This window comes from Bufo bufo, chromosome 3 (assembly GCF_905171765.1).
Source record: "Bufo bufo chromosome 3, aBufBuf1.1, whole genome shotgun sequence".
Classification (NCBI taxonomy): domain Eukaryota; kingdom Metazoa; phylum Chordata; class Amphibia; order Anura; family Bufonidae; genus Bufo; species Bufo bufo.
Window position 1 is genome coordinate 589,868,291 of NC_053391.1, and position 576,716 is coordinate 590,445,006.

General features: G+C 44.1%; 2 protein-coding genes and 1 non-coding gene across 4 annotated transcripts; 1 reads left to right on the top strand and 2 right to left on the bottom strand.

The window, feature by feature from the left end:
- Positions 1–860: 860 nt before the first annotated feature.
- Positions 861–42,537, bottom strand: LOC120993806 (protein D7-like). 2 transcript variants are annotated; one of them, XM_040422273.1, is made up of 9 exons: positions 42,502–42,537; positions 37,301–37,398; positions 35,098–35,224; positions 21,726–21,800; positions 21,542–21,635; positions 13,954–14,027; positions 13,528–13,588; positions 11,095–11,153; positions 861–989 (listed from the first exon to the last, which is right to left on the bottom strand). In XM_040422273.1, the coding sequence occupies exons 2-8, from the start codon at positions 37,391–37,393 to the stop codon at positions 11,114–11,116; spliced, it is 564 nt and encodes a 187-aa protein (XP_040278207.1). In that variant the 5' UTR covers positions 37,394–37,398; positions 42,502–42,537; the 3' UTR covers positions 861–989; positions 11,095–11,113. The 2 variants fall into 2 exon arrangements, with proteins under 2 accessions (XP_040278207.1, XP_040278206.1); XM_040422272.1 differs by lacking the exon at positions 42,502–42,537 and having other exon boundaries at positions 37,301–37,424.
- A 45,230-nt stretch (positions 42,538–87,767) lies between these two features.
- NCKAP1L (NCK associated protein 1 like) lies at positions 87,768–429,375 on the top strand. The gene is made up of 31 exons (XM_040425859.1): positions 87,768–88,082; positions 131,725–131,835; positions 133,524–133,616; positions 141,220–141,276; positions 141,891–142,033; positions 143,343–143,433; positions 144,318–144,455; positions 147,538–147,586; positions 157,981–158,137; positions 158,728–158,784; positions 159,172–159,268; positions 159,359–159,468; positions 160,708–160,840; positions 161,093–161,174; positions 172,271–172,329; positions 181,904–182,049; positions 189,102–189,234; positions 191,663–191,782; positions 199,676–199,815; positions 205,575–205,706; positions 208,729–208,947; positions 210,027–210,163; positions 219,581–219,678; positions 265,669–265,762; positions 269,031–269,113; positions 271,672–271,752; positions 355,443–355,536; positions 373,891–374,007; positions 374,162–374,271; positions 411,005–411,094; positions 428,671–429,375. Exons 1-31 carry the CDS (start codon positions 87,981–87,983, stop codon positions 428,788–428,790), a joined length of 3,393 nt encoding a protein of 1,130 aa, XP_040281793.1. The 5' UTR covers positions 87,768–87,980; the 3' UTR covers positions 428,791–429,375.
- Positions 429,376–549,009: 119,634 nt separating this feature from the next.
- On the bottom strand, positions 549,010–549,116 carry LOC120996765. Its single transcript, XR_005777868.1, has one exon. It is a non-coding gene; the product is annotated as a U6 spliceosomal RNA (small nuclear RNA).
- Between the last annotated feature and the right edge of the window lie 27,600 nt (positions 549,117–576,716).

Below are 576,716 nucleotides of genomic sequence, written 5' to 3' on the forward strand. Positions count from 1 at the left end.
ATCTACTGTATAATGGAAAAGTACTGAAAGCATGTAGAACAGCACCAAGGTGACAGCATTATGTGGATAGATTCCAGGTCTCATGTACATGGCCTTATAAAGCATAATGCTGAGGGACCCGGTCAGAGGGGAGGTCAGGATGGAAACTCACACTGCTACATGCAGAGAGTTTCTTGCATTGAACTCGCTCACGTGTCTCTGGCTTCAGTCGAGTAAAAATCCAGTGTTTCTGTAGGCACTAGCAAAAAGTAGTTGCTAATGCAAAGTAGTGTACAACACCTCAGAAAAATTGCTAGGCTAATAGCAGCACAATACCACAGAGGGTTTGGAGTCTGAGCTGAGGCCACCTAGTCCGTGCATCCTGAAATCAGCTATGACCTCTAAAAGACAGGTCTGAGACAGACCAGCCTGCAAGAAATATTGGGAATCATTTACTACATTTCATGCCTCTATCATAAAATGGTCACACTACGCCATTTTGCAACTTTTTAAATGCCCATGCAACACTTGTCTCATGGGTGTTTTTATGTCACGTTCTACACAGGTGTTGGAGTGGTAGAGGTTGGACCAGGGCCCTAGCAAACTTGCACTGTAAAAGGAAAAAAAAAGTAAATAAAGGATCCCGTGTGAGAAACTGCACAGATGGTTGTGATGTAACCATAAGCTTGTTACTCCACATGAATAAAGAAAAAGCCATCTTAAGTTTTAACTGCATCCACAATTCCTCCTGCCATCCTTGAGAGGAGAGCTATACAACTCTGACAAAAAAAATAAAATAAAAAATTCTGTAAGGAAATCTGGCCAGTAGGAACACAAGACATTAGGCATATTGACAAGTCTAAAATATAACAACATTTTTCAAAATTGATGTTTATTAGATTTTATAAAAGCATGTCACCAACATTAAAACTACTTAAAACCAGTAAGTCTTGAGAGATCTGTAACTCTTCAAAACATGCAATGTTGCCCCGATCCTCATGTGACCAAGCCTAAAAGAAAATATAAATAGTAATTAATACTAATATAAATAGTAATACAGTGTACAAAAGCAGGACCATTTTAGACCCACAGCAAGAGAGATCTGAAAAAAAACCAAAAAAAAAAAAACACTGGATCAACTTTCTTTAGGCCCCTTTCAGAGGAGCAGGTGTCACACTCAGGACTCTCAGAACTTCACCCATCCTGAACTTCCAGCACTGCCGGGGTCGCATAGCATTATATATTGCTTTAAGATGCTATTTAACCCTTACAGTTCTGGAAAGTATTGGATAACTGACAGCATTATGTCAGTGTTATCTAATCAATTCCAGAGCTGTAAGGGTTACATGGCATCATAAACGAATATAATGCTATGTGACCCCAGCAGTCCTGGAAGTGGACGGGTGCTACGAGTCTGCGGCGTGACACTCGCTTGTCTGAAAGTGGCCTTAGGGAAAGTTTCCTCCTGTCTGTTGTGCAACAATGAGATTCTCCTTTTGATCCCAGAAGTGTACAGGAGTGTGGATTTCCAGAGGAAGCAAATATGTCCCATTCAAAGATTAAAAAGCCTAGTAGACTGAATGGAGCAGTGGTGTGCAAGAGTTTTCTGACCAATGGTCCATTAAAAGGGGTTATCCCTGGAAAAGTACTTATCACCTAGTCACAGCATAGGTAATAAATATCACCTCTGGGATTTCCCATAGTCGGGAGATTGTGGGGTTCCCAGAGTCCCCTCTCTGAATGGAGTACTAAGTCTGCCCACTTCTATGAGACACAGGGAGTGCCAGTTTACTGCTCTGTTCTCTTCTGGAGCAGAGTAGTGGACAGGTGGCAAATAAGTGAAGAAAAAGGTCCCGGAGACAATAGAGATCCTCTGTCAGCTCTTCTTTATTAATCACATGTAGAAAACGGACATAGCCACCTCATACACGGCATGGACGTTGATGCGTTTCGGGTGAGTACCCTTAGTCGTAACACTTTGCCATGTGTGACCCCACAATTTAAAGGAGTTGAAGTACACCTCCTCCAAAATCAAGGAAGGAGTCTTCAGCCCCATAGGCTGCCACACACTGACACCTCTTCATTTACTACATCAATCACAGGTTTAATTAGTAACACACTGTGCAGGCTTTCTCTGGACATATTAACCCTGGGATTGCCAAGGTATTCACTCCCTGGAAAGAAAATCCGCACAGTGTGAACATACTATCATTCCACAAATTAAAAACATGTAGTACAAACAAAAATGACCTTCTGCCCTGCAACAGGCTAGAATTGATTGTATCGTAGCAAATTTCAAAAAAAATTAATAGACACCAGCGGATAGATAACCATCTTGCAGTCCCTAAAGCAGACTAGAATATCTACTGCTTACAGGTTGCAAGGATTGAATGTGTGTAACATAGGAAGGTAACTTTTAATTAACCCTGGGTGCGCTGGGTCAAATAATGCTGCGCATAAACCAGAATGGAGGAAGAAAACCGTCCTATGTGACCAACGTCCTGTGCACAGATGAACAGATGTGTGTGAGGTCCGGACTATTCTGGACTTCCAATTAGTTATAAGTTAGGGGAGATTAGTCCGGTAAGCATATATTGGACCATCATGCTGAATCAGTTCTACAATAAAAAAAGTCTACCTATTTTATTTGATGATGATATTTTATATCAAGCTCTCAAATCGGGTTGTAGAATTGTTTCTAGAAAAGCCACCACTTTGTCCTGCTCGCTGTCTCCATCCCTCTACACTGCCAGCAGCATGGTAACTAATTTCAAACCTAGCTGGCTTAGTTACAAAGGATTTACAAAATGTGGAGGTAATCCCTGTAAGACCTGTAACTATGTGTTTCCTATAAAATCATTTGACAATTCAGCCCACTCGTGTAAATTTCCCATCTGCAGTTATATCAATTGCAATATGGAGGGTGTTATTTATGTGATCAGGTGCACCCATTGTGATCTGATGTATATAGGCAGCACAGCCCGTAAATTTAAGAACCGTATTCTTGAGCACTTAAATTATATTAGTAACCCGATCACCTTGAATATTTCAAACATAGCGAGGCACTTCATACAGAAACATGCCTGCCAGGTGTCATTTTTTCAAGCATATGCTATAGAGAGAGTCCTGGCGCCCAAAAGGGGCGGGGATCATCGGAAAAAAATCCTTCTCCGAGAGGCCTACTGGATTTTTAGACTTGATACTAGAATTCCAGTAGGTCTCAACTTGAAAAAAGAACTAATGTATATTTACCAGTGAGCTATAAAACACATAGATTGGCCTTAAATACATACCATGTGAAAGTTCAGCATGATGGTCCAATATATGCTTACTGGACTAATCTTCCCTAACTTATAACTAATTGGAAGTCCAGAATAGTCCGGACCTCACACACATATCTGTTCATCTGTGCACAGGACGTTGGTCACATAGGACGGTTTTCTTCCTCATTCTGGTTTATGCGCAGCATTATTTGACCCAGCGCACCCAGGGTTAATTAAAAGTTACCTTCCTATGTTACACACATTCAATCCTTGCAACCTGTAAGCAGTAGATATTCTAGTCTGCTTTAGGGACTGCAAGATGGTTATCTATCCGCTGGTGTCAATTATTATTATAATTTTTTTTTTTAATTTGCTACGATACAATCAATTCTAGCCTGTTGCAGGGCAAAAGGTCATTTTTGTTTGTACTACATGTTTTTAATTTGTGGAATGATAGTATGTTCACACTGTGCGGATTTTCTTTCCAGGGAGTGAATACCTTGGCAATCCCAGGGTTAATATGTCCAGAGAAAGCCTGCACAGTGTGTTACTAATTATACCTGTGATTGATGTAGTAAATGAAGAGGTGTCAGTGTGTGGCAGCCTATGGGGCTGAAGACTCCTTCCTTGATTTTGGAGGAGGTGTACTTCAACTCCTTTAAATTGTGGGGTCACACATGGCAAAGTGTTACGACTAAGGGTACTCACCCGAAACGCATCAACGTCCATGCCGTGTATGAGGTGGCTATGTCCGTTTTCTACATGTGATTAATAAAGAAGAGCTGACAGAGGATCTCTATTGTTTCCGGGACCTTTTTCTTCACTTATTTGCAGCCTGTTACAGGAACACTCCCCTAGGGCCTCTGGAGCCGGGATTACACATTCCACCAGGAAGGTGAGCTGGACAAAGTTTTCCATATAGTGGACAGGTGCACTGGAGCTCTGTTGAAGGAGGAGACTGTGGGACCCCTCATTCCCAGAACATGGGGTGGGAATGTCCCAGTGGTCATACCACCTATCAGAAATTTATGTCACTTATTCGAAGGCTGGGTGATCAATAATGTGTGAAATACCTCTAATATTAAAGGCAAGAGATCCCTTAGGGACAATGTTACAATTGCATTTTACTCATTTTGGGCTAATAAAAAAAACAGCTGTAGGTTTTTTTTTTTATTAAAATATATTCAACCGTTTTTCCTCTACAGCTTCAACTTTCAGTGCAGACTACCATTTTTCACACCGAATCTGCCAGAGGTCAGGCAGCTGCTCTGATGACTTGCTCTGTATCCCTTTATCTCCGAACTCCTGATAGCTCAAACACACATAAAAAAATTCAAACTGAAAGTTTAGCCATAATAAAAGTGCTTAAGAGCTGTCAGGAAGACTGATCAAGCCATCAGAGCAGCTCCCTCAACTCTGACGGAGTCAGTATAGCACAGAAAGCAGAAGCCTGTAGATGCACTGAATGTGAAATCTGTACAGAAAAAAAATAAATTTGAAAAGTAACTAAAATGAGCAAAATGCTCCATAGCCTCATTAAAATGAAATCTGGTCAGAAAATTGCTTTTCTGATCTCCACATTACAGTGGGCAGTGATCAGGAAAGAGGAAGTGTTTTTAACCACCTCAGCCCCCAGTGCTTAAACACCCTGAAAGACCAGGCCACTTTTTACACTTCTGACCTACACTACTTTCACCGTTTATTGCTCGGTCATGCAACTTACCACCCAAATGAATTTTACCTCCTTTTCTTCTCACTAATAGAGCTTTCATTTGGTGGTATTTCATTGCTGCTGACATTTTTACTTTTTTTGTTATTAATCGAAATTTAACGATTTTTTTGCAAAAAAATGACATTTTTCACTTTCAGTTGTAAAATTTTGCAAAAAAAACGAGATCCATATAGAAATTTTGCTCTAAATTTATAGTTCTACATGTCTTTGATAAAAAAAAAAATGTTTGGGTAAAAAAAAAAAAAAAAAGGTTTGGGTAAAAGTTATAGCGTTTACAAACTATGGTACAAAAATGTGAATTTCCGCTTTTTGAAGCAGCTCTGACTTTGAGCACCTGTCATGTTTCCTGAGGTTCTACAATGTCCAGACAGTACAAACACCCCACAAATGACCCCATTTCGGAAAGTACACACCCTAAGGTATTCGCTGATGGGCATAGTGAGTTCATAGAACTTTTTATTTTTTGTCACAAGTTAGCGGAAAATGATTATTTTTTTTTTTTCTTACAAAGTCTCATATTCCACTAACTTGTGACAAAAAATAAAAACTACTATGAACTCACTATGCCCATCACGAAATACCTTGGGGTCTCTTTCCAAAATGGGGTCACTTGTGGGGTAGTTATACTGCCCTGGCATTTTAGGGGCCCAAATGTGTGGTAAGGAGTTTGAAATCAAATTCTGTAAAAAATGACCTGTGAAATCCGAAAGGTGCTCTTTGGAATATGGGCCCCTTTGCCCACCTAGGCTGCAAAAAAAGTGTCACACATCTGGTATCTCCGTACTCAGGAGAAGGTGATGAATGTGTTTTGGGGTGTCTTTACATATACCCATGCTGGGTGAGATAAATATCTTGGTCAAATGCCAACTTTGTATAAAAAAAAAAATGGGAAAAGTTGTCTTTTGCCAAGATATTTCTCTCACCCAGCATGGGTATATGTAAAATGACACCCCAAAACACATTCCCCACCTTCTCCTGAGTACGGCAATACCAGATGTGTGACACTTTTGCAGCCTAGGTGGGCAAAGGGGCCCATATTCCAAAGAGCACCTTTCGGATTTCACAGGTCATTTTTTACAGAATTTGATTTCAAACTCCTTACCACACATTTGGGCCCCTAGAATGCCAGGGCAGTATAACTACCCCACAAGTGACCCCATTTTGGAAAGAAGACACCCCAAGGTATTCCGTGAGGGGCATGGCAAGTTCCTAGAATTTTTTATTTTTTGTCACAAGTTAGTGGAATATGAGACTTTGTATGAAAAAAAAAAAAAAAAAAAAAAAAAAAAAAAAAAAACAGCATTTTCCACTAACTTGTGACAAAAAATAAAAAATTCTAGGAACTCGCCATGCCCCTCACGGAATACCTTGGGGTGTCTTCTTTCCAAAATGGGGTCACTTGTGGGGTAGTTATACTGCCCTGGCATTTTCCAGGGGCCCTAATGTGTGGTAAGTAGGTAAATGACCTGTGAAATCCTAAAGGTGCTCTTTGGAATATGGGCCCCTTTGCCCACCTAGGCTGCAAAAAAGTGTCACACATGTGGTATCGCCGTATTCAGGAGAAGTTGGGGAATGTGTTTTGGGGTGTCATTTTACATATACCCTTGCTGGGTGAGAAATATCTTGGCAAAAGACAACTTTTCCAATTTTTTTTATACAAAGTTGGCATTTGACCAAGATATTTCTCTCACCCAGCATGGGTATATGTAAAATGACACCCCAAAACACATTCCCCACCTTCTCCTGAGTACGGCGATACCAGATGTGTGACACTTTTTTGCAGCCTAGATGCGCAAAGGGGCCCAAATTCCTTTTAGGAGGGCATTTTTAGACATTTGGATACCAGACTTCTTCTCACGCTTTGGGGCCCCTAGAATGCCAGGGCAGTATAAATACCCCACATGTGACCCCATTTTGGAAAGAAGACACCCCAAGGTATTCAATGAGGGGCATGGCGAGTTCATAGAAATTTTTTCTTTTTGGCACAAGTTAGCGGAAATTGATATTTTTAATTTTTTTCTCACAAATTCTCCCGTTCCGCTAACTTGGGACAAAAATTTCAATCTTTCATGGACTCAATATGCCCCTCACGGAATACCTGGGGGTGTCTTCTTTCCGAAATGGGGTCACATGTGGGGTATTTATACTGCCCTGGCATTCTAGGGGCCCTAAAGCGTGAGAAGAAGTCTGGAATATAAATGTCTAAAAAATTTTACGCATTTGGTTTCCGTGAGGGGTATGGTGAGTTCATGTGAGATTTTATTTTTTGACACAAGTTAGTGGAATATGAGACTTTGTAAGAAAAAAAAAAAAAAAAAAACGCTAACTTGGGCCAAAAAAATGTCTGAATGGAGCCTTACAGAGGGGTGATCAATGACAGGGGGGTGATCAATGACAGGGGGGTGATCAGGGAGTCTATATGGGGTGATAACCACAGTCATTGATCACGCCCCTGTAAGGCTTCATTCAGACGTCCGGATGCGTTTTGCGGATCCGATCCATCTATCAGTGCATCCGTAAAAATCATGCGGACATCTGAATGGAGCTTTACAGGGGGGTAATCAGGGAGTCTATATGGGGTGATCACCACAGTCATTGATCATGCCCCTGTAAGGCTTCATTCAGACGTCCGGATGCGTTTTGCGGATCGGATCCATCTATCAGTGCATCCGTAAAAATCATGCGGACATCTGAATGGAGCTTTACAGGGGGGTGATCAGGGAGTCTATATGGGGTGATCACCACAGTCATTGATCATGCCCCTGTAAGGCTTCATTCAGACGTCCGTATGCGTTTTGCGGATCCGATCCATCTATCAGTGGATCCGTAAAAATCATGCGGACGTCTGAATGGAGCTTTACAGGGGGGTAATCAATGACAGGGGGGTGATCAGGGAGTCTATATGGGGTGATCAGGGGCTAATAAGGGGTTAATAAGTGACGGGGGGGGGGGGGGGGGTGTAGTGTAGTGTAGTGTAGTGGTGCTTGGTGCTACTTTACTGAGCTACCTGTGTCCTCTGGTGGTCGATCCAAACAAAGGGGACCACCAGAGGACCAGGTAGCAGGTATATTAGACGCTGTTATCAAAACAGCGTCTAATATACCTGTTAGGGGTTAAAAAAAAACACATCTCCAGCCTGCCAGCGAACGATCGCCGCTGGCAGGCTGGAGATCAACTCTCTTACCGTCCGTTCCTGTGAGCGAGCGCGCCTGTGTGCGCGCGTTCACAGGAAATCTCGGCCATCGCGAGATGACGCGTATATGCGTGCGCAGCGCTGCCACCTCCGGAACGCGATCCTGCGTTAGGCGGTCCGGAGGTGGTTAATACACAGTTTAGGTGTCTGAGCACAACCTTCAAGGTAATTTGGGCAAGTAGGGTACCCACATTTCATTGAGGGAACAGTGATTTCAATAGGTGTAATGCTTAAAAGGGTTATCCAAGACTTTAAATACCCTCAGGATACGTCATCAGTATATGATCGGTGGGGGTCCAACACCTGGGACCCGCTGTTCAGCTGTTTGAGAAGGCACCAATGCTCCTGTGCACCGCAGCCTTTGTACTCACCAAGCACTGCACCGTACATAGTATAGCGGCTGTGCTTGGTATCACACTTAGTCCCATTCACTTCTAGGGGGCTGAGCTGCATCTAGGCCATGTGACTGATTAACATGTCATCACTGGCCTAGGAAAAGCCAAGAGAAGGCTGCAGTGACGCTACTGCAAGAAGCCACCTTCTTAACAACTGATCGGCAGGGTCTGTGGGTGTCAGACCCCCCCACTGATCAGATACGAATGACCTATCCATTAGTCTCGTAAAACCTTTAATTTTTGCCATGGTGGCACTGCAAGAACACTGAACATTTGCTGCCATAAGGGGCTTTATCAAAAGTTGTAAAATGAAAAGCTAACTTTTCTAATGGGACCATTTTCCATCATTGGATAAAAACTACATAACTTCTCCTCAAAGTCCAAAACAGAACCTAAAAGCTTCTTCCAAAAACAGTACCAACTGTTCACTGGATAAATATCTCCATTTCCTAGAATATGATCAGAATCTGCTGGTATTCCATTACTGCCCTCTGCTGCTCACAAAGCCTGGCCAACATGTGGAACGTCGAGTTCCAGCGCCTGCTCATGTCGCACACAGCCAGTGAGATGAAGCAGTCGATGACTTGCGGAAATGTGCACACACACAGCGCACCTTCACCAGCAACTCAGGCAAATTGGGGTAGGTTTTGAGAAACCACTGAACCACAAGGTTAAACATGTGGGCTAGGCATGGGATGCGTCTGAGCTTGCCGAGCTCCAAAGCCGCCACCAAGTTACAGCCATGCCTTGTTGTAGGTTAAGTGGCGAGAGCCACAGCTCAGTCTGGTCTCTTGTCCCCTGCCACAGCTCTGCAGCAGTGTGCCGTTTGTCCCCCAAGCACATCAGCTTCAGCACGTCCTGTTGCAGCTTCCCCACTGCAGTGCTACACTGCTTCCAGCTACCGACTGATGACTGACTGGTGCTGCACGCGGATAATTCGGAGGTGGAGGAGAATTGGGGGTTGGAGCCACTAACGTAGGTGCTGGACGAAACCCTGATCGACGTAGGGCCCGCAATCCCTGGCGTCAGTAGCACCTATGCCATCCCAGGTTACGCCTCGCTCCCGGCCTCCACTACCTTCACCCAGGGTGCAGTCAGAGAAATATAGCGTCCCTGGCTAAATGCACTTGTCCATGAGTCCGTGGCTAAGTGGACCTTCCCAGTAACTGCGTTAGTCAGGGCACGTGTGATGTTACGGGACACATGTTGGTGTAAGGCGGGCACAGCACACCGTGAAAAATAGTGGCGGCTGGGAACTGTGTAACGAGGGACGGCTGCCGACATCAGGCTGCGGAAGACCTCAGTGTCCACAAGCCTAAATGGCAACGTTTCCAGGGCCAGTAATTTGGAAAGTTGCGCATTTAGTGCTATGGCCTGTGGGTGGGTGGCTGGGTATTTGCGCTTGCGTTCAAAGACATTTGTACGCTGCACTGGGACACTGAAGTGGATGTGGACGCTGATTGTGCTTGAGAAGGTCCAGGTGCAGGCCCGGATGCCTCCCGCCCTTTGACAGGGAATTGACCAGCACGCAACACAGGGGAAGAGGAGGCAGTGGTGTGACCCGCAGACAGATTGTGGACCCAGGCGTTTCTTCCTACTTATTACAGTGCTTGGATGACATGTGGTGGTGAGGTTGCTGCCTACACTGTCTGTCCCTTCCTATGCACAGCTCTCCCTAACTGAGCAATTTAGCGCAGGTTGCACTACAAACATATTGCTACCGTCACACACAATAGTCATTACAAGGACTTTTCGGTCTCAAGCTTTTTTTTTTTTACAAAAATAATAGTATTCAGTTACACTCCCTACACTCTATCCCTTCCTATCTTCAGCTCTCCCTGACTTCGAATTAGCCAAACACACGTCATCAGGTGCTATATAGCACCCGATGACGCGTTCCGGCCAGCCAATCACTAATGCCAGTAGCCAACATGGCTACTGGCATTACAGTAAGAGCAGTACTTGCCTGCACATTTATTGGATGCTTAGCAGCCAGGAAACATGTGGGGAGGAGACTCGCGTATTGCGCTCAAGCACATGCAGTACTCGGCCAAATACCGCCATGTGCCCAGCATAGAGATGCTCAAGATGAACTGGTATTTGGCCGAGCATGCTCGCTAAACACTAGTCTCCATCACGCCACAGCCGTCTCTTATCCCTGCTACAGCCAACCACCACAGGTTGTCCTCTCTAAAGTCTTCTAATCTTAAATAACCCCTTTAAAGAGGTTCTCTAGTCATTTCTTCTAATCAGTATTTAGTAATAACCTGTGGAAGATGTTTTACCTGCTACTGACCACTTCACTCCACTGATGCCACCTTCCCTGAAGTGCTCGAACAGGCTGTTAGCTCTTCCAAGCTCCTGACTAGATGTGGCCACTTTCTGTTCAGCTGCATTATGGACAAGTACTATGTAAAACATTTTTGCCACAGGTTATTCCTAACTATAGATTAGAAGTAGTGGCCATACAACCCCTTTAAGCTTTTGGCAGTTACAAACATTCAACGATTTACAAAAAAATAAAAATCGTACTTATTTCCAGTGCCCAAAGCTACTTCCAGTGCCGATTAGCTTTTGTATTACTGCCCAGCCTGTATGAAATAAAAAAGGTAGTACATAATTATATTTTAATTCCAGATAAATCCACAAAATACACTTCTAATGGTTTGCCAACATGGGGGGGCGGGTGAAGGTAATTTCTCATTTAAATTGTGCCAGTTCTGACATTTATGATTTTTTTTTTGACACTTTTTGTAATTTTATGCCAGTTTGACATGGCAAGCTGTGGTAATTAAATGAATGGCAGATTTATAAAACACACAGGTTAAGCCAAGTGGAGAGAGGGGGGAAGGGGGTGTACTGGAGTAGTTTCTCTACACAAGTGTTCTGTTAAAAATGTCCAAGTTTTTAAAAACGTACATTTTTATGTCGATTTACGGTCAGCTCAGTACTATGACAAAAGGGGTTAGGGGATTGTTTGATAGGATTTTTGCTAGAAGGCCACATTCACACGTCCAAGTGCCGGCCGTGCATGTGCTGCATACTGCAAATTACAGTGCTCGGACACAGACAGTGCTCGGACACAGACAGTGCTCGGACACAGACAGTGCTCGGACACAGACAGTGCTCGGACACAGACAGTGCTCGGACACAGACAGTGCTCGGACACAGACAGTGCTCGGACACAGACAGTGCTCGGACACAGACAGTGCTCGGACACAGACAGTGCTCGGACACAGACAGTGCTCGGACACAGACAGTGCTCGGACACAGACAGTGCTCGGACACAGACAGTGCTCGGACACAGACAGTGCTCGGACACAGACAGTGCTCGGACACAGACAGTGCTCGGACACAGACAGTGCTCGGACACAGACAGTGCTCGGACACAGACAGTGCTCGGACACAGACAGTGCTCGGACACAGACAGTGCTCGGACACAGACAGTGCTCGGACACAGACAGTGCTCGGACACAGACAGTGCTCGGACACAGACAGTGCTCGGACACAGACAGTGCTCGGACACAGACAGTGCTCGGACACAGACAGTGCTCGGACACAGACAGTGCTCGGACACAGACAGTGCTCGGACACAGACAGTGCTCGGACACAGACAGTGCTCGGACACAGACAGTGCTCGGACACAGACAGTGCTCGGACACAGACAGTGCTCGGACACAGACAGTGCTCGGACACAGACAGTGCTCGGACACAGACAGTGCTCGGACACAGACAGTGCTCGGACACAGACAGTGCTCGGACACAGACAGTGCTCGGACACAGACAGTGCTCGGACACAGACAGTGCTCGGACACAGACAGTGCTCGGACACAGACCCATTCACTCGAATGGGGTCTGCACCGCAAAAAAGTAGTTTGTGCACTATTTTGAGATGGAGGCACAGAGAAAACCCACACTCCATAGTGCTTCAGTGGCCTTCCGATCCATGACCCCATTCTGCATTGTATCTTCCAGACTGGATCTATTCAAGTTAACAGGTCTACATCCGTGATACAGTGCACACACAGCTCTTGCCTGTACAAGGACCTGTTATGGTCGTTAGAGTTGAGCGAACCTGCTTTTTGGCAGGTTCAGGTTTTAAGTGAATGTAATAGATTCTGTTCTCACGGAAGCTAATGTAATCCAATGCTGGCATGGCAGTACTTCACTCCTTTAGTGGCATTCCATTTTGTATGCCATCATAATACAAGTGTATGGCCAGCAGAATGTAACCCTCGGGGCTGGCCATACACTTTTATTATGCGGCATGCCGACATTGAATTACATGATGGATTCTGTGAGAATGGAATCAATTACATAATTCACTTAAAGGGAACCAGTCACTGGGATTTTGTGTATAGAGCTGAGGACATAGGTTGCTAGATGGCCAGTAGCACATCCACAATACCCATAGCTCTGTGTGCTTTTGTGTAAACACACACACACACACACACACTAACCTGAGACGAGTCCAGCGTGAAGGAGCTCCGCATCCTCAGAATCTCCTCCTTGCTCCCCAACGTCAGAAAGCTAGAGCGCCGTAATCTCGCGATCCACGAGCTAGCGCATGCACAGTGTCGTCATAGTCATGTGCTAGCTCGCGGATCGCGAGTACGGCACTCTAGCTTTCTGACGTCTGGGAGCAAGGAGGAGATTTTGAGGATGCGGGGCAGTGCTGGGCTCCTTCACGCTGGACTCATCTCAGGTTAATTTGCATATGTATCAAATTGTTTTTTTTTTTACACAATAAAAGCACACAGAGCTATGGGGACTGGGTATTGTGGATGTGCTAGCGGCCATCTAGCAACCCATGTCCTCAGCTCTGTACACAAAATCCCGGTGACAGGTTCCCTTTAAAACCTGAACCTGCAAAAAATAGGTAGGTTTTCTCAACTCCCCTGTACATGAGGCCCAGCACTGTCGCATGTATGGAGTTTCTTACATTCACTTCTCTGCAGTACAAACCTTGGCCATTCTTCATCATTTTGATAGACAGGTTCCTGATGGTTGGCTGCTCTAGAGCCACCTTTAAAAAGAAATAGAAAAAAAAATAAAAAAATAGATAAGCGAGTGTAGTTGGGGCCTAGTAATACAATAGTTCATGTGCCTGTAAGATGCATTGGGTCTTGGTTCAAAAGGTCAGATGTGTTGTGTGCTAGTGGAGAGTACCTTACTGGCTTCACTTCCCACAGCTGATCTACCATACCCTCTATAAGACCCTGCATTAGCTTTCACCATATAAGACTCATTGCCATCACTGTATGGTATCCACTCCATTATATTTAAAGGTGTTTGATATAATACAAATCTTAAGAAGCTCTTCAAATAGTCTAAAATGTAATTTCACTGTCCCAATACTAAGTTCAATACTAAAAATACTAGTACACATACTTGTGTAGAAGCGTGAAAAATGGCCATTTGACACTTCAGGTTTCCAGTCACTTTTAGGTTCCCAACTTGTAGCTCTAAAACAAAATAACCAGGTGATTAAAACTAGGGGGGAAAAAACAAAAACAAACACACTTAGGCCATCAATATCTGATCAGCCGTTCGACTCATGCATCATTCACATGTCTGTTTTGGTCAGCAATTCCAATCAGTTATTTTGAGCCAAAACCAGAATTGGAGCCTCCACAGAGATAAGGTATAAGAGAAAGATCTGCACCTGCTCTGTGTTTAGAGCCGCACCTGGTTTGGGCTGACAAATGACAATCACTGATTAAAATCATTGACATGTGAATAAAGTCCAACTCTGTCCACTTTAGTAGACAGAGCTTGTTACTGCACGGCTGCTCCCATATAAAGGTTTATCCCTTATAATGCCCCAGCCCCTCATACTTATCCCACTCCCCGGCACTTCTGATGTGCGCACAGCCATGGCGCAGATCAAAAACATCTGGCGACGGCAGGACGAGGGAGCTGGGGAAGTTCAGCCAATAGCGGGCTGCGACAAGCCTCTAGCATTTCGGGTGATGTTAGGGAGGCTCGTTCCTGTCGTGGCCCGCTATCGGCTGCCCTACCCCGTTGTCCCGTTGTTTTGACCCACACGACAGGGAGATGCAGAGGCGGCTATGCGCACATCAGAAGCGATACAGGTGCTGGGGAGCGGGGTAAGTGACTAGTATGAGGGGCCTGGGCATGGGGGGGGGGGGGAGCATTATAGGGGTTGGATAACCCCTTTAACCACCTCAGCCCCCATAGCTTAAACACCCTGAAAGACCAGGCCACTTTTTACACTTCTGACCTACACTACTTTCACCGTTTATTGCTCGGTCATGCAACTTACCACCCAAATGAATTTTACCTCCTTTTCTTCTCACTAATAGAGCTTTCATTTGGTGGTATTTCATTGCTGCTGACATTTTTACTTTGTTATTAATCAAAATTTAACGATTTTTTTGCCAAAAAAATGACATTTTTCACTTTCAGTTGTAAAATTTTGCAAAAAAAAAAAAACTAGATCCATATATAAATTTTGCTCTAAATTTATTGTTCTACACGTCTGATAAAAAAAAAATGTTTGGGTAAAAAAAAAAAAATGGTTTGGGTAAAAGTTATAGCGTTTACAAACTATGGTACAAAAATGTGAATTTCCGCTTTTTGAAGCAGCTCTCTGACTTTGAGCACCTGTCATGTTTTCTGAGGTTCTACAATGGCCAGACAGTACAAACACCCCACAAATGACCCCATTTCTGAAAGTAGACACCCTAAGGTATTCGCTGATGGGCATAGTGAGTTCATAGAACTTTTAATTTTTTGTCACAAGTTAGTGGAAAATGATGATATTTTTTTTCTTACAAAGTCTCATATTCCACTAACTTGTGACAAAATAAAAAAACTTCCATGAACTCACTATGCCCATCAGCGAATACCTTGGGATGTCTTCTTTCCAAAATGGGGTCACTTGTGGGGTAGTTATACTGCCCTGGCATTCTAGGGGCCCAAATGTGTGGTAAGGAGTTTGAAATCAAATTCTGTAAAAAATGGCTGGTGAAATCCTAAAGGTGCTCTTTGGAATATGGGCCCCTTTGCCCACCTAGGCTGCAAAAAAGTGTCACACATGTGGTATCGCCGTACTCAGGAGAAGTTGGGCAATGTGTTTTGGGGTGTCATTTTACATATACCCATGCTGGGTGAGAAATATCTTGGCAAAAGACAACTTTTCCCATTTTTTATACAAAGTTGGCATTTGACCAAGATATTTATCTCACCCAGCATGGGTATATGTAAAATGACACCCCAAAACACATTCCCCAACTTCTCCTGAGTACGGCGATACCAGATGTGTGGCACTTCTTTGCAGCCTAGATGCGCAAAGGTGCCCACATTCCTTTTATGAGGGCATTTTTAGACATTTGGATCCTAGACTTCTTTTCACGCTTTAGGGCCCCTAGAATGCCAGGGCAGTATAAATACCCCACATGTGACCCTATTTTGGAAAGAAAACACCCCAAGGTATTCAATGAGGGGCATGGCGAGTTCATAGAATTTTTTTTTTTTTGGCACAAGTTAGCGGAAATTGATATTTTTTTCTCACAAAGTCTCCCTTTCCGCTAACTTGGGACAAAGATTTCAATCTTTCATGGACTCAATATGCCCCTTACGGAATACCTTGGGGTGTCTTCTTTCCGAAATGGGGTCACATGTGGGGTATTTATACTGCCCTGGCATTCTAGGGGCCCTAAAGCGTGAGAAGAAGTCTGGAATATAAAGGTCTAAAAAATTTTACGCATTTGGATTCCGTGAGGGGTATGGGGAGTTCATGTGAGATTTTATTTTTTGACACAAGTTAGTGGAATATGAGACTTTGTAAGAAAAAAATAAATAATTTCCGCTAACTTGGGCCAAAAAAAATGTCTGAATGGAGCCTTACAGGGGGGTGATCAATGACAGGGGGGTGATCAGGGAGTCTATATGGGGTGATCACCCCCCTGTCATTGATCACCCCCCTATAAGGCTCCATTCAGATGTCCATATGTGTTTTGCGGATCCGATCCATGTATCAGTGGATCGGTAAAAATCATACGGACATCTGAATGCAGCCTGACAGGGGGGTGATCAATGACAGGGGGGTGATCAGGGAGTCTATATGGGGTGATCACCACAGTCATTGATCACTCCCCTGTAAGGCTCCATTTAGACGTCCGTATGTGTTTTGCGGATCCGATCCATGTATCAGTGGATCCGTAAAATTCATACGGACCTCTGAATGGAGCCTTACAGGGGGTTATCAATGACAGAGGGGTGATCAGGGAGTCTATATGGGGTGATAAGGGGTGAATAAGGGGTTAATAAGTGACGGGGGGGGGGGGGGGGGGGTGTAGTGTAGTGGTGGTTGGTGCTACTTTACTGAGCTACCCGTGTCCTCTGGTGGTCGATCCAAACAAAGGGGACCACCAGAGGACCAGGTAGCAGGTATATTAGACGCTGTTATCATAACAGCGTCTAATATACCTGTTAGGGGTTAAAAAAAAAAAATCACATCTCCAGCCTGCCAGCGAACGATCGCCGCTGGCAGGCTGGAGATCCACTCTTACCTTCCGTTCCTGTGAGCGCGCGTTCACAGGAAATCTCGCGTCTCGCGAGATGATGCACGGATGCGTCCAGGAGGAATGAATCAACCACCTTCCGGACGCATCCGTGCGTTAGGTGGTCGGGAGGTGGTTAAGGCTGTATTAGACCTAGTGATGTAGTACATAGTCAGAAGAAAATAATGCCTTCCCAACAAAAATCGCCTGATTGTTAGTGGAGGAGAGTGCTGCTATTACATGCTCCAGGGCAATACACTGACATGTTGTCTGCCAGCAGCAGATTGTGATTAGACAGCATGATCCGCCATCAGGAAACAAGGATTTTTAAGCATTCATATAAAATTGCTATTGCCTGATGAACAAGTGTTTGCTTGTCCATCGGGTAATTAGCAGCACTTTTAGGGCTGTATTACGCTGCCAGATTATCATTGAGCATTTCTATTAACGCTAGATAGTGACGATCTGACCAAGTATCAGCCAGTGTAATACAGCCCTTAAAAGCGGTTATTTCGCTTTAGCAAATGGCATTTATGTAGATAAAGTTAATATAAGTCACTTCATGTTTTATCCATATTGCAATCACACAAGGAATCAGGCCAGCAAATGAAGCAATATGGATAATCATAATACATTAGTAAGTGTCGCATTTAGGCCCCTTTCACACGGGCGAGTATTCCGCGCGGATGCTATGCGCGAGTTGAACGCATTGCACCCGCACTGAATACCGACCCATTCATTTCTATGGGGCTGTTCAGATGAGCGGTGATTTTCACGCATCACTTATGCGTTGCGTGAAAATCGCAGCATGCTCTATATTCTGCGTTTTTCACACAACGCAGGCCCCATAGAAGTTAATGGGGTTGCGTGAAAAATCACAAGCATCTGCAAGCAAGTGCGGATGCGTTGCGATTGTCACGCACGGTTGCTAGGAGACGATCGGGATGGAGACCCGATTATTATGATTTTCCCTTATAACATGGTTATAAGGGAAAATAGCATTCTGAATACAGAATGCATAGTAAAATAGCGCTGGAGGGGTTAAAAAAAATATATTAATTTAACTCACCTTAGTCCACTTGATCATGTAGCCGGCATCGCTTCTGTCTCCTTTGTTGACTGGACCTGTGGTGAGCATTAAGTACAGTTACAGGACCTTTGATGACGTCACTCCGGTCATCACATGGTACGTCACATGATCTTTTACCATGGTGATGGATCATGTGATGACCGATCACCATGGTAAAAGATCATGTGACGTACCATGTGATGACCGGAGTGACATCAAAGGTCCTGTAACTGTACTTAATGCTCACCACAGGTCCTATTCAACAAAGGAGACAGAAGGAGATGCCGGGCTGCGATCAAGTGGACTAAGGTGAGTTAAATTATTATTTTTTTAACCTCTCAAGCGCTATTTTACTATGCATTCTGTATTCAGAATGCTATTACTTTCCCTTATAACCATGTTATAAGGGAAAATACAATCTACAGAACACCGATCCCAAGCCCAAACTTCTGTGAAGAAGTTCAGGTACCAAACATGCGCGATTTTTCTCACGCGCAAAACGCATTACAATGTTTTGCACTCGTGCGGAAAAATCGCGGGTGTTCCCGCAACGCACCCTCACATTTTTCCGTGTGAAACCAGCCTTACAATCAAGAAATTTGGCACAAGTACATCAGATGACCTGGAAGGTTTTAGACCGGTCTCAACTCTAGCATGTACCGTTCCTGAGATTCCAGAAAAATGCATTAGCCATTAGAAGCTTGGTCACATGACCCTTATCAGCCAATAGAAGCTGGCAGGCCCTTAGTGTCCACATACAGTTTTACACCAGGTTTCCACAACAACCCAGCCATTTTCTGCATTAGGTCAGCTTTAAAGAGGACCTTTCACCTTGAAAAACAATGTGAACTAAGTATGCTGACATGGAGAGCGGCGCCCAGGGATCCCCCTGCACTTATTATCCCTGGGCGCCGCTCCGTTCTCCCGTTAGAGGCTCCGGTATCTTCTCTCACTAAGTTATAGTAGGCGGGTCTTCCCTTGTCCTGTGGGCGTCTCCTTCTCCTAGGCTGCAGCGCTGGCCAATCGCAGTGCACAGCTCACAGCCTGGGAGAAAAAAAACCTCCCAGGCTGTGAGCTCTGCACTGCGATTGGCCAGCGCTGCAGCCTAGGAGAAGGAGACGCCCACAGGACAAGGGAAGACACCGCCCACTATAACTTAGTGAGAGAAGATACCGGAGCCTATAACGGGAGAACGGAGCGGCGCCCAGGGATAATAGTAAGTGCAGGGGGATCCCTGGGCGCCGCTCTACATGTCTGTATACTTAGTTCAATGTTTTTCAAGGTGAAAGGTCCTCTTTAAAAAAGGAAATCTGTCACCAGGATAAATTGCTATTGAAGTAAAGCCATAGCCTATGAGCACTTAGGACCTTATTACCAGATGTGCCTTTGTTCTAGCAATAGATATTTTTATCCTCTGAAAATCCAGTTTGGTATGCAAATGAGACAGTAAGGTGCCCAGAGGGCGTCACTCTTGCAGGAAGGAGCCCAGGCACGCCCCCTGCCACAATGTGTCCACCCACCCCTCCTACATCACATAGAAGCTATAACTCTGCCCCCTTTCCCCTGCTCCCAGCACGAGGGCAGGCTTAGGCACTAGCAGGAGGCGTGAATGGGCTTCTTCCTGCAAGAGTGACGCCCTCTGGGCACCTTACTGGCTCATTTCCATACCAAATAAACTGGATTTTCAGAAGATACAAAACATCTATTGCTGAAACAAAGGCACATCTAGAAATAAGGACTGTCTTTTTTACGTTTTACACAATAAAAACATTCTTAGAAAAAAAAATCATGTTTTTGTGTTGCCATTTTCTTAGAGCCATATTTTTATAATTTTTCTGGCTATAGTCTTGTGTGAGGGCTTGTTTTTTGCGGGATGAGGTGACAATTTTATCACTACCATTTTGGGGTACATATGACTGATATTGTTTTTGTGAGGTGACAAAAAAAACGTCAGTTTTAGCACAATTGTTTTTATTTTACACAGTTTACTTGATTGGGTAGATCATGTGATATTTTTGTAGAGCCAATTGTTACAGATGTAGAGATACCAAATGTTTTTTCTTTTTTGCATTTTACACAACGTTTATCTCTTTTTTACAGCGTTCACCTCCTGTAACTGGGGCTGACATACAGAGCTGTTCAGCCTCAGTACAGGGCCGATTGTGGTCTATGGAAGACCCGTCAGCTCCTGCACCCTCCTGGCCCCGGTGGTCACATGATCACTGGGCCGGGACAGGAAGCAGATCGCTTCCTCAGCTGTATACAGGCAGGGACACCCAGGAACGGTCACTGACAGCTGGCCCTCCGCTCGGCAGCTGCCATCTCCGAAAAGCCACAAACCCGGTTAGGCCACACCCATTTCACAGCTGACGGAGATAGAAGTTGAATTTTACCTTCATTTTTTCAGTCAGTTGCAGGGGTGACTCTCCCTGCAGCTCAGTGCTGCTGTCTAAGTGAGCTGTTCAAAAGGACATCCCTGAGTCCGTCCAGGCCCTGCGCCGGACGGAGGACAGGGAGTCTGAAAGCCAGACTGTCCGCCCGAAAACCGGACCTCTGGCCACCCTAGGGGCAGGGAATGGTGGAGGTCACAGTTAAGGGAACGGTCCGCTATGGAGGTCACATTTTAAAGGTAACAGAGCTCTGTGGAGGTCACTGTTAAGGGGGCGGGTTATTGTATAAATCATTGTTAAAGGAGACTGGGTACTGTGGAGGTTACTAATAAAGGGGCGGCCGCTGTGGAGGTCACTGTTGAAGGGGAGGGCGCTGTGGATGTTACCGTTAAGGGGCGAGCACTGTGGAGGTCACTTAAGGGAGGAGGAGTGTGGAGGCCACTATTAAAGGGGCAGCGAGGTACTGTAGCAGTCACTGTTAAAGGATCAGTCGCTGTGGAGGTCTTGTTAAGGTAGCTGGAAATGGTGGAGGTCACAGTTAAGGGGACTGTAACCTATGGTCAGTGTTAAGGGGCAGGTGCTGTAGAGGTCAAAGTTAAGGGGGTGGGCTGCTGTGGAGGTCCCATTTTAAGGAGACAGCACTTTGATGGGGTCAGTGTGAAGGGGGCGGGGTGCTGTAGCGGTCACTGTTCTAGTGAATACTGTCAATACCTTTTAACGACACAAACATTAAATAAAAGATGACATATACCGGTGCGAAGCCGGGTCCTTCAGCTAGTACATGATAAATGCCACTTGCTGAAATAAGACAACCCCTCTAAGCTCCATTCACTACACAATGGAGGAGAGGCTAGGTCTCATTACAGAGCTACTTGGGAACAGCTGATCCGCAGGGGTGCCGAGTGTCCGACTCCTGCCGACAAGATGTTGATGGCCTATTCGGAAGATATTACATTTCTGGAATACCCTCTTACCAGACAAGTCACACTGACCTTGGAGGAAGTTGCCTTTGTACAGTGTCATGTGAGCTGTATGGCTGACAGTTTCCAAATTCATTTAAAACAAAAGGAGTAGAAGCAGAGGAATCTGTTATGGATAAAAGAAAATACTGTTATGACGTGAGGCCGTTTATAGAGTCATATGTGGCCAGTATTTCTAATCAGGGCACATACATACCATCTTCCCAGTTTTCTTCACATTGAGGGCTCTGCCAGCTTGAGACGCACTCTGCTTTCTGTATCACTACATCGTCTGTCAATAAAAGGAGTAAAATTTGTGCAAGTAGTAAAATGTTGAGATAAAGGAACATATGGCTGAATCAAACCTGTTTTATCCAGAATGAACAGGGATATCAACATGTTGTATGGACACAGATCACAAGGCCCAGACTTCCAGATGCTTGTGCTTAAAGGGGTTGTCTCACTTCAGCAAGTGGCCTTATATAGAGCAGTGGTGGCGAACCTATGGCATGGGTGCCAGAGGCGGCACTCAGAGCCCTCTGTGGGCACCCTGGAAAAAGTCTGGTATACCAATATGCCTTAGACTTTCCCTGCCATTCATAAGCACAGGGCACCCTATGAACAGCACAGGCAGCGCACTATGAACGGCATAGGCCGGGCATTATAGCTAAATAATAAAGTACATGGAAGATATACTATATTGGACTGTAGTATTCAGGTTAAATTGCTGTGTTGGCACTTTGCGATAAAGTGGGTTTTGGGTTGCAGTTTGGGCACTCGATCTCTAAAAGGTTTGCCATCACTGATATAGAGGAAGTTAATACAAGGCATTTACTAATGTATTGTTATCCATATTGCCTCCTTTGCTGGCTGGATTAATTTTTCCCTCACATTATACACTGCTCGTTTCCATGGTCACAACCGCCATGCAGTCCATCAGCAGTGGTCGTGCTTGCACACTATAGGAGAAAGCACTAGCCTATGTGCACTCCCACAGTCCCGTCCACCAGAGAGGCCAGCGCTTTCCTATAGTGTGCAAGCATGACCACCAATGGATTGCATGGTGGTCATAACCATGGAAACAAGCAGTGTATAATATGATTGAAAAAGAAAAAAAATGAATCAAGCCAGCAAAGGAGGCAATATGGATAACAATACATTAGTAAGTGCTTTGTACTAAATTTACATGATAAATTGCACCTGCTGAAGTGAGACAACCCCTTTAATTCTTGCTACTAATACAGAGGGAAGTAATGCCTTGCACTCCAGAATTCTGGGACTTTTTTTGGTTACGGTAATTGAAAAAATAAATACAATAAAAAAAAAATTAGCAATTCTAGTATGTTTTGCTGTTCACTCCAGTTTTGATATGTGGGTTGGGAAGTGGGGACGGTTAGCTACGTTTTACTCAGGTTTAGCACTTGTTTAACCCCTTAGCCCGTTTTGGGCCTTAAAAAGGGATTCAGTCACCACCATTGAGCATATACAACTGCTCATATGGCACCGCAGGTCTCCTAGAGGGCTTTCTAACCATACCTGTATATGCAATATAAATATATTTGTGCGCCCTAAATATGGTAATGAGAAAAAAAAACAAGGGGCAGTACAGTTCATGGAGCCCAGCTGCAGCCATTCTTAGTAAACCCTAATCCTCCCCTCATCTTCATTGCAGATGTCACCTTGCCGCAGCAGTACAATTGGGGGCAGATTCGCCATAGACCTTACAGGGAAATTTCTCAGTGAGCTGATGCCCAGGGGGCTGCCTGGGCCCTTTCCACAGCCTCCCAGTGGAAGTTTTATAGTATGAATTTTGTGCTGCTGACAGTATATTGTGATGGACTGTGGCATTTGGCTCTGTTGGGGTGGTATAATGTACCACAATACGGTATTGCTGGCCCTGCCTTCCATCAGTTTGAACCCAACTACAAAATGTTGCCACTTAGTATTTTTCCAGGGCCACTTTAACTCCTTAAGGACACAGCCTTATTTCACCTTAAGGACCAGGCCATTTTTTGCAAATCTGACCAGTGTCACTTTGTGGTGATAACTTTAAAACGCTTTGACTTATCCAGGCCATTCTGAGATTGGTTTTTCGTCACATATTGTACTTCATGACAGTGGTAAAATGGAGTAAAAAAATTATTTTTATTTATAAAAAAAATAAAAAAATATATAAAATATACCAAATTTGGCAAAACTTTGAAAAAATTTGCACATTTCCAAGTTTCAATTTCTCTACTTCTATAATACCTACAAAAATAATTACTTTACATTCCCCATATGTCTACTTCATGTTAGGATAATTTTGGGAATGACATTTTATTTTTGGGGGACGTTACAAGGCTTAGAAGTAAATCTTGAAATTTCTCTGAAATTTTCAAAAACCAACTTTTTAAGGACCAGTTCAGGTCTGAAGTCACTGTGAGGCTTAGACATAGTAGAAACCACCCAAAAATGACTCCATTCTAGAAACCACACCACTCAAGGTATTCAAAATGGATTATACAAATGTTGTTAACCCTTTAGGTGTTCCACAAGAATTAATGGAAAATAGATACAATTTCAAAATTTCAAATTTTTGGCAGATTTTTCATTTTAATATTTTTTTTCCAGTTAAAAAGCAAGGGTTAACAGCCAAACCAAACTCAATATTTATGGCCCTGATTCTGTAGTTTACAGAAACACCCCATATCTGGTCGTAAACTGCTGTACGGGCACACGACAGGGCGCAGAAGGAAAGGAATGCCATATGGTTTTTGGAAGGCATTTGCTTGACTATTTTTTTTGATACCATGTCCCATTTGAAGCCCCCTGATGAACCCCCTTGAGTAGAAACTCCAAAAAAAAGTGACCCCATTTTAGAAACTACGAGATAGGGTGGAAGTTTTGTTGGTACTAGTTTAGGGTACATATAAAGCAACCAAAAATAATTACACTTTGAGAGGCAAGGTAACAAGAAATAGCTGTTTTGGCACTGGTATTTTTTGTTATTTACAACATTCATCTAACAGGTTAGATCATGTGGTATTTTTATAGAGCAGATTGTCACGGACACAGCGATACCCAATATGTATACAATTTTTTTTATTTATGCAAGTTTTACACAAGGTTTGTTTTTGGTTTTTTTTCAAAAATGAAAACATGTTTGTGTCTCCATAGTCTGAGAGCCATAGTTTTTTCAGTTTTGGGGCGATAATCTAATTTAGGGTCTCATTTTTTGCGGGATGAGATGACGGTTGGATTGGCACTATTTTGGGGTGCATATGACTTTTTGATCGCTTGCTATTACACTTTTTGTGATATAAGATGACAAGAAAATAGCTTTTTTTTTTTTACACAGTTTTTATTTTTTACTGTGTTCACCTGAGGGGTTAGGTCATGTGATATTTTTATAGAGTCGGTCGATACGGACGCGGCGATACATAAAAAAAAAAGTATACATATTGGGTAAGTTTTACACAATATCATTTTTGAAACAAAAATAATCATGTTTTAGTGTCTCCAGGCGATTGTCTTTTTGCAGGATGAGCCGACGGTTAGATTGGTACTATTTTGGTGGGCGTACGCCTTTTTGATTGCTTGCAGTTGTACTTTATTTTTTTTTGTCACCTTAAATCACAAAAAGTTTATTTTTTTCACGGTGTTCATCTGAGGGGTTGGGTCATGTGATATGTTTATAGAGCCTGTCGATACGCACACGGCGATACCCAATAGGTCTATTTTTTTCAATTTTTTTTTATCAGCTTCCGGCCTGTGAGATCCAGCGGGCTGGATCTCACAGGCTCGTCACCGGAAGGCAGTGCAGATGCCTCAGGAAGGCATTGCGCTGCCTTCCATGCCATCGGGTCCCCCCCACAGCCCCATGGGGACCCGATGGCACCACTGCCGCCGCCTGCACAATAAAAAGCCGCAAACCGCAGGTCTGCGTACCAGGACATAAGGGCGTACCAGTACAACCTGTGTCCTGAAGAGGTTAAGCTCCCAGTCCGAGTACAATCGTGCACAACATCTAATGAGAGCATCAATGCTCTCTGAATTAGTGTGTCAGCATCAGTCTCAATAACTGAAATACACATGCGCAGTTCAGTTATTGAGGCAAATGCCAGCACAAGAATTCAGAGCACATTAGATGTTGCACATGCGCAAGATTTAACTTAAAGGGAGTCTGTCACCAGCATTTCACTTTAACCCTTCCCACAGCTCCCTAGCATGCTTTAGTTAATAAAAACGTTACCTGTGGCCTCAATCCTGGACTTATAGAACCCTCAAAAACGATCTTTAAGATATGCAAATGAGGGCTTGCAAGTGCCCAGGGCAGCGTTAGTCTTAGGTGCCCTGCTTGTTCAGCCTTCTCATTGCGTCCCCCTGCCCCTTCCTACCCTCTGCCCGCCCATCCTTTCCCTCTGACCGCCTTTGTACTAACTTTTAATGCTGCCGATATCCCGCGCCGGCGCACTCATTCCTTTGGCCAGCGCATGCGCACTGCGATGCCCATTCCTTGTACGGCATCACAGTAACTATTGCGCATGCGCCGGCTAACAACGCCGATTTCCACGTCGTTAGCCGGCGCATGCGCAATAGTTACTGTGATGCCGTACAAGGAATGGGCATTGCAGTCCCCTCCTGTCTGTCCCTCTCTTCAGGCTGCGCCCGGGCGGTGCACAATCATAGACGCACCAGCCTGGGCAGTGCGGCAGCCGCCCGGTGCGGGGGAGGGCCCGCTGCCGTACTTTAAAAAAAAAAAAAAACTTGCGGCAACGCTTTTTTTTTTTTTTTTTTTTTTACTTGCGGCTGCCTAGGTCGCCTTACAGGTGGTGCCGGCCCTGCAGGCAACAGTGGTGTTAATGCCTCCAGGAAATTACCATCAGATCTGCTTTGTACAGCTCTTTAAACCACCAGTTGGAGGTTTGAATAGATTGTATTATTCAACAAGGTAGGTACCCACATCAGCATCAACCTCAATTTATCCACTAAGCTAAAGGTTCAACCCGGCTGTGCGAGTGGCCACCCACATGTGACCAAGCCATGTCCTGCAGCAAAACTGCAGCCACAGGTGGGCTTGGCCTGGCTGCACCCTAAGGGCAGATTTATAGGACTGCTGTGTCTGGGAAACAGCCCATGTGTCGTCCACATCCCCTGCACCAACTGACTCATGACCCAAAATGACTGTTAGGAACTGACTATCATAAAATACTATGATAGGTCTAACTGCACTTACATAATGTGATGACAATACATTAAAGAGTCTATCAAAACTAACTGCGCATTACTAGGGATTCTTCAGCATTTTACTGAGCACTAAAGATGCCTGTGTGTAACAAGTCAGATACGCAGGGGAATAAGCGGTGAGAGCACATGTCCATAGTCAGGGACTGAGGTAGTGACAAGCGGCGGATGGAAGCCTCTATGTTACAGGCATTATCTGCAGAATGTAGACAGTCTACTTAGCAACTCTTAGGCCTCTTTCACACGGGCGTTGCGGAAAAATGTGCGGGTGCGTTGCGGGAACACCCGCGATTTTTCCACGCGAGTGCAAAACATTGTAATGCGTTTTGCACTCGTGAGAAAAATCGTGCGTGTTTGGTACCCAAACACAAACTTCACAGAAGTTCGGGCTTGGGATCGGTGTTCTGTGGATTGTATTATTTTCCCTTATAACATGGTTATAAGGGGAAAATAATTGCATTCTGAATACAGAATGCATAGTAAAACAGCGCTGGAGGGGTTAAAAAAAAATAAAAAAAAATCATTTAACTCACCTTAATCCACTTGATCACGTAGCCCGGCATCTCCGTCTGTCTCTTTTACTGACTAGGACCTGTGGTGAGCATTAATTATAGTTCAAGGACCTGTGATGATGTCACTCCGGTCATCACATGAACTTTTACCATGGTGAATCACCATGGTAAAAGATCATGTGACATACCATGTGATGATCGGAGTGACGTCATCACAAGTCCTTGAACTATAATTAATGCTCACCACAGGTCCTAGTCAGTAAAAGAGACAGACGGAGATGCCGGGCTACGTGATCAAGTGGATTAAGGTGAGTTAAATGATTTTCTTTATTTTTTTTAACCCCTCCAGCGCTGTTTTACTATGCATTCTTTATTCAGAATGCTATTATTTTCCCTTATAACCATGTTATAAGGGAAAATAATAATGATCGGGTCTCCATCCCGATTGTCTCCTAGCAACCGTGCGTGAAAATCGCACCGCATCCGCGCTTGCAGATGCTTGCGATTTTCACGCAACCCCATTCATTTCTATGGGGCCTGCGTTACGTGAAAAACGCACAAAGAGGAGCATGCTGCGATTTTCACGCAACGCAAAAGTGATGCGTGAAAATCACCGCTCGTGTGCACAGCCCCATAGAAATGAATGGGTCGGTATTCAGTGCGGGTGCAATGCGTTCACCTCCCGCATCGCATCCGCGCGGAATACTCGCTCGTGTGAAAGGGGCCTTACAGTTTTGACAAGACTCTTCACACGGTTTTCTAGTAGAAACATCTGTATATTAAAAATATGTTTACCATCCTTGTCCATATACTATATTAATATACCTGCTATACTTCTAGATATAGCAGACAATTGTTGAGAAGGAAGCGTTCCTTCCTGACAAATCGCCTGCTCAGTGAAGGAGACCATTGCATTTATGTGCAGTGATCACCACAGTATGGGCAGGAGTGAGCAATTCCATTGCTCATCCCCATAGAGAATCATTTTCTGGCAGCGGATGCTGTTTAGATGACAATCTGCTGCCAGCAAACAGATTTAGGTACCTGCAAAAATCATATTACCTGATGAACAAGCATTTTGCTTGTTCATCGGGTAATCATGTGGCACCTTTCCACTGGTAGATCATTGCTAACAAGTAGGGTTGAGCGAACCTGAACTGTGAAGTTTAGGTTCTTCCCGAACGTTAAGGTTTTTTTGTCACCACCCGAGGCATACGGCACCTTTATGTTTGTTTGTCCTGTACTTGACATAGCTCCTGATGAGCCTCTATATGGCAAAACGTCAACTCTATAATTAGGTTTAGGGTACGGACATAGCGCATCCATATGTGATCTGTTCAGGGCAGACAGCCACTTGCTGGATTAGTCCGGACTATTGACTGATTGCTACAGGGGGGGTGTTAGGGATCAACAATTCACCTGGGGTTTAGTCAATGAGGATTACCCATGTTAGGCTGATAGTTCCCTTCCCCCTGGCAATGCATAGTCAAAGACATGGTATACCTTTTTTTGATATAGCGCACGTTAGCCTGTGATTATATCACGTCACGGTAGTTTCACAGGAGCTATATCCACGCCAGGTTACCATTTCTCACCCAGCATTTGTATACATGTTTGGTCACTAGCCAATGCAGCAAGTGCTTCCTCACCCAACGTACATAGCCATAGGTACTGGTGGGGTCTGACCGCATCTTTCAAATGCCCAGTGACCAAATACACTGCTCAAAAAAATAAAGGGAACACAAAAATAACACATCCTAGATCTCAATTAAATATTCTTCTGAAATACTTTGTTCTTTACATAGTTGAATGTGCTTACAACAAAATCACAAAAATTAAAAACTGGAAATCAAATTTTTCAACCCATGGAGGTCTGGATTTGGAGTCACACTCAAAATTAAAGTGGAAAAACACACTACAGGCTGATCCAACTTTGATGTAATGTCCTTAAAACAAGTCAAAATGAGGCTCAGTAGTGTGTGGCCTCCACGTGCCTGTATGACCTCCCTACAACACCTGTGCATGCTCCTGATGAGGTGGCAGTCGGTCTCCTGAGGGATCACCTCCCAGACCTGGACTAAAGCATCTGCCAACTCCTGGACAGTCTGTGGTGCAACGTGACGTTGGTGGATAGAGCGAGACATGATGTCCCAGATGTGCTCAATTGGATTCAGGTCTGGGGAACGGGCGGGCCAGTCCATAGCATCAATGCCTTCGTCTTGCAGGAACTGCTGACACGCCAGCCATATGAGGTCTAGCATTGTCTTGCATTAGGAGGAACCCAGGGCCAACCGCGCCAGCATATGGTCTCACAAGGGGTCTGAGGATCTAATCTCGGTACCTAATGGCAGTCAGGCTACCTCTGGCGAGCACATGGAGGGCTGTGCGGCCCTCCAAAGAAATGCCACCCCACCCCATTACTGACCCAATGCCAAACCGGTCATGCTGGAGGATGTTGCAGGCAGCAGAACGTTCTCCACGGCGTCTCCAGACTCTGTCACATGTGCTCAGTGTGAACCCGCTTTCATCTGTGAAGAGCACAGGGCGCCAGTGGCGAATTTGCCAATCTTGGTGTTTTCTGGCAAATGCCAAACGTCCTGCACGGTGTTGGGCTGTAAGCACAACCCCCACCTGTGGACGTCGGGCCCTCATATCACCCTCATGGAGTCTGTTTCTGACCGTTTGAGCAGACACATGCACATTTGTGGCCTGCTGGAGGTCATTTTGCAGGGCTCTGGCAGTGCTCCTCCTGTTCCTCCTTGCACAAAGGCGGAGGTAGCGGTCCTGCTGCTGGGTTGTTGCCCTCCTATGGCATCCTCCACGTCTCCTGATGTACTGGCCTGTCTCCTGGTAGCGCCTCCATGCTCTAGACACTACGCTGACAAGACACAGCAAACCTTCTTGCCACAGCTCGCATTGATGTGCCATCCTGGATAAGCTGCACTACCTGAGCCACTTGTGTGGGTTGTAGACTCAGTCTCATGCTACCACTAGAGTGAAAGCACCGCCAGCATTCAAAAGTGACCAACACATCAGCCAGGAAGCATAGGAACTGAGAAGTGGTCTGTGGTCACCACCTGCAGAACCACTCCTTTATTGGGGGTGTCTTGCTAATTGCCTATAATTTCCACCTGTTGTCTATCCCATTTGCACAACAGCATGTGAAATTGATTGTCACTCAGTGTGGCTTCCTAAGTGGACCGTTTGATTTCACAGAAGTGTGATTGACTGAGTTACATTGTGTTGTTTAAGTGTTCCCTTTATTTTTTTGAGCAGTGTACAATCTTTGTTTGTATGTTTATTTAGGGACCTGCACACCTCTCCCTATTTTAGTGTATATCCAAAATTCAGAGTTATTTGGTAGGCCCGAATGCCGCTCTACAAATTGTGAGGCCAGAACAAGTACACACGATAGATTGTGTGGGTGACAGTGCCTCCAGTTCCTTTACATTGATCTTTCAGCAGGGGACTGGGTGGGAGACAGTTGGCACCTGCAGGCCATGGCCATCAGTCTTTTACCTCACCCCCTTGCAAATCAGCCAAGCAGTCTGAGCCCCAAGTCATGCAGCAGTCTCTTCTGCTTTTTGATGACTCTGCTAGCAGGGTTTCCCAGGGCCATCCACATAGCCCTGCGCCAGAAGTGGACAAGATTGAGTGCACCGATGCCCAACCACTTCTATTTAAGCATGAGTACATGGGAGGACCACCGCAGCACGTCTCGGATGATGACTAAACAGGTGCTGTGGCTTTCTGCAGTGCGCAGACCGACAAGGAGGGCAGGGGTGAAGACTGAGTGGAAGATGGAGGACAATTAGGTCCTCGACCCAACATGGAATCAAGGTCATGCAAGTGACCTGTGTAGTTTGGAGGAAGAGGCGGTGGTTGCACAGAGCCACCAGCACAGCAAAAGAGGGAGCAGGGTGCAAAAGCAGAGAGGCCGTCCCCTAGACAGTACGCCTGCTACTGCCCACCTTACCAAGGGACCGAGCACACCAAAGCCAGCTCCAAGGAGTTCCCTGGCATGGCAGTTCTTCAGACAATGTGCTGACAACAAGACAAGTGGTTTGCACGCTGTGCAATCAGAGCCTGAAGCGAGGCATAAATGTTCTAAACCTGAGCACAACCTGCATGACCAGGCATTTAAGTGCAAAGCACGAGCTGCAGTGGAGTAGACTCCTCAAAAACCAAGAGAGGGCTTTGGCTCCTGCTGCTTCCTCTTCTGCTGCAGTCTCGGCCTCTTCTGCTGCAGTCTCGGCCTCTTCACCCCCCCTCTGGAGTGACAGTGGCACCTGCCACCCCGCAAACAGAGGATGTGGCAGCAACGCCACCACCTCGGTCACCAAGCATCTCCACAATGTCCCATGGAAGCAAACACTGGAGCGTTCAGACACTGGAGCAAAAGAGGAAGTACACTCCTACCCACCCGCAATCCCTAGCCCTGAATGCCAGCATTTCCAAATTCCTGGCCTTTGAAATGCTGTCATTCCATCTGGTGGACACGGACAGCTTTAAGAATCTGATGGCGGTGGCTGTCCCACAGTACGTTGTGCCTAGCCGCCACTACTTTTCCAGAGGAGCCATCCCTTCCCTGCACAACCAAGTGGGGGACAAAATCAGGTGTGCTCTGTGCAACGCCATCTGTGGCAAGGTCCACATAACTACGGATACGTGGACCAGTAAGCACGGTCAGGGACGTTATATCTCCCTAACAGCACACTGGGTAAATGTAGTGGCGGCTGGGCCTGAGGCAGATAGCAGTTTGGTGCATGTCCTTCCACCACCGAGGATTGCAGAGAGTCTCTGCCTCCTGTTGCTTCCTCCTACTCCGCTTCCTCCTCCTCATCCGGTCAGCGCAACACATTCACCACAGCAAAGGGGAAACGACAGCAGGCAGTTTTGAAACTTCTGTTTGGGGGACAAACCCCACACCGCGCAGGAGCTGTGGATGGGCATGGAACAGACTGATGAGTGGTTGGTGCCTGTGAGCCTCAAGCCTGGCCTGGTGGTGTGTGATAATGGGCGAAATCTCGTAGCAGCTCTGGGCCCAGCCGGTACGACGCACATCCCTTGCCTGGCACATGTGCTGAATTAAAATAACTTGACCCACCCTCTCCACCCAATCAGATTTCAGAGAAAATATCCAATTGGATTGTGGACGTCACGGGGACGTGCGACATGGTGGAGCAGTATGTGTGCACATGCCTACATGTACTGACTGATGGGTCCGCCCCTTCAACTTCTGGGCACATGGCCTGAGCTTGCCCTTTACACCTTGGAGGTGCTGGCCTGCCCTGCAGCCAGTGTATTGTCTGAACGTTTATTTAGCACGGCAGGAGGGGGTTATCACAGACAAGCACAGCCACCTGTCCACAGCCAATGTGGACAAGCTCATGTTCATTAAAATGAACCAGGCAGGAATCCCACAGGACTTGTCCGTACCTTGTGCAGAATAGACATGTATACCAGCCTCACCCAGCCATTGTTGTACTCCAGCGCCCTCAGTTTTATTTTTTATATTTTTATATATTTGTTTTGGGGTCTACCCAAATTTAAACAAAAAAAACAAAGCAAAAAACCAGTGTTGGCTACCTCCTCCTCCACCGCTTCCACCTACACCGCTACGTCCACCGCCTTCTCAACCTCCTAGATCAGATATTTTTTTTTTTTAACGTATTTTATGTTATTAAGTTATTTCCCTATCCACATTTGTTTGCAGAGCACTTGCCATGCTCTTAACCACATTTTGCTGCCTTTTGCAGCCCTCTAGCCCTTTCCATGACTTGAGCCATTTTAGTGCTCCAAAGTTCAGGTCCCCATTGACTTCAATGGGGTTTGGGGTCAAGTCCTGGTCCAGAACTTTTTTGCGAAGTTTGGCCGAACACGAACTTCCAGGTGTCCGTTCAACTCTACTAACAAGCATTCCTACGAACGCTTGTTAGCAATTATCTGACCAATGCTCGGCCAGTGTAAATAAGGCTTTAGACTAACAATTAGGGCTCATGCACACGGCTGTTGCAAATCACGGATAACAGCCATGTGCATTCCACATTTTGTATAACAGAATGACCAGCCCCTAATAGAACAGTCCTATCCTTGTCCGTAAAATGAACAAGAATAGGACATTCATTTTTTGTGGGACCACAGAACAGACTTATGGATGCGGACAGCACACAGTGAGCTGTCCACATCTTTTGCAGCCCCATTTAAGTGAGGGCTCATGCACACGAACATATTTTCTTTCCGTGTATGCTCTTTTTTGCAGACCGTATGCAGTACCATTCATTTCAATGGGTCAAAAAAAAAAGAAAAAAAAAAAGGAAGTTACTCCATGTGCATTCCATTTCCGTATGTCCCATTATTGTCCACATTATGGACAAGGATAGGACTGTTCTATTAGGCACCAGCTGTTCCGCAAAATACGGAACGCACACAGAAGCCATCCGTATTTTTTGCAGACTGCAAAAATACATATGGTCGTGTGTATGAGTGTCCAGATACCACCAGCAAAAAATGACGACCAGTTGCAGACCAAAAATACATTTGTGTGCATGAGTCCTTCAGTTCATGATAAAACATTATGATGCAGTCAATTCTGTTAGGGAAGCAGCTGGCTGGCACCCCCAAAGAAATGCCCATTCTTGTCCGTAATTGCGGACAAGAATAGAACATGTTCTATTTTTTCCGGAGCCGCGGACCAGAAGAGCGGCAGCGTGCTATGGAAATGCGGATGTGCTGTCCGCATTCATGCAGTCCCCATAGAGAATAAATGGGTCCGCGCGGAACGGATGTGGACCCATTTGCGGACGTGTGAATGGAGCCTTAGGCTGCGTTTACACAGGCGAGATTTCCGGTAGGTGAGCGCATTGCACCCGCACTGAATCCGGACCCATTCATTTCAATGGGGCTGTTCAGATGAGCGATGATTCACGCATCACTTATGCGTTGCGTGAAAATCGCAGCATGCTCTATATTCTGCGTTTCACACAACGCAGGCCCCATAGAAGTGAATGGGGTTGCGTGAAAATTGCAAGCATCCGCAAGCAAGTGCGGATGCGGTGCGATTTTCACGCATGGTTGCTAGGTGACAGTCTATTCACTATTTTTCCTTATAACATGGTTATAAGGGAAAATAATAGCATTCTCAATACAGAATGCTTAGTAAAATAGCACTGGAGGGGTTAAAAAAAAAATAAAAAAAATTAACTCACCTTCTCCTCTTGATCGCGCAGTTCCCAGTCTCTTCTGATGAGCTGTCGGGAGTGTCGGCTAAAGGACCTTTGGTGACGTCAGATCACATGCTCCAATCACATGGTCCATCACCATGGTGATGTACCATGTGATTGGAGCATGTGATCTGACGTCACCAAAAGGTCCTTTAGCCGACAGCTCATCATTAAAGTAAAGGAGACCGGGAACTACGCGGAGGAGGCGAGTTAATTTTTTTATCCCTCAATTGATCACCTACTATGCATTCTGTATTCAGAATGCTATTATTTTCCCTTATAACCATGTTATAAGGGAAAATACAATCTACAGAACACCGATCCCAAGCCCGAACTTCTGTGAAGAAGTTCGGGTCTGGGTACCACATTCGGTTTTTTATCACGCGCGTGCAAAAAACATTGCACCCGCGCGATAAAAACTGAACATCGGAACGCAATCGCAGTCAAAACTGACTGCAATTGCATTCCTACTCGGTCGGGTTTGCCGCAACACACCGGGACGCATCCGGACCTAATCCGGACACGCTCGTGTGAACCCAGCCTTAGTTGGTCCAAGAGATGCAGCAGACACATGGACCGTGCTTAGTCCAGGAACCAGTCCTAAGGGAGAAGATAAGTCATGACTCACCTGGGAGTGGCTCCAGAGGACATTTACTCTCACAGCTTTGCATGTGCAAGTCAAGCTCCTTCTTGGGCACCCTATGACGAGCATTAAATGGACAAGTGGCCAGCACTTTTGCTACAGCTTGATTATTCTGTTAAATAAATAAAAATAGTACATTTTGAGTTTTGCAGTTTCTTATGGTTTCAAATCAACTTAAGGCACACATACGACAATGCCTGACAGCATTTCTTACACTAATCTTAAAAAGGAACAAAGGACCTTTCACCGATCCTGACATTGTGAACTAAGTATCATGACCTATACAGCGGCGCCCAGGGATCTCACTGCACTTACTATTATCCCTGGGCGCTGCTCCGTTCTCCTGTTCTGTCCTTCGGTATGTTCGGGGACTTGGTTATAGTAGGCGGGTTCTGCTGGGCGTCTCCTTCTCCTAGGCTGTAGCGCTGGCCAATCACATCGCAGAGCTCACAGCCTGGGAGAAAAAATAAAAACTCCCAGGCTGTGAGCTCTACGATTGGCCAGCGCTACAGCCTAGGAGAAGGAGACGCCCAGCAGAACCCGCCTACTATAACCAAGTCCCCGAACATACCGAAGGACAGAACAGGAGAACGGAGCAGCGCCCAGGGATAATAGTAAGTACAGTGAGATCCCTGGGCGCCGCTGTATAGGTCATGATACTTAGTTAACAATGTCAGGATCGGTGAAAGGTCCTCTTTAAAGAGAAAATGGCAAGTAGTCTGCAGGCAGCATGTTATAGAGCAGGATTTGCTGAGCAATTTGAGGAAAGATAAAGTATATATCTTATATGTCATTCATTTAAATTCCTTCTTTCTGTGCTTTGAAGTCAAGGAGCCCATCAGGGATTGACAGTTATCTCTGTATGCACAGTCAAAGGAGGAAGGCTGTCAGTCACCGATAGGACCGACTCCTTGACTTCAAAACCCAGAATGAGCAGGAATATAAGTGAATGAAATACATATTATACTGAATCATTTACTGTAAAACTATATATCAATCTGCTCAGCTCCTCCAGCTCTATAACATGCTGCCTTCAGCTCAGACACCATGTTCAACAAGACCAATACCCTTAAATGGAAATAAAAATAAAATTAAGAGCTGTAAATCTTAGGCTAGTTTCACACTCCCGTTTGGTGCGGATCTGTCTTGTATCTGCACAGACGGATCCGCACCAATAATGCAAACCCTTGTATCCGTTAATAACGGATCCGTTCGCATTATTCATAAAAATAAAAAAAAAGTCCAAGTCAAAACAGATCTGTCTTGACTTACATTGAAAGTCAATGCGGGACGGATCAGTTTTCAATTGCACCATATTGTGTCAGTGAAAAACAGATCCGTCCCCATTGACTTACATTGTCAGTCAGGACGGATCCATTTGGCTCCGCATCGTCAGACGGTCACCAAAACGCTGCAAGCTGCGTTTTAGTGACAGTCTAAAAAACGCAACAGAGACCAAACGCAGCCAAATTGATGCATTTTGAACAGATCCTTATCCAGTCAGAATGCATTGGGGCTGAACTGATCCGTCTTGGGCCTCTTGTGAGAGCCCTGAAACGGATCTCACAAGCGGAGCCTTAATTTAAACTCTTCGGTTGTTCCATGCGCCAGAAAATTCAATCTATGTCAGCAAGGACCTGCCGTAAATTCAGTCCTGCCCTTTCCCCAGTCCCTTTCTACAAAGGGCATTGGAAAAGGGATTTACTGTATGTGGTAATAATCAACCAACTAAATGTAATAAAATATATGTGGTACATGGATGTCATAGGCCAGGCATACTCAACCTGCGGCCCTCCAACTGTTGTAAAACTACAATTCCCACAATGCCCTGCTGTAGGCTGTTCAGGCATGCTGGGAGTTGTAGTTTTGCAACAGCTGGAGGGCTGCAGGTTGAGCATGCCTGTCATAGGCTCCTGCACATACTAGATTTTAAGAAGTTTGGAAAACATGTTAGCTTTTATGCAGAGCTACTCTAGTAGGAGGGTGACCACAGGTTCAGATGCACCTGCGTACCATAATACTGTACAAGTCCCAGCTGCATCCTATTACCGTATTATTTCTTCCGTCTACATTTACAATGGCTGCCTGGTTTCGAGATGCGATTCATACAGCAGAATTCAGCCACATCCCAAGTGCGGCACGCCACTGTGGTTGACCACCAATAGCAAATAAGTCACATGGCACTTACCTCTCTGCATTTTACAAGATGATATGGAAACCTGCTTGGACGAATCAGGTGGTTCTTATCATATGGGCACTGGAGAAGACCATCTGAATCCATGAGCACTAAAAAAATAATAATTTTTATCATGTACAGTGGGTCAATACAAAGTGCAGAATGCTGTGAATAAATTCTAACTACATTGTGGTTTTTGCTGCAATTCTTTCCACAATTGTGACAAACCGACCAGATGATGTGCAAAATGAAATATCATATTTAATCAGGTTATTCGATCTGGGACATTTATGGCATGTTATAATATGCCATAAATGTCAGGTGCAGGTCCCACCTCAGATCCTTACCCATATCCAAACCCAGTACACCCCTAACCCCCCCCCAAAGTGAACTGAGAGCACAACGTACATGAGCAGTGTCCTGTCCATTCACTGCTCTGGTACTCACGAAAATAGGTGAGAGCATACTGTGCCATGCTCAGAACTCCCATACTGGTGAGTGGAGGGGGGCCGCACTTGCACAGCTTGTGCCCTCTTCACATCAGATTCCTTTTGGAGACAAGAGCAGGTCCCAGAGGTGGGACCCGTGTCTGATATTTATGGCATATCCTAGCAATATGCCATAAGCGTTGCAGATTGGACGACCCCTCCTAGTCTGTTCTAGCCACTACTTTCCTCCCCTTGTAACTTCTGGAGCATCTATTCTTATGACTAATGCGCAATTCCTTTATTATTCCTGATAATTCATTTATAAGTATTTGCAACAAAGGTTGATCTGGGTATTACTTGTTCCTGCAGAGTCTGACACTGGCAGCACTGATTGAATAGTGTCAGACTGTGCAGGGATGCAAACTGCTGGCATTGAATGGCATTGAACTTCTAGCAGGAATAGATGAATGACACAACAAAGTCTTAAGAATGTATGCTCCAAAACTACTACAAGGGGGATGCAAGAATTTACTTCACAAAAACGAACATCAGGATTGGCGATAGTGTAACAGGTTCTTCTGTTAGAGGACCTAAGACAGATTTATAGGTGCATCACACGTTTCAGGCTGGCTTGTGTCAGTGACCTGCTCAGAGGGGCACTCAGCACATCTACAGTATGCCTTATATAGGAACTGTAAATGCTTCATGCATGGTTTCTTGCACGTAAATGAACTGCAGCGCGTCTCCCCAGTCTAAGGCCTAATTCACACGAACGTTTTTTTTGCAAGTGTACGGGACATTTTTGTGTTCCGTATACGGAACCATGCATTTCAATGGTTCCGCACTAAAAACGAAATGTGTTCCGTAAGCATTCCGTTGAAAGATAGAACATGTCCTATTGAGCGCAAATCACGTTCCGTGGCTCCATTCAAGTCAATGGGTCCGTAAAAAAAAGGAACACATACGGAAATGCATCCGTATGTCTTCCGTATCCGTTCCGTTTTTGCTGAACCATCTATTGAAAATGTTATGCCCAGCCCAATTTTTTCTATGTAATTACTGTATATGCCGAACGGAAAAACTGAAACAAAACACGGAACGGATCCGTGAAAAACAGACCGCAAAAAACTATAAAAACCATACATTCGTGTGAACTAGGCCTAAGGCTGAATGCACATGTTGCATCACATCTAGTTTTAGTTCAAAAGTTATAGGAAGTGTGGCAGAAAAGCATAAAACCCCGCAAACTTAGCATGTACTATACTTACATACAGCTCACTTTCAAAAATGCTGCATGCTTTTAAAACTTTGGTTTTTAAAGACTCCATGCAATTTTAAATCCATGGCTGAATACATATCTGCTGCAAAATTTGCATGTAACCGTATATTTTTATGTAGCGTTTGGCTCCAGTTTCAGGCTGGATCATTTCCCTCCCATTAACATTTTAGTAGTTGCATGCAGTATTCCGGTGCAGTTCTCTATGGGCAAAATGGTTTAAAAACATTTTCCTAAAGTTGGACAAAGCCATGACTGCAGTCACAGCAATATATCCCCATCTCCAAGTGGCAAACAGAATATGGAGGACACAAACTCCCTGGGGGAATTGCTGCAATTATATTGAAACTATTGGTGTTCAGGCCGTGCAATGTGTCTAGCTGCCTATTGCACACCAGTGTTACATGCTGCTGTTCCATCAAGGCCATGTTCATGGAGTATTAAACTGCCGGCGAACATCCCAATGATAAGGGAGCAGTATTGTGCCCGTGTATTCACTTCTATAGGACTGCATTGAGCAATGTACTTGGAAGTCCCACAGAAGTGAATGGATCACAGAACGCACAGGGATAAAACAGCACCCTTTTCATGGGGCAGTTTGGTGGCACTTCTGGAGCCTTGCTCTTAGGCTGGTTTCACACAGGCGTTGTGGGAAAATGTGCGGGTGCGTTGCGGGAACACGCGCGATTTTTCCGCGCGAGTGCAAAACATTGTAATGCGTTTTGCACTCGCGTGAGAAAAATCGTGCATGTTTGGTACCTGAACTTCTTCACAGAAGTTCGGGCTTGGGATCGGTGTTCTGTAGATTGCCAACCATGTTATAAGGAAAAATAATACATTCTGAATACAGAATGTATAGTACAATAGCGCTGGAGGGGTTAAAAATAAATAAATAATTTAACTCACCTTAATCCACTTGATCGCGCAGCCGGCATCTCCTTCTGTCTTTATCTTAGCTGTGTGCAGGAACAGGACCTGTGGTGACATCACGTGAGGGATCACGTGAGGACCGGAGTGACGTCAACACAGGTCCTGTTCAGCTAAGATGAAGACAGAAGGAGATGCCAGCTGCGCGATCAAATGGATTAAGGAGAGTTACATTTTTAATTTTTTTTTTTTAACCCCTCCAGCGCTAGTTTACTATGCATTCTGTATTCAGAATGCTATTATTTTCCCTTATAACCATGTTATAAGGGAAAATAATAATGATCGGGTCTCCATCCCGATAGTCTCCTAGCAACAGTGCGTGAAAAATCGCACTGCATCCACACTTGCTTGCGGATGCTTGCGATTTTCACGCAACCCCATTAATTTCTATGGGGCCTGCGTTGCATGAAAAACGCAGAATATAGAGCATGCTGCGATTTTCACACAACGCACAAGTGATGCGTGAAAATCACCGCTCATGTGAACAGCCCCATAGAAATGAATGGGTCGGGATTCAGTGCGGGTGCAATGCGTTCAACTCACGCATCGCATCCGCGCGGAATACTCGCCCGTGTGAAAGGGGCCTTAGGGGGTACCTGCCGTTAGACCCACAACAATAAACTCTTCTCCCCGTTTCTAGTGGCACTACAACACCTTCAATATTAAAGAGGTATTCGTTTATTTTAAGTTATCCCCTATCCACCACCAGCTGCTCCATTCATTTTGGGGGGTCCATGGGGTAGGGGGCCCCCATTCTTGTGAGCAGTATGACCCCCACCTGATCTAATAGTTTTACCCTATATTAGGGGCTATTAGGACTATTTTTGCAATTTCTTTTAGGACTGGCTGTGCAACAATATTTAGTCAAGCAGGCGGTTTTACACCATGTTCAGCAGGACTGGGGCATGTTGGGGGCCATGCCAAGGCCATTAATCCAGCCCCGACAAATCTAACAACCCTAGTGAAAAACCTACTCCAGCCAGGGCGTAAAAAGCCGGTCTTAGTAAATGACCCCCAGGGTGTTTTTGGAAAACAGATATACACGCACCATCTGCATACAAACTTTTGACTGGTTCAAACACATCCTGTGTAAACCTGGCTTTAATGTTTCTGTAAGGCCTTACGGACACAACCATGTCTGTTTTGCGGCCTGCAAACCACAGATGCGGTCCATGTACCATCACATCCACATTTATCAAGTTCACCTGTTTTTAGGTGTAAAATTAGACTGGCGTTTGAGATTCGGCTGTCAGTTTTTTTTGCCTAGTATTTATTAAAAAAGTCACACAGCACTTCATGAATTAGACTAGGCGTATTATTAGTCTGATCTCTGGTTCTTGATCTGTTAAGATATGTTCATATTCACTTAAACTAGTCTAATTTATTAGCACATGAAAAATAGTCACATCTGTGCAGAGAAAAGTCACTTCTCCCTGAAAGTGACTTAAAGGGAACCTGTCACCAGGATTTTGTGTATAGAGCTGAGGACATGGGCTGATAGATGGCCGCTAGCACATCTGCAATACCCAGTCCCCATAGCTCTGTGTGCTTTTATTGTGTTAAAAAAACGTTTTGATCCATATGCAAATGAACCTGATATGAGTCCTGTGTCCGGAGATGAGTCAAGCGGAAAGGAGCCCAGCACCGCCCCGCGTCCTCCGAATCTCCTCCTTGCTGGCTGACGTCACAGAGCTGGAGCGCCGAAATCTCGCGATGCGCGAGCTAGCGCATGCGCAGTGTCGGCATCATGTTCATTCCCTGTACTGGCATCAGCACAGGGAACGAACTACGCATGCGCTAGCTCGCGCAGAGAGATTTCGCGCTCCAGCTCTGTGACGTCAACAAGGAGGAGATTCGGAGGACGCGGGGCGGTGCTGGGCTCCTTTCCGCTTGACTCATCTCCGGACACAGGACTCATATCAGGTTCATTTGCATATGGATCAAAACAGGTTTTTTTACACAATAAAAGCGCAGAGAGCTGTGGGGACTGGGTATTGCAGATGTGCTAGCGGCCATCTAGCAGCCCATGTCCTCATCTCTATACACAAAATCCTGGTGACAGGTTCCCTTTAAATAGCATGCAGTTAGGTTTGCATCAAATCTGTACCAAAAACCACAATTAGACATTACAGATTTTTTTGCAGAAATGCACATAAAACCGCACAGAAATTTGGGCAGATCTTAGGTGCGTTCACCCACACTCGTGTGCAGGTGGCCCTGGGGTGCCTTTACACACCGCAAATTTTGTTGCAAAACTTACTGCAACAAAGCGAGTTCCATTCACCTGAATGGGGCTGGCAGAAGTCCATGCGCTCACTGCTCCACTCAAATGAATGGAACGGATTTTAAGTTGCAACACAATCTGCAGCAAGGCGCTCCTAAGAGGAAGGAAGGGAGGAAAAATGCAGGGGGGAGACTAGACTATTACTGGGTGGGGGAGGGTTAGATCTTAAAAAAAGAAAACAGCATGTCAATTTTGTAACAAAGGGCAAGGATTCTCCCCAAAAAACACACACACACCACGAAGCTTCATTGTGTGCAAGGCACAAGCCTTCTTCAGCCCCCAACAACATGCTGCTTACCTAACAGGGCACTGCCGTCCTACAGGATCCTAGAAGAGCAGCCGGGCACTGACCTCCTGATATAAACTCCTACATTCCTGCTGATTGGCCATAGGACAATTCACACTAAACCCCCAGCCCTGTCTGGTACCGTATTTCTTGTAGTATTTACTCAGGGCCGTATATAACTGTCTACATATGTGATGTCAAGTACTGGGTTAAAAATAACAAAAGTATTATGGCAGTGATACCTTTATTGGCTAACAAAAAAAATAATAGTTCTACATACAAATGAATATTTATGACTGGGGTGATTTATCATGCTTGTACCAAAGGGTGCATGCACATGCTGCAGATTTTATTGCAGAAAAGCAGCAGATTAGTGTTGAGTGAACTTCTGTTTTCAAGTTTGGCGTACAAGGTTCGGGTTATCTAAGAGTTCCGTTATGGATTCCGCTACCACGGACCATAACTTATCCCTACTGCAGATTAGACAGAATGTCATTCTTTATAGCAGAAAGGTTGAAAACATGAGATGAAATCCACAGTATAAGGCTCCATTCACACGTCCGCAAATGGGTCCGCATCTGTTCCTCAATTTGGCGGAACGGGTGCGGACCCATTCATTCTCTATGGGGACGGAATGGATGCGGACAGCACACAGAGTGCTGTCAGCATCCGCATTTGCGGAGCGTGGCCCCGATCTTCAGGTCCGCAAAAGATAGAACATGTCCTATTCTTGTCCGCAGCTTGCGGACAAGAATAGGCATTTCTATAGGGGTGCTGGGCGGGTGTGTTGCGGATCCGCAATTTGCGGGTCCGCAACACACCACGGACATGTGAATGGAGCCTAAGGGTACTTTAACACTTGCGGCAGAGGATTCAGGCAGGCAATTCCGTCGCCGGAACTGCCTTCCGGATCCGTCAAAACATATGCAAACTGATGGCATTTGTCAGACGGATCAGGATCCTGATCAGTCTGACAAATTCATTGAAATGCTGGATCCGTCTCTCCGGTATCATCTGGAAAAACTGATCTGGCATTTATTTTTTTTTACGTCTTTTGCGGTCTGAGCATGTGCAGACCGCTATGCCGGATCCGTTTTGCCAGAACACTCGGGGCCGGATGCATTTAAATGGGAAAAAATGCTGGATCCGGCATTCTGGCAAGTGTTCCGGAGTTTTGGACGGAGATAAAAACGCAGCATGCTGCGGTATTATCTCCGTCCTGAAAAGGCAAAAAGACTGAACTGAAGACATCCTGATGCATCCTGAACGGATTACTCTCCTTTAAGAATGCATTAGAATAAAACTGATCAGTTCTTTTACGGTATTGAGCCCCTAGGACAGAACTCTATGCCGGAAAAGAATAACGCTAGTGTGAAAGTACCCTAAGTTGACATTCTGCAGATTTCAAATCTGTAATACCACAGCTTTTCTGCTGTGCATTTTTAACGCAGCACTTGCCTACCTCGCAACCACCCTGGATCTGCCCTGGATTTTGGTGAAGAGGGTACATGTGGGCACAACTACTGTGAAGGGAGCACATATGGGCATAACTACTGTGAGGGGCACACATGTGGGCATGACTACTGTGAGGGGCACACTGAGCATTGCTACTGTGAGGGGCATAATGTGGGGGATGTTACTGTGTTTTTGCATAAGGGGGGAATAATTACTATGAGAGGTATGAATGTTGATGAGAATTCTGAAATTCTCATCCACTCTGCTGGTACTGTACAATGCAGAGGATTTGCTGCCCAAAAATCCGCAACAGCAAATTCACAGCTAATCATTCACGTGTGAACCTAGCCTTAGGCTAATCATTCACAATACACGGCCACAGTTCTGTGTGCATTCCGCATCACGGATGCGGACCCATTCACTTCAATGGGTCCGCAAATCCGGAATTGCGGAACGGTCGCACGGAACGGGACCCCTTGGAAGCACTACGGAGTGCTTCCGTGGGGTTGCGTCCCGTACTTCCGTTCCGCAAAAAGATAGAACATGTCCTATCTTTTTGCGGAACGGGCGGATCGCGAACCCATTAAAGTAAATGGGTCCGCAATCCGATGCGGCTGACCTACGGCCGGCGATCGTGCATTGCGGCCCGCACTCGGCCTTAGGGCTCATGTGTCACGGTCCACAAAAGACGGCTCCACAAAAAATACGGATGAGATCCGTGTGCATTCCGTATTTTGCGCAACGGAACAGCTGGCACCTAATAGAACGGTCCTATCCTTGTCCGTTATGTGGACAATAAGAGAACATGTTCTACTTTTTTTCGGAAAGGATATGCGGACATACGGAAACGGAATGCACATGAAGCAATTTTGCGGGAGCGGGTGCGGACCCATTCATTTCAATGGGGCCGCAAAAGATGTGGACAGCACACCGTGTGCTGTCTGCATTCGTTGTTCCGTTCCGCAGCCCTACAAAAAAGATAGAACATGTCCTATTCTTGTCCACAATTGTGGACAAGAATAGGCATTTCTATCATCGTGCAGGCCATGTGCAGTCCGCAAATTGTGGAATGCACCCAGATGGTATCCGTGTTTTGCGGATACTCAATTTTTGCACAAAACACCACAATCGTGTGAATGTAGTCTTTGAGTGGAAATAGACCAACGTAGTGGATTAGCCTGTCACTATTTTTTATAGTATTTATAAAGAGTCACACAGCATATGATAAATTTTTGTATTCGTCAGAAGGCGGTGGATTGTGTGCAATTAGGCTACTTGTTGGTTGGTTGGCTCATGAATTAGGTGCAAAAGTGCAGCAAAAAAGTCGCATATTAAAGGGGTTGTCCGAGTTCAGAGCTGAACCCGGACATACCCTTATTTTCACCCAGACAGCCCCCCTGAGGCTAGCATTGGAGCATCTCACGCAGGGCATGGGCTTTTTTGTTTTCAATAACACACTGCCGGACGGTAACTTCCGCCCGGCAGTGTGTTCGGTGACGTCACCGGCTCTGAGGGGCGGGCTTTAGCTCTGCCCTAGCCGTTTTACTGGCTAGGGCAGAGCTAAATCCCGCCCATCAGTGCCGGTGATGTCACCGGGGTTCCTGTCAGCCCCATGGAGAGCCCCGGTACGTCACCGGAACTCCTAAAAATTCCTTTGCCCTGCACAATTTAGCGCAGGGCAAAGGAGAGCATCGGAGCATGAACTGCTCCGATGCTCATGTCAGGGGGGCTGTCGGGGTGAAAATGGAGGGATGTCCGGGTTCAGCTCTGAACCCGGACAACCCCTTTAAATATAGAAAATGTTGCGGCCATATACAAATGTTTATGCTTGTGAAAAAGTCTACCCACTGATACGACTATTTTTACAAAATTGTCGCACGGCCCAACACATCTCATGCTAAATCGCGCAGCATCTCATGCTAAATCGCGCAGGGCATGGGCTTTTTTGTTTTCAATAACACACTGCCGGACGACAAAATTGTCGCACGGCCCAACACAAAGCAGATAAACAGAACTAAGCCACCCCTGGATTGGAGTAAAATTAGAATGTTTTTGCACCTAATTCATGCGTAAAAAAGCACACATGCATAAATAGACCGAAAACAGTGCGCAAAAAAATAAAGCCTTCAGAATTAGTCTAAAACTGAAAATTGTTGAACAAGGCGCAAATGCCTCCAAAACAGGCACACTTTCATTAGTAAATGCTCCTCAAAAATTTGAAAAAGGAAAAATTAGATTAAAACAGGCTCAAAACTCTATAATAAATAAGCCCCCATGTGTTTGAGCCTTAGGCCGGTTCACATGATGGATGATGCCTCTGTAAAATCTCTCACATATTCTACAGCAAAAAGAACAGTCTTAAACCGCCAGCCACACAGAATACTGCGCGGCCTCACACGCAGCTGCAAAAAATGCTGTCTGAATGGGCCCTTAGGGTGTATTTCTATGGGCCTTTTGTAATCATGCAGCAAAAAAACGCAGCAGCTTGAGGTAAAATCATGTGTGGTTTGACTACTTTTTCATGTAGTTTTTATTGCGTGGTCAAACACATCCCCTGTAAATGCACATTAAGGCATAGTTCACACAGTGGGGGTCATTTCTTTTTTGGTGGTCTTTTCTGTACATTTTATACCAGCGCTGCTGTCAGAAGACACGCCTAAGTTATGATGAGGCCCCTGGCAGGTGTAGTTTTTCGGCAACTTTAATCTCCGGCAGTACTTTGAGCCGGAGGGCTGTAAAGATGGCGGCGCCATGTGCGCACCGCTCCGCTCACTTCCCCCAACTTCATCTGATCCAGAGTGCTCCTCAATGGGTTTCACACAGCCAGATACAGTGGCGGCAGTCCCAGAAATACATGGTCATCTAACCTTATCACCCCCCCTCCACATTAATGGAGAGTGTAGAGAATAGCACACAAGGAGCAACACCAGACATGAGCCGTGTGACTGAACATGGACATGGCGCACCACAGCACTTCAGGCAAGACCCTCACAGTCTGGGACATAAGAAAAGCCACCCTGATGATCCCCAGAAGCTACCAAATGAAGAGGATAATGCCTCAAGGGATGAAAGGTCAGTTGGTAATACACGGGATGCCCTGCATCTCACTCCCCTGTGTTTGAACACGCGCTTAAATGTATGCTCCTAGCCTTGAAATCCTCCCTCCATGAGGACATTACTACATTACTATCACCCATATCAGCATCTGTACAAGCCTTGGACACTAGAGTATTGCATATTGAAACAAAAATGGGAGAATACGCAGAATCCCAAAATAATGTAATTGATGTCCACAATGACATGGCAGAGGAGCTGGAGCGGGTGAAATCTAAGCTAGCAGACCTGGAGGACCGCTCATGACGAAATATAAAATTGCGGGGCATTCCAGAAACAGTCCCCCAGTCCAACATCACTTCATATATACAGAAATTATTCCGGTCATTACTTCCCAATTTATCGCCTCAAGATGTAATTATAGACCGAGCTCACAGGGTCCCCAAACCTGCATATCTGGCGGACGCGGTGCCCAGAGATACACTAGCGAGAGTGCACTTCTTCAATGTTAAAGAGGCCATACTATTGTAGTGTCCCACTAGGTTAAGGTGGGCACTGCACAAAAGGGGTTAATGTGTTGTTATTACCTGTAATGTTATATGTATGCATTTCCCTGTGTTAGCTGGGTGTCAGGTCTGTCAGGGTGTAGTTTAGCCTCCCAGACGTTAGAGGGAGCTAGAGAGCCCTAGATATATATAGGAAGGCCCAGACAGGGGAGTGGTAGTTCATTCCAGGGGACTAGAGGAGTTACTTCGTCCACCTGAAGCTCCTGAGGCTAGGATTAGCTCAGTAGAGACACCCCAGTTGCAGGACAGCACCTCCTGGGAGAAACCTGCAGCTTCCCAACCAAGCAAGGATAATACAAGTCAGATAAGTACCCTGATGGGCAGAGGTTCTATAAAGTACAGCAAGCGCCAATACTGGAGGAAGGATTTATATACCAAGGATTAAAGCCAGCATTTAGGCATCCGGGCCTTGGGATCCAGCCAGCTAGAATAGCTGAAGGGGATAGAGCAGCATTGCACTGCAAAACATTAACCGTTGTGCCCTTCAAGTATCTTGCATGATTAATACCTGCCATTATTCAAAGTCTACCTGCTTGTGAAGTATTGTTCAAGGGACTGCATTATCATCACAATCACCCGTAACTGTATGTATAAAGTTGGACTGTGTTCACCAAGTAAAGCAACGTTTGGTTTATCCACTGAGTACTCAGTTATTCCTCCTATAAATCGGTGTGCCACCGTTACAGGCACTGGCGTCACGAATCCAACAGGGACCTTGCCCCAGGCACTAAAAATACCTGTAACATCCAGGGCACCTCATCCACCATCAGGCCTGGTCCCTACAAACAGAGTGTGCCCCAGAGGAACTGTGTCTACCTCTCATTCACTGCCGCATGCCTGCCCAGGGTTCTCCAATACAGTGAGCAACCCTCGCTTGCCTATAACCGTGACCTCGCTTCGCTATACCCTGCAGGTCTGGCGTGCTGCATAAATTGGCGTCACAAACAGGATTTACGGAACATTCCTGCGCCATTGCGGATATAAAACTGTGTGCTAAAAAGTGCCTTAAAGTGACCAAGCCCTATTGTTTTATTCAAAATTATTGGGCCAAAGAACTGTCATCATTAGCGGTGTGAAGATAGTGTGTTCTGGACTGTTTGCTGCTTATTTGAGCCACCGCTTGCTGTCAGTGAATAGACAGCCATTTTGCCACTTAAACCTGAGGTGGATTACAAGTGCGCCCGGTGAACTGTTTGGCGCGAAAAAGAGGACTTTGGCGCGAAAAGAACCAGGCGGAGTCATCACCCAGCCGGCGAGGAGGAAGAACGCCGCCCTGTCTGGAGAAAAAGGTGCCGCCTACCTGAGTCCCGGAGCTACGAGAGGCCGCGCCCACCTGCTGACGCTGTACGCAGGACGTCCGACGCCCGTAGCCACGCATCTCGCGAGACTTGGAGCGAGCACCACCGGAGTGAGTACCAACTTAAAACTGTTGCCGGCTCTGCTATTTACCTTACCGGAACATTCCCGACCCTGCCAGGGCACCGGAGGGAGCCCCGTTAGCGACAAAAGACTTTTCTATGAAAAAAAAAAAGTTATTATCATTGCCGCTCCGGTCCGCTCTGCTACATTTAAAGGGCCATACTCACCTAGCAACGCCATGTCCACACCTGAGGAAATCGGACAGGTGGCCCCAGTCGTGCCTTCTGGAGTATCCCCAGCCGACCCTAGGGCCCCTGCCGCCGCGGCACCGCCAAGCATGATGCCGCTAACTATGCCATACTATTTTGGGGCCCCCTGGTTCCCACGTTATTCAGGGGAAGCCCATAAGTTAAAGGACTCTAGGGAACAGATACTGGCCTTGTTCCGGCTTTACCCCATAAATGCCGAACAGCAAATGGAGATCCACCTAGCTCAATTGGAAGGGACCGCCCGCAGGGAAGTCATGTCGTGGCCCCGCTCTGAGAAAAGTAGCCTGGAACAGATCTTTGATCGCTTGGGCACCACATTTGAGGCCAGAACGGTGTCAGAAGTTAAAATGCGTTTCTTCAGCAGAAAGCAGCAACCTGGGGAGTCGCTCCGTGATTTTGCCCTGTCCTTACAAGAGACACTGAGAGCTGTAGTCCAAGTGGATCCTAAAGAAGCTGAGGACCAGGACCGGACTCTTAGAGAGCAATTCATTGCAGGCGTAAGTAATGAGCATTTAAAGGGCCAGCTACGCATGTTGTCAGCTCAACACCCCCACTGTGCATTTCTGGACTTTAAAGAATTGGCCATCAGTATATTGGGCCAGAACCCTGCTCCAGGGCCGGCAGCCTCCTATGAACCCCAGGCTTGCCAACCAAAGACTGTTAATGTGGGACCTGCAGGAGTCAGTCAGGCCACCCAGGCTCCAGTCACAGATGTAGTGGCAGCACTAATGGAGCAAGTGAACCATCTTACTCTAAGTCTAGACAAGGTGTGCAAAAAGATAGAGGAATGGGAGAGACCATTATTACTAGAAGATGAAAGTCCTCTTCCTCCAAGGCTCCCACCTGCATATGGAGACATATACCCAAAAGAGCCTGATGGGCGACCGAGGTACCGGCCCAGAAGTAGAAAACAGCCTGTCTGCCACCACTGCAAGAAATATGGACATACTGAATCAATGTGCTGGCAGTTAAACGGGCAACCCCTGAGGCAGAGGACCGCCCCTCGGGAGGTAGAACAGTAGGTCCAAAGGATCCAAGCTGGATGCCTAAGTATGTAGGATCCCGTCCAAAAATTAATATATGCATCAACGGGATACCCTTTGAAGCCCTCTTGGACACTGGGTCACAGGTCACCACCATTCAACGGCCTGCCTTTGACAAGTTCTGGGATCCAAGTCTTCTCACCCAGCCACCAGAGTCCTGGCTAGATATCATTGCCAGCAACGGTAAGCCAGTGAAAGTGCATGGGTATTGGGAACCTACCCTTCAAGTGGGAGAAGCCACCCTGCCACAGCAAGGCGTGATTGTGGTACAAGCAGGAGATAAAGGAGGACACCCTGTGATCTTAGGGACTAACGTTCTGAAAAATTGTTACTCTGAAGTGCTTGACGCCTTAAATCAAACTATATCTTCAGCCTCACCTGCTTCCAGAAGAGTTATCCAAAAGACTATTAGTGTGCTGAGTGCTCAACAAAAGTTTGCCAACAAGAAAGGAGAAATTTGCACTGTCCGGATCCGGGATAACCGGCCGGTAATTCTGCCTCCAAACTCCCAGATCATCCTGTGGTGCCGTGCGGTGTTAGGGATCCAGGGCCAGGACTATCAAGCCCTAGTGGAACCTATTCCCTTTGAAGATCATCCCTTCGTACGGACAGCCAAGAGCATGGTGACTGTGTCTCAAGGTAAAGTGCCTGTCCGTTTAATTAACTTTGGTGATCATCCCGTTACTCTCCTTAAACACTGCCCCGTTGCTCAGCTTTTTCAAGTGTCTTTCCAGGATGTGATCCGTCTGCCTGCCACGGAGGCGTTCCAGACCACACAGAGCAGCAGCACCCCTACAACATCCTGGTGGGAAGAATTACATGTGGGGAACGAATCCACCCCAAAAGAGCAAATAGAGGGAGTCCTGAAGCTGGTGAAGGAGCACCACCAGGCTTTCAGCAAGCACTCCACGGACTACGGAGAGGTCAGTGTAATCAAACACACCATACCCACTGGCTCTCATCCTCCTATTAAGGAGAGGCACAGACCCATAGCACCTACTACCTATCAGTCTGTGAAAGAAATGATAAAAGAGATGAAAGACTCTAATATAATTCGGGACAGCCATAGTCCCTGGGCTGCGCCCCTAGTTCTTGTCCGAAAAAAAGATGGCAACATAAGGTTCTGCGTGGATTACAGGAAAATTAATCAAATCACCCACAAAGATGCATATCCATTGCCACGCATTGAGGAGTCCTTGACTGCTCTGGGGTCATCAGCCTATTTCTCTACCTTGGACTTAACCAGTGGGTACTGGCAAGTACCCATGGCCCCAGAAGATCGAGAAAAGACTGCTTTCACTACCCCTATGGGCCTGTTTGAATTCAATTATATGCCGTTTGGACTGTGTAACGCTCCAGGAACGTTCCAGAGGCTGATGGAACGTTGTTTAGGCCATAGGAATTTTGAGACTGTACTCTTATATCTGGATGACGTCATTGTATATTCCAAGACGTATGAGGACCATTTAAAGCACCTGGGTGAGGTGTTTCAAGTTCTTGCAAAATATGGCCTCAAGATCAAACCATCCAAGTGCCACCTGCTGAAACCAGCGGTCAAATACCTTGGGCACGTTGTCAGTGCCGATGGAATACAGCCTGATCCTGATAAACTGGCTGCTGTCCGAAACTGGCCTACTCCAACGACTGTGAAAGAGGTGAGAAGCTTTCTCAGTTTTGCAGGGTACTACAGGCGTTTCATCCCGCACTTCGCACAAATTGCGGATCCCATCCAGGAACTGTTGAGGGGGCATCCAAAGAAGAGCCCGAAAACCCCTATTCCTGTGGAATGGAACCAAGAACGGGAAATTGCCTTTCAAATCCTAAAGAAGAAGTTGACTGAACCCCCTGTTCTGGGTTACCCAGATTATCAGAAGCCGTTCCTCCTCTACACGGATGCCAGTAAAAGAGGCCTGGGGGCCGTGTTGGCTCAAGTGCAAGACAACAAAGAAAGGGTAATTGCCTACGCCAGCAGATCCCTGAAGGGAGCTGAAAAGAATGATCAGAATTACAGCTCTTTCAAGCTGGAGTTTCTTGCCTTAGTGTGGGCTGTGACTGAAAAGTTCAAAGACTATCTCGCTGCCACACCGTTTGTTGCCTTCACGGACAATAATCCCCTGGCGCATCTGAACACTGCCAAGTTAGGGGCACTGGAGCAAAGATGGGCCTCCCGCCTTGCCAACTATGACTTTACTGTGAAGTACCGGGCAGGCCGCTCCAATGATAATGCTGATGCCCTGTCGCGGCTTCCCACTACAGAGGCCCCAGATGATCTAAAAGATGCCTGGGAAGAAGTGGAGATGCCTGCGTTCTACAATAAGTTCGCCCAGCAGGATAATATCCGTACTGAAAATCTCCCTGCTGCTGATCTTCCCTCCTCAGATGATCCTGAGTCCGGAGGCGATCAAGAAAGATGGATTAAGCTCCAGTCCGAAAGTAGAGTCCTGGGTGAACTACTGGACTTCCTTACCAGTGGGAAAATCCCTGAGAGAATCCGGAGGAAGAGTGCAGACCCAGAACTAGTAAGACTGTGGAGACATCGCCACCAATTATTCCTTCAAAGAGGCCTGTTGCTCAGAAGGAGTCTGGATCCAGTGTCCTGTGATAGAGTCTACCAGATTCTCCTGCCACGTCGGGATGCCAGCCTGGTACTGGACATGTACCACAACCAGTCCGGACACTTCGGGGTGCAAAAAAACTGAGGCCACTATACGGAGGAGATTCTATTGGATTGGGATGAGAGAAGATATCGAGAAATGGTGCCGAGAATGCACTGCCTGTGCTGTGGGGCGGAGTGAACGCCATGACCAGAGGGCGCCTCTCCATCCTATTGTAAGTACAGCTCCTTTAGAACTTGTCGCGATTGATCATGTGAAGTTGGAGCCGAGTCGCTCTGGGTATACATATGCCATGACTATAATTGACCACTTCACCAAGTTTGTCGTAGCAGTGCCTGTGAAAGACCTGACAGCCAAGACTACAGCGGAGGTGTTCTGGAAACATTTCCTTCTGCCCTACGGCTGTCCAGAAAGGATCCTCACCGATCAAGGGTCTGCGTTTGAGTCACAGCTGTTCCATGAGATGTGCCTGCTGCACAACTGCCAGAAAGTCCGGACCACCGCCTATCATCCGCAAGGTAACGGACTCTGTGAAAAGATGAATAAGACTCTCATTGAAATGCTGAGAGCAGTACCCCCTGATACGAGGGGTGATTGGCCTACTCTGTTGCCACAACTGATGTACACTTATAACAACACCATCCATTGTTCCACCGGTTACACCCCGTTCTACCTGATGTTTGGGCGACAAGGGAGATTACCTGCGGATCACTCCCTGGGGGTACAAGTGCCGGATGTGATCAACCCACTGCCCAGGACTGATTGGGTAGTGGAGCACCAGAGGCGTCTTCTTAATGCCAAGGAGATTGTGCAAGAACGCATGGAGAATGTCCGGGAACGCCAGCAAAAAGACTACGACCAGACTGCCCATGCGGGACCCCTGGCTCTTGGAGACAAGGTTTGGTTGAAAAACAACCACCGGACCAGCAAGTTGGACAGCAAATGGGAAAGGATTCCCTACCTGGTTACTGCCATACCTAATGCTGCAGCCCACATATACCAGGTCTCCAGAGAAGGAAAAGGTCCCCAAGTTGTTCACCGGAACCGCCTCAAGCCCTGTATTGAAGGAGAACCAGCGGCGGAGGAGATGGAGCCTGAGCCTGCTGAGGAGGAATTGCCGGCTCCACCTATGGACCCTATGCAGGCTGTGGAGAACTTGATCCATGATAAAGAGCCGCTCCACTGGGCCCTCACGCCTTGGCTGAATTTGTTGGTTCCTGCTCCTGTTCCTGTTGGTCTCCCGTCTCAGGAGACTTCACCTCCAAGAGCTCCTGAAGAAGTTCCAGAGGCAGTGAGCTCCCTTGACCTTCCTGAGTCCAGGCAGGAAGAATCTCCGCCACTAAGGAGGTCTACCCGTTCTACCAGGGGGCACCCGCCTGTGAGGTTTGAGGACTACATCATGAGCCCAGGTAGTCCCTCACGGGAAACCCCTGTTTAACTCTGTTGTAAGCCTGGGTACGGACTCATATTTGTTCCTTGAGCCTCCAAGAACTTTACATCGTTTTATATTGTTCTACTGTTATATTATGGACAATTTGCATTTATGGACTATCCTGGTTTATTGATACGCTGCACCAGGTCAGCGCCCCTGTTCCCTTCCATTATCCTGAGAGAAGAGAACGACGCCCCTTTTCACCATTCCTTCAGTTTAATGTTTGTATTGTTGCTGTGATATTTGCCATGTATGCCGGTTCTCAGTTTGTCTTTCAGGCTGCAGTATCCAGCCGGGCTGGGCCCCTCCATGTTGCGCCGAGGACGGGCAACGTTATAGCGTGGTTGTATGTAGTGTCCCACTAGGTTAAGGTGGGCACTGCACAAAAGGGGTTAATGTGTTGTTATTACCTGTAATGTTATATGTATGCATTTCCCTGTGTTAGCTGGGTGTCAGGTCTGTCAGGGTGTAGTTTAGCCTCCCAGACGTTAGAGGGAGCTAGAGAGCCCTAGTTATATATAGGAAGGCCCAGACAGGGGAGTGGTAGTTCATTCCAGGGGACTAGAGGAGTTACTTCGTCCACCTGAAGCTCCTGAGGCTAGGATTAGCTCAGTAGAGACACCCCAGTTGCAGGACAGCACCTCCTGGGAGAAACCTGCAGCTTCCCAACCAAGCAAGGATAATACAAGTCAGATAAGTACCCTGATGGGCAGAGGTTCTATAAAGTACAGCAAGCGCCAATACTGGAGGAAGGATTTATATACCAAGGATTAAAGCCAGCATTTAGGCATCCGGGCCTTGGGATCCAGCCAGCTAGAATAGCTGAAGGGGATAGAGCAGCATTGCACTGCAAAGCATTAACCGTTGTGCCCTCCAAGTATCTTGCATGATTAATACCTGCCATTATTCAAAGTCTACCTGCTTGTGAAGTATTGTTCAAGGGACTGCATTATCATCACAATCACCCGTAACTGTATGTACAAAGTTGGACTGTGTTCACCAAGTAAAGCAACGTTTGGTTTATCCACTGAGTACTCAGTTATTCCTCCTATAAATCGGTGTGCCACCGTTACAGGCACTGGCGTCACGAATCCAACAGGGACCTTGCCCCAGGCACTAAAAATACCTGTAACATCCAGGGCACCTCATCCACCATCAGGCCTGGTCCCTACAAACAGAGTGTGCCCCAGAGGAACTGTGTCTACCTCTCCTTCACTGCTGCATGCCTGCCCAGGGTTCTCCAATACAGTGAGCAACCCTCGCTTGCCTATAACCGTGACCTTGCTTCGCTATACCCTGCAGGTCTGGCGTGCTGCACTATCTGCCGCCCGGAAAACTCCAACCCTACCAGAGCCTTTTCAAATCGTCAAGCTTTACACAAATCTTTCAGCAACTACCCTTCGCCAAAGGAAAGTGCTGGCGCCAATTACCGTCACATTGAGACAGAGCAACATTCCATATCGCTGGGGATTCCCAGTGAAAATCTTGGTGAACAAGGACAGCACTATGCATACAATCAAATCACTGGAAGAAGGCAAGAAGCTGCTATCCTCATGGAACCTGAACTTGGCGGACTGGGGACCACCTCAACATCCGAAATCTTCCCGGAGGAATGAAAATCGACAAAGGAATCCACCATCATCTTCTACCCCCGGGCTGACTTTATGCTATATCACCAAAAATGAATGGTGCAGAATGCTGCAATCCCTCCTTCTGGTACTACACCGGGACTATATCCCCAACCTGCTGATAACAGCCTAGAGCAGGCATGCTCAACCTGCGGCCCTCCAGCTGTTGCAAAACTACAACTTCCATCATTCCCAGACAGCCTATAGCTATCAGTCTACAGAAGGGCATGGTGGGAGTTGTAGTTTTACAACAGCTGGAGGGCCGCAGGTTGAGCATCCCTGGCCTAGAGCTCAACTCCGTATCCTTTATCCTTTCAAGTCCACGGGACTCTTGTTCAATGATTCCCTTTCTTGTTCTGTTCACTCAGTTTTTTCAGGTTTCTTTGCATTTATGTATACTGTCCTGGGTATACCTGTATATGCCGGTTAAATGGTGCTCCTCTTTATGTCATATAATGTGAAGGGTCTAAATTGTCCACAGAAACAAGCTTATCTGTGGAGGGAAGCGTTGCTGCATCATGCGGATGTAATATGGGCGCAAGAAACACATATTTTGGGGAAAGCCGCACAGAGGGTGAAGCACCATTCCTTCCCAGTTATTATCCAGTCACATTCAGAAAAGAAAACAAAGGGTGCTTTGATAGCCGTTAGGAAAACGGTTGTTTTTACTCAGGTTACGCAAATAACGTAATTTTAGTATATTCCCTCAACAATGTCACTTACATCATTGTCAACCTCTATACACCTAACCGTAGACAACTCTCGTTCCTGCGTAAGGTAATAAAAAGAGTCAATAAAGTCAAAAAGGGTTGCCTACTTATCTGTGGGGATTTTAACAGCATTATAGATCCATCTATGAACTTCAGCAACCCTAATAGGCTGGCTGATACAGGTCTAGCGTCCCTTGTACACTCAGAGGAACTCTTTGATGTATGGAGAGCACACCATAGTACAGAGAAAGATTTCACCCTCTTCTCTGAAAGGCATGGGATATACTCCCATATTTATGTTTCTAATTGACCGCGCATTATTATATAGGAGTCAAGCAACCAGTATTGGCTTAATTAAATGGTCAGATCATGCGGCGATAACACCCACTGTCCAAGAAAGCTCTCATAAGCTCATATGGAAAAGATAGAGACCGCCACTGAAGAATTTTTCAAATTCAACACAGGGACATCATCTAATGTGTACTTCGAATGGCTAGCTTATAAAGAAAAAAGTTCAGAGAAAAAGAATTATATATATATATATAATAGTATAAGTGTCCGTATGAGTGAGTAAGCCTAGAGGTTGGACCCTTTTAAAATGTAGCTTTTATTAGTTCAATTAAAAAAGCAAAAATATATAAACACCCCATGATAACTGGGTGACCAAATAACATATAACAGGACAGGATATTGCCCAGCTACCACCGTGAATTGGTGAAAAAATTAATAAATAAGATAGTGTAAATTCCAGGGGCACTAATGACATTAGTGGGAGGTGTGGGGAATGGACAGAGGATAGGGCACCTTATTATGGGTACTGGGGATGGTTCTCTCCCTGTGCCCGCCCTAAATTAGCCCTCTGCCCAGGGATGAACCCTGATGGTAGGATCACCCTGTTCCCGTGCCTACCCTGTCTTGCCCTGTACAACCCTGTACCATGGAAATTTTTTTAACACATATAATGATGTTGATTTTAACCCCGACGCGTTTCCCCACTCTGGTTCATCAGGGGGTCGGTTAAAGAATCATAACTGTTAGGTATAACATCATGGATCAAAACAGGATAATTAAATAGGTAATGAAAAATATAAATACTATGTCCTGGTTGATACCGTAGGGCAGGCCTTATATGGGGGAAGAGGACTCACACTGATTCTCTTGATGGAGAGATGTCACCTGAAAATAAATAAATACACACATCATTGGTATTCACATACTGGATCGCCTGAATCTTTGTGTCCCAAGGTGAAAAAACTTACAGGTGAGGTGCCCCCATAATATCCGGACTGCCGCCTGCCGAGCTTGATGAGGCAGTGGGGCGTCCCTGTGCTGGTTTGATTTAAGTAAGCGCGCGGGCGCGCGTTTCCACCTCCGGGAGCTGAAAATCCGGTATGTGGAACGCACGCTGTCCGCAACTTCCGGTTTCCTGAAACGCAGGCATCACTTCCAGTCTGCTGAACCGCAGACGTTATTTCCGGTTTAGCGATGCTCAAGCGTTCCAGCTTCTCCCCGGATAGTACTATTGTGGGTGAGGTGCATAGCGGTTTGGCACCGAATTACCATCATGGAGTTCCCTTATTGAAACGCTCTTTGGCACAGGGATAAGAAAAGAGGGGTGGGGGATAATTTTGTCTAATATATTTTGTTTTGACAAGCTAGAATGTATAATCAAGGATCACTTAATAACATTTGCTCACGGTATATGATGTATTTTTTGTACTTATTTTTGTACATCCTCCCCAAAAATACCCAGATTTAATGATGCCCCTTTTAAGACTTTTTTCATATAGAGAGGCAAAAAATTAATCTAACAGGACATAATTTATTCATAGTTGTAGCTCTTCTGGTCAGGGGATGCATAGTTCAAAGGTTAACTTCATCACCTGATCAGAACAATAGAATTTATAAAGATAGATTTGTATATTATAACTTGGGTGAAGCAGGGTCTAGCTCAAAACCCTTATAATATAATTCATTGAGTACTTTGTGTACTCCTGACCAGTTCGGACTGTATTTGTTTACTCAAGGAATATAGAGGTAAGCGTGGAGGACAGCGATTCCAGGACTACAGTAATTCCCAATTTAGTTTCCATATTACGTTACTAAGAGGTATGAATACTTTACAAAAAACAGGTAAAGGTCAGTCTTTCGTTAAGGCCAGTGGGGGCTTGGGAGCGACACCTATAAATCCATTCTGCTTCCCTCCGCAGAATCTTATTGTCCCAATCTCCCTTTCTCGGGGACATTGGGACAAGTTCCAATGCCGAAAAACTAAGTGAGCGAGGGTCCCCTGCATGATATTCATGTACGTGACTCGCCACTGGTGTGATTCTATTGTTCTTGATGTCATTAACATGTTCTCCCACCCTTTTCCTTAGCTCCCTAAAGGTCTTTCCAATATAGTCCTTGGGGCAGGGGCAATGTCATATGTAAATTACCCCTTTGCTTTTACAATTTATGAAGTCCCGGATGGTGAACACCTTTTGGGTGGCTGAGCATGTTATGGTCTTACCTGTGGAGATGAACGGGCATATTTTACAGGTCCCGCATTTAAACATGCCGATGGGACGACGATCAAGCCATGTTCCTGGTAGGGCTGGGGGAAGGTAATCACTGTGTACCAGTCTATCTCTGAGGCTCTGGCCTCTTCGGTAGGTTATACTCGGGTGGGGTGAAATGCTCTTAGCGACACTAGTGTCCATCTGTAGGATTGGCCAATATTTATTTAAGATGGCTCTTACTTATGTGTTGGCCATGTCAAATGTGGAGATAAGGCGGGTCTCTGCCCCACTGTCCTCCCTATGTTTTTTTGGGGTAAGTAACGTTTCCCTGTCCGTTGCTAGGGCCTGTTGAAACGCATTTCTTAGTGTGGTCTTTGGGTACCCTCTGTCATTCTTTTATAAAGTTTTTTAGATTCGCAGTGTTTTGATCCATGATGTTATACCTAACAGTTATCATTCTTTAACCGACCCCCTGATGAACCAGAGTGGGGAAACGCGTCGGGGTTAAAATCAACATCATTATATGTGTTAAAAAAATTCCCAAGGTACAGGGTTGTACAGGGCAAGACAGGGTAGGCTCGGGAACAGGGTGATCCCACCATCAGGGTTCATCCCTGGGCAGAGGGCTAATTTAGGGCGGGCACAGGGAGAGAACCATCCCCAGTACCCATAATAAGGTGCCCTATCCTCTGTCCATTCCCCACACCTCCCACTAATGTCATTAGTGCCCCTGGAATTTACACTATCTTATTTATTAATTTTTTCACCAATTCACGGTGGTAGCTGGGCAATATCCTGTCCTAGCTTATAAAGATTAGAGGTGTGTTATTGAAGATAGACCATAAAGATAAATAAGCCAGAGAACATAAGCAAACCACCTTATTGGCTGAGATAGACAAACTTAAAAGGCTGAACAAACAGAACCCAACAACTAACACTTCTCAATCCATAAGGAATACATGCAACCAATTAAGAGACTTACTACTACATGATTATAAAAGGGCCCTGATTAAAACTAAAACCAGATATTATGCCCAAAACAATAAGGCTGGCAAACTCTTAGCTTCTAAAATAAAATCCCAACATACTCGCTTTAGAATCCCCTATATTAAAGACCTGGCCACTGGGGCTAAATATACAGATCCCAGGGATATTGCCGCACAATTTAAGGCTACTTTCACACTAGCGTTCAGAGCGGGTCCGTCTGATGTTTCATCAGACGGATCCGCTCCTATAATGCAGACGTTTGTATCCGTTCAGAACGGATCCGTCTGCATTATAACTTAGAAAAATTTCTAAGTGAGAAAGTAGCCTGAACGGATCCGTCCAGACTTTACATTGAAAGTCAATAGGGGACGGATCCGTTTGAAGATTGAGCCATATGCTGCAAGCTGCGTTCAGGTGTCCGCCTGCTGAGCGGAGCGGAGGCTGAACGCCGCCAGGCTGATGCATTCTGAGCAGATCCGCCTCCACTCAGAATGCATTAGGGCTGGACGGATGCGTTCGGGGCCGCTTGTGAGCCCCTTCAAACGGAGCTCACAAGCGGAGCCCCGAACGCTAGTGTGAAAGTAGCCTAAATCATACTATCAAGCTCTATACAATATAGGAGATTAACAATCCCCTCACGGTGGCATATCTGCCTCAATACAAGATTTTTTAATCGGAGCACAACTACCAACTCTGACAGAGGAACATTTAAATACTTTATGCGCCCCCATCACTATAGCTGAGATCCTTAACACCATTACAACACTACTCACTGGCAAATCCCCAGGCCCGGATGGCCTCTCAGGTGAATTTTATAAGAAGCTCTCCACACTAATATCCCCATGCTTGGAATCAGTTTACCAACAAGCCACACAGGGTGTTCCATTCCCGCCTGAGATGCTCTCTGCACTGATTGTAACATTGCCTAAACCGGGAAAACCAGCAGACGTTCCCCAAAATGTTAGGTCTATATCCCTCTTAAACGAGGCCCACAGGCTGTCGCACCGATATCTAATTCATAGGGTTTATAGAACTCCTCAGTTTCTGTTTAATATTGGACTCCTGTTGGATTTCAAATGCCCGCGGTGTGGGGAGGAAGATGCGGGTATGTTACACATGCTATGGTCATGCTCGGCACTGGAGGGTTTTTGGCGCACAGTGCTGCATCTCATTGATTCTCTGTATGAAGTTACACTCGATGTAACCCCATTTGTCTGTATATTGGGATATGTGGAGGACTTGCCAATCACTGAACCCAGGAAGATAGCAGTGGCCAGAATGTTGTATAAGGCTCGTAAGCTGATTGCTCCACTTTGGCTGGATGAGGGTAGTCCTAGTAAAACCGAATTTATAGCCAAGATTAACTGGTTACTTCATTTGGAACGAGGGGTTTATAGGAAGAGGGGTGCTATGGCCAAATTTGAAAAGCTCTGGACTCCTTGGATTGATGTCTGGCGTCCAGGGAACTTCAGAGATACCGTCTGGGATTAGTGTGAGGGTACTATTGCTTGTTGTGCATATCTGGCTCCGTGGTTGGCGATTTCTTGCAGGATATATGGAATGTTTCTACGCCATGTAATGTAATGTGGGGAAGTTCTGGCTGATAACAAATGTATATTCCTTTATAAGATCGCAGTTCTGCTATCATTGTTCTGCCTTTGTAATTATTATGCGGTTGTGATGGTGTAGCCAAATGTTGGAAGTTATGGAAGATGGAGGGTATCATAATGATGGTTTGTGGGGGAAGGGTATGTGGGTGTCGGGGACTTATGTTTGCATTATTAAAATGCTAATAAAAATTACTTAATAAAAAAAACAAAAAACTATATTTAACTATATGCCAAAATATTAGTCTCCATACTATCTTTAATCATGCCTCTCTTGGTGAAGCCTGACTAAACTGGTTTTGTCAGGGGAAGACAAGCCTTCGATAACACTAGACGAGTGCTGAATATACTAGATTATGCTGAAGCACAGAAAGTCCTTATGGTGGTGGTGACGTTAGACGCAGAGAAGGCATTTGACTGTATTAACTGGTCCTTTGCATAAGGGCTTCAAGGGGACAATACAGCATAAGGGCTTCAAGGGGACAATATTTTCAGCTATAAAAAACCTATACAGCATTCCATCGGCTAGAGTTTTTACCAATGGAGCTATCTCAGAGTCCTTTCAAATCCACAATGGGACAAGTCAGGGATGCCCTTTGTCTCCACTGATCTTTATACTAACCATTGAACCTTTAGCACAACACCTACAGTACAGACCAAAAGTTTGGACACACCTTCTCATTCAAAGAGTTTTCTTTATTTTCATGACTATGAAGGCATCAAAACTATGAATTAACACATGTTGAATTATATGCATAACAAACAAGTGTGAAACAACTGAAAATATGTCATATTCTAGGTTCTTCAAAGTAGCCACCTTTTGCTTTGATTACTGCTTTGCACACTCTTGGCATTCTCTTGATGAGCTTCAAGAGGTAGTCCCCTGAAATGGTCTTCCAACAGTCTTGAAGGAGTTCCCAGAGATGCTTAGCACTTGTTGGTCCTTTTGCCTTCACTCTGCGGTCCAGCTCACGCCAAACCATCTCGATTGGGTTCAGGTCCGGTGACTGTGGAGGCCAGGTCATCTGGCGCAGCACTCCATCACTCTCCTTCATGGTCAAATAGCCCTTACTTTTTAAAGTTTTCCCAATTTTTCGGCTGACTGGCTGACCTTCATTTCTTAAAGTAATGATGGCCACTCGTTTTTCTTTACTTAGCTGCTTTTTTCTTGCAATAATACAAATTCTAACAGTCTATTCAGTAGGACTATCAGCTGTGTATCTACCTGACTTCTCAACGCAACTGATGGTCCCAACCCCATTTATAAGGCAAGAAATCCCACTTATTAAACCTGACAGGGAACACCTGTGAAGTGAAAACTATTTCAGGGGACTACCTCTTGAAGCTCATCAAGAGAATGCCAAGAGTGTGCAAAGCAGTAATCAAAGCAAAAGGTGGCTACTTTGAAGAACCTAGAATATGACATATTTTCAGTTGTTTCACACTTGTTTGTTATGTATATAATTCCACATGTGTTAATTCATAGTTTTGATGCCTTCAGTGTGAATCTACAATTTTCATAGTCATGAAAATAAAGAAAACTCTTTGAATGAGAAGGTGTGTCCAAACGTTTGGTCTGTACTGTACGCCTAAATGATAATATTAAAGCAATCAATATAGGGGGCAGACGACACCTTATTTCCATTGACGGAACCGAATAGCTCGTTACAGGGGGCTCTAGATATTATATCTGAATATGGCTCCTTATCATACTATAAGATTAATACGTCCAAATCTCAAATATTGCCCCTGAACATTCCCCAAGAAAACCTCCATGTGCTAAAGTCTTCTTTTCACTTAGACTTGCAAGACAATGAAATACAATACCTGGGCATTCACCTTACTAAAACCCGATCATCATTGTACTCCTGTAACTACGAACTACTATTAAAAACAATAGAACAAGAGTTATCAGCTTTTGCTAAACATTAAATCTCCGGGGCGGGCAGGATAGCCACCTGTCAAATGTTTACACTACCTAAAGTATTATATGTTTTCCGGACACTCCCTCTGCCACTTCCTACCAGTTTCTTTTTGACAGCTAAACAGCTCCTCAACAAATTTATCTGGAAGAATATCATACAACCTAATGGTCCTCAGGAAAGTCAAGGCAGGATTAGAACTACCATGTCTTCGCTACTACTATATAGCCACTAATATCTCTATTTCGAGAGACTGGTGGATAGGAAACACGGATAAGCATTGGGTTCATATAGAACAAAATGTAGCCCCCACCCAAAGCCTTAGAGCCATAAAGAGGACCTTTCACCGATTATTACACTATGAACTAACTATACAGACATGTAGAGCGGCGCCCGGGGATCTCACTGCACTTACTATTATCCCCGGGCGCCGCTCCGTTCTCCTGCTATGCCCTCCAGTATCTCCGCTCACTAAGTTATAGTAGGCAGAGATTCCAGTCACTAAGTTATGGTAGGCGGAGTCTGCCCTTGTTCTGCTCTAGCGCTGGCCAATCGCATTGCAGAGCTCACAGCCTGGGAGAAAATAACCTCCCAGGCTGTGAGCTCTGCGCTGCGATTGGCCAGCGCTAGAGCAGACTCCGCCTACCATAACTTAGGGAACGGAGATACCGGAGGGCATAGCGGGAGAACGGACGGCGCCCAGGGATAATAGTAAGTGCAGTGAGATCCCTGGGCGCCGCTCTACATGTCTGTATAGTTAGTTCATAGTGTAATAATTGGTGAAAGGTCCTCTTTAAAGAGGACCTTTCATCAGGCTAGCTTTAGTCTAAATATTATCCTACATTATAGGGCGGCCCCCACTGATGCCATGGCACTTTTTTTTTCTAAAGAACCTCCCGTTCGTCCGCTGTTGGCCCTGTATATTTTGGTGCCTTATATTATAATGAAGCAACTCGGTTATACTAGGCGGAGACTTGCATTTTCCCTGGGAGTGGTTATCTTCTCCCTGGCTGTGAGCGCATCCAATCAGAGTGCCCCACTCATAGCCAGGGAGAATGAGCTCAAGTTCTCGTGAGAATCGCGAGAACTTGAGCGTGTAGACATCCAGAGCGATTCTCGCGAGAGCTTGAGCTCATTCTCCCTGGCTAAGAGTGGGGCGCTCTGATTGGATGCGCTCACAGCCAGGGAGAAGATAACCACTCCCAGGGAAAATACAAGTCTCCGTCTATTATAACCGAGTCGCCCCATTATAATATAAGGCGCCAAAATATACAGGGCCATCAGTGGACGAACAGGGGGTTCTTTAGAAGAAAAAAAAAAGTGCCATAGCATCAGTGGGGGCCGCCCTATAAGGTAGGATAATAATTAGACTAGAACTAGCCTGATGAAAGGTCCTCTTTAATGTTTGGCTCTGTACTAGATCCTGCCATGAATCTTGGTAAATCACACGTGGTAACGCACTTTCTATACCTTTGGCGCAAACTTCACTCCTCGGTAGGTAAACTGTCCTAGGTAGGCATTACAGCAGCCCCCTTAGAGACCCTAGAAATGTTATTGGATGATATGTCCTTACGTAATTGGACACAGAATAGGATAAAGTCAATCCAACAATTGTACTCCCAAGAGACATTACGATCCTTTACAGACCTGCATGAAGCCTATGGAATTCCAAATAGGGACTTTTACAAATACTTGAGGATCAGCCATTTGCTAACAACCCTACACAGATCCTCCCCACTATTCCATGCTGATATTCTAACCCTTTTCAACATTACTTCTCCTAAGGTCAAAATGTTGAGACCAATTCATAAAGCTCTATTACATACCACAACGTTCGAGAAAACAACTCCGTTCATATCCTGGGAAAGAGAGATGGGCAAAATATATGAAACTGACGTTTGGAGTAAGGCCATTAGTTTCTCCTCATTACGAGACAGCTATGAAAACTCTTATGCTGGTATTATACGCCTAGCAGACTACACACCATTTTTCCAAACTCATTGCCTTACTGCTGGCGTTTATGTGGCCAAAGAGGTACACTACTCCACACTTTGTGGTCATGCCCTATCCTCCTCTCTTACTGGAATGCAGTTGTAACAGTCACGTCCACACACACATAGGGGGAAGGATAGTGACCACTGCGCTCCACCCTCACCCCTGGCCCTGCCTACTTGCCTCACGAGTCCTGATGACAGGGAACAACTGGACGACAGTCCCTAACTTAGGATGTGCAGGGAAGACAGACAAGACAAAATACGGAACATGAACAGACCGGGTCAGAACCAAGAAAGCTACGCAGTACAAAGCATTAAGCAAAGAATGGTCAGGAGAAGCCGGGGTCAAATACCTTGAGAGCAGAGAAGTACAAGAGGAGTCCTAAGAGAGTAGTCAGGTGGGAGCCGAGGTCATAATACCAGGACGGATGCGCAGTACAGGAGGAGCAGGCAAAGGATCATCAGGGAACAGGATCAGGTAAGTATTCAGTAGTCCAACAAATAGCCAGGAACCTAGAAATTAACAGGCAACCTGTAGCCAGCAGGCTGCCTGTATTTATAGTGGGGAGTGAGGGTCATGTGACGTGGCCAGCGTCACATGACCGACAGACCAACCAGTCGAGCACCGAGTGATCAGCTCAGCGCTCAAGGCAGACTAGGAGCAGGGAACCACCCAGCTAGTAAAGCCGCCCTGGGAATGAGGTCAAACACAGATCCTCATTCCCAAAGCTAAGCAACAGGTCTGCGGGAAATGGGGGACCGAGTGCACCTTCGGAACCCCGTGACAGCAGTGTTCTCACTTTTATCCGAGATACTGCACTATAGAGTAGAACCTTCCCCAGGCCTTGCTCTCTTTTTCTTGAATATAGATTCATTCCTGGTAACTGCCTGAACTATTGTGGGGTATGTTCTAAAACTAGTGGTGGTACGTCACTGGAAGGAGATAAAACCCCCGGATTTGAAAGAAGTAGTGGCATCACTTAACATTACATATACTTATGAAAAGCTACTTTCCTATAGGTTTCTGCATAATAGTAAGGTAGATAAATTGTGGCATATGTGGACATCACACCCTTCATACAAATAGGGATAGATGAAGAGATAAGCAAAGACTCAGAGACAGTACGGTACTTTATTTCCTTTATTTCTTTATTTCATTTATTTACTCATTGTATTGATATTAATTGTCGATTCAGTTTATACTTGATGTTTTACTGTTTTCATTTTGTCCTACTTTACAGTGGATGTATACTTGATCTGCCACCTGTAATCGCAACTGCCTGTATACAGAAATTAGCTGAATCTTATGGCAGAGAAGGGATAAATCTAAGAATGGTGTAAAAAGCTAGTCTTAGTAAATGACCCCCAGAACCCTTAACTCTTTAGTGACCATCAATATGTCTTTTTATGGATGTCACTAAGGGGCCTTAGACTGGGCTGCTGCAATTTCACGGGTCCCCCGTGCAGCGGGAGGCGGGGGCTCGGCTCCTGGACAGGGCTGTTTAACCCCTTACATGCCGCAAGCAATGGCGCCGCCGCATGTAAGCGGTGACAGAGGGATCGGACTCCCTCTGTCTTCCATTGGCACCCCGCAATTGTGATCGCGTGGTGCCGATGTGTGTAAAGGCTGGCTGGGGCCTGGTATAGGCCTGGTATAGGCCTGGAGTGTTTTCCAGCAGGCTGCACCTCTCTGGCGCAGCCTGCTGGTCAATGTCAGTATAGCACTGACATTAAAATGCAATGCACTATAGGGATAGTGCATTGTATTTTAAAAGCAATCAGAATATAGTCTGGTATAGTTCCCTTGTGGGACTATTAAGTGGTAAAAAAAAAAAAAATTTCCATTGAAAATACGCTTTTCAGTGAAAAAAAAAGCAAAAATAAAATCTCCCCCATATCTTTGGTATCGCCGCATCCGTAATGACCTGTACTACAAAAATATCAAGCAAATTATCCCCTACAGTGAACACTGTAAAAAAAATGACAGAATTGGTAAACGATCAAAAAACGTAATTTACCCCAAAATGATACCAAAGAAAACTACAATTCATCCCTCAAAACTCAAGCCCTCAAACAACTCCATAGAAAGAAAAATAGAAAAGTTCTGGGTCTTGGGAAGCGGCGATACAAAACGATTTTCTTTCTTTAAAAAAAAGTTTTATTGAACAAAAGTAGTAAAACATAACAAAACTATATGTATTTGGTATCGCTGTAATCGCACTGACCCAGAGAATAAAGATATTATGTCATTTATACCGAAAAATGAATGCTATAAAATTTCAAACGTAAACAATTCAGTGGCAGTATTGCTGTTTTCCCATCTCCCTCCCAGAAAAAGTTAGGCTGAATTCACACGTCCGTGAAACACGGTCCGTGAGATACCGGACTGGCATCCTACTAAGTGCAGGAGCGCACGTCGCCATTGGTTGCTATGACGCTGTGCGCTTCATGCTGCCGCTGCTGTACAGTAATACACTTGTATAGATCATATGAGTGTATTGCTGTACATCAGCGGCGGCACGAAGCGAGCGACGTCATAGCAACGAATAACGCCGTGCGCTCCTGCACTCAGCAGGATGCAAGTCCGGTATCTCACGGACCTTGTTCCACGGACGTGTGAATTCAGCCTTCCCAGAATCATAGCTTTTTTATATTTCCATTCACATAGACATACTGTATGTGCAACTGGGTTTTTGTGGGACAAGTTATACTTTCTAATGGCACCATTTACTGTTGCATAGCTGGAAAAAAATACATTTTTTTATTGATACCATTTTGGAGTGCATATGACATTTTGATTACTTTTTATTACATTTTTGAGGTAGGTGAAGTGACAAAAAATGACAAATTGGTGATTTTTATGTTTTTTTTCATTAAGCCATTCGCCGTATGGGATAAATATTTTAATAGTACAGGCTTTTTCGCATGCAGTGATGCCCTTGATGTTTATTTTTTTAATGACTTATTTTTATTTTGGGATTTTGGGGAAAGTGGGGTGATTAGAATTTTTATATTTTATGTTTTTTTTTATTTATCTAGGGAATTTTAACAAGTAATCATTAAATTGCTTCTCTCACAGACCACAATAAAAATAAAAATTCCAACTGAAAAAATCCAATCAAAGCCTCATGCACACAGCCGTTGTGCGGCAATTTACGGTCCCCAATGCACGGGCAACGTCTATGCAGCAGTCGGGACGGATTGAGACCCATTCAACTTGAATGGGTCTGTGATCCGTTCGCACCACAAAAAAATAGAGCATGTTCTATTTTTTTGCGGTGCGGAGACACGGACAGAAACACCGAAAAAGCACTCCGCAGTGCTTCCGTGGGGTTCTGTGCCTCCGTTCCGCAACGCAGCTCCAGATTGTGGACCCATTCAAGTGAATGGGTCTGCATCCGTGATGTAGGGAGCACAAGGCCGGTGCCCACATATTGCAGACCCGCTGTTTGCGGGCCGCAATACAGCCACGGCCAGGCAATGACCATGTGCATGAGGCCCAAAACAGTAGGCATAGTCACTCTGTTCATGCAACACTATTCTTTTGGTATCAGTCTGCATAAATGCTGGTCGGTGGGGGTACAGACCCCTGCTAATCAGATATTGATTTATTGTCACTTTCGGGTGTGGGAGGGAAACACCACAACGAACATAGGAGGGAAAGGGGTGAGGGAATAAGGCCTGGAAACTAGGGAAAGGAGATGGACACCTCCTAGTAAAATCCTAATCAAAGTCCTGACTAACTACCAGTATGAACAGAACCCAGAGGTAGGTGAATTCATACAAAGGAATACCTAATGTCTTAACTCAGCCTATAGGACCCTGGTACTAATGTCAGGACTGAGACAACCTGTTCCTCCAAAAGGAAGGACGAACAGGAGTCTCCCTCAGGTCTTAATACAAATGACAGGGAAATGCAACACACAAAATAACCTAAACAAAATACAAAATGGAAAGAAAACACTTAACTTCAAGTGGCTATGGCAGCACCAGGAACTCAGCCGAGATCCACAAACCAGCTATCCACAACTCAAACTGAAGCTATAAACCGCATAGCATAGTGGGAGAAACAACAATAAATAGAGAAGGTTAAATGACCATAATAGCCACACCTGGGGAAAGAAGGTGTGGCAAGCACCACAAACAACACAGACATCATTTGATCCAAACAGAAAACATGTCAGATCAAGCCACGTGTTGACAGTCTCACCGATCTCCTGCCACCTGTCGCGAGAACGTCCGTGACAGTACCCCCCCTTCAACGGGTGACCTCCGGGCACCCAGGACCAACCTTATCTGGATGAGACCTGTGAAAGGCTTTTACCAAACGACTGGCATTCATGTCAGATGCCGGTACCCACGTCCTCTCCTCTGGTCCATAACCCTTCCAGTGAAAAAGATACTGAAGAGATCTACAGAGAACTCGAGAGTCAATAATCTTGGCGATCTGGAATTCCAAACTTCTGCCCATTATGACAGGAGCGGGTGGCAAGGGGGACGACTACAAAGGTTCAACATATCTCTTCAACAAATATTTGTGAAACACATTATGAATTTTAAGAGCCTGAGGAAGTTAAAGACGAAAAGCTACAGGATTAATAATGGCAGTGATCTCTTGTGGACCAATAAACCTTGAACCCAACTTCCAAGAAGGAACCTTCAACTTAATATTTCTTGTGGACAGCCACACAAAATCACCCACACTTAGGTCCGGACCATTCATATGTTTCCTGTCAGCCACACATTTATACTTGTTGCCCATATTCATCAAGTTATTTGAAATTTTTCGCCATATAGAAGACAATGATGACGAAAAACGTTCCTCCTCAGGGATACCGGAAGTATCCGAACCAGAGAATGTGCCAAATTGTGTGTGAAACCCATCTGCCCCAAAAACTGGCGATTTACCAGTGGACTCCTGTCTACGATTGTTTATGGCAAACTCTGCCAAAGACAAAAACGAGGACCATCCCTCTTAGTTCTTAAGTAAGTCTCCAGATTCTGATTAGTGTGCTCTGTCTGTCCATTCGTCTGAGAATGAAAAGCAGAAGAAAAAGACAGTTGTACCCCCAGCCGAGTACAGAACACCTTCCAGAATCTGGACACAAACTGAGTCCCTCGATCTGAGACCACATCAGAGGGAATGCCATGAAGTTTCACAATGTTGTCAACAAACACTTTCGCAAGTGTTTTAGCTTTAGGTAGGCCAGGCAATGCTATAAAGTGCACCATTTTACTAAAATGATCAACTACCACCAGAATAACTGTATTTCCAGACAAATTAGGCAGATCAGTAATAAAATCCATAAACAAGTGAGTCCATTGTCTGGACGGTATGGGCAACGGAAGTACAGATCCAGTACGAGTATGTGTTACCTGAGCGCGTCCACAGATACTACAGGCCGACACATAGTCCTCAACACACTTACGCAAACCCAGCCATTACCTGTGCTACATCTCCTGTATAACGTTTGCCCATCCTAAATATCAGGCCCTCGCCCTTAATGTTTTAGATGGTCATCTCAGCAGCAGACCCTCACCCCTAATGTTTTAGAAGGTCAAATCAGCAGCAGACCCTCACTCCTAATGTTTTAGATGGTCAGCTTAGCAGCAGGCCCTCACTCCTAATTTTTTAGATGGTTAGATCAGCAGCAGACCCTCACCCCTAATTTTTTTATATGGTCAGCTCAGCAGCAGACCCTCACCCCTAATTTTTTAGATGGTCACCTCAGCAGCAGGCCCTCACCCCTAATGTTTTAGATGGTCAGCTCAGCATCAGACCCTCACCCCTAATTTTTTAGATGGTCAGATCAGCAGCAGGCCCTCGCCTCTAATGTTTTAGAGGGTCAGCTCAGCAGCAGACCCTCACCCCTAATGTTTTAGAGGGTCACCTGCAGGCCCTCGCTCATAATGTTTTAGATGGTCAGCTCAGCAGCAAGCCTTCGCCCCTAATGTTTTAAAGGGCCAGCTCAGCAGCAGACCCTCACCCCAATTTTTTTTAGATGGTCAGCTCAGCAGCAGACCCTCACCCCTAATCTTTTAGATGGTCACCTCAGCAGCAGGCCCTCACCCCTAATGTTTTAGATGGTCAGCTCAGCATCAGACCCTCACCCCTAATTTTTTAGATCGTGAGATCAGCAGCAGGCCCTCACCCCTAATGTTTTAGATGGTCATCTAAGCAGCAGACCCTCACCCCAAATGTTTCAGATGGTCAGATCTGCCCATAATGTTTTAGATGGTCAGCTCAGCAGCAGACCCTCACCCTTAATTTTTTAGATGGTCAGATCAGCAGCAGGCCCTCACCTCTAATGTTTTAGAGGGTCAGCTCAGCAGCAGACCCTCACCCCTAATGTTTTAGAGGGTCACCAGCAGGCCCTCGCCCATAATGTTTTATATGGTCAGCTCAGCAGCAAGCCTCCGCCCCTAATGTTTTAGAGGGCCAGCTCAGCAGCAGACCTTCACCCCTAATTTTTTAGATGGTCAGCTTAGCAGCAACCCCTCCCCCCTAATTTTTTAGATGGTTAGATCAGCATCAGGTCCTCGCCCCTAATCTTGTAGATGGTCAGCTTAGCAGCAGACCCTCACACCTAATGTTTTAGAAGGTCTGATCCGCAGCAGACCCTCACCCCTATTTTTTTTAGATGGTCAGCTCAGCAGCAGACCCTCACCCCTAATGTTTTAGATGATCAGCAGCAGACCCTCATCCCTAATTTTTTATATGGTCAGCTCAGCAGCGGACCCTCACCCCTAATTTTTTAGATGGTCAGATCAGCTGCAGGCCCTCACCCCTAATGTTTTAGAGGGACAGCTCAGCAGCAGACCCTCACCCCTAATTTTTTAGATGGTCAGCTCAGCAGCAGACCCTCACCCCAAATTGTTTAGATGGTCAGCTCGGCAGCAGGCCCTCGCCCACAAAATTGTTTAGATGGTCAGCTCGGCAGCAGGCCCTCACCCCTAATATTTTAGATGGTCAGCTCAGCAGCAAACCCTCACCCCTAATGTTTTAGATGGTCATCTCAGCAGCAGACCCTCACCCCTAATGTTTCAGATGGTCATATCTGCATCAGACCCTCACCCATAATGTTTTAGATGGTCAGATCAGCAGCAGACCCTCAGCCCTAATTTTTTAGATGGTCAGCTCAGCAGCGGACCCTCACCCCTAATTTTGTAGATGGTCAGATCAGCTGCAGGCCCTCACCCATAATGTTTTAGAGGGTCAGCTCAGCAGCAGACCCTCATCTCAAATGTTTTATATAGTCAGCTCAGCAGCAGACCCTCACCCCTAATTTTTTATATGGTCAGCTCGGCAGCAGGCCCTCGCCCACAAAATTGTTTAGATGGTCAGCTCAGCAGCAGACCCTCACCCCAAATTTTTTTAGATGGTCAGCTCAGCAGCAAACCCTCACCCCTAATTTTTTAGATGGTCAGCTCAGCATCAGACCCTCACCCCTAATTTTTTAGATGGTCAGCTCAGCATCAGACCCTCACCCCTAATTTTTTAGATGGCCAGATCAGCAGCAGGCCCTCACCCCTAATGTTTTAGATGGTCAGCTCAGCATCAGACCCTCACCCCTAATTTTTTAGATGGTCAGATCAGCAGCAGGCCCTCGCCTCTAATGTTTTAGAGGGTCAGCTCAGCAGCAGACCCTCACCCCTAATGTTTTAGAGGGTCACCTGCAGGCCCTCGCTCATAATGTTTTAGATGGTCAGCTCAGCAGCAAGCCTTCGCCCCTAATGTTTTAAAGGGCCAGCTCAGCAGCAGACCCTCAACCCAATTTTTTTTAGATGGTCAGCTCAGCAGCAGACCCTCACCCCTAATCTTTTAGATGGTCACCTCAGCAGCAGGCCCTCACCCCTAATGTTTTAGATGGTCAGCTCAGCATCAGACCCTCACCCCTAATTTTTTAGATCGTGAGATCAGCAGCAGGCCCTCACCCCTAATGTTTTAGATGGTCATCTAAGCAGCAGACCCTCACCCCAAATGTTTCAGATGGTCAGATCTGCCCATAATGTTTTAGATGGTCAGCTCAGCAGCAGACCCTCACCCTTAATTTTTTAGATGGTCAGATCAGCAGCAGGCCCTCACCTCTAATGTTTTAGAGGGTCACCTCAGCAGCAGGCCCTCACCCCTAATGTTTTAGATGGTCAGCTCAGCATCAGACCCTCACCCCTAATTTTTTAGATGATCAGCAGCAGACCCTCATCCCTAATGTTTTAGATGGTCATCTCAGCAGCAGACCCTCACCCCAAATGTTTCAGATGGTCAGATCTGCCCATAATGTTTTAGATGGTCAGCTCAGCAGCAGACCCTCACCCTTAATTTTTTAGATGGTCAGATCAGCAGCAGGCCCTCACCTCTAATGTTTTAGAGGGTCAGCTCAGCAGCAGACCCTCACCCCTAATGTTTTAGAGGGTCACCAGCAGGCCCTCGCCCATAATGTTTTAGATGGTCAGCTCAGCAGCAAGCCTCCGCCCCTAATGTTTTAGAGGGCCAGCTCAGTAGCAGACCCAATTTTTTAGATTGTTAGCTCAGCAGCAGAGCCTCACCCCTAATGTTTTAGATGGTCAGCTTAGCAGCAAGCCCTCCCCCCTAATTTTTTAGATGGTTAGATCAGCATCAGGTCCTCGCCCCTAATCTTTTAGATGGTCAGCTTAGCAGCAGACCCTCACACCTAATGTTTTAGAAGGTCTGATACGCAGCAGGCCCTCGGCCCTAATGTTTTAGATGGTCAGCTCAGCAGCAGACCCTCACCCCTAATGTTTTAGATGGTCAGATCAGCAGCAGACCCTCACCCCTAATTTTTTAGATGGTCAGATCAGCTGCAGGCCCTCACCCCTGATGTTTTAGAGGGTCAGCTCAGCAGCAGACCCTCACCCCTAATGTTTTAGATGGTCAGCTCAGCAGCGGACCCTCACCCCTAATTTTTTAGATGGTCAGATCAGCTGCAGGCCCTCACCCCTAATGTTTTAGAGGGTCAGTTCAGCAGCAGGCCCTCACCCCTAATTTTTTAGATGGTCAGCTCAGCAGTAGACCCTCACCCCAAATTTTTTAGATGGTCAGCTCGGCAGCAGGCCCTTGCCCACAAAATTGTTTAGATGGTCAGCTCGGCAGCAGGCCCTCACCCCTAATATTTTAGATGGTCATCTCAGCAGCAGACCCTCACCCCTAATGTTTCAGATGGTCATATCTGCATGAGACCCTCACCCATAATGTTTTAGATGGTCAGATCAGCAGCAGACCCTCAGCCCTAATTTTTTAGATGGTCAGCTCAGCAGCGGACCCTCACCCCTAATTTTTTAGATGGTCAGATCAGCTGCAGGCCCTCACCCCTAATGTTTTAGAGGGTCAGCTCAGCAGTAGACCCTCACCTCTAATTTTTTAGATGGTCAGCTCAGCAGCAGACCCTCAACCCTAATTTTTTATATGGTCATCTCAGCAGCAGACCCTCACCCCTAATGTTTCAAATGGTCATATCTGCATGAGACCCTCACCCATAATGTTTTAGATGGTCATCTCAGCAGCAGACCCTCACCCCTAATGTTTCAGATGGTCATATCTGCATGAGACCCTCACCCATAATGTTTTAGATGGTCAGATCAGCAGCAGACCCTCAGCCCTAATTTTTTAGATGGTCAGCTCAGCAGCGGACCCTCACCCCTAATTTTTTAGATGGTCAGATCAGCTGCAGGCCCTCACCCCTAATGTTTTAGAGGGTCAGCTCAGCAGCAGACCCTCACCTCTATTTTTTTAGATGGTCAGCTCAGCAGCAGACCCTCAACCCTAATTTTTTATATGGTCATCTCAGCAGCAGACCCTCACCCCTAATGTTTCAAATGGTCATATCTGCATGAGACCCTCACCCATAATGTTTTAGATGGTCAGCTCGGCAGCAGGCCCTCACCCCTAATATTTTAGATGGTCAGCTCAGCAGCAAACCCTCACCACTAATGTTTTAGATGGTCAGATCAGCAGCAGGCCCTCGCCCCTAATGTTTTAGAGCAGGGGTGGCCAACCTTACAGACACAGAGAGCACAAAAAAAAACATGTATGACTGCCAGGAGCCACAAGCTATAGTATACATTTACACAAATATGCGTGCACACGACAGTATTACTGCAATTGAGTTTTCAAACATTTAAAAGTGTATTTAAACCACCTTTCCTACCTGTAATGTAGACAACTTTAGTGAGACTTCTGGCAATCTTTGTTTTCACAATGTGTTTCAAATCTGGCCTGTATTCAGTCGTTGCTACTCGAAGCAATTCTTTAACATGTGTGTCAGTAAGAACAGAACGATGCTTTGATTTTACATGTTTCAGGGTGGAAAAAACTGATTCACAAACATATGTTGAGACAAACATTGACAGAAGCTTCAGTGCAGCTTGTTTTACATTGGGATACTTCTCCACAGGCACGATTTCGGCAGCAAATGGGTTAACAAGGAATGTAATTTGTGGCCTCTTCAGTTGTAGATCCGGGAATCTGTCCTCAAAGGTCTGCTGTAGGTTTTCAAGAAGTTCTGCGTAGTAAGAAGTTCTCCTTTTTAGGATATTAGCAGCTTGGGCACTTGCATTTGACACAGAGGGGAAATGTGTTAGTTCTCCCTTGCTCAGATTAGTTTTAAAAAGCTTGAGCTTGTTAATAAATGCAAAAACTGTTTGCACTAGATCGGGCAGCATCTTTAATTTCCCTTGGAGCTCAAAGTTGAGTCTATCCAGGTGGTGCAGCATGTCCACCAGAAATGCCAGATCCAAAATCCACTTGGAATCAGAGAGCACAGGATAGTCTTTGTGTTTTTCTTCCAGAAACAACTTTACCTGACTCAAAAGTTTAAAAAAAATTGATATCACCTTACTTCTTGAAAGCCACCTTACAGAGCAGTGAAGTGGCAAATCACTGGGAAGGTGCTCATCAAGGTCTGCAATGAGATTTCTGAACTGTCTGTGATTAAGCGCATGAGTGCGAATAAAATTTACAATTTCCAGAACAGGCATCATGACGTGGTCTAAATTTAGCTTTTTAGACACCAGCTGCTCCTGATGAATGATGCAATGAAATGTCCAAAACTCTGGAAATCGGTCATCACATTTACATAGCCCGACAAGGCCATTCACAGATCCTATCATAGACGGTGGTCCATCTGTGGTTATAGCTGTGAGTTTTGATAATGGCAAATTTGCCTTTTTAACTACAGTCATCAGGGTCTCTTTCATATCGATGCCACGAGTTCTTTCTGTTAACGGGACAATATCAAGTAGCTCTTATTTTATTGTACAGTTGTCTGATATAGACCGTACAAAAATTGCCAACTGAGGCTTGTCTTGTATATCAGTAGACTCATCCAGTGCAATAGTGAAATACTGGCATTTCTCATGCTCAGAGTACGGCTACATTCACACGTCAGTATTTTTCTCTAATTTTCTGTCCGTTTTTTTGCGGATCCATTGTTCCTGAAAATGTTTCCGTATGTCATCCGTATGTCATCCGTTTTTTGCGGATCCGCAAAAAACGGAAACATGTATAAATTTCAATAAGCAAATAAAGTTGTTTGGATTTCTTTAAAAAAAAAAAAAATAAAAATAAAAATGTAATTTCCAGGAACGGATTCCGTATAAAACGGATGACATACGGAATGACATCCGTATGTCATCCGTTTTTTGCGGATCCATTGACTTTGTATTGTACCAGGATCCGATTTTTCAGGAAAAGAATAGGACATGTTTTATATTTAAACGGACATGCGGAATGGAACAACGGAAACGGACAGCACACATTGTGCTGTCCGATTTTTTCCAGGACCCGTTGAAAATGAATGGGTCCAGATCTGGTCCTGATCTGTTCCGCAAAAAACGGAACAGATCAGGAAAGAAAAAACGGACGTGTGAATGGACCCTACAGCTGTGTTTCAACTGCACTGTTAATGTCTGATATTCTGTGTTCGACTGTATGTCGTGACAATTGGAGGTCTGATACCATTCGTTTCAAACGTTCATCTTCTGAAGACAGGATTGCGATAGCGTCACTAAGGCAACTTTCACAAATTCCCCTTCATTATATGTTTTTTTGGCGCGAGCGATATTCTATGCCAGTTGATAGGATGCAAGAGTGACAGTTTCTGAATGTTTTGTAAGTTTCTTAAAGAACTGAGTCTGTTGTTCTGAGTGGCGTTTCAATGCATTTAGCTTGTGTTTGCAAAGTTCTGTACCTGCCGGAAAGTCGTGGTCCGTTTTACTATGTTTCACAAGAAAAATAGTCGGCACTCACTCTGTTTGCACGTTGCACGGGATAGGAATAAAATCCACGTATATTCAAGGAAAATCCCAGCAGTCGTGTCTTCAATCAATAGGATATTTATTTCATCAAATTAGAAATGTCCACAATCCTGGACGCTTTGCGGCTAGCATGCCTTCATCAGCAGATACAGGTATACAAAATGACCTGGTTTATATAAAGGGATATACTCCTCTCCTCATGACAACATCTCCCACTCCCATTACCTACACAGGTGATGGGAGGGGTGTATAATTAATAAAGAAAATACACCCATTAGTAAATCACAAAAAATCACAACAATTTTTTGTGATTTACTAATGGGCGTATTTTCTTTGTTAATTATACACCCCTCCCATCACCTGTGTAGGTAATGGGAGTGGGAGATGTTGTCATGAGGGGAGGAGTATATCCCTTTATATAAACCAGGTCATTTTGTATACCTGTATCTGCTGATGAAGGCATGCTAGCCGCAACGCGTCCAGGATTGTGGACATTTCTAATTTGATGAAATAAATATCCTATTGATTGAAGACACGACTGCTGGGATTTTCCTTAAATATACGTTTTACTATGTTGTGAGGCAAAGTGGCGCTGAACATTTGAAGCTTTAAAATGTGATATTGATATCTGGCATATAAGACAGAATGGCTTCCCTTTCCTCTCAATGAAAAAATACAAATCCTCCCACTCCGGTAGAAATGTTCTATGTTCATCTACATATTTACTCTTGGCTTTATGTTTCCCAGACACTGCCATGTTTAGTATGGTGACGTTGCAGCGTTCTCCTTACTAAGGGGTGGAGGCTGGCATTGATTTTGTTTGGATTCTTAGTTTTCTTGGTTTCCTCCAATTATTTTTTATCCTATGTAAGACACACCTAGGTTTTAGAGGAGAAAAATATGAAAAACAAACCCAATCCTCATCAGACCTCCAAAATGAGACCTCTAATACTCAGATGAGACATCACAAATCAGACACCCCCATGCTCTGATCACCCACAATGCTCAGACAACCCCCCTATGCTCAGATGATCTGACATGGGGGGAGTTATGAGCATGGGGTGTCTGATTTGTGGTGCCTTATGTGCAGGGCCGGCGCTTCCATAGAGGCAAGGGGGGCAATTGCCCCCGGGCCCCTGAGTCCTTAGGGGCCCCCAGCGCCGGCCCGCAATACTATTCTATAATTCTTCTGACCTGGCGGCGCTGCTAAGTTTGCTAGCTGCGCATGGAGTCCTGGGCGGCACGCGGTCCGGACTAATGGAGAGGAGGGGGCCCCCTGCTGGCGGCCTCTCTGAGCCCCGCTCTGCCTGCCTCTTTAAGAGACTTGACGAGCAGTGGCTGTGAGTGAGCTGCCGCACAGGCAGGCACGTCTTCGATTCTGTCTGCCGTTGCGTTGCCACTGCTCCGCCCCCAGAGCAGAGAAGAAGGAGCGAGCAGCGCCAGCGGCAGCCACAGCCCGCCACACGGACTCTGCCAGGGAAGGCCCGCCGCCCACACACACAGAAGACTCTTCTGATTCTGAGACTGTGACAGGAGGCAGCGAAGTTGAAGCTCCTAAGTACAACAGTTACTGGTAGGTAGGTTGGTTAATTAATTATAACAACTTAGTTACTGGATTCCATTCCCACCATCTGACCCGTCCCAGTAGTGCCAGGCCCAGCCAGTGTACTAGCCCGTCCTGGTTCTGTTTTTTGGACTGGAGAAATGTGCATTGGATTGGGAGGGAGTCATGAGAGAGATGTTTGTGCATGTGCTGGCACTGCTGGAGAAATGTGCCATGGGGCCGCCCTGGTTCTGTTTGGACTGGAGAAATGTGCATGGGGGGGCGAATGACTCTGAGTCATTCTCCCCCCCCCATGCACATTTCTCCAGTCCAAACAGAACCAGGGTGGCCCCATGGCTCTCTCTCATGACTCTGAGTCATTCTCCCCCCCCATGCACATTTCTCCAGTCCAAACAGAACCAGGGTGGCCCCATGGCTCTCTCTCATGACTCTGAGTCATTCGCCCCCCCCATGAACATTTCTCCAGTCCAAACAGAACCAGGGGGCGGCCCCATGGCATATTTCTCCAGCAGTGCCAGCACATGCACAGACATTTCAGACGAGAGATGTCTGTGCATGTGCTGGCACTGGCACTGCTGGAGAAATATGCCATGGGGCCGCCCCCTGGTTCTGTTTGGACTGGAGAAATGTGCATGCGGGGGGGGGGGGGGGGGGGGAGTCATGAGACTGGTTCTGGTTGTTGTTTACAATACGGGACGTTAAAGTCAGCACGTGTCATGTGTGGGGGGGGGGGGGGGGCCCTTCTTGTTTTTCGCCCCAGGGCCCCATTTCACCTAGAACCGGCCCTGCTTATGTGAGCACTGGGGGAGGCTTATTTTGGGGGTCTGATGAGGATTTGGGGGTCTTATCTGAGCTCATAATACCCCCATGTCAGATAAGACCCCCATGATCAGTACTTCAATAAAAAACTATATGGACTGTTCTCCATGTGTAGGAGGCTTATCCTGCCGTACCTCTGCTGCTGCTGCTCTGAGGACTGTGGCGCCCTATTCACAGTGACCTGACGTGCACAGGGTCAGGTGAGAGCAAGGGCCAGTACGTACTAACTATCATTATAGCAACACCAAGCTTGTATGTTTTTTTTTTTGTTTTAATACTTGAAAAAAATAAAAGCTTTGGAAAAAAATATTTTCTTCTTTTAATCACTATATTCTGGCCCCCATAACTTTGTTTTATAGTTACGTGTGAGGGCTCATTTTTGTGGGGTGAACTGTAACTTTTAGGCCCCTTTCACACGGGCGAGTATTCCGCGCGGATGCGATGCGTGAGTTAAACGCATTGCACCCGCACTGAATACCGACCCATTCATTTCTATGGGGCTGTTCACATGAGCGGTGATTTTCACGCATCACTTGTGCGTTGCGTGAAAATCGCAGCATGCTCTATATTCTGCATTTTTCACGCAACGCAGGCCCCATAGAAGTGAATGGGGTTGCGTGAAAATCGCAAGCATCCGCAAGCAAGTGCAGATGCGGTGCAATTTTCACGCGCGGTTGCTAGGAGACGATCGGGATGGAGACCCGATCATTATTATTTTCCCTTATAACATTGTTATAAGGGAAAATAATAGCATTCTGAATACAGAATGCATAGTACAATAGCGCTAGAGGGGTTAAAAAAAAATAAAATAAAATTTAACTCACCTTAATCCACTTGACCGCGGAGCCCGGCTTCTCCTTCTGTCTCCTTTCTTCAGGACCTGGGTAAAGGACCTGTGGTGACGTCACTCCGGTCATCACATGATCCATCACATGATCTTTTACCATGGTGATGGATCATGTGATGACCGGAGTGACGTCACCACAGGTCCTTTACCCAGGTCCTGAAGAAAGGAGACAGAAGGAGAAGCCGGGCTCCGCGGTCAAGTGGATTAAGGTGAGTTAAATTATTTTTTATTTTTTTAAACCCCTCCAGCGCTATTTGACTATGCATTCTGTATTCAGAATGCTATTATTTTCCCTTATAACCATGTTATAAGGGAAAATAATACAATCTACAGAACACCGATCCCAAGCCCGAACTTCTGTGAAGAAGTTCGGGTTTGGGTACCAAACATGCGCTATTTTTCTCACGCGAGTGCAAAACGCATTACAATTTTGCGCGGAAAAATCGCGGGTGTTCCCGTAACGCACCCGCACATTTTCCCGCAATGTCCGTGTGAAAGAGGCCTTATTGATACCAATTTCGTGTCGATTTGGTGTGTATCACATTTGTTCTCATGTTTTTTAGGCCTCATGCACAATGCAGTTGTGCGGCCGTTCCGTGCATTAGGGACCGCAATTTTTGGTCCCCAGTGCACGGGCAACGGTCGTACGGCGGCCAGGACAGATCAAGACCCATTCAACTTGAATGGGTCCATGATCCGTCCGCACAGCAAAAAAATAGAACTTCGTGTTCCGTGCCTCCGTTCAGCACCGCAGCTCTGGATTGCGGACCCATTCAAGCGAATGAGTCCGCATCCGTGATGCGGGGAGCACACAGCCGGTGCCCACATATTGCAGACCCCCTGTTTGCGGGCCAAAATACAGCCACGGCCGGGCAACGGCCATGTGCACGAGGCTTAGGCAGATGAAGAGATAAAAAAAGGCAAATTGGCCGGGTGTCTGCTGTTTTAAAAGACAATATTGCCAACGAGTCATACGGTGGTAGAGTGGTGGATAATTATGCTAATTAAGTGTAACTATTGGGAGGATAATTAAACAGGGGTATATAATACTTCACATACAGTCAGGTCCATAAATATTGGGACATCGACATAATTCATGTAAATTGTGTTATATAATCCTTTGTTAAGATAGCTGTAATTTTGTAACGTATTTATTTTATCTTTATTCCTCTTTCCTTCCATTCTGGGCTGTGGTCACATGACCATGTCCATGCAGCGCTTTCTTATTTCCTGTTATGATTCGTCCATGGACATGTCAAAACACCTTTCCCTTTAAGAACTTTTTTGTGAATGAAAGGTTTAAAAGAGCATTTGAAAATTGTCCATGTTCTTTGATGATTATTAGTCAGAGATAAGACAATATCCAGAAAAACAGAAGAACTGAAAGCAAATACATTCTAACGTAGTGTTTTTTGCCACTTGCATTATAAAATTGAGCATAGTACAGTATATTTATTTTATGAATTGAATCCAGAGGGAAAAAAAGCAGTCTGGTTTGAGAGCTGAACTTATACAAGCAGACAAACAACAACGCGAGTTTGTGAGCGTTCACGTGTGTTTGTATTAGGCCTCATGCACACGACCGTATTTTCTTTCCGTGTCCGATCCGTTTTTTTTGCGGATAGCATGCGGACCCATTCATTTCAATGGGTCCGCAAAAAACGCGGACAGCACACCGTGTGCTGTCCGCATCAGTATGTCCGTTCCGTTGCTCCGCAAAAAAAATAGTGCATGTCCTATTTTTTTCTAGTTTGCGGACAAGGATAGGCATTATTACAATGGATCCGCAAAAAAAACGTATCCGTCATCCATTTTTATTGTGCATCCGCAATTTGCGGACCGCAAAACACATACGGTCGTGTGCATGTAGCCTTAAAGGGAGTCTGACACCACATTTCAGCATATTAGACCGATCAAATAGGGTTATATGATCCACCCAGAACTTAAAAACGGTACCTTTGTTGTAGAAAACGGACTTTTCTTTTAGCCGAAAATGAACTTATAAGGTTATGTTAATGAGCCCTCTCAAGTGCCCAGGGCGGTCTCTCAATCCTCGGAGCCCCAGGCAGCACCTCCTAAACGGCTCATAACCCCGCCCTCCGTGCGCCTCTGCCCGCCCGTTTACTCCCCTCCCCTGTCCTTTTCCACTGCGGCTGTGCAGTCCAAATCGTAGCGGGCGCATGCGCAATGCGATGCCCGCTCCTGGCAGGGCATCGCGATACCTACTGCGCATGCGCCCGCTACGATTTGGACCGCACAGCCGCAGTGGAAAAGGACAGGGGAGGGGAGTAAACGGGCGGGCAGAGGCGCACGGAGGGCGGGGTTATGAGCCGTTTAGGAGGTGCTGCCTGGGGCTCCGAGGATTGAGAGACCGCCCTGGGCACTTGAGAGGGCTCATTAACATAACCTTATAAGTTCATTTTCGGCTAAAAGAAAAGTCCGTTTTCTACAACAAAGGTACCGTTTTTCAGTTCTGGGTGGATCATATAACCCTATTTGATCAGTCTAATATGCTGAAATGTGGTGACAGACTCCCTTTAAGTGTGTGACTTTAGATTACATGAGGGAGTATCTGTGAGAGCTAAATTATTTGTGTACATTTCTGAGTGGCTGTGCCTGACTTTATTGTACTCTATACTAAGGCCTCTTTCACACTACCGTTTTTTTTTTCCGTTTTGCGGTCCGTTTTTTGCGTTCCGTATACGGTCCGTATACGGAACCATTCATTTCAATGGTTCCGCAAAAAAAACGGAATGTGTTCCGTATGCATTCCGTTTCCGTATTTCCGTATTTTCCGTTCCGTTGAAAGATAGAACATGTCCTATATTTGGCCGCAAATCACGTTCCGTGGCTCCATTAAAGTCAATGGGTCCGCAAAAAAAACGGAACACATACGGAAATGCATCCGTATGTCTTCTGTTTCCGTTCCGTTTTTTTCTGAACCATCTATTGAAAATGTTAGGCAGCTTATCCAGGATGGCACATCAATGCGAGCTGTGGCAAGAAGGTTTGCTGTGTCTGTCAGCGTAGTGTCCAGAGCATGGAGGCGCTACCAGGAGACAGGCCAGTACATCAGGAGACGTGGAGGAGGCCGTAGGAGGGCAACAACCCAGCAGCAGGACCGCTACCTCCGCCTTTGTGCAAGGAGGAACAGGAGGAGCACTGCCAGAGCCCTGCAAAATGACCTCCAGCAGGCCACAAATGTGCATGTGTCTGCTCAAACGGTCAGAAACAGACTCCATGAGGGTGATATGAGGGCCCGACGTCCACAGGTGGGGGTTGTGCTTACAGCCCAACACCGTGCAGGACGTTTGGCATTTGCCAGAGAACACCAAGATTGGCAAATTCGCCACTGGCGCCCTGTGCTCTTCACAGATGAAAGCAGGTTCACACTGAGCACATGTGACAGACGTGACAGAGTCTGGAGACACCGTGGAGAACGTTCTGATGCCTGCAAAATCCTCCAGCATGACCGGTTTGGCATTGGGTCAGTAATGGTGTGGGGTGGCATTACTTTGAAAGGCCGCACAGCCCTCCATGTGCTCGCCAGAGGTAGCCTGACTGCCATTAGGTACCGAGATGAGATCCTCAGACCCCTTGTGAGACCATATGCTGGTGCGGTTGGCCCTGGGTTCCTCCTAATGCAAGACAATGCTAGACCTCATGTGGCTGGAGTGTGTCAGCAGTTCCTGCAAGACGAAGGCATTGATGCTATGGACTGGCCCACCCGTTCCCCAGACCTGAATCCAATTGAGCACATCTGGGACATCATGTCTCGCTCTATCCACCAACGTTGCACCACAGACTGTCCAGGAGTTGGCAGATGCTTTAGTCCAGGTCTGGGAGGAGATCCCTCAGGAGACCGTCCGTCACCTCATCAGGAGCATGCACAGGCATTGTAGGGAGGTCATACAGGCACGTGGAGGCCACACACACTACTGAGCCTTATTTTGACTTGTTTTAAGGACATTACATCAAAGTTGGATCAGCCTGTAGTGTGTTTTTCCACTTTAATTTTGAGTGTGACTCCAAATCCAGACCTCCATGGGTTGAAAAATTTGATTTCCATTTTTTAATTTTTGTGTGATTTTGTTGTCAGCACATTCAACTATGTAAAGAACAAAGTATTTCAGAAGAATATTTAATTAACTCAGATCTAGGATGTGTTATTTTTGTGTTCCCTTTATTTTTTTGAGCAGTGGTACTAACCTTTTATGTGGTACAGTGTCAAATGCTTTGGAGAAGTCCAGATATACGACATCCATTGATTCGCTGCTGTCAAGTCTAGAACTTACCTCCTCATAGAAACTGATTAAATTAGTTTGGCATGACCGATCCCTCATGAAGCCATGCTGATATGGCGTTATTTGCTTATTTCCGTTGAGATGCTCTAAGATAGCATCTCTCAGAAAACCTTCAAACAGTTTACCCACAACAGATGTTAAACTTACCGGCCTATAGTTTCCAGGCTCTGTAGGAAAAAAATAGAATATGTAAAAAACAAATAAAAGCATCCAAACTAGAGACCGAGAAATGAATTGCCAAAGAGAGCAAAACTAACCCTAAAATGTTCTTCAATTATATAAATGGTAAAAAGTATAAATCTGAAGGTGTCGGCGCTCTACAGAGTAATGAGGGGGAAGTTGCAGAGAGCGATGAGGAGAAAGCAAAGCTATTAAATATTTTTTTCTCCACTGTATTCAATGAGAAAAATAAACTGTCAGATGAAATGCAGAATGTAAAAGTAAATTCCCCATTAAAAGTGCCCTGTCTGACCCAGGAAGAAGTACAGCGCTGTCTTAAAAAGATTAAAATAGACAAATCGCCAGGACCAGATGGCATACACCCCCGTATCCTAAGAGAATTAAGTAATGTCATAGCCAGACCCTTATTTCTGATATTTTAGGACTCTATACTGACAGGGAGTGTTCCACAGGATTGGTTCATAGCAAATGTGGTGCCAATATTCAAAAAGGGTCCAAAAACAGAGCCTGGAAACTATAGGCCGGTAAGTTTAACATCTGCCATGGGTAAACTGTTTGAAGGTTTTCAAGGAGTTGCTATCTTGTACCTCAATGAAAATAAGCAAATAACGCCATATCAGCATGGCTTCACGAGGGATTGGTCATGTCAAACTAATTTAATCAGTTTCTATGAGGAGGTAAGTTCTAGACTTGACCGCAGCGAATCAAAGCATTTGACACTGTACCCCATGAAAGGTTAGTATATAAAATGAGAATGCTTGGACTGGGAGAAAATGTCTGTATATGGGTAAGTAACTGGCTCAGTGATAGAAAACAGAGGGTGGTTATTAATGGTACACACTCAGATTGGGTCACTGTCACTAGTGGAGTACCTCAGGGGTCAGTATTGGGCCCTATTCTATTCAATATATTTATTAATGATCTTGTAGAAGGCTTGCACAGTAAAATATCAATTTTTGGTATTGGAAAAATTTGAGGCTTGGGCAGATAAGTGGCAGATGAGGTTTAACACTGACAAATGTAAGGTTATGCACATGGGAAGGAATAATGCAAGTCACCCGTACATACTAAATGGTAAAACACTGGGTAACACTGACATGGAAAAGGACCTAGGAATTTTAGTGAACAGCAAACTAAGCTGTAGAAACCAGTGTCAGGCAGCTGCTGCCAAGGCCAATAAGATAATGGGTTGCATCAAAAAGGGCATAGATGCCCGTGATGAGAACATAGTCCTACCACTTTACAAATCACTAGTCAGACCACACATGGAGTGCTGTGTACAGTTCTGGGCTCCTGTGAACAAGGCAGACATAGCAGAGCTGGAGAGGGTTCAGAGGAGGGCAACTAAAGTAATAACTGGAATGAGGGGACTACAGTACCCTGAAAGATTATCAAAATTAGGGTTATTCACTTTAGAAAAAAGACGACTGATGGGAGATCTAATAACTATCTATAAATATATCAGGGCTCAATACAGAGATATCTCCCATCATCTATTTATTCCCAGAACTGTGACTGTGATGAGGGGACATCCTCCGCGTCTGGAGGAAAGAAGGTTTGTACACAAACATAGAAGAGGATTCTTTACGGTAAGAGCAATAAGACTATGGAACTCTCTGCCTGAGGAGGTGGTGATGGTGAGTACAATAAAAGAGTTCAAGAGGGGCCTGGATGTATTTCTGGAGTGTAATAATATTACAGGCTATAGCTACTAAAGATGGGTCGTTGATCCAGGGAGTTATTCTGATTGTTTGATTGGAGTCGGGAAGGAATTGTTTTCCCCTTAAGTGGGGAAAATTGGCTTCTACCTCACAGTTTTTTTTTTTTGCCTTTCTTTGGATTAACTTGCAGGATAACAGGCTGAACTGGATGGACAGATGTCTTTTTTCAGTCTTATAAAATATGTTACTATGTTACTACGTTAATTGCAACTGTGATTATTCTAGAAAATAAACTATTTTCATGTTGCAAATCACTAGATCAGGGAAGAAGGCAACATAAACCACACAGCTCTAGATCAGGAAGCTTAAAAAGTTTTACAGAAGATGCAGCACAATTGGCCAGACACAAAGAGGAAGTGGGCTTGATGAAGAAGCACTACCTCAGCTTCTATATTTTGTGTGTTTCAGCCTAAATATCTGTGGGCGTCTCTAGTGTTATGTGCTCATACCTCTATCACAAGTGCGGAATTTCATATAGGAAGGAGAAGTTGCTTCACAGATGTTCACTGGCCATTAGCACTCTTGTGGATTCTCAGTGAATCTATTATATATGTGTCCGGGCAGGTGCCGACTGCAGTGATCACTGGACTTATAGTTGTTTATCGGATTACTCAGAGACCCCTATCGTCTGGCAGCATAAGATGGCTTTGGGTTCAACATACCAACACAAACTGGCTGAAAAGCTCATGATACTAAATGAAAGAGGCAAAGGAGTACTGATCCGTATCTATAACATTAAAAAGGTAAGAATTGAATGTTGGAGGCATTGCTGCTAGGTTACATTTCCAATTGTATGGGGAAATGTAGGACCCTGTGAGACAAATTTAAGGTGATAGTAGCTAATGTGACAACTGACAACATTACAGAATCCTGTTTATATAACTAATGATTTAGAGGCTTTTTGGACTTTATGTCCCAGTGGCAAAATGTGTGTAGAAGCAGTTCTATATATCGTAGTTCATGTTTTAGGGCCCGAGGAAGTATACTACTTGAAAGCTCTTTGTTTGTTTACCAGTTTTCTATAATTATGTACATAACTGTAGACATCTGCCTCTTACTGGAGTTCAATATGATCAAGTTCTCTCCATATTATAATGTATATCTAGTAGAATGCCTCCTAATATGTGCACTCATGCAAAGCATTTATCAGTCAAAACACAGTGAAACCTCTTGAATAGACCACCTCTTTGAGAAGACCACCACTTTATCCAGAGCAGATTCATGTAACATATTTTCAGTTCTACCCTATATTATGCATACTGCCATCTGTTTTGAGACCACCCATAAGAAGACTACTTTTGAATCCACCTTCGAGTGGCTGTCACAGAGGTTTAACTAAACTATAGTAAATACATGTATTTGGACACCTTATAAAAGTTGTGTCCATGAACTTGTTAGATCCCTCAATAAAGGTTCCATCATCTCAGCATAAATCTCATTATCCCTTGAGCTTGACATATTTAGTAAATTAATTTTGATGCTGTATACGCCCTGTTCCCACGATAAGCTTACTGCTGAGGTTAAAGACAGAGCTTGAAGTTAAAGGGGTTGTCCTGCCATTTATATTGATGACATTGTCAGGATAGGTCATCAATATCTAATCGGCAGGGGTTTGACCCCCAGCACCCCATTGATCAGCTGTTTAAAAGGGAGTATTTGTAATTACACTACGCCATTTGCCAATCAAGATGCTTCTTTTTTTGTGTGTTTTTGGGCATTCAAATGTTAGACCCCACCTCCCACACACAGTATTTTAAGGCATTGTATATCATAGTGATATAACCTAACTGATTGCCAGAAAACTCCTTTAAATGATTAAATTGCAGCTTTCTTTGAATTCAGAGAGCAGTATAAACCCACATTAAGGCCTCTTTCACACGGGCGTTGCGGGAAAAGGTGCGGGTGCGTTGCGGGAACATGCGCGATTTTTCCTCGCGAGTGCAAAACATTGTAATGCGTTTTGCACGCTCGTGAGAAAAATCGGCATGTTTGGTACCCATGTTTGGGATCGGTGTTCTGTAGATTGTATTATTTTCCCTTATAACATGGTTATAAGGGAAAATAATAGCATTCTGAATACAGAATGCCTACTACAATAGCGCTGGAGGGGTTAAAAAAAATAAATAAAAATTTAACTCACCTTAATCCACTTGATCGCGCAGCCCGGCTTCTCTTCTGTCTTCTTCTTTGCTGTGGGCAGGAAAAGGACCTGTGGTGACGTCATTCCGGTCATCACATGGTCCGTCACATGATCTTTTACCTTGGTGATGGATCATGTGATGACCGGAGTGACGTCACCACAGGTCATTTTCCTGCACACAGCAAAGAAGAAGACAGAAGAGAAGCCGGGCTGCGCGATCAAGTGGATTAAGGTGAGTTAAATTATTATTTATTTATTTTTAACCCCTCCAGCGCTATTGTAGTATGCATTCTGTATTCAGAATGCTATTATTTTCCCTTATAACCATGTTATAAGGGAAAATAATAATGATCGGGTCTCCATCCCGATCGTCTCCTAGCAACCGTGCGTGAAAATCGCACCGCATCCGCACTTGCTTGTGGATGCTTGCGATTTTCACGCAACCCCATTCTTTTCTATGGGGCCTGTGTTACGTGAAAAACACACAAAGAGGAGCATGCTGCGATTTTCACGCAACGCACAAGTGATGCGTGAAAATCACCGCTCGTGTGCACAGCCCCATAGAAATGAATTGGTCATGATTCAGTGCGGGTGCAATGCGTTCAACTCATGCATCGCATCCGCGCGAAATACTCGCCTGTGTGAAAGGGGCCTAAGTGAAGCTCAAGCAGCACATAATCTGTGAACCAATTTGATTGATTTGATTACTTGTACAATTGTTGTCCGCACTTTAAATATTTCTGCCATAGCCGCCGGGTGTCTGCTGCTTTACACAACAGACACCTGGAGACATTGTTCTTGACCAGCGATAATGCCCATCACAGCCTTCAAATCACCCCCTTTGTCCATATTAAAAATAAATAACACTAAAAAGTCATAGGTATTACATTGAATTAAAAGTAATCAAACAGTCATAGACATTCCAAGACTATATTAATAAAAACTACAGATTGCGCTGTAAAAAAATGAACTCTTAGGCCCCTTTCACACGGGCGAGTATTCCGCGCGGATGCGATGCGTGAGTTGAACGCATTGCACCCGCACTGAATTCCAACCCATTAATTTCTATGGGGCTGTTCACATGAGCTGTGATTTTTACGCATCACTTGTGCGTTGCGTGAAAATCGCAGCATGCTCTATTTTGTGCGTTTTTCACGTAACGCAGGCCCCATAGAAATGAATGGGGTTGCGTGAAAATCGCAAGCATCCGCATGCAAGTGCGGATGCGGTGCGATTTTCACGCACGGTTGCTAGGAGACGATCGGGATGGAGACCCGATCATTATTATTTTCCCTTATAACATGGTTATAAGGGAAAATAATAGCATTCTGAATACAAAATGCATAGTAAAATAGCGCTGGAGGGGTTAAAAAAATTAAAAATAATTTAACTCACCTTAATCCACTTGATCGCGCAGCCGGCATCTCTTCTGTCTTCTTTCTTTGCTGTGTGCAGGAACAGGACCTGTGGTGACGTCACTCCGGTCATCACATGATCCATCACATGATCTTTTACCATGGTGATGGATCATGTGATGGACCATGTGATGACCGGAGTGACGTCACTACAGGTCCTGTTCCTGCACACAGCAAAGAAAGAAGACAGAAGAGATGCCGGCTGCGCGATCAAGTGGATTAAGGTGAGTTAAATTTTATTTTATTTTTTTAACCCCTCCAGCGCTATTGTACTATGCATTCTGTATTCAGAATGCTATTATTTTCCCTTATAACCAGGTTATAAGGGAAAATAATACAATCTACAGAACACCGATCCCAATCCCGAACTTCTGTGAAGAAGTTCGGGTTTGGGTACCAAACATGCCGATTTTTCTCATGCGAGTGTAAAACGCATTACAATGTTTTGCACTTGCGCGGAAAAATCGTGCATGTTCCCGCACCCGCACATTTTCCCGCAACGCCCGTGTGAAAGAGGCCTTTCACATCTATGTAGATGTAAATATAAAACGTTATGGGGGGTCAGAATATGGCAAAGCAATAAAAACAAACAAGTTTTATTTTTATTTTTTTTGTAATAAAACACAAGAAAAACTATAAAAATGTGGTATGGCTGTAATTATATTGATCCGGAGAATGAGGGTAATAGGTCAGTTTTACCTTATAGGAGACCACCATAAAATCATGGTGGAATTGAAGTTTTCTTTCCAGTTCTACCTCATTTGGAATTAAGGAGTTAAATAAAATTAGGTGATAGGACCACTTACTTGTCAACTTTCCAGATTAGTGATCTGGAAGGGTAGAGGTTGCAGTGTGGGCAGCACCAATTTTTTTTTCATGCCATAGCCCTGCCGATTTCACACAGCATGCCTCTTTTTTAATACACTCCATCTCTTTACTGATTTACTGCCACTTCCTTGCCCCACCCCCCATGCCTATTGTGTGTTTAGGCATTGGGACGGCTTCTGAGGTCTCAAATCCTGGCGCCACACACAATTAGAGCAGCCCTCTGGGAGGCGCTGGGAGACTCAGGAGATTTGCCAACTTTTCAGAGGGTCTTTTTGTGTGGGCCTTCCAGATGTTTCGGGAGAGTTTGCAAGTATGTCTTATTTAGGAGGCCACTTTGCAGGTGCACATGCAGGTATAATATTTTAAATGCAGTTACATTTTTAAGAGGTTGTCTATAATTGTATATTACTTACCTAGTAGTTACCGGTTGTCTCTGTAAGCAGCCAATTGAACTACTGCTGTATTACCACCTCCTGACTGTTGTCCTGTTGTAAATTTAGCACACCATCATGGCAGGGCATTTGCAGTTCAGGAATTCTTAATAATCTGGTACATTTCAAGAATTCTAAATTATCACAATTTAATTGTAACATTTGAATATATTTGCATCCTGCAGACTGATGTATTGATCCTCAGGAATCAGACCACCATGTCAAAGGAATACTGTGGACTATTCATGTGTTCTATTAGGCCCCTTTCACACGGGCGAGTTTTCAGCGCGGATGCGATGTGTGAGGTGAACGCATTGCACCCGCACTGAATACCGACCCATTCATTTCTATGGGGCTGTTCACATGAGCGGTGATTTTCACGCATCACTTGTGCGTTGCGTGAAAATCGCAGCATGCTCTATATTCTGCATTTTTCACGTAACGCAGGCCCCATAGAAATGAATGGGGTTGCGTGAAAATCGCAAGCATCCGCATGCAAGTGCGGATGCGGTGCGATTTTCACGCACGGTTGCTAGGAGACGATCGGGATGGAGACCCGATCATTATTATTTTCCCTTATAACATGGTTATAAGGGAAAATATTAGCATTCTGAATACAGAATGCATAGTAAAACAGTGCTGGAGGGGTTAAAAAAATATTAAAAATAATTTAACTCACCTTAGTCCACTTGATCGCGGCCCTGCATCTCCTTCTGTCTCCTTTGCTGAACAGGACCTGTGGTGAGCATTAATTACAGGTAAAGGACCTTTGGTGACGTCACTCCGGTCATCACATGATCCATCACATGATCTTTTACCATGGTGATGGATCATGTGATGACCGGAGTGACATCACCACAGGTCCTGTTCAGCAAAGGAGACAGAAGGAGATGCCGGGCTACGCGATCAAGTGGACTAAGGTGAGTTAAATTTTTATTTTATTTTTAACCCCTCCAGCGCTAGTTTACTATGCAGTCTGTATTCAGAATGCTATTATTTTCCCTTATAACTATGTTATAAGGGGAAATAATACAATCTACAGAACACCGATCCCAAGCCCGAACTTCTGTGAAAAAGTTCGGGTTTGGGTACCAAACATGCGTGGTTTTTCTCACGCGAGTGCAAAACACATTACAATGTTTTGCACTCGCGCGGAAAAATCGCGGGTGTTCCCGCAACGCACCCGCACATTTTCCTGCAACGCCCGTGTGAACCCAGCCTTAATGTGCTGGACAGAGCACCTATTCAGTCTTTTAATAATGCAATGAAAATTAAGGAAACTTTCAAATTGTTGGTGAAGTTTCATTTTCTTGTTAATTAATATGGGTATGTGTAGACTAGAGATGAGTGAATTTTTCAAAAATTCGAGTCGCCGGTTCGCCGAATTTTTTTGAGAACTTCGGTCCGGTCCGAATATATTTGCGGTGAATTAAAAAACGACTATTTCCTTGCTGCAGAGAGCCTTTACAGCAGTGCAGAACACTGTGATTTGCAGTAACACACATAGGGAGTCTAATGTGGTAGTGAAATAATATTGTAAGTCAGTATGACATGCAGATGACAGGCGTCGCTCTTATGCCTCATTCACACTGTGAGTGTTCAGTCAGTGATTTCCATCAGTGATTGTGAGCCAAAACCTGGATTGGAGCCTCCACAGACATGAGTTATAAGAGAAAGATCTGCACCTGTTCTGTCTTTAGAGCCGCACCTGGTTTTGGCTGAATATCACTGATGTAAATCACTGACAGAACACTGATGTGTGAATGAGGCATTAGGCCCCTTTCACACGAGCGAGTTTTCCGCACGGGTGCAATGCGTGACGTGAACGCATGGCACCCGCACTTAATCCTGACCCATTCATTTTAAAGGGTCTGCGTACATGAGCGTTGTTTTTCACGCATCAGTTCTGTGTTGCGTGAAAATCGCAGCATGTTCTTTATTCTGCGCTTTTCACGCAGCCCTGGCCCCATAGAAGTGAATGGGGCTGCGTGAAAAACGCATTGTATCCGCAATCAAGTGCGGGTGCGATGCATTTTTACTGATGGTTGCTAAGAGATGTTGTTTGTAAACCTTCAGTTTTTTATCACGCGTGTGAAAAACGCATCAAAATGCATTGCACCCACGTGGAAAAAACTAAACAACTGAATGCAATCACAGACAAAACTGACTGAACTTGCTTGCAAAATAGTGCGAGTTTCACTGAACGCACCCTGAACGCATCCAGACCTAATCCGTCATGCTCGTGTGAAAGGGGCCTTAGAATCACTGCACACTTCACTTATTTGGGCAGTCACGGGTCCAAAACTGACCAAATAACTCAAGTGTGAACTCAGCCTTAGGCCTCATGCACACAACAGTTTTTTCACTGTCAGTGATTTGGCTTCAGTGGTCCGTGTCCGTGTCTGACAGGGGAAAAAAAAGGTTAATGAAAAGTGTAAATTTTATTGCACCAAGGTCTTGTAGAAAAAAAGGGACACAGACGCGGATGACATACCAGTTGTGCATCCGTTTTTTTTGACGGACCCATTGACTTGAATGGGTCCGTCCTCCGTTTTCCACTTACAATAATAGGACAGGCTATATTTTTTTGACGGACTGGAATCACGGACGCAGAGAAAAAATGGAGGACTATTAGTTATTTTTCACAGCTCCATAGAAATGAATGGGACCTCTGCTAAACTGTGAAAAATGACGGAACGGACGCGGATGCACACAACGGTCGTGTGCATGAGGCCTTACAGGTCGACATTAGCGCCAAGAAGAAGCGCACTCCTTTTACACCGTCGTCAGCAGATTCCACATAGATGTCTCCAGAACCTGTTCTATTAAATGCTTTTATGAGTAGAGCCCCCCGACAGAGTGGAGAGCATATCAGCAGTAAGTTTGTATTGACGTCACTGATTATTTAACCCTTCCTCTGATCCATCAGAACAATAACCCACAAAAAACGGATCCTGTCTGTGGAGCATCCGCCTTCACTCGGTCAGCATTTGGTCAGTAATCCATCAGTATTGCTAATGCCCAAAAAAAACAGGTGTGGATCCAAAACAGAGATGACACGTGAATGGAATATTTGCATGTCTTCTGTGTTTGTACCCACTCCTGCTTTTGGCTACCAAATCACAAGCCAATTCTGATGGTACATACAGGCCTTACAGCTGCCACACAGACAGAATCCGTTGTGCGTCTCATTTTTCCTTCCTTCTGACAGATCAGAAGAAGGGTCAAATAAATGATGTTGTCAGCCAGGCCGAAAGGCAAAATAGTGGTCCAGTCATGAAGTGGGGAGGGTGGGAACAGCATGAGAGGTCCACAGAGTGGCCCTATGACATAGTGGTGAGGTGGAAGCAGCATGAGGAGGACACAGAGCAGCACAATGACAGAGTCTGGAGGTGGCAGCAGCATGAGGAGACCACAGAGCGGCACAATGACAGAGTCTGGAGGTGGCAGCAGCATCAGGAGGCCACAGAGTGGCAAGGTGACATACTGTGGAGGTGGCAGCAGCATGAGGAGGCCGCAAAGTGGCACAATTACAGAGTCTACAGGTGGTGACAGCATCAGGAGGCTGCAGAGTGGCCCAATGACAAAGTCTGGAGGTGGCAGTAGCATGAGGAGACCACAGAGCGGCACAATGACAGAGTCTGGAGGTGGCGGCAGCATTAGGAGGCCGCAGAGTGACAGAGTCTGGAGGTGGCGACAGCATGAGGAGGCCGCAGAGTGGCACAGTGACAGAGTGTGGATGTGGCCGCAGCATGAGGAGACCACAGAGTGGCATAATGACAGAGTTTGGCGGTGGCACAATGACAGAGTCTGGAGGTGGCAGCAGCATCAGGAGGCCACAGAGTGGCAAGGTCGCATAGTGTAAAGGTGGATGGCAATACCAGTACCCTCTGAAGATGTTGGGTGAAAGAAGGAGCACTTGGCGTCAGATGTGTGTGGCATCAGGTGGGTGGCAGCATCTGAATAGTATCTGAGTCATGTAGCCAGAACAAACCTGTCTCTTTTGTCAAAGTGTTGTGTCACACCTGTGACAGGTGTTAGAAGGTCTGAAAGACTAACTGCACATGAGTGATCTGACAGCCTCTTTTTATTTCACTTTGTCTGTGTGTTGCCGGTATGTCCACACCTCCTGTTCAGGTGTGGATCATGTGACCTTTACCTCTTCCTATTTAGTCTGACTTTACCCATCACTCCTTGCTCTGGATAGCTTCATATGGTTTTGGAAGAGCTGGAGTGTGGTTCTTGTTGAAGTCCTGTTCATCCATCATCCTCAGAAGTTAAGTGTTCCGCTTGTTGTGTTTTGTATTTCCCCTCCCCCCGGTTGTTTACTAGGCCTCAGAGAGACGCTCCTTTCCTCACATGGGAAGGAATGGGTTGTCTCTGCCCTGTCATTACTTTTAGGGCATCCGTGGGTTACCAGGGTTTTCCAGGTTCCTGTGTATGGGCATCTCTACCATCGAGAGGTGCCCATACAGATAGGAGTTAAGGCCAGGAGCAGGGTTTTATAGGTGGTGACCCTTTTCCTTCCCTAGCGGTGAGGCCTAGTGTATTTTCTCTTCCTTCTTGTTGTCTCTTGGTGTTCTCCCCTACTACATCCGTGACATGTTGGTGTGGCACCATGGATGATCTAGTCTGAGGCATAAGGAATTGGTGGGTGGAAATCCTGGCTGATCCACGCCTGATTCATCTTGACAAAGGTCAGTCTCTCCACAGTTCTTCTTGGGGTAACCATGGCCCCGGCCGCACTAAAAACACCCGCTCTGATGCCACACTACTGGCCCGGGCAGGGCAGCTTTTCCAGGGCAAACTCGGCCAGTTGTGGCCACAAATCCAGTTTGCAGCTGCCAAGTAGTCCAGCGGATCTTCAATGACGGCTGGCAGGGTGCACTCCAAGTATGCCACCACCTGCTGGTTCAGGTTCTGCTCCAGGTCTAGATGCTGCTGCTGGTGAGTAGTTTCTTCACTAGGCGGGGAAGAAAGCTGCTCATCAGCCACTCTAGACTCAGGCTGCTGCTGATGGAGCTGGTACTGCTCCAGCCACCCCATCCCTTCCCAGCAGCCATGGCTGTGGAACGCGAGCGCAGAGGGCCCCCCCGGTTACCCCTGCGAGAGGATGGGCGATGGCGCAGATAGGAAGCTGCCAACTGACTACATAGGCTGTCTCTATAGTAGTTCAGTTTGTCCTCCCTCTCAGCGGGTGTAAAAAAGGCCCCCATTTTGGACCAGTAGCGAGGGTCCAACAAGGAGGAGAGCCAGAAGTCATTCCTCTGCCCGAATGGTGACAATTCTGCTGTCACTACCCAAGCAAGTGAGCATACAGCAGGCCATTTGCGCAAGTGACTCGGAGGGACTCCCTGCCTCCATCTCCACTGCATACTGCCACGGTGTGTCTGGGTCCTCTGCCTCGTACTCCTCATTGCCCTGTAGCTCCTCTGGCTGCTCCTTCTCCTCCTCTACTGTCCCCTGTGTAGAAAAAACACCCATTTCGCTACACATTGCTTGTGCTCCAATGTCCTCCTCCTCCTCCAGTTCAGCCCCCACAGGGCTGATGTGGCCTGAGATCTAGGCGCCACATCTCAAGTCCCCTGACTATCCAGATTTACCAGAATCTGTTCCCCGATATGAAGCAGTGGAATGACATTCATCCCGTAGTCCTGACAAATAAGGTGGCTTCCTCAAAGGGCCTGAGCAAACTGCAGGTGTCACGCATGAGCTGCCACTGGCTGACATCGAAGTTACACAGGGGAGTACCCCTGTCCGCTTGGATCATCAGGAAATGGCCAATTTATGGCCTTTCTCTGTTCATATAGTCGGTCCAACATATGGAAGGTGGAATTCCAACGGGTGGAAACGTCGCATATCAGCCTATGTTGGGGGATGCCGTTTTGCCGCTGCGGCTCAAGGAGGGTGTTCTTTGCGGTGTACGAGTGGCTGAAGTGCATGCAAAGTTTCCTGGCCATTTTTAGGATGTCTTGCAGATGGGTAGAATACTTCAGGAACCGCTTGACAACCAGATTGAACACGTGTGCCATGCAGGGCGCATGACTTAGCCCTCCTTGACTCAGAGCCGACACAATGTTCTTTTCGTTGTCGGTCACCATGTTTCCGATTTTCAGTTGTCGCGGAGAAAGCCAAGATTAAATTTCTTGCTGAAATGGACACTGAGCAGCTCCTCCCCATGTGCAGAACAGTGTGACACCGACGTGCCCTGCACATGTGGTATGCTGGAGGGGCACTGTGAATTGTCCTTGCAGTGGAGGCTTAGGACACGGTGGAGGATGAGGAGGCAGAGGCTGACATTGTCGCAGAACCAACAGTGTGAGAACGTGGAGGTGGAAGCTGCGTCACCTGGCCAAGTAGCTGGTGTGGCTGTGCAGGAACCACATTCACCCAGTGGGCCGTAAAGGACGTGTATTGTCCCTGACCGTAGTTACAGCTACACACGTCGGCGCTGCAGGTGCACTTTGGCACACACTGACAGGCTCAAGGACTGGCCCACCTTCTGTTCTACATGTGTGTGCAGGGCTGGTACTGCCTTTTTGGCAAAGAAATGACAGCTTGGGACTCTACACTTTGGCTCAGCACAAGCCATCAGTTCTCTGAAAGGTGCAGAGTCCACCACTTGTGGTGAGGGACTGCAGCACCAGCAACTTGGACAGGAGCACATTCAGCTTTTGCGCCGTTGGATGAGTGCACGCATACAGTTGTCTCTTGGTAATCACTTCACTGATCAATTGCTGACGGAATGACTGACAAGGAGTAGGAGGTGCAGGAGCATCAGGACCAGCAGATGATGGGAAGGACAGACAGCTCCCTTCGGCTGAGGTGGTGGAGCCTTGACTGCCTGAAATCGGGTGCGTGCCACTGGGTGAAGCAGCAGTTGCTGCGGCAGGCTGAACCACCACATTAGAGCCACGGTTCTCCCAGGCCACTGTATGGCGACGCTGCATATGTTGACGCAGGGCCGTAGTGCCAACATTGGCACCCTGGCCATGCTTCACCTTCTGCTCACAGATTCTACATATGGCCACGTTCACCTCCTCCGGCGGCTTAACAAAAAATTGCCACACCGCCGAGTAGGTGATTTTACCCCCAACACTACGCACTGAATGACTGCTACCGCCGCTGCCTCCATGAACCCCTGCACCACTACTTACCGGGCAGGTAGGCTCCCGCAAAGTGGGTGGTCTACCCCGGGCCTGTTTTGTTCCCGACCTCCCACTGCTGCCACCATGCTGACTCCTGGCCACGCTAGCGTCTTGCTGGCTCTGCTGCTGCCTCACGGGCAAGCTTCCACCCTCTTCTCCTGATGAAGATGAAGCCCCTTCGTCACCCGGCTCCCAAGTGCGATCAGCTGAATCGACATCATTGAATACTGTCTGCAGATTGTTAATGTCCTCCTCAACCGTCTCTGTTCTCACACGTGCAGCAGCAATTTTAGGAAAAATTGTGATTCGTTACCATGAAGCGCAAGGAAATTTGCATTTGTTGCGAATCAAATTTTTCCTGAAATTCGGATCAAATTTCACTTTGTCAGCTTCGATTCACTGATCTCTAGTGTAGACGTACCGCATTTGTGGATGGAAAATCTGCTGCATATTACAGTAGCAGCAAGTGGATGAGATTTTCACAACATACCACTTTGTCAAATGGTAGGCAGCTGTCCATACCAGCTTGTAAAAAGAGTCCCATCACAATGGTGAGGGCGCGGCATAGAAGACAGGGAGGGGAGCCTCTGCGTGTAATGAGGCGCAACTGCACCACCCTTGTTGCACCTAGAGAATAATTTGTATATTGTAAAAAGCCTTTTTTTCAGAGGAATGATGGAACATGCCAGAGACATACTGGGACTCTTCTTACAAGCGTGGATGGACAGCGGCTGACTTTTTGACATAGTTCAATGTGCTGATAGATGCCCTTTAAATCAGCAGATTTGCACCCCTTTCACGTTGCAGATTTTCACCCTTTACAATGCATAGGGTCAAACCATTGTCAAATCCATGACAATTTTGCTGAAAATTCCATTGGAGAATCAATGATGTTTTTTTCCGTTCGAATTACATCCCATGTGGACATAGCCCAAGTGTTATGTTACTGCATCAGACAATAAGTGTCAAGGGCAGGGATCAGCAACATTAGGCATTACAGCTGCTGTGAAATTACAACTTGCATGCAAACATGCTCGCTGTTCTTCTAACTTCTATAGAAGTTAATGAAGCATTCTGGGAGTTGTAGTTTCTGAACAGCTAGAGTGGCGGAGGTTGCTGATCCCTGGTCTAGGCTATGTAGGAATTGTTATAAATCAAATCTGTATTAAAGTATTTAAATCAGCTCAGTGTGGAGGTGCCCAAAACATCAGATATAAGGCCCCATCCCCATTGAGTTGCCCAGTATGTGTGGGACAAAACATTCCCAGTCAATGCAGAATGGAAGACATGACTCTCCACGTTTATGATTATATGTTTTTTTCATTAAAAGGGTTATCCAAGATTAAAGGGGTTCTGAACTTTGTTTAAATTGATGATCTATCCTCTGGATAGATCATCAGCATCTGATCGGTGGGGGTCTGACGCCCAGGACCCCCGCCGATCAGCTGTTTGAGAAGGCAGCGGCGCTCCAGCAGCGCCGCAGCCTTCTCACTGTTTACCGCCGGCCCAGTGACGTCACGACTAGTATTAACTTAATTATCCCCTATGGTGAAGGCCATAAAAAAAAATTGAATAGAATTGCTAATTTATACTTAGTCGCCACTGAAAAAACGCAATAACAAGTGATCAAAAAGTGTAATTTACCCCAAAATGATACCAATGAAAATGCAAACTCGTCTTGCAAAAATCAAGCCCCCAAACAACTCCATAGAAAGGAAAAAAAAGTTATGGATCTTGGGAAGCGGATATGCAAAAAGATTTTCTTCCTTTTTAAAAAAGGAGTTTTATTGCACAGTAGTAAAACGTAAAAAAAACTATATGTATTTGGTATTGCTGTAATTGTACTGACCCAGAGAATAAAGATATTATGTTATTTATACCGAAAAATGAATGCCGTATAATTTATAGTGTAAACATTAATTGGCAGTATTGCTGTTTTTTCCCATCTTCCTCCCAGAAAGAGTTATTAAAAGTTAATCAGAAAATGATGTATATCCCAAAATACCATTAAAAACTACAACTTTTCCCATAAAAAACAAGGCCTTACTTATACAGCTACATAGACGAAAAAATTAAAACGTTATAGCTCTTGGAAGGCGATGATGAAAAAAGGAAGAAAAACACTTGGTCAGTAAGTCCAAAATAGGCAGATCACTAAGGGGTTAATGAAGACCCCCCCAGAGTGGCTGACCCACGGTGGTGATATACTTCCCTGGTGTCACCTGGGTTCACCTCATTCTGAACACCATATTTCTAGTAACATAGTAAATGCATACAGTATGTCCATCCAGTTCAGCCTGTTATCCTACAACTTGATCCAGATTAAGGCAAAAAAAACATGTGAGGTAGAAGCCAATTTTCCTCATTGTACGGGAAAAAAATCCTTCCCAACTCCAATCAGGTAATCAGAATGATTCCCTGGATCAACAACCCTTTTGCAGAAATCTAATAACTATAAGGGCTCATGCAAACGAACATATTTTCTTTCAGTGTCCGTTCTGTTTCTTTTGCGGACTGTATGCGGAACCATTCACTTCAATGGGTCCACCGCAAAATACATATGGCCATGTGCATGAGCCCTAAGTCTTACAAGGCTTTCTCACTATCTTCCTGGTTTACTGATTTAAATGCTTTTTTTTGTCATTTATTGCTTCCTTTACATTTCTATTTATCCACATTGGTTTTTACTTGTTCCTTGCCCTTTTATTACCATAAGGCATGTACCTCTCACAATTACAGTTTAGGATGCTTTTAAAAATATCCATTTTGTGGCTGCATGTTTATTTTTGACGACTTTGTCCCAGTTACTGTAGTTAGGCCAATGGCCATTCTTAGCTGGTCAAATTTTTCTTTTTTGAAGTTTGATATTTTTGTGCCTCCCTAAAGAAACACTCTTTTGAATGACAATTGGAAAGTTATTATTTTATGGTCACTATTCCCCAGGTGTCCCCCAACCTGCACATCTGTTGTAATGTCAGGTCTATTGGTTAGTACTAGGTCCAGTTTGGCCGCCCCTCTAATCGGGTCCTGAACCAGTTGGGAAAAGTAATTGTCTTTAGTTATTGTCAAGAACTTGTTTCCTTTATGAGATCCACAGGTTTCAGTTTCCCAGTTTCCCAATCTATATCTGGGTAGTTGAAGTTCCCCATAATAATGACCTCATGATTTGCCGCCTCGTCTATCTCGTTTAGTAGCATATTTTCTATGGACCCCGGTATATTAGGTGGCTTATAATAAACTCCTATTAGTAATTTATTATTGTTTTTGCCTCCATGAATTTCTACCCACAGTGACTCCACATGTTCATGTCCCTCACTTATATCTTCCCGGAGTGTGGGCTTCCTAACAGACTGTACCCCTGTACATTAACTGCCCAGTCATAGCTATCATCCAGCCATGTCTCAGTTATTCCGACTATGTCATAGTCCTCCTCACACATCACTAATTCCAGTTCACCAGTTTTATTAGTCAGACTTCTGGCATTATTATACAGTCGTGGCCAAAAGTTTTGAGAATTACATAAATATTGGAAATTGGAAAAGTTGCTGCTTAAGTTTTTATAATAGCAATTTGCATATACTCCAGAATGTTATGAAGAGTGATCAAATGAATTGCATAGTCCTTCTTTGCCATGAAAATTAACTTAATCCCAAAAAAAACTTTCCACTGCATTTCATTGCTGTCATTAAAGGACCTGCTGAGATCATTTCAGTAATCGTCTTGTTAACTCAGGTGAGAATGTTGACGAGCACAAGGCTGGAGATCATTATGTCAGGCTGATTGGGTTAAAATGGCAGACTTGACATGTTAAAAGGAGGGTGATGCTTGAAATCATTGTTCTTCCATTGTTAACCATGGTGACCTGCAAAGAAACGCGTGCAGCCATCATTGCGTTGCATAAAAATGGCTTCACAGGCAAGGATATTGTGGCTACTAAGATTGCACCTCAATCAACAATTTATAGGATCATCAAGAACTTCAAGGAAAGAGTTCAATTCTTGTTAAGAAGGCTTCAGGGCGTCGAAGAAAGTCCAGCAAGCGCCAGGATCGTCTCCTAAAGAGGATTCAGCTGTGGGATCGGAGTGCCACCAGTGCAGAGCTTGCTCAGGAATGGCAGCAGGCAGGTGTGAGCGCATCTGCACGCACAGTGAGGCGAAGACTTTTGGAAGATGGCCTGGTGTCAAGAAGGGCAGCAAAGAAGCCACTTCTCTCCAAAAAAAACATCAGGGACAGATTGATTTTCTGCAGAAAGTTTGGTGAATGGACTGCTGAGGACTGGGGCAAAGTCATATTTTCCGACGAAGCCTCTTTCTTGTTTGGGGCATCTGGAAAAAGGCTTGTCCGGAGAAGAAAAGGTCAGCGCTACCATCAGTCCTGTGTCATGCCAACAGTAAAGCATCCTGAGACCATTCATGTGTGGGTTGCTTCTCATCCAAGGGAGTGGGCTCACTCACAATTTTGCCCAAAAACACAGCCATGAATAAAGAATGGTACCAAAACACACTCCAACAGCAACTTCTTCCAACAATCCAACAACAGTTTGGTGAAGAACAATGCATTTTCCAGCATGATGGAGCACCGTGCCATAAGGCAAAAGTGATAACTAAGTGGCTCGGGGACCAAAACGTTGACATTTTGGGTCTATGGCCTGGAAACTCCCCAGATCTTAATCCCATTGAGAACTTGTGGTCAATCCTCAAGAGGCGGGTGGACAAACAAAAACCCATTAATTCTGACAAACTCCAAGAAGTGATTATGAAAGAATGGGTTGCTATCAGTCAGGAATTGGCCCAGAAGTTGATTGAGAGCATGCCCAGTCGAATTGCAGAGGTCCTGAAAAAGAAGGGCCACTTACTGAAGTGAGACAACCCCTTTAATTACAGCTGGGAATGGGAGCATCAGGTACTTATGTACATGGCTGGCGGCCACAGGTGCCCTCCTGAATTCAATTGTATTGCTGTCCACAGGACGGTGATACAGTTGAATACTGCTGCCAGGTATGGGAGCCTATGGCTCTCTGCTGTGCTGTTCATCCTAATTGGACACAAGCTACTGTATGATACAAATAGCACAGCGATGCAAGCTGCTCAGGTTGCAGACTGGAAGAGGCCTGTGGCCTCCACTGGAGATGGTGTCTTGGAACAAGACTGAGGCATTTTATTTTTTCTTATTTCCATGGACACTTGGGAAGCATACTGCTGGGGGCACTATAGGAGTCATTACTAGGGCTGTCCAGGCAGCATGATGCAGGTAGGGCTGCATTGGTGCTGTGGCCTGCATCTCACCTCCTAAGCCACTTGCTCCATATCTTTGAGAAAATTGGAGGACGAGGAGGACAGAATGTGGCATTTATTGATGGCCACCACAGAAGGGCAACTTTTGGAAGATATTTTTAGCTGCTGGAGTAATAGTTTGTACTGTGGTGTTTGGTTCTGCTGAGGCAATATTTTGTGCTGCACTGTGCTGACCCACCTACTTGTGTTGACCTTGCCTACTACTTTAAAGGGTAAATGTCATATTTTTTTTATCTGCTAGTTTATTAGAGCTAGGCATGTATACCTGAGTTAGTCTGTCAATGATTGTCAAAAGATCTGTAATTACCTTATAATAACAGCTTTCATTAATGTCCTCTGTCCCTTTCCACTGCTCCCTTAAAAGACAGTTGCTATGGCTTGTCTGTCTCCGGCTTAAAAGACAGGAAGACGGAGGGGTGGTCCTTCACACTGCATGCCTGCATTAGGCTTCAGAGTGAGGAGGCGTGTCTCTCAGTAATCCAATCTGATTGGCTGGCAGGGAGCTGCTGGCTACAGCAAGTGTGTATGGGATGTGAGGGAAAGCAGTTTTGGCCTCAGAGAACTGGCAGAGGAGCCATCTTGAGAAGGTCCTTATGTTGTAAATGTTTAAACTGCCTAAGGGAAAAACTCAAGGAAAACAGTGGTATGTGAAGAAACTAAAGATTGCTTTATGCATAATGCTGCTGCAGCAGTTATATATGCTAAAATTGATTTTTTGATGAAAACATGACAGTTAACCCTTAAGTTCCCAGTCTGCCCCTTCATGTGAGTGATATTCCCTAATGGCAGTAGCCTCTTCCTATTAGATAAGGCACACTGCAAAAGTTGTGCAGAGATAATTTGAAAAACATGACAAAAGTTCTAGGTGTCAACTTTGCCTCCATACCTTAATGCAATCCAGCATCTGTGGTTTGTGCTGGATAACAAGTCTGATCTATGGAGACTCCACCTCATAACTTACAGGACTCACAGGGGCTGTCTGGTTTTAAAAGGAAAATGGGCAACTCAGGGGAAAGCCCTTTAATAAAGAATACATGATTACTTACCTGACAGATCCCGTGCTGATGCCCCAGTTCTCCTAACAGGGTTCTGATTTCTCAGCTGCAATGGTGACATCACGTCAACAACACATAAACACTAAAGTTAATTACTGGCCTCAGTGGTGACTGAAGAGGCCAGTGATTGGCTGCACTGGTCACATGTTTCCCATGTGACGTCACTGCTGCCGCCAGAAAAGCAGAGTCCTGCTGGGAGAACCAAAGTGGCAGTGTGGGATCAGTCAGGTAAGTAATCATCTATTCGTCAGAGGTGGACTGGCCATATACCTTACAGGGAAATTATCTGGTGGGCCGATGCCTAGGGGGCTGCCCAAGTCTGCCTCCTTGCTGTCGGCTGAGTGCATAAAGATCTGATGCTCTCGCCATTAATAAATTTAGGAGCATCAGGTACTTATGCACCTGACCAGCAGGTGGTCTTCGGTTCTTCTGGAGTAGTATTTTGTGCTGCTCTACGGCGTTGCTGGCCCCACCTACTTGTCTCTGCCTGCTTCTGTTGGCCTGAATTCTGTCAGTTTGGACCTGCCTACAACACGGGCCCACTTTTAGTTTTTTTCCAGGGCCACTTTAAGTTCCCAATCCGCCCCTGCTATTTGTTAACCCAATTAAGAATCTACTGTTAATGCCTTGGAGCCAGACACCAATGGACCACTTCAGACTAGGTCTTGTGGAGTCTAAACCTCAGTGGACTGAGGCATGAAGGAGACCTACACAATATTAGGCATGCTAGTTTAATGCTATGGCTGATAGGTGGATATTATATCCAAGTAAGAAATAAAAATTGAACAAAATCAGTATACGTTACCCACCAAGGATACTCATAAAAAGAATACAGTGCCTAAAACTCTCTAGATTTGCACATTCCTTTTAGAAAATACAAATGTGTCTGCTAGAAATGCTTATTTTTGTTTGTATTCTGCTGTTCACTCCATATTTCTTTCTAGGGAAAATGTAATAGCTGAGCTGTGAGATGGCCCCACTGCACCACCCTGCTGTGTGACTGCGATAGAAACTCTCACTTCCTGTCAGTTAAATGCTAAACTTGGTTAGGAGGAAGTTACAAGCCCTGTTTAATTCAGATACTGTTCTCATATACAGTATGTGTGTGACTACACGACTAGTACCACAAAAATAAGGATTCAGTGATGTAATTTAGACTAAGAACTCCAGAAAGGAAATATAAAGTTACTGTAACTGAGCGGATCTTATAGGGCCCCACAGAAAAGCTGAGTATGAGCCCCCCTGCCCCACCCAGTTTCCCAGTTTGCATGTGTCTCCCACTTAGACAGTGCAGGATGCAAAGCCCCACAATGTCCCAGATTTCTGATGAATTTATTTACCTGGCCTCATCCACTTTATCTGAATTCTATGTCATAAAAAGCCGAACAAGTGTTTCATAAATATGGTGCTCATGAACACTATGTTTCTCAGTGTATCTACACAAGACAACTGGCATAAATATGTGGATAAATCGTCGGCTTCCCTTCTATTACAAACCTAGCGCCCTGCAGCCACCACTAGGGGGAGCTCAGTGCATAGGAATCTTATGCAGTTACAATGGACTGAATTAGAAACTATAATAATCTGTTTACACAGGACTTCCCCTTGTGGCGGCTGCATAAAAATCCAGTGTTTTCATACCGGGGAGAGAAGAAGGAATTCAACGATGGGCCCATCTCTACCTGGGCACCAAAGCAGTTGCATGGTCTGCCTTCATTTAAAGGGGTTGTGTCACTTCAAGTGGCATTTATCAGGGAGAGGAAGTTAATACAAGGCACTTACTAATGTATGGTTATTATTCACATTGCTTCCTTTGCTGGCTGGGTTCATTTATGGGTTCACATTATACACGGCTTGTTTCCATGTGTGAGTCAGTGGCTGGCCTCATGGTGGCTAGGGGAGATTCATTGAAGGAGTTTCCATGTCTTCCCCGTCAGTCATCAGTTCTGAGCCAGCACCAGGTGCCACAATCAGTCTGGGATGAGGCCAGCCCAGACTGTCAGTCAGGGGAAGATTCTTTGTGCAATAGTCCTGCTGGAGGCTCTGTAAGAGTGGTCTCAGCCGGGTTGGCTGAGGGGCCACGAGGCTAGGTGATAGCCTGGACTTTGGGGGACGCAGTGACGCCTGTGGTACTAGGGTCACTAGGTCAGAGTCGGGAGGACTGATGGATCCAATTCCCCAAAGGGACTCGTACTTGTACAGCCTGGAGGCTGGTGAACTGTTAGGTTGGGAAAGCCGGACCTGATGCCAGGTATGAACTGCAACCTGTAGTTAAGTCAGGGAATATGTTATGTTTAGGTAGAGCCCAGACGGGCATGCTTTTATTTTGTACTGTTTTGTTATTGCTGTGAAAATAAATCTCATGTTTGGACCTGCAATCCGGCTGTGGTGAACCTAATTGTGAGAATGACCCCAGAAAAAGAGCTAATCCCCCACACATGGTTATGACCACCCTGCAATCCATCAGTGGTAGCTGTGCTTGCACAATATAGGAAAAAGTGCCGGCCTTTCTGGTGGACGGGACCGTGGGAGCTCACATAGGTTGGTGCTTTTTCCTATAGTGTGCAAGCATTACCACTGCTGATGGATTGCAAGGTGGTCGTAAACATGGAAACGAGCAGTGTATAATATGATGGAAAAATGAATCCAGCCAGCAAAGGAGGCAATATGGACAATCACAATACATTAGAAAGTGCTATTTGCTGAAGTGAGCTGGAACCTAGCTGTGAGGATCAGGTAAGTATGATTACCACCGCCTGTCCACCCATGCTGTGGTGTCTGTAAAAAAGCTGCCCCCTTAGTGCTCTCACACATGAGATATGCCCACTTAGTGCCCCCTGACAGGAAGAATGCCTCCTTAGGTACTCCTCACAGAAGGAATGCCTCCTTAGGGCCCTGTCACAATGACCCTTTAGTGTCCCCTTATTGTAGTTTTGCCTCCTTAGTGCCCTCTTATGGTAGTTATGCCCCCTTAGTGCCCCTTCACAGTAGTTATGCTTCCTTAGTGCACTCCACACAGTAAAAAGGTCCCTTTAATGTCCCTCTCATAAGTAAGAATGCCCCCTTATTGTTCCCTCAAAATAGTGTTGCCCCCTTAGTAAACCCCCATAGTTATAATGCCTTGCAAAAGTATTCACCCCCTTGACGTTTTTTCGTATTTTGGTATATTACAGCCTTAAGTTCAATGTTTTGTTAATCTGAATTTTATGTGATGGATCAGAATACAATAGTCTAAGTTGGTGAAGTGAAATGAGAAACATATATAAATAAAACTATTGTTTAGAAATAGAAAGCAGAAAATTGGCTTGTGCGTATGTATTCAACCCCTTTGTTAGGAAGCCCATAAGAAGCTCTGGTGCAACCAATTACCTTCAGAAGTCACATAATTAGTGAAATGATGTCCACCTATGTGCAATCTAAGTGTCACATGATCTGTCATTACATATACACACCCTTTTTGAAAGGCCCCAGAGGCTGCAACACCTAAGCAAGAGGCATCACTAACCAAACACTGCCATGAAGACCAAGGAACTCTCCAAACAAGTCAGGGACAATGTTGTTGAGAAGTACAAGTCAGGGTTAGATTATAAAAAAAATATCCAAATCTTTGATGATCCCCAGGAGCACCATCAAATTCATCATAACCAAATGGAAAGAACATGGCAAAACAGCAAACCTGCCAAGAGACAGCCGCCCACCAAAACTCAAAGACCGGGCAAGGATGGCATTAATCAGAGAGGCATCACAGAGACCTAATGTAACCCTGGAGGAGCTGCAGTTCCACAGCAGAGACTGGAGTATCTGTACATAGGACGACAATAAGCCGTACGCTCCATAGAGTTGGGCTTTATGGCAGAGTGGCCAGAAGGAAGCCATTACTTTCAGCTAAAAACAAAAAGGCACGTTGTGAGTTTGCGAAAAGGTGCTCTGGTCTTTTTTCTGTTTTTCAGCTGCTGGGACTGGGAAACTGGTCAGAGTTAAGGGAAAGATGGATGGTGCTAAATACAGGGATATTCTTGAGCAAAACCTGTACCACTCTGTGCATGATCTGAGGCTAGGATGGAGGTTCACCTTCCAGCAGGACAATGACCCCAAACACACTGCTACAGCAACACTTGAGTGGTTTAAGGGGAAACATGCAAAGCCCAGATCTCAATGCAATAGAAAATCTGTGGTCAGACTTAAAGATTGCTGTTCGCAAGCGCAAACCATCCAACTTGAAGGAGCTGGAGCAGTTTTGCAAGGAGGAATGGGCAAAAATCCCAGTGGTAAGATGTGGCAAGCTCATAGAGACTCATCCAAAGCGACTTGGAGCTGTGATTGCCAGAAAAGGTGGCTCTACAAAGTATTGACTTTAGGGGGGTGAATAGTTATGCGCATTGACTTTTTCTGGTATTTTGTCCTATTTGTTGTTTGCTTCACAATAAATAAATAAAATTAAATGATGCAAATCCTCAAACAATCCATTTTAATTCCAGGTTGTGAGGCACCAAAATACAAAAAAAGTCAAGGGGGGTGAATACTTTTGCAAGGCACTGTATATATTAAAAAAGTAATACTTACCTTGCCCCATTCCCCCAGAGAATAGAGCATGACACTCCTCTGTTTGTGCTTGCTCTTGCTCTATTTAGCAGGTATGCTAATGTCACTGCATTATCCCTGCCTGCGAAGAGCACTGGCCAGTGAATAATGGACCAGGCAGCGGATGGCTCCCAGCTTCAGCATTGTATGTAACTACATCTGTGTCCTGAGGACACAAATACAGTTGAAATTGAGGCCACTGCAGAAATATGGGACTGTTCCACGGGATCCAGGATGGTTCTCTGCTTTTCTTACTGATAATCTATCCTTTGCATAGGTCATCGGCATCTGATCGGCAGGGGTCCGACACCTGAAACCCCCGCCAATCAGCTGTTTGAGAAGGTAGTGGAGCTCATAGTAGCGCTGTGGCCTTCGTGCTGCTTCCCACAGGCCAGTTGCCTGGGTGCATTCCCATTGAATTGAATGGGGCTGAGCTGCGTCCTGGCCATGTGACAGAGTCGTGATGTCACTGTCCTGCGGGAAGCAGCGAGAAGGCCGCAGCGCTACTGTGAGCACCGCTGCCTTCTCAAACTGCTGATCGGCGGGGGTCCCGGGTGTCGGACTCCTGCAGATCAGATACTGATGACCTATCCGAAGAATAGATTATCAGTATGAATAGGCGAAGAACCCCTTTAAAGTTACTTGTCTTCTTATCAGTGACCTAGCACTGTAGAGTGTCAGTCATCTTGCTCTCTGATGTGCCAGTGTGTATCAATACATAGCGCCAGCAGCAATGTTAGTGATTACAACTATAACAGCTCCTTTTTATAGTGTAATGTATAATGGGGGAGATTAATCAAAACTGGTGCAAAGGAAAACTAATTTAGTTGTCCATGGCAACCAATCATATACCACCTTTTATTTTTCAGAACTCCGTTGGAAAATGAAAGGATCAATCTAATTGGTTGCTTGGGACAACTAAGCCAGTTTTCCTTTGCACCAGCTTTGATAAATCTCCCCCATTGTGTGTAGCAGGGAGGAACAAGCATGTGCAATCTGACATCCTGCTTACTGCAGTGAAACCTTCTCGCATTAGAAAGCTACAGGAAATACTACAACTTGTTTAAAGGGTTGCACAGAAATACAAAAAGTTTCTTTTTCCAGGAACAAATGGGGTCATTTATCAATCTGGTGTAAAGTAGAACTAGCTTAGTTGCCCATAGCAACCAATCAGATTCCACCTTTAATTTTTGACAGCTCCTTTGAAAAATTAAAGGTGGAATCTAATTGGTTGCTATGGGCAACTAAGCCAGTTCTACTTGATAAGCCAGTTCCAGTTTGATAAATGACCCCAAAAGTTTCCACATCTGCCATTGGTTTGTGTCTGATACTGCAGCCCAGCTCCATTGAAATGAATTAGGTTATCTGCAATGCCACACACAACCTATTGACAGGTGTGGGACTGTTTTTGGAAGAAAGCAGCAATTTTTTTGCATTTCTTCACAGCCCCCAGGAAGAATAATTTAACCATTTGAGTTAAAAATAGTTTAAATGGTTCTTCATCCGTCGTACTTAAAGGGGTTGTCCGGGTTCAGAGCTGAACCCGGACATACCCTTATTTTCACCCCGGCAGCCCCCCTGAGGATAGCATCGGAGCATCTCATGCTCTGATGCGCTCCCTTGCCCTGCGCTAGATCACTCAGGTAACGGGCTCTTTTGTTTTCAATAACACACTGCCGGGCGGAAACTTCCGCCCGGCAGTGTGTTTGGTGACGTCACCGGCTCTGATGGACGGGCTCTAGCGCTGCCCTAGCCGTTTTACTGGCTAGGGCAGCGCTAAATCCTGCCCATCAGTGCCAGTGACGTCACCGGGGTTCCTGGCAGCCCCATGGAGAGCCCGGTACGTCACCGGATCTCCAAAAAAGCATTTGCCCTGCGCGATTTAAAGCAGGGCAAAGGAGAGCATCGGAGCATGAACTGCTCTGATGCTCCTGTCAGGGGGGCTGCAGGGGTGAAAATGAAGGGATGTCCGGGTTCAGCTCTGAATCCGGACAATCCCTTTAAGGCTCAAGGAATTATCAAAAAATGAGATGATGCTTCCATTACAATGCACATTTATTTTTTAAGTCAAAGGGGTATTTTCATAATCAACATTTATCGCCTATTCACGGGATAGGTATAAATGTCAGTTCTGCAGATACCCTTTTAAGCATCTCTGGGAAGAAACCAGAATATTGAAATGGGGCATGGGGCAGCATATTAGTCTGTTACCTAGTAGAACCTAGTATTCAGAGCTATGTACCTGTCATGTAGTCCTCAAAATGTTACAAAACCTTCAAATTCTCTGTCTGTCAAACAGATGAGTGGTTCATGGCTGTGCCATGGAGGCAGATGGGTTTCTAACTGTGGATATGCCTCTAGTAGACAGTTTAAATGGCAGTTGAAGCCCTGGTGTTGTCGCTATAAACGATGCCAGGATGGCACAATGTAAATAAGTACCCACAGATTTCACTGACTACAGCATATATCTATGTAATGAACACTTTGTCTGGTAGACCAGCATTCAACTGATAATAGAATAACCTAAGTGGTTTTCTTTCCTCCAGCATGCCAATAAATGCAACATTTTAACCCATGAAGGGGTCTTGCTTGAGAAGGAGGAATAAAAAACACTTATAATTTTGTACATCCGGTTGGATGCTATTATTATCATCATTTTTTTTTTTTACTTGGTTTGTGTTACAAGAGGGATTCCTGGATGCTATGACATTGCACCCTAACCTGGAAAGAGCATGTTTTTGCTGAGATCCTGTGCTTCTTTGTTTCATATGGAGTGACCCGGTAGTTCACTGTTAAAGTATCATGTAGTTGACTGCTAAAGGGTTAATGATATGGTTCACTTTTAAAATTGTTAGGATGTTTACTGTGATACTAACTATGCAGGTACAGTGGTACAAATGGCTAATGTGACTTTACTATGTACTATGTATTCCAGAAGGCAGAGTATGGGAAGGAAATAGTTAACTGACAGTCCTTAGTAACAGCTGCCAGGTGGTGGGATGGCCCCTCTTTTCCCTGGCTGTGTATACTGTTATTGTGTAAGCCAGAGAAGCTGAAGCAGGAGAAAAAGATTCTTCTCCAGGGTGACACCATCTCTGTGAATGAAAAGCTGCCAGAAAAGCAACTTTGTTAAGAACTAACCTCTGAGGGAAAGAAGCTTTGAATTTTTTCTGAAGGTTAAGCACCATAAAGGGACAGTTCTTGGACAAAGACAGCAAAGTCCAGCACGCATACAGCTGTAGACTTTACTGCATGTGGTTTGGGATATGTTGCTTCTAGAGCGCACCACGCTTCTGAGGGAGAAACCATCCCTGTGAATAAAAAGCTGCCAGAAAAGCAGCTTTGCTAAGAACCAACCGCATAGGAAAGGAAGCATTGAATTTTTTTTTCAGTCCTTAGTAACAGTTGCCCGGTGGTGGGATGGCCGCTCTTTTCCCTGACTGTGTATACTGCTGTTATTGTGTAGGCCAGACAAGATTCTGTGTTATTGTGTAGGGCAGAAAAGATTCTTCTCCTGGGTGACACCATCTATGTGAATGAAAAGCTGCCAGAAAAGAAACTTTGTTAAGAACCAACCTCTGAGGGAAAGAAGCATTGAATTTTTTCTGAAGGTTGAGCACCATAAAGGGACAGTTCTTGGACAAAGACAGCAAAGTTCAGCACGCATACAGCTGTAGACTTTACTGCATGTGGTTTAGGATATGTTGCTTCTGGTGCTCACCACACTTCTGAGGGAGACACCATCCCTGTGAATAAAAAGCTGCCAGAAAAGCAGCTTTGCTAAAAACCAACCTCTGAGAGAAAGAAGCATTGAGTGATGTAACGGTCACGTACACACACACAGGGGGGAGGATAGTGACCACTGCGCTCCCCCCTTTACCCCTGGCCCTGCCTACTTGCCTCGCAAGTCCTGATGACAGGGGACAACTGGACGGCAGTCCCTAGCTTAGAATACGTGCTGGGAGGACAGTCAAGACAAATAACGGATAGTGAACGGACCGAGTCAATACCAAGAGAGCAACGAAGTGCAAATGGAGTAAGCAGAAAATAGTCAGGAGAAGCCGGGGTCAAATACCAGGAGAGTAATAAAGTACCACAGGAGTCCGCAGAGAATCGTCAGGTGGAAGTCGGGATCGGAATACCAGGAGAGCAGCGCAGTACAGGAGGAGCAGGCAGAGGATCATCAGGGAACACAGGAACAGGTAAGTATGCCAGGTAACAGAATCGCAAATGAATCTAATTAACAGGCAAACTGTGGCCAGCAGGCTGCCTGTTAAATAGTGACTAGCCTGGGTCATGTGACGTGGCCAAATGACCCACGCTGGTGAATACAGCTGAGCACCGAGTGCTCAACTCGGTGCTCAGACCTCCCCTGGTTGCCGGGAAAACTGAGGACGCCGGCCGCGCTGAGGAGACGTGCGCGGCCGGTCCGTCCCACCCCCATTGTCGGCGTCCCGTGACAATTGAATTTTTTCATAAGTTTGATGACAAAATAGAGGGACAAAGACAGCAAAGGTAACACGCGTACAGCTGTGGACTAAACTGCACATGGTTTGAGTTATATTGCACCTGTCATACTTCTGAGACAGAATGGCCATGTTCTCGTGCCTTGCACCCCACTGCTTTCCTAACATCAAGGGCACTCTAGCTCTGTCCAGAAAGTTTGCGCCCCTCCACTCACTGCCTGTGTAGCCTGGGGAGCACTGGAGCAAGCATAAGTATGTTATGGGCCCAGTCTACAGGTGCTGTATTACGTTTCCAAGCAATGCAAACCATTTCTTATTTAGATTAACACACACATCTGACTGAGAGATAGTTGTCAGCCATTGAGAGTTCACAGACAGCCTTTTCAGCCAATTTAGGACTTTGAACATTAGGATACGTAGAAAAGCAATAAGTCAGCTCACCGACATTTATGTGAATAGGAATGTGGTTACCAGTCCAGTAACAGTAGATAAATTCCAGCGCACAGTAAAGAGGAACACTAGACCGATTCTTGGGTAAAATTATAGGAACTAATTTCCATTCAGCACTAGAGGAAGATTAAAATCCAAATTTATTTAAATCCACATTAAAAATGTCAAAGTGCACATCCACCGGTAGCTAGCATCCTGCTTATGTGTTTTAAGTGAAAAGGCTAGCAATAATACTTCCACAGTAACATGAAGGTATGAAGAACAGTCCTCCCTCTAATTGGCTGCATCAATGCATCTAAGGGTGGGTTCACATCACGATTTTGCCATCCTTTTAACAAATACGTTGGGAAAAAAGGATAAAATAGCGTAGCACACTATGCTTTTCTATCCTATATGTATACCTTTTTTTTTTTACAATGGAACTCTATGGTGAACGGACGCCACTGCATCTGTTTGTGGCATCTGTTAACATATACGTTTTTTGTGTACTTTAAACAGATGGTGAAAAATGTGATGGGAACCCAGCATAATTAATACTAGGTAGCCGGGCATAGATTATATTACAATATCTATATTAGTTCTCCATAAATAATACATAGCAATACTGCAAACAATTGCGTTTCAAACCTCCTAAAATAAATACATTAAGACTGTCCTGAAGTTTACAACCATATACCCCTTACATCACCATTGTGGTTTTTTAGAGAATGACAGGACACACCAGATAATGTTTCCAATGTCTGTCATTGGCCTGAGATCCAGTAATATGTTCAAATCTTCAGTTTACGAGTAGCACAATCTACTCACAGTACCCTAAGTTGCACATTGTACATTTCAATGTGTAAATCACATAAGTGGAACTACAGTTTATAACCTATTTAATAGGAAAAACTTTCTGCTCTGATGCAGATGGAGAAAAAGAGTGCTTCCTCTATCAATGTACATTGTATTGGGATCAGTCACATTTATTAAACCATTTCTGTTTGAACCACGTCTTTGCATTATGAATTATGGTTCTGGTCTTGATATTCTGCACAAAAGGGAATAGAAAAATGACTAGTTGCGTACATATTTTGATTCCTATTTCCTTGCAAATATTCATAGGGGGTTCTACTGTCAGCAATCACGCACACTCTTTGCAATAAATCACATCAGTATCCACATTGAATCAATCTTTTAACCATATATACATTCTCTCTCATAGGATGTATTTGTGGAGCATGTTCCTTTTACTCTTACCTACTCCCTTATAGGCAAATTTTTTACATGATACGAGTCACAGCTAGATGCATGTAGGAGGGGGTTCCCACTGGTCGATTTCCTGTATTTTCATAAATACATCTACAGTAAAAAGAAGTCTGCCTGACTTCTCTTTAACCCTCTAGGTTAGGTCCCTGCACTTAGCTAAGTCAGGGAATGCCTCCAAGTTGTGGGCTGTCTTTTAGGGCGGATCATGCAAATAGGTAGGGACCAGGCTTGGACTGGCCCACAGAGGAACAGGTGAATCCTCCAGTGAGCCCTGAGCCAAGGTGTGTCCCTACTGTAGTCCACCACCCCCTGCACAACTGATGCACAGAACAGTACACTGATTGTACTACATACAGATAGACAACCTAACAATAACTAGACCTATCAAAAGGGCACACTCAAAAATAAATACAATTAAAACTACAACAAGCAAAGGTGCAAATACCCAAAACAGAAACAGCCATAGAGTATAAAAATAAATTTACTTTATTGAATGCAATTAAAAATACATATATGGAAGTTAAAAAATTTGAAGAATCCATACAAGAGTAGGGAAAGAAATTGATGTGAGGGACAAACTCAATGCAGACAAGTAAACACATAGTATAAAGTGAAAATGCTGGACATATATAGTCAGGGGATCAGATGTAAACACATCCAAAAATGGACTGCAGTACTGCAAGCCGTGTACCGGGGTGGGCTCCCCAGGATAAGAGCGAAGTCATGAACGAGGAAAACAACTCCACCACCAGCTTTTGCTAAAACAGAATTTTGCTAAAACGTGGTAATGAACACAACCACAAATGCTGGGAACATACAATAAATTTACATACACCGAGCCTGAAGGCTGAGACCCTTGTGCTGCACAGCGCGGCGCCCCCTGATGGATGCAGGAAGAAAGCGTGGTAATTTACCTACTAGCGGGCACAACTAAACTGCCACACCTTACCTGTTATTACCCTAAAAAAACAAGAATAACTGTATGGGTGTGTGGTATGGGCTAGCCTGCGGTGCAGCACAACAGCTTACAATCTTACAAAGCTCTACAGGTTCCCCCTCCCATAACTGGTGTTGTAGCATGTGCCTGAGTATTCCTCCTGAGCAAAATGCCAGCCTGTCTTGAGTTTGTGGGGACATTTATCAGCTCTCCGGTGTGAAATGTCCCTTTAAATTATGGAGACCTTGCAATGAACAATAGCAACACTTGTGGCCTGATACAAACAGAGACCCTATCTAACTAACTACAGGCTTGGTCTGCGATCAGAAAAGATGGTTGGCAACTATTTTCGCGACGTTGAGGAAGAATTTCTGATCACTGTAAGTAATTTGACATTAAAGCAGTGTATTTTATTACATTTCACATGCATGTTATAACAATCGCTGTATATGCAGATTGAGTGTTTAAAAAAACCGCCATCGCGAAAATCCCAAATGATGCAATTAATTTTTTCACGGTGCACACAACTTCACATTTTATAAGGTCTCATGAGATATTAGTGATTGATGCACTAAGTATTGTTGTGAGAAGTTGACACTCCAGTACAGGCCCCAAAAATTAGCCAATAGGCATTCACCTGACAGCAAAGAACTTTGGATTCTGTGGCTGGAGGTATATTAGGCGGTCACAGGATAAAAATGTAACTGTCGGCCAGTACAGGCCCAAAAAATTAGCCAATAGGCGTCAGGGCCGGTGCAAGGATTTTTGCCGCCCTAGGCAAAGATCCATTTTGCCGCCCCCTCATGTCACTCACTCACTGACAGACACACACACACACTGACAGACACACACACACTCAGACACTCACTGAATGACGTACACAGAAACTCACTGACAGACACACATACACTCACTGACAGACAGACATAGATTCACTGCCATCAGGGTAAGCAGATGCCCGCTCTGCCATATTTAAGAAGGACCTCCACCTCATGGCCCCCCTGTAACGGGCTGGGGGGCGGCTCAAGAGCCGCTCGCCCTGTTGCCCAGGGCTGCAGCCCCAGTCAGGGGGAGCCCACCAGGGCGCCCCCAGCAGGCCGGCGCCCTAGGCGAATGCCTAGTTTGCCTATATGGTTGCGCTGGCCCTGATAGGTGTTCACCTGACAGCAAAGAACTTTGTCATGAGGAAATTCAATCAAGCATGGTCGACTCGTCACATGTGTTGAATTCCTCCGAGATCCAAGCCTCACTGATTTTAAGAAATGTGAGGTAGTCCACACTGTCGTTAGTTAGGCGAGTGCGCTTATTGGTCACGATCCCCCCTGCTGCGCTGAATGTCCTTTCGCACAGGACACTGGACGAGGGGCAAGCCAACAGTTCCATGGCAAATTATGCCAGCTCTTGCCACAGGTCAAGCCTGCACACCCAGTATTCCAGGGGTTCATCGATTCTCAGAGCATCCACATCGGCCGTTAACTCGATGAAGTTGGATACCTGTTGCTCTAGGCGTTCCCTGAGGCTGGATCCGGAGGACGGCACATCTTCAAACTGCCTTCTTCTTGGATACGCTGTTGGATTGGTACCCGCAACTGTTTCTCTGTGAGTGGAAATTCCTCTGCCAGCTCCCGCAAAATCAGAATGCAGCATTTCTCGAAGCAATGCCTGGAAGTGCTGCATTCTGACAGCCCTCTGTGATGGTAACATTTCCGCCATTTTGTGTTTGTACCGGGGGTCTAAGTATGTTGCCACCCAGTACTGGTCCTTGCCCTTTATGCTTTTTATACGGGGGTCCCTCTTCAAACACTGGAGCATGAAGGCCCCCATTTGCACTAAACTGGAAGTGGTGGAGTGGCCTGGCTCCTCCTCATCATCTAGGATAATGTCGTACTCGTTCTCCTCCCCCTATCCATGGACAACACCAGGGATTCCAGAAACGTTTAAAGCATGCTCTTCTTGCTCCTCCTCCGCCCCGGCACCATCCTCCTCTGACTCCTCTTCAGACTCCTGTTGTTGACTTGTCTCAGATGGAGTAGCCCCCCCTGGGGATTCATCCAGCATTGCGACTTCCTCATCTTCCTGCTTCTGCTCCTCGACGCCTTGATCAATGACATGACGTAATGCACGCTCAAGAAAGAAGGCGTAAGGTACGATGTCACTGATGGCACCCTGGCTGCGACTGACCAGTTTGGTGATCTCATCAAATGGCCGCAGAAGTCTGCATGCGTCGCGCATGAGCAGCCACTGGCGCAGTGAAAAAAACCAAGCTCCCCAGAACCTGTCCTGCCGCAGAGTTCATACAGGTAGTCATTAACTGCACGTTTCTGCTGGAGCAGCCTATCAAGCATATACAAGGTGGAGTTCCATCGCGTCGGACAGTCACAAATCAGACGTCTGACGGGCAGGTGGTGTCACCGCTGAATGTCATCAAGGCGAGCCATGGGCGTGTAAGATCTTCTAAAATGGCCAGAGATTTTCCTGGCCTGCCGCAAGACGTCCTGGACCCCGGGGTATTTGGCAACGAATCGCTGCATGACTAAGAACAGGACGTGTGCCATGCACGGCACGTGTGTCATTTTGCCCTGTTTCAGCATGTTCAGCAGATTGGCACCGTTGTGGCACAAAACTTTACCAACTGTCAAATTGAGCGGGGTTAGCCCCTGATCTGCCTGTAACCGCAAAGCTGAAAGGAGTGCAGGACCGGTGTGGCTCTTGGCTTCCAGACACAACAGATGCAGCACAGCATGGCAACGTCTCACCTGGCACGTCAAATAGGTTCTGGGGATCTTGGGGGGCACAGCGGAAGAGACGGTAGCAGCGGAAAAGGAGGAGTCAGCCGAGGAGGAGAGGGAGGATGGAGTAGGAGGAGGAGATGAAGAGGCAGGCCTGCATGCAATCTGTGGCGGTAACACCAAATCTACACGGGTGCCACAGGTTGCATGCTTGACGGCCGTCAGAAGGTTCACCCAGTGGGCAGTAAAAGTTATGTACCTTCCCTGCCCGTGTTTGCCAGACAACGTGTCTGTGGTCAGATGTATCTTGGCACCGACACTGTGTGCCAGAGATACATTCACTGGACGTGGCCATATAGCTCTGGGATGCCCTTCTGGGAGAAATATTTCCTTCCGGGGCTTCCATTGCAGTGTTCCAATGGCCACACTTTTTTTTAAAGGCTTCTGAGTCCACCAGTTTATATGACACCATCGACACGTCATCATCGTCACCTTCCCCACCACTAACATTAGAGATCTCGGAGTAGGCAGCAACAGCGGGGACCAACCTCCTTGGGTTGATCTGGGTACTGTCGTTAGACTGCTGGGTGGCGGCCGTTGCTACCTCCTCTTCCTGATCCGATGCCAAGAATGGAAATGTCTTGTGATGGATCGGAAAATAATTCCTCTGACTCGAGCAGAGGGGATATGGTGGTGGTGGTGTTGGTGGTGGTGTCTTTGGGGGTGCAAACAGCAGAGAGTGAAGAGGGTGCAGATAGAGAAGATGAGGAGGGTGCATAAGCGGAAGGCTGAGTGAGCCACTCAACCAAGTCTGGTGCGTCCTTTGATGTAATCGCACGCACCTTCTGCAACTTCCCACTTAGGCTCTGGTCTGGTGCTCCTGCCCGACCCCTACCACCCCTGCGGAAGGGCCTGCCTCTTCCTCTGCCTGTCATTTTTAAAATAACCCTGTTTCAAAAGTCTCTATAGAAGAGCAGTATTTGTGGAAGAAGGTGTATAACACCCCGCTTCAATCAGTTGTTTTGGGGGGCAACTGGTATATCACACCAGTTATAATTATTTTTTCCAATACCGTTTGTCACTGTGTGTAGCAGAGGGAACGCAGCAAAACGGCAAACAAATGCTGCAGTACCCAAATGCACTATATAGAAAGTATATTATTGGTAAATATAACACCCCGCTTCTATCATTTTTTTGGGGGGGCAACTGGTATATCACACCAGTTATAATTATTTCTTCTAATTGCGTTTGTCACTCTGTGTAGCTGCAGTATCGCTGCAGAACCGCTCACCACCACTGCTGCACAATACAAATCCACTATAATATGCTTTCTATGTTAGAAAATATATTATAAGTGTATTACACCCCTCTGTACTGCACACCTATCAATAGTACACCTATACCAGTCCTTAAAAGGACTTTTGTGGACCTATTTGATAGCGTTTTTGTCCCTAACAGTCTGTCCCTGCTTCACACGGCAACCTTTCCCTACACTGACAAAAGACTGAATGTAAAAAGGGCGGCCAGATCAGGTCTATTTATGTCCATGTGCTGAAACTTTTCAATTGGCTGTCCTGTACCACCTGATGGATGTGTCATGGGTCAAAGTTCTTTACAATGTAAAAGAATATGGCGGGCGCGAATATCGCCATATGTTCGCATGTTCGGCTAATCGCGAACGCTCAAAGTTCACCGCGAACCGACCGCCGGGAGAACCGCAAGGAGATTGGCTGAGCGTGGAGGAATCTAACAGCCTCCTTGATTTCTCTTGATTCAGTGTTGATAGGGTTAATGACCACTTCCCTGTTCTCAGCTGTTGCTCAGTGGTCACCACTTCTACCCTTTATAGTCTGACCCCACCCTTCTGCCTATGCGGCAGATACCTTCATTTGGGTTTGGCTGAGCTGGTGTGAGGTTGTCTCTGGTGTTCCTGTTCTTCCATCTCTACAGAAGTAAAGTGTCGCGTTTGTTTGTATTTGTTATATTCCCTGTTGTTGTATCTGGGCCTGATACAGAGACTTCCATTCGTCTATCTGGGGAGGAATGGGTTGTCTCTGGTCCTAAACCTATTCCAGGGCCTTATAGAGAAATCAGGGCCTAGGTATCCTGCATATGAATATTCCTACCTTCAAGGTCTATTCACATTGATAGGTAGTCAGGGCCAGTATTAGCGTTGTCTAAGAGGTGACCTTTTTCTTCCCTAGTTTCCAGGCCCAGTTACTGTTCCCCTTCCCTCCTGTGTTCAGTGTGGCTCCCCCCCCCCCCCCCCACAGTGACCGTGACACACAGTTTCTCAGTCTCAGCTCCCTCTAAGATGGCTACTTCCTTTCTCTTCCTTTCCCGGCTCTGTGTAATTCCACCTCTCATGAATATGGAATTATAAGCAGTCTGTAGCTGTGTTTAGGAAACAGCGGCATCTTGTGGCCAAACAGCAGAATGTCAGTCCAGATCATTCAATTTAATCTACACAAACAGTGTTCAGACAAGGAGAGCTGTTTCCCCATCTCACAGTACAATGAAGTACAAAAAGTGCAAATACAGTGCTCCAATGGTGAATGTGATGCAAAAGCAACCACTATTAACTATTCCAGCAATACAAGCCACATAAGATGGCTTAGTAGGAAAAAGAGCATAAGGTAGTGTTTATGAGAAGCCCTCACTCATCCATTGTGCTTCGCCAATAGCTTCGTCAGCTGAATAGAAACTAGGAGGGCAAAAATATCTATATATACCCATAAAATCAAATAATCAATCAAGTGCACCTGTAATTACCTCATTACACCTGCGGCACGCGAAACCGACATGATGCACGCTCCTAGGAGAATTATGCAAGATGGCACCCCAAATCTCACGAGAGGACAGATGTTGCAAGTGTATAAGGGTACCATTTGCATGTTTGTCTGGCGATATCCAGCATTGAAGGTCTATAAGATCTTGCACCTACATAGCACTAGTCCAAGATGAACCAAAGTGGGACAACATCCTCCTTAGGGAAACAGCACAAAGCTGTGGGATATGATCACGCAGCAGTCCCCACATACCTGGGTGCCGCAGCGTAGTGATCTCCCACAACGCATCCAGGTTCAGTCATTCACTATATTACTCAGCTGCCTGGTTGGGTGGTATTTGGCTATTGTTGCCCGTTGTCTCCCCCTCCCTTCCTTTCCATGGGGGAAGGGTGAGGAGGGTCTCGGGATAGCCGTCTTTGTGATCACCTCCCTTAGTGGTTTTGTTCACTACTAGAGATGGCCTTGAGGTTCGCCTGGCGGTCGTTTCGCGGCCAACTTTACGCATTCGCCGAACATGGGAACACATGGCGATATTTGCACACGCCATATTTTTTTGCATAGCGCTGAACTTTGACCCATGACACATCCATCAGTTGGGACAGGACAGCCAACTGAGACGTTTCAGCACATGGACACACCCCCAACCCTATAACAGAACCCAATCTGGCACCCATTTTACATTATGTGTTTTGCCAGTGTAGGGAGAGGTTGCATTTTAGAGCAGGGACAGTTAGGGACACCAAACGCTAGCTAATAGGGCCACAAAAGTCCTTTTAAGGACTGGTATAGTTGTGCTATTGATAGATGTGATATAGAGGGGTGTGATATACTTATTTTATACTTTCTAATATAGAAATTATATTATAGTGTATTTGTATTGTGCAGCAGTTGTGTGTGGTTCTGATGCGATACCACAGCGATTGCAACGGGTGTGATATACCTGTTGCCCCCCAAAAAACTGTTTGAGGGCTGCGATATACCTTCTTCCACAAAATCCTGATTGAGGGGTGCTATATACCTGTTTACGCCAAATACTGATTGAGGGGTGCCATATACCAGTTTTCACCAAATACTGATTGAGGGGTGCTATGTACCTGTTTCTGCAAAAAAATACTGATTGAGGGGTGCCATATACCTTCATCCACAAAATACTGATTGAGGGGTGCTATTGCTATATACCTTCTTCCACCAAATACTGATTGATGGCTGCGATACACCTGCTTCCACAAAATCCTGATTGAGGGGTGCCATATACCTGTTTCCGCCAAATACTGATTGAGTGGTGCTATATACCTGTTTCCGCCAAATTCTGATTGAGCGGTGCCATATACCTTCTTCCACAAAATACTGATTGAGGGGTGCTATTGCTATATACCTTCTTCCGCCAAATACTGATTGAGGGCTGCAATACACCTGCTTTCATAAAATACTGATTGAGGGGTGCCATATACCCGTTTCTGGCAAATACTGATTGAGGGGTGCTATATACCTGTCTCCGCCAAATACTGATTGAAGGGTGCTATATACCTGTTTCCACCAAATACTTATTGAGGAGTGCCATATACCTTCTTCCACAAAATACTGATTTTGTGAGACACCTGACATCCTGACACCTGACATCCCAGAAGCCTGCACCCTGGCTCAAGTCTCCAAGTGGGTCCTGATTGATGGGCACCAATGTGAGAGTCTATATCGTGAGACTCTAGTTAAGTATATACAATCCCCTGACGCACCGGTCTCTGTATCACTGACTGGGGAAACGCTGCGTCGGGATATTGATTGATTGGTTTAGTCTACTAGTGGTACACTTACATTATGTATTCAGCGGGCCGTTATAGCCATGTCTGCCCTATATCCCAATAGTAATAGGGCTAAGTAGGGTCTTATAGGCTAGGTACGAGGACAGGGAACCCCTACCATTAAGGGGTGTCCCTGGGCTGAGGTTTAGGGAGGGACACATAGGGAGAAGATAGGTGTTTATCATCTGTTCTCTTACTGGCCCCCCTTCTGTACCTTGGAATTTTCATCTATAGAGACCTTCATCCAGGTCCTGAAGTATCTACCTGTAGAGACTCCCTCTGCAAATTTCAAGCAGTCAATATTGGGCTATATCAACAAACCGTGAGTAATCTCAGATAAACTAAAAAGTATATTGTTCTGAGATAATACGTTTGCCATTTGCATCTGCATTTATGACCCACGGGGTCTGAGCTTGATTTTAGCTTATTTTTTTAAGGATATTAATAAAAGCTATATTTTATATTAGTGGGAAGGTGTTTCAAGTTTGCTTATAATATATATTCCCTCATATGTCTATACACCACCGAGGCGGCTTGATGTTGTTGTATATACCTTCTTCCACTAAATACTGATTGAGGGCTGCAATACACCTGCTTCCACAAAATACTGATTGAGGAGTGCCATATACCTGTTTCCGCCAATTACTGATTGAGGGGTGCTATATTCCTGTTTCCGCCAAATACTGATTGAGGGGTGATATATACCTATTTCTGCCAAATATTGATTCAGGGGTGCCATATACCTTCTTCCACAAAATACTTATTGAGGGGTGCTATTGATATATACCTTCTTCCACCAAATACTGATTTAGGGCTGCAATACACCTGCTTCCACAAAATACTGATTTATGGATGCCATATACCTGTTTCCTGCCAAATACTGATTGAGGGGTGCTATATACCTGTTTCCGCCAAATACCGATTGAAGGGTGCTATATACCTGTTTCTGCCAAATACTGATTGAGGGGTGCCATATACCTTATTCCACAAAATACTGATTGAGGGGTGCTATTGCTATATACCTTCTTCCACGAAATACTGATTGAGGGCTGCGATACAGCTGCTTCCACAAAATACTGATTGAGGGGTGCCATATACCTGTTTCTGCCAAATACTGATTAAGGGATGCTATATACCTGTTTCCGCCAAATACTGATTGAGGGGTGCTATATACCTATTTCTGCCAAATACTGATTGAGGGGTGCTATTGCTATATACCTTTTTCCACCAAATACTGATTGAGGGCTGCGATATACCTTCTTCTACAAATACTGCTCTTCTCTACGGACTTAGGCCTCATGCACACGGCCGTTGGGCGGCCATGGCCGTATTGCGGGCCACAAACAGCGGGTCGGCAATCCACGGCCACCGGAGATGTAAGTCCGGAGATGCGGAACTGAGTCACGGAACGGAACACCGGAAGCACTACGGAGGGCTTCCGTGGTGTTTCTTTCCGTTTTTTCGCACCGCAAATAAATATGACAGACTACGGGCCCATTTAAGTTGAATAGGTCCAGCCCGCTGCATGGATGTTGCTTGTGCATTGGGGACCGCAATTGCAGTCCCCAATGCACAGAACGGCCACACAACGGCCGTGTGCATGCGGCCTTAGGCAGAGGGTCATTTAGAAAATGACAGGCAGAGGAAGAGGCAGATCATTCCGCAGGGATGGTAGGGGTCGGGCAGGTGCATCAGGCCGTAGCCAAAATGGTATATTTGAGAAGGCGCGTGTGATAACTTCAAAGGGTGCACCAGAGTTTGTTGAGTGGCTTACGTTCTGCACCCTCCTCATCCTCTGTATCTGCACCCTCCTCACTCTCTGCTGTGTGCACCCCCAAAGACACCACCACAGCCCCTCCACTCGAGTAAGAGGAATTATTTTCCCATCCATTCCCAGACCTTACCGATGCGCAGCCATTCTTTGCATCGGATGAGGAAGAAGAGGTAGCAATGGCCGCCACCCAGCATGACCGATAAGCGCACTCGCCTAGCTCATGACAGTGTGGACTACCTCACATTTTTTAAAATGAATGAGGCATGGATCTCGAAGGAATTCAACACCTGTGATTACCACGTGTAATTGAATTTCTTCATGTCAGCCTACACATATCCGCCGCCCCCGAGAACAAAAAATGGTCCTTGCATTATGTATATACAGAGGCATAAAAGGCTTTTTATGTGGGGTGAATGCCTAATTTTTGGGGCCAGTACTGGCCGACAGTTACATTTTTATCCTGTGACCACCTAATGTACCTCCAGCCACAGAATCCAAAGTTTTTTGCTGTCAGGTGAATGCCTATTGGCAAATTTTTGGGGCCTGTACTGGCCGACAGTTAAACTTTTTATCTCTAGCCACATAATCACACCCCTGTCTCACTCCTCTGCCTCTCATTATGGTGGCGTATGAACCGCATTCACCATAAGGACCTTCTATGGTCACAGGCTCATGTGACTGTTCCCCCCACCCTGTACTGTGCCCCTCATTCCATACTGTGCCCCTTATACCCTGCATTGTGCCCTCTTACCACACCCTGTGCAGTGCCCCTAGTCATTCCCTGTACTGTGCCCTCTTATACTCTTTTATCCGGTCATGGTATGGCGGTGTTATCCGGTCACTGAACAGAGGTGTTATCCGTTCAATGTATGGCTGTGATATCCAATAACTTGATGGCCATAACTGTATCCCTTTCCCTGCCCACGCCATCCTTTTTTAGACCTGGCAGGAGCGGGAAAAATATGCAGATTGCAGTGCTAAGGACCTTTGCACCACAATTTTTTTCAGAAATACGCCTAACATAGACGTATTTCTATATAATAAATGACCACCTAATTGTATTATTATTCAGGGGTAGGGCTTAGCTTTAAATTATATAGATTCTAGTGTATTATACAGTGCCCTATATTTCCCAGTAGAAAAATTATCCTTGGGAAACACAGTCCTCATCCCTGACCACCAGGACCAGGTACATGACGGGCTCCTCTCTCCGCTACGCTGCTCCTCTGTGTACTGGTGCTTATTCTGACACTAGGGCTGGGTTCAAATCCTATTTCTGCCATCCATTTAATGCATACCAAAAATGTATGCGTTAACAGATGCCTCAGACTGATGCATGGCGTCTGTTCACCATACAGTTCCATGGTAGAAAAAAAATATTACTTTAACATATGCTTTTTTTTACAGGATACAAAAGTGTGAAAAAATCTCAAAACATCCTGGCCGATGTTCATCCATCACTATTCACTACCATATATTTATACTACAGTCCTGATCAAAAGTTTAAGACCACTTGAAAAATGGCAAAAAAATCATATTTAGCATGGCTGGATCTTAACAAGGTTCCAAGTAGAGCTTCAACATGCAACAAGAAGAAATGGGAGTGAGACAAAACATTTTTTGAGCATTCAATTTAATGAAAACAACGAATAAACTGAAACAGGCTGTTTTTCAGCTGCTCCAAAGTTTAGGACCACACCTCCAAAAAAAAAACTAAACCCCCCCAAAACAGAAATCCAACTTCCAAACATGAACTCAGTAATGAGTAGCTCCGCCGTTATTGTTTATCACTTCAAAAATTCATTTCGGCATGCTTGATGCAAGCGTTTCCATGAGGTGAGTGGGAAAATTTCTCCAAGTGGTGAAGACGGCCGCACGAAGGCCATCTACTGTCTGGAACTGTTGTCCATTTTTGTAAACTTCCCTTGCCATCCATCCCCAAAGGTTCTCAATTGGATTTAGATCAGGGGAACACGCAGGATAGGCCAAAGGAGTGATGTTATTCTCCTGGAAGAAGTCCCTTGTCCTGCGGGCATTGTGTACTGTAGCCTTGTCCTTTGGAAAAACCCAGTCATTACCACATAGATGAGGGCCCTCAGTCATGAGGAATGCTCTATGCAACATCTGGACATAGCCAGCGGCCGTTTGAGGCCCCTGCACTTCCTGAAGCTCCATTGTTCCACTGAAGGAAAAAGCACCCCAGACCATTATGGCGCCCCCTCCACTGTGGCGTGTAGAAAACATCTCAGGTGGGATCTGCTTGTCATGCCAGTAATGTTGGAAACCATCAGGACCATCAAGGTTAAATTTTTTCTCATCAGAGAATAAAACTTTCTTCCACCTTTGAATGTCCCATGTTTGGTGCTCTCTTGCAAAGTCCAAACGAGCAGTTCTGTGGCGTTCAAGGAGACGAGGTCTTTGAAGACTTTTTTGTTTTTGAAGCCCTTCAGTCTCAGATGCCGTCTGATGGTTATGGGGCTGCAGTCAGCACCAGTAAGGGCCTTACCGGTAATTTGGGTCGAGGATCGTTCAGTGTCTTGACAGACAGCCAATTGGATCCTCCGGCTCAGTGCTGATGAATTTTATTTGGGTCTTCCACTTTACTTTTTTGTTCCATAACCCTCAGGATCATTTTAGAATTTAAGAAATTCCAAATGACTGTCTTACTGCGTCCCACCTCTGCAGCGATGGCGCGCTGTGAGAGACCCTGCTTATGCAGTTCAACAACCCGACCACGTTCAAAAAGGGAGAGTTTTTTTGCCTTTGCCATCACAACGTATGACTACCTGACAGAAAATGACAATGAATCCACATCTTTGCACAGATTTGGCCTTTTAAAGGCATGTGGTCCTAAACTTTTGATCAGCTGAAAAACAGCCTGTTTCAGTTTATTCGTTGTTTTCATTAAATTGAATGCTCAAAAAATGTTTTGTCTCACTCTCATTTCTTCTTGTTGCATGTTGAAGCTCTACTTGGAACCTTGTTAAGATCCAGCCATGCTAAATATGATTTTTTGCCATTTTTCAAGTGGTCTTAAACTTTTGATAAGGACTGTATATACTTTATACTCTGTGTTTACTTGTCTGCATTGAGTTTGTCCCTCACATGAATGTCTTTCCCTAATGTTGTGTGGATTTTTCAATTTTTTTAACTTCCATATATGTATTTTTGATTGCATTCAATAAAGTAAATTCATTTATATACTCTATAGCTGTTTGTGCTTTGGGTATTTGCACCATTGTTTCTTGTAGGTTTATATATATACTCTATATACAGATAGGCAGCGTACAGTATCTCAGCTAACCCATGTCCATATGTAAAACTGGGTGGATTATTTAACAAACTTCCAGTCTATTATTTTAGATGCATCAGGTGACTGAGATGACTTCTAGGCACAAGGGCAGGCCAGCTGGTATCCTCCTTCACCAGGGACCCGCATTCTTGATGTTACTGTAGGGGCCCCCATCATCATTCATTCTGCAGCATCTTGCTGCTGCCTGCCTGAGTCTGTGTTCCTAACTCAAATAGTTATGAGAGCCCTAGTCTAAGGCAGGAGCCCATCAGTAGGAAACTGACTGGGTCTCCAGGAAATGACCAGTCTGAGGCACCATCTAGGCAGCAGGCTACTACTGAAAAAGCATGTGTGTTGGTGCAATTTATGATGGGGGAGGCTGAGGTAATACTTTAATGTAGTTGTACAGTGAGCCCCCAGAATGAATTTTTCTGGTGCACCTTGGCACCCCAGTGTGACACTGGTTGGGACAGTGGTTCGGGCGGAGTTTATGGTTGCACTGTTCCCTACCTTTTCATGACAGCAACTATGCAATAAAACGACATCATAGAACACCCGTATATAAGTGGGGTACAATTGATTCTGTCCATGGCTCTTACCAATTCTTTAGCATCCTTTATATAGGAATTTGGAACCAATATATATAATGGAACTGTACCTTTCTTAGGTATAATGTTAAATTATGTTTGATTAGCATTATAACACAATAACCATCATATTCAATAATAACCTGTAGAAATCTACTTAAAGATGCATCTGAGCATCAACGTTCAGAGATTTTGGTAACTTTTTGTTACATTGTTGACATGTTTTATATTGTTACATGAGTAATGCAGTTTACCATAGTATAATGTTTTGCTATATGTTGGGGTCCATATTAACATCTGATTATTTTGCACAACCCTTGATGCTAGTGGAGTGACCCATTGATACCGTTCAAATTTTATTTTATTTTTTTAATTATTTTTTTTACTGTGGATTCCTATTCTGTCCAAATAAAATATACATTTTATTCAACACTTGATGGCTACCCCTGAAACAGCTGGGTATTAACAGCAATAGGCATGGGGCAGTTTTCTTGACAATGGTTGCCTTTTCACTTGGGGCTTATTTCATTTGCAGGTATTTGTTTTATATTCATTGATGTCGCTTTATCATTATATTTCTGTTATTTGATTTTGTACCGTCCCTGACTTCACATGCTTGGTCCTTATTTATGGACTATGGTGAACTTTTTGTCCGTGCCTGGTCTTATTTATACCGGCACAATTTCTATTGTATACAATTTTTAAAATGTTTGTGTGTTTTTCCTTAACAATAAAATAGCATTTTGTATTTTATATAATTGGAGGTGCAGGCTTATTGCGGTTTTCTTGGTTCTGGCTATGTCACATTATGGCTTCCTAGCACAGATTTTCTAATGCAGGTGTGTATTTACAACTTAGAGTGTTGATAAGGCTAGGTCTACACGACAACATTTGTCGCGCGACATTTTGTCGCACCAATGCCGCGCTACAATTTTTATAATTGTAGTCTATGGTGTCGCACTGCGACATGCGACTGCGACAGTCGCAAAAAATCTATTTGAGATGGATTTTTCTGCGATTGTCACGTCTCAGTCGCAGCATGTTGCATGTCGCAGTGCGACACCATAGACTGCCATTATAAAAATTGTCGTGCAACATTGGTGCGACAAAATGTTGTGTGACAAATGTTGCAGTGTAGTTGTGCCCTATGTGTCAACTTATTGTCACGTGACACATGTCGTCGTCTAGACCTAGCCTAAAAGTTCAGGAAAGGGGATGGAGACTCCCCTAATTTTATGTTCATCAGTGTAATAAAACAACAAATTTGCTGCTTGGGGTAGAAAAGGCTATTTTAATTTTGAAACTATTATTTGATATAATTTGTCATGTTATACTGCACTGCTGGTGAAGATTTTAACCACCTCTCCATATAAATCCATATGTTTTTATTTATTGAACATAAATGTTTTGTATCTTTTACAGACATGCTCAGATGCCAAGACAAAACCTCCATTTTTCACAGATAAATCAATGGAATCTTCTATAAAATACATCAGCAAGAAGTTTCCAAACATTGATGTTCGCAGCAGCACGGTAATTACCTAGTGATAATGTCTATTCTCTAGTACTGCAGTTTAGCCCAAGCTCAGCCACCTTTACATGAATGTTATATACCATACAAATAATGGAGGGCTCTGATCTTAATTTCACATATACTGTTTAAATGCCCAAAACATGCCATAGTAGTCATGAAAGAGAAAGAAAACAAACACAAGACCGAGCTGTATGAATCCCAAGGATAAACCATCAGAATTCTCTTATGAAGTTCTAGAAGGACTTTTCTTAAAGGAAACCTGTCACCATGGCAATGCAGTTCTATCTGCAGCATGTCATAGAGCAGAAGGAGCTGAGCAGATGGATATATAGTTTTATGGGAAAAGATTCAACCAGACTTGTAAATGATATATTCAAACCTCTGCTTTTTCTGTGCTTAGGAGTCATGTGGGTGGTCCTACTCACTGACTGACAGCCTTTCCTGTATGTTTAGGCATGCAGTTAGCTGTCACTCACTGAAAAGACCACCCACATGACTCCTAAGCATAGAAAGACTTGAGAGAAATGAATAAATTACAAGCTTTGAATAATCTTTTCTAATAAAACTATATATAAGTATGCTCAACTCCTCCTGCTCTATAACATGTTCCCTGTAGATCGCATTACATTTTCATGGTGACAGGTTCTCTTTAAAGTAAAAAAAAAAATCAGTTCCCCACAGTCAGTGCCACCATCAGGACAATACAGATGGTGCTGATTTCCGGGACCCAAACGAACCTACAGGCTTCCACACACCCACCACCCTCCAATTGCTGCATGGGGGCTTTGAAGTTTTACATATAAAATTGATGGGTCATATTAATAGGCAGTGATCTACAAACCTGGTACCCACCGTAGTGTTTTTTAAATCCACATGTTTTTAAATCCACATCCACAGACCCAAATTAGTATTTTGTTCCCCTTCTCCATGGACGCACTAAATATGTGGCATACATCTAAGGGGCTACATAAAATCATATTACCCTTCTTACCCCAGCCTTATTTAGATGCCGATAAAATGCACTCCATATGGTACAAAATGGGCATAGTGTGGAGTTTGAGGGCCCTGACTATTTGACTATATGGGGCCAAGATGCTTCTGATGACAACTTTGTTGGCATGCAAGTTTTAAAAAAATCTATTTTCTGATTCATGGGCCTGTTGGCAGGTATGCATGGACTGTTGTCACCATGGAAAATGATTCATGTTTCATCTTATGCAGATAAATATACAGTACTTTGTAACTAGTACAATAGACATCAAGAGGACCTGTCACCTCTCCTGATATACCTGTCTTAATAAATGCTGCCTTGTATACCCCATGAAATAGCATTTGTGTGACATTGTTTCTTAGAACTCTACATTAAGCTATCCCTCTGTTATTCCTGTTAGAGGTTTATGAACAAACTGACAATCGGGTGTTACTATTCCACTTGTGAAAGCGGTGTGTCACTACATGGTCTGATACTATCAGCACTGATTGAACAGTGTCAGAGTTTGCAGTATACAGTATCTGTATCAGGAGTGGTAGCATGTCCTCTGTAAGGAATACCTTTGTATTATCGGTTAGAATAATGATAGAAATAGCAATTACAGCACTAGATAACACTAGTGTGAATGTGTGCATTGCTTTCTAATTGTCTGTAAGCAATAATAATTTATAGCTCTGTTTTCTTTCCTGAATCCAGCAACATCTTGGACCGGTGCACAAAGATAAAGTTGAGATTGTGAAATACTTGACTGGTTATTATGTGACATTTTTGGATGTGATGGAATTTAGGGTAAGTACTGACTGATATGTACATGGGGGCTTTAAAAAAAAAAAAAAAAAAAAAAAAAGTTCTGCTTTGGAGTAATATTTATTTGTGTTTACGGCATAACGTTCTGCTTGGCCACATCATACCTTCCCGACATGCAGTATATTTATGGATCATTATTAGTATTTCTCAACAATTCAAAAAAATTTTTGTTAAGTTGTTTCCTCTTTATAATAATATCGGCAGAAAATGTTTGTTTATATTCCTTACTTCTCAGTTTGCTTGTTTTGGTTGTACAAGAAAGGGGTTATATGACATTGGGAAATGGTCTGTTGTTTACTTTTAGAAACAGCTCCACTGTCCATAGGTTGTGCTTTGTGTTGCAGCATACAAACACAAACCCAAAAATGACCCACAAAGAAAAGTGATACTATCCCTGTTAAGAATAAACATAAAATAAAAATCTACCCTATTTGTAATGCCACACCTTATTAAAAAGAACTAGTCACATTGGGTGGTGTGCCATCTGCAGGCTGCATGGTATAGAGCAGGAGGAGCAGACCACTCCTATCCGTGTCTGCACAGTCACACAGAAGAGCATAAAGTAGGACTGCCCACTGGACTCCTAAACATAGAAAGAGCAGAGGTTTAAATTGATACATCGTTTTACTGACTCTTTTCCCACAAAACTATATATCAATCTGTTCAGCTCCTCCTTCTCTATAACATGCTGCCTGCAGGTCGGATACTATGTTTAACCACTTACCGTGACGCTAACGCCGAAAGGCGTCATTTCTGCGGCGCTCCCAGGTCACACTAACGCCGATTGGCGTCATCTCGCGTGAGCCGAGATTTCCTGTGAACGCGCGCACACAGGCGCGCGCGCTCACAGGAACGGAAGGTAAGAGAGTTGATCTCCAGCCTGCCAGCGGCGATCGTTCGCTGGCAGGCTGGAGATGTGTTTTTTTTAACCCCTAACAGGTATATTAGACGCTGTTTTGATAACAGCGTCTAATATACCTGCTACCTGGTCCTCTGGTGGTCCCCTTTGTTTGGATCGACCACCAGAGGACACAGGTAGCTCAGTAAAGTCCCACCAAGCACCACTACACTACACTACACTACACCCCCCCTGTCACTTATTAACCCCTTATTACCCCCTGATCACCCCTGATCACCCCATATAGACTCCCTGATCACTCCCCTGTCATTGATTACCCCCCTGTCATTGATCACACCCCTGTAAAGCTCCATTCAGATGTCCGCATGATTTTTACGGATCCACTGATAGATGGATCGGATCCGCAAAACGCATACGGACGTCTGAATGGAGCCTTACAGGGGCGTGATCAATGACTGTGGTGATCACCCCATATAGACTCCCTGATCACCCCCCTGTCATTGATCACCCCCCTGTAAAGCTCCATTCAGATGTCCGCATGATTTTTACGGATCCACTGATAGATGGATCGGATCCGCAAAACGCATACAGACGTCTGAATGGAGCCTTACAGGGGCGTGATCAATGACTGTGGTGATCACCCCATATAGACTCCCTGATCACCCCCCTGTCATTGATCAACCCCCTGTAAAGCTCCATTCAGATGTCCGCATGATTTTTACGGATCCACTGATAGATGGATCGGATCCGCAAAACACATACAGGCGTCTCCCTGGAGCCTTCCAGGGGGGGTGATCACCCCATATAGACTCCCTGATCACCCCCCTGTCATTGATCACCCCCCCTGTCAGGCTGCATTCAGATGTCCGTATGATTTTTACGGATCCACTAATAGATGGATCGGATCCGCAAAACGCACACGGACGTCTGAATGGAGCCTTACAGGGGCGTGATCAATGACTGTGGTGATCACCCCATATAGACTCCCTGATCACCCCCTGTCATTGATCACACCCCTGTAAAGCTCCATTCAGACGTCCGCATGATTTTTACGGATCCACTGATAGATGGATCGGATCCGCAAAACACATACAGGCGTCTCCCTGGAGCCTTCCAGGGGGGGTGATCACCCCATATAGACTCCCTGATCACCCCCCTGTCATTGATCACCCCCCCTGTCAGGCTGCATTCAGATGTCCGTATGATTTTTACGGATCCACGGATACATGGATCAGATCCGCAAAACACATACGGACATCTGAATGGAGCCTTACAGGGGCATGATCAATGACTGTGGTGATCACCCCATATAGACTCCCTGATCACCCCCCTGTCATTGATTACCCCCCTGTCATTGATCACCCCCCTGTAAAGCTCCATTCAGACGTCCGCATGATTTTTACGGATCCACTGATAGATGGATCGGATCCGCAAAACACATACAGGCGTCTCCCTGGAGTCTTCCAGGGGGGGTGATCACCCCATATAGACTCCCTGATCACCCCCCTGTCATTGATCACCCCCCCTGTCAGGCTGCATTCAGATGTCTGTATGATTTTTACGGATCCACGGATACATGGATCGGATCCGCAAAACACATACGGACATCTGAATGGAGCCTTATAGGGGGGTGATCAATGACAGGGGGGTGATCACCCCATATAGACTCCCTGATCACCCCCCTGTCATTGATCACCCCCCTGTCATTGATCACCCCTCTGTAAGGCTCCATTCAGACATTTTTTTGGCCCAACTTAGCGGAATTTATATTTATTTTTTCTTACAAAGTCTCATATTCCACTAACTTGTGTCAAAAAATAAAATCTCACATGAACTCACCATACCCCTCACGGAATCCAAATGCGTAAAATTTTTTAGACATTTATATTCTAGACTTCTTCTCACGCTTTAGGGCCCCTAGAATGCCAGGGCAGTATAAATACCCCACATGTGACCCCATTTCGGAAAGAAGACACCCCCAGATATTCCGTGAGGGGCATATTGAGTCCATGAAAGATTGAAATTTTTGTCCCAAGTTAGCGGAAAGGGAGACTTTGTGAGAAAAAAATAAAAAATATCAATTTCCGCTAACTTGTGCCAAAAAACTAAATTTCTATGAACTCGCCATGCCCCTCATTGAATACCTTGGGGTGTCTTCTTTCCAAAATGGGGTCACATGTGGGGTATTTATACTGCCCTGGCATTCTAGGGGCCCCAAAGCATGAGAAGAAGTCTGGTATCCAAATGTCTAAAAATGCCCTCCTAAAAGGAATTTGGGCACCTTTGCGCATCTAGGCTGCAAAAAAGTGTCACACATCTGGTATCGCCGTACTCAGGAGAAGTTGGGGAATGTGTTTTGGGGTGTCATTTTACATATACCCATGCTGGGTGAGAGAAATATCTTGGTCAAATGCCAACTTTGTATAAAAAAATGGGAAAAGTTGTCTTTTGCCAAGATATTTCTCTCACCCAGCATGGGTATATGTAAAATGACACCGCAAAACACATTCACCAACTTCTCCCGAGTACGGAGATACCACATGTGTGACACTTTTTTGCAGCCTAGGTGGGCAAAGGGGCCCATATTCCAAAGAGCACCTTTCGGATTTCACAGGTCATTTACCTACTTACCACACATTAGGGCCCCTGTAAAATGCCAGGGCAGTATAACTACCCCACAAGTGACCCCATTTTGGAAAGAAGACACCCCAAGGTATTCCGTGAGGGGCATGGCGAGTTCCTAGAATTTTTTATTTTTTGTCACAAGTTAGTGGAAAATGATGATTTTTTTTTTTTTTTTTTTTCATACAAAGTCTCATATTCCACTAACTTGTGACAAAAAATAAAAACTTCCATGAACTCACTATGCCCATCAGCGAATACCTTGGGGTCTCTTCTTTCCAAAATGGGGTCACTTGTGGGGTAGTTATACTACCCTGGCATTCTAGGGGCCCAAATGTGTGGTAAGGAGTTTGAAATCAAATTCTGTAAAAAATAACCAGTGAAATCCGAAAGGTGCTCTTTGGAATGTGGGCCCCTTTGCCCACCTAGGCTGCAAAAAAGTGTCACACATCTGGTATCTCCGTACTCAGGAGAAGTTGGGGAATGTGTTTTGGGGTGTCATTTTACATATACCCATGCTGGGTGAGAGAAATATCTTGGCAAATGACAACTTTTCCCATTTTTTTATACAAAGTTGGCATTTGACCAAGATATTTATCTCACCCAGCATGGGTATATGTAAAAAGACACCCCAAAACACATTCCTCAACTTCTCCTGAATACGGAGATACCAGATGTGTGACACTTTTTTGCAGCCTAGGTGTGCAAAGGGGCCCATATTCCAAAGAGCACCTTTCGGATTTTACTGGTCATTTTTTACAGAATTTGATTTCAAACTCCTTACCACACATTTGGGCCCCTAGAATGCCAGGGCAGTAGAACTACCCAACAAGTGACCCCATTTTGGAAAGAAGAGACCCCAAGGTATTTCCTGATGGGCATAGTGAGTTCATAGAACTTTATATTTTTTGTCACAAGTTAGTGGAATATGAGACTTTGTAAGAAAAAAAAAAAAAAAATCATCATTTTCCGCTAACTTGTGACAAAAAATAAAAAGTTCTATGAACTCACTATGCCCATCAGCGAATACCTTAGGGTGTCTACTTTCCGAAATGGGGTCATTTGTGGGGTGTTTGTACTGTCTGGCCATTGTAGAACCTCAGGAAACATGACAGGTGCTCAGAAAGTCAGAGCTGCTTCAAAAAGCGGAAATTCACATTTTTGTACCATAGTTTGTAAACGCTATAACTTTTACCCAAACCATTTTTTTTTACCCAAACATTTTTTTTTTTATCAAAGACATGTAGAACAATAAATTTAGAGCAAAATTTATATATGGATCTCGTTTTTTTTGCAAAATTTTACAACTGAAAGTGAAAAATGTCATTTTTTTGCAAAAAAATCGTTAAATTTCGATTAATAACAAAAAAAGTAAAAATGTCAGCAGCAATGAAATACCACCAAATGAAAGCTCTATTAGTGAGAAGAAAAGGAGGTAAAATTCATTTGGGTGGTAAGTTGCATGACCGAGCAATAAACCGCTAAAGTTGTGGAGTGCCGATTTGTAAAAAAGGGCCTGGTCTTTAGGGGGGTATAAACCTGTGGTCCTTAAGTGGTTAACTCAACACCCTTCTTTTGATATGCCACCAATACATATCGAAGATTTTCACTGATGAGGACCTAAGTGCTGAGACCCCCACTGATCACTAGAACAAGGAGAGAGATGCATTTGCAAATCACACTGTCCTCACTGACAGAATCAAGATGGACACAAGGAGGAGAGAGAGCATGATATGCGAGCGCTTCTCTCTCTCCGTGTTCTAGCAATCAGTGGGGGTCTCATCACTCCGACCTCGACTGATCAAAACTTTTGATATGTCTCTATCAGCATTTGCACATTACTACAATATAGTCTAATTGCCAACTGCCTTAGCAGAATTTTTCTCAGGAGCTGAAATCATGCAATATCACATCCCCTAGGCTTGCACAAAATGACCTTAGTTAGTTTGTAGCTCAGTTAAAATCAGTATCAATTGTATGTAAGTGCAACTGTTGGTTTTAGAAAAGAGAAAACGACACTGTCTAAAACTGCTCTGGCCAGAAGACAAATGGGTGCTCGCTTTTTTGAGTTGTGCAAACGTAGGCTGAACTATAGTAATAACATGGAGAATAAGGTATGAGCTCACTTGAATGTAATGAAACTACAATTTCCTGCATGACTGCCTATAAGTAGACAGCCTGCAGGTAGATGGACTGATGTAAACAATGAAGAGGCAACAATGCTTGCATAAGCATTGTGGCCCCTTCAAATGGCTGATCGACATGGATGTCAGGAGTCAGACCCCTCAATGATCTGATATTGGTGGCCTATCCTGAGGATAGACCATCAATATTCTGAACCCATATAACTACATCAGGTCCATGCACTAGTAATTTTGGTAGGAGGAGGGGGGTCGATTATCAGTGGTCCTCTTCCTTCTATACTGCCAGTATGTCCATTTGAAGCCACACCAGGATCGTGGACATATTACCTTGCTGTCCAGGGGACACGGCCAGTATCATTGTCTGTGTGCCCCGCTCAGCCAGATAGCCCAAGCTCCCTTGTGTTTCCCCTGATGAGCTTTATACTCATCTTTAAGCAAAACATGCATGTAGGGAGTGGGACTAGGCAGGAGAGGGCTCACTAGGGCGCATCAATTCCAGGGTTAGGTTCCTGATTGTGCCTGGTCACGGGGGTCCGTGATCGGGTCACCTAGGCCAGTGTAGGTCCCTGTAGGGCATCATTAGTAGTGATGAGCAGCAGGGGCAATATTCGAATTCGCGATATTTTGCGAATATTTTGGCGAATATTCGCCATATATTCAAAAATTCGCGAATTCATGATCTCCAGGCATTATTTTCTTGATTGCGAAAATTCGCATAAAATTCGCCTGAACTGGTATTTAAAAAAAAATTGAATACTCTCGAAGTGCCAATATTCGCGATTAAAATTTGCAATTCGAATATTCGTGATCAACACTAATCATTAGGGCGAGCTAGCCTAGTATCCCTAACCCTGTTTCAGCAACTGTTTCAGCCTCTGTGTATAGACATCATCTAACACTGGTGAGGCAATCGTTGCACCAAGGAGCATTTCATCGGAGCTGTAGGACCACCTGGTTACACAGTTTTTGGTGCCGCCGAGCACCTTGTTCAATTTAAGTGTGTTCTGGCCACCCAGTGCCACAATTACAGTACAGACCAAAAGTTTGGACACACCTTCTCATTCAAAGAGTTTTCTTTATTTTCATGACTATGAAAATTGTAGATTCACACTGAAGGCATCAAAACTATGAATTAACACATGTGGAATTATATACATAACAAACAAGTTTGAAACAACTGAAAATATGTCATATTCTAGGTTCTTTAAAGTAGCCACCTTTTGCTTTGATTACTGCTGTATAGGCTGTCAACGGTCAGGAGAAATGGAGCATTACATAAGTGGCATTACAATCAATGGGCTCTCCTTGTAACGCACAGAGGTGCAGGGTCCTCCAGAGCAAGAGACGTTCTCGGTAGTCAGCATCCACTTAGTCTTATAGATAAGCGTCCCGACTGCGAGACCAAGTCTTTTAGCTAAGAATTCTCTAATAAGATATTTAAAAATTGGTTCCTTTAGATGATGAACTCATATTCTTTTCATCAAACTCTTCCTTAACATTATTGTTTTTTTATTTTATTTGAAGATAGCCTTTACGTGTTCAGTGTGAAGATTAGAATTTAAATAATAATGATAATGAAGATAATGTTGAGGTTTGAAGTTGCAGTCTAATGGCGGATTCATACCACACAATTTTCGGGCCGATTATCGGAAGCGAACATAAGTACAAACACTCGTTCCCGATAATAGGCCCATGTAAGGGTGCCACAGATCACCCAATGAATATCGCACCTTCTGTAGAGACGTTTTCTCCATAGACTTAAATGGGGTTGTTAATATAAACAGAAAATGTGCACCAAAATCTGCAACAAAAACTTAATAAAAACTGCACCGAAACTGTGAAAAATAGTGTGGATTTATGTGCTTTTTTGTGCAGTTTTGGTGCAGATTTAATGTGATTTTCTGCATACAAGTCTGCACCATGTGCAGGTACCCTAATACTAATTGTTCTCTACCTGCAGGACCATGTATATGAGATGCTGAATACAATGGATGCTTGCCAGTGTTATTTTGACATCGTAAGTACAAGTTTTCTAGTTTTTCATAAGCAGCACCATTAAGGATGATTATATAAGAGCTCCTAATTTAAAATAATGATCTAATTTTCTAAAATGGAGCTGAGAGTATTTGTCGCTTTTCCTGGCATGCAAGGGAATCAAGCTGCATTGATGGAACTGCGGGGTGCAGGTAAAATTCACAGTGTATGATCAACACCAAGTCATGCTGTGTGAATATCCGAAATGGCTGCAATTGCTGCTTAATGTTCTAAAGTTCTTAAATCACAACTCAAGCTGCTGCACACAAACTTTATATCATAACAGCTCACGTTTTAATTTGCGCACCATTTCATTCTTTATATTTTTGTTGCTTGAATGTTTAATGCTGACTTTAGATGCAGCCAAAGTCAAGCCAGTCACACTTCAGAGATGTGTACGGTATATGACTGGCTTCTAGTAGACAATACGGTGCCATAAGGAGACTTCATGTTGTGACAGCTAGAGTACCCATGCCTCTCTAGACGTGGATTTGTCAGTTAGTTGCAGTAATTGTGAGAGTGAACACTTTTCTATACTACTGTATATTGCGGTAACCATTAGTTTTGCACTGATTTTTTTTTCTCATGATCTTGCAGAATATAAATTACATCTTTACAAAGAATTATCTAGACCTGATAGTGACATACTTCTCTGTAATTCTTCTAATGTCTCGGATTGAAGACAGAAAAACACTTATTGCTCTATACAACTGTGCTTTTGAAATGCTACAAGGCCAAAGGTAGGTGGCACAGTATAAAGCAGGCATGGCCAACCTGAGGCTCTCCAGCTGTTTTAAAACTACAACTCCCACCATGCCCTTCTGTAGACTGATAGCTGTAGGCAGTCTGGGCATGCTGGGAGTTGTAGTTTAGCAAAAGCTGGAGAGTCTCATGTTGGCCATCCCTGGTATAAAGGAATAGTATTTTATATTTCCCTATTAATGTTCTTCATACGCCATGTGTGACTGTTCACCTCTGGCCTCTGTCAGGACTGTGGTATTTTTTCCATAATGGTTTAATGTCACATTAGGGCTACTTTCACATCTGCAGCAGGCATTCCGGTATTCTTTTCCGGCAGAGCAACAGAATACTGGAATTGCTGTATCTGTCATAGCCAGACTCCGTCAGGACCCAACAGATCCCATTCATTATAATGGGGTCTGCTTGGTTTCTATCATGAATTCTGCCAGACCAAAAAAACGCTGCCAGCTGGTATTCATGCCGGAAACCTGGCGGACCCCATTACGGTATTCTGTTCCTCTGCCAGAAGAGAATACCAGAATGCCTGACGCAGATGTGGACAGTATTTTGGAGACTATGATTGTATATAGCAATTTACTATCACTTTTTGTTTATTATTTTCAAGTTTCTTTTATACAAAATTTTAAAATAATGATATTTATTTAAAAATTTCTTGTTACCCTTGATTGAAATGCTCTATATGTCAGTAATTTGATTTTCCCAGTATTTAACATTCATAGGGGAACATTTATTAAGACCAGCGTTTTAGACACAGGTGTTAATAATGGCTCTGTGCTGGCGGTTGATCCTCCAAAGTTATGAAGAGGCGCAAGCCTCTCTATAACGTCGGCACATCCAGCGCCAGTTCTGAATATTCAACAACTTCCGAGCTGTCTTACATTTAGACCATTTTCTACGCCTAAACCAGGCATAGATAATGATGAATGAGATGGGCCTGCCGGCCCGTTCCCACAATTTTAGATCTGCCGGGAGTGGGGCTAACCATTTCTCAGCCATCTGCGCCTGAAATACACCTAATTTAGGCATATTTCAGTATAGTAAATGAACCCCATAGTTTTAGACGCCGTTCTTAATATCCTCTATAGCTAGCAGTGGATCCGCCTGAGTTATGTAGAGTTATGTATAGGCGTATTTCTGGTTAGTAAATGACCCCCATAGTTGGTACATAGAGGTTTTTACTCTCATGATGTGAAAAAAGAGAGCAGAATTGTTGGGGAGAATACTGCGCCTCGCAGATGCATTTTATGTTGATGTGGCTGGATTTGCAGTATTTATTTTGCTTTACAGTGACCCATCATATGCCCGTCTTGGTCAGATGTTAGTGGAGTATGATAACCCCCTGAGGAAGCTGAGTGAGGAGTTTGGACCTCATACTAAGGTGGGAGGAGTCAATGGTATTTGCTGATTTGCTGTTTTCCTTTAAATTAATAAAACAAGGTAATATTTTACTATAAAAGTATATTCTAGATGATTGAAACACTGCCTAATCCTATAAATTAGACTTGTCATTCCACAAAGAATTTGTCATGATTGCATCCTGTTGACCATAACAGCATGATATGGGTGTATAAATAATACTTAAGCCTTCTATACGTCTTTCTCCTCTCGTGTGAAAGACTTCCATTTACCTTAACTAAAACCTAGAAACAACAATACTGCCACATAACCAGGGATAGATTATTACACAAACTTTAATAAGTAACATATTATTTTTTTTAATTCTGCTTTAAAGGAGTTGGCCACTTTTTGGTTACTGTTAATCATTGTGTTTGAAACATGACTATATGGCACTTACTAATATAACCTTTCTATATTTCTTAAGCCATGCCCCCTTGTTTGCCAAGTTTTGTTCATAAAATGGCTGCAGATGGAAGGTCATATGACCAGGCAAATCTTCTCCATGTGAGGTCCCCTCTATTCAAATACACTGCCCCTGCCATCTTATGGACAGGACCTCTGTGAGACAGAACAAAAGATCTAATACACAAGGGGACATACCTTATGGAATATGGAAAATGGCACATAATTTCAACAAAGGCTATATTAGTAAGTGCCATATTGTCATCTTCCATACACATTGGTAACAGGTAGCCAAAAAGTGGCCAATCCCTTTAAGTATAAAGTGATTAGTAAATGTTTATGATACATAACTATCATGTAGTACATATGATTTCTGAGGTATATCCACAGAAGATCCTATATGCTGTATCTTTCTATAGTACGTTTTTATTATGTCTTGCTGTTTGTTCTTTTCTTCTATAGACGGTTACTGATGCCTTGATGTCCCTGCACTTCTTATTCTGTCGGAGGTCTCAGTCAGCAGAGCAGTGGAGAGGGGCCCAGCTGTTAAGCCTCCTCAGCAATCCTGCAGCAATGATTTCTCCATGTACTTCAGACACTGTAAGATAAGAAAATGTTCATTATTTAGTGTATCTAGTAGTTCTGCATCTCAGAATCCAAAAAATTGAATACATGAATTTATGGGAACCATAGTCTTTGTGATTCTGCGGTCTCCCTTAAAGGGTTTGTCTTATCTCAGACATTGATGGCATATCACTAGGATCTCATATCTCCAGAAAGTGCCCCACAAAGTGAAGGAGAGCATTTCACACAAATGTGGCTACGCTCCATTCACCACTAAGAGAATTCCGAAAATGCGGGCTCTATTTCTGGGAGTCCCATAGAGGTGAATGGAAAGGCGGGTATGCATGGTTTATGAGCTCTCCATTCACTGCCATAGGACTTATGAAAATAGCCAAGTGTGCTATTTTTGGAACTCCCATAGCAGTAAATGGAGAGCACCTATGCATGCGTGGTGTGCTGTCATTCACTTTAGGGGCCCCTTCTGGAGATACCAGTGGGTTCCAGAGATAAAACCCTCACCTATATGACTTTTATGGCATATCCTAACAATATGATATCAAAGTCTGAGATGGGCCAACCCCTTTGAGGCGTCAACGCTCTTTCTAGATCATAAAGGAGTAATCTGTCCCCATCCAACTGCAGCATTCCCAGTGGTATATAGGGTGCTTTGCCCCTTATGGGTAGTTGCCTGAGCTGTAGGTTTCTAGCGTGTCTCGTACTGCAAAGGTCCGCTATAGTATAATTCTGAATTCCTGTGCCTGACCTCTGCCTGTTTACTTGATTGACCCTGTGTTCCCTGCCCTGACCCCTGCCTGATCTCCGTATTGACCCTGTGCCACCAGCATTGACATATTGTATTGCCTAACTACCATACTGTATGGACTCCACCTGTCCTTACTTCGGCTTGTCCACTGCCCATGCTGTTGTCTGTCCGCTTCTTGCTAAATAGTTTTTTGCCTGTATCAGTTATCACCAAATGGAGGTAACGACCTCTTGGTTCCCCTATAGTGAAGACCAGATCCCTTTATAGGGTTAAAGGGGTGAAAACCAGGGGATAACTTAAATAACACCCTTAGGAATAGTCCTAAGTCAAATCCATTCAGTGACACAGTGGGTCCACACCAGCTGCATTACAGTCTCATCCGAACTTCAAGTTGTAATATCTACAAAACAGAATAATCCAAGCTCAAACAATCCTCACACCAGTACTGAGCTGCCCATGGATGAAATTACTAATAATGAGCCTTCAGAGCCAGTGTAGCCTTCTTGCATGTAATTATGGCACAGTTAGAATACATTTGGGGCTTTATAATCACAATCTTTACTCCAGTACCTGATCCTAAATTAAATATCATTGCAATCAACCTTCAGTGAAGCCTAACATTCATTCAAGAATCCATCAGCTCAAGACAGTCTACCATGACCATAAACTGACCTATCATGACCTGCATGACTGTCTAACTGCTACAGAGGAGACAAGTGTGTGCAGTCACGTTAGCAAATTTATCCACATTTAATATACTACTTTATGAATATGCCTAATTAAATAAATCTTTGTCCTAATTATGGTCATGGTTTTCACGATCTAAAGCTGACAATACACTAGTGTTTTTTTAATGATAAAAAAGGAAGATTTAAATTTGTTACTTAATGGGTAAGTATTGATGTTGCACGGTGTGGCCATCTCTGGGACCCAAATATTTAGCAGAATGGGGGTCTTCTGATTTTTCTGTGGCACTCCAGAATGGAGTAGGTGAAGTGGAGAGGTGTCCATGCATGCATGTAGCTGTCTTCATTATAGTTGGAGTGCAAACTGGGGAGAATTGGACTCTCATCTATCGAGAGTCATGGAAGTGGAACCGCTGCCTAGCAGACATTTATGGCATATATTTTTTATATAGCATGCAAAATCACAGCAAAATAGATGGTTATCTTTGTTCTGTGAATGGTTTTATTTTCACGGCAATATACATGTGCATACATGTGCATGTGCAAACGTTTTCGGCCTAATTTAGGCCTTCATCAGGCACTACAAAAATAGTATAGGTATAAATTAATATATATGAACAAGATTGTCAGCTCTTTTGTTTAACACTGTGAATAAAGTGCATAAGTTGCAATCATTAGCCGTCTCTTTGATATCACTGATGTGCGCTGATTAATATATTTTGACAGTATCTGCAAAAAAAGTTATAAGGAAAACAGGAAAGAAATCCAACTTAGATCTACTTTTCTCATATCACCTATAAATAGCTTAATATCTGCAGTATATGTATCATATGAATAATTGGCATCACTCATATATACTATTCAGGATCTGTTTGTATTGTTACATTTTCATCCTAGGTAAGCCAGACAGTCTTACTGCAGATATTAAGCTATTTATAGGTGATATGAGAAAAGTAGATCTAAGTTGGATCTCTTTCCTGTTTTCCTTATAATGTTTTTTGCAGATACTGTCAAAATATATTAATCAGCGCACATCAGTGATATCAAAGAGATGGCTAATGCTTGCATCTTATGCACTTTATTCACTATGTTAAACAAAAGAGCTGACAATCTTGTTCATATATATTAATTTATACCTATACTATTTTTGTAGTGCCTGACGAAGGCCTAAATTATGCCGAAAACGTTTGCACATGCACATGTATGCACATGTATATTGCCGTGAAAATAAAACCATTCACAGAACAAAGATAACCATCTATTTTGCTGTGATTTTTGCATGCTATTACTACGGGTGGGGACCCTATTCACAGCACCCAAAAGAGGCAGGTGGCCACAAAGCCTGGTCTAAAATATATTTTTTATATGCCACTAATATCTCAGATGATAATACCCTTTGACGTTTTATTGGGGCCCTTGAGAATGGTTGAATATGACAATGCAGCCCTTGGACAATAAAAGACATGTGCATCCATAGCCTAAATCACGGGAGATAAGTAGTACCACATTTAATACATTACTTATCATGGAAACAAACAGCATATAATTCTGTAAATAATGCTCTCATCCTTTCATCCAAAACAACAGAATACGTGTTTGGTTAAATCCTGCAGGCAATTCCCAAGCTGGTATAAATTATAGTGTCTAAATACTAATAAATTTTTTTCAGATGCCTTGTGAATATTTGTCTGTTGAGACAATGGAACGATGGATCCTGAGTAAGTTTCATGTCTTTTCATTCAACAATATCATTAACGTGTCACTTGTACTATACACTTTGAATGATATCTTGCTAGTGCACAAACATCACAAGGAAAATACAAAAATCTCCATCTCATTACTCTATACTAGAGATGAACAAACTACTCGAGAATTAGTTTGGTTCAGTTTTGCCACATTTTTGAAAAAGTTCGGTTCGGACTCGAACCAATTCTTCTGGAACCGAAGTTGCTCCAACTGCCCTATAAATTAGTATATAACCCCTTTTATCCGCCTTCTAGGAAAAAATTTCTCTTCATTTATTTTTGGGGATTTTTTTCTTTTCCACTCCCCCCTCCCCAAGCTCTCAAATTCAGCAATAGTAAATGATGTATGAGTCACTCTGACATACATAGCTGTGGGTAAATGCATGTTTGATGACATTAACATACAATGTTTTTAAAAACACACTGCACTGTGGCATGTTATGCTTTTTCATATTCCAAAGCTTCCAAGAATTGTCCCTTATCGGGAGCAGATGAATTTTAAATACACACAGTTTTATGGGATAAAAAAAAGTGGTTTGGGGAACAATTTTTCAAAAATTATGCCTTGACACGGTCAGAATGCCTGCCATACGAAATGCCCAAGTGTTGATTGTCAGAAGAAAAAGTGGCTTGAGTAGTTGTGAATGAGCCTAAAAAAATTATCCCTTTTAATTGGGAGCATCAGCAGTGCAGTGTAGATGTGGAAACGGTACGGTACAGATATAGTGACATGCGGCCGTAATAGTAGCAGCAGCAGAAGCAGCATATCATGGAAAATACAATGCTGTCTATGGGTAGTAGTAGTAGTAGTAGTAGTGGTAGTAGTGGCAGATGCTTTGCGTTAATAGCGGTGGCTGTAGGGGATTAGCAGCGAGGAGCAGCGAGGAGCAGCGGCAGCGGCGGCTGCAGCAGCCATATGGCACATGTTGGCAGGCAGCAGCATGATGGAGGCAGTAGCAGCCTTATGGAAGATTATAGTCAGCAGGCCGCAGCAGTAGCATGATGGCGGTGGTGGCATGATGGAGGCAGCAGAAGCAGCCATACAGAACATGATGGTTGGCAGGTTGCAGCAGTGACATGCTGGAGACAGCAGCAGCTGTACAGAACATGATGGTTGGCAGTAGAAAAATGGGGCACCACCAGCAAGGCCAGATCTTTTCATTAGCCTGAAAAACCTCCCAAATCCAGGCTTGTTTGATTTTGACAAAAGTGATGTTTTTGACACTGGTGGAGGAGAACTTGGCCCATTTGGTTGTCACCACGACCCTGTGCAGCTGAAAACGCTCTCTGAGATGACACTGGAGGCTTGGCAAGAAAGAAGAAAGAGAGCATACTGTGCCAGTTCAGGCCACTGTTCTAGTCTGCGTGCTCAGAAATCCATGGGGTCACGTAATAGGGTATGCGCCAGAGACTGGCCAGAGTTCAGGTAGGCCTGAACCTGGGAGTTGAGGTGGGAGCTGGAGGCTTTTTGACTGGCCTCAGCCTGGCGTGGCCCGTGTAAAAACTGCTGCATCATGATGAGGAGACTGAAATGGCTGCTGCTGTGGCTTCGGCTGCTTGTGGTGGGAGGGGGGTGACGCTGCGGGTGGGAGGGGCCTCCCTTTCAGACACGCTGGCACCAGGCGTCTGCTCGCTGTAAGCTGCAGCAATCTGTGTACATAGTATCTCCTGGTTATAATGTAATTTGTCCTCCCTTTAGGAGGGAGAAAAACATTCCCCCATTTTACTTTAGGAGGGAGAAAAACATTCCCCCATTCTGCTAAAAGCATGGCTATCCAGAAATCATCAGACTGCTTGATATCTACGATCCGTCTGTCACTGCATAAGCAAGTGAGCATACAGGTCACCATCCTGGCCAGCATGTCCGAGGAGCTAGTTATTTCCACCTCCGCCCCTCCACTGGGTCCACAACACGTTTGGGTGTTGTGGACTGTGTCACCATTATCATTATCATCCTCTTGCAACTCTGACTCCTCTTCCTCCTCCTCAAGTGGCAGCACCTCCTACTTCTCACCCATGGGAGTTTCAACAGCTACAGGGAGGACAGCAAGATGCGTTAGATGTTCTTCTTCCTCCTCCTTCGCAAGCCAGTGCATTTTATTAAAAGGCCATGCAGGGAGCATGTGTTATTTCCCGCAGGTTCAGGGCAGCCAGAATGTTGCGCCCATTGTCACTGACCAACTTGTCCAGTTGGAGTCAGCGGGGTGACAGCCAGCTGGATATTTGCTGCTTGATGTACTTTAGCTGCAACTACTCATCAGTGTGGCTACTGTCACCCACGCCGATTATCTCCTACACGACGTGGCAACGCATGATTAGACACAAGTGATAGGAAGGAGGGGTAGTATGAGCGAGGTTGTGCCCTGCGGCCGTTCGGAACTGTGCTGTGTCCATAGAGGAGGAGGAGGCGGTAGATTAGTGCTTGCTGTGGGAGCCAGACCGATATAATCTTGGGGGGTTGGGGGCGAGGTCAAAGGATATTTCCCCAAAGGATCCGTTGATGCCACCTCATGTCCTGTAACAGACCTCTGGTAGCTATGAGTGTGTTTGAATGGCCACGGTTTATTAAAATCCTGCAGATCTTGCACACCACTGTGGTTTTGTGTGCCTGCCTTGTGGAGAAAAAAATGCCATATGGGAGTTGCTCCCACTGAGGTACAGGCAGCCAAGCTGGGCTTAGCTCTGGCACGTTTTGGTCCCATAGTGTCAATGGCATCACCAGAACCTGAAGCAGATGTGGCCCTGGCTGTTCTTTGGAAGGTATGTCGCCTCTGCTCCTTAGTTCTGCAGCCACCACCCTTCTCCACTGATGTTGCCTCATCCTCAGCACCCCCATCCAGCTCCCAGGTCCTGTCCAGCACACAATCGTCATTGGAGTCCTCACCCTCCCTGCCTTTCCGAAGCCAGCAGGGACAACTGCGGCCTACTACTACCACTTCTGACTGGATAGCTGGTGCTGCTATTACTCACATTCTGGCTCTGGGTCTTTCATTTGGAACCCTTCTGTTGCCCTAACATATTTGGGGCTCTCAGATAATATTGTGCGCTACCCTGTGTGATGGTGTAGTAATCATGTATATGCTGGTTTGAATACAATAATCAATAACCCCCCCCCCCCCCAAAAAAATAAAAAATGATTGGAAACGTGTGGAGACAGAAATAAAGGGAAATGGATTTAGGCCTAAATTCATTATCACTCACAGATACTTTTCTGATCTACTCTGTGTTTTATGCTGGATTAATTAAATTGAATAACCCCCGAAAAATAAAATTCCAGCAATGTGGATATTAAAATAAACAAAAACGGATAATTTAGGGCCAGGCCTGACGTTTAATGTCACATTATCACTCACAGGTAAATTGCTGCCCTACCTTGTGTATTGGTGTACTGATCACCTATATGTTAGTTTAATTAAATTGAACAATCCCCAAAACAAAAAATTCCAACCATGTGGATATTAAATAAACTATATCAGATGATTAAGGACCAGTCCTGATGCTCAATTTCACATTATAATTCATAGGTAAATTGTTGCCCTACCCTTTGTATTGGTGTACTGATCACCTATATGCTGGTTTAATTAAACTGAACAAGAAATACAAATTTCAGCCGTGTGGATAATAAATAAATTAAAATGGATGATTTAGGGCCAGGCCTGACGCTCAATTTCACGTTATCACTCACATGTAAATTGTTTCCCTACCCTGTGTATTGGTGTACTGATTATCTATATGCCACTCTTACTACCATTTGGACAAAATAAGGTGCAGCCTGGTTTTATTATGTACAATGCTCCTTTTCTCCCAACATACAGATTATGCCAAACATACCATGTAGGACAATACAAGTGGATCCTACAAGTTTTTCCTGTTGCCAAAAAATATACACCATACATTGCACACAATCTATAGATCGCTGGCTAAAAGTTCTTAGCCTAAGATCTGTAGATTTAGCAAAACTAGTGTAAAGAAAAGATGGCTCACTGCATAGAACCAACCAGATTCCACATTCCATTTTTCAAAGCTCCTTTGGAAAATGAAAGGTGGAATCTGATTGGTTGCTATGGTCAACTAAGTCCGTTTTTGTTTACATTGTTTTTTTATAAATCTCCCTCTAAATGATTAATCAATTGTATGATACTTGTGTTATGTTTCTCGCTGGGGGAGTGTAATCTGTAATCCAAAACTTGTTTAGCACTAGCTAGACTGAAGCACAGAGTATGAAGAATCTTTATTCTTAACCAACCTCATCGAGGTATGGACTTTTTTCATCGGACTCCTGTCACAGTCTGCAAAATAGCCACCAATTGATGGCGGTGGCACTGATGCAGCAGTAACATAGGGCAACCCCCTAAGACACTCTTCACACTTAGACATGACCTGGCCACTGATATCTCAAACCTGTATACCTCAGTTGTGTATTACAACTACCATTATAAAAGTAATATTGCCAGTCATAGATTCTGTAGAGAGAGACTTTGGAAAGGGAGAGGAAAAAGTACCATAATTCCCATCTTTGCTCAAATCCGTACAAAACGATCTGGGGAGATTTACACTGTATATTGTGGGAACTGTGTTTTGGTATGGTTAGATTGTGCTACCACCACCATTCTGCACTTCAGTAAAGAGATGTTTATTCCGTTACATTTGGCCTGGTTACTGACTCCTGCACCATTCGCCAGCCACACCACCTACAGCTCCTGCCTTGCACCTGCACCAAACTCACAATACCAAGGGTACCACAAATAGCCTTGCAAAGTAATAGGAATTATTTGTTTAAGCTGGAGACATCTTTGGCAATTATTGGGAAGTAGCGTTCCTAAGTAAAGGTCCTACCAATCACCCAATGAACGAGCAACACTCCTTCATTGGGTGAAATCATCATTGATGCAGACATAAAAATTATTGTTTCTGGGAAGCAGATTATTCTGTGTAAACGGTGGTGTCATGCTAAGAAACAATGAATCTTGTATAGGAAAGAGTTATCACTGTAGCAATCACCTGTAACTATATAGCGGAGGTGATTGCTGCATGTAAATGCAGTTCTCACCTCCTCTGATGAGTAGGCAATTATTGGGAACAAACAGTTCATTCTGCTTATTGCCTGCTCAGTCAGCAAACAGGTAAAGGGTAGAGATGAGCGAATCAAAATTGACGAAGTGGAAAATTTTGATTTGCACCGAATCCTTCTCACGCTTCGTGGTAGAGAATCAAATTTTTTCCTAAAATGGCTGCTGCACGTGTTAGGACATGGAAGTCTGGGAACGACGGATCACCCACAATGCCATGCATGCAGCCAATCAGCAGCCAGCCAGTCCTGTGATGTCACAGCTCTATAAATAGCCTCAGCCATCTTGGATTTAGCCATTTTCCAGTGTACTTTGTGCAGGGAGAGAGACGTCAGCAGGCGTTAGGGACAGTGGTAGAAAAGACTTTTAAACTTTTATTTTGCTGTATAGGAGTTCAGGGAAAGGATGGGGAGGAATCATTCCACAGTATTGAAGCAGAACAGGGTTCAGTAGGGGAGTTTACAGTCTGGGTAATAGGAACAATCCTATTACACCTTGCTGCACTGACTGCAGATCCAAATTGCCATTATACAGCTCTGTAATTCCAAAAAACTTGTTATTGGGGTGCAAGTGCTATTTGATACAGCCATTAACAGGGTTTATTACAAGAAAAAATGTATATGTCTTATTTGCCCTTGTGCGGTGCAGTCATATGTTCTAAAGCACTTTTTGGCGTGTATTAGTGGTAAAAAAAAAATATATTATTTGCCGTTCAGCGGTGCTGTTATACATGTATGTTCTAAAGCCCTTTTTGGCTTGTATTAGTGGCAAAAAAAATAATATTATTTGCTGTTTAGCGGTGCAGTTATATGTTCTAAAGCCTTTTGTGGCATGTATAAGTGGAAAAAAATAAGAGCCTATTTGCCGTTCAGCGGTGCAGTTATATGTTCTAAAGCCCTTTTTGGCGTGTATTAGTGGCAAAAAATATATATTATTTTCCGTTCAGCGGTGCAGTTATATGTTCTAAAGCCCTTTTTGGCGTGTATTAGTGGCACAAAAATATATATTTTTGCCGTTCAGCGGTGCAGTTATATGTTCTAAAGCCCTTTTTTGCATGTTATTTGCCGTTGTGTGGTGAAGTGAGTAAATTACAGCCCTTTTTGGTGTTTATTAGTGGCAAAAAAATATATATTTGCCGTTCAGCGGTGCAGTTATATGTTCTAAAGCCATTTTTTGCATGTTATTTGCCGTTGTGTGGTGAAGTGAGAAAATTACAGCCCTTTTTGGTGTGTATTAGTGGCAAAAAAATATATTTGCCGTTCAGCGGTGCAGTCATATGTTCTAAAGCCCTTTTTGGCGTGTATTAGTGGCAAGAAAAAATATATTATTTGCCGTTCAGCAGTGCAGTTATGTGTTCTAAAGCCCTTTTTGGTGTGTATTAGTGGCAAAAAAATATATATTATAGTTTTTTGTTAAGCCGCCAGAGGAGGTGAACATGGCCATTTGTAGAATCTGTGGGCAGAAGGTGAAGCGTGGCTAGGGTGACAATGTTGCGTCAACATATGCAGCGTCACCATAGTGGCCTGGGAGAACCGTGACTTCGATGTGGTGGTCCAGCCTGCCGAAGCAACTGCTGCATCACTCAGTGGCACACACCCAATTTCAGGTAGTCAAGGCTCCACCACCTCAGCCGAAGGGAGCTGTCTGTCCTTCCCATCATCTGCTGGTCCTGATGCTCCTGCTCCTCCTCCTACTCCTCGTCAATCATTCCGTCAGCAATCGATCACCGAAGAGATTGCCAAGAGACAACAGTATGCATGCACTCATCCAACAGCGCAGAAGCTGAATGTGCTCCTGGCCAAGTTGCTGGTGCTGCATTCCATCCCTTTCCAAGTGGTGGACTCTGCACCTTTCAGAGAACTGATGGCTTGTGCCAAGCCGAGATGGAGAGTCCCAAGCTGTCATTTCTTTGCCAAAAAGGCAGTACCAGCCCTGCACATGTATTAAGAACAGAAGGTGGGCCAGTCCTTGAGCCTGTCGGTGTCTGCCAAAGTGCATGGCAGCGCCGACGTGAGGAGCTGTAACTGTGGTCAGGGACAATACATGTCTTTTGCGACCCACTGTGTGAATGTGGTTCCTGCACAGCCACACCAGTAACTTGGCCAGGTGAAGCCGCTTCTGATTCAACGTTCTCATGCTGTTGGTCCTGCTATAATGTCCGTCTCTTTGCATGCACTTCAGCCACTCGTACACCGCAAAGCACACCCTCCTTGAGCGGCAGCGCAGAACCGTATCCCCCAACATAGGCTGATATGCAATGTTTCCACCCATTGGAATTCCACCCTCCATATGTTGGACCGACTATACGAACAGAGAAAGGTCATAAACGATTTCTTGATGATCCAAGCGGACAGGTGTACTCCCCTGTGTACCTTTGATGTCAGCCGGTGGCAGCTCATGTGTAACACCTGACATTTGCTCAGGGCCTTTGAGGAGGCCACGTTATTTGTCAGTCGCCAGAACTACGGGATAAACAATGTCATTTCACTGCTTCATGTCCTGGAACAGATGCTTGTAAATCTGGCTGGTCAGGGGACTGGAGATGTGGCGCCTAGATCTCACGGCCACATCAGCCCTGTGGGGGCTGAACTGGAGGAGGAGGAGAAGGGGGAGGAGGACATTGGAGCACAGGCAATTTGTAGCGAAATGGGTGGTTTTTCTACACAGGTGACAGGAGAGGAGGAGCAGGAGCAGCCAGAGTAGCTACAGGTTGATGAGGAAGATGAGGCAGAGGACCCAGACACACCGTGGCATTATGCAGTGGAGATAGAGGCAGGGAGTCCCTCTGAGTCACTTGCACAAATGGCCTGATGCATGCTCACTTGCTTGCGTAGTGACAGCTGAATTGTCACCATTCAGCAGAGGGATGACTTCTGGCTCTCCACCTTGTTGGACATTTGCTACTGATCCAAAATGGGGGCCCCATCATCCATCATCTCGCAGGGGGGGCCCTCTGCGCTCACGTTCCTCTGCCATGGCTGCTGTGTCAGGGTGGGTGGGGTTTTGGGTAGGAGCAGTTTCAGCTCCATCAGCATCAACTTGAGTCTAGAGACGCTGATGAGCAGCTTTCTTCACCTGCCTAGTGAAGAAACTACTCACCAGCAGCAGCAGCAGCTAGACCTGGAGCAGGACCTGAACCAGCAGGTGGTGGCATACTTGGACAGCACCCTGCCACCCCACATTGAAGATCCACTGGACTACTGGGCAGCCAAACTCAATTTGTGTCCGCAACTGGCATAGTTTGCCCTGAAAAAGCTGTCCTGCCCGGTCAGTAGTCTGCCATCAGAGCGGGTGTTTAGTACGGCGGGGGCCATAGTTACCCCAAAAAGAATTCGCCTGTCCACCCAAAATGTGGAGAGGCAGACCTTTGTCAAGTTGAATCAGGCATTGATCAACCAGGATTTCCACCCACCAATGACTGATGCATCAGACTATATCATCCATGGTGCCAAACCAACACTTTGACAAAAGAGACTGGTTTCTTTTGACTACCTGCCTCAGCTACTATTCTGAAGCTGTTACCCACCTGATGCCACACATCTGATGCCAAGTGCTCCTTCTTTCACCCACCATCTTCAGCTGGTAATGGTATTGCCACCCACCACCCCACTCTGTCACTGGGTCACTCTGTGGTCTCCTGATGTTGCTGCCACCTCCACACTATGTCACCTTGCCACTCTGTGGTCTCCTGATGCTGCTGCCACCTCCACACTATGTCATCTTGCCACTATGTGGTCTCCTGATGCTGCTGCCACCTCCATACTGTCACCTTGCTACTCTGTGGTCTCCTGATGCTGCTGCCACCTCCACATTATGTCAACTTTCCACTCTGTGGTCTCCCGATGCTGCTGCCACCTCCACACTATGTCACCTTGCCACTCTGTGGTCTCCTCATGCTGCTGCTACCTCAACACTATGTCACCTGATGCTGCTTCTGCTACCTCCACACTCATTGAGCTATCCTGTGGCCTCCTCCTGATGCTGCTGCCACCTCCACACTCTGTCACTGTGTTACTCTGTGGTCTCCTCATGCTGCTGCTGCCACCTCCACACTTTCATTGTCACACCCTGTGGCCTTCTCCTGATGCTGATGCTGCCTCGACACTCTGTCATTGGGCCACTCTGTGGTCTCCTTATGCTGCTTCCACCACACCACTATGTCGTAGGGCCACTCTGTGGACTACTCATGCTGTTCCCACCCTCCCCACTTTATGACTGGGCTACTATTTTGCCTTTCAGCCTGGCTGACATCATCATTTATTTCACCCTTTCACCCTTCTTCTGATCTGTCAGAAGGAAGGAAAAATTAGATGCACAATGGATCCTGTCTACGTATCAGCTGTAAGGCCTGCATGACATGGTCCCTATTTTACATCAGAATTGGCTTATGATTTGGTAGCCAAAAGCAGGAGTGTTTAGAAAACACAGAAGACATGCAAATATTCCATTTACGTGTCATCTCTTTTTTTGATCCACTCCTGTTTTTTGTGGCATTAGCAATACTGATGGATTACTGACCAAATGCTGACCGAGTGAAGGCGGATGCTCCTCAGACAGGATCAGTTTTTTGGGGGTTATTATTTGGATGGATCAGAGGAAGGGCAAAATAATCAGTGACGTCAACACAAACTTACTGCTGACACCCTCTCCACTCTGTCGGGGGGGGGGGGGGGGGGGGGGGCCTACTTGTATAAGCGCCTAATAGAACAGGTTCTGTAGACATCTATGTGGAATCAGCTGCTGACGGTGTAAAAGGAGTGCGCTTCTTCTTGGCGCTAACATTGACCTGTAAGGCTGTGTTCCCCATTGAGTTATTTGGTCAGTTTTGGCCCCGTAACTGCCCAAATAAGTGAAGTGCGCAGTGATTCTAAGAGCTACCCCTGTCATCTGCATGTCATACTGACTCACAGTATTGTTTCACTACCACAGCAGACTCCCTATGCGTGTTACTGCAAGGCACAGTGTTCACCGCTATAAAGGCTCTCTGCAGCCAGGAAATAGCTGTTTTTTAACACGATTCATCACATATAAATTGGATCGAACCGTTTTTTTTTTTCGAAAAAGTCTGCAATTCAGCCGAATCAAATTTTTAAGAAGTTCGCTCATCTCTAGTAAAGGGGTATTACGTATAACAGACAGATACCATCTCATCTCTTTTTTTTTAGCCACTCCTAGTTTTGGCATCAAACACTGTATCAGGAAGGCTGAATGTCGAAACCCAACTTTAATGTTTTTTTAAATCATGTAAAGCTGCAACCACTTGGCCTTATAGTAATGTTTGAATATCTCTATTTCTAGTTGGATTTCTGCTGTCACACAGTGCACTGAATTCACACCAGGCAAGCTTAGAGCTTTGGAAATTGGCACTTCAGGGTTCCCACTGTATCACACTGATCCGTGATGACATTCTGCTAATACACCGCGTTGCTGAGGATTTATTTGGGAGCATAAAAGGGTATGTTACGTATAAATGGTTCTATAACATAAGCTTACATTAAAAAACACACTTGAAAAGTCCTATAGATGTTTATAATGTTTATAATTCTAAATAACCATATAGATAACGATTCATTTCCCATGTAAGTTTATAAATGTATTTCTGTACATTTTTCATGTGGACTTTTTTCTGGGTACTGTTATAAATAATAAACTTGGAACAACTCCTTCCAATATTAAATTATTTACTATTGATGCATTGTGTCTTGTGACTGCCCTGTTGTCGTTGACACTGTACTTGTGTGCACTTGCCTGCTCACTTTATTTCATTTTACCTTACCTTCAGCATGTCTCATGTTATCTCATAGCTACATTTGTAAATTTCAACCAGGGTAGTGGAGTCAAATGGAATAAGTTTCACCTTCTTATTCTCACCTGACTGTTCCTTTAATTACAGGGCTTGTTTTAGAATGTACAAATACTGATATAGCACAGCACTTCTTTGCAATGTGTTGATCTTGAGAACCATAATAGAAGATTTAAACAATTTGTAATATATCCAATGTATTTTGCACAATTAACAATCCTGTTGTCATCTCTTCTGATTAGGTATAGCAAACGAGTAGCGGATGTGAAGGAATGCAAAGAACATTTCATGACACACAGGTCAGTCCTCCTAGCACAATATTGTGAGGTACTTTTTAAAAGGGATTTCTGGGAGCTGGAGGTGATTTTTTTTTTAAACCTGTGTAATGTAGACATATTTGATAACATGACCCTTTGACAAACATTGCTGACTATGGAAAAAAAATCAAACAACAATACAATGTATGTAAAAGTTACTCTCCAGCTGAATACTGAAACCTCAGCTTTGGTTGGGGATATGACATAATTGCACAAAATTTGGATAAGTGTATAAAAGAAGGTGCTGCACTGTCTTCCCTATGTAAATAGCCCTTACTATAATCTGCAAAAGATAATAAGATATTACTGTAGACATTCTTTGCAAAAGCATGGTTTATGTAATGAGTAACGACTAACTTATCTCCAAAGTGGCCAATTTCACCGTGCAAGACGTATGTTCCTTAGAATTGCTGTGAAGGAACTGGAGACTATTTTAGCTGAGGAACCAGGCCTCTTGGGTCCCAAGGTAATGATTCTAGAATAGTACTTCAGAAATTCACATTATAATACATATTATGTATAACTTCTAATAATACTAAGTTATTATTTTTTTCAGGCTCTGTTTGCATTTATGGCTTTATCCTTTTGTCGTGATGAAATTAACTGGCTGGTACGCCATGCTGAGAATGTCACCAAAACCAAGACCCCAGAAGACTACATAGATGTGTAAAATAACCTCAAACCTATCTTTTCATGCCATGTATCAGACATTTCAGAAATTACTGTAAACTTTGCTGGGCTCACCAGTTGCTAAATGTTTTAGAAAGCTGGTTTATTTGGGCCTACTCTCATTTTGGATCTTGTGTGCACAGTCATGATGGTACTTCAGTAGAAGTTAAAACTATTTTTATCTATTTCTGTGCAGATAAAAAGAGATGGTGAGAACACTGTTAAATGGTTCTATAGGGCATACATTTTAACAGCCTATCTTTAGGACTAAATAATACTTGGTGGTATTACTGTAGTTTGCTTCTGCAGGTTCTGTTCAAGGAACTCCCCAAGGAAAGAGGGTTCCTGAGCAATTGTTTAGTTTACTATGTCCTAAAACCAGTGATAAAGGAAGAGCCTTAAAGAGGTATTCTGGTTGCTAGAAGTTATCCCCTTTCCACAAGATAGGGGATAACTATTAGATTGCTGGGGGTCTTACTACTGGGACCCTCACTGATCATGAGAACCAGGGCCCCATACTCCCTGCAGCCCCCCTGAAATGAACGGCGCAGCCGATTGGGCATGTGTGCGCCCCCTCCATTCATTTCTATGGCAACTCTTGGGATAGACAAGCGCTGTACTTGGCTATTTCCAGAACTCCCATAGAAATGAATGGAGCAGCCAAGCGTTTGTGCGAGTGGCCACTCTGTTCATTTCACGGAGGCTGAAGGGGATATACCCCATTATCGTGATTGGTGGAACCCCCACCGATCTAATAGTTATCCCCTATCATGTGGATATCCCCTATCATATGGACTTCTAACAACCGGAATACCCCTTTAAGGAGGGTTTACTCTGCAATTTTGTGAAATCTGATAAATGTTACTATATAAATTTGGATACAAAGTCTACACACTCATTGATATTCCCACCATATATGAAAACTGGAGGCCAAGCTTGTGAAAATGATATGCCACCAAGTAAATACCTTCATATTAATCATGTTGATTGAAACTTTGCTGTTTTTTGTATCATTTTAAGTTCATCATACCTTATACTTAAAAGATTTGGCTGACAATGCCTTCCATGTATGGAAGCTTTAACCTGACGCTCAGTTGTTATGAATGTTAATATGAACGTTAGAGATATTGACTACTTTCAGGATCATTAATGGATAAGGATTTCAATGTGCTTCAATGCAGTATATCTGAAAGCTTAGCAACTTTGATTTAAACTTTTTTTTCCATGTTTTTATAGACATATAGCTCAGTTGATGTTTGTGATTGAAGAGCTCCGGGTACTGCTGAGGAAGAATCTGCCTATCATTCAGCGTTATCATCTACAGTACCTGGCGAAATTTGATGCTTTGGTCCTCAGTGACATTATACAGGTAAGTAACATAGTGTATATTCATTTATACAGCCTTGCTTAAATTGTACTATTCTTCCTACGCCCTACATTACAATGTATCATAGGCCATCTAAGCATTGACAAATGAAACTACTAAATTAGCAACATTTATATTTGTCTGATAGACCTATAAAAATATAGTACTTTTTTATTTATTTTTTGGTCACAATCACTTTCGGTCTGCCTATTTCACGATTCATGATTTTGAATATTCTCTTAATGTTACTTCTAGAATCTGACAGTTTGCCCAGAAGAAGAATCTGTGATCATGTCATCATTTGTAAACACATTGTCTTCTCTGAAGTTAAAGCAAGGTAACACACTTAGGGGAAATTTATTATGAGGAGAATCTTTAAAGTCAGTTCCGTGGGCATCTGCATTGCCGTAATTTGCACCAAATGTATCAAATGTCACACAATGTTTGATAAATTAGCATCTTCTGTTACTCCACTTCCTATGCCACATTTTTAGACATTTCAAAAAGACTTGTTTGATAAATCTGATTTTTACTGTATTAGCTTGACAGGCTAAACACACACATTTTACCACCCACTTTTCAGAACTGGGGTAAATGATGCAAAATGTTCCAAAATTGTTGTGCCAAAAAAATCCCAAAAATAAAAAAGCCCTATTTTGCAACTTTTTGAAGCCAGAATTATAGAGTGCAGGACTTGATAAATCTCCACCTTATTCTATAAATGTGCCAACAATTTGATTCATGGTTTATTTTAGTTTTTGTCAGGTAATGAAGAAGAAACAGGTATTCTCATAGGGACCAGTGATACACCATAGGTGAGAGAAGCAGTCTTGCAGAAGTTGAAAACAAACATGGTATACTTCAGTGGAACAGAGGGGATCCACAGGAAAATTTAATATTAACATAGTTGCTTGGGCTGGAATAAAACATTCTCACCAACTATTCCCATTGGTTGTAGTTGAGGAGGTGAATTTACCACTCTCTGCTTACCCAACTTATGCCCACTCACAGTTCTCAAAACAACTTCATGGGTTACATCCAGAGAAGTACACAGATCTCATAGGTACCCATAGAAAAACTAAGTATGGGCCCCCTGCACCTAGTTTCCCAGTGTACATTTATCACTCACTCCCAGAATAATGCAGAATATGCACAACACCCTAGATTTCTGCCCAATTTAAGTCTTTTAATCAAGTGGAAGAAATAGTCATTAAATTCAAATTGTAATAAAAAAAAGTTGTCTTTTGAAACCTTTTATGTTGGAAAAAGTGGAACAGGTGTTTTATTCTGAACACCACATTTCTCAATGTATTTACATAAAAAAAACTGGCATAAATACTTTGATAAATCTTCTGCCTCTCTTCTATTACAAAACTAGCTAGGGAGAGCTCAGTGCATAGAAATTAATACAGCTACCATGGAAGCTGTGATTATCTCTTTGCATTGAGTTTCCCCTAGTGATGCAGTGTTTTCATTTGAGGAAGAGAAAAGAACAAGTTCCATGCCGAACCCCCGCCCGGGCCCTGCCTCTATTGTAGGTACTCCACCGATTACATCCTTAGAATATAGTAAAGAATGGAAGTAGGGCACTCTCTATAAGTTATAGAGAGTGCCCCACTTCCATTCTTTACTATATTTATTTCTATCATACTGGGTGTTGTCTGTTAGTGGGAGCACCTCTCTTGGATCTCCACCGCATTCTAGTGCGACATTACTTTTTATTCTCATCCTTAGAATATACTCACAGGCCCAGATTCAGGTAGATTTGCCCATTACTTACACCTGAGCCGCTCAGCTGAATTTCTCTGCGCTGGAGCAATTTTGCCAAATTGCCACCTGATTCAGGAATCGTTTGTTCATTTAATTTGCTCCTGTTTAAGGCAAAGCTGAGGGCGCAAGGCCGTGCAAGTCAAAGTGGGTGTGCCCCTATGTAAATGAGGAATTTTCGGCTCAGCAGAGGTTTGCTAGCATAATTTCAGGGCAAATCCTGCTCAGCTGCTTGCACTGAGCAAATAAATAGGAGCAGACTTGCGCTGGTTCTTTGCTGAATTTCATCCTGCTTTTTCCTACCCCCCCTGAGCAAGGAAATTCAGCCCTTTTGCAAGACATGGCACCTCCCAAAGGGACCAAAATATTTTATATTACTGTATAAAGAATTTAAATTATAAAAGAACAGAAATAAACATACATAGCCTTTATTTTATTGGTGCAGCTGTTTTAGTGTAGTACTTGAATGAGATAAGTAAATTCTAGAAACATCTGAAAATGTCATTTTTCATTTGAAGAGCACAAGGAACACCTGTTTTTGTGTTTTATTCTCATAGGATAAAAAGGTATAAGAACAAACTGCCATCTAGAATAACTATTTAGATGTTCTTTAGATGTATTTCAAATCTGCTTGTTCAGATCGTCTGTCTAGGTGCTGCTGAAGTTGCGTGCTCCTTCAGATGACATTTGGCCATCTTTTGCTAACTTGCCCCTGCTTTTAACAGGAGCAAGTTTGCCCAGGGAAAAAAAAGCTTGCACGCTTCCAGCGCAAGATGCGCATCACACGCGCATGTTTCTGAATCATCGGCAGTACCTAATTTGCATATTCGCTGAGGGAATTCCATGAAGGCGCAACTTACACCCCGCGCAAAATTGCACGCAAATTGCGCAGGAACAGCTAGGCTGCGTGCGCGGGAAAATGGCCGCATTTCAGGCTTAACTGGTTTACAGAATCAGCCGCAAATTTGCATAGGAGCAAATCAGTACTTGCGCGGCGCAAATCACACTTGTTCCCGCGCAAGTGCTTCTTGAATCTGGGCCACAATGTTTAATCTAAAATGAACTAAGGATAAGAGTTTTCTGCAGTGGATTTGGTACAAATGCAGATGATTCTCTATAGATTTACTGTAATAATAAGAGACATTTCAACAAAAGGCCAAGTTGCAATTTTTGAAACCTTCCTATATATTTATTTAACTATTTTCTGTCCGGTCATGAAAAACGGGAAAAAATGGATCAGGCACTGAAAACAATGTAAGTCAATGGTGACTGAACAGTTTTGTTAGGGGCCTAAAATACTGAATCCATCACCTATTTCAATGTCTCAGACTTTCAATGTATTTAGTGATGGATCCGTTTTTTCCCCGTTTTGATTTCACACAACCGCATCCTAATGGAACGTATGCATCCTGATGTTTAAAATCAAAACGGATCTGTTTAATACCGATATTGTATTATGTGTGAAAGTCGTCTGAGACGTCAGAGCAGCACCCTGATGGAGGAGAGAGTCTACAGATGCAGTGAATCTGAAATCTGTAGAGGAAAAACTGTTGACAAGTTTTAATAGAAACCAGTTGAAAGTTGATTTCAGCCTAAAATAAGTAGAATGCAATAATAATAAAAATGCCACCAAAGGTGTCCATAGCTTTTATCCATCATCAGATGGCCTAAAATGCACACAACAAAGGACTTGGATATTTATATGGCAAAATGTTGGATTAGATATAAGCATTCCTAATTTAACATTGATTAGTTACTTACATGCAGAAAAGTATCCTATAGTTGTAGTCCAAGCCTTGAAAAAAAGTTTGCATTAGGCCTCATGCACACGACCGTTTTTTTTTTGCGGTCCGCAAAAACGGGGTCCGTAGGTCCGTGATCCGTGTCTGTTTTTTCTTCTGTGGCTCTTCCTTGATTTTTGGAGGATCTACGGACATGAAGGAAAAATTCGTTTTGGTGTCCGCCTGGCCATGCGGAGCCAAACGGATCCGTCCTGATTTACAATGCAAGTCAATGGGGACGGATCCTTTGACGTTGACACAATATGGTGCAATATGGTGCATTGCTTATAGCACAGACCTGTCACTTACCAGTAGGAGGAGCGCCCGGCCGGTCACAGACATCGCAGGTAAGTATAATGCTTCTAAAAATTGCTAAGTAACCATGGCATCCAGGACTGCAGTAGCGTCCTGGTTGCCATGGTTACTGATCGGAGCCCCAGCGATTAAACTGGGACTCCGATCGGAACTCTCCGCTGCCACCAATGATAGGGGGGGGGGATTTTAATTAGGAGGGGGAGGGAGGGGGGGGCCGCACTGGCCACCAATGAATGTACAGTAATACAGGGGAGGGAGGGGGGGCCGCACTGGCCACCAATGAATGTAATACAGGGGAGGGAGGGAGGGGGGGCCCACTGGCCACCAATGAATGTACAGTAATACAGGGGAGGGAGGGGGGGCCCACTGGCCACCAATGAATGTACAGTAATACAGGGGAGGGAGGGGGGGCCCACTGGCCACCAATGAATGTGCAGTATTACAGGGGAGGGAGGGGGGGCCCACTGGCCACCAATGAATGTACAGTAATACAGGGGAGGGAGGGGGGGCCGCACTGGCCACCAATGAATGTACAGTAATACAGGGGAGGGAGGGGAGGCCCACTGGCCACCAATGAATTTAAAACTGGGGAGGGAGGGGGGTTACCTGAGGGGTTAATTGTGCGGATCACAGCCCCCTGTAAGAGATCGGGTGCTGCCAGGCAGCAGGGGGCAGTCATGTACACAGTTCGTAGTATATTCTAACTTGAAGCGTCCCCATCGTTATGGGAACGCCTCTGTGTTAAAATGTACTGTCGGATCTGAGTTTTCACGAAGTGAAAACTCAGCTCTGAAAAATCTTTTATGCAGATGGATCTGCCACGGATCACAATGGTCGTGTGCATGAGGCCTTAGGCCTCATGCACACGACCGTATTTTTTTGCGGTCCGCAAAAACGGGTTCCGTTTTTCCGTGATCCGTGACCGTTTTTTCGTCCGTGGGTCTTCCTTGATTTTTGGAGGATCCACGGACATGAAAAAAAAGTCGTTTTGGTGTCCGCCTGGCCGTGCGGAGCCAAACGGATCCGTCCTGAATTACAATGCAAGTCAATGGGGACGGATTCGTTTGACGTTGACACAATATGGTGCAATTTCAAACGGATCCGTCCCCCATTGACTTTCAATGTAAAGTCAGGAGTTAATATACCATCGGATCGGAGTTTTCTCCAATCCGATGGTATATTTTAACTTGAAGCGTCCCCATCACCATGGGAACGCCTCTATGTTAGAATATACTGTCGGATTTGAGTTACATCGTGAAACTCAAATCCGACAGTATATTCTAACACAGAGGCATTCCCATGGTGATGGGGACGCTTCAGGTTAGAATATACTAAAAGAACTGTGTACATGACTGCCCCCTGCTGCCTGGCAGGTGCTGCCAGGCAGCAGGGGGCAGCCCCCCCCCCTGTAGTTAACACATTGGTGGCCAGTGTGGCCGGCCCCCCCCTCCCTCCCCTGTAGTTAACTCATTGGTGGCCAGTGGCCCCCCCCTCCCCTGTAGTTAACTCATTGGTGGCCAGTGGCCAGACCTGTCACTTACCAGTAGGAGGAGCTCCCGGCCGGACCTGTCACTTACCAGATGCAGAGATCGCAGCTCGCAGGTAAGTATAATGGTTCTACAAATTGCTAAGTAACCATGGCAACCGGGACTGCAGTAGCGTCCTGGTTGCCATGGTTACTGATCGGAGCCCCAGCGATTAAACAGGGACTCCGATCGGTACACTCCGCTGCCACCAATGATAGGGGGAGATTTAAATTAGGAGGGGGAGGGAGGGGAGAAGGCCCACTGGCCACCAACGAGTTAACTACAGGGGAGGGAGGGGGGGGCCCACTGGCCACCAACGAGTTAACTACAGGGGAGGGAGGGGGGCCCACTGGCCACCAACGAGTTAACTACAGGGGAGGGAGGGGGGCCGGCCGCACTGGCCACCAATGAGTTAACTACAGGGGAGGGGGGGGGGGGCGGCCGCACTGGCCACCAATGAGTTAACTACAGGGGAGGGGGGGGGGGCGGCCACACTGGCCACCAATGTGTTAACTACAGGGGGGGCTGCCCCCTGCTGCCTGGCAGCACCTTCCAGGCAGCAGGGGGCAGTCATGTACACAGTTCTGTTAGTATATTCTAACCTGAAGCGTCCCCATCACCATGGGAACGCCTCTGTGTTAGAATATACTGTCGGTTCTGAGTTTTCACGAAGTGAAAACTTAGCTATGAAAAAGCTTTTATGCAGACAGATCTTCGGATCCGTCTGTATAAAAACTAACCTACGGCCACGGATCACGGACACGGATGCCAATCTTGTGTGCATCCGTGTTCTTTCACGGACCCATTGACTTGAATGGGTCCGTGAACCGTTGGCCATGAATAAAATAGGACAGGTCATATTTTTTTCACGGCCAGGAAACATGGATCACGGATGCGGCTGCAAAACGGTGCATTTTCCGATTTTTCCACGGACCCATTGAAAGTCAATGGGTCCGCGAAAAAAAACGGAAAACGGCACAACGGCCACGGGTGCACACAACGGTCGTGTGCATGAGGCCTTACTCTGAGGTCCAATCATCTTGGGATATTGCAAGCCAAGAGCCAAGTTAAGGAAGTATCTGTATATATACTGTTATTTTAGACATTGTTACTGTTATTTTAGACATATTTGCCTGTATTACTATATCGAACCATCTAGAAAAACACAACACAGAAAAATTATTTTCCCTTCATCTCTTCCTTTCCTCAGTCCTCTTTTATATGTTATCACAGTTAAAACTGAGAAATATATAAAGAAACTTTTTCTCTGTGTCCCAGGAAGTCATCCATGTCACCAGTCCTCCTTCTCCTTACTGTCCTGTGATAATCTGTAAGAGAAGTGACTGGAGCAGGAGCCTCCCTACTGTGACCTGTCTCCCATAGCAAAAAATCATCATTACACCCTCATCCTTGGCTAAGACTGGCATTGTCAGTTATTCTGCAGCCAAAGATAGAGCAGATCAGCAGGTTGAGCAGGAATTAACACCTGTGTTCTCTGCAGGATTTCTATATGAGCACTTGTGTCAGGATCCTGTAGAAATTGCTGCAGACTGACAAACAGTGACGACAACTCTATTTCTTGTTTACGTTTAGCATTCATTTCTAGATTTTGAGACCCTGATTATCCCAGAATCTTTAAAATCTAGGGATGAACGAATTTACTGAAATTTATTTTGGTTCCAAATCGGCCATCAGTCTGAATGAAAAGTGCCCCAATTGCCCTGGAAAGTCATGTGTGACACTCTGGGGTTTTCTAGGAACTTCAACATGGAGAGAGAAAAGGCAATAGCTTTTTACAAAAGCCATTGAAAAATATCCCAGTTTTGGGAGCAGTTTCAGATTTTTTTTTATGTGCAGGGTACATTCCCAGCAGCAGCAGTACAGTATGGAACATACACAGGGCATGAGATGTGCAGCGGTAGTAGTAGCGGCAACAACAGCACAGCATAGAACATGATAAACAAGGAAGGAGATGTGTGGATGTGTAGGTGTAGTAGTAGTGGCAACAGCTGTCCTGCATTAAACATGATGGACAGGAAGACGGCAGCAATAGCATCATTGGGCTGGTGATAAATAGCTAGTCCCCATTCTCAGCAGTGGCAGAACTATTCATTGGCATCAGCTGGAGGTGTGTGAAAATCCCCATGGATCCATGCCTTATTCTAGAAAATAGGTGAACTGAACAGAGTCTACTACAATATACTGTAGGTAACTGTGACACAATGTTACGTTAGTGTCACGGCTGTATGTGAGCAACAAGGGCATACACAGTAAAAAGAGCTACTGACCGGACCCAAACTAGGGAAGATAAAGGGTGACCCCTGTCAGACCCTCAAAGCTCTCCCTATGCTGCTAAAGCACATGCCCGGATCCAAATGGTGGAACGAGGCATGCCCGCGTAACTAAGACTGATGACCACTGTAACCCCTACAATAGTGGAAGGGGCACGGCCACCGGTGCCCTGCTCAGTATATGGAGGGAACCGTGGTGGCCTCAGATCCAGTCAGAAAATAAACAGATACACTACAATGTCTGCACACTTAGCTGAAGGAGCTGCAGCAGCAGAGAAGACGGATCCAAAGACAGCTGGCAATATCCAGAGGACTTGCTGCAGCAGAACACAGGTCCAGTGAAATGATAGCTTACAAGTGAAGATACTCAATCAAGAGCTACAACTCAAATGAGAAATATAATCCACACACTACAAAGGAGGAGGGGTGATTTAAAGGCAGGGAAATCAAACGCAGGAGGAACAGCTGGGAGGAAGGAAACAGAAAGTAAAAACCTCATCACAGGGGCGGAGAAACAGAGCAGTGAGAACTCCTCCAAGCTCTAGTAGTGACATCATCACAGGGGTGGAGAAACAGAGCTGTGAGAACGTCTCAAAGCTCTGGTAGTGACAGTACCCCCCCCTCTACGGGTGGACTCCGGACACCCAGGACCCACCTTCTCAGGATGAGCCCTATGAAATGCCCTAATGAGGCGAGTGGCTTTAATGTCCGACACCGGAACCCACATCCTCTCCTCAGGACCATAACCCTTCCAATGAACGAGGTACTGAAGAGAACCACGGACAATGCGAGAGTCCACAATTCTGGAAACCTCAAACTCCAGATTGCCATCAACCAAAATCGGAGGAGGAGGCAAAGAGGAGGGTACCGTGGGCTGGACATATGGTTTTAAGAGAGATCTGTGAAATACATTATGTATCTTCCAAACCCGTGGAAGATCAAGACGGAAGGCAACAGGATTGATGACTGACAAGATTTTATAAGGCCCAATAAACTTGGGACCCAATTTCCAGGAGGGAACCTTCAGTTTAATATTTCTTGTAGACAACCACACCAGATCACCCACATTCAGGTCCGGACCAGGCACACGTCTCTTATCAGCCACACGCTTATACTTCTCACTCATCTTTCTAAGATTACTCTAAATCTTTTGCCAAATGGTAGACAAAGACGAGGAAAATCTCTCCTCCTCAGGTAAACCAGAAAGAGCCCCTCCCGAGAATGTCCCAAACTGCGGATGGAACCCATATGCACCAAAGAATGGTGACTTATCAGAAGATTCCTGACGACGGTTGTTCAGAGCAAACTCAGCAAGAGGGAGAAATGAACACCAATCCTCCTGGTTCTCTGCCACAAAACAGCGCAAATATGTCTCCAGATTCTGATTGAGGCACTCAGTCTGACCATTCGACTGCGGGTGAAAAGCAGAAGTGAAGGACAGCCGAACCCCCAGGCGAGAACAGAAAGCCTTCCAGAACCTGGACACAAACTGCGTGCCTCTATCGGAAACAATATCAGAGGGAATGCCATGCAATTTAACAATATGGTCGACAAAAGCTTGCGCCAACGTTTTAGCATTGGGTAAACCAGGGAAAGGTACGAAATGAGCCATCTTGCTAAAACGGTCCACCACCACCAGGATCACCGACTTCCGTGAGGAACGAGGAAGATCCGTGATAAAGTCCATGGACAGGTGTGTCCAAGGACGGGAAGGTATGGTTAACGGGAGAAGGGAACCTGAAGGCCGCGAACGAGGGCCAAGTAGCCACAAAACCCTCCACCGACTTACGAAGAGCCGGCCACCAAAATCTCCGAGCAATGAGATCTACCGTGGCTCTACTCCCGGGGTGACCAGCAAGAACAGTATCATGATGCTCCTTGAAGAGTTTGTGACGTAGCTCAGGAGGCACAAACAACTTCCCAGAAGGACAACGGGCAGGTGCCTCAGTCTGGGCAGCCTGGACCTCGGCCTCCAAATCAGAATATAGAGCAGAAACAACTACCCCCTCCGCCAAAATGGGACCCGGGTCCTCTGAGTTTCCTCCTCCCGGAAAACAGCGAGAGAGAGCATCAGCCTTCACATTTTTGATCCCAGGGCGGAATGTAACAACAAAATTGAATCTGGAGAAGAACAGAGACCATCTGGCCTGTCTCGGATTCATACGCCTGGCCAATGTCACGGCTGTATGTGAGCAACAAGGGCATACACAGTAAAAAGAGCTACTGACCGGACCCAAACTAGGGAGGATAAAGGGTGACCCCTGTCAGACCCTCAAAGCTCTCCCTATGCTGCTAAAGCACATGCCCGGATCCAAATGGTGGAACGAGGCATGCCCGCGTACCTAAGACTGATGACCACTGTAACCCCTACAATAGTGGAAGGGGCACGGCCACCGGTGCCCTGCTCAGTATATGGAGGGAACCGTGGTCGCCTCAGATCCAGTCAGAAAATAAACAGATACACTACAATGTCTGCACACTTAGCTGAAGGAGCTGCAGCAGCAGAGAAGACGGATCCAAAGACAGCTGGCAATATCCGGAGTACTTGCTGCAGCAGAACACAGGTCCAGTGAAATGATAGCTTACAAGTGAAGATACTCAAGCAAGAGCTACAACTCAAATGAGAAATATAATCCACACACTACAAAGGAGGAGGGGTGATTTAAAGGCAGGGAAATCAAACGCAGGAGGAACAGCTGGGAGGAAGGAAAATGAAAGTAAAAACCCCATCACAGGGGCGGAGAAACAGAGCAGTGAGAACTCCTCCAAGCTCTAGTAGTGACATCATCACAGGGGTGGAGAAACAGAGTTGTGAGAACGTCTCAAAGTTCTGGTAGTGACAGTTAGGTGGCGCACTATTAGCACCAGGATTAATATTGTGAAAGATTTATTTTGATTATGGATTATGTGATAAAGATTGTGGTGATTCGCATAGACAATAAATGGAGTTGTATAGCTTCAAATGATGCCTGCAACTTTAAATAACATCATGGTTGCAAGTCCCTGAGGCAGCCTGACTGTATGTGATTGTGTTTGTTATGTGATGATCTAATTATGTGATAAAGATTGCGCTCATTCACATTAATAATAAACTATGTATTATAATTTTAAATACTGCACACTAACACAGCCAGGCTAAAATAGCTGAAACTACCAGCCCCCCTGAGGCTGCCTGAATAAGTTACACAACATGATACACTGACTTCTATCTCTAAAACCTATCTCCATGTGAAATAATTATAAATCTAACTGGCCATTGTCTTTGCTTCACTATGAAATAACTTCTCTGACCTTACACTACTGTATTCTGTGTTTTGAGATCTCTTTCCTCTATCTAACAGATGCACTATCCCTGAATAATTGTCCATAAGCTAGCTGTATTCTGTCAAGATTTCTTTGCTCTATGTAACAGAGGTACTCCAATGTACACACCTAGAAAAACATGTAAGACCCATTCTGGGATCATATATAGTGCCTATGACATGCCCACTGACATCACAACTATTGGCCCTCTTGATTGGCTGATGCTGACTCTAAGGCATTATGGGTAAACCTTCCGGGACAGGGTTGTGTTTCCCTCCATCTTCATCTTCTCTTCATCTTGATATATAAAAGTTTGGATTCCATTTTGAGCTATGTGTGTGGAAGAATCCCAAAAACTTCAGATTTAGAACAAATTAGATTTATATAGATTCAATTTGCTTATTTCTATTAAATTGTATTTGAAGTTTTTTTCATTTCTGTTTTCTGCAGTTGAAGACAAGAAGCCATTTGATTTTGGAGCTTTAAGACTTGACTGGTTCCGGCTGCAGGTAATGAAGCTGAGAAATGCATCTAAACACTTCTTCATCATGGCAGACTACTGAGAAAAACAAATCTACATGATTTACTGTACAATATTTCACAGTGTACTGGTGTATAATACAAACCGGATTCCAAAAAAGTTGGGACACTAAACAAATTGTGAATAAAAACTGAATGCAATGATGTGGAGATGGCAAATGTCAATATTTTATTTGTAATAGAACGTAGATGACAGATCAAACGTTTAATCCGAGTAAATGTATCATTTTAAAGGAAAAATACGTTGATTCCAATTTTCACGGTGTCAACAAATCCCCAAAAAGTTAGGACAAGTAGCAATAAGAGGCTGGAAAATGTAAATTTGAGCATAACGAAGAGCTGGAAGACCAATTAACACTAATTAGGTTAATTGGCAACATGATTGGGTATAAAAAGAGCTTCTCAGAGTGGCAGTGTCTCTCAGAAGCCAAGATGGGTAGAGGATCACCAATTCCCACAATGTTGCGCAGAAAGATAGTGGAGCTATATCAGAAAGGTGTTACCCAGCGAAAAATTGCAAAGACTTTGCATCTATCATCATCAACTGTGCAGAACATCATCCGAAGATTCAGAGAATCTGGAACAATCTCTGTGCGTAAGGGTCAAGGCCGTAAAACCATACTGGATGCCCGTGATCTCCGGGCCCTTAAACGACACTGCACCACAAACAGGAATGCTACTGTAAAGAAAATCACAGAATGGGCTCAGGAATACTTCCAGAAACCATTGTCAGTGAACACAATCCACCGTGCCATCCGCCGTTGCCAGCTGAAACTCTACAGTGCAAAGAAGAAGCCATTTCTAAGCAAGATCCACAAGCTCAGGCGTTTTCACTGGGCCAGGAATCATTTAAAATGGAGTGTGGCAAAATGGAAGACTGTTCTGTGGTCAGACGAGTCACGATTCGAAGTTCTTTTTGGAAATCTGGGACGCCATGTCATCCGGACCAAAGAGGACAAGGACAACCCAAGTTGTTATCAACGCTCAGTTCAGAAGCCTGCATCTCTGATGGTATGAGGTTGCATGACAGTTCTCCTTACTGCAGCAGGAAATTGCATTTTTGAAAGCTGAAATATTTAAATTATCTGTTAAACAAACTCCAGCTAGGACTGCTGCAATGCCACTGCCACAGAGGACCCCCAGAAATGGCAGATGGGTTAATGTAGGTTCTGGAAGTCTTAGAGTGGTGGATAGAAGACATGTCCCACAGTCGGTGGTTCTCCATAATTCATTTGCAGCACTCTCAGAATGTAAGGACAACATGGATATGGACTCAAGCACAGAGGGTGAGAAACCATCGACTCCTATGTCTAATGTATGCAACAAAAAAGATAAAGTGAAGTCTCAAAGGATGCAGCTGTTGCTGGGTGATTCAATCATAAGAAGTGTGGAGCTTAAAGAAAATGGTTTTGTGAGATGTCTCCCTGGGGCTACTGCTAGAAGAGATAGAAGACGTATTATTAATATTGTTAAGCAAGCAAAGCAGGAAGGGGACGTGGATGTTCTTGTCCATCTAGGGACAAATGACCTGGCTTGCAATGAAGTGTCAGAGGTGAAAAAATCTTTTATCACACTTGGTAATGACGTACAGGATTTTGCATCCACCATTTCATTTTCTGAAGTTCTGCCTGTGCATAATGTTCAGAATGATAGGCAGAGGCGCATAAAGGAGTTCAACATATGGCTTGGTAAATGGTGTCAAGAGCAAGGATTTGGCTTTGTTTCTCATGATAGCTCTACTTGGAATAGAAAGGAACTGTACAAAAAAGATGGTTTGCATCTTTCTCTCAAAGGAACAAATGTACTTAGTGAACAACTCCAAGAATTTGCGAAAGAGTATTTAAACTAGGAAGGGGGGGCAAAAGAGTGAAAATAAAAGAGTCCAATTGCCCCCCGAAACAATGCCAGAACAGGCCAGAAGCACTGAGGTTAAGAAATGATAAGCTCAGAGTCCTGTCTACAAATGCTCGCAGTTTAGGTAAAAAAATCAATGAACTTGGGTCAATAATGGCATCTGAGAATGTAGATTTAGTGGCTGTTACGGAGACATGGTTTAATGAAAGAAATGACTGGGACATAACCATACCAGGGTACTCTTTATACAGAAGAGACAGAGAAGGCAAGAAAGGAGGAGGAGTGGCCCTGTATGTGAAAGATAGCATTAAATCTAACCTAATACAAGTTGGTGAGGCCAACATAGAGTCAGTTTGGGTTACGTTGCAGTTTGCTAACCATGCAGTAACTCGTGTAGGTGTGATATATAGACCACCTGGTCAAGTTAAAGAACTAGATGATCTACTAGTTGAAGAAATAGCTAAAATGACAATGAAAGGAGAAGTTATCATTATGGGAGATTTCAATCTTCCAGATATAAACTGGAAAACCAAAATAGCAAGTTCTACCAGGAGTACAGATATTCTAAATTCCCTACTGGGGTTATCTCTACAACAAGTGGTTGAGGAGCCAACCCGGAGGGAGGCCATTTTGGATTTGGTATTCACAAACGGGGATTCGGTATATGATGTCATTGTAGGCGAAACCTTGGGATCTAGTGATCACCAGTCAGTGTGGTTTAATATAAGAACTGTGAAAGAGTCCCACCACACAAAAACAAAAGTTTTAGATTTTAGAAAAACAGACTTTTCAAAAATGAAATTAGTCATAAATGAGTCCTTATCAGACTGGAACGGATTACATGGAGTCCAGGAGAAATGGGACTACTTAAAAGGTGCATTATTGAAGGCAACAGAAAATTGCATTAGACTCGTCAGTAAAAGCAAAAAAAGGAGGAGACCAATGTGGTACTCAGCAGAAGTGGCCCAAATCATTAAAAATAAAAAGCTAGCATTTTGTAATTATAAAAAAAACCCAGTGCAATGAAGATAAGGAAATCTACAAGATTAGGCAGCGAGAGGCCAAGCAAGTTATAAGAACTTCTAAAGCGCAGGCAGAAGAAAAACTAGCTCAGTCTATGAAAAAAGGGGATAAGACATTCTTCAGATATATAAATGAAAAAAGGAAATTAAAACAAGGAATAACTAAATTAAAAACAAAGGACGGAAGGTATGTAGAAAAGAATAAAGGGCTAGCCGACTGCCTTAATGAATACTTCTGTTCAGTTTTTACAAAAGAAAAAGGAGAAGGACCTCCACTAGAAAGAATGACTATTAAATCGTTTGATGCATGTATCTTTACAGAGGAAGATGTTCTAAGTTTGCTGTCTAAGGTGAAGACAGATAAGTCACAGGGGCCTGATGAGATACACCCAAAATTATTAAAAGAGCTTAGTGGTGAGCTGGCAAAACCGTTAACAGATTTATTTAACCAATCATTAGTAACAGGAGTCGTCCCGGAAGATTGGAAATTGGCAAATGTCGTGCCCATTCACAAGAAAGGTAGTAGGGAGGAATCGAGCAACTATAGACCAGTGAGTCTGACATCAATAGTAGGCAAATTAATGGAAACCCTATTAAAGGATAGGATTGTGGAACATCTAAAATCCCATGGATTGCAAGATGAAAAACAACATGGGTTTACTTCAGGGAGATCATGTCAAACAAATCTTATAGATTTTTTTGACTGGGTGAATAAAATAATAGACGGTGGAGGTGCAGTAGACATCGCATATCTAGATTTTAGTAAGGCTTTTGACACTGTCCCACATAGAAGACTTATCAATAAACTGCAGTCATTGAGCATGGACTCCCATATTGTTGAGTGGATTAGGCAGTGGCTGAGTGACAGACAACAGAGGGTTGTAGTCAATGGAGAACATTCAAAACAAGGTAATGTTACCAGTGGGGTTCCACAGGGATCTGTACTGGGACCGATTTTGTTTAATATCTTCATAAGTGATATTGCAAAAGGCCTCGCTGGTAAGGTTTGTCTTTTTGCTGATGACACAAAGATATGTAACAGGGTTGCTTTTCCTTGAGGGAAACGCCAAATGGAAAAGGATTTAGGAAAACTAGAAGAATGGCCAGAACTCTGGAAACTGAAATTTAATGTGGATAAGTGCAAGATAATGCACCTGGGGCGTAAAAGCCCAAGGGGAGAATATAGAATATTTGACACAGTCCTGACCTCAGTATCTGAGGAAAGGGATTTAGGAGTAATTATTTCAGAAGACTTAAAGGTGGGAAGACAATGTAATAGAGCAGCACGAAATGCCAGCAGAATGCTTGGATGTATAGGGAGAGGTATAAGCAGTAGAAAGAGTGAAGTGCTTATGCCGCTGTACAGAACACTGGTGAGACCTCACTTGGAGTATTGTGCGCAGTACTGGAGGCCATATCTCCAGAAGGATATAGATACTCTAGAGAGAGTTCAGAGAAGAGCTACTAAACTAGTACATGGATTGCAGGATAAAACTTACCAGGAAAGGTTAAAGGACCTTAATATGTATAGCTTGGAAGAAAGAAGAGACAGAGGGGATATGATAGAAACTTTTAAATACATAAAGGGAATCAACTCGGTAAAGGAAGAGAGCATATTTAAAAGAAGAAAAACTACCACAAGAGGACACAGTTTTAAATTAGAGGGGCAAAGGTTTAAAAGTAATATAAGGAAGTATTACTTTACTGAGAGAGTAGTGGATGCATGGAATAGCCTTCCTGCAGAAGTGGTAGCTGCAAATACAGTGAAGGGGTTTAAGCATGCATGGGATAGGCATAAGGCCATCCTTCATATAAGATAGGGCCGGGGCTATCCATAGTACTCAGTATATTGGGCAGACTAGATGGGCCAAATGGTTCTTATCTGCCGACACATTCTATGTTTCTATGTTTCTATGTTTCTATGAGTGCGTGTGGCATGGGCAGCTTGCATGTCTGGAAAGGCACCATCAATGCAGAAAAATATATTCAGGTTCTAGAACAACATATGCTCCCATCCAGACGTCATCTCTTTCAGGGAAGACCCTGCATTTTTCAACAAGATAATGCCAGACCACATTCTGCATCAATCACAACATCATGGCTGCGTAGGAGAAGGATCCGGGTACTGAAATGGCCAGTCTGCAGTCCAGATCTTTCACCTATAGAGAACATTTGGCGCATCATAAAGAGGAAGGTGCAAAAAAGAAGGCCCAAGACGATTGAACAGTTAGAGGCCTGTATTAGACAAGAATGGGAGAGCATTCCTAGTTCTAAACTTGAGAAACTGGTCTCCTAGGTCCCCAGACGTCTGTTGAGTGTTGTAAGAAGAAGGGGAGATGCCACACAGTGGTGAAAATGGCCTTGTCCCAACTTTTTGGGGATTTGTTGACACCATGAAATTCTGATTCAACATATTTTTCCCTTAAAATGGTACATTTTCTCAGTTTAAACTTTTGTTCTGTGATTTATGTTCTATTCTGAATAAAATATTAGAAGTTGGCACCTCCACATCATTGCATTCAGTTTTTATTCATGATTTGTATAGTGTCCCAACTTTTTTGGAATCCGGTTTGTATATGTCAGTGTGCTTTCAGTGTGCAATAATGCTACTGACCACTGGAGGTCACTGACATAGCACGTATGATGCATGGTGTATTGCGTCTACCAATGATTCTAATAGGACTTATACATGAACAATTAAACAGCTCTTCCACAATATTTGACATTATCGTCATTAAAAACTGCAAACCTGCTATATTCCCATGATGGAAATAAATAACTCATACATTAATACATCTTGGCTTAACAATTACAGTCCCCAAAGTGAGACAGGCTGTGACAAGTCAGGTCTGGAACATGGTTTGGAATTACTACCTTTTTCCATTACTCTACAAATACTAATTTCTAGTGTTGAGCGAGCACTAAAGTGCTCGTTATTTTGCGATGCTCGGGTGTTCTACCGAGCACAATGGAAGTCAATGGGAGAACCCCAGGGCCCCCTGCTCTGAAGATTCAAAGCATCATAGCCCAGAACTTAAACCACTACACTATATAGCTGCATAGCCAGTCACTAAAAATAAATAAAATATGAGACTTCTACTGTATAGGTCTCAGTAGAAGTACAGTACAGTAGCAGTCTCATATTTTTTTTATTTTTATTTATTTATTTTGCTGAGTGGTTATAGCTGAGTGGTTATAGCTGGGTGGTTAAGTGCCTTGCCTCTAATGCAAAAGGTTGTGAGTTTAAATCCCGGCAGAATTTTTCTGAAATACAGGCTAAATTGGATTTAAATACACTGGGGTGTCCCCAAGCACTGACTCCATATATGGACATAGCTATATTTGGAGTCAGAGCAGGGACTCCTAAGCTGTGGACTCACACTGAGGGATTCCCTCACTGTACAGCGATCTTCTGCATAGAAATAGAGGCTAAATTAGATTTAAATACACTGACTCGAGCATTGCGCTCGAGCACACGTGGTGTTCGGCCAAACTCCACGATTTGCCAAGCATAGCGATGCTCGAGCCGAACTGATGTTCGGTCGTGGATGCTCACTTAACACCATTAATTTCCTATGAATCTTTGTATCTTCACGCCTTTTAGGTTAATGTCTGTGGTGGAAGTTCTGTTAGGAGTCTTCGCCACAGATTCTGGCAAGATGCATATGCATTTTGTCCTGAAGAATGACAGAAACCATAATGGAAACCCAATGGACCCTATTATAGTCCATGGGGTATGTTTGTGTTTGTCATATCCCAGATCCGGCTACCCCAGAACAAAAGAAAAAAACTGAAAATGCACCATAGAAGTGAACATAGCATTAGTAATTAAAGGAAACCTGTCACCATCAAATTCGATGTTAAACCAGATGCAAAGCCTTGTAGGGCTAGCTCAGATAAATATTGTGATACCTTTCACCTAGCAATCCATTGCTGCAGTGCTCTAGTGGAACACCGTGAAAGGTTAATTATTGCTAAAAGGGTTCATTTAATGTTGCTGAGTTAAATGTTGTGATTTGTTTTTAAAATCATTATTGCACTGTATATACCTAACAGTAATGATTTAGCAGTATATAGTTAACACTGGCAGACATGGTTAGGTTACCAGGGTTATGGACTTTGCCTGGACCCTCTTTAGTTACTTAGGACAGTTTTAGCAAAATAGACCTACAGACAAGGCCTACACGTGCAAGCTCATGCAAACTAGGCCAGAGTCCAGAGAAACTTTATCATCAGATTGCCCATGAAAGAGAGAGACCAGACATATTGGAATGTTCTGAATCATCAAGGCAGTGCAAATTAACATCAGTAAGGTACCGCTCGTTTATGGCATTAAAAACTTTGCTGTGGTAGAAAGGGTAAATTGCTTTGGCACCTGCAACAATTTGAGATGGACTGGCCCCCCCTTGTGTTGCTGCACAAATGAGTAGTTAAGTGCACTGAGTATGGGCCACAAGCCACTCTGTGCGCTCTTGCTCCTCCTGGTTTCTCTGCCATCCCCTCCTCTCCTTCCTTTTTGATAGTGCAAGGAGAGATGGTTATGCAGGAACCTGGCAGTGTCAACTGAGAAAGAGAGGGAGGGGGTGGCAGAGGAAGCAGGAGGAGAGTGGCTTGGGTCCGCCCTTAGTGCTTTTAACTGCTCATTTGAAGATTAAAAGCACTTTTTCTCTAGAATGAAGCAACACATCACTAAGTGAAAGGTTTCATTACATTCAGCTCAGCTAGACCTACAAGACACTGTGCCTTGGTTATCATTGAATTTCCTGGTGACAGACTCCTTTTAAAATGTATTTTTTATTTTAGAGACTGGTACTGTGTACTTCTACCTACCTTTGTTACCTACAGAATACTATGGCATCCAATAGTCCAGTCCTAGAATCCATAATAGTATTTGGATATAACTATGTTCAGTCCAATAGAGGTTTGTTCCAATTGGACAGATACAATGCAGATTTTCCACAACAGAAATATACTTTTTAAAATTGACCTTTTTTAATTTTAAATCCATAGCATGTAAATTTATGCTGAGGATTTCTATCAAGGATTTCTCCCATTGCAATGCATAGGGTGACATCCCCAGCACATCTACAGCCAAATCCACAACAAATCAGCATGTAAGGGTATTTTCACACTTAGAAGGGAATTTATTACACCCCTTGCTCCTCTTTTTGGCATAGAAAAGTCGCAGATTTGCGACTTTTCAATGTATTTGTGGCTTTTCTAGTCGCGATCTTCATTTTATGCCGCTCTTGCCAAGTCTACGAAAAGTGGGTAAGGCAAACTCACAGTGAGGGTGTTGTTAGGACAGGGACATCGGCCCTGGCTAATTCTGGCACATAGAAAGCTGGAGGTGGCAAATAATTTATGACAAAGCCTGCGCCTCATCACAAAATATATGCCTCCTCTGGCAGCGCAGGCATAGCATACAGTGGCCTTTATAAACCAGGGCCGTTTGTCTTTTGAGTCAATTTATCTTATGAACTGGGAAAGCCCTTGACACATTTGTTAAATGGACAATTGATGCCCATGTTTAAAAATGTATACCATGCAGTTTACCTTTTTGTTACTAAACACATCTTCGTATAGAGGTAGAAGAGATGAGCTGTGACCATCGCCTTCTCTCAGGTGGATCCTGTGTTATTTCTGCCTGTGATGTAATATGATGAATACAGTACAAGTGATTCCTACAAAACAGGAAGTGTCAGTCTACTCTGAGGCTCAGTGTCCAGTGTGAAAACTGTGGCAAACAATATGCACCTTCAGTACCACTTGTTCATGGTTCCCTGCTTCCTTTGGTGCAATAATGGAGTTCAGAAAAGTTTCCAAGACACCAGAATTCTTCAAATCTTCATTAATCTCCTTAAAGGGGTTATCCGATATCTAAAATATCCCCCCCAGTGCCTGGGCCCCTTGTATGGATTACACTAACCTGCTCCCCGGCACCCACGTCGCTCCAGATCCCTGCATGGCCACCACTGTGTCTCCCCATTGTGTGGATCAAAACACCCGGATGAGCCCCCAAGCGGCCGTGCAGGGAAACAGGTAAGTATAATTCATACAAGGGGCCCAGGCATTGGAGGGATATTTTAGATATTGGATAACCCCTTTAAATCGTAATGAACATAACACAATGCTGTTTGAAAATAATCCACTTCTCCTATTTTGAAGCTTTATTTAGGCGTCTAGAAATGAGTTCCATCATGCTAAAGTTGTAGTTTACTCTCTCCACAATTTTCCAATGTTTGAATACTAAAGTTCTAGTAACTGTAAGTATGTGTGATATTATGGCCATATATTTGGGAGAGAATCTAAGTACAAAGATGATAAAGCAACCTCAGGACCCCATGGAATTGGTACTTTCATTACTTTGCAAAACAAATGTTTAATAGAATGCCAGAACCCCTGTATTCCCTCATACCCCCACCAAATATGCATTAAGGTGCCCACTTCTTTCCAGGGAATTTTTAAGCCAATATCACAATATTTCAATATTTTTATATATTATATAGTGAGATGGAAAATAAATAAAAAATAGCAAAATATAAATTAAATGTTTAACATAAAGCTTTATTTAAACTAAAGGTCAGTTTATGCTTAATATTCCCTTTCAGGAAATCCTCAGTACATGAACTTTTGGGGTTCATTTGTCACCTGTGTCCTGTTTTAGGCTTACACCAGTGTAGCAAAGGCCCCACTGTCTCTTCGTGAAAATCAAGACCTCGGCAAAGTGATGAATCTGATACTGTTTCACACCTGGATGCTGGATTCTGTGGAGGAGCTGATTACGGAGACCTCTGACCTATCCATCTTCTGGTAAGTAGTTTGCTTTTTTGTCTTAATAGAGTTGTCCTGTCTTATGTAGACCACAATGATTGTATAAATATAACAGTGAACTGGATCATGCTATATAGGAAGTTGCACAACCTGCCATAACCAGATAATTGTGGGGATAGCAGCCTTGGATCTAAATTTGGAAGATTATCATTATAGGGTATGTCCACAAGCGGCAGATATGATGCAGAAATTTCTGTGACCAAAAATCAGAGCAGTATTATAGTGATATACAGTGATATAGTATTTAATGAGGAAATTAATTGTTAAACCAGGTACAGTGCCTTGTAGGCCTAGCTCACTAAATGTGATGATACCTTTCAATTAGGGATCCGTCACTTCATTCTGGAGTATTCCTAGTCCATGTGCAAATGAGAAAAAATAGGGAGGGAGGGTCAAATGAAGTAGGAGGGCAAGAGTGCACAAAGTGGCTTGGGCATGCTCTTGGTGCACTTACCTGCTGAACTTCATATGGATTGAGTACAGTGCACTAGGCTATCTCCAGTTGTCCCATAGATCTTGAATAGAGCAATGGTGGCATGCTCGACTGGCACACCATTTAACCATTCAAATCTGAGACACGGCTCCACTGTTCTCATTATCAGTGAGGGTCTCCATGGTTAGATCTCCAGCAATCTAACAGTTATCTAGAGGACAGGGGATAACTTTTTCTAATATAAATAATGAATATACAAGTTTAACTGAATATTTTCCCAATGTTAATATTACATGTGTGTGTGTGTATGTATATATATATATATATATATATATATATACAGTCATGTGAAAAAATTAGGACACCCTTTGAAAGCATGTGGTTTTTTGTAACATTTTTAATAAATGGTTATTTCATCTCCGTTTCAACAATACAGAGAGATTAAAGTAATCCGACTAAACAAAGAAAACTGAAGAAAAGTCTTTTCAAGATCTTCTGTAAATGTCATTCTACAAAAATGCCTATTCTAACTGAGGAAAAAGATAGGACACCCTTGCCCCTAATAGCGAGTGTTACCTCCTTTGGCTGAAATAACTGCAGTGAGACGGTTCTTGTAGCCATCTACCAGTCTTCGACATCGGTCTGAGGAAATTTTACCCCACTCCTCAATGCAGAACTTTTTCAGCTGTGAGATGTTTGAGGGGTTTCTTGCACGTACAGCCCTTTTCAAGTCACCCCACAGCATCTCAATGGGATTCAAATCTGGACTTTGACTTGGCCATTCCAGGACTCTCCATTTCTTCTTTTTCAGCCAATCTTTGGTTGATTTACTAGTATGTTTTGGGTCATTGTCATGTTGCATGGTCCAGTTCCGCTTCAGCTTTAATTTTCTAACTGATGGTCTCACATGTTCTTCAAGCACCTTCTGATACACAGTAGAATTCATCGTGGATTCTATGATGGTGAGCTGACCAGGTCCTGCTGCAGCAAAGCAGCCCCAAACCATGACACTTCCACCTCCATGCTTCACAGTTGGTATAAGGTTCTTTTCTTGGAATGCTGTGTTTGGTTTACGCCAAACATGTCCTCTGCTGTTGTGTCCAAATAATTCAATTTTGGACTCATCTGTCCAAAGAGCATTATTCCAGAAGTCCTGGTCTTTGTCAACTTTATCGCTGGCAAATGTCAGTCTGGCCTCGATGTTTCTCTTGGAAAGCAAAGGTTTCCTCCTTGCACACCTCCCATGCAAGTTAAACTTGTACAGTCTCTTTCTGATTGTAGAGGCATGTACTTCTACATCAACAGTAGCCAGAGCCTGCTGTAGTTCTCGAGATGACACTTTAGGGTTTTTGGATACCTCTTTTAGCATCTTGCGGTCTGCTCTTGGGGTGAACTTGCTGGGGCGACCAGTCCTGGGCATGTTGGCAGTTGTTTTGAAAGCCCTCCACTTGTAGACTATCTTCCGGACAGTGGAATGGCTGATTTCAAAATCTTTTGAGATCTTTTTAAATCCCTTCCCAGACTCATAGGCTGCTACAATCTTTTTTCTGAAGTCCTCTGACAGCTCTTTTGCTCTCACCATGGTGCTCACTCTCACTTCAACAGTCAGGAGCACACCAAACTAAATGTCTGAGGTTTAAATAGGGCAAGCCTCATTCAACATGCAGAGTAACGATCTACTAATTATGTGCACCTGGTGTGATATAACTGTGTGAGATCTGAGCCAATTTAAGAGGGAATACATGTGAGGGTGTCCTATCTTTTTCCTCAGTTAGAATAGGCATTTTTGTAGAATGACATTTACAGAAGATCTTGAAAAGACTTTTCTTCAGTTTTCTTTGTTTAGTTGGATTACTTTAATCTCTCTGTATTGTTGAAACGGAGATGAAATAACCATTTATTAAAAATGTTACAAAAAACCACATGCTTTCAAAGGGTGTCCTAATTTTTTCACATGACTGTATATATATACAGTTGCAAAAAAAAGTATGTGAACCCTTTGGAATTATATGGATTTCTGCACAAATTGGTCATAAAATGTGATCTGATCTTCATCTAAGTCACAACAATAGACAATCACAGTCTGCTTAAACTAATAACACACAAAGAATTAAATGTTACCATGTTTTTATTGAACACACCATGTAAACATTCACAGTGCAGGTGGAAAAAGTATGTGAACCCCTAGACTAATGACATCTCCAAGAGCTAATTGGAGTGAGGTGTCAGCCAACTGGAGTCCAATCAATGAGATGAGATTGGAGGTGTTGGTTACAGCTGCCCTGCCCCATAAAAAACATACACCAGTTCTGGGTTTGCTTTTCACGAGAAGCATTGCCTGATGTGAATGATGCCTCGCACAAAAGAGCTCTCAGAATACCTACGAAAGGGTTATAAAAGTATCTCCAAAAGTCCACGGTAAGACAAACTGTCTATAAATGGAGAAAGTTCAGCACTGCTGCTACTCTCCCTAGGAGTGGCCGTCCTGTAAAGATGACTGCAAGAGCATAGCGCAGACTGCGCAATGAGGTGAAGAAGAATCCTAGAGTGTCAGCTAAAGACTTACAAAAGTCTCTGGCATACGCTAACATCGCTGTTAGCGAATCTACGATATGTAAAACACTAAACAAGAATGGATTTCATGGGAGGATACCACAGAGGAAGCCACTGCTGTCCAAAAAAAACATTGCTGCACGTTTACAGTTTGCACAACAGCACCTGGATGTTCCACAGCAGTACTGGCAAAATATTCTGTGGACAGATGAAACCAAAGTTGAGTTGCTTGGAAGAAACACACAACACTATGTGTGGAGAAAAAGAGGCAAAGCACACCAACATCAAAACCTCATCCCAACTGTGAAGTATGGTGGTGGGGGGACCATGGTTTGGGGCTGCTTTGCTGTGTCAGGGCCTGGACAGATTGCTATCATCGAAGGAAAAATTAATTTCCAAGTTTATCAAGACATTTTGCACGAGAACTTAAGGCCATCTGTCCACCAGCTGAAGCTCAACAGAAGATGGGTGTTGCAACAGGACAACGACCCAAAGCATAGAATTAATCAACAACAGAATGGCTTAAACAGAAGAAAATACACCTTCTGGAGTGGCCCAGTCAGAGTCCTGACCTCAACCCGATTGAGATGCTGTGGCATGACCTCAAGAAAGCAATTCACACCAGACATCCCAAGAATATTGCTGAACTGAAACAGTTCTGTAAAGAGAATGGTCAAGAATTACTCCTGACCGTTGTGCACGTCTGATCTGCAACTACAGGAAACGTTTGGTGGAAGTTATTGTTGCCAAAGGAGGTTCAACCAGTTATTAAATCCAAGGGTTCACATACTTTTTCCACCTGCACTGTGAATGTTTACATGGTGTGTTCAATAAAAACATGGTAACATTTAATTCTTTGTGTGTAATTACTTTAAGCAGACTGTGATTGTCTATTGTTGTGACTTAGATGAAGATCAGATCACATTTTATGACCAATTTGTGCAGAAATCCATATCATTCCAAAGGGTTCACATACTTTTTCTTGCAACTGTATATACAGTCGTGGCCAAAAGTTTTGAGAATCACATAAATATTGGAAATTGGAAAAGTTGCTGCTTAAGTTTTTATAATAGCAATTTGCATATACTCCAGAATGTTATGAAGAGTGATCAGATGAATTACATAGTCCTTCTTTGCCATGAAAATTAACTTAATCCCAAAAAAAACTTTCCACTGCATTTCATTGCTGTCATTAAAGGACCTGCTGAGATAATTTCAGTAATCGTCTTGTTAACTCAGGTGAGAATGTTGACGAGCACAAGGCTGGAGATCATTATGTCAGGCTGATTGGGGTAAAATGGCAGACTTGACATGTTAAAAGGAGGGTGATGCTTGAAATTATTGTTCTTCCATTGTTAACCATGGTGACCTACAAAGAAACGCGTGCAGCCATCATTGCGTTGCATAAAAATGGCTTCACAGGCAAGGATATTGTGCCTACTAAGATTGCACCTCAATCAACAATTTATAGGATCATCAAGAACTTCAAGGAAAGAGGTTCAATTCTTGTTAAGAAGGCTTAAGGGCGTCCAAGAAAGTCCAGCAAGCGCCAGGATCGTCTCCTAAAGAGGATTCAGCTGCGGGATCGGAGTGCCACCAGTGCAGAGCTTGCTCAGGAATGGCAGCAAGCAGGTGTGAGCGCATCTGCACGCACAGTGAGGCGAAGACTTTTGGAAGATGGCCTGGTGTCAAGAAGGGCAGCAAAGAAGCCACTTCTCTCCAAAAAAAGCCATCAGGGACAGATTGATCTTCTGCAGAAAGTTTTTGTGAATGGACTGCTGAGGACTGGGGCAAAGTCATATTCTCTGATGAAGCCTCTTTCCGATTGTTTGGGGCATCTGGAAAAAGGCTTGTCCGGAGAAGAAAAGGTGAGCGCTACCATCAGTCCTGTGTCATGCCAACAGTAAAGCATCCTGAGACCATTCATGTGTGGGGGTGCTTCTCATCCAAGGCAGTGTGCTCACTCACAATTTTGCCCAAAAACACAGCCATGAATAAAGAATGGTACCAAAACACCCTCCAACAGCAACTTCTTCCAACAATCCAACAACAGTTTGGTGAAGAACAATGCATTTTCCAGCACGATGGAGCTCCGTGCCATAAGGCAAAAGTGATAACTAAGTGGCTCGGGGACCAAAACGTTGACATTTTGGGTCCATGGCCTGGAAACTCCCTAGATCTTAATCCCATTGAGTGGTCAATCCTCAAGAGGCGGGTGGACAAACAAAAATCCACTAATTCTGACAAACTCCAAGAAGTGATTATGAAAGAATGGGTTGCTATCAGTCAGGAATTGGCCCAGAAGTTGATTGAGAGCATGCCCAGTCGAATTGCAGAGGTCCTGAAAAAGAAGGGCCAACACTGCAAATACTGACTCTTTGCATAAATGTCATGTAATTGTCGATAAAAGCCTTTGAAACGTATGAAGTGCGTGTAATTATATTTCACTACATCACAGAAACAACTGAAACAAAGATTTAAAAGCAGTTTAGCAGCAAACTTTGTGAAAACTAATATTTGTGTCATTCTCAAAACTTTTGGCCATGACTGTATATAGTGGTGATGTGAACGCTAAAGTGTATAAGGATCCCGGAAGAGGGGTATATCTCACCCAGGTTCCTCAACTGGGTGAGATAAGTAAAGTTCCAGAGTAATGCTAGCTTTAGCAAGGCATAGTTGCTGGAGCTATTTTGTTTTGTATTTTAGGGCTGGATTTTACTTGGATTGGGAGCTAGGTTGGTAGTGGGATCTCCCAATCCACCCATCCCATTCCAGGGCAGGTTTTCCCTAGCATGAGGGATGATCATTACTGGGGAGTAAAAGCCCATCCCAGACTGTCAGTTGGGGGTGTGGTTGCAAACAGAGGCCGGGTGAGACCATGAGGCTGGGAGATAGCCTGGAGTTGGGGGACAAAGCGACGCCTGGGGGGTGGGTCGCAGGGCCATAGTCAGGCGGACTACTGAGCCTCAATCCCCCACAAGAGACATTGAGCTTGTTACAGCAAGGAGGCTGTTGGACTGACTGGCATGGAAAGCCGCATCTGGCTCCGTGTATGAACTATGTCTTATAGGTAAGTCAGGGATACTTTGTTTATGTTTAGTTAGAGCCTAGGTGTTCATTTGTATTGTTTTGTGTGTGCTGATGTTACGGTTGTCAGTGAGAATATTGCAACTAAGACCCTGGAGATAGAGCTAATCCCTCACAATATATATATATATATATATATATATATATATATACTGTGTGTATATATATATATATATATATATATATATATATATATATATACATCTGCTTAGCCCCTCCTGCTCTATTGCATATTGCCTGCATTTTAACATATTCAATGTAGCAGGCTGAACTGGCTGGACAGATGTCTTTTTTAAACTATGTTATAAAACTGTTAGGTTTTCCTTTAAGGCTTCATATCATAAGCACATCCATATTATAAGCCCATACCTCTGGCAGATTTAGCAGGCTATGTTCATGAGTAAAATCCACAGAGAATTTCTTTGCAGAAAACAGCGGTTTTCTGCTAGGAAATCCGCCTTCAAAACGCCATCAGTAACTTTTCATTGACGTCAATAGAAAAAAACGTCACTATGTGCACACGCCGCTAAATTGAGATCCGCCTGTCAAGTCGCATCTTACCTCTTGGAAGTGGATTGTTAGTGGATTTTGTATTGAAGTCAGTGGGATAGCAGGAAAAATTGTTAGCAGTTAACTTACTTTGAGACAGATTTTTAAGCCAGAATTATTGCGCAATTATGGCCCAAAATGATGCACCTTAGGTCCACCCACTTCCCACAAAGCCCCACCCCTTGTTGAGCATGTCAGAATGGAGTGTGGAAACCCTAGATGCACCAAATTGCACCAATTGTGCCAGATTTTTGGTCCATACATATTAGTTCAATGACCCCATTATACATTTTATTTATGTGAGTGATTTCCTTATTCCCATAATATTATTCACTTCATAAAGTATTTTACTATAATGTTATCATGCCAGTTATGTCACTTTACATGCATTATCTTGCTTGCATTGTAGTTTTCATGTGCGCACATTTGAGAAGATGTTCCTATTAACAATGGAAGAGCCGTCAGCTGTGCGTTTCTCCATTTCCTTTCCATTGGTGTGTGCTCACTTCTTAAATAGCACTCATGAAATGTGCCCAGAGGAGGTAAGATACAACACTACACTGAAGGTAACAGAATAGCCCTATTGACTTTAGCATCATCTTCTGCTGTTTAGACCACATTGTGTTAATCTCTACATGTTATTGTTCAAGCCCAGTTATCTTATCAATTATACATAAATTCTTTTGGCTTCTAAAAGCTGCAGGCTGAATTGAATTTCAGCTCTTTAAAATAGTGTCTATTCAGTTCTTTCTCATAACCCACTCATTGTCACCTGTGGTCTTGTGGTGAAACATAAAACATTAATTGTTGATTTGTTGGTAATGAAGGTCAGCAGGGAGTAATAAGGAACCAAGGAACGGAAGAAACTTTACTCTGTTGTGCTATTGGAGTCACCCATATGAATTTGGAAGCTAGCATATACTAAAATGATAACTGCTGCATGTTAATTTACTCAGTAATTGCATTGTGCATTGTAAAATCATATTCTCCTCTGTGGAAAATATAGGAATGCTTTAAAGAATGGAAAAAAAAAACAACAAAAAACAAACAAACTGTAAAATCATTCATATGACTAAAAATGACTACAAAAATGCCTGGGGTTTAGTTGAGATAATCGGTAAAAGTGATCTTATCTATCTTCAATGCATTTTAAACAAATGCATCCATACCTGTAATGAGATATAACAGCACTTCTTAAAGGTGACAAGAGACTAGGCGGAATATCAGCTCATTGAGCGATCATGGTACATGCTGCCCATGGAAATCTGTGTAGCGGGAAGGGGGAGGAGGGAGCTGCTGTGGAGAGAAAGCTGCATATGCACTCTTTAGGTTACAATGTTAATGTCTCAGCCCAGAACTAGATTCACAGCTACACTGCTAATTACTGCTGTCTAATGTCCTCCAGGCTGTTGCTGCTCCTAAAGGTGTGTTACAGAGGTGTGTTACAGAGGATCTCCTCTTCTCTGTGTGCTGAGTATGGGAGATATCAGTATCTAGTCTGCACACACTCTGGAACTGAGGTCAGGGAAATATGACAATTATAGATGGAGACTGCCAAGCAGCAAACAATATGCATATAAATATGTAATTGAAAATCAGAAAATTTGCATTTGCAATTCCTCAACATGTGAAGAAACCTATAGTGTGGTTGCTGTCCTGTTGACTCACCAATGAGTGTGGTAACTGTTGCTGCTGTGCACACATGTGTAGTATTACATAGCGCCCATTGAAGTGAACAGGCAGTACATGGTCGCAGCATGGACTGCACAGCTTAATAAAAGTGGCTCCCAAGTGACAGGGAATGACCTAAACAGACATACTGTAACAATCAGTGGGTGTGTAACCACTGTGTCAACCAACCGGTTTGACTTTGGGCTAAACCTAAGGGTGTTAGCCAGGCAGTGCCCTGGTATTCATTCTTTATACCCTATACAGGAATCTGGACTTCACTGCACAGGAGCCAGCAGGCCACTATCTCCTGGAGTAGTCCTGGTGTGGTTGACAGCGGACACACAGGGGTTAGAGTTTACAGTGCAGGGAGTCATCTAGTCCAGTGTTTCCCAACCAGTGTGCCTCCAGCTGTTGCAAAACTACAACTCCCAGCATGCCCGGACAGCCTTTGGCTGTGCGGGCATGCTGGGAGTTGTAGTTTTGCAACAGCTGGAGGCACACTGGTTGGGAAACACTGATCTAGTCAGTAACAGGCTGAGGTCAGAGCAGGCAGAGATCGTGCAAATCCTTGAAACAAGTCTGCAGGTCAGGGCTGGCAGCTAAGAATCAGTACAGTGCACAGGCACGGGTCATGTCAGGTGTCAGAGCGTCAGAATCTAGGAATCAAGCAGAAGATGGTACATGAGCAGAAAAGCAGACCATAGCACCTTTGCCAGATCTATCAAATTAGTAAATCTATTGCTCAGGCAGACAGTGAGACAAACAGCACAGCATATATAGCAGAGCTAATTGAAACATTAGAAGCAGCACACAGAACGTCTTGCAATACAGCAGAATGAGGGGAAGTTCAATAAGGAATATCTCCAAAAGACACAAAGGACCAAGGCACACAGACCCGTTGCCGAAGCATGGGAACTGCAACAGACACAGGGTGAGTAGAGCGGCACCCGAGCCCGCCCAGAGGAGCAGGATGTCAGTAGGCATGAGATACACATATAATACATGCTCCATTTGGATGAAAACACATGAAGTTTTTGTTGCAGTTTGAGGTGCAGTTTTAGAAGCATCTTCAGAGGCATAAGTAAATGAGCTTGCAGGTGCACATGGGACCTGATTCTTGAGGTGCTTCTGCCATGTGCTGTAAGAGGATACTGGTACTGTCAATTTGATGAAGAGTTGAGCGCCTCTGTTAATGCTTTTGCATCAGAACCCAGGAACTTGAAGTTCCCTCTCTGCTAAATAACCTTTCCTTTTATGTTTTCTGTTGTCGAATGAACTTATTTGATGATTTAATTGCAGGTGCCTCATCTGCTGAATTGCAGCCTTGGGCTGTGTAACAGCTTTCTCGATGAAATTAGCAAGCAGGCCAGTAACTGTATCATAGACATCTGTGCTGAGCAAAGTAACCTCAGTGAAAAGGTATGTCTCTGGAAAAAAAGGAGAGGCTACAAAAATTACATGAAATGCAAAAAAAATTTATTAATAAAAAAAAAAAAAAAATTTTAAATAAGAATCCTCTTAGCAGAAAGTTTACTATACTTAACCACCTCCGGACCGCCTAACGCAGATTCGCGTTCCGGAGGTGGCAGCGCTGCGCACAGTCACGCATATACGCGTCATCTCGCGAGACGCGAGATTTCGCTCCAAGCCGGCCCGCGCATGCGCATCGCGGGCCGGCAAAAGTTAAAGAACAAGTTAGTCACCAGCCTGCCAGCAACGATCATTGGCTGGCAGGCTGGCGATTTTTAAAAAATCCAATCACAAGCCATATAACAGATCATATTAGTAAATATGATCTGTTATATGGCTTCTCTGCTCCTGTGCTGGTCCTTTTCGTCGGTTGGATCCAGCACAGGAGCAGACTGAACTGTGAGTAGCACCAACACTACACCTTAGCCCCAGATCACCACCCTGCACCCCAATTAACCCTTTGATCACCCCTTTGATCGCCCCTGTCAATCACCAGTGAAAGGAAAAAAAGTGATCAGTGTAAACTGTCACTTTTTTTTTTTCACTAGTATTGGCTGTTAGGTTTTAGGGATAGTTTAGGCCCCTTGGTTAGGTAGTTAGCGTCAGTTAGCGCCCACCCCACCGCACCGCAGTCACTTTTATTCGCTGAATAGCGTATCGCTAATCAGCATTTGTACTTTTATAGTATCTGTAAGTGATCAAAACTGATCACGGTCAGATCTATAATAGTATTAGTGTCACTTTAGTTCGCCCTCCACCCAAAACGCAGTGTTTGCCCCATCAGGCCTGATCGGTCGCCCACACGTGCGTTCACCCACGCCCGCCCCACCGCAGTGACAAAAAATATATATTTTTTGATCACTGCACATTCATTTTACACGCACTGCGTGTTTTGATATTTTTTATCAACCGCAGCGGCCTCCGGTACTTCGCTAGCCTCCCCTTTGTAAGACAGGTTTGCTTTTTTTCTTGGGTAGTCTCAGGGAATACCCCTAAATTTAGTAGTCCAAAATGTCAAACAGGGGGTATTCTTCTGAAGAGGCCTACAGGATTCTGACCCAGTCGGATGAGGAGTGGGAACCCTCATCTGATGAATCTAGCGGGTCAGAATATGAACCTGTGGAAAGCAGTGGCTCTCTGACCCAAAGTTCGGACGAGGAGGTGGAGGTCCCTGGCAGCACCAGGCGTACCCGGCCCCATGTCGCTAGACCACAGGTTATGCAGGATCCGCTTCAAGAGCAGCAGAGTGGGGCTGTCGCTGCCGGATCACGTGGTGAGGCATACACCAGCAGCGCAGCCCTCCCTGGACCTAGTACCAGCACTGCCGTACAACATGGTGACGTGGCGAGCACCAGAAGGGCAGTTGAAGCTGGTACGGTGGCACGTGCACTAGTTACCCCGTCGCAGCCACCGCAAAGACAGGCCCGTAGAGCCCCTAGAATCCCTGAGGTGCTGGCAAACCCTGATTGGCAGTCACCAACTTCAGCCGCACCTGTAGTTCCCCCTTTCACCGCCCAGTCTGGAGTTCGGGTTGAGACGGCTCAAATCGGTTCGGCCCTGGGATTTTTTGAGCTGTTCTTGACTGCGGAGCTCTTGGACTTAGTCGTGGCAGAGACCAACCAGTATGCCACACAATTTATATCCGCCAACCCGGGAAGCTTTTATGCCCAGCCTTTCCGGTGGAAACCAGTCCAAGTTTCCGAAATTAAATTTTTTTTGGGCCTTCTCCTCAACATGGGCCTGACAAAAAAGCATGAATTGCGGTCATATTGGTCAACGCACCCGATTCATCACATGCCCATGTTCTCTGCTGCTATGTCCAGGGCACGATTTGAGGCCATCCTCCGTTTCCTGCATTTTAGCGACAACACCACCTCCCGTCCCAGAGGCCACCCAGCTTTTGACCGGCTCCACAAAATTCGGCCCCTCATAGACCATTTCAACCAGAAATTTGCAGATTTGTATACCCCCGAGCAAAACATCTGCGTAGACGAGTCCCTAATACATTTTACCGGGCGCCTTGGCTTCAAACAGTACATCCCAAGCAAGCGTGCCCGGTATGGGGTCAAATTGTATAAGCTCTGTGAAAGGGCCACAGGCTATACCCACAAATTTCGTGTCTATGAGGGAAAAGATCAGACCCTGGAGCCGGTCGGTTGCCCTGACTACCTGGGGAGCAGTGGGAAGACAGTCTGGGACTTGGTGTCACCCTTATTCGGCAAGGGGTACCATCTTTATGTGGACAATTTTTACACAAGTGTGGCCCTCTTTAGGCATTTGTTTCTAGAACGGATTTGCGCCTGTGGCACCGCGCGAACTAGTCGCGTGGGCTTCCCCCAACGGCTTGTAACCACCCGTCTTGCAAGGGGGGAGAGGGCTGCCTTGTGTAACGAAGAACTGCTCGCGGTGAAATGGAGAGACAAGCGTGACGTTTACATGCTCTCCTCCATTCACGCAGACACGACAATCCAAATTGAGCGAGCAACCCGTGTCATTGAAAAGCCCCTCTGTGTCCACGACTATAATGCGCTCATGGGAGGGGTGGACTTCAATGACCAGATGTTGTCTCCGTATTTAGTTTCCCGCAGAACCAGACGCTGGTATAAGAAGGTGTCTGTATATTTAATTCAATTGGCGCTGTACAATAGTTTTGTTCTCTACAGTAAGGCTGGGAGAACACGATCTTTCCTCAAATTCCAGGAAGAGATCATCGAGAACCTCCTTTACCCAGGAGGTTCCGTGGCCCCATCCCCCAGTGTAGTTAGCCGTCTACACGAGCGACATTTCCCCAGTGTCGTTCCTGGTACCTCAACCCAACCGTCACCCCGAAAAAGATGTCGTGTCTGTAGCAGGAGTGGAATAAGGCGTGACACCCGCTATTTCTGTCCTGACTGTGCTGACCACCCTGCCCTATGCTATGGAGAGTGTTTCCGGAAGTACCACACACAGGTACACCTAGCATAGGGATTGCATCTCACAGGACAGGCACACAGGGCTATTAGGGCCCTTTTACTCTCAGCTGCTGCAAACCTCTCCTTTCACCTGGGATAAAGTGCATAACGTACTTCGCCACATCTTTGGGCGATTTGCGCTTTGCACATTGTCCCATGGGGAAGGAGAGGTTTGTTCTATAAAGGTAAAAAAAACTAAACAAAAAAAAAATTACCGGTAAGTAAAAAAGTTAAAAAAGTTTAAAAAAGTTAATATGTTCTGTTCTAAAGTTAATAAAGTTATTGCTTTGCGGCCTGGTTTTTTCTTTTTTGTTTTGTTTTTTTTACCTTCCAGGTGGACCAACCGATCGACCAGCTGCAGCACTGATGTGCATTCGGACAGAAGCATTGTGCTGCTGTCAGATTACACGCAAGTCGGTGTATGCGGCGCTGCAAGACGAGATTTCTCCTCTGCAGTAAAAGATATGTTTGCCGAGGCATATGAGCTGAGGAGGTGGCGGTGTTCATATACTTTGGCAAACACTTTGTATATATAAAAAAAAAAATCCCGGCAATGATTTATTCATCCACATCGATTGATGTGAATGGAGAAATCTGGTTTGCCAGGGCATACGAGCTGAAGTGGGTATGGATGTTGGGCGGAGCTCCTATGTCCTGGCAGACGCCTTTCCCCTCCTTTTTCTTTTTTTGGCAGAGATTTTTTCATCCACATTGATCGATGCGAATGAAGAAATCTGTGCCGTTCATTTTTTTCTTTCAGCCCAGAGGCTGAACGGAAAAAAAAAAATCTCATTACCCGTATGCTCAATATAAGGAGAATAGCAGAAACTCCTAATGCTGGGCATACATGTAATGATTGCGGAGACCCTCAAATGCCAGGGCAGTACAAACACCCCACAAATAACACCATTTTGGAAAGAAGACACCCCAAGGTATTTGCTGAGGGGCATATTGAGTCCATGAAAGATTGAAATTTTTGTCCCAAGTTAGCGGAAAGGGAGACTTTGTGAGAACAAAATCCAAAAAATCAATTTCCGCTAACTTGTGCCAAAATTTTTTTTTTTCAATGAACTCGCCATGCCCCTCATTGAATACCTTGGGGTGTCTTCTTTCCAAAATGGGGTCACATGTGGGGTATTTATACTGCCCTGGCATTTTAGGGGCCCCAAAGCGTGAGAAGAAGTCTGGTATCCAAATGTCTAAAAATGCCCTCCTAAAAGGAATTTGGGCCCCTTTGCCCACCTAGGCTGCAAAAAAGTGTCACACATGTGGTATCTCCGTATTCAGCAGAAGTTGGGGAATATGTTTTTAGGTGTCATTTTACATATACCCATGCTGGGTGAGATAAATATCTTGGTCAAATGCCAACTTTGTATAAAAAAAATGGGAAAAGTTGTCTTTTGCCAAGATATTTCTCTCACCCAGCATGGGTATATGTAAAATGACACCCCAAAACACATTCCTTACCTTCTCCTGAGTACGGAGATACCAGATGTGTGACACTTTTTTGCAGCCTAGCTGGGCAAAGGGGCCCACATTCCAAAGAGCACCTTTCAGATTTCACAGGTCATTTACCTACTTACCAGACATTAGGGCCCCTGGAAAATGCCAGGGCAGTATAACTGCCCCACAAGTGACCCCATTTTGGAAAGAAGACACCCCAAGGTATTCCGTGAGGGGCATGGCAAGTTCCTAGAATTTTTTATTTTTTGTCACAAGTTAGTGGAAAATGATGATTTTTTTTTTTTTTTTTTTTTTCATACAAAGTCTCCTATTCCACTAACTTGTGACAAAAAAAAAAAAATTTCCATGAACTCACTATGCCCATCAGCGAATACCTTGGGGTCTCTTCTTTCCAAAATGGGGTCACTTGTGGGGTAGTTATACTGCCCTGGCATTCTAGGGGCCCAAATGTGTGGTAAGGAGTTTGAAATCAAATTCTGTAAAAAATGACGAGTGAAATCCGAAAGGTGCTCTTTGGAATATGGGCCCCTTTGCCCACCTAGGCTGCAAAAAAGTGTCACACATCTGGTATCTCCGTACTCAGGAGAAGGTGGGGAATGTGTTTTGGGGTGTCATTTTACATATACCCATGCTGGGTGAGAGAAATATCTTGGCAAAAGACAACTTTTCCCATTTTTTTATACAAAGTTGTCATTTGACCAAGATATTTATCTCACCCAGCATGGGTATATGTAAAAAGACACCCCAAAACACATTCCTCAACTTCTCCTGAGTACGGGGATACCAGATGTGTGACACTTTTTTGCAGCCTAGGTGGGCAAAGGGGCCCATATTCCAAAGAGCACCTTTCGGATTTCACTCGTCATTTTTTACAGAATTTGATTTCAAACTCCTTACCACACATTTGGGCCCCTAGAATGCCAGGGCAGTATAACTACCCCACAAGTGACCCCATTTTGGAAAGAAGAGACCCCAAGGTATTCGCTGATGGGCATAGTGAGTTCATGGAAGTTTTTATTTTTTGTCACAAGTTAGTGGAATATGAGACTTTGTATGAAAAAAAAAAAAAAAAAAAAAAATCATCATTTTCCACTAACTTGTGACAAAAAATAAAAAATTCTAGGAACTCGCCATGCCCCTCACGGAATAGCTTGGGGTGTCTTCTTTCCAAAATGGGGTCACTTGTGGGGTAGTTATACTGCCCTGGCATTCTAGGGGCCCAAATGTGTGGTAAGGAGTTAGAAATCAAATTCTGTAAAAAATGATGAGTGAAATCCGAAAGGTGCTCTTTGGAATATGGGCCCCTTTGCCCACCTAGGCTGCAAAAAAGTGTCACACATCTGGTATCTCCGTACTCAGGAGAAGGTGGGGAATGTGTTTTGGGGTGTCATTTTATATATACCCATGCTGGGTGAGAGAAATATCTTGGCAAAAGACAACTTTTCCCATTTTTTTATACAAAGTTGTCATTTGACCAAGATATTTATCTCACCCAGCATGGGTATATGTAAAAAGACACCCCAAAACACATTCCTCAACTTCTCCTGAGTACGGGGATACCAGATGTGTGACACTTTTTTGCAGCCTAGGTGGGCAAAGGGGCCCATATTCCAAAGAGCACCTTTCGGATTTCACTCGTCATTTTTTACAGAATTTGATTTCAAACTCCTTACCACACATTTGGGCCCCTAGAATGCCAGGGCAGTATAACTACCCCACAAGTGACCCCATTTTGGAAAGAAGAGACCCCAAGGTATTCGCCGATGGGCATAGTGAGTTCATAGAACTTTTTATTTTTTGTCACAAGTTAGTGGAATATGAGACTTTGTAAGAAAAAAAAAAAAAAAAAAAAAAATCATCATTTTCCGCTAACTTGTGACAAAAAATAAAAAGTTCTATGAACTCACTATGCCCATCAGCGAATACCTTAGGGTGTGTACTTTCATAAATGGGGTCATTTGTGGGGTGTTTGTACTGTCTGGGCATTGTAGAACCTCAGGAAACATGACAGGTGCTCAGAAAGTCAGAGCTGCTTCAAAAAGCGGAAATTCACATTTTTGTACCATAGTTTGTAAACGCTATAACTTTTACCCAAACCATTTTTTTTTTACCCAAACATTTTTTTTTTATCAAAGACATGTAGAACTATAAATTTAGAGCAAAATTTCTATATGGATGTCGTTTTTTTTTGCAAAATTTTACAACTGAAAGTGAAAAATGTCATTTTTTTGCAAAAAAATCGTTAAATTTCGATTAATAACAAAAAAAGTAAAAATGTCAGCAGCAATGAAATACCACCAAATGAAAGCTCTATTAGTGAGAAGAAAAGGAGGTAAAATTCATTTGGGTGGTAAGTTGCATGACCGAGCAATAAACGGTGAAAGTAGTGTAGGTCAGAAGTGTAAAAAGTGGCCTGGTCTTTCAGGGTGTTTAAGCACTGGGGGCTGAGGTGGTTAAGGACCATGAAACTGTCCTACCTGAACCCGTGTAATGAGCACTAACCGAACTAGCCACGACTACCACAGTTCAGTGAATTCACCCAAAATAATGTGCAATTCCAGTGTAAGGGCTCAAGCACACGGCCGGGCAATGGGTCTGCAATATGCAGGCACCAGCCCTGTACATCCTGCATCACGGATGCGTACCCATTCACTTAAATGGGTCCGCAATCCCGAAGGTCCGGTGCGGAATGGAGGCACGGTACCCCACAGAAGCACTACGGAGTGCTTCCATGGGGTTTCTCTCCGTGCCTCCACACCGCAAAACAATAGAACATGTTCTATTTTTTTGTGGTGCGGACGGATCATGGACCCATTCAAGTTGAATGGGTCTGAATCCATCTGCGGAATGTTGCCTGTGCATTGGGGACCGCAAATTGAGGTCCCCAATGCATGGAATGGCCGACCAACGGCCATGTGCATGAGCCATAACATATATAGTTCCCGTTTGCCAAGGCTTATGCCTAGGGAAGTATACACTGAACATTTTACTTACCAAGATCCTGCTGCCTTTTACCACAACCAAAATGTAAGACCAATGGTACTTGAGACACAGCTATTGATAGATTAAAGTTCCCGCTAGAGTCTGATTGCTATAAACTGTGGTTAAAAGGGATGTAAAGGATTAGAAAAAAGGGTCTACTTATTGTCCTGAAACAGCGCCACTTCTATTCATAGGTCAAGTCTAGTATAACAGTTCAGCCCCAATAAAGTAAGGGGGTTGAGTTGCATTACCAGATGCATCCTGTGACACTGTTTCTGGAAATAAACAAACTTGTTTCTCCGATCTTAGACATCTATTTTAAAGATATATCTTCATGATCTTTATGTAGGTGGAAAATAACATAAGGGAGGCCATGTGTCTCATTCAATATCTGAAAATGTGATAATAATATAATTAAATTAACACCAGGCATGTTGTTTTCCAGTTGCTACCAAAACATTGTGCAGCAACCATCACCAAAGCCAGAAACAAGAGACTGAAAAAAACACCACCTAAGAAAGCAGAGCCGGAAAGAGAAAAACCAGGGACCGAAAGTCAACGGAAAGATCGCAGTGTAACAACAAAGTGTGTATTTCTTAGCTTTTTTTTTTTCCACACCCAATCCACATTTATTGTTGGTCGGACCCATACACTTCAATGGGGCCGCAAAAGACGCAGACAGCATGCCGTGTGCACGGTCATGTGCATGAACATTTATGTAAATAAAGTTTGTTAATAGGATTTTCACCTACCACACACTATGCAAAGAATCTGTGTGGATGTAAACTGGAGATTTTTCAAGACACATACAGGTGAAACTCGAAAAATTAGAATATTGTGCAAAAGTCCATTTATTTCAGTAATGCAAATTAAAAGGAATTGCATTAATGCAGCTTAAAATTAGAGTTTTGTGAAAAGGTTCAATATTCTAGGCTTAAAGTGTCACACTCTAGTCAGCTAATTAATCCATACCCCCTGAGCAAAGGGTACCTCAAAATTGTGACTTTGGGGTTTCATAAGCTGTAAGCCATAATCATCCAAATATAACAAATAAAGGCTTGAAATATCTCGCTTTGCATGTAATGAGTCTATCACATATGTTAGTTTCACCTTTTAAGTTGCATTACTGAAATAAATGAACTTTGCACGATATTCAAATTTTTCGAGTTTCACCTGTATATTTTCAAATCTTCAACAAAGTGTGAAAGAAGGTCAGTTCTTGTGATGTACTGTAACTAGAGATGAGCAAATCGAAGTTGATAAAGTGGAATTCAATCCGAATTTCAGGAAAAATTCGATTCGCACCGAATCCGAATTTCCTAACGCTTCGTGGTAACGAATCGCATTTTTTCCTAAAATGGCTGCTGCACGTGTAAGGACATAGAGCAAGGAACTTTGGGAAGGCGGGATCACCACACAATGCCATGTATGCAGCCAATCAGCAACCAGCCAGCCCCTGTAAAGTCACAGCCCTATAAATAGTGTTAACCATCTTAAATTCTTCCATTCACCAGTGTACTTAGTGCAGGGAGAGACGTGTCTGCGGGCGGTAGGGACACTGATAGAAAAATCATCATTGTGGTAAAAAAAACTATTTACAAGTGCAGGGAAAGATTATTCAAGGTGTAGGTAAAGGATAGGGAGGAATCATTCCACAGCATTTATGTTGAACAGGGTTCAGTCGGGGAAGGTTACAGCTTGGTTAATAGGAACAATCCTATTACACCTTGCTGCACTGACTGGGGATCCAAATTCCCATTATACAGCTCTGTAATTCCAGCAAACTGTTCATATTAGGGTGCAAGTGCTGTTTGATACAGGCATTAACAGGGTTTATTACAAGGAAATATTTCTACGTCTTATTTGACCTTGTGCTTGTATTAGTGGGAAAAAAAGGACTTATTAGCCGTTGTGTGGTGAAGTGCAAAATTTACAGCCCTTTTTGTTGTGTATTAGTGGCAAAAGAAAAATATATCAGCGGTGCAGTTATATGTTCTAAAGTCTTCTGTGGCGTGTATAAGTGTAAAAAATTAAGGGCCTATTTGCCGTTCAGCGGTGCAGTTATATGTTCTAAAGCCTTTTTTGGCGAGTAATAGTGGCAAAATAAAAAGAGGCAGGCCTTTCCGCAGGGGTGGTAGCGGTTGGGCAGGTGCACCAGGCCATAGCCTAAGTGGGAAGTTGGAGAAGGTGCGTGCGATTATGTCAAAGGACGCACCAGAGTTGGTTGAGTGGCTCACTCAGCCTTCCACTTCTGCACCCTCCTCATCCTCTGTATCTGCACCCTCCTCACTCTCTACTGTGTGCACCCCTAAAGACACCATCACCACCACCATAGCCCCTCCACTCGAGTCAGAGGAATTATTTTCCCATCCATTCCCAGACCTTACCGATGCGCAGCCATTCTTGACATCGGATGAGGAAGAGGAGGTAGCAACGGCCACCACCCAGAAGTCTGACGACAGTACCCAGATTAGCCCAAGGAGGGTGGTCCCCGCTGTTGCTGCCTACTCCGAGATCTCTAATGTCAGTGGTGGGGAAGGTGATGATAATGCTGTTAAATAAATTAATAGTAGTGGGGCACTCTCTTAAGTAAAGTGATCTTTATTGATAAAAATAAGTTTAAAATATTTGGTTCAGAGGTCAATGGTAAAGTATGATTCAAATAATAAATAACAATGTTAATATACTAAAAATAAACTCTAAAGTAAAAACAATACAATTTTATACATAAATATAAGATCCCAGTCGTTGATGTTATTCCTAAAAACCAGATGATCTATGGAATCTCTGATGGTTTAAAAGGAATCACACCAAGACAAGTGGAAAAAATTCAAGCAGTTATAATATTCGATATAAATATTCGAAAATAAAATTGATTAATAAACTTCGATATAGCAAGAGAATTCGATATAATAAAATTCAGTTAATCGAGTGTTTTTCGAGTGTTCAAACAATATGTCAGGTGCTCTCCGATTTTTAGCATAAATCCAAACAGTCAGAGATTATTCAATAGGAAGTTCGATGTGATAAAATTCATAAAAAATAGAACATCAGGTTTGTCGAAAGTTTAGACAATGTACCAGGTATTGTCCGATTTTTAGCGCTAATCAAGATTAAAAGTCAAATATAATTTGATGAAGATCAGTAGCATGTGGAGCAGCGTCCCACTCACTAAATGCGAACAGCGGCGTCCCGCTGTATTTTAACAGAAATGCGATCGCTCAGTTTCGAATAAGATTAGCACAGTCTTACCGGGAGGTCTTTTAGATGGACTTCATGCCCCTCGACGCGGTCTCCCTTCTTTAGGAATGGGGGTTCCGGTCTCAAGGGCTGGTTTGTTTGGTTTTGAATTTCGCGGCAAGCCTCTGAGTACACGCGGTCCTGTAGTGACACTGGATATCGTTCGTGCAGTAGAGGTTTTTTCTTAGGCGGTTCTATATTTCATAACATGCTGTCCATACCTGCCTCGGTCTGTCAATGTGCCTTCCAAATGGGGGGTAGTACCAAACGCGTTGTGCCAGAGATAATGGGGACGGGGGCGGAGCTCTGGCACAACACGGCAGTGCACGGCGAAAGGCCGCCGGACTAAAAGTCCTGCATGTCCGACTTTTTAATCCGACGGCCTCTCACCGCGAACTGCCGTGCTGCGCCGGAGCTCCGCCCCGTCCCCATTATAGTCAATGAGGACGGAGTGGCGGTCCGGCAGCACGGCGAAATAGCGGAAGGACGGATCCGACAGGGTGAACAGCCTGTCGGATCCCTCCTGCCGCAAGTTCTTTGCTATCAAGTGAATGCCTGTTGCCTAATTTTGAGGGCCTGTACTGGCTGACAGTTACATATTTATTCTGTGAACGCCTAATGTACCTCCAGCCACAGAATCCAAAGTTCTTTGCTGTCATGTTAATACCTATTGCCTAATTTTTGGGGCCTGTACTGGCCGACAGTTACATTTTTTATCTCTAGCCACATAATCACACCCTTATCTCACTCCTCTGCCTCTCATTATGGTGGCGTATGAACCCCATTCACTATAAGGACTTTCTAATGTCACAGGGTCATGTGACTGTGCCCCCCACCCCGTACTGTGCCCCTCACCCCGTACTGTGCTCCCTTATACCCTGCATTGTGCCCTCTAACCACACCCTGTGCAGTGCCCCTAGTCATTCCCTGTACTATGCCCTCTTATACCCTTTTATCTGGTCACGGTATGGCGGTATTATCCAGTCACTGTACAGAGGTGTTATCCGGTCAATGTATGGCAGTGGTATCCATTAACTTGATGGCCATAACTGTATCCCTTTCCCTGCCCACGCCATCCTTTTTTAGACCTGGCATGAGCGGGAAAAATATGCAGATTGCAGTGCTAAGGACCTTTGCGCCACAATCTGTGTCAGAAATACGCCTAACATAGTCGTATTTCTCTATAATAAATGACCACCTAATCGTATTATTGTTCGTGGGTAGGGCTAATATCTTTATATTATATAGATTCTAGTGTATTATACTGTGCCCTGTATTTCCCAGTAGAAAATGATTCTTGGGAAACACAGTCCTCATTCCTGACCACCGGGACCAGGCAGCGCTCTGTCAGTACATGGCGGCCGTCCCTCTCCCCCACGCTGCTCCGCTGTGTACTGGTGCTTATTCTGACACTAGGGCTGGGTTCACATCCTATTTTTGCCATCCATTTAATGCATACCAAAAATGTATGCGTTAACAGATGCCTCAGACTGATGCCGTACAGTGGCGTCCGTTCACCATACAGTTCCATGGTAGAAAATTTATTAACGTATGCATTTTTTTAATGTACTTTGCAGGATACAAAAACGTGGAGTTCTGCACATTTGTATACATCAAACTGATAGGAAATAAAACATTTCTAGGCTCCAGCAGGGCACATTTTTGAGAGTTTCCCTTTAAGACGCATAAAAATGGCCCCTGATTAAAATTTTTTGCCAATGATCCCCCTCTGGTATATCACTGTCCAAGTTGTGGGACTATTTGTGTACTTCTAGTAAGTGTTTGCTGGCTGCAAATATGACCTAAAGGTTTTTCAGGTTCGTCTGCCATTAAAGTGAATGGGGCCCACCGCGAATGCGCGGTTCGCGAACATTTTATAGCGAACGCGCGTTCGTGAATCATCCCGGCCGATCAGTGATTGTGAGCCAAAACCAGGTGCGGCTCTAAATACAGAACAGGTGCAGATCTTTCCATTATACCTTATGTCTGTGGAGGCTGCACTCCTGGTTTTGGCTCAAAATCACTGATGGAAATCACTGACCAAACACTGACGTGTGAATGAGGCTTAACCAGGAGGCATTCTGAGCTACCAGTGCTGTGGAATGTTACAGCTCTGACAACCAATACATTCCTCTGAAAAGTGTGAATCAACAGCACATACAGTATGCACAACATAATATAGCATAACATTGGTCTGCACTAGTTACTTCCCTGACAGTTTATAGATTATGGATAAAATCTGTAGGAAAGGGGTAAATCAGTGCTAGACCCCTCGGAGCACTCCTTTACTTGTGCACCAAGATAGAATCTTATCTACTGGAAGTGAATAAAGAAGTTTAAAGGGGTATCACCATCACAGACAATGGGGGCATATTGCTAGGATATGCCCCCATTGTCTGATAGGTGCGGGTCCCACCTCTGAGAACGAACGAGAACGAAGCGGGGAGAGCTGTGGCTGGAGGACCCCAGATTTTCCGGGGTCCGTCCACCACCAAGCGCTGCTCCCATAGAAGTGAATGGGAGCGCACCGCCCACAAGTGGCTCCTGCTCCCATTCATTTCCATGGGGCAGACGAAAATAGCCGAGCCAGCTGGCTCGGCTATTTTCGGCGGCCCCATAGAAACGAATGGCAGTGCGCCCTCCGTTCATTTCCCCACTCCGTTCTCATTGTAGGTGCGGGTCCCAGATATCCTAGCGATATGCCCCCATTGTCTGTGATGGGAATACCCCTTTAAGGCCCTTTTACACCAACCAGGCAACAGGGCAATTATCGTAAATGAGCATATGATATTTTTCCTATCAAAATGTGCCACTGATCACCCAACAAATGAGTATCTGTTGGTGATTATACTTATGTGGCATGTAAAATCATAATTTGCTGGCAGCACATTGTCCTGTGTAAACACGAGTCTGCTGCCGGAAAACATTGAATCTATATGGGGACAAGCGATCACAGTGATACATGCAGCCATTCAGAGGAGATGATTGCTGCATGTAAATGCAAAGGTAGATTTGTTGTTTGTTTTCTTTTTTCAAGATGGAGCTGTATTACTGCATTGATGTATAAGTTGGGTTTATATACATTTTTCTGTATTTTTTTTCAGCATGGACAAGCTTCACCTTACACTCTGTGAACTCTGCATGTCTTTAAATCATGTGCAGAAAATCATGATATTTGACCATGTGGTAACGCCAATTGAGTACCTGAGCTCAAACATAGAGAACAAATTTGGCCGGTATGTCGTGGTAATGTCATAAATAATCATTAGATACTGTTATACTAATATATGCACTTAGAGTAGCGGATTATATATAGTTACAGTGGCATGCAAAAATGTGGGCACCCCTGGTCAAAATTATTGTTACTGTAAACAGTTAAGTAAGTTGAAGATGAAATGATCTCCAAAAGTTAAAGACAAAACAAATTTTTCAACATTTTAAGCAATATCGGTGTATTATTTTGGTTTTGTACAGTTTTAGAGTAAAAAAAGGAAAGAAGTACCCTTCAAAAGTATGGGAACCCAAGGAGATATGAGCGCTCAGATAACTTTGGCCGAAGTCTCAGACCTTAAATAGCTTGTAAGATTAAGGATTGCTCACAATCAGCATTAGGAAAGGACAGGTGATGCAAATTTTAAATCGTTATAAATACCCAGACTCCTGTAACCTTGTCCCAAAAAACAGCAGGCATGGGTTCTTCTAAGCAGCTGCCTAACAATCTGAAAATGGTGGAAGCTCACAAAGCAGGGAACAGCTATAAGAAGATAGCTAAGTGTTTTCAGGTCGACACTTCCTCAGTTCGAAATGTAATTAAGAAATGGTAGTTAACAGGAACAGTGGAGCTCAAGAGAAATTCTGGAAGACCAAGAAACATTTCAGAGACAGCTGCTTGTAGGATTGCTAGAAAGGCAAATAAGAACCCCCTCTTGACTGCAAAAGAACTTCAGGAAGATTTAGCAGACTCTGGAATTGTGGTACATTGTTCTACTGTTCATCGACAACTGCACAAATATGGCCTTGAAGAGTTATCAGAGGAAAACCTCTCTTGCATCCGCACCACAAAAATGCCAGTCTTAATAAATGACCCACTATGTTCCTATGGAACCCTGCCACCAACAGGAGCTCAATAAGAACTAATGTGCGGCAGCTTCTGTTCACTCAGAAGGACAGAAGCTGCCCCACATTGTATCCGGATCCCCTGATCCTCGCCAGGGGAAGCCAGAACACTCCCAGAATTGCATGCTTCTGGGTTTTTGCTCACTCGGATGCCATGGTTATGTTTGACCACGGCATCTGAAGGGTTAAATGTCCGCAATCGGCATTACTGACCTTAGTCCTGTGTGCCTGCTGTTCAAAATAGTGGGCACCCGGGGGCAATGATACCCGCTCTGCTTGAAAGCGGGCGCTATCTTTAAAGTCCCGGCTGGTCGGGAAAGGGCTAAAATACAACGGGAATGTGTCATTTTTAACTTTATGCCTTTTGGAGATCATTTCATCTTCAACTTGCCTAACTGTTCACAGTAACATTAATTTTGACCAGAGGTGCCCAAACATTTGCATACCACTGTATATGGATTCACGTGGAGTCTTTTATCTTTCAGAGAAATATGTGCACTATCTTATACTGTAATAAGAGGCATTCTCCCCTAAAAGCATTGCTTCTAGTGCAGCATATACTGTATTCTGTATGTTGTCATACAGTGACACCTGGAATGCCCATGACTCTGAAACAGAACATGCAGTCTCAGTGCACACAGTTATGCAATATGCATGATATACTATATATATTGTTTGTCATTTCATATTGGGCTGTATTTACTATATAAGCAAATTTGCCATGTGTAATCCCTAATCAATAATTACTGTAATATTAAAATAAAAATTATGTAATATTATATTATAAATGCAGCCCTGATTTCGAAATTGAATATGCCGTAGACATCTGTTCTGTACAAAGAAATCATGCCACTTAGGCATCTTGTCTCCTATTATGTTCTGTAGAGCTGTTACTGTAGTTTTTTTTTTTTTTCACTGTAGACCAGAAATGAGAAAACATAGATTTTTAGAGAGCCTGATGTAACAAAACACTTTTAGGTGCCAATTACATAGTGTATTTTGGCCCCAGAATTTTGACACAGACACTGTGGCAAAATTTTGGCGGCAGCCATGTAGCGTCTGCCTCCCATTGTTTTCAATGGGAGGTAATGCTGCAGTTAACACCTGGGTCCACACCAAGAAGAGACATTACCCTTCTTGCCGTGGTGTGTGGACATCCCCCACTTGAAGCCGAGGTGGTTGTCCACTCGTGCCTAAGTTCCGTTGACTGGAGCTAAGCGCGAGTGGGTTAGCAGCATCTGAAGTGAACGATCGCAGCAGAAAACGCTGTGGTTTCTGCCATGGTATACAAGACAGAATATGACAGCATCAAAATCCTCCCTGTGAATGGCCCCTTAAGGTATGTTCACATGGCGTTTTCTGTGTGCTGAATATAAACTGATGGACAATCTGCTTCCTTGTGTTTTTTTGGATGCGTTTTTTTCATTCCAACGCAGAGTTTGACATGTTTTTTGTGCAGTTTTTGATGTGCTTTTTAATCTTGCCCATTTCAGTGAAAAGTTTGGATGAGTATTCAATGTGGAATCTGCACCAAATGTGGTTTTTAAAACCGTGAGTGGAAAAGCAGTGCCGTGTAAATTAGCACGCGGTTTTCCCACTGAAATCTATGGAGACGATTTGCATGCGTTTTCAGCACAGTTTTTTGATTGCAGAATCCGCACCAAAATCCACATAAAAAAAAACTCTGTGTGAACATAGCGCCCTAGGTTGCAAACATAGTAGACAGTTTCCCTTGTCATTTTAAAAGCTGCATATTTAAAATAATTCTGCTATAGAATGGAAAATAATAACTGCATATAGAATCCAAATAATACTACCATGTAGTCTACTCAGTGTCCAAAAAATACTTCCTTAGAATGCCTAAACCACATAATACTCAATATGGAGCCCACATAATACCGTGGAGCGGGTGTAAGATGGGAATGTCCAGGTCTCCTCTTCTCCCCCCCTGTTAATGAATGCCAGTTTTTTACTGATAGATGAGGTTTCTGAACGCTCACAAATACCCTGCAGACAGGGAACAGGGAACTGTAGACTGCTGAAATTTGAGGAAATACCAGTTTCTTTTAATAAATTATATTACACAAACAGCATTTTAATAATAAGTTTGCTTCAAATATCAATTACAAATGCATGTTTTAGAGCCTTGGTTTCTTTGGTGAACTGGAAGCCAAATACTCGGGAGATCCAGCGTCCTTCAGAAGTCCTGAGCGCAATGCGGTCTTTTCTCAGCACTCTGCAGTCCATTGCTCACCTCGTAAATATTGATGTCACCCGTGCTATTCGGAATACCCTTCTGCAACAAACACAGGCAATGGATGCAAATGGGGAGCAGACCATTACTGCAATCTATACCAACTGGTAAGTGCCATTTTACATGAGACTGTCCAGTGGGCATTTGAACACATGCTTCGGTCCAATCCCATAAAATAAAGGTGACCATATTTCTCAAGGCTTTTTTACACTTGATGATTGTTGGGCCGATTATTGGGAAGGAATGATTGTGCAAATACTCGTTCCTGATAATTGGCCCGTGTAAAGGTGCCGCCAGTCACCTGATGAGTGTTCACATGCTTTTTCATCCAGTGACAGCTTTGTTGATGTGCTACCAAAAATCATCGTTTCTGGGCAGCAGATTGTTCTGTGTAAAGAGCTCTCTGCCCGGACTGATTCACTATGGCAAGAATCAGTCACCTCCAGACCTCCAGCTGTTTTGAAACTAAAACTCCCAGAATCCTCCTGGGGTGACAGAAGTTGGTGATCTCTGCACTATGCAGATGAACAATCACAGTAGCGATCGCTTGTACCCATACAGTGTAAGTGATTTTGTACATGTAAATGATGCCCTCACCTCTGCTCATGACCAAGCAATTATTGGGAATGAGTGGTTTGTTCCCGATAACTGTTGGGCCATGTAGATTGCTGGCCGAATACTTTCTACCTGACTCTCCCACTGACATGCAGGCCAGTCTCGTTGAGCTTGCATTTATTTTCATTTGGGAAAGGGGAATAAGACACTGCTCGATTCCTTCAGTAGCTGCTTACCCTAACACTTGGAACAAAGAATCTGGCAAATTATAATACAACATGCCTAATCCTTCTTCCCCTGATATCTTCCATCAAGGGAACCAGGACATCCCTATACACAGTAGATGGTCGGCTAGTCCTGCTGAAATTCTTTGGTTTTGGCAGACATTCCTTTGACTATCTTTACTTAGAAGATAGTTAGCCGGTCCCACCAAAGATCGATTGATTTAGTTGACTTTTTTCCCTTCTTCTCCCCTATATGTTCTAGTGACATTGAACCAATTATCGCTATTACAATGTAGATTCGCTTAAAAACCAAACAAAAATGTATTGATCGTAGTAATTCAAGTAAATGTATCTGTTTGAACACCTTCAGATGTAGTTAGATTTTTTTTGTTTTGTTTTGCACCAAGGTACTTGGAGTGTCTTCTTCGTCAGGCTAGTGCGGGGCTAGTCTTGTATTCTCCAACAATGAAGTGCTTCGTTGATATACCGACAGAGATGAGTGGGGAGCAAGGACTCAATGCAGATGAATACACGGATGCCTCAGGTGTGTGAAACTAGAATACATTTACATAAATGCAAGTAATAGCCATGTTTGTGTTACTTTTATCCCTTATTGCACAATCTTAAGATATTCTCTAAATAACCCAACATGGGGATTTCTTAGTATTTTACACTGATAGCCTCCCTTAAAAGGGTTGACTGCGATAATTAAAAATCTCGGACAACCCCAATTGCTTAAAATAAAAACCATGATATACTCACCCATTTCTCAAGTGCTGTTATCTTCTGTGCTGGTCCGGCACAGGTGCAGTGATAACCTGTGTGAATTTGACATGGGACTGCTGCAACCAATCACCGGCCTCAGCTCGTATGTAGCAGCAGAAGTACCAGACCAACATCGTTGAGAATGCTGCTGGCAAAACGGGTGAGGATAGTATGTTTTTTTTTTTTATTTAATGGAGTTTTCTGGGAGTAGAATATTAATGACCTATCCCGAGGATAGGTTATCAATATCTGATTAGTGGGGTCTGACCCCTGATAACCAGCTGTTTTAAGAAGCTGCAGCGTTCCAGTGAGTGCTGCGGCCTCTTCCTAGGCCAGTGATGTCATTGGTCACATGGCCTAGGTTCAGCTAGGTTCCCAGCTCTGCTTGCAGAATTCCACGTGAAATATTTCTGTTGGGCCAGAATCCACTTTGGCCTGTCTGGGTTGGGTTAGCTCTAAATTAGGCTGTGCCGGATGTAGATGTGGTCCATGGTGCAGTGGTTTGGAATGAAGCCTGCTTGGCTTTTGCTGAGGACATTGTACGGGTGAGGAAGTTGAAGATCCTTTTATTCAAGACGCTGTTAAACAGTTACCAGGTTGCTGCTGACACACATCCCTTGGTAGTCGGCTGGGTCGTACCTGTCTCTGCTTTTGTGCATGGGGTTATGAGGCTTTGTTTCCAGCTCTGAGGGAAGTAGCCACAGCACTCAGAATAACATTAAAGAGCTTCAGTCTTGATTGAAGCTATTGCGGCCTGGATACCTGCGTGCTGTATTTTATTATTTCTGGGAGGATCCTATCTAGGCTACTTTATTACCTTTTATCAATGAGATCATTTGTGTTATCTCCTGCAGTGTGATTGGTGTATGCAAAGGGTTTTGGAAATATTAGATTTTTTTATTCCATGTCCTTCAGTTTTTTTCACAGTCTCTTTTTCTGGGCTTTGGTCCTCTTTTGGGATTTCTTTGTAAAGGTCCTTGAAGTACTGGAGCCAGTTGTTGTTGTTCTTACAGTTTGTCCCCATGTGGTTCTATAGTTCCCAGAAAGATTTGTCTTAGAGGACGTCTTGGAGTTGGACGGGTTTGTTCGAGATGTGGCATTTATTTTTATTTTTGACCATTCTGATTGCCTTTGTACAGTATAATAGGCTTCCCTCAACCCAGAGTTGTTGTTTTTTTTTTTTTTTTTTTCATTTGAGGCCATTCTTACAGCCTGCCTTATAGCTTTACACTCCCTGCCAAACCAACTGTGTTGCCTTCTTGGCCTCTTGTTTGTGTTTAGGTCCCTTACTGCAAGATTTACTCCCTTTTAAATTAACTCATCTTTGCTAGCTGGCTCAATTGTTCTCCTATCTGCTGTTGCTAGTCCTGGAGGTAGTTGGTGCCTGTATGTATGATAATGTGGTTGGGGTTGGTGAAATATGGATTATTGATGACAGATGTTGCTTTTTTTTTTTATAGCTGAGCAGTGGATTTTTCTAGACTATTTTTCCTGGGAAGAGTCGCCTTGCCATTTGAGTCTAATCAGGACAGTATCAGGACATTGTCACTTATTGTTCCCATGTTGTCTGATGTCAGTGTCCTGTCTGCTGCTCAGCTGCTTGGCTTTTCTTTCATTTTGTCTGCACACCCCTTTCTTTCCCTGAGTCCACCTCCTGGATTAGGGGTTGTGTCTGGGACTTTAATTTTGCCATCTCTTGACTCAGCTCTTCGTTTTCTTGCAGCAGTTCTTGTAGTTGACATCTTATTTCCTCCAGGGCTGATGCCTGTTCAGACTTCAGGATGTTTATTTCTTTAGTTACTTGGTCATTTTCATTTTTGTCACCAAGATTTTTTTTAGCACATTTAGGGTCCATTCACACGTCCGTTTTTTCTTTCCTGATCTGTTCCGTTTTTTGCGGAACAGATCTGGACCAGATCTGGACCCATTCATTTTCAATGGGTCCTGGAAAAAAACGGACAGCACAATGTGTGCTGTCCGTTTCCGTTGTTCCGTTCCGCATGTCCGTTTAAATATAAAACATGTCCTATTCTTTTCTGCAAAATTCGGATCCTGGTACAATACAAAGTCAATGGATCCGCAAAAAACGGAAGACATTCGGATGTCATCACGTATGTCATCCGTTTTATGCGGATTCCGTTCCTGGAAATTACATTTTAATTAATTTTTATTTTTTTTTCAAAGAAATCCAAACAACTTTATTTGCTTATTGAAATTTATACATGTTTCCGTTTTTTGCGGATCCGCAAAAAACGGATAACATACGGATGACATATGGAAACATTTTCAGGAACAACGGATCCGCAAAAAACGGACCGAAAATCGGGATATAGAAAAATACTGACGTGTGAATGTAGCCTTAAACTTAATATATATCTCGTATAAAATAATTATCCAAACCCAAGATTACCCTTAATATCAATGATTCAAAATCCGTGGCAGAATCATGGTGCATGGCGGCAGCCAACCAGCACTAGATTATAAAGAACCAGGTGTCCTACCACAGCAAAATCATGTTCCTGTGTCCTTCAGGTATCCATGGTAGATATCCGTTTTAGGAGAGATATATATAAAAATTTAAGTTTTAATGTGCTATCCCATTTATGAGTGGTCACCTTTTCAGTACATATATGATCTATGGTGATTCATCCTCCATAATATTCTTGTGAGGTATTTTTGTATTCACCAAGATTTTTTGCAGCTGTTCTTTAAACTGTATGAAGTCCCTTTCTATCTGAGACAGACCATCTCTGAAGGTCTCTGTTGAGTGATGTGAAGCATTAGGACATGAAGTGGCAGGGGGGTCTCTGGTGGTTGTTTCTGTAGAGTTAGGTCTGTCACCGCTCTTAGTTGCTGGAGTTTGTTCTTTGTAGATTTGGGCCTGGACTTTAATATGAGGAAAGGGTTCCTCAAATTGGTCTAGGTTGCCCTCATTGCCTTGTATCACTGTGGTGCCATTGTTGTATAGGTTGATGGTAAGTGCAACGTCCTCATCATTTTGTAAATCTTTTAATAATTTTGTATCTTTGGCTCAGAAAACAATAAAGAATTAAAAAAAATAAAAAATTAATAAGATTTTTCAGCCATCATTGATGGCTTACTTTGTGATGTTCTTATAATGTCTGCACAGGCTGTGTGTGCCAGTTGGAGGGCTGCTCAAGGTAAAATAGAACATTTGTTTTCCTCTTATCGTCCTCTATTGAAGTCAGTAAAAAGGGTTTCTGTTTTTACTCTGATTGTAGTATGTTTTATCTATCTATCTATCTATCTATCTATCTATCTATCTATCTATCTATCTATCTATCTATCTATCTAGTTCTGGCAAACAATGGGTGAATGGTAACTGTAGACAATTGCTACTTAAAATCTTTAAGCATTTATCTTTAAGAAGGAAGTTGAGCTGAAGTGTCCTCCTCAGGCATCATTAACCCATTAGCGTTTTGGACAGCTTATTGAAACATTTTTTGCAGAAGATAACACTCACTGACGTCTCCCTACCCCCACTGTTGATAAGCGAGCAGACAGGCAAGAACTTGGGATGCTGCAGTCGTGTATGTGAGCCGCATCCCCTGAAGCTTGTTGCCATGGCAATGACTCGTCCCTCCCATCTTTTTCTGAGTTTTAATTCTTGCCATCAGTTATTAGACTCTTACATGTGACTGGGGAGCAGTAATTCCTGCTACTCTATCACCGCGCAGAGAATTGTATTTCAGGGATCACCAACCACCGGGTTCCCCCGAACACCCATTTTAATTATTGATTTGTGCGATGCAGTTATGTGGAAAGATTGAAATATAGTAGAAGTTTATGTTTCCTTAATACCATCAGGTTATCAGCAGTAAACAAGTGTTTTGTTCAAGGAATGCAGTCAAATGAGTTTTCCAAAATCAATTTGCTATTTCAAAGCTTTTAAAATGAAGAAAAATTGAGTTTTTATTAAGAGCTATGAATGGGCTGGCCAGGGGATAAGTGTTGAGTCATAGCACTCAGTGATGGGCTGTAGTATAAGGATGTGCTTTCTATGCAGTGTCTGATACTGCAATATGACAATCTGATCAATGAGGGGTTGTCTAAGTGTTTTTTACTGATAACCTGTCCTCAAAATAGGTCATCAGTATCTGATCAGTGAGGGTCCGACTCCTGGCAAACCCCACCGATCAACTGTTTAAAGAGGCCATGGTGCTCCGGTGAGCGCTGTGGCCTCTTCCCTGGCCAGCGGACAGAAGACTGAAGCCTAACTGGCTGGCCATGATATGGGGTGGTAACCCAGAAACTCAAGAAGTAATTGAAGAGGTATAGGTGTCTCAAGTGCGCAGCCAGTCACTGGCTGGTGTAGCAGTTGATAGGATGTGGCCAGAGTCACGCTACTTCTGATGAAGAAGGGCCGTAAGATCCCCTGCAGCAGAAGATGAAACTGTAGGAATTGTTCATCCGAGTGCTGGATCATCCTAGGCCCAGGGACCCTGTGATGGAGCAGCATTTGAGCTTCCTGCTGGATGACAAATGCAAAATGAGATCCTTGCCAGACACAAGTCAGTAAAGAAGCTGTATCTGTAATCACCCCTCCACAGTCTGTACCAAGGGTATCAAGTAGAACACACACCCTCATGCCAGGTCCCCGGGAACCCTTTGCCGCTGGCATGACACATCTCATCAAGCCGTTGTTCATGGTCCGACTGCCTGAAGTCTGGCCTGAAGATCAGAAGGAGCCTTCTGTACAGCAAGTCTACCGATGGGCCTATCCACTGTGGGCCATTGATACCTGCTTCCCGATGCCAAGATTTACTAGTCCTCTAGATGGTGTAAACTTAAGGCTACTTTCACACTCGCGTTTTGTGCGGATCCGTCATAGATAGATCCGTTCAGATAATACAACCATCTGCATCCATTCAGAATGGATCCGTTTGTATTATCTTTACCATAGCCAAGACGGACAAGAATAGGACATGCTCTATATTTTTTGCAGGGCCGTGGAACAGAACTACGGATGCAGACAGCACACGGTGTGCTGTCCGCATGTTTTGAGGCCCCATTGAAATGAATGGCTCCACATCCGTTCCACAACATTGCGGAATGGGTGCGGACCCGTTCATACGGCCGCGTGAATGGCCCTAACTGAATGTCTGTGAGATCTTCAAAGAGATGAAATTGTGACTACCTTATTGATCCTTGGACAATTCTCTTGGTTGCAGCATAGAAATTCTGCAAGGGGCATGTTGGACAATGAAGTGTAGTGGCGCAGCAGCCTCAAGGTGCAAAAGCATTCCCTTGAAAGTGACTGGTGCATTACTGAGAATGTAGTGTATAGGTGGGGCAGGCTATGGCAGAGGATAGCCTCTCAGAGACCCACACCCACAGTGGCTTTCCAATATGTGGAGGTTTAAATCCCCAACACCTGTTAAGGACCACACTGTAGAGTTGCGTAACCCAAGTTTAATAATTCCATTTAATTATAACTTCTCTGTCTTATGCCTCATTCACCCAGTCAGTGTTCAGTCAGTGATTTCCATTAGTGATTGTCAGCCAAAACCAGGTGCGGCTCTAAACACAGAACAGGTGCAGATCTTTCCTTTATACCTTATGTCTGTGGAGGCTGCAATCCTGGTTTTGGCTCAAAATCACTGATGGAAATCACTGACCAAAACACTGACGTGTGAATAAGGCATTCCTCAGGAGCCCTCTTGTGTATATCCTAATAAACACACTATTATGATGCCATCACAATACATAATGGCCTACAAAAAGCTACATAGTATTATGACATCATCACCAACTGTGACATCTCATTCTTTTATATACCTTATTTTTTTATTAATTGGCTCTGACTATTCTATAAGTATGCTTCCACTATGGATATTTTGCATGCATGTTATGTTGCAGATTTTGACATGTATGTCACTCTTTAAAGACGTCACAAACAATCGGGAGACAGCAGCAGCTCGACAGTTTTTATGGCTCACACTTGATTCTCCTTTATTATTGTATCTAGTAAAAGTTAAATTTTAATTAGAGATGAGCAAATTTTTTAAAAATTGGATTCGGCTGGTTCGATCCGAATTTAATCGCGGCAAAGCGTGTTAAAAAAACTGCTATTTCCTGGCTGCAGAGACCCTTTATAGTGGTGAAGAACACTGTGCCTTGCAGTAACACGCATAGGGAGTCTGCTGTGGTAGTGAAACAATACTGTGAGTCCGTATGACATGCAGATGACAGGCGTCGCTCATAGAATCACTGCACACTTCACTTATTTGGGCAGTTATGGGGCCAAAACTGACCAAATAACTCAAGTGTGAACTCAGCCTTACAGGTCAATGTTAGCGCCAAGAAGAAGCGTGCTCTTTTTACACCGTCGACAGCTGATTCCACATAGATGTCTACAGAACCTGTTCTATTAAACGCTTATCCAAGTAGAGCACCCCGACAGAGTGGAGAGGGGGTCAGCAGTAAGTTTGTGTTGACGTCACTGAACATATAACTGCACCGCTGAATGGCAAATATATTTTACTTTTGTCACTAATACATGACAAAAAGAGCTTTATAATATATAACTGCACCGCACAAGGGCAAATAAGACCTTCCTTGTAATAAACCCTGTTAATGCCTGTATCAAAAAGCACTTGCCCTCCAATAACAAGAACAGTTTGCTGGAATTGCAGAGCTGTATAATGGCAATTTGGATCCCCAGTCAGTGCGGCAAGGGGTAATAGGATTGTTCCTATTACCCAGGCTGTCACCTCCCCTACTGAACCCTGTTCAACATAAATGCTGTGGAATGATTCCTCCCTATCCTTTCCCTACACCTTAAATAATCTTTCCCTGTACTTCTAAATCGGTTTTAGCACAATGAAGTCTTTCCTAGCACTGTCCTTAGCGCTTGCTGACGTCTTTCCCTGCACTAAGTACAGTGGAAAATGGTAGAATCCAAGATGGCTGAGGCTATTTATAGGGCTGTGACATCACAGGGCTGGCTGGCTGCTGATTGGCTGCATGCATGGCATTATGGGTGATCCCGCCTTCCCAGAGTTCCTTGCTCCATGTCCTCACATCTGCAGCAGCCATTTTAGGAAAAAACACGATTCGTTGCCACGAAGCGTGAGGAAATTCGGATTTGGTGCAAATCGAATTTTTCCTGAAATTCGGATCGAATTCCACTTCGTCAACCTCGATTCGCTCATCTCTAGTTTTATTTAATCTAAAGGTGACCCAGTACAGGGATTAATTAAAGGCCTATCCAGCCCTTGGTTTCTTTCTTATGTGAAAAAAAAAATATACCCCTTGGGAATCACTGTCTAAGAACTCCCCCTTTTTTGTTGTTTTGTTTTACTTTATGCATGTATAAAGGGGTTTTGTACAATATGGCCAAAAACAAATGTTTCTGTCCTGTTAATCTGCTGTTAACCTTGAATGTGACAGCTCAGCTCACTCATGACGACATGTGGTGTTCACAAAATAAAACTTTCAATGAATTTTTGCCATCGGAAATCATTTTTGGTTCAAAGAATGCATATTGTTCGCAGCTAATGGTGTCATACATGTCATTATTGTGAAAAAGCATCATGGTTAACAATATGTATTTCTGAACACAGAAAATCAGTCGGAACCTTTTGACAATGTCCTTCAATGACTTTGCTGCAGAAATGTAAGCAAATGCTGTAGTCTCCTCCTTTTACCGAGAATAGTGCGCTTGGTATTGACCTTGCGTCCAAATACTTATTACAACTGTCACATTGTAACCACTTGTATATAGCGAGTCCTGATGGGAAATGCATTTGCTTTGATTTAATTGTCTTTTTTGCTGTGTCTCTCTTTTCTAATCTAAATCTTCTGTATAACCTATTATAAGGAGCACAAGACCAGAATGAAGTATATGGCCATGGGCTGAGAATAGCGGAACCTAATGTTTATTGGTGCAGTCAGATATGTTTGATCAGCTGCAATTTTACTAAATCTTATTAAGATAAGCCAGGGACCTCATGGAGTATAACATACTGTTTAAAGGCTAATGGCTCCTGACATTAAAATATATCGATGAACCCACTGTTATTAAGCAATGGAAGCAATATTCAGAATTAGTTAAAATGTTTACTTTACAACCAACTAAAGTGTTAAAAAGATAGAAGTGGCACAAATAATAATAATAATAATCTTTATACATAGCACACACCATATTCTGCAATGCCTTACAAACAAGTAAAATGACAAGTAATCAAAACAATGAGCAATCACTGAGACAGAAGGAAATCTCATAATCTAAATGAAAAGGGAGGAGAGATTCCATAGGAACATGGCACTAAAATAGTCCAGGCGGCAGTCCTGTATGTTGGCATTTATAATATAATTAAGGGTCCATTCACACGTCCGTGGTGTGTTGCGGACCCGCAAATTGCGGATCTGCAAAACACCTGGCCGGCACCCGCTATAGAAATGCTGCGGACAAGAATAGGACATGTTCTATCTTTTGCGGAGCTGTGGACCGGAAGTTCGGGGCCGAAACCCGGAAGTTCGGGGCCGCACGCCACAAATGCGGAAGCGGAGAGCACATAGTGTGTTCTCCGCTTCACGTCCGGGCCCATAGAGAATGAATGGGTCTGCACCTATGCCGCAAAATTTAGGGTCCGCGGACGTGTGATTGGACTCTAAACTGCATAAATCAGTTAATCAGGCCAACACCAATAAATGGGAAACTAGTTGTGGACCAGATTGAGTAGAGCTATCTGTGAGGTCAGGTTGTAGGCCATAGACTATGGTCATGTGATGTAGACCTCCTTAAAACTTGGAGAAGCAAAGCAAATAAAGGAGCAGGTCCAATTGTCCAGGGCAGTGAGTTCTACAGAATTTGCGCAGGTTGGAAAAGTCCTACACACAAGACTGAGAGGATTGGAGTGGGGAGTGAGAGTTGTCATTGGTTAAGTGAAGAGCATAAGTTGTTTGCTAGATGGACAAGAAAGCAAATATGTAAGACAGATCAGCATTGTAGAGAACTTTGTGGTTCTTGCATCCTAATTTTTAGCCAGGATCACAGCAGTCAGACCAACCCAATTGTCCATTTGTGAAAGTAGTATGACACCAATGTCTGTGGTGAGCCAACCCCTTTATATAAATTCAACATTGCCAACACAAATGGAACAAAGTCACATATCTGTTCTACTATATTTGTATGTGTATTTCTTACCCCTGATTTTATTTAAATCTTTAGAGATAAAGGCTTTAGCTGAGATGCTTGGTCCGTATGGGATGAAGTTTCTGAGTGAGAACCTTATGTGGCATGTGACATCTCAAATTGTAGAGTTAAAGGTAAATATATTTGAATGTGTCAAATTTTCTCAATCATGCATTATGAATATGTTAAAATGGAAAATTACAACTACTCTAGTTGTGCCACACAATCAGACATTACATGCATAGGAATCGCACTGCCCACATTACAGATGACATGTTAGCTCAGGACAACATTTGCAGTTCCATGTATTTTGCATTGGGAGTCTAACAAAATCACATGCAACTAAAATGTCTGTTAAGCAGCAACTAAATAAATTGGCTAAAACAACAGAAACATATTACTGTTCCAAAGAGTGCAGTTAAAACCCACAATTAAATTGTGGCAGTGCTTCTGAACCCTTATTTGTTGTAACTGTGTGGACAAGTTACAGGGCTTTGCGACTTTTTGGCCTTATTTATGCAAAAAATGATGCAACATTTTGCATTTTTTTACCACTCATTCTAGATTTCTAAAATGGGCATGGTTATCTTGTCAAGCTGATTAAGCTAGAATGATCAACTACAACTCTAAAAAATCTAACTCCAGCAAAGAATTGGTATAGAAAGTGGAATAGCATTTCAAGACAGAAGATTTAGGGGTAATGTACTGGAAAGGCTTTGCACTAGAAAAGTGGAATTTTTTTAGATGTTTTTTTCAGTGAAGTAAATTTTCACCAAACCCTGCCCCCATTCCCCCTTCACCACTATTGCTAATTTCAGCTTCTCACCTGCCACAGAGAGAAACCCTGGAAATATTATTAATATTCACTCTATGTCTTCTCCTCTCACAATCCATTACTTTTTCCTCTCACAATCTCTGAACTTGCTGGCCCTCACAGAAACATGGCTTCAACCTTCTGACACTGCTTCCCCTACTGGTCTATCCTATGTGGGCTACACTTTTCCCATACTCCCAGGTGTAATAACAGGCATGGAGGAGGAGTGGGCATACTACTTTCTCCACAGTGCATTTTTCAGGTCATTCCCCTTGTAGCCTCTCTGACATTCCCCTGTTTTGTGGTCCATACCATCAGATTCTTCTGCCCATTCCCCCTGTGAGTTGCTAATGGCTATTGCCCCCAAAGCTCCCCCAGCAGTTCCTGGATCACTTTGCTGTTTGGCTTCCTCACTTCCTATCATCCGAATCACCAACTCTTATTATGGGTAATTTTAATATCCCTGCGAAAGGTGCACCACAATGATATGCAAATGACAACACTGGCTAATCCCTCAAGCTGATGTTAAGAACTGAGACTTTAGCCAATGTATTCCTATCAGGAACACACCGGAGCCATTCTGCACCACCGTCAACTTATCTCAGAGTGGCTGTCATGGTCTTACCTGCTTGCTGCTCTCCTTCGTTTGACATGTGCTGGCGGCCATCTTGGGTCCTGGGTTTCTTGTAGCCTTCCACCCTGCGGCTCCTCCTTCCCCTGGGAGGAGCTGGATGCCTAGCTCATATATATAGGAGGTCTGTGGCTTCAGTTCCTTGCTTGGTCCTCTTGTGTTCACATGCTTCTAAGACTGCTGCTGCTTCTGGTTCCTGATCCTGGCTTCGTCTGACTACCCTGCTGGTTCCTGATCCTGGCTTCGTTTGACTACCCTGCTGGTTCCTGATCCTGGCTTCGTCTGACTACCCTGCTGGTTCCTGATCCTGGCTTCGTCTGACTACCCTGCTGGTTCCTGATCCTGGCTTCGTCTGACTACCCTTCTGGTTCCTGACCTCTGGCTTCGCAAAGACTCTGCTCGGTTTCACCATCCGTTTGGACTTTTGCTTTACAGCTTTATTTTCAATAAAGCCTTCTTATTTTCATTTATCTCTTGTTGTACGTCTGGTTCATGGTTCCGTGACATTAGGACCAAGCCATGAATTCTGACGGTACAGGGCCATCCTCGCTACCCACGCTGGTTGCCAGACTTGATCAGCAGGATCACCTGTTGGGTCGGTTCGCTGTGGCGTTGCAAACCCTGCTTGAACGCACGGCTCATTTCGCTCCCGTTGCCGATGGGTCGGTTGTCGCTCCTGGGCTCGCTCCTACTGCCGCTCCGGTTGTTGCGCCAGAGTCTACCCCGACACCTGTTGTTGCGCCTGCGGTGTTTCGGGGTATGACCGGTTCTGCCCCTCTTCCACAGCGCTTTGGGGGAGAGCCAACTCAGTGCCGAGGTTTCCTTAACCAGGTGGGCATTTATTTCGAGTTGCTGCCACATGCCTTTCCTACTGAGAGATCAAAGGTGGGCTTCTTGATCTCGCTGCTCTCGGACAAGGCCTTGGCCTGGGCCAGCCCTTTATGGGAGAACAACAATCCGGTGGTTGCCGAGTTTTCCGGTTTTGTTGCTTCTCTTCGGAAGGTATTCGATGTGCCGGCTCGTGCTGCCTCTGCTGCGAAGCTCCTTATGTCCATCAGACAGGGTTCACGATCCGTAGCTGAATACGCCATTGAGTTTCGTACCCTGGCAGCAGAGGTGGGCTGGAATAATGAGGCTCTGGTCGCTGCTTTCTCTCATGGTCTCTCGGATGCCTTGAAGGATGAGGTTGCAGCTAAGGACCTACCAGTTGAGCTCGAGTCTCTTATTTCTTTCCTGATTTTGATTGACACCAGACTCAGGGAGAGACCTTCCTTTAAGGAGAACCTGCGGAGGTCTTCTAACAGATTGGTGCCTACGTTTGCTGTCCCACCCGTGCCTCCCTCTCCTCCCACGCCTCCTGGGGATGACTTGTCTGGGGGTGAACCCATGCAGCTGGGGTTTGCTCGCCTGTCCGAGGGGGAGAGGGCACTCCGGAGACGCGAGGGCCGATGCATGTACTGTGGTCTCGGTGGGCATTTTCGGTTGGCATGTCCGAACCGTCCGGGAAACGCTCGTACCCTGAGATCCTGTCGGGGGCAGATCTTGGGTGGAGTCTCCTCGTCCCCGGTTTCCCGTGTTGACAAACCACTGATCACTGTTGTCCTCTCCTGGGTCGGGGGCTCGGTGACGACCCAGGCGTTGGTGGACTCTGGTGCTGGTGGTTTGTTCATTGATAGTGTGTTCGCTGCCGCCAATTCCATTCCTCTGCAGGCTCGAGGTTCCCCACTGGCTCTTGAGGCGATAGACGGCAGACCCCTTCTGCCGCCACACGTGACTCATGAGACCCTTCCAGTGGGGATAGCCATTGGTGCCGTTCACAGAGAGTCGGTCTGCCTCCAGGTTATTTCGTCTCCACACTACTCGGTGGTCTTGGGGTACCCCTGGCTCCAGAAGCATAATCCGACTTTCGATTGGAGATCGGTCGAGATCCTCTCGTGGTCACCGCAGTGTGGGGCTAGTTGCATCCATGGGTCTGTCAAGTTGCTGTGTACTTCCTCGGACTCTCTGTTGCCTCCTGAATACGAGGAGTACCGGGATGTATTCGATAAGGTGCGCGCGGTTGCCCTACCTCCGCACCGCCCATACGATTGTGCCATAGAGTTACAATCTGGTGCCGTTCCTCCTCGTGGCAAAGTCTATCCACTGTCGGTAGCGGAGAATGAGGCCATGGAGGAGTACGTGAGGGAGGCGCTTTCACGCGGACACATTCGCAAATCTTCGTCCCCGGCAGGGGCTAGATTTTTCTTTGTGAAAAAGAAGGGCGGTGAGTTGAGGCCTTGCATCGATTACAGGGGTCTCAATCGCATCACGATCAAGAACGCTTACCCGATACCCTTGATTTCCGAGCTGTTCGATCGCCTTAAAGGGGCCACGGTCTTTACCAAACTCGACCTGAGGGCGGCATATAACCTGGTAAGGATCAAGGCGGGCGATGAGTGGAAGACCGCGTTTAACACCAGGACCGGTCATTACGAATCCTTGGTTATGCCCTTTGGGTTGTGCAATGCGCCCGCAGTCTTTCAGGAATTCATCAACGATGTTTTCCGTGACCTGTTGCAGCAGTGTGTGGTAGTCTATTTGGATGACATCTTGGTATATTCTGAATCCATGGAGGCCCACATTCTGGATGTCAGACGAGTGTTGCAACGGTTACGAGAGAACAAGCTGTTCGGTAAGCTTGAGAAATGCGAATTTCACCGATCCCAGGTAACCTTCTTAGGTTACATCATTTCCGCTGAGGGGTTCTCCATGGATCCTGAGAAGGTTTCGGCTGTCTTACAGTGGCCCCAGCCCAGTGGTCTTCGTTCCCTGCAGCGCTTTTTGGGCTTCGCCAATTATTATCGGAAGTTCATCAGGGACTTTTCCATGCTGGCCAAGCCTCTCACGGATCTGACCAGGAAGGGCAGTAATTCCCAGGTCTGGCCGCTCGAGGCCATCCGAGCTTTTGAGGCCCTAAAGTCCGCCTTTGTGTCGGCTCCGATTCTGTCGCATCCCAACCCTGGGTTGCCCTTTGTCCTCGAGGTGGACGCGTCTGAGACGGGAGTAGGCGCCCTTCTGTCTCAGCGTAGAACACCAGAGGGTCCTCTGCTTCCTTGTGGGTTTTACTCCCGGAAACTGTCTTCCGCGGAGTGCAACTATCAGATTGGTGACAGGGAGTTATTGGCCATCGTGCAGGCCCTTAAAGAATGGAGGCACTTGCTCGAGGGTTCGGTGGTTCCGGTTCTCATCCTGACGGACCACAAGAATCTGACCTACCTTTCTGAGGCCAAGAGATTGACACCACGTCAGGCCAGATGGGCTCTGTTCTTGTCACGTTTTAATTACGTGGTCTCCTACCTACCCGGTTCCAAGAACATCAGGGCGGATGCCTTATCACGGCAGTACTCCGAGCTGTCCAGGGAGGAGTCGATTCCGACTTCGGTCATACCTCCGAATCAGATCCTGGCCGCCATTCGCACCAGCCTGACCTCTCCCCTGGGTGAGCAGATTTTGGCGGCTCAATCTGGTGCTCCCTCTGGGAGACCCAACGGCAGATGTTTTGTGCCTGAGGAGTTGCGCACTCGGTTGTTGCGAACCTACCATAACTCCAAGACCGCGGGGCATCCTGGAAAGAATCAGCTGTCCTGGGCTGTTTCACGTCTGTTCTGGTGGCCTTCCCTACGTTCCGACATCGCCGCATATGTAGCGGCATGCTCCGTTTGTGCCCAGAGTAAGTCCCCTCGGCACCTTCCGTTGGGCCTTCTGCAACCCATAGCCACCGGGGAGCGCCCATGGTCACACCTGGGGATGGATTTCATTGTGGACCTCCCTGCATCCCGAGGCCATACGGTCATTCTCATGATTGTGGATCGGTTTTCCAAAATGTGCCACTGTGTTCCTCTCAAGAAGTTACCCTCTGCACAAGAGTTGGCCACGATTTTTGCCAGGGAGGTCTTCCGGTTGCACGGTTTGCCTAAGGAGATTGTGTCGGATCGGGGGAGTCAGTTTGTGTCCAGGTTCTGGCGCGCCTTTTGCTCCCAGTTGGGGATTCATCTCTCCTTCTCCTCGGCCTACCACCCTCAGTCCAATGGGGCCGCAGAACGATCCAATCAGGCCTTGGAGCAATTCCTTCGTTGCTATGTCTCCGATCACCAAGACAATTGGGTTGACCTCCTGCCTTGGGCTGAGTTTGCCAGGAACACGGCGGTGAACTCTTCCTCTGGGACGTCTCCCTTCATGGCCAATTATGGGTTCCAACCTGCCGTGTTACCGGAGGTATTCTCTCGCCAGGATATTCCGGCTGTGGAGGATCACCTTTCCGTCCTACGTGCTTCTTGGGTACAGATCCAGAAGTCCCTTGAGGTCTCTGCGCAGCGCCAGAGATTCCAGGCTGATCGCAGACGAGCGCCTGCTCCTTCCTACCAGGTCGGAGACCGTGTATGGTTGTCCACCCGCAACCTCAACCTTCGAGTGCCCACTCCCAAGCTGGCGCCTCGCTTTGTTGGTCCCTTCCGAGTGCTTCGCAGGGTAAACCCGGTAGCCTATGCCCTTGCGCTTCCTCCTGGCATGCGGATCTCCAACGTGTTTCATGTCTCCCTGTTGAAGCCACTGGTGTGTAATCGTTTCACTTCCTCGGTTCCTCGGCCTCGTCCGGTCCAAGTGGGCAATCGTGAGGAATATGAGGTGAGCAATATCCTGGACTCACGCCTGGTCCGCGGTCGGTTGCAGTTTTTGGTCCATTGGCGTGGTTATGGTCCAGAGGAGCGTTCCTGGGTTCCCTCCGCAGATGTCCATGCTCCTGCCTTGCTCCGAGCCTTCCACGCACGCTTCCCTCAGAAACCGTTTTGTGCTCCGCGGAGGAGGGGCCCTTGAGGGGGAGGTACTGTCATGGTCTTACCTGCTTGCTGCTCTCCTTCGTTTGACATGTGCTGGCGGCCATCTTGGGTCCTGGGTTTCTTGTAGCCTTCCACCCTGCGGCTCCTCCTTCCCCTGGGAGGAGCTGGATGCCTAGCTCATATATATAGGAGGTCTGTGGCTTCAGTTCCTTGCTTGGTCCTCTTGTGTTCACATGCTTCTAAGACTGCTGCTGCTTCTGGTTCCTGATCCTGGCTTCGTCTGACTACCCTGCTGGTTCCTGATCCTGGCTTCGTCTGACTACCCTGCTGGTTCCTGATCCTGGCTTCGTCTGACTACCCTGCTGGTTCCTGATCCTGGCTTCGTCTGACTACCCTTCTGGTTCCTGACCTCTGGCTTCGCAAAGACTCTGCTCGGTTTCACCATCCGTTTGGACTTTTGCTTTACAGCTTTATTTTCAATAAAGCCTTCTTATTTTCATTTATCTCTTGTTGTACGTCTGGTTCATGGTTCCGTGACAGTGGCATGGGTTCCTACCACTAGACTACCTACGGTGTGTGAACACGGTGAAAGATACAACTTACAGACAAGCTCCCACATACCTCCATAGTGAAATCACTCAGGTAGTGGGAGAGATGATAAGGCTGTAAGCCCGACCTATAACAGGCCATGTGACACAGGCTACCAGGTGCAACATAATGCTACCAGCAGTACGCAATGGCACATTCTAAACATATCAAGAAAAATAACTGAAATAAAGTGGCCTAAATGGGAGGAAATGCTCAAAAACCCCAAACACTGTGGCATGTTTATAACCAGGGGAGCAATTCCTCCGCATGTGATCTGTTGCTAACGGCAATCCCCAGCAAAAATGCATACAATGGAGGATGTCGGCAGCGGACCACATACACCACAATTTTAATATCCCCATTATCCTATCTCCCCATCAGGGTCTCTTTTTCTTTCCATACCTTCCTCTCTCAGCCTCTCACAACTGTCTTCATCTGAAACGCACAAAGATGGCAATACGCTTGATCTAGTCTTCTTCTGCCTTTGCTCAGTCTAAGACTTCATTAACTTCCCCTTCCTGCTTTCTGGCCACAATCTTCTTTCCTTCACTATAAAGGTCTCCCATGCTTCTCATGACATTCCTACCTTTCACACATACAGAATTCTACACACCATTAATCCCTAGCAGCTCATTGATACACTACAGTTATCTCTCGCCCCAATCTCTTCCTTCTCTTGTCTGGATCTGGCTGCCAATCATTACAACCATACCCTCAAAACCATCTTGGATGAAGCAGCTTCAATTGCAATCCGACCTTCCTGACATAGAACATGGACAAAACCACAAATACCTGCAGATTTCCTCCATTATAAATTTATGCTTAAAACCTACAATTCAATCCTACACCTTGCCAAGCAGAACGATTTCACCTTTATCATTTCCTCATTCTCAAATAACCCAAAGTAACTCATTGATACTTTCCACTCACTTCTAAGCCCTAAAGTGCATGTGCCATCACTGACCTCTGTGCTAAAGACCTGGTCACTTACTTCAGAGATAAGATTGGTAACATCCAGCAGGAAGTAATCTCCCAGTCCCCATCCAGCTTCGATCCTCTTTCCTCTAACACTTCCTTGTGTCCTCTTTCGACCTTGTAACGGAAGAAGTAGTCTCCAGGCTTCTCTCTTCATTTCAACCCATGACCTGCAGCAGTGATCCTATGCCCTACACCTCCTCCAGTCCCTCTTCCCGGCTGTCATTATTCACCACTACAATATTTAACCTCTCTCTCTCTTTCTTCTGGTATCTTTCTGTCCTCATTCAAACATTCTGTTATAACCTCACTACTAAAAAAAACATCTCTTGACTCAAACTGTGCTGCTAACTACCGACCTGTTTTCAACCTCCCCTTCATCTCTAAATTCCTGGAACATCTCATCTACTCTCACTTAATAAGTTACCTTTCTGCAAACTCTTCTTGACTCCTTAAAATCTGCCTTTTACCTCCTCCACTTTAGAAAAACTGCCCTTACCAAAGTATCTAATGATCTCCTGAAAGCAAAAAGAAATGGCAACTACTCTCTATTGATTATTCTGGATCTCTCTTCAGCGTTTGATATAGTAGACCACCATCTCTTCCTCACCGTGCTCCACTCAATTGGCCTTAAGGACACCGCTCTCTCTTGCTTTTCCTACAATGTCTCTGGCAGCTCATTTAGTGCATCATTCACTGGCTGTACTTCTTTTCCTCATCCTCTTGATGTTGGGGTTCCTCAGGGTTTAGTCCTATGTCTTCAATTATACACTTCATCCCGTGACATCACCCCTGCTTTACTGCAAGACATCAGTGATTGTCTGGCAGATGTCTCTAAAATCATGTCCTCTTTCTATCTGAAACTAAACCTATCAAAAACTGAACTTCTTGTCTTTCCCCAATCTACTATCCCACCTAAACTTGATATTTCAGTTTACCCTGGGCGGCACTCCCACTGCCTTGGGGTTATGTTTGACTCATATCTTTCCTTTGTTCCCCATATTCAATCACTTGCATGCTCTTGTCGTCTGCACCTCAAGAACATCCCCAGAATCCACCCTTTTCTCACTGTGGAAACGACCAAAACTTTTGTTGTTGCTTTAATTCATTCTCGTCTTGTCTGCTTTAATTCATTACCAATAGGTCTTCATCTCACTAAATTCTTCCCCCTTCAGTCTGTCCTAAATGCAGCAGCCAGGCTTATTTATCTCTTCACCTGCTACACCGATGCCTCTAGGCTGTGACAGTCACTTTACTGGTTGGCCACCCACCACAGAATACAGTTCAAACATCTCACCCTTCCCCACAAAGCTCTCCACACTGCTGGAACTCCTGCCAACCCTTATTTTTCAGAACTGAAAGCCATCTTCTGACAGTAATCCCCACACCCAAAGCACTAGCTCACACAGCTTAGCCTGCACCACTCCTTTAATACAAAGATGGCTGGACCACTTCATATAACAATCAACAATCTTGCGAGCAGAGCCCTCACTCCTAGTGTATCGGTTGTATATTAGCCTGTAATTTTGTAAAGTCTTTAACCCTCTGAATTTTAAAGCACTGCGGAATATGATGGCGCTATATAAAGATTATTTTTATTATGATTATTATTGAGACATGTTCAAGAAGTGCAATTCCCGGCATTTTGTATTTACTAGTGTTTAATGAATCAAGGTTAGCGAAGTGGACTTTGATCCGAATCTCAAGAAAAATTTGATTCGCCACAGAGGGAATTTCCTTGTGCTTCGTGGTAACAAATCGATTTTCCCTGAAATGGCAGTAAAAAATAAATAGAAATCATACTTACCTCATCCATTTGAGCTCGAAGAGGCCATCGTTGCCATCTTGCTTGAAGATCCTGCACAAAATCTTGAGCGTGGTGACGTATGACGTCACCATGCTGACCGACGTGATGACATCATCACTCGCTGTGTGAGATTTTGCGCTGGATCTTCAAGTAAGATGGCCATTGTGGCCTCTTCATGCTCAAATGGATGAGGTAAGTACAATTTAATTTTTATTTTTTTATGAACAACAACTAAAATTTTTAATATTAATCTTAGATGCTGCGGGGGGCAGCACAATCACCGTTCCCTATCATTGCACCCGCTACTTACAAAAAAATTGCTTTGTGACTAGTTACTTCTTCAGAAAGCAAATTTATTTTGTTAAATTAGGCGAAGCAGTGAAATCGTATTTTAAAGAATTCCACTCATCCCTATTATTTACTAATGTATAGTACAGGTGTTATATACACCAGCTAGACCTATCATTTGCTACAGTTTAAAATGTCACAAAAAAAAGTCACAAGGGTACTGATGGAGCCTTTATGATAAATATAGTTGTCTAAAAGAAAAATACACAATGGCACAAGATAGGGCACTATCCCAAAAAATGTATAAATAAGTGAGAGATAGAGTACTGTATGCTCACTTTATGAGGTTGGGCTGCAGCCCGAGATCCAACCCAAGAACTCTGGTGGACTGATGAAAGGTCTGGAAGCGTGGTCTCTTTTACCTTTTATTGACAGTGTAAACAGCAACATGTTTCAGGACTGGACTAGTTCCTTCTTCAGGCATAACACAATAAAATTTTATTGTGAAATACCCAAAGAAAGGACCTGATTTCTCTCTCCCGCCCTTCACTTTCTCAATTCTCCCTGACAACCTTTATGTCTTCCATCAATCTCACTGTGCAGAACATGTTTGCACATATAACAGTAGCTAGACAGCTCTGGCTTATGTGTCTTGTAAAGGTACAGCCAGGTCCATAAATATTGGGACATCAACACAATTCTAACATTTTTGGCTCTATACACCAGCACAATGGATTTGAAATGAAACAAACACGATATGCTTTAACTGCAGACTGTCAGCTTTAATTTGAGGGTATTTACATCCAAGTCAGGTGAACGGTGTAGGAATTACAACAGTTTGCATATGTGCCTCCCACTTGTTAAGGGACCAAAAGTAATGGGACAATTGGTTTCTCAGCTGTTCCATGGGAATATGTGTGTTATTCCCTCATTATACCAATTACAATGAGCAGATAAAAGGTCCAGAGTTAATTTCAAGTGTGCTATTTGCATTTGGAATCTGTTGTGAACTCTCAAGATGAGATCCAAAGAGCTGTCACTATCAGTGAAGAAAGCCATCATTAGGCTGAAAAAACAAAAACCCATCAGAGAGATAGCAAAAACATTAGGCATGGCCAAAACAACTGTTTGGAACATTCTTAAAAAGAAGGAACGCACCGGTCAGCTCAGCAACACCAAAAGACCCGGAAGACCGTAATCAACTGTGGCGGATGACCGAAGAATTCTTTCCCTGGTGAAGAGAACACCCTTCACAACAGTTGGCCAGATCAAGAACACTCTCCAGGAGGTAGGTGTATGTGTGTCAAAGTCAACAATCAAGAGAAGACTTCAACAGAGTGAATACAGAGGGTTCACCACAAGATGTAAACCATTGGTGAGCCTCAAAAACAGGAAGGCCAGATTAGAGTTTGCCAAACAACATCTAAAAAATCCTTCACAGTTCTGGAACAACTTCCTATGGACAGATGAGACCAAGATCAACTGGTATCAGAGTGATGGGAAGAGAAGAGTATGGAGAAGGAAAGGAACTGCTCATGATCCTAAGCATACCACCTCATCAGTGAAGCATGGTGGTGGTAGTGTCATGGCGTGGGCATGTATGGCTGCCAATGGAACGGGTTCTCTTGTTTTTATTGATGATGTGACTGCAGACAAAAGCATCAGGATGATTTATGAAGTGTTTCGGGCAATATTATCTGCTCATATTCAGCCAAATGTTTCAGAACTCATTGGACGGCGCTTCACAGTGCAGATGGACAATGACCCAAAACATACTGCAAAAGCAACCAAAGAGTTTTTTAAGGGAAATAAGTGGAATGCTATGCAATGGCCAAGTTAATCACCTGAACTGAATCCAATTGAGCATGCATTTCACTTGCTGAAGACAAAATTAAAGGGAAAATGCCCCAAGAACAAGCAGGAACTGAGGTTGCAGTAGAAGCCTGGCAGAGCATCACCAGGGATGAAACTCAGCGTCTGGTGATGTCTATGCATTCCAGACTTCAGGCTGTGATTGACTGCAAAGGATTTGCAACCAAGTATTAAAAAGTGAAAGTTTGATTTATGATTATTATTCTGTCCTATTACTTTTGGTCCCTTAACAAGTGGGAGGCACATATGCAAACTGTTGTAATTCCTACACCGTTCACCTGATTTGGATGTAAATACCCTCCAATTAAAGCTGACAGTCTGCAGTTAAAGCACATCTTGTTCGTTTCATTTCAAATCCATTGTGGTGGTGTATAGAGCCAAAAATTAGAATTGTGTCGATGTCCCAATATTTATGGACCTGACTGTATATAGATCCTGCAAATCAGAGTGTGGGTCAGTTCAACATACCATAAAATTGAATATATATCACATTTAAAGTGGTTATCCAGGGAGCCTCTGAAATAAGAAAAAAGCTTCCATCCAGACCCATCCTTGCAATGTTAGTAATTGTCCCATAACATTTGTAGCATTTTCCCTGCAGAAATGATCTCCTACATTACCCCAGTCTCGAGGCAGCACTTTCACAATCTTCCTTGCCCTGCTTCCATGTCCTCTGTAATAGACACCCCATTATTATTTACTTAAACAAGATCCAGAGAGCGGTGCTCCAGCATACTCCTTCCCCGCTTCCAGGTTTTCTCGCAAGTACAGCCCCTTTAGATAATGTAAATGGTGACATCAGACATGATGCAGCCTGCGGTCCTTTCAGTCATGTGTTATTGGCATTGTGTCATCATGCGACAGAAAAATGCAACACAATTTTTGGTATCATTTGGCAGAATGGGGGATCCTTGCTGATAACATTCTATAAGTAATTTTTATTCCTCAGTGTTTTAAATACAGGGAGTGCAGAATTATTAGGCAAGTTGTATTTTTGAGGATTAATTTTATTATTGAACAACAACCATGTTCTCAATGAACCCAAAAAACTCATTAATATCAAAGCTGAATATTTTGGAAGTAGTTTTTAGTTTGTTTTTAGTTTTAGCTATTTTAGGGGGATATCTGTGTGTGCAGATGACTATTACTGTGCATAATTATTAGGCAACTTAACAAAAAACAAATATATACCCATTTCAATTATTTATTTTTACCAGTGAAACCAATATAACATCTCAACATTCACAAATATACATTTCTGACATTCAAAAACAAATCAGTGACCAATATAGCCACCTTTCTTTGCAAGGACACTCAAAAGCCTGCCATCCATGGATTCTGTCAGTGTTTTGATCTGTTCACCATCAACATTGCATGCAGCAGCAACCACAGCCTCCCAGACACTGTTCAGAGAGGTGTACTGTTTTCCCTCCTTGTAAATCTCACATTTGATGATGGACCACAGGTTCTCAATGGGGTTCAGATCAGGTGAACAAGGAGGCCATGTCATTAGATTTTCTTCTTTTATACCTTTTCTTGCCAGCCACGCTGTGGAGTACTTGGACGCGTGTGATGGAGCATTGTCCTGCATGAAAATCATGTTTTTCTTGAAGGATGCAGACTTCTTCCTGTACCACTGCTTGAAGAAGGTGTCTTCCAGAAACTGGCAGTAGGACTGGGAGTTGAGCTTGACTCCATCCTCAACCCGAAAAGGCCCCACAAGCTCATCTTTGATGATACCAGCCCAAACCAGTACTCCACCTCCACCTTGCTGGCGTCTGAGTCGGACTGGAGCTCTCTGCCCTTTACCAATCCAGCCACGGGCCCATCCATCTGGCCCATCAAGACTCACTCTCATTTCATCAGTCCATAAAACCTTAGAAAAATCAGTCTTGAGATATTTCTTGGCCCAGTCTTGATGTTTCAGCTTGTGTGTCTTGTTCAGTGGTGGTCGTCTTTCAGCCTTTCTTACCTTGGCCATGTCTCTGAGTATTGCACACCTTGTGCTTTTGGGCACTCCAGTGATGTTGCAGCTCTGAAATATGGCCAAACTGGTGGCAAGTGGCATCTTGGCAGCTGCACGCTTGACTTTTCTCAGTTCATGGGCAGTTATTTTGCGCCTTGGTTTTTCCACACGCTTCTTGCGACCCTGTTGACTATTTTGAATGAAACACTTGATTGTTCGATGATCACGCTTCAGAAGCTTTGCAATTTTAAGAGTGCTGCATCCCTCTGCCAGATATCTCACTATTTTTGACTTTTCTGAGCCTGTCAAGTCCTTCTTTTGACCCATTTTGCCAAAGGAAAGGAAGTTGCCTAATAATTATGCACACCTAATATAGGGTGTTGATGTCATTAGACCACACCCCTTCTCATTACAGAGATGCACATCACCTAATATGCTTAATTGGTAGTAGGCTTTCGAGCCTATACAGCTTGGAGTAAGACAACATGCATAAAGAGGATGATGTAGTCAAAATACTCATTTGCCTAATAATTCTGCACGCAGTGTATGTTGAAGAGGATTTCTGACTCGTTGAATAAACCATTTGAACTAGGGATCTGCAACCTGTGACCCTCCAGTTCTTTTTATTTAAATAGGACCAACATTATACCTCCTTTATCCCCTCTTCTACGTTCTTCAAAATAGCAATAAGAGGCGCACAGGATCTGATTAAGCACCTGGTTTGTAGAGTGTAATATTGAAGACATATAGGACTGCGCGTGAGTTGTGTACATATAATGGTAATAGAAAAAAATAAATAAATCAAGACTATTTGCAAAGGTGTATTTTTGTTTATTTTAGATGAATTGATGCAATCAAAATGACTGCAAACATCTATTTAGTCTCTAATGTATCTTCATTTAGGATGAATATTAATGCTTATATGAGCACAATGAGCTATAATGCTCCTAATGGCTGGGCATTGCTCTGATTATAATTGAAATATCAGAGTGGTTTATTGAATCCAATTTTCCCGGTGTTGCATTGAATAGTTCATTCTTTGCTTAGCAAGTGTCAGTGCAGTTGCTGGTCTAGCTTGCACAGCCTATTGACTTTTCCATCCCTATTATCAAGAGAGAAGGCCTGCTCCCATACAGTCTATCATTCTACCTTCTGCTGAAGGTTTGTTCATTGCTTTGCTTAGGCCTAGTTCACACGAACGTATGGCTTTTTCAGTGTTTTGCGGTCCATTTTTCACGGATCCGTTGTTCCGTTTTTTGTTTCCGTTGTGTTTCCGTTTCTGTTCCGTTTTTCCGTATGGCATATACAGTATACAGTAATTACATAGAAAAAATTGGGCTGGGCATAACATTTTCAATAGATGGTTCAGCAAAAACGGAACGGATACGGAAGACATACGGATGCATTTCCGTATGTGTTCAGTTTTTTTTGCGGACCCATTGACTTTAATGGAGCCACGGAACGTGATTTGCGGCCAAATATAGGACATGTTCTATCTTTCAACGGATGGAAAAACGGAAATACGGAAACGGAATGCATACGGAACACATTCCGTTTTTTTTGCGGAACCATTGAAATGAATGGTTCCGTATACGGATCGTATACGGAACACAAAAAAACGGCCCGTACACTCGCTCATGCTAAGCTTCCAAGAGGCTGAAGTCACTTTTCCCATTAATACAGTAAAACTGACATATCTTGGCCCTGGTTGGGAAACATAGGATAGACACTCATCAGAATGAGCAGTAGGTGAGTAAAATCAATAACGTCTACAGCCTTTAAAGGGCTTTCCAGTAGAAAGAACATTGGTGGCTAAATAGTAAAGGAACGTATACTTTTCCCTGCCCACATTCTGACTTTGCCCATCGTTGGTCTCTACTTACTGGTCTTGTGACATAGGAAATGCTTGCTCAGACAGGACCAGGAAGTAGAAAACACCAGCATTGGAACAGAAGCAGCAGGTGATGGCCACTGTGTTTTTTGCCTCATTTTTATGTGGCAGTTTTTCTTCCATTTTTTTGCTAACAGCGTGTCATACCAACATCATAAATAGTAGTGGGCAATTGTTCCTATTACATAATAAATGTCACGTACATGCATAGGCACCAATCCAAGTACATAAAAACACATGTAACAAGAAGGTAAAAAGCACTCACATAGACCATCTATTTTGAAAAGAAGCCAGAAAGAAAAAAAAAGAAAAATCACCTAACTAAAGGGAATGTATCATCAGAAAATGACCATGACCATGATTAGTTATATCAGTTTTTTTTATGTTAAACATGTTTTTAAAGACTTGTTTGATTATTTTTAATATCCATGCCAATATCTGTTAAAAAAACAAAAACAAAAAAACAATGGCCAATAAGCCTAACACTTCTTGTTCTATACTGATCACTTTTCAACAGTCATCTCATTATCATTACAGGCAGGATTAGATTGACAGGTGTCTTCTATATATAGATAACACAGGATCCATCGGTCACAACAGGTGATATCGCAGCTTATCTACTCCTCCACGACCTCTGCACAGATCACAGAGCATGTCTAGAAAACTCTTGTATATGTCAGTGAGGTCCCCTCCTGTCCATTGTGTCCACGGCCCATGGTGGTTGCTGTAAAGCATATCTCTAAATGTTGTTAAGAACAGCTCAGGAATGGTGGCCCCATAATCATGTTCAGGAAAAAGAATTAAAAAGGTATGACAATCAGAAAATAAAAACAGATAAAAAAAAGAAAAAAAGTATATGTGTCACTATCTGGGTTTAACTGTCACAAAACAATTTTGGTGACACATTTCCTTTAAGAAAAATGTCAGTACTAAAAAAACCACTTGTGTGTCCTGCATTTCATATTTCCCATAGGACTTCAGCTAAGGCTACTTTCACACTAGCGTTGTTTGAATCCGGCATTCAATTCCGACACCGGAACTGCCCGCCGGATCCGGAAAAACGTGTGAAAACGGATTACATTTGAATCTTGATCAGGATTTTGATCACAATGATCCGCCATTTATGAACTTTAACTTTTTTTTCACATTTTTCGGGTTTAACATGCAAAAGCCGGATCCGGTTTGACGGAACACACGGCGTTAATGCAAGTCAATAGGAAAAAGGCCGTTCAGTCAAAGTGTTCAGGATTTTTGGCCGGAGGTAAAAATACAACATGCTACGGTTTTCTGAAAAGCCTGATCAGTCAAAAAGACTGAACTGGAGACATCCTGATGCATCCAGAACGGATTACTCTCCATTCAGAATGCATTAGGATAAAACTGATCAGTTCTTTTCCAGATTTGAGCCCCTAGGACGGAACTCAGCGCCGGAAAAGAAAAACGCTAGTGTGAAAGTACCCTTAGATCTGGAGCAGGTGTTTTTTTTGCCAAAAATGCTGCAAAAAGAGCAGGAAAAAAGTTACAAACTTAAAGGTGTAGAAAAATGACAACAAACACCTATGTGTGGAAATACCCTTAACCCTTTCACGCCTAGTGCCGTACAAGTACGGCGCTGGGCGGGTGTTTAAAGATGGAGCCCACTCCTGCCCGCTGTGGGCCATAGCCGCAGGTGGTCGCCTGCTTCTTCTAGCAGACACCCGCGGCTAATGTCCGCAACCGGCAGTAATGCTGACCACGGCATCTGAGCGTGCTGAAACCAAAAGTACGCACTTTCCGTTTCACTCCGGTGTGGTGATCGGAGGAGCCGGAGCGTGTATGCAGCAGGCTGCTGCATAGTATTTCCTATGGAGCCCTTGCATGTAATATGGCTCCATAGTAAACTAGTATATTCATCATAGATTCCAATGCAAGTGAATTGGAATCTATGATAATAACAATCAGATGATTGATTGTTATAGTTTCCTATGGAAACTATAAAAAAGTGTAAAAAAAAAGTTTAAAAAAATGTATTAAAGAAACATAAAAATTCAAATCACCCCCCCTTTTTCCCAAAATAAAAATTAAAGAACTTAAAAAATAAAAAAATAGACATCATGGGTGCGATGTGCAAAAACGCCCATAGTATAAAAATATAAAAATATATTCCCCATACGGCAAACAGTAAAACTGAAAAAAGCGTCCAAATATCCAATTTTGATCGCTTAATTTTCTACAAAAAATTCAATAAAAAGTGATCAAAACGCAAGAAAAACTATACATATAAGGTATCGCCGGATTCATACTGGCCTGTAGAATAAAAGTAACTGGTCAGTTTTATCGCACATTGAACGTCGTAAATAAAAAAATACGTAAAACTGTGGTGCAATTGCTTTTTTTTTGCAATTTCACCCCATTTGGAATTTTTTCCCCGTATCCCACTACATGATATACAATATTAAATGGCGTTGGAAAGTACAACTTGTCCCGCAAAAAACAAGCCACAGACACATAAAAAAGCTATGGCTCTGGGAAGGCAGGGAGCGCAAAACTAAAAAGCAAAAACCTTAAGGGGTTAATTGCCCTGACAGGTGTGATACTAAGGGGCATATGCGAAGGAGGGGGTTGGAGCGGATAATTAAAAGAATTTTTTTTATTAAGCTTTTGTCAACTAGGAGCACTACGCACACTGCATTTCAATCTGTTCGCATTTCTACAGCAGCCTGAGCAGATACAGTTAGTGTACTTTCACACTTGCGGCAGAAGATTCCAGCAGGCAGTTCCGTTGCCGGCTATCTGGACACAAACTGATGCATTTGTCAGTTTGTGTCCAAAAATATTACAAAAGTGCCTGATTCAGCACATAACTGCACATAACAGCAACAAACAGACCCCATTGACTAAATGGGGTCCATCTGGTTTTTATTCAGGACATGGTTTTGCTGCCAGACAAAAAAAAGTCCTGCATGCAGGACTTTTTTGTCCCCTCTTTTTCACAGAATCTATCACGAAGGCCCAGAATGGAGCTTCTGACGCAGATGTGAACACAGCCTAAACTAATACACAGTGTTATGCCTAGTGGAACGAGCGGTCATGTCTCCATCTCCACTGACTAAGTGCTCCTTTAATATTTTTTCTTATATCTTCAGTGCAGATTCATCTGTGATATAATATATCAATCTTATTTAATGCATATTTCTGTTTACGTGACATGTCCCCCCTTGAGTGCCGTCCTTCTATTTTTACTTAAAGGGTAACTGACTGTCATGTTTTCATCAAAAATCAATTTTAGCATGTTACTGCTGCAGCAGCATTATGCATAAAGCAATCTTTAGTTTCTTCACACACTGTTTTCCTTGAGTTTTTCCCTTAGTTATGGCTGTTTAACCACCTCAGCCCCCCTAGCTTAAACACCCTGAAAGACCAGGCCACTTTTTACACTTCTGCACTACACTACTTTCACCGTTTATTGCTCGGTCATGCAACTTACCACCCAAATGAATTTTACCTCCTTTTCTTCTCACTAATAGAGCTTTCATTTGGTGGTATTTCATTGCTGCTGACATTTTTACTTTTTTTGTTATTAATCGAAATTTAACAATTTTTTTGCAAAAAGATGACATTTTTCACTTTCAGTTGTAAAATTTTGCAAAAAAAACGACATCCATATATAAATTTTGCTCTAAATTTATTGTTCTACATGTCTTTGATAAAAAAAAAATGTAAAAGTTATAGCGTTTACAAACTATGGTACAAAAATGTGAATTTCCGCTTTTTGAAGCAGCTCTGACTTTCTGAGCACCTGTCATGTTTCCTGAGGTTCTACAATGCCCAGACAGTACAAACACCCCACAAATGACCCCATTTCGGAAAGTACACACCCTAAGGTATTCGCTGATGGGCATAGTGAGTTCATAGAACTTTTTATTTTTTGTCACAAGTTAGCGGAAAATTATGATTTTTTTTTTTTTTCTTACAAAGTCTCATATTCCACTAACTTGTGACAAAAAATAAAAAGTTCTATGAACTCACTATGCCCATCAGCGAATACCTTGGGGTCTCTTCTTTCCAAAATGGGGTCACTTGTGCGGTAGTTATACTGCCCTGGCATTCTAGGGGCCCAAATGTGTGGTAAGGAGTTTGAAATCAAATTCTGTAAAAAATGACCTGTGAAATCCGAAAGGTGCTCTTTGGAATGTGGGCCCCTTTGCCCACCTAGGCTGCAAAAAAGTGTCACACATCTGGTATCTCCGTACTCAGGAGAAGGTGGGGAATGTGTTTTGTGGTGTCATTTTACATATACCCATGCTGGGTGAGAGAAATATCTTGGCAAAAGACAACTTTTCCCATTTTTTTATACAAAGTTGGCATTTGACCAAGATATTTATCTCACCCAGCATGGGTATATGTAAAAAGACACCCCAAAACACATTCCTCAACTTCTCCTGAGTACGGAGATACCAGATGTGTGACACTTTTTTGCAGCCTAGGTGGGCAAAGGGGCCCAAATTCCTTTTAGGAGGGCATTTTTAGACATTTGGATACCAGACTTCTTCTCACGCTTTGGGGCCCCTAAAATGCCAGGGCAGTATAAATACCCCACATGTGACCCCATTTTGGAAAGAAGACACCCCAAGGTATTCAATGAGGGGCATGGCGAGTTCATTGAAAAAAAAAATTTTGGCACAAGTTAGCGGAAATTGATTTTTTTGATTTTGTTCTCACAAAGTCTCCCTTTCCGCTAACTTGGGACAAAAATTTCAATCTTTCATGGACTCAATATGCCCCTCAGCGAATACCTTGGGGTGTCTTCTTTCCAAAATGGTGTTATTTGTGGGGTGTTTGTACTGCCCTGGCATTTGAGGGTCTCCGCAATCATTACATGTATGGCCAGCATTAGGAGTTTCTGCTATTCTCCTTATATTGAGCATACGGGTAATGAGATTTTTTTTTTCCGTTCAGCCTCTGGGCTGAAAGAAAAAAATGAACGGCACAGATTTCTTCATTCGCATCGATCAATGTGGATGAAAAAATCTCTGCCAAAAAAAGAAAAAGGAGGGGAAAGGCGTCTGCCAGGACATAGGAGCTCCGCCCAACATCCATACCCACTTCAGCTCGTATGCCCTGGCAAACCAGATTTCTCCATTCACATCAATCGATGTGGATGAATAAATCATTGCCGGGATTTTTATTTTTATATATACAAAGTGTTTGCCAAAGTATATGAACACCGCCACCTCCTCAGCTCATATGCCTCGGCAAACATATCTTTTACTGCAGAGGAGAAATCTCGTCTTGCAGCGCCGCATACACCGACTTGCGTGTAATCTGACAGCAGCGCAATGCTTCTGTCCGAATGCACATCAGTGCTGCAGCTGGTCGATCGGTTGGTCCACCTGGAAGGTAAAAAAAACAAAACAAAAAAGAAAAAACCAGGCCGCAAAGCAATAACTTTATTAACTTTAGAACAGAACATATTAACTTTTTTTTAACTTTTTTAACTTTTTTACTTACCGGTAATTTTTTTTTTTGTTTAGTTTTTTTTACCTTTATAGAACAAACCTCTCCTTCCCCATGGGACAATGTGCAAAGCGCAAATCGCCCAAAGATGTGGCGAAGTACGTTATGCACTTTATCCCAGGTGAAAGGAGAGGTTTGCAGCAGCTGTGAGAGAAAGGGCCCTAATAGCCCTGTGTGCCTGTCCTGGTGAGATGTGATCCCTATGCTAGGTGTACCTGTGTGTGGTACTTCCGGAAACACTCTCCTAAGCATAGTGCAGGGTGGTCCGGACAGTCAGGACAGAAATAGCGGGTGTCACGCCTTATTCCACTCCTGCTACAGACACAACATTTTTTTCGGGGTGGCGGTTGGGTTGAGGTACCAGCAACGACACTGGGGAAATGTCGCTCGTGTAGACGGCTAACTACACTGGTGGATGGGGCCACGGAACCTCCTGGGTAAAGGAGGTTCTCGATGATCTCTTCCTGGAATTTGAGGAAGGATCGTGTTCTCCCAGCCTTACTGTAGAGAACAAAACTATTGTAGAGCGCCAATTGAATTAAATATACAGACACCTTCTTATACCAGCGTCTGGTTCTGCGGGAAACTAAATAGGGAGCCAACATCTGGTCATTGAAGTCCACCCCTCCCATGAGCAAATTATAGTCGTGGACTGAGAGGGGCTTTTCAATGACACGGGTTGCCCTTTGAATTTGTATTGTCGTGTCTGCGTGAATGGAGGAGAGCATGTAAACGTCACGCTTGTCTCTCCATTTCACCGCGAGCAGTTCTTCGTTACACAAGGCAGCCCTCTCCCCCCTTGCAAGACGGGTGGTTACAAGCCGTTGGGGGAAGCCCACGCGACTAGTTCACGCGGTGCCACAGGCGCAAATCCGTTCTAGAAACAAATGCCTAAAGAGGGCCACACTTGTGTAAAAATTGTCCACATAAAGATGGTACCCCTTGCCGAATAAGGGTGACACCAAGTCCCAGACTGTCTTCCCACTGCTCCCCAGGTAGTCAGGGCAACCGACCGGCTCCAGGGTCTGATCTTTTCCCTCATAGATCCGAAATTTGTGGGTATAGCCTGTGGCCCTTTCACAGAGCTTATACAATTTGACCCCATACCGGGCACGCTTGCTTGGGATGTATTGTTTGAAGCCAAGGCGCCCGGTAAAATGTATTAGGGACTCGTCTACGCAGATGTTTTGCTTAGGGGTATACAAATCTGCAAATTTCTGGTTGAAATGGTCTATGAGGGGCCGAATTTTGTGGAGCCGGTCAAAAGCTGGGTGGCCTCTGGGACGGGAGGTGGTGTTGTCGCTAAAGTGCAGGAAACGCAGGATGGCCCAATCGTGTCCTGGACATAGCAGCAGAGAACATGGGCATGTGATGAATCGGGTTCGTGGACCAATATGACCGCAATTCATGCTTTTTGGTTAGACCCATGTTGAGGAGAAGGCCCAGAAAAATTTTAAGTTCGGAAACTTGGACTGGTTTCCACCGGAAAGGCTGGGCATAAAAGCTTCCCGGGTTTGCGGTTATAAATTGTGTGGCATATTGGTTGGTCTCTGCCACGACTAAGTCCAAGAGCTCCGCAGTCAAGAACAGCTCAAAAAATCCCAGGGCCGTACTGATCTGAGCCGTCTCAACCCGAACTCCAGACTGGGCGGTGAAAGGGGGAACTACTGGTGCGGCTGAAGTTGGTGACTGCCAATCAGGGTTTGCCAGCACCTCAGGGATTCTAGGGGCTCTACGGGCCTGTCTGTGCGGTGGCTGCGACGGGGTAACTAGTGCACGTGCCACCGTACCAGCTTCAACTGCCCTTCTGGTGCTCGCTACTTCACCATGTTGTACGGCAGTGCTGGTACTAGGTCCAGGAAGGGCTGCGCTGCTGGTGTATGCCTCACCACGTGATCCGGCAGCGACAGCCCCACTCTGCTGCTCTTGAAGCGGATCCTGCATAACCTGTGGTCTAGCGACACGGGGCCGGGTACGCCTGGTGCTGCCAGGGACCTCAACCTCCTCGTCCGAACTTTGGGTCAGAGAGCCACTGCTTTCTACAGGTTCATATTCTGACCCGCTAGATTCGTCAGATGAGGGTTCCCACTCCTCATCCGACTGGGTCAGAATCCTGTAGGCCTCTTCAGAAGAATACCCCCTGTTTGACATTTTGGACTACTAAATTTAGGGGTATTCCCTGAGACTACCCAAGAAAAAAAGCAAGCCTGTCTTACAATGGGGAGGCTAGCGAAGTACCGGAGGCCGCTGCGGTTGATAAAAAATATCAAAACTGATTTTTTTTATCGCCGTAGAGCGTGTAAAGTGAATGTGCAGTGATCAAAAAATAATAATTTTTTGTCACTGCGGTGGGGCGGGCGTGGGTGAACGCACGTGTGGGCGACCGATCAGGCCTGATCGGGCAAACACTGCGTTTTGGGTGGAGGGCGAGCTAAGGTGACACTAATACTATTATAGATCTGACCGTGATCAGTTTTGATCACTTACAGATACTATAAAAGTACAAATGCTGATTAGCGATACGCTAATCAGCGAATAAAAGTGACTGCGGTGCGGTGGGGTGGGCGCTAACTGACGCTAACTACCTAACCAAGGGGCCTAAACTATCCCTAAAACCTAACAGCCAATACTAGTGAAAAAAAAAAGTGTCAGTTTACACTGATCACTTTTTGTCTTTCACTAAGTGATTGACAGGGGGCGATCAAGGGGTTAATTTGGATGATGGGGGTGATGGATGGTGATCAGGGGCTAAGGGCAGTGTTTGGTGTGTACTCACAGTGATGTCTGCTTCTCTGCTGGATCCAACCGACGAAAAGGACCAGCAGAGCAGCAGAGAAGCCATATAACAGATCATATTTACTAATATGATCTGTTATCTGGCTTGTGATTCGATTTTTTAAAAATCAGCAACCTGCCAGCGACGATCATTGGCTGGCAGGTTGCTGATGCAATAGACCTTTAACTTTTGCCGGCCCGCGATGCGCATGCGCGGGCCGGCTGTGACCGAAATCTCGCGTCTCGCGAGAGGACGCGCCGGCGCGTCCAGGAGGAATTAAACAACCACCTCCAGGACGCGTCTGTGCGTACAGCGGTCCGGAGGTGGTTAAACATAATATGAGGACCTTCTCAAGATGGCTCCTCTGCCAGTTCTCTGAGGCCAAAACTGCTTTCTCTCACTTCCAGCAGCTCCCTGCCAGCCAATCAAATTGGATTACTGAGAGACACGCCTCCTGACTCTGAAGCCTAATGCAGGCATGCAGTGTGAAGGACCGCCCCTCCGTCTTGCTGTCTTCTTAGCCGGAGAAAAGCCATAGCAACTGTCTTTTAAGGGAGCAGTGGAAAGGGACAGAGGACATTAAAGAAAGCTGTTATTATAAGGTAATTACAGATCTTTTGACAATCATTGACAGACTAACTCAGGTATACATGCCTAGCTCTAATGAACTAGCAAATAAAAAATAAATATGACAGTTACCCTTTAATAAATTGTGAGAACTGTTAAATTGTCAGCATTGAACATATAAAGCAGTATTACAAACCCAGATTTTCTCCTCGTTCCCACTGATTATCTTCCTTTCATGTGATACACCCATTCTCAGAATAATAGACGTGATACAAAAGTCAAAGCTCTGCTGCAACTGAACGTGGCAATGTCTCCAAGCACAAGCAGCAGATCAATAGGCTGTAAACATCCCAGTGAGCACAATGAAACATCAATAGGCTGCCGCAGTTTCTCCTGATCACAAATGGCAGATCAATAAAATGTTTCAATTTACTATGAGTAGAAAAGGAAAATCTATAAATTTTGTCAGTGTTATTTACACGACTTTATTATTTGATACTTCATCTGAGAAAATTTCATTTATTTATTTTTTTGCTGTTGTAAAAGCAGTGTGCTTTTAGATAAAGCTACCTGTCCTATGAAAACTTAAAAGGAATCTCTCACCAGAAAATTCACAGTTAAACCAGGCATAATGCCTTGTAGGGCTAGCTCAGCCGAATGTAATTTAAAGGCTATTTACACCTTCAGAGGCAATTATTTTTTTGATTGAATGTTACAAATTTTTTGCTAAAAATCTTTTTTTAAATTGGGCTTTATTAAAAATATTGAGCTGTTCTGTCACAAAGGATTACCTCGTTTTCTAACTGTGTGACTGGTACTTTCACTTTCACTTTGTGCCGGTCATCTAATAAACCTTCTCTCAAAACTACTGAGAGGTCATAAACACTTATTTAAGCCACATTCTTATCAGTAAGATAAGAACTGAGCTATAATGAGCGTTTATAATGTCAGAAACAGTTATGGACGAACATGGGCCGGGACGATTCGCAAACATGATCGCGATCAAATATTTGCGAACCGCAAGTTCGTGGCGGGTCCCATTCACTTTAATGGCAGGCGAACCTAAAAAACCTTCAGGTCATATTTTCAGCTACCAAATACTTACAAGAAGTGGACAAATCATCCCACAACATGGACAGTGACATTGAGAAGCAAGGGAGTGAGAACTCACAACACCTAGACCATAGGGTGCAATATTGATATTTATTCAGATAGGACCTGCCAAGTCCAATAGGTATTAAAATATAACAATCACATACAATATAAAATATGACAATCACAAATCACATACAATATAAAATGGTACCAATAAACTAAGGTATAAACCGTGTTAATACATCCTAAACAGGAATAAGTCACTTGAAAAAACCGCATGCAATGGTAGTAGTGTCACAATCTGCAGTCCATAATGTTATCTAATTCCTAGAAATGGACGGTCACAAGCAATGTAGGCACTAATAATGTTCATTATGCCACACACCGCAACTTGTTTTGAAATGTCTCAGTGATATGTGTCATAAATCACTCCAAGTACTGGTTTAAATGGTGACCAGTTTCGGCATCATAGTATAATAAATCACTCCAGATGTAATCCTCTTCTTATCATTAGTATAACCGCCCTGAACGGAGAATTCACTGATATTCAGATTTAACAGTCCAGGTTCCTACCTGAATCCTGGCACAGCGTCCTGCTGTCAGACCTCCCAGCGCTTCCACAAGGTGCGTACAATGTTTGTCGCTTTCGGCGTCCCGCCTTGCACGTCTCAGGCGGATGACGTCACGTTATCGCGGGGCTGGATATGCAGGATCGGTGCTTTGTACAATGAGGTCCGTACTTGTATACAAGGGCGGTATATTAAAGCGGTAGTGGTACCTGGACAGTGACATACCAGAGGGGGATCAATGGCAAAAATTCCCACAAAAAATATGTATTTTAATCAGGGGCCATTTTTATGCATCTTAAAAGGGAAACTCTTAAATATGTGCCCTGCTGAAGCCTAAAAATCTTTTATTTTAGACCATGGGAGTACAGACTGTCACGAGTTGAGGGTCCCAGGAGAGACCACCGCGTCGTCAAGCAATAAACAAACGGAAATCAGATACAGACACATAAGAGTTTATTGCACAAACAAAAACCAGGGAAGGCAGCACAGACAAAACATGAGCTCTATGTACCGTCAGCACAGTGGGAGAAAACCCCCACTGCGCCACTGTCTAGTAATACTCCAGAGCGGCGTGACTAAGCAACTCCTGGTATTCACTAGGGCCCCAGAAGGTAGGGTTAGGCTTTGCCGCAGGAAGTTGCCAGGGTCCACTCTGGAGCGTGAACTAGACAGTGACAGCAGGAACAAATGGACAACAGGTACCAGAAGGTACCGACGGCACATAGGCAAACATAACAGACAGGCAAATACAAAACAGGGCAACTAATAACACAAGCAGAAATACATAGCAAGGAAACAGGAGTGACAATGAGCAGAGAAGGACTTGCTCCACCAGTGGTATACTGCGTGGCCTTGCGCATAGCACTCTGCAGCTAGGCGCTTGCTGAACCGAGACATATGAATACACACAAAGTAACTAAAACATAACTGGCAGAACAGATAACAGAAAGACAGGAAAGAGGACGTCAATGAACAAGTAGGGAAACCCACAGAGCACAGACAGACACGGATCCCATGGGTCAGCAGCATGGGAGAGAGAGTACAAACCAGGAGCAGGACAAGACAACACACACCAGGAGAGCTGACACAGAACTGAGGAAACCTCAGCCTTTTATACAGGTTCCATGGGTGCAGGAGAGAGGCCACACCCATGGAGCAGACAGAGAGGATTAACTCCTAATAGACACACAGGGGAGTTAACCCATAAAGAACCACAAATGACACACAGGAACGGAGCTGCAGCGAGAGCATAGACAGAAGGTCACAGCCAGAGGTAACGACTGTGACACAGACCCCAAACAATAGGCATTCACCGGACAGAAAACATCAAGGGATTATGTAGCTGGAGGTATATTAGAAGGTCATTGGATATCAATATTACTGCAGTCCAGTACAAATACATGTCAAATACATATGTTTAAAAGAACTAAAAATATTAAATTTGATTAAAAACATGGCTAATGAAATCCTCCATCTTGAATAAACCCCAAATGATAATAGGTTGCATTCCATAACACGTGGTCGTCATAGGTGTTGAATTCCTCTGAGGCCCCCACAATTAGGCATTCACCGTACCAAAAAGGTCAAGTGATTATGTGGCAGGAGGTATATTAGACGGTCAATAGATATCAATTTTACTGCAGGTCAGTGGACTACAGGCCCCAAAATTTTTTAAATTCACCGTACAGATAAGAATAATTCATAATGTGGCTGAGGTACATTAGGCAGTCACTGTTGGCCAGTTAGATTACAGGCCCCAAAAATTATGCATTCACCGTACATAAAAGATCAAGTGATTATATTGCTGGAAGTATAGTAGACAGTCAATGGATATCAATTTTACTGCAGGCCAGTGGACTACAGGCCCCAAAAATTATTCATTCACCGGATAGAAAAGAACAATTGATAATGTGGCTGGAGGTACAAATACATGTCAAATACATATGTTTAAAAGAACAAAAAATATAAAATTGGATTAAAAACATGGCTAATGAAATCCCCCCTCTTGAAAAACCCCCAAGTGATAATAGTTGAAATTCGATAACATGTGGTCATCACAGGTGTTGAATTCCTCCATGGTCCCAAACATTAGCCATTCACCGAGCAGATATTTACATAAGACATTGACCATTATTTGTTCTGGATGGTGGCGGATATGTGTGGGCTGTCATGAGGAAATTCAATTAAACCTGGTTGTCACAGGTGTTGAATTCCTCTGAGATCCATGCATCATTCATTTTTAGAAATGTGAGATAGTCGACTCTGTCGTGAGCTAGGTGAGTGCGCTTATCGGTCACGATCCCCCCTTCTGCGCTGAACGTCCTTTCGGACAGGGCACTCGACGAGGGGCAAGCCAACAGTTTCATGGCAAAGTGTGCCAGCTCTGGCCACAAGTCAAGCCTGCACACCCAGTAGTCCAGGGGTTCCTCGCTTCTCAGAGTGTCCACATCAGCCGTTAACCCAATGTAGTCGGACACCTGGTGGTCTATGCGTTCCCTGAGGCTGGATCCGGAGGGTGGCTGTTGATGGGTTGGATGAAAGAATGATCTCATATCCAAAGTGACCAACACATCTTCAAACCGCCCTCTTCCTGCATGCGCTACAGGATTGGTACTCGCAACTGTTTCTTTGTGGGTGGAAATTCCTCTGCCAGCACCCGCAACAGAAGAATGCAGCATCTCTCGAAGCAAGGCCTGGAAATGCTGCATTCGGACAGCCCTCTGTGATGCTGGTAACATGTCCACCATTTTGTGTTTTTACCAGGGGTCTAAGTACGTTGCCACCCAGTACTGGTCCTTGCCCTTTATGCTTTTTATACGGGGGTCCCCCTTCAAACACTGGAGCATGAAGGCCCCAATTTGCACTAAATTGGAAGCGTTAGAGCGCCCTGTCTCCTGCTCATCGCCCAGGAGAATGTCGTCCTCGGTCTTCTCCCCCCATTCCACGGACAACACCAGGGATCCCAGACAAGTTTAAAGCCTGCTCTTCTTGCTCCTCCTTCTCCTCCCCCCCAGGCACCATCCTCCTCTGACTCCTCTTCAGACTCCTGCTGACTTGTCTCAAATGGAGTAGCCCCCACTGGGAATTCATTCAGCATTGTGACTTTCTCATCTTCCTGATCCTGCTTCTCGACAGCTTGATCAATGACATGACGTAATGCACGCTCCAGAAAGAAGGCGTAAGGTACGATGTCACTGATGGCGCCCTGGCTGCGACTGACCAGTTTGGTGATCTCATCAAATGGCCGCAGAAGTCTGCATGTATCTCGCATGAGCAGCCACTGGCGCGGTGAAAAAAAACCTGTCCTGCCGCAGAGTTCGTACAGGTAGTCATTAATGGCACATTTCTGTGGGAGCATCCTATCAAGCATATACAAGGTGGAGTCCCAGTGCGTCGGGCAGTCACAAATCAGACGTCTAATGGGCAAGTGGTGTCACCGCTGAACGTCAGCAAGGCGAGCCATGGCCGTGTAAGATCTTCTAAAATGATTTTCCTGGCCTGCAGAAAGACACACTGGCCCCCGGGTATTTGGCAACGATTCGCTGCACGACTAAGTTCAGGACGTGTGCCATTCACGGCACGTGTGTCATTTTGCCATGTTTCAGCGCCCTCAGCAGATTAGCCACGTTGTCGCACACCACTTTACCAACTGTCAAATTGAGCGGGGTTAGCCACTGATCGACCTGTGACCGCAGAGCTGAAAGGAGTGCAGGACTGGGGTGGCTCTTGGCTTCCAGGCACAACAGCCGCATCACAGCATGGCAACGGCTCACCTGGCCAGTTGAATAGGTTCTGGGAAGCTTGGGGGGTGCATCAGAAGAGGCGGTAGCAGTGGAAAAGGAGGAGTCAGCCGAGGAGGAGACGGAGAATAGAGTAGGAGGAGGAGATGAAGAGGCAGGCCTGCATGCAATCTGTGGTGGTAACACCAAATCCACACAGGTGCCACGGGTTACATGCTTGACGGCCGTCAGAAGGTTCACCCAGTGGGCAGTAAAAGTTACTGTATGTACCTTCCCTGCCCATGTTTGCTAGACCACGTGTCTGTGGCCAGATGTATCTTGGCACTGACACTGTGTGCCAGAGATACATTTACTTGCCGCTGAACATAGCCATATAGCTCTGGGATGCCCTTCTGGGAGAAATATTTCTTTCCGGGGACCTTCCATTGCGGTGTGCCAATGGCCACAAATTTTCTAAAGGCCTCTGAGTCCACCAGTTTATATGGCAGTAGTTGGCGGGCTAGCAGTTCCGACAAGCCGGCGGTAAGCCGTTGGGCAAGAGGGTTATCCAGCGTCATCAACTTTTCACGTTTGAACATTTAGGCCACGGAAGCCTGCCTTCTTCCAGATGAACGCGACGACGGCACGGTGGAAGGCGGAGGACAAATGGGAGGAGAGAGGAGAAGGAATAGAGGCAGGACGTGGAGCGCCGGGAGTGTGGCTTTGTGGGTTCTGACGCTGTTGCTCCCACTGGGCTCGGTGATGGGAGGCCAGGGGCCTTGTTAAGGCGGTCGTCCCTAGGTGAATGTTGGGCTTACTGCGACTTATGCGTTGACAGCACAGGCTGCAGATGGCAACACTATTCTCAGCAGCTGACAAGTTAAAAAAAAGCCCACACTGCAGAGCCATGTGCCAGTGTCCTGGGAGCGCCAGATATGACTGTGTATGCTGGATGGCTCGCTCCAGATACATTTGCAGTCTGCTTTTTGCCTCCTGTGCACTGCGAGTTCTGCCTGCTTCTCCTCCTTCTCCTCCCTATCTGCTGCTTCATCTCTCCTTCTAAACATCCCTCCTATTCCTCTCTTGTGGGCACCCATGTGATGTCCATCGACACGTCATAATTGTTACCTTCACCACCACTGACATTAGATATCTCGGAGTAGGCAGCAATAGCGGGGACCACCCTCCTTGGGCTAATCTGGGTACTGTCGTCAGACCGCTGGGTGGCGGCCCTTGCTACCTCCTCTTTCTCATCCAATGCCAAGAATGGCTGTGCATCGATAAGGTCTGGGAATGGATGGGAAAATAATTCCTCTGACTCGAGTGGAGGGGCTATGGTGGTGGTGGTGTCTTTGGGGGTGCACACAGCAGAGAGTGATGAGGGTGCTGATACAGAGGATGAGGAGGGTGCAGAAGCGGAAGGCTGAGTGAGCCACTCAACCAACTCTGGTGCATCCTTTGACGTAATTGCACACACCTTCTCCAACTTCCCACTTAGGCTCCAGCCTGGTGCACCATCCCTACCACCCCTGCGGAATGGCCTGCCTATTCCTCTGCCTGTCATTTTCAAAATGACCCTGTGACAAAGTCCCTATAGAAGAGCAGTATTTGTGGAAGCAGGTATATAGAACCCCTTAATGAGTATTTGCTGGAAGCAGGTATAGCAAACCCCTTAATCAGTTTATTTTGGGGCAACAGGTATATCAAACCAGTTGCAATTAGTTTTTCCAATAGCATTTATCCCTCTGTATAGCTGCGGTATCTCAGCAGAATCGCAGACAAATTCTGCACATACACTATATATAAATTATATTATATCACACCCCTGCCTCAATCATTTTTTTTTGGGGGGGGGGGCAATTAGTATATGACAACAGTTGCAATTAGTTGTTCCAATAGCGTTTGTCCCTCTGTATAGCTGCGGTATCTCAGCAGAACCGCACACAAATGCTGCACAATACAAATGCACTATATATAAATTATATTATAGTTATATCACACCCCTGCCTTAATCAGTTTTTTTGGGAGGCAACTGGTATATCACACCAGTTGAAATTAGTTGTTCCAATAGCGTTTGTCCCTATGTATAGCTGCGGTATTGCAGCAAAACTGCACACAAATTCTGCACAATACAAATGCACTATATAGAAAGTATATTATAGGTATGTCAAACCCCTGCCTTAATCAGTTTTTTTGGGGGGCAACTGGTATATCACACCAGTTGAAATTAGTTGTTCCAGTAGCGTTTGTCCTTCTGTATAAAAGCGATATCGCAGCAGAACCGCACACAACTGCTGCACAATACAAATGCACTATAATATACTTTCTATGTTATAAAGTATATTATAAGTATATCACACCCCTCAGTATGTCACAGCTATCGATAGCACACCTATACCACTTTGTGGCCCTACTAGCTAGCGTTTGGTGCTCTAAGGGTCCATTCACACGTCCGTTGTTTCTTTCCTGATCTGTTCCGTTTTTTGCGGAACAGATCTGGACCAGATCTGGACCCATTCATTTTCAATGGGTCCTGAAAAAAAATCAGACATTGAGCTGTCCGATTCTTTTCAGGACCCATTGAAAATGAATGGGTCCAGATCTGGTCCAGATCTGTTCCGCAAAAAACGGAACAGATCAGGAAAGAAACAACGGACGTGTGAATTGAGCCTAACAGTCTGTCTCTGCTCCACACAGCAACCTCTACCTACACTGGCAAATGACTTAATGTAAAATGGCGGCCAGATCGGGTTTATTTATAGGATAGTGGGTGTGTCCATGTGCTGAAATGTCTCAATTGGCTGTCCTGTCCCACCTGATGGATATGTCATGGGTCAAAATTCGGCACAATGCAAAAGAATATGGCGCCGGCGGACATCGCCAAATGTTCGCCTGTTCAGCGAACCGTGAACGAGCAAAGTTCGCCGCGAAATGACCGCCAGGCGAACCGCAAGGCCATCTCTAGTCAGAAAGCAGTGATAAGGAGTCAGTGTGGAAAAGACAGAAAATCCAAAGGGTGCTTCTAGAGCATGTCAGCTCAGAAAAGAAAAAGTATGCCTTATTTTTAATTAAGACCAACTAAAAAAAATAATTTTTGAGCAAAATGAGTACAATGCAATAGTAGTAGTGTTATACAATGTACAATGTACCCTCTATGGGGATCTGGATTTTGCTGAAGAGGCCACCAGACCACTACCTCTAGGACAGCTGTTCTGAAACTACAACTCCCAGAATGCTCCATTCACTTCTATGGGAGTTAGAAGAACAGCTAAGCATGTTTGCATGCTGGGAGTTGTAGTTTCACAGCAACTGGAGTGCCGAAGGTTGCTTATCCCTGTTCTAGGAATTGTTACAGTCCTTAGATTGGGTCAGGAGAAACTGGTGCGTGGCATGAAAGGGACAGGCGAAGCCCAGTCAAAGGGCATGCTAACATCGTGCAATGAGGGAGGTCAGGATTGGCAGCAATGTACAGTATTTTATTTTCTCCAGGGCATCTAAAATATAAATAACTTTGCAACCAATAAAAAATGTCTTTTATTTTAGTTCCACTGATTCTGTGCAGTCCTATACGTCTCTATGGTTACTCCTTTCCATTTGGTACGTTAGTAAGAAGTAGGTGAGAAATGTAGAATGACCACAGGATTTGGCCTCATGCACACAGCCGTGTTCCGCGGCCGAGAGCAGTCCGTGGTAACCCGGCCGGGATTCCTGCTGACAGCAGGGGCGCAGGGCGTCATTGGTTGCTATGAAGCTATGCGCTTCATGCCGCCGCTGCTGTACAGTGATACACTGGTATGATCTATACCAGTGTATCACTGTACAGCAGCGGCGGCATGAAGCGCGCGGCGTCATAGCAACCAATGACACCGTGCGCTCCTGCTGTCAGCAGGAATCCCGGCCGGGTTACCACGGACCGCTCTCGGCCGCGGAACTCGGCCGTGTGCATGAGGCCTCAGACTACACAGAGTTTATTTGTTGTGTGTACCTGTGGTACAACATAGGTCTGCATTGGAGCTTCATTCTCAGACACCTTTGGATTTAGCTTCTACCACGCTTGAAACCCAGTGACAAAGCTAAATGTTCCCGTTGTTCCTTTGTCATCTAGAGCAAAGATCCTGCAGCAAAACACACTTTCTTTATGGCCATTTGGAAAGCCTTATAGAACTATGCTGTAGTCAGCTACTGACTTTTTCCTTTGGATTTCTCTCCTTTTCTTTGAACTGCACTGACAGCCCCTTGGAAATTTTGGAAGGGTTCACTTCCCCTCTTAATTAGATTAACTCTCGAGTCATTTAGAACTGCAATTGGTCAATCAGCGACATCAAAATGAATTAAAAGTCTGTCTATCTCCTCTTCTTCACAAGAGTCAGACTTCTGTGGACACCTGCTTCGTTGTCATCAGTTTCATTGTTTTTAGTAGATGGATTGTCATTCTCTGATTCTTGCTCTCATTTGAATCCTCTTGTGAAGGTGCTTCTTTATTTGCTCTTCAGACTTCCTTCTATTGTATTCTTCTATTGTACTTGATGTTAAAGGTGTCATAAACTTCAAAATTGATCCAGACACTGCTTGAACCACCTGTTCTCTTGCCTTTTTCATCTTTGTTGGAATCTACTGTACTGGGTTGATTTCACTTCATATTTGCGTTTGCAGCAAAAAGTCCATAGCATAGCTTGTGATATCCACTCGACAAATATATCCACAGTTGCAAGAAAAAGTAAATGAACTGCAATGATTACTACTAAACTATGGTCTGATTGTTATCACAATTATAGACCCAATGTACTAATAATGCACACACCGGTGTACTGTTCATGTGTTTTATTGAGCACATTGAGTAAACATCCACAGTGCAAGGACAAAAAGTAAAGCTAGCCATACATTTTAGATTTCTGATAGCCATTAGTCATCCATCAGAACGATGGTGGGATTGTTTGCATGAACAATCGCATCATCAACAGTATCAAGTAAGCTGCTGATCAGGGGTCAGTTTAGTTGATTAGCATAAATTCAAGCACAGTGAGTCTGCGCAAGAAGTCAGGTTGGATATCTGCGGACACCCGTCTGCCGAAACTACCCAACCTGACAGATTTACAACCCTCCAGGCTTTAGTCGCCGATAGGCTATATGGGCCGACCGATGACTAGGTTTTGGACAGCTGAACGGCTCAAATCGCCCAACGAAAATCTTGTATATGGCCACTTTAAATGAACCTCTTCTCCAAGAGCTTATTGGGTGGCAAAGGGTGATTTAGTTAATGCAGTGAAATTGGAAGTGTGGGGTGCACAGGTGCTTTATCCAGGGGTCAAGTCCTGGGGAAAAAAGTGTAGCCTTATAGCAACCCCCAGTAGCATTATAGCAGCCCCCAGTAGCCCTTATAGCAGCCCCCAGTAGCCTTATAGCAGCCCCCAGTAGCCTCTCCATCAGCCCCCAGTGCCTCTCACCAGCCCCCAAGTGCCTCTCATCAGCCTCCAGTGCCTCTCCACCATCCTCCAGTGCCTCTCCACCAGCCCCCAGTGCCTCTCCACCAGCCCCCAGTGCCTCTCCATCAGCCCCCAGTGCCTCTCCATCAGCCCCCAGTGCCTCTCCATCAGCCCCCAGTGCCTCTCACCAGCTCCCAGTGACTATCAGCCCCCAGTGCCTCTCCATCAGCCCCCAGTGCCTCTCACCAGCCCTCAGTGCCTCTCCATCAGCCCCCAGTGCCTCTCACCAGCCCCCAGTGCCTCTCCATCAACCTCCAGTGCCTCTCACTGGCACCCAGTGCCTCTCCATCAGCTTCCAGCGCCTCTCACCAGCCCCAGTGCCTCTCACCAGCCCCCAGTGCCTCTCCATCAGCTCCCAGTGCCTCTCACCAGCAGCCCCCCAGTGCCTCTCCATGAGCCCCCACCCCCCCTAGTCAGTGCCTCTCCATCAGCCCCCAGTCAGTGCATCTCCATCAGCCCCCAGTACCCTCTTCATCAGCCCCCAGTACCCTCTTCATCAGCCCCCAGTGCCTCTCCATCAGCCCCCAGTGCGCCCTCCCCGGTATTAAATTCATTGGTGGGCAGTGCGCCCCCCCTCTCCGGTATTAAAATCATTGGTGGGCAGTGCACCCTCCCCCCCCCCCTCCCTGGTATTAAAATCCCCCACACTGCCCCCACATAGTAATCCCCCATAGTAATTTTCCCCTACACAGTAATTTCCCCCACACTGCCCCCATATAGTAGTTTGCCCCCACACAGTAATTTCCCCACACTGCCCCAATATAGTAATTTCCCCCACACTGCCCCCATTTAGTAATTTCCCCCACACTGCCCCAATATAGTAATTTCCACCACACTGCCCCCATATAGTAATTCCCCCCACACTGCCCCAACACAGTAGTTTCCACCACACTGCCCCACATAGTAATTTCCCCCACACTGCCCCCACATAGTAATTTCCCCCACACTGCCCCCACATAGTAATTCCCCCACACTGCCCCAACACAGTAGTTTCCCCCACACTGCCCCACATAGTAATTTCCACCACACTGCCCCACATAGTAATTTGCCCTCATACAGAAGCCCCAATATAGTAATTTCCACCCCCCGATGTACTCGATGTCTCTTCACTAATATGTCCTCCTGTGTGTCCCCACCCCCATGTCCCCCAAAGTAGGCACATGAAAAAAAATATATAAATTTTTTTTTTAAAGCTAAATACTCACCTATGTCCAGGGCCAGCACTTACTTGCAGAGGAAGGTCGGGATGAGACAGGCGCGCACACTTCCCGACACAGGTGCGCAATGCCTGCGCCGAGATTTCACTACCGCATAGGCCTCAGGCCTACTGTGCGCTCCCGTGCCCCGCCGCAGTATGTTGGCCTTCGGGTTGGCGTTGGGCCCCCGAACGCCCCTATTGTAATCCGCCATTGACTGCCCCATACACAGCAAACTGCGATGGCCTGTGTGTCCTGACACATTTCTCTCATTTGCAGCAGGATGTATTTCAGCAGTTTTCTTTTCAGTATCTCTTCTGCTGGATTGGACCAGGCTGACCCCTTCTGCAGCGTACTCAAGTTGTGTGTAGTAGGTGTTTCTGGGTGATGTAGTGCAATATACACTAACCTGGTACAGCTGACTCTCTGCAAGGGCAGGTATAGGTAGGAAAATGTTCGTGACGCCAGTGCCAAGTAAACGGTGGCACGCCGTTTGCGGATGCAGGAATAAATTGAGGAAACGTAGGATTAAAACAGAACTCCAACTTTAGTAGTTTTTCCAAGCAGAGACAATAAAGGAAATGCAGTTCCTTAGCATACAGTCGATTTTGCAATTCGGTCGATGCAGGCAATTCAGTACAGCAGGGTAATTACAGAGTGTTGAACACAGGACTTGCAGCAAAGGAGCTTGCACTCTAACTCTGTCTGATCCTGGAAAGTAGCAATTCTTCACCAAGGCCCATTAACCTAAGTCTGGCTTTGTATCCTTGATTATGGCTTAAATAAGTACCTCCTCTGTCTTTCTTAGTACCTCTGACTCTTCTGATCTTTAGCTCTGTCTCTCTCAGCTTCTGAACGGTTCCTCAGGCTCTTAGTCTAAGATATTCCTGCTTCTGCATATGGGAATTCAGGAGGGAATCTTCTCCTGAACAGCAGGCTTCAGGCCTGGACTTGTCTCAGACATTGTCTAATCTCCAACTGTAGCTTACAGATACTAGACTCCGTCTGCCTTGCACTTCCCTGACTGGGCTTATATAAACTAGGGCTCCCTAGCTCCCTCTAGCGACTAGAAGCTGGAATGACACCCCTGCAAGCCTGTACATGCAAGTTTCAGTAAAAGGAAAATACATGCATCACATTACATTTTATAAAACTGACATATAACAACTTCCCTATAATTAGGAGGGACGACAGCACACCAAGTGACACTTTGGTAGTGACGGGTATTACAACTCCCGTACACTACATACCCCACTGCTTTAAGCTGAGTACGACCTCGTACTCCATCATGGGTCGCCCAACTGGAATCTCTACCTGAAATAGAAAATAGAGACATGCAGGCATACATACATGTAATTCATCTGCATTTACATTTACATCAGGTCCAATTGGCAAAGGTGAAGGGTAGTGACAAGGGGCGTCGTTCTCTTCTCTCAGGATAATGAATGGAACGGGGGCGCTGACCTGGCACAGCGTAACATTAGAACCAGGATAGTCCATGACAATGAATAAGTCCATGATAAAACAGTAGAAAACGGTATAAAAGTTCTTGGAGGCTCAAATAACAAACATGAGTCCGTACCCAGGTTATTCCTTATTAAATCACAGAGGCTCTCATGCGGTGGAGTCCATCCCTGGGCACAATACTTTTAAAAGAGTAAGAATCTCAGAGGCTCAGGTACTTTTGAGTCTGTCTCCGGGCACGGTTCCTTAGTATGAAGTTGCACAACAAACGGACAGCAAAGACAAGTGCTGTAATACCCCTGATCAACCTGAAAAGGGGGTGAAGGGTAAAAGGTGCAACAAAGGAACAGGCACAACTTGGCGTGGGGTAGCAAAAGCAGGCAGGAGATCCTGGAAACAAGCCTGGCCTTGCTGACTTTGTGATTTCAGTGGTCAACACCTACCACTGAGCCGTGGACAAACTGGCAGCCGCAACAAAGGACCAGCAACATAGGACTCCTGTCCTGGAAGGGTTAACATGAAACTTCAGAAGAAATAAATCAAAGGCCTAGCAGGCTGATCACAGTGGCATATTGTAATCACTTGACTCCGCTGGCAAGTACCGTCTGTAGTAGTCCTCTACAGGAGGATGGGCCCACATGACTGTATCAGGGGGCAGCTGCAGGATAAAGGGGCCCCTAATAGGTATTGGCCCCATAGGCCTAGGGGTGAACCCTCTGATGGACCGTGCCGGCCCTGGCATGATCACTGCAGGGTGTGACGTGCTTGGCACCGCCGCAGCAAGCGGTCCGGTGCTCGGGGTGCAGCAATTTACGGCAATCGCGGGTCCGGTCTGGGGTACTGACGGAGCGGTGGCTACAGAAGGCGGTCGGCGGGTGGTGACAGGCACCCTTACCTCATCCTTCCTCGGCGGTGTCTGGATCCTGGCGGTGTATGTCTTGCGCAACTCCCGCAACTTCTCCTCCAGCCGGACGATCTGCTCACCGATGCTGTCTGTGTCGGAGTCGCTGTCCTCTGCTGGCGCCGCCGGCGCAGGTACAGTCACCGATGACGCGGACTCGGCCTCTGCAGGTTCTGGCGATGCGTCTGGTCTCCGTCCCATCCGGATGTTCTGGAAGGTAACACTAAGTCCTTTTAACTGCTCCAGCTCAGATATTGTCTTCTCCCGACGAGGCAGCTCGGGGGAAGGGTAAGGGCTCACCCATTTTTCCAACACGGTTGGCTGCCAGAAGACGTTCGGCCCAATGAAGGAGCTCCGCTCCTGAAAGGCGTGATGGGCCGGCTCTGGAGAGCGTTCCGGTTCTCGCTCGCAGCCAGAGTAGTCTTCTCTTTCTTCTGCCTCCCAATCCTCAGGTGCTCGCTTGGGACGGGTCACAGCAGTCGCATAAGGGCCTCGCAGGCCCTCGGCAGGGGTGTACTCCACTTCCTCTCCCTCGCGGAGGCTGTGCTGGTAAGAAGGGAGGTAGTCTCTTTTGACAGACCTTCGATTAACATAGAGGTCTCTGCCAGTTAGATAGTCCTGAATAAACCCGTAGCCACGGGGTTTGTCAAACGACAGCACCACTCCCTTTCTCCTTTCCAGGCGGGGTTGGGTGTGCGTATGTTTCTCATGTATGGTCTTGGTTAGTTCCTCATAGACGATTTTAGTCCTTGTGTTCCGCTTGATAGCGGCCTCTCGGATCTCCGCCATCAGGGAGGACCATTTAAAAGATGGTTGGAAAAAGTCCCTCCACGAGCCATAGTAGGACTCGGGTTCTTTCTCCCTTGGGCGGCAGGCGGGTTGCTCCGGTCCCGGAGCGTAGGCCGGTGGAGCCTCCTCTGGCTCTACACCAACATTAGACATCTGTGTTATTTCAGGTGCGGACATTGCAGCAACGCTCTGTTCACAATCCAACATGCTCGATCCTTCTGAGGAGAGCGATAGGGTCGCGTCAATTAGAGTAGCCAGCTCCTCCCATTGCATTGGGGAGCCGCCCCCCAGGTATTCCAGTATATGGAAGGCGGTGTCCATGCTGGCAGACATGCAAATGTCCAGATAAGCCGTGGCGCCTGCCCTTGACCTTCTTCCCGCTTTTTCCTCAGAAAGGCGCCAATTTTTCCCGCCTTTTCGGGATGAAGGTGACGCAGCAGTAAATTCAGCAAGCTCAGCGGCCATCTTTAGGTACAAACGCTGTCTATTCACTGACAGCAAGCAGGAATGTTTAAAGTCCCCAAAACCACACTCCAATGCGGCGATTTTCTTCCTCTGTATAGCGCAATATTGCACAGCGCTTTTTAGAGGTTTTTGGTACACTTTGGGTACGATTTTCAGTCCACAAAGTCCACTTGAATAAAACAGGAAAATTGTCACTTTGGTCACAGGGCAACGGTATAAGGCACAAAGTTCACGCTTCTTGCACTAGAAAGCGTGCGTATCCTGTTCGTGACGCCAAAAGAGAAGTGCAGCGTACTCAAGTTGTGTGTAGTAGGTGTTTCTGGGTGATGTAGTGCAATATACACTAACCTGGTACAGCTGACTCTCTGCAAGGGCAGGTATAGGTAGGAAAATGTTCGTGACGCCAGTGCCAAGTAAACGGTGGCACGCCGTTTGCGGATGCAGGAATAAATTGAGGAAACGTAGGATTAAAACAGAACTCCAACTTTAGTAGTTTTTCCAAGCAGAGACAATAAAGGAAATGCAGTTCCTTAGCATACAGTCGATTTTGCAATTCGGTCGATGCAGGCAATTCAGTACAGCAGGGTAATTACAGAGTGTTGAACACAGGACTTGCAGCAAAGGAGCTTGCACTCTAACTCTGTCTGATCCTGGAAAGTAGCAATTCTTCACCAAGGCCCATTAACCTAAGTCTGGCTTTGTATCCTTGATTATGGCTTAAATAAGTACCTCCTCTGTCTTTCTTAGTACCTCTGACTCTTCTGATCTTTACCTCTGTCTCTCTCAGCTTCTGAACGGTTCCTCAGGCTCTTAGTCTAAGATATTCCTGCTTCTGCATATGGGAATTCAGGAGGGAATCTTCTCCTGAACAGCAGGCTTCAGGCCTGGACTTGTCTCAGACATTGTCTAATCTCCAACTGTAGCTTACAGATACTAGACTCCGTCTGCCTTGCACTTCCCTGACTGGGCTTATATAAACTAGGGCTCCCTAGCTCCCTCTAGCGACTAGAAGCTGGAATGACACCCCTGCAAGCCTGTACATGCAAGTTTCAGTAAAAGGAAAATACATGCATCACATTACATTTTATAAAACTGACATATAACAACTTCCCTATAATTAGGAGGGACGACAGCACACCAAGTGACACTTTGGTAGTGACGGGTATTACAACTCCCGTACACTACACTTCACCCCCCACACTATGATTTCTCCTCTTTCTGTCTATTTTCCTTACCTGCTGTTCCTCGTTTGGCTGTCTCTAGATGAGCAGGTCTTTTCTAGTCTTTGTTCTGATGTGAACATACAGACGAAGCACTCTATTAATGTCATAGACTGCCCATATAAATCGTGTTCATTTTAGTTTCTGTACACTGACTGCCCTTTTTAGAGCCATGCAGTGGCGATGCCTATATAAAGTAGAGTGCATAGTGTTGCTTTGGGTGCTACTGTACCTCTGGGATCCCCACCTGTGTTGAGAACAAGGGTTATGCAATCCCTGTCCTTCCTGTTGACCGGGGGGACGGAGGGACGGACTGTGATGGAGACAGAGGGGTCTGGAGAAGGAACAACAGGTTTTAGAAAGGGAACAGGAGTTTGGATGGGGCCAGAGTGGTCTGTAGGGGGACAGAGGGATCTGAGTGGAACATTCGAGTCTGTAGCACGATAGAGAGGTCTGGAGATGAACAGAGGGAGCAGAGGGTGGACAGAGGTTTATCGACTCTGGACAGGTGACGGAGGGGGATGGAGGGGTCTGGAGCGTCTATGGAGGAGTCTAATTCCTCTCTTTGGCCCATAGACACACATTTACTGGATTCCTGCAGGTGCGTCCCAGCAAACACCACTTTATTTTAAGTGATTTTTGTGGGGTAGCGGCTTTCAGGAAAGCCCAGGGATAAATGTTAGGAAGTGTGTTCACAGGCCCTATATGACCATAGTGTTTTTACTGTGTGCAAATACGGATCCACAGTCGGCAAAAAACTGTCCGTTTTGCATCCATGGGTCATCTGTAATCATGGATCTGTTATTAACCCCACATGCAGCATATGCAATGGGGAAAAAAAACTGTTGGACAACCCCCTTAATGATTATAGAGGAGGCAGGGAGGCACATGTTGGTGTTTGTGACTTGTAGTCACCTGTGCTGTGTGACTTTCTGTTTATTCTTCTGATGGTCTAGAAGACTTAGGAGGAGATCGGATGATGATCCTTAGGTAACTGCTGACAGGCGCAGTGTGATGACCTCATCACGCCTGTGGCCTGTATTCAGAGTGGGCACAAGTTGCTTGCCAGCAGTGAGGCCCGAGTCTGAGTCAGACTCACTGATGCACAAGATGTGGCACTGACGGTCCCCTCTCCTCTTCAGCACATCATTGAGCCAGGCTGTCAGTGATAACTGCGTGGGAGCAAGCAGTGCACACAAGTAGCACTCGACCCACAGATGCTCCTCACAGGTGAACCGAACACCCCCCTTTACTCCCCCTTTGGCATGCCGTTGTATTTTAGTACACATTTCAGAGCTCTACTTCATGTACCTTTATTTTTTTTATTTTTTTTTTTTAAATCTACTAATGCTACTTCTTACCAGGCAGTAAGCAGTTACTGATCATCTACAGAGCAGCTTTAGCTTTATAATACAGAATTGCAGACAACTAGATGTGTAGGTTTGGATAAATATGTAGAAGTAATTGCTTCTTGGATGACTTCCCACTCTCAGTCAGCATCAGAGTTGGAAGCTTCAATTCAACTACATAAAAGTACAAACACATCGGTAAAGTGAGCTTGTTTCACACTTTGCTGAACATAATTGTTCCCTCAGTTTAGAATTTTGACTTCTTCAGTAGTTGAAATTAAGGATATGCTTGTAACACCTAGCCCGTAGCAATTCACAGCATGAATGTCGATTGTGCTAAAGTTCCCAGGCATTTCTACATGTATTGATTGAATAAATGGGCCCTTTTACAGTATGTACAAGCTTTTGTGTTAAGAGCATTTTACACTAAAATCTAAAAGAACTGTGAATATAAGACCATGTGTTCGATCCATCCATTTTGTATCTGGGTAAACTAAGTGACACTATGGCTGCTGTTACAGTTTCCATAGGGTTTGTCACCTAGTTTTCTTAGGTCTTAAAGGGGTTTTCCTATTCCAACTTATCACTTGCCCCCCACCGATCGCTAGAACATGGGCCTGTTTTCCCCATTAGAATGAAGTGGCAGACACACCTGTCCACTACTCTATTCAACTATATAGGGATGCCAGAGATAGCAGAGTCCAAGTGCTTGGCTATGTTCAGCAGTTCCATAGCGTTGAATGCAGCGGCGGGCACATATGCATGTCTGTTAGTCTATTGAAATAGGGAGCACAACCCTTTTTTTTAGTAACCAGCTGGACCCGGCAGTTGAGCCTCTGCCAGTCAGACACTAATCCTCTATCCGGATAGGGCAGCAGTTGTAATGGGACAACCTCATTTAAAGCGGTTTTACTATCAAAGAAAGTGATGGCATATCCCTGGGATTGCCAACTGCAGAGAGCTTACCCATGACAAAGTGATAGGATATATTTCTGAAAAGCCATCACTTTCTATGATGGGAAAAACAAGCTAAATGGCAAGTCTGTTTAGGTTAGTTTCACACTAGCATTAGAATTATCTGACTGGGTGTTCTGGTAGAGGAACAGCTTGCCAGAGTTCATCGTATCCAGCATAGCTGGATACTGCCTTTCCTCTGTAATGGAGGTAGCTGGCCACCGATGTCCCCCTACTCACCACCGCACTCCTGTGCTCCGTGTTCAGACGAACACTGTCTTCCCTGGTCGCCTTTGTTATTGTCCGCGTCCAGTCGTATTACGGGGCAGGTAGTGGTGGTGGTCAGCTGCTGGTGTTAACCTATTCACCGCCGTGGTGCCAGGCTCTGTCCTTGCAGGTGCCGCTCTGCCTGGACGTCTCCACCATGCTTTACTTTCAGCCGTGGGAGCAGCATGTCTTCCAGCCTTTTCCTTGTGACACATTGTTTAAGGGCCAGCGCGTGTCATTTCCTGTGATTTAAGGGTTAAGCAAATGTGTCCTGTACTGATCTTCTGACCACTTCAGCCCTCTTCACAGATGCCTGAGCGTTAAATGTCCTTGTGCCCTGCTAAGGTTGCATTCGTATGTGCTTGTGTTCCTGAACTTCTGATCTGTGCTTGTCTTCTGGATTCCGCTACCTGTCTGATACTTGCCTGCTCCATCTCGACTTTCCTGTTGCTGACCCAGACTGCCTCACCTGTACCTGTGCCACCTGCCCTGAACTGTTCCTTGTATGACTTCGCCTCTGCCTCATCCTTCGGTCGTGCACTGTTGCTCCTGGTTACGACTCGGCCTGATGACTACGTCTGTACCTCTGGTACCTCCTGGTCTGCCTGGACCAGCTGCCTCGTGTTCCAACCCTCCTCAAGAGGTAGTGACCTGGTGTTCTCCTCTGGAAAATCTATCCCCTTCATCAGGGGTACTGTGAAGAACAAGGGGTTCACTTAGACCATGCCCTTAGAAGCGGTCGGTCACGTGGCACAGTGGGTCCACGCCCGCTGGTTTATGACATCCTCTATGTGGCTCATTGACCATAAAGGGGATCTGGCCTGTTTCCAGCATTCATGCCAGGAATCGACTGGACAAAAACTGGTGCTTGCAGTGTTTTTTGTCTGCCGAATCCCGGCACTAATGCATGGATCCATGCTAGGTCCCATTATAATCAATGGGGCCGGGCAGTGCTCTGGTCCTTTCTCTTCTATGCCGGATACAATGAACTCTGGCATATTGTTCCTCTGCTAGTGTGAAACTAAGCTGGTGAAAATCCCTGTAATCGGTTATATAGCCTCAATGTTAGTTTTTATCCAAAAAAAAACCTGCTGTATAGAATTTTATACAACTTGAGAAAAAAGTAAACTCAAGGGCTTTTTTTTGTAATATTATGAATAGAAAGATAATAACTTTAAAAGTAGGTAGATATCTTATATTTCTCAGTCTATTATACTTTAATTGGTGAATGATGTAGAAAATTTGCCACAAAGGCTTCCTTTGCATTCAATGAATGTAAGAACCATCAAGCTGCCAGTAGAAGGTTGAACTGGACCACCAGTGGACCACCTGTTCTGATCAATACCAGATGGCACACACACAAATGTGGCAAAACTTATGAGAGTTCTCTCTCCTAACAAAAGGTGGACATTTCTGCGTGCTGCACATTAGAGGAATATTGACCGAATCTGTCACTTTCATTGGGACTGGAAATTCAGGTGATAGGTATGGTGGTGCCTGAATTCTACCCCCACATCTGTATGATATTGGAGGAAAGAAGGACTATGCACACAACATGCCCAATTATTTCTTCCCAGTGGATATAAGCCACCATCAGAGGTGTCTGACAGAGACGTATTCCCCTCTCCCCTTTGAGAACGCATGAATGCTCTGCTGAACCCAGCATGCATGTGTAGATGGCGATTGGCTGGAATTGCTGTTGGCTGACATAATTTGGCCACCTAAACTATGCAGATATGTGAAAAGAACATTTTGCACTATAGCTTTCCATTTACTAAAAGCAATGAAAGATCTTGAAAGTTGTAAGAAACGGACACAAAATATATAAGCAACATATACCTATGTCACTTACATACTTCGAAAAATTGTCGTGTATACTTTTAGCACTGTGTGGTACCTTTGTATGATGGATGGATTCTGTTCCATTAACAGTACCATCTTCACACAGTGATTTTCGTCGGACATACAGAGGTACAGAATGGAATAATAGACATTTATAGGTGCTGTGTTATGACTCCATACAAAGCAGGATGCATGGAGCTGTAATATGCCTTTGTGCAATTGGCCTTGATATGTGTCTATAAGTGTATGCAGAATTACATTTATAATTTGCAATAAACTATATTAAGAATGTCTCATGAGTGAATCATTTTTTTTTTTACTTCCAGAAACTTGTTGTGGAGAACATGGACACATTAGTACAAATCAGATCCAACTTCAGCAATGTTCAGCTGATGCCATCTCTACTAGCCAAGCTGAATTGTAAGTCACTATTATACTTGGATGTTTCTGGTAACAAGGGACTCATCACAACAGACGTCCCTATACATTGCATCTTTTATCAAGCTGACATGACATTTTTTTTTATCTAGAAAAGCTTTCTAGTCAATTGACTGGCAGTAACTCCAAAAAGATGTGCTGCAAAGTGACAGTGATGCAATGATAAAAGCACATAGAATAACCAAGGGCAGAGCAGACAATGATAGAGATGTAGCTGTAATCAATAAGTAATTGTCCGAATTTATTCTGCAGAACACACAACAAACATGCTCACATTGCCTCATCTGCTAATTACACATTGTGCACAATCAATTCCTCTATTGGTTATAGTTGAGCATCCAGTTTCTGCACTGTTAAATGTGGGGTTGCTTAAGGTTAGGACAAGGAACTGGCATCACATATTGGCTAAAAGTTGATACAAAAGCCATTCAAATATTTGCAAAGAACGTATTATGCAACTTGAAAGAGCAAAAGTGGAATTATAAATGAAGTACAGTATAGGGATAAATGACTAGTTGCTCCTTTCCTGACATTCCCATGGCTGTGGGCCTTGGCCTTTCTAGTGATACATTTGGAATCTCCCATAAAGTCAGCTCTGGAGACCTACTTAGAGAGATAAAAAAAAGTAAATTTTTAAAGAGAATGTATCATCAGAAAATGATCTATTGTGTAAATCACATTTTTATGTTAAATATATTTTTGAAGAATGCTAGGTGATGTCATTTTTTTTTTTCCATGTCACTATCTTTATAAAAAAAACCCTCAAATTTCTGCAGTATTCGCACTGGCCACTATAGGCACCACTTCTGGATCACTTTTCAGCAGTCATCTTATTGTCATAACAGGTGGAATTACAATACTGTAGCAGATATCACCTATATATGGGTGGGATTACAACGAGAGATATCACCTCTGTATACAGTCGTGGCCAAAAGTTTTGAGAATGACACAAATATTAGTTTTCACAAAGTTTGCTGCTAAACTGCTTTTAGATCTTTGTTGCAGTTGTTTCTGTGATGTAGTGAAATATAATTACACGCACTTCATACATTTCAAAGGCTTTTATCGACAATTACATGACATTTATGCAAAGAGTCAGTATTTGCAGTGTTGGCCCTTCTTTTTCAGGACCTCTGCAATTTGACTGGGCATGCTCTCAATCAACTTCTGGGCCAATTCCTGACTGATAGCAACCCATTCTTTCATAATCACTTCTTGGAGTTTGTCAGAATTAGTTGGTTTTTGTTTGTCCACCCGCCTCTTGAGGATTGACCACAAGTTCTCAATGGGATTAAGATCTGGGGAGTTTCCAGGCCATGGACCCAAAATGTCAACGTTTTGGTCCCCGAGCCACTTAGTTATCACTTTTGCCTTATGGCACGGTGCTCCATCGTGCTGGAAAATGCATTGTTCTTCACCAAACTGTTGTGGGATTGTTGGAAGAAGTTGCTGTTGGAGGGTGTTTTGGTACCATTCTTTATTCATGGCTGTGTTTTTGGGCAAAATTGTGAGTGAGCCCACTCCCTTGGATGAGAAGCAACCCCACACATGAATGGTCTCAGGATGCTTTACTGTTGGCATGGCACAGGACTGATGGTAGCGCTCACATTTTCTTCTCCGGACAAGCCTTTTTCCAGATGCCCCAAACAATCGGAAAGAGGCTTCATCGGAGAATATGACTTTGCCCCAGTCCTCAGCAGTCCATTCACCATACTTTCTGCAGAAGATCAATCTGTCCCTGATGTTTTTTTTGGAGAGAAGTGGCTTCTTTGCTGCCCTTCTTGACACCAGGCCATCTTCCAAAAGTCTTCGCCTCACTGTGCGTGCAGATGCGCTCACACCTGCCTGCTGCCATTCCTGAGCAAGCTCTGCACTGGTGGCACTCCGATCCCGCAGCTGAATCCTCTTTAGGAGACGATCCTGGCGCTTGCTGGACTTTCTTGGACTCCCTGAAGCCTTCTTAACAAGAATTGAACCTCTTTCCTTGAAGTTCTTGATGATCCTATAAATTGTTGATTGAGGTGCAATCTTAGTAGCCACAATATCCTTGCCTGTGAAGCCATTTTTATGCAACGCAATGATGGCTGCACGTGTTTCTTTGCAGGTCACCATGGTTAACAATGGAAGAACAATGATTTCAAGCATCACCCTCCTTTTAACATGTCAAGTCTGCCATTTTAACCCAATCAGCCTGACATAATGATCTCCAGCCTTGTGCTCGTCAACATTCTCACCTGAGTTAACAAGACGATTACTGAAATGATCTCAGCAGGTCCTTTAATAACAGCAATGAAATGCAGTGGAAAGGTTTTTTTGGGATTAAGTTAATTTTCATGTCAAAGAAGGACTATGCAATTCATCTGATCACTCTTCATAACATTCTGGAGTATATGCAAATTGCTATTATAAAAACTTAAGCAGCAACTTTTCCAATTTCCAATATTTATGTGATTCTCAAAACTTTTGGCCACGACTGTAGATAACACGGGATCGACCTTTCACAATAGGTGATATCACAGTATATGTACTCCCTCCTGACCTGCACAGGTCACAGAGCATGCCTAGAACACTCTTCCATGGGAGTCTATAAGCGTCCTCCAGTCAATTATTAACCATGTGGTTGCTGTAAAGCATAGCCCTAAATGCTGTTAACAACAGCTCAGGCAAGATGGCAGCCCCTGATAAGACTTTAGCTATAGTGAGTGTTTATGAGCTGCTAGGAAAGTAAAGATAAAGGCCACAGATCTCTGACGATTCAAGTAAAGCAGGAGGACAACATTTTTGACAAAGACCAATTGAAAAAAAAAAAAACATTTTCGGCCAAAATGATAAAAAGGCAGTAATACAAATTGCCCCAAAAGGTGTCTGTAGCCTTTAAATATAAATCATAACCAGTATACCAACGACCATAGATCGATACCTGAGCTGCCCAGTTTCCTACTGCACAGACAATAAGTGACAGATATAAGGAATGTGTCTTTTTGGGAAAGTTTTATAAACAGATATCTAACCCCATGGCCACATTTCTGTCATTTTCCCACCAGAGAGACCCACAACTCAAACAACATACAAATATAGTTGGAGACACAGAGGGTAATAAATAATATTATCATGTTGAACAGTCAGTCAAGGAGGAACATTTGCATTTTCTATGTTTCAATCGAATGAATACTGTTTACACAGTCTGATGACATCCTCATGCTGACATCCTGTGGAATAACCATTCTGCTTCCTACCTGCTCCTCTCTAGCTCCAGAAAGCTTGCTGAAAAGAATGACCATTATTGGAGTCATTTTGTCCTTCCGTTCTCTGGCTTTGGATGGCCTTAGAGAGGTAAGTCTCAGAATAAAGGCACATTTACCGTACATGCGCTGAACGAGCAGGCAGTTATCAGGAAGGGACTGTTATTTCCTGATAATTGCCTGCTCGTCGGTGGAAGAACTAATATCCGGAAGTATTACTTTACTGAGAGAGCAGTGGATGCATGGAATAGCCTTCCTGCAGAAGTGGTAGTTTAAGCATGCATGGGATAGGCATACGGCCATCCTTCATATAAGATTGGGCCAGGGGCTATCCATAGTATTCAGTATATTGGGCAGAATAGATGGGCCAAATGGTTCTTATCTGCCGACACATTCTATGTTTCTATGTTTCCATGTATGAGGATGTGATGGCTACTGCTATAGCTTTTTCATATACAGATTCATTGTTTTTTGGCAGCAGATCGCTGTTCACATAGCACGATCTGCTGCCCAGAAACTATGATTGAGGTGTCTGCATGAACCAACATTTCATCTGATGAATGAATGTTTTGCTCATTTATTGGGTGATCAGCAGCACCTTTACACAATTATCAGGAGCAAGCGTTCATAATTACTAATGTCCATTCCCGATAATCCGTCCGACAATTGCCCTGTGTAAACTCCCATATTACAGAAAACTAAATACTCAACCTTGCATAATACTGGAATATTTTACCACTCTGCCTACTCTATATTATGAAATAGAAAGGTCAAGAGGGAAAAACTGCAGCAGTCACAAACTCCATCCATCCAGATCACATTCGCTGCGTTATAGGTAGAGATAAAATTATATCCTCATGGGCACAATGCACAATCTGTACAGGATCCTCTATCAACCATGTTGTATCATTTATAATACTGAAGGCGTTTGGGGCCCCTAAGGAGCAGGGTGTGATGGCCACCTCCACAATGCTTATTGCTATACCTCTGATTATAGAAAATGAATAATATATAGTAAAGATGGTAAAGACGAAAACAAAAATGAGTCAGCACGTCCTAAGACGCAGGTGCGCCTCGCCATGGATGAAAATACTAAATCAAATACAATGCAACAGCACTCTGCTTACACAAAGTATATGATCACAAAATATATAAACTAATGCTATACTTACCACATAAATGAATGTGAGGTTAGCAAATACATTTTGATCAAACGTATTTGTGCCCATCCACGTCGGCAATGTGACCTCTACAGGACAGGAACCTTTGGTAAATGCTACCTTTTCTGGTGCCATTCGGCCTACAGTGAATTCAAGTGACATACAGTGTGGGTCCAGTATATACTGCATGTAGAATCTGCTTGCCATGAACTCATTGGAGGCCAATTGGCACCAGAAAAGATAACATGTGGCATAGGTTCCTGTCCAGTGGAGGTCACCTTGCCATAGTGGACGGGCACAAATTAGTTTGATCAAAATGTATTTGCTACAAACCTAGCATTTATTCATATAGTGAGTTAAGAATTAGTTTATCTATTTCGTGATCATGTATTTTGTGTAAGAAGAGTGTTTGCATTGTATTTGAACAATATATGGTACCTGTGCACCTTCATTTCTTACTGTGGTATACCTAAATGGCACGTGTGAAGAAAAAAAGGCACATGAATACAAAATATATGTACAAAATGCAGTGTAGTACTGCGATACTTTAACAACAATTACATTCAATATAGTACTGGAACACAGATAATATAATGAAAATGAGGGACGCATACCAGGTGCAGTCATAAGAATTACTGGAACATGCAGACAAGTAAAATACTAGGGCACAGGTGCAGATAGAATACTAGGAAACAGAAATTCAAGTAGTATAGATGTAGAATAGTAATAGAACAGAATACTACTGAAATAAAGGTACTATTAATGCTGAGAAAGCTGAACTGATGTAGCGTGGCTTTTAAGTAGAATGTAATATCATGTTTCTACATGATAGATTATTTCCTGTACATATTCAGTAATATGCACAGACATCTATCTGTTAGCCCCTGGGATCACAATGCTGGGGCTGACGCTTACAAAAGGAGACCTCCCACCTTTGTGTGCATTTAAACTGATTTTGATGCAGACGAGGAGTAAAGGACATGTTTAGAATATTCTCCAATCTTGGTGATTGGGGCAGGATTGTGATCATCAGTCACAGCCACTCTTCAGCCGGTGAACACAAAATCCCTGATGGGCACGTAACCTGATGTAAAGGACTGTTTGAAGGAAGGGGTCCAGCTTGACTTTAGTGAGTACAGTGTAGCTGCCTTTTCTAGGAGTTTGAGGTAGTCTGAATTACTTCTGTCACATCAACGGCTCAGGGTCCTGCTCTGTCCCCCAGCTATGCTTTACAATGCAGCTCTGCTCATTCATCAAAGTGCACTTTTTATCACACATGTATTGTAGCAATCAGGGAAGAGGGGTCATTAAATGTAATCAGATGTATATTGCAGAGCTGCAGGTTGAAGCGTAAATATTTTTTATGTTCTCCATTTCACAGGCATATTATACATGAGAAAGCTATGAATCTAACATTTCATTGCATTGTTGTGACTGTCCTACTTAAGTGTGTACATATGTAACAGCACAACTTGTGTTATTATTGCAGGTTTTCACCAACCACTGTCCTTTCATTATGGGTCCAATTGAATTCCTTAAGGACTGTGTTACTCCTGATCTTGACATTCAGGTATGCAGAGCTCCTGCCTTTACATAGTCTGATTCTATATTTTATCAAGGAAATACAAATGAGTAAACTATGCTCCGAGGTACCACTCTTCAATAAAGACATTGGGGAGCTGTCCAAAAATACTGGTGCTGAAGTTTCTAAAACGGTGGTGTCCATGCTGATAACCTATGCCATTGATAGTCCACCCATCAAATGGTCCCATCTCCATCAAAGGGCTGCTCATCACTTTCAGCCAGGGAAGGGACCATGGGTAGACACATACTCATGTGACTTGTTTACACAGCTGTATTCGTGGTCAGATGTTCTTTATGGAACCAGTCGGACACCACAAAAGAAAGAACTTGACACCACAAAAGGAAAAACATAAAACTGTATAAAAAAATCTGAGATTTTTCTTGTTTTTGGCAAAATACATATGTAGAAAACACAGAACACCGCTATAGTAAAGATACCACAGTGTTCTATAAGAGACTAGAAGAAAGAACAACTCATGTCTTTTAAAATTGGGCAGAGCATAGAAACATAGAAACATAGAATGTGTCGGCAGATAAGAACCATTTGGCCCATCTAGTCTGCCCAATATACTGAATACTATGGATAGCCCCCGGCCCTATCTTATATGAAGGATGGCCTTATGCCTATCCCATGCATGCTTAAACCCCTTCACTGTATTTGCAGCTACCACTTCTGCAGGAAGGCTATTCCATGCATCCACTACTCTCTCAGTAAAGTAATACTTCCTTATATTACTTTTAAACCTTTGCCCCTCTAATTTAAAACTGTGTCCTCTTGTGGTAGTTTTTCTTCTTTTAAATATGCTCTCTTCCTTTACCGAGTTGATTCCCTTTATGTATTTAAAAGTTTCTATCATATCCCCTCTGTCTCTTCTTTCTTCCAAGCTATACATATTAAGGTCCTTTAACCTTTCCTGGTAAGTTTTATCCTGCAATCCATGTACTAGTTTAGTAGCTCTTCTCTGAACTCTCTCTAGAGTATCTATATCCTTCTGGAGATATGGCCTCCAGTACTGCGCACAATACTCCAAGTGAGGTCTCACCAGTGTTCTGTACAGCGGCATAAGCACTTCACTCTTTCTACTGCTTATACCTCTCCCTATACATCCAAGCATTCTGCTGGCATTTCGTGCTGCTCTATTACATTGTCTTCCCACCTTTAAGTCTTCTGAAATAATTACTCCTAAATCCCTTTCCTCAGATACTGAGGTCAGGACTGTGTCAAATATTCTATATTCTGCCCTTGGGTTTTTACGCCCCAGGTGCATTATCTTGCACTTATCCACATTAAATTTCAGTTTCCAGAGTTCTGACCATTCTTCTAGTTTTCCTAAATCCTTTTCCATTTGGCGTTTCCCTCCAGGAACATCAACCCTGTTACATATCTTTGTGTCATCAGCAAAAAGACAAACCTTACCAGCGAGGCCTTTTGCAATATCACTTATGAAGATATTAAACAAAATCGGTCCCAGTACAGATCCCTGTGGAACCCCACTGGTAACATTACCTTGTTTTGAATGTTCTCCATTGACTACAACCCTCTGTTGTCTGTCACTCAGCCACTGCCTAATCCACTCAACAATATGGGAGTCCATGCTCAATGACTGCAGTTTATTGATAAGTCTTCTATGTGGGACAGTGTCAAAAGCCTTACTAAAATCTAGATATGCGATGTCTACTGCACCTCCACCGTCTATTATTTTATTCACCCAGTCAAAAAAATCTATAAGATTTGTTTGACATGATCTCCCTGAAGTAAACCCATGTTGTTTTTCATCTTGCAATCCATGGGATTTTAGATGTTCCACAATCCTATCCTTTAATAGGGTTTCCATTAATTTGCCTACTATTGATGTCAGACTCACTGGTCTATAGTTGCTCGATTCCTCCCTACTACCTTTCTTGTGAATGGGCACGACATTTGCCAATTTCCAATCTTCCGGGACGACTCCTGTTACTAATGATTGGTTAAATAAATCTGTTAACGGTTTTGCCAGCTCACCACTAAGCTCTTTTAATAATTTTGGGTGTATCTCATCAGGCCCCTGTGACTTATCTGTCTTCACCTTAGACAGCAAACTTAGAACATCTTCCTCTGTAAAGATACATGCATCAAACGATTTAATAGTCATTCTTTCTAGTGGAGGTCCTTCTCCTTTTTCTTTTGTAAAAACTGAACAGAAGTATTCATTAAGGCAGTCGGCTAGCCCTTTATTCTCTTCTACATACCTTCCGTCCTTTGTTTTTAATTTAGTTATTCCTTGTTTTAATTTCCTTTTTTCATTTATATATCTGAAGAATGTCTTATCCCCTTTTTTCATAGACTGAGCTAGTTTTTCTTCTGCCTGCGCTTTAGAAGTTCTTATAACTTGCTTGGCCTCTCTCTGCCTAATCTTGTAGATTTCCTTATCTTCATTGCTCTGGGTTTTTTTATAATTACAAAATGCTAGCTTTTTATTTTTAATGATTTGGGCCACTTCTGCTGAGTACCACATTGGTCTCCTCCTTTTTTTCCTTTTACTGACGAGTCTAATGCAATTTTCTGTTGCCTTCAATAATGCACCTTTTAAGTAGTCCCATTTCTCCTGGACTCCATGTAATCCGTTCCAGTCTGATAAGGACTCATTTATGACTAATTTCATTTTTGAAAAGTCTGTTTTTCTAAAATCTAAAACTTTTGTTTTTGTGTGGTGGGACTCTTTCACAGTTCTTATATTAAACCACACTGACTGGTGATCACTAGATCCCAAGGTTTCGCCTACAATGACATCATATACCGAATCCCCGTTTGTGAATACCAAATCCAAAATGGCCTCCCTCCGGGTTGGCTCCTCAACCACTTGTTGTAGAGATAACCCCAGTAGGGAATTTAGAATATCTGTACTCCTGGTAGAACTTGCTATTTTGGTTTTCCAGTTTATATCTGGAAGATTGAAATCTCCCATAATGATAACTTCTCCTTTCATTGTCATTTTAGCTATTTCTTCAACTAGTAGATCATCTAGTTCTTTAACTTGACCAGGTGGTCTATATATCACACCTACACGAGTTACTGCATGGTTAGCAAACTGCAACGTAACCCAAACTGACTCTATGTTGGCCTCACCAACTTGTATTAGGTTAGATTTAATGCTATCTTTCACATACAGGGCCACTCCTCCTCCTTTCTTGCCTTCTCTGTCTCTTCTGTATAAAGAGTACCCTGGTATGGTTATGTCCCAGTCATTTCTTTCATTAAACCATGTCTCCGTAACAGCCACTAAATCTACATTCTCAGATGCCATTATTGACCCAAGTTCATTGATTTTTTTACCTAAACTGCGAGCATTTGTAGACAGGACTCTGAGCTTATCATTTCTTAACCTCAGTGCTTCTGGCCTGTTCTGGCATTGTTTCGGGGGGCAATTGGACTCTTTTATTTTCACTCTTTTGCCCCCACTTCCTAGTTTAAATACTCTTTCGCAAATTCTTGGAGTTGTTCACTAAGTACATTTGTTCCTTTGAGAGAAAGATGCAAACCATCTTTTTTGTACAGTTCCTTTCTATTCCAAGTAGAGCTATCATGAGAAACAAAGCCAAATCCTTGCTCTTGACACCATTTACCAAGCCATATGTTGAACTCCTTTATGCGCCTCTGCCTATCATTCTGAACATTATGCACAGGCAGAACTTCAGAAAATGAAATGGTGGATGCAAAATCCTGTACGTCATTACCAAGTGTGATAAAAGATGACGTGTGGTCATCATGTTCAGGAAATAAAATAACAAAATGTGCTATGAGAAAATGAAAACAGATTAGAAAAAAGGATGTACAGCATATCACTATCTGAATTTAACTAGCAGAAAAAATTATTGGTGACACTTTCTCTTAAAAGAAAATCATAATAGTTATGCATTTTATAGACGTATTTGCTGTTTTCTTGTTGTATGTTTTAGTTCTTGTATGTTCTTACTTTAATTAAATAATGGTAGTAATTATTGATCTTTCTACATAAATAGACATAGACACTAAAGTCCTGTGCATGCTCAACTCTAATTTCATTAAAGGGGTTTTCTGGGAGTACAATATTGATGGCCTATACTCAGGACAGGTCATCAATATCAGATCAATGGGGGTCTGATTCCTGGCACCATCGCTGATCAGCAGTTTGAAGAGGGTGTGGCACACTGGTGAGCACTGCAGCCTCCTCCCTCCTCACTGCACAGCACAATGCAGTGCCATCTATTGTCTAGTGGCTATGCTTTGTATCACAGCATTAACTTGAATGAGACTGAGCTTCACATAGACCATATGACCGAAGAGTATGACATCACTGGCATAAGAAGACAACTGATTGGTGTGAGTGCCAAAAGTCAGACCTCCAGCATTTGGATATTGAGGACCTATCCTGAGGATAGGCCATCAATATTCTACTCCAATATTGCTTGACAATGAGGGTGTGGCTTAATGGGTAAGAGGTTTGGCTGAAGATGTGCCAACCTGCACAAAGGTTCCGCCCATATTTTAGTGCAAAGTAAGCCAACCGTTAGGCAGTGTAAAGTTACACAAACATGTCCAAAGACATTCTAAATTTATTATCCATCATGAGCCACTATTTTTGTCTTGTTATGCTATATTCTTCGCTGTTTAATATTCTCATAGCTGTCAGAGGACCATGCTGGCCACCTGTGGCTGCCACCAGAGGGAGCTTAGGAGCCTACTGCTTACTGCTTATGCTTATGCATTCAACTCAATAACCCAGTGTGCAGTAATCTTCTGAGCTCCCCTTAGTGAGGGCTGTAAGCAGCCAGCAAGTTTATTTTAACCCCTAAAGGGCAATTTTTCACCTTAAGGACGAGGCCATTTTTAAAAAATCTGACATGTGTCACTTTATGTGGTGATAACTTTAAAACGCTTCTAAAACCTACTTTTTCAGGACCAGTTCAGGTCTTAATTCACTTTGTGAGGCTTACATAATAGAAACAACCCAAAAATGACCCCATTTTAGAAACGACACCCCTCAAGGTATTCAAAACTGATGTTAACTCTTTAGGTGTTCCACAAGAATTAATGAAAAATAGAGATAAAATTAAAAAATGTCACTTTTTTGGCAGACCATTTTAATACATTTTTTGCCACTAACAAAGCAAGGGTTAACAGCCAAACAAAACAATATTTATGGCCCTGATTCTGTAGTTTACAGAAACACCCCATATGTGGTCAGAAACTACTGTACGAGCACACGGCAGGGTGCAGAATGAAAGGAATGCCATACGGTTTTTGGAAGGCAGATTTCACTGGGATAATTTTAAGCTGCCATGTCACATTTGAAGACCCCTGATGCACCCCTAGAGTAGAAACTCCAAAAAAGTTACCCCATTTTAGAAACTACACTCCCTCAAGGTATACAAAACTGATTTTACAAACTATGTTAACCCTTTAGGTGTTCCACAAGTATTAATGGAAAATAAAGATGAAATTTCAGAATTTCACTTTTTTGGCAGATTTTCAATTTTAATTAATTCTTTCCAGTTACAAAGCAAGGGTTTTTGGAAGGCTGATTTTGCTGGACTGATTTTTTGACACCATATCCCATTTGAAGCTTTCCCGATGCACCCCTAGAGTAGAAACTTCAAAAAAGTGACCCCATTTTGGAAACTACGGGATAAGGTGGTAGTTTTGTGGGTACTATTTTAGGTTACATATGATTTTTGGTTGCTCTATATTACACTTTTTGTGAGGCAAGGTAACAAGAAATAGCTGTTTTGGCACCGTTTTTATTTTTTGTTATTTACAACATTCATCTGACAGGTTAGATCATGTGGTATTTTTATAGAGCAAGTTGTTACGGACGCGACAATACCAAATATGACTATTTTGTGGTTGTTTCAGTTTTATATAACAAAGCATTTTTGATTTATTCAATTTTTGGGCGACTGTCTTGTATAGGGGCTCATTTTTTTCGGGATGAGTTGACGGTTTGATTGGTACTGTTATAGGGTACATATGACTTTTTGATCGTTTGCTATTACATTTTTTGTGATGTAAGGTGACAAAAAATGGCTTTTTTTACATCATTTTAATTTTATTCTTTTTACGGTATTCACCTGAGGGGTTAGGTCATGTGATATTCTTATAGAGCAGGTTAATACGGATGCAGAGATACCTAATATGTCTACTTTTTTTTATTTATGTAAGTTTTACACAATGATTTCATTTTTGAAACAAAAAAAAAACATGTTTTAGTGTCTCCATAGTCTGAGAGCTATAGTTTTTTCAGTTTTTGGGATATTATCTTAGGTAGGGTATTATTTTTGCGGGATGAGATCATGGTTTTATTGGCACTATTTTTGGGTGCATATGACTTTTTGACCGCTTGCTATTACCCTTTTTGTGATGTAAGGTGACAAAAAATTGCTGTTTCTACACCGTTTTTATCTTTAAAAAAATTACGGTGTTCACCTGAGGGGTTAGGTCATGTGATATTTTTATAGAGCAGGTTCTTACGGACGCGGCAATACCTAATATATATAATTTTTTAAATTTTTTATTTAAGTTTTACACAATAATATCATTTTTGAAACAAAAAAAAATATCATGTTTTAGAGTCTCCATATTCTGAGAACTATAGTTTTTTCAGTTTTTGGGCGATTATCTTAGGTAGGGTACCATTTTTGCGGGATGAGATGACGGTTTCATTGGCACTATTTTGGTGTGCATATGACTTTTTAATCGCTTGCTATTACACTTTTTGTGATGTAAGATGACAAAAAATTGCTTTTTTTGCACAGTTTTTATTTTTTATGGTGTTCACCTGAGGGGTTAGGTCATGTGATATTTTTATAGAGCAGGTTCTTACGGACACGGCGATACCTAATATATATACTTTTTTTTATTTACTTAAGTTTTACACAATAACAGCATTTTTAAAACAAAAGAAAAACGATGTTTTAGTGTCTCCTTATTCGGAGCCATATATTTTTTTTTTTTAGGGGGCGATTGTCTTAGGTAGGGGCTCATTTTTTGCGGAATGAGTTGATTGTTAGATTGCTACTATTTTGGTGGGCATAAGCCTTTTTAATCGCTTGGTGTTGTACTTTTAGTGATGTAAGGTGACAAAAAAATGGCTTATTTAGCAATTATTTTTTTTTACGGTGATTATCTGAGGGGTTAGGTCATGTGATATGTTTATAGAGCCGGTCGATACGGACGCGGCAGTACCTAATATGTCTACTTTTCTTTTTTTTCCTATTTTTTTTTACTTTATTTGGGGAAAATTACGTTTTTTTTACTTGAGACCTTAAATTTTTGGGTAGGGAAAACTTTTTTCAACTATTTTTTCACTTTATTTTTTGTCCCACTTTAGGACTTCAACTTTTGGTGGGTCTGATCCCCTTTACAATGCATTCCAATACTTCTGTATTGGAATGCATTGGCTGTATGAGTAATACAGTGTGAATTACTCATACAGCTTCCGGCCTGTGAGATCCAGGAAGCTGGATCTTACAGGCTCTCCACTGGAAGGCATCAGGCTGCCTTCCATGCCATCGGGTCCCCGTCACAGCAGCACGGGGACCTGATGGCAGCTCCGATCTTCGCGAGGACATCGCATGTGCCGCTGACCGCGGCACATGAAGGGTTAATGTGCCAGAATCGGTTATTTCACCGATGCTGGCGCATGCAGCAGGGGTCCAGCTATCAGTGACTGCCGGACCCCTGCCGCGGATCGGGCGGGTGAAGCTTCTGCACCCGCCCTAGCCTCATGAAGTACATGTACGTCACGGGTCTTTAAGTCCCACAAAGAAATGACGTACATGTACGTCATGGGTCCTTAAGGGGTTAAGTCTATCTCTCTTTATCAGAAAAACAACTGCTTTAAAGATTTATGATATTAAGAAATCAATCAGCACAGTCGTTTAGAGCTAAAAGCTGCAATTACCTCTCTCCCATTAGACTAATAATGATCTTGTAATTATGTTCTGGGGACACAATGATACGTTCCTTAGTAATCTAACCACTGCTGGACTATCTCTTGACTATATACAGTATGTCTAAGTGGTCACTATTTATTTTAATATAGTCTTAAATGTCCTAAGCATGCAGCTGCAGGAGCGGGGAACCTGTTGTCAGTGATAGCCAAGCTCCCTATACAGAAGACAAAAGAAAACTTTCACACCACTTATCTGTAGCATGATGCTACAATGATCCATTGCAGTGTAAAGTGAAAAAGCTGTCAGGGGAGCACTCTTCTTGACGTGAAAGCACCCCGTGCTGGTTGTAAAATTAATTGTGAGCCTGCAGTCTCTAAATTAACCCCTTTGTGACTTGTGGCAGGAAGGGGTTGATTTACTTTTTTTCATTAAAAACATGTATAACAATATTTACTAGTTTTAGCAATAGTATAGCAGACTACGTACACTCACACACACACCCTTTTTCGTTCATAAAAAATAAAATAAAATTTATATATTTATTAGTTTGAGCAATAGTAGAGCAGATTTTGTGTGTAAAATATACAACTGTACACACATTTTATTTTTTGCAGATTTTTTTTTTTAAATATAGATATTCGTTTTACCTATATTTAATATAGTGGGTTTTTTTCTGCCAAAAATATACAAACGCACTCATATATTTCTCATCTATAAAAAAAAATAGAAAAAAATAATGTAAATGTCCAAATCTTCCAAAGATGAATACCTTAGGGGGGAAACCGTCACTTTGAAGGAGCTTCAAATGTTTTAGCTCTGTACAACATCTGTACTGGCAGCACGGTGGTGCCATAGAATCAGTAATAGAAAAATAGGCCACCAAAATCCAAAATGTGTTCTATTGAAGTCTTGTAGTGAACCAAGCCATTAGATAAATTACACAAATAGCAACTATTTTCACAATGCACACATACAGAATGGTTAGAAATGTTTTGTCTTGAAATCAATTGTATCAGAAAAAAATTGATAAGAAAGGAAAAATATACATTTTTAAAAATTTTCACAGTTTTTCCTTACATTTTTTTTAACCAACTTTGTCATCTAATGACACAAAAGAAAGTTCTAAGGTTTCCTGTAAAATTTATTTTAAATGTATGCAGTTTGGCTCAATAATGACAAAACAAATTATAATGAGTGTAATGGAAATAGGACATGATAAAAAATTGGCGCTGTTAAAATATTTTGGAAAAAAACATGAAAAACACAAGAATACTATAATAAAAATCTAAATGGGATAAAAAATAAAGCCCCATGTGTCACAAAAAAGGTGCAAATAACTGAATAAAATAAAGGTTACGGCTTTCTAACCCAAATGTACTAAAAAAAAAACTAATATGTGTCAGAAAGGAGGGGGAGGGTAAATGACCTGAACTGGTTAAAAAAATGCATTGGCATGCAACTGTATGTCATATATGCAACATACTTCAAATCATTTAGTTTCTATAGTAACAATGATTAGCAAGAATTTTTACAAATCTAGTTTCATTGCCAGTCTCCCACATATAACCTCCCTCATTTAACCTACCACAACTAAATGATTTCATACTTGTACTATTATAGCCCAATGTCATGTATACAACTCTGTTTACACCATGTTTGTGGTGTACAGTGCCTTAAAAAGTATTCATACTCCTTGAGCTTTTCCACATTTTTTTTACATTATACCCACAAACTAATGTTTTATTGGGATGTTATGTGATAGACCAACACAAAGTAGCAATTCTGTGTGAAGTTAAAAGAAAATGATACATGGTTTTCACATTTTTTAATAAATAAAAATCTGGAAAGTTTGGCATGCATTTGTATTCAGCCCCCCTGACTCAATACTTTGTAGGACCACTATTCGCTGCAATTACAGCTACAAGTCTATTGGGGTATGTCTCTACCAGCTTTTCACATCTAGAGGTTGACATTTTTGCCCATTCTTCTTTGCAAAATAGCTCAAGCTCAATCAGATTGGATGGAGAGCGTCTGTGAACAGCAATTTTTAAGTCTTGACACAGATTCTCAATGGGATTTAGGTCTGGACCTTCACTGGGCCATTCTAACACATGATTATCCTTTGATCTATTCTAAACCATTTCATTATACAGTTGTGTTCAAAATAATAGCAGTGTGTTTAAAAAAGTGAATAACGCTCAAAATCCTTCTAATAGCTTTTATTTCCATACACACAAATGCATTGGGAACACTATACATTCTATTCCAAATCAAAACATGAAGAAAAAGATATCAAATTTGTGTTGTTCCTCTAAAAAAATTGAATAAAAGTGGATATTAGACTGTTCAATAAAATGGCAGTGTTTGTATTCTTCTTTATAAACTCAAACATTCACTATATAAACTGAAAAATGTTTGAAGATTTTGCTTTCCTTTGAATCACTTCACTAATATTTAGTTGTATAACCACTGTTCCTGAGAACTGCTGTACATCTGTGTTGCATGGAGTCAACCAACTTCGGGCACCTGTGAACAGGTATTCCAGCCCAGGATGATAGGACTACATTCCACATTTCTTCTGTATTTCTTGGTTTTGCCTCAGAAACTGCATTTTTTATGTCACCCTACAAGTTTTCTATTGGATTAAGATCCGGGGATTGGGCTGGCCACTCCATAACGTCAATCTTGTTGGTCTGGAACCAAGATGTTGCACGTTTACTGGTGTGTTTGGGGTCGTTGTCTTGTTGGTACACCCATTTCAAGGGCATTTCCTCTTTAGCATAAGGCAGCATGACCTCTTCAAGTATTCTGATGTATTCAAACTGATCCATGATCCCTGGTATGCGATAAATAGGCCCAACACAGTAGTATGAGAAACATTCCTCTTCAGCACATGTCTTTTTTTCAACAGTGGGACTTTGCGGGGGCTTCCTGCATATACTGTAGTTTGGCTTCACATAGGCGTCTTCTAATTGTAACAGTAATCACAGGTAACTTCAGACCTTCTTTGATCTTCCTGGAGTGGATAGTTGGCTGAGTCCTTGCCATTTTGGCTATTCTTCTAGCCATTCGAATCGTAGTTTTTCGCTTTCTTCCACGTCTTTCAGGTTTTGGTTGCCATTTTAAAGCATTTGCGATCATTTTAGCTGAGCAGCCTATCATTTTCTGCACTTATTTATATGTTTTCTCCTCTCCAATCAACTTTTTAATCAAGGTACGCTGTTCTTTGAACAATGTCTGGAACGACCCATATTCCTCAGACTTTCAGAGAGAAATGCACTGTAACCAGCATGTACAACATTTGCTGCCTTCCTTCCTTAACCACCTCAGCCCCCAGTGCTTAAACACCCTGAAAGACCAGGCCACTTTTTACACTTCTGACCTACACTACTTTCACCGTTTATTGCTCGGTCATGCAACTTACCACCCAAATGAATTTTACCTCCTTTTCTTCTCACTAATAGAGCTTTCATTTGGTGGTATTTCATTGCTGCTGACATTTTTACTTTTTTTGTTATTAATTGAAATTTAACGATTTTTTTGCAAAAAAATGAAATTTTTCACTTTCAGTTGTAAAATTTTGCAAAAAAAACGACATCCATATATAAATTTTGCTCTAAATTTATTGTTCTACATGTCTTTGATAAAAAAAAAATGTTTGGGTAAAAAAAAAAAAAATGGTTTGGGTAAAAGTTATAGCGTTTACAAACTATGGTACAAAAATGTGAATTTCCGCTTTTTGCAGCAGCTCTGACTTTCTGAGCACCTGTCATGTTTCCTGAGGTTCTACAATGCCCAAACAGTACAAACACCCCACAAATGACCCCATTTCGGAAAGTAGACACCCTAAGGTATTTGCTGATGGGCATAGTGAGTTCATAGAACTTTTTATTTTTTGTCACAAGTTAGATGAAAATGATGATTTTTTTTTTTTTTCTTACAAAGTCTCATATTCCACTAACTTGTGACAAAAAATAAAAAATTCTAGGAACTCGCCATGCCCCTCACGGAATACCTTGGGGTGTCTTCTTTCCAAAATGGGGTCACTTGTGGGGTAGTTATACTGCCCTGGCATTCTAGGGGCCCAAATGTGTGGTAAGGAGTTTGAAATCAAATTCTGTAAAAAATGGCCAGTGAAATCCGAAAGGTGCTCTTTGGAATATGGGCCCCTTTGCCCACCTAGGCTGCAAAAAAGTGTCACACATCTGGTATCTCCATATTCAGGAGAAGTTGGGGAATGTGTTTTGGGGTGTCATTTTACATATACCCATGCTGGGTGAGATAAATATCTTGGCAAATGACAACTTTTACCATTTTTTTTATACAAAGTTGGCATTTGACCAAGATATTTATCTCACCCAGCATGGGTATATGTAAAATGACACCCCAAAACACATTCCCCAACTTCTCCTGAATACGGAGATACCAGATGTGTGACACTTTTTTGCAGCCTAGGTGGCCAAAGGGGCCCATATTCCAAAGAGCACCTTTCGGATTTCACTGGTCATTTTTTACAGAATTTGATTTCAAACTCCTTACCACACATTTGGGCCCCTAGAATGCCAGGGCAGTATAACTACCCAACAAGTGACACCATTTTGGAAAGAAGACACCCCAAGGTATTCCGTGAGGGTCATGGCGAGTTCCTAGAATTTTTTATTTTTTGTCACAAGTTAGTGGAATATGAGACTTTGTAAGAAAAAAATAAAAATAAAAAATCATCATTTTCCACTAACTTGTGACAAAAAATAAAAAATTCTAGGAACTCGCCATGCCCCTCACGGAATACCTTGGGGTGTCTTCTTTCCAAAATGGGGTCACTTGTGGGGTAGTTATACTGCCCTGGCATTTTCCAGGGGCCCTAATGTGTGGTAAGTAGGTAAATGACCTGTGAAATCCTAAAGGTGCTCTTTGGAATGTGGGCCCCTTTGCCCACCTAGGCTGCAAAAAAGTGTCACACATGTGGTATCGCCGTATTCAGGAGAAGTTGGGGAATGTGTTTTGGGGTGTCATTTTACATATACCCATGCTGGGTGAGAAAAATATCTTGGCAAAAGACAACTTTTCCCATTTTTTTATACAAAGTTGGCATTTGACCAAGATATTTCTCTCACCCAGCATGGGTATATGTAAAATGACACCCCAAAACACATTCCCCAACTTCTCCTGAGTACGGCGATACCAGATGTGTGACACTTTTTTGCAGCCTAGATGCGCAAAGGGGCCCACATTCATTTTATGAGGGCATTTTTAGACATTTGGATACCAGACTTCTTCTCACGCTTTGGGGCCCCTAGAATGCCAGGGCAGTATTAATACCCCACATGTGACCCCATTTTGGAAAGAAGACACCCCAAGGTATTCAATGAGGGGCATGGCGAGTTCATAGAAAATTTTTTTTTTTGGCACAAGTTAGCGGAAATTTATATTTTTTATTTTTTTCTCACAAAGTCTCCCTTTCCGCTAACATGGGACAAAAATTTCAATCTTTCATGGACTCAATATGCCCCTCACGGAATACCTGGGGGTGTCTTCTTTCCGAAATGGGGTCACATGTGGGGTATTTATACTGCCCTGGCATTCTAGGGGCCCTAAAGCGTGAGAAGAAGTCTGGAATATAAATGTCTAAAAAATTTTACGCATTTGGATTCCGTGAGGGGTATGGTGAGTTCATGTGAGATTTTATTTTTTGACACAAGTTAGTGGAATATGAGACTTTGTAAGAAAAAAAAAAAATAATTCCGCTAACTTGGGCCAAAAAAATGTCTGAATGGAGCCTTACAGAGGGGTGATCAATGACAGGGGGGTGATCAATGACAGGGGGGGTGATCAATGACAGGGGGGTGATCAATGACAGGGGGGGTGATCAATGACAGGGGGGTGATCAATGACAGGGGGGTGATCAGGGAGTCTATATGGGGTGATCACCCCCCTGTCATTGATTACCCCCCTGTAAGGCTCCATTCAGATGTCCGTATGTGCTTTGCGGATCCGATCCATGTATCCGTGGATCCGTAAAAATCATACGGACATCTGAATGCAGCCTGACAGGGGGGTAATCAATGACAGGGGGTGATCAGGGAGTCTATATGGGGTGATCACCACAGTCATTGATCACGCCCCTGTAAGGCTCCATTCAGACGTCCGTATGCGTTTTGCGGATCCGATCCATCTATCAGTGGATCCGTAAAAATCATGCGGACATCTGAATGGAGCTTTACAGGGGGTTGATCAATGACAGGGGGGTAATCAATGACAGGGGGGAGATCAGGGAGTCTATATGGGGTGATCACCACAGTCATTGATCACGCCCCTGTAAGGCTCCATTCAGACGTCCGTATGCGTTTTGCGGATCCGATCCATCTATCAGTGGATCTGTAAAAATCATGCGGACATCTGAATGGAGCTTTACAGGGGGTTGATCAATGACAGGGGGGTAATCAATGACAGGGGGGTGATCAGGGAGTCAATATGGGGTGATCACCACAGTCATTGATCACGCCCCTGTAAGGCTCCATTCAGACGTCCGTATGCGTTTTGCGGATCCGATCCATCTATCAGTGGATCCGTAAAAATCATGCGGACATCTGAATGGAGCTTTACAGGGGGTTATCAATGACAGGGGGGTGATCAGGGAGTCTATATGGGGTGATCACCTCCGTCATTGATCACTCCCCTGTAAGGCTGCATTCAGACGTCCGTATGTGTTTTGCGGATCCGATCCATCTATCAGTGGATCTGTAAAATTCATACGGACCTCTGAATGCAGCCTTACAGGGGGTGATCAATGACAGGGGGGTGATCAATGACAGGGGGGTGATCAGGGAGTCTATATGGGGTGATCAGGGGTGATCAAGGGTGAATAAGGGGTTAATAAGTGACAGGGGGGGGGGGTGTAGTGTAGTGGTGCTTGGTGCAACATATTACTGAGCTACCTGTGTCCTCTGGTGGTCGATCTAAACAAAGGGGACCACCAGAGGACCAGGTAGAAGGTATATTAGACGCTGTTATCAAAACAGCGTCTAATATACCTGTCAGGGGTTAAAAAAAACACATCTCCAGCCTGCCAGCGAACGATCGCCGCTGGCAGACTGGAGATCAACTCTCTTACCTTCCGTTCCTGTGAGCGCGCGCGCCTGTGTGCGCGCATTCACAGGAAATCTCGCGTCTTGCGAGATGACGCGTATATGCGTGATTGTGCGCAGCGCTGCCACCTCCGGAACGCGAATCTGCGTTAGGCGGTCCGGAGGTGGTTAAATAAGGGCAATAATTGCCACCTGTTTTTCAAAGAATAAATGACCTCACTCATTGAACTCCACACTGTTATTATTTTGAACATGCCCCTTTCAATAAGTGATTGAAGTACACAGAATCAGCAGCATGCATGTCATGACTGTTGGTTCTGTTGGGTTTCTATTACTCTACTACACCTGCTAGTAATTTATTTTCCATGTAGAAATATCATTTCTACCAAAAACAGTGATTGATCAGGTTAGTGATGTCTGACTGCTATTATTTTGAACACAACTGTAGCTGTGGCTGTATTTTTAGGGTCGTTGTCCTGCTGGAAGGTGACCCTCCGCCCCAGTCTCAAGTCTTTTACACCCTCTACCAGGTTTTCCTCCAGGATTCCCCTGTATTTAACTGCATCTTATCATCAACTCTGACAAGCTTCCCTGCACCTGCCTAAAAAAGCATCCCCAGAGCATGTTGGAGTGTTCAGGTTGATGTGCAGTGTTAGTTTTCTGCCACACATATAGTTTTCCATAGCTTGTAACGTAAAAAAAAAATTGGAAAAGTTCAAGGAGTATGATTTTTTTTTGAAGACGCTGCATATCCAGCATTTGCCATAAACATGCAAACATCTCCCATTGACTCCCTTTGTAAAATAACAGTGTAATCCTTTTGCATTGGACAGTAGAGTACAATTTTCAATTTCCAAGTTTCCTAGTTTGCCAGGAGTTGGACCTCCTCCAATCCGATATTGATGACCTGTCCTAAGGATTTATGGCAAAATAAACGGGAAACAAGGCGCTCATAGGGTAGTAGTTTTTGGTATCAGATTTAGAGAGTGTACTGTTTCAATTATTACACTCACCTTCTGGTGTTGTGCTTGTGTCGGTACAACACTTGCAAAGGCGGAGGGGGGAGAGAGAGGGTCGATCAAAGGGGGGTATGCTGCCGGTATCTTCTCAATCCTTGGAGTTGCCAGCACTCCAGAGGAGTGATGTAGAATACTGAAAAAGAGCTGTGTACTGACTCGTACACAATGTGATACCTCTTGGCGCAAAACACCCCCCCCTCCCTTCTGCCCAGCTCAAATAAGCGCGCGCTCCCACACACGTGGCAAGCTGTGCTACACATACAGGACCCCGACACCAAGCATTTGGATCAGTCGCACCAACTGTATGTACCCAGCTCCAAAGACTTGATAAAGGGGTATTCTCACTCCGAAACGCGTTGTCACTCGAATGAATAAATAACGTTTTAAAAAGACGTCACTCGCAGTTGTGGTTTTGCGCCAAGAGGTATCACATTGTGTACGAGTCAGTACACAGCTCTTTTTCACTGTCCTAAGGATAGAACATCAATATTCTACTGTACTCCTGAAATCTTCTTTAAGGTGTAATATTTTACACCAAAACTGAAATGTTGCAAAATAGGGCTTTGTGGTTTTTGCATTAATTGTGCCTACTAGCACAAACATTTTGCAATATTTTGCATTTTTACATAGCTCTCTGTGGTTTTGAAAAGTGGGTGAGAAAGTTGGCATGGTTAGCTATGTTAATTACTTTCACTCCAGATTTATCTCTGGAACGTTTATTCAATAAGTTGTAAACTCACTCCCGTGGGAGGGGGCGGCGGGTAATGAAACTGGTGTAGCCTTTCTAGACAATAGCGTTCGGTTTAAAGCTCAAATTTAACAAACATGTGTGGCGTTTGATACATTTGGTACAAAGTAAACCAATGCAGACTCTAACAAACATTTTTCACTGTCTAAATATTAGAATTGGTAAATCTGCCCATTGTTTCTTATAATACAAAACAGACACCTTCATTAAAATGCAGCCTGAACATCCAAACTGTGGTGAAGAATTGGACTGATTGTGATGACCAATTAACCAATGAATATTGACTTTCTCATTATTCATTGCTCACCATCTATTGCCTGGTAATAGAATGGAAATATTTATCCCATGAATCAAACAGCATTTACTCTAGTGACAGGCACAATAGAACATTTGCAACAAAACTGCTGTACTTTGATGCTCCTAACAATCTGGCCACCACAGAAATGCATATTACAACATCATGCAATGCCTCTTAACTCTTCCAGCCTATTTATTTATAATAGGGTTTATAGTTTGGTTTTATGCACTGAGCCACCTGCTGTTGTACATAATCAGCTCTTCCAAATGTGTTTTCCATACTGAGCCCTGTGCCGCTGCCAGCGGTGACATTTCAGAGCAATACTATACACTGCTTGATCTCAAATGTTTGCAGAATGCCTCAGATATTGGAACAGGGCTTATGTTTAGAAATAGTGTGCATTCGTATAGCAGAATAGTAAGAATCCTTACACTATGGGGGGGGGGGGGGGGGCACACTGCTGCTCCATTAATCTCTTTAGGACATGACAGAAATAGCCAAACTATGGCACTCCCATAAAGATGATCATGTCTAGCCTGCCACTACTTCTGTTTTCATGATTGATGGGGGTCTCAGTCATAGTATCCCACATTATCTAAAATCTATTCCCTATCCTGTAGATAGGGTGGTGGAATGATACCAAGGAGGCCGCTCGAGCCCACCTCACTGCTGCTAGCCAGATATGTACATAACGATCTGATGGTCTCAGCATTAATTAACTCATCTTGCTAGCCATGCAGTGAAGTACTTTGATGCATGTAATGGAGCATTGTTCTGCATAAAATTCATGATTTCCATGAAAGTTGCAGACTTTTTCTTGTACCACTGCTTGAAGAAAGTGTCTTCTAAAAACTGACAGTATGTTTGGGAATCCATCTTCATCAGGAAAAGGTCTAACTAGCTCAGCTTTAATAACAGGAAAAAACTTGGAACTCTTTACAGGGAGTGCAGAATTATTAGGCAAGTTGTATTTTTGAGGATTAATTTTATTATTGAACAACAACCATGTTCTCAATGAACCCAAAAAACTCATTAATATCAAAGCTGAATATTTTTGGAAGTAGTTTTTAGTTTGTTTTTAGTTTTAGCTATTTTAGGGGGATATCTGTGTGTGCAGGTGACTATTACTGTGCATAATTATTAGGCAACTTAACAAAAAACAAATATATACCCATTTCAATTATTTATTTTTACCAGTGAAACCAATATAACATCTCAACATTCACAAATATACATTTCTGACATTCAAAAACAAAACAAAACAAATCAGTGACCAATATAGCCACCTTTCTTTGCAAGGACACTCAAAAGCCTGCCATCCATGGATTCTGTCAGTGTTTTGATCTGTTCACCATCAACATTGCGTGCAGCAGCAACCACAGCCTCCCAGACACTGTTCAGAGAGGTGTACTGTTTTCCCTCCTTGTAAATCTCACATTTGATGATGGACCACAGGTTCTCAATGGGGTTCAGATCAGGTGAACAAGGAGGCCATGTCATTAGATTTTCTTCTTTTATACCCTTTCTTGCCAGCCACGCTGTGGAGTACTTGGACGCGTGTGATGGAGCATTGTCCTGCATGAAAATCATGTTTTTCTTGAAGGATGCAGCCTTCTTCCTGTACCACTGCTTGAAGAAGGTGTCTTCCAGAAACTGGCAGTAGGACTGGGAGTTGAGCTTGACTCCATCCTCAACCCGAAAAGGCCCCACAAGCTCATCTTTGATGATACCAGCCCAAACCAGTACTCCACCTCCACCTTGCTGGCGTCTGAGTCGGACTGGAGCTCTCTGCCCTTTACCAATCCAGCCACGGGCCCATCCATCTGGCCCATCAAGACTCACTCTCATTTCATCAGTCCATAAAACCTTAGAAAAATCAGTCTTGAGATATTTCTTGGCCCAGTCTTGACGTTTCAGCTTGTGTGTCTTGTTCAGTGGTGGTCGTCTTTCAGCCTTTCTTACCTTGGCCATGTCTCTGAGTATTGCACACCTTGTGCTTTTGGGCACTCCAGTGATGTTGCAGCTCTAAAATATGGCCAAACTGGTGGCAAGTGGCATCTTGGCAGCTGCACGCTTGACTTTTCTCAGTTCATGGGCAGTTATTTTGCGCCTTGGTTTTTCCACACGCTTCTTGCGACCCTGTTGACTATCTTGAATGAAACGCTTGATTGTTCGATGATCACGCTTCAGAAGCTTTGCAATTTTAAGAGTGCTGCACTTCTGCAAGATATCTCACTATTTTTGACTTTTCTGAGCCTGTCAAGTCCTTCTTTTGACCCATTTTGCCAAAGGAAAGGAAGTTGCCTAATAATTATGCACACCTGATATAGGGTGTTGATGTCATTAGACCACACCCCTTCTCATTACAGAGATGCACATCACCTAATATGCTTAATTGGTAGTAGGCTTTCGAGCCTATACAGCTTGGAGTAAGACAACATGCATAAAGAGGATGATGTGGTCAAAATACTCATTTGCCTAATAATTCTGTACAGGGTGTAATCTATAATCTGCAATCCAGTAGATACAATGGTTTTCCCTGATGGAGTTACTGGGCTTCTGCATAATGGAAACCAGGACGGATCTGTTATGCTGCCCATAAACTTCTATTATGAATGATCAAAACGGAATGCCTCTTCAAGGCTTCCGTTATGACTTCCATCTTATGGATTGCGTTATTTCCTGTTATAACCATGTTATAACGGAAACCAATAACGGAATCCATAACAGTGATGTGAACTCACCCTTACTAAAAATGTTCCATCAGTTTCTACTCCATCAGGGAAAAACATTGTATCTACTGGATTGCAGATTATAGATTAAAGGGTTCCCTGTTTTTCCTTTTATTAAAGAGGAACTAGTTAGACTTTTTCCTGATGAAGATGGACTCCCAAACCTACTGGCAATTTTTAGAAGACACTTTCTTCAAGCAGTGGTACAGGAAAAAGTCTGCAATTTTAATGGAAATCATGAATTTTATGCAGAACAATGCTCCATTACATCAATGGATGTCGTATATCTGGACTTCGGATGAAAGGTTAGTATATACAATGAGAATGCTTGGACTGGAGTAAAATGTGTGTATGTGGGTAAGTAACTGGCTCAGTGATAGAAAACAAATGGGTGTTTATTAAGTACACACTCAGATTGGGTCACTGTCACTAGTAGGGTACCACAGGGGTCAATATTGGGCCCTATTCTCTTCAATATATATTTATTAATGATCTTGTAGAAGGCTTTCACAGTAAAAGGTTAATTATTGCAGATGACACTAAACTGTGTAAAGTAATTAAGGCCTCTTTCACACTTGCGTTGTCCGGATCCGGCGTGTACTCCACTTGCCGGAATTACACTCCGGATCCGGAAAAACGCAAGTGTACTGAAAGCATTTGAAGACGGAACCGTCTTCCAAATGCTTTCAGTGTTACTATGGCACCCAGGACGCTATTAAAGTCCTGGTTGCCATAGTAGGAGCGGGGAGCGGGGGAGCGGTATACTTACAGTCCGTGCGGCTCCCGGGGCGCTCCAGAATGACGTCAGAGCGCCCCATGCGCATGGATGACGTGATCCATGCGATCACGTGATCCATGCGCTTGGGGCGCCCTGACGTCACTCTGGAGCGCCCGGGGAGCCGCACGGACGGTAAGTACACTGCTCCCCCGCTCCCCGCTACACTTACCATGGCTGTCAGGACTTTAGCGTCCCGGCAGCCATGGTAACCACTCTGAAAAAGCTAAATGTCGGCTCCGGCAATGCGCCGAAACGACGTTTAGCTTAAGGCCGGATCCGGATCAATGCCTTCCAATGGGCATTAATTCCGGATCCGGCCTTGCGGCAAGTGTTCCGGATTTTTGGCCGGAGCAAAAAGCGCAGCATGCTGCGGTATTTTCTCCGGCCAAAAAACGTTCCGTACCGGAACTGAAGACATCCTGATGCATCCTGAACGGATTACTCTCCATTCAGAATGCATTAGGATAATCCTGATCAGGATTCTTCCGGCATAGAGCCCCGACGACGGAACTCTATGCCGGAAGACAATAACGCAGGTGTGAAAGAGCCCTAACACGGAAGAGGACAGAATACTTCTACAGAGGGATCTGGATAGATTGCAGGCTTGGGCAGAGAAGTGGCAGATGAGGTTTAACACTGACAAATGTAAGGTTATGCACATGGGAAGGAATAATGCAAGTCACCCGTACATACTAAATGGTAAAACATTGGATAACACTGACATGGAAAAGGACAAGGCCAATAAGATAATGGGTTGCATCAAAAGGGGCATAGATGCCCGTGATGAGAACATAGTCCTACCACTTTACAAATCACTAGTCAGACCACACATGGAGTACTGTGTACAGTTCTGGGCTCTTGTGAACAAGGCAGACATAGCAGAGCTGGAGAGTGTTCAGAGGAGGGCAACTAAAGTAATAACTGGTATGGGTGAACTACAGTACACTAAAAGATTATCAAAATTAGGGTTATTCACTTTAGAAAAAAGACGACTGATGGGAGATCGAATAACTGTGTATAAATACATCAGGGGTCAGTACAGAGATCTCTCCCATCATCTATTTATCCCCAGTACTGTGACTGTGACGAGGGGACATCCTCTGCGTCTGGAGGAAAGAAGGTTTGTACACAAACATAGAAGAGGATTCTTTACAGTAAGAGCAGTGAGACTATGGAACTCTCTGACTGAGGAGGTGGTGATGGGGAGTTCACTAAAAGAGTTCAAGAGGGGCCTGGATGTATTTCTGGAGTGTAATAATATTACAGGTTATAGCTACTAGAGAGGGGTCGTTGATCCAGGGAGTTATTCTAAATTGCCTGATTGGAGTCGGAAAGAAATTGTTTTCCCCTAAAGTGAGGAAAATTTGCTTCTACCTCACAGAGTTTTACTTGCCTTCCTCTGGATCAACTTGCAGGATAACAGGCTTAACTGGATGGACAGATGTCTTTTTTCAGCTTTATAAACTACAAACTGAAGGACCCTTCAAGAACTGAAGAACATAATTAATTCTCAGTGCACCATGCTTTACAGTGCCACATTTTGCTAAACCTTATATAATGATGTAAAATACTGAATGCAGAGGTGCTACAATTTTGCGTGGTAAACTTACGCCCTGATCAAGCACTAAATGACATGGATTGGAGTCAAGTTCTCTGTGAAAGAAAGAAAGAGGGAACATGTTGAAAGGGTTACTGCACACTGTAACTTACAGAAAACTATTTAAATCATAATCACGATTTAACCCCTTAGGTTCTAGGGTTTGGAGGCGATGAATCCAAAAGGCTTCTCTTTTTTTGAGCATTTTACACCTGTCTCCTCCTCTCCGGGGCAGTGACACGCGCTCTATTATCTGGAGGCGCAGCCTGGAGATGGCATGTCGGTGTTTCTCAAAATGATACGGAATGGGAAGTAATAGATTTTTCTTTCTAATGGTAGATTTATGTTTGCAGAAACGGTCTTTCATCCTCATGGAGGTCTCACCGACATACACAAGTCCACAAGGGCACTTCAAGAGATAGACCACGAAATTGCTATTACAGGTAAAGAAGCCATTTATTTTACATGTTTCCCCTGTGTACGGGTGGGTGAAGTGTTCTCCTTTAATAGCACTAGAGCAGTGTATACATTGAAGGCATGGATATGTCCCATTCTTGGGTGTTGAGAGCGTGGCCTGGCGTAGAGGGTGTCTGTCGCTACCTACATCAGCCCTGACTAGGATGTCTCGAATATTTTTGCACCTTTTGTAGCATATCATAGGTGGGGATTGAAATTCCGTAACATTGGGGTAAGCTCTGCTGAGAATACTCCAATGTTTGTTGAGGTCAGTCCTGCATTTATTGATCCAAGGGTCGGTATTTCACCACAAAGGGAACTCGTGGCTGTTTATCACTAGTAGTGGTGGAGCTGTCTTTAGGCGGTTTCGCCTGTTGTGTATTTAATAGGTCTTGCGGATAACCTCTGTTACAAAATTTATCTAGCATTTCTTCCTGACGTGCTGTTTTCATATTGGTGTCAGACACTATCCTATTTGCGTGTGGCGGGGAGACATTCGAACCCTCGAACAATTCATGCAGTACATCAACTCTGTGTGGAAGGAGCTGCAGTTCGCCGTGCATTCAGATGTGTCTAAAATCAATTTCCTCGACACATGGGTTATAAAGGATGAGAAGGGGCAGATACACACAGACCTGTACACCAAGAATACTGACCGCACCAGTCTGCTGCACTTCACTAGTAACCGTCCTCCTGCAGTCAACAAATCACTCCCCTATTCACAACTCCAGAGAGTGAACAGGATAGTGTCCGACACCGACATGAGAACGGCGCGTCAGGAAGAAATGCTAGATAAATTTTGTAACAGAGGTTATCCGCAAGACCTATTAAATACACAACAGGCGAAACCACCTAAAGACAGCTCCACCACTACTAGTGATAAACAGCCACGAGTTCCCTTTGTGGTGAAATATCGACCCTTGGGTCAATAAATGCAGGACTATCCTCAATAAACATTGGAGTATTCTCAGCAGAGCTTACCCCAAAGTCACGGAATTCCAATCTCCACCTATGATATGCTACAAAAGGTGTAAAAATATTCGAGACATCTTAGTCAGGGCTGATGTAGGTAGCGACAGACATACCCTGCGCCAGGCCACCCTCTCAACACCCAAGAATGGGACATATCCATGCCTTCAATGCATACACTGCTCGAGTGCCATTAAAGGAGAACACTTCACCCACCCATACACAGGGGAAAAATTTAAAATAAATGGCTTCTTTACCTGTAATAGCAATTTCGTGGTCTATCTCTTGAAGTGTCCCTGTGGACTTGTGTATGTCGGTGAGACCTCCATGAGGATGAAAGACCGTTTCTGCAAACATAAATCTACCATTAGAAAGAAAAATCTACTACTTCCCATCCCATATCATTTTGAGAAACACAGACATGCCATCTCCCGGCTGCGCCTCCAGATAATAGAGCGCGTATCACTGCCCGGAGAGGAGGAGACAGGTGTAAAATGCTCAAAAAAAGAGAAGCCTTTTGGATTCATCGCCTCCAAACCCTAGAACCTAAGGGGTTAAATCGTGATTATGATTTAAATAGTTTTCTGTAAGTTACAGTGTGCAGTAACCCTTTCAACATGTTCCCTCTTTCTTTCTTTCACAGAGAACTTGACTCCAATCCATGTCATTTAGTGCTTGATCAGGGCGTAAGTTTACCACGCAAAATTGTAGCACCTCTGCATTCAGTATTTTACATCATTATATAAGGTTTAGCAAAATGTGGCACTGTAAAGCATGGTGCACTGAGAATTAATTATGTTCTTTTTTTCCTTTTTTCTTCTGTATAAGTTTGGTACAGTTTCTAGCATCCAGTATGGAACATTATACTATAATAATATTATGATGATCAATAGAATGTAGCACTGCAAAGCATGGTGCCCTGTTAAGCAATGATGGTTATCTGTTCATCCACTTGTTTAATCATTATCTCTGCATTGTTGTGTCCTCTGTTTACAACGTTGTCATGGTAACCTGATGTCATTTCCGGCTCCACCGAGGGCTATTTAAATTGTTTGCAACTTGTATCCATTACGTTTGACAAAGGCTCACAGTAGCCGAAACGCGTCACTTATCACTTGTATGTGACCATTAAATCTACTTGAAATTACTATTAGAGCGAGTGCTGGTCCTTACTATACAACTATCTGTGGATCTTCTCCGGGACACACGCACCGCATCACTGAGAGCAGAAGTGCCGCTTGTATCTTCACACACACACACTTAAAATTTAACGATATAAACAACCCGCAGTTTACTGATTAAGAATATACCCGGCGAGCAAAAATGCTGTCCCCCCCAGATTAATTGGGGTTCCTACACCCATGTCGACAGTATCCACTATCACAGTGACCTCCACAGCCCCCCACCCCTTAACACTGACTCCCCCAAAGTGCCCAGTCTCCTTAAAATGAGACCTCCATGGCAGCCCACCCCCCTTAACTTTAACCTTCACAGCAGCCTGCCGCTTTAACAGTAAGTTCCACAGCACTCGACCCCCTTGACAGTGACGTCCATAGAGGCCCGTCCCCTTAACAGTGACCTCTACAGCACCTGCCTCTTAACACTGACCATAGGTTACAGTCCCCTTAACTGTGACCTCCACCATTCCCGGCCCCCTTAAAGGGGTTGTCCGTTTTCAGAGCTGAACAAGGACATACCTCCATTTTCACCCAGACGGCCCCCCTGACTTGAGCATCGGAGCAGTTCATGCTCCGATGCTCTCCTTTGCCCTGCCCTAAATCTCGCAGGGCAAAGGCATTTTCAAGAGTTCCGGTGACGTACCGGGCTCTCCATGGGGCTGCCAGGAAGCCCAGTGACATCACCGTCACTGATGAGCGTGCTTTAGCGCTGCTCTAACCAGTAAAATGGCTAGGGCAGCGCTAAAGCACACCCATCAGAGCCGGTGACGCCATCGAATGCACTGCCGGGCAGAAGCTTAGTGTGTTATTGTAAACAAAAGAGCCCGTACCCTGCACGATCTAGCGCAGGGCAAGGGAGTGCATCAGATCTTGATATGCTCCAATGTCAACATCAGGGGTGCTGCCTGGGTGAAAATAAGGGTATAAAGGGTAACCCCTTTAACAGAGAGCTCCACAGCGACTGACCCTTTAACAGTTACTGCCACAGTACCCTGCTCCCTTAACAGAAACCTCACAGTACCCTGCTGCCTTAACAGTGACCTCAATTTACCCCACTGCCCCTTTAATAATGGCCTCCACAGTCCCCTCCTCCCTTAACAGTGATCTCCACAGTGCCCTCCCCTTTGCCATTGACCTCCACAGTGGCCTGCCTCCTTAACAGTAACATCCACAGTGCCCTCCTATTTAACAGTGACCTCCACAGCGGCCACCCCTTTATTAATGACCTGCACAGTACCCCGTCTACTTAACAGTGATTTACCCAATAACCCGCCCCCTTAACAGTGACCGCCACAGAGCTCCATTCTCTAGAAATTTGACCTCCACAACACTCCGCCCTCTTAACAGTGGCCTCTATAGCACTCGGCCCCTTAACACTGAGCTCCAAAGCGGACCGTCCCCTTAACTGTGACCTCCACTGTTCCCTGTCCCCTTAACAGAGACCTCCACAGCGCCCGCCCTTTTAACACTGACCTCTACAGTGGTAGCCCTTTTATTAGTGACCTCCACAGTACCCCATCTCCTTAACAGTGATTTCCACAACACCCCGCTCCTTTAACAGTGGCCTCTGCAGCAATCTGCCCCTTAACACTGACCTCCATAGCGGATCGTCCCCTTAATTGTGACCTCCACAGCAGCCTGCCCCTAGGTTGGCCAAAGGTCCAGTTTTTGGCAGGACAGTCCGGCTTTCAGACTCCATGTCCTGCGTCCGGCGCAGGGCCTGGACGGACACAGGGATGTCCTTTTGAACAGCTCACTCTCAGACAGCAGCACTGAGCTGCAGGAAGAAAGTCACCCTCCCTCCCACCCCTGCAGCTGACAGAAGTTGATTTTTACCTTCATTTTTTTTATCCGCGTCGGCTGCAGATGGGGCGTGGCCTAATCAGGTTGGGGGAGTGTCTTAGAGGGACCTAGGGGCCGGGTTTTTAAGTCCGTTTTTTGAGGGTGGCCTGAATGGCCACCCTACCTGCCCCCTGAACTGTGACCTCCACAGCTCTCCGCTCCCTTAACAGTGTTATCTATGGTGCCCTGCCCCTTTAAAGGAAATCTGTCACCAGGATAATCGCTATTGAAGTAATGCCATAACCTAATAGCACTTAGTACCTTATTACCAGATGTGCCTTTGGTTCAGCAATAGATGTTTTCTATCTTTTGAAAATCCAGTTTATTTGGTATGCAAATGAGCCAGTAAGCTGCCCAGAGGGCGTCACTCTTGCAGGATGGAGCCCAGGCACGCCTCCTGCTAGTACCCAAGCCTGCCCTCATGCTGGGAGCAGGGAAAAGGTGGGCAGAGTTATAGCTTGAATGTGATGTAGGAGGGGTGGGTGGACACATTGTGGCAGGAGGCGTGCCTGGGCTACTTCCTGCAAGAATGATGCCCCTCTGGGCACCTTACTGGCTCATTTGCATACCAAATAAATTTTATTTTCAGAAGAGAAAAAAAACATCTATTTCTGGAACAAAGGCACATCTGGAAATAAGGTATTAAGTGCCATGGCTTTACTTCAATAGCGATTATCCTGGTGACAGATTTCTATAAAGCCGACCTACAGCAGTGAATAAAAATGGCTGGCTTGTTATGGAAACATGGTGTAAAACTGTGTACATGTGGAGACTAAGGGCCTGCGAGCTTCTATTGGCTTATAAGAGTCATGTGACCAGGCTTCTATTGGCTAATGCATTTTTTGGGAATATCTCAGGAACGGTATGTGCTAGAGAGCTGCGACCTGGTCTAAAACCTTCCTGGACACCTAATGTACCTGTGCGCCAAATTTCATGATTTTAAATGGGACGGTGCGGATTCCTTTAGCAGACATGCATACACACACACATATACACTCAGCTTTATATATTAAATGTTACTATGTTATAACCATGTTATAACGGAAAACAATAACTGAATCCATAATGGTGATGTGAACTCACCTTCAGTAACATTAGACTTTAGACTGAAAAATCACTAGCTAATTTGTGTGGCTAAGTTAACAAATGGCATGCACTAAAAAGACATTCCAAAAAGAGATTTGAAATATTACCCTTATAATACATTACCCCCTTAGACTTAAAGATGCACCGTTTTTTTTATTTATCAAACATAGTGTAACATTTCATAAATTTGACTCAAGTGACAGCAACATGCACTCCTTTAAAAATTCCCCTAATGATAAATCTCCCCCATTGTCTCTACCCCTCAGCCTTGATGAACAATGAATAGTTTTATTATGTTTGGGTCACAGGGCTGCAGTGAAAGACAAGAAGAAAGGTGGATGTTAGGAAAAAGACAGGAACAGTAATATGGATTCAGATATTATTGTCTGCAGGAGTGATCTGAAGGAGCAGTAGGTGTCTGAGTATTAGGACACCAAGAACTAATTATTTGATTGTCACTGGATGTTAAGGTCATAGCTGTGTTCTAAACAAATAGCTTGCAGGAACCGAGACTACAGGACTAGGTAAAGTACAGCACATTAAAAACTAGGACTAGACAATGACAATGCCACCCTTAGACCCCTGTAGCAAGCAATGGCAACAAGGTATAATTACAATCTTGCTAGAACAACCCATTGGCTCCTACAGAGACTGAAGGCACTAACCCAACTGCCTCTACTCTAAGGGCCCCAGCTTTTTACCTGACACTTTGGTTACTTTCATTGTCACAGCAGCCAGTCATATCTGGAGCCATCTCATCAGCATCCCACCTCACTGCATCTGTCTCATAAAGCAGTAAGAACCCCTATCCTACTATACCACAGCTCTATGGACCATCCCTTATGCCTCTCTGAATCCATAACCGAAGACTTGATAATGCCTGATCTGTGGCCTATACTTCCGCTCTTGGTTTGCAAAAATTCATCTTGTAGCCCCCAACTGGAGGATGCACATGGTGACTGGAGTTACTGCACCACTTTAAAGGACACATGCTGACAAGGAGTCACACTCCTAGGATAGAGATGCTCCCCTCTGAAAAGGCTTATCATTCTTAACCTGCTGCATCAGCCACTTCAGCAGGCCTTTATTTAGCTCTCACCCCCAGCATGTGGGTTGAGATCACATGCAGCTCAGGGCTGCAATGACTATATTGGGGCCCTGCTGCCATTTTATAGAGCTCTTCATTTCCTCTTCCAAGTGGGTGATGCACTAGGCACCACTGTTCATGCAAAACAGGGCATAGCATTTTCTTTCAGTCTCTGCTATGCCTCTATAGGCCAAAAATAGAGCATATTTGTCCAGTTGAGGCTCCACAGAACATCTACAGTCGTGGCCAAAAGTTTTGAGAATTAGATAAATATTGGAAATTGGAAAAGTTGCTGCTTAAGTTTTTATAATAGCCATTTGCATATACTCCAGAATGTTATGAAGAGTGATCAGATGAATTGCATAGTCCTTCTTTGCCATGAAAATTAACTTAATCCCCAAAAAACCTTTCCACTGCATTTCATTGCTGTCATTAAAGAACCTGCTGAGATCATTTCAGTAATTGTCTTGTTAACTCAGGTTAGAATGTTGACGAGCACAAGGCTGGAGATCATTATGTCAGGCTGATTGGGTTAAAATGGCAGACTTGACATGTTAAAAGGAGAGTGATGCTTGAAATCATTGTTCTTCCATTGTTAACCATGGTGACCTGCAAAGAAACGCGTGCAGCCATCATTGGGTTGCATAAAAATGGCTTCACAGTCAAGGATATTGTGGCTTCCTATAGCGGAGGCGCTATAGGAATTACAGAGTAATAGACAGTCTGGTTAGACTAAAAGGACAGAGATATCAAAATTCTTGTAATGCTACAGCACAAAACGCACTTCATAGTGCTGCGCCTGCCATAGTGGAACTATTAACCTCAGAGGGCGAAGGGATAGGGCTCCTCAACTTGCACAGTAAAGAGCACATTAGAGCAGCAGTGCGCCAGCATATACCGCCGTGCAGCAACTGTTCCCTCAATGAGCAAGCAAAGACACCTCAGCGGAGCTACCATAGAGGCCATAGAACCTGTGCATTAGTCAAACTGCAGCCTACTCTTAAAGTGGCAGAACGGCAAAGGCAAGATAGTCAGAGAAAGAGCGTCAACCCTCTTGCGATCCCTTGAGAAAGAAAGAGACGCATGGTGGGAGGCCAAAGTCCAGAGATAGAGTGCCCGCTATCCACGAAGAGGCCACGTACTGCAGCCAGCTAGTTTCCCGCCATTAGGCCCAAAGCCTGCAGCAGCGTATCCAAGCCAGAGAATCGCAAGTCAGCACAAAGCATCGCAAGTTAGCGCAGAGCATCGCAAGTCTGCACAGAGCGTCGCAAGTCATCACAGAGCATCGCAAGTCAACACAGAGCATTGCAAGTCATCGCAGAGCATCGCAAGTCATCGCAGTGCTTTCCTTCTATTACTTATCATTGCACATAGGTTTTGGTATGAAGAGACATTTTTGTGTGCAGGAATAAAAAACAAAGGACAGTTTGTAATACACAGACTCTATTGCATTTAAAGTGAAAGTCATTTATTGCCTCCATTTATCGCTGTTACATTTAAAGTGAAAGTCATTTATTTCTGCATTTGTCAATATTGCATTTAAAGTGAAAGCATCTTGTTATTCGTATTGATTGTCAGCATTGCATTTAAAGTAAAATGTCTGACCCTAGTATTACCATGCCACTGTTAGAGGATACAAAGATAGATAGGGTAGAAGTTGAAGAGCAAGGGAACCTGTCTGAGGTAGAAGAGTCTAATGCAGCATTAGTCTTGCCTCAAACAAATATAGCCCAAACAGATGAATTAAGATGTTCATCACGTGCCAGAAAACCGACCTCAAAGATTCTGTAAAATTTGGAGCAAGAAGCAGCATTAAAAGAGAAAAAGTTTGCCCGGATGTATGATAGGTGGAAATCATGCATTAAAGACGTTCGTAGAAAGCTAAAGCAAGAAAGTATAATAAGGAACTTGAGTGATATGGTAGAGACGGTAGAAGAATCTGAATCAGTGCTTATGGCAGCATATGTCAACCTGCGGTCGTTTACAACACCTTCCCAGGATATTGGACACATGTACTGTGGTCACTAAAGATTTGGTAAAGCTTATGAGAGAACTATCATCTGCAAAAAAACTATGATGAAGTTAAAGCAAGAAGTAGAATGAAAGAGCTTTTTATGAGAGACTATGCTAGGTCCTTAGGTGGAACCACAATCTCAAGTGTGACTTCCTTCGCTAGCAGAAGTGCCACCCACATATCAGAGTCCTCAAATACTTCAGCCAAAAGAAAGGAATTAGCTAAACAAATTGAAATGGAAGCTGCCATCGAGGTGCAGCGCCAACTGATGGCTGAAAAGGAAACTGAAAAGGATGCACAACGCTATCAGATGGAAGCTGAAATAGAAGCACAGCGCCAACAGATGAAAAGTTTGGAAAGGCAGAAAGAAGTTAAGATCATAGAAGCCAGACTCAGAGTACACGAGGAGGATATAAGTCAAAGTAGTCAGACTCATAGGTTCAAATCTGTACTAAGTGAAGAGGCAGACTCCTACTTTCCTACATACTCCCAGGAGAATGGAAGGAAATCTCCAGCACTTAGTGAGGAAATAAGTCATTATCCTTCCATCCCTGCACAGATAGACAAAGAGAGGCCTAGTCCACTGTTAGGAAAAAGGTGTGTGAACTTACCTTCTATCTCTAACGGAAAAAATTAAGAAGGGGACTCACCTAATTCAGAACTAAGTGAGAAAATAGAACTGGATGATTCTATTCCTAGATGTCACTGCAATGGTCAGGAGAATGTTACAACCATTTTCCCACCAAGACAACAGAGAACAGTCCTCTCTAGACTTCCCGTTCTGGAACCTACTGTATTTTCAGGAGACGTACTGAAGTTCATAGAGTTTTGAGATGATCATTGAGCATCATTGCTTCAGTCCAGTTGACAAGTTATTCTACCTTCAGATATATGTTGGTGGAGAAGCCAAGGAAGTTCTTGAAGGTAACTTCTATAAAAAAAGACGAAGAAGCCTACAAGCAAGCTTTGGAAAATTGAATGCAAGATATAGTCATCCTTTCTTAGTACAAAGAGCCTTTAGAGAGAAATTGAATAACTGGCATAAAATAGATTCTAAAGAACAGTTCAAACTCCAAAAGTATGGTGATTTCCTGCAAGCATGCAGCAATGCCATCCCACATATTCAAGGACTGGAAGTATTGAACGACTATCTAGAAAACCACAGGATGCTATCTAAGCTACCTGAAGAAGTAGTTGAATCGCTATGAGACTAAACAGTTAGATCTAGGTAATAACTTCCCAAGTTTTAAAGAGTTCTCTGAGTTCGTCAATGAGGAGGCACGGATAGCATGTAATCCAGTAACAGCATCTTATGTCTTAAAATCTTTAGAAGAAAGGCCTGTGAGAAATATAAGACACACAAGAGCAGCTAGCTTTGCAACCAACATAGCAGCTAAAGGTCCAGATACCAACGAGAGCAAGTCCAATGTCACTACTGGGATTAGTAGAAAGACAGAATTGACAAATCTTCAGACTACCTTCAAATTTATGTTCTGTGGAGAGAACCATTCCATACACAAGTGCAAACAATTGAAGGAGAAGTCCCCAGATGAAAAGAAGAGGTTTGTACTTGAGAACCAACTGTGTTTCGGATGCCTAAGAAAAGGCCATGTTACTAAGGAGTGTAAGAAAAAGGCCACATGCAGAATTTGCAAAGGACGCCATCCTACACCACTACATGAAGAACGTCCAAAGAAAGACAAAATTCTCAGTACCTAAAGATACTCAGGAAGGAAAGAAAGTATCGGTATTCTCTTGCAGAGTGAGGGAAGGAGAAAGCAATGGCACATCAATGGTTGTATCAGTGTGCATTTCAAATCCTAAAAGGAGGAACAAGAAGGTATACGCCTATGCGCTACTGGATGCCCAGAGTGATGTCACCTTCATTGATCAAGAAATCTGCAAGAAATTACAAGTGGCTACAGAACCAGTGAAGCTCAAACTCACCACAATGACGGGGAGAGACACATTAGTGAATAGTCAAAGGGTCAAAGAACTGAGAGTTAGAGGACTTTATTCAAACTTCACATTAGATCTACCTACAAAAGACGATATACCTCTAGATCGAGATCACATAGCTACCTGTGAAACAGCCAATAAATGGGAGCACCTATCTGTTATATCTCATGAAATGTCCTCACTGAAGGAGTTTGGTGTTGAACTGTTGATAGGCTACGATTGTCCCGAAGCCTTGGTACCACGAAAAGTAATCACAGGAGGAAAGGGTGAACCCTACGCTGTTCAAGCTGATCTAGGATGGTGAGTTGTTGGAGGAAAACAGCAGATCGCAAACTCAAGACAGGTGAAAGGATTGCGTCATCGAATATCTGTCCAAGAGTTACCTACTGTAAGTCCAGCAAAAGTAATCAAGATCCTTGAATCTGATTTTGCAGACATAAGTTCTAAAGTAAAGAGTGTATTCCAAGAATACATAAAGTTCGTACACACTCTAGAAGAAAGTATTCAGCAGAATCAACAAGGTCATCTTGAAATGCCCTTACCCCTTAGAGAACGACCTCGTCTGCCAAATAACAGAAATCTTGCCCTAGCAAGATTGAAATGTTTGAAGAAAAGGATGGGAAGAGATCCCAAACTCAAGAATGATTATTTGAAATTCATGGAAGGCATCCTCGAAGAAGGACATGCAGAGAAAGTTAACAACCAACCTAAAGAAGGAGAAGTGTGGTACATCCTACATCAAGGTGTTTACCACTCAAAGAAACCAGATAAGATTAGAGTAGTATTTGATTGCTCAGCAAAGTATGATGGTGTTGCATTGAACGATCATATATTAAAAGGACCAGATCTTACAAACACTCTGCCTGGAGTACTCTGTATATTCAGAAAGTATCCCGTAGCGGTCATGTGTGACGTTGAAAAGATGTTCCACAAGTTTCATGTGAAGAATGAAGATAGAGGCTTCCTGAGGTTCCTATGGTGGGAGAACGGAGATACAGAAACAGAGCCAGCAGAATACAGAATGAAAGTACACTTGTTTGGAGCAGCATCGTCTTCAGGTTGCGCCAATTATGGTATGAAGTACCTTGCCAATCAGAATGAAAAGGATTGCCCATCTGCAGCAAATTTTCTGAAGGAAAAACTTGTATGTAGATGATGGTCTTATAAGTCTAGAGTCCACAGAATCTGCAATCAAGCTAGTGAAAGAAAGCCAAGAGTTATGCGCAAGAGGAAACCTGCGCCTTCACAAATTCATCTCAAACAACAGAGAGGTACTGTTCAGTGACTCTGAACATGCAGCAACAATGAAGAATGTAGATCTCAATTATGATCATCTTCCAGTTCAGAACGTACTTGGATTGGGATGGAATGTAGAGAACAACAAGTTCTTCTTTGAAGTATCTATTGAAGAGAAAGTTTCAACTAGACGTTCCATTCTTTCCGCAGTGGCTTCTATATATGATCCATTAGGATTCTTGGCCCAAGTAATTTTGAGAGCAAAAGAAATACTACAAGAATTATGCAGACAGAAGTTGGGATGGGACGAGCCCATACCTGAAAATTTGAGGCCAAGGTCGGAGAGTTGGATAAGAGACTTGCAAAACTTGAGATAAGTTCGGATACCCAGATGTTTTGTACCTCGTGATTTCGGAAAGTACAAGAAAATAGAACTTCATCACTTTTCAGATGCCAGCAGTTATGGTTATGGTGAGTGCTCCTACATCAGAGTGATAGGAGAAGAAAGAGACACTGTGTCCTGGTTATTGGGAACGCCAGAGTTGCACCTACCAGTATTCAGACAATACCAAGACTTGAACTGATAGCAGCTGTTGTTTCAGCATCAGTAAGCTAGTTTCTGAGAAAAGAATTGGAGTTGAAAATAGATGAAGAATATTTTTGGACAGACTCACAAGTTGTCCTAGGATACATAAACAACGAAGCTCGAAGAATCCATATCTTTGTTGCCAACAGAGTTGAGAAAATTCGGGAAATAACAAATCCAGAACATTGGCATCACATTGGCACATAACCCAGCAGATCATGCTTCAAGAGACCTGAATGTAACAGAATTGAAGAATTCAAACTGGTTCACAGGCCCAGAGTTCCTTTGGGAAAATGGAAATCACGCCCCCAGTAAAGGTTACACAGAATTATCTATGGGTGATCCAGAAGTAAAAGTTGTACAAACATTGAGCACTGCTGCCAAGTGTCAAGATAACATACAGTCATGTGAAAAAATTAGGACACCCTTTGAAAGCATGTGGTTTTTTGTAACATTTTTAATAAATGGTTATTTCATCTCCGTTTCAACAATACAGAGAGATTAAAGTAATCCGACTAAACAAAGAAAACTGAAGAAAAGTCTTTTCAAGATCTTCTGTAAATGTCATTCTACAAAAATGCCTATTCTAACTGAGGAAAAAGATAGGACACCCTTGCCCCTAATAGCGAGTGTTACCTCCTTTGGCTGAAATAACTGCAGTGAGACGGTTCTTGTAGCCATCTACCAGTCTTCGACATCGGTCTGAGGAAATTTTACCCCACTCCTCAATGCAGAACTTTTTCAGCTGTGAGATGTTTGAGGGGTTTCTTGCACGTACAGCCCTTTTCAAGTCACCCCACAGCATCTCAATGGGATTCAAATCTGGACTTTGACTTGGCCATTCCAGGACTCTCCATTTCTTCTTTTTCAGCCAATCTTTGGTTGATTTACTAGTATGTTTTGGGTCATTGTCATGTTGCATGGTCCAGTTCCGCTTCAGCTTTAATTTTCTAACTGATGGTCTCACATGTTCTTCAAGCACCTTCTGATACACAGTAGAATTCATCGTGGATTCTATGATGGTGAGCTGACCAGGTCCTGCTGCAGCAAAGCAGCCCCAAACCATGACACTTCCACCTCGATGCTTCACAGTTGGTATGAGGTTCTTTTCTTGGAATGCTGTGTTTGGTTTACGCCAAACATGTCCTCTGCTGTTGTGTCCAAATAATTCAATTTTGGACTCATCTGTCCAAAGAACATTATTCCAGAAGTCCTGGTCTTTGTCAACTTTATCGCTGGCAAATGTCAGTCTGGCCTCGATGTTTCTCTTGGAAAGCAAAGGTTTCCTCCTTGCACACCTCCCATGCAAGTTAAACTTGTACAGTCTCTTTGTGATTGTAGAGGCATGTACTTCTACATCAACAGTAGCCAGAGCCTGCTGTAGTTCTCGAGATGACACTTTAGGGTTTTTGGATACCTCTTTTAGCATCTTGCGGTCTGCTCTTGGGGTGAACTTGCTGGGGCGACCAGTCCTGGGCATGTTGGCAGTTGTTTTGAAAGCCCTCCACTTGTAGACTATCTTCCGGACAGTGGAATGGCTGATTTCAAAATCTTTTGAGGTCTTTTTAAATCCCTTCCCAGACTCATAGGCTGCTACAATCTTTTTTCTGAAGTCCTCTGACAGCTCTTTTGCTCTCACCATGGTGCTCACTCTCACTTCAACAGTCAGGAGCACACCAAACTAAATGTCTGAGGTTTAAATAGGGCAAGCCTCATTCAACATGCAGAGTAACGATCTACTAATTATGTGCACCTGGTGTGATATACCTGTGTGAGATCTGAGCCAATTTAAGAGGGAATACATGTGAGGGTGTCCTATCTTTTTCCTCAGTTAGAATAGGCATTTTTGTAGAATGACATTTACAGAAGATCTTGAAAAGACTTTTCTTCAGTTTTCTTTGTTTAGTTGGATTACTTTAATCTCTCTGTATTGTTGAAACGGAGATGAAATAACCATTTATTAAAAATGTTACAAAAAACCACATGCTTTCAAAGGGTGTCCTAATTTTTTCACATGACTGTACTTGAAAGACTAGCCAGATGTTCAAAATGGAATACAGTCATAAATGTAGTTGCTTGAATTCAATGTTTGGCAAAGGGAATCAGAAAGAAGGAATCATTAAATGTAGAGGAAAGAATGAAAGCTGAAGAAACAGTCATAAGACTCATTCAAAAAAGATTCTACAGTGAAGAATTGAAGAGCCTTAGTCAAGAACCTAAAAGGCTTCCCAACAACCAGCCATTGTACAAGCTTAGGCGCCTAAGTCTGGTGCTTTTTTGAGGAAAGTGCGTACCACAAAAGAATTGTAAGTTGCAACCTGTGCCATACAAAAATGAGCAGGGGCATGAACACTAGCAACCTCACTACCACCAGCATGATCCGCCACATGGCATCAAAGCACTGTAATAGGTGTGCCGAATGCCTGGGTCCACAATCTGCGGGTCACACCACTGCCTCCTCTTCCCCTGTGTTATGTGCTGGCCAATCCCCTGTTCAAGACGCAGGCCCGGATGCCTCCCTTTCTGCACCTGGACCTTCACAAGCACCATCAGCGATCACATCCACTTCTGTGTACCAGCCGCAGCATCCAAATGTCCTTACCCTAAGCATTTGAACGCAAGCACAAATACCCAGCCACCCACCCACAGGCCATACCACTAAATGTGCAGCTTTCCAAATTACTGGCCCTGGAAATGTTGCCATTTAGGCTTGTGGACACGGAGGACTTCCGTAGCCTGATGTCGGCAGCCGTCCCGTGTTACGCAGTTCCCAGCCACCACTTTTTTTCAAGATGTGCCGTGCCCGCCTTACATCAACATGTGTCCTGTAACATAACACGTGCCATGACCAACACAGTTACTGGGAAGGTCCACTTAACCACGGACACATGGACAAGTGCATTCGGTCAGGGACGCTACATTTCCCTGACGGCACACTGGGTGAATGTTGTGGAGGCCGGGAGCAAGTCGTACCCTAGGATGGCACAGGTGCTACCGATGCCAAGGTTTGCGGGCCCTACATCGATCAGGGTTTCAGCCAGCACCTACGTTAGTGGCTCCAACCCCACTTCTCCTCCGCCAGCTCCTCCTCCACTTCCACCTCTGAATTATCCACGTGCAGCACCAGTCAGTCATCAGTCGGCAGAGGATAAGAGACGAGACTAAGCTGTGGCTCTCGCCACTCAACCTAGAACCAGGCATGGTTGTGTCTGATAACGGCCGTAACTTGGTGGCGGCTTTGGAGCTCGGCAAGCTCAGACACATCCCATGAATAGCCCATGTCTAAAACTTAGTGGTTTAGCGGTTTCTCAAAACCTACCCCAATTTGCATGAGCTACTGATGAAGGTGCGCCGTGTGTGTCCACATTTCCACAGGTCATCGACAGCTTCTGCCGGTCTGTCAACGCTGCAGCAGCGCTTGAAATTGCCAGCTCACCGGCTGTTGTGCGACGTGAGCACGCTCGAACTCTGCGTTCCACATGTTGGCCAGGCTTTGTGAGCAGCAGAGGGCAGTAGTGGAATACCAGCTGCAACATGGTCGTCGCCTTTCCACTCAGTTTCCGCTATTCACAAGCAAGGAGTGAGCATGGATGTCTGACCTCTGTGAGGTTTTAAGAAACTTTGAGGAATCAACACAGATGGTGAGCGGCGATAACGCTATCATCAGCGTAACCATCCCACTTCTGTCTACTCAAACGCTCGCTGCTCACAAGTAAGGATGACGCTTTGCATGTGGAAGAGGTGGAAATGGGTGAAGACATTACGCAGGGTGATAGCGAGACCACCCTCAGTTCGTCTTCTCAGCCCGAATTGGACAATGAAGAGGAGGAGGAGGAGCAGGAGACGGTTTCCTCCGCTACAGAGGGTAGTACCCATTGAAGTTTATTTCCATCTGTTCAGCGTGGGTGGGTAGAAGAGGAGGAAGAGGATGAGGAGATTGAGAGTGATCCTGTCACGGGTGAAGTTTGCAGATAGCTGGAACTTATAAATAAACGAGCGACTGGCTTGATCCCAAACTAAGGAGCTTATAGGTGAGCCCTATAAAACCCTAAGAGCTCTCCCTGACTGCTATGCACATGCAAGGGTCTCGATGGTAGACGATTGCATGCCCACGTACCTAAGTCTGTGTGACACCTGAAAACCCTATAATAGTGAGGGGACACGACCACCGGCTCCCTGCACTTAATACGGACGGAGTCAGGGTCACCTAGAATCAAGCCAGTAAGGAAGCACAATAAAGTAAAGGACTTATCTGAGCAAACAGCAGAAGCAGCCTCCAGCAGTGAACACTTCATCCAGGAAGTAGTATAAACCGCAAAGTGAGGCAGTATGGGAGGGAATATAAAGAAAGACGATTAGTCTAAGTAAGTTACACCTGGCAGAAGGAAAGGAGATGAGAAAGTGAAACCAAAACAAAGAACATCATACAAGAGGTAGAGAAGAATGTCTGCCAGACCTTCTCACAGAACTGGCGGTGACAGATCCTTCTGATGACGACAGCGAAGTCTTGCCTGTTGGTACTCTGCCGCACTCTGCGACACGTGCGTTATACGCATTTTAGACAACACAGATTACTGGCTGTTCACCCTTCTCGACCCGTGCTACAAAGAGAACTTTTCATCTGCCATTCCACTAGTGGAGAAGAAGAGGAAAACGGTGCAATACCAGAAGATCCTTGTTGAAATATTGCTCCAAAAATTTCCATCTGACAACGCTGGCGGCATAGTCTGTAGTTCCTTGGCTAACCGAGGAGGGGAGACAAGGGGAACACACAGCATTTCCAACAGAGGCAGGGCAACACTCTCCAAAGCCTGGGACAGTTTCATGACCCCATGCCAGCACCCTCACCCTGATGTGCGGTCTAGTGTCACAAGAAGGGAAAAATTTTGCAAGATGATTAAGGAGTACATAGCAGACCGTGTCAGCGTCTTCAATGATCCCTCAGTGCCTTACAACTACTTGGTGTCCAAGCTGGACATGTGGCATGAACTGGCGCTCTATGCCTTGGAGGTGCTGGCCTGCCCTGCCGCCAGCATTTTGTCTGAGTGGGTATTTAGTGCTGCTGGTGGCATTACAACAGATAAGCGTATCCGCCTATCAACTGAAAATGCTGACAGGTTGACTCTTATAGAAATGAACAAGGCCTGGATTGACCATGGCTTCTCGACTCCACCAGAGGAAAGCTGATGAACATAAAGGCACTTTAAATGTGTTGTTTATAATGTACTGAATACACTGTATTCCCATGCACCCCTTCCACCAAAAACAAGGGTATATGGTTGACTCTTCCTTTTTTCATCCTCCTTCTCCTCTTTCATCATTTTAACATGCTTATTCGTCGCATATAATGCCCTCGCATATATGCCCTTCGCTTATAATGTTTTACAGGGTCAGCTCAGCTGCAGGCCCTCGTATTTAATTTTTTAGAGAGTCAGCTCACCAGTAGGCCCTCACCTACAATGTTTTACAGCAAGCATGTCAAACTCAAAGGCTAACATGGGCCAAAAAAACAAAATTTAAGTTTATGTGGGCCGCATCAAAAAAATAAAAAAATCGTACATTTTCATAGAACAACATTGTTGTTTCATGACTGCTGACCCCCAACATCCCGTTGCCCAATAACACAAGTGAGACCTATATATATATACAAATATTAAACTTCACTATAAGACGCACCTAGGTTTTTGAGGAGGAAAATAAGAAAAAAATATTTTTAACCAAAAGTTGTGCTTTTGGTGGGCTTTGAATTAATGGTGGTCTGTGCATGACACTATTATGGGGGATCTGTGGATGACGCACTGTCATGTGGGGGATCTGTGGATGGCACTGTTATGGGGGACCTGTGGATGGCACTGTTATGGGGGATCTGTGGATGGCACTGTTATGGGGGATCTGTGGATGGCACTGTTATGGGGGATCTGTGGATGGCACTGTTATGGGGGATCTGTGGATGGCGCTGTTATGGGGGATCTGTGGATGGTACTGTTATGGGGATCTGTGGATGGCACTGTTATGGGGGATCTGTGGATGGCACTGTTATGGGGGATCTGTGGATGGCACTGTTATGGGGGATCTGTGGATGGCACTGTTATGGGGGATCTGTGGATGGCACTGTTATGGGGATCTGTGGATGGCACTGTTATGGGGGATCTGTGGATGGCACTGTTATGGGGGATCTGTGGATTGCACTGTTATGGGGGATCTGTGGATGGCGCTGTTATGGGGGATCTGTGGATGGTGCTGTTATGGGGGATCTGTGGATGGCGCTGTTATGGGGATCTGTGGATGGCACTGTTATGGGGGATCTGTGGATGGCACTGTTATGGGGGATCTGTGGATGGCACTGTTATGGGGATCTGTGGATGGTACTGCTATGGGGTGGGATATCTGTGGATGGCATTGTTATGGGGTGGGGGGATCTGTGGATGGCATTGTTGTGGGGTGGGGGATCTGTGGATGGTGCTGTTATGGGGGATCTGTGGATGGCATTGTTATGAGGTGGGGGATCTGTGGATGGAACTGTTATGGGGTGGGATATCTGTGGATGGTACTGCTATGGGGTGGGATATCTGTGGATGGCATTGTTATGAGGTGGGGGGATCTGTGGATGGAACTGTTATGGGGGGGATCTGTGGATGACACTGCTATATGTCATCCACAGATCCCCCTCATAACAGTGTCCCCCAATACACCGGCCCTCTGCTCACCGAAGTATTTATAAAAGTGAATCCTTATCCTGTTATTAAGTTGAACTAACGCTGCGCTCTCCCATGTTCCCTGGATCCCCACAGCACTTACGAACACGCTTCCATAGCAGGCAGAGCGGACGGCACCAGTAACGTCACTCACTGACGTCGCGCGTCTGCTCCGCCTGCTTCATTCATAAAGTGGGCGGAGCAGGCGCTCAACGTCAGTGAGTGACGTTACTGCTGCCGTCCGCTCTGCCTGCTATTGAAGCTTAAGTAACTGCTATGGGGATACAGGGGAACATGGGAACATGGGAGAGGGCAGCGTTAGTTCAACTTAATAACAGGATAAGGATTCACGTTTATAAATACTTTGGTGAGCGGCGGGGCCCGGTGTAAGAGTACAGTGACTGCACCGGGCCCCGCCCCTAGTTACGGACTCCAGCCCCTCCTCTCTCCCGGCTCATACATAGCAGTCTGCGATGCTGCATCTTTGCCGGGCCGCAAAGATATTCATTGCGGGCCGCATGCGGCCCGCGGGCCGCATGTTTGACACCCATGTTTTACAGGGTCAGCTCACCAGCAGGCCCTCGCATATAATTTTTTAGAGAGTCAGCTCACCAGTAGGCCCTCGCATAAAATGTTTTACAGGGTCAGCTCATTAGCAGGCCCTCGCATATAATGTTTTACATCGTCAGCTCAGCTGCAGGCCCTTGTATTTAATTTTTTAGAGGGTCAGCTCACCAGCAGGGCCTCACCTACAATGTTTTACAGGGTCAGCTCAACAGCAGGCCCTCGCATATAATTTTTTAGAGAGTCAGCTCACCAGTAGGCCCTCGCATAAAATGTTTTACAGGGTCAGCTCATTAGCAGGCCCTCGCATATAATGTTTTACATCGTCAGCTCAGCTGCAGGCCCTCGTATTTAATTTTTTAGAGGGTCAGCTCACCAGCAGGGCCTCACCTACAATGTTTTACAGGGTCAGCTCAACAGCAGGCCCTCACATATCATTTTTAAGAGGGTCAGCTCACCAGCAGGCCCTCGCATATAAGGTTTTACAGGGTCAGCTCACCAGCAGGCCTTCACCTACAATCTTTTACAGAGTCAGCTCACCTGAAGTCTCTCGCATATAAATTATTAGAGGGTCAGCTCACCAGCAGGCCCTCACCTACAATGTTTTACAGGGTCAGCTCACCAGCAAGCCCTCGCATATAATTTTTTAGAGGGTCAGCTCACCAGCAAGCCCGCACCTAAAATCTTTACCGGGTCAGCTTACCTGCAGGCTCTCACCTAATTATACCTAATAGGTAATTTGCGCGCATGCTGCCTTGCTTGGATGTGGTAACCGTAGCTGATTTTCAGGTTCCCTCTCCGCAATCGAACCATGATTCCCCGTTAACCGTGGTCTCCATGATTTGCGCTGAAAATAACATTGAAAGTTGATAGGGCAGACATCCGAATGGATTGTCGCCCTCACGAGGACGTGCGATCGGCCCCAGGTTATCTAGACTCACCAAAGCAGCAGCAGGCCCTCGCCTATAATGTTTTAGATGGTCAGATCAGTAGTGTTGATCACGAATATTCGAATTTCGAATTTTCATCGCGAATATAGGTACTTCGAAAATTTGCGAATATTTCGAATATAGTGATATATATTCGTAATTTCGAATATTAAATTTTTTTTTTATATTCGATTATTTTTTTTTAATCAGTACACATGATCCCTTCCTGCTTCTAGCTTGTGGGCCAATAAGAAGGCTGCAATATACTTGACTTTAGGAGTAGTGTTGTTTGCGAATTTTGCTCTATATTCTTTTTTTTTCGAATATTCGCTATATTGCTATATATTCTTGTTTTAGCAATATAGCGAATATTCGAAAAAAAAGAATATAGAGCAATTTAGCTAATATAGTGCTATAATCTTTTTTTTTATAGTTGTAATTTTTTTTTAATCTGAACTTCAGATGAGAAAAAAATTACAACTATTAGACAAAGAATATTATAGCACTATATTAGCAAAATTGCTCTATATTCGTTTTTTTCGAATATTCGCTATATTGCTAAATATTCTTGTTTTAGAATATTCCGAATATTCGAAAAAACGAAGTTGTAGCAATATAGCGAATATAAAAAAAAAAAACGAATATAGAGCAATTTAGCTAATATAGTGCTATAATATTATTTGTCTAAAAGTTGAAAAATGCGCAATAAAAATGCGAAATTTAGAATACAAAAATTCGCATATTACACGATCATTACCTTGCCGATTTTTTGAGTAAAAAAAATCGTAGAATATAACGAATATTCGAATTTGCGAATATTCTGCGAATATTCTACAAAATATTTGCGAAATATCGCGAATTCGAATATGACCCCTGCCGCTCATCACTACAGATCAGCAGGCCCTTACTCCAAATGTTTTTGAGGGTCACCAGCAGGCACATATAATGCCCTCGCATATATGCCCTTTGCATATAATGTTTTACAGGGTCAGCTCAGCTGCAGGCCCTCGTATTTAATTTTTTAGACGGTCAGCTCACCAGCAGGCCCTCACCTACAATGTTTTACAAGGTCAGCTCACCAGCAGGCCCTCGCACATAATTTTTAAGAGAGTCAGCTCACCAGCAGGCCCTCGCATATAAAGTTTTACAGGATCAGCTCACCAGCAGGCCTTTACCTACAATCTTTTACAGGGTCAGCTCACCTGAAGGCCCTCGCATATAATTTTTTAGAGGGTCAGCTCACCAGCATGCCCTCACCTACAATGTTTTACAGGGTCAGCTCAACAGCAGGACCTCGCATATAATGTTTTACAGGGTCAGCTCACCAGCAGGCCCTTGCATATAATTTTTTAGAGGGTCAGCTCACCAGTAGGCCCTCGCATAAAATGTTTTACAGGGTCAGCTCATTAGCAGGCCCTCGCATATAATTTTTTACAGGGTCAGCTCAGCTGCAGGCCCTCGTATTTAATTTTTTAGAGGGTCAGCTCACCAGCAGGCCCTCACCTACAATGTTTTACAGGGTCAGCTCAACAGCAGGCCCTCACATATCATTTTTAACAGGGTCAGCTCACCAGCAGGCCTTCACCTACAATCTTTTACAGAGTCAGCTCACCTGAAGTCCCTCACATATAAATTATTAGAGGATCAGCTCACCAGCAGGCCCTCACCTACAATGTTTTACAGGGTCAGCTCACCAACAAGCCCTCGCATATAATTTTCTAGAGGGTCAGCTCACCAGCAGGCCCGCACCTAAAATCTTACCGGGTCAGCTTACCTGCAGGCCCGCACCTAAAATCTTTTACAGGGTCAGCTCACCTGCAGGCCCGCACCTAAAATCTTTTACAGGGTCAGCTCACCTGCAGGCCCTCACCTAATTATACCTAATAGGTAATTTGTGCGCATGCTGCCTTGCTTGGATGTGGTAGCCGTAGCTGATTTTCAGGCTCCCTCTCCGCAATCGAACCATGATTCCCCATTACCCGTGGTCTCCATGATTTGCACTGAAAATAACATCGAAAGTTGATAGGGCAGACATCCGAATGGATCATCACCGTCACGAGGACGTGCAATCTGCCCTAGGTTATCTATAGACTCACCAAAGCGGCAGCAGGCCCTCGCCTATAATGTTTTAGATAGTCAGATCAGCAGGCCCTTACTCCAAATGTTTTTGAGGGTCACCAGCAGGCCATCAATCATAATTTTTCAAGGCTGTGTATGATGCCCGCCTTTATTTATAACAAAGGGTGTATTGGAGTGTCGGTTCCTTGTAAATTTTGGCAGCCCTTTCACTTAGTGCATAGGCTTTATGAGTGTAGGAGTCCAACTACAATTGTACCACAATGTGAATGAGGCCCTCCTTTATGTCATATACAGGTTGTATCAGAGTGCATCTTCCTTGTAATTTTTGGCAGCACTTGCACTTTATATAAAAGTAACTATACAGGAAAGAATGTTTCCTAACAATTTTTCCTCTAAAATTGATTTTATCTTCGGTTTGGTGCGTAATATTGTCAATCTGTAAAAGTGGCGTACTACTCGGACAACATCGTTCCCAGCAGCGACCTGGGAGTCCAAGATGCAACCAGACATCCTCCCCATGCTCTTCCCGAACCATTTTGGTGGTGTTTCCATCAATTTCTGACCTTTTCCTATGAACCAGGCACCCTCCCCTCTTCAGAGCAGGGGTTGCCTGGTTTAATGCTCGGGTTCTCCCATTATACTCGGGTGCTCGGTATCCTGATGTGTGCTCGATCAACACTAACAATGACCCGAAGCATACTGCCAAACTGGTTACAAAGTGGCTTAAGGATAACAAAGTCAATGTTTTGGAGTGGCCATCACAAGCCTTATCTCAATCCTATTTAAAAATGTATGGGCAAAGCTGAAAAGGCAGGTGCGAGCAAGGCGACCAACAAATATGGCTCAGTTACACCAGTTTTGACAGGAGGAATGGGCCCAAAATTCCAACCAACTATTGTGAGAAGCTTGTTGAAGGATATCCAAAACGTTTGACCCAAGTCATACAGTTTAAGGGCAATGGTACCAAATATTAATGAAATGTATGTAAACTTTTGACTTTGCGGCAAGTAATAAAAATGCCTTAAAACATTCTCTCTCTCTCTCTCTCATTATTCTGGCATTAGGCAAATAATAATAATAATTATAGTAATTCTAATTCACCAAAAACAGGAAAGGTTTATTCTGATTTCATGTCAGATATTGAGAAAAAACATGCATAAGTGTATTTTTATATAGTGTATGTAAACTTCTGGTTATAACTGTAGCAGATAAAACCTAATACTACATTGGCACAAACTTTTTTTATTACCGAACATACCGAACCGAACATTAGTTTGTTCATCTTTATCTTTGTATATACCATTTTGGATCGGAGCAGCCGTCATCCACCAAGGTACTCAGCAGCGGCTCTGTCTGCCTTAGTGCACATAGAGAAAATTTAATAGCGATAGCGCAGGCACTTGTGTATATATATATTTTTTTATTACATGTCAGAGCAATGCTTCTGCACACATTGCCGTAAAAAAAAGCTTAAATAATTTCATCTTTATTAGTTCATCATTAAAAATTCATAAAAAACATAACAACTTAATTAAAACAAGACAGACTATATACCATATGCAAAATTACGACTCAAATTGGGTGAGCACTCAACAACTGGCATTTAAAGGTTAAAAGTTTAATTAAACACTAAAAATATTAGTAAAATACACACATATATAGAGAATAAAATAACATAAAATACAATTCTGTATGCTATAAATCGGTCAATTCGCATATATATACACCATTTCCATAATTTTGTCCGGAGTGAGCCACCATTCCGGAAGACAGAATATATACCATATGCACCATTGATTGCCTCTCTGGTGGAGTGGCACCACATTTAGGGTGGCTTCTGACACCCATCTTACAGCCAATGCTAGTCAAAGGGGCACAACCCTCAGCTGAACATCCTTTTATTCTAGTGAGCAGTGGGGTGTCGTCACCTGGACCCTCAAAGAGCAAAACTTTAAACATGAACTTTAATGCCATTGGAAGAAGACAGAAGTGTTATTGAGCATACTGTAAACATTTGTAACGGGGGAATGTTAGAAATGACTTTTGGTTAGAGTCCACTAAAATCGTGAGTCACTGTATTACCATGAATCCTGAGATTCAGGAATAAATAATCTGAACATGATTTAGGTACATAAAAAAGTTTACTGAATTATGCTAATATATATATATATATATATATATATATACACTTACCTAGAGAATTATTAGGAACACTATACTAATACGGTGTTGGACCCCCTTTTGCCTTCAGAACTGCCTTAATTCTACGTAGCATTGATTCAACAAGGTGCTGATAGCATTCTTTAGAAATGTTGGCCCATATTGATAGGATAGCATCTTGCAGTTGATGAGATTCATGATGGAGATTTGAGGGATGCACATCCAGGGCACGAAGCTCCCGTTCCACCACATCCCAAAGATGCTCTATTGGGTTGAGATCTGGTGACTGTGGGGGCCATTTTAGTACAGTGAACTCATTGTCATGTTCAAGAAACCAATTTGAAATGATTCAAGCTTTGTGACATGGTGCATTATCCTGCTGGAAGTAGCCATCAGAGGATGGATACATGTTCTCATTCTGTTTACGCCAAATTCGGACTCTACCATTTGAATGTCTCAACAGAAATTGAGACTCATCAGACCAGGCAACATTTTTCCAGTCTTCAACAGTCCAATTTTGGTGAGCTCGTGCAAATTGTAGCCTCTTTTTCCTATTTGTAGTGGAGATGAGTGGTACCCGGTGGGGTCTTCTGCTGTTGTAGCCCATCCGCCTCAAGGTTGTGCGTGTTGTGGTGTCGGGATTCGAACCCGTGACCAGCCACATCCCAGGCGGTAGCCCTGCTTACTAGGCTACCGTCCTCTCTGGACATTCCTCCCTGAAGCCTATTAGTTAACCTCAGTCTTGCCTAGCCTTGCTCATTACCCTTGATTCCCCACACCTGGTACTTCCCTATATAGTCCAGCCCCTTGCACTCCAGTTTGCTGATTATTGAGCTCCTGAGCCTTGATCAAGCTTCTCCTCATCTGTTGCTGTTGCTACTGCTGGAAGTCCACTGCTGACCAGGAATTGCCTACCGACTACTCTACTGCCTTATCCCTACCTACTGAACTGCTACCACCGTTGCCATCCGGATTGTCTGACCACGCTTACTGCCGCCTGCCCTGACCCACCGCCTGCCTACCGACTACTCTTCTGCCTTATCCCTACCTACTGAACTGCTACCACCATTGCCATCCGGATTGTCTGACCACGCTTACTACCTGCCTGCGGTCCTTGCCACTGGGCTCCACTCCTACCTCCAGCCAGCGGTCCTCTGACTCAGGTGAGCCTGTAGGACTGTTACATGTGGCTTCACAAATGCTTTGCTGCATACCTCAGTTGTAACTAGTGGTTATTTCAGTCAACGTTGCTCTTCTATCAGCTTGAATCAGTCGGCCCATTCTCCTCTGACCTCTAGCATCCACAAGGCATTTTTGCCCACAGGACTGCCGCATACTGGATGTTTTTCCCTTTTCACACCATTCTTTGTAAACCCTAGAAATGGTTGTGCGTGAAAATCCCAGTAACTGAGCAGATTGTGAAATACTCAGACCTGCCCGTCTGGCACCAGCAACCATGCCACGCTCAAAATTGCTTAAATCACCTTTCTTTCCCATTCTGACATTCAGTTTGGAGTTCAGGAGATTGTCTTGACCAGGACCACACCCCTAAATGCATTGAAGCAACGGCCATGTGATTGGTTGACTAGATAATTGCATTAATGAGAAATAGAACAGGTGTTCCTAATAATTATTTAGGTGAGTGTGTATATATATATATATATACACAAAAGATAACAGAGTAAAGTAACAGTCACCAAAGCCGTGAACAAATCAGCGAGCTCCCCGTTGAACATTTCCCAACATGGAACCTGACCAATGCCCATATTGCCCATATCCATATGATACAAAGAGAAGTAGAAGTACAACAAGCATCTTAACCTGATGATATATTCAGCAGAGCTAAGCTCTTTGTTACATAGCTAGATGTTTTCTAGCTCCATTGCCCCTCCTAGCCCCCCTAAAGGTCTTCAGTATGCAGTACACATGAACAGTTACTTCAGACCTCATGGCCAGGTACCAGGTAACACTAAACAACTAAATTACAAGTAATTAAAGGGAAAGAACCACTAAAATACTTTGCTACACAGTCACCATAATAATATTTATACTGGCCCTGATTGTCCTGCATGATGCTCGAGTTGGCACCTCAGGAATGTTGCCTAATTTACCCACAATTGTGGATATGCATTGCCATAGCTATTCAAGGTGCAAAGGATACAATCCCACCCAGAACTCTATTCCTAGGGGAGGTGCTTAGGGTGCAAGTTCAATCTCTACTACATGAAAATAACAGCTCTAGTACAGATGTGAAGTAAGGGCCCCATAGCAAGGATCAAACCAGGCCCCCCACACAGGACAGAAGGGTTTCTGCCTAAACCCTTTTCTATGACCCTTGGACCATTTTCCACTGCCTCATTTGCTAAAAGTTGTTCCTTTAGAGGGTAGAGTCCTGACCAAGTTTTCACCTCCAGGAGAAGAGAAGATAATCCCAACTAAGACTGGGCCCCTTCTTGCCTTGGGCCCCATAGCAGTCGCATGGTCTGCTATGGTAGTTACACCCCTGCTTAAGATATCCCAAGATGTGTGGTGCAAATTACCAGATGTGAGATGAGATAGGTCAGGAGATGTACAGTACAGACCAAAAGTTTGGACACACCTTCTCATTCAAAGAGTTTTCTTTATTTTCATGACTATGAAAATTGTCGATTCACACTGAAGGCATCAAAACTATGAATTAACACATGTGGAATTATATACATAACAAACAAGTGTGAAACAACTGAAAATATGTCATATTCTAGGTTCTTTAAAGTAGCCACCTTTTGCTTTGATTACTGCTTTGCACACTCTTGGCATTCTCTTGATGAGCTTCAAGAGGTAGTCCCCTGAAATGGTTTTCACTTCACAGGTGTGCCCTGTCAGGTTTAATAAGTAGGATTTCTTGCCCTTTAAATGGGGTTGGGACCATCAGTGGCGTTGAGGAGAAGTCAGGTGGATACACAGCTGATAGTCCTACTGAATAGACTGTTAGAATTTGTATTATGGCAAGAAAAAAGCAGCTAAGTAAAGAAAAACGAGTGGCCATCATTACTTTAAGAAATGAAGGTCAGTCAGTCAGCCGAAAAATTGGGAAAACTTTGAAAGTAAGGGCTATTTGACCATGAAGGAGAGTGATGGGGTGCTGCGCCAGATGACCTGGCCTCCACAGTCACCGGACCTGAACCCAATCGAGATGGTTTGGGGTAAGCTGGACCGCAGAGTGAAGGCAAAAGGGCCAACAAGTGCTAAGCATCTCTGGGAACTCCTTCAAGACTGTTGGAAGACCATTTCAGGGGACTACCTCTTGAAGCTCATCAAGAGAATGCCAAGAGTGTGCAAAGCAGTAATCAAAGCAAAAGGTGGCTACTTTGACGAACCTAGAATATGACATATTTTCAGTTGTTTCACACTTGTTTGTTATGTATATAATTCCACATGTGTTAATTCATAGTTTTGATGCCTTCATAGTCATGAAAATAAAGAAAACTCTTTGAATGAGAAGGTGTGTCCAAACTTTTGGTCTGTACTGTATATGCTATGCCTACCTGATTGTGGCCACTCAGTGGTTATATTGTGCATAGCGGTCTTTGATGGTTTTGCGAACATTTCACAAGATTGTATTAATTTGTTTTGTGAGATCTTACTGGCATAATAACATTATACAAGCCAACAATCTCATCAAATGAATGAGGGTTTTGCTTACATAGATCCTACCGTGAGAATCATTTATTAACCTGAAATACGCCTATATTAGGCGTATTTCAGGTGCAGATTGCGGCGCAATGGTTAGTTGTGGTGCAAAATGAGACTTTTCCCTGCTCAAGCTAGGTGTAAAAAAGTGGGAGTGGTGTTGGTGGGGAAGGGGACAGGCTGGCAGGCTCATCTCATTCATCATTTTCTATGCCTGTTTTAGGTGTAGAAGTGGTCTACATGTAAGCCATCTAGAAAGCTGGCCTACATTTAGAAGTGGCGCTGGATACGCCAAAGTTCTAGAGAGGCCGGTGCCTTTTCATAACGACGATCCACCGCCAGTGCAGGGGCTTTATTAAGACCGGAGTCTAAAACGCTGGTATTCATAAATGACCCCATATGTGTTTTATAGGCTGACAGAAAAGTCACTAAGTTTTCCATTTGTATAATGCCACAGACCCTAAATATGAATATGTAAAGTATCTTTCCACAAAAAAATCCATCTCCTCCGTTGTATACTTTCTTTTTGTATAAGCAATGTAATCTACTGTTCATCCACAAGAGAGCATTGCACTCTTATACATGCACCTAAATAGTGCAAAGAGCACCTCTGCCCACTGAGTGCCCAGATTCATCAAGCTCAATTATAGCCACTAATATAATGTAAAGCAAGAATGATCATTATGTTCTCTTCGTATTCACTTAAGTAATTATATGCAGAAATAACATCTGTAATTGAGTATCAGTGTGGTCCCAATGTCAGGTTTCTTGGGGAGAATACTATGTTATCTAGAAACAATTATATGGTCTTTGGAAAAGAAAAATAGTTTCAACTGACTTCATGCTGTGCCAAACTCAAGTATATGACCATAAGAAGCTCCATGTGCAGCCTGCAGTACTTAGGATGGATTGGAATCGATAAATCTCCAGGTGGATATACTCAGAATTATGGCGGTCATTTACTAACTGATATACACCAGGTTTCTGGTGTATATCTGTCGCAGATTGTGGCACAAAGATTATTTGCGCCACAATCTGCAACTTTTCCCCACTTATGCCAAAGGGGCATGGTACGGGCGGGGAAAGAGTGTCATTTATTAATTTTTACTCCTGTTTTTGGCGTAGAAAATGTTCTAGATCTACGCCAGCAAGGAATCTTGTGTAGATTTAGACTGGCGGTGGATGCACAGAAGTTATGTAGAGGCCAGTGTCTCTACATAACTCACAGCGCATACCTTCTCTTCATATAGCTGATTGTCGGGAGTGCCAGGTGTCAAGAGCCACGGCAATCTGGTATTTATGACTTATCCTGAGGATAGGTCATCAATATTAAAAGTCTGAAAAACACCTTTAAGAGTTGGAAAGATATGTTTGGAATTGTTTCACAAAGGACAAAGCTACCACCCATCATTGCTCTGTAGACCATACCTGGGGCTACAAAACTGATCAGGCACAGTCCGTGGCAGAATAACCATTTACAGGTGACATCTAATCCATTTATTTGCTTTTCTTTTCTCCTGGCTACAACTTGTCTTTGCAAAATATGCCAACCATGTTATCAACTTTTTCAACACATGCCTCTAATGGTAGTGCCACTTATAGATAGTGCCTTTGCTGCAGTCCCGAAGGAGTGTAGCCAGGGGCGGATTGGCCATAGACCTTACAGGGAAATTTCCTGTTTGGCTGATGCCCAGTCTGATTTCTCCCATGCATCTGACTAGTGGCCGCAGGTGCCCTCCTAAATTCAACTGTATTGCCATCCTTAGAACAGCAATACAGTTGAATACTGTAGCGCAGGTGGCAGTATTTCGTGCTGCACTGTTGTATTTCGTTCTGCTGGGCTGCTATATTGTTCTGCACTATGGTATTACTGGCCCTGCCTACTTCTGTTGTCCATGCCTACATATGTTGACCCTGCCTACTTGTGTTGCCCTGCCTTCTGTCAGTTTGGACCCACCTATAACATGGGGCCACTTTAAGGTTTATTTCAGGGCCACTTTAAGTTCCCAGTCTTCCCATGAGAGTACCACAGGATGGGAGTGGTAATAACCCTGACTGCAACAGTTATTCTGTTCTGTCTTCATACACGTTCACACAGAGTGAAGTCTGACATTCAGCATAAACAATTCCTGTCTTTGTAGTCTAACTTTATTTTTAAAACAGGATTGTTTGATTGGTAAAACTACAAGAATACAAATAGCAAGTATAAGTATAAAGTATAGATAGCATGTACTATAACATTTGCATTAACACTGCAGCACATGGTAATATGGCTGCCTAGATGTAGGATTACATGTCTAGCTAAGGGCTCTTTCACACTTGCGTTCTTTTCTTCCGGCATAGAGTTCCGTCGTCGGGGCTCTATGCCGGAAGAATCCTGATCAGTTTTATCCTAATGCATTCTGAATGGAGAGAAATACGTTCAGGATGCATCAGGATGTCTTCAGTTCCGGACCGGAACGTTTTTTTGGCCGGAGAAAATACCGCAGCATGCTGCGCTTTTTGCTCCGGCCAAAAATCCTGAACACTTGCCGCAAGGCCGGATCCGGAATTAATGCCCATTGAAAGGCATTAATCCGGATCCGGCCTTAAGCTAAACGTCGTTTCGGCGCATTGCCGGATCCGACGTTTAGCTTTTTCTGAATGGTTACCATGGCTGCCAAGATGCTAAAGTCCTTTTTGCCATGGTAAAGTGTAGTGGGGAGCGGGGGAGCAGTATACTTACCGTCCGTGCGGCTCCCGGGGCGCTCCAGAGTGACGTCAGGGCACCCCACGCGCATGGGTGACGTGATCACATGGATCACGTCATCCATGCGCATGGGGCGCTCTGACGTCATTCTGGAGCGCCCCGGGAGCCGCACGGACTGTAAGTATACTGCTCCCCCGCTCCCCACTACTACTATGGCAACCAGGACTTTAATAGCGTCCTGGGTGCCATAGTAACACTGAACGCATTTTGAAGACGGATCCGTCTTCAAATGCTTTCAGTTCACTTGCGTTTTTTCGGATCCGGCGTGTAATTCCGGCAAATGGAGTGCACGACGGATCCAGACAACGCAAGTGTGAAAGAGCCACAACAGTAGTAACATCTCCCTGAGTAACAATTACAGCTAGCTCAACAGCTCTGGATAACATCATGTCCCTGAAACAAAGGTAGATCTCTCACCAGATATGCTTATACAAGGATGGTGGAGTTTAAGAAGGAGATATGCAAAAGGACAGCTCTGCTGATATGTCCCTGGAGACTGGAGACTTCTCTTTCCCAGGATGCTTTTCACTCCCACAATGCTGTGCTCTTTTGTAACAGAAAAACAAAGTGTAATACAACTTAACACCACACTAACCACTTGAGATATACCAAGACTTTGGTAAAATGAACTAGAATCATTTTCTAACCCTACAGGGCAGAACTATCCCCGTCTGGCGTCAACAGACGGCACTAATTAATCCTTCATTATTAGCAACCCATTTTGGTCAATGATGGGATCAAGCTTCTTCAAAGCGCTATCCTTGGAAACTGTTTGACCTTTGCTGAGGTAGTCTATTTCCTTAGCATGACATTCATGTTGTATCGTGCGAATTAGTATGTGTCACAACTACCCGCCAATCCCGTCATACTATGCCACAGTTGCCATGCAGGTCTCGTCCACTAGAGACTTCTGGAGGCGAATCCACTGTGAGCATAGTAGACGTTTAAGATTGGTTGGTGTGCCCATACATGATACAATCGCAATGTATGTACAATCGGTAAAATAAAATGATTGATTTCGCACTGGAAATCTAATTAATTTGCTGCCACCACTCTTTGTATTGAATCGGGGTGAAGAGACCCCGGCTAGCTAATCCTAAAGGGAAGAAACGGTTATTTGCAACCTAGCTAACCAATTAACAATTTGTAGAAATAAGACAATGTGGTAATATGTCTCTTCTGAGGACAGAGTTCTTAGCATAGACCAGATAATCAAGTAACAAGGGCAAAACTGGAACGATTAAATCGTTAGTTTTATTCTAAAAACTATACACAAAAAATGTATACATTAGAACTGACAGATAAATATATACCTGCCAGTCGAACAGATTGGTTGGATAGAAATAGGTAAGAGGTGGAAGAAAATAGAATGTCTGTAACTTCAGACTTACCATGGTAAAGTCCAGCATAAAGTCTTTGAAGGAATAATCCAAGATGGCGGGGTGCCTATGTCCAGCGGGCGGTCGTGATGTTAGTCGACGTCAGATGGTAGATAAAGGACTAGGATCTGCGTGGGTCACTGTGTTTTACCCACTCTGGAGCTGGGAGTGGCTGTGACATGCACAAGTCCAGCCTTGTGTAATTGGAAGAGAGGCAGTTCTTGCCCTGAGAGGGAGAAAGTCTGACAGCATCCTTACCCGTAGGTCAAATTATAAAATAAATATTTATAATCAGGACAATTTAGCGCATCATCTGATATCAAATATGACTGGAAGACAATACAGTGTGCCTGAGAACCGTCATATCTCAGAGAGGGAATTTCCGATTTGTTTGCGGATTTCCAGGAAGGTGTGTTCGAATAACCCGAACAACCTCTGAAGAGATGGTTCCTTTCATATTTTCCTAACCCACGAAATATGAGGAAAATATAGGAAAAATATGAAGTCTATGGATTGGAGGTGACTTTCAGGTCATCTTTAGAGTTGGGCAGACACCTCGATGTTCGGGTTTGACGGGTACGGCCGAACTTCACAAAAAAGTTCGAATTCGGAACCCGAACTTGACCCCTAACCCATTGAAGTCAATGGGGACCCAAACTTTTCTAGCACTAAAATGGCTCTAAAAATTTCATTGAAAGAGCTAGAGGGCTGCAAATTCCAGCAAAATGTGGTTAAGAGCAAGGCAAGTGCTCTGCAAACAAAAGTGGTTAGGGAAATGACTTTAAATAAAATAAAATACGTAAAAATAATAAATAATAATCTTGATCTAGGAGGACAAGGTCCATATGGAGTAGGAGGTTGAGGAGGCGGTGGATGTGGCGGTGTAGGTGGAAGCAGCAGTGGAGGAGGAAGAGGAGGTAGCCTACACAGTTTTTTTGTTTTAAATTTATTTTAATTTTTTTAAATTTGGGTACACCCCAAAACATTGGGAAATATAACCTGTGATAACCCCCTCGAGTCGTGCTAAACACACGTTCAGACAATACACTGGCTGCAGGGCAGGCCAGCACCTCCAAGGCGTAAAGGGCAAGCTCAGGCCATGTTCCCAATTTGGAGACCCAGAAGTTGAAGGGGGCAGACCCGTCATTCAGTACGTGTAGGCGTGTGCACACATACTGCTCCACCATGTTGGTGAAATGCTGCCTCCTGCTGAGACGTTCCATATCAGCTGGTGGTGCTGGTTGTTGTGCCGTGCTGACAAAGCTTTTCCACATTTCGGCCATACTAACCCTGCCTTCTGAGGTGCTGGCGGTGCCCCAGCTGCGTTGGCGACCTCTTCCTCCTCCTCTGCCTTCGCCTTGTGCTTCCACTGTGCCCCCGCTGTAAGGTGGGAATGCCACCAGCAGCCCATCTACCAGCGTGCGCTTGTACTCGAGCATCTTACGATCACACTCCAGTGAGGAAATTAAGGACAGTACATTGTCCTTGTAACGGGGATCCAGCAGCGTGGCCACCCAGTAATAAGCACAAGTTAGAATGTGGGCAACTTGGCGGTCGTTGCGGAGACACTGCAGCATGTAATCGCTCATGTGTGCCAGGCTGCCCAGAGGCAACGAAAAGCTGTCCTCTGTGGGAGGTGTATTATCTGTGTCCTCTGTATCCCCCCAGCCACACACCATTGATGGCCATGAGCTGGTCTGGGTGCCACCCTGCTGCGAACATGGTTCCTCCTTCTCCTCATCCTCCACCTCATCATCCTCCAGAACTGTACCCTGGCTGGACAATTGTGTACCTGGCGTTTGTGGGTGCAGGAACCCACCCTCGGAGCCACTTGTGAATGACTGGCCAGAAACCCTATGAAATGATCCCTCTTTCTCCTCCTCCTACTGTGCCACATCCTCTTCCATCATCGCCAGCAGCGTTTTTTCAAGAAGGCATAGAAGTGGGATAGTAACGCTGAGAACGGCGTTATCGGCACTGGCCATGTTGGTGGAGTACTCGAAACAGTGCAACAAGGAACACAGGTTTCGCATGGAGGCCCAGTCATTGGTGGTGAAGTAGTGCTGTTCCGCAGAGCGACTCACCCGTGCGTGCTGCAGCTGAAACTCCACTATCGCCTGCTGCTGCTCGCACAGTCTGGCCAGCATGTGCAAGGTAGAGTTTCACCTTGTGGGCACGTCGCATATGAGGCGTGAGCGGGAAGGCCGAAGTTACGCTGCAGCGCTGACAGGCGAGCAGCAGCAGGGTGAGAACGCCGAAAGCACGCACAGACGGCCCGCACTTTATGCAGCAGCTCTGACATATCGGGGTAATTTTTAAGGAATCTCTGCACCACCAAATTCTGCACATGTGCCAGGCAAGGGATGTGCATCAAACTGGCTAGTCCCAGAGCTGCTACGAGATTTCACCCATTATCGCACACTACCAGGCTGGGCTTGAGGCTCACTGGCACCGACCACTCATCGGTCTGTTGTTCAAGGCCCGTCCACAGCTCCTGCGTGGTGTGGAGTTTGTCCCCCAAACAGATACGTTTTAAAACTGCCTGCTGCCGGAAACCCTACGAAAGATCCCTCTTCCTTCTCCTCCTACTGTGCCACATCCTCTTCCATCATCGCCAGCAGCGTTTTTTCAAGAAGGCATAGAAGTGGGATAGTAACGCTGAGAACTGCCTGCTGCCATTTACCCCTGGCTGTGCTGAAGTTGGTGGTGAAGGTGTTACGCTGACCGGATGAGGAGCCGGTAGAGGATGAGCAAGTGGAGTCGGACGAGGAAGCAATAGGGGGCAAACTGAAGCTCCCTGCAATCCTAGGTGGTGGAAGGACATGCGCCAAACTGCTATCCGCCTCAGGCCCAGCCGCCACTGCATTTACCCAGTGTGCTGTTATGGACATATAACGTCCCTGACCGTGCTTACTGGTCCACGTATCCGTAGTGAGGTACACCTTGCAACAGATGGCGTTGCGCAATGCACACCTGATTTTGTCCCCCACTCAGTTGAGCAGGGAAGGGATGGCTCGTCTGGAAAAGTAGTGGCGGCTGGGCACGACATATTGTGGTACAGCCACCGCCATAAGGCCTTTAAAACTCCCTGTCTCCACCAGATGGAATGACAGCATTTCAAAGGCCAGTAATTTAGAAATGCTGGCATTCAGGGCTAGGGATCGCGGGTTGCTAGGGGGGTACTTCCTCTTCCCCTCCAGTGTTTGGGAGATGGAGAGCTGAACGCTTCCGTGGGACATTGTGGAGATGCTTGGTGACCCAGGTGGTGGTATTGCTGGCAGATCCTCTGTTTGCGGGGTGGCAGGTGGCACTGTCACTCCAGAGGTGGATGAAAAGGCTGAGACTGCAGCAGAAGGAAGCAGGAGGAGCCAGAGACCTTTCTTGGTTTTTGAGGTGTCTACTCCACTGCAGCTCGTACTTTGCACTTAAATGCCTGGTCATGCAGGTTGTGCTCAGGTTGAGAACGTTTATGCCTCGCTTCAGGCTTTGATTGCACAGCGTGCAAACCACTCGTGTCTTGTCGTCAGCACATTGTCTGAAGAACTGCCACGCCAGGGAACTCCTTGGAGCTGGCTTTGGTGTGCTCGGTCCCTTGCTGCGGTGGGCAGTAGCAGGCGTACTGTCTAGGGGACGGCCGCTCCGCTTTTGCACCCCGCTCCCTCTTCTGCTGTGCTGGTGGCTCTGTGCGACCACCGCCTCTTCCTCCGAACTACATAAGTCACTTGCATGAACTTGATTCCATGTGGGGTCGAGGACCTCATCGTCCTCCACATCATCTTCCACCCAGTCTTCACCCCTGCCCTCCTTGTCAGTCTGAACACTTTCGAAAGCCCCAGCAGTTGGCACCTGTGTTTCGTCATCATCCGATGGTCCTCCCATGTACTAATCTTGAAACATAAGTGGTTGGGCATCGGTGCACTCAATCTCTTCCACTTCTGGGGCAGGGATAGGCGGATGGCCCTGGGAAACCCTGCTAACAGAGTCATAAAAAAGCAGAAGAGGCTGCTGATGACTTGGGGCTCAGACTCCTTGGCTGATGTGTAAGGGGGTGAGGTAAAGACTGATGGCCATTGGCTGCAGGTGCCAACTCTGATCTTTCAGCAGGAGACTGGGTGGGAGACAATGTGAAGGAACTGGAGGCACTGTGAGCAACCCAATCTCCTATCTCCTGTACTTGTTCTGGCCTCACCATTCGTAGAACCGCATTAGGCCCGACCAAATACCGCTGCAGGTTCTGTCGCCTACTCGCACCTGAGGAAGGGGTTTCACTTGTGCGTGTAGCTGGCACAGATCGACCACGTCCTCTCCCTGCAACAGGAACTCCACCAGCAGCACCACGACCTGGGCCCTGTCCCTTATTTGACGCTCTCCTCATATTTCTCAAATTTAGGATCTTGCCCTAAATGGGTGTTTAATTAATAGCCGAATAGAACGACAGTATGTAAAGGTTGTATCTCACACTTACAGATGCAGACTAGGCCGCAATTAAAGTTTTTTGCCCAATAAGGGTGTTTTATTAATAGAAGAATATAACCACAGTATCTAAAGTGTGTATCTCACAGGTACAGAACCAGACTAGGCGGCAGAAATTAGTGTTTGTTTAATAACTGAATATGACAGCAGTATATAACCCTTAAATTTTGCACGTGCTGATGCAGCAAGGGCTGTAAAATTGTGTATTTTGCCCAAAAAGGGTGTTTTATTAATAGAAGAATATAATCACAGTATCTAAAGTGTGTATCTGACACGGACTGATCCAGACTAGGCCGCAATTAAAGTTTTTTGCCCAAAATGGTTGTTTTTCAAATAACTGAATAGAACCACAGTATCTAAAGGGTGTATCTCACACGGACTGATCCAGACTAGCCTGCAATTAAAGTTTTTTGCCCAAAATGGTTGTTTTTCAAATAACTGAATAGAACCACAGTATCTAAAGGGTGTATCTCACACGGACTGATCCAGACTAGGCCGAAATCAAAATTTTTTGCCCAAAATGGTGGTTTTTCAAATAACTGAATAGAACCACACTATCTAAAAGGTGTATCTCACAATGACATATGCAGCAAAGGCTGCAAAATTAAGTTTTTTGCCCAAAATGGGTGTTTGTTTAATAACTGAATATGACAGCAGTATATAACCCTTGAATTTCACACGTGCTGATGCAGCAAGCGCTGTAAAATTGTGTATTTTGCCCAAAAAGGGTGTTTTATTAATAGAAGAATATAACCATAGTATAAAGTGTGTATCTCACACGTACAGATGCAGACTAGGCCGCAATTAAAGTTTTTTGCCCAAAACGGGTGTTTGCTTAATAACTGAATATGACAGCAGTATATAACCCTTGAATTTCACACGTGCTGATGCAGCAAGCGCTGTAAAATTGTGTATTTTGCCCAAAAAGGGTGTTTTATTAATAGAAGAATATAACCATAGTATAAAGTGTGTATCTCACACGTACAGATGCAGACTAGGCCGCAATTAAAGTTTTTTGCCCAAAACGGGTGTTTGCTTAATAACTGAATATGACAGCAGTATATAACCCTTGAATTTCACACGTGCTGATGCAGCAAGCGCTGTAAAATTGTGTATTTTGCCCAAAAAGGGTGTTTTATTAATAGAAGAATATAACCATAGTATAAAGTGTGTATCTCACACGTACAGATGCAGACTAGGCCGCAATTAAAGTTTTTTGCCCAAAACGGGTGTTTGCTTAATAACTGAATATGACAGCAGTATATAACCCTTGAATTTCACACGTGCTGATGCAGCAAGGGCTTTAAAATTGTGTATTTTGCACAAAAAGGGTGTTTTTAAAAACCCAGAAAATTATGGCTGAATTTCTAGCTTAAATTGCACACTGACTAATCCTGCAAAGGCACCAGATGTTGTATATTGCCCAAAAAGTTTTTTTTTTACTAACAGAATATGAAAGCTGTATATAACGTTTGAACTTCACATGTGCTGATGCAACTAGGGATGTATAATTGTGTATTTTGCCAAAAAAGGGTGTTTGTAAAAACCCAGAATATTAGGGCTGTATTTCTAGCTTAAATTGCACACTGACTAATCCTGCAAAGGAACCAGATGTTTGATATTGGCAAAAGTTATTTTTTTACTAACAGAATATGAAAGCTGTATATAACGCTTGAATTTCACACGTGCAGATGCATCAAGGGCTGTAAAATAGTGTATTTTGCCAAAAAAGGGTGTTTGTAAAAACCCAGAAAATTATGGCTGTATTTTTAGCTTAAATTGCACACTGACTAATCCTGCAAAGGCACCAGATGTTGTATATTGCCAAAAAAGTGTGTTTTTTTACTAACAGAATATGAAAGCTGTATATAACACGTGAATTTCACACGTGCAGATGCATCAAGGGCTGTAAAATAGTGTATTTTGCCAAAAAAGGGTGCTTGTAAAAACCCAGATTATGGCTGTATTTGTAGCTTAAATTGCACACTGACTAATTCTGCAATGAATGTCACAAAAGCTCAGATGCAGTGCTGGTGCACTGAGCTTGCATAAAATGGCGGCTGCCGCCGCCGCCCACCTAACTAACAGATGGATAAAAGTTATTTTTCTCTGTCACTGGGCTCAGAGCAGGGTAAAAAGATTGTGCACTGCACCCACACAACTAAATCTATGTAGATCGCTGAGTTCAATTGGAGTTCTGATCACAGATTCTGTCCTATTCTCTCCCTCACAGCAGCAGCATCCTCTCCCTACACTAAGCACAGCAGAGTGACGTGCAGCGCTACGTGACTCCAGCTTATATAGAGGCTGGGTCACATGCTGCACTGGCCAATCACAGCCATGCCTTTAGTAGGCATGGCTGTGATGGCTTCTAAGGTCACACAGTTAAACGCTTATTGATTGGCTGAAATCGCCGAACACCGAACCCGAACATTCACTGAAATGTTCAGGTTTGGGTCCGGGGTCCAAAAATCCTAAAGTTCGGGTTCGCTCAACCCTAGTCATCTTCCTTTTTGTACCAACTAGCTGTGTGATAAGGATCTGTTCTTTTCTTCTGAAGTTCGCTGCCCAGGCTAAAGGTGTGAGACCTCCTGCGATGCAGGAGCCACACAGACTGGGAAGATGCACGTTCGTTTTATGAGGTTTTGTTATGATGATATCTGATTGATGGATGTATCCTGGCATGGGGGCAGAAAGATTCTTTTGGCACGGATGTGCTAAATTTACTCTGATCTCTGAGCTGTGCTAGCAAGGTGAATTACTTCTGGGTTGAAAAAAGATTGTAACTCTTTGTGTGCAGGAGAGGGCTCTTGTGATTTTAAAACCGGACGTATTCGTGATTTCTTCGTATTGCTGAGATCGCGAAGCATCACATTATTTTTTTAGACTTTTCCAGATTAGCAGCGGTAAAGGCGTGTTTGCAGTAATGCCAACCTTTGCAGGGCTTCTGTCTCATTGGTAATGTCGATTTGTGAGACTGAACTATATGAACTAGACAGGCTATAGCACGAACAAGCGAAATCCTGGTGGAAAACCTGTCGAAACGATGAGATTTAGGTTGGATTTCTTCATCGGCATCTGGGTCTACCAATTCAAATGTGTCGGATCCGATGCTGCGAGACATTGAACGGTACAGGAACGCAGGACCAGTAAACCATGTTGTGTCCTTGGTGCGACGGATCTAATCACGTGGTCCTGAGAATTATGCTGTGTAGGCACGTAGTGCCACTGTTTAGGACAAGTGCATCTCCTGATCCTTAGCACCCGATTGCAGACGTAGACATAAAAGCATCTGGTTTCAGTGCAAATATATCCTAGGACTGCAACAATGAACGAATAGAATTGACATGTTCTCGTATTTGCTCAAAGAGTGGACAGATTTTTTTTCCAATGTAAAATCTCTTACATGGACAAAAAACAACATAAACGACATAGGGTGTGCGGCACGTTATGAAATCCCGCACTACGTGTTTGACTCCTCCTATCTGTAGCCACTTACTACATACATTTAGTGCGCAAAAAGAGCAATGCCCACACTTATAGTTTCCTCTTGATTTTTTACTCGTGAGCCAGGTCTCCGCCTGAGATTTGCGGAGTACGCTATTGACCAGCTTATCTTTGAGAGTTGGACATTTTCTAAACGTGACCAAAGGTCACTGACTTGTCCATGTAAGAGATTTTACATTGGAAAAACAATCCGTCCACTCTTTGAGTGAATACGAGAACATGTCAATTCTATTCGTTCAGATAGAGGATGTCCCCGCTTGATCGAGCACATTAGAGCCACCCATGGCGGTCGCCCGCGTTGTCTTTTCTTTGCAGGAGTGGAACAAGTCCGACCCATCCCTAGGGGAGGGGATCGGCATTGTCTGCTCCTGCAGAGGGAAGCAAGGTGGATCCTACTTACTAGAGCCATGGGAGCAGCGGGGCTGAACGACAGAAATGACATGTCTGTATTCCTTTAAGATTCAAAGTAGGACATTAAGACATCCATCTGTTGTTATGTTTGGACAGCTAGAGGTTTTTTGATCCCTTTTTGCTCAGCAATTATTTTCATATGTTAGATGAATGAGTAACATCACTGTACAGCAAAATGCATTATATTAGTGAAGTTTGAAGTAATTATTGGTGCTGATCTGCATGTATTTGTTCTTTTCTACATGTTATGGTTTTAAAGTTACTAACCTGCGGTGCACAGCCGCTTTACTATCTTCTCTACATTGTTGCATTCGTATTGGCTCCTTCTCTTGTTGCTGAGCACCACGCACAAAGTTTTAAACACCGCATTGTTGGCGTACGGCCAGAGGCAGTGGCTGGATTGTCGTCTGATATTGTAGCAGTGCCGCCGTATTCTGTTCTTGTTTTATATTGGCTTGATGATATCCTAGGACTACCTTGCTGTCCATGTAAAACTCAACTTTCTGGATTTCCAGGTTCATTCCTGTTATTATTAGTTCAGCTAACTGAACTGCAAGCGCAGCAGCGCAGAGCTCCAGTCTGGGAATTATGTGTTCGCAGATTGGGGCTAGTTTGGTTCGACTCATGACAAATCCTATATGGCATCTTTCTTTGATGTCTATGGTCTTTAGGTATTCGCCTTGACTTAAGCATCACAGAAGATATAGAGTCTTTGCATCTTGACTTCAGTTGATGTAAGGAAGTATAGGGTAGTGTCACGTGAAGGCTGGTCAAAGCTTCGAGAGACTTCTTACAACCTGTCCACAGATCCTTTTTCTCCATGGGTAGCAGATCATCCCAATCAGACGTTTCTGTGGTAAAGTCTCTTAACATCATCTTACCTTGGATGGTAACAGGCGCTACGAATCCCAGAGGATCATATAAGCTGTTTATGGTTGATAGGACTCCTCTGCGTGTGAAGGGCTTTTCTTCCTTGCTAATTTGGATGGTGAATGTGTCTGGCTTTGAATTCCAGAGAAAACCTAGGCTCTGCTGCATGGGAAGGGAGTCGGTGCTAAGAACTAAGTCCCTTAGATCATTTGAATGGTCTTGGGGTGAGAAGGCCTTCATTAACTCACGGCTGTTGGAGGCAATTTTGTGCAACCTCAGATTAGATAGAGTAAGCATCGAGATAAATCGACTGTAGACAAGTTCTTTGTTGTTAGGTAAGCGTTGTCTCTGGGGTTTAAATGGTAAAGGTGCAACCCAGCTTTTTGACTTGTATTTTACTATTCCGTTACCCATGATATCCAAGAACAGCCTGTCTTCTATTGACATTACGACCCTGCTGTCTTCTCTTGTCCTGGGGAAGACTGTGCACCCTAAGTGATCATGCTCACCATTGCAGGCAAGGACAAGGCACAGGAGCTCTGTGTGGCAATTTTTTATCAGAAAACTTCTCTGACATGGCTGGAATAGGAAAGGACGTCCATTTTCAAGTGTGTTGGTGAGCATACTGTTGACTGAGGTCGGCTTGTGTGCTCCTCCTAGACAGACGTCCCCTATGATAACGCATCCTAGGTCAAGTCTCTAGGCATATGGAGCGTTTTGGGGACCGTTAATCTGTCCTCTAGCTTTATGAACTCATAGTATGTCTCTTCCCAGGAGTAAGACTATCGGGGCTTTTGGGTCCAGTTCCGGTATCAGGTGAGCTATACTCCTCAGGTGGGGGTGGTATGCTTCCACCTCTGGTGTAGGTATCTCAGATCGGTTGTCAGGAATGTGGTTGCACTCCAGTATGGTTGGCAGGGACAAGTAGGTCTGACCATCTATGGACTCTACCTTGTACCCAGTTGCCTTCCTCCACGCAGTCTCAACAGTACAAGCACATGTCCTTAAGGAGTAGGGAGAACTGGGCCCTACGATGTTGAAGGTGTTGAAGAAGGTGGATTTAGCTAAAAAAAACAGTTGCTTTGATCATCTAAGATTGCATATACCTTGATTGCCTTATCTCGGTGACCGCCCGGATAAACTCTGACAAGGCAGATTTTTGAGCAGGACTTCCCTGCAAGTCCTTTACAGTTCTCTGTACATTGAGAAGTGACTACTTGGGTATCTATGTCGGTGTCTATCTGCTTTCTGTCATGCTCCTCTGCTTGGGATGATACCTGAGAAGGTGGTCCAGGGTGTAAATTCGTGTTGTGTTCTGTGCTACCGCATTCTGTGCATGTCACACTGACCTTACAGTTCCTGGCAAAGTGCGATGTTGTAGAGCAGCACCTGAAGCAGTTTTCTTTGAGGAATTATTTGCGGTCCTCTAAAGACTTCTCCCTGAAGGCTCTGCATTTTAGTAGAGAATGTGGTTTCTTGTGCAGGGGACATTGTTTGCTAAGTTCTTTGGGTATGTTCTCTTCTTGAGAAGACTTAAACTGCCTGTAAGAAGAACCTGTGGAGGCAACATTAGTTTTGTGGAGTGCCACCGGTGTTTTATGAGGTTTGACACCAGGGGTAGTGGAACATGACAATGTAAAGTCAACACTGGGGTAGTTTCTGAACCTTGCCTGTTGAATAACAAAGTCTACAAACACCACGAAGGGGGGGGGGGGTGGTACATTATGAAACTGTTTATAATGGAAACCATGCGTGGTCCACTTCTCTTGTAGATTATAAGGGAGTTTTTGCACAATCGGATTGACACCTCTGGCGGTGTCCAGGAATGCTAGCCCCGGCAGATCTCCTTATGCCTGAGCAACCTGTACCTCTATCAACAAGTTACTGAGTTCCCTGAGCTTCTGGTAACCCCTACCCACTATTCTGGGAAAATTATCTATTCTCTTATATAAAGCATTTTCTATAGCTTCTATTGACCCATAACACTCATCAAGTCTTTCCCACACCACCTTTAGGCCTTTGCCCGGATAGTTTATGTTAATGTATCTGATTCTTTTGGCATGTTCAGCAGACTCACTTCCAAGCCACTTTACCAAGAGATCTAACTCCTCACTACAGGAAAGATCTAAGTCCCTTATGACATTCTGGATGGAGACTCCCTATGCCCTGTAGTTCTCAGGGCGATCAGTGAACTTTATAAGTCCTTTGGTGACCAGCTCCCGTTTAACAAAGAACTTAGCGAAGTCCATGGCGGCCTGGTTAGCGCCAATACTACCCGGTGTGGTGGTGTAATGCTGCATGTGTGGTGTATCACCATACCTTTTAGATGTTTCTGGCTTAGTGAAGTCTGTATAATATTGTTCTGACGCGAAGATTTTCCCTTTAAGTCAAAGGGAAGGGTGTAGCTTCTGTTCTGTAGGGAGGTAGTTGTGGCTGGCATTGTGGATTTGTCGCATACCGTCCTGCTCGAGGTACTGTGGTTCAAAGTAGGATCTTTGACACTCTGTATAGGCTGGCTGATATGCTGGATCATAGTTATCATCTGTCTTGGGATGCTGATGGACATATTCTGACGCGCTGTCCTGCATCTTGTTGATCTAGGTCTGGCCAAAGTTCTTGGCTGTGTTTCTCGGATTCGGGAAAGGCTTCAAGGAACTCTGCTTTGGCCACTGCGGCTGCCACTTCTTTCTCTGCGGCAAGTTTTTCCAGTGACGCTTGCAGGCATTCCGTCTATTCGTCCTGTAACGCCTTTTCTTTTTCCTTCGACGCTTGCAGGCATGCTCTCTCTTCTTCCAGGAACATTCTCTCTTTTTCATTTGACGCTTACATCTCTTGTGCAGAAAAGGAAAACCTTACTTTCGCAGCCTCAGCCTCTGCACGGGCAAGAGCAACATTTTCTTTTGTTGAGGCCTGCTAGAGCAGCTTGCTCGTGACCTGGTCCTGTATGATGATGCCTGGCTACCGGACATTGTGTGCCTTTTGCTGGCTGCTTAATGACTCTGTGCAGACTCAGACTAGGTAGGAACAGACTTCAGCGTGGTTTGGATTGTGCTGCACTTGCTGGGGGCTGCACTCTCACTTCTTGTGACTGTATGGCAGCGGCTGCAATCTTGTATGCAGGACCACGTGTGTGATGGCGGCTCTGTATAGTCAGATCCACTATCGCTGGTGACTAGCATCTGTTTTACTGTTCTGTCTTCATACATGTTCACACATTGTGCAGTCTGACATTCAGCATAAACCATTCCTGTCTTCCAAATAAGAGAACTGTTCTTTGTAGATTAACTTGTTTATTTGTAAAACAGGATTGTTTGATTGGTAAAACTTCAAGAATACAAATAGCAAGTATAAGTATAAATTATAGATAGCATGTACTATAACATTTGCATTAACACTGAAGCACATGGTAAAATGGCTTCGTATACATAGGATTACATGTCTAGCTAACAGTAGTAACAACTCCCTGAGTAACAATTACAACTAGCTGAACAGCTCTGCATAACATCATGTCCCTGAAACAAAGGTAGATCTCTCCCCAGATATGATTATACAAGGATGGTGGAGTTTAAGAAGGAGATATGCAAAAGACCAGCCCTGCCGATGTGTTCTGGAGGCTTCTCTTTCCCAGTATGCTTTTCACTCCCACAATGCAGTGCTCTTTGTAACAGAAAAACAAAGTGTAATACAACTTAACACCGCTAGATGTTGCTATAACCACACTAACCACTTGAAAAATACTAAGACTCTGGCAGAATAAGCTAAAATCATTTTCTAACCCTGCAGGGCAGAACATATTCACTGTGGCAATCCTCACACTGATGCTCCCTAGGGCCGGGCAGTTACAGGGGGTTCACCCTTTCTTCCCTTGAGGCACACCCTTATGTTGTAGATCCTGCCTGATGGTAGTTAGGGAGTGTTGTAGGGGTGCAAGGCAAGAGATGTAGGTGCTGTGGCTGGCGAATGGTGCGGTAGTCAGTAATCAAGCCAGTAGTAGAAAATAGATGTCTCTCTTTACAAAGGTGCAGAATGGGAGTTGTAGTACACCCAACAGTATCAAGCACAGTTCCAAACAATTTACAGGGCAAATCTTCTCCGACAGCAATGTATAGATATAAGTACCGTAGGGATGGGTGTTGTAGTACTTCCACTATCTTTACAAAGTCTCTCTCTTCAGAATCTAAGGCTAATAAGGTTCTTGCAAACTTGTTTATCAAAATGTGGAAGAGTGTTTTAGCAAAATTCCTCTTACTGCAGTAAAGTCTTTATTAGCCTGTAACAGTGAATAACTTACTGATAGATCCTTATAGATTCTGGGCTTTTGAGTTCTTCCTCTCTCTCTCTTTCTTTAGAGGCTCCCTAGTTTTCTCTCTGTGGCTCTCTCAGAGATAGTGATTCTCTGTGAGCTTCTCTCACTTCCTCAGCTAGCATACTACTGTCTTACTGAACTAGGGTGGACCCAATTCCATCACCTAGCCTTCTACAGAGGCAGAGTATTATTAACCCTGACTGATCCTTACAGAGCTATACTGGGTTATACAATACATATTAACATTATACGACAAGAAACAATTTGCACTTATCCTATGGTTGGGTATTGCACCTCATGCTGTCTGCTTATCTCTGTGCTCCCCATACTTTGCTTCCATACTGCACCTCTTCTTTTCGACCCTTTTCTGCATGCTGTCCACATACTGTATAATACTTGATAATGCCTTTCCCCGGCCCCACGCTGTCTTCCATCTGTACAATGTTGCAGGCAGCACATGTATTCAGCACAAGTACAGTTACTGGAGAACCTGCATGCATATATCTTGCATGGGACCATAGTACAACACCTAACCAAATCAAAAACCTCCACGCAACAAAATTAAAAAATTCATGATTTATTGACAGGTACACATACACAGAAATAACAATAATCAATTGTCATAAAATACATATAGCAGCAAAATATGGAGAAGCTGGAATGTGACGAAAAATAAACACTCCAGACATAAGGGACTAGTATTGAATACAAATTAATTGCTAACAATACATATATTGTGGCTAAGACGGCACAACATGCACATATATTGTTGTAAATATTCACCGCCCACCCATACAAACAATGGGGGACGGCGACAACCTATGCAAAGCCTATAATAGCAATGATATGTGACGATAATAGTATTTACTGACCCAGCCGAGGAGCGTACCACCCAAATTCCAAGGATCCAGCAATTATCCAGTAAGTCCCAATTGCTACAAACTGCCCACATGCACACAATTGCAGTAATACCAGTTTTGTCTATGTAGCTTTATTCTCGGTTTCTGCCCACATCTTTCCCTTTTCCAGTAGTTACGGTAATATGCAATTTTATAGAAAGTGAATTAACTCTGATTGACAAGGGATTACTCAGTCTTTGAATTATTAACTGGTTACCAAGTAAGTAGACTTAGGGATCAGTGAGGTCTAGGAAAGATTCACAGAATGGATATGCAACAGCAATATCTCCGAAGAATAGATTTCCTAATAATTAACAGTAATGGATACCAATGTGTGCACATAAATGAACCAAGGAACTTAATAAGATGCACATTGACCAAGGGTCAGCTTAATAAAATAGGAAAAAAACCACAACTCCTGGCTGGTTGAAGCTGCACGGCGCTAGTGTGTTTGATGTGTACCCTCCAGTATTAATAATACCCTCACAGAGCCCCCAGTAGAAATAAGGCCCCCTATTTTTTGCCCAGTGGTAATAAAGCTCTCTACAGACCCCTCAGTAGTAATAAGGCAGATCTACAAGTCCCTCCTATAGAGTCCCCAGTAGTAATAAGAACACCTATAATGCCCCAATGATTTATAATACCCGTACAGTGCCCCCAGTATTTATACTGCCCCCTACTGTTATAATGCTCACCCTGAAGTGCCCCCAGTATTTATAATGCCCCTGCAGTGCTCCCTGTAGTTATATTCCTCCCTCCTCCATAGAGTCCCATGTAAATAATATCACATCATCTCTCCAGCTCCCTCCAATATACAGTTCCATGTAAATAACAGCCCTCTCTATCTACAGCCCCCTCCAAAATACAGTCCCATGTTAATAACATCACCTCCTCCCCAGCCGCCTTGAACATACAATCCCAAGTAAATAATATCACCCCCTCTCCAGCTGCCTCCAACATACAATCCCATGTAAACATTACCCCTCAACATTAAGTCCCATGTAAATAACATCATTCCCCCCACCAGCCACCTTTAACATACAGTCCCATGTAAATAACATCGCCCCCTCAACATTCAGTCCCATGTAAATAACATCACTTCATCCCACAGCCCCCTCCAACATACAGTCCCATGTAAATAACATAATCCCCTCCCACAGCCGCCTTCAACATACAGTCTCATGTAAATAACATCAGCCTGCCCCAGCCCCCTTTAACATTCAGTTCCATGTAAATAACATCACACCCTCCCACAGCCACCATCAACATATAGTGCCATGTAAATAACATCACTCCCTCACCCAGACCCCTCCAACATACAGTCCCATGTAAATAACATCGCTCCCTCCTACAGTCACCATCAACATACAGTCCCATGTAAATAACATCACCCCTCCCCAGCCACCTCCAACATTCAGTCCCATGTAAATAACATTCCTCCCTTTAGCCCTAACATGCAGTCCCAGTTAAATAAGCACAGCATTGCTCTGCCTCTCCCTTCACTTACCTCTCCTCATGTAACAGACATCACCACAGCTTCTTCCCCACATTTCTCCTCTTCACTGCCATCTTCTCCTGCACTGGTCACATGATGGTGACTTCACCGCAGGTCCTTCTCAACCACTGCCTGTTTTACTGGTCACATGACCTGTGATGTCATTACAGGTCCTTGAGATCTTCCAGTGCATTGGATTCAATGGTATTGCCATCCTGAAGACGGCAATACAGTTGTATCTAGCAGGCAGGCCCCAAAGGTTTTAAAAAATACAAATTTGAGGGGTCAGTTGTAGCGTTTGAAGATTACAAAGGGCTTAATCAAATCTGTAAAAAGAACAGCAGGTGGCAAAAGAGAGAAAAACAAATCCCAAAAATTCTTTAAATATATGAATGCTAAAAAACCAAGGTCCAAGCAGGTAGGTCCCCTAAATAATAGTAAAGGGGAAGCAGTCACTGAAGATAAGGAAAAGGCAGAGTTACTAAATGTATATACAAAAGAAGAGAAAGGAGCTGATATCTGTGGTGCTGGGGCTGTTAGTACATCCAGTATCATACTCAATTGGCTAACTGTAGATATGGTCCAAGATAAGTTAAATAAGCTAAATGTGAACAAGGCTCCGGGTCCAGATGGATTACACCCAAGAGTGCATAAAGAGCTCAGTTCAGTCATTGCTGTGCCCCTGTTTATAATTTTTAAAGATTCTCTAGGTACTGGTACAGTGCCAAGTGATTGGTGCAAAGCAAATGTGGTGCCCATTTTCAAAAAAGGATTTAGGTCCTCCACAGGATTATAGACCAGTTAGTTTAACTTCTGTTGTGGGGAAAAATGTTTGAAGGACTCTTAAGGGACTATATACAGGAGTATGTCCCTGTAAATAATATTATAAGTGACAACCAACATGGGTTTACCAAGGACAGAAGTTGTCAGACTAACCTGATTTGTTTTTATGAGGAGGTGAGTAGTAGCCTGGACAGAGGGGCGGCTGTGGATGTAGTGTTTCTGGACTTTGCAAAGGCTTTTGATACTTATTAAAAGTCTATGAGGTACAGTAAGGTCTACAGTCAGGGCCATAAATATTGGGACATTGACACAATTCTAACATTTTTGGCTCTATACACCACCACAATAGATTTGAAATGAAACGAACAAGATGTGCTTTAACTGCAGACGGTCATCTTTAATTTGAGGGTATTTACATCCAAATCGGGTGAACAGTGTAGGAATTACAACAGTTTGCATGTGTGCCTCCCACTTGTGAAGGGACCAAAAGTAATGGGACAATTGGCTTCTCAGCTGTCCCATGGCCAGGTGTGTGTTATTCCCTCATTATCCCAATTACAATGAGCAGATAAAAGGTCCAGAGTTTATTTCAAGTGTGTTATTGGCATTTGGAATATGTTGCTGTCAACTCAAGATGAGATCCAAAGGGCTGTCACTATCACTGAAAAAACAAAAACCCATCAGAGAGATAGCAAAATCATTAGGCATGGCCAAAACAACTGTTTGGAACATTCTTAAAAAGATGGAACGCAGCGGTGAGCTCAGCAACACCAAAAAACCTGGAAGACCATGGAAAACAACTATGGTGGATGACCAAAGAATTCTTTCCCTGTTGAAGAAAACACCCTTCACAACAGTTGGCCAGATCAAGAACACTCTCCAGGAGGTAGGTGTATGTGTGTCAAAGTCAACAATCAAGAGAAGACTTCACCAGAGTGAATACAGAGTGTTCACCACAAGATGTAAACCATTGGTGAGCCTCAAAAACAGGAAGGCCAGATTAGAGTTTGCCAAACGACATGTAAAAAATCCTTCACAGTTCTGGAACAACATCCTATGGACAGAGGAGACCAAGATCAACTTGTACCAGAGTGATAGGAAGAGAAGAGTATGGAGAAGGAAAGGAACTGCTCATGATCCTAAGCATACCACCTCATCAGTGAAGCATGGTGGTGGTAGTGTCATGGCGTGGGCATGTATGACTGCCAATGGAACTGGTTCTCTTGTATTTATTGATGATGTGACTGCTGACAAAAGCAGCAGGATGAATTCTGAAGTGTTTCGGGCAATATTATCTGCTCATATTCAGCCAAATGCTTCAGAACTCATTGGACGGCGCTTCACAGTGCAGATAGACAATGACCCAAAGCATACTGCAAAAGCAACCAAAGAGTTGTTTAAGGGAAAGAAGTGGAATGTTATGCAATAGCCAAGTCAATCACCTGACCTGAATCCGATTGAGCATGCATTTCACTTGCTGAAGACAAAACTGAAGGGAAAATGCCCCAAGAACAAGCAGGAACTGAAGACCTGGCAGAGCATCACCAGAAATGAAACCCAGCGTCTTGTGATGTCTATGCGTTCCAGACTTCAGGCTGTAATTGACTGCAAAAGATTTGCAACCAAGTATTAAAAAGTGAAAGTTTGATTTATGATTATTATTCTGTCCTATTACTTTTGGTTCCTTAACAAGTGGGAAGCACATATGCAAACTGTTGTAATTCCTACGCCGTTCACCTGATTTGGATGTAAATACCCTCAAATTAAAGCTGACAGTCTGCAGTTAAAAGACATCTTGTTCGTTTCATTTCAAATCTATTGTGGTGGTGTAGAGAGCCAAAAATGTTAGAATTGTGTCGATGTCCCAATATTTTTGGACTTGACTGTATATGCTTGGAAAGTATAGTTTGTGATTGGATTGAAAACTGGCTGAAAGACCGTGTTCAGAGTTGTGGTCAATGATTCCTATTCAGAATGGTCCGAGGTTAAGTAGTGTACCCCAAGATTCAGTGCTGGGCCCTATATTATTTTATTTATTTATTAATGATATAGAGGACGGGAATAATAGCACCATTTCTATTTTTGCAGATGACACTAAGCTATGTAGTACTGTACAGTCTATGGAAGATGTCGATAAACTACAAGCTGACCTAAACACTATGAGTGATTGGGCATCAATTTAGCAAATGAGGTTCAATGTGGATAAATGTAAAGTTATGCATCTTGGTAGTAATAATATCTGTGCTTCATATGTCCTAGGTGATGTAACACTGGGAAAGTCTCTAATAGAGAAGAATTTGGGTGTCCTTGTCGATGGTGGATTAAGTAACAGCATACAATGTCAATCAGTAATTGTCATGCATTAAAAAAAGCATGGACTGGCGGGGCAGGGATGTAAAATTACCACTTTACAAAGCATTGGTGTGGCCTCATCTGGAATATGTAGTTCAGTTCTGGGCTCCAGTCCATAGAAAGGACGCACTGCAGCTGGAAAAAGTACAGAGGAGAGCGACTAAACTGATAAGGGGCATGGAGGGTCTTAGTTATGAAGAAAGATTAAAATAATTGAATTAATTTAGTCTTGAGTAGGGATGAGTAAAACCGTGGAAGTTCGTGTTTCGCGGGGTTCGGCCGGACTTCAGGTCAAAGTTCGGGTTCGGGACCCGAACTTGACCCTGAACCCCGACCCAATTAAAGTCAATGGGGACCCGAACTTCACTTTATTATTTTCCGTTATAACATGGTTATATTGGAAAATAATAGCATTCTTAAGACAGAATGCTAAATAAAATGGCCATGTAGGGGTTAAAAATAATAAAAAAAACTCACTTCATCCACTTGATCGCGCAGCCTTGATTGCGCAGGTCTTCTTTCTTCAGGACCTGCAAAAAGACCTGCGATGATGTCACCTCCTTTTCCCCAAAATAAAAATAAACAAAAAAAATAACTTCATAGGCATCTCTGCATGTGAAAATTGCCCATACTATTAATATATTAAAAAGTTAGCCCATATGGTGATTGATGTAAATGACAGATTTGACATTTTTTCATCACTTTATCTCACAAAGAAATGGAATAAAAAGTGATCAGGTCAAACACACCCCAAAATTGTATTGTCAAAAATAACAGATCATCACACAAAAAATGAGTCCCCCACATCTCCATAGACATAGTCCTGACATTTATAGCACTGACTGAGGATGGGCCTATAGAGATCCTGACTGGGAGTACTGTTTGGGTTGCCACCTTTCCCAACAAAAATACTGGTCAAGTTTACACAAGTTAAAAAGGTTGGCATCGAGTAACACAGGTGTTATTTGATCATATTTTACGTTTTACTCAATTTTTTTCAATAAAATCAAACTTTTCACTGTTGGGGATATCCTGTGTATTAGAGTTTTATTTAGCCTCTATTTTTGTGACGGGGACGAGCCTCCCTAGCATCGCGGGTGACACTAGTGAGGCTCGTCCCCGTCCCCGCCTGCCATTGGCTGTTCCCCCCTGGCTGTTCCCCCCCCTCCCCAATGTTTTCATCCGTGCACAGGGAGAAGGAGCAGTGGCGGTGCGGGGACCAGGAGTGGCGTGGGGTGCCAGGTAAGTATATTCATTGTGAGAGTTCCGGCATATGGGGGAGCATTTTATAGTCTTAGATAACCCCTTTAAAATTGACATAGTGTGAATGTACTGAGCGGCACTGTGTGGTGATTTTCGTTTGTTACGGCTTTGCATACCTGTTTCAGACTGTGTGAATTGACACAGAATTTTTTTGGCATGGATTTTGGTGCGGATTTCATGTCTAAAATCCACACAGAGACGAGTGCAATTCACCTCAAATTGATATAAATGGGAAAACTGCATGGTAAATCTGCAGTGCGGAAAAAAGATTTGGCATTTTCATTTGTGGAGCTGAATTCATATCCAAAGTTCCCAAATTGAAATGAGTATGATCAAATCTACTGAAAAACTCTTAGAATTTTGAAGCCGATTCCATTCCATTTTTTTTTTCATCACTGAAAAAAAAGTGTGAATTCACCCTAAGGTCACTTTCACATGGTCAGTATTTGGTCAGTATTTAGCATCAGTATTTGGAAGCCAAAATGAAGAATGAGTTCAAATCACAGAAGAGGAACAAATCTTTCCTTTATCCTTTTTCTCTGCAGGTTCCACTCCTGGTTTTGGCTTAGGGAACGTTCATATCACCGTTATTTTTCTGTTCTGATCCATCAGAAGAACAGAAAAATAAAGAAAAAAAAATGATCCTGTAAAAAAAAAAGAAAAAAAAACCAGGCGCATCATTTATGTACATTTGACATCTGTCTGAGGAGGCATTTCCATCTGAGATCTGTTTTTTTTTTGCCAGAAAAAAGTACAGTTTTTTTTTTTGTGTTCGTCTAACGGATCAGAAGAACTGAAAATGAAATGGTGATGTGAACTCTCCCTTAGGGCTCATGCACATGAATGCATTTTTGGTCCACATCTGATCTGCATTTTTTGCAAGTCAAATGGGAACCCATTCGCTTCAGTGATGCCACAAAAGATGAGGACAGAACACTGGGTGCTGTCTGCATCCATATATCCATTTTGAGGCCCCGCAAAAAAATAGAACATGACCTATTCTTGTCCGTTTTACAGACAAGGATAGGATAGTTCTATAGAGGGCAGGATGTTCTGGTCTGCATGCGGAATACACACAGCCGGTATCCACAATTTGTGGACTGCAAAAACGTCAACGGCTTTGCGCATGAGCCCTTCCAAATACTGACCAAATACTGACTGTGTGAAAGTGGCTTCAGGGTTTGGGTAGAGATGCACTTTAAAAGCCACAAACACTTGAATTTCTTTTTTTGTGTATTAAAATCAGATGTTAGGAAATATGTCAACCAAGGTCAATGAGTTACTATGTCCATGAGGCACATTGTGCCAGAAACAACTTATCTTTAAAATGGCTATAAAATATCAACACATACTTATAAGATGACACCGAAATGAGTTCAAAATAATGACATGCAAAATTATTCCACTGAGTAATCTAAAGATCTAAAGAGATAATGGAAAAAACAGTGAGACACCCTGAGAATATAGATTTTGGGAAATTATCCTTGACTCTTTATTTCAGCATGAGAGTACTGTGCACAGATTTTGGGCATACATTAAACTAATTAAAAAGGTGAGTAGAACTTATTATATAAATGCCATATTTACATTGACCCTACAGATATCACTCCCCTTGACCTTGATTCAAACCCTGTTCTTAATTAGAACAGGCATGTAGTGGTGCTCGACAAATTTGTGGCAAATTTTACACTATCCGCCGAGGAAATAAACCGAACGTCCAGCTGTAGTGTTCTGGACCTCTGTCTTTCGGCAGCAAAATCATCAGGCTTGTCTGTGGAACCTGCTTTCTGTGATACCATGCTGCGTGCTGCCTGGCGATGCGTTGCACTGAGAGAGAACTTGACGTGACTAAGAGATAGCAGACATGTCTTTTCAAGGGCTAGGGCTTGAAAGAATACTAAGCAGCTTCTCTTGCCTTATGCTAAGCTTCTTTGAGGAGAGCATCCCTAGTGAAGATGTACACTGGCAGCTTTTTCTCCCCTGAAGTTTATAGGGATAGTATTAAGTAATAACTGACAAGACATATCAACAAGCTAGCTTCTGCAGCTCACTGAAATCTCCTTTGACATGATGAAGTAACTATTGCACAAATCAAACCAACTATATAGAGTATCAGTCGCCTAGTGACAAACCTGTGGTAAACCTCAGCATGACAAATGGCACTTGTATACAGTATATCAAAGTGGGAAGCCTGATCAGTTGAATCTATATCCAAACTGACATTTTTTTTTAAATCAAATCAGTTCTACAGATATTCAAGATATATAGACCTCAGATCAGTCCCCCAATGTTAATAAGTTTCCCAATCAGACCTCAGATCAGTCCCCTAATGTTAATAAATCCACCAAATCCACCAGGACTGTGACTGTGACGAGGGGACATCCTCTGCGTCTGGAGGAAAGAAGGTTTGTACACAAACATAGATGAGGATTCTTTACGGTAAGAGCAGTGAGACTATGGAACTCTCTGCCTGAGGAGGTGGTGATGGGGAGTACAATAAAAGAATTCAAGAGGGGCTTGGATGTATTTCTGGAGTGTAATAATATTACAGGCTATAGCTACTAGAGAGGGGTCGTTGATCCAGGGAGTTATTCTGATTGCCTGATTGGAGTCGGGAAGGAATTTTTTATTCCCCTAAAGTGGGGAAAATTGGCTTCTACCTCACAGTTTTTTTTTTGCCTTCCTCTGGAACAACTTGCAGGATGACAGGCTGAACTGGATGGACAAATGTCTTTTTTCGGCCTTATATACTATGTTACTATGTTACCAATCAGACCTTAGACCAGACCCTCAGTGTTAACTCATACAGCACATGTACGGCGCAGGAGTCTCTGTCTAAAATACCAGCGCCGCAGAGCTACGGTGCGCTGCGCCCGATCAGCTGCAAGGGTCTGGCAGTCACTGATAGCTGGCCCCCTGCTGTATGCGTCAGCATCGGTGAAAACACTGGCGCATTAACCCTAGATATGCCGTGGTCAGCGCTGACCGTGGCAAGTGCAATGTCTGTGGAGGGTCCCTGGTCCCATCAGGTCCCTGCGCTGCGGTGACGGGGACCCATGGCTGGGAAGGCAGCCCAATGCCTTCATTAGGCATTGTGGCTGCCTTCTCTATAAGCCTGTGAGATTCAGCCCCCTGGATTTCACAGGCAAGCAGGCTGTAAGTGTATTACTCAGTTTAGTACACCTACAGCCAATGCATTAAAATACAGGTGTATTGTAATGCATTGTACAGGGGATCAGACACCCAAAAGTTGAAGTCCCAGAGTGAGACAAAATAAAAGTAAAGAAAAAAAAAAGTTTTACACAACAAAAAAATTAAAAGTTTCAAGTTAAAAATAAAAATAATTATTTTTTAAATAGAGAAAAAAAAGAAAAGTAGACATATTAGGTATCGCCACATCCGAATCGACCAGCTCTATAAAATAATCACATGATCCACCCTGTCAGGTGAACGGCATAAAAAAATAAACAGTGCCAAAACAGCTATTTTCTGGTCACCTTGTCTCACAAAAAGTTTAATACCAAGTGATCAAAAAAGCGTATGTAGCCCAAAATGGTACCAATAAAACCATGATCTCATCCCACAAAAAATTTGCCCTTACCTAAGACAATTGCTCAAAAAATAAAAAAATATGGCTCTCAGAAAATAGCAACACAAAAACAAGATTTTATTCTGTTCAAAAAGGCTTTTACTGTGTAAAACATAACAAAAATAAAAATGTTAGACATATTAGGTATCACCACATCTGTAACAACCTGCTCTATAAAAATATCACATGATATGTCCCCTCAGGTGAATGCTGTAAAAAAAAAAAAAAATTTGAAACTATGCCAAAACTTTTTGTCACCTTGCCTCACAAAAAGTGTAATATCAAGCGATTAAAAAATCTTATGTACCCCAAAATGGTAACAATGAAAACCTCATCACCTCATCCCACCAAAAATTAACCCCCACATAAGACAATCACTCAAAAAATACAGGGAGTGCAGAATTATTAGGCAAGTTGTATTTTTGAGGATTAATTTTATTATTGAACAACAACCATGTTCTCAATGAACCCAAAAAACTCATTAATATCAAAGCTGAATATCTTTGGAAGTAGTTTTTAGTTTGTTTTTAGTTTTAGCTATTTTAGGGGGATATCTGTGTGTGCAGGTGACTATTGCTGTGCATAATTATTAGGCAACTTAACAAAAACAAATATATACCCATTTCAATTATTTATTTTTACCAGTGAAACCAATATAACATCTCAACATTCACAAATATACATTTCTGACATTCAAAAACAAAACAAAAACAAATCAGTGACCAATATAGCCACCTTTCTTTGCAAGGACACTCAAAAGCCTGCCATCCATGGATTCTGTCAGTGTTTTGATCTGTTCACCATCAACATTGCGTGCAGCAGCAACCACAGCCTACCAGACACTGTTCAGAGAGGTGTACTGTTTTCCCTCCTTGTAAATCTCACATTTGATGATGGACCACAGGTTCTCAATGGGGTTCAGATCAGGTGAACAAGGAGGCCATGTCATTAGATTTTCTTCTTTTATACCCTTTCTTGCCAGCCACGCTGTGGAGTACTTGGACACGTGTGATGGAGCATTGTCCTGCATGAAAATCATGTTTTTCTTGAAGGATGCAGACTTCTTCCTGTACCACTGCTTGAAGAAGGTGTCTTCCAGAAACTGGCAGTAGGACTGGGAGTTGAGCTTGACTCCATCCTCAACCCGAAAAGGCCCCACAAGCTCATCTTTGATGATACCAGCCCAAACCAGTACTCCACCTCCACCTTGCTGGCGTCTGAGTCAGACTGGAGCTCTCTGCCCTTTACTAATCCAGCCACGGGCCCATCCATCTGGCCCATCAAGACTCACTCTCATTTCATCAGTCCATAAAACCTTAGAAAAATCAGTCTTGAGATATTTCTTGGCCCAGTCTTGACGTTTCAGTTTGTGTGTCTTGTTCAGTGGTGGTCGTCTTTCAGCCTTTCTTACCTTGGCCATGTCTCTGAGTATTGCACACCTTGTGCTTTTGGGCACTCCAGTGATGTTGCAGCTCTGAAATATGGCCAAACTGGTGGCAAGTGGCATCTTGGCAGCTGCACACTTGACTTTTCTCAGTTCATGGGCAGTTATTTTGCGTCTTGGTTTTTCCACACGCTTCTTGCGACCCTGTTGACTATTTTGAATGAAACGCTTGATTGTTCGATGATCACGCTTCAGAAGCTTTGCAATTTTAAGAGTGCTGCATCCCTCTGCAAGATATCTCACTATTTTTGACTTTTCTGAGCCTGTCAAGTCCTTCTTTCGACCCATTTTGCCAAAGGAAAGGAAGTTGCCTAATAATTATGCACACCTAATATAGGGTGTTGATGTCATTAGACCACACCCCTTCTCATTACAGAGATGTACATCACCTAATATGCTTAATTGGTAGTAGGCTTTCGAGCCTATACAGCTTGGAGTAAGACAACATGCATAAAGAGGATGATGTGGTCAAAATACTCATTTGCCTAATAATTCTGCACTCCCTGTAGAAACCAATGGCACCCGTAAATCAATCCATCAAAATCTGTGCTGCAAAAGCCATATGGTGTTCCTTCCGTTCTGCCATGTGCCCCCACAGCAGTTTACCACTTCATATGGGGTGTTGCCATATTCAGGAGAAAATGGGTAAGAAATTATGGGGTGCTTTTTCTCCTGTTACCCCTTGTGAAAATAAATAATTTGGGGCAAAAGCAACATTTTATTGTAAGAAATGAAACTTTTCATTTTCTCAGCCAAGTGTATACAAATTCTGTAAAAACCTCTTAGGGGGTCAAAGTGCTCAGTACCCCCCTTAATATATTTTTTAAGGGGTGTAGTTTCCAAAATGGAGTCACTTTGTGAGGGTTTCCACTGTAGGGGTACGTCAGGGTCTCTTAAAATACAAAATAGTGCCTAAAAACCATTCTAGCAAAATCTGCCTCTAAAATCCATATGGCGCTCCTTTCCTTCTGACCACTGCCACGTGCCCATAGAGAAGTTTACCACCACATATGGGGTATTTCTGTAAACTGCATATTCAGAGTAATGTATATTGGGGTTTATTTTGCTGTTAACCCTTGCGGTGTTGCAAAAAAAAAAATTTGATTAACATAAAAAATCTACCAAAAAAAGAAATTTTGAAATTTCACTTCCATTTTCCTTTCATTCTTATGGAACACCTCAAGGGTTAACAACGTTTGTAACATTAGTTTTGAATAATTTGAGGGGTGTAGTTTCTAAAATTGGGTCATTTATGGGTGGTTTCCATTACGTAAGCCCCTCAAAATCACTTTATAACTGAATTGGTGCTTTAAAAAAAGGTTTTGAAAATGTTTAAAATTTGAAAAATTGATTCTGAAATTCTTAGCCTTCTAACGTCCTAAAAAAATAAACTTTAATTTACAAAATTATGCCAACATAAAGCAGACATATGGGGAATGTTGATTGATAACTATTTTATGAGGTATTACTATCCGTCTTAAAAGTAGAGAAATTCAAATCTAGAAAATTGCGAATTTTTCTGAATTTTTGGTAAATTTTGGATTATAAAGGTGAAATATATCAACTCAAATTTACCACCGTCATGAAGTACAATTTGTCCCGAGAAAACAATCTCAAAATGGCTTGGATAAGTAAAAGCGTTCCAAAGATATTAGCACATAAAGTGACGCATGTTTGCAAAAACCGGCCTGGGATTTAAGGTGAAAAGTGGCTCGGTAGTGAAGCGGTTAAACTCACCTCAGATCAGGCAAAAATAAATACATAAACAAACTTACCCCTCGTGTTCCGGCTGCCACCACTCCTGAGATCCAGCGCTCTTTCTGCCGAGCTGTGTTGTGACCCGAGGTCACAGAGCATGCTTACATGCTCACACTGTGCGAAGGTCACAGAACAGCTTGCAGAACATGCAGGAGAAGTCCAGGTAGCGGTGAGTACAGGGCCAGCACAGGAAAAGATCTATTCACTGCTCCCCGGTCCTACTGTACTAATGAGCGCATCCACAATGGAAGTGCTCATTAGTATTTTCCCTTTACCCTATAAGATGCACTAACATCCCCCCCTTTTGGAGGAAAAAAGTGCATCTTATAGGGTGAAAAATACGATAGATAGATGCTGCAGCATAACAAGATGTGAAAAAATGTGAACGGGCTTGAAGACTTTCAAAATACACAATAAAATTCACAATACATTAGTAAGTGTCTTGTATTAACTTCGTCATGTCTACATGATAAATGCCATTTGCTGAACTGACAAAACCGTTTTAAGCCCGTATTATGCTGCCCAATCTTCGAGTAGTGTGAGCACCAATGGATGATAACACATCCATCGGCAGCTCATTTGTACTGGCCTGATTACACGGGCAAGCTAAATGCCAGATATTGCTACTGCAGTCATTCCTCCCTAATTCAGTTCTATTGATTATTAGCAGCACAAGGAGATATACTGCCAATAATTGGTTATCTTTCATCTTGACAAACAAGAGTTTGCTTGCTCATTGGCTGATTGGCTGCTCAGTTATACAGGCCAATTATTGAAAATGAGCATACCTACGGACTCTTGTTCCCAATAATTGGCTGGAAAATCGTGAGGTCTAATACCTAGTGCTAATCCACCCAATTCAGTTGCAGGGCCTTTATTAATTAATGGCATGGTGCCTTGGAAAGGAAGTGGAAGAGGAATGGGACCAAATAGAATTAGGACTCCTCATACTTGTGCTTCTCCAGCTCTAAAGAGAGGTAGTCCTTGGCTAGGTTCTGTCCATGGAATTCTTTGAATAACCAAAGTTTTGTTGAAAATTAATAATAAAAAGGCTGTGTTTGACATATACTGGGCATTGATATACTCCATTCCTAAATGCTTTCAGAATGAGTCAAGTGTCAAGCCTTTCTCACATTTCCCTTTGATCTAAATGTCCATGTTTGGTAGCAATGATAGAATCAGTTTGGCGTTAGATGCTATTTGTAAACCAAAGCAAAATGCTGTTACATAATATAGAACAGAAAATAACTACTTGCTTGGAAAAGCCCACTTATTTTCCATTATATTGTCCTTTATGGCCATAATTTTGTAGCATCATTGCTTGAGGGACTAAAAAACAAATGCTCAGTCGTAAGGCATTAATGGGTAATTAAATGTGGGCTGTCAGTTAATAGTAATGAACTTATTTTCCACAAGGCAGGAGGAAAAAAAAAACCCCATGTGGCACATTAGGACTGACCTGTTTTACTGAGTCTCATGTTATTATATGTTTGAGTAAAAACAATGGCACAGTGTGATTTTCCATCCCCAGCTGACTACAGCAGTTACCACTAAGCAATTAGTTCACAGCCTCCTGGGGTAGGGTTCCTTTTTGCAATTTGTGTTTTATTTATATGTTTTCGGCTGTGGAAATATAAATACTACTTTCTTAACCAGTTAGACATTGAAGCATAAAATGTCATTTATATGTCAGTAAAATGGTGCATTCCATCTCCCAGGTCACTCTCAGTATATTTGAGTTGGCAACCTCAGCCGGTATCCCATGTGATGTTGATCCCAGTCTGGTGGCAGCTCTGTCAAACATGAAAACAGGTAATAAAAATATTTCTATAGACTATGATCACATCATGTTATTACTATGCATACATTATATGCACAATTCCGTGTTTTGTGTATATCTACAGTGCCTTGCAAAAGTATTCACCCCCTTGACTTTTTTCATACTTTGGTGCCTCACAACCTGGAATTAACATGGATTGTTTGAGGATTTGCATCATTTAATTTACAGAAAATGCTCACAACTTTGAAGATGTTTATTTTTTTATTGTGAAGCAAACAACAAATAGGACAAAATAACAGAAAAAGTCAATGTGCATAACTATTCACCCCCCTAAAGTCAATACTTAATAGAGCCACTTTTTGCGGCAATCACAGCTCCAAGTCACTTTGGATAAGTCTCTATGAGCTTGCCACATCTTACCACTGGGATTTTTGCCCATTCCTCCTTGTAAAACTGCTCCAGCTCCCTCAAGTTGGATGGTTTGCGCTAGTGAACAGCAATCTTTAAGCCTGACCACAGATTTTCTATTGGATTGAGATCTGGGATTTGACTAGGCCATTCCAACACATTTACATGTTTCCCCTTAAACCACTCAAGTGTTGCTGTAGCAGTGTGTTTGGGGTCATTGTCCTGCTGGAAGGTGAACCTCCATCCTAGCCTCAAATCATGCACAGAGTGGGACAGGTTTTGCTCAAGAATATCCCTGTATTTAGCACCATCCATTTTTCTCTTAACTCTGATGAGTTTCCCAGTCCCATCCCCACAGCATGATGCTGCCACCACCATGTCTCACTGTGGGGATGGTGTTATTTGGGTGATGTGATGTGTTGGGTTTGCGCCAGTGTCATGACCGGCGTGCCGATCACATACGTGACGCAAAGGGAGGGAAATGGGAAGGCCCTGTCCAAGGGAGAGGGAAAGGTGGTGACCCCTAACTCACCTTGAGGCTGGCACCTGACTGCCCTGACGTCCCTAGAGGGGTTTCTCACCTGTACGCCGATCACGTGCCTAAACCCTGGCTTTCCCTGAGATGAGCCCTACGTAGTGAATAGGGCGGTGGGAACACTATTCCGCACCACTAACACTAAAGGGAAACACCGAGGAGAGGACAGACAATACAGACAAACATATAATCCCAGGTGGGCGACAACACCGGACAACAAAAGCCCAACAGGGATCCGGAGGGTAACGCTCTGGAACAACAACCAGGAATCACAGCTACACAGCTCCAGTGGGTCAGTATAGAAGTCCAGGCAGGAAGCTCTATATCTGGCAACCAGAGAAGTGGGAGATGGGAATATAAGGAGGTTGGGATTGCTGGACAAGAAACAGCTGAGGAGGAGAAGCTACGGATCCCTGAGTGAGCCAAAAAGGATTGCAAGGCAAACCCAGAAGCTACCATTAAGAAACAGCACTATCTATAGACATAGAGCGCGCAGCCACCCGCTGCGACATCCTGACCCCGGGTATAACTGAGTCAGACGTGACTCTTGACACCCTCGTGACAGCCAGACATAGCATTTTCTTTGATGGCCGAAATGTTCAATTTTAGTCTCATCGGACCAGAGCACCTTCCTCCATACATTTTGGGAGTCTCCCACATGCCTTTTCGCAAACTCACAACGTGCCTTTTTGTTTTTAGCTGAAAGTAATGGCTTTCTTCTGGCCACTCTGCCATAAAGCCCAACTCTATGGAGCATATGGCTTATTGTCGTCCTATGTACAGATACTCCAGTCTCTGCTGTGGAACTCTGCAGCTCCTCCAGGGTTACCTTAGGTCTCTGTGCTGCCTCTCTGATTAATGCCCTCCTTGTCCGGTCCGTGAGTTTTGGTGGGCGGCCGTCTCTTGGCAGGTTTGCTGCTGTGCCATGTTCTTTCCATTTGGTTATGATAGATTTGATGGTGCTCCTGGGGATCATCAAAGATTTGGATATTTTTTTTATAACCTAACCCTGACTTGTACTTCTCAACAACATTTTCCCTTACTTGTTTGGAGAGTTCCTTTGTCTTCATGGCAGTGTTTGGTTAGTGATGCCTCTTGCTTAGGTGTTGCAGCTTCTTGGGCCTTTCAAAAAAGGTGATTAAATGTAATGACAGATCATGTGACACTTAGATTGCACACTGGTGGACATTATTTCACTAATTATGTGACTTCTGAAGGTAATTGGTTGCACCAGAGCTTTTTATGGGCTTTCTTACAAAGGGGGTGAATACATATGCACATGCCAATTTTCTGTTTTCTATTTCTAAACAATAGTTTTATTTATATATGGTTCTCATTTCACTTCACCAACTTAGACTATTGTGTTCTGATTCATCACATAAAATTCATATTAACAAAACATTGAACTTAAGGCTGTAATGTAACAAAATACGAAAAAAGTCAAGGGGGGTGAATACTTTTACAAGGCACTGTATATATCTATCTATCCCATTACTAGGGTTGTGAATTTCCTTTTTCACAGTTTCTGGATAGCAGCCAACAATTTTATGGACAAATTAGAAAACCTAAAATAATTGATAAAAATGATTAGTTATACGTGTATATAAGTCAGATAGCTTAGGAAAAACTTTAGGTTCCCTGTTGACCAGCAAAGTGCTATTGCAATTTACCTGCGTTCATCCAGCATTATTTCCTGCCTCTGTTCCAGCCATGCTCAAAATTCATAGAAACATAGAAACATAGAAACATAGAATGTGTCGGCAGATAAGAACCATTTGGCCCATCTAGTCTGCCCAATATACTGAATACTATGGATAGCCCCCGGCCCTATCTTATATGAAGGATGGCCTTATGCCTATCCCATGCATGCTTAAACCCCTTCACTGTATTTGCAGCTACCACTTCTGCAGGAAGGCTATTCCATGCATCCACTACTCTCTCAGTAAAGTAATACTTCCTTATATTACTTTTAAACCTTTGCCCCTCTAATTTAAAACTGTGTCCTCTTGTGGTAGTTTTTCTTCTTTTAAATATGCTCTCTTCCTTTACCGAGTTGATTCCCTTTATGTATTTAAAAGTTTCTATCATATCCCCTCTGTCTCTTCTTTCTTCCAAGCTATACATATTAAGGTCCTTTAACCTTTCCTGGTAAGTTTTATCCTGCAATCCATGTACTAGTTGAAATTCTATTTTTATCCAAAGTGTGTGCTTCTACACTTTCAAGTCCAATTTCTGTTCAGTTTGTGTTTAAGTTAACCCAGTCTGTATTCTCTGCCTGTACCCCAGTCAAGTTCCCCGCCTGCCTGCCTTGTTTTTGCCTCATTTCACCCTGCTAGCAAGTCTTATGTTAGTTGTACACTGCCTGGATCTCTAAAACCAACATTCAATTGTTGGTGTCTGTTCAGACTGTACCTGCGCTTTTCTTGAGTTTTTGGTGTGTTTTCTTTATGCAAAGCTCCCAGTGCTTTCACCGGAGTCCCTGACCCCAGTGGGTCAGCTGTCAACTACACTGGGGCTATCCCAGAAGGTAGCAACCTGGTTGCTAACCTGCAGCGAAGTCCAAATCCTCATATAGGGGTTAAAGAGTGCATACCGGGGATGCATCAGAATAACACCCTTAGGGTTAGCCCTACACTAAACCGGTTAGTTGTCACAGTGGATTCACACATACTGATCCATAACACATATACGACGGGCAAGTAGATATTTAGGAGGAGATTCAAAGGCACATAAATATGAGAAATGTCCATATCCATGCACATTATAAACTGTAATTTGTCAATTTGAAATTGGGTTTGGTAATTGTGTAAACTGTAACCAGTATGATGCTACAGAAAATACATTTGACATGCTAGTGATAGAAATAATTTTGGTTACAGATAGGTTTAATGTTTCAAACAGTGAAATATATTTTCAGTTTGTCAATAAATTTTTTGCTGTCCAGTTGACAAACCTGCAGCAGTTTTCGCCAATACTTTTGCGATCTTCTTCTTACTGTAGACACCTGGGCACATCAGTACTATATTCATTTTACATACACCATGGTATATATTCCTTAGGAGACTTTTTTCTCCAAAATGCCCCTTCCAATGGATTAAGTACTGCACTGAACCTTGAACTTTCCGGGAGTCAAGAATTTTCTCCACTTCGTACTCAAGCTTACCCAGAATTACCATTGTATCAGGAGGTTTTGGTAGAGAAATTACAGGAGGGAAATATTTTTTAACCAATAACTTATGGAAGACATCATGTATCCTGTGCGTGGAAGGCAACTGAAGACGAAAATATACCGGGTTAATCACAGATATGATTTAATATGGTCTGATATACTTAGGTGCAAGTTTGCCATATAGTGCACTCAGATGCAAATTATTTTTAGAAAGCCAGACGAGCTCACCCAACTCAAAGTTTGGACCTACAGACCGCTTCCTATCAGCTTGTTTACATTGGATGCTTTGAGCTTTTTCCAAGCTCTTGTGAGCCTGGGCCCAAACTATGAACAGATCGTCAATGATAGCATCCACTGCAGGATTCACAGAGCTGGACCCAGAGACAGAACAAAAACTGATTAAAATCATAATTACAATAAAAGGGTGAGATGCCGCTAGAGGAGCTGACACGGTTGTTAATAGCGAACTCATTCATTTTGGCAGTCAGAAACAAAACACCTTAAAAACTGCTCCAAGACCTAGTTGACCCTTTCCATTTATCCATTAGTCTCGGGATGGAACGCAGATGAGAAGAAGAGTTTGATCCCAAGTTTGTTGTTAAACTCTCTCCAGAATCTCAAGACAAACTGGACATCTTTGTGACAATAGACTCAGGTGTGCCATGCAAAGTTTCTTTAATAACACATCCTGCCCTGGGAAGGCGGAAGGTCCATAATAAAGTCCATAAAATGTGGGTCCAAGATCTCAGTGGAATTAGCAAAGGACAAGGTAAACCTGCAGGACGTCTCCTGGGTACCTTGGCCCTAGCACACACATCACACCCAGGGACAAAGGCACCCACATCGTGTGATAAAGTAGGTCACTAATAGGCCCGAGAGACAATATGTTAGACCCCGCAATAACCAGATGACCTATCAGAACAGAGCAATGATATTCCTCCAAAACTTTAAGGTGAAAGTTTGGAGACACAAACAATTTATCAGAGGGAGGGTTACTAGGACCCTTCATGTTACCAGACCCAGGACGATAAGTGACTACAAGGTTAAACCGTGTAAATAACAGTGCCCATCACCCATGTCGGGGATTTAAACGCTTGGCAGTATCTAAACACATAAACACAGTAATCCATAAACACAGTGATTTGGTGCTGAGCCCCCTCTAAAAAGTGGTGCTACTCCTCAAAGGCCCACTTGATGGCCAACAGTTCACGGTTGCCGATATCATAATTCCTCTCAGCAGAGGAGAATCTTCTAGAGAAACAGGCGCAGAGTTTCAAACTAGTTAAGGAAGACGACACCTGATATAGTACAGCACCCACTCCAACCTCAGAGGCATCCACCTCAGTGATGAAAGGTTGAGTTATGTCTGGTGGATGAGTACAAGTGCCTTAACTAAACTTCGTTTCAATGTATCAAACGCGGACAGAGCCTCAGAAGACCAATGGATAAGATCAGCCCCCTTCCTGGTTAAGTCAGTCAATGGTTTGGCAATAACAGAAAAATGTTTAATTCATTTTCTTTAATATGAAAGGATGGACCTCCTTGCGCTCCTAATGTGTAGTTATGTAAAATCAGCCTGAACAGGATGATTCAGCGGCTGTATGTCTTATAAAGGAGCTGTTGTCCTCCTCAAAATTATAAATGAATAACTAATATATCACCATTAAGTGATGTAAGACGTCAGCGCTGGGGTAACAGACTAAACGGCTACTTCCCTTTAAGTTTAATTAGATGAATAGGTGGATAACCTTTAGAAAGAGGGGGAATGAAGCAGAAAGCTGTATAATGTTGTGGTATGTGGACCAACTAACTTTATTAAAAGGATATATGTATATACAGAGTGATTACAAGCACAAATACTGAAAGTGTCCCGCAATAACAATACGATCTGTACCTGATATATTTCAGCTTTACTTTCTTTATTCAAGGGTTCTGTGGTGTACCCTTCTTGTCTTTCTTTTCTTTTTCTCTTTCTTTTCTTTATCTTTATTCCTGTATGTGTCTTTAAATGAGAACGTCCTCCTGGCTCACCTACTAGCACGCACGCTGCCCCGGCCGGAAGCACGCGTGGTGCGAGGGAGCTTGTTGTTTCGGTTGCCCGGGAAACCGCTTCGGTGACGTCAACTCTGTAGATACCGTAGCCTCCGTGGGACAAAAACCCTACGCGTTTCGGGGCCTATCTGGCTCCTTCGTCAGGGATGGTTTTTTAAAAAAGGACCAAACCATGTCGGAGGAGCAAATTAATTTTATTGGTGACTGTATCACGTTCATTCTAGAACATAATTATTTTAAATATGGACCAGACTTCTACCTCCAGACGTGGGGGACCACGATGGGGACCCGATTTGCACCGAGCTTCGCAAATCTCTATATGGGAAAAGGTTCATTGACGACGTTGTTTTTATATGGAAAGGGATGTACCATCCCTTAACAGTTTTTTAGCTAATCTAAATAAAAATGAATTTTATTTACATCTCACCCCATTTTTTGATAAAAAACAAATCAACTTTCTTGACCTAACCATATTCATTGAAAATGGAAAAATACACACCAAAACCTATCACAAACCGACAGATACTAACAGCTTTATCCCCCTGGAAAGCTGTCATTTACCTATATGGCTCAACAATATTCCTTACAGCCAGTACATAAGAGCCCACAGAAATTGCACTGTCAGCATGGACTTTCAAAATGAGGTAGAAATATTAAATAAAAAATTCATAGAAAAGGGGTACAATAAAGAACAATTGATCCCAATTACTAATGCAGTGAGCGACATAGATAGGAACACATTATTGAAAGAAAAAATAACTCCAAAGGAAAAACTTGCAAGTGAAGATACCAACAAGATCAAGGTCCCTATCATTACAACATACAGTGCAGGGGTGAGCACTTTCAAAAAAATTATCTATAGGCACTGAGATATCTTGAAATATGATAAAATAATTGGGGATAAGATCTCCACCAACCCCACATTCATTTTCAAGAAATCTGCAAATTTAGCCAACCTAGTAGCCCCATCCATCAAAAGAAACAAAGTGGAGAACAAAATAAGTTTCAGAAAGGGCTTTTACCCATGCAGACTATGCAAAAACTGCAAAACATTGAGACACCTAATCAAACCCATATCTGAACTAGATACTCCACAAGGCAAATATATAATCAAAGACTACATCTCTTGCAACACCAAAGGGGTTATTTACTACATCAGGTGTCCCTGTAATAAAATATATATTGGACGCACCAAAAGAGAATTAAAAACTAGAATCAGGGAACACATCAATAACATCCACAAAAAAATTGACCACCACCCCCTATCACGCCATTATGCGGAATTCCACCAAGGAAAATTCCTGGGATCCAACTTTGGGGGCATTGAGAGAATAAAACAGGATAGCAGGGGAGGAGACTTTATCAAACTCATGTCCAGAATGGAGAGCAAATGGATTTTTAGATGTAACAGCCTGGCACCCAATGGGTTAAACCAAGAAATAGAACTCTTTGCTTTCCAATAACAATTATATCCACAATGCGACTTGGACAACAAAACAACCGAGAAATTATCATCACCCCCATACTATTAAACGAACCATACTCACTGTGCTCTTTGGAAAATTGAAGAAACAATAATCTGAACCCCTTGTGTGCGATTTAATCATACCTGTAGCGCTTCATACAGTACTAATGAATGGGACGTCTCTCTCCTTAAACACTTGTTGATACTTGTTGATACACGTTGCCATGGAAACCGAACCAGCAATTTAACCTCCACGGGCAGTATGAACAAACTATCCCATACGAAGGAGCCCGATAGGCCCCGAAACGCGTAGGAGGTTTTTTGTCCCACGGAGGCTACGGTATCTACAAAGTTGATTTGTTTTTTATCAAAAAATGGGGTGAGATGTAAATAAAATTCATTTTTATTTAGATTAGCTAAAAAACTGTTAAGGGATGGTACATCCCCTTTCCATATAAAAACAACGTCGTCAATGAACCTTTTCCAGAGGACCAGACCCGCACCGAGCTCTCCACTGGGAAATATGGTAGGCTCCTCCCATCTACCCATATAGAGATTTGTGAAGCTCGGTGCAAATCAGGTCCCCATCGCGGTCCCCCACGTCTGGAGGTAGAAGTCTGGTCCATATTTAAAATAATTATGTTCTAGAATGAACGTGATACAGTCACCAATAAAATTAATTTGCTCCTCCGACATGGTTTGGTCCTTTTTAAAAAAACCATCCCTGACAAAGGAGCCCGATAGGCCCCGAAACGCGTAGGAGGTTTTTTGTCCCAAGGAGGCTACGGTATCTACAGAGGTGACGTCACTGAAGCGGTTTCCCGGGCAACCGAAACAAAAAGCTCCCTCGCACCACGCGTGCTTCCGGCCGGGGCAGCGTGCGTGCTAGTAAGTGAGCCAGGAGGACGTTCTCATTTAAAGACACATACAGGAATAAAGATAAAGAAAAGAAAGAGAAAAAGAAAAGAAAGACAAGAAGGGTACACCACAGAACCATTGAATAAAGAAAGTAAAGCTGAAATATATCAGGTACAGATCGTATTGTTATTGCGGGACACTTTCAGTATTTGTGCTTGTAATCACTCCGTATATACATATATCCTTTTAATAAAGTTAGTTGGTCCACATACCACAACATTATACAGCTTTCTGCTTCATTCCCCCTCTTTCTAAAGGTTATCCACCTATTCATCTAATTAAACTTAAAGGGAAGTAGCCGTTTAGTCTGTTACCCCAGCGCTGACGTCTTACATCACTTAATGGTGATATATTAGTTATTAATTTTCTATAATAATTAGCAAAGCCAAGAAACCGTTGAAGAATCTTGAGAGGGGTAGGCCTGGCCCAATCAACAATAGCTCGCACCTTAGTGGGATCCATACAGAATCTTTCAGATGACAGGATATAACCCAAAAATGAGACCGCTCTTACTCCAAGTTCACATTTGGTTAATTTTGCAAACAATTTATAGTCCCTCAGTTTTTGCAGGACCGTCTTCACATGCAAAACATGAGATGGCCAATCCGGAGAGAGCACTAGGATATCATCAAGATATACCACTAGAAACTGACCCAAGAACTTTTGGAAAATGTTGTTAACTAAGTTCTGGAAAACAGCTGGGGCATTACACAGCCTAAAGGGCATCACCAGTTATTCAAAATGCCCTTCGAGGGTGTTGAATGCGGTCTTCCATTCATCCCTCTTCCTGATTCTGATCAAATTGTAGCCTCAATTTTGGAGAACCATTAAGCCCCGACAATTTGATTAAATAACTCAGAAATAAGAGGAAGGGGGTAATGGTTCTGGACAGTAATTTTATTGAGATCCCTGTAATCAATACAAGGCGCAAACCACAGTCTTTTTTCCCAACAAAAAAGAAGTCAGCCTCCACAGGAGATATAGACAGTTGGATGTGTCCTTTTTTGTAGACTGTACTAAATATAGTCTTTTATAGCCTGACTTTCAGGCCCAGAAAGATTAATCTCTTGGACAGTTTAGCATCAGGCACCAGCTCAATGGTGCAATCATATTCCTGATGAGGAGGTAAAGCTTCAGAAGCCTCCTTGGAGAATACATCCTGGAAGTCCCTAACGAACCCAGGAATAGGACCCTCTTCCAGATCTAGACCGGAGAGCTGCCCAGACAAGAAATGATTAGAGAACTGAGGACCCCTCTTAGTTAATTCTACAGAACTCCATTCAAAAACTGGACAATGTTTTCTAAACTAAGCCCAGACCAGCAACAGACCCAACCATCATAACCAAATCAATAGTTTGATATTCAATAAACCCCCTGGCTAATAGAGTGGTATCCACCCCAGACACTGGAATGGGCTCAGGTAATTTACAGACCAGGAGGCCCAAAGTAGATACAAAATTAACAAAATTTGCCACGGACCCCGTATCAGCAAAAGGCCGACCTGACACAAAACTTCCCTGTGAAGGCAAGAGAATTCTATCATATCTTTCAGGAAATACAGATGTAGCAGGATTAGCACTCAAACTCTTAACTCAAATTTCTTAAATCATCGTGTTATCTTGAAACAAAAGCCATTGAAAAGCAATTGAAGGTGTTTGCTTAGTTTAGATAACACATCTCAGAAATCTCAGAAAGCATGAGTGTTAACTCTACTACATCGGTACCTGTGCATCCTCGATCGTCACTCAGATGCTGAAGTTTGCTGCCTTTGGTTTAGTAGGACAGAAGCGCAATTGATGAGCAGGGCTGCCGTAGTAGAAGAACAATCCATTCTTCAGGTGATGTTCCTTCCTCTGCTAAGATGACATGGCACTAACTTGCATGGTCTCCTCAGGGGCCTTGGATACAGAAAGTTTAGGGACAGAGTAAACAGAAGAGGGACGAACATAGACAGATCTCTCTTTTACATTCCTTAAGAGTCAAATATCTCTTGTCAAGGGGATAAGAGGTAGGATGGCTAACCAGAAGATCTTTCAGCATGTTAAAAAGGCCTAGTCTAAATTGTGACCGAAGACCTGGGTCATTCCACCCCTTGCGGAATTCTGAACAGTACTCTTCCACCGGTCATTTGCCCTGGCACAAAGATAAAAGCTGGCTCTCTGCATAGTCCGCCCTGTCTGGCTCATCATACAGGGGCCTGATGAGGAAAAATAAATAAATCCACCGAAAATAAATTCAGGGATATTGAGCGACAGGGAAAATGCCCACTCCTGTAGGTACCCCTGAAGTAGCGACCTAATAATGCCCTCTTTCTGAGCCTCGTTCCAGATGAGTGAGGCCTGAGGTGGAAATACAGTCTACGGGTCTCCAGAAATGTAACAAATGTATTTTGATCACCAGAGAAATGGTCAGGGAGCTTCACTGTAGGTTCCACTTGTGAAGGAGCTGAAATAACTGGGGTGTGGGACTCTTGCTGCTGTACCTTCTCTGCCAGGTCATGAACCAATTGGGCAATCCCCTAAATCTGATTAACCAATGCTGCCATGGGGTCCATAACCAAAGTCACTGGGAAAAAACTAGGGCCAGTGATACTGTTACAGCAGTCGGTATGGAAGACACGGACAGTGAGTCCTAACTGGAACCCTGCCCACTTTCCCTGCCTATGTGCAGTGCAAGCCCTCGGTGGCAAGTACAACTGGTTGAAGTTCCCTACCCTAGTAAGGTGAAAGACAGATGAACACAGAGACAAAACCACACAAAATCAGAGTCATACAGGAATAGGTAAGAACCAGGAAGATGATACAGTACCTGTCACACACACAGGGGGTGGGGTAGTGACCACTGAACTCCACCCTCACCCCTGTCCCTGCCTACTTGCCTCACAAGGGTCGACAAACCCTTAGCTAGGATAGTGCAGGGAAGACAAACAACACATAAACAGAAAGGTCAAACAAGCCGTGTCAAAACCAAGAGAGCAGAAAAGGTACCGGAGGAGCAAGCAGAGAATCGTCAGGACAAGCCGAAGTCAAACCAGGAGAGCACGCCAAGACCAGAGGATGAGACGGACGGGAAATCGGAAGCCAAGCAGGAACAAACAAACCAGGTGAGTATCATGTAGGAAGGACCTCAATAACAGGCAATCTGTGACCAGCAGATTGCCTGTTTAAATAGAGCGCTGGTGGAGTCATGTGACATGGCCAGAGTCACATGACTCCTGAGTTCTGATGCAGCCCTATTGCGGTTGTCATGGGAACGGACGACACCGGGCACGCTGATGACGCAAGTGCGCCCCGCCGTCCCCGCTTCCCAGAACACCGCATTGTGACAGTACCAAATTAAGAGACAGAGGGTAGTCAAATGGCCAAGCCAAGATCAGAACCAGACTGGAGACACAGTACCAAAAACACGAGATAGAGTAGTCAAAAGCAAACTGAGGTCAATAATATGAGCAATGCAAAAAAGAACTGGGATCGGCAGCACACCTAGGGAGTCGCAAACTATCAGGAAAAGAACTTCATACTTCATGACTTGGCACTCCATTAGACAGAACACTAGCACACAGGAATAGATCATCTGCGCAATCAGCCCACGGCTAGTCTCCTCCAGTACACAGGTCCTGTTGCTAAGGACACTGTCAAGTCACATCGGGCGTGGTGATGCAGCGCATCACAAGGGGTTTGTCCCGGCAGCGCATCTGCGCCAAAGCCAGAGACCGTAGTGCTGGAGCCCGAACAGGTAAGTTTGTGACACAGCCATCTTACATCCTGCTATCCCATATTCAGCCTTGGAAACTTGGTTTGTGTACTCTGGAGAACTGAACTTATTACTGCCAGTGACTTTGTTTATGAACTGTCAAAACTACCCACGCAAAGTGCCTTGGATTTGTTACTGTCAAATATGGCCTGGTTATTGTCTTGCACTGCCATCAGCCATCATATGGCCCAGGCCTCCTGCCTTGCACCCCATTATCACAGACTTCTAACCATCAAAGTCGCCTCAGCCACCATCATGCAGGAGCTCCAATACCAGGTTGTGCCCTGAAGGGACGAATGGTTGCACCCCTCCTTTCACTTCACAGCCCCAGGGAGTGTTGTAGTGAAGAAAGCTACCATGAACAACCACCACTCCTACCAGTGCCACATCAACCACTGGCTCTCCCACAGAGGGTGCGCTGCAGGAGCACAAGATAAAAGAACACAGACTATGGAGGGGGCAAGAGAAAGACCATCAGAAAATGCCCACACAGCTCTGATCTTGCAGGTTTACAAGTGGGCTTTCCAGAAAAGGCAGAATACTAAATACAACATATAGTAATCAGCCAAAGGCATAGTGTAACTTCGATATCTCTGTCTTGGGCCTTCATGACCCAGTTTTTTGCAGAACTGAATTCCAATATCCATAATTTTATATCCTGAGTTATAGTCACTATTTTTGGGTGCATATAACTTATTAGGGAAAGGAAACTTTATAACAAAAAAGAATTGCCCGATAAGACAACTTTTCAAATGAATGTGCTAGTAATAAAAGTATATTGTGTGTTTGTTCAATATCATAGTAACATAGTTTATAAGGCTGAAAAAAGACATCTGTCCATCCAGTTCGGCCTGTTATCCTGCAAGTTGATCCAGAGGATAGCAATAAAAACCCTGTGAGGTAGAAGCCAATTTTCTCTACTTTAGGGGGAAAAAATGCCTTTCCGACTCCAATCAGGCAATTTAGAATAACTCCCTGGATCAACGACCCCTCTCTAGTAGCTATAGCCTGTAATATTATTACACTCCAGAAATACATCCAGGCCCCTCTTGAACTCTTTTAGTGAACTCACCATCACCTACTCCTCAGGCAGAGAGTTCCATAGTCTCACTGCTCTTATCGTAAAGAATCCTCTTCTATGTTTGTGTACAAACCTTCTTTCCTCCAGACGCAGAGGATGTCCCCTCATCACAGTCAAAGTCCTGGGGATAAATAAATTATTTGAGAGATCTCTGTCCGGACCCCTGATATATTTATACATAGTTATTAGATCTCCCCTGATTTGTCTTTTTTTTTACTAAAGTGAATAACCCTAATTTTGATAATCTTCCAGGGTACTGTAGTCCACCCATTCCAGTTATTACTTTAGTTGTCCTCCTCTGAACCCTCTCCAGCTCTGCTAGGTCTGCCTTGTTCACAGGAGCCCAGAACTGTACACAGTACTCCATGTGTGGTCTCACTAGTAATTTGTAAAGTGGCAGGACTATGTTCTCCTCACGGGCATATATGCCTCTTTTGATGCAACCTATTATCTTATTGGCCTTGACAGCAGCTGCCTGACACTGGCTTCTACAGCTTAGTTTCCTGTTCACTAAAATTCCTAGATCCTTTTCCATGTCAGTGTTACCCAGTTTTTTACCATTAAGTATTTACCGGTGACTTGCATTATTCCTTCCCATGTGCATAAACTTACATTTGTCAGTGTTAAACCTCATCTGATACTTCTCTGCCCAAGCCTCCAATCTATCCAGATCCACCTGTAGAAGTATACTGTCCTCTTCCATGTTAATTACTTTACACAGTTTAGTGTCATCTGCAAAAATTGATATTTTACTGTTCAAGCCTTCTACAAGATCATTAATAAATATATTGAAGAGAATAGGGCCCAATACTGACCCCTGTGGTACCCCACTTGTGACAGTGACCCAATCTGAGTGTGTACCCTTGATAACCAAATATATTTCAAAATGACCCACTGGACCCAGGAGGTCAAAATAGTAGTTCAATAGTCGAAGACTATAAATTCCTGTTTCTGGTCTTTTATTTAAAACATAACTTTTATTTCTTATTTTTCAAAACAAAAACATAAACCACAGATGAGAAGAGAAAATTTTAAAATACATATGGAGGAGTACTTGAAAGGGGTGCGGGTGTGTGACGTACTGTCACTTGGTACAGTGGAATGTAGGGGACATTATTGTCATATCCACACGGAGGTGGTGTGCAGTAGTCTTATGTGATTATTGATTTATATTATCTTCAGTGTCAACTGGCACCGAACTTCCTATAGACTAGACTACGCACTAATAGCAGATCGACCGTGAGGGGGTACTTCTCGCTACTTGAGATTATTGTCCTGCCTAGGACTATGTTATCTCCCCGGTCGATTGCTGCTAACGCCTCTAACAAAATATCTATGCTGCCCTTATGATATGAGCTTGTGCGCACAGCGTCTGCAGATCGCTGTGCTGATGCTCAATTTATTGCCCTACTATAATCTTTCAAATAGATTAAGATGCAGCTCCCCCGACATGTTTCACCACTAAAAGCGGCGTCTTCAGGGGAAATGGAGCCACAGCCAACACAAGTGTTTGCTATGGGAACCTATAAAACACTTCCAAATGACCCCACAAAGGACTACACTGTAAAATTAAATCTACTTTTATCTGAAGCTAGATCCAGAGACCTAATAACAAAGGATGAATTATTGTACCTTTTTAAAAAAGAGCCTACAATTTCCACCTTCTATGCACTACCAAAGGTGCACAAGAATAAAACACCAATTCCAGGGAGGCCCATAGTATCTGGTAATGATAATCTAACACAAGGTATTAGTGAATATGTAGACCAGATACTGAGACCATTCGTTACCACCTTACCCTCCTATATTAAGGATTCAAAAGATCTCCTCCTGAAAATAAATGACATGATATTGACGCCAAACACAATCTTGGCAAGCTTGGATGTTGAATCCTTATACAGCAACTACAGCACTCACTAGGCATAAATGCTTCTGAGCACTAAAAGTAGTAACTTTGCACAACACAATCACTTAGTTATATCTATGTTGGAATTTGTTTTAGAGCACAACTATTTTGTCTTTCAGCGTCAATTTTACAAACAGATTAATGGGACTGCTATGGGGACATCTTGTGCCCCTACTTATGCAAATCATTTTTTAGGGTGGTGGGAGGACAACACAGTTTTCACGGATGGGATGTCTTCATATACCTGCCACATAGTTTTTTGGGGCAGGTATATAAACGACATATTCATCTTTTGGGATGGGGGACAATCAGTATTTCATGAATTCACCCAAGTCTTAAATGATAACAACATAGGAATGAAGTATACGTATGAAATTCAGGAGAGAGAGATAGTATTCCTGGATCCAAAAATTAAAATCATGGAAAATGGACATTTGGATACTGAGGTATATAGAAAACCAACCTCAACAAACAGCTATCTGCACTGGACGAGCTGGCACCCCCCACCTCTTAAGAGGGGAATACCTACTGGCCAATATCTGAGGGCTCGGTGGAACTGATCAGAAGAGACCTCATTTGTGAGAGAAAGTGGACACCTATTTGAGAGGTTCAAGAAGAGGGGATATCATACGGCCCCCCTAAATAGAGCCTATAACAGAGCTAAGACTACAAACAGAGAAAACCTACTCAAAAGAATTCCAATTAAAAAGAACGAGATTATCAGATGTATAGGAACTTTTGATGGCTATAATAAAGAAATTTATCACATACTGGAAAGACATTGGCATATTATCCAGACAGATAGAGATCTGAAATCAGTCCTTACCGTGAACCCCAGTGTAACATACAGGAGAGGCCCAAACTTGAAAGACCAACTAGTGCATAGCCACCTAAAGGAGAGAGGAATAGAAAAGACTTTACTGAGAGAAAAATATCGTGGTTCAGCACCCTGTGGAGATTGCTCCTTCTGCAAATATATCCCCCGAATTAAAAAATTTACGAATCCTGATGACAGAAAAGAATACGAGATCAGACAACTGATCACATGTAAAACACAAGAGGTCATATATATAGCGTCATGCCCATGCCCTAAGCTATATGTGAGTAAAACCACACAGGAATTGAGACGTCGTATCTCAGGACATCTGAGCTCAATCGAGACGGGCAAGGATACCTCGATCGCAAGACACATTAAATATGTACATGATAATAAAATATCAGTCCTGCGATTTTGGGGTATTGAGAAGCTAAGTCTGGGCCCTAGAGGAGGAAACCTAGACAGGAAGCTCCTACAGTGTGAAGCACGCTGGATCCAGAGGCTTAACACTATGAGTCCAAATGGGCTAAATGAAGGCTTCTCCTTCACAGCGTTCATATGAAGAGTGTAAGGGAGAGGAATCTCCCCAGGCTCTAGTGGCTGGGATTATAGTCAAACTGACAATGTTTCTCTCTCTATTCTAAGAAATCTAAAAAGAAATTATTAAAAATACTACCAGTAAAAAAGTAGCTAAAAACTAGAACTTCATGATGAATGTAGTATACAACCTATGACGATGATAATTGAAAAAAGTTCTAATACACACGTTAAAATTTATAAGTTTATACACTTACGCAATACGATCTGTATATATAAAACATCTGGAGAAAGTTCCAAAACACGTAAAGATTGTAACTCCACGCATCTGCATAGTATTATTTATATATGTAAAAACTTTCTATGGTTTGGCGCATGCGCTGGATAAAATCTTACCTTCTTGGATGGATTCCTCGTATACAAGTATTCTGAGTAGCATTTCGAACTGGGATTAATTCTAAGTCCCCAACATAGACGTATTGACTATGTAGAGAGGATAAGCGAAATCTCCAAGTCTCAGCGCATGCGCTATAAACCTTTGAAAGCTGTAAAGTGGACTAAGTTTTTGCGTCTGCGCATAGGCACAAGTGGAGATCTCGATTCTCCTAAGTTTTAACGCATGCGCCCCTAACACCTTGGAACTGGGAATTATTCCAAGTTTCTGACGCATGCGTATGGACCGTGGGAGCTGAGATCTCGAACCTATAAGTTTTAGCGCATGTGCGTATAACAGTTGGAACTTGAACTTCTAAGTTTCAGCGCATGCGCATCTAACAAGTCGGAACTCGAAATATTCTAAGTTTCTAACGCATGCGCATAACCAGTCTTGGGATTGGTCTAGAACACTGACATCACGATTCAAGATATGGATATGATTGGCCCTAAAAGATGATTGCCAACGCGAAATAGGAACACTTATAGGTTAGGGATTGTAAAGATCCGCCCTATGGGTATATAGGACTTTCCATAGCAAATACTCGTGTTGGCTCTAGCTCCATTTCCCCTGAAGACGCCGCTTTTTGCAGTGAAACATGTCGGGGGAGCTGCGTCTTAATCTATTTGAAAGATTATGCTAGGGCAATAAATTGAGCATCAGCACAGCGATCTGCAGACTCTGTGCGCACAAGCTCATAGATATTTTGTTAGAGGAGTTAGCAGCAATCGACCGGGGAGATAACATAGTCCTAGTCAGGACAATAATCTCAAGTAGCGAGAAGTACCCCCTTACGGTCGATCTGCTATTAGTGTGTAGTCTAGTCTATAGGAAGTTCGGTGCCAGTTGACACTGCAGATAATATAAATTAATAATCACATAAGACTACTACACACCACCTCCTGGTGGATATGACAATAATATCCCCCACATTCCACTGTACCAAGTGACAGTACGTCACACACCCGCACCCCTATCAAGTACCCCTTTAATACAAACACACACACAGACTAGAAATCAAACATGAGAACGATCACAAACTCACGTTGTTTGCCTGCTTGTATAAGTGCAGCTCCCAAACAGCTTCAAAACAGACTGCTTTTTTCTTCTGGATTCAAATATGTGTATGTGGCAAATATGGGATAATCTTGGATATCTGGAAGGGAAGGTAATTGAGTACTCCTAAAACTGTATGTTAATTTAATTACCTGAATGATATGCTGCTTCTCAACATTTATTTCTAAGTTTCCTTTCAGTTTTCTTGATGAGATATTGTGCCCCAACATTTGCATTTACATTCTTTATTTGACAGAAAGCTCATCGCTGGAGGAAGAATACAAGTTGGCCTGTCTTCTTCAAGTGTTTATAGCCGTCTCCCTCCCACTCCTAGCTGCTGATTCCCTTTCGGTTTACAACATTCAGAATGATGGTAAGAATTATTCTCAACATACTAAGATCCTAAATTACCCAAGTCCTTCAAAAACATTCTAGTGTGCCTGAAAGAATTGAATTTGTCCAATGACAAATGGTATAGTAGTTACTATAAAAGCAAAATACTTATGAAGCTGTACTTTCCTTTGCAGGTTATAATAACAATATTCATTGTCTGGCCAAGTCTATCATTCAAGTATCTGCTGCCTTTTTTACTATCTACCACAAGAACATAGAGACCCATCTCAAGGAATTCCTACTGGTAAGCAGATACTATAGCTTCTCATTGCAAATCTCTTCTTATAAATGAATTGGGGTCGTTCAGGTTATGACACCTGGCAATCCCCAATCAGCTGTTCTCAGAAGCCTCACCAGGGTGCCAGGAATAACACATTTGATGGAGTTGGAAGCACAGCTCCATCCACTGTGCAGTGGCTGTGCCAGATTATTATAGCACAGCTTCCATTCAATATCTATATCCTGGACAACCCCTTTAAGTGTGACATTAATATGCCCTATTCAGTCTATTAGATGAGTATGTTTTCAAGATGCATTTCAGTTTTCATTTCCAGTTTTTATCTCATGTTGAGTGGAAGAAGAAGAACTTTAGGTTAGAATACAGTTAGGTCCACATATATGTGGACACTGACACAAATGTTGTTTTTATTACCTGTATACTAAAATATATTCAAGTTATAGTTATACAGTATAATGGACATGGACATAAAGTCCAGACTTTTAGCTTTCATTTGAGGGTATCCACATAAAAATTGGATGAAGAGTTTAGGAGTTTTAGCTCCTTTACATGTGGCACCCTGTTTTTAACCTGTTAGGGACACATGACGTACCGGTATGTCATGATGTCCTGGTACTTAAGGACACATGACGTACCGGTATGTCATGTGTATTTCTGATCACCGCGGGCGGTTATCGGAACTGGGTGCCTGCTGAAATCAATATCCTGTGAACCCCCCGTATCGGCGATCGGGGCAAACCGCAGGTCATTTCAGACCTGCGGTTTGCTGCGTTTCCGGGTTATTCGGGTCTGTTGTGACCCGATAACCCGGAACAGGATGGTGATCGGTGGTATGATAATACAACACCAATCACCATCCTGCGATCCTGAGAGGTGATGGTGGCATCACCTCTCAGGATCGCTTCTCATTGGCTACAGGGAGGGCGGGAGGTTTAACTTGCTGCAGCTCTCCTCTCCTCCTCCTTTCTGTGTCCGGGAGCGAGGAGAGAGGAGCCTGCAATCGGATCTGTGCCCAGCAACCCCCTTCTGACCCTCCACAGTGCCATCTGGAGCTAAAAGGTACTTAGGGAAAGGTTAGGGACAGGTTAGGATAGGCAGGGATATTCAGGGAAAGTTTAGGGGGAAAAAAATAAGTTTAATTGTTGTATCACCCTAATCAGGTGCTGCAACAATGTGTGACCCTAGACCCCCCAGGGGTGCTACAGCTTGCCCCCCTGCCCCCCCACACACCCATTTTTTGGGGAGCAAGCAGTTTTTTATTTATTTTTTCTGTGTACGCAGACTGTGGACGGCACTCTTAGCGTCCGGCCACTGTTAGCGCATCGCACACCCCACCGCTGATCAGAGAGTTTGAATCTTTTTTTATTTTTTTTCAAATTTTTGGGGCTTTTTTTTATTTAGTTATTTTTTTTGTTAGTTTTAGGGATAAGTACGCGAACACCCGTGCCCCCACACACACGCACACTAAATAAAGATTTCCACACACACACACTCCCCTATGGCCCGCCGGATGTTCTTGGCCAAGGAGGCATACGCCCAGCTTGCGAGGACGCCCAGGTTGCGAGGACGAGGATGACCCCACTTTCCTTTTGTCATCCGCGTCCTGCTCATCATCTAGCGATGATGATGAGCTCCCAAGGCAGCGGAGACGCCGCCAGGCGGAGCAAGAGGACCGCCATGCCAGGGACCCTGTGGCTCACACTAGTACGAGCAGCTCTGGGGCTCATACTAGTTTTCCAGCCCACCAGTTATGTCCACCGGAGCCCCCTACCAGTGAACTTGCATGGTGTACCCCAGAGCATTTTGAGCCTGTTTCTCCTGATTTTGTTCGCCAACCAAGAATCCAGATTCCCACAGTGGGATTCACTGAATATGACTATTTTAGTATTTTTTTCAGTGACCACTTTGTGAATCTGATGATGGAGCAAATGAACGTGTTCACCCAACAGTTCATTGCTCAACACCTGGGCTCCTTTTTAGCTAGGGACGGTGGCTGGACTCCGGTCAGTGCAGCTGAGATGAGGACGTTTTGGGGCCTAATGCTGCACATGAGCCTAGTAAAAAAAAACTGTGTCAGGCATTACTGGAGTGGGGACGTCCTCTACCAGACCCCACTTTACAGTATGGCTCTGACACGTACCCGGTTTGAGGCCATCCGGAAATGCCTGCATTATGCAGATAATGCAGCATGTCCCCCCCAAGGTGATCCTGCCTATGACCGCCTGTACAAAATCAGGTCGGTCATCGATCACTTTGGGGCCAAATTTTTGGAGGCGTATGTACCTGGAAGGGAGGTCGCGGTTGATGAGTCTCTCATTGCTTTCAAGGGGAGACTCATTTTCCGCCAGTATGTTCCCTCTAAGCGGGCGAGGTATGGTGTGAAGCTGTACAAACTTTGTGAGAGTACCTCAGGGTACACTTACAAGTTTCGTGTGTACGAGTGGCGAAATTCCCGTATTCAACTCCCGGAATGTCCCCCCACTCTGGGTGTTAGCGGAATGTCCCCCCACTTGTGTGGGACCTTATGCACCCACTGCTAGATAAGGGTTACCACCTGTACGTCCACCCCCTCCAGGTACCTATCCCCAGGGGTGCGACCCGTGCCATTACCAGTGGAAACCTGTTGCTGGTCAGATATAAGGACAAGAGGGATGTTCTTGTACTGTCCACAATTCACGGTAACGGCATCACCCCTGTCCCTGTGCGAGGTACCACGGCAACAGTCCTCAAGCCCGATTGTATCGTCGACTACAGTCAGTATATGGGAGGAGTTGATCTCTCTGATCAAGTCCTCAAGCCATATAATGCCATGCGCAAAACCCGGGCATGGTACAAAAAAGTTGCAGTCTACTTGGTACAGGTTGGCTTGTACAACTCTTTTGTGCTGTCCCAGAGCGCTGGGAACACAGGGAAATTCCTCCAGTTCTATAAGGAAGTCCTTAAGGCCCTGATCTTTTTTGACTGGGAAAGAGCAGGTTGGAGTACCTCAGGAACTGGAGGCGCCGGATCGTCCCTGGCCAACACTTTCAAGGTGTGGTTCCCCCATACTGGAAAGAACGGACGGACCCAAAAAAGGTGCAGAGTATGTCACAGGAGGGGGATACAAAAGGACACCACCACTCAGTGTGACAGGTGCCCCAATCATCTGGGCCTCTGCATTATTGGTTGCTTCAGGGAGTACCACACTTCTATGGAGTACTAAATTTATAATCCCCTTCCCCAATTTTAATTCCATTTAGGCACTGATAATCGAAAAAAAAACTATGGTTCTCAGATATCTGTAAAGAATAAATCAATGCAACTGGACTTACTGTAGATTTCTTGAAAACGTTTTCAAGAAATCTACAGTAAGTCCAGTTGCCTTGATTTATTCTTTACAGATATACCATGACCTGGATAAATGAGAACCTTCACAGACATATGGTTCTCAGATTTGAGACACTAAAAGAAAAAAAATATTTTTTCAAAAATTGTATTTTATAAAACTAATATAAATAAAAAAAGGAGACATATTAGGTATTGCCGCGTCCGTAAGAATCTGCTCTATAAATATACCCCATGACCTAACCCCTCAGATGAACACGGTCAAATTTTTTCAAATAAAAACGGTGCAAACGGTGTCACCTTACATCACATAAAGTGTAATAGCAAGCGATCAAAAAGTCATATGCCCCCCATAATAGTGCCAATAAAACCATCCTCTCATCCCACAAAAAATTATCCCCTACCTAAGATAATCGGCTAAAAACAAAAAAAAAAGACTCTTAGACTATGGAGATACTAAAATGTTTTTTTTTATTATAAAAGGATAATATATTGTAAAACCTAAATAAATTTAAAAAAGTAGACATATTAGGTATCGCCGCGTCCGTAAGAATCTGCTCTATAAAAATACCCCCTGACCTAATCCCTCAGATGAACACAGTCAAAAAAATAAAAACGGTGCAAAAAAAGGTATTTTTTGTCACCTTACATCACAAAAAGTGTAATAGCAAGCAATCAAAAAGTCATATACCCCTAAAATAGTGCCAATAAAACACTCCTCTCATCCCGCTAAAAATGATCCCCTACCTAAGATAATCGGCTAAAAACTAAAAAAAACTGACTCTTAGACTATGGAGATACTAAAAAAAACTTTGTTTTAAAAAAGGATAATATAGTGTAAAACCTAAATAAATAAAAAAAGACAAAAATATTTAGTAAAACTAAAAAAAGGAGACATATTAGGTATCGCCACGTCCGTAAGAACCTGCTCTATAAAAATACCCCATGACCTAACCCCTCAGATGAACACGGTTTTTTCCAGTAACAAAGCAAGGGTTAACAGCCAAACAAAACATAATATTTATTACCCTGATTCTGAAGTTTACAGAAACACCCCATATGTGGTCGTAAACTGCTGTATGACCAAACGGCAGGGCACAGAAGGAAAGGAACGCCATATGGTTTCTGGAATTCTGATGGGCTTTTTTTTGGCACCATGTCCCATTAGAAGAACCCCTGATGCACCCCTAGAGTATAAACTCCATAAAAGTGACCCCATATAAGAAACTTCACCCCTCAAGATATTCAAAACTGATTTTACTAACTTTATTAACTCTTTAGGTGTTCAACAGTTTATGGCAAATGGAGATAAAATTTCAGAATTTCTATTTTTGGTAACCTTGCCTCATAAAAATGTAATATAGAGCAACCAGAAATCATATGTACCCTAAAAATAGTCCCAACAAAGCTGCCACCTTATCCCATAGTTTCCAAAATGGGGTCACTTTTATGGAGTTTCTACTCTAGGGGTGCAACAGGGGGGCTTCAAATGGGACATGGTGTAAATAAACCAGTCCAGCAAAATCTGCCTTCCAAAAACCACACGGTGCACCTTTCCCTCTACGCCCTACCGTGTGTCTGTACAGTAGTTTACAGCCACATATGGGGTGTTTCTGCAAACTACAGAATCAGGGCAATAAATATTGAGTTTTGTTTGGCTGTTAACCCTTGCTTTGTCACTGGAAAAAATTGATTAAAATGGAAAATTTGCCCAATAAATTTAAATTCTGAAATTTAATCTCCCTTTGTCATTAATTCTTGTGGAACACCTAAAGGGTTAACAACGTTTGTAAAATAAGTTTTGAATACCTTGAGGGGTGTAGTTTCTAGAATGGGGTCATTTTGGGGTGGTTTCTATTATGTAAGCATCACAAAGAGACTTTAGACCTGAACTGTTCCTTAAAAAGTGGGTTTTGGAAAATTTCAAGATTTGTTTCTAAACTTCTAAGCCTTGTAACGTCTTAAAAAAATAAAATGTAGTTCCCAAAATGATCTAAACATGAAGTAGACATATGGGGAATGTAAAGTATTAACTATTTTTGGAGGTATTAGTATGTATTATAGAAGTAGAGAAATTGAAACTTGGAAATTTGCTAATCTTTCCAAATTTTTGGTAAATTTGGTATTTTTTTTATAAATAAAATGAATTTTTTTGACTCCATTTTACCAGTGTCATGAAGTACATGTGACGAAAAATGGCCTGGATAAGCCAAAGCGTAAAATAAAAACGGTGCCAAAACAGCTATTTTTTTAGCAAATTTTCCATTTTAAACCGTTTTTTTTCCAGTAACAAAGCAAGGGTTAACAGCCAAAAGAAACGTAATATTTATTACGCTGATTCTGCAGTTTACAGAAGCACCCCATATGAAAGTTACATAAAGTGACACTGGTCAGATTTGCAAAAAATGGCCTGGTCCTTAAGGTGAAATATGGCCGTGTCCTTAAGAGGTTAAAGGGACCAAAAGTAATTGGACAGTTGACTTAAAGACTGTTTAATGGGCAGGTGTGGTCAATTCCTTCATCATTATTTTATTCTCAATTAAGCACACAAAAGGCCTGGCATTGATTTGAGGTGTGGTGCTTTCATTTTGAAGATTTTTCTCAGAAGTAAACATGCGGTCAAAGGAGCTCTCCATGCAGGTGAAACAAGACATCCTTCATCTGCAAAAACAGAAAAAACCCATCCGAGAAATTGCTACACTATTAGAAGTGGCAAAATCTACAGTTTGGTACATCCTGAGAAAGAAAGAAGCACTGGTGACCTCAACAATGCAAATAGACCTGGACACCCACGGAAGACAACAGTGGTGGATGATCACAGAATAATTCCATGGTGAAGAGAAACCGCTTCACAACAGCCAACCAAGTGAACAACACTCTCCAGGATATAGGTGTATCAATATCCAAATCTACCGTAAAGACAAGACTGCATGAAGGTAAATAGAGAGCGTTCACCGCACGGTGCAAGCCACTCACAAGCCTCAAGAATAAGAAGGCTAGATATGACTTTCCTAAAAAACATCTAAAAAAAACAGCACACTTCTGGAACAACATTCTTTGGACAGATGAAACCAAGATCAACCTCTACCAGAATGATAGAAAGAATAAAGTATGGTGAAGGCATGGTACAGCTCATGATCCAAAGCATACCACATCATCTGTAAAACACGGCGGAGGCAGTGTGATGACTTGGGCATGCATGGCTGCCAGTGGCACTGTGTCCCTAGTGTTTATTGATGATGTGGCACAGGACAGAAGCAGCTGAATAAATTTTGGGGTTTTCAGAGACATACTGTGTGCTCAAATCCAGCCAAACTGATTGGTGGACGTTTCATAATATAGATGGACAATGACACAAAGCATAAAGTCAAAGCAGCCCAGGAGTTTACTAAAGCAAAGAAGAGGAATATTCTTGAATGGCCAAGTCAGTCACCTGATCTGAACCCAATAAAGAATGCATTTCACTTGTTAAGACTAAATTTCAGACAGAAAGGCCCACAAACAAACAGCAACTAAAAACCGCTGCAGTAAAAGCCTGGCAGAGAATTAAAAAGGAGAAAACATAGCGTCTGGTGATGTCCATGAGTTCAAGACTTCAGTTTAAGTGCCGGTCCGGGTTTTGGCAGCACCTGGCTGTCCTTAAATAGGCAGCTGGGCTCAGCAGAGATGCCTCTGATTTTGGGATATGAGGCTTTGTGCTATGCTGGAGGGCTGAGGGCCGCATGCTGGGAAAACAAGACCTGTAAAACCTGCTGTGGACTACTGGAGGCAGAACTGCCAGCAAGGTGACTTGTGTTATATGAACTTTCCATTTTGTGTGAATTAACACCAAGACTGCAAAGTTACGTGCTGTTCTGTGCAATTGCCTCAAGTGTGAATAAACACTGATGTTTTGAGTTAAGAACTTGTATTTTGCTTCTGTACTCCGCCCGCTTACCCTATCTACCAGAGCGAAACCCCACAATTAGTGGAGGATGCGGGCAAAAGCAGTGAGGCTGGCGTAAACATCGATATTTTTGGTTTCTGCATTTTTCAGGCACGGTAGTATGTCGTACATTAAACCAGCTGTATTACAACCAGTGCCCCACGACAAAATGGAGGCTGTTGTGAAGGCCCTCATGGAGGCTAATCTTCAGCAGCGAGAGACAAACCTGCAGCAATGCAAGGCTAATAAGCAGCAGGAGACTAACCAGTTGCTGCTACAACACGTGATGGCTTTGCAGACAGCGGGAGCAACCCCGAACGTCCACGATGCCCGGAAAGCAGTCCGTGCCACGATTCCTAATATGACCCCGCAGACGACATCTAAACCTACCTGGCGATGTACGAGAAAGTGGCCATCAGGGAAAAGCTACCCCATGACCAATGGGCTGAGGTCGTCGCTCCATTCCTGGCATCCGATTCCCAGCAGGTGTATTTCGATTTGCCGGACGATCAAGCGGCCAACTACCAAAGATTAAAGGGTGAGATTTTGGCAAGACTGGAGGTGAATGTGTTGGTCCAGGCCCAGCGGGTACATCAGTGGGGGTTTAAGCCGGCTGAGCCTGCGAGGTCCCAGTATTATGACTTACTCGGGAAAAAGTGGCTACAACCTGATGTGCTGACTCCCACGGCTATGCTGGATAGACTATTGGCTGATATGTTCTGGAGGGCTCTGCCACCCCCTCTACAGGGGGTTCTTTTGGGAGGGGGCAGTCAAACACCATAAATCTCTATCCCAGACCCGGTGACTTGTACCAACCAAACCCACTTGGGGTGTACCCTCTACGGACCTGGCACTGATAGTCTGCTGGTGGTGTCAGGAGCCGGGCCATGTAAGAGCTGACTATCCCCATCAGGTGGAACCCATGGATACTAACTATGACTACCATTAGTCGGTATATGCCAGGAAGCTGTGTGCAGCAGGTACCACAATACCTCTAAACCACCTGTGCCAGGTGGAGGTAGGAGACACTCCAGCAGAGGCTCTGCTGGACTCAGGGAGTCTAGTGTCCCTAGTAAGGGCTCCCCTGGTACGGTCAGCGGAGTACACTGGCCGGAAAGTCGGGGTCATGTGCATCCATGGAGAATTAAAAGACTATCCCAAGGCCCTGGTGTCTCTAACCACAGAGGCTGGCATAAAGACTCAAAGTGGCATTTCCCTCAAGATTTACACTACGAACTTATAATAGGGAGAGACTTTCCGGGCTTCCCGGCACTGTGGCCTGCTATGAGAGTGACTGATACCCATGAGATAGGGGTAACCCTAGCAGAATGGCCCGGCTCAGGGGGGAGACCAGAACCCTTGGAATCTGAGATCAAAGGGCCAGCGGTAGGGGTGACCGACACTTCGATGGAAGAGAGGGAGACAACCCCGCTAAGTATGATGGTGGGAGTAGTAGATGGTGAACCACAACAACCTGGGGCAGAGTCAGTGTTTCCCCATTTTGTGGTTCATCAGGATATGTTGTATTGGGTAAACCAACTACAGGGTGAGCCTATTGAACAGTTGGTGGTCCCCAAGGCTTATCGCAAGCTTGTGTTAGATCTGGCCCACCAACACATTCTCGGGGGTCACCTGGGGCTGCAAAAAACTCAGGATCGTATTCTACAGCGGTTTTACTGGCCCAGCATAGTCAAAGAAGTGGAAGAGTTTTGTAAGTCTTGCTCAACCTGCCAGATAACTAGCCCCCAGCCACATTTCCGTAGTCCCTTAGTACCTCTCCTGATTATAGAAGTACTGTTTGACCAAATAGTTATGGACCTCATAGGCCCAGTACCGAAGTCCCCCAGAGGGCATCAACACATCTTAGTCATTCTAGACTACGCCACTAGGTACCCGGATGCAGTGCCACTGCGACATATCTCAGCCAAACTCATAGCTAATGAGTTAATGGAGATGTTATCCCGAGTAGGACTACCTAAAGAGGTTCTGACCGACCAAGGGACCCCTTTTATGTCCAAGGTGATGAGGGAACTCTGCAAGTTGCTGCACATAAAACAACTACGGACATCTGTTTACCATCTGCAAACGGACTGTCTGGTAAAAAGGTTTAACCAAACATTAAAAAATATGTTGAAAAAGGTGGTGTCTAAAGATGGGAAGGACTGGGACCTCCTTCTGCCCTATCTCATATTTGCAGTGCGAGAGGTACCCCAGGCCTCTACTGGGTTCTCTCACTTCGAACTGCAATATGGCAGACACCCTCGCAGTCTCTTGGATGTCGCCAAAGAGGCGTGGGAACAACAACCCACTCCACATAAAAGTGTCATTGAGTATGTTACCCAGATGCAAGATTGGATAGAGACAGTGTTGCCTCTTGCTAGGGAGCATATGGAGGCAGCTCAGCGAGCCCAGAGTCAGGTCTATAATCGGCAGGCTCAGGTCCGGATCTGTAACCCAGATGATCGGGTTTTGGTTCTGGTGCCGACTGTGGACAGTAAAATCCTAGCTAGGTGGCAGGGGCCCTATTAGATGCTCGAGAAAATTAGAGATATAAACTACAAGATACACAAGCCAGGGTGGCGAAAGCCGGAGCAGGTTTACCATATGAATTTACTCAAACCGTGGAAAGATAAGGAAACCTGTACAGAAGACAGCCCACGGCTGGGTTTTCTAGGAGAAGTACCAGCCCCTCTGTCTGATGCAAGAGAGTCGGCTGCCACAGTAAAAATTGCTGACAGCCTCTCCTCTAAACAGACTCAGGAGGCCAGGGAGTTCGTTAGTCGGAACACAGATGTGTTCTCAGACCTCCCTGGATGCACTTCCATAATCCAGCATGACATTGTCACTAAGCCTCAGGCAAAAGTCCGATTAAAACCATACCGGGTACCCAAGGCTCGGCGACAAGCCATATCGGAGGAGGTGCAGCTAATGTTGCAGCTAGACGTCATTGAGAAGTCAAAAAGTGAGTGGGCCAGTCCTATAGTATTGATACCCAAGCCGGACGGGACGTTGCAGTTTTGTAACGACATTCGAAAACTTAACGAGGTTTCCAAATTCGATGCGTATCCCATGCCCTGGGTGGATGAGCTCATCGAGAGGTTAGGACAAGCCCGGTATTTTTCTGTTTTGGACCTCACGAAAAGGTACTGGCAGGTGCCCTTAATGGAGGCTGCCAAAGAGAAAACTGCCTTCATCACTCCTGATGGGCTGTATCAATATAAGGTCTTACCCTTTGGTCTGCATGGCGCCCCCGCCACTTTTCGACTAATGGACATTGTACTTCGTCCACATGGTCGGTACTCTTCGGCTTACCTGGGCGATATTGTCATCCACAGTACCGACTGGGAAAGTCACCTACCCAAAGTGCAGGCTGTAGTGGACTCCATTTGGAAAGCTGGCCTAACCGCTAACCCAAAAAAAGTCTGATAGGGTTAGAAGGACTAAGTACCTGGGGTATGTCATTGTGCGCGGAGTCATCAAACCCCAAGTGAACAAAATAGAGGTGAAACGGAATTGGCCTCGACCTGTCACCACTAGGAAAATAAAGTCATTCCTGGGAATGGTGGGCTATTACATGAGGTTTGTTCCCCACTTTGCTACTCTAGCCACACCCTTAACAGGGCTCTTGAAGGGACGAAAATCAGTGATGGTTCGCTGGGATGATCGTACGGAAGAGGCTTTTGCCGCTTTGAAGTCGGCCCTGTGTGGGTCACCGGTTTTGGTGACGCCCGACTTCAAGAGGGAGTTTGTGGTACAAATGGATGCCTCCGAAGTAGGCCTCGGTGCTGTACTGTCTCAGGAAGTCAACGGGGAGGAGCATCTCGTTGTCTTCCTAAGCCGGAAGCTCACCCCAGCCAAAACCAGGTGCAGTATAGTGGAGAGAGAGTGCCTGGCTGTCAAGTGGGCACTCGAGTCTCTCAGCTACTATTTGTTGGGGAGAAAGTTCCGCCTGGTGACCGACCAATCCCCTCTCAAGTGGATGAGCCAGGTGAAAGACAGGAATACCCTGGTCACCAGATGGTTTTTGTGAACAAAGTGGGGGGGTATGTGACACAGTTAGGGGTTGTGTCTGGCAAGGCAGGTATTTTCCTCCCAGCATGTGTGGCTAAGCTGGTTTCCAGCCATGTGAGGTCAAATGCTGGGCTGGAGTTTAAGTGGCGGTCCGGGTTTTGGCAGCACCTGGCTGTCCTTAAATAGGCAGCTGGGCTCAGCAGAGATGTCTCTGTTTTTGGGATCTGAGTCTTTGTGCCGTGCTGGAGGGCTAAGAGCCACATGCTGGGGAAACAGGCCTCCTAAAGCCTGCTGTGGACTACTGGAGGAAGACCTGCCAGCAAGGTGACTTGTGTTATATGAATTTTCCATTGTGTGTGAATTAACACAAAGACTGCAAAGTTACGTGATGTTTTGTGCAATTGCAAAAGTGTGAATAAACACTGACGTTTCGAATTAAGAACTTGTATTTTGCCTCTGTATTGTGCCCGCTTACCCTATCTACCAGAGCGAAACCCCACAACTAGTAGAGGCAACTTTGTCAGTTTAGGTGTGACAACACCACCTGCCTTGCTGAAAATACTGGAGGCTGGAGAAGACAATACAGAAAGAGCATACTAAGCCAGTCCTGGCCATTGTTACAGTCTGGCTGCCCAGAGGTCCATGGGGTCAGGGAACATGGTATTGCCTGGAGAAACGCCAGAGTAAAGATGGGACTGAACCTGGGTGTTCAAGTCATATGTCTCCGTTTACTGATTTGTGTCAGCTTGGCATGGCACATAAAAAAACTGCTCCATCATGTTGACGACTCTGTGGCTTGTGGTGGTTAACTCATGGAGGGTAGAGAGGGGTCTTCTGCTCAGACATCAGCTCACAAAACTGCAGAAAGCTGTGTACATAGTATATCCTGGTAATAAAGCAATTTGACCTCACTTTCGGCAACATGAATACATTCCCTCATTTTGCTTTGATAGTGAGGGTCTACAAAATATGGATCAGATGGTAAGGATACACTTTTTATTACGTAAGCAAGCAAACATACAGCCATTCTTGCCAGCGTGCCAGAGGACCCAGTTCTTTCCAGCTTCACTCCAAGGAGATGATTGGTCATCATTAGAGATGAGCGAATCGAAGCTGACGAAGTGGAATTTGATAAAAATTTCAGGAAAAATTTGATTCGCACCAAAGCCGAATTTCCTCACGATTTGTGGTAACGAATCACATTTTTTCCTAAAATGGCTGCGGCACCTGTGAGGCCATGAAGCAAGGAACTCTGGGAAGGCGGGATCAACTATAATGCCATGCATGCAGCCAATCAAAAGCCAGCCCTTTGAAGTCACAGCCCTATAAATAGCCTCAGCCATTTTGAATTCTGCCATTTTCCAGTGTACTTAGTGCAGGGAGAGACGTCAGCAGGCACAAGGGACAGTGCTAGAAAAAACTTCATTGTGCTAAAAAAACTATTTACAAGTGCAGGGAAAGATTATTCAAGGTGTAAGGAAAGGATAGGAAGGAATCATTGCACAGCATCTATGTTGAAAAGGGTTCAGTAGGGGAGGTTACAGCCTGGGAAATAGGAACAATCCTATTACACCTTGCTGCACTGACTGGGGACCCAAATTGCCATTATACAGATCTATAATTCCAGCAAACTGTTCTTGTTATTGGGGTGTTACAGCCATTAGCAGGGTTTATTACAAGGAAATATTTCAATGTCTTATTTGCCCTTGTGCGGCGCAGTTATATGTTCTAAAGCATTTTTTTTCTTTTTCCACTAATACACACCACAAAAGGCTTTAGAACATATAACTTATATGTTCTAAAGCCTTTTGTGGCGTGTGTTAGTGGAAAAAGAAAAAAATTATTTGCCATTTAGCAGTGCAGTTATATGTTCTAAAGCCTTTTCTGGCTTGTATTAGTGGAAAAAGTAAAATATACTTGTGGCTCAGCTGTGCAGTTATATGTTCTAAAGGCTTTTGTGGCGTGTATTAGTGGAAAAAATATATATTTGCTGTTCAGCCGTGCAATTATATGTTCTAAAGCCTTTTATGGCGTGTATTAGTAGAAAAAGATAAAATATATTTGCTGGACAGCTGTGCCGTTATACACTCACCTAAAGAATTATTAGGAACACCTGTTCTATTTCTCATTAATGCAATTATCTAGTCAACCAATCACATGGCAGTTGCTTCAATGCATTTAGGGGTGTGGTCCTGGTCAAGACAATCTCCTGAACTCCAAACTGAATGTCAGAATGGGAAAGAAAGGTGATTTAAGCAATTTTGAGCGTGGCATGGTTGTTGGTGCCAGACGGGCCGGTCTGAGTATTTCACAATCTGCTCAGTTACTGGGATTTTCACGCACAACCATTTCTAGGGTTTACAAAGAATGGTGTGAAAAGGGAAAAACATCCAGTATGCGGCAGTCCTGTGGGCAAAAATGCCTTGTGGATGCTAGAGGTCAGAGGAGAATGGGCGAACTGATTCAAGCTGATAGAAGAGCAACGTTGACTGAAATAACCACTCTTTACAACCGAGGTATGCAGCAAAGCATTTGTGAAGCCACAACATGCACAACCTTGAGGCGGATGAACTACAACAGCAGAAGACCCCACCGGGTACCACTCATCTCCACTACAAATAGGAAAAAGAGGCTACAATTTGCACGAGCTCACCAAAATTGGACTGTTGAAGACTGGAAAAATGTTGCCTGGTCTGATGAGTCTCGATTTCTGTTGAGACATTCAAATGGTAGAGTCCGAATTTGGCGTAAACAGATTGAGAACATGTATCCATCCTCTGATGGCTACTTCCAGCAGGATAATGCACCATGTCACAAAGCTCGAATCATTTCAAATTGGTTTCTTGAACATGACAATGAGTTCACTGTACTAAAATGGCCCCCACAGTCACCAGATCTAAACCCAATAGAGCATCTTTGGGATGTGGTGGAACGGGAGCTTCGTGCCCTGGATGTGCATCCCTCAAATCTCCATCAACTGCAAGATGCTATCCTATCAATATGGGCCAACATTTCTAAAGAATGCTATCAGCACCTTGTTGAATCAATGCCACGTAGAATTAAGGCAGTTCTGAAGGCAAAAGGGGGTCCAACACCGTATTAGTATGGTGTTCCTAATAATTCTTTAGGTGAGTGTATGTTCTAAAGCCTTGTGTGGAGTGTATAAGTGGAAAAAGAATAAATACATTTGCCGTTCAGCAGTGCAGTTATATGTTCTATAGTTTTTGTGGTGTGTATTAGTGAAAAAAGAAAAAATATATTTGCTGTTCAGGGGTGCAGTTATATGTTCTAAAGCCTTTTGTGGGGTGTATTAGTGGCAAAAGAAAAATATATTTGCTGTTCAGCAGTGCAGTTATATGTTTTAAAGCCTTTTGTGGCATGTATTAGTGGCAAAAGTAAAATATATTTGTGGCTCAGCTGTGCAGTTATATGTAGAGATGTCCCGAATAGTTCCCGGCGAACATCGCTTGTTCGCGTTTGCCGCGGCGGGCGAACATATCTGGTGTCACATTCGATTCCATTTAAAGAAAAACAACAATTTTGACTGTGAATAAATAGCAGTCAGTTGCACACACGTGTTTGTGTATTTAAGGCCCAGCTGCAAGTGCATAGTGTCACCAGCGCAACTCATATCTGGTGTCACAGTAGCTTGCACGCATAGTACAACTTAACTAATCTAAAAAAAATTACAGGCGGAGGCAGGCCACCCCGCAGGGGCCGTCGTGGTCGTGGTGCTGTGATTCCCTTTGGCCCTAGAATAATGCCCAGTGTTGAGAGGCCACGTACCCTGAACTCAAAAAGTTCTGAGGACATAATTTACTGGCTAACACAGGACACCCATTCTTCTACAGCTTCTGCTCGGAACCTTGACGCACCATCCTCCTCCAGCTCAGCTTCGGGCACCTCTCAAGTTACCACTCGCCCGCCTGCCGCCATCACCAACACTAGCACCACAGCCGCTTCACTTGATCTGTCAGAGGAGTTATTTACACATCAGTTGGAAGAAATGAGTGATGCGCAACCATTATTGCCAGAGGATGTAGATAACAGGGATATGTCTCAGTCAGGCAGCATTACACACATGGACGTATGGTGTGATGATGATGATGTTGTACCTGCTGCTGCTTCCTTTGCTGAGTTGTCAGATACAAGTGAAGCGGTTGATGATGACGATCTGTCCGTGGATGTCACGTGGGTGCCCGCTTGAAGAGAAGAAGAACAGGGGGAAAGTTCAGATGGGGAGACAGAGAGGAGGAGGAGACGAGTTGGAAGCAGGGGGAGGTCGTCGCAAGGAGCTAGTGGCACAGTCAGACAGCATGCATCGGCACCCGGGGTCAGCCAGACAGCACGCCAATCAACGCATGCTGTTGCCACCACCAGAATGCCGTCATTGCAGAGCTCAGCAGTGTGGCATTTTTTTTGTGTGTCTGCCTCTGACAACAGAGATGCCATTTGCAACCTGTGCCAAAAGAAACTGAGTCGTGGGAAGTCCAACACCCACCTAGGTACAACTGCTTTGCGAAGGCACATGATCGCACATCACAAATGCCTATGGGATCAACACATGAGTACAAGCAGCACACAAACTCAAAGCCGCCATCCTCCTCCTGGTCCAGCATCTTCAGCCACATCAACAACTGCTGTCCTCCTTGCCCCCTCTCAACCATCCGCCACTCCGTCTCTTGCCTTGAGCAGTTCCTGCTTATCTGCCCACAGTCAGGTGTCTGTCAAGGACATGTTTGAGCGTAAGAAGCCAATGTCACAAAGTCACCCCCTTGCCCAGCGTCTGACAGCTGGTTTGTCTGAACTCTTAGCCCGCCAGCTTTTACCATACAAGCTGGTGGAGTCTGAGGCGTTCAAAAAATTTGTAGCTATTGGGACACTGCAGTGGAATGTACCTGGCCGAAATTTCTTTGCACAAAAAGCAATCCCCAACCTGTACTCGATTGTGCAAAAGGAAGTAATGGCATGTCTGGCACACAGTGTTGGGGCAAGGGTCCATCTGACCACTGATACCTGGTCTGCAAAGCACGGTCAGGGCAGGTATATCACGTACACTGCGCATTGGGTAAACCTGGAATGCGTGGCTCTGCAGAGGAGTTGGTGACACCGCCACGACTTGCAGGCAGGCCTGCTGCCACCTCCTCTACTCCTCCTACTCCATCCTCTTCCATAACCTCCTCGGCTGAGTCCTCTTCTGCTGCTGCGTCTTTCTCCACATCAATGGCACCCCCCATCTCCCCAGGGGCTATTCCACATCCCGGATACGACAGTGTCACGCTGTCTTGGGGTTGACTTGCCTGAAAGCAGAGAGTCACACCGGACCAGCACTCCTGTCCGCCCTGAACGCACAGGTGGATCAGTGGCTGACTCCGCACCAACTGGAGATCGGCAAAGTGCTGTGTGACAACGGAAGCAATTTGTTGGCGGCATTGAATTTGGGCAAGTTGACACATGTGCCGTGCATAGCACATGTGTGTAATCTGATCGTACAACGCTTTGTGCATAAGTACCCAGGCTTACAGGACGTCCTCAAGCAGGCCAGGAAGGTGTGTGGCCATTTCAGGCGTTCCTACACGGCCAGATATCCAGCGGCGAAACAACATGCCAGTGAGGCGCTTGATTTGCTACAGCCCGACACGTTGGAATTCAACACTCCTAATGTTCGACCGCCTGCTCCAACAAGAAAAAGCCGTCAACGAATATTTGTATGACCGGGGTGCTAGGATAGCCTCTGCGGAGCTGGGAATTTTTTTTCCACGTTACTGGACGCTCATGCGCAATGCCTGTAGGCTCATGCGTCCTTTTGAGGAGGTGACAAACCTAGTCAGTCGCACCGAAGGCACCATCAGCGACATCATCCCATTTGTTTTCTTCCTGGACCATGCCCTGCGAAGAGTGCTGGATCAGGCCGTAGATGAGTGTGAAGAGGAAGAGTTGTGGTCACCATCACCACCAGAAACAGGCTTATCAGCATCGCTTGCTGGACCTGTGCAGTTATTTGTTCTAAAGCCTTTTGTGGCGTATATTAGTGTAAAAAGAAAAAATATATTTGCCGTTCAGCGGTGCAGTTATATGTTCTAAAGCCTGAAACAGAAAAAATATATTTGCCATTTAGCAGTGCAGTTATGTTACAAAGCCTTTTATGGCGTGTATTAGTGGAAAAAGAAAAATTTGTTTGCCGTTCAGCATTGCAGTTATATGTTCTAAAGCCTATTGTGGTGTGTATTAGTGGCAAAATAAAAATATATTTGCAGTTCAGCGGTGCAGTTATATGTTCTAAAGCCTTTTGTGGTTAGTGTTGAGCTCGAATATTCGAATATCTAATTTTTGGGGAGAATATCGGCACTTTGCTAATTCGTAGAGTTGAGCGAACACCTGGATGTTCGGGTTCGAGAAGTTCGGCCGAACTTCCCGGAAATGTTCGGGTTCGGGATCCGAACCCGAACCGAACTTCGTCCCCAACCCGAACCCTATTGAAGTCAATGGGGACCCGAACTTTTCGGCACTAAAAAGGCTGTAAAACAGCCCAGGAAAGAGCTAGAGGGCTGCAAAAGGCAGCAACATGTTGGTAAATCCCCTGCAAACAAATGTGGATAGGGAAATTAATTAAAATAAAAAATTAAAAAAATAAAAATGACCCAATATCAATTGGACAGAGGTCCCATAGCAGAGAATCTGGCTTCACATCAGCAGAGAATCAGTCTCTTCATGCCATAGCAAAGAATCTGGCTTCATGTCAGCAGAGAATCAGTCTCTTCATGCCATAGCAGAGAATCTGGCTTCATGTCACCCACCACTGGAAGAGGCCACTGTCACATATTTAGGCCCCAGCACCCAGACAGAGGAGAGCGGTCCCGTAACAGAGAATTTGGCCTTATGTCAGCGCAGAATCTGTCTTCATGTCATAGCAGAGAATCAGGCTTCACGTCACCCACCACTGGAACAGGCCACTGTCACATATTTAGGCCCAGGCACCCAGGCAGAGGAGAGAGGTCCCGTAACAGAGAATCTGGCCTTATGTCAGCGCAGAATCTGTCTTCATGTCATAGCAGAGAATCAGGCTTCACGTCACCCACCACTGGAACAGGCCACTGTCACACATTTAGGCCCAAGCACCCAGGCAGAGGAGAGAGGTCCCGTAACAGAGAATCTGGCCTTATGTCAGCGCAGAATCTGTCTTCATGTCATAGCAGAGAATCAGGCTTCACGTCACCCACCACTGGAACAGGCCACTGTCACACATTTAGGCCCAGGCACCCAGGCAGAGGAGAGAGGTCCTGTAACAGAGAATCTGGCCTTATGTCAGCGCAGAATCTGTCTTCATGTCATAGCAGAGAATCAGGCTTCACGTCACCCACCACTAGAACAGGCCACTGTCACACATTTAGGCCCAGGCACCCAGGCAGAGGAGAGAGGTCCCGTAACAGAGAATCTGGCCTTATGTCAGCGCAGAATCTGTCTTCATGTCATAGCAGAGAATCAGGCTTCACGTCACCCACCACTGGAGCAGGCCACTGTCACACATTTAGGCCCAGGCACCCAGGCAGAGGAGAGAGGTCCCGTAACAGAGAATCTGGCCTTATGTCAGCGCAGAATCTGTCTTCATGTCATAGCAGAGAATCAGGCTTCACGTCACCCACCACTAGAACAGGCCACTGTCACATATTTAGGCCCAGGCACCCAGGCAGAGGAGAGAGGTCCCGTAACAGAGAATCTGGCCTTATGTCAGCGCAGAATCTGTCTTCATGTCATAGCAGAGAATCAGGCTTCACGTCACCCACCACTAGAACAGGCCACTGTCACATATTTAGGCCCAGGCACCCAGGCAGAGGAGAGAGGTCCCGTAACAGAGAATCTGGCCTTATGTCAGCGCAGAATCTGTCTTCATGTCATAGCAGAGAATCAGGCTTCATGTCACCCACCACTGGAACAGGCCACTGTCACATATTTAGGCCCAGGCACCCAGGCAGAGGAGAGAGGTCCCGTAACAGAGAATCTGGCCTTATGTCAGCGCAGAATCTGTCTTCATGTCATAGCAGAGAATCAGGCTTCACGTCACCCACCACTGGAACAGGCCACTGTCACACATTTAGGCCCAGGCACCCAGGCAGAGGAGAGAGGTCCCGTAACAGAGAATCTGGCCTTATGTCAGCGCAGAATCTGTCTTCATGTCATAGCAGAGAATCAGGCTTCACGTCACCCACCACTGGAACAGGCCACTGTCACACATTTAGGCCCCGGCACCCAGACAGAGGAGAGGTTCATTCAACTTTGGGTTGCCCCGCAATATAATGGTAAAAGGAAATTAAAAATAGTATTGAATGAGGAAGTGCCCTGGAGTAGAATAATATATTGTTAAGGGGAGGTAGTTAATATCTAATCTGCACAAGGGATGGACAGGTCCTGTGGGATCCATGCCTGGTTCATTTTTATGAACGTCAGCTTGTCCACATTGGCTGTAGACAGGCGGCTGCGTTTGTCTGTAATGACGCCCCCTGCCATGCTGAATACACGTTCAGACAAAACGCTGGCCGCCGGGCAGGCCAGCACCTCCAAGGCATAAAAGGCTAGCTATGGCCACGTGGACAATTTGGAGACCCAGAAGTTGAATGGGGCCGAACCATCAGTCAGTGCGTGGAGGGGTGTGCACAGGTACTGTTCCACCATGTTAGTGAAATGTTGCCTCCTGCTAACACGTACCGTATCAGGTGGTGGTGCAGTTAGCTGTGGCGTGGTGACAAAACTTTTCCACTTCTCTGCCATGCTAACCCTGCCCTCAGAGGAGCTGGCCGTGACACAGCTGCGTTGGCGACCTCTTGCTCCTCCTCTGCCTTCGCCTTGGGCTTCCACTGGTTCCCCTGTGACATTTGGGAATGCTCTCAGTAGCACGTCTACCAACGTGCGCTTGTACTCGCGCATCTTCCTATCACGCTCCAGTGTAGGAAGTAAGGTGGGCACATTGTCTTTGTACCGGGGATCCAGCAGGGTGGCAACCCAGTAGTCCGCACACGTTAAAATGTGGGCAACTCTGCTATCGTTGCGCAGGCACTGCAGCATGTAGTCGCTCATGTGTGCCAGGCTGCCCAGAGGTAAGGACGAGCTGTCCTCTGTGGGAGGCGTATCGTCATCGTCCTGAGTTTCCCCCCAGCCACGCACCAGTGATGGGCCCGAGCTGCTTTGGGTGCCACCCCGCTGTGAACATGCTTCATCCTCATCCTCCTCCACCTCCTCCTCATCCTCGTCCTCCTCGTCCTCCAGTAGTGGGCCCTGTCTGGCCACATTTGTACCTGGCCTCTGGTGTTGCAAAAAACCTCCCTCTGAGTCACTTCGAAGAGACTGGCCTAAAAGTGCTAAAAATGACCCCTCTTCCTCCTCTTCCTCCTGGGCCACCTCCTCTTCCATCATCGCCCTAAGTGTTTTCTCAAGGAGACATAGAAGTGGTATTGTAACGCTGATAACGGCGTCATCGCCACTGGCCATGTTGGTGGAGTACTCGAAACAACGCAACAGGGCACACAGGTCTCGCATGGAGGCCCAGTCATTGGTGGTGAAGTGTGTTTGATCCGCAGTGCGACTGACCCGTGCGTGCTGCAGCTGAAACTCCACTATGGCCTGCTGCTGCTCGCACAGTCTGTCCAGCATATGCAAGGTGGAGTTCCACCTGGTGGGCACGTCGCATATGAGGCGGTGAGCGGGAAGGCCGAAGTTACGCTGTAGCGCAGACAAGCGAGCAGCGGCAGGGTGTGAACGCCGGAAGCGCGAACAGACGGCCCGCACTTTATGCAGCAGCTCTGACATGTCGGGGTAGTTGCGAATGAACTTCTGCACCACCAAATTCAGCACATGCGCCAGGCAAGGGATGTGCGTCAAACCGGCTAGTCCCAGAGCTGCAACGAGATTTCGCCCATTATCGCACACCACCAGGCCGGGCTTGAGGCTCACTGGCAGCAACCACTCGTCGGTCTGTTGTTCTATACCCCGCCACAACTCCTGTGCGGTGTGGGGCCTGTCCCCCAAACATATGAGTTTCAGAATGGCCTGCTGACGTTTACCCCGGGCTGTGCTGAAGTTGGTGGTGAAGGTGTGTGGCTGACTGGATGAGCAGGTGGAAGAAGAGGAGGAGGAAGCTGAGTAGGAGGAGGAGGAGACAGGAGGCAAAGAATGTTGCCCTGCGATCCTTGGCGGCGGAAGGACGTGCGCCAAACAGCTCTCCGCCTGGGGCCCAGCCGCCACTACATTTACCCAGTGTGCAGTTAGGGAGATATAGCGTCCCTGGCCGTGCTTACTGGTCCACGTATCTGTGGTTAGGTGGACCTTGCCACAGATGGCGTTGCGCAGTGCACACTTGATTTTATCGGACACTTGTTTGTGCAGGGAAGGCACGGCTCTCTTGGAGAAGTAGTGGCGGCTGGGAACAACATACTGTGGGACAGCAAGTGACATGAGCTGTTTGAAGCTGTGTGTGTCCACCAGCCTAAATGACAGCATTTCATAGGCCAGTAGTTTAGAAATGCTGGCATTCAGGGCCAGGGATCGAGGGTGGCTAGGTGGGAATTTACGCTTTCTCTCAAATGTTTGTGAGATGGAGAGCTGAACGCTGCCGTGTGACATGGTTGAGATGCTTGGTGACGCAGGTGGTGGTGTTGGTGGTACATCCCATGTTTGCTGGGCGGCAGGTGCCAACGTTCCTCCAGAGGCAGAGGAAGAGGCCGAGGCGGCGGCAGCAGCAGCAGAAGAGGCCGAGGCGGCGGCAGCAGCAGAAGAGGCCGAGGCGGCAGCAGCAGAAGAGGTAGCAGGGGGAGCCTGAGTGACTTCCTTGTTTTTAAGGTGTTTACTCCACTGCAGTTCATGCTTTGCATGCAGGTGCCTGGTCATGCAGGTTGTGCTAAGGTTCAGAACGTTAATGCCTCGCTTCAGGCTCTGATGGCACAGCGTGCAAACCACTCGGGTCTTGTCGTCAGCACATTGTTTGAAGAAGTGCCATGCCAGGGAACTCCTTGAAGCTGCCTTTGGGGTGCTTGGTCCCAGATGGCGGCGGTCAGTAGCAGGCGGAGTCTCTTGGCGGCGGGTGTTCTGATTTTGCCCACTGCTCCCTCTTTTGCTACGCTGTTGGCTCGGTCTCACCACTGCCTCTTCCTCCGAACTGTGAAAGTCAGTGGCACGACCTTCATTCCATGTGGGGTCTAGGACCTCATCGTCCCCTGCATCGTCTTCCACCCAGTCTTGATCCCTGACCTCCTGTTCAGTCTGCACACTGCAGAAAGACGCAGCAGTTGGCACCTGTGTTTCGTCATCATCAGAGACGGGCTGAGGTGGTATTCCCATATCCTCATCATCAGGAAAAATAAGTGGTTGTGCGTTAGTGCATTCTATCTCTTCCACCCCTGGGGAAGGGCTAGGTGGATGCCCTTGGGAAACCCTGGCAGCAGAGTCTTCAAACAGCATAAGAGACTGCTGCATAACTTGAGGCTCAGACAGTTTCCCTGATATGCATATGGGTGATGTGACAGACCGATGGGCTTGGTTTGCATGCGCCATCTGTGCGCTTTCTGCAGAAGACTGGGTGGGAGATAATGTGAACGTGCTGGATCCACTGTCGGCCACCCAATTGACTAATGCCTGTACCTGCTCAGGCCTTACCATCCTTAGAACGGCATTGGGCCCCACCAAATATCGCTGTAAATTCTGCTGGCTACTGGGACCTGAGGTAGTTGGTTCACTAGGACGTGTGGCTGTGGCAGAACGGCCACGTCCTCTCCCAGCACCAGAGGGTCCACTAACACCACCACGACCATGTCCACATCCGCGTCCCTTATTAGATGTTTTCCTCATTGTTCCCGTTCACCACAATTTTGAGAATGGCAAATTTGGGAATAGTTTTTCAACCCAGAAAAAAAAATGTGCTTTTACGGTCACTACAAATAACTTGACCAGCTAAAACAGTACAGATTTGGTTCAATCGAGATGTGAGGCCTGTTTTTTTTTGCGCTGTGTGACAGGTATAGGTTTAATCACAGAATCAGACTTCTATCTGCACAGTAGCGTGTGTCTTAGGTTTTTCTGAATGGCACTATCAGCACCTTCAATGTAAGATATCCTTTTTGGGATAGATTTCAAGTAGGCCTCAAATACCAGAAACTAGTTATTTTGAGAATGGCAAATTTGAGAATAGTTTTTCAACCCAGAAAAAAAAAGTGCTTTTACGGTCACTACAAATAACTTGACCAGCTAAAACAGTACAGATTTGGTTGAATAGAAATGTGAGGCCTGTTTTTTTTTGCGCTGTGTGACAGGTATAGGTTTAATCACAGAATCAGACTTCTATCTGCACGGTAGCGTGTGTCTTAGGTTTTTCTGAATGACACTATCAGCACCTTCAATGTAAGATATCCTTTTTGGGATAGATTTCAAGTAGGCCTCAAATACCAGAAACTAGTTATTTTGAGAATGGCAAATTTGGGAATAGTTTTTCAACACAGAAAAAAAAAAGTGCTTTTACGGTCACTACAAATAACTTGACCAGCTAAAACAGTACAGATTTGGTTGAATAGAGATGTGAGGCCTGGTTTTTTTTTGCGCTGTGTGACAGGTATAGGTTTAATCACAGAATCAGACTTCTATCTGCACGGTAGCGTGTGTCTTAGGTTTTTCTGAATGGCACTATCAGCAACTTCAATGTAAGATATCGTTTTTGGGATAGATTTCAAGTAGGCCTCAAATACCAGAAACTAGTTATTTTGAGAATGGCAAATTTGGGAATAGTTTTTCAACCCAGAAAAAAAAAAGTGCTTTTACGGTCACTACAAATAACTTGACCAGCTAAAACAGTACAGATTTGGTTGAATAGAGATGTGAGGCCTGTTTTTTTTTGCGCTGTGTGACAGGTATAGGTTTAATCACAGAATCAGACTTCTATCTGCACGGTAGCGTGTGTCTTAGGTTTTTCTGAATGGCACTATCAGCACCTTCAATGTAAGATATCCTTTTTGGGATAGATTTCAAGTAGGCCTCAAATACCAGAAACTAGTTATTTTGAGAATGGCAAATTTGGGAATAGTTTTTCAACCAGGAAAAAAAATGTGCTTTTACGGTCACTACAAATAACTTGACAAGCTAAAACAGTACAGATTTGGTTGAATAGAAATGTGAGGCCTGTTTTTTTTTGCGCTGTGTGACAGGTATAGGTTTAATCACAGAATCAGACTTCTATCAGCACGGTAGCGTGTGTCTTAGGTTTTTCTGAATGGCACTATCAGCACCTTCAATGTAAGATATCCTTTTTGGGATAGATTTCAAGTAGGCGTCAAATACCAGAAACTAGTTATTTTGAGAATGGCAAATTTGGAAATAGTTTTTCAACCCAGAAAAAAAAATGTGCTTTTACGGTCACTACAAATAACTTGACCAGCTAAAACAGTACAGATTTGGTTGAATAGAGATGTGAGGCCTGTTTTTTTTTGCGCTGTGTGACAGGTATAGGTTTAATCACAGAATCAGACTTCTATCTGCACGGTAGCGTGTGTCTTAGGTTTTTCTGAATGGCACTATCAGCACCTTCAATGTAAGATATCCTTTTTGGGATAGATTTCAAGTAGGCCTCAAATACCAGAAACTAGTTATTTTGAGAATGGCAAATTTGGGAATAGTTTTTCAACCCAGAAAAAAAATGTGCTTTTACGGTCACTACAAATAACTTGACCAGCTAAAACAGTACAGATTTGGTTGAATAGAAATGTGAGGCCTGTTTTTTTTTGCGCTGTGTGACAGGTATAGGTTTAATCACAGAATCAGACTTCTATCTGCACGGTAGCGTGTGTCTTAGGTTTTTCTGAATGGCACTATCAGCACCTTCAATGTAAGATATCCTTTTTGGGATAGATTTCAAGTAGGCCTCAAATACCAGAAACTAGTTATTTTGAGAATGGCAAAATTGGGAATAGTTTTTCAACCCAGAAAAAAAATGTGCTTTTACGGTCACTACAAATAACTTGACAAGCTAAAACAGTACAGATTTGGTTGAATAGAAATGTGAGGCCTGTTTTTTTTTGCGCTGTGTGACAGGTATAGGTTTAATCACAGAATCAGACTTCTATCAGCACGGTAGCGTGTGTCTTAGGTTTTTCTGAATGGCACTATCAGCACCTTCAATGTAAGATATCCTTTTTGGGATAGATTTCAAGTAGGCCTCAAATACCAGAAACTAGTTATTTTGAGAATGGCAAATTTGGGAATAGTTTTTCAACACAGAAAAAAAAAAGTGCTTTTACGGTCACTACAAATAACTTGACCAGCTAAAACAGTACAGATTTGGTTGAATAGAGATGTGAGGCCTGTTTTTTTTTTTGCGCTGTGTGACAGGTATAGGTTTAATCACAGAATCAGACTTCTATCTGCACGGTAGCGTGTGTCTTAGGTTTTTCTGAATGGCACTATCAGCAACTTCAATGTAAGATATCCTTTTTGGGATAGATTTCAAGTAGGCCTCAAATACCAGAAACTAGTTATTTTGAGAATGGCAAATTTGGGAATAGTTTTTCAACCCAGAAAAAAAAAAGTGCTTTTACGGTCACTACAAATAACTTGACCAGCTAAAACAGTACAGATTTGGTTGAATAGAAATGTGAGGCCTGTTTTTTTTTGCGCTGTGTGACAGGTATAGGTTTAATCACAGAATCAGACTTCTATCTGCACGGTAGCGTGTGTCTTAGGTTTTTCTGAATGGCACTATCAGCACCTTCAATGTAAGATATCCTTTTTGGGATAGATTTCAAGTAGGCCTCAAATACCAGAAACTAGTTATTTTGAGAATGGCAAATTTGGGAATAGTTTTTCAACCCAGAAAAAAAATGTGCTTTTACGGTCACTACAAATAACTTGACCAGCTAAAACAGTACAGATTTGGTTGAATAGAAATGTGAGGCCTGTTTTTTTTTGCGCTGTGTGACAGGTATAGGTTTAATCACAGAATCAGACTTCTATCTGCACGGTAGCGTGTGTCTTAGGTTTTTCTGAATGACACTATCAGCACCTTCAATGTAAGATATCCTTTTTGGGATAGATTTCAAGTAGGCCTCAAATACCAGAAACTAGTTATTTTGAGAATGGCAAATTTGGGAATAGTTTTTCAACCCAGAAAAAAAAAAGTGCTTTTACGGTCACTACAAATAACTTGACCAGCTAAAACAGTACAGATTTGGTTGAATAGAAATGTGAGGCCTGTTTTTTTTTGCGCTGTGTGACAGGTATAGGTTTAATCACAGAATCAGACTTCTATCTGCACGGTAGCGTGTGTCTTAGGTTTTTCTGAATGGCACTATCAGCACCTTCAATGTAAGATATCCTTTTTGGGATAGATTTCAAGTAGGCCTCAAATACCAGAAACTAGTTATTTTGAGAATGGCAAATTTGGGAATAGTTTTTTAACCCAGAAAAAAAATGTGCTTTTACGGTCACTACAAATAACTTAACCAGCTAAAACAGTACAGATTTGGTTGAATAGAAATGTGAGGCCTGTTTTTTTTTGCGCTGTGTGACAGGTATAGGTTTAATCACAGAATCAGACTTCTATCTGCACGGTAGCGTGTGTCTTAGGTTTTTCTGAATGACACTATCATCACCTTCAATGTAAGATATCCTTTTTGGGATAGATTTCAAGTAGGCCTCAAATACCAGAAACTAGTTATTTTGAGAATGGCAAATTTGGAAATAGTTTTTCAACCCAGAAAAAAAAATGTGCTTTTACGGTCACTACAAATAACTTGACCAGCTAAAACAGTACAGATTTGGTTGAATAGAGATGTGAGGCCTGTTTTTTTTTGCGCTGTGTGACAGGTATAGGTTTAATCACAGAATCAGACTTCTATCTGCACGGTAGCGTGTGTCTTAGGTTTTTCTGAATGGCACTATCAGCACCTTCAATGTAAGATATCCTTTTTGGGATAGATTTCAAGTAGGCCTCAAATACCAGAAACTAGTTATTTTGAGAATGGCAAATTTGGGAATAGTTTTTCAACCCAGAAAAAAAATGTGCTTTTACGGTCACTACAAATAACTTGACCAGCTAAAACAGTACAGATTTGGTTGAATAGAAATGTGAGGCCTGTTTTTTTTTGCGCTGTGTGACAGGTATAGGTTTAATCACAGAATCAGACTTCTATCTGCACGGTAGCGTGTGTCTTAGGTTTTTCTGAATGACACTATCAGCACCTTCAATGTAAGATATCCTTTTTGGGATAGATTTCAAGTAGGCCTCAAATACCAGAAACTAGTTATTTTGAGAATGGCAAATTTGGGAATAGTTTTTCAACCCAGAAAAAAAAAAGTGCTTTTACGGTCACTACAAATAACTTGACCAGCTAAAACAGTACAGATTTGGTTGAATAGAGATGTGAGGCCTGTTTTTTTTTGCGCTGTGTGACAGGTATAGGTTTAATCACAGAATTAGACTTCTATCTGCACGGTAGCGTGTGTCTTAGGTTTTTCTGAATGGCACTATCAGCACCTTCAATGTAAGATATCCTTTTTGGGATAGATTTCAAGTAGGCCTCAAATACCAGAAACTAGTTATTTTGAGAATGGCAAATTTGAGAATAGTTTTTCAACCCAGAAAAAAAAAGTGCTTTTACGGTCACTACAAATAACTTGACCAGCTAAAACAGTACAGATTTGGTTGAATAGAAATGTGAGGCCTGGTTTTTTTTTGCGCTGTGTGAAGGGTATAGGTTTAATCACAGAATCAGACTTCTATCTGCACGGTAGCGTGTGTCTTAGGTTTTTCTGAATGACACTATCAGCACCTTCAATGTAAGATATCCTTTTTGGGATAGATTTCAAGTAGGCCTCAAATACCAGAAACTAGTTATTTTGAGAATGGCAAATTTGGGAATAGTTTTTCAACACAGAAAAAAAAAAGTGCTTTTACGGTCACTACAAATAACTTGACCAGCTAAAACAGTACAGATTTGGTTGAATAGAGATGTGAGGCCTGTTTTTTTTTTGCGCTGTGTGACAGGTATAGGTTTAATCACAGAATCAGACTTCTATCTGCACGGTAGCGTGTGTCTTAGGTTTTTCTGAATGGCACTATCAGCAACTTCAATGTAAGATATCCTTTTTGGGATAGATTTAAAGTAGGCCTCAAATACCAGAAACTAGTTATTTTGAGAATGGCAAATTTGGGAATAGTTTTTCAACCCAGAAAAAAAATGTGCTTTTACGGTCACTACAAATAACTTGACCAGCTAAAACAGTACAGATTTGGTTGAATAGAAATGTGAGGCCTGTTTTTTTTTGCGCTGTGTGACAGGTATAGGTTTAATCACAGAATCAGACTTCTATCTGCACGGTAGCGTGTGTCTTAGGTTTTTCTGAATGACACTATCAGCACCTTCAATGTAAGATATCCTTTTTGGGATAGATTTCAAGTAGGCCTCAAATACCAGAAACTAGTTATTTTGAGAATGGCAAATTTGGGAATAGTTTTTCAACCCAGAAAAAAAATGTGCTTTTACGGTCACTACAAATAACTTGACCAGCTAAAACAGTACAGATTTGGTTGAATAGAAATGTGAGGCCTGTTTTTTTTTTGCGCTGTGTGACAGGTATAGGTTTAATCACAGAATCAGACTTCTATCTGCACGGTAGCGTGTGTCTTAGGTTTTTCTGAATGGCACTATCAGCACCTTCAATGTTAGATATCCTTTTTGGGATAGATTTCAAGTAGGCCTCAAATACCAGAAACTAGTTATTTTGAGAATGGCAAATTTGGGAATAGTTTTTCAACCCAGAAAAAAAATGTGCTTTTACGGTCACTACAAATAACTTGACCAGCTAAAACAGTACAGATTTGGTTGAATAGAAATGTGAGGCCTGTTTTTTTTTGCGCTGTGTGACAGGTTTAGGTTTAATCACAGAATCAGACTTCTATCTGCACGGTAGCGTGTGTCTTAGGTTTTTCTGAATGACACTATCATCACCTTCAATGTAAGATATCCTTTTTGGGATAGATTTCAAGTAGGCCTCAAATACCAGAAACTAGTTATTTTGAGAATGGCAAATTTGGGAATAGTTTTTCAACCCAGAAAAAAAAAAGTGCTTTTACGGTCACTACAAATAACTTGACCAGCTAAAACAGTACAGATTTGGTTGAATAGAGATGTGAGGCCTGTTTTTTTTTGCGCTGTGTGACAGGTATAGGTTTAATCACAGAATTAGACTTCTATCTGCACGGTATCGTGTGTCTTAGGTTTTTCTGAATGACACTATCAGCACCTTCAATGTAAGATATCCTTTTTGGGATAGATTTCAAGTAGGCCTCATATACCAGAAACTAGTTATTTTGAGAATGGCACATTTGGGAATAGTTTTTCAACCCAGAACAAAAAGTGTGCTTTTACGGTCACTACAAATAATTTGACCAGCTAAAACAGTACAGATTTGGTTGAATAGAAATGTCAGGTCTATTTTTTAGGCACTGGGTGACAGGCTCAACTTGCCCCTGATGTAGTATATGGCCAAAAATTAACCACACTGTTGATGGTTAAATGCACTTGGGTGACACAGGCTCAGCCTGCACCAGATGTAGTATATGGCCAAAAAATAATCAGACTGTTGATGGTTAAATGCACTTCGGTGACACAGGCTCAGCCTGCAGCTGATGTAGTATATGGCCAAAAAATAACCAGACTGTTGATGGTTAAATGCACTTCGGTGACACAGGCTCAGCCTGCAGCTGATGTAGGATATAGCACAAAATAACCACACTATTGATGGTTAAATACACTTGGTGATAGCTTGTGCTGGCGCACCACAAGTCACAAAATGGCCGCCGATCACCCCAGAAAAAAAAGTGATCTAAAAACGCTCTGGGCAGCCTCAAAAAAGTGAGCAAGTCAATATTAGCACTTCAATGATCCACAGCTGCAGATCGATCACAGAATGAAGTCTTTTGGAGGAGTTAATCTGCCTAATCTCGCCCTAACGTCGCAGCTGCAACCTCTCCCTATGCTTCAATCAGCAGAGTGACGTGCAGCGCAACGTGACCCAAGCTTATATAGAGGCTGGGTCACATGCTGCACTGGCCAATCACAGCCATGCCAATAGTAGGCAAGGCTGTGATGGCCTCTTGGGGCAAGTAGTATGACGCTTGTTGATTGGCTGCTTTGCAGCCTTTCAAAAAGTGCCAAGAAAGCGCCGAACACCGAACCCGAACCCGGACTTTTACAGTTCGGGTTCGCTCATCCCTACTAATTCGCAAATATTTCGAATATAGCGCTATAAATTCGCTATTTCAAATATTTTTATTTTTTTATTTTTATTGTTATATTTATTTATTTCCCACTTCCCAAAAGTAGTTCTTACCTGTCCTGAGGATTCCTGGCTGCTCCAGTCAGTGCCCGTTGCCGCTTGTGCCGACTTCCGTGCTCATGGAGCGTCCCCATCACCATGGGAACGCCTCCATACTAGAATGTACTGTCGGATGTGAGAATTAAGTTGAAATCGCAATTCGATTATTATAACTTGAATTAATCGAATTGCGATTTCAACTTAGCACTGCTATATTCCATATTCGTTATTAACTTCGTTAATTCTGGCAAGCAGACCCATTAGAAACACAGCTCTAAGTTGAAATCGCAATTCGATTATTATAACTTGAAGTAATCGCATTGCGATTTCAACTTAGACCTGGTTTACTATGGTTGGCTTGGTAGAATTAGCGTAGATGACGAATATGACGAATGTATTCGTCATATTCCTCAAAACGAAGATAACGAAGTATTCTCCATCTTCGTTTTAGCTCCATATTCGTCAACTTCGCTAATTCTAGCAATCAAATAGGAAAGTTGACTATAGAGACAGCTGTGTTTAATTCGCTATGCGATTATATTACTTTGCTTTTTTTTTTTATAAATAGATTATAATTATTATCAAGTATTAGAATTATTTTATTTATTTAAAAAAAAGCTAAGTAATATTATCGCATAGCGAATTAAAAACTTAGCTGTCTCTAGTCAACTTTCCTATTTGATTGCTAGAATTAGCGAAGTTTACGAATATGGAGCTAAAACGAAGATGGAGAATACTTCGTTATCTTCGTTTTGAGGAATATGACGAATACATTCGTCATATTCGTCATCTTCGGTAATTCTAGATATCAAACCAATAGGAAAGTTACCTTAAGTTAAAATCGCAATACGCGATTATTTGAAATCACATATTAATCACGATAACTACAAACCGGATTCCCAAAAAGTTGGGAAACTATTCAAATTGTGAATAAAAACTGAATGCAATGATGTGGAGGTGCCAACTTCTAATATTTTATTCAGAATAGAACATAAATCACGGAACAAAAGTTTAAACTGATAAAATGTACCATTTTAAGGGAAAAATATGCTCAATCAGAATTTCATGGTGTCAACAAATCCCCAAAAAGTTGGGACAAGGCCATTTTCACCACTGTGTGGCATCTCCCCTTCTTCTTACAACACACAACAGACGTCTGGGGACCGAGGAGGTCAGTTTCTCAAGTTTAGAAATAGGAATGCTCTCCCATTCTTGTCTAATACAGGCCTCTAACAGTTCAATCGTCTTGGGCCTTCTTTGTTGCACCTTCCTCTTTATGATGCGCCAAATGTTCTCTATAGGTGAAAGATCTGGACTGCAGACTGGCCATTTCAGTACCCGGATCCTTCTCCTATGGAGCCATGATGTTGTGATTGATGCAGAATGTGGTCTGGCATTATCTTGTTGAAAAATGCAGGGTCTTCCCTGAAAGAGATGACGTCTGGATGGGAGCATATGTTGTTCTAGAACCTGAATATATTTTTCTGCATTGATGGTGCCTTTCCAGACATGCAAGCTGCCCATGCCACACGCACTCATGCAACCCCATACCATCAGAGATGCAGGCTTCTGAACTGAGCGTTGATAACAACTTGGGTTGTCCTTGTCCTCTTTGGTCCGGATGACATGGCGCCCCAGATTTCCAAAAAGAACTTCGAATCGTGACTTGTCTGACCACAGAACAGTCTTCCATTTTTCCACACTCCATTTTAAATGATCCCTGGCCCAGTGAAAATGCCTGAGCTTGTGGATCTTGCTTAGAAATGGCTTCTTCTTTGCACTGTAGAGTTTCAGCTGGCAACGGCGGATGGCAACGGTGGATTGTGTTCACTGATAATGGATTCTGGAAGTATTCCTGAGCCCATTCCTTTACAGTAGCATTCCTGTTTGTGGTGCAGTGTCGTTTAAGGGCCTGGAGATCACGGGAATCCAGTATGGTTTTACAGCCTTGACCCTTACGCACAGAGATTGTTCCAGATTCTCTGAATCTTCGGATGATGTTATGCACAGTTGATGATAATAGATGCAAAGTCTTTGCAATTTTTCGCTGGGTAACACCTTTCTGATATTGCTCCACTATCTTTCTGCGCAACATTGTGGGAATTGGTGATCCTCTACCCATCTTGGATTCTGAGAGACACTGCCACTCTGAGAAGCTCTTTTTATACCCAATCATGTTGCCAATTGACCTAATTAGTGTTAATTGGTCTTCCAGCTCTTCGTTATACTCAAATTTACTTTTTCCAGCCTCTTATTGCTACTTGTCCCAACTTTTTTGGGATTTGTTAACACCGTGAAAATTGGAATCAACGTATTTTTCCTTTAAAATGATACATTTACTCGGATTAAACGTTTGATCTGTCATCTACGTTCTATTACAAATAAAATATTGACATTTGCCATCTCCACATCATTGCATTCAGTTTTTATTCACAATTTGTTTAGTGTCCCAACTTTTTTGGAATCCGCTTTGTAGAATAATAACGAATATTCGATTTCGATGAATATGAGACGAATATTCGATTTCGATGAATATGAGAAGAAAATTCAAGTAAATATTCGAGAATTTTGTCAAAATCTAATATGGCACCTTCCGCTCATCACTAGTCAATGTGCCACTCTACGGTCTCCTCATGCTGCTGCCACCTCCACACTATGTCACCTTGCTACTCTGTGGGCTCCTCATGCTGCTAACAACTCACAACTCTGTCTCTGGGACACTCTGTGGTCTCCTCATGCTGCTGCCACCTCCACACTCTGTCATTGTGCAACTCTGTGGTCTCTTCATGCTGCTGATGCTGCTGCCACCTCCACACTCTGCCATTGTGCCACTCTGTGGTCTCCTCATGCTGCTTCCACCTCCACACTATGTCACCTTGCCACCCTGTGGTCTCCTCATGCTGCTGCTAACTCACACCTCTGTCTCTGGGACACTGTGGGTGTAATGGGGCGCCGAAGGCGCACTCGGTCTCCCATCAGCCGCAGACCTGCTGCTTAGCTTCGGGAGCGAGGATCTGTGTCCAGCCTCGTTCCCTTTTGCTAGCTGGGAGGCTCCCTGCTCCGAAGTCTGCCTTGAGCGCTGAGCTGATCACTCGATGCTCGACTTGTTTGTCTGTCGGTCATGTGAAGCTGGCCACGTCACATGACCCTCACTCCCCACTATAAATACAAGCAACCTGCTGGCTACAGGTCGTCTGTGATTTTGGTCCCTTAAGGCTGTGTATTATTGTTTCTTAGCTTACCTTTGGATTTGACCCTTGATCTGCTTCCTGATACCTCTTCAGCCTGCTCCCTGAACCTTGACGCTACCTCTCGGATTTTGACCTCGGCTTGCTTTTGGATTTTGTCTTTGCCTCTTCTGTTGTACTGACGTGACCTCCTGGACTGACCCTGGCTAGTTGACCGCCTCGCCCTTCCGTTTTTGTTGGTACGTTGCTTGTTCCACCTCTCTGTCCGCTCTAGTGCTACCTCTCATTGGCTGTCCGCTTCCCTGCCATCTCTATCTCTCTGCTTGCACTTACTCAGGTCAGGGACTGTCGCCCAGTTGCGCCCCGTCACCTAGGGCGGGTGGTGCAAGTAGGCAGGGACAGGGGACCGGGTGGCAGCTCGGGGGGTGCACCTCTGCTCTATCTTTATACCCGCGACTCTACCCCATGACAGTGGGCCTCCTCATGCTGCTGCTGCTGCTACCCCCACACTATGTCACCTTGCCAGTCTGTTTGTCTTCCTCATGCTGCTACTGCCACTTCCACACTGTCATTGTGCCACTCTGTAGTCTCCTCATGCTGCTGCCACTTCACCACTCTGTGGTCTCCTCATGCTGCTGCCAGTTCATCTCTCTGTGGTCTCCTCATGCTGCTTCCAACTCACACCTCTATCTCTGGCCCACTCTGTGGTATCCTCATGCTGCTGCCACCTCCACACCCTGTTATTTTGCCACTCTGTGGCCTCCTCATGCTGCTGCCACCTCTACACTATGTCACCTTGCCACTCTGTGGTCTCCTCATGCTGCTGCCAAGTCACATCTCTGTCTATAGGCCACTCTGTGGCCTCCTCATGCTGCTGCTGCTGCCACCTCCACACTATGTCACCTTGCCAGTTTGTGGCCTTCACATGCTGCTGTTGCCACCTCCACACTCTGTGATTGTGCCACTCTGTGGTCTCGTCATGCTGCTGCCAAATCACCACTCTGTGGTCTCCTCTTGCTGCTGCCAAATCACCACTCTGTGGTCTCCTCATGCTACTGCAACATCACTACTCTGTGGTCTCCTCATTCTGCTACCACCTAACCACTATGTCACTGGGCCACTCTGTGGACTTCTCATGCTGTTTCCATCCTCCCCACTCCATGACTGGGCCACTATTTTGACTGTTTGGCCTGGTTGACATAATCATTTATTTGACCCTTATTCTGATCTGTTAGAAGGGAGGAAAAATGAGACGCACAACGGATCCTGTCTATGTAGCAGCTGTAAGGCCTGCATGACATGGTCCCTATTTTGCATCAGAATTGGCTTATGATTTGGTATCCAAATGCAGGAATGGGTACAAAACACAGAAGACATGCAAATATTCCATTCACTTGTCTCTGTTTTGGATACACACCTGTTTTTTTTGTTTTTGTTTTAGCAATACTGATGGATTACTGACCAAATGCTGACCAAGGGAAGGCAGATGCTCAACATACAGGATCCGTATTTTGGGGGTTATTGTTGTGACTGATCAGCAGAAGGGCAAAATAATCAGTGACGCCAACACAAACTTACTGCTAATATAAAGAGTATGGTGGCTCTCTATCGCCTATAACTATGAGTGGGTGCTACTAAGCCTAATGACTCACCCAGTCAAAAAGATTAATAATGTATACAGAGAGGCTGAGCACTCTCCCAGTGGACCACACAAAGACTATTCAAAAATTATTAGATTTATTACACCAATATAAAGATCTAAAAACAGAATAACAATAAAACAAAATATACAATGAAAATACACATTAAGAATAATGTTAAAATTGTTCAAATTGTTCAGATAAAAAGCATAAATACTTGAATGGCGGTGGTATACAAAAGGATAATATATGCAACTTGAATAAAAGGGATATGTCCCAATTGGAAAAAACAAGAGAATCGATATTGGATTATTCGACACTATAAGAATAAATTTTCGACTGTGTGAAGATAAATATTCGAATAAATATGAAAATTTTCGAATGAATGTCCAGACTGAAATTTTTTTCGACTGTGACAAGATAAATATTCGAATAAATAGGAAAATAAATTTTCTAATGAATGTCCAGACTGAAATTCGATATAAACTTGTAGTTATTCTATCGGTTATATAATATTCAGTCGATATTCCCTGTATGGCAAAACGAAATACACACTGACTAATTTGCATATTATAAAAGTTCATTTTCTCAATAACGGCGGCAGGCAGTGAGATGGCACTAATATAGTTATGTTCAGCTAACATTAGCACATCGCTAATGTCAGCCAGCTTAATACCCATTTTTCAGGTGACAGAAACCCTTTAATGCATATATATCCGACAGAGTATAATGATGTCATCACTATTAATAACTAAACCACTGATACCACTGGTTATGACTACTGCTGATGTCACTTATTCCAGTCACCTATACATCTGCTACTGTATATTAACAGGAAGACTGGTGGCTTTACCTCTGCAGACTATAATATAATTTTAACCCTGAACCAACCCTAAACACTACCCTATACCAGTTAGTGATGTCAACTCTTTCACTATCTTAAACAACCAGGGAAGGTGTAGTATGAAATATTTTTTCCTAGATTCTGTTGTCTAAAACCTGGTGTGTAGTATAGTCTTAAAAATACGGTATTTCTCCTATTGCTGAGCATAGGACCAGTTCAAGCCTTTCACATATACACAACATATGAGGATTGAGGAACATCCTGTTATAGCTATAATCTTCTCAGTACAGGGAGAGGTTTGAATTCTGTCCACAATTACTCAAAATTGCTGTACACATTGATTTGATGTCCATAAAGATACATGCATCATCAAAAATAAGAAATATTTTTCATAAATTGATCTTATTTAAGTGATTGGCGGAGTGCAATCTTCATTCTTCTTGTGTGTTCCCTTTTCCAGATGGCATCAGGGAGCCTGCTGCACCTCGGGGAAGAAACAGACAAACTAAAAGCCAGGAACCGAGAGTCTGTTTTACTTCTCCTTCATCTTGTAAGTATTATACTGCTTGGCCTGCACCCTATTGGCAGGCAGTGCACTTAATCTGCAACAACATCCCGCATCAAGATGCTTCATGCAGCTGTCACAGTAACAAGGCACTACAGGAGTTTGTTTACTAGCGTTCCGCCAATGAGGAAAAGATTAGGTTCTTTTATTTTAACTTTCACAAAATCACAACGGGGAAAACACCATCTCCTTAATCATAGGATTAGCTAAAACAAGTCAGGAAGAAAATGCTTTTGCTCATGGAATGAATTGTCTTGCTGATAAGAGGGAACATACAGGTGAAACTCCACAAATTACAATGTCGGGCAAAGTTCATTTATTTCAGTAATGCAACTTAAAAGGTGAAACTAACATATGAGATAGACTCATTACATGCAAAGCAAGATATTTCAAGCCTTTATTTGTTATAATTTGGATGATTATGGCTTACAGTTTATGAAACCCCAAAGTCACAATTTTGAGATACCCTTTGCTCAGGGGGTATGGATTAATTAGCTGACCAGAGTGTGACACTTTGACCATAGAATATTGAACCTTTTCACAAAATTCTAATTTTAAGCTGCATTAATGCAATTCCTTTTAATTTGCATTACTGAAATAAATGGACTTTTGCACAATATAATTTTTTTTTCGAGTTTCACTTGTATACCGGTCATTTTGTCCTGTATCTTTGCTTGAGAAAGGCTCAGGTATTGAGCCGAAACGGTGTCTTACCACATGGGTGAATAAAGTTTGAGTTCACTATTTTACAAATTGGAGTGTTGCCCGCTTTTTGTCTTCTGTATATTGGGTAAGCTTATTCCCATTGAGTTTTTCCCTCTCTTTTTTCCTTTTTTCCAGTCGGTCCTGCCATTTTTCCTTGTTATGTATGTGTATATATATATATATATATATACACACACACACACACACACACACGGTAAACTTCCTTATGGCTGAAGCAGGGGCATAGATATAGGGGGTGCAGAGGTAGCAGCCGCTACCGAGCCCAGGAGCCTGATGGGGCCCAAAGACCCTTGTGCCTCAAAAGAAGACACTGGTATTATAGAAAGTGCATTCAGGTCAAGTTATACATCTGGCTTGAGGGAAGGGGTTAGGTCAAGAACTTGGCATGGGGGGGGGGGAGTGCCGTTTCAATTTTTCGCCTAAGGCAGCACAAAGGCTATGTGCTTCCCTGCCCCTGGCCAAAAAGCACTAAGGGAAGGGGGGCCCAAGCTGAACTCTTGCACCAGGGCTCATAAGCCTTTAGCTTTGCCCCTGGGCTGAAGCATATACCAAACAAACTTATTCCACAAGGACACTCTTTTGGCAAATCATATGGGCAATGTAGCTGTTAAAATCCTAGAATATCCCAGCATATGCACAGAAGGGAGATGCAAAATGTAAAGTGGACTTAGCCAAAGAATTACCATTCATTAGTAGTGGACACCTGCTGAAAACATCCTATTGTTCTCGGTTATGTCAGGACTGGGGATGAGCATATTGTTTTGCCAATTTGATAGCCCATAGAATATTACAGCATAATGGATTTGCCTATCACCAATATCAAAATGACAGCCCTCATACTTTACAAACCAGAAGAACTTAAATTGGATGAAAAAAGTGTTCATCTATAGTCAGGAGTCAGGACCCTTTTAGGTGTTAGACTAGCAGATTTTCAATGCTATGGCAAATTTTCTACTGTTTATCAAATTATATGATTTTATGCATTCTGGGAGTCATTCAAAGTGTTGGAATCCTTTTCCTTTCCGTTTTCATGCCCGTACATTTGGGAGTCAAAGTTACCTGTAGCTACTCTAATGTACTTGTAGCCCTGTTTCTATGGGTGTTAAAGGGGTTATCCAAGATTTTGATATTTATGGACTATCTCTAGAACAGGTCATCAGTATTCAATTGGTTGTTGCCCGACTTCAAGCACCCACCCGATCAGATTTTTGAAAAGGATGCAGAACGCCAGTGAGCGCTGCAGCCACCTAGCAGCTTACCAAGCACACTGCCGTCCATTGGATAGCAGCAGCTGCGCTTGGTATTGCAGCTCAGCCTCATTCACTTGAATAGGACTGGACTGCGCCTCGGCCATGTGACCGATAAAAGTGATGTCACTGGCCTAGGAAGAGGCCTAAGCGCTCATGTGGCACTGCAGACTCTTCAAACAGCTGATCATGTCGAGACTCGGACCCCCGCCGATCTGATATTGATGGCCTATTCTGGGGATATTCCCTCAATATAAAAATCCTTTAAATAATAGAACTTGGTCCCTCTCATGAGGACTTGGTCTACAATGAATGGAGACACAGCCAATGTGCCATGAAAACTGTTAGTACATCCATTAATGAAGCCATATATACATTTAATTATAACCTAGTCCGTTGCTGGTAGAGTATTTAATTAACATTGGTACATGCTGTAAATGAATGTTACATAGTAGCGGTGGTTTACTCTTTCCTCCCATGATTTATGCCTTGTCTGCTCTGTCCACTCAGAATTTTCCTATATCACTTCTAGCTTTCCAGATTTTTATTCGGAAAGTGTATAGAGATTTACAGGCAAAAGCAATTTAAATGCAAATGCTTGCAGAGGGCCGGTGCCTAATGAGAGTGGACAGCGCTGATACTGTAGGAGGTAGCACAAGTTAAGAACTAATGTGCTCGGCCCCTCAGCCATGCTTAGGAAAATGGTAAGAGGCAGAGGGCCCTTAATCTCTCCTGCCAGATGTCTTAAAACCTAGCGTGGCGGAATGGGCTACCGGTACATTGTGTTGTTATAAACTGGGATTAATAGGGAATGCCAACCATGAACACAAGGTATATTATCAGTAATATTCAACAGATACGAGCACAGAAACAATCTTATAGCCTGTGGGTGGTGTGGCAGTTGCAGTGCCCTGGATATGCTGTATGTCGTATATGTATATGCATTATTGGCAGCAAAACAATCACAAACCAGTTCTTTTTTTATATATTTCATATTTATTGTGAGTGACTATTGACATTAGATGGGTGAAATGCTGTTGAGATGTAGCGCTTGGGGGCTGTTGGTAGAGTTGAGTCAATTTTATTTAAATTAGTTTCGGGTCCGATTCTGTCGGCAAATTTGAGTGCAAATTAATTCCACCCAAATCAAAAGTTTTCAGATAACCCTGAGGAGTCTTGAATGACAATCTGGGATCTCGTAGGACTGTATCCAACCCATTTCAAGGTCTTTAAAGGAGTAATACCACTGCTAATGCCCGGACCCCTCACACAGGTTGTACTTACCCTGATCCCCGGCACCCGCCTCGCTTCGGATGTCCGCACAGCCGCTGCTGCATCTCCACATCCCGTGGATCAAAACATTCAGCGACGGGAGAAGTCAGCCAATAGCAGGGCATGACGGTGACCAGCTTCCCTAGCGTCACCTGCAGTGCTAGGAAGGCTCGCCCTCATCATGGCCTGCTATTGGCATGTAGCCTTAGGGTACTTTCACACTTGCGGCAGAGGATTCCGGCAGGCAGTTCCGTCAATCCTGACGCAAACGGATGGCATTTGTCAGACGGATCCGGATGCGGATCCGTCTGACAAATGCATTGAAATACCGGATCCGTCTCTCTGGTGTCATCAGGAAAAACGGATCAGTTTTTTTGCAGTTTTATTTTCCTTTTTGTTATTTTTTTTGCATTTTTTTGCATTCCGGCAAGTGTTCAGGATTTTTGGCCGGAGAGAAAACTGCAGCATGCTGCGGTATTTTCTCCTGCCAGAAAAACGTAAGAGGGACTGAACTGAAGACATCCTGAATGGAATGCTCTCCATTCAGAATGCATTAGGATAAAACTGATCAGTTTTTTTTCCCGGTATTGAGCTCCTGTAACGGAACTCAACACCGGAAAACAAAAAAGCTAATGTGAAAGTACCCTTAGTTGTCTTTCTTCTGGGGAAGAGCTAATTTGGATACATTATAGTGGAATATGTCCCATTTTTTTTTCTAATTAAAATGCTCCCTATTGTGGTTTTCTTAGTGAACAAAACTTTAATTTTTTTTATAAAAATAACTTCATTGCAGAAACATATTTTGTACAATTTCTGAATCATTTTGGCAATTTGACAATTTTCCAGCTGTTCACAGTCTGATTGCTGTCACCTTGTAAATGGGATAAATCGTTATTTATGACCCAGCTCTTCAGATATCCCATTCTTCTACCATACTAGGGAAATATATTCAGACAAGAGAAGGTTAAATTCTTCATGGAACTGAACATGAATCAGATATATGAAAATACACTGACATTTCTTCCTGAGTATCCAGGATGCTGCTAGGAGACAGAAGGAAAATGTGCTGTGCTGAAGAAAATAACATGCACATTTCATTATCAGCAGAGAATTATATACTATAATTAGGAACATTGAACACTTGCATTGCATAAGAATCCATGGAGCACTCTAAGACATTGCCAAGACAAGATTGCTAGGGCACACACAGATCTGTGTATGGGCTTCTTTTAAGCTATGGCACCAATATGCCATTGTTTCAGCTCTGTACATATCCATTGCTCCTATGTTAACCACCTCCCGACCGCCTAACGCACGGATGCGTCCGGAAGGTGGTTGATTCATTCCTCCTAGACGCATCCGTGCGTCATCTCGCGAGACGCGAGATTTCGGTCAGTTAAAGTTAAAGTACAATTTCGGCACCAGCCTGCCAGCAACGATCACTTATCTGGCAGGTTGGCGATTTTAAAAAAACGAATCACAAGCCGTATAACAGATCATATTAGTAAATATGATCTGTTATATGGCTTGTCTGCTCCTCTGCTGGTCCTTTTCGTCGGTTGGATCCAGCAGAGGAGCAGACTGAACTGTGAGTAGCACCAACAGTACACTGTAGCCCCAGATCACCCCCCTGCACCCCAATTAACCCTTTGATCACCCCTTTGATCGCCCCCTGTCAATCACTAGTGAAAGGAAAAAAGTGATCAGTGTAAACTTTCGCTTTTTTTTTCCACTGGTATTGACTGTTAGGTTTTAGGGATAGTTTAGGCCCCTTGGTTAGGTAGTTTAGGGATCAGTTAGCGCCCAGCCCACCGCACCGCAGTCCCTTATTCGCTGTTTAGCGTATCGCTAATCAGCAAATCAACATTTGTACTTTTATAGTATCTATAATTGTATTAGTGTCACTTTAGCTCGCCCTCCACCCAAAACGCAGTGTTTGCCCGATCAGGCCTGTTCGGTCGCCCACACGTGCGTTCACCCACGCCCGCCCTGCCGCAGTGACAAAAAATATATATATTTTGATCACTGCACATTCACTTTACACGCGCTGCGGCGATAAAAAAATCAGTTTTGATATTTTTTATCAACCGCAGCGGCCTCCGGTACTTCGCTAGCCTCCCCTTTGTAAGACAGGTTTGCTTTTTTTCTTGGGTAGTCTCAGGGAATACCCCTAAATTTAGTAGTCCAAATGTCAAACAGGGGGTATTCTTCTAAAGAGGCCTACAGGATTCTGATCCAGTCGGATGAGGAGTGGGAACCCTCATCTGACGAATCTAGCGGGTCAGAATATGAACCTGTAGAAAGCAGTGGCTCTCTGACCCAAAGTTCGGACGAGGAGGCTGAGGTCCCTGATAGCACCAGGCGTACCCGGCCCCGTGTCGCTAGACCACAGGTTGCGCAGGATCCGCTTCAAGAGCAGCAGAGTGGGGCTGTTGCTGCCGGATCATGTGGTGAGGCATACACCAGCAGCGCAGCCCTTCCTGGACCTAGTACCAGCACTGCCGTACAACATGGTGAAGTAGCGAGCACCAGAAGGGCAGTTGAAGCTGGTACGGTGGCACGTGCAGTAGTTACCCCGTCGCAGCCACCGCACAGACAGGCCCGTAGAGCCCCTAGAATCCCTGAGGTGCTGGAAAACCCTGATTGGCAGTCACCAACTTCAGCCGCACCATTAGTTCCCCCTTTCACCGCCCAGTCTGGAGTTCGGGTTGAGACGGCTCAGATCGGTTCGGCCCTGGGATTTTTTGAGCTGTTCTTGACTGCGGAGCTCTTAGACTTAGTTGTGGCAGAAACAAATCGGTATGCCACACAATTTATAACCGCAAACCCGGGAAGCTTTTATGCCCAGGCTTTCCGGTGGAAACCAGTCCAAGTTTCCGAAATTAAAATTTTTCTTGGCCTTCTCCTCAACATGGGTCTAACTAAAAAGCATGAATTGCGGTCATATTGGTCCACGAACCCAATTCATCACATGCCCATGTTCTCTGCTGCTATGTCCAGGACACGATTTGAGACCATCCTGCTTTTCCTGCATTTTAGCGACAACACCACCTCCCGTCCCAGAGGCCACCCAGCTTTTGACCGGCTCCACAAAATTCGGCCCCTCATAGACCATTTTAACCAGAAATTTGCAGATTTGTATACCCCTGAGCAAAACATCTGCATAGACGAGTCCCTAATATATTTTACCAGGCGCCTTGGCTTCAAACAATACATCCCAAGCAAGCGTGCCCGGTATGGTGTCAAATTGTATAAGCTCTGTGAAAGGGCCACAGGCTATACCCACAAATTTCGTGTCTATGAGGGAAAAGATCAGACCCTGGAGCCGGTCGGTTGCCCTGACTACCTGGGGAGCAGTGGGAAGACAGTCTGGGACTTGGTGTCACCCTTATTCGGCAAGGGGTACCATCTTTATGTGGACAATTTCTACACAAGTGTGGCCCTCTTTAGGCATTTGTTTCTAGAACGGATTTGCGCCTGTGGCACCGTGCGACCTAGTCGCCGGGGCTTCCCCCAACGGCTCGTTACCACCCGTCTTGCAAGGGGGGAGAGGGCTGCCTTGTGTAACGAAGAACTGCTCGCGGTGAAATGGAGAGACAAGCGTGACGTTTACATGCTCTCCTCCATTCACGCAGACACGACAATCCAAATTGAGCGAGCAACCCGTGTCATTGAAAAGCCCCTCTCAGTCCACGACTATAATTTGCTCATGGGAGGGGTGGACTTCAATGACCAGATGTTGTCTCCGTATTTAGTTTCCCGCAGAACCAGACGCTGGTATAAGAAGGTGTCTGTATATTTGATTCAATTGGCTCTGTATAATAGTTTTGTTCTCTACAGTAAGGCTGGGAGAACACGATCCTTCCTCAAATTCCAGGAAGAGATCATCGAGAACCTCCTGTATCCGGAAGGCTCCGTGGCCCCATCCACCAGTGTAGTTAGCCGTCTACACGAGCGACATTTCCCCAATGTCGTTGCTGGTACCTCAACCCAACCGTCACCCCGAAAAAGATGTCGTGTCTGTAGCAGGAGTGGAATAAGGCGTGACACCCGCTATTTCTGTCCTGACTGTCCTGACCACCCTGCCCTGTGCTTACGAGAGTGTTTCCGGAAGTACCACACACAGTTACACCTAGCATAGGGATCACATCTCACCAGGACAGGCACACAGGGCTATTAGGGCCCATTCACTCACAGCTGCTGCAAACGTCTCCTTTAACATGGGACAAAGTGCATAACTTTGGGCGATTTGCGCTTTGCACATTGACCCATGGGGAAGGAGAGGTTTGTTCTATAAAGGTAAAAAAAAAAAAAAAAACACCAGTAAGCAAAAAGGTTAATGTTCAGTTCAAAAAGTTAAAGAGAAATATCTTGGCAAAAGACAACTTTTCCCATTTTTTTATACAAAGTTGGCATTTGACCAAGATATTTATCTCACCCAGCATGGGTATATGTAAAATGACACCCCAAAACACATTCCCCAACTTCTCCTGAATACGGAGATACCACATGTGTGACACTTTTTTGCAGCCTAGGTGGGCAAAGGGGCCCACATTCCAAAGAGCACCTTTCGGATTTCACTGGCCATTTTTTACAGAATTTGATTTCAAACTCCTTACCACACATTTGGGCCCCTAGAATGCCAGGGCAGCATAACTACCCCACAAGTGACCCCATTTTGGAAAGAAGACACCCCAAGGTATTCCGTGAGGGGCATGGCGAGTTCCTAGAATTTTTTATTTTTTGTCACAAGTTAGTGGAAAATGATGATTTTTTTTTTTTTCCTTACAAAGTCTCATATTCCACTAACTTGTGACAAAAAAGAAAAACTTCCATGAACTCACTATGCCCATCAGCGAATACCTTGGGGTGTCTTCTTTCCAAAATGGGGTCACTTGTGGGGTAGTTATACTGCCCTGGCATACTAGGGGCCCAAATGTGTGGTAAGGAGTTTGAAATCAAATTCTGTAAAAAAATGACCGGTGAAATCCGAAAGGTGCTCTTTGGAATGTGGGCCCCTTTGCCCACCTAGGCTGCAAAAAAGTGTCACACATGTGGTATCTCCGTATTCAGGAGAAGTTGGGGAATGTGTTTTGGGGTGTCATTTTACATATACCCATGCTGGGTGAGAGAAATATCTTGGCAAAAGACAACTTTTCCCATTTTTTTATACAAAGTTGGCATTTGACCAAGATATTTATCTCACCCAGCATGGGTATATGTAAAATGACACCCCAAAACACATTCCACAACTTCTCCAGAATACGGAGATACCAGATGTGTGACACTTTTTTTGCAGCCTAGGTGGGCAAAGGGGCCCACATTCCAACGAGCACCTTTCGGATTTCACTGGCCATTTTTTACAGAATTTTTTATTTTTTGTCACAAGTTAGTGGAATATGAGACTTTGTAAGAAAAAAAAGAAAAAAAATCATCATTTTCCGCTAACTTGTGACAAAAAATAAAAAGTTCGATGAACTCACTATGCCCATCAGTGAATACCTTAGGGTGTCTACTTTCCGAAATGGGGTCATTTGTGGGGTGTTTTTACTGTCTGGCCATTGTAGAACTTCGGGAAACATGACAGGTGCTCAGAAAGTCAGAGCTGCTTCAAAAAGCCGAAATTCACATTTTTGTACCATAGTTTGTAAACGCTATAACTTTTACCCAAACCATTTTTTTTTTACCCAAACATTTTTTTTTATCAAAGACATGTAGAACAATAAATTTAGAGCAAAATTTATATATGGATCTCGTTTTTTTTGCAAAATTTTACAACTGAAAGTGAAAAATTTCATTTTTTTGCAAAAAAATCGTTAAATTTCGATTAATAACAAAAAAAGTAAAAATGTCAGCAGCAATGAAATACCACCAAATGAAAGCTCTATTAGTGAGAAGAAAAGGAGGTAAAATTCATTTGGGTGGTAAGTTGCATGACCTAGCAATAAACGGTGAAAGTAGTGTAGGTCAGAAGTGTAAAAAGTGGCCTGGTCTTTCAGGGTGTTTAAGCCATAGGGGCTGAGGTGGTTAATAGAACAGGTTCTGTTGACATCGATGTGGAATCAGCTGGCAACGGTGTAAAAGGAGTGCGCCTCTTCTTGTCGCTAACAGGGACCTGTAAGGCTGAGTTCATACTTGAGTTATTTGGTCATCTTTGGCCCCGTGACTGCCCAAATAAGCGAAGTGTGCAGTGATTGTAAGAGTGACCCCTGTCATCTGCATGTCATACTGACTCACAGTATTATTTCACTACCAAAGCAGACTCCCTATGCGTGTTACTACAAGGCACAGTGTTCTACACCACTATAAGGGCTCTCAGCAGCCAGGAAATAGCAGTTTTTTAACGTAATTCACCGTGAATTTATTTAGATCGGCCAACCAGCAAATCGAATTTTTGAAAGATTCGCTCATCTCCACTTAGGATATGTCATCAATATCAGATCAGTGGGGGTCCAACTCCCAACATCCCCACTGATCAGCTGTTTGAAGGGGTTGTTGCTTTCATGCACATGCTGCATCCTCTTCAGTGTTTAACTGCATGACATCTCCCTTGTAGCAACAGCTCTCTTTTCTCTGATAAGATATATTGCAATGTTTTTTATATTCACCTGTACTACTGATTTAAGTTTGTGACCATTTAATGCCCTAAATACCTTTTTATTCCTCACTAACTGTGAACAATATTTAGTACATCTAATATGTATAACCTCTCTATGTGATGTACATGGAGGAGAGTTAGACCCACCAAATGTCAATAAAGGGCTCCTTTTCTAGTTAATGCTACCAAACATCAATTTTACCCATCTCTTCATCCTCTTGTAAATTGTAATAGTGAATTGTAACACAACTCATGCTGGTTTTGCTCTACTGACTTGCAAATGTGGCCGGGCCGCTCGCTGACCTGAGCGCGCACGCCGCCGCGCATGCACCATGGTGACTTCTTCCTGGCCAGAATAGTACAGAGCCGCGAACGCGTTAAATACAAGGGAGGGAGGGAGGGGGGGGGGGCGGCCGCACTGGCCACCAATGAGTTAAATACAGGGGAGGGGGGCCGCACTGGCCACCAATGAGTTAAATACAGGGGGCCGCACTGGCCACCAATGAGTTAACTACAGGGGGGGGAGGGGGGGTCTGCCCCCTGCTGCCTGGCAGCACCTGCCAGGCAGCAGGGGGCAGTCATGTATACAGTTCTTTTAGTATATTCTAACCTGAAGCGTCCCCATCACCATGGGAACGCCTCTGTGTTAGAATATACTGTCGGATCTGAGTTTCACGATCTAACTCAAATCCGATGGTATATTCTAACATAGAGGCGTTCCCATGGTGATGGGGACGCTTCAAGTTAAAATATACCATCGGATTGGAGAAAACTCTGATCCGATGGTATAATAGGGACTCCTGACTTTACATTGAAAGTCAATGGGGGACGGATCAGTTTGCAATTGCACCATATTGTGTCAACGTCAAACGGATCCGTCCCCATTGACTTGCATTGTAATTCACCAAAACAACTTTTTTTTCATGTCCGTGGATCCTCCAAAAATCAAGGAAGACCCATGGACGAAAAAACGGTCACGGATCACGGACCTACGGACCCTGTTTTTGCGGACCTTAAAAAAAACGGTCGTGTGCATGAGGCCTAAGACAAATTGTCTATAAATGGAGAAAGTTCAGCACTGCTGCTACTCTGCCTAAGAGTGGCCGTCCTGTAAAGATGACTGCAAGAGCACAGCGCAGACTTCTCAATAAGGTAAAGAAGAATCCTAGAGTGTCAGCTAAAGACTTACAAAAGTCTCTGGCATATGCTAACATCCCTGTTAGCGAATCTACGATATGTAAAACGCTAAACAAGAATGGATTTCATGGGAGGATACCACAGAGGAAGCCACTGCTGTCCAAAAAAAACATTGCTGCACGTTTACAGTTTGCACAAGAGCACCTGGATGTTGCACAGCAGTACTGGCAAAATATTCTGTGGACAGATGAAACCAAAGTTGAGTTGTTTGGAAGAAATACACAACACTATGTGTGGAGAAAAAGAGGAACAGCACACCAACATCAAAACCTCATCCCAACTGTGAAGTATGGGGGTGGGGGCATCATGGTTTGGGGCTGCTTTGCTGCGTCAGGGCCTGGACGGATTGCTATCATTGAAAGAACAATAAATTCCCAAGTTTATCAAGACATTTTGCAGGAGAACTTAAGGCCATCTGTCCACCAGCTGAAGCTCAACAGAAGATGGGTGTTGCAACAGGACAACGACTCAAAGCATAGAAGTAAATCAACAACAGAATGGCTTAAACAGAAGAAAATATGTCTTGTTGAGTTGCCCAGTCAGAGTCCTGACCTCAACCCGATTGAGATGCTGTGGCATGACTTCAAGAAAGTGATTCACACCAGACATCCCAAGAATATTGCTGAACTGAAACAGTTCTGTAAAGAGGAATGGTCAAGAATTACTCCTGACTGTTGTGCACGTCTGATCTGCAACTACAGGAAACGTTTGGTTGAAGTTATTGCTGCCAAAGGAAGCTTAACCAGTTATTAAATCCAAGGGTTCACATACTTTTTCCACCTGCACTGTGAATTTTTACATGGTGTGTTCAATAAAAACATGGTGACATTGAATTATTTGTGTATTAGTTTAAGTAGACTGTGATTGTCTATTGTTGTGACTTAGATAAAGATCAGATCACATTTTATGACCAATTTGTGCAGAAATCCATATAATTCCAAAGGGTTCACATACTTTTTCTTGCAACTGTATATTACAATAAAAATTCATAGGATGACACTTTTAATACATCAATTCCCCTAGTGTGCTAGACTCATTATCTACATTACCTCCATGGAGGGAGGTGGATTGAGCAGCTGCAAGTCAGACACATTGATAGGAAATCACTTTAGGCAATGTTGCAGGTAACAGCAGCCATATATCCCCAGTAGGTAAATATGAACCCACATTTAGCTCCAGTTAAGGGAAGGTATTGCTAAGCTGCCTTAACCAAATGTATTATCAAAACAAATAAATCTGATAAAATCTAAGAAAAATAACAATTTCTAATAAAGTTAAATAATTTCACTATTTTCTGTTTGCATGGTTAGATTTATTCAGCAAAGCCAATTATGTAGCTAATTCCATGAGGGTGTTTGCTGCACTGAACGCTGATGTGCACTCGCTGTGACAGATTTAATGAAGTTTGGGCTGGTTCCTTAGCAGCTCTGTATTATCACAGTGGGGATGAGAGTGACCAAAGCTGTCTAAATCAATACATGCATTTACCAAACTTTGCTCCATTTGTCTATGTAGACACTGATAATTCATATTACCCATTTACCGGGGACTATGCATAGTCCAGAGGGAAATATAGCAAGCAACTTCTCATCAATGCACAGCAGGGGTTATATATTAAGCACATTCCCGTCCACATAGCAATGATCATTGTTCCATACTTCCATTACGCAGTATTCCCAGCACATGTCAAACTTCTGCAATGCTTTTCAATCTCCTTATTTTCTTTCTTTTTTCTATTAATACATTTTCTATAACCTTGTGGTACGGATCAAAGATATCATCATATTATCTGCAGAATGTTACACCATCAACTTATTGGTGTGTAACACACTAAGGTGTGAAGTGCTTTATTGTAATGAAATACTATGGTTTCTTTATGACAAGCATGGTCTTTTATACAGATGTAGAAGACCTGAGTGCCTGAGTTGCATTTGTCGTAACTCATGAGTATAGATGTGTTATGAATAGTATTTTTTATGTTTGGACCATGCGTCTGCATAACGCTGGTACAGTAGCAAAGGTGACAAACCTTGATCACCTTCATTATATGGAACTGAATACTATATATTCATATTATAACCAATACTGGCATTTCTGTAAATCCATGAAGCATATTAATATTCACATGTATGAAACCATGCACTGTGAATTGTCTTATTATTATGTGTTACTTAGAGTCAGCATCGTGATCTGTAAGCAAGGAAAAAATGTATATGCACTCATTTTAACAGATTTTGTATATAGGACATTTTGGTTGCTTGTAACAACTTAAAGGGGCTCTGTCACAAGGATCAACCCTATTAACCCCTTCCCGACATATGACGTAATAGTAACTCATGGCGGCAGGTGCGTTCCCGCATTTTGACGTACTATTACGTCATGGTGATCGGGCGGCCACCGGAGCGGTGCGCGCCCGATCACTGCAGGCGCCCGGCAGTCCCTGGTAGCCAGGCCCCTACTGTATCTGCTGGCGTCGCTGTACAAGCCGATGCCGGCGGATTAACCACTTCTACGCCAGGATCAGCGCTGACCGCAGAATAGAAGGGATTTGCGGCGGGTGAGGGAGCCCATTGGGTCCCCGCACCGCTGTGGCGGGGACCCGATGGGTGAGAAGGCAGCCCTATGCCGTGTAGAGGCTGGCCAATGCCTTCTTGCACGGCAACGTAACCTAACTTCTACGGGTGCCGAGGAGATCCAGCCCCAGGCTGGGTCTCCTAGGCAACCTGTTAGTGTAATACTCTGTGTAATACACTAACAGGCAATGAATTACAATACAGATGTATTGTAATGCATTGCAGAGGTAATCAGACCCCCAAAAGTAAAGTCCCACAGAGGGACAGAAATAAAGTTTTAAAAAAAGTAAAACTTTTTTTTTAAATTATGTTTTAAGTAAAAAAAGAAAAAAACGCCCCTTTCCCAATTTTACATGAAAAAAAATAAAAAATTAGAAAACACACACATATTAGGTATCGCCGCACCCGTAACGACCGGCTCTATAAATGTATCACATGATCCACCCCATCCGATAAACACCGTAAAATAAAATAAAAACTGACAATCGCCCAAAAAATTTAAAAACTATAGCTCTCAGAACATGGAGACATCATTTTTTTGGTTTCAAAAATGCAATTCTTGTGTTAAAGTGAAATAAATTTAGAAAAGTATACATATTAGGTATTGCCGCATCCATAACAACCAGCTCTATAAAAATATCGCATGAATTAACCCCTCAGGTGAACACAGTAAAAAAATAAAGTAAAAACTGTGCAAAAAAAAAGCTATTTTTTGTCACCTTACATCACAAAAATTGTAACACCAAGCGATCAAAAAGGCGTATTTCCCCCAAAATGGTACTAATAAAACCGTCACCTCATCCTGCAAAAAAAGAGCCCCTACCCAAGACAATTGCCTAAAAAATAAAAGAACTATAGCTCTCAGAACATGGAGACACTAAAACATCAAAAATGCCTGTACGCCTTGTGTATTTCCGTTCACCGCCGCGCGGCGGGCGGTGATCAGAACAGAGTGCCTGCTGTGACAATGCTGAGGGGGGTCCTGTGAACCCCTTCCCTGTATCGGCGATCGCTGCAAACCGCAGGTCAATTCAGACCTGCAGTTTGCAGCATTTACGGGTCATTCCGGCAGCGATTGTGGAAGCCATCGGGTCTCCGTTCTGCTGTAATGGGGACCCGATGGCATGGAAGGCAGCGCAATGCCTTCGTTAGGCATCGTGGCTGCCTTCCGGTGGAGAGCCTGTGAGCTTTAGCCCCCTGGATCTCACAGGCAGGAAGCTGTATGAGTAATACACACTGTATGACTCATACAGCCAATGCATTCCAATACAGAAGTATTGGAATGCATTGTAAAGGGGATCAGACCGCAAAAGTTGAAGTCCCAGAGTGGGACAAAAAATAAAGTGTAGAAAAAAGTTAAATAAATAAAGTTTTACAAAAAAAATTGAAAGTTTCAAATAAATAAAGCGTCCTTTTCCCAAAATAATAATTTTTATTTTTTTTTTAAAATAGGGGAAAAAAGAAAAGTAGACATATTAGGTATTGCCGCGTCCATATCGACTGGCTCTATAAACATATCACATGATCTAACCCCTCAAATGAATAAATAAACAAATCTTTTGTCACCTTACATCACTAAAAGTGCAACACCAAGCGATCAAAAGGGCCTATGTCCCCAAAATAGTGTCAATCTAACCGTCACCTCATGCCGCAAACAATGAGCCCAAAAAATAAAAAAACTATGGCTCTCAGACTAAAACATGATTTATTTTTGTTTCAAAAATGCTTTTTTATGTTAAACGTAAAAAAAAGTTTACATATTAGGTATCGCCGCGTCTGTAACAACCTCCTCTATAAAGATACTACATGACCTAACCCCTCAGATGAACACCGTTCAAAAAATAAAATAAAAACGGTGTCAAAAAAGCCATTTTTTGTCACCTTACATCACAAAAAGTGTAATAGCAAGCGATCAAAAAGGCGTATGCAACCGAAAATAGTACCAATTTAACCGTCATCTCTTCCCGCAAATAATGAGCCCCTACCTAAGACAATCGCCCCAAAAAATGAAAAAAAATACTGTATGGCTCTCAGGGTTAACAACATTTTTAAAATCAGTTTTGAATACCTTGAGGGTGTAGTTTCTAAAATAGGGTCATTTTTGAGTGGTTTCTATTATGTAAGCCTCACAAAGTGACTTCAGACCTGAACTGCTACTTAAAAAGTGGGTTTTGGAAGATTTGCTTCTAAGCCTTCTAACGTCCCCAAAAAATAAAATTTAATATACAAAATGATCCAAACATGAAGTAGACATATGGGGAATGTAAAGTAATAACTATTTTTGGAGGTTTATTATCTATTATAAAAGTAGAGAGATGGAAATTTGAAAATTTTGGAAAATTTTGGGTAAATTTGGTGTTTTTTTATAAATAAAGATGAAATGTTTTTCTTAATTTTACCACTGTCATGAAGTACAATATGTGACGAGAAAACAATCTCAGAATGGCATGGATAAATAAAAGCGTTTAAAAGTTATCTCGACATACAGTAAAATGACACTGGTCAGATTTGCAAAAAATGGCCTGGTCCTTAAGGTGAAAATGATCCCGGTCCTTAAGGGGTTAAAGTGAAATAAATAAATAAAAAGTATACATATTAGGTATCACCGTGTCCATAACAACCAGCTCTATAAAAATATTACATGACCTAACTCCTCAGGTGAACACCGTAAAAAAATACAAATTAAAACAGTGCCAAAAAGGCAATTTTATGTCACCTAACATCATTTAAAGTGCGGTTCCCAAAGATTTGTCGCACACTGCTTGATGTTTGCTGTGTATAGGGTTCCCACCCCAGTTACAGATACTAGCAGATCACAGCAGTTTATCTTGAATCAAAGATGGTTTTAATGCTGAGTACATAGGAATCATGCGGCAGTACGTGTGTTAACGTTTTCGGCATGCAGGCCTTCATCAGACACTGGTGCGATTTAGGGTACTTTCACACTTGGGGCAGTGGATTCCGGCAGGCAGTTCAATTGCCGGAACTGCCTGCAGGATCCGTCAAAACGTATGCAAAGTGATGGCATTTGTCAGACGGAACAGGATCCTGATCCGTATGGCAAATGCATTGAAATGCCGGATATGTCTCTCCGGTGTCATCCGGAAAAAAACGGATCCGGCATTTATTTTTTTTCACATTTTTTGCGGCCTGAGCATGCGCAGACCGCAATGCCGGATCTGTTTTACCGGAACACTCAGGGCCGGATCCGGCATTAATGCATGTCAACGGGAAAAAATCCCGGATCCGGCATTCCGGAAAGTGTTCCGGAATTTTGGACAGAGATAAAACAACAGCATGCTGCGGTATTATTTCCATCCTGAAAAGGCAAAAAAACTGAACTGAAGACATCCTGATGCATCCTGAACGGATTGCTCTCCATTCAGAATGCATTAAGATAAAGATGATCAGTTCTTTTCCGGTATTGAGCCCCTAGGACGGAACTCAATGCCGGAAAAGAATAACGCTAGTGTGAAAGTACCCTAAGCACCTCTTCCTTCAGTGTGCTGCTACTTTTCTCCCCTGATACCTATTGCGGCACAGTGTCTGATGAAGGCCTGGGTGCCGAAAACGTTAACACGTGTACTGCCGCATGATTCCTATGTACTCAGCATTAAAAGCATCTTTGGTTCAAGATAAACTGATGTGATCTGTTATTATCATTTAAAGTAAAACACCAAGCGATCAAAAAGGTGTATGCCCCCCAAAATAGAACCAATCAAACCGTCATCTCATCCCGCAAAAAATGAGCCCCTACCTAAGACAATCAGTCAAAAAATAGACAGCTCTCACCTCCTCTGATGAGCAGGCAATTATTGGGAACAAATGGATAATTCCCAATAATTACCTTCTATGTCAGACCGTGTAAAAGGGCTTTTAGAAGCATGCTACAGACATTGAATTTTATATGGTTACTTCTAACTACCTTTGTGATTACTTGTATTTCAGATTGTAGAGGAGTCTTCGTTCCTCACTGTAGACATGCTGGAATCCTGCTTTCCTTACGTGTTGCTCCGGAACGCCTATCATGAAGTCCACCGAACCTCGCGTGCCATCATGTCTTCCTGATTAATTTAAATTTGTGTGCCTCTTATTATATATATATGCTTACAAGAGGTGTCCACCATAGAGTTTTCAAGCTTGTAGGACCATCAGTGCTCATCAATGATCAGTAATGCTATAGGACAATGTTTTTATTTTACACAGTGTGCAGAATAATGTTATCATTTTCAAATAACTCCTGCTGTGAGATTTTTTTATACATTACTTTTAATAATAAAGTAACCAAGCTAACGTTTTCAGAGAGCGAAGGCAACATCATAACAACAGAATAAAACACAAAGGATTCTGCTGCCAATTATTGTTGCCTGCAGCCAGCGTAAATCACATACTGCATCGCTTTTAAAATGTCAAAGTTGTCATTGTTTTTCTGTCTGCTCATTTGTTTTTCTGGACACTTCACTGAAATCTAATACACAAAGTTACATGTATAAAACGATATAAATTGTACTAGCTGAGCAAAGGTACTTCTAAGATCAATGGATTGATGAATTGTAAAGCGGCATTATTATTTGTTTTTGCTGTTTTGTAATCTGTTTGCATACATCTGCTCTGCAGATAAGTTGAAGTGAACTTGTCACATTGAACATGCAACTCTATTGTATATGTGAGTAGTATTTTATAGATCAGAAGGAGCTGAGCAAACTGATAATATTGTGGGAAAATATTTAGCATAACTTTAAAAATCTCTGCTCATTAGGCCTAGGAGTCCAGTGGGTCATCCAGAGAAAAAATAATTCAGGGAAGGTTGTCAGTCACTGACACAGGCTGGGCAGGACAAGGAAAGGAAAATTGCCTCACCTTCACACTTGCCCTATTAAGCTATAGGCCCTGCCTAGCAAAACAGAATGGCCGCCCCGATAAGGGCGATTCCGTGTCAGGAACCTCCTGGTAGGCCATATATGTCCCTGACAAGGGATAGATACCGCCATCTGAGAAGAGACCTAATATGACTACAGTCCAATAGTAATGTCATAATTCAATGCATGTATCAGAAAATAATAAAGCTACAACAAAAATAATCGCATATAATACATACCGTATTTTTTGCCCTATAAGATGCACCGGCCTATAAGACACACCTAGGTTTTTGAGGAGGAAAATAATAAAAAAATATTTAACCAAAAGGTGTGCTTTTGGTGGGTTTTGAACTAATGGTGGTCTGTGGATGGCACTGTTATGGGGGATCTGTGGATGGCACTGTTTATGGGGGATCTGTGGATGGCACTGTTATGGGGAGGGGCATCTGTGGATGGCACTGCTATGGGGTGGGGGATCTGTGGATGACATTGTTATGGAGTGGGGGATCTTTGGATGGCACTGTTATAAGGGGCATCTGTGGATGACATTGCTATATATGTGTCATCCACAGATCCCCCTCATAACAGTGCCCCCCAATACACCGGCCCTCTGCTCACCGCTTCATTCATAAAGTGGGAGGAGCAGGCGCGTGACATCAGTGAGTGACGTTACTGCTGCTCTGCCTGCTATGGAAGCTTGTTAGTAAGTGCTGTACTGGTACAGGGGAACAGGGGAGAGAGCAGCTTTAGTTAAACTTATTAACAGGTTAAGAATTAATGTCTAGAAATACTGCGGTGAGCGGCCCCTAGTTCCGGACTCCAGCCCCTCCTCTCTCCCCGCTCATACATCGCAGGCTGCGATGTAAAATGAAAGCATTCGCCCCATAAGATGCAGGGGCATTTTCCCCCCACTTTTGGGGGGGAAAGTGCGTCTTATGGGGTGAAAATTACGGTATATGCTCCCAAATAAACCATTGGCGTCCAGGTTTTGATCACCAGTGGAAAAGAAAGGAGCACATACCATATGTCCCAGGAATGCAAACTTTGTCCCAATGCGTTTCTCTGAACCGTTCTCTGGGTCAGTTCATCAGGGGACCACATATAACAAGAATAAAACCTCCAAAAAACAAACATTACAGGAATGGAGGCAATAATATGTGTGCGGATCAGATTATATTATTGTAGTAATACCCAACTGATAATAGTAAATGGCCATAAGGAAGACAATTCCCACATTTTTGGGACCAAAAATAATGCATCTGTATCAAATACCAAATGTCCACAATGCTGCTACTACTGAGACCCTTTTAAAAATCTACCACACACCATTTAAATACTGATAATCAAAGTATGGCTTTCAATAAAATCGAAATAAGAACAAGATAGGCCAATCAACATTAGAGTTGGGCGCGAATATTCGAATCACAAATTTTAATTGCGAATATTGCCACTTCGAGAATTCGCTTAGATTTAGAATATAGTGCTATATATTCGTATTCTCGAATATTCTAGATTTTATTTTAATCAGTATCCTCCCTTATTGCTTGTCTCTTTGTCTGAGCTTAGCAACATCCCTAGCAACCAATAGAAAAGTTGCCTACCACTTACTATATAAGAACCTCCCCAGCAGCCATTTTCTGTAGTTTTATAAAGTTCTGAGAGAGACAGCAATGTCATTGCTGTGCTCTGTATGTTGCTGTGTCATTACATTAAATAGTTAGTTAGCTTATATATACAGTCAGGTCCATAAATATTGGGACATCGACACAATTGTAACATTTTTGGCTCTATACACCACCACAATGGATATCAAATGAAATGAACAAGATGTGCTTTAACTGCAGACTGTCAGCTTTAATTTGAGTGTATTTACATCCAAATCAGGTGAACGGTGTAGGAACTACAACAATTTGCATATGTGCATCCCACTTGTTAAGGAACCAAAAGTAATGGGACAGAATAATAATCATAAATCAAACTTTTACTTTTTAATACTTGGTTGCAAATCCTTTGCAGTCAATTACAGCCTGAAGTCTGGAATGCATAGACATCACCAGACGCTGGGTTTCATCCCTGGTGATGCTCTGCCAGGCCTCTACTGCAACTGTCTTCAGTTCCTGCTTGTTCTTTTTCTTCTTTTCCTTCAGTTTTGTCTTCAGCAAGTGAAATGCATGCTCAATCGGATTCAGGTCAGATGATTGACTTGGCCATTGCATAACATTTCACTTCTTTCCCTTAAAAAACTCTTTGGTTGCTTTTGCAGTATGCTTTGGGTCATTATCCATCTGCACTGTGAAGCGCCGTCCAATGAGTTCTGAAGCATTTGGCTGAATATGAGCAGATAATATTGCCTGAAACACTTCATAATTAATCCTGCTGCTTTTATCAGCAGTCACATCATCAATAAATACAAGAGAACCAGTTCCATTGGCAGCCATACATGCCCACGCCATGACACCACCACCACCATGCTTCACCGATGAGGTGGTATGCTTAGGATCATGAGCAGTTCCTTTCCTTCTCCATACTCTTCTCTTCCCATCACTCTGGTACAAGTTGATCTTGGTGTCATCTGTCCATAGGATGTTGTTCCAGAACTGTGAAGGCTTTTTTAGATGTCGTTTGGCAAACTCTAATCTGGGCTTCCTGTTTTTGAGGCTCCCCAATGGTTTACATCTTGTGGTGAACCCCCTGTATTCACTCTGGTGAAGTCTTCTCTTGATTGTTGACTTGGACACACATACACCTACCTCCTGGAGAGTGTTCTTTATCTGGCCAACTGTTGTGAAGGGGGTTTTCTTCACCAGGGAAAGAATTATTCGGTTATCCACCACAGTTGTTTTCCATGGTCTTCCAAGTCTTTTGGTTTTGCTGAGCTCACCAGTGCATTCCTTCTTTTTAAGAATGGTCCAAACAGTTGTTTTGGCCAAGCCTAATGTTTTTGCTATCTCTCTGATGGGTTTGTTTTGTTTTTTCAGCCTAATGATGGATTGCTTCACTGATAGTGACAGCTCTCTGGATCTCATCTTGAGAGTTGACAGCAACAGATTCCAAATGCCAATAACACACTTGAAATGAACTCTGGACCTTGTATCTGCTCATTGTTATTGGGATAATGAGGGAATAACACACACCTGGCCATGGAACAGCTGAGAAGCCAATTGTCCCATTACTTTTGGCCCCTTAACAAGTGGGAGGTACATATGCAAACTGTTGTAATTTCTACACCGTTCATCTGATTTGGAAGTAAATACCCTCAAATTAAAGCTGACAGTCTGCAGTTAAAGCAAATCCTGTTCGTATCATTTCAAATCCATTGTGGTAGTGTATAGAGCCAAAAAATTTACAATTGTGTTGATGTCCCAATATTTATGGACCTGACTGTATAATACAGATAGTTAGTGAGAGATAGCCAGTGTAGGTTAGATAGTGATATAGTGTAGCTGATAGGTTCCAGTGCAAGGTGTTAGGTAGTGTGATAGGTTCTGCTGTCCATACATACATGCTACAGACGTAGTGCTGTGATGTCACAAGTTCACAACAATACTTAGTGCACCAATCAGTAATATGTAGTCAGACCTGCTAAAATGTGAAATGTGCCAAAATATGCGCATCATTAATTGCTGATTTGCGCAATCGCGAATATATTGGAGCACTCTATCTGCATATAAAGCTATTGTAATGTTCAGCCGTGCCAATCATTTTCTCCAATCTCAGGAAACTACTAGCAGCTTGAAAAATGTGACCCACGCCTGTATTGCGCGTGCAATACGTGCATATTACATTGCCGGTTTTCGCAATCAAGAAAATAATTGCAAATTCACGAATATATGACGAATAGTCGCCGAAATATTCGCGAAATATCGCAATTTCAAATATTGCCCTTGCCACTCATCACTAATCAACATAACACTCGCTATAACAGATGACAGAGTGGCCAGAAAGAAAAATGTAAAAGACACATAATAGCCTGCCTGACATTGCAAAAAAGCACCTAAAGGACTTTTAGACTTTGTCAAACAACTTTTTGGCAACAATTCTAAGCGTCATGTCTGGAGGAAAACAGGCACTGATCATCAATTGCCCAATACCATCCCTACAGTGAAGCATGGTGGTGGCAGCATTATGCTGTGGGGATGTTCAGTCGGTGGGACAGGGTGACTGATTAGGATTGAGGGAAAGCTGAATGGAGCAAAGAACAGAGATATTAATGAAAACCATATCCAGAGTGCTCTGAACTTCAGTGGCTGGTACAGGGTGAGTGATTAGGATTAAAGGAAAGCTGAATGGAGCAAACCTGATCCAGAGTGCTCTGAACGTCAGACTGAGCCAAAGGTTTCCAACAAGACAATGACCCTAAGCACATCACCTAGGTAACACAGGAGTAGCTTAAGGACAATTCTGTAAATGTCTTTGAGTGGCCCAGTCAGAGCACTGACTTGTTTAACCCAATCAAACATCTCTGGAGAGACCTGAAAATGGCTGTCCACCAAGGGTCCCCATCCAACCTGACAGAGCACTCTGTTTACTTTGACATTATAGGGTACTGAGAGCAGAATGATGGGAGAAAACCATAATCTAAAAACTATAATCTAGTGTATCTATCTATCTATCTATCTATCTATCTATCTATCTATCTATCTATCTATCTATCTATCTATCTATCTATCTGTCATCTATCTATCCTTAATATCTAATACATGTTGCAGTGTTTTATCAATGCCCTATATATCTCAGAATAATATAATTACTACTATTGCTGCTCTATACACCAGCGCTTATCAGTTCTTGGGTTTTTCCCTGCAGTGGATACTTATTTTCTGTAAGAGCCAGGTCTCAGCCACATAAAGAGATCCCTGCATTCACGGAGAAACAATCTTTTCATGTCTTAACAACATGTGGTATAAACAATTGATTCTCCAATTCCAATACGAAATCTGTTTGGCGTTCTATAAATGTTAGATTGATCACACTGTGTAGAATGAAAAGAGCAGAAAGCTGAAGCTGCAGAGAATAGCTGGATTGCAGGGTATTTAGGAACCTCAATCCTGGATTCTACAATTAATTCCTGCACAGTCTTTATTAGTAGCTACCTCTGATACTATGATTTCATGATTACCCTTTATTTCCGTGGCTTCTAAATATTCCACAATAATGTATTATTCACTTTCCTCTCACAACCTACTGACTTTGCATAAAAGCATTCCAAAGATGAGATTTGTTGCAAATATCTGTTCTTTACATTTCAATGTATGTCTATGAAATGTCTCCAAGCTCTTTTCATATGATTGGCATACATATAGGCTTCCTTCACACACAGGGGACATATGGGGACTTTTTAATGCCAGCTTTGCAGTCTGTGTTGGCATAATTTGTGCAATAGTGAGATCACAGACGTCCATGCAAGCACTGTCCGATATGCCTTACCCAAGTCACGACAAAATGTGAAGAAGTCTTGACTTCAATATTGTCATAAGAAGTGTCGGCTTCAGTTTGCAAAAAAGTACGAACAGTGGACAGTAGAAAATCAGAAATGGGTGATTTGGAGTGATGATATGAAAGTCAATAGACTGGGCTAGAATGGGTGCAAATAGGTCTGGAATAAACCATGGAAAAGGGGGCTAATGGATTGAGAAATTGAAGGAACTGTCAAGTTTGGTGGAGGAAGCCTGATGATATGGGGTTGTTTCACAGCTAAAGGCATTGGGTACTTGACCAGGATCAATGGTGGTCTCAAGATGAGTTCCTTTGTACATTTGAGTACTATGGGTATGAAAAGGATAACATAGTGTTCCAGCAGGACAATGACCTGAAGCATATGCTGAGAATGGCGAAGAAATGGTTGAATGACAATGAAGTAGAGGTGCTGGATTGCCCCCCCAGACCTCAACCCAATCCAAAAGTTGTATTCGTAACCAAGCGAGTCGACCAGTATGCACCAACATTGGGAACGTGTAGAAGAGACCTGGGAACAGATTTCGGTCGAGAGCATGCCCAGAAGGATTCAGGCAGTGTTAAAAGCCAAAAATAATAATAAAAATTTAGAATTTAGGAGCAAAACAGTAAGAATGCAGTTACATGACAAGAATCTGCATAACTAATCATATGCAAAATATTTGCAAGCCCAATTTATGTACGAGATAGCCAAGATGATTGTCTATAAAATAGTCTCACGTTCGAAGCTGTAGTGGATGGTGAGATATGGAGCTTCAAAGTCAAAATTTTAAAACCTTGAAAACTTTTATTTTGCTCAATAGAAGTTCAGGGAAAAAGCATTAGAAGTGTAGGGAAAGGACAGGGAGGAATTATTCCACAGTATTGAAGCAGAACAGGGTTCAATAGGGGTGTTTACAGCCTGGGTAATTGGAACAATCCTATTACACCTTGCTGCACTGACTGGGGATCCAAATTGCCATTATACAGCTCTGTAATTACAGCAAACCGTTCTTGTTATTGGGGTCTTATTAGCCCTTGTGCGGTGCAGTTATATATATGTTCTAAAGCCTTTTTTTGTTGTGTATTAGTGGGGGGAAAAGGGGGCTTATTAGCCATTGTGTGTTGAAGTGAGAAAATTACAGCCCTTTTTGGCGTGTATTAGTGGCAAAAAAAAAACAGCATTTGCCGTTCACAGCTACAGTTGTATGTTCTAAAGCCTTTTTTTTGGCATGTATTAGTGGGGAAAAAGAAAAAGGGGCTTATTAGCCAATGTTTGGTGAAGAGAGAAAATTACAGCCCTTTTTGGCGTGTATTAGTGGCAAAAAAAATATATTATTTTCCGTCCACGGCTGCAGTTATGTTCTAAAATCTTTTTGTTGGCATGTATTAGTGGTGGAAAAGGGCTTATTAGCTGATGTTTGGTGAAGAGAGAAAATTACAGCCCTTTTTGGCGTGTATTAGTGGCAAAAATAAAGATTATTTGCAGTTCATGGCCGCAGTTATATGTTTTATAGCCTTTTTTTGACGTGTATAAGTGGGGGGGAAAATGGGCTTATTAGCCATTGTGTGGTGAAGTGAGAAAATTACAGCCCTTTTTGGCATGTACAGATGTAGTAGAGTTAACACTCATGCTTTATGAGATGTGTTATCTAAACTAAATGCGTTAAGCAAACACCTTCAATTGCTTTTCAATGGCTTTTGTTTGAAGATAACACGATGAGTTAAGACATTTGAGTTAAGAGTTTGAGTGTTAACCCTGCTACATCTGTATTAGTGGCAAAAAAATATATATATATTTTCCGTTCATGGTTATATGTTCTAAAGTCTTTTTTTTGGCATGTATTAGTGGGGAAAAAGAAAAAGGGCTAATTAGACATTGTGTGATGAAGTGAAAAAAATTAAGACCTTTTTGGCGTGTATTAATGGCAAAAAAAAGTATTATTTAGCCTTTTTTTGTCGTGTATTAGTGGGGGGAAATTAGCCGTTGTGTGGTGAAGTGAGAAAATTGCAGCCCTTTTTGGCGTGTATTAGTGTAAAAAAAGAAATATTATTTGCCGTTCACGACCGCAGGTATACGTTCTAAAGCCTCTATTTGGCGTGTATTAATGGGGAAAAAGAAAAAGGGCTAATTAGACATTGTGTGGTGAACTGAAAAATTAAAGCCCTTTTTGGCGTGTATTAGTGGCAAAAAAAAACTTTATTTGCCGTTCACAGCCGCAGTTATATGTTCTAAAGCCTATTTTTTGGAGTGTATTAGTGGGGAAAAAGAAAAAGAAAAAGGGCTTATTAGCTGTTGTGTGCTGGAGTGCGAAAATTACAGCTCTTTTTGGCGTGTATTAGCGGCAAAAAAAACGTTATTTGCCGTTCACGGCCGCAGATATATGTTCTAAAGCATTTTTTTGGTGTGTATTAGTGGGGGGAAAAAGGGGCTTATTAGCCGTTGTGTGCTAAAGTGAGAAAATTACAGCCCTTTTTGGCATTTGTTAATTTCCTTTTTATTTACTTATTTGATCTAACAGTATGTCAGACATAGAAGTGACAGGCCCTGCACAGGGGAGGGGCACAGGCCTAAATGTTTATGGCACAGGCACAGGTCGCAGCAGAGTAAGGGGGCGTGGAAGCAGGGGTCACTTCGAGAGGCCTGAGCTCCCAGTGTCAGCTAGCAGTTGTGTCTTGACCAGCAACCCAGCAGTTCTTGAATGGTTGACCTTATCTTCGACTTCGTCACAAGGGAAATTAAGACAACCCTTGCCAAGAGTCGGTGGGTTTTGTCAGACACAACCCTTAGTTGGCATGACCCGGGAGCAGGCCCTGTGCCCTCACCTGTCCTCAACCTGCCTCTGTCCTTTTTCTCTTCCCTTAACCAGAGAAGTACTATATGCTTTGGGCTCAGCTCCACTGAGCTACTAGAGGACAGTCAGCAGCTACTGCCTAGCCAAGATCCAGAAGAGACATCCACCGCTTCCTCAGGTAGGCGGGCAAGTAGTGGTGAGGAGAGTGGCGTGGGATCTGGTGTTGCGAGCGGTCAGGCTCCTAGCTCAGAGACTGTTGAGGAGAACATCAGTGACGTGCAGACAGTACTCCATGATGATGTAGCCGATCACACTTGGGAGCCGGGTGAATTAGGGGGTTCATTATCATCGGGAGAAGAGGGTGGCAGCATTCCCGTGAGGCAGCGGCGGAGCCAGCAAGTCGGTAGTGTGGCTGGAAGTCAGCAGGGTGGCAGCAGTGGGAGATCGTGAACCAAACGGGCCCAGGGTAGACCACCCGCTTCACTGGAGCCTACTGTCCTGGAAAATGGTGGTGCAGCGGGTTGGCTGTTTTTTGTTAAGCCGCCGGGGGAGGTGAACATGGCCATTTGTCAAATCTGTTGGCAGAAAATGAAGCGTGGCCAGGGTGCCAAAGTTGGCACCACCGCCCTGCGTCAACATATGCAGCGTCGCCATAAAGTGGCCTGGGAGAACCGTGGTTCAGATGTAATGGTCCAGCCTGCAGCAGGAACTGCTGCATCACCCAGTGGCACGCACTCAATTTCAGGCATTCAAGACTCCACCACCTGAGGCGAAAGAAGTTGTCTGTCCTTACCATCATCTGCTTGTCCTGATGCTCCTGCTCCTCATTCTAGTCAGTAATTCCGCCAGCAATCGATCACTGAAGCGATTGCCAAGAGACAACAGTATGCATGCACTCAACCAACGGCGCAGAAGCTGAACATGCTCCTGGCAAAGTTGCTGGTACTGCAGTACCTCCCTTTCCAAGAGGTGGACTCTGCACCTTTCAGAGAACTGATGGCTTGTACCGAGCCGCGGTGGAGTCCCAAGCCGTCATTTCTTCGCCAAAAAGGCAGTACCAGCCCTCCACTCATATGTAGAACAGAAGATGGGCCAGTCCTTGAGCCTGTCGGTGTCTGCCAAAGTGCACGGAAGCATGTGGAGTTGTAGCTACGGTCAAGGACAATATATGTCCTTTATGGCCCACTGGGTAAATGTGGCTCCTGCCCAGCCAAACCAGCAACTTGGCCAGGTGACGCTGCTTCCGCCTCCACTTTCTTACGCCGTTGATCCTGCGACAATGTCCACCTCTGCCTCCTCATCCTCCACCTTGTCCTCAGCCTCCACTGCAGGGACAATTCACAGTGCCCCACCAGCATAACACGTGTGCAGGGCACGCCTGTGTGACTCTGTTCTGCACCTAGTTTGCCTGGGAGAACAGAGTCACACAGGGAAGAAACTGTTCCACGTCCTTCATCAAGAAATCGAATCCTGGCTTTCTCGGTGACAACTCAGAATCGAAACCATGGTGACAATGGGAAAAACATGGTGTCAGCGCTGCATCAAGGAGGGCTGAGCCATAGATCCTGCATGGCGAATGTGTTTAATCTGGTTGTCAAGCGTTTCCTGAAGTCTTCCACCTATCTGCAAGACATCCTAAAAATGGCCAGGAAACTTTGCATGCACTTCAGCCACCCGCCAAGCACACCCTCCTTGAGCTACAGTGGCAGAACGGCATCCACCAACATAGGCTGATATGCGACATTTCCACCCGTTGGAATTTCCACCCTCCATATGTTTGGACCGAATGTACGAACAGAGAAAGGCTATAAACGATTTCTTGATGATACAAGCAGACAGAGGTACTCCCCTGTGTAACTTTGATGTTAGCCAGTGGCAGCTCATGTGTGACACTGCCGTTTGCTCAGGCCCTTTGAGGAGGCCACTTTATTTGTCAGTCGCCAGGACTACGGGATGAACAACGCATTCCAACTGATTCATATCCTGGAAAAATGTTGGTAAATCTGGCTGGTCAAGGGACTGGAGACGTGTCGCCTACATCTCACGGCCACATGAGCCCTGTGGAGGCTGAACATGGAAAAGGAGGAGGAGGAGGACATTTGAGCACAAGCAATGTATAGTGAAATGGGTGGTTTTTCTACACAGGTGACAGGAGAGGAGGATCATAAGCAGCCAGAGGAGCAAGAGGGAGATGAGGCAGATGACCCAGACACACCGTAGCAATTTGCAGTGGAGATGGAGGCAGGGAGTCTCTCCGAGTCACTTGCGCAAATGGCCCGCTGCATGCTCACTTGCTTGCGTAGTGACAGCCGAAGTGTCACCATTCGGCAGAGGGATGACTACTGGCTCTCCACCATGTTAGACTCTCGCTAACGGTCTAAAATGGGGGCCTTTTTTACACCTGCTAAGAGGGAGGATAAACTGAAAACTATAGAGACATCCTATGTATTCAGTTGGCCGCTGCCTAGCTGCGCTATCGTCCATCATCTCGCAGGTTCAGGGGGGGGGGGGCCCTCTGCGCTCAAGTTCCACTGCCATGGCTGCTGGGGGGGGGTAGCAGGAGCAATACAGCTCCATCAGCAGCAGCCTGAGTCTAGAGTCGCTGATGAGCAGCCTTCTTCACCTGCATAGTGAAAAAACTACTCACCAGCAGCTAGACATAGAGCAGAATCTGAACCAGCAGGTGGTGGCATACTAGCAGTGCACCCTGCCAGCCGTCATTGAAGATCACCTGGACTACTGGGCAGCAACACTGGATTTTTGGCCACAACTGGCCGAGTTTGCCATGGAAAAGCTGTCCTGCCCAGCCAGTAGTGTGGCGTCAGAGCGGGTGTTTAGGGCAGCGGGGGCCATAGTTACCCCAAGGAGAACTTGCCTGTCCACCTAAAATGTGGAGAGACTGACCTTTGTCAAGATGAATCAGGCGTGGATCAGCCAGGATTTCCACCCACCAATGCCTGATGCATAAGAATAGATCATCCATGCTGCCTCATAAAAGAGACTGGCTTCTTCTGGCTTCCTGCCTCGACTACTATTCTGATGCTGCGACCCGCCTGATGCCACACATCTGATGCCAAGTGCTCCTTCTTACACCCACCATCGTCAGTGGGTGCTGTTAGTGCCACCCGCCTCCCCACTCTGTCACCGGATCACTCTGTGGTCTCTTGCTGCTGCTGCCACCATACTATGTCAGCTTGCCACTCTGTGGTCTCCTGATGCTGCTGCCACCTCCACACTATGTCACCTTGCCACTCTGTGTCTCCTGATTCTGCTGGGCCACCGTCAACACTATGTCACCTTGCCACTCTGTGGCCTCCTCATGCTGCTGCTGCCACCTCCACACTCTGTCATTGTGCCACTCTCTGGTCTCCTGATGCTGCTGCCACCTTTGCACTACAGATGTGTCATCGCTACCGCTCCCTTATTTCGCAATTCATTACTAACTAAACGCGATTTTATCTCCTCCAGTGTATCAATACACACCAATGCCAGTAGATGGCGGTGTTGAGTTAATGTACTAGATTAATCAGTAGTACCATACTTTATGTGAATTTCTAGTAGTGTAACTGGATGTACAGAGCAGCATGTGCTGTGTATTAATATCGCTATCCGGCTCCTGATACAGCCCGTAGTCATCCCGACACTGTACAGGAGCCGGGCGCTATAGGGGATGGCACCTGAACAGTCAATCATTAAATAAAATAAAAAAAATGGGTGAGCGGAACCACACAGACCTACAGTTCATCGGGGTGGGGAGCCGCAGGTACGGTACTGTACCCCACTGCACCCAACTGTACTGTCCTGTACCCCACTGCACCCGACTGTATTGTCCTGTGCCCCACTGAATCTTATTGTCTACTGTATGTACAGTACTGTACATGTGCTGTGTATTAATATCGCTATCTGGCTCCTGATACAGACCGTAGTCATCCCGACACTGTACAGGAGCCGGGCACTATAGGGGATGGCACTAGGGTTGAGCGAACCCGAACTTTACGGTGTTGGAACCCGAACATTTCACTAAAAGTTCGGGTTCGGTGTTCGGGTAATATTAATATACCATCGGATCAGAGTTATCTCCAATCCGATGGTATATTTTAACTTGAAGCGTACCCATCACCATGGGAACGCCTCTATGTTAGAATATACCATCGGATTTGAGTTAGATTGTGAAAACTCAAATCCGACAGTATATTCTAACACAGAGGCGTTCCCATGGTGATGGGGACGCTTCAAGTTAGAATATACTGAGAACTGTGGACATAACGGCTCCTTGCTGCCTGGCAGCACCTGATCTCTTACAGGGGGCTGTGATCCGCACAATTAACCCCTCAGGTGCCGCACCTGAGGGGTTAATTGCGCGGATCACTGCCCCTTGTAAGAGATCAGGTGCTGCCAGGCAGCAGGGGGCCAGACCCCCCTCCCTACTCAGTATTAAAATCATTGGTGGCCAGTGCAGCCCCCCCTCCCTCCCTCTATTAAAATCATTGGTGGCTAGAGCGGCCCCCCACCCCCACCCACCCCCTATTAAAATCATTGGTGTCCAGTGCGGCCTCCCCTCTCCCCCCCTAATTAAAATAATTGGTTAACAACCCCCCTCCTCCCCCATCATTGGTGGCAGTGGAGCGGCAGTTCCGATCGCAGTCCTAGTTTAATCACTGGGGCTCCGATCGGTTAACCATGGCAGCAAGGACGCCACTGCAGTCACTAAATCAGCACCTTGAATCTAATATACCCTTTTAGGGATAGATTTAAAGTAGGCAAGATACAGCAGAAACCACTAATTTAGAGAATTGCAAAATTGGGAATTGTATTTCAACCCAGAACAAAAACTGTGCTTTGACGGACACTAAATATCTTGACCAGCTAAAGCAATAATGACAGATTTGGATGAAAATAAATTTGAGGCCTATTTTTTAGGCGCTGGGTGACAGGTATACGTTTACACACAGAATTAGACTTGGAATTGCACAGTAGCGTGTGTGTGAAGTTATTGAGAATAACCCTATCTGCACCTTGAATCTTATATACCCTTTTAGGGATAGATTTAAAGTAGGCCTGATACAGCAGAAACCACTAATTTAGAGAATTGCAAAATTGGGAATTGTATTTCAACCCAGAACAAAAACTGTGCTTTGACGGACACTTAATAACTTGACTAGCTAAAGCAATAATGACAGATTTGGATGAATATAAATTTGAGGCCTATTTTTTAGGCCCTGGGTGACAGGTATACGTTTACACACAGAATTAGACTTGGAATTGCACTGTAGCGTGTGTGTGAAGTTATTGAGAATAACCCTATCTGCACCTTGAATCTTATATACCCTTTTAGGGATAGATTTAAAGTAGGCCTGATACAGCAGAAACCACTAATTTAGAGAATTGCAAAATTGGGAATTGTATTTCAACCCAGAACAAAAACTGTGCTTTGACGGACACTAAATAACTTGACCAGCTAAAGCAATAATGACAGATTTGGATGAATATAAATTTGAGGCCTATTTTTTAGGCGCTGGGTGACAGGTATACGTTTACACACAGAATTAGACTTGGAATTGCACTGTAGCGTGTGTGTGAAGTTATTGAGAATAACCCTATCTGCACCTTGAATCTAATTTACCCTTTTAGGGATAGATTTAAAGTAGGCCTGATACAGCAGAAACCACTAATTTAGAGAATTGCAAAATTGGGAATTGTATTTCAACCCAGAACAAAAACTGTGCTTTGACGGACACTAAATAACTTGACCAGCTAAAGCAATAATGACAGATTTGGATGAATATAAATTTGAGGCCTATTTTTTAGGCGCTGGGTGACAGGTATACGTTCACACACAGAATTAGACTTGGAATTGAACAGTAGCGTGTGTGTGAAGTTATTGAGAATAACCCTATCTGCACCTTGAATCTTATATACCCTTTTAGGGATAGATTTAAAGTAGGCCTGATACAGCAGAAACCACTAATTTAGAGAATTGCAAAATTGGGAATTGTATTTCAACCCAGAACAAAAACTGTGCTTTGACGGACACTAAATAACTTGACCAGCTAAAGCAATAATGACCGATTTGGGTGAATATAAATTTGAGGCCTATATTTTAGGCGCTGGGTGACAGGTATACGTTTACACACAGAATTAGACTTGGAATTGCACAGTAGCGTGTGTGTGAAGTTATTGAGAATAACTTGGTGACAGGCTCAGCTTGACCCTGATGTAGGATATGGCCAAAAAATAACCACACTATTGATGGTTAAATGCACTTTTTGACAGGCTCAGCTTGCCCCTGATGTAGTATATGGCCAAAAAATAACCACACTATTGATGGTTAAATGCACTTGATGACAGCTTGACCCTGATGTAGGATATAGCCAAAAATAACCACACTATTGATGGTTAAATGCACTGGTGACAGGCTCAGCTTGCCCCTGATGTAGTATATGGCCAAAAAATAACCACACTATTGATGGTTAAATGCACTTGTGACAGGCTCAGCTTGCCACTGATGTAGTATATGGCCAAAAAATAACCACACTATTAATGGTTAAATGCACTTGATGACAGCTTGCCCCTGATGTAGTATATGGCCAAAAAACAACCACACTATTGATGGTTAAATGCACTTTGTGACAGGCTCAGCTTGCCCCTGATGTAGTATATGGCCAAAAAATAACCACACTATTGATGGTTAAATGCACTTGGTGACAGGCTCAGCTTGACCCTGATGTAGGATATAGCCAAAACATAACCACACTATTGATGGTTAAATGTACTTGGTGGCAGCTTGTGCTGGCGCACCACAAGACACAAAATGGCCGCCGATCAACCCAGAAAAAAGTGAATGAAAAACGCTCTGGGCAGCCTAAAAACAGTGAGCAATTGAATAGCAGCAGTTCAATGATCCACAGCTGTAGATCGATCACTGAATGAAGTCTTTTGGAGGAGTTAATCACTGCCTAATCTCGCCCTAACGTCGCAGCTGCAACCTCTCCCTACACTTGTAACAGCAGAGTGACGTGCAGCGCTACGTGACCCAAGCTTATATAGAGGCTGGGTCACATGCTGCACTGGCCAATCACAGCCATGCCAATAGTAGGCATGGCTGTGACGGCCTCTTGGGGCAAGTAGTATGATGCTTGTTGATTGGCTGCTTTGCAGCCTTTCAAAAAGCGCCAAGAAAGCGCCGAACACCGAACCCGAACCCGGACTTTTACGAAAATGTTCGGGTTCGGGTCCGTGTCACGGACACCCCAAAATTCGGTACGAACCCGAACTATACAGTTCGGGTTCGCTCATCCCTAGTTATAATGGCTCGTTTTGTCTGCGGGGCAAACATCAACGGAAATAAAATGGCCACTGTCCTATTAGTACACACACAACCTGTCCAAATCACACAGCAGGACAAGTTACTGTCTCATCCTCCTCTCTGCTCTGCTTGTCAGGGGTTGTGATCCTGAATACAGCTGATAAGATCTTCAGCTGAATCTCTGTAGGAATGGAGTTCATGAGGAGACATGAAGTACAGAGAGGAGGGACAGGACAGACTGTGGTAATGGAGACTGCATAAAAGAGCTGCTGCTCATTAGTCACACCCCACCTCCTCTCTGTACTTCATATCTCCTCTTATCAGCGTATTTGGGATCATAATCCCTGACGAGCAGAGCAGAGAGGAGGATGAGGCAGCTCTTTAGCTCTGTGTTGTAAAGTAACTTGTCCTCCCGTGTGATTAGGACAGGTTTTGTGGGCACTAATAGGACAGCAGCCATTTTATTTCCCTTGATGTTTATTCTGCAGACAAAACAAGCAATTATAATTTTTCATTTTTTAAATTCCCGGATAACCCCTTTAATACATACAGGTAGATTGCTGCCACACCTTGGGTATTGCTGCAGTAATCACGTATATATGCAGCTTAATTAAATTGAACTCCCTCCCAAAAAAGGGAGGTATTTGCTTGCAGTTAGAGACGTATTGGAATAGGCGGCTCTACCTATATCCTAATGGATGGATTGGTGCTCACCTCTCAATACCCCTAATACCGTGGATCATGAATAGCAGCAAAATGTAATAAAGATTAAGGGGGCACGCTACACCCAGAAATGCATGGAATGTGATAGATAGAAAATACACCTTTATTCAGCGAACAGCGGTATCAAAATTCCATATCATAATGATGCATTTTTTAATCTATCACATTAGCATGCATTTCTGGGTGTAGAGTGCCCCTCATCTTTTTTATAATTTGCTTGCAGTTAGCTGCTTTTGAGGTTTGCTACACTGCAGGATTTGCAATTCTGATAGCATGCACAGCCAGCCACATCACCTGTCTTCTCTCTCCCTGTCTGTCCGCTGCCCTGCTTGTCTTGTCCATATTCTACATAACACACAATTCTTCTTTGAAATCCTAGCCTTTCCCTTCACTCTCCCTGGTAATAAGCTTGATTGATTTCTGACTGTTCCTGATTGATTTTTCACTCTTCCTGACTCCCTAAGATTGTGCGACGGCCCGGTTAAGCATCTGGGGTATCCCTCACCCCTTAGGAGGTTTCTACGAAATATGTCCCTCTTATAGTGCAAGTAAACGTGATGCCAGCTGCAGTTAAGCAGCGGAAACTCAGAACTCCCTTTGTAGATGGTAATGTTGGTACCCAGAGATAGGATTTCCAGAGTGGTGCAGGGTGGCCTACAGTCTCTGTAGATGTTATGTAAACATGTCACGGTGTTCCTACCTGGATATCCATGGATCCCAGACGTGATGTGGTCCGAAGCAGTGGAAAAAGGGTAGTTGAACTTGGATGATGAGTAAGTAGAATAAATGGAGTCCAGACCTTGTAGTAACATTGAACATTTGTTTTTACTTGGTAATAAATGGTATTCCATACAGTTTCCAGACTTTATCTTGGTCATTAGCAGGTATTAGCTTAACTTTGGCAGGCAAAAACTTCTCTGCAACAATCTCAGCACTGTTATGCCATAGCTCTCTCAGCTCTGCTATGCTTGGCTGGATAAATAGGAAACTCTTCCTCTTCTGCTGAAACTTAAATTAAATGTAGTCTGTAGTCTGTCTCTTACTTATAATCCTAGGAACTTCTTGTCCTCGCAGTGAGTACCTCAAGCTTTGGCTCAGCTTGGATGAAGTCAATACAAGCCCAGGAGGGGACAAGCAACCATGTAGACTTTGGAGGCAGGGCCTCTGGGCCTAGCAGAGCAGGCAGTGCTCTGCTAGTCAGCACACAACCTCTCCCTAAGGAGGGTGGACTAGACTGCTCACAAACTAACTCCTCCCTCTCTAGAGAGGGCTAGAAGGAACCAGAAGGTTCCTCTCCAGAGAAACTATCTCTTCCAATTGCTGCCGTCATCTGCTGGTGAACCAGGTAATTACACTTGAACATAATAGTTTCAGGAATAAACATGCACATTATAGGAAATACATCAGGTGATATATCACATAGGAAAGTGGTAGCAAGGTGCAGAAGGAGTGGTAATGGCACCCCGGGAAATTACAATTGTTTTTCTGGCAGACACTGTCACACCCAAACACCCTTATTCACAGCCCAGCACAGAATGGCATTCTGGTCTTCTGCTATCCGTAATCCATATCTATATAGTCACTTGACTGTCACTTCCTAAAGGAAGCTGGTATATCAAATATATGTCAGGTAATTGCGCCGAAAGTTTCCAGTAATATAGATAAATGCAGATCAAAAAGGTTTGTTAATAGTTCAATGTATAAGACTTGCTGTTACATTCATAGTTTGTTGGTGTCAGTTCACCATTTCTTTCAATAGAAGTTCACTGTATTATTTAATAGATTGTTGGCTCTTACCACTATGGTTGTTCCGTGGTATATCAGGCATTTAATAGGGCGTCACACTCGTATAGTTTTTCAGGATGCTAATTCCATGTGTTGAGGACGCTGTCATACGATCTCACGCTATTTCCGCAATGTCTCGTTCTCACACAGCAGTCAAGTGGTTCGGTCAGCTGACCCGGTCATGTGATGAATTCTGGGTCATGTGATTCGGTCGGCTGACCCGGTCATATGATGAATTCTGGGTCAGATGATCTTTTCTGAAGGTCCTGCTCACAGGTCCTTGTAGGTTGGTCTCTCCCTTATTGAAGAGTAAGGATAAATCTTTACCGGCAAAAATGTAAAACATAAAGAACAGCAGTATAGACGCGTTTCGAGGCTACTTGCCTCTTCCTCAGTGGCTACAGAACTGTGCTCCTCTTTGTTTTCTTTTATAGGCCTCCTAATTAAGACACCCATAAGACCTGGAATGGATCCATACAAAATTCATGGTAAATGTGGTTCGGAGTTTCATTCATTCTATTTTCACTTGTAATCTGCATCTTTTGCATATCTCAGCTTCGTATACATTAGTAGTCCTATGGTCAAAACAGCCTTGTATTCACCAGTCAAATAAATACAGTTAGAACCACACTGCGTTTCCAGTGTGTTATCTGTGCGTTTGTCAAAATTATTTCAACTATCATCATAATATTGATTGTAATCGGTTGCCCATAAAGGCTAATAGTGCATCAATTAAAGGGAAAAAAACTTGACAATCATAATGCATGCATAGCGGTGCAGGGTTATGTAGGGACCTGGCCGCAAGGGGAGATCAGGGTGCTGGAAATAAGGATAGCCTGACCCTGATGTCCCATCGGCCACAGGCACCCACATAACAAAAAACCAAACACCTCTAAGTCTGCATTTAGGCCTTTAGGGACCAATGTGTTGAACTCAAATATTCTCCTTGATTCTATACGGGACATATTCATAATATGATTTCCCCCTCTCCAATGTGGTTCGACTTTCTCTATGGCCATAAATCTCAATGTGCTAGGATCTTGGTTATGGTGTGTCTTAAAGTGTCTAGACACTGTATGCTTCTCATATCCTTTTCGAATATTCTCTTTTTTAGTGTCCTTTTGGTTCTTCCTATATACTGCTTGTCACAAGTGCATTGCAATAGATAAATGACATCTGTGGTGTTGCATGTCAGAAAATCTTTTATTTCCCATTTATAATCATTGGTAGTAGATTTAATCCATGGTATTTTCTTCTGACCTTTTGTGACTCTGCAGTTGGGGCAGCTGCCACAGCGATAAAAACCCTGCTGGCCTACCCATTTGGTTAAAGTTTCAGATCTCTCTTTATTTTTAATAGTTGGGGCTATTTTCACAGCTAAAGAAGGCACTCTCTTATAGATGATTTTAGGGAGAATTGGTAGAAATGGGCCAATTATGTTATCTTCACGTAGGAGATGCCAATGTGTTTTAATGAGACTCTCTTTTTACTTGCACTGTGAGTTAAAAGGGAGAATAAGTCTCGCTACTTCTTCTTAATCATTTTTCTTTGTTACATCTTCCTGTTCTTCAAAAAAACATGACCTATCCATTGCTTTTGCTTTCTTTAGAGTTACTTAACAGGCTAGATGGATATTGTTTGGCCTCAAAATCCCTCATTATTTGTTGGGCTTCTTCTTCAACTAACAACAGATTTATCCTTACTCTTCAATAAGGGCGAGACCAACCTACAAGGACCTGTGAGCAGGACCTTCAGAAAAGATCACCTGACCCAGAACTCATCACATGACCGGGTCAGCCGACCGAATCACATAACCCAGAATTCATCACATGACCTGGTCAGCTGACCGAACCACTTGACTGCTGTGTGAGAACGAGACATTGCGGAAATAGCGTGAGATCGTAGCACAGCGTCCTCAACACATGGAACTAGCATCCTGAAAAACTACGGAACACGAGTGTGATGCCCTATTAAAGACCTGATATACCACGGAACAACCATAGTGGTAAGAGCTAACAATCTATTAAATAATACAGTGAACTTCTATTGAAAGAAATGGTGAACTGACACCAACAAACTGTGAATGTAACAGAAAGTTTTATACATTGAACTATTAACAAACCCTTTTGATCTGCATTTATCTATATTACTGGAAACTTTTAGCGCAATCACCTGACATATAATAGATATACCATCTTTCTTTAGGAAGTGACAGTCAAGTGACTATATAGATACGGATTACGGCTTGTGATATATTGCCGAACATGGTGTGATTTTTATATACCTAGGAGTATGTTTACATGATATATCTGCATGAGCTACTTATATACTTACCTCACCAGCGAATGTATAGTGCACTATACTGTTACATTGTAGGGTGTGTATTTTATTTTATTTTTATTTTAAGGTCTTCAGTATAGAATTTTGACATTTTTAAAAATTATTTTTACAATCATGTCTATGTTGATCCAATTTTATTATTGATTGTTTACCAATAAATATTTTTTTATCTAACACAAGCGACAAAAGGTGGTGTGCCTGCCTATTTGCATCTTTTGAATAATACCATAATTAGCCTATGTTATAACTGATGAAAGGTCCTCTTTAAAGTTCCATTCAAACATTCTACCTTTCCGCTACTTTGCGGCCTATGAGGTGTGTGGAATGCCTGCTCTATGCCTAGAACATGAAGTATTTCTTGTAACACCTCTGAAGTGAAATGAGTTCCTATGTCACTTTCAATCACTTCAGGAAAACCGAAACTACTCACTATCTCAGACAAAAGTTTCTTAGTTACTGTTTTTGCATTAGCTTTGGCTGTAGGCCAAGCTTCAGGCCAAGCTGAAAAGAGGTCCACACATACCAGAACATACTCATATGTGCCTACCTTTGGAATTTGAATAAAGTCAATCTGCAGTGGCTGAAAAGAGTATAGTGGCTTTGAAGTGCACGTGGGGTACACCTTGACAGTCCTTCCTATGTTATGGCAAGCACAGACCATGCACCCTTGGACATACTTAGCAGTGGCATTGTTGAACCCCGGGGCCACTCATCCTTGACTTACTAAACTTACCATCGCTTCCTTGGACTGATGGGTAAGGCCATGTGATAGGGCACACATCATGGGGTATAGTACCATGGGAAGGCAAAGTTTAGCATCTATGGCATACAAACCTTCCCGATTCTTCTCGGCCTTTCTTCTCACCCATTCTTCCTGCTCCGATTTAGAAACTTGTTCCTGTAACTTCTGGAGGAGGATAAGATCAACCTCCCATGTTGGTGAAACTATGTCCACAGTATGTCCCATCATGGGTGGAGGCAACAGAGCAGCCCGCTTGGCAGCAGCATCTGCCCTACGGTTTCCTTCAGCCTCCTTTGTTCACTCTTTGATATGAGACTGTATCTTAACAATGGCCACCATCTTAGGCAATTCTAATGCTCTGAACAATTGAGCTATGGATTCTGCATTTTTGATAGGCTTACCCGAGGATCCCACAAAATCCCTGCTTCTCCAAATGGGACTATAGTTATGTGCTATGCCAAAAGCATATCGGGAGTCAGTGTAAATGTTTACAGTCTGACCTTCAGCCTTTATACATGCCTCAATGAGTGCTTTCAACTCCTCTTCCTGTGCAGAGCATCCAGCTGGGAGTGATCCTTGTCTCACAACTTCCTCCAAGGTAATCACCGCATATCCCATGTATTGTTTTCCATCAAGGTAGTAACGGAATCCAACTACAAAAGCTCAAGATCAGCATTAAGTATTGGTATATCTGTCACATTATCAAGTTCTTTTGTTTCAGTTTTCATCAGTTCAAAACAATCATGGTCATCACGTACCATCCTGCTCTGCCTGATCTGACTCTGGAAGTAAAGTAGCTGGATTCAGGATTGTACATCTCTTGATTGTTTTGTTTGGTGGAGTAAGAAGCGTCACTTAATATTTTGTTAGTCTCACCATTGATAAATGTCGAATCTTTGCCTGCGACAATAGTTCCTGGACTGCATGAGGCACATGTCAGTGCATAATCCAGAACCATGTCGGCAACTTTTGGAGTCAGCAGCTACCGTGTGCACACAAGAGGGGGCTCCCCTAGCCACTACATCTAGTACCCACATGTATCTGAGTCAAAACTCCTTTGGCAGGTCCGGTACTTTCATGATAAAATAGGTGGAAACCAAGCTTATAATTTGGTATGGTACAGATATGATGGCTTGTTTCAACTCCCGATATCCCTCTTTTGCTTCCACAGTAAGCAAATAGGGCTGTCCTTTGTTGAAGGTTGCCAAGACATCAAAGAGTGGCTGCATGAGAGATGAAGCAGTTGGAATCCACTCTCTGACATAACTAACTAGGCCCACAAATGTCCTCAATTCCCAAACATTGACTGAGCCAGTCAGCCTAGCAACTGCCTTCTTACGATATGGTGTTATGTGTTTTGTCTGTTGAGAAATGCAATGTCCCAAAAACACTACTTTAAATCTAGCAACTTGCAGTTTATCTTTTAAAACTCTACATCCTGTTTGGGGCTGCCTAATTCCTAATCACTTAATTGCTTGTCTACTAAGGCTAACTGGATTTGTTTACTGTTAAGATTCATCGGGTTGCTTTGGTTATTTTGCAGTTTAGAGGGACAATCCCTCTTTATGTGCCCTTGATCCCCACATCCAAAACATAATTCTTTCCTCCTGAACTTCTCTACATTCATATTCATTCCTTTCCTGGTTTCATAAGCACTTACTTTTTCATTTCCTCTCCTCTGTGTCTGTCCCCCTACTTGCGCAGCCTGCTGCTGGTCAGTATACACCATTATAGGGATAACTGCCTGTTTTGCTGCATACTTATTTTTCCTCTTATTTAACTGTTCTTCTATGCTGCAAACAACAATCAGTGATCGATCAAGAGGGGTATGCATACATTCTGGATGGATTTTCATCAATTCATCCCTCAATCCCTTTATAAAACAAGTCCTGAGTATCTGCCCATCCTTTTTCTAGAATATATCTCCTGATTTCTTTACCCTTACATCAGTATCCCTTGGGACATCTTCTATCTCATCACTAGATGAAACTTTCTTTATCTATTCTACAAAAAGGGCACCTGCTGCTGCACTACAGAGTTCATTCAGGTCATCCCAAACTGCATCATAATTTCTTTGAATCTTTGTCAAAGCCTTATCAAACCCTACCTGCTAGGTAGTTATGACTGGATTGCCCTGCTCGTTGCAAGCCATAATAACTTGAGTTACTACCGGATAAGTCCCAAATGTAGGGGGAGGCACTACTTTAGGTGTAGCTTCCCTACATTTTGCACATCCTGGACTGTCACTGTGCATGTTAGAACCCCACATTTACAAATCCATATGGCCATAAGTTCATAGTTAGTCTCTCTACATCTAGTTCCTCCCTTACTGCTCGCCACTGACTCCCCCCTTCCTTTTCCCAGGTTCTAACCTTCTCGGTATACTGGGGGGTACTATGAGCAGGAGTACGTAGAAGCATTCTGTGGAGAGCTGGGCAGAATACCCAGAGATGAGTCTACAGACGTTGCTCCCCTCCAGAAATTCCTTGCAAACTCACTTCGAGGAGTATTAGGCCTCTTTCACACGGGCGTTGCGGAAAAATGTGCGGGTGCGTTGCGGGAACACCAGCGATTTTTCCGCGCGAGTGCAAAACATTGTAATGCGTTTTGCACTCGCGTGAGAAAAATCGTGCGTGTTTGGTACCCAAACCCGAACTTCTTCACAGAAGTTCGGGCTTGGGATCGGTGTTCTGTAAATAGTATTATTTTCCCTTATAACATGGTTATAAGGGAAAATAATAGCATTCTGAATACAGAATGCATAGTAAAACAGCACTGGAGGGGTTAAAAAAAAATAAAAAATCATTTAACTCACCTTAATCCACTTGCTCGCGTAGCCGGCATCTCCGTTTGTCTCTTTTACTGTATAGGACGTACCATGTGATGTATATCTGACGTACCATGTGATGACCGGAGTGACGTCATCCCAGGTCCTTGAACTATAGTTAATGCTCACCACAGGTCCTATACAGTAAAAGAGACAAACGGAGATGCAGGCTACGCGAGCAAGTGGATTAAGGTGAGTTAAATGATTTATTTATTTTTTTAACCCCTCCAGTGCTGTTTTACTATGCATTCTGTATTCAGAATGCTATTATTTTCCCTTATAACCATGTTATAAGGGAAAATAATAATGATCGGGGCTCCATCCCGATCGTCTCCTAGCAACCGTGCGTGAAAATCGCACCGCATCCGCACTTGCTTGCGGATGCTTGCGATTTTAACGCAACCCCATTCACTTCTATGGGGCCTGCGTTGCGTGAAAAACGCAGAATATAGAACATGCTGCGATTTTCACGCAACACATAAGTGATGCGTGAAAATCACCGCTCATCTGAACAGCCCCATAGAAATGAATGGGTCCGGATTCAGTGCGGGTGCAATGCGTTCACCTCCCGCATTGCACCCGCGCGGAAAACTCGCCCGTGTGAAAGGGGCCTTACAGTTCTCACAGAGATTTATATTCAAGGGATTACATTGGCTACAATATTTACATTGACAACCATCCTCACCCTCCCTCACAGAGGGAGTCGATGGAGTTAGTGGCTGAGAAGACCTCCACTGCTTTGTGCTGGTATATGTCGGTGGTCCAGCATATGTCTTTTCTAATCTTGTCATATCAGCATATTCAGTACTACTACTGGGCATTGTCAATTCTGACTTTGGCAGATCTGGATAAAGTCTGCTTTGTGTACTTGATATGGGTGGGGAAGCAGTCGTCGCAGGAGAAGTATCAACACTAAAACTTACTCTCCTGAGAACCTGCCTTATTATCCCCCCACCCCTGTATTCCTCCTCATCCTCATTTGTATTATATAGGGGATCATGCCTCATTGAAGTAGTCAACCATGCATTCACCTGGGCTTCATACCTATTTTTCTCTATCCACTCCTTTTCTTCTACCAAAAGTTTCCTCCATCTAGTGGCATTCAGACAGCCAACCTTTGGTATCCCTGCTTTCTTAAGAATAGCAGCAGCATCTTTAATTGCCCATTTCCCATTTTCTACCTGAATCAAGTCCTTCATTATAACTTGGGAATAACCTCTTCTTTCCTTCCTGGCCTGGTAAACATAGTTCCCATAGCAACCTGATCACGGTGGCGATCCCTGAACGTTTTGGTTAATCTGCTATGTATAATCCTTTAGGTTAACAGATTCTCTATTTAGGTTAGGCTAGATATCTGTGAATATCACATAGGAAATGAGCGGAACTGCAGAATGAGGAGCTTCTCTGTCTTGCTGACAAATTCTATATTCTGTACATATAAGGACAACCCAATAGTAACTCCTATATACTCTTCAGAGTTGTTTAGTAGTAGATTTAAGACAAACAACACAATCTGGATCCTAACCCAATGCCCCCTTTTCGGGTTGAACACCGGGAACTGCAGGATCCATATCCAGACTCACATGGATCTCTCCTGTTTTCCAGGAGCTGCCACTTCACTCACACACTGCTCAGAGTTTACTGTAATCAGCTAACCCTTCATAGGACATAGGATGACAAGACAAAATTCACGTCGTCAAACACATGCCTTCTACAGTTTGTGCAAGTTAGTAGCGAAATCATATACACAATAACAATACAATGACATTTCAAATCATTCAAAACATTGACATAAATCAATTAAATAATCATAATTCAATTAATTACAATCTACCTTAAATGATATCCGAACCTCACAAGTTGGACCGATCCTAAAGCACCCCACAGCTTCTGGAAAGCATTGAGTCAATGGCTTACTTACCTAGGATTAGCATTCCTGGACCTGTGGGTACTGCTCCCCTGTGGTTCAGTCCTGTGCAAGCAAGGATTGGATATATCGCTGGGGCCTCCAAAATGTCAGAGTAGTTTGATTTTCAGGTACAAAGCAATTAAGTCGGCCGACGCATAGACATAGACAAAATGCGGTATCTATGGAGATCTGAAAGATCCCTCCCAAATATTTTTATTAATATACCTCCCCATGATAATGGGAGTAACTGGGTGTTTCTGGGCGGTTACAATACTTAATAATTAAACGTGGAACATTACATAATTGCACGTGATAACATACTGGCAATATCTTGCAGTCCTAAAACTGGGTAAAAGCTCATTTGCCAGATTCTGGGAAATATTTGGACACGTATACCAAAAACATTTCCTAGGATTTCTGAGAACATAGATAGATATCTGCTCACATCACCTATTTCTCAACCTCCTCCAACCTAGGTCATTGTGTCCCAAATTGGATGAAATACCCATGTCAAAGCACAATTTACCAGCATTTACAGATGTGTCAGCACAGAACATGTTCTAAGACCTAGAAATTATGAACAGTGGAATAAATGATAAACTTCACAGTGAATATAATTTTGCAGAAATGGTTTACCTATATAAATATATATGCATAATATAATCATTCATGTTATAGAGAATTTCTGACAATCACCTCATTACTTTCACACACGCAAGCAGGATTTGCTATTAAGACTGGCGTAAGAGACACCAATCTTAATACATCTCCCATGTCTACTGTGCCCTTAAGGACACTAGCAACATAATGTCTTCACATTTGTCTATTTGTGTAAAGGAACTATTTACAAAAGTGGTGTACAGCACGTGTTGAATTTAGAACAGACAAACTATCACATTCTGACTTTTTTCACCTCTCACAGCTACACCAGGTCAGGAGTGGAGTGCAGTTGAGAGAGTTTTTGGGGACTTTCCCTATTCATAGTAGAGACAAAAACAATATGCTCCATAGGAACATCCACAAAACAGGTGGATTTCTGAAGCTGACTTAGCAGACATTAAAAATAACTTTGACCTGTCATAGGCTATTAATAAATTTGTTGCACTGCACTGTGATATACATGTGTATGCAAGCAATGTGAAACTTCTGAACTGTATATGTTGTAAGTAACACTGTGGTTAGGCTGCCATCCAGTGTCCAATTGTGGCCTTGCTGGTGGATAATATACTGACCTTTTGATCACATGATCTAATTGGCCCTGATAAGCCATAATGAGAGCACCTGAAATTAAATGATCAACAAATGGTAAGCCTTAAAGTGAGTGTCACATGAGAGTGAGAGAGAGAGAGAGAGAGAAAGAGAGAAGGATGGGAGACACTTTGTTGTTGGAGAGAGAGAAAACCACCAGAAGCCTGCATTTTAGTTAGCTGGCAAGTGGAGGTGTGTTGAGAAAAGCTAATTATGAATATACAGACCAGCCAGCTTGAAGTAAGAACATCACATATGTAAATTGTAGTGTATGAACTGTGTATGTATAGTGTGTCATTAGGAGAGAGATACCGCAACTGCATTTTATATGTTGTCATTGTTTGACTTAGAGAAGTGGATCCTTGAGCCATAATTGATTTATCATTGCTAAATTTAGGCATGTAGTGTAAAAACAATCTCTGTATTCTACACCCCTAACACCCACAAGAACATATGGACTTTCCTGGTTGGATTTCCATGTCACAGCCCTTCAGTGTAATCACTGTAATCACTGATTGGTGGTATAGACACTGCAACAAATGTTGGGAGTGGAGGCAGATGCAAAGTCACGAACAAAGACTGGGGACATCACCTGGGGAGCGATCAGGATGAGACAAAAATGTATGTAATCAGAAGATAGGGACCAAAACATTAATGTCCGGAATCCAATACTTTGGCGCTACAGGATCTGCGAATTAGGCCATCTTTACCACAAACAAGTTAAAATTTTCATATCAACGCTGCCAATATCAGGTGCATAAAAATCCAAAGAAGCAATGTGGACTCTTCATCTTCCTTTCTGCTCCACACAATCACACATATAATCACTGTAGATGGACTTCAATGCTTTCCACACTCCCATTCTCTTCCCAGAAACACAACAGAGGGGATCCAAATAGTGAAGCACTGCAGCAGATGAAATCATCCGAGGTAATTTATACTCACAAAAGATGTATAAAATCACGCATGTCTTAAAAGCCAGTTGTCCCAGCAAGCCCGACCAAAGTTTTGCCTCCCATTTTCAAGGGCATAAACTCTCTCTATATATATATAGTTCAATCTTAAATACCGCCCTTTATTTGGGTGGGTCTTACATATTCAAATTAAAAATAAACAATTCATCCTTATAATATCAAATAAATATATCAAACACTCCTATCTCAAGTGGTTCATAATATGATGTAAAATCCAGTCATTATATAAAAACTTCACTATAAGGTTCCAATAGACCAACATTTAAAACTTCCCTGCTACATAATTTCTTTAACTAGTCAGGTAATATATGCAACCACTCCTCTTTAGGGTTGCTTCTTTAGTTCTTGCTGCCTTATTAGGTCTTACACATAGACACGTCCCCCTCACCATTCATTCATGGGACCAGGTGAGATGAGTAATCTATATACAGTATATACTGTAGATCAGTTATTTGATGCATTGCTGCAACAAATGGTTTTAGTTGTAAAAGGTGAATGAAAGATCACCTATAATTCATGAAAAAGGCTCTAAATAGGTTACCAGGAATTAGAGGTCACTGGATTATCAAGGATAACAATGTCCCTAGAGAGTAGGAATCATCAGTCTATAATTAGTTTCATCATGCTGCAGTATTAGAGAGCATTGCAACTAGAGGGAAATATATCTCCATAATATTGTGCTATATGGAGGCATCATACAGCACCTTCAAGAGTTCCTGTGGTTTCATAGAGTGGCCCCATACATGGACCTTATGACATGGTGTAATCACTAGTGATGAACGGCAGGGGCTATATTCTAATTCGCGACATTTCACGAATATTTGGGCGGATATTCGTCATATATTCGCGAATTCAAGATTATTTTCTTGATTTCGAAAAATCGCCAATGTAATATTCGCGTAATGCGTGCGAAATACAGGCATGGGTCACTTTTGCTACATTTTTCAAGCTGCTAGAAGTTTCCTGAGACTGGAGAAAATGGTTGGCACGGCAAAACATAAAAAATGGCTTTATATGCAATTAGAGTGCTCCAATATATTCGCAGGTCTGCATGTATGTATGGACAGCAGAACCTATCACACTACCTAACACCCTGCACTGCAACAGCTACACTATATCAGGATATAACCTACACTGACTATCTTCCACTAACTATCTGTATTATATACACTCACCTAAAGAATTATTGGGAACACCATACTAATACGGTGTTGGACCCCCTTTTGCACTCACCTAAAGAATTATTAGGAACACCTGTTCTATTTCTCATTAATGCAATTATCTAGTCAACTAATCACATGGTAGTTGCTTCAATGCATTTAGGGGTGTTGTCCTGGTCAAGACAATCTCCTGAACTCCAAACTGAATGTCATAATGGGAAAGAAAGGTGATTTAAGCAATTTTGAGCGTGGCATGGTTGTTGGTGCCAGACGGGCCGGTCTGAGTATTTCACAATCTGCTCAGTTACTGGGATTTTCACGCACAACCATTTCTAGGGTTTACAAAGAATGGTGTGAAAAGGGAAAAACATCCAGTATGCGGCAGTCCTGTGGGCAAAAATGCCTTGTGGATGCTAGAGGTCAGAGGAGAATGGGCCGACTGATTCAAGCTGATAGAAGAGCAACGTTGACTGAAATAACCACTTGTTACAACCGAGGTATGCAGCAAAGCATTTGTGAAGCCACAACATGCACAACCTTGAGGCGGATGGGCTACAACAGCAGAAGACCCCACCGGGTACCACTCATCTACACTACAAATCGGAAAAAGAGGCTACAATTTGCACGAGCTCACCAAAATTGGACTGTTGAAGACTGGAAAAATGTTGCCTGGTCTGATGAGTCTCGATTTCTGTTGAGACATTCAAATGGTAGAGTCTGAATTTGGCGTAAACAGAATGAGAACATGTATCCATCATGCCTTGTTACCACTGTGCAGGCTGGTGGTGGTGGTGTAATGGTGTGGGGGATGTTTTCTGAGCACACTTTAGGCCCCTTAGTGCCAATTGGGCATCGTTTAAATGCCACGGGCTACCTGAGCATTGTTTCTGACCATGTCCATCCCTTCATGACCACCATGTACCCATCCTCTGATGGCTACTTCCAGCAGGATAATGCACCATGTCACAAAGCTCGAATCATTTCAAATTGGTTTCTTGAACATGACAATGAGTTCACTGTACTAAAATGGCCCCCACAGTCACCAGATCTCAACCCAATAGAGCATCGTTGGGATGTGGTAGAACGGGAGCTTCGTGCCCTGGATGTGCATCCCTCAAATCTCCATCAACTGCAAGATGCTATCATATCAATATGGGCCAACATTTTCTAAAGAATGCTATCAGCACCTTGTGGAATCAATGTCACGTAGAATTAAGGCAGTTCTGAAGGCAAAAGGGGGTCCAACACCGTATTAGTATGGTGTTCCTAATAATTCTTTAGGTGAGTGTATGTCTAAGTGGAAAAGGCCTTTTAAGTTGTTGGGCCTCATGACAACAGATATGTCTACAGATATCCTGGCAGTTATGCCCATGCTTCCTTCCTCTTTCATGCCCAGATTCTTTCCCCCTCTGATTTGCATGTTATCCCCATGAAACTAGTTATGTCTATAATACGGAATAACATAAGCTGCATAAATAATCGTGTTGAACTTTTGACATTTGCTCTGACATTTGGATAGGGGGCCTTTCGGGATTATACTACAAGTTCTATAATTGACTTATAATAATTTCTTCATTCAGTTGAGATCCGTGCCAATGGGGACTTAACTTTTAATGAAGACACTAATTGCAATCATTTTTTTTTTATTGGAGAACATTTAGAATGTGAAAATGTTACACAGTTTTGATTTCAGTCTAAAATATTGTGAAATTTAAAAAGTTAAAGATTCCCATAGACATGCTTCATGTGCCTATGACAATAATGGAAATCCGAGTTTCTCTCCAGAGATATCGCAGGTCATTTCTATTCTTGGGGTGGAAGCGCTGTCATACATTTTTCGCAGGTGAAATAAGAAAGAAAAAAAGATTTTTCATGCACTGTTAACTTTAAACTTGAAGCAGGTTTTCTATGGGGATATCTCTGTAAAGACTAACCCTTCTTGCTGCTGCCAAGCCCTTGCATTAATTCTTCTTACATGACATGGAGTACATAGAGAAAGACTGGCAGGACTTTCGTCAGGTTTGGATTAGGATTACAGTATTTCCATTCTGATATAATACTAATCTATAACGTGGAAACAATGGGGTCATTTATCAAACTGTAAAATAGAACTGGCTTAGTTGCCCATAGCAACCAATCAGATTCCACCTTTCATTTTGGACACCACCTTTGGAAAAGGAAAGATCTAATCTGATTGGTTGCTATGGGCAACTAAGCCAGTTCTGCTTTACACCAGCTTGATAAATGACCCCAATGAGTGTTTGCAAGACCTGTGTAGTAATCTGCTCCATAACTGACTCTGCCAACACTTAAAGTATGTTTACACGATATTTTTATGACGCTTAATTGAGATCCGCTTCTGAAGTAGAGGGGTGTTACTTCTTAGAAGTAGATTGCTAGTGGATTTTTGTATTGAAGTCAAAGGGGAAGCAGAAAAAAACACTAGCGGTTTTAGAAGTGTTGACACCGCCAAAAATGCTGCTGAGTTTTAAATCTCATCCAAAAGGGGTGTTAGCTCCACAGGCTCCATTTTGAGAGGAGCGGCCATCTCTGTTATAAGTAATTTCAATGCACTCAACAGTACTGTTGTTTGCTGTATGGTTGATGCATACTGTAGTTATATGTATTTTGCAAACCTTATCACACCTGATTGCATCATATTTAAAGGAGTTGTCCCACAAAAAATATTCTACAATTTTCAAACCAGTACCTGAATCTGAATACTTTTGCAATTACATGTAATAAAAAATTTAGCATAGCCACTGAGTTATTCAATAAAATGTATCTGTATAGCACCACCTGCAGTTGGATTTTTTCTTATTTCTTTGACCTGCTCACTGAGATGGCCGCACATACTCAGTTTCATCCTTCAGCTGCCTCCTGAGCTGTGATAGGGAGAGCATGGACACACCCTCTGAGCTGCAGCAGGAAAGACACTGCCCTTGAGCTGTCGGCTTGATATAAATATAGCAGAGCAATGAATTGGGAGATCTCTGGATCCATGTGAGGTACAGGGCTGGTTAGAAAGAGGCTGTCATGTCCAATATGATGTCTGATCTTAATTTTTTACATTTTTCATTGGATAACCATTTTAACCCCTTATGGACCCGTGCCATACATGTACGGCGCAGCTGGACGTGACTTAAGGACCAGCATCGTACATGCAAGGTCTGCCGGGTTCTGGGGGAGGATCTTGGGGGATCCGGGGCAAGATGGCTGCTCTTACTACCAGGCATCCATGCCGGGTAAGGGCAGCATCGTGTATTTTCGCCCCCCTGAAGCTCCAAACGCTGCAATTGGCCGGTAGCACATCACAGCGCCGGAAGCAGTATGGAGCTGCAGGGGGGGGCTTGGGGGGGGGGTCATGTAGAGGTGACCGGTGCTGAACTAGTCAGCATCTGTCTCCTCTGAGGTCAGGCAGGGGACTCTAGTGTTTGGCATCCCCTGCCATCTCTGCGATTGGCTGAAACAACGCTACAGCCAATGGCAGCGCTACAGCAGCAGAGGGAAACAGAAGAATCCCTCTGCATGCTGTCATTCTAGCTGGCGACTGCATGCAGAGTGGACCTGTGCCCCTCTGTGTTGTAAATCTGCTTGCTGGGACTTGTGGGGCACCACCACAGCTTTATACTACCTGTGAAAAGAAGAACATCTGGAACATCTGCTGCAGTGATTTATTAATTTTTTGCAGCAGCAGAAGTTCCAGAACCCTAATCCACCCCCCCTTCCCAAACCCTAATTCCTGTCCCTATTCCCGCACCACCCCCCGTCCGATTTTGCCTACGGCGAACAAATTGTGATTTTTTTTTTTGTCACTTTTTTACCAGTTTTTTTTTTTTTTGCTTTGCACCACTTTTTCTGTGTGCGAGCTGTGAACGCCAAGCGCTGATCAGTCCGTACTTCACTGTTTAGCACCTGGGCTCATTTTTTTTGGTATTTTTCTCTAGTTTGATTTTTTTTTTTTCATCTGTGCTTTTTTTTTTAAGAAGTAATAGTTAGAAGCTTATATACCTATAAGTAAATTTTTAGGTAGTGTTTTTTTTTGTATCTGCAGTAAATTTTTATACTGCAGTGTCTGCACGGATGCACCAAATGTCAGCTTGCGTGCGTTCTGCAACCCTGAGCACCAATAAGTACCATTTTTTTTACTGGTCTTTTTTGGGCTGTGTTCTTTCATTTTTGTGAATTTTTTTTATATTTAATGTTACATAGAAATCAATTTTAGGTAGTGTTAGCGTAGATTTTTGCACACACATAATATCTGTGTGCGTGCGTCCTGCACCTGTTGAGCGCTGATCAGAAAAATCTGATCAGTTTACAGTTATGGCCGGACTGGAGGGGGAGGCCAGCATGACGGGGGGTTGGGTTCAGGGAGACCCCCTTTCCCCCCCTTTCTTCCTTTGTCCCTTCCTTCTTTTCCCTGGGGGGTTATGGATAGGATAATTAGCTAGTGGGGTGGGCCTGAGGTGTTTCAAGGGGATAGGGATTGGCCGAGTTGAATTAAAGGGGTGGAGGACAAGGGGTTAAAAGGATGCATCTGGGTGAAGAAGGGTGCCATTTTGGAGAAAATGGGGAAAGAGTACCTGAGTGTGCTTACGGTGGAGAACTTAGAAGATGCCATTAGGAGGCTGAGAGATGCTTCAGAAGTTCGGTCCTCGGCGTGGGAGGAATCCGGTAAGCAGGCGGAGCTCGCGAGGTGGCCGGGCCCGGTCACCTCGTTCTACTTACGGATGCGGCAGGGGGTCTGGAGCAGGTGCGACGGGCACCTTCCTGAGTCCTGGGGAAGGGGGGGCCCCCCAGCGTGATCAGGAGGTCGAGAGGAACTGGGCTGCTGCAAGTCCAGGAGAGCCAGGCAGCAGGCCCCCATCACCAGCTCCAAGACTGCAGTCGGGAGGAAGCTCCGCGCCCTCTGTCCACTCCATGGTGGAAAGCAGCAATAACGTTCCTGGCCGGAGCGCAGCCGGGCAACAGCACGGGGAGGAGTTCTGGTCGGAACCTGGAGGATCATCGCAGAGGACCGAACGTCTGGATCCAGGACCTTCGGCTGATGGGTTCACAGCACCCAGGTGAGATTTCTTGTGGACCATTAGCGCAGTTAGTGGCGTGCAATTGGGGGAGTGGGGGGGGGCCAAGTGGATTTAGGTAGTAGTTTGAGGCCCCTTTTGGGGTGTTTATCTGGTCTTTTAGCGGCTTGGAGCACGGGTCAAACGTCGCTGTTGCCGGCTTAGAGTGGTGGGGGGCCAGGTGGGGTCTAATTTGGCGAGGGGGGTAGTTTGGGGATGGGGAGTTCAGTTGCGTCGGTACGAACGCAGGTGGGATGAGCTGCGGAGTAAGAAATGGTGCGGTTAGACGACAGAGCGAAAGGGGTGGTGTACGTGTGTTTTGAGGGACTGTTAGGGGCCCACTTGAAACAGGAGGTGAGGAAACGTATATCGAAAGGGAAATATGTGGAGATTTTTTCGTTGCTCCCGCTGGACAGATTTAATTTGGATAGGGCACGGAAGGAGGAGGGAAAAAAAGAAGAGGAAGAGAAACCTAGATATCGCCTAATACCAAGAACTTTTCAGAACTGGTTGCAGGCGTTTGCAATATTGGCAAGTGTAATTGGAGAGAAAGCGCCAGACTGTTGCTCGGCGCTGTTTTGTTATTTAGATGCGATCAGCGAGGTGTATCAGGTTTTTAGGGGGATTGCGTGGCTGCGGTATGGCGAGCAGTTCAGGCAGCGTAAAGCGGTACGCCCAGAGATGAGGTGGGATCACAAGGACATAGCCTTGTGGTTGAAAGTGTCTGTGCTCATTAGGCCGGGCAGTCCTTTCGGGGGGACTCAGGAAGCGGGAACGAATCCAATGTCACAGTCGCGTCCGCTAGGGGTTTGTGCTTCTCATTTAATGATGGGAACTGTAAATTTGGAGTCAAGTGCAAATTCAAGCACGAATGCTCAGTTTGTGGGGGGATCTCATGGCGCTGCACAATGTTTAAGGGGAATAGGCAAAAAGGGGGAGATGGTAATAGCAAGGTGGAGACGCCGGTCCGTCTGGAAAAGATGGGCCCTGGCTAGATAGGTATCCGGATGAGGCTGCGGCGTTTTTTGTTGCGGGAGGATTTTTCACAGGTTTTAAATTGCAGTTTATACCAGGAATGCAGTATTGGCGGAGAAGAATTTAAGTCGGCCAGGGAACACCCGGACGTGGTGGCGGAAAAACTTAAAAGGAGGTAAGGCCTAGGCAGGATGGCGGGGAAGTTTCCCGGTCTCCCGCCATTTGACAATTTGCGTGTGTCTCCGCTAGTGGTGGTTCCAAAGAAAGAGGTGAATAAGTTTAGGCTTATTCATCACCTTTCTTTCCCAAAGGGTTCGTCAGTTAATGATGGTATTGATCCGGCCTTGTGTTCGGTGGTATATACATCATTTGAAGCGGCAGTGGCGTGGGTGAGAAAGTTGAGCAGGGGGGCGCTGCTAGCGAAGACAGACATTGATGCAGCGTTTAGGCTACTGCCAGTACATCCGGATTGTTTGCACCATTTGGGCTGTTTTTGAGAGGGGGATTTTTTGTTGATCAATGCCTGCCGATGGGCTGTTCCTTGTCATGTGCATACTTATAAAAGTTTAGCTCAGGCATGCTCAACCTGCGGCCCTCCAGCTGTTGCAAAACTACAACTCCCAGCATGCCTGAACAGCCTACAGCTATCAGCCCACAGCAGGGAGTTGTAGTTTTACAACAGCTGGAGGGCCGCAGGTTGAGCATGCCTGGTTTAGCTCATTCTTGGAATGGGTGGTAGCGGATTGCTCTAGTTGTGATTCTAACATTCAGTACTTCGACGATTTCCTTTGTATCAGCCCTGCGGATTTGAATGTCTGCACGTTGTGCATGGTGTTTGCGGGCCTTGGGGTTCCGTTTGCGGCAGAGAAGACAATAGAGCCGGTCACAGAATTGAGTTTCTTGGGGATTGTCACATTGATATCCTAAAAATGGAATGTAGGCTCCCAAGGGATAAGTTGGAAGATTTAAAAGGTGACGGCAAGGGCGGCTTGTATGAAGAAAATAAAATTGGGGATGCTTCAGTCACTCCTGGGGAAACTCAATTTTGCATGTCGAATTATGCCAATGGGGAGGTTATTTAGCCGGAGGCTAGCGGGGACGACGGCGGGTGCGCATTCGTCACATCATTACATTCAGTTGAGCAGGGAATTGTGAGCGGAATTTCAGGTTTGGAGCTCCTTTTTGGAGAATTACAACGGTCGCTCGCTATTTATGGGTGATGTGGTGAACTCGTTCGATTGTGAGCTGTTTACAGATGCAGCGGGGAGTGGGGGTTTTGGCGTTAATTGAGGGGGTCAGTGGTGTGCGGGGAGGTGGCTGGAGAGCTGGGCGTAAAAAGGTTGGTTGAGGAACTTGGCTTTACTAGAGCTTTTTCCCATTGTGGTGGCAGTTTTGTTGTGGGGGGGGAGGTTTTTTGGGACAAGAAGGTACGGTTCCACTGTGATAACCTGGGAGTAGTCCAAGAGTCCAAGTGATAAATGGTCTCTCGGCATCTTTGCCTTTAGTGCTATGGCTGTTTCAGCGGCTAGTGTTAGAGTGTTTGTCACTTAATGCTTGGGTGGTGGCAGTGCACGTGTCGGATGTGGATAACGGGTTGCTGATGCTCTTTCTCGTTCACAGTGGGATCGTTTTCGGCGGCTGGCCCCGCAGGCAGACGAGGTAGGGAGGTATTGTCCGAGCGGTTTGTGGGAGCTGCTGGAGGAACGTAGCAGGACTCGTTCGGGCATCATTGTCTCCCAGTACGTGGGCGACTTATCTGAAAGCTTGGAGGTACTGGGAGGAATGGTGTGGTAGTTTGGGGGCCGGGAGTGGGGATTTGGAGGTGCCTCTTTTGCTGTTTGTCGGGCACTGTAAAGATAAAGGGTGGTCGGTGTAAAAAATTAACAGTTACATTCCAGGGTTGGCATTTGGATTTAAAATGAGGAAGATGGCGGATGTTACCAAGTCCTTTTTGGTCACGAGGGCATTGAAGGGTTGGCGGCAGTTGAGGGTGAGTGTGGATAGCAGACGGCTGGTGTCTTTTGAATTGCTTTTAAAGTTGGGGGGACAGCTAAGGGGGGTTTGCAGTTCAGATTGGAAAGTGCGGTTGTTTACATTTCGTTAGCGTTTTTTGATGCATTGCAATTGGGGGAGTTAGTCTTACAAGCAAGCGGATTGGGGGTTTGCTCAGAGCAGACATTGAGTTATTTCATGATCGGGTGGAATTTGTTATTCGCCGGTCGGTCGAAGACGGATGTGGAGGGAAGGGGGCGGAGAGTTGTAATGTTTGCTATCCCGGGCTGTTCAATGTGCCCGGATTAATGTATGCGTGATTATGGGGATGTTTAGTTGGGGTTCGTTCGCTCTTAAGGCATGCGGATGGGTCTTTTTTGTCCCGCTTCCAGCTTACGGCTGTCTTTGCGAAATGTTTGGATCGGTTGGGGTTTGGAAAAGGGGGGTATTCGAGCCACTCCTTTAGGATTGGAGCGGCGGTGGAGGCAGCTCGGTGGGGTTTGGGTGATGAGGTTAAATGGATAGGGCGGTGGCCAGTTCAGGTCCGTTTTAATCGTTTATAGAAAAGATATTGGGGGGTGGGTTTTTTTGGGGCTTTATACCTGCATAGTTTACGGGAAGTTGCATTGTTTGTTCTAGTTTTCTTGTTCCAGGTGCGGTACCAGCACTAGTGTGGATTATAGGGCATTCCTAAGTTTTTTGGGGGGCTGTCCGGGCAGCGGTTCGGCCGGACTGTCATCAACTGGGATTCGTGCGATCAGAGGTGGTGGTAAGGTGGTTGGGGCCTAGGGGTATGGTATGGAGTGGGGTGTTGCCGGAAGTGCACCGTTTCGCCAGACAGGATTGGGCATTGGATGTTTTAGTGCTGCATGTGGGCGGCAATTATTTGGCGTTGCGGCCATTGCGGGAGATATGAAATTCGACCTGTTAAGGTTGTGGGCCCTGTTTCCACGGTTGGTAACAGTTTGGTCCGACATTGTCCCGAGGATGGTGTGGAGAGGTGTTCGATCAGTGGAGGGAGTGGAACAGAATGGGTGGGGCGCCTAAGCTGATGGCAGATGGACAAGGAGGAAGGAATGGGTGATGGTGTGACTCTATAGTGAAAGGTGGCTGAGATGGTAGATATGCCAAGGTCTAGATGGATAAAGTAGCACCGTGAATAATTAACAAGGCGTATAGGTCATACCATACACCTAAGTAATAATAATCAATTGTGGTGGAAGTAAATATATGGAATATTATATGATGTTAAATGATATAAGCATTATATTAAAATAAAGAAAAAGCCCGGTGAGTCCAGGGACTTACTTCACCAGGGAGGAGGGTGGACAGAATAAACTCAAGACACCTGTCCGCCTAGCCTCCCCCGCCGAGGTCGCCTGTGAGGTGGATAAACAACCCGTCCTTGTTGAAGAGATGCACTTCAGGACTTCCAAATAAACGGATGCTTTTTTATTTTCAAGTAAGAGTTCGACGTGTTTCGGGGATTACAATGAGGTCCCCTTTATCAGGAGCATATAAACACATATAACAAAACAAGATAAAAACTCACACTTATATAGAGGAAGATGTACCTCATTTGTTTGATTGATTCCAAATGGTGTTTCCATGCAGTGTTTCACGTGGGTAGTGACTTCCTGGTAACCTGACCCTTAGGGCCGGAAACAGGAAGTATACAAAATTAAAAAAGTCAAATGAAAAAGTATTCAAATGGTAAAAGTTACAGATCGTCCTGTGATTTGGAAGGGAAATAAGGGGAGGTTTATAGAGAAATCACAGCAAAAAATGCACCAAAATCATATGCAACTGACAATACTAGCTAATTCCTCATGCCGATGTTAAAAGCTGAGAACTTTGCCAATATCTTCCAGTCAGGAACATATCGGAACATACTCATAACCAGGCTCTCACATGCCTCCATAGTGGTATCACCAATGCGCTGTGAGGTAGAATAAATCTGTGAGCCGCACCCACAATAGACTATGTGACACAGAAGCTACCAGGTTCAAAAGAACGTTACCAGCAAAATGAAGTGGCACATTCCATACACATAAAGACAAAAAACTCACTGAAAAAAGTGGCCTAAATGGGTGGAAATGCTCCAAACCCAGACCCTGTAGCGTGTCTATAACCGGGGGAGCAATTCCTCCGCATGTGGTCCGCAGATAACGGCTTACAGCTTTATTCTACCTCACAGTGTATTGGTGATACCACTATGGAGGCATGTGAGAGTCTGGTTGTGAGTTGGTTTCTAGCACTGTTCAGACCCTGTTCACACACCACGGGCAGTTGAGTGGTAGAACCCCATGCGTGCTGAGACACCGTGACGTGGTGCATGAGGGGCTCCAATATGTTCCTGATTGGAAGATATTGGCAAAGTTCTCAGCTTTTAACATCGGAATGAGGAATTAGCTAGTATTATCAGTTGCAAATCATTTTGGTGCATTTTTTGCAGTGATTTTTGTGTATATATTTTTTCATCTGCACAATGTATCATTTTGTGTAAGATGTCCTTGTGGTGCATGCGGTCCGCACCGGCATCCTCCCTTGTACGCATTATTTGCTGGGGATAGCTGTTATCTGCGGACCGCATGCAGAGGAATTGCGTCCCCGGTTATAGACACGCTACAGTGTCTGGGTTTGGAGCATTTCCACACGTTTAGGCCACTTTTTTCTGTGAGTTTTTTTAGGTTTATAGAGGACTCAATACCTGCAGGCTGCCAAAGCATATTAACAAAATCAGGATAGGAGCGCACTGCCGCTAAGATAGCTGTATGAAAGACTAATTCGAGGTGCGTTCCACACTGGAACGCACAGCGACATACAGACTTCCTGTGGGAAGACCTCCCCAACCAACCGATCATCACATACCGTCGAGCACGCACTCTTAAGAGTGTCTTAGCTCCGTCATGCCCTGTTTCAGTTTAATCGTTATTTTCAATTAATTGAATGCTCAAAAAATGTTTTGTCTCACTCTCATTTCTGCTTGTTGCATGTTGAAGCTCTACTTGGAACCTTGTTAAGATCCAACAACGTAAAATATGATTTTTTGCCATTTTTCAAGTGGTCTTAAACTTTTGATCAGGACTGTATATATATATATATATATATATATATATAAAATTGTTTTCTATTTTTTTGATTTTTGATTTTCTTATTTTTTTGTGTATATCGGCAGGGGAGATGCACTCGACTACCACATGCGGGTGCGGTCCCCGTGCCGAATGTATATACTATAACCATCAAAAGCAAGTGTAACACCAACTTTAGATTTTATGAATAACTACGGCTCAGTTGTTTATGTCCTAGTTGACCACTTTTTTCTATTATTCTATGTGATTACCGTATATACTCGAGTATAAGCCGACCCGAATATAAGCCGAGGCCCCTAATTTTACCCCCAAAAAATGGGAAAAATTATTGACTCGAGTATAAGACTAGGGCACATATAGCATCTTATGCTGGTCCCCCTCATGGCCCTATGTGTCCCCTCATGTGTCCTAAACTGCGCACATAACTGGCTTTGTGTGTAAAGTATTTTACTAGTGTGTAAAACAAGCTCTCTCCTATTGATAACATGGCCGCCTCTGTACTCACTGTCACTATGAATGCACTACAGCGAGCGGGAGCGAGCTGGCCGGCACGTGACTGACGTCACTTAGTAACGCTCCTCCCACTTCAGGAAGCAGGAGCGTTACTAAGTGACTTCAGTCACGCGCCGGCCAGGCCGCTCGCTGCAGTGCATTCATCGTGAAAGTGAGTACAGAGGCTGGACCTGTTATTAATAGGAGAGAGATTGTTTCACACACTAGTAAAATACTTTACACACAAAGCCAGTTATGTGAGCGGGGCCCCTTCATATATAATCGCGGCATTTAACAGAGGTGCCGCGCGGACGTGCTGGGAGCTGACCGGAGCAGCTGTAAAGGTAAGTAACAGCTTCTCCGGCCCCCAACATGTCATGGTCTGTATTATGGCAATGTAAGTTGCCATAATACAGACCTAGACTCGAGTATAAGACGAGGGGGCTTTTTGAACACAAAAATATGTGCCAAAAAACTCGTCTTATACTCGAGTATATACAGTATTTTTAATTAAAAATGTTTAAATATTTATTACATACGATTTTAGACATTAGCTCGACTCTTTTACCATTTGATCATCTTAACGTACATTATATATATTATATATTATATATTATAGATGATATTTTATATCTGATACACAGTGTCTGATACGAAGTGCTTCAGACCCAATATAAGTGCATTTATTTTGAATTCTCACTTTCACCGCAACTCATCTACTGTTTACTACACCTGCTAATAGCAGGGTAGATATCAATTTATTATTATTAAGTTAATGACCATTTTATATGGAATCTGTAATTATGAGAACACTTAGGTATTGCTTATTGATTGACCCCATTTCAGTTCTTTAATATTCTGCATCCGCAGAGTTGTTTCATCACAGACTGGAGGAGGAGACGTGGGTAGGGAGGGAACCTCCCTCCATCCAGTTGCGCTGGCCACTCCCCTCCATAGGAAGTCAGTACATCGCGGTGCGTTCCAGGGTGAAACGCACAGCGAACTAGTGCACCATAGTCATCCGCAGATCAGAGGAGGAGGCGCAGGTAGGGAGGGAGGTTCCTTCCATCTGGTTGCACCGGCTACTTTTCCCCCCTCCCACAGGAAGTCCGTATGTCGCGGTGCGTTCCAGTGTGAAATGCACCGCAAATTAGTCTTTCACCCAGCCAGCTTAGCGGCGGTGCGTCCCAGGCTGGAACGCACCGTGACTTTAGATTCCTATTCTGATTTTGTTAATATGCTTTGGCAGCCTGCAGGTATTGAGTCCTCTATAAACCTCCCCTTATTTCCCTTCCAAATCACTGGACGATCTGTAACTTTTAACATTTGTATACTTTTTCATTTGACTTTTTTAATTTTGTATACTTCCTGTTTCTGGCCCTAAGGGTCAGGTTACCAGGAAGTCACTATCCAACGTGAAACACTGCATGGAAACACCATTTGCAATCGATCAAACAAATGAGGTACATCTTCCTCTATATAAGTGTGAGTTTTTATCTTGTTTTGTTATATGTGTTTATATGCTCCTGATGAAGGGGACCTCATTGTAATCCCCGAAACACGTCAAGCTCTTACTTGAAAATAAAAAAGCAAAAAGCATCCGTTTATTTGGAAGTCCTGAAGTGCATCTATTCAACAAGGACGGGTTTTTTATCCACCTCACAGGCGACCTCGGCGGGGGAGGGTAGCGGGACAGAAGTCTTGAGTTTATTCTGTCCACCCTCCTCCCTGGTGAAGTAAGTCCCTGGACTCACCGGGTGTAAAGGGGGACTATTAATCACTAATATTTATACAAATATCAATAATTAATATTCATAAATGGGAGGAGCCGTCTATTGATGACTCCGCCCATTTATACCTTTATATAACAATAACAACACAATACTTTCGCTATGCTTTACACTAATCACAACGCTAGCTGCATGCGCCTTACTAACTCGCTACCGCTAACAAGTACACGCTACACAAAGGGTACAAATATAACAGTATTTATTAAAACCTAATACGCTAAGCACGCAATACACTAACAATACACAGCACTACAAATATACAATCCTAAACTACACTACACGTTCCCAATTCCACCCATAAACTAACTATACAGTTCACACATACAAGTATTAACAGCCCACCCTACCTTCACTAATTCTATCCCTAAGAGAACGACAAAGGGTTAACCGGTGGCACTGCAGGAGAGTATGCAGTCCACAGACACTAATACAATAATAGGGGTGAGATACAGTGGGGGTCATCAGGGCTATCCAGCAATGCAAGGGTTAACACCCTGCAAGTGTACCAAGGGGATCAGGGACACGACAATTATATCCAGGGCAGAAGGGGGTTTGGAACCAGGGGTGTGGGGGTTAATCAGGGGAGGTGGTGTAGGGATAGGGGTTTGGACTCAGGGGTTACCAGGGGTAAACAGGGGAGGTGGTATATCGTTGGTGGGATAGGGATCTTTGGTGGGATCAGAGGTTATAGGGTTAGCAGGGGGTCAGGGAAATAAAGGGGTGATACTCATGTTATATCGATCGCGTCCAGGGGTCTGCTCGTTCGTCCAGGGGGGGGTCCTCGCCAGCCAGGGGGCCGCTCTGTTCAGAGCGCCGAATGCGCTCTCCTCCTTCTGGGGGGTAGGGGCGGCAGGGGTCCGGTCAGGCTGAGCGCAGGATGCGCTGCCCTTTCAGGTGGGGGGGGTCCCGATCCTCTCTCCAAGTGGGGGCCCCTGACCCTAACTACTTGAGTGCCGGCCCGCACTCCCCCGCCGCGCTGCACACCAACAGGCGGGAGAAGCCTTTGATCTCCCGCCTGTGGCACTCTGCATTCCGGCCAGCGAGATGTTAATTTTGCTGCCGGAATGCGCATAATAGAAGGAGGGGAGGCTTCTCCCCTTCTTCTATCATGTATAATTGTCTCCAGTGGCGCTGGCGACAATTATATCAAAGGGCTCAGATTCTGTGGAATCCGAGTCCTTTGTAGTTATCAGGATGACCGGACCTTAGTCCGGTCATTCTGATGCAATCAACCAGATTGCATCTGTGTGAATGCTTAGGGCCCATTCACACCGATGCATCTGGTTTCAGGTGTATGGAGGGGGGGGGGGAATATTGTATAATATACATGTGTATGGATGCATGGGGCACATCCATACACATGTATACACCAATATAAGAGACATAGATATATAAATATATCTATACACATCAGGGGGCATAAGGGGCACAGTTATATACATGTATATACATCCTAATATGTATACGCATGTACACAAGGGGCCACAGCCCTTACATTATAAGGGGGCACGGCCCCTACATTACAAGGGGATATATACACTAAGGGGGCACATATTTCCCACAGGGGCCACCATGAGCCCCTGGGGATCACCATGGGCAGACGTGCGCAGATGCTGGGCACATCTGCGCACATCGTCCCATGATGCTGTGGTTAATGTATGCACATATACCATACATGCCCGCACGTGTTTGCAGGCATGCATGGATATATATGCATACGTCTCAACCCTTCCTCAACAATCCCCCTGTTGTCGGACTATATAATATGACAATATATTGGGGGAACGGGTTGAGATATATTTGCCCCCCCTTCAACCCCATCCTTGGTGGAAGTTCAGGAAGAACTGTAGTGCACACTGATCTTTAGGTACTTAAACATCCCTCATCCAGCTTCCTCAGACCTGCCCTTCACCGTAACCTACTCCTCCGTCCACAGGATGCACCGTCTTCTTCTGGCTGGAACTTTCTTGACATCTTTAGGATACCACACACCCAGTCTCTCGGGAATTGCCGATCTTCAGGTGTCGTCGCCCCCCCCCAAATCTGGAGCGGGTTCACTCTCGCAGTCTTTAACTGGCCTTTCTTTAACAGTCTTTTAGTGTCGGCCACCCCCACTTTGGAGTGACCACACCCCCACAGTCTCTCGGTAGTTCTGCCGATCTTCAGGTATGGCCCGCCTGCAAGGATCTGGAGCGGGTTCACCCTCACAACCTCAGTCCCAACTTTCTTTAATCACAACTTTCGTCCAACATCTGTTTCCATCTTGACGGGTGCGGTTCTCCCGTGGACAGATTAATAGGTCTTTACAAGGCAGGTCAGACTATTAAGCGGTGATGTCATAGTGCCTAAATTCTACTGCAGAGAACACCTCCGCCACACTACACATCCAGCCCTTCCCTTAAGAACTTCACCGTTCCAGGGTTCAAGGTGGCAAATGGCAAACAAAGGATGCCTGTCCCTATCGTGTCCTAATCTTATCCCCATTCACACAACATACATGTCACATCCCTCCCATAACCACCAAATTCCATTATATGTGTGTACCCATAGAGACTCATGCAACCTGGCATATCTCTCTACACCTCCAAAGACACAGGTAGGTCACAGACCCCCGTGTCAATGGGAAATCACTATAGGATGCAAATGTGTACAGCCAAATAATAACTCACCGCAGTTTGTTGGGCAAGTTTCCCTGGGTATAGGCTGTCACACATTTGTACCTAGCGTGTCCATGGGTACACAATCAACCAACACATAATCAATATATATACAAATACAATGTGCTATGGGGTTTCAGGGTAGTACATGTTATACGCCCCGAACCCTCATAGGAAAACAAAGTGTCCATAAAATATTTGGCTACAGGACAAAGTTGGAGTTATGTCCTGAGCCCCCTCCTCCGGTTAGTTCTGTAAAGTTCTGTCTGGTTCTGGTGTATTTGGTCAATAAGTCCCTTGACCCTCCGATAATGTAGATGACGATGACCAGAACCAGAAGAAGTTTCACTGGGTGAAACAAGTGAAAATAAGCCCTTCCACCAGAACGTCTCCAAGTCTTCCTCCAGAGCCTGAGATAATGCTCCCGCTGGATTGTGGCACAGTCTTCCATCTCTAGAACACCTCTAGACAGAGGTCGCTTGTTTGCCAAAATCCAGTGGGATCCTCTGGAGCCTCACAAGAGTGTCAGGGGGAATAGCTGGTCTCTTCTGTGGCATCTCCTGGGTTTTTCTTCCGCTTCATATTAAACACACCTATGGCAGAAGAAAATACCAGGCTCTCCCGGGGGAATCTCTCCCCTCACAGTGCAATTAAATGTCATAAATTCCCAGCACCAATGCCTTTGACCCATGGGTAGAGAAAGGTATTGGGCTGCCCTTTATATCACAGGACCCCTCGTTATCCCAACACTGGTGTCTGAACACCCTACCTTCAGAGGATCGCGTCCTCTGCTACACATCCCTCTGCGCCAACAGATAAGGATGGCCACCCTACTAGGTTAGGATAACTGGAGTTCTGTGGACAAAGCACCATCTTGTTATTGATGGCACCGTATCCCCGTCCACTCATGTGTACCCAGGCCGATTTCCCCCTGTGATCCCGTCTTGTGGAGGCCCGCAGAACCAATGGCATAGTCATGCCCTGGCTCCCCAGGACCCCACAACACAAGAACACAGTCCACACTCTGCTGCCAAACACTCTGCGTCCAATCCCTATCAGAGCTGTGCTACCTGCTCGGACTAGAATTAAGTGCGCAGCACAACATTACACCAATGTTGTCTGTCCGCCCCAGTCCCCAGCGCAACACAGCCCTACCGAAAACCTTGAGCACAACAGTGTTATCTGTATCGATCTGAGACCCTGGCTGCCCAGAATAAAATCACATCATCCTTTGTGCAGGATTTCCTGTGTGAAATTATCTGCTCGCGAACCTATACGTTCTCGATCCACAGCATAACACTGTTCCACTCCAAGGGGACACAGAATGAAACACAAAGAGCAGACAGGACTTACAACAAACTACATAAATCAGCATGGTGGAACACATACCTAGACAAGGACTATCACCATCAACATCAAGAAAAACTTACAAACAGATAACAAAAACACACAACATGGACATACACAGGGAACAAACGGTGTAACAAATAGTACAGGGTTGTCAAATGTGGCCTAGCCTAGCTTGGCCATTCTGACCCCTCAACAGCTCGTGATGCTGCCGAGAGGTAACTCCTTTATGGCCAAGCTGACTAGACCCCACTGCATAATTTGTTACCTGGCTGATACTGTTGGACACATTGCAATTACTTGCACAAGGGCAATTCCTTGCAATGTGTCCTTTGTTCCCACACCTGAAACACGTGACTTGGTTTCCTGTCCTGTGTGTTATGTTCCTATCTGTTTTGCAGTGTCTCGCTATGTGACCTAGGCCATCACATGCAAAACATCTGTAGTTTGCTCTGCATGTCCCAGGTCCATCTACACTGCAGCCGTGCTCCCTTCTCCTGAATTGTTCCATCCTCAGGGACGCACTCTTCACAACAGTTCTTTTTCCCAAAGTCAGGGAAAAATCTCTGTTAGTCTGGACCGGCTTGACCTGATGATTAGACCGGTCACAGACTACTCTCCCCCCTTTTGGCCCTGCACAGGGCAAAGTTTTGGGAGATTCCGACCCTGGCTTTACGGAAAAAGAAAGGGCCGGCACCAACTTGGTGATAACCTGTTGCATGCCAGACATTAGCTGGGACCTTACAGCAACCTCAGCCTTCAATTTGGCTACCGTCACATTAGTAGAGGCAGTCTGCTCTTTGAAGGCCTTGACCTCAGTATAAGACTGAGTCAACTTAGCCTCAATTTCCTCCTTCTGCCTCTGCAGCTCTACTAACTGTGACTCTATATTAGCCACCTGCGCATCTCGGTCAACAGTAGACTGCACATTCTCTGCCAGCTGTGCCTGCAATGCCGAAACCTGGTCCGAATTACTGGTACAGCACTGGCAGTGAATGGCCGGAGGAATTGTCTCAGTTGACTGAGACACCAGCGCCACTTCCTTTGGCTTACAGATGCTAGCCTCAAACGTAAGAACGAGTTTGGCTAGCATCCGAAGCCGTTTGGTGGCCTTGTTCAACACCGTCCGTTTGTTAACACAGCTTGTCGTAACTACAAGCCTGTGCTAACAAATCAGACCACAGCATTTCTGCTGACTTGTAAGTGGTGGGGAGGATGGGGTTAAATGTGCTGTGTCTGCTCAAGTGTTGCAGTGTGGGGAAGTCCATACTCACCATTTGCTGAGTGTCCATCTTCTCATTGGGGCCGTACCTCTTCGTCCTAACAGCTGCTTGGAAGAAGTCCTTTTTCTTCCGGATCGCTTCTTCCCAACCAGCCGGACTTGTACGCCGCTCCAACAAAGATGGATCTCTTTCAGTGACGTGTCCTCTTCTCCCTCGCAATCACTTGAGCGATGCAGTGACCGTGTAAAGCAAATAGCAAAATATTAGTTCACAGATATTCTCTGCTAAAGATTTTTGATCCGTGTTTGGTGCTGTGAGGTAGAGCCGCGTTACCTGTCCGAATTATCAGGTCTTAGACGCTCAGACCACTGACCGCGTCTCTCTTGCCTGACAATTGACAGTATAACCGACCTCTAGCCTCAAACACCATCAGGAAGAGTCGCGTTACCTGTCCGAATTATCAGGTCCTAGACGCTCAGACCACTGACCGCGTCTCTCTTGCCTGATAATTGACAGTGTAACGGAACTCTAGCCTCAAAACCAAACACAGATTTCAAAATCTAAGCAGTGGGCCTGGCTCGCCAATGTAAAGGGGGACTATTAATCACTAATATTTATGCAAATATCAATAATTAATATTCATAAATGGGAGGAGCCATCTATTGATGACTCCGCCCATTTATACCTTTATATAACAATAACAACACAATACTTTCGCTATGCTTTACACTAATCACTACGCTAGCTGCATGCGCCTTACTAACTTGCTACCGCTAACAAGTACACGCTACACAAAGGGTACAAATATAACGGTATTTATTAAAACCTAATACACTAAGCACGCAATACACTAACAATACACAGCACTACAAATATACAATCCTAAACTACACTACACGTTCCCAATTCCACCCATAAACTAACTATACAGTTCACACATACAAGTATTAACAGCCCACCCTACCTTCACTAATTCTATCCCTAAGAGAATGACGAAGGGTTAACCGGTGGCACTGCAGGAGAGTATGCAGTCCACAGACACTAATACAATAATAGGGGTGAGATATAGTGGGGGTCATCAGGGCTATCCAGCAATGCAAGGGTTAACACCCTGCAAGTATACCAAGGGGATCAGGGACACGACAATTATATCCAGGGCAGAAGTGGGTTTGGAACCAGGGGTGTAAGGGTTAATCAGGGGAGGTGGTGTAGGGATAGGGGTTTGGACTCAGGGGTTACCAGGGGTAAACAGGGGAGGTGGTACATCGTTGGTGGGATAGGGGTAGGGATCGTTGGTGGGATCAGAGGTTATAGGGTTAGCAGGGGGTCAGGGAAATAAGGGGGTGATACTCATGTTATATCGCTCGCGTCCAGGGGTCTGCTCGTTCGTCCAGGGGGGGGGTCCTCGCCAGCCAGGGGGCCGCGCTCTCCTCCTTCTGGGGGGTAGGGGCTGCAGGGGTCCGGTCAGGCTGAGCGCAGGATGCGCTGCCCTTTCAGGTGGGGGGGGTCCCGATCCTCTCTCCAAGTGGGGGCCCCTGACCCTAACTACTTGAGTGCCGGGGCCGCCAGATATTTATCCCCGGCGGCCGACACTCCCGCGCCGCGCCGCCCACCAGGGGGCGCGCGCGTGCCCATCATCCACGTGGGCCGGCGCAGTAATATGACGTCACTGCGCCGGCCCGCACATCGGGGCCGCGCTGCACACCAACAGGCGGGAGAAGCCTTTGATCTCCCGCCTGTGGCACTCTGCATTCCGGCCAGTGAGATGTTAATTTCGCTGCCGGAATGCGCATAATAGAAGGAGGGGAGGCTTCTCCCCTTCTTCTATCATGTATAATTGTCTCCAGCGGCGCTGGCGACAATTATATCAAAGGGCTCAGATTCTGTGGAATCCGAGTCCTTTGTAGTTATCAGGATGACCGGACCTTAGTCCGGTCATTCTGATGCAATCAACCAGATTGCATCTGTGTGAATGCTTGGGGCCCATTCACACCGATGCATCTGGTTTCAGGTGTATGGAGGGGGGGGGGGGAATATTGTATAATATACATGTGTATGGATGCATGGGGCACATCCATACACATGTATACACCAATATAAGAGACATAGATATTATCTATACACATCAGGGGGCATAAGGGGCACAGTTATATACATGTATATACATCCTAATATGTATACACATGTACACAAGGGGCCACAGCCCTTACATTATAAGGGGGCACGGCCCCTACATTACAAGGGGATATATACACTAAGGGGGCACATATTTCCCACAGGGGCCACCATGAGCCCCTGGGGATCACCATGGGCAGACGTGCGCAGATGCTGGGCACATCTGCGCACCTCGTCCCATGATGCTGTGGTTAATGTATGCACATATACCATACATGCCCGCACGTGTTTGCAGGCATGCATTGATATATATGCATACGTCTCAACCCTTCCTCAACACCGGGCTTTCCTTTATTTTAATATAATGCTTATATCATTTAACATCATATAATATTCCATATATTTACTTCCACCACGATTGATTATTATTGCTTAGGTGTATGGTATGACCTATGCGCCTTGTTAATTATTCACGGTGCTACTTTTTCCATCTAGACCTTGGCATATCTACCATCTCAGCCACCTTTCACTATAGAGTCACACCATCACCCATTCCTTCCTCCTTGTCCATCTGCCATCAGCTTTGGCGCCCCACCCATTCTGTTCTTCTCACAAGTGCGGTACACTTTTTAAGTGTTTCTGTCCTTTCACTTTTTAGTGGTTTGCTGCCTACAGCTGAAACTGGTTTCCTATCACTTTATTCCCTCCTAGGATTATGTAGCTCTCCTCTGGCACTTATCTTGCTCTCTTCCCCCCCCCCCTAACTTATTATTTATTTATTTATTTATTTATTTTTTCATTTATTCTTCTCTTCTCCCCCCTATCCCATCTTCCTAATACCACTTACCTTCATTTACTCCATTTTTTTTCTTCTCATATTGTAGTGGAGGGAGTGAACAGGGCAAGGGTTAAGTTGAACCGGGCGATGGGTCACTTTATGGCCAGGAATGGGGCAGTGGCGGTAAGGCATAGGGAGCTCGAGAAGGGAGTGGGAGGCTTTTGGAGGTCGGATGGTGTACACTTGAATGCAGGAGGTTTGGACATGTGGAGTTTAGCTTTACAGGAAGGAATTTAAACTGCTTTTACTTAAATGTTCGGGTTCGGGTTCGGGTCCGGGTGCTGAAAAACCTAAAGTTCAGTACGAACCAGAACTTTACAGTTCGGGTTCGCTCAACTCTAGTTACAAGGCTTAGAAGTTTAGAAGCAATTCTTAAAATTTTTAAGAAAATTTCCAAAACCCACTTTTTAAGTACCAGTTTAGGTCTGAAGTCACTTTGTGGGGCTTACATAGTGGATACCCCCCATAAATGACTACATTGTAGAAACTACACCCCTCAAGTTACTCAAAACTGATTTTACAAACTTTGTTAACCCTTTAGGTGCTCCACAAGAATTAAGGGAAGATGGAGATGAAATTTCTAAATTTCACTTTTTTGGCAGATTTTCCATTTTATTACATTTTTTTCTTTAACACATTGAGGGTTAACAGCCAAACAAAACTCAATATTTATTACCCTGATTCTGCGGTTTACAGAAACACCCCACATGTGATCGTAAACTGATGTAAGGGCACACGGCAGGACACAGAAGGAGCCATATGGTTTTTGGAAGGCAGCTTTTGCTGGACTGGTTTTTAGATGCCATGTCCCATTTAAAGCCCCCCTGATGCACCCTTACGGTGGAAACTCCCAAAAAGTGACCCTATTTTGGAAACTACAGGATAAGGTGCCAGTTTTATTGGTACTATTTTGGGGTACATATAATTTTTAATTGCTCTATATTACGTTTTTTGTGAGGCAAGGTAACAAAAAAATGGCTGTTTTGGCACCATTTTGTTATTTTTTATATTTTACAAGATTCATCTGACAGGGTAGATCATGTGCTATTTTTGTACAGCAGGTTATTACGGACGCAGTGATATAAATTATGTCTACTTTGTTTGTTTGTTTCAGTTTTACATAATAAAGCATTTTTGAAAAATATATTACGTTTTTGTGTGTCCATTTTCTGAACGCCATATATTTTTTATTTTTCTGCCGATCGTCTTGTGCTCATAGTTTTTTGCAGAAAGAGTTGAGGTTTTAATTGGCACCATTTTTGGGTACATATGATTTTTTGATCATTCATTATTACACTTTATGGGAACAGTTTTTATTTATTAATTTTTACAGCGTTCATCTGAGGGGTTAGGTCATGTGACATTTTTATAGAGCAGATTGTTACGGATGTGGCAATACCTAATATGTATACTTTTTCTTATTTATTTAAGTTTTACACAATAATAGCATTTCTGAAACCCAAAAAAATATGTTTTAGTGTCTCCATAGTCTGAGAGCCATAGCTTTTTTATTTTTTGGGCTATTTTTAGGGTATCATTTTTTGCGGGATGAGGTGACGGTTTGATTGGTGCTATTTTGGGGTGTATACGCCTTTTTGATCGCTTGGTGTTGAAATTTTTGTGATGTAAGGTGACAAAAATGGCTTTTTTTTACACAGTTTTTATTTTTTATTTTTTATGGTGTTTATTGGATGGGGTCGATCATGTGATATATTTATAGAGACGGTGGTTATGGATGCGGTGATACCTAATATGTGTGTTTTTTTTGCATTTTTTATAGGAAAAGGAAAATAATTTTTTAAATTTACATTTTTATTTATTTATTTATTTTTACTTTTATTATTTTCACTTTTTTTTATCAAGTCCCTCTTGGATCTTGAAGATCCAGTGGGGCTGATGGCTGTACTACACTGCGTGCAGAATTATTAGGCAAATGAGTATTTTGACCACATCATCCTCTTTATGCATGTTGTCTTACTCCAAGCTGTATAGGCTCGAAAGCCTACTACCAATTAAGCATATTAGGTGATGTGCATCTCTGTAATGAGAAGGGGTGTGGTCTAATGACATCAACACCCTATATTAGGTGTGCATAATTATTAGGCAACTTCCTTTCCTTTGGCAAAATGGGTCAAAAGAAGGACTTGACAGGCTCAGAAAAGTCAAAAATAGTGAGATATCTTGCAGAGGGATGCAGCACTCTTAAAATTGCAAAGCTTCTGAAGCGTGATCATCGAACAATCAAGTCAACATTCAAAATAGTCAACAGGGTCGCAAGAAGCGTGTGGAAAAACCAAGGCGCAAAATAACTGCCCGTGAACTGAGAAAAGTCAAGCGTGCAGCTGCCAAGATGCCACTTGCCACCAGTTTGGCCATATTTCAGAGCTGCAACATCACTGGAGTGCCCAAAAGCACAAGGTGTGCAATACTCAGAGACATGGCCAAGGTAAGAAAGGCTGAAAGACGACCACCACTGAACAAGACACACAAGCTGAAACGTCAAGACTGGGCCAAGAAATATCTCAAGACTGATTTTTCTAAGGTTTTATGGACTGATGAAATGAGAGTGAGTCTTGATGGGCCAGATGGATGGGCCCGTGGCTGGATTGGTAAAGGGCAGAGAGCTCCAGTCCGACTCAGACGCCAGCAAGGTGGAGGTGGAGTACTGGTTTGGGCTGGTATCATCAAAGATGAGCTTGTGGGGCCTTGCCGGGTTGAGGATGGAGTCAAGCTCAACTCCCAGTCCTACTGCCAGTTTCTGGAAGACACCTTCTTCAAGCAGTGGTACAGGAAGAAGTCTGCATCCTTCAAGAAAAACATGATTTTCATGCAGGACAATTCTCCATCACACGCGTCCAAGTACTCCACAGCGTGGCTGGCAAGAAAGGGTATAAAAGAAGAAAATCTAATGACATGGCCTCCTTGTTCACCTGATCTGAACCCCATTGAGAACCTGTGGTCCATCATCAAATGTGAGATTTACAAGGAGGGAAAACAGTACACCTCTCTGAACAGTGTCTGGGAGGCTGTGGTTGCTGCTGCACGCAATGTTGATGGTGAACAGATCAAAACACTGACAGAATCCATGGATGGCAGGCTTTTGAGTGTCCTTGCAAAGAAAGGTGGCTATATTGGTCACTGATTTGTTTTTGTTTTGTTTTTGAATGTCAGAAATGTATATTTGTGAATGTTGAGATGTTATATTGGTTTCACTGGTAAAAATAAATAATTGAAATGGGTATATATTTGTTTTTTGTTAAGTTGCCTAATAATTATGCACAGTAATAGTCACCTGCACACACAGATATCCCCCTAAAATAGCTAAAACTAAAAACAAACTAAAAACTGCTTCCAAAAATATTCAGCTTTGATATTAATGAGTTTTTTGGGTTCATTGAGAACATGGTTGTTGTTCAATAATAAAATTAATCCTCAAAAATACAACTTGCCTAATAATTCTGCACTCCCTGTATACTGGCAATGCTCTTGCATTGCAAAGTATAATACTACCAGATTTCCTGTAGGTGGCAACACCGGACGCCTTTGCAAAGCAGCAGCCCCGATGGTGGAGAGAGGGAGCCCCCTTCCTCTATTAACCCCATGGATGCCGCTACCACGGCATCTAAGGGGTTACAGCAGAGTGTCAGCATGGAGGAATTGGATCAATTGAGGAATGACCCCCTCCTTACAGTGAAACCGCCTGATAAGGGAGGTGCTGTGGTCATTATGGATACACACAAATATGTGGCTGAAATTATGCGACAGTTAAGTGATGCTAATGTGTATCAGGTTATTCACTCTGATTCAAAGGTTGACATTGCCAGAATGATTGGGATGTGTCTGTCTGATGCAGTTGGGGGGGGGGTCGATGATGATCTGTGTGAATATCTTACGGTGGTCCATCCTGTCACACCTGTGATATATGTACTACCTACAGTAAGATTCACAAGACATTAATTGACCCACCCGGTCGCCCGATTGTATCAGGGTCAGACTCTATCTTCAGTCATCTGGCCATATTCTTGGATAAGATATTGCGTAATTTTTCTACAGGTGGTACGTGATACAATGGATTTTTTGTGGAAATTGGAGGCTGTGGAATTACCTGATTCACATAGGATCATTTTAGCCTCATTTGATGTAACATCATTATATACCTCTATAGATCACAATTTAGGTATTTTAGCAGTAAAACGTATGCTAGACATGTCTACGCTATCTACAGCTGCCAGTGATTTTATCATCCGACTGCTTGATATTATCCTGAGACAGAATAATTTTTTTTTCAGGACACATATTACAAACAGATACGAGGTGTGGCGATGGGGTCACATGTGGCACTAACATATGCTAATATTTTTATGAGAAGGTTTGAGGAGGATGTCGTCTATCTGTCCCACCACTTCAGACATGTTCTGAGGTGGTGGCGATATATCAACGACATCTTCCTCATATGGACAGGTGAACTATCTCAATTGATGGACTTTCATACTACACTAAACATTGTGAATAATGACCTACAATTCACTTTGGTACACTCGAGTTTAGAAATACAATTTATGGACACTACGGTTAGATACCTGGATGGGAGATTGTATACTCATTCTTTTAAACAAAGTCCCTTTTAGAGACCCTCGGGATATTTATATTTATGCACCAATGGTCTCCTGAGACCTATAATCCCTATAGGGGTCCCTAACTGATAGTAAAATATTTATTTTTATTAATTGTTCTTTAAAAGAAATTTATATTCACAAACACACACAACAAAAAAGAAGAAGAACTTGTTAAAATTGTTAAAATTGTCAGTGTCCAGTGATCTATGGGATAATGTCCGTCGGAGTAGTGTACTTTCTTTGACACTCATCTAGTGAGGGCCCTCTTATTTGATATCGGGTAGTGTGCACACTATTTGTAGGTTAGTTGGCTGTTTGCATATGTATGCATATGAGGTTCTAATAGAGGTTTTGCTCCTGCTGAGGTTCGCTACTTTGTGGCCCTTAATTATAAGGTAACCATTCGACTAATTGTAGCTGTTTATCCTCTGCTGTAGGGCTACCTCTGTATCCGTTATTCAATCTTCACTACTATTTTCCTAACTCTCTCCCTATACCGCAGCTATACTAGGTCCTCTATTCCCATTCATAGAGGTCTCTGTAGCGCTGTAAGTGTCTATTGCCCTCGCTACTAACACTCTCCTATCTGCTGCATCCTGCTGTATAACGTCAGTTTCCCTGCACGTGGACGCTGTTTAAAATTGTCACTCTATACCATCCCTCCCGACATGTTTCGCCACATACTGTGGCTTCCTCAGGGGATGTGAGGTATATGTACCCGCAGTCGAATGGTCAGACTGAACGTGTCAATCAGAATCTGGAGACATATTTGCGCTGTTTTGTGGCAGAGAACCAGGAGGATTGGTGTTCATTTCTCCCTCTGGCTGAGTTTGCTCTGAACAACCGTCGTCAGGAATCTTCTGATAAGTCACCATTCTTTGGTGCATATGGGTTCCATCCGCAGTTTGGGACATTCTCGGGAAGGGCTCCTTCTGGTTTGCCTGAGGAGGAGAGATTTTCCTCGTCTTTGTCTACCATTTGGCAAATGATTCAGCCTAATCTTAGAAAGATGAGTGAGAAATATAAGCGTGTGACTGATAAGAGACGTGTGCCTGGTCTGGACCTGAATGTGGGTGATCTGGTGTGGTTGTCTACAAGAAATATTAAACTGAAGGTTCCCTCCTGGAAATTGGGCCCCAAGTTTATTGGGCCTTATAAAATCTTGTCAGTCGTCAATCCTGTTGCCTTCCGTCTTGATCTTCCACGGGTTTGGAAGATACATAATGTATTTCACAGATCTCTCTTAAAACCATATGTCCAGCCCACGGTACCCTCCTCTTTGCCTCCTCCTCCGATTTTGGTTGATGGCAATCTGGAGTTTGAGGTTTCCAGAATTGTGGACTCTCGCATTGTCCGCGGTTCTCTTGAGTACCTCGTTCATTGGAAGGGTTATGGTCCTGAGGAGAGGATGTGGGTCCCGGTGTCGGACATTAAAGCCACTCGCCTCATCAGGGCATTTCATAGGGCTCATCCTGAGAAGGTGGGTCCTGGGTGTCCGGAGTCCACCCATAGAGGGGGGGGGGGGGTACTGTCACTACCAGAGCTTTGAGACGTTCTCACGGCTCTGTTTCTCCACCCCTGTGATGATGTCACTACTAGAGCTTGGAGGAGTTCCCTCTGCTCTGTTTCTCCGCCCCTGTGTTGAGGTCTTTACTTCCTCCCAGCTGTCCCTCCTGTGTTTGATTTCTCTGCCTTTAAATCACCCCTCCTTCTTTGTAGGGTGTGGATTATACTTTTCATTTGAGCTGTATCTCTCGCTTGAGTATCTTCACTTGTGTGTTATCTTTCTATGGACCTGAGTTCTGCTGAAGCAAGTACTTCGGATAGTGTCTGCTGACTTTGGATCTGTCTTCACTGCTGCTGCAGCTCCTTCTGTTCAATAGAACAGAGCGGAGAAAGTGGAGGAGGGCACACTGCGCATGCGCAGCCGCCCTCCATTCATTTCTATGGAGCCGCCGAAAATAGCCGAGCGCTGGCTTGGCTATTTCCGTCGGCCCCATAGAAATGAATGGGAGCGAGGCCGCTCAGGAGCCGTGCGCTCTCATTCACTTCAATGGGAGAGGCGGGGAGCTGCGCCTGGTGGTGGACGGATCCTGGGAAACCCGGGGTCCTTCAGCCACAACTCAGAGGTGGGACCCGCACCTATCAGACAATGGGGGCATATCCTAGCGATATGCCCCCATTGTCTAAGATGGGATAACCCCTTTAAGGCTGAAAGGTTTAGGAAAAGAGGATATCCACGTGATCTATTGAGAACACAAATGGAAAAGGTACAAACAATTGAAAGGAAGGACACATTGACCAATAAACAATCTAGACAAATGCATACTAGAATTCCATTTATTTCTACATACACGGTATGTAGTATGGACATTAATCGGATCATCAGACGCCATTGGGGGATATTGCGAGGGTGTCTGAGCAATATTGCAGATTTTAAATCTCCCCCATTGTTCTCATTTCATAGTTCGATAAATCTACGTGACCAGCTGACGAGGGACGATATTGGCCCCAAGAAGGGATTTACACAAACCACATTGACACGGCCGGGCTTAGGAAGTTTTCCGTGCCTGTGCTGTGTCAATTGTCGTTATATTTGCAAGGGCAGTAGGTTTATACATCCAGATACGGGAGTGATATACCCGATTCGCTTCCATCTTACATGCAATTTGAATTTTGTTATTTATATACTAACATGTCCCTGCAAGTTACTATACAGGGAGTGCAGAATTATTAGGCAAGTTGTATTTTTGAGGATTAATTTTATTATTGAACAACAACCATGTTCTCAATGAACCCAAAAAACTCATTAATATCAAAGCTGAATATTTTTGGAAGTAGTTTTTAGTTTGTTTTTAGTTTTAGCTATTTTAGGGGGATATCTGTGTGTGCAGGTGACTATTACTGTGCATAATTATTAGGCAACTTAACAAAAAATATATACCCATTTCAATTATTTATTTTTACCAGTGAAACCAATATAACATTTCAACATTCACAAATATACATTTCTGACATTCAAAAACAAAACAAAAACAAATCAGTGACCAATATAGCCACCTTTCTTTGCAATGACACTCAAAAGCCTGCCATCCATGGATTCTGTCAGTGTTTTGATCTGTTCACCATCAACATTGCGTGCAGCAGCAACCACAGCCTCCCAGACACTGTTCAGAGAGGTGTACTGTTTTCCCTCCTTGTAAATCTCACATTTGATGATGGACCACAGGTTCTCAATGGGGTTCAGATCAGGTGAACAAGGAGGCCATGTCATTAGATTTTCTTATTTTATACCCTTTCTTGCCAGCCACGCTGTGGAGTACTTGGACGCGTGTGATGGAGCATTGTCCTGCATGAAAATCATGTTTTTCTTGAAGGATGCAGACTTCTTCCTGTACCACTGCTTGAAGAAGGTGTCTTCCAGAAACTGGCAGTAGGACTGAGAGTTGAGCTTGACTCCATCCTCAACCCGAAAAGGCCCCACGAGCTCATCTTTGATGATACCAGCCCAAACCAGTACTCCACCTCCACCTTGCTGGCGTCTGAGTCGGACTGGAGCTCTCTGCCCTTTACCAATCCAGCCACGGGCCCATCCATCTGGCCCATCAAGACTCACTCTCATTTCATCAGTCCATAAAACCTTAGAAAAATCAGTCTTGAGATATTTCTTGGCCCAGTCTTGACGTTTCAGCTTGTGTGTCTTGTTCAGTGGTGGTCGTCTTTCAGCCTTTCTTACCTTGGCCATGTCTCTGAGTATTGCACACCTTGTGCTTTTGGGCACTCCAGTGATGTTGCAGCTCTGAAATATGGCCAAACTGGTGGCAAGTGGCATCTTGGCAGCTGCACGCTTGACTTTTCTCAGTTCATGGGCAGTTATTTTGCGCCTTGGTTTTTCCACACGCTTCTTGCGACCCTGTTGACTATTTTGAATGAAACGCTTGATTGTTCGATGATCACGCTTCAGAAGCTTTGCAATTTTAAGAGTGCTGCATCCCTCTGCAAGATATCTCACTATTTTTGACTTTTCTGAGCCTGTCAAGTCCTTCTTTTGACCCATTTTGCCAAAGGAAAGGAAGTTGCCTAATAATTATGCACACCTAATATAGGGTGTTGATGTCATTAGACCACACCCCTTCTCATTACAGAGATGCACATCACCTAATATGCTTAATTGGTAGTAGGCATTCGAGCCTATACAGCTTGGAGTAAGACAACATGCATAAAGAGGATGATGTGGTCAAAATACTCATTTGTCTAATAATTCTGCACGCAGTGTATGTGGGCGAGACCTGCACAGATTTGAAGACACGGCTAAACAATCACCGACTGTCCATACGTAAAAAACAACGTGACTTACCTGTCCCTAAACACTTCACAGACCTGAATCATACAGAAAAAGACTTGAAATGGATAATTGATCATATACCGTTACCTAGGAGAGGTGGGAATAGAACGCTGTTACTAAAGAAAAAGGAGATGCACTAGATATATACACTTAACTGTCTCAGACCTTTTGGTTTGAATGTGGAATATAACCCGGGGGTATACAGATGAAGGGTTGGTTTGCCTTCTCAGCTTTGAATGATGTGTTTACGTAGCCTTTGAATATTTTTTATTTAATATATTTTTTCTTTTTCTTGCAGACACTATGATGATCCTGGACATTGATTGGGAGGATGTATTGATATGTATCCACCGGATGTATACTGTGACTTACATGTACACTGTTATTTTTATTATGAATTTTTTCAGGATGCTATGATTGCGCCAATGTTCTATCTGGAGTTTATATAGCCCTAACAACATGAGGAGCAGGTACTGGGAGCAGGTACTGGTTTGGTTTGGTACTGGTTTGTTGACCTGATAGGATATGCGCTTGATATTAACGTATACACTGTCGGTCCATTAGGGATGAGGTTTGTCTTCTTTGACAAGAGGTCACCTCCCTTATTCCAGGATGCATCTTAATATACATCTTTGCCTCTATAATAGAGGAGTATTGGGCGATTTACCTATTGAAAGATGGTGCTCTATAAAGCATCTGGCAGGTGCGCATGCGCCACTGAGTCAAACTACTAGGACCATTTCAAAGATGGCCGCCGGGAATGTAATATGGAAGAGCGCACACTCCTGCGACACACACATATGTGTACACTAATGATGTAGTATGAATATTGTGCAATATAATATATTTGTACACTGTCACTTATGCTATGTCTATAATATTATGTAAAAGTGTATATTCACTAGTTTTTATGTCATAATGTCCCTTTTTAACAGGATTTTATCTATGAATTTTCACTTTTATCACTTATGTATTTACTTGATTGATTGATTGGTTTGGCTATATACAGTTGCAAGAAAAAGTATGTGAACCCTTTGAAATGATATGGATTTCTGCACAAATTGATCATAAAATGTGATCTGATCTTCATCTAAGTCACAACAATTGACAATCACAGTCTGCTTAAACTAATAACACACAAAGAATTAAATGTTACCATGTTTTTATTGAACACACCATGTAAACATTCACAGTGCAGGTGGAAAAAGTATGGGAACCCTTGTATTTAATAACTGGTTGAATCTCCTTTGGCAGCAATAACTTCAACCAAACGTTTCCTGCAGTTGCAGATCAGATGTGCACAACGGTCAGGAGTAATTCTTGACCATTCCTCTTTACAGAACTGTTTCAGTTCAGCAATATTCTTGGGATGTCTGGTGTAAATCAGTTTCTTGAGGTCATGCCACAGCATCTCAATCGGGTTGAGGTCAGGACTCTGACTGGGCCACTCCAGAAGGCGTATTTCCTTCTGTTTAAGCCATTCTTTTGTTGATTTACTTCTATGCTTTGGGTCGTTGTCCTGTTGCAACACCCATCTTCTGTTGAGCTTCAGCTGGTGGACAGATGGCCTTAAGTTCTCCTGCAAAATGTCTTGATAAACTTGAGAATTTATTTTTCCTTCAATGATAGCAATCCGTCCAGGCCCTGACGCAGCAAAGCAGCCCCAAACCATGATGCCCCCACCACCATACTTCACAGTTGGGATGAGGTTTTGATGTTTGTGTGCTGTGCCTCTTTTTCTCCACACATAGTGTTGTGTGTTTCTTTCAAACAACTCGACTTTGGTTTCATCTGTCCACACAATATTTTGCCAGTACTGCTGTGGAACATCCAGGTGCTCTTCTGCAAACTGTAAACGTGCAGCAATGTTTTTTTTGGACAGCAGTGGCTTGCTCTGTGGTATCCTCCCATGAAATCCATTCTTGTTTAGTGTTTTACGTATCGTAGATTCGCTAACAGGGATGTTAGCATGTGCCAGAGACTTTTGTAAGTCTTTAGCTGACACTCTAGGATTCTTCTTCACCTCATTGAGCAGTCTTGCTGTGCTATTGCAGTCATCTTTACAGGACGGCCACTCCTAGGGAGAGTAGCAGCAGTGCTGAACTTTCTCCATTTATAGACAATTTGTCTTACCGTGGACTGATGAACAGCAAGGCTTTTGGAGATACTTTTATAACCCTTTCCAGCTTTATGCAAGTCAACAATTCTTAATCGTAGGTCTTCTGAGAGCTCTTTTGTGCGAGGCATCATTCACATTAGGCAATGCTTCTTGTGAAAAGCAAACACAGAACTGGTGTGTTTTTATAGTGCAGGGCAGCTGTAACCAACACCTCCAATCTCATCTCATTGATTGGACTCCAGTTGGCTGACACCTCACTCCAATTAGCTCTTGGAGATGTCATTAGTCTAGGGGTTCACATAATTTTTCCACCTGCACTGTGAATGTTTACATGGTGTGTTCAATAAAAACATGGTAACATTTAATTCTTTGTGTGTTATTAGTTTAAGCAGACTGTGATTGTCTATTGTTGTGACTTAGATGAAGATCAGATCACATTATATGCCCAATTTGTGCAGAAATCCATATCATTCCAAAGGGTTCACATACTTTTTCTTGCAACTGTATATATACTACTAGTCACTTGTGTTTTTTGCTTGAGAAAGGCTCTATGAACGTCGCTGTATTGTACCACATGGATAAATACATTTTTTACGTTTTTATATTTTTGTAAGTGCTGTCCATTTTTCCATTTTTTGTTTTGGGTCATTTAGCCTGTACCCTGGGACATAGCACCCATTTGTAATTTGGATAGTCGGTGCTGCCATTTTTTCATTCTATATGTATATATAAATATATATATATGTGATTAATGCAGCAATACCCAAGGTGTGGCGGCGATCTACCTGTCTGTATTAAGGTGAAATTGAGCATCAAGCCTTAATCGTCCATTTACATCGCAATTTAAATTAGTTTTTTTTGGGGGGGGGGGGGGTTCAATTTAATCAAGCTGCATATACACTAATGAGCAAAAGGATAATAATGTTTTGAACGTTTGACTTTCAGGCTCCATATCTTACCATCCATTACAGCTTCGAACGTGAGACTACCATAATTTTATAGATAATCATCTTGACTATCTCATACATAAATTGGACTTACTCTGGCAACTATTTAGCCACCCCTACTGCCACCCCCATTATCGCAAGCATCTACCACCACTATCACTACTACTATTGCCACTACTACCCATAGACAGCCTTGCATGTTCCAGGCTATGCTGATCCCGCTGCCACTATTATTGCAGCCGCATGCCACTATATCTGTACCATACCTTTTCCACATCCAAGCTGCTCCCAATTAAAAGAAATATTTTTTTAGGTTTGTTCACAACAAACCACTTTTTCTTCTGACAATCAACACTTGTGCGTGCCATATGGGCAGGACTTCTGACCCTGTCAAGGCATAATTTTTGTACACTTTTCTTTTCTTCTTTAATCTCATGACACTGTGTGTGTTTAAATATCATCTGCCCCTGATAAGGCACAATTTTTGGAAGCTTTGGAATATGAAAAAGCATTACACGTGTGCTGGCGCAGTGTGTTTTTAAATATGCTGTATGTTGGGGGGGCGGAGCTAGCTGCTGAGCTGAGCGCAGTTGCATGGTGCCTGAGCTCCTGCTCTACTCAGTGGATTTCTTTCACTTTTATTGCTTTTATTGAGAAAACCTGAGATTTCTTCGATATAGAAGAATGCTGCTCTTAGGCACCCAATATTACCATGTTTTAGGCACCCAAATATTACCATGTTTGCAGCTGAGGATAGCGCTACACACTTTAAAGTCTGAACTGCGGCTCTAACCGGCGAAAGTAGTTCTGGCCGGGAACCGAAGCCGGGTGGAAGAAGACGGGGCCGCCTCTCTGCACCTGCAATGTCCACAGAAGCCTGGAGCGTCCGTCAGCGCTGAGACAGATCAAAAGGCACCCCCTATAAGTTACCTAAGTGGGGCCAGTGACTGCTCCGGTTACACCGAGGCCTGAGCCAAGTCAGGTGCCGTGACCCGAACTTCCGGTTTCGGTCCTGCCGCTGGCCTAAGAAGAAACAGCTGCGCAGTAAATAGCAGCAGATTCAGATTTAAATCTAGAGATTTGTACTACCACCCGCTGCTGCGGAGGACGGTACATTTGCCAGCAGGGATCTGCTGTAAGGGCCACAAAGTGCTCTAAGATTGGGGCCTAACCAGGGGCGTAACTAGAAGTGACTGGGCCCCACAGCAAATTTTTGTATGGGCCCCCCGGGTGCTTTGCAAGTCCCTCCTCCTGTGTAAACCCCACTCCTTTGGCTACTCACGATCTAGACCAGTGGAACGCAGACAGGCGCAAGGGGGGCACAGGCCAGGGGGGCTCAGACAAGGGCCGAGAACCTAATTAGCATAAACATAAAATACAGATCCTAGTACTCAACATGATCAACCCTACCAGGCAATATGGTTTACTAGGGTTGATCATGCTGACACATGCTCTTTAATATTGAAAATTCGAAGACTTACTACTCCGCCTGTTCTTCATCATGACTATGGTGTTGAGGAACATCAAGATCTCCACTTCCCTCTGGAAGAAAACAAAAAATTATTTATACCCCTGAACAATAATAAATTTAGTAACTATATATTACGTACATACAGAGACTAAATACCACCATATTGGATAATAGCTCATACCATGACTGGATAACAAACACTGCAATGTTATAGCGCCATACAGTGACTGGATAACAGCGCCATACAGTGACTGGATAACAGCGCCATACAGTGACTGGATAACAGCGCCATACAGTGACTGGATAACAGCGCCATACAGTGACTGGATAACAGAGTATAAGGGGGCACAGTACAATATATGACCAGGGGCACAGTGTAGAGTATAAGAGGGCAAAGTACAGGGGTATTTCCTTATACTCCTGTAATATGCCTCCTACACAGTATTATAATGGGACATAGTGCAGGGAATAGGACACAGGGCACAGTACAGGGTGGTGGACAAATACACGGTAGTGGGCCCAGTACAGGGCAGGGGGCACAGTACAGCATAGGGTGCACAGGGCAGGGGGCGCAGTATAGAGAAGGGGGCAGAGTACAGGGCTGGGGGCACAGTACGGGGTGGTGGACAAATACATGGTAGTGGGCCCAGTACAAGGCAGGGGGCACAGTACAGGGCAGGGGCCGCAGTATAGAGAAGGGGGCACAGTACAGGGCCGGGGGCACAGTATGGGGCTGGGGGCACAGTACAGCATAGGGTGCACAGTACAGGGCAAGGGCTGCAGTATAGAGAAGGGGGCACAGTACAGGGCTGGGGGCACAGGGCTTGTGGCACAGAGCAGGGGGCACAGTACAGGGCAGGGGGCACAGGGCTTGTGGCACAGAGCAGGGGGCATAGTACAGGGCAGGGGGCACAGGGCTTGTGGTACAGAGCAGGGGGCATAGTACAGGGCTTGTGGCACAGAGCAGGGGGCACAGTACAGGGCAGGGGGCACAGGGCTTGTGGCACAGAGCAGGGGGCATAGTACAGGGCAGGGGGGCACAGGGCTTGTGGTACAGAGCAGGGGGCATAGTACAGGGCTTGTGGTACAGAGCAGGGGGCATAGTACAGGGCAGGGTGCACAGACTCACCATTTTTGGTCAGGTTGGCAGAGAGTCCTAAGCAGGAGGTCGGCAGGAGACAGAAGCTGAGGTAAAAAGGGTGCAGGGATTCTGCAAGTCTCCAAATTCCCCGGCTATCAGCAGGTTAAAGACAGACACGATCTTCTTTGACTGCAGACAGATCACACAGGAAGCTGTGCACTGGCCGGCTGCAGATAGTGCTCAGCTCAGCAACCAAGGGCACAAGCTGCCTGCTACTTAGCCCCGAGGCACAACACTATGTGGGGACATACCTGAAAAGTTTTCAGGTATCTCCCCCAAAAGCCCACTGGACTGATGTGCACATGTGCACTGCGCTGCTGCCATGGAGCTCCTCTTGCCTGTTTCGTTTCTCCCGCCTGCCGCTCCCTCCTCCTCCTCCTCAGGTCAGATCAGTAGGAGGGCCTAATTAGACCAGCGAGATGCTGGCAGGGGGGGGGGGGGAGCGCCGCACGGTATGTGAATCACTGAATTGTGAAGGGGCCCCCCGCTGTATGTGAAGGGGCCTCTGATGTATGTGAAGGGGCAGCCGCTGTATTAAACAATCATCTGAGACAGTCACACGCTGCTAGGCACCGCCGGGCCCCTTGTCAGCCCGGGTCCTGAAGCAGCCACTTTCCCTGCTTCCCTGGTAGTTACGCCACTGGGCCTAACATAGTGGGACGTAGATCCCTACGCTGATCTGCGCTTAACTGTGCTTGTAAAGCAAAGAGAATTTCATGATTTTCCTATTCCATGACGTAAAGTCATGATTATATTAAAGACACGGAGGCGAGTATTGCTTTAACTCTCTTTACTGTTACCATAGCAGCAAAGAATGAATATGTCAATCACAAAAGAGAACCATAGTAACCGACTCCTCCCCACCATCCCAGCATATAATGACTCCACACTCTGGGATCATCCTCTTTCTTTGAGCAGCTACTCCAACTGCAGAACTCTCCGGAAACTGGACATCCCGGACCGCAACCGACATTCTTGAACACTAGAACCAAACTCTTCAACAGAAGGAGAAACGGTCTTTGATGGTGTCACGAAACCAACACCGTACTCTGAACCGGAAATGCAGAGCAAGCGACATCTCAGCCTGTAGGATGGAAAACAAAAACCGAGATAGAATCACAAGGCAATGAAATGAATAATCAAAAACATAAATTCCAAATCAGAATAAATAGTACAGAAACAATGGCATAAACAAAGCAATGGAATAATAAATCCACATTAAGACAACCCAAGTAAGGGTGGGAAGGGCGGGCAATACTCGCCTCCGTGTCTTTAATAAAATCATGACTTTACATCATGGAATAGGAAAATCATGAAATTTTATCACAAGACACGGAGGCTCCTATTGCAAGTTTAAAGCTGAGAAATGACAGAATTAAAAGCATGCTTGGCGGGACGAAAATAAAACTCACGAAAAGTGGAGACCCTAGACCAATCCGCCAAACGCATAACGTCCTCTAGACGGGCCCCTGAGATCGACATAGAGGTAGCGGAAGCACTGCGGACAGAATGAGCCGTAAAGATATTGGTGTCAATACCTACCTGGCTCAAAATCTCCTTAACCCAGCGCGACAGGGTCACACTGGAGACGGGAGCATAGGGTCTCCTAAAAGAGATAAACAGATTAGGGAATGTAGGGACACACAGGGAAGCAGTACGAGATTCATACTCCTGTAAGCATGCAACCGGACAAAGTTGCGGAGACTGCCGGAAAGCAGGGTAAGAAACTGACCGGATGCCCGTCTTAGTACGTCTGGAAATGTTAAATAGAACGCCCTCTGGAGTAAACGACCGCGCATCGTAATCCAGCGCCCGGACGTCGGAAACCCTCTTACAAGAGATGAGGCATAATAACGTAACCAACTTTGCCGATAACTGGCGAAGGGACCACTGGTCATTAGATGACCAAGAAGATAAAAAGTTCAAAACCAACCCCACATCCCAAGTTGCGGAGAAACGAGGCCTGGGAGGTCGAGACAGACGAGAGCCTTTTAACAAGCGACAAACCAGAGGATGTTGACCCGCAGGACAACCCTCAAAACCCTAGAGGATATCGCTGATCTGTAAAGGTTAATTGTACGATAGGCCTTACCGGAATCATACAAGGAAGACAAAAATGACAAGACCGAAATTACAGGGGCTCGAATGGGATCCAGATCGCGCTCTCCGCACCAACGAGCCCAAGCGTCCCAGGCGGCTCGATAAGCCCGTCTGGTTCCGGGAGCCCATGCGTTTTCCAGTAAGAAAACAGTTGTGTTCGAAACTCCAGACAGCGAACCGGAACACCAGAGATCCTGCAAGCGAGAAGGCGAAGTAAACCTGCTCGAATAAGGGGGTGGGACTCCCCCATCGGGTCTCGCAGCAGAAAGGGGAGATCCGGAAGGAGGAGTGGGAACTCCACAAACAGATCCAGGACTAGAGGGAACCAAGGCTGAGATCGCCACAGAGGTAGGACCAAGACCAACTCCGCCGCTTGGCGCTGAACTTGAAGGAGAACCCGAGGGATCAAAGGAAATGGAGGGAAAGCTTACATCAACGCTCCCCTCCACTGTTGTAGAAACGCGTCCACCGCCTCTGCCAGAGGATCCGGCTGCCAGCTGAAGAATCTGGGTATCTGGGCGTTCAAACGGTTCGCGAATAAATCCACCGAAGGAGGACCCCATCGAGATGATAAAGCTAGGAATACCTCCTCGTCTAACTTCCAATCGCTGGAATCTGAAAAGTAACGTGAATTCCAGTCTGCCAACACATTGTGGAGGCTTGGAAGATGCTCCGCTATCACTATGATACCCTTGGCGAGACAGAACTCCCAAAAGTCCTGTGCCAGGTAGGTCAGAACCGAAGAACGTGTTCCGCCCATCCCATTGACGTATCGGACCGCGGAAACGTTGTCCATCCGCAGTCTGATACAGGTCGTGACCGTGCCATTGGCGAAACTGCGAATCGCCAAAGACCCTGCCAGTAACTCCAGGCCGTTGATATGGAGGCGAGACTCCTCGGAGGACCAGGGGCCTCCGGTGGATATCCCATTGCAGTGCGCTCCCCATCCGCGCAAGCTGGCGTACGATTCTATGATCAAGTCCGGTAGCGGACCGAATAAGGCCTTGCCATTCCAGACTGATAGGTTCTGGATCCACCACCGTAGTTCGTCCCTCGTCTCTGGGTCCAGAGTGATCATGTCCGAGTACGTGGCCCCAGTCCGGAGATGGGCAATCTTGAGCCTCTGGAGGGCCCGGTAGTGCAAGGGGGCCGGGAATATGGCCTGGATAGACGATGCCAGAAGTCCTATTAGGCGTGCCAAGTGTCGCAGTGACAATTGTGGCAGAAGAAGTGCATGTCGCAATTCTTTGCGAATTGATTGGACCTTGGACAGAGGCAGATGAAGGGTCAGGGAAGAGGAGTCTATTCTGAAACCAAGGAACTCCATCGACGTTGATGGTGTGAGACAAGATTTCTCCTGGTTTATGATAAAACCTAACCCTGACAGAAGACTGGTGGCCATGGTAAGGTGTTTGCGGAGAAGGGACGGACTTTGTGCCATGATAAGAATATCGTCAAGATAAATTATCATGCGTACCCCTCTGCTGCGGAGCCAAGACACCACAGGCTTCATCACCTTGGTGAAACACCAAGGGGCGGACGAGAGGCCGAACGGAAGGCAAGTGAAACGCCATATTTGGTCTCCCCAAAGAAAACGAAGCAGGTCCCTGGAGGCGGGGGCCACCGGGACCATGAGATACGCATCCTTGAGGTCGAGTTTGACCATCCAATCGCCCGGAAGGAGCATGTCCCTCAAAAGATGGATGCCTTCCATCTTGAAGTGGCGATATTGTACCAGTGAGTTGAGGGATTTCAAATTGATAACTGGGCGTATCTGACCGCCTTTTTTCTGCACCAGAAACATATTGCTGATCACACCAGTGGTGTGATGTGTGGTGCGCTCTATCGCCTGTTTGTGGACTAAGTCCTTCAGTTCCCTGTGTAAGTGCTGCCGAAGCGAGTCGGTCAATTGAATGGGGTGGGGGGCGGGTAGAAGGTTTGGGGAGGCTACCAAGTCTATTGTGAAACCTCTTATGGTGTCCAGCACCCACCGATCTGAGGTGATCTCGGACCAGGCATTGAAAAAGAAACGGAGTCTGCCCCCGACACAATCTGTTGAAGAATACAACGGTAGAACGGGGTGAGTACCAACTGGTCGTCGATAGGAGGGAGCTCCACGGAAATTTCTGGAACGTCCTGTAGCGCCCCGGGAGGGGAAAAAGGAAGGCTGGTGCCTGGGATCCTGGAGCGAGGATCTATAGTTGAAGGAGCCTCTTCCCGTGCCGCGGGAATGGAAATCGGACCGGCCAGACAGACGGCCCCTAGAACTGCCGGCCCTATTGGAGAAACGGGTGTTAAATACTCTTTTCATGGACGTCTGAGCTTTGTCTAGAGCCGTGAAGGCCCAGACGTATCTGCCCAACTCCTTTATAAAGGAGTCTCCGAACAGAAGACCCTGGGCATTCTTGCCCGCTTCAGATAACGCAAGGTTGGAGAGTTTCGGCTCCACCTTCATCAAAATGGCCTTCCGCCTTTCTATGGCCAAAGAGGTATTCACATTGCCCGCAATGCAGATGGCCCTCTGGACCCATCCCCCCAATTCAATGGGGTCTACAGATCTACCCTCTGCCTTGGCGGATTCCGCTATGTCAAAGATCCTGGCAAGGGGGCCCGTGATATCCAGGAGCTTATCCTGAACGGCCCGCAGAGCTGAATCTAGCCCTTTTTTCGGATTAAACCTAGTTTTGGTCAGGAACTGGACCATCTTAGGATCCACGGTAGGTGTCTCACACACTTTATTGGGAATAAGAGGGCGAGGGCATTCCGCTCGCAACTTGTTGCGGGATTCCTTACTTAAAGGAGCGCAGATTTTTTACTCTAAATATTGTGCCACATGGGTGGCGGGAAGCCATTCTGCAGAGCGGGGGTGATGGAGCTCCTCAGGATTAAAAAGAGGAATGCCCAGGGGATCAACCAAGAGGTCGCCTGGGATAGACTGCTCCTCATGCATAACAACCGCGGGTGCGTGTGGCACGGGATCGGGTAATAAAACTAGAGGGTCAACCTCTACATCCTCAAGCTCCTCTACTGAGTCATAGTGAGACTCGTTCTGTGCCTCCTCAATCAATTCCTTGTCTGAATCAGATAGTGGCTCAGGCAAGGTCCTGGCCGTTTTCCATGCGCGAGAGCGTTCTGCCTGTCGCGTGCAGGCTCTTTTTCGCGGGACAACCGCGTGGTCATGTGATGGATTACCATCGGTCATATAGGTTCTGGAGGCTGATGGCCTGTTAAGGTCCGTAGCTGGGTCCTGGATGGACTTAGCGGGCTGAGAGCACAGGGCCTGGGAGATTGATTGCGAAAGTGCTGAGGACATAGAGCCCATAGCAGCCATGATCGCATTAGAAATGGACTGCTGCATCGCAGTGTTTTGCACCTCCTGTGAGGAATCATCAATGCGGCTGACAACCGTGGAGGGGTTAGGAGGGGTAGTGGGGACACCCTGTCTAGGGGTAGAAGAGGCACTACGGTGAGACATGTGGAGTGATGGTAGGAGTAATTCACCCCAGACCACCAAGGATAGTACAGTAGACCTAGAAAGGAAAAGAAAAAACACTAATGAGGGCCTGAAAGAAGAGAACAAGCGATAGTGGGCGCAGGGGTACACACTCACCGAAGGTACCGGCACAGGGGAACCCAGAGGGAAGCGTGGTGTGGGCGCGAAAGCTCCGGTGCAAGACGCCGAGATCCCGCGAGATCGCAGGAAAAATCGAACAGGGAGGCGCAAGATAGCGGCCGAAGTCTCGTGGATCGCGAGACCTCGGCCGGAAAGGAGAGACACAGGGAGGCCCAAGAAGGCAGCCGAAATCTCGTGAATCGCGAGACTTCGGCCGGGCCAGACGGGCGCAGGACCGAGCAGCAGAACCGACTCATGGTAAGCGCTGAACCGAATATCGGAAATGGAAGATGGGCCTACTAGGGGATAGGTAGTGGAAAAAAGGTGGACAATAAGCACCAGTCCAGAAAAAAAGAGTAAATAAAATCGACCGAAATAAACGAGGGGTAAGGGAAGACAGAACCAGGAAGCAAAACCTGGGCAGAAATAAACAGCAAGGCAATGCTCCTAAGACGCAAAATAGCACATGTTAAAATACTATCATAGAGGATACTTATCTGCCATGGCAGCAGCAAAGAAAGAGGGTGATCCCAGAGTGTGGAGTCATTATATGCTGGGATGGTGGGGAGGAGTCGGTTACTATGGTTTTCTTTTGTGATTGACATATTCATTCTTTGCTGCTATGGTAACAGTAAAGAGAGTTAAAGCAATAGGAGCCTCCATGTCTTGTGATAAAATCAAAGTTGTGCCCGCATAAATTGGGCCCCTGAAAAGCTGAAAATCTGATAAGTTAATTTAAACTGAGTCAAAGGAGTTAAAATAGGGCATACCCTAACCATACCCCTATATACCCCCCTGGGTCACTGCTGTTGGGTGGCCAGAGGGCCCTGTTGACACGGGAGGCTGCAACTGCAGCTGCATTTTAAGTATCTAATGTACATAATGTGAAGTGAACAATTTCAGCACCCTTCAAGCCTGGTATTACTGCGATAAAGATCAAATATGGTCAAGATCGGTAACCCCAAGACAGGGGAACACACCAACCACCCGAAATCTGGGGTAAATAGTGGGGATATGGAGAAATTTATAAAGAAATGCTGCCACATATGTCTCCAAGATGATGCCGACGTCTCCACGAGCAGCGAGCCAGAGGCAGCAAGATGAAGCAAGCACAGCAAGCGGAGGTGAGATTGAATCGGATAACCTCCCGATATCTCGCTCATTTCTAAAAGAGATACTGTCAACCTCGCTATCTACAGCGCTGGAACCTCTGAGCACCGACTTAATGGCTATTAAACAAGATGTCCATCATATAGGAACGCGAGTAGAATCTCTAGAGGACTCTCATGCAACAATCCTCCAACATCAGGCTTCAGTAACGCAGCGCTTACAAATCTATCAATCCAACCTGAACTAAATATATAATGCGATTGAAGATCAAGAAAACCGTGGGAGACGTAATAATTTACGATTCCTTGGAATCTCTGAAACGGTTGGTGCTGGCGATATCCCCAATACAATCGCACAAATATGCTTGCAACTTTTAGGCCTAGATTCCGCCCATGAAATCATTCTAGAAAGGGCACATAGAGCTCCTTCAGCAAATCTCTTCTTCCTCACCTACTGGCCATTTGTAACCAATCATTGCAGGGATCCCCTCTATCATCCGACATGACCAAAGCACATATAACAATCATTCCAAAAGAAGGGAAGGATCCAGGTCAATGTGCAAACTACCGCCCAGTATCATTACTAAATTTAGACCTTAAGCTGCTGGCTAAAATGTTAGCCACTCGTCTATCCATATTCCTGCCCTCCCTGATACATAGGGACCAGACAGGATTTATTAAAGGAAGAGAGGGTCGCGATAACACAGCAAGAATATTAAACGTATTATTCTATGCCAAAAAACACTCCTTTCCCCTGGCTTTCTTGAGCACTGATGCCGCGAAGGCTTTTGATAGGGTAAACTGGGAATTTTTGCTAATTACTCTGGCCTTCCTAACCCTTTTGTTAAAGCCATCTTTTCGATGTACACTAATGCCTCAGCAGCCATTATAGTAAATGATACGTTATCCTCCACGTTCACTATCAAGAATGGCACTAGACAGGGCTGTCCCCTCTCCCCACTAATCTTTGTCCTAATCATGGAACCACTTCTCCAGGCCATTAGACAGAACGAGAGGATCAGAGGCTTCAGATTAGGCTCCCAAGAACATAAAACTGCCGCTTTTGCGGATGATCTCCTTGTCATAACCTCAAACCCTGAGACCTCTCTTCCTATCATCTATGACTTACTGGAGAAGTTCAGCCCTTTATCCAATTTTAAGATTATTATGAAAAAGTCACAGGTACTGAGTCTGGGCCTTAAACCCACTTTACTTTACGGAGAGATCTTGAGATGAAATCGCCATTTAACTGTAACCTTGGAGTGAAAATAGGGCCTGACCCCATAGATTATTCCAACTCAATTACCTACCCCTTCTGAAATCTATACAGGAGCAACTCTCCTCACTACATTTCCCAACACTGTCACGGTTTGGACGTAAAAATATGGTAACATCTTTAGTAACCCCTAGACTAAGTTACCTTCAGCAAGTCCTTCCAATCCCGATACCAAAATCATTCTACAACTCCCTAACTAAAAGTATTCGCTACTTCGTCTGGGCGGGTAAAAAATCTCGACTATCTATCTCTCTCCTACAGAGACCTAGATCCTCGGGAGGTATATGTCTACCTAACCCCTCGCTATATGGCAAAGCCATTTTTATGTCTAGAATAATAGATTGGTTTAAACAATTTCCACAGAGGTCATGGGTAGATATGGAAATTGATAATCTCTCGACATCTTTTAGGAGTTTATTACTAGGCCCAACGGACCCTAAAATCCCTCTAGCCCAAACGAACAATGTGGTCAGGGCCACTATTGATACTTGGTACTGGTTTCAATCGTCCTCATTGGGGATCCCCCTACCCCTACCATCCCCGCTGATCCAGTTGAGAGACATAATTAGTGCTGCCCCACTAGCACTGAGACAAACTCTCCCTACATATATTCGACAAATGAAAACACCAGTACTCTCCTTCTTTGATGAGAATGGGCTGATATTGGATGGAAAGTCCCTTACATCCATGATCCCAGATTTGAAACCTCATATCCCTCTAATATCCTTTCTCCAAACATTTATATCTAAAAACATTCCAAGACAAGCACTTCTCAGGCCTCTCACCTGGTTTGAAAGCTTGATAGCTAGGACCACGCCAATAACTAAACCAATCTCAACCTTTTATAAGGTACTTAACACTCCCCTCCCTTCGCCAAAGCTAGCCTATTTGGGTCTATAGGAACGAGATTTAGATTGCTCCTTCACACCTGAAGAATGCACTAGACTACTCATGGCACCCCACGTTACCTCAAGATGTGGTAGAATTCAAGAAAATGGATACAAGATCCTCTCTAGGTGGTACAAAACTCCCGATATCACTAGCAGGTACGACCAGACAAATTCAGACATTTGCTGGCGTTGTATGGGCGAAAGAGGTTCCTATTATCATGTGTGGTGGCTGTGCCCATTGATTCAAAAATGGTGGAAGGAGCTCTTTAACAAAATTAATGAAGTGTGCAAAACAAAAATATGTCCCCCCAATCAGCATTGTTAGGCCTCTATCCGCGATACTCAGGAGTGGTAATGCCCCTCTCTATAAAATACTTCTAGCTAGTGCCCGTCTTCTAATATCTAGATTCTGGCTCAAGCCGGAACTCCCTTCCCTAGAGCAATGGATAGGAAAAGTCAATGATATACACTCACCTAAAGAACTGCCTTAATTCTATGTGGCATTGATTCCACAAGGTGCTGATAGCATTCTTTAGAAATGTTGGCCCATATTGATAGGATAGCATCTTGCAGTTGATGGAGATTTGAGGGATGCACATCCAGGGCACGAAGCTCCCGTTCCAGCACATCCCAAAGATGCTCTATTGGGTTGAGATCTGGTGAGTGTGGGGGCCATTTTAGTACAGTGAACTCATTGTCATGTTCAAGAAACCAATTTGAAAGGATTCGAGCTTTGTGACATGGTGCATTATCCTGCTGGAAGTAGCCAGCAGAGGATGGGTACATGGTGGTCATGAAGGGATGGACATGGTTAGAAACAATGCTCAGGTAGCCCGTGGCATTTAAACGATGCCCAATTGGCACTAAGGGGCCTAAAGCGTGCCCAGAAAACATCCCCTACACCATTACACCACCACCACCAGCCTGCATAGTGGTAACAAGGCATGATGGATACATGTTCTCATTCTGTTTACGCCAAATTTGGACTCTACCATTTGAATGTCTCAACAGAAATCGAGACTCATCAGACCAGGCAACATTTTTCCAGTCTTCAACAGTCCAATTTTGGTGAGCTCGTGCAAATTGTAGCCTCTTTTTCCTATTTGTAGTGGAGATGAGTGGTACCCGGTGGCGTCTTCTGCTGTTGTAGCCCATCCGCCTCAAGGTTGTGCGTGTTGCGGCTTCACAAATGCTTTGCTGCATACTTCGGTTGTAACGAGTAGTTATTTCAGTCAACGTTGCTCTTCTATCAGCTTGAATCAGTCGGCCCATTCTCCTCTGACCTCTAGCATCCACAAGGCATTTTTGCCCACAGAACTGCCGCATACTGGATGTTTTTCCCTTTTCACACCATTCTTTGTAATCCCTAGAAATGGTTGTGCGTGAAAATCCCAGTAACTGAGGAGTTTGTGAAATACTCAGACCGGCCCGTCTGGCACCAACCACCATGCCACGCTCAAAATTGCTTAAATCACCTTTCTTTCCCATTCTGACATTCAGTTTGGAGTTCAGGAGATTGTCTTGACCAGGAGCACCCCCCTAAATGCATTGAAGCAACTGCCATGTGATTGGTTGACTAGATAATTGCATTAATGAGAAATAGAACAGGTTTTCCTAATAATTCTTTAGGTGAGTGTATATAGGTTTGAAGAAATAGCAGCTTGGGAAAACCGCAATTACCAAAAATTTAGAACTACCTGGGAAAACTGGAATTTCAAGTGTTTGAAGCATTGACCCATCATAACCATATTATTTCTCACTGTTGTTATTGTATACCAATATAATGCGAGACATTCACTGTATACTTCTGTTAACTCTTATGTTAATTTTAAATGATGTTACAAAAACTTGATGTATGATATAAAGCTTTCTAATAAAGCTCTTTTGTAAATTAAAAAAGAAATAAAAAAGAAATAAAGGATATAGCTGACCCAAAAAATAAAATAAAAATACGCTGTATGTTAATGTCATCAAAAGTGCGTTATCTCATAGCTATGTACAGTATGTCAGAGTCACTCAGACATCATTTACTATTGCTGTCATTGTGCTCCAGAGCATGGGGAGAGGGGAAGGGGGGGGGGAATTCATAAAAAAAATTAGCAAAAAGAGATAACAAATTTTCATCAACATTATCAGTCCTAGGAGGCTAGAGGGGGTCATATTCCAACTTTCAGGGCAATTGGAGCAACTTCGATCCAAACCGATCTTTTTTTAAAAGTTACAGTGTCACAGCAGTTACTTAGCAGAAAGACATTTGCGATATCATAGCAGTTACCTAACAGGTAAACCTTTGTGATGTCACAGCAGTTATCTGACAGAAAAATGTGTGATCTCATAGCAGTTACTTAACAGGATGGCACTTGTGATAGATGTCAGATCAGCATTCCAAACTAAAACATTTTACAATACAGTAGCTTGTCCAATGGCAGACACCAACAACAGAGAATCCCTGCGCAAAAACAATATATGAGCTCTTTGATTTCCATGTTATTCATTAGTCCCCTGACAACTACTGTACCAGTCCTCCAGTAATTGTAAGTCGTGCATAGATATCTAAAGGGGTTTTCCCTTGATTACATATTAATTTATTCTGTAAAAACATGTAAAGCATACGTTTTCAATCGTAATCATTTTATAAAATTGCTCCTGTGACAAGATATTGCTGTTACATACATTTTATGGCACCCCCTGCTGTTCCTTTTGATTACCTCTCATAATGTCCACCTAATGTGTCCAGTATCAATGAGAAGAAACCACTTCTAGTGCGCCGATTCTTACTGCCTGGCCTGCACAATTGCAGGTATCACTCCACCATCCATGTACAAGAGTATCCAGGTGGTCTGACTGAGCTACTGAGCATGTGTGACCACCAGTATTGGACACATTAGGTGGATGTTTTGAGGTGATTTCGCTAAAACAAGTATGTAACAGCAGTTATTAAAAAAAATCCAATTGATATTTTGAATGATCTAACAGTTAATGTATATGCATTCCTGGGATAGGCTTTATTGTGATCTTATAGACAGCAGGGACCACTTTTATTTTTCTTTTCATGGTAGCCTTGGGCCTTTTAGAATTGGACACTCAGCAATCCATTAAACTGTTCGTAAACAGAAGTGGGACACGTTCACATACAGAAATGTGTGATCTCTGTGGAGCCATATAGGTGTTAAAGAAAATGGATTCAACTAATAGACAAAGAACAGGCTGGATCTGCTTTACAGTTATGTAGCACCAAGACCTAAAATGGCTTAGTCTTGGTACAAATACTAAACGTACATGTCACCACAATTTTCTACAAACTTTGAAGCTCAGAGATTCATGCAATGTTATTGAAGACTCTCTGCCACCTACAGTACAGACCAAAAGTTTGGACACACCTTCTCATTCAAAGAGTTTTCTTTATTTTCATGACTATGAAAATTGTAGATTCACACTGAAGGCATCAAAACTATGAATTAACACATGTGGAATTATATACATAACAAACAAGTGTGAAACAACTGAAAATATGTCATATTCTAGGTTCTTCAAAGTAGCCACCTTTTGCTTTGATTACTGCTTTGCACACTCTTGGCATTCTCTTGATGAGCTTCAAGAGGTAGTCCCCTGAAATGGTTTTCACTTCACAGGTGTGCTCTGTCAGGTTTAATAAGTGGGATTTCTTGCCTTATAAATGGGGTTGGGACCATCAGTGGCGTAGTCAGGTGGATACACAGCTGATAGTCCTACTGAATAGACTGTTAGAATTTGTATTATGGCAAGAAAAAAGCAGATAAGTAAAGAAAAACGAGTGGCCATCATTACTTTAAGAAATGAAGGTCAGTCAGTCAGCCGAAAAATTGGGAAAACTTTGAAAGTAAGGGCTATTTGACCATGAAGGAGAGTGATGGGGTGCTGCGCCAGATGACCTGGCCTCCACAGTCACCGGACCTGAACCCAATTAAGATGGTTTGGGGTGAGCATAATTCCGCATGTGTTAATTCATAGTTTTGATGCCTTCATAGTCATGAAAATAAAGAAAACTCTTTGAATGAGAAGTTGTGTCCAAACTTTTGGTCTGTACTGTACATGTGGGTTGGATATCACATTAAACCGATTAACCACAAAACCTACAGCAGTTTTGATTCTGTATTCTTTGTATGACCACGAAATGTAGGCTGAACACCATGTAGCAGACATGGGGCAATGGTCAACGCTGGCAGTTGCTTGGTATGCAGTTTATTTCTTTTGACTTAAAGGGTGAGGGGCTATAAATTAGTTGCTATAAATTACATGAAAGCCGTCAGGGGTTCCAAATCTTTGTAAAGCTTAATATTGTTTTAATGGTGAACAGTGAGGTGTACTAATTACAGATAATCCGGGATTAGTTTCCCAGTGTGAAAGAGCAGGTAATAAAGAAGGATTAGCTGATGAAGAATCAAAAAGCCTATGCAGCAAGAATGCACCATGACTAATATACCTCATACTTTACTGAGTGACAGGTGGATACAGTAAGCAGACAGGGGCCAGAAGGTTGCCAAACATACAGTAGGTTCATCAGGTGTTCTGTAAGTGCACTGTATAGTCTGAACGGCAGTAAATATGAAGAATAATGAGAATGAGTTTCCTAGTTTTATTAAACAACAAAATAAAGAGAGACAAGAAAGCAGACTTCAACCCATTCATGGCAGCTCAGTCCGCCACATGTATTATATAGATACATGTATATGGAAGGAAATCACTTGTAAATGTAAATAGTAAAGGTATAGTATTAGAATACTCAAAAGTTAAATTAAAGGTAACACAATAAAAAGTAAAAATAAAACAACATCCATTAATAATTTTATTTTTATTTTACTCACTTATGTAGCGCTAACGCATTCCGCAGTGATTTACAGACATTATAATTGTTTGCTGTCCCCAGTAGTGCTCTACCAACAAACCCAATAAAACTTGTGGCATCATAGAGATGTTGCTAAATATGGTTGTACTTCCTCCTAGGAAAATTAATTTATCCCATTTTATTCTTCATCTAAAATAACCTCAAATTCAGCACAGCACCCAAAGACCTAGACTAGTGCTAGGGGAAGATCTGCTGAGGAAAGTGGAAGATAGGAAGAGTATGGTGGTCTATAGAAGCTGGTGTATCTGAAGCTTCTTCAGTGTCTATAACATCAGAAGGAGTATTGTAAAAAGCGAGCGGCAGGATGCACTGTACATTTCTTAGGTGAATTGCATTGGTCTGTATTCACTTAAAAAGTAGGTATTTCGACTTAAAGAGGACCTCTTGGTATTTTCCAATGACAACATACTATCACTGTTATCTGCTAAGGTCTATTTATCCAGTGTCCTTTATCCTGCTCATGGGTGGTAAGTACCTTGTTACTGTTGCCCCTGCCATACACATCTAATTTGCCTACTTCTGGTTTTACCCTTCTGTCACTTGGTTCTGGTTCTGTTTCTATAGTCCTGAATAGACATGAATTTCTAAAAAATTTGATTTGGTCGGTTCGCCGAATTTTCCGAAAAGATTCGATCCGAACTTATTCATGGCGAATCGCGCAAAAAAAAAAGTATTTCCTGGCTGCAAAGGGCCTTTATAGGGGTGTAGAACACTGTGCCTTGCAGTAACATGCATAGGGAGTCTGCTGTGGTAGTGAAACAATACTGTGAGTCAGTATGACATGCAGATGACAGGCATCACTCTTAGAATCACTGCACACTTCACTTATCTGGTCAGTTGTGCGGCCAAAACTGACCAAACAACTCAAGTGTGAACCTGATGTAAGCGTCAAGAAGAATCGCATTCCTTTTACACCATCGTCAGCTGATTCCACATAGATGTCTACAGAACCTGTACTATTAAACGCTTAAACAAGTAGAGCCCACCGACAGAGTGGAGAGGGTGTCAGCAGTAAGTCTGTGTTGATGTCACTGATTATTTTGCCCTTCCTCTGATCAGTTAGAACAATAACCCCAAAAAAACGGATCCTGTATGTTGAGCATCTGCCTTCCCTCGGTCAGCATTTGGTCAGTAATCCATCAGTATTGCTGAAGCCAAAAAACAGGAGTGGATCAAAAACAGAGATGACACGTGAATGGAATATTTGCATGTCTTCTGTGTTTTGTACCCACTCCTGCTTTTGGCTACCAAATCATAAGCCAATTCTGATGTAAAATAGGGACCAGGTTATGCAGGCCTTACAGCTGCTACATAGACAGGATCTGTTGTGCGTCTCATTTTTCCTTCCTTTTGACAAATCAGAAGAAGGATCAAATAAATGATTATGTCAACCAGGCCAAAAAGGCAAAATAATGGCCCAGTCATAGAGTGGGGAGGGTGGGAACAGCATGAGATGAGGAGACCACAGATTAGTGATGTGGTAGCAGCATGAGGAGACCACAGATTAGTGATGTGGTAGCAGCATGAGGAGACCACAGAGTTGTGAAGTGGCAGCAGCATAAGGAGACCACAAAGTGGCCCAGTGACATAGTGTTGAGGTAGCAGCAGCATGATGAGAGTACAGAGTAGTGAAATGGCAGCATCATGAGGAGACCTCAGAGTGGCCCAGTGACATAGTGTTGAGGTAGCAACAGCATGAGGAGACCAAAGAGTAGTGATGTGGCAGCTGCATGAGAAGACCACAGAGTGGTGGAGTGGCAGCAGCAGGAGGAGACCACAAAGTGGCCCAGTGACAGTGTTTAGGTAGCAGCAGTATGAGGAGATCACAGAGTACTTATGTGGCAGCAGCATAAGGAGACCACAAAGTAGTGAAGTGGCAGCAGCATGAGGACACCACAAAGTGGCCCAGTGACATAGTGTTGAGGTGGCAGCAGCATGAGGAGACCACAGAGTGGCCCAGTGACAGAGTGGGAAGGTGGGGGCGCAACACCAGTATTAACTAAACATGGTGGCCAGCAGTAGAAGCACCTGGCAGCAGGTTTGGCATAAGGCGGGTGGCACCATCAGAATAGTAGCTGAAGCAGGTAGCCAGATTAAACAGGTCTCTTTTGTAAAAGTGTTGGTGTGGCACCATGGGTGATCTAGTCTGATGCATCAGGCATTGGTGTTTGAACATCCTGGCTGATCCACACCTAATTTATCTTCACAAAGGTCAGTTTCTCCACATTTTGAGTGGACAGGCGAGTTCACCTTGGGGTAACTATGGCCCCCTCTGCACTGAACACCCACCTTGATGCCACACTGCTGGCAGGGCAGTAAAGCGTGTCCAGGGCAAACTTGGCCGGTTGAGGCCACAAATCAGGTTTGGCTGCTCAGTAGTCCAGGGGATCTTCGATGTGGGGTAGGAGGGTGCACTTCAAGTATGCCACAACCTGCTGGTTCAGGTTCTGCTCTATGTCTAGCTGTTGCTGCTGTTAAGTAGTTTCTTCAGTAGGCAGGTGAAGAAAACTGCTCCTCAGCGACTCTAGCTGTAAGTTTCTGCTGATAGAGCTGCTCCTTCCTTTCCCCCCAGCAGCCATGGCACTGGAACATGAGCGCAGAGGGCAGACCTGCGTGAGGATGGGCGATAGCGCACATAGGCAGCGGCCAAATGACTACACAGGATGTCTCTATAGTAGTTCAGTTTGTCCTCTCTCTCAGTGGGTGTAAAAAAGGCCATTATTTTTAAACCGGTAGCGAGGGCCTAACATGGTGGAGAGCCAGTAGTCATCCCTCTGCCGAATGGTGACAATTCAGCTGTCACTACACAAGCAAGTGAGCATGCATTGGGCCATTTGTGCAAGTGACTCGGAGGGACTCCCTGCCTCCATCTCCACTGCATACTGCCAGCAGGGTGTTTGGATCATCTGCCTCGTCTTCCTGATCGCTCTGTAGCTCCTCCAGCTGCTTCTGCTCCTCCTCCTCTCCTGTCACCTGTGTATAAAAACCAGCCATTTCTCTACGCATTGCTTGTGCTCGAATGCCTTCCTCCTCCTCTAGTTCAGCCCCCACAGGCTACGTCTCCTGTCCCCTGGCCAGCCAGATTTAGCAACATCTGTTCCAGGACATGAATCAGTGGAATGATGTTGTTCCTCCCGTAGTCCTGGCGACTGATAAAAAAGTGGCCTCCTCAAAGGGCCCGAGCAAACGGCAGGTGTCACACATGAGCTGCCACTGGCTAACATCGAAGTTACACAGGGGAGTACCTATGTCCGCCTGTATCATCAATAAATTGTTTCTGGCCTTTCTCTGTTTATATAATCAGTCCAACATATGGAGGGTTAAATTCCAACGGATGGAAACGTCGCATATCAGTATGGCTACTTTCACACTATCGTTCGGAGCGGGTCCGTCGGATGTTTCATCAGACGGATCCGCTCCTATAATGCAGACGTTTGCATCCGTTCAGAACAGATCCGTCTGCATTATAACTTAGAAAAATTTCTAAGTGTGAAAGTAGCCTGAGCGGAACCGTCTAGACTTTACATTGAAAGTTAATGGGGGCGGATCCGTTTGAAGATTGAGCCATATAGTGTCATCTTCAAACGGATCCGTCCCCATTGACTTACATTGTAAGTCTGGACGGATACGCTCACCTCCGCACGGCCAGGCGGACACCCGAACGCTGCAAGCAGCGTTCAGGTGTCCGCTCACTGAGCGGAGCGGAGGCTGAGCGCTGGCAGACGGATGCATTCTCAGTGGATCCGCCTCCACTGAGAATGCATTAGGGCCGGACGGCTGCGTTCAGGACCGCTTGTGAGCCCCTTCAAACGGAGCTCACGAGCGGACACCTGAACGCAGGTGTGAAAGTAGCCTAAGTTGGGGGACGCCGTTCTGCTGCTGCAGCTCCAGGAGGGTGTGCTTTGCGGCGTACAAGTGGCTGAAGTGCATGAAAAGTTTCCTGCCCATTTTCAGGATGTCTTGCAAATGGGGTGACTTCAGGAACTGCTTTATAGCCAGATTGAACATGTGCGCCATGCAGGGCTCATGGCTCAGCCAGCGCCGACACCATGCTCTTTGCATTGTCGGTCACCATGGTTCCGATATTGAGTTCTCGAGGAGAAAGCCAGGATTCAATTTCTTGATAAAGGATGCGGAGCAGAACCTCCCCTGTGTGACTCCACTCGCCCAGGCAAACTAGGTGCAGAACAGCGTGACACCGCCGTGCCCTGCACATATGGTATGCTGGAGGGGCACTGTGAATTGCCCCTGTAGGGGAGGCTGAGGAGGCAGAGGCGGACATTGTCGCAGGACCAACAGCATGAGAATGTGGAGGCGGAAGCTGCGTCACCTGGCCAAGGCAGGCTGGGCAGGAACCACATTTATCCAGTGGGCTGTAAAGGACATATATTGTCCTTGACTGTAGTTATAGCTCCACACATCGGCGTTGCCGTGCACTTTGGCAGACACCGACAGGCTCAAGGACTGGCCCACCTTCTGTTCTACATACAGTCCTCATCAAAAGTTTAAGACCACTTGAAAAATGGCAAAAAAATCATATTTTACATTTTTGGATCTTAACAAGGTTCCAAGTAGAGCTTCAACATGCAACAAGAAGAAATGAGAGTGAGACAAAACATTTTTTGAGCATTCAATTAATTGAAAATAACGATTAAACTGAAACAGGCTGTTTTTCAGCTGATCCAAATTTTAGGACCACATGTCTTTAAAAGGCCAAATCTGTGCAAAGATGTGGATTCATTGTCATTTTCTGTCAGGTAGTCACACGTGAGGGCAAATGCAAAAAAAAACTCTCCCTTTCTGAACGTGGTAGGGTTGTTGAACTGCATAATGGGACATTTTCTCTGATGAGAAAAAATTTAACCTTGATGGTCCTGATGGTTTCCAACGTGACTGGCATGACAAGCAGATGTTTTCTACGCGCCACAGTGGAGGGGGCGCCATAATGGTCTGGGCTGCTTTTTCCTTTAGTGGAACAATGGAGCTTCAGGAAGTGCAGGGGCGTAAAACGTCCGCTGGCTATGTCCAGATGTTGCAGAGAGCATTCCTCATGACTGAGGGCCCTCGTCTCTGAGGCAACGACTGGGTTTTTCAACAGGACAACGCTACAGTACACAATGCCCGCAGGACAAGGGACTTCTTCCAGGAGAATAACATCACTCTTTTGGCCCATCCCCTGATCTAAATCCACTTGAGAACCTTTGGGGATGGATGGCTAGGGAAATTTACAAAAATGGACAACAGTTCCAGACAGTAGATGGCCTTCGTGCGGCCGTCTTCACCACTTGGAGAAATCTTCCCACTAACCTCATGGAAAAACGCTTGCATCAAGCATGCCGAAACAAATTTTGGAAGTGATAAACAATAACGGCAGAGCTACTCATTACTGAGTTCATGTTTGGAAGTTGGATTTCTGTTTTGGGGGGGTTTAGTTTTTTTTGGAGGTTTGGTCCTAAATTTTTGATCAGCTGAAAAACCGCCTGTTTCAGTTTATTCGATGTTTTCATTAAATTGAATGCTCAAAAAATGTTTTGTCTCACTCCCATTTCTTCTTATTGCATGTTGAAGCTCTACTTGAAAAATTGTTAAGGTCCAGCCATGCTAAATATGACTTTTGTCAAGTGGTCTTAAACTTCTGATCAGGACTGTATGTGTGAAGGGCTGGTACTGCATTTTTTGCAAAGAAATGATGGCTTGGGACTCCACCTCGGCTTGGCACAAGCCATCAGTTCTCTGAAAGGTGCAGATTCCACCACTTGGAAAGGAAGGGACTGCAGCACCAGCAACTAGCTTCTGCACCGTTAGATGAGTGCACGCATATTGTTGTCTCATCGCTTTGGTGATCAATTGCTGACGGACTGAATGACGAGGAGGAGCAGTAGCATCAGGACCAGCAGACGATGGTAAGGACAGACAGGTCCCTTCGGCTGAGATGGTGGAGCCTTAACTGCATGAAATTGGGTGCATGCCACTGGGTGATGCAGCGGTTGCTGCGGCAGGCTGGACCACCACATCGGAGCTGCGGTTCTCCCAGGCCACTTCATAGTGACGCTGTATGTATTCATGCAGGGCCGTGGTGCCAAAATTGCCACGCTTCACCTTCTGCCCACAGATTCGGAAAATGGCCACTTTCCGGGCCAGTAAGCTCCTATGAAGCGGGTGGTCTACCCCGCGCACTTTTGGCTCCCGACCTCCCACTGCTGCCACCCTGCTGACTCACTGCCATGCTGCCACCCTGCTGGCTCAGCCGCTGCCTCACACGCAAGCTGCCACCCTCTTCTCCTGATGATGATGATGAAGCCCCTTCTTCACCCGGCTCCCAAGTGCGATCGGCTAAATAATCATTATCATCCGCTACTGTCTGTACATCCCCCTCAACGGTCTCAGGGCCAGGAGCCTGCAACACCTGCTCCCACGCATCTCTCATCATCACTACTTGACTGCCTATGGGAGGAAGGGGTAGCTCGTCCTCACTGAAAAGTGGATCTGAGCCTACGTCATATAATACTTCTTGCTCTGACGGAACTGAAAATGACAGCGGAAGGTTCAGGACAGGTGGGGGCTCTGGGCCTGCACCCGGGCCATGCCAAATAAGCATTGTGTCAGAGGAACCCACAGACGCTTGGCTGGGGGTGTCTGATGTCACTTACGACAAAGTTGAAGACCGAGTCAACCATTCAAGCACCGTTGGGTTGCTGGTCAAGACATGACCGCTAGATGACACCGGGAGCTCAGGCCTCTCGCTGTGACTCCTGCTGCAATCCCCCCTTCTTCTGCTGCCTGCGACAGAAACATTTTGCCCACTGCCCGATCCCTTTGAAGGTTCTGTCACCTGTCTGTCTGACATACTGTATAATAAAATAATTAAATTAAAATAATACCCCCCAAAAAAGGTTGTAGTACAATGTTACTTCACCACTGAATGGCAATTGAGACTTTTTTTTCAGAATTATAATCTCCCTTCAAAAAAGTATGTATATTTCCTTTTTCAACACCAATGGCTGTAGAACAATGTAATTTCACTGCTGAATGCCAATTATGACATACATTTTTTCCTTTTTTTCCGATTTCTACACCCCAAATAAAGAATCATCGACCGAACGACTAATGGAACGTACTGTATGTACATTTCCTTTTTCTACACCACGTAAATGGCTGTAGGACAATGTTACTTCACCACTGAACGGCAATTAAGATATATATAAAAAAAATTCTGATTAATACGCTCCCCCCCCAAAAAAATAAAATAAAAAAATTCACTGCAGAAGGTCAATTAAGACGTATTCTTTTTCCTATAACTACACCCCAAAAAAAGATATATAACAATCACAATTCACCGCAGAACGGCTAAGAGGACATATGTACGGTATATTTCCTTTTTCTACACCACGTGAATGACTGTAGAACAATGTAACTTTACCGCTGAATCCAATTATGACATATATTTTTGCCTATTTCTACACCCCAAACAAAGAAATATAACAATCACAATTCACCGCCGAACTGCTAATGGGACGTACCTATATTTCCTTTTTCTACACCACGTGAATGGCTGTAGGACAATGTTACTTCACTGCTGAATGGAAATGAAGATATATATATTTTTTCTGATTAAGAAACCCCCCCCCCAAAAAAACACAGAAGGTCAATTAAGATGTATTATTTTTCCTATAACTACACAAAAAAAAAAGACATATAACAATCAAATTCACCACAGAACAGCTAATAGGACGTACGTATATTTAATTTTTCTACACCACGTAAATGGCTGTAGTACAATGTAACTTCACCACTGAATGCCAGTTCTGACATATTTTTTTCCGTATTTCTACACCCCAAAAAAAGAAATATAACACTCACAATTTACCGCCGAATGTTTAGTGGGACGTACGTATATTTCCTTTTTCTACACCATGTAAATTGCTGTAGTACAATGTTACCTCACCGCTGAACGGCAATTAAGACATATATATATTTTTTTTCTGGATAATAAACTCCCCCACCCAAAAAAAAGAACTATAACAATCACAATTCACCGCAGAACGGCTAATGGGACATACGTATATTTCTTTTTAATAGACCACTTAAATGACTGTAGTACAATGTAACTTCACCGCCGAACGGCAATTATGACATATATGTTTCCCTTTTTTTTCCTATTAATACACCCCCTGCCCCCCAAAAAATAAGTAAAACAATGTAAAAACAACGCAGGGCGGCTAGTAGGACGTACGTATCTTTCCTATTAATACACCCCGTAAATGGCTGTAGTACAATGTAACTTCACCGCTGAATGCCAATTATGACATATATTTTTTCCTTTTTTTTCCTATTTCTACACCCCAAAAAAATAATTCTCAGTCGAATGACTAATGGGGCGCACGTATATTTCCTTTTTCTACACCACGGAAATGGCTGTAGGAGAAAGTTACTTCATCGCTGAATGGCAATTAAGACATATATATATTTTTTCTGATTAATAAGCTCCCCCTATATATACAAACTGAAAAGAAAGGCGTGGTATTAAACAGGCAGGAAGTGCTCAAACCCACATGCAGTTGTGCATATAAATACAGGGGAGCAAATCCTGCACTTGTGGCCCGTTGCTAATGACGATCCCCAGCAAAAATGCATACGGTGGAGGATGCCCGCAGCGAACCACAAGTACCACAATAGACGTCCTACACAAGATAGCAATTATGTGGATGTGATAATCAATATAACAATATAACAAAATAATAGCAAAGACAGGTCCACTCTGCGGTCTTACTAAACCCTCAAACTGATTTTAAAATTGAGAGATTAGCCAACATGTCCTGTAGGACATGTCTGAGCCCGAGCATCCTCCACTGTATGCATTTTTGCTGGGGTTCATCATTAGCAACGGGCCACAAGTGCAGGATTTTCTCCCCTGTATATATATGCAAATTGCATGTGGGTTTGAGCACTTCCTGCCTGTTTAATACCACACCATTCTTTTCAGTTTGTATATATAGAGATGTCTCGAGGTGTATAAACCCCAATTTAAATGTGCCTGTTTTCCATCTACAGGCTACATTTAGGTGCACCTGTGAGGCCTGGGCCATATCAGCCAGTCTTGAGTGGGACTCGCAGACTCTTCCCTCCTCCCATTGCTAGCATGGTTACATGCTGGAGGTAACTGGTGAGTTGTTTGTGAGTCGGCCTCATGCTCCTGTAATTTGCCCACTGGCCCCTGGTATTGCCCACATGGAACAGGTAGGTGAGTGTTAGGTCCCGAGCTACTTGAGAAACCTTGGCACGGTGCTCGGGCTCAGACATGTCCTACACCGTAGGACATGTTGGCTAATCTCTCAATTATAAAATCAGTTTGAGGGTTTAGTAAGACCGCAGAGTGCACCTGTCTTTGCTATTATTTTGTTTTAATAAGCTCCCCCCCAAACCCCTCAAAAAAAAAATTTTCACTGCAGAAGGTCAATTAAGACGTATTCTTTTTCCTATAACTACACCCCAAAAAATGAAATATAAATCACAATTGACTGCAGAACGGCTAAAAGGACATATGTATATTTCCTTTTTCTACACCACGTAAATTGCTGTAAAACAATGTAACTTCACCGCTAAATGCCAATTATGACATATATTTTTTCCTATTTCTACATCCGAAACAAAGAAATATAACAATCACAATTCACCGCCGAACTGCAAATGGGAGTGATAAAGATGCCCCTAATCAGGGACGATCACGTTTGCTCTACTGCTCCAAATTAGTAGTAACCCAAGGGTAAGAAAATAACTATGACACACACACTGGAGTCAAAGCAAATTCAAATTTATTACAGGAAGTACAGCAGTTTATAAAGTCATCAGAGGGGCATTCCCCCTGAGGCATGTGGCATTGTTACATTGGCTAACATATTAAAATAGGAAAAGAGATAACACTTAGCATCTGCCCATTGTGCATTGTTTTACTAACTGTGGTATGTGAACTATGTAAATATCTAGCTATAGGCGCCATCTTGTAATGGAGTTCTCTAACAGCAGAAAAAGCATATATGACGTAGCAAGGAGGCGTGTTCTTTTGGGTAGGATGGAACCTTTGTGCTCTGGAGAAGATGTTGTTTGAGAGTTACAATATGTGGGAGCTTTCTTGGCTGAATCAAATAATGTAGTCCACATCTCTATCAGTCCCCCCCTTGGACCTCATTCTTTCCCTAACGAAAGCCTAGCACATCTGTCCCACAGCTTCGAATTCTCTTCCCCAGCTTCCATGACAACCTAGCCTAGTGTATAGACTCCCATGACACTGGACTTAGCATGGGAAAGTCACATGTCAGTCCCTATGGTCGATGATCTCCAGGTGGTGTCGTAAGCAGGGGGGGAACCAACAGAGCAAAGTGGACTTTGTCTCTTATCCTCATGATCATCTCCGGGGTAGCCTCAGCTATGGCTTTGAGCAGAAGCTTCCTAATGCAGGGGATGACACAACAAACAATTACTGCAAGGATCAATAATATCATGATTATAACCATTCCGAATTTGTAACAAGGTCTGCTTACAATTCTTAATCCAGTTTTCAAACCAATTTTCCCATGAACTATCCACCCCAGAATTTCTCTTTAACTCTTCTGAAAGAGAAGTAAGTCCCTTCACGGCATTCATGACCTGACCATTTGGTCCTAAGTTATCAGGAATTACAGTACAGCAGGCTTCACCAATCCTTTTGTACACACCACCTTTTTCTGCTAGTAGCATGTCCAGGGCCATTTTATTTTGGAATGCCATAACACTAGTGGGCCCCAGCTGCCCCACTATACCCATTATTGCATCTCTGGTGTAATTCACAAATCTCTGCTGACTTTAATGGATGTAGTTGATCCAATCCACATTTTTGTTTATAGTAACTATAGGGATTAAAGATTCAAACCCTGCTGCCACTTGACTTCTGGCTTTGAACTCATGGACCCCCCTGGGCACTCCTATAGCATCTATATACACATGGGAATCTAGGCTGCCTCCTCGGCTGGTATCCCGCCTTCTCCTCACCATTGTCTCTCCTTGGGCATAACCAAATCCTAACCCAGGGCTTCTTATTTTCTAAATGGTTTTCTCCCAGTCAAGGGGATTAAATACATGGAAGGGCATCAACACTAGGGTTAAGGCACATTGCCCATGCCAGACAATTGTCAACTTTGTCCTCAGTTTCATATCTGCACACAGCCAGATCACATCCCCTAATGCTTGAGTCTGGTTCATCAAATGACTTTGATAGGGTTCACTGGTGGTATTCACCACAGTTCCACAATATCCTTCAAGAAACCTGCCCATGTTTTTCCCTTTTTTGCCCTCTACAGTATCTCGAAACAGGTGTAATTCCCTTTGTATATGGTTATCCCTCCCCCAGGTTCAGGGGTTTCTCTTAAGAATGGGAACTTATTTTCCCAAACCTTGCATTTAGTCATGTCGGCAGTCTGATTCACATATATGCTTGTAAGACATGAATATTGGCTGGGACTTAGGTGAAGGGGCACAGTTCCTAAGTGTGGTCTGGCTGTGGCACAGGTGATACACCCAGATCTGTTTACCTGTGATGCCGTGTACTTCATCCATTACATCCAAAAATTACGGTCAGAAAATCCTGTTTCCACTGACAATGTCTCCTCTACAGTAAAGAGGGTCTAGCTACTTTCCATGGTAACAAGGGGTTGGGCTCTTATATTGGCAGTGAACTATCGGTGGGATTTGGGACAGGACTGTCTGCGATGTCCTTAAGGTGGAACTGTCCCCAAGGCCCATAATTATCAGATGGATATTTCCTCAAAACATACATTCCCAAGTCTGTTCTTTGGGGGGATTATATTGTCAGTATCAATGGATGACAACCCAGGGGCCACCCTTGATCTGTGAGATATTTTTGACATGTTCTGAGCTGAGTTTTTCCCATATTCTTGGTATTTAAATACATTCTGGTTGCAAGAGATTTTCCCCTTTTATCCTTTATTTGCATCCCCTCAGCTGGTTTGTATCCCCAGCTAACTCCTGTATTAGTGAGTACATTGGACCAGGCTGCACAGTACTCATTATTGGTCCTGGTGACACATACATAGTATTGCAGGGAAGCAAAATCAAACATTGAACTGTCATGACGTCTGCAATTAGCAACATCACAGAAGTCAAATTCAAAGACCTCTATTGGCACTGTGGTATTTACCCAGAAGACCCATGTGCCACTAGAGGCATCTGAGGCACAGTATGAACATTGGGCCGTATACGCTCCCGCAAGACCCACACCCCCTCCCAACAGGAAAACCAGAAAGGACATCATTCTCATCAGGCCTCCGGGTGGGGGGCTGGAACCTTCCTACAGTGTGAAGCATTCCAACAGGTGTCAGAGTCTTTTATGGGATTGTTGGGTGTATTGGTGTAATGGGGTTGGCTGAATAGGAGTGAGCAGGTAATTGTAGAAGAGGTGAGCGAAATATAAGCAATACCCCCGTCGTGCAAATCTAGTTGTTGGGGAAAATACTGTCCTAACTTGGGGGCACTCCCAAACAAAATCTCCAAAGGGGACAGCTTTTCTTTTGCCTAGGAGTATGTCTGACACTGGATATGGCAATTGGAAGAGTCTCTGGCCATGGTTTACCAGTCTCTTGAGTCATTTTCAGCATTTTTGGTTTCAATGTGCAGTTCAGTCTTTCGACTTTGCCGCTACTTTGTGGTCTGTACGCGGTATGAAAGGCAAGGTGAGTCCCCAGTGCGGCCCATATCTCCTGGGCCACTTCAGCTATGAAGGCAGTTCCTTGATCACTCTCTATCACTTCAGGTACCCCAAATCTGCAGACAATCTCATTTAACAGCTTCTTCACTGTTGTCTTCGCTGTCTGATATTTCACGGGATAGGCTTCAGGCCATCCAGAGAACATGTCTATGACCACTAGAGCATACTGGAATGGTGTGGGGGGCACCTGTATGTGGTCAATCTGGATCCTTTGAAAGGGGTAGAGAGGTTTTGGTGAACACTTGACAGGGACTTTTTCCATTTTTCCGGGGTTGCATCTAGCACAGACCATGCATCTGCTTGCATATTGGGCAGTGTACATGGAGATGGCTGGAGCCAAGAATATGGAGGATATGAGGTTATTCATGGCTTACTTCCCGAGATAAGTAGGGCCATGTGCCCATGCCACAGTCACAGGGTAAAGACTTCGGGTTAGGCATATTAGATGCCCAAGCTTCCACATGTAATCATCTGAGTCTGGTCCCGCTCCCTTACTACTCCATTCAGACACTTCTTCATCTGATGCTTAATTCTGTCTGTCTATCAGGCACCATTTGTCTCCATAGATTCCTTTAGGAAGTCCTTCAAAAGTCTTCTCCACCTTTCTTGTGGCATGGACCTCAGGGGGAGGCTTAGGGATCTGAGCTTGTCTGGTCAGGACCTCTATTTGCCCAGCTAACCTGGCCACCTTCAGGTTTCTTTCTCTCTCTCTCTCCATCCGCCCTCCCTCTCTGCACTCCACACCGCCCCTGCCTCTCCACTCTCTGCTGCTTCTCCAGGCAGGTTGTCATGGTCATATTGGTGTTTGACCGTGACACGGTTGCCGTGCAGACTGGTTGCCAGGGGCAACGTGTAGTTTGTGGTTTGCACGTGCACTTCCCCTTTAAGGTGTGCCTCCCTGCTGTTTGGTGAGAAAGGGGTTAATCTTCTGGCTAGTGGGGATTAAGGTGTTTCCTGGGTGTGGCCGAAAGCTTGATATAAACCTGTGGCTTGCTGGCTGGGTGCAGTTGTACTACAGCCTTGATTGGTGTTGGAGCTTTGCTCCTTGCCTTGGTGTTTCTGCCCAGTCCTTGAGGGCCACCTTATGGAACATAAATTGTCCTCCATTTTGTATCCTCCTTGTACCTTTACTCTCGCTTGTTGTATGTGTGGTGTGGGTTTATGTTCTGGGTGTGTTTAGAGTTTTGTTGGTTGTTACATGTCTGGGCTTTTGTTGGTGTTGGTCCCTGCATGTATGCTATACGTCACCCGGTATGTTGATACCTCCGTGAGGGGTCTGGTTTCCCAGAGGGGTTAACCATTAGTCTGTATGCAGGGCCGCCGTGCTCCTTGCGGCATGGGGTCCAGGCAGTATCAGGAGTGCTGGATACCTGTGTGTGTGTTGTCTGTACGGTGTCCTGTTTGGTGTGTGGGCACCTGTACTTATGCTCGGGTTCCAGTCTTGGTGGCTGTGGCAGGTAAGTGAGTTTTACGGTGTTCTTACCTGCCGATCCAGATGCTGCATATGGTCTGTCACGGGGTAGAGTCGCGGGTATAAAGATAGAATGAAGGGGCACCCCCTGAGCTGCCACCCGGTCCCCTGTCCCTGCCTACTTGCACCACCCGCCCTAGGTGACGGGGCGCAACTGGGCGACAGTCCCTTACCTGAGCAAGTGCAAGCAGAGAGATAGAGACAGCAGGGAAGCGGACAGCCAATGAGAGGTAGCACTAGAGCGGACAGAGAGGTGGAACAAGCAAGGTACCACCAAAAACGGAAGGGCGAGGTGGGTCAACTAGTCGGGGTCAGTCCAGTAGGTCACGTCAGTACAAGAGAAGAGGCAAAGACAAAATACAAAAGCAAGTGCAAGATAATGCACCTGGGGCGTAAAAACCCAAGGGCACAATATAGAATATTTGACACAGTCCTGACCTCAGTATCTGAGGAAAGGGATTTAGGAGTAATTATTTCAGAAGACTTAAAGGTGGGAAGACAATGTAATAGAGCAGCACGAAATGCCAGCAGAATGCTTGGATGTATAGGGAGAGGTATAAGCAGTAGAAAGAGTGAAGTGCTTATGCCGCTGTACAGAACACTGGTGAGACCTCACTTGGAGTATTGTGCGCAGTACTGGAGGCCATATCTCCAGAAGGATATAGATACTCTAGAGAGAGTTCAGAGAAGAGCTACTAAACTAGTACATGGATTGCAGGATAAAACTTACCAGGAAAGGTTAAAGGACCTTAATATGTATAGCTTGGAAGAAAGAAGAGACAGAGGGGATATGATAGAAACTTTTAAATACATAAAGGGAATCAACTCGGTAAAGGAGGAGAGCATATTTAAAAGAAGAAAAACTACCACAAGAGGACACAGTTTTAAATTAGAGGGGCAAAGGTTTAAAAGTAATATAAGGAAGTATTACTTTACTGAGAGAGTAGTGGATGCATGGAATAGCCTTCCTGCAGAAGTGGTAGCTGCAAATACAGTGAAGGGGTTTAAGCATGCATGGGATAGGCATAAGGCCATCCTTCATATAAGATAAGGGCCGGGGGCTATCCATAGTATTCAGTATATTGGGCAGACTAGATGGGCCAAATGGTTCTTATCTGCCGACACATTCTATGTTTCTATGTTTCTATGTAAGCCGAGGTCAAAATCCAAGAGGTAGCGTCAAGGTTCAGGGAGCAGGCAGAAGAGGTGTCAGGAAGCAGATCAAGGGTCAAATCCAAAGGTAAGCTATATAACAATAATAATACACAGCCTAAGGGACCAAAATCACAGGCAACCTGTAGCCAGCAGGTTGCCTATATTTATAGTGGGAAGTAAGGGTCATGTGACGTGGCCAGCGTCACATGACCGACAGAAAAACAAGTCGAGCACCGAGTGATCAGCTCGGCATTCAAGGCAGACCTAGGAGAAAGGAGCCTCCCAGCTAGCAAAAGCTGCCCTGGGAACGAGGCTGAACACAGATCCTCGCTCCCAAAGCTAAGCAGCAGGTCTGTGGCTGATGGGAGACCGAGTGCGCCTTCGGCACCCCGTTACTGTCACGGCGGACGTGCACAGTATAAAAGATAACACACCAACCAGGCTCTGAACGAGAGACAGGGGAAGGGTCACCTCCTAGGCAGACCTTGAAGATGGGTGTGCTGTGTCCTCCAGCCTGAACTGACAAAACCCTGAACTCCCTGAGATGGTGAAGTGGGGAGATAGGAGCAGCCTGCTCGCACAGAACCTGGATGGGATAGATGACATAAACAACCAAACAAGAAATGACACTTATCTTCTGAGAGCAGGAACTGACAGCCAACCTTCCCTCCAAACTTCCCAGACCAAAATGATCAGTATAATCCGCTCAGAGCACTTAGCTGGAGACCATTTAACCACCTCAGCCCCTATAGCTTAAACACCCTTAAAGACCAGGCCACTTTTTACACTTCTGACCTACCCTACTTTCACCGTTTATTGCTCGGTCATGCAACTTACCACCCAAATGAATTTTACCTCCTTTTCTTCTCACTAATAGAACTTTCATTTGGTGGTATTTCATTGCTGCTGACATTTTTACTTTTTTTGTTATTAATCGAAATTTAACGATTTTTTTGCAAAAAAATGACATTTTTCACTTTCAGTTGTAAAATTTTGCAAAAAAAAACGACATCCATATATAAATTTTTCTCTAAATTTATTATTCTACATGTCTTTGATAACAAAAAAAAATGTTTGGGTAAAAAAAAAAATGGTTTGGGAAAAAGTTATAGCGTTTACAAACTATGGTACAAAAATGTGAATTTCCGCTTTTTGAAGCAGCTCTGACTTTCTGAGCACCTGTCATGTTTCCTGAGGTTCTACAATGCCCAGACAGTACAAACACCCCACAAATGACCCCATTTCGGAAAGTAGACACCCTAAGGTATTCGCTGATGGGCATAGTGAGTTCATAGAACTTTTTATTTTTTGTCACAAGTTAGTGGAAAATGATGATTTTTTTTTTTTTCTTACAAAGTCTCATATTCCACTAACTTGTGACAAAAAATAAAAACTTCTACGAACTCACTATGCCCATCAGCGAATACCTTGGGGTGTCTTCTTTCCAAAATGGGGTCACTTGTGGGGTAGTTATACTGCCCTGGCATTCTAGGGGCCCAAATGTGTGGTAAGTAGTTTGAAATCAAAATGTGTAAAAAATGACCGGTGAAATCCGAAAGGTGCTCTTTGGAATGTGGGCCCCTTTGCCCACCTAGGCTGCAAAAAAGTGCCACACATGTGGTATCGCCGTACTCAGGAGAAGTTGGGGAATGTGTTTTGGGGTGTCATTTTACATATACCCATGCTGGGTGAGATAAATAACTTGGTCAAATGCCAACTTTGTATAAAAAAATGGGAAAAGTTGTCTTTTGCCAAGATATTTCTCTCACCCAGCATGGGTGTATGTAAAATGACACCCCAAAACACATTCCCCAACTTCTCCTGAGTACGGAGATACCACATGTGTGACACTTTTTTGCAGCCTAGGTGGGCAAAGGGGCCCACATTCCAAAGAGCACCTTTCGGATTTCACCGGCCATTTTTTACAGATTTTAATTTCAAACCACTTCTCATGCATTCGGCCCCTAAAATGCCAGGGCAGTATAACTACCCCACAAGTGACCCCATTTTGGAAAGAAGACACCCCAAGGTATTTCGTGATGGGCATAGTGAGTTCATGGAAGTTTTAATTTTTTGTCACAAGTTAGTGGAATATGAGACTTTGTAAGGAAAAAAAAAAAAAAAACAAACATCATTTTCCGCTAACTTGTGACAAAAAATATAAAATTCTAGGAACTCGCCATGCCCCTCACGGAATACCTTGGGGTGTCTTCTTTCCAAAATAGGGTCACTTGTGGGGTAGTTATACTGCCCTGGCATTTTCCAGGGGCCCTAATGTGTGGTAAGTAGGTAAATGACCTGTGAAATCCTAAAGGTGCTCTTTAGAATGTGGGCCCCTTTGCCCACCTAGGCTGCAAAAAAGTGTCACACATGTGGTATTGCCGTATTCAGGAGAAGTTGGGCAATGTGTTTTGGGGTGTTTTTTTACATATACTCATGCTGGGTGAGAGAAATATCTCGGCAAAAGACAACTTTTCCCATTTTTTATACAAAGTTGGCATTTGACCAAGATATTTATCTCACCCAGCATGGGTATATGTAAAATGACACCCCAAAACACATTGCCCAACTTCTCCTGAGTACGGCAATACCACATGTGTGACACTTTTTTGCAGCCTAGATGCGCAAAGGGGCCCACATTCCTTTTATGAGGGCATTTTTAGACATTTGGATCCCAGACTTCTTCTCACGCTTTAGGGCCCCTAGAATGCCAGGGCAGTATAAATACCCCACATGTGACCCCATTTTGGAAAGAAGACACCCCAATGTATTCAATGAGGGGCATGGCGAGTTCATAGAAATTTATATTTTTTGGCACAAGTTAGCGGAAATTGATTTTATTTATTTTTTTCTCTCAAAGTCTCCCTTTCCGCTAACTTGGGACAAAAATTTTAATCTTTCATGGACTCAATATGCCCCTCACGGAATACCTTGAAGTGTCTTCTTTCAGAAATGGGGTCACATGTGGGGCATTTATACTGCCCTGGCATTCTAGGGGCGGTAAAGTGTGAGAAGAAGTCTGGAATATAAATGTCAAAAAAAAATGTACGCATTTGGATTCCGTGAGGGGTATGGTGAGTTCATGTGAGATTTTATTTTTTGACACAAGTTAGTGGAATATGAGACTTTGTAAGAAAAAAAAAAAAAATTTCCGCTAACTTGGGCCAAAACAATGTCTGAATGGAGCCTTACAGGGGGGTGATCAATGACAGGGGGGGTGATCAATGACAGGGGGGTGATCAGGGAGTCTATATGGGGTGATCACCCCCCCTGTAAGGTTCCATTCAGACGCCTGTATGTGTTTTGCGGATCCGATCCATCTATCAGTGGATCCGTAAAAATCATGCGGACGTCTGAATGGAGCTTTACAGGGGGGTGATCAATGACAGGGGGATAATCAATGACAGGGGGGTGATCAGGGAGTCTATATGGGGTGATCACCACAGTCATCGATCACGCCCCTGTAAGGCTCCATTTAGACGTCCGTATGCGTTTTGCGGATCCGATCCATCTATCAGTGGATCCGTAAAAATTATGCGGACGTCTGAATGGAGCTTTACAGGGGGGTGATCAATGACAGGGGGGTAATCAATGACAGGGGGGTGATCAGGGAGTCTATATGGGGTGATCACCACAGTCATTGATCACGCCCCTGTAAGGCTCCATTCAGACGTCCGTATGCGTTTTGCGGATCCGATCCATCTATCAGTGGATCCGTAAAAATCATGCGGACGTCTGAATGGAGCTTTACAGGAGGGTGATCAATGACAGGGGGGTAATCAATGACAGGGGGGTGATCAGGGAGTCTATATGGGGTGATCACCACAGTCATTGATCACGCCCCTGTAAGGCTCCATTCAGACGTCCGTATGCGTTTTGCGGATCCGATCCATCTATCAGTGGATCCGTAAAAATCATGCGGACGTCTGAATGGAGCTTTACAGGGGGGTGATCAATGACAGGGGGTAATCAATGACAGGGGGGTGATCAGGGAGTCTATATGGGTGATCACCACAGTCATTGATCACGCCCCTGTAAGGCTCCATTCAGACGTCCGTATGCATTTTGCGGATCCGATCCATCTATCAGTGGATCCGTAAAAATCATGCGGACGCCTGAATGGAGCTTTACATAGAACAAAAAATAAATAAATTAAATTACAAGCAAAATTTCATAGTGTTGTCGCAGCAGAGTGAATACTGTCCAGGGGTTGGTAAAAACATCTGAGTGTGCGTAATCGTGAAAAATTCATATATTTATAACAATCAAATGGTTAGTAAAACATGATTATCTACGCTGGAGGAAGTATAGGGGGGGCAATAGATAGAGGGGGGAGGTGTCCAGGGAGTACATAAGTAAATAAATAAAGCCTATGGGAGATATTGGGCAAATTGATATCCCGCAAATGTCAGGTAAAGCAACCTGTAGTATATCCCATGGGATCTGTCGTGTGGTCCCATGGATATTCACAGATGCATGGATTCTCAGAAACACAAACTTATGGCATACACAGTTGTGGCATTGTATGAATGAGATTATAAAGTTTCATGAGGAGCGTCATCAAAGCATTTACAGATCCATGGATTTACATAATAGACACATGGCTGTGGCATAGCATAAGTGTGTGGTTTCATGGGAAGCGTCACCCAGATATAAAGCTATGTAGGAGCAAATATAGATGCACATAAATCACATAGACATAGATGCACAAAAATCACAGAGATCACATGGTGGCAGCATAGTGGACCCAAGAAATCGGTGAATCGAATTTCACAAAGGTAACCTGTGGAGAAAGCATTGCAAATGGTTATCTACCTGTATGCTGGGTAAAGGTTTGCTTGGGCGCTGGATGCAGGAGTGTGTAGGCTTTGAGCTGCTGTTTAAATAGCACACTGTCCGGCGATAGCGATCACCTGACAGGAAGTCATGTGTCATCTGGAACGCATGTATGCGTTCCAAAGGGCGGAAGTCTCAGCTAGGGCTGTGGATTATGGTAATTCCGGTCACATGACCGGCTGTAGTGAACTGTGGAGTTGTTCATGCGTTCCACACTGTGTAAAAGGGGCAGAGTTAATATGTTAATGCGTTCCACTGCATGGCCAGACATTATATCTTACTGTGTGTAATAAGGTTGGAAGAGAGATGGGATGCGATCTACATGTGCAACAATATGGTTGGAATGGGAGATGGGATCTAATCTATATACACAATATTGTTGATCTGGAAGAAGGGGATATAGGATAATGGTGTATAATGTGGATAGATCATCCGGGAGGTAGTTGGGGGAGGTGACAAAAAGACTGGGGGAGGAGCTAGGGGTGGAGAAGTGGCCTCATGGATATGACAGGTCATAAGCTTAATATTTGGAGTATTGTGTGAGTTGGATCCACACTCTCTATGGTATCTATAATGATCTGGGGATAACCAAGTACTAAAATCATCCTATTGTGACCTATGGGGAACAGTCAATAGCGTAAAGTAAACTATGTTATGGCATATTCCATACGTGTGTGCCTGTATGGCTGTTAGGTCCAAAGGATATGTAGATAACATAAGGGTATAGATATAATCAAGGTAGGGGACGGAGAGGGGTTAAGGGGGAAAGGAAAGGGCAGGGGGAGAAAAAGGGAAGAGGAACAAGGGGAACCGAGGCCAATACATCACCCTCACCCGCTGTGGACAATTTCAGTGCGTCTGTAGGAAAAATGAGAGACATAAATGTTAACATACATCAATATTTTTACAAGTTTATAAAGAAATCACATTCGCGGTTTAAGCCGTGTGGTGTTAATGTCCCCAGTTTATGGATCCAGAAAGCTTCCCTTTGCCTAAGGAGGAGCGTCCGGTTTCCTCCCCTTCTCGGTTGGTCAATTTGCTCCAGGATTTGGAAACGTAATTGGGAAATTTGGTGTTTCTTTTCAATGAAATGATGAGGTATCGGTAGGAAAGTATGGCCTAGTCTGATCGTGGATTTATGTTTGCTTATCCGGTCCCTGATGTGTTGCGTGGTTTCGCCGACGTATCCGAGGCCACATGGGCATTTTATTAAATAAACAACAAAGCTGGATTCGCAGGTGTAGAATCCTCTGATTGCTATGGCTTTTCCGGTGCGTGGGTGTGTGGCGTATTCGCCTTTAATGACACTGGAGCAATGGGCACAGTGTAAGCACGGGTATGTCCCTTGTCGTTTACTGCGTAAAAAAGTTTGTTTTAAAGGTCTCGTGAAGCTACCTACATCTGCTTTAATTAATTTGTCCTTGATATTAGGTGGTCTCTTATAACAAGTCAGCGGATATTGTTGGAACTCTTTGATGTCCGGATAAGCCTTGGAGAGTAATGACCAATTCTTTTTGAGGGCCTGCTGAATTTTGGGCATAAGGGGATGGTAAGTAGTTACGCATGCAATCCTATTGGAGTTGTCCCGTTTTGTTTCCGGTAACGTGGGTGGGTTTTTGAGTTCCAGGAGAGTTTCATTTAGAATTCCCTGCGGGTAGCCTCTTTGTACAAACCTGTCGGTCATGTTCTCGAATCTAGTATTTTTTGTTGTGGTATCTGTAACGATCCGATCTACCCGTGTGTACTGGGACCGTGGTAATGATTTTTTTGTGGCTCTAGGGTGACAACTGTTGTAGAGAAGAAGGCTATTGCGGTCCGTGGGTTTATGGTATAAATCTATGCTGAGAGATCCGGATTGATCAATTTTGATTAGGGTATCGAGGAAACTGATTTCCTCTTGGCTGATGTGTGAGGTAAATCCTAGTTCATTATGAATGTGATTGAGGTCATGGATAAAGCTGTCTATGGTGGAAGTGGGTCCCTTCCAAATGCAAAAAATGTCGTCTATGAAACGTAGCCATATGTGAGCGTGTTGTTGGAACAGGGGATGTGTATAGACGTGTTCTTCTTCGAAGTTAATCATGTACGCATTTGCGTACGGAGGGGCCACGTTGGACCCCATAGCGGTGCCACGCCTCTGGCCATAGTAAGTATCCCCAAATAGAAAAAAGTTTTTGGTCAATACAATTTCAAGTAATTTTAGGCAACATTCCTGTTGTGGGTTACTCAGGGTGGAATGTTTATTGAGGAGAATAGCTGTGGCCAGTATGCCTTTCTCATGTGTGATTGAAGTATAGAGGCTGTTCACATCTAATGTAAGTAAGTGGCAATCTATTGGGACATCAGTATTTTTTAATTTTTGTAAAAAATCAGAAGTGTCTAGAATGAAGGATTTCGATGTTTTTATCAGGGGGGTCAGAATTTTCTCTAAATAAATTGCTAGGGGAGAGAGGATGGACTCGGTGGAGGCTACGATAGGGCGCCCTGGGGGTTTAGTCAGATCTTTATGTATTTTCGGTAGAGTATAAAATACTGGAGTGATGGGATCTTGTTTGGTTAGGAAGCTAGCAGTCTTGGGGTCTAGGATACCTGATACTGAATAAGAATCAATAGTAAAGGCAATTAATTCCCGTACCTGTGGTGTGGGATCTCTCGATAGTATCTCGTATGTCTCAGTATCGGATAACTGTCTATTAATTTCTGCAAGGTAATCCCTCTTGTCCATGACAACGAGAGCCCCACCTTTGTCCGCGGGTTTAATGGTTATGTCTTTATTAGTTTGTAACGAGTTCAATGCTATTTTCTCCTCCTGAGATAAGTTATTGGAATGTCTAAAGTGGCCCTCTGTGTTAGCCATAAGGATGTCACCTACCAATTTTTGGGAAAGAGAAATATACGTCTCAATGGGATGCTTATTTTTAGGGGGCATAAAGGAACTTTTGTTCCTGAGTCCCAGGTTTTGGATGGAGAGGGGTCCCGGTGAAATAGTACTCGTCGGTCGTTCTGGTATTAGCTCCTGGAAATGGGCTTTAAGTCTCACAGTTTGGTAGAATTTTTGTAATTCCTGTTCTAGCGAGAACAGATTAAACGTAGGTGTGGGACAGAAGGATAAACCTTTCTGTAGAACTGTGATTTGTATTGGTGATAGATTAGAGGATGAAATGTTAACGACTAGATTGTCCTCCTTACCTGGGAACGAGTCTGGATGCGTCCTTCTTGATTTCCTCCCGCCCCTCCTGGTCCTCCTCTTCTTTTGCCCCTCCTTGGGGCGTTGCCTAAAAAACGCGGTTCGTAGTGTCCGGATCTGTCGCTGTCCAAAGAGCCGGAGTAGTGTTGATGTCTGTATCCACGATAGAACTGTTGTTGCTGGTTTCCCTTCCAACGATAGACTCTGTCTAGTCTATAGTCCTCGGCGTCCCGTATAAATTTCTGTCTCTTTCCTTGTTCTGCGTATTTTCTGTATTCCAGTAGCTGTTTATCGATCCTTTCTTTGGTTGTAACTAGCTCTTCTTCAGGTGTAGTTGAGGTCAATTGGGATTCAGTGGTCTTGATCTGTGAGGATAATTCGGTGGTTGAGGTCTGTAGCTCCTCTATGGTCAGTAGAATGAGGTCGAGGGAGCATTTATTTAGGATGCTCTCAAAGCGCTCGCAAAACTCTTTCTTCTCCGCGAAGAGTGTTGGTCGGAGATGAGATCTCAGGCCTCTAGGGATCCGTTTGTTTTTATAGTATTCAGTAAGTGTGCTGCAGTGTAGTTCCCAGCCAATGAGTCGCTTTCGATCACGTTCATACTCACGGATTTTCATCTCGTGGCTTGGGGATGTGCAGGAACTCATTGGGTAGGTTTACTCTGGACACTATACTCTCTGCTGTAGTGGTGTCATACGAGAAGGTATTCGTCATGCTTGTATGAAGGTGCCGGTATCCCACAGTACATACGTAATCTATAGAAAAATGGGGAACCGCACTCCGTTTTAGGGGTGGTATCACCGGTGCCGATCAAGGGCTACTTAAGCCGTATCCAATAAAGCAGATGTAGGTAGCTTCACGAGACCTTTAAAACAAACTTTTTTACGCAGTAAACGACAAGGGACATACCCGTGCTTACACTGTGCCCATTGCTCCAGTGTCATTAAAGGCGAATACGCCACACACCCACGCACCGGAAAAGCCATAGCAATCAGAGGATTCTACACCTGCGAATCCAGCTTTGTTGTTTATTTAATAAAATGCCCATGTGGCCTCGGATACGTCGGCGAAACCACGCAACACATCAGGGACCGGATAAGCAAACATAAATCCACGATCAGACTAGGCCATACTTTCCTACCGATACCTCATCATTTCATTGAAAAGAAACACCAAATTTCCCAATTACGTTTCCAAATCCTGGAGCAAATTGACCAACCGAGAAGGGGAGGAAACCGGACGCTCCTCCTTAGGCAAAGGGAAGCTTTCTGGATCCATAAACTGGGGACATTAACACCACACGGCTTAAACCGCGAATGTGATTTCTTTATAAACTTGTAAAAATATTGATGTATGTTAACATTTATGTCTCTCATTTTTCCTACAGACGCACTGAAATTGTCCACAGCGGGTGAGGGTGATGTATTGGCCTCGGTTCCCCTTGTTCCTCTTCCCTTTTTCTCCCCCTGCCCTTTCCTTTCCCCCCTTAACCCCTCTCCGTCCCCTACCTTGATTATATCTATACCCTTATGTTATCTACATATCCTTTGGACCTAACAGCCATACAGGCACACACGTATGGAATATGCCATAACATAGTTTACTTTACGCTATTGACTGTTCCCCATAGGTCACAATAGGATGATTTTAGTACTTGGTTATCCCCAGATCATTATAGATACCATAGAGAGTGTGGATCCAACTCACACAATACTCCAAATATTAAGCTTATGACCTGTCATATCCATGAGGCCACTTCTCCACCCCTAGCTCCTCCCCCAGTCTTTTTGTCACCTCCCCCAACTACCTCCCGGATGATCTATCCACATTATACACCATTATCCTATATCCCCTTCTTCCAGATCAACAATATTGTGTATATAGATTAGATCCCATCTCCCATTCCAACCATATTGTTGCACATGTAGATCGCATCCCATCTCTCTTCCAACCTTATTACACACAGTAAGATATAATGTCTGGCCATGCAGTGGAACGCATTAACATATTAACTCTGCCCCTTTTACACAGTGTGGAACGCATGAACAACTCCACAGTTCACTACAGACGGTCATGTGACCGGAATTACCATAATCCACAGCCCTAGCTGAGACTTCCGCCCTTTGGAACGCATACATGCGTTCCAGATGACACATGACTTCCTGTCAGGTGATCGCTATCGCCGGACAGTGTGCTATTTAAACAGCAGCTCAAAGCCTACACACTCCTGCATCCAGCGCCCAAGCAAACCTTTACCCAGCATACAGGTAGATAACCATTTGCAATGCTTTCTCCACAGGTTACCTTTGTGAAATTCGATTCACCGATTTCTTGGGTCCACTATGCTGCCACCATGTGATCTCTGTGATTTTTGTGCATCTATGTCTATGTGATTTATGTGCATCTATATTTGCTCCTGCATAGCTTTATATCTGGGTGACGCTTCCCATGAAACCACATACTTATGCTATGCCACAGCCATGTGTCTATTATGTAAATCCATGGATCTGTAAATGCTTTGATGACGCTCCTCATGAAACTTTATAATCTCATTCATACAATGCCACAACTGTGTATGCCATAAGTTTGTGTTTCTGAGAATCCATGCATCTGTGAATATCCATGGGACCACACGACAGATCCCATGGGATATACTACAGGTTGCTTTACCTGACATTTGCGGGATATCAATTTGCCCAATATCTCCCATAGGCTTTATTTATTTACTTATGTACTCCCTGGACACCTCCCCCCTCTATCTATTGCCCCCCCTATACTTCCTCCAGCGTAGATAATCATGTTTTACTAACCATTTGATTGTTATAAATATATGAATTTTTCACGATTACGCACACTCAGATGTTTTTACCAACCCCTGGACAGTATTCACTCTGCTGCGACAACACTATGAAATTTTGCTTGTAATTTAATTTATTTATTTTTTTGTTCTATGTTACTTTATTTATTTTGTGACTTCATGCTCTGCATTCCATGTATATGTAAAACACTTCAATATGTATATTCCAGATAACATGACCACTGATGAAGGTCCACCGTGACCGAAACGTCTGGTCAGAAATAATCTGTCATTCCTTATTTTTCACGGGCATATGGATGGTGCAGAAAACATGAATAATAATAATAATAAAAAAATTATTTGAATTGCATAACCGACGGACTGAGTGCCTCAAATTCTTATTAATTGGATACGGCTTAAGTAGCCCTTGATCGGCACCGGTGATACCACCCCTAAAACGGAGTGCGGTTCCCCATTTTTCTATAGATAGGGGGGTAATCAATGACAGGGGGGTGATCAGGGAGTCTATATGGGGTGATCAGGGGCTAATAAGGGGTTAATAAGTGACAGGGGGGGGGGTGTAGTGTAATGTGGTGCTTGGTGCTACATATTGCTGAGCTATCTGTGTCCTCTGGTGGTCGATCCAAACAAAAGGGACCACCAGAGGACCAAGTAGCAGGTATATTAGACGCTGTTATCAAAACAGCGTTTAATATACCTGTTAGGGGTTAAAAAAATCACATCTCCAGCCTGCCAGCGAACGATCGCCGCTGGCAGGCTGGAGATCCACTCGCTTACCTTCCGATCCTGTGAACGCGCGCGCCTGTGTGCGCGCGTTCACAGGAAATCTCGCGTCTCGCGAGAGAACGCGCCGGCGCGTCCAGGCGGAATCAATCAACCACCTCCAGGACGCGTCGCTGCGTACAGCGGTCCGGAGGTGGTTAAACTAATGACTCCACCCAGTGCACCTGATGAGAGGCGGATCCAGCACGGCATCAAAACAAATACTAAACTCGTGCTGCTATCCTGGCCGACCTCCGCACATCGTCAGAGTGGGGCATGACAGTTACATGGTCATTTCCCTTCCATCTGTTACTAGGCAGCTGGAGACTCCGGTTTGTCTGACTCCCTGAGGAACTGGTTGTCTCCTATTCCTGACCCCTATGCCAGGGACCGTCAGGGTCAGCAGGATCCAGGTTCCAGTGCATGAGTCCTCCCACCTTCAGGGTTTGCTCATGCGGTCAGGAGATCAGGGTCAGGTTTAGGGCGGCTGTAGGTTGTGGCCTGCTCCCTTCATTGTTGTCTGGCCTAGTAACAGTTTCCATTATACGGTGGGGGGTTTCCTTCACTCCCTACTGTGACACAGGTGCATGAAGGAAGGAGGGCTAACAGAAGTGCTGACTGTTGGGTTTTGTGAAGGTTTCGTCTCTTCGTCCTCCTTCTGCTCTTTGTGTCCCCGCGTCTCCACTCCCATCATGATGGGCACATTCAAGGGATTTAGGGGTGCAGTAGAATGGGGAACCTGACTCCCTGGCACATAATATGTGCCATCTGGATTCAGTACAGGATACAAGGGAGTTACTGGCTGCAGCATTGTCCCTGTAGTCTGTCTGGCTGTGTCTTCACAGGGCTGCACTGTCTCGTCAAATGTTATCAACGGAGGGTCGGGGCAACTCGGAGTGGACTGTTTGTCATCCTGCGGTGGGGCTGGACAGGGCAGAGGACCGTCTGAACGGGGGGCTGTGTCTACGGACTGGAGCTGGGTCGTCACAGAGGCCATACCACTTCTGGAAGGGTGGGGTCGGGAGGCACCACAAGCAAGACACGTATCTCAGGCATCAGGATTCTGCTGAATATAATGTATGCACGTCCATCCTGCTGGTCCCCTCACTGTCACCCCACTCAGTGGGCGGGGCCTCTCAGAGTGCAAATCACCAGATACTGCTCCACCGGCGCCATTATAGGGCCATTATAAAGACATACATTTTCAGACCTTCATCCCATCTCTCTGATCCTCCGTTAGCAGCCAGGCGGTCTGCTATTTGCTGCCAAACATGCACAGCACTCAGTAAGCCTTCATCACACAATTTTCCACGGCACTGAGCCAAAACTTTCCTCCACATTACAGAGTTTAACTTTTCATTGTCACGACCACCAGCTATCTTCATCAGCTTTTTGTAATGTTTGACATGCTTACTCCCCTCTTCTCGGGCTACTAGCTGATGAGCTGTATACTCGCCCTCGGGCAGTGCCCGCGACTGCCCCATGGATTTAACAGTTACAACCAAGACAAAAGCAGGCACCTTCTTTTTCAAACTCCCAAGAAGGGCTCACCCCTGTGCAGGTAATTAACTGTGAATTCCCTGGCTACCACGTCTGGTCCGCCAGTCCAGGATTAACCCTCTGCCACTCCAGGCAGATAATTTATAGTCCTCCTGGGAACTCCCCGGGGCCACACCCTCCGTCACTAGGATAATTTAGTGGCCCCTAATTTGAGTCCCACCCGGGCTACCCGGGGCTGCAGCCTCTGTCTGAACTGGACAGATAATTTAGTAGCCCCTAATGCGGCTCCGCCCCCCTGCCAGGGGAAATCTCTTGCTCTGCTTAACTGTTAACTTTAAGGTGCCTGACACAAACCACACAGAAAAAACACAAACACAGGAGAGCAAACTCAAAATGTGGATCCTAGGAACTCAGGATTTTACATCAACCGAAGTTGCTACTACATACGTAACCTCAATAGCAGAACATATTACCACAGCACAGTGGAGCACAGCAAGAGGCAGATGAGGTAACAAAATTTTCTCACCTTGTCTCTGAGGCTGCAGTCCTCCTCCTCAAGCGTGGTCCACCGTGCTCTGGGAATTCCAAACTTCGGCTAGTGACATTACTTCTCCCAAGCCCTACGTTTGGCGCCAACTGATAAAGCTGCCCCTAATCAGGGCCGATCACGTTTGCTCTACTGCTCCAAATTAGTGGTAACCCAAGAGTTTTCTGTGCAAGGAAGAAAATAACTATGACACACACACTGGACTCAAAGCAAATTCTCATTTATTACAGGAAGTACAGCAGTTTATAAAGTAATCAAAGGGGCATTCCCCCTGAGGCATGTGGCATTGTTACATTGACTAACATATCAAAATAAGAAAAGAGATAACACTTAGCATCTGCCCATTGTGCATTGTTTTACTAACTGTGGTATGTGAACTATGTAAATATCTAGCTTTAGGCTCCATCTTGTAATGGAGTTCTCTAACAGCAGAAAAAGCATATATGACGTAGCAAGGAGACGTGTTCTTTTGGGTAGGATGGAACCTTGGTGCCCTGGAGAAGATAAGGTGTCTGAGAGCTAAAATATGTGGGAGCTTTCTTAGCTGAATCAAAGAATGTAGTCCACATCTCTATCAGGACGTACGTATATTTCCTTTTTCTACACCACGTAAATGGCTGTAGGACAATGTTACTTCACTGCTGAATGGCAATTAAGACATATATATTTTTTTTCTAATTAATAAACTCCCCCCCCCCAAAAAAAAATAAAAAAAATAATCACAATTCACTGCAGAAGGTCAATTAAGACGTATTCTTTTTCCTATAACTACACCCCAAAAAAAGAAATCTAACAATCAAATTCACCGCAGAACGGCTAATGGGACGTACGTATATTTCATTTTTCTACACCACGTAAATGGCTGTAGTACAATGTAACTTCACCACTGAATGCCAATTATGACATTTATTTTTTTCCTTTTTTTCTTATTTCTACACCCCCCCCCCCCCAAAAAAAATATATAACACTCGCAATTTACAGTGATAGTGTGCATAGCACTTTTTCCTATAGTGTGCAAGCAAGGCCACCGCTGCTGGATTGCAGGGTGGTCGTAACCCCTGGATATGAGCAATGTATAATGTGATGGAAGAATTAATCAAGCCAGCAAAGGAGGCAATATGGACAATCACAACACATTAGTAAGTGCCTTGTATTTATTTGCCTACATGAAAAATGCCATTTGCTGAACTGTGACAACCCCTTTAATGTTCATTAGAAATACATTCTACAAGGAATTATATGAAGGATTAAGGAGGTTGGCCATATATTTTTTTCCCTAGAAACAGCACCACATTGGTCAATGGACTGATGGAAAAAAACTTGAATGTTCAGTGATAAGAACTGATTGTATTTGCTTCCCGGCTTCACAAAGTGATATAAAATCTAACCATGACATTAACACACTATCCATTCTGATGAGGTGTGATGACATTATCACTCTTTCTGCATAAGAAAGAGGACCTTCAATATCCTTGCATGAGACACCCGGACTGCATTAGAGAAATAAGAGTCGGAACTTGGGAGGAAACATCTAATAGTGGTGAACTGAGAGGAAACATCTAATCATGACAAAGCGTTTGTGATGTATTCTTGCTTCATTGCAGCAGGTTTAATATACAGTAAGTGAAACAGCATGGACTTATTCTGAATCTTTTAGCTTCAAGGTGACCGCCATGACCTAACAGCCCAGTATCCAGTAACTTAGCTGTTATCAGTTATTTCATGCTAAAGTGGGTAAAAATGTGGCTGGTCCCAAAATGATAACCAATCATAGTCATTACCATGTGAATGGGACCAACAATTGTTCTACAATATAGGAAAATCTGGCTAGATGATAACCTCCAGTGAACATGGCCTTTGGCCACTTATAAAGTGCAATTTTCAGAGCCAACCTTAGAATATTACACAAATAACCTGAAATTGCATTGTGGAGTAATTGTTGTTCACCTACAATAATAGAGCAGTTTTGAAGGAAACAGATGAGAAAGTTGAGAGCCCTTTAGAACGTTGCCCATCACTGGTGAAATATTGGCTATATTCCTGTCATTTTTATGAGAACAAGATATTATCTAAGCTATGTTGCTCAGACAATTGAAAGAGTTTTTTTTAGATTTTTTTTTACCGATGACCTATCATCAGTATCTGATCTGTGGGGGAACAATACCCGAGACTCCCGCTGTTCAGCTGTTGGAGAAGGCAGCAGCGGTCCTGTGAGCCAGTGTTTCCTAGGCCAGCGACGTCACGTTTATTGTTCACGTGGCCTAGGAGCCTCACAGCCCCATTCAAGTGAATGGCGCTGAACACGATACGAAGCACAACCGCTATACAGTGTACGGCACTGTGTTTGGTGAGCTGGAGCTTACAGAAGCACCGCTGCCTTCTCAAAACAGCTAATCGGCAGGGGTCCTGGATGTCGGACACCCACCGATCAGATACTGATGACCTGTCCAGTAAAAAAGAATCTCAGAAAACCCTTTTAAGTAAAACTAAATTGCAAAAACTGCAAAAATTATCTGAATGACTTTGTTGCGGCTGTCATCCCTTTGACAGCAAAGTTGATATTTCCTCATTGGTTTGGTTTATTTGTGGTTGGAAGGGCTTGTTTGCCGGCGAATAGTTCGGGACATCTCTATACTGTACCATATCAGTCCCAAACACATGATGACTAGGATGCTGATAGCAGGAAGCTAATATTGGGTGCAGGGGCATTGCTACAGTCTCCAAAGATCCAGGGCCCCAGCCCCAATGCATGTGGCCCAATTCTCTAAGTTGACCGAACGCCCCAAACACTAGCACTGAAGACATTTTGCTGTACTTTCTATACAGCTATACAGCAGCACGCACCTCTCACATTCAGTGCCTACCAGGTGACATCTCCTCTGATGTAGATCTTCTCTTTCATCATCTTCTCCATTCGGTCTGTACAACTTCTCTCAGCCGTGCCTCGTCTCTGCAGAGTGTGACACACAGACATCTTAGCTTCTTCACTTTTCTGTACCCCCAAATACTATTCTAAAGAAAAAATGTGTGCCCCCCATAGTAACAGTACTCCTCATAGTCCCACCAATAGTAACTCCCTTCTAGAGTGCCCTTATTAGTAATACTGCCCCCTACAGTGCTACCAACAGTGATAGTGCTCCCCAAGAGTGCCCCCATTAGTAGAAGAGGCCTCCAGTATTAATAATGCCCTTACAGAGTCCCCAGTAGAAATAAGGCCCCTTATTGTTTCCCCAGTGGTAATAAAGGTCTCTGCAGACCCCTCAGTAGTAATAAGGCCTACCAGAGTGCTCTTAGTAGAAATCATGCAGATCTATAAGTCCCTCCTATAGAGCCCCCAGTACTAATAAGAATGCCTAATGTCCCCTGGATTTAAAATTCCCCTCACATTGCTCCCAGTATTTTTAATGACCCCTACTCTTATAATGCTCACCCTGAAGTATCCCAGTATTTATATCACCCCTTACTGTTATAATGCCCCAACAGTGCCCCCTGTATTTATATTGTCTCCTACTGTTATAATGCTCACCCTGAAGTACCCCCAGTTTTTATATTGCCCCTACTGTTATAATGAACACCCTGAAGCACCCCCAGTATTTATAATGCCCCCTGCAGTGCCCCCTATAGTTATATTCCTCCGTTTACTGTCCTCAATATAATTCCTCACCCCCTCCAAAATACAGTCCCATGTAAATAACTTCACACAATCTCTCCTGCCCCCTCTAATATACAGTCCCACGTAAATAACATCACCCACTCCCCAGCCGCCTTCAACATACAGTCCCATGTAAAGAACATCACCCCCTCAATATTCAGTCCCATGTAAATAACATCACTCCCTTCCCCAGACACCTTCTACATACAGTCCCATGTAAATAAAATCACCCCCTCCCCAGCCACCTCCAACATGCAGTCCCATGTAAATAACATTCAGTCCCATGTAAATAATATCACTCCCTCCCACAGCCGCTTTCAACATATAGTAACATGTAAATAACATCACTCTTCTCCAGCCACCTCCAACATGCATTCCCATGTAAATAACATTACCCCCTCAACTTTCAGTCCCATGTAAATAACTTCCCTCCCTTCAGCCCTAACATACAGTCCTAGTTAAAAACCTACAACTCCCAACATTGCTCTGCCTCTCACACTTAGTAATCTACCTTTTTCCCAGGACTTCTCTTCACTGCTGAGCTGTCCTCTCCTGCATGGTCACATGATGGTGAGATCATCGCAGGTCCTTTTAAGCTACTGCATTCAGAACTGATCACATGGACTGTGATGTCATCATAGGTCCTTCAGATCTTGCTGGACATTAGATTCAATTGTATTGCCATCCTGAGGATGGCAATACAGTTGGATCTATCTGGCAGGCAATACATTCAGGGCCTGGGACAAAACATCAGGGACCCAGGCGCCGAATGTTTTAACCTAGCAACGCTGGGTGCAGTGTTTTATGTATGATATGTAGATACAATCTGACTGCAGGGAATAGCACAGAATTTTATTTAAATTTAAAATTACTATTTATTGTTTTGACCGATATAGACTTGTCAGCAGATCAGTGTGCGTTAACAGGTTAAATGCAGAAACAGTGGGAAAACAACTAAGCCATTCTCATTAGATGCATATATAGCGGCTGACCATCTGATGTTTATGGGGGCCTTCTGAATGTTCCCCAATGGTAGATGTTTGGGGATTAGACATAGCCTTGTGGTTCGCCTGGCGATCGTTTTGCGGTGAACTTTGCTCGTTCACGATTCGCTGAACATGCGAACATATGCCGATATTCGCACGCGCCATATTCTTTTGCATAGCGCCGAACTTTGACCCATGACACATCCATCAGGTGGGACAGGAGAGCCAATTGAGATGTTTCAGCACACGGACAGACCCCCTACCCTATAAATAAACCCCTATCTGGCCGCCATTTTACATTTAGGCCCCTTTCACACGGGCGAGATTTCCACGCGGGTGCAATACGTGAGGTGAACGCATTGCACCCGCACTGAATCCGGACCCATTCATTTCTATGGGGCTGTGCACATGAGCAGTGATTTTCACGCATCACTTGTGCATTGCGTGAAAATCGCAGCATGCTCCTCTTTGTGCGTTTTTCACGTAACGCAGGCCCCATAGAAATGAATGGGGTTCCGTGAAAATCGCAAGCATCCGCAAGCAAGTGCGGATGCGGTGCGATTTTCACGCACGGTTGCTAGGTGACAATCGGGATGGGGACCCGATCATTATTATTTCCCCTAATAACATGGTTATAAGGGAAAATAATAGCATTCTGAATTCAGAATGCATAGTGACAAAGAAATGCCACCCCACACCATTACTGACCCAATGCCAAACCGGTCATGCTGGAGGATGTTGCAGGCAGCAGAACGTTCTCCACGGTGTCTCAATACTCTGTCACGTCTGTCACATGTGCTCAGTGTGAACCTGCTTTCATCTGTGAAGAGCACAGGGCGCCAGTGGCGAATTTGCCAATCTTGGTGTTCTCTGGCAAATGCCAAACGTCCTGCACGGTGTTGGGCTGTAAGCACAACCCCCACCTGTGGACGTCGGGCCCTCATATCACCCTCATGGAGTCTGTTTCTGACCGTTTGAGCAGACACATGCACATTTGTGGCCTGCTTGAGGTCATTTTGCAGGGCTCTGTCAGTGATCCTCCTGTTCCTCCTTGCACAAAGACGGAGGTAGCAGTCCTGCTGTGTTGTTGCCCTCCTACGGCCTCCTCCACGTCTCCTGATGTACTGGCCTGTCTCCTGGTAGCGCCTCCATGCTCTGGACACTACGCTGACAGACACAGCAAACCTTCTTGCCACAGCTCGCATTGATGTGCCATCCTGGATAAGCTGCACTACCTGAGCCACTTGTGTGGGTTGTAGACTCCGTCTCATGCTACCACTAGAGTGAAAGCACCGCCAGCATTCAAAAGTGACCAAAACATCAGCCAGGAAGCATAGGAACTGAGAAGTGGTCTGTGGTCACCACCTGCAGAACCACTCCTTTATTGGGGGTGTCTTGCTAATTGCCTATAATTTCCACCTGTTGTCTATCCCATTTGCACAACAGCATGTGAAATTGATTGTCACTCAGTGTTGCTTCCTAAGTGGACAGTTTGATTTCACAGAAGTGTGATTGACTTGGAGTTACATTGTGTTGTTTAAGTGTTCCCTTTATTTTTTTGAGCAGTGTATTATCATTTGGGGTTTTTCCAAAGGGGGGGTTTCGTCAGTCATGTTTTTAATCCAATTTTATATTTTTGGTTCTTTTAAACATATGTATTTGACATCTATTTGTATTGGCCTGCAGTAAAATTGATATCTAATGACCGTCTAATATACCTCCAGCCACATAATTACTTGTTGATTTCTGTCCGGTGAATGCCTAATGTTTGGGGCCTGTACTACATTGGCTTGCAGTAAAATTGATATTGAATGGCTGTCTAATATACCTCCAGCCACATAATCACTTGATTATTTATGTACGGTGAATGCATAATTTTTGGGGCCTGTAATCTAACTGGCAAACAGTAAAATTGTTATATGGTGACCGCCTAATGTACCTCCAGCACATTGTCAATTGTTCTTTTCTGTACGGTGATTGAATAATTTTTGGGGCCTGTAGTCCACTGGCCTGCAGTAAAATTTATATCTATTGACAGTCTAATATACCTCCGGCTACATAATCACTTAATCATTTATGTACGTTGAATGCATAATTTTTGGGGCCTGTAATCTAACTGGCCAAGAGTAAAATTGTTATACCGTGACCGCCTAATGTACCTCCAGCCACATTATCAATTGTTCTTTTCTGTCCGGTGAATGCCTAATGTTTGTGGACTATACTACACTGGCCTGCAGTAAAATTGATACTGAATGACCTTCTAATATACCTCCAGCCACATAATTACTTGTTCTTTTCTGTCCAGTGAATGCCTCGAAGGGACCTTGGAGGAATTCAACACCTGTTGACGATGACCACGTGTTATCGAATTTCAACTATTATCATTTGCGTTTTTTTCAAGAGGGGGGATTTCGTTAGCCATGTTTTTAATCCAATGCTATATTTTTTGTTCTTTTAAACATATGTATTTGACGTCTATTTGTACTGGCTTGCAGCAAAGTTGATATCCAATGACCGTCTAATATACCTTTAGCCACATAATCACTTGATGTTTTCTGTCAGGTGAATGCCTAATGTTTGGGACCTGTACTCCCGTGGCCTAAAATAAATTGTTTCTAGGCTCCAGCAGGCTACATTTTTGACAGTTTCCCCTTAAGACACACAAAAATGGCCCCTGATTAAAATACATATTTTTTGGTGGGAATTTTTGCCATTGATCCCCCTCTGGTATGTCACTGTCCATGTTGTGAAACGATTTGTGCACTTCTTGTAAGTATTTGGTGGCTTCAATAATGACCTGTTGGTTTTTCAGGTTCGCCTGCCATTAAAGTGAATGGGGCCCGCCGCAAACTTGCAGTTAGAAAAACATTTGATCATGTTCGCGAATCGTCCCGGCCGATGTTCGTCCATCCTCTGGATAGGTCATCAGTATCTGATTGGTGGGGGTCCGACACCCAGGACCCCCACCGATCATCTGCTTGAGAAGGCAGTGGTGCTTATGACAGCTTCATGGCCTTCTCTGTGCTTACCAAGCACAGCGCCTACATTATATAGCGGCTGTGCTTGGTATTGCTTTCAGCACCATTCACTTCTATGGGGCTGTCCTGCACCTAGGCCACGTGACTGATGAATGTGTCATCACTGCCCTAGGGAAAGCTACAAGAAGGCTGCGACACTCTCAGGAGCGCTGCTGCCTTCCCAAACAGTTGATCCGCCAGGGTCCTGAGTGTCAGCCCCCATCAATCAGATACTGATGATCTATCCAGATGATAGGTAATCATCAGTATTAAAATCCCGGAAAACCTCTTAAAGTCCGACCATGCATGTATATGTGGGGAATGGAAGAGACAGCCTATAGGTATCTCGTGTATAGACCACCTTACATGTATGCTTCACTGGATTGTACTAAGACATTCTATCTATCGATCTATGAGTCTATCTATTTATCTCTATAAGTTAACAGCACTTTGCTTGAGAAAAGCTCTCAGCAAAGATGAAACGTTGCATGTACATGGAGCAAGGAACACCACCATATTTGATCTCAATTTGGAGCGTTGCAACTTTTTTATTTTCTATCTTTCCATCTACTATCTACCTATCATCTATTTCAAATTTAAAGTGTTATGCAAAATAACCGTGGAGGCCCAGTTATGGGTCTTCAACACAGTGAAAGCCATTTTGCTGTGTCGAGACTCTTAAATGAGGCTCCACAGTGTTTTATGTAGCTGGTCCCCCTAAGATCAGCTATTGTTTTGTTTAAATTTAAAGTGTTAAGATTCAAGAAAATAATAAACATATCTTATTACAAATGCAAGAGTCCAGTTGTTAGACAGTCTAAACAGCAGCAAATAGTGCCCACCATGATTACCCCGCAGGGTAATGCTGCTCATTTTATTTACTACAGTTTTTTCTACAATTTTATTTCCCTCTACATTCCTTCTTATACTAGTCTGTAGATGTAAACATGAGCCTGGATACTGGCCACTTATGTGAGCTCACCTGGAGGCCAAGTATTGCCAGCTCTGCCCTCCAAGTTTCACCTCTTTTGTGAAATGCTCCAGGAAAAGCAATTACAAATTGTGAGCCGATTCTGGAAATTTAACCATTTCCATCTATGCGGTGAAATTCATCTGACAGCAGTTGAGGCACGTAAAAAATCCAGGTAGCACAGGGTTTACTGAAACACTTCATTTGAGGAAATAATGTTGTCTTTATGGATATGGCGTGAACGTGAATCCTGAGATGCATTGTGAAAGCAGTTTTATGATGACAGGCTGCAATTATTGCTGAATGTGTCTGTTAGAAGTTAAAAGCGATTAAATTGCAACAATTTGGATGATTTTTGCAAGAGATGTCTGTTTCCTTTATTATACATTTTGAAAGCAGAACTTTATGTAGCACCAAGCTGGGTTATACATAAGTAAAGATTACTGATACAATGACAGGAACTCTTCAGTCTTTGCTGCAAAGTGGTGTTGTGCTTCGCAAACATAGAGAAGTAAAAAGTGTTGCATATAGTCTTGGTTTTTGAGTAGAGAAACACATAGGGATCACAGCGTGGCCTAGGTGCAGCTACGAAACAGCCAGAACTGCCATGACATGCGGTTGATTTTTTTAATAGCTACAAGGTTTTGTGGGTAAACCATCATGTTATCCACAAACTGCACGGTCGCTGGCAATTTAATAAAAACCAAACAAGTTTACATAAAACTGTATATCACATGGTTTTTTGATGCATTGTTGCTGCACCTAGGCCACCTGTGGCCGTTATGTGTCTCTAATCACAGAAAAAAGATACAGAGCATCCTGCACGATATGATAGTAAATATGCGGATGTACATGGCTACATTTATAGTCACAGAAAATAATGCACTATAGTAATAGATGCAAACATAACATATGGACTAAGCCCTCACTCTAATGTTAAAATCTGAGACTCTTAGCAAATAAATTTTGATCGAAACAAATCTAAGCCCACCTACCTAGCGCCAAGGTGGTCTCAGTTCAGGTAGGTCCTACGCTAAACCTACCTACGCCGTTATGAATTTATGTTCAGGAGTGCAGACCCCACACATATAGTGTGTTGCTCCTAGTTACCTCTATGTGCATCAGCAACCGGTGGGAGGAGGAGCACACCCAACTATATGTACCACCTTAATCAAGGTCGCCTCTTAGATAGGTGGGGCAAAAGTGCACATGAATGCTACTCCCAGAATATGAGCGCATTCACACCTGAAGGTGCCACTCCTTCAGGAGAAGTTAAACAAATCACGGAAAAAAACATAGAGATCATCCTGCACGATATGATAGTAAATATGCGGATGTGCATAGCTACATTTACAGTATAAAGTCTCAGAAAATAATGCACTATACAGGTGAAAAAAAAATTTGAATATCGTGCAAAGTTTATTTTTTTCAGTAATGTAACTTAAAAGGTGAAACTAATATATGAGATAGACTCATCACATGCAAAGCGAGATATTTCAGGCCTTTATTTGGTATAATTTGGATGATTATGACTTATAGCTTATGAAACCCCAAAGTCACAATTTTGAGGTACCCTTTGCTCAGGGGGTATGGATTAGTTAGCTGACTAGAGTGTGACACTTTGAGCCTAAAATATTGAACCTTGTCACAAAATTCTAATTTTAATTCTTTTAATTTGCATTACTAAAATAAATGGACTTTTGCACTATATTCAAATTTTTCGAGTTTCACCTGTAGTAATAGATGCAAACATAACATATGGACTAAGCCTTTACTCTAATGTTAAAATCTGAGACTCTTAGGCCCCTTTCAAAAACGGGTGAGTTTTCCGCGCGGGTGCGATGCGTGACGTGAACGCATAGCACCCGCACTGAATCCTGACCGATTCATTTCAATGAGTGTGTGTACATGACCGTTTTTGATCAGTTCTGCATTGCGTGAAAAAGGCAGCATGTTCTATATTCTGCGTTCTTCACGCAGCCCTGGCCCCATAGAAGTGTATGGGGCCTCAGTGAAAAACACATTGCATCCGGAAGCAAGTGCGGATGCCATGCGTTTTTCACTGATGGTTGTTAAGCGATGTTGCAGGTGCATCAAAACGCATTGCACCTGCGTGGAAAAAACTGAACAACTGAACGCAATCGCAGTCAAAACTGACTAAACTTGCTTGCAAAATGGTGTAAGTTTACCTGAATGCATCCGAATCTAATCCGTCACTCTCGTGTGAAAGAGGCCTAAGCCAATTTTTGATCAAAACACATCTGTGCCTACCTACCCAGCGCCAAGGTGGTCTCAGTTAATGCATAACGTCACAGGTAGGTTTAGCATAGGATCTGCCTGAACTGAGACCACCTTGGCGCTGGGTAGGTGGGCACTGATGTGTTTTGATCAAAATGTATTGGCTAAGAGTCTCAGATTTTTTTAATTTTTTTTAAAATATGGAATGCTTCACGAATTTGCGTGTCATCCTTGCGCAGGGGCCATGCTAATCTTCTCTGTATCGTTCCAATTTTAGTATATGTGCTGCCGAAGCGAGCACGAGTCTCCGATTTTAAAATTAGAGTGAGGGCTTAGTTCATATGTTATGTTTGCATCTATTACTATAGTGCATTATTTTCTGTGCCTTCATTATGTGTCTCTACCCTAAGAAGTGAGCAGACATCTCGATGGACAGATGTCTTTTTTTGGCCTTTATAAACTATAAAGTTAATCTTCCATCTTGCTCCATGTCCACCTGCTGACCAAAGTGCTGATCAATTCTATTCTATTTATGCTTGGATGTGGTTCCACCCTTTTGCCAGAGCTTTAGGTGTTCTAATGTTTGCTAGCCCTAGTAAGGGTGTGCTTTTGCTGTCTGTCTGCCCATGTATGAACTCTCTGCCTATTTACCAACTCTGATCTTCTGCTGCCTGCCCTGACCTCAGATTTGTTTTTAGATATGCACAAATTCTGCCTGCCCTGCCCTCAGCCTGTTCCTGACCATGAGTTTTTTTAACCCCTAAATGGCCATATTGTTTTACATTCTGTCTTAAGAATGCTATTATTTTCCGATATAACCATGTTGTATTGGAAAATAATAAAGTAAAGTTCGGGTCCCTATTGACTTTAAGGTGGTTTGTGTTTGGGGTCATGTTCGGGTCCTGAACTGAACTTTGACCGGAAGTTCGGCCGATCCTGGTGAACCTGAACTTCAATGGGTTTGCACATCCGTGGTTATAACTGGTCAGGAGAAACTCCCATATGTGTGTGAGGAATATGGATTAATATTTACTGTCAGCCATGTCCTCACACCCACCATTTGCTGAAAGATGGCAGAGGAAATCAAGCTCCACAAGGGGGCCCTGCTAGAAAGCCGCAGCCAGATAGCAGAAAACTACTAGCAGGCCAAATTTGGTTACATTTCACACCTCCAGTCAGACAGCACGGATCCTGCAGGAAAAACCCCAGCAGGAGGTATCAGCCCTTGCCAGGATCAATGATACCTCCAAGACATGTTGGCACCTATATTTCATAAGGAATTATGAATCGCCCGGTCATGGCAGGCGCAAGCCGGATACATATTTGTGTCCTGGTGGCCACGATGAACATGCCCATGGTCTTTGTTTGAGGGTGGGATGCCAGAGAAGAGAGATATCCATATCTCCCCACAGAAACCCAATAGCGGCACCATGTTTGGACTCTAGTTGTAGCCAGAACCCAGGCGGATCCGTGAGTCCCAGAACCTTCTCCCTGTGACCTTCCGGACAGGAGCTATAAACCCTAAAGGATTTTGTGGGTCATTTGCAGCCAGTCCAGCAGAGGGAGGGGGGGGGGTTACAGGTTAACCGGCTACAGGTTAAAAGGCTTGTGCTAGCAAGCAGGTGGGTCTTTTCTCTGAAAGGGGGTCACATCGTGCAATGTGTTTGGAGGGACCTGCAACCTGCTGACATCACTGCCTCCGACGTGAATACAGCTAAGAACTCACCACTACCCAAAGGACTCATATATCTGGTAAACTGACTTATTGTTCTGCTTAACCTTGTTGTACCTATATTACCTGTATCTGTAACCTTAGACCACTGTATATATTCTCTGTGTATATTGTGTCATCTAGTGTGCCCTTAAGGCGATTAAATATATAATTAAATCTTGTGTTATCTTGTATCTCGATCACAAATCCCCACGTCCGTGTTTTGGCCTAGTTATAAGCTACCGCAGATTGGTTTCTCCCCCTATATAATCCCGTTAGCGGACCGGGCTTATATCAAATGAGAAGCTGGTGGCAGATACACGGGCTGAGACAGCGCTGTTTTCACTGCGGCAGTGAAAAGGCTCTCTCAGCTTGTTGCCTCTCTGTGCCCGCGGACAGGAGGTGTCTGTGTAAACTGTACCAAGCTGACCTTACCTGCTCCTCTGGAGGGCGTAACGTCATGCTGTGGGTAACACGTGACCATACCGCGTATCGTGAGCTGACGTCAAACGGGCACGAGGCGTGGTATTCGTCACAATGTGTATAAGTAATCAAATGGCATGCTACAGAAAACCCCAATGTGAATGAGATCTAAACATACAGGAGTCTGTAAGGAAAGCCTTTCTATGAAACAGGAGTGTACACATGATAAAACTGTTGCCTGCAGCAACCAATAGCATAGTGCATAGGAGTTTATATAGTTACCATTGAAATCAATAGAAGCTGTAAAAATGTTTATACACTGAGCTCCCTCCAGTGTGGGTGCATATAAATGCCATGATGTCATATTGAGAGACAAAGGAAGGACCTCAGAGCTGGGCTCCATAACAATGACATGATCCACCTACATGGCGAGTACACCACTTTTATGAAATATAGATTAACTGAGGCGCAGCATAGGCCGACAGACATCTCTTTGTGCCATAATACAGCTCCTAGCAAATCCGAAGTAATGCATAATGTAGTCATGTGCATGAGGCCTTAATCTTTAATATCTCTCTTCTATCATAGTTCACTGTCTGTCATCCAGGAAGAATCCATGAAAAAGAGGAAGATGAATCATTACATCCTTTATCCAGAAGAGCAGGAAGCATTCTTCACACTCCTTGGTAAGACTGAATGCACCTTCCAAGGATCCCCACCAGACACAAGGGACACATTTCCTAATGACTGGCACTTCATATACCAGTTCTAATAAGAGGTCCTTTATAGTAAGATGCACTAAATTTATTGACACACCTGACTCTTAAAAAAATGTGCTACATCTTGTGCCATCAGTACATCATAAACTGTAATCTACATCATGTACAGGCTGCCATAGGTTCCACCTATACGGCATACATATTAGGACATCATCAGACATCATCCACAACTCCATTCTCCGTCAGGCAAAACTCCCTCCTACCTCAGACTTTAGACAAAACTCCGTCCTCCCTCATCCAAAACTCAATCAGACCTCAGACAAAACTCCGTCCTCGCTCAGACAGCAGCCAAAACTCCATCAGACCTCAGACATCAGCCAAAACTCCATCAGACCTCAGACATCAGCCAAAACTCCATCAGACCTCAGACATCAGCCAAAACTCTGTCGTCCCTCATCCAAAACTCCGTCATCCCTCATCCAAAACTCCGTCGTCCCTCATCCAAAACTCCGTCGTCCCTCATCCAAAACTCCGTCGTCCCTCATCCAAAACTCCGTCGTCCCTCATCCAAAACTCCGTCGTCCCTCATCCAAAACTCCGTCGTCCCTCATCCAAAACTCCGTCGTCCCTCAGCCAAAACTCCGTCGTCCCTCAGCCAAAACTCCGTCGTCCCTTAGCCAAAACTCCGTCGTCCCTCAGCCAAAACTCCGTCGTCCCTCAGCCAAAACTCAGTCGTCCCTCAGCCAAAACTCAGTCGTCCCTCAGCCAAAACTCCGTCGTCCCTCAGCCAAAACTCCGTCGTCCCTCAGCCAAAACTCCGTCGACCCTCAGCCAAACCTCCGTCAGACATCAGCCAAAACTCCGTCCTCCCTCAGACATCAGCCAAAACTCCGTCCTCCCTCAGACATCAGCCAAAACTCCGTCCTCCCTAACTCAAAATATGCCCTACTACACACACTCTTCACCTGACAGAGCTGCTAGCTGCTGGAGAGGCAAAGGACCTGTGATGATGTCATGACCATGTGACGAGTCACGTGTGTGGGAGGGGTCAGATGTGCACAGCAGCTGGTAGAGTGTACAGAACTGTAGCCATCAAATAGAGCTCTGTACTAGAGATGTGTGTGTAACCTGCATGTAGCAGTGTTGTGTACTGTGTAGCAGAGCTGTATGTGTAACCTGCATGTAGCAGAGCGGTGTACTGTGTAGCAGAGCTGTATGTGTAACCTGCATGTAGCAGAGCTGTGTACTGTGTAGCAGAGCTGTATGTGTAACCTGCATGTAGCAGAGCTGTGTACTGTGTAGTAGAGCTGTATGTGTAACCTGCATGTAGCAGAGCTGTATGTGTAACCTGCATGTAGCAGAGCTGCATGTGTAACCTGCATGTAGCAGAGCTGTATGTTTAACCTGCATGTAGCTGTGCTGTGTACTGTGTAGCAGATCTGTATGTGTACCCTGCATATAGCAGAGCTGTGTACTGTGTAGCAGAGCTGTATGTGTAACCTGCATGTAGCAGAGCTGTGTACTGTGTAGCAGAGCTGTATGTGTATAACCTGCATGTAGCAGAGATGTGTACTGTGTATATAGAGCAGTGTGTCTAACCGCATGTAGCAGGGCTGTGTACTGTGTTACAGAGATGTGTGTGTAACCTGGGAACTATAAAAAAGTGTAAAAAAAAAACATAAAAATTCAGATCACCCCCCCTTTCCCAAAATGAAAATAAAAGAACAAAAAAATACACATCATGGGTTTCGCAATGTGTAAAAACACCCATTATATAAAAATATATTCCCCATAAGGCAAACAGCAAAACAGAAAAAAAAGAGTCCAAATGTCCGATTCGCCGTTTTTGGTTGCTTCATTTGCTACAAAAATTTTTAATAAAAAGTGATCAAAAAGTCTTAAACACCCCAGAATGGTATCAGTGAAAAGTTCAGATTGCCCCGCAAAAAATGAGCCCCCACCCAGCTCCATACACATAATTACAAAAAAGTTATAGGGCTCAAAATATGGCGACAAAAAAATAAATCTGATTTTTATTTTATTTGTTATCACTATTAAAACGCAAGAAAAACTATACATATAAGGTATCGCCGGATTCGATCTGACCTGTAGAATAAAAGTAACCAGTCAGTTTTATCGCACATCGAATGTCGTAAATAAAAATCCCGTAAAACTGTGGTGGAATTGCTTTTTTTTTTCAACAGGAAGAATGGGCAGTTTTACCATCTGAGAAAATAAAGAGCCTCATCCACAACTACCACAAAAGACTTCAAGCTGTCATTGATGTTAAAGGGGGCAATACATGGTATTAAGAACTGGGGTGTGTAAACTTCTGATCAGGGTCATTTTGGGAGTTTGTGTTGTGATTATGAGTTATAAAGAGTAAACACAGTTGTTTGACATAAATGGCTTCAGCCGACCACTAACCATGAGCGAGAGAAAAGTGTCCGTGTTATCATTCATATTCTCTGAACAATGGTTATAGGGGTATTCTCATCTTAATGATCACTGTTAAATCTGTTAATGATTTGACAGTGATCATTTTTCTAAATACATTTTTTTACCCAATTCCCACCCTTTTTTAGAAAATAAGTCACCTCTTACCTGATGTTGTCTTTGGTCTCCCCTGGTTACGGCCACCTCTCCTGTCGAATCCCGCCGGGCTGCGCTTGCGCAGAAGACTGAAGATTCTCTCCCGGCCGCACCGCGCAATGTCCTGAACGCGCATGCCGCCGCGCATGCGCCATGATGACTTCTTCCTGGCCAGTATAGTACAGAGCCGCGAACGCGCATGCCGACTCTGTAATATACAGGCTAGGAATAAGTCACCATGGCACATGCTCGGCGGCGTGCGTGTTCAGGACATTGAGCGGCCCGTCCGGGAGAAAATCTTCAGTCTTCTGCGCAAGCACGGCCCGGCCGGGAGAAGAATCCAGGAAGTGAACGTCGTGCTCAAGGAAGGTAAGTATGAAAAGGGAAGATGAGAATACCCCTTTAAGAAATCATAAATTCTGCAAGGGTATGTAAACTTATCAGCACAACTGTAAGTAGCTGTGTGATATAAATCTGTGGAATATGGGAAGCATAAGAGGATATGTGCACCATAAATCCCATCTTTGTAAGGCCTCTTGCACATGGCCGCTGTGTGCCTGTGGTTGTATTGTGGACCACATACGGCAGTTCCGCAATACACAGGGCACCGGCCGTGTGCATCCCGCATCCGTGATGTCGACCCATTCACTTGAACGGAACGGAAACACGGATCGGATCCCCATAGAAGCACTACAGAGTGCTTCCGTGGTGTTTCTGGCCGTGCCTCCGCACAGCAAAAAAGTAGAACATGCTCACGGACCCATTCAAGTTAAATTTGTCTGGATCTGTCCTGGCCGCTGCACGCACGTTGCCCGTGCATTGGAAACTGCAAATTGCTGTTCCCAATGCACGGAATGGACCAACAACGTTTATGTTCAAGAGGCCTAACACTTGTGATCTAGTTTTGTGTGAAGCGGCATATATGCATTCATGTTGCATGTATTTATTAATTAGGGCTACCAATTCTGAGTAACTCAGAGTGACAGGAGATTTCCAGAATCGGATTTCTTTTTTTGTCGCCATATTTTGACCCCTATAACTTTTTTGTAATTATGTGTACGGAGCTGGGTGGCGCTCATTTTTTGCAGGGCAATCTGAACTTTTCACTGATACCATTCTGGGGTGTTTAAGACTTTTTGATCACTTTTTATAAAAAAAATTGTAGCAAATGAAGCGACCAAAAACGGCGAATCGGACATTTGGACTCTTTTTTTTTCTGTTTTGCTGTTTGCGGTATGGGGAATATATTTTTATACAATGGGTGTTTTTACACATTGCGACACCCATGATGTGTATTTTTTCAGTTCTTTTATTTTCATTTTGGGAAAAGGGGGGTGATCTGATTATTTTTTTTTATACACTTTTTTATAGTTCCCAGGTTACACACACATCTCTGTAACACAGTACACAGCTCTGCTACATGCAGGTTACACACACATCTCTGTAACACAGTACACATCTCTGCTACACAGTACACAGCACTGCTACCTGCAGGTTACACATACAGCTCTGCTACACAGTACACAGCTCTGCTACATGCAGGTTACACATACAGCTCTGCTACACAGTACACAGCACTGCTACATGCAGGTTACACATACAGCTCTGCTACACAGTACACAGCACTGCTACATGCAGGTTACACATACAGCTCTGCTACACAGTACACAGCACTGCTACATGCAGGTTACACATACAGCTCTGCTACACAGTACACAGCTCTGCTACATGCAGGTTACACATACAGCTCTGCCACATGCAGGTTACACATACAGCTCTACTACACAGTACACAGCTCTGCTACATGCAGGTTACACATACAGCTCTGCTACACAGTACACAGCTCTGCTACATGCAGGTTACACATACAGCTCTGCTACACAGTACACAGCACTGCTACATGCAGGTTACACATACAGCTCTGCTACACAGTACACAGCTCTGCTACATGCAGGTTACACATACAGCTCTGCTACATGCAGGTTACACATACAGCTCTGCTACACAGTATACAGCTCTGCTACATGCAGGGTACACATACAGCTCTGCTACATGCAGGTTACACATACAGCTCTGCTACACAGTACACAGCTCTGCTACATGCAGGTTACACATACAGCTCTGCTACACAGTACACAGCTCTGCTACATGCAGGTTACACATACAGCTCTGCTACACAGTACACAGCACTGCTACATGCAGGTTACACATACAGCTCTGCTACACAGTACACAGCTCTGCTACATGCAGGTTACACATACAGCTCTGCCACATGCAGGTTACACATACAGCTCTACTACACAGTACACAGCTCTGCTACATGCAGGTTACACATACAGCTCTGCTACACAGTACACAGCTCTGCTACATGCAGGTTACACATACAGCTCTGCTACACAGTACACAGCACTGCTACATGCAGGTTACACATACAGCTCTGCTACACAGTACACAGCTCTGCTACATGCAGGTTACACATACAGCTCTGCTACATGCAGGTTACACATACAGCTCTGCTACACAGTATACAGCTCTGCTACATGCAGGGTACACATACAGCTCTGCTACATGCAGGTTACACATACAGCTCTGCTACACAGTACACAGCTCTGCTACATGCAGGTTACACATACAGCTCTGCTACACAGTACACAGCTCTGCTACATGCAGGTTACACATACAGCTCTGCTACACAGTACACAGCACTGCTACATGCAGGTTACACATACAGCTCTGCTACACAGTACACAGCTCTGCTACATGCAGGGTACACATACAACTCTGCTACACAATAAACAGCTCTGCTACATGCAGGGTACACATACAGATCTGCTACACAGTACACAGCACTGCAATATGCAGGTTACACATACAGCACTGCTACACAGTACACAGCTCTGCTACATGCAGGTTACAGATACAGCTCTGCTACATGCAGGTTACACAGACAGCTATGCTACACAGTACACAGCTCTGCTACATGCAGGTTACACATACAGCTCTGCTACACAGCACTGCTACATGCAGGTTACACATACAGCTCTGCTACATGCAGGTTACACATACAGCTCTGCTACACACTACACAGTACACAGCTCTGCTACATGCAGGTTATACATACAGCTCTGCTACACAGTACACAGCTCTGCTACATGCAGGTTACACATACAGCTCTGCTACATGCAGGTTACACATACAGCTCTGCTACACAGTACACAGCACTGCTACATGCAGGTTACACATACAGCTCTGCTACACAGTACACAGCACTGCTACATGCAGGTTACACATACAGCTCTGCTACACAGTACACAGCACTGCTACATGCAGGTTACACATACAGCTCTGCTACACAGTACACAGCTCTGCTACATGCAGGTTACACATACAGCTCTGCCACATGCAGGTTACACATACAGCTCTACTACACAGTACACAGCTCTGCTACATGCAGGTTACACATACAGCTCTGCTACACAGTACACAGCTCTGCTACATGCAGGTTACACATACAGCTCTGCTACACAGTACACAGCACTGCTACATGCAGGTTACACATACAGCTCTGCTACACAGTACACAGCTCTGCTACATGCAGGTTACACATACAGCTCTGCTACATGCAGGTTACACATACAGCTCTGCTACACAGTATACAGCTCTGCTACATGCAGGGTACACATACAGCTCTGCTACATGCAGGTTACACATACAGCTCTGCTACACAGTACACAGCTCTGCTACATGCAGGTTACACATACAGCTCTGCTACACAGTACACAGCTCTGCTACATGCAGGTTACACATACAGCTCTGCTACACAGTACACAGCACTGCTACATGCAGGTTACACATACAGCTCTGCTACACAGTACACAGCTCTGCTACATGCAGGGTACACATACAACTCTGCTACACAATAAACAGCTCTGCTACATGCAGGGTACACATACAGATCTGCTACACAGTACACAGCACTGCAATATGCAGGTTACACATACAGCACTGCTACACAGTACACAGCTCTGCTACATGCAGGTTACAGATACAGCTCTGCTACATGCAGGTTACACAGACAGCTATGCTACACAGTACACAGCTCTGCTACATGCAGGTTACACATACAGCTCTGCTACACAGCACTGCTACATGCAGGTTACACATACAGCTCTGCTACATGCAGGTTACACATACAGCTCTGCTACACACTACACAGTACACAGCTCTGCTACATGCAGGTTATACATACAGCTCTGCTACACAGTACACAGCTCTGCTACATGCAGGTTACACATACAGCTCTGCTACATGCAGGTTACACATACAGCTCTGCTACACAGCACACAGCACTGCTACATGCAGGTTACACATACAGCTCTGCTACACAGTACAGAGCACTGCTACATGCAGGTTACACATACAGCACTGCTACACAGTACACAATACTGCTACATGCAGGTTACACACACATCTCTAGTACAGAGCTCTATTTGATGTCTACAGTTCTGTACACTCTACCAGCTGCTGTGCACATCTGACCCCTCCCACACACATGACTCATCACATGGTCATGACATCATCACAGTTCCTTTGCCTCTCCAGCAGCTAGCAGCTCTGTCAGGTGAAGAGTGTGTGTAGTAGGGCATATTTTGAGTTAGGGAGGACGGAGTTTTGGCTGATGTCTGAGGGAGGACCGAGTTTTGGCTGAGGGAGGACGGAGTTTTGTCTGAGGGAGGACAGAGTTTTGTCTGATGTCTGACGGAGTTTTGGCTGATGTCCGACGGAGTTTTGGCTGATGTCCGACGGAGTTTTGGCTGATGTCCGACGGAGGTTTGGCTGATGTCCGACGGAGGTTTGGCTGATGTCCGACGGAGTTTTGGCTGAGGGACGACGAAGTTATGGCTGAGGGACGACGGAGTTTTGGCTGAGGGACGACTGAGTTTTGGCTGAGGGACGACGGAGTTTTGGCTGAGGGACTACGAAGTTTTGGCTCAGGGACGACGGAGTTTTGGCTGAGGGACGACGGAGTTTTGGCTGAGGGACGACGGAGTTTTGGATGAGGGACGACGGAGTTTTGGATGAGGGACGACGGAGTTTTGGATGAGGGACGACGGAGTTTTGGATGAGGGACGACGGAGTTTTGGATGAGGGACGACGGAGTTTTGGCTGATGTCTGAGGTCTGATGGAGTTTTGGCTGATGTCTGAGGGAGGACGGAGTTTTGGATGAGGGAGGACAGAGTTTTGTCTGAGGTCTGATGGAGTTTTGGATGAGGAAGGACGGAGTTTTGTCTAAAGTCTGAGGTAGGAGGGAGTTTTGCCTGACGGCGGATGGAGTTGTGGATGATGTCTGACGATGTCCTAATATGTATGCCGTACACCTATATAAAGTCGTGGCCAAAAGTTTTGAGAATGACACAAATATTAGTTTTCACAAAGTTTGCTGCTAAACTGCTTTTAGATCTTTGTTTCAGTTGTTTCTGTGATGTAGTGAAATATAATTACACGCACTTCATACGTTTCAAAGGCTTTTATCGACAATTACATGACATTTATGCAAAGAGTCAGTATTTGCAGTGTTGGCCCTTCTTTTTCAGGACCTCTGCAATTCGACTGGGCATGCTCTCAATCAACTTCTGGGCCAATTCCTGACTGATAGCAACCCATTCTTTCATAATCACTTCTTGGAGTTTGTCAGAATTAGTGGGTTTTTGTTTGTCCACCCGCCTCTTGAGGATTGACCACAAGTTCTCAATGGGATTAAGATCTGGGGAGTTTCCAGGCCATGGACCCAAAATGTCAAAGTTTTGGTCCCCGAGCCACTTAGTTATCACTTTTGCCTTATGGCACGGTGCTACATCGCATGGTTCTTCACCAAACTGTTAATGGATTGTTGGAAGAAGTTGCTGTTGGAGGGTGTTTTGGTACCATTCTTTATTCATGGCTGTGTTTTTGGGCAAAATTGTGAGTGAGCCCACTCCCTTGGATGAGAAGCAACACCACACATGAATGGTCTCAGGATGCTTTACTGTTGGCATGACACAGAACTGATGGTAGCGCTCACCTTTTCTTCTCCGGACAAGCCTTTTTCCAGATGCCCCAAACAATCGGAAAGAGGCTTCATCGGAGAATATGACTTTGCCACAGTCCTCAGCAGTCCATTCACCATACTTTCTGCAGAAGATCAATCTGTCCCTGATGTTTTTTTTTGGAGAGAAGTGGATTCTTTGCTGCCCTTCTTGACACCAGGCCATCTTCCAAAAGTCTTCGCCTCAATGTGCGTGCAGATGCGCTCACACCTGCCTGCTGCCATTCCTGAGCAAGCTCTGCACTGGTGGCACTCCGATCCCGCAGCTGAATCCTCTTTAGGAGACGATCATGGCGCTTGCTGGACTTTCTTGGACGCCCTGAAGCCTTCTTAACAAGAATTGAACCTTTTTCCTTGAAGTTCTTGATGATCCTATAAATTGTTGATTGAGGTGCAATCTTAGTAGCCACAATATCTTTGCCTGTGAAGCCATTTTTATGCAATGCAATGATGGCTGCACGAGTTTCTTTGCAGGTCACCATGGTTAACAATGGAAGAACAATGATTTCAAGCATCACCCTCCTTTTAACATGTCAAGTCTGCCATTTTAACCCAATCAGCCTGACATAATGATCTCCAGCCTTGTGCTCGTCAACATTCTCACCTGAGTTAACAAGACGATTACTGAAATGATCTCAGCAGGTCCTTTAATGACAGCAATGAAATACAGTGGAAAGTTTTAATTTTCATGGCAAAGAAGGACAATGCAATTCATCTGATCACTCTTCAAAACATTCTGGAGTATATGCAAATTGCTATTATAAAAACTTAAGCAGCAACTTTTCCAATTTCCAATATTTATGTAATTCTCAAAACTTTTGGCCTCGACTGTACAACTATTTTTTGGCGTACATTATTGTAAAAAATGTCTCCACTCCTTCCACTAATCCCTGCCCATTCTCTTTTTTTAAAGCAAGGAATGAGCATTTGATCATGAAAAAAATTTAACTTTAGAGCAAAATGTGTTCTGCCTCGTCCTCCTCCACTTCAACCTCCAGCAGCCATCAGCCGTTAGCTGGAAGCAGTGTAACACTGCTGTGGGTAAGCGTCAACAGGCCGTGCTGAAGCTGATCTGCTTAGGGGACAAACAGCATACCGCCGCAGAGCATCGGAAGGGTATAAGGGACCAGATCGAGCTGTGGCTCTCTCCACTCAACCTACAACCAGGCATGGTTGTGTCTGACAATGACCGTAACTTGGTGGCGGCTTTGGAGCTCGGAAACCTGACACACATCCCATGCCTAGCCCACATCTTAAACTTAGTGGTTCAGCGGTTTATCAAAACATACCCCAATTTGCCTGAGCTATTAGTGAGGGCGCGCCGCGTGTGTGCCCATTTCTGCAAGTCGTCCACAGCTTCAGCCAGCCTGTCAATGCTGCAGCAGCGCTTGCGGCTTCCAGCTCACCGACTGTTGTGCGACGTGAGAACGCGCTGGAACTCTACGTTCTATATGTTGACCAGGCTTTGTGAGCAGCAGAGTGCAGTTGTGGAATACCAGCTGCAACATGGTCGTCGCCTTTCAAGTCAACTGCCACTATTCACAAGCAAGGAGTGGACATTGATGTCAGACCTGTGTGAGGTTTTAAAAAACTTTGATAAATCCACACAGATGGTTAGTGGCGATAACGCTATTATCAGCGTAACCATCCCACTGCTGTGTCTACTCAAACGATTGCTGCTCACAATTAAGGACGACGCTCTTAATGTGGCAGATGAGGAACTGGGGGAGGACATCTCACAGGGTGATACCCAGACCACCCACAGTTCGTCTTCTCAGCACGAATTGGACCATGAAGAGGAGGAGGAGGAGGAGATGGAGACTGTTGCCTCTGCTACTGAGGCTAGTACCCATGGAACTTTAATTCCATCTGTTCAGCGTGGATGGGCCGAGGAGGAGGAAGAGGAGATGGAGAGTCATCCTGATGTCGACATCTTGCCTGTTGGTACTCTGGCACACATGGCTGAATTTATGTTAGGCTGCCTTACCCGCGACCCTCGCGTTATACGCATTTTAGATAACACGGATTACTGGGTGTTCACTCTTCTCGACCCCCGCTACAAAGAAAACTTCTCATCTCTCATTCCTGTGGTGGAGAGGACGAGTAAAATGGTGCAATACCAGAAGGTACTTGTTGAGAGATTGCTCTGGAATTTTCCATCTGACAACGCTGGCTGCAGAGTCCGTACTTCCTTAGGCAACCGGGGAAGGGCGACAATGGGAACACACAGCAGTTCCAACAAAAGCAGGGCAACACTCTCCAAGGCATGGGACACTTTCATGCCACCCCGCCAGCAACCTCACCCTGAAGCGTGGCCTAGTGGTACAAGGAGGGAAAAGTTTTGGAAAATGGTGAAGGAATACATAGCAGACCATGTCAGCGTCCTAAATGATCCCTCAGTGCCTTACAACTACTGGGTGTCCAAGCTGGACACGTGGCATGAACTTGTGATCTATGCCTTGGAGGTGTTGGCCTGCAATGCCGCCAGCGTTTTGTCTGAGCGTGTATTTAGTGCTGCTGGTGGCATCATAACAGATAAGCATATCCGCTTGTCCACTGGCAATGCTGACAGGTTGACTCAGATAAAAATGAACAAGGCTTGGATTGCCCCTGACTTCTCCACTCCACCAGAGGAACGCTGAGCTAATGAGGAATAAACACGCAATTTAAATGTGCGCTTTACAATGTACTCAATCCACAAGATTCAGATGCACACTTTTTACCTCCAAAAAAGGGTATATGTTTGAATCTTGTTTACTCATCCTCCTCTTCCTCCTGTTCCATACAGTATATACAGTCAGGTCCATAAATATTGGGACATCAGCACAATTCCTACATTTTTGGCTCTATACACCACCACAATGGATTTGAAATGAAGCAAACAAGATCTGCTTTAACTGCAGACTGTCAGCTTTAATTTGAGGGTATTTACATCCAAATCAGGTGAACGGTTTGCATATGTGCCTCCTACTTGTTAAGGGACTAAAAGTAATGGGGCAATTGGCTTCTCAGCTGTTCCATGGCAATGTGTGTGTGTTATTCCCTCATTATCCCAATTACAATGAGCAGATAAAAGGTCCAGAGTTCATTTCAAGTGTGCTATTTGCATTTGGAATCTGTTGCTGTCAACTCTCAAGATGAGATCCAAAGAGCTGTCACTATCAGTGAAGCAAGCCATCATTAGGCTGAAAAACAAAACAAACCCATCAGAAAGATAGCAAAAACATTAGGCGTGGCCAAAAAAACTGTTTGGAACATTCTTAAAAATAAGGAACGCACCGTTGAGCTCAGCAACACCAAAAGACCCGGAAGACCACGGAAAACAACTGTGGTGGAAGAATTCTTTCCCGGGTGAAGAAAACACCCTTCACAACAGTTGGCCAGATCAAGAACACTCTCCAGAAGGTAGGTGTATGTGTGTCAAAGTCAACAATCAAGAGAAGACTTCACCAGAGTGAATACAGAGGGTTCACCACAAGATGTAAACCATTGGTGAGCCTCAAAAACAGGAAGGCCAGATTAGAGTTTGCCAAATGACATCTAAAAAAGTCTTCACAGTTCTGGAACAACATCCTATGGACAGATGAGACCAAGATCAACTTGTACCAGAGTGATGGAAAGAGAAGAATATGGAGAAGGAAAGGAACTGCTCATGATCCTAAGCATACCACCTCATCAGTGAAGCATGGTGGTGGTAGTGTCATGGCGTGGGCATGTATGGCTGCCAATGGAACTGGTTCTCTTGTATTTATTGATGATGTGACTGCTGACAAAAGCAGCAGGATGAATTCTGAAGTGTTTCGGGCAATATTATCAGCTCATATTCAGCCAAATGCTTCAGAACTCATTGGGCGGCACTTCACAGTGCAGATGGACAATGACCCAAAGCATACTGCAAAAGTAACCAAAGAGTTTTTAAGGGAAAGAAGTGGAATGTTATACAATGGCCAAGTCAATCACCTGACCTGAATCTTATTGAGCAAGCATTTCACTTGCTGGAGATAAAACTGAAGGGAAAATGCCCCAAGAACAAGCAGGAACTGAAGACAGTTGCAGTAGAGGCCTGGCAGAGCATCAGGGATGAAACCCAGCATCTTGTGAGGTCTATGCGTTCCAGACTTCAGGCTGTAATTGACTGCAAAGGAATTGCAACCAAGTATTAAAAAGTGAAAGTTTGATTTATGATTATTATTATGTCCCATTACTTTTGGTCCTACACTGTTCGCCTGATTTGGATGTAAATACCTTCAAATTAAATCTGACAGTCTGCAGTTAAAGCACATCTTGTTAGTTTCATTTCAAATCCATTGTGGTGGTGTATAGAGCCAAAAATGTTAGAATTGTGTTGATGTCCCAATATTTATGGAACTGACTTATGCCCTCAGTACAATGTTTCATACGGTCTGCTCACCTGTAGGCCCTTACTCCAATGTTTCATACGGTCTGCTCACTTGTAGGCCCTCACCTCCAATGTTTCATACGGTCTGCTCACCTGTAGGCCCTTTACTACAATGTTTTATGGGGTTTGCTCACCTTCAGGCCCTCACCTCCAATGTTTCATACGGTCTGCTCAGCTGTAGGCCCTCACTACAATGTTTTATGGGGTTCGCTCACCTGTAGGCCTTCACCTCCAATGTTTCATACGGTCTGCTCAGCTGTAGGCCCTCACCTCCAATGTTTCATACAGTCTGCTCACCTGTAGGCCCTCACTACAATGTTTTATGGGGTTAGCTCAACTTCAGGCCCTCATCTCCAATGTTTCATATGGTCTGCTCAGCTGTAGGCCCTCACTACAATGTTTCATATGGTCTGCTCACCTGTAGGCCCTCACTACAATGTATTATGGGGTTCGCTCACCTGTAGGCCTTCACCTCCAATGTTTCATATGGTCTGCTCAGCTGTAGGTCCTCACCTCCAATGTTTCATATGGTCTGCTCACCTGTAGGCCCTCACTACAATGTATTATGGGGTTCCCTCACCTGTAGGCCCTCACTACAATGTTTTATGGGGTTCGCTCACCTGTAGGCCATCACTACAATGTTTTATGAGGTTCGCTCATCCTCAGGCCCTCACTACAATGTTTCATATGGTCTGCTCACCTGTAGGCCCTCACTTCAGTGTTTTATGGGGTTTTATCAGCTGTAGGCCCTCACCTCCAATGTTTCATATGGTCTGCTCACCTGTAGGCCCTCACTACAATGTTTTATGGGGTTCGCTCACCTTCAGGAACCTCACGTCCAATGTTTCATACGGTCTGCTCAGCTGTAGGCCCTCACTACAATGTTTTATGGGGTTTGATTACCTTCAGGTCCTCACCACCAATGTTTCATACGGTCTGCTCAGCTGTAGGCCCTCACTACAATGTTTTATGGGGTTTGCTCACCATAAGGCCCTCACTACAATGTTTTATGGGGTTCGCTCACCTTCAGGCCCTCACCTCCAATGTTTTCCAGGGTCAGCTGAGCAGCAGGCCCTCACCCGTAATTTTTTAGAGGGTAACCAGCAGGCCCTTGCTCCTAATGTTTTTTGAGGGTCAGCAGCAGGCTATTATTAATAATTTTTAAAGGGTGTGTATGATGCCCTCCTTTATGTGTAATAAAAGGTGCATTGGAGTGCCTGTTCCTTGTAATTTTTGGCAGTCCTTTTACTTAGTGCATCGGCTGTATGAGTGTAAGAGTCCCACTACCTGAACAATTGTAGCACCATGTGAATGAGGCCCTCCTTTATGTGATATAGAGGCTGTATCTCTTTTTCCTTGTAATTTTTGGCAGCACTTACACTGTATATATAATTGAATCTACAGGAAAGAATGTTTCCTAACAATTTTTCCTCTAAAAATGATTTTTTTTGTGGGGGCGGGGTTTTGGGCGTTTTTTTTGTCAGTCTGTAAAAGTGGCGTACAACTCGGACAACATGGTTCCCAGCAGCGACATTGGTGTCCAAGATGCATCCAGACATGGTCCTCCTGCTGTTCCTGATTGATTTCAGAGGTGTTTCCATCACTTTCAGACCTTTTCCTATGAACCAGGCACCCTCACCTCATCCGAGCAGGGGGTGCCTGGTTGCCTCCCATTGACTTCCATTATACTCGGGTGCTCGGCCGAGCGCACGAATATCGCAATGTGTTCAAACCGAACACACGAACACTTTGGTGCTCGCTCATCACTAATCTTTAACATTGCCAAGACGGATCCGTCATGAACAACATTGAAAGTCAATGGGGGATGGATCCATTTTCTATTGTGGCAGAGAAAACGGATCTGTCCCCATTGACTTGCATTGGGGGTCATGCCGGATCCATCTTGCTCCGCATCCCAGAACGGAAAGCAAACTACAACATGTTACGGTTTGCTCTCCGGTATGGGAACGCAACTAAACGGAACGGAATGCCTTTTGGAGCATTCCGTTCTGTTCATTTCAGTTTTGTCCCCATTGACAATGAATGGGTACAAAACTGAAGCATTTTTTTCCGGTATTGAGCCTCTATGATGGATCTCAATACTGGAAAACTAAAACGCTTTGTGAAAGTAGCCTTAAAAAAATTAACTGGTCTCCTGGTTCTGGTGACTGATCAAATATTATTGATTATATAAATGCTTGCTTTCTCTGTAGCCACTGCATAAAAAAATAGTCAAATCATGCAGCGCACTGAAATAAATGAGCATTTGTGTATTTCAGTGGTCACCATTCATTTTCCATTGAGACTTATTAGAAAAGAATCATCATCAACTATGGTTCAGAGATGGACTCTAAAGCCTTATTCAGACGTCAGTGTTTTGGCCAGTGATTTCCACAGGCTACCATGGACCATAACTTATGGTCCATAGTAGCGGAATCCATAATGGAATTCTTAGATAACCCGAACCTTGTATGCCGAACTTGAAAACACAAGTTCGCTCAACACTAATTTCCATCAGTGATTGTGAACCAAAACCAGGAGTGCAGCCTCCACAGACATAAGGTATAAGGGAAAGATCTGCACCTGTTCTGTGTTTAGAGCCGCACCTGGTTTTGGCTCAAAATCACTGATGGAAATCACTGACCAAACACTGACGTGCAGTGTCGGACTGGGGTACCTAGGGCCCACTAGTAAAATTTATTTTGGGGGCCCACCATACGGATACATTTAAATATAATAAATAATCTAGCAAGTTTTTTTTATATGAACATTGGCTGGTTGAGTTTCTGTACATAGAATATATATATGTAGTGCAGTAAGTCTACTGTGTTATGTGCCACTTGTGCAGGGGGTGGGAGACTAGGGGCCCACCTTGCTCAGGGGCCCACCGGGGGATTCCCCTGTACCCCTGTGGGCCAGTCTGAGCCTGCTAACGTGTGAATAAGGCATGAGGAATACAAATGGTGCAGTTGCCCAGGGTCATTTTTGGGACTCTACCACCCAGTTCTGTGCACTGCAGACCCTACAAGCTGCAAGTTGTAGAAGCCAGAATCTCTTTCTCTATGTTTGGAGCTCAGTATTTATGCCCACATTGTGTCTTCACAGAATTATGCCCAGTTATGTGCCCCCAGTAACATGCCCACGTTGTATCCCCAGTAACATGCCCAAATTGTGCCCCCTAGTAATATGCCCACATTGTGCCCCTCACAGAAAGTTAAAAAAAATAAACACCACATACTTTCCTTCTTCCTAGCAGCAGCAGCAGCAGCAGCAGGACATCGGCTGCTCTAGTCTGTGAAGGAGGCGGAGCCGAGACTGACTGCCAGCCGGCCTCGCCCCCTGCACAGACCCATGCCTCCAAAGTGTCCCTCTTTTTGTACCCAAGTCCCTCTGTCCCTCTTTGATCCTTAAATGTCCCTCTTTTTGACCTGGAGAACTAATGCATAAATGTGCATTAATACATTTACTAAATTGCTCCGTACTAAAGTGTTTGTATGGTTTCTACCTGATCTTCACTATTTGGTGCAATTTGGACCTTAAAATATCTATAATCTAGTGATTTATGTGCTGATATTTAAATAGATATTGAAGGGTAAAAAAAACATTTTCCCAGGGGCTCCACATGCTGTAAAAAATTAAATAAAGGAACTTATACTCACCTAACCAATCCCCAGCTGTTATAGTTGTGACGCAGTCAGTAATTAGCCTTTGGGTGGCCTAGTAATCCTAGTATGAAAAAAACTGCTGTATTGCACGCCGCACATATTGTCCCTCTTTGTGATTTTTAAAAGTTGGGAGGTATGCAGACCATAGATGTGGAGAGCCGGCAGGGAGATGGGATGATGAAGCAGGGAGCCAATGCCGGCTCTCTGCTTCATCATAATACAGTCAACTGTCTCTGCTTACTATGGATGCAGGGACAGATGCCAGAAAGCGGGACATACCTCCCCAGACAGTAGGACAGCCACTGCAATCCGAGACTGTCCCACCGGATGCAGGACAGTTGGGAGGTATGGGTTAGCAGACATCTCATGTACTGAATAAAACATGCTGACCCCATATATATTAGGGCCAGAACAAGGCTTTTTTTGCGTCACCCTCCATGCATGTATAAAATCAATTCACTCAGTGACTCAGCCCATGCTGCCACATAATGTCTTCACGTTCCCACCACGTTCCAACCCATTTACAGTCTGGCCCTTGTGCATATGTCAGTTTAGCAACAGAGCTGCACAAGCTGCAATGGCAGTTTGCGTTGCCAGGCTGACTAGCAGAATCACATTTTGTGGCCAGTCATATGAATTAGCAGGAACTATGTCACAGACATGCTCAATGCTGGTATGGTATTGGGTGCTGGCACTAGGGTTGCCACCTGTCCGGTATTTCACCTGCCAAGCCAGTATTTTGCCGGCATTTTCTGGCCTGCACTGGCCAGATCATACACTGTGCCACCCCTCTCAGCGCCATAAGGAAGCAATTTATTTACTTTAAAGGCTAAATACTATACTCGGAATGTGTCCAGGAGTGCAGGCTCAGGAGAACCGCTGGGCAGTATTACACATTAAAAGGCATGCTGAGCCAATGAGGAGCCGTCACTGCACACATGCCTGCTGACATTGATTGATGCTACCCAATGGTCCGCGCTGGCAAAAGGAAGCATGCCGAGGTCAGGAAGCAGAGACCTCTCTGTATACCATCAGTGGTGCTCCCCTACGGTGGCCAATCCATGTGTGAAAATGATGTCTCATGCTCCCTGAACTACTCTTTCACAATTTGAGCCCGATGAATCCTGGCATTGTCATCTTGGAATATGCCCGTGCCATCAGGGAAGAAAAAATTAATTGATGGAATAACCTGGTCATTCAGTATGTTCGGGTAGTCAGCTGACCTCATTCTTGGAGCACATACTGTTGCTGTCCTCGCAGGCTTGTGCACTAGGCATGATGGGTGCATCACTTCATCTGTCTCTCTTCTTACCCTGATGCGCCCATCACTCTGGAACAGGGTAAATCTTGACTCATCAGACCACATGACCTTCTTCCATTGCTCCAGAGTCCAATCTTTATGCTCCTTAGCAAATTGAAGCCTTTTTTCTGGTTTGCCTCACTGATTAGTGGTTTTCTTATGGCTACACAGCTGTTCAGTCCCAATCCCTTGAGTTCCCTTCGCATTGTGCATGTGGAAATGCTCTTACTTTCACTATTAAACATAGCCCTGAGTTCTACTGTTGTTTTTTTTCGATCTGATTTCACCAAACGTTTAAGTGATCGCCGATCACGATCATTCAGGATTTTTTTTCCCGCCACATTTCTCGAATACAATGGGTCCCCACTATCCTTCCAGTTTTTAATAATGCGTTGAACAGTTCTTAAGCCAAGTTTAGTAGTTAATGCAATCTCCTTAGATGTTTTCTCTGCTTGATGCATGCCAGACTAATATCTTTTCCACGACCACAAGATGTGTCTTTCGACATGGTTGTTTAAGAAATGAGAAGCAACGCATTGCACCAGTTTGGGTTAAATAACTTGTTGCCAGCTGAAAGATAATCACCAATTCAGTAATTATCCAATAGGAGGCTCATAACTATTTGCTTAGTTAAATCCAGGTGGCAACTTTTTTTTGGGGACAGGCAGTGTATGTGTCTATACATATCTACAGTGGGATGCGAAAGTTTGGGCAACCTTGTTAATCGTCATGATTTTCCTGTATAAATCGTTGGTTGTTACGATAAAAAATGTCAGTTAAATATATCATATAGGAGACACACACAGTGATATTTGAGAAGTGAAATGAAGTTTATTGGATTTACAGAAAGTGTGCTATAATTGTTTTAGTCAGGCTTAGTTCAAGTTAAGGCTTGAAGTGGCAGACCAAGAAAAATCTCGGATAGACAGAAGCGACGAATGGTGAGAACAGTCAGAGTCAACCCACAGACCAGCACCAAAGACCTACAACATCATCTTGCTGCAGATGGAGTCACTGTGCATCGTTCAACCATTCGGCGCACTTTACACAAGGAGATGCTGTATGCGAGAGTGATGCAGAAGGAAGCCTTTTCTCTGCCCACAGCACAAAAAGTGCTGCTTGAGGTGGGCTAAAGCACATTTGGACAAGCCAGCTTCATTTTGGAATAAGGTGCTGTGGACTGATGAAACTAAAATTGAGTTATTTGACCATAACAAGGGGCGTTATGCATGGAGGAAAAGAACACAGCATTCCAAGAAAAACACCTGCTACCTACAGTAAAATATGGTGGTGGTTCCATCATGCTGTGGGGCTGTGTGGCCAGTGCAGGGACTGGGAATCTTGTCAAAGTTGAGGGACGCATGGATTCCACTCAGTATCAGCAGATTCTGGAGACCAATGTCCAGGAATCAGTGACAAAGCTGGAGCGGGGCTGGATCTTTCAACAAGACAATGACCCTAAACACTGCTCAAAATCCACTAAGGCATTTATGCAGAGGAACAAGTACAACGTTCTGGAATGGCCATCTCAGTCCCCAGACCTGAATATAATTGAAAATCTGTGGTGTGACTTAAAGAGAGCTGTCCATGCTCGGAAGCCATCAAACCTGAATGAACTAAAGATGTTTTGTAAAGAGGAATGGTCCAAAATACCTTCAACCAGAATCCAGACTCTCATTGGAATCTACAGGAAGCGTTTAGAGGCTGTAATTTCTGCAAAAGGAGGATCTACTAAATATTGATTTCATTTCTTTTTTGTGGTGCCCAAATTTATGCACCTGCCTAATTTTGTTTAAACAATTATAGCACACTTTCTGTAAATCCAATAAACTTCATTTTACTTCTCAAATATCACTGTGTGTGTCTCCTATATGATATATTTAACTGACATTTTTTATTGTAACAACCAACGATTTATACAGGAAAATCATGACGATTAACAAGGTTGCCCAAACTTTCGCATCCCACTGTAATGATATTGATTTTGTTAGAGATTAGAATCGCAAAAAAGGGAAATGTGGGTTGTTATAATGTATCATTCTTTTGTAACTGTTTTGTAATATGATGTGCAGTTTCCATAAATAAATAAAAAAACTGAATAACATTGAAACTTTATTTATATGTGTAGAATTCTAGTTTTAAATGCTTATTTGGTCTGAATTTCCCCTGGGTTAAGCAAAGAAAACTTCTGTTAGTAGATTGGCTCATACGTTATAGGGGAGTTTTACCTTTGTCTGGATAAATACACCACGCAACAATGATTTTGCTACTGAGAGAAAAACATGATTTATACTAAAATGAGCACACTGATTCCAAATATGAACTCAGAATTTGCCTGACTCGTCTAGATTTTAAGTACATGCAAAGCCTATTCAGATATATTAATGCATTATATTGGAGATATTCCAATGGACATGTCCAGACCTGTTCGGATGCACTCAGGCTGATGTCAGCAGTAAGTATATAAGGCAAGCTGGACAGATTTTGATAAAGTGATCTGTTATAGTGCTATCAGTTTTGAAACTCAAGATGGATAAATGCAAATGTGTTAACGATCCAGACAATTTCTACTACATATGTGGCAAATATACTACTTATGATCAGTGCAAGAATCTGACAAAGCGAGTGCGTCTTGCAGCTTGGGATGCATTTGTGCTAGTAGTGCAGAACTTTTTTGGTAACAGACGAGCTGCAAACTATGCTGAATTAGTAGAAAACATGCTTACAGCATATGAACATCTTGGCTGCCGAATGTCATTGAAAGTGCATTTCTTAAATTCCCATCTTGATTTTTCCCACTCAATTTGGGACACGTAAGTGACGAACATGGAGAGCGGTTCCATAAAGATATTTCTACAATGGAGAACAGGTATCAAGGCTGCTGGATCCCAACATGATGGGGGACTACTGCTGGTTTTGCAACAGGAAAATATGATCGTTCCCAAACACAAAAGCAGATGCCTGAAGCACTTTTAACAGTACTGGGCCTTACTCAAGTAAGACTTTTAAACTGAAAAACAAGACTTTCAAAATTTTGTTATTCTATTACATTTTCATACACTGTTTACTACTCAAACTTTGATGTAGATCAGGTAATTGTTGGAGTAAAACTCATTCTGTTCAAAATTATTCAATGCTTAATTCATTTAGGCATACTTATGCATAGCAAAATTTCGAGACGTGTTACAACAATTCTGACTTCGGATTTGTAATCCGCACACTCGATTTAGTATTGTTTTTTTGTCCAGTAGCAGACGAAAAGTTTTTTTTTGTTGTTCCGTGGTGTAATGGGAAACAAGGCTACTTTCACATCTGCTGTCACTACCAGAGCTTTGGGACGTTCTCACAGCTCTGTTTCTCCACCCCTCAATGATGTCACTACTAGAGCTGGGAGGAGTTTTCTGTTTCCTTCCTCCCAGCTGTTTCTCCTCCGTTTGATTTCCCTGCCTTTATATTCCCCCTCCTCCTATTGTAGGTGTGGATTATATTTCTCATTTGGGTTGTAGCTCTTGCTTGAGTATCTTCCCTTGTAGGCTATCCTTTCACTGGACCTGTGTTCTGCTGCAGCAAGTACTCCGGATATTGCCAGCCTGTCTTTGGATCCGTCTTCACTGCGGCTGCAGCCCTTCAGCTAAGTGTGCAGACATTGCTGTGTATCTGTGTGTTTTCTGACTGGATCCGAGGTGACCACGGTTCCCTCCATATACTGAGCAGGGCACCGGTGGCCGTGCCCCTTCCACTATTGTAGGGGTTACAGTGGCCATCAGTCTTAGGTACGCGGGCATGCCTCCTTCCACCATTTGGATCCGGGCATGGGCTTAGCAGCATAGGGAGAGCTTTTGAGGGTCGGACAGGGGTCACCCTTTATCCTCCCTAGTTTTGGTCCGGTCAGTAGCTCTATTTTCTGTGCATGCTCTTGTTGCTCACACACAGCCGTGTCATTATAATCCACCAAAACCGTCTTTTTTTACATGGATCCGCTTTCTGGCCTGGTTGACCGCATGCAGGGTCTTTCTTTGGAGGTAGCGGATCTCCGTCAATCTATGACTCAGCTTCAAGCATTGGGCTCTGCTCCGGCCCATGGAGTCTGTTGCGAGCCAAAGGTCTCACTTCCGGAAACGTTCTCTGGGGGCAGTGAGAGTTTTGTTCGCTTCAGAGAGGCATGCAAACTCCATTTTTGCTTGTGTCCACATTCCTCTGGTAATCAGGAGCAGAGGGTGAGGATTGTCATCTCCCTGCTCAGGGGTAATGCTCAGACTTGGACTTTTTCGCTGCCATCAGGGATCCCTCCCTTCGATCCGTGGAAGGATTTTTTGTGGCCCTGGGGCAGATATATGATGACCCGGATCGTGTTGCTCTGGCCGAATCTAACTTACGTTTTTTATGCCAGAGCAAACTGTCTGCGGAGCTTTATTGTTTTGAATTTCGGAGATGGGCAGCTGATTCAGGTTGGAATGATGCTGCACTCCGGAGTCAGTTCTGTCATGGTCTCTCAGAGAGATTGAAAGATGCGTTTGCTTTCCATGAGAGACCAACGTCCTTAGAGTCTGCCATGTCACTGGCGGTACGCCTTGACAGGCGTCTAAGAGAAAGAAACGAGACCTCTCTGTCCAGCCATTGTCAGTCTAGGGGCAGTGGTGCGGACTCATTCAGTGTGCAGGGGCCTCATCCTGTCTCGCTCCCCTCTGAGGAGGAGCCCATGCAGCTAGGTCGACTTGCCCCTGATAAAAGAGGATTTAGTCCTCAGAGTATGGTGTGTTTTTGTTGTGGGGGCATAGGTCATTTGGCAAATGTTTGTCCGTCTAGGAGATTCTTGAACTGTACTAAGAGCGATAATAAGAGAAAAACCTCAAAAGGTAAATCATCAAACTCTGCTTCATCTGCTACTTTGGGCAAAGTTGATGTAGGAATTGATGCTTTTCCTCTGACCTGCAGTTCCCGTTTTCTCCTGTCTGCCAGGGTGGCGCTAGAGAGCAAAGTCATTTCTTGTGAGATTTTTGTTGATAGTGGAGCGGCCGTCAATCTTATTGACACTCAATTTGTAGCCATGCATGGTTTTCAGGTTTGCACATTAGAAAAGGATATACCTGTTTTTGCTATTGACTCTGCTCCACTCTCACAGAGATCTCTGAAGGGCATTGTTCACAATATTCGGTTAGCTGTAGGTGACACTCATGTGGAGGATATATCTTGTTTTGTCCTTAACGGATTGCCTTCTCCTCTAGTTTTGGGGTTACCCTGGCTCACTAGACATAACCCCACTATTGATTGGCAAGGAAGGCAAATAAATGAGTGGAGGGACTTTTGTAGAAAGAATTGTCTTACAGTGACTTTTGCAGAGGTGTCTACTAAAACTGTGCCATCATTTCTCTCTGATTTCTCGGACGTGTTTTCCGAGAGCGGTGTTCAGGAGCTACCTCCTCACCGGGAGTTTGACTGTCCCATTAACCTCATTCCCGGCGCCAAGCTGCCAAAAGCTCGCCTCTACAATCTCTCACAACCGGAAAGAATCGCAATGCAAACCTATATCTCCGAGAGTCTCGATAAGGGGCATATTCGTCCCTCAAAATCACCTGTTGCCGCTGGTTTTTTTTTTGTTAAAAAAAAAGATGGCTCTCTGAGACCTTGCCTAGATTTTAGGGAGCTGAACCGTATCACGATTCGCGATCCCTATTCCCTTCCTCTGATCCCGGACCTCTTCAACCAAATTGTTGGGGCCAAGGTTTTTTCCAAATTGGATTTGAGAGGCGCGTACAACCTGGTCAGGGTCAGAGAGGGGGATGAATGGAAAACGGCCTTTAATACCCCTAACGGGCATTTCGAGAATCTCGTTATGCCTTTCGGCCTGATGAATGCTCCGGCCGTCTTTCAGCATTTTGTTAACAGTATTTTCTACCATTTAATGGGGAAATTTGTATTGGTGTATCTTGATCATATTTTAATTTTTTCCCCTGATGTTCAGACCCATCAGGATCATCTTTTTCAGGTTCTGCAGATTCTGCGGGAAAATAAATTGTACGCCAAGCTGGAGAAATGTGTTTTTATGGTATCGGAGATTCAATTTCTGGGTTTTCTCCTCTCTGCTTCTGGTTTTCGCATGGATCCGGAGAAGGTCCGTGCTGTACTTGAGTGGGAGCTTCCTGAGAATCAGAAGGCATTGATGCGCTTTTTGGGTTTTGCAAACTATTACAGAAAGTTCATTTTGAATTATTCCTCTGTGGTCAAACCCCTCACTGACATGACAAAAAAGGGGGCGGATTTTTCCTCTTGGTCGGAGGAGGCGCTTGCAGCTTTTTCTAAGATTAAAGAAAGTTTTGCATCTGCTCCCGTCTTGGTTCATCCCGATGTTTCCTTACCTTTTATTGTTGAGGTGGATGCTTCCGAGGTGGGTGTGGGTGCGGTTTTGTCCCAGGGCCCTTCTCCTGCCAAATGGCGACCCTGTGCCTTTTTCTCTAAAAAACTCTCCCCGGCAGAGAAAAACTATGATGTGGGAGATAGGGAGTTGTTGGCCATCAAGTTGGCTTTCGAGGAATGGCGCCATTGGTTGGAGGGGGCCAGGCACCCTATCACCGTTTTTACCGACCATAAGAATCTGGCATACTTGGAGTCGGCCAGGCGTATGAATCCGAGACAGGCCAGATGGTCTCTGTTCTTCTCCAGATTCAATTTTGTCGTCACATTCCGCCCTAGGATCAAAAATGTGAAGGCTGATGCTCTCTCTCGCTGTTTTCCGGGAGGAGGAAACTCCGAGGACCCGGGTCCCATTTTGGCGGAGGGGGTAGTTGTTTCTGCTCTATATTCGGATTTGGAGGCCGAGGTCCAGGCTGCCCAGACTGAGGCACCTGCCCGTTGTCCTTCTGGGAAGTTGTTTGTGCCTCCTGAGCTACGTCACAAACTCTTCAAGGAGCATCATGATACTGTTCTTGCTGGTCACCCCGGGAGTAGAGCCACGGTAGATCTCATTGCTCGGAGAATTTGGTGGCCGGCTCTTCGTAAGTCGGTGGAG

Bases quoted from the DNA above. Each gene is read 5' to 3' on its own strand.
- LOC120993806 (XM_040422272.1), bottom strand. From the start codon at position 37,423: ATGATAAAAATTATTATTTTTTTAGTGCTCATGGATTCAGATGGTCTT. The intron at 35,225-37,300 runs GTAAGTGCCATG...TTTATTTAACAG, and splicing joins ATCTTGTAAAATGCAGAGAG to AATAATCAAGCTGTAGCAAA. The intron at 13,589-13,953 runs GTATGTGTACTA...TTCTTTTTAAAG, and splicing joins TTTTTCACGCTTCTACACAA to GTGGCTCTAGAGCAGCCAAC.
- NCKAP1L (XM_040425859.1), top strand. From the start codon at position 87,981: ATGGCTTTGGGTTCAACATACCAACACAAACTGGCTGAAAAGCTCATG. The intron at 160,841-161,092 runs GTAAGTAACATA...TGTTACTTCTAG, and splicing joins TCCTCAGTGACATTATACAG to AATCTGACAGTTTGCCCAGA. The intron at 205,707-208,728 runs GTATGTCGTGGT...TGCATGTTTTAG, and splicing joins ATAGAGAACAAATTTGGCCG to AGCCTTGGTTTCTTTGGTGA.